General features: G+C 45.0%; 4 protein-coding genes, 1 long non-coding RNA gene and 1 pseudogene across 77 annotated transcripts, besides 39 other annotated features; 3 read left to right on the top strand and 3 right to left on the bottom strand.

The window, feature by feature from the left end:
* Positions 8,813-9,712: an enhancer, noted in NCBI's record as "H3K27ac hESC enhancer chr1:29061369-29062268 (GRCh37/hg19 assembly coordinates)". NCBI's record gives its function as "activates a minimal SCP1, AML or CMV promoter by ChIP-STARR-seq in primed H9 embryonic stem cells {active_cell/tissue: H9 hESC(primed)}" and the evidence as "EXISTENCE:reporter gene assay evidence [ECO:0000049][PMID:30033119]".
* Positions 10,243-10,292: an enhancer, noted in NCBI's record as "active region_604". NCBI's record gives its function as "activates an Ori minimal core promoter by ATAC-STARR-seq in GM12878 lymphoblastoid cells {active_cell/tissue: GM12878}" and the evidence as "EXISTENCE:reporter gene assay evidence [ECO:0000049][PMID:35858748]".
* On the top strand, positions 10,580-43,731 carry YTHDF2 (YTH N6-methyladenosine RNA binding protein F2). Of its 3 annotated transcripts, NM_001173128.2 has the most exons (6): positions 10,580-10,765; positions 11,003-11,103; positions 11,614-11,638; positions 12,215-12,294; positions 16,359-17,942; positions 42,885-43,731. In NM_001173128.2, the coding sequence occupies exons 2-6, from the start codon at positions 11,077-11,079 to the stop codon at positions 42,906-42,908; spliced, it is 1,740 nt and encodes a 579-aa protein (NP_001166599.1). In that variant the 5' UTR covers positions 10,580-10,765; positions 11,003-11,076; the 3' UTR covers positions 42,909-43,731. The 3 variants fall into 3 exon arrangements, with proteins under 3 accessions (NP_001166599.1, NP_057342.2, NP_001166299.1); NM_016258.3 differs by lacking the exon at positions 10,580-10,765 and having other exon boundaries at positions 10,896-11,103; NM_001172828.2 differs by lacking the exons at positions 10,580-10,765; positions 11,614-11,638 and having other exon boundaries at positions 10,896-11,103.
* Positions 10,612-11,510: an enhancer, noted in NCBI's record as "NANOG-H3K27ac-H3K4me1 hESC enhancer chr1:29063168-29064066 (GRCh37/hg19 assembly coordinates)". NCBI's record gives its function as "activates a minimal SCP1, AML or CMV promoter by ChIP-STARR-seq in primed H9 embryonic stem cells {active_cell/tissue: H9 hESC(primed)}" and the evidence as "EXISTENCE:reporter gene assay evidence [ECO:0000049][PMID:30033119]".
* Positions 11,393-11,502: an enhancer, noted in NCBI's record as "active region_605". NCBI's record gives its function as "activates an Ori minimal core promoter by ATAC-STARR-seq in GM12878 lymphoblastoid cells {active_cell/tissue: GM12878}" and the evidence as "EXISTENCE:reporter gene assay evidence [ECO:0000049][PMID:35858748]".
* Positions 17,245-17,753: an enhancer, noted in NCBI's record as "H3K4me1 hESC enhancer chr1:29069801-29070309 (GRCh37/hg19 assembly coordinates)". NCBI's record gives its function as "activates a minimal SCP1, AML or CMV promoter by ChIP-STARR-seq in naive H9 embryonic stem cells {active_cell/tissue: H9 hESC(naive)}" and the evidence as "EXISTENCE:reporter gene assay evidence [ECO:0000049][PMID:30033119]".
* Positions 21,951-22,174: a silencer, noted in NCBI's record as "fragment chr1:29074507-29074730 (GRCh37/hg19 assembly coordinates)". NCBI's record gives its function as "represses an EF-1alpha promoter that drives an FKBP-Casp9 reporter gene in an ReSE screen in K562 erythroleukemia cells {active_cell/tissue: K562}" and the evidence as "EXISTENCE:reporter gene assay evidence [ECO:0000049][PMID:32094911]".
* Positions 22,749-23,270: an enhancer, noted in NCBI's record as "H3K4me1 hESC enhancer chr1:29075305-29075826 (GRCh37/hg19 assembly coordinates)". NCBI's record gives its function as "activates a minimal SCP1, AML or CMV promoter by ChIP-STARR-seq in naive H9 embryonic stem cells {active_cell/tissue: H9 hESC(naive)}" and the evidence as "EXISTENCE:reporter gene assay evidence [ECO:0000049][PMID:30033119]".
* Positions 23,271-23,791: an enhancer, noted in NCBI's record as "H3K4me1 hESC enhancer chr1:29075827-29076347 (GRCh37/hg19 assembly coordinates)". NCBI's record gives its function as "activates a minimal SCP1, AML or CMV promoter by ChIP-STARR-seq in naive H9 embryonic stem cells {active_cell/tissue: H9 hESC(naive)}" and the evidence as "EXISTENCE:reporter gene assay evidence [ECO:0000049][PMID:30033119]".
* Positions 28,467-28,966: an enhancer, noted in NCBI's record as "H3K4me1 hESC enhancer chr1:29081023-29081522 (GRCh37/hg19 assembly coordinates)". NCBI's record gives its function as "activates a minimal SCP1, AML or CMV promoter by ChIP-STARR-seq in naive H9 embryonic stem cells {active_cell/tissue: H9 hESC(naive)}" and the evidence as "EXISTENCE:reporter gene assay evidence [ECO:0000049][PMID:30033119]".
* Positions 36,703-37,204: an enhancer, noted in NCBI's record as "H3K27ac hESC enhancer chr1:29089259-29089760 (GRCh37/hg19 assembly coordinates)". NCBI's record gives its function as "activates a minimal SCP1, AML or CMV promoter by ChIP-STARR-seq in primed H9 embryonic stem cells {active_cell/tissue: H9 hESC(primed)}" and the evidence as "EXISTENCE:reporter gene assay evidence [ECO:0000049][PMID:30033119]".
* Positions 49,113-49,407: an enhancer, noted in NCBI's record as "tiled region #15715; HepG2 Activating non-DNase unmatched - State 18:Pol2, and K562 Activating non-DNase unmatched - State 18:Pol2". NCBI's record gives its function as "activates a minimal TATA promoter and a strong SV40 promoter by Sharpr-MPRA in HepG2 and K562 cells {active_cell/tissue: HepG2 | K562}" and the evidence as "EXISTENCE:reporter gene assay evidence [ECO:0000049][PMID:27701403]".
* Positions 59,702-59,751: an enhancer, noted in NCBI's record as "active region_606". NCBI's record gives its function as "activates an Ori minimal core promoter by ATAC-STARR-seq in GM12878 lymphoblastoid cells {active_cell/tissue: GM12878}" and the evidence as "EXISTENCE:reporter gene assay evidence [ECO:0000049][PMID:35858748]".
* Positions 81,004-81,511: an enhancer, noted in NCBI's record as "NANOG hESC enhancer chr1:29133560-29134067 (GRCh37/hg19 assembly coordinates)". NCBI's record gives its function as "activates a minimal SCP1, AML or CMV promoter by ChIP-STARR-seq in naive H9 embryonic stem cells {active_cell/tissue: H9 hESC(naive)}" and the evidence as "EXISTENCE:reporter gene assay evidence [ECO:0000049][PMID:30033119]".
* On the top strand, positions 86,126-145,223 carry OPRD1 (opioid receptor delta 1). Its single transcript, NM_000911.4, has 3 exons — positions 86,126-86,566; positions 132,910-133,259; positions 136,698-145,223. The coding sequence occupies exons 1-3, from the start codon at positions 86,340-86,342 to the stop codon at positions 137,237-137,239; spliced, it is 1,119 nt and encodes a 372-aa protein (NP_000902.3). The 5' UTR covers positions 86,126-86,339; the 3' UTR covers positions 137,240-145,223.
* Positions 89,063-89,564: an enhancer, noted in NCBI's record as "H3K4me1 hESC enhancer chr1:29141619-29142120 (GRCh37/hg19 assembly coordinates)". NCBI's record gives its function as "activates a minimal SCP1, AML or CMV promoter by ChIP-STARR-seq in naive H9 embryonic stem cells {active_cell/tissue: H9 hESC(naive)}" and the evidence as "EXISTENCE:reporter gene assay evidence [ECO:0000049][PMID:30033119]".
* Positions 109,114-109,614: an enhancer, noted in NCBI's record as "H3K27ac hESC enhancer chr1:29161670-29162170 (GRCh37/hg19 assembly coordinates)". NCBI's record gives its function as "activates a minimal SCP1, AML or CMV promoter by ChIP-STARR-seq in primed H9 embryonic stem cells {active_cell/tissue: H9 hESC(primed)}" and the evidence as "EXISTENCE:reporter gene assay evidence [ECO:0000049][PMID:30033119]".
* Positions 109,615-110,115: an enhancer, noted in NCBI's record as "H3K27ac hESC enhancer chr1:29162171-29162671 (GRCh37/hg19 assembly coordinates)". NCBI's record gives its function as "activates a minimal SCP1, AML or CMV promoter by ChIP-STARR-seq in primed H9 embryonic stem cells {active_cell/tissue: H9 hESC(primed)}" and the evidence as "EXISTENCE:reporter gene assay evidence [ECO:0000049][PMID:30033119]".
* Positions 128,905-129,406: an enhancer, noted in NCBI's record as "H3K4me1 hESC enhancer chr1:29181461-29181962 (GRCh37/hg19 assembly coordinates)". NCBI's record gives its function as "activates a minimal SCP1, AML or CMV promoter by ChIP-STARR-seq in primed H9 embryonic stem cells {active_cell/tissue: H9 hESC(primed)}" and the evidence as "EXISTENCE:reporter gene assay evidence [ECO:0000049][PMID:30033119]".
* Positions 157,704-158,274: a transcriptional cis regulatory region, noted in NCBI's record as "candidate enhancer chr1.4081 targeted for multiplex CRISPR interference". NCBI's record gives its function as "positively regulates EPB41 gene expression with high confidence in K562 erythroleukemia cells {active_cell/tissue: K562}" and the evidence as "EXISTENCE:mutant phenotype evidence [ECO:0000015][PMID:30612741]".
* Positions 158,001-158,145: an enhancer, noted in NCBI's record as "145 bp enhancer 282 fragment used in the MPRA reporter construct; PK_construct_4257". NCBI's record gives its function as "activates an SV40 promoter by MPRA in K562 cells {active_cell/tissue: K562}" and the evidence as "EXISTENCE:reporter gene assay evidence [ECO:0000049][PMID:23512712]".
* Positions 158,050-158,089: a transcriptional cis regulatory region, noted in NCBI's record as "EPB41 E1 GATA1 binding motif region targeted for CRISPR/Cas9 perturbation". NCBI's record gives its function as "positively regulates EPB41 gene expression in K562 erythroleukemia cells {active_cell/tissue: K562}" and the evidence as "EXISTENCE:manual assertion [ECO:0000218][PMID:33828297]" and "EXISTENCE:mutant phenotype evidence [ECO:0000015][PMID:27044088]".
* Positions 158,064-158,081: a transcriptional cis regulatory region, noted in NCBI's record as "GATA motif; MPRA enhancer 282 activity is reduced when this motif is scrambled". NCBI's record gives its function as "necessary for full MPRA enhancer 282 activity {active_cell/tissue: K562}" and the evidence as "EXISTENCE:site-directed mutagenesis evidence [ECO:0005528][PMID:23512712]".
* Positions 158,518-159,422: a transcriptional cis regulatory region, noted in NCBI's record as "candidate enhancer chr1.4082 targeted for multiplex CRISPR interference". NCBI's record gives its function as "positively regulates EPB41 gene expression with high confidence in K562 erythroleukemia cells {active_cell/tissue: K562}" and the evidence as "EXISTENCE:mutant phenotype evidence [ECO:0000015][PMID:30612741]".
* Positions 158,518-159,437: a biological region, named in NCBI's record as "CRISPRi-validated cis-regulatory element chr1.4082". NCBI's record gives its function as "regulatory_interactions: EPB41".
* Positions 158,757-159,437: an enhancer, noted in NCBI's record as "H3K27ac-H3K4me1 hESC enhancer chr1:29211313-29211993 (GRCh37/hg19 assembly coordinates)". NCBI's record gives its function as "activates a minimal SCP1, AML or CMV promoter by ChIP-STARR-seq in naive H9 embryonic stem cells {active_cell/tissue: H9 hESC(naive)}" and the evidence as "EXISTENCE:reporter gene assay evidence [ECO:0000049][PMID:30033119]".
* Positions 158,830-158,879: an enhancer, noted in NCBI's record as "active region_607". NCBI's record gives its function as "activates an Ori minimal core promoter by ATAC-STARR-seq in GM12878 lymphoblastoid cells {active_cell/tissue: GM12878}" and the evidence as "EXISTENCE:reporter gene assay evidence [ECO:0000049][PMID:35858748]".
* Positions 159,035-159,074: a transcriptional cis regulatory region, noted in NCBI's record as "EPB41 E2 GATA1 binding motif region targeted for CRISPR/Cas9 perturbation". NCBI's record gives its function as "positively regulates EPB41 gene expression in K562 erythroleukemia cells {active_cell/tissue: K562}" and the evidence as "EXISTENCE:manual assertion [ECO:0000218][PMID:33828297]" and "EXISTENCE:mutant phenotype evidence [ECO:0000015][PMID:27044088]".
* Positions 160,814-161,103: a silencer, noted in NCBI's record as "silent region_548". NCBI's record gives its function as "represses an Ori minimal core promoter by ATAC-STARR-seq in GM12878 lymphoblastoid cells {active_cell/tissue: GM12878}" and the evidence as "EXISTENCE:reporter gene assay evidence [ECO:0000049][PMID:35858748]".
* EPB41 (erythrocyte membrane protein band 4.1) lies at positions 161,056-393,997 on the top strand. 70 transcript variants are annotated; one of them, XM_005245760.2, is made up of 22 exons: positions 188,525-188,724; positions 261,387-261,861; positions 267,286-267,498; positions 271,171-271,275; positions 285,821-285,863; positions 289,648-289,723; positions 292,180-292,398; positions 304,356-304,443; positions 307,049-307,201; positions 309,782-309,879; positions 313,210-313,382; positions 327,060-327,268; positions 332,545-332,601; positions 332,767-332,808; positions 334,378-334,440; positions 338,938-339,114; positions 342,689-342,739; positions 371,763-371,891; positions 383,292-383,393; positions 386,324-386,404; positions 389,655-389,759; positions 390,775-393,997. In XM_005245760.2, exons 2-21 carry the CDS (start codon positions 261,394-261,396, stop codon positions 389,751-389,753), a joined length of 2,646 nt encoding a protein of 881 aa, XP_005245817.1. In that variant the 5' UTR covers positions 188,525-188,724; positions 261,387-261,393; the 3' UTR covers positions 389,754-389,759; positions 390,775-393,997. The 70 variants fall into 70 exon arrangements, with proteins under 70 accessions (NP_976217.1, NP_001159477.1, NP_001362951.1 ...); XM_005245753.2 differs by lacking the exon at positions 342,689-342,739 and adding an exon at positions 370,111-370,560; XM_047448932.1 differs by lacking the exon at positions 342,689-342,739 and adding an exon at positions 370,111-370,560 and having other exon boundaries at positions 327,063-327,268.
* Positions 161,114-161,333: a silencer, noted in NCBI's record as "silent region_549". NCBI's record gives its function as "represses an Ori minimal core promoter by ATAC-STARR-seq in GM12878 lymphoblastoid cells {active_cell/tissue: GM12878}" and the evidence as "EXISTENCE:reporter gene assay evidence [ECO:0000049][PMID:35858748]".
* Positions 161,474-161,823: a silencer, noted in NCBI's record as "silent region_550". NCBI's record gives its function as "represses an Ori minimal core promoter by ATAC-STARR-seq in GM12878 lymphoblastoid cells {active_cell/tissue: GM12878}" and the evidence as "EXISTENCE:reporter gene assay evidence [ECO:0000049][PMID:35858748]".
* Positions 188,290-188,949: a silencer, noted in NCBI's record as "silent region_551". NCBI's record gives its function as "represses an Ori minimal core promoter by ATAC-STARR-seq in GM12878 lymphoblastoid cells {active_cell/tissue: GM12878}" and the evidence as "EXISTENCE:reporter gene assay evidence [ECO:0000049][PMID:35858748]".
* Positions 189,170-189,329: an enhancer, noted in NCBI's record as "active region_608". NCBI's record gives its function as "activates an Ori minimal core promoter by ATAC-STARR-seq in GM12878 lymphoblastoid cells {active_cell/tissue: GM12878}" and the evidence as "EXISTENCE:reporter gene assay evidence [ECO:0000049][PMID:35858748]".
* Positions 201,185-216,602, bottom strand: LOC124903886 (uncharacterized). Its single transcript, XR_007065563.1, has 3 exons — positions 216,516-216,602; positions 201,930-202,033; positions 201,185-201,321 (listed from the first exon to the last, which is right to left on the bottom strand). It is a non-coding gene; the product is annotated as an uncharacterized LOC124903886 (long non-coding RNA).
* Positions 239,449-239,979: an enhancer, noted in NCBI's record as "NANOG-H3K27ac hESC enhancer chr1:29292005-29292535 (GRCh37/hg19 assembly coordinates)". NCBI's record gives its function as "activates a minimal SCP1, AML or CMV promoter by ChIP-STARR-seq in naive H9 embryonic stem cells {active_cell/tissue: H9 hESC(naive)}" and the evidence as "EXISTENCE:reporter gene assay evidence [ECO:0000049][PMID:30033119]".
* Positions 239,980-240,509: an enhancer, noted in NCBI's record as "H3K27ac hESC enhancer chr1:29292536-29293065 (GRCh37/hg19 assembly coordinates)". NCBI's record gives its function as "activates a minimal SCP1, AML or CMV promoter by ChIP-STARR-seq in primed H9 embryonic stem cells {active_cell/tissue: H9 hESC(primed)}" and the evidence as "EXISTENCE:reporter gene assay evidence [ECO:0000049][PMID:30033119]".
* Positions 251,239-251,439: a silencer, noted in NCBI's record as "peak137 fragment used in MPRA reporter construct". NCBI's record gives its function as "represses an SCP1 promoter by STARR-seq MPRAs in K562 erythroleukemia cells {active_cell/tissue: K562}" and the evidence as "EXISTENCE:reporter gene assay evidence [ECO:0000049][PMID:32103011]".
* Positions 256,200-256,600, bottom strand: RPL27P4 (ribosomal protein L27 pseudogene 4; annotated as a pseudogene).
* Positions 277,513-277,807: a silencer, noted in NCBI's record as "tiled region #9156; HepG2 Repressive non-DNase unmatched - State 16:ElonW". NCBI's record gives its function as "represses a minimal TATA promoter and a strong SV40 promoter by Sharpr-MPRA in HepG2 cells {active_cell/tissue: HepG2}" and the evidence as "EXISTENCE:reporter gene assay evidence [ECO:0000049][PMID:27701403]".
* Positions 393,385-397,859, bottom strand: TMEM200B (transmembrane protein 200B). 2 transcript variants are annotated; one of them, NM_001003682.4, is made up of 2 exons: positions 397,812-397,859; positions 393,385-395,804 (listed from the first exon to the last, which is right to left on the bottom strand). In NM_001003682.4, the coding sequence occupies exon 2, from the start codon at positions 395,782-395,784 to the stop codon at positions 394,861-394,863; it is 924 nt and encodes a 307-aa protein (NP_001003682.1). In that variant the 5' UTR covers positions 395,785-395,804; positions 397,812-397,859; the 3' UTR covers positions 393,385-394,860. The 2 variants fall into 2 exon arrangements, with proteins under 2 accessions (NP_001003682.1, NP_001165339.1); NM_001171868.2 differs by lacking the exon at positions 397,812-397,859 and adding an exon at positions 396,320-396,457.
* Positions 395,214-395,593: a silencer, noted in NCBI's record as "silent region_552". NCBI's record gives its function as "represses an Ori minimal core promoter by ATAC-STARR-seq in GM12878 lymphoblastoid cells {active_cell/tissue: GM12878}" and the evidence as "EXISTENCE:reporter gene assay evidence [ECO:0000049][PMID:35858748]".
* Positions 397,273-398,132: an enhancer, noted in NCBI's record as "H3K27ac-H3K4me1 hESC enhancer chr1:29449829-29450688 (GRCh37/hg19 assembly coordinates)". NCBI's record gives its function as "activates a minimal SCP1, AML or CMV promoter by ChIP-STARR-seq in primed H9 embryonic stem cells {active_cell/tissue: H9 hESC(primed)}" and the evidence as "EXISTENCE:reporter gene assay evidence [ECO:0000049][PMID:30033119]".
* Positions 398,133-398,992: an enhancer, noted in NCBI's record as "H3K27ac-H3K4me1 hESC enhancer chr1:29450689-29451548 (GRCh37/hg19 assembly coordinates)". NCBI's record gives its function as "activates a minimal SCP1, AML or CMV promoter by ChIP-STARR-seq in primed H9 embryonic stem cells {active_cell/tissue: H9 hESC(primed)}" and the evidence as "EXISTENCE:reporter gene assay evidence [ECO:0000049][PMID:30033119]".
* Positions 398,993-399,852: an enhancer, noted in NCBI's record as "H3K27ac-H3K4me1 hESC enhancer chr1:29451549-29452408 (GRCh37/hg19 assembly coordinates)". NCBI's record gives its function as "activates a minimal SCP1, AML or CMV promoter by ChIP-STARR-seq in primed H9 embryonic stem cells {active_cell/tissue: H9 hESC(primed)}" and the evidence as "EXISTENCE:reporter gene assay evidence [ECO:0000049][PMID:30033119]".

Genomic DNA, 421,214 nt, shown 5'->3' on the forward strand with positions numbered 1-421,214 from the left:
GGTGGATCACGAGGTCAGGAGTTCAAGACCAGCCTGACCAACATAGTGAAACCCCTTCTCTACTAAAAATACAAAAATTAGCTGGGCGTGGTGGTGGGCGCCTGTAATCCCTGCTACTCAGGAGGCTGAGGCAGGAGAATTGCTCGAACCCAAGAGGTGGAGGTTGCAGTGAGCCGAGATCGTGCCACTGCACTCCAGCCTGGGCGACAGAGTGAGACTCCGCCTCAAAAAAAAAAAAAAAGTACTAGAGAAGCTTAATACCTAAAAGGAACCCTTCAATGAATCATTGTACAATCATGATATTTTATTTGGAACATATTTAGTCTTATTATTATTATTTTTTATTGTAGGGATGGGGTCTCAATATGTTGCCCAGGCTGGTCTCAAATTCCTGGGCTTAAGCCATCCTCTCATCTTGGCCTCCCAAAGTGGTGGGATTACAGGTGTGAGCCACCACACCTGGCCCGTGTAATTATTTTTTCTTTGCACAGATTTAAATTTCTTTTTTTTTTTTTTTTGAGGCAGAGTCTCACTCTGTCACCAGGTTGGAGTGCATGATCTCAGCTCACTGCAAACTCCGCCTTCTGGGTTCAAGTGATTCTCCTGCCTCAGTCTCCTGAGTAGCTGGGACTACAGGTGTGCACCACCATGCCCAGCTAATTTTTGTATTTTTAGTAGAGACGGGTTTCACCATGTTGGCTAGGATAGTCTCGATCTCTTGATCTCATGATCCGCCCAGCTTGGCCTCCCAAAGTGATGGGATTACAGGCATTAGCCACTGCACCCAGCTAAATTTCTTTTTTTTAGAGCCAGGGTCTCTTTGTTGCCCAGGCTAGAGTGCATAGCTCTCTGCAGTCTTGAACTCTTGGGCTCAAGTCATCCTCCCACCTCAGCCTCCTACGTGTTGAGACTACAGATATATGCCACCACACCCAGCTAAAATTGGACCAGCCTTCCAGAGGCTCCTTGACTTCATTTCCCCTTGGCACTATCTCCAGAAATCTTGTTTGTGTTCCATTTTTCTCTCAAGTCTATTGTCTTAGATTGAGATGGTACGCTGTTCCCTAGCACAGTGATACTCAGACCTATAGATCTCATGTATCAATAAAACAAAACACGTCTTGGAGACCAACACGAGCTTCCCAACATTATATTTTGTGAAAAAAGGATTTTCTTTTAATTGCCAAATCTCATTGCCATTTTCTTTTTCCCTTTTTTTTTTTTTTCTTTTTTTTTTTGAGACAGGGTCTCACTCTGATTTGCCCAGGCTGGAGTACAGTGGCACAATTTTGGCTCACTGCAGCCTCGACCTCCTGGGCTCAGGTGATTCTCCAACCTCAGCCTCCCAAGTAGCTGGGACCACAGGCGTGTGCCACCATACCTGGCTAATTTTGTTTGTATTTATTGTAGAGACGGGCTTTCGCCCTGTTGCCCAGGCTGATCTTGAATTCCTGAGCTCAAGGAATCCACTTGCCTCGGCCTCCCAAAGTGTTAGGATTACAGGTGTGAGCCACCGTGCCCGGCCCATCATGTGATTCTCTTTTTCTTCTTTTTTATTTTGTATCTCATTTCATCTTGCAACATTGCCATCATTTGAAAAGAAAGGATATGTTGACATCAAGGAGGTAAGAAATAAATAATCTCAGGATAAAGAAAAGTTCTCTCAATTGAATAAAATTTAGCTTTATGAAAAACTCATTACATGCCGGGTCTGGTGGCTCTGGCCTGTAATCTCAGCCCTTTGAGAGGCCGAGGCGGATGGATCACTTGAGGTAAGGAGTTCGAGACCAGCCCGGCCATAATAGTGAAACCCTGTGTCTACTAAAAATACAAAAATTAGCTGGGCATGATGGCATGTACCTGTAATCCCAGCTACTTGGGTGACTGAGGCAGAGAATCGCTTGAAGCTGGGAGGCGGATGTTGCAGCGAGCCAAGATTGTGCCACAGCACTCTAGCCTGGTGACAGAGTGAGACTCTGTCTCAAAAAAAACAAAAAACAAAACTCATTACATTGTCATTACCTTTCTCACTTCTTGGAGGACAGGTGAAAATTTCTGCTTTCTCTTCTAGAGTTCCAGTCGAATTTTTTTTTTCCAGTTGAATCTTCAAGGGTCTTTTAATGGTGGTTCTTTCTTGGTTCACGTTCTTTTCTGCCCTATATGTCTCTAAAAGTATCCCTTGAATATTCACAGCCTTGAATTCCTAGCAGCTTAAGGCCACCTGGCCCAGCTGCAGGTTCTTTCTTCCTTTAGTCTGGTTTTTACATTGCTCTTTTCATACCTCTATTCAGAGATTTATAAAACATCTGCACATTAAAAAGCCAATCATCAATTTACCTAGTGATTTTGGTTTCCACAGTACTTTTCTTTTAACATCCCACTAAGCTAGTTAACCAATCATCAATTTACCTGGTGATTTTGGTTTCCACAGTACTTTTCTTTTAACATCCCACTAAGCTAGTTAAGCTGCACATTTAACTGCTTATCACAATTGTTGGCCCCACCAGGTTTTCATCTATAAAATGGAGGTTGATGCCGGGCGTGGTGGCTCACGCCTGTAATCCCCGCACTTTGGGAGGCCAAAGCGGGTGGATCACAAAGTCAGGAGTTCGAGACCAGCGTGGCCAACATGGTGAAACCCTGTCTCTACTAAAAATACAAAAAAAAATTAGCCGGGTGTGGTGGCGCATGCCTGTAATCTCAGCTACCCAGAAGGCTGAGGCAGGAGAATTGCTTGAACCCGGGAGGCAGAGGTTGCAGTGAGCCAAGATTGTGCCACTGCACTCCAGCCTGGGCAACAGAGCAAGACTCTGTCTCAAAAAAAAAAAATGGAGGTTGACATTACTAGAGAGAATTTTGAAAATGAATGAGATAACAGATTAATTCAAACATTTACTTAGCATTGGGTTATACAGATTTATAATAAAAAATGTTCTTTGTCCTTTTTTTTTTTTTTTTTTTGAGATGGAGTCTCACTCTGCTGCCCAGGCTGGAGTACAGTGGCGTGATCTCGGCTCACTGCAACCTCTGCCTCCTAGGTTCAAGCAATTCTCCTGCCTCAGCCTCCCAAACAGCTGGGATTACAGGCGCCCACCACCATGCCCAGCTAATTTTTGTATTTTTAGTAGAGATGAGGTTTCACCATGTTGGCCAGGCTGGTCTCAAACTCCTGACCTCAGGTGATCTGCCCACCTCAGCCTCCCAAAGTGCTGGGATTACAGGCGTGAGCCACCGCACCTGGCCTCTTTGTCCTTTAAGCAGTTGTAGATTTATTAGAGGGGCAATATGTAAACTAGGTTGTTGTTTGTTTGAGATGGAGTCTTGCTCTGTTGCCCAGGCTGGAGTGCAGTGGCATGGACTCAGCTCACTGCAACCTCTGCCTCCTGGGTTCAAGCGATTCTCCTGCCTCAGTCTCCCGAGTAGCTGGGACTACAGGCACGCACCACCACACCCAGCTAATTACTGTATTTTTAGTAGAGACGGGGTTTCACCGTGTTGGCCAGGCTGGTCTCAAATTCCTGACCTCAAATGATTCGCCTGCCTCAGCCTCCAAAGTGCTGGGATTACAGGCTTGAGCCACCAGGCTGGGCCTAGCAGTATGTAAACTAGTTTTTTTTTCACCTAGTGTCCATGTGGTGGGTGGGCTTGGGGAGAGAGTAGTTAATGAGATTGCTCATGGGCAAAAATTTGGGTGTATGTGTATGTTTCCAGTGAGAAGATTCATTACTTTCATTAGATTCTCAACTGAGTCCAAAATGTCCCCCCACCAATAAAAGGGAAATATTGAAGTAAACAGATGGTTCTAATACACTAAAATAAGTTACCATAAGGAAATATGACCAATATTATGGATGAACAAAGAATAGCACCTTCTTTCTGCCTGGAGGCAGAAATAATGCTTCACCGATCAGGATCTTGAAGGACAGATAGCAATTGGATAGGGAAGATGGCAAGGCCATTTCAGGCAGAAACAACTGCATGTGCAAAATTACGGGCTCTGGGAAAAAAATTTTTTTAAAGTTCAGAGTATGGTGGCTCATGCTTGTAATCCCAACACTTTGGTAGGCCAAGGCAGGAGGATTGCTTAAGGCCAGGAGTTTGACACCAGCCTGGGCAACATAGAGACCCTGTCTCTACAAAAAATAAAAAATTGGCCAGGCATAGTGGTTTGTGCTTGTGGTCCCAGCTGCTCAGGAGGCCAAGGCCTCAGGAAGACGAGGTTGAGGCTACAGTGAGCTGAGATCGTGTCACTGCACTCCAGCTTGAGCGACAGAGCAAGATCTTGTCTCAAAAAACACAAAAAATAAAATAACTAAATAATTATATGTATCTATTTTTTAAGATGGAGTCTTACTCTGTAGCCCAGACTGGAGTGCAGTGGTGCAATCTTGGCTCACTGCAACCTCTGCCTCCCGGGTCCCAGTTCGAGCAATTCTCCTGCCTCAGCCTCCCGAGTAGCTGGGGTTACGGGCACGTGGTACCATGCCCAGCTAATTTTTGTATTTTTAGTAGAGACAGGGTTTCACCATGTTGGCCAGGCTGGTCTTGCACTCCTGACCTCATGATCCACCCACCTCGGCCTCCCAAAATGCTGGGATTACAAGTGTGAGCCACTGCACCCGGTCAATAATAAATTTTTTAAAAAGTTCAATGTGACTTCAGTGTGACTGGAGTGACTGGAATTGCCTGGCAATCAATGCTTGAGAAATACACAGGGCTAGAGAGGGACAAGTGTCCTACACTGTGTACACCACAGAAAACTAGCAGAAATTTTTAAGTGTTTTTACACTGTCAGTTGTGTGAGATATATAAACATTTCTCACCAGTGGTCTCTTTTATTCCTGATACATTAATGGAACGACTTGGGCAATGAAGTCTATTGTTCCTGAGAAGAGCTTTGGAAGTCTGGAAAGTTTGTGATTGGAACTCTAGGACCCAGTCCAGCCCATGGCAAAATTCTGAAGCGTATGTAAAATTTTCCCTTTCCCCTTCCTATGTGTTTTCTCTCTCATTCTACCCCCTGCCACAGCCCTCATATATCCAGAAGGATCTCTTCGGTTTCCACCAGAGGCCTAAAATGGTAGAAATAGAAGGGGTTATTTTTGGAACTCATCTTCCTTATTTCACAGTCTTGGAAATAGACTCTGAGTGAGGAAATGATTTACTCTCCTGGTTTCCCTTCGATCTCTCTGGTTTGGTGCCGGGCCTTACTCTTCTCCCTTTCTTCTGAGGAAATCTCAAGGACTCCTTTGACTTTAGCATCTGTATACCAAAGCCTCTAAGGTTTGGATTCCCAGCCTTGTTTTTCTCTCTGAGCTCTAAACTGTTTAACTGTCTACTGTACATTTCTTTGTTGTTTTTTGAAACAGGGTCTCTCTCTGTTGCCCAGACTGGAGTGCAGTAGGATGACCATAGCTCACTGCAGCCTTGACTTCCCAGGCTCAAGCTATCCTCCCACCTCGGCCTCCCGAGTAGCTGAGACCACAGGTGTGTGCCACCACACCTGGCTAATTTTTTATCATATATATATATATATATATATTTTTTTTTTTTTTTTGTAGAGACAGGGTCTTGCTATGTTACCTAGGCTGGTGTTGAACTTCTAGGCTCAAGCGACCCTCCCATCTTGGCCTCCCAAAGTGCTGGGTTTACACGCATGAGCCACCATGCCCGGCCTCTACAGAACATTTTGATCTGATGTGTTTTTTTTTTTTTTTTTTTTTGGAGAGGAGTCTCTCTCTGTCGCCCAGGCTGGAGTGCAGTGGCACTATCTCGGCTTACTGCAAGCTCTGACTCCCAGGTTCACGCCATTCTCCTGCCTCAGCCTCCCGAGTAGCTGGGACTACAGGCGCCTGCCATCGCGCCCGGCTAATTTTTTGTATTTTTAGTAGAGACGGGGTTTCACCGTGTTAGCCAGGATGGTCTTGATCTCCTGACCTCGTGATCCACCTGCCTCGGCCTCCAAAAGTGCTGGGATTACAGGCGTGAGTCACCATGCCTGGCTGTGATCTGATGTTTTATGTTTTCCTGAAACCCAGCATGTCCAAAGATAAATTTATGACCTCCCTGCTCCCCAGCAAATCTCCTCCAGCATTTCCCACATCAGAAAACCCATACCTCCCCTGCCCAAATGCTCATCTCAAACCAGTTATCATCTTTGATACCAACTTCTCCTTTAGGGTCCTCCCTCCCAATCCAATCAACCACCAAGAGTCCCCATTTTACCTTCTAAAACTTCTCAATTTTGTCGTACTTCTTTTATTTATTTATGTACTTTGTTTTGAGACGGAGTCTCGCTCTGTTGTCAGGCTGGAGTGCAGTGGTGCGATCTCAGCTCACTGGAACCTCCACCTCCTGGGTTCAAGTGATTATCCTGCCTCAGCCTCCCGAGTAGCTGGGACTACAGGCGCATGCCACCACGCCCAGCTAATTTTTGTATTTTTAGTAGAGATGGGGTTTCACCATGTTAGCCAGGATGGTCTCAATCTCTTGACCTTGTGATCTCCCGGCCTCGGCCTCCCAAAGTGCTGAGATTACAGGCATGAGCCACTGCGCCCGGCCTATTTACTTATTTTTTCTACAGACGGAAGGCTCCCTATATTGCCCAGGCTGGTCTCAAACTACTGGCTTCAAATGATCCTCCCACCTTGGCCTCCCAGTGTTGGGATTAGGGGTGTGGGCCACTGTACCTGGACACAATTTTGTCCACTTCTCGCTGTCTTCACTGCCACTACATTAGAGCCTGCCACTATTATTATTATTATTTTTTGGCCTGAACTTACTGCAACACTCTTCTAACTCCTAAATTACTCTCTTCTCCTTAAATCTACTTCCCACACTGCAACCAGAGTAAACTTCTTAAAATGTAAACCAGAGCCTGCTCTGCTCCTATTAACCCTTTATTATTATTATTATTTGTTAATTTATTATTATTTTTTTGAGACGGAGTCTTGCTCTGTTGCCCAGGCTGGAGTGCAGTGGCACGATCTTGGCTCCGCCTCCCGGGCTCAAGTGATTCTCCTGCCTCAGCCTCCCAAGTAGCTGGGATTACAGGTGCCTGCCACCACACCTGGCTAATTTTTTGTATTTTTAGTAGAGACGGGGTTTCACTGTGTTAGTCAGGATGGTCTCGATCTCCTGACCTCGTGATCCACCCGCCTTGGCCTCCCAAAGTGCTGGGATTACCAGCGTGAGCCACCGCGCCTGGCCTATTTTTATTTTTTTCTGAGACAGAGTCTCACTGTGTTCCCCAGGCTGGAGTGTGGTGGTGGGATCTTGGCTCACTGCAACCTCAGCCTCCCAAATTCAAGCAATCCTCCTGCCTCAGCCTCCCGAGTAGCTGAGACTACAGGCGCATGCCACCATACCTGACTTATTTTTCTCCTTTATGCCCAGTTCCTCGGTATTATCTAGTGCCACCCTCTCTCTCATGGTGCACCATCATGTTGGCCTCCTTCAGTTCCTCACCAGTGCCAAGTTCCTTCCTTGTTCAGGGCCCTTGCACATGTTGTTTTCTTTTCTTTTTTTTTTTTTTGAGAGAGGAAGTATCGCTGTTGTCCCCCAGGCTGGAGTGCAATGGCGCGATCTCTGCTCACTGCAACCTCTGCCTCCTGGGTTCAAGTGATTCTCCTGCCTCAGCGTCCCGAGTAGCTGGGATTACAGGTGCCTGCCACCACGCCCAGCTAATTTTTTTGTATTTTTAGTAGAGACGGGGTTTCACCGTGTTGTCCAGGCTGGCCTCGAACTCCTGACCTCAGGTGATCCGCCCGCTTCGGCCTCCCGCAGTGCTGGGATTACAGGCGTGATCCACCGTGCCTGGCCAGCACATGTTGTTCTTTTGTTTCCCTTCTCTCCTTGCCTGGCCTGTTTCTCCTCATCCTTTATGTTTTAGCTGAAGCTCATCTCCTCAGGGAAACCTTCCCTAGCTCCTCTGAGGAGGTTATACCTGTCTGTACTTCCTCATTGCACTTTCCACAACTGTAATTGAACAACTATTTGAATAGCTATTTTCATAGTCTCAGTTTCCCTGGCTAGTCTGCTTCAAGGAGAAATGAACTTTCTCCCCAGCACACTGCCTGGCCCTCAATAAATATTTGTTGAAAGAGAGACTGAATGCTTCATTTACCCAGCGGCAGAGCTGAACCTAGAATCTAAACATTTCCAGTACAGTATTATTTTCTTCAAACCATGAAATGACACCACATATTCCAACTTCCCCTCTCTCTTTCCAGTGATTAAATATTATCAGTCTTCTGGGTTCTGTTTCTTCAGGGGCCTGTTAAAAGCCATCATGGTAAACGAATCCAGGTTTAGAGATTACCCTTTTCCTAAGGATAATTTGCATTTTAACTGGGAACTTCTGGCAAACAGAAAGTCATCCCAAAGGAACTAATAAAAACTCCTGGCACCATTCTTTCTTGGAGGGAAAGAATTTTTACTTAAATCGCTTAATGGGATTATAGGAAATGAACTTACACTGTGCCACACATGCTTTAATGTCAGCTTTTAAAAAAATTTTAATTTTACTTATTTTATTTACTTTTTTGAGACAGAGTCTCGCTTTATCACCCAGGCTGGAGTACAATTGCGCGATCTCGGCTCACTGCAAGCTCCGCCTCCTGTGGTCAAGTGATTCTCCTGCCTCAGCCTCCCGAGTAGCTGGGATTCCAGGGGCCCACCACCACGCTCAAGCTAATTTTTGTATTTTTAGTACCGACGTGGTTTCACCGTGTTGGGCAGGCTAGTCTTGAATTCCTGACCTCGGGTGATCTGCCCTCCTCGGCCTCCCAAAATACTGGGATTACAGGCGTGAGCCACCGCACCCGGCTTTTTTTTTTTTTTTTAAAGTTTATCTTCACGACAAACCTGTTGGGTAGGTATCATTATCCATCATCCCCTTTATCAAATGAGGGAATCTAAGAAAGGTTTTAGTTGTTTACCCAGTATTGCACATCTGGGTGGGGAAACCATTATTTAGACCCTTTGTCTCCCAGCATATGACTTCTCGTCTAATGCTGTTTTTACAATGCCATGTTGCCTCCAAGGGTAAGTATAGGCAACCGCTTACAGTTTATACATAAATCTGGGCCATGGAGCTAAGTGGCTGATTATTATTATTTGTTATTTATTTATTTATTTATTTTGAGACGAGTCTCGCTCTGTTGCCCAGGCTGGAGTGTAATGGCGTGATCTCGGCTCACTGCAACCTCTGCCTCCCGGGTTCAAGCGATTCTCCTGCCTCAGCCTCCGATTAGCTGGGACTACAGGTGCATGGCACCATGCCCAGCTAATTTTTGTATTTTTAGTAGAGTCGAGATTTCACCATGTTGGCCAGGATGGTCTCGATCTTCTGACCTCATGATCCGGCCCGCCTTGGCCTCCCAAAGTGCTGGGATTACAAACATGAGCCACCGCGCCCGCCGTAGCCGAGTATCTTTAAAAAGAAGTATTACTAGGTTTATTCTATTCCCTTGATGGAATCTATGCTCCCAGACTTGACATTTTACTGTCTCCATTAAAAGTCCTTCACCTTTGGTGCCTGACCTTACTCATTCCTACCATAAATGTGATTATGGGCAGAGAAAAAAAGTGCTTTGAGCACTTTGACCAAATTATGATGTTAAATCCAAGATGCCATGTTATTTATTTTACCGAGTCCACCCAAGCCTCCTATATCCAGCGTGTGGATAGTACGAGGTTGACAATTAGTGCATTAGTTACCTGTTTACCACGACGTACTTGCAATAACAAAAGCTATTAGATGGGCTTTCCTAGTATCAAATATTCCTGCATGAGTTGGCTTTGCTTCTGATTGAAAATACTTTTGCCCATCCTTTGCATCTCCCCTATATTCTGGTTCCCTAATACAGAGTCTCGTAGGGGTAGAGAGATACCATTATGTTAGTGTCAGATACACCTGGCTATTTAATAGTTTTGTAAACTTGGGCACATTACTTAAGCTTTCTGTTTTTCCAGTCGTAAAAAACCGAAAGACTGATAGCGATTTTGAAGTTGTCGAAAGACTTTAATGTGTTTGAAAATACCTAACAACAAAGCCTGGCCCACAGCTGGTATTTCAATAATGTTAATTTCCTTGCTTCCCTCTTGAGGTCCTTAAGATTCATAGGTTCTCCGGACTCCTTGAAAGTTTTGTGTAGATGCATGAGGTGTATTTTTCTTGGAAATAAAGTCCACAATTTAACAGATTATCTTGGGGCCAGCGATTTCCCCGAAAATAAATTGTAGATTCTCCTTCCTGCAATGCTAAGGGGTGAATCTCTTTTGCGGGAGACTGGATTCTTTCGGTGTGTGTTTTGCTCTCTGGGTACTCTTTCTGTAGTCGGCTAACAGAGGATGACCAAGCCCCTCGCGGGGGCGGGGGCGGGTCACTCCCGGACAGGGCCCCCATGAAGTTTCCCTGGGGACTGTGTGACTCCCTAGGGGTCGGGTTACCTCCCAGATGGGGGTGGGGTATCACTTGCAGCTGGAAGGCAGGTTCATTTTAAGGTCTCGCGGGCTTCGGAGGCCCCTCCCTCACTGAGAAACCGGCTTTTGTCGTTCTTCTGAAGCCAGAGCTAGTCTTTCCAGGTGTTAGTCGAAACCTCGTGGTGCGACCCTGGTCGTCCCAAACCCCCTAGGCCTTAATCCTGGGGCGGTGGGGGCGGGGAGGCCGTGAGCACGGCTTCCGCTCCTCCAATCCGCCAGAGGGCGCAGCGGCCGGCCTCTCCCTTCCCGGGGTTCTTCGCGCCGGGCCCCTTCCGCGTGGGTGAGTGAATGTGAGAGTCAGCGCTCGCGCCGCGCGCGCCGCCCGCCTCCGCTGTTCGGCGCTCTGCTTTAGGCGGTGGGGGGCGGGCGCGCGCGTAAAAGCATAGAGACGGGCATTGAGCTCTTGGGCTAGAGCGTCGCCGAGTCGGAGCCGGAGCCTGAGCCGCGCGCTGTGTCTCCGCTGCGTCCGCCGAGGCCCCCGAGTGTCAGGGACAAAAGCCTCCGCCTGCTCCCGCAGACGGGGCTCATCTGCCGCCGCCGCCGCGCTGAGGAGAGTTCGCCGCCGTCGCCGCCCGTGAGGATCTGAGAGCCATGTCGGCCAGCAGCCTCTTGGAGCAGGTACAGGCCCGGCCCGCATGCCTCGGCCATTGTGTGAGGCGAGAAGGAGCCCGACTAGGCCCGGGCCCGCCGCTCCTGGGCAGGCCGAGCCGAGCCGAGGCGTCGTCTCTTGCGGGCCAGGTTTCGGGCCTCTCAGGCCGGCCGCGCCCGGCGCCTCTCCCTCAGCCTGTTCTTCCCGCTTCTCCTCGGGCCTCGGAGCCCACGGGCCGGGCCGCGCCGCGTTCCCTTCTCTCGGCGGGCCTCGTTTTCCTTCCTTGTTTCCTTCCCCTTCCTTAAAGCCCTGGGTTCCTCGCGTCGCCGGTGGCGCGTCTGCCGCGTTTTCTCCCCTGCCCCACGGGCCTGGCGCTTTCCCCCGCCTCCCATTTTCAGCCTCTTCCTCACTACCATTCCTGACGCCTCCCCTCGGGCCTGCTCCTTTATTCTCCCTTCGGGCCCTGCCTTAATTTGTTCTTCCTTTTCCATTTCTCCTTTGGACAACTTGCTGCTCGGCGACGTTTCCTTCCCCTGCAGAGACCAAAAGGTCAAGGAAACAAAGGTAAGTCCCGCTCCGCCGGTGGCCCTGAGCCGGGAGGGGGACGCGGGGCGGTGGGGGCGGGGTCTCCGGGAAGCGCCCCGGGCGGAGGACCTTTCGGAAGCCGCTTAGTTCGCAGGTGCCGCACACTTAAGTATTTTGACCCTTTCGGTGTGTTCTTGCAGCTGGCGAACAGCTTTTTCGCTAACAAGGAGTAATTCATTAAGGGTGGGGGTGGATTGGGTTTTGAAACGCTCCAGGTCCTTAGTTTCCTGTAGGTCTTAGAAGGCCTTTGTTTTTCATCCTCGTGGATCACTCTCTGGAAGTACTCTCATGTGATGGGGGAGGGGAAGCGGGAGGGAATGGAAATCCAGAGGAGCCAATAAAATGACCTTTTTAGATCAACTTGCTCTGGGTGGAGGGGGACATTTTCACTGGCGACTGTCGCTTCAGCATTCACTGTCATCTCTTACCCTTTTGAAGTTCAATCTTACGTGCTTTGTTAACTAGTAAGGTTTTTCTCTGGTTAGCATATATGAACTAATTTGAAAGGAAGATTGTAGGATTGGGACACTCCTAATTGAATTTTTTTTTCTTTAGTACAAAATGGATCTGTACATCAAAAGGATGGATTAAACGATGATGATTTTGAACCTTACTTGAGTCCACAGGCAAGGCCCGTGAGTAGTTAACTATTTACATATCTAATCGAAGGGTGTGGTATATTCTTTCTCCGCCTTCTACCAATAAATCCCATTTTCTGAGGATTCATTTTTTTTTCTTTTTTCTGTTTTCTGTTTTTTTGAGACTGAGTCTCGCTCTGACGCCCAGGCTGGGGTGTAGTGGCGCAATTTCGGCTCGCTCCAACTTCCGCCTCTCGGGTTCAAGCGAATCTCCTGTCTCAGCCTCCCGAGTAGGTGGGATTACACGTGTGCACCACCGCACACAGCTAGTTTTTCTATTTTTTTAGTAGAGACGGGGTTTCATGTTGGCCGGGCTGGTCTTGAACTCCTCAGGTGATTCACCCGCCTTGGCCTCCCAAAGTGCTGGGATTACAGGCGTGAGCCACCACGCCTAGCCGAGGATTCACTTTCTTAATACCTGTATTTTTTCTCTGCCCTCTATCAGGAAATCCCATGTTCTGAGGGTTCACCTCCTTAATACCTATTAATGTATTATAAAACAGTTAACTGCAAATGTCCTAGGCCGTTGAGATTCCCATCTCTGTAATATCAGCAACCATACTGTATTGAGAACGTAATACTGATAACACTCTACTGGCAGTAACATGTGCATGAATAATTGTCTTCTTCCTTACCAAGAATGTAGCAGTGCAGAATTTAGGGATTCTTACAGTGTTAAATATTCTGAATTTTCACCCCAGAGAACTTTGGATTCATATGATAGGGAAAGTTCTAATGTAAAATCACCTGAAGGCGGGAAGATCTCTTGAGCCCAGAAGTTTGAAGCTGCAGTGAGCTATCTACGATCATACCTGTGAAAAGCCACTGCGCTCCAGCCTTGGTGACAGAACAAGATCTGGTCTCTAAAAAATAGTCACCTGAACTTCATTCAGTGCTGCAGGACTGGCTGTCTTTCTTTTCTCTAGTTTATGGGTTCTTAGATTATCAGAACTATTTCGGAGTTAGGAAATTTTTTTTTTTTTTTTTTTGAGACGTAGTGTCAACTCTTGTCACCCAGGCTGGAGTGCAGTGGTGCAATCTCGGCTCACTGCAACCTCTGCCTACCAGGTGATTTTGCCCGCCTCAGCCTCCCAAGTAGCTGGGACCACCATGCCCGGCTAATTTTTTTAATTTTTTTGTAGAGATGGGGGTTTCACTATGTTGCCCAATCTGGTCTTGAATTCCTGAGCTCAAGAGGTCCGCCCTCCTCGACCTCTCAGAAGTGTTGGGATTACAGGTGTGAGCCACCATGCCCGGCTGAGTCAGGAAATTTTTGAGTTGAGCTGCACCTACATCTGTGGAGAATACTTTATTTCTCACCGAAGGGAGGTGTAGGATTTATAAAATGGAGTGAAAGTTAAAATACTGTTTAGCACAAATGAAGATCAATAACGTTGGAGGTTTTTGTGGCATAGTCTTTTAAAGTTGCATGTAGATTCAAATACTAATATGACCTGTGCATGTAGAAACTTGTTTGATTCAGCAGTTCTTTTGTATTATTATCTCTGATTCCAAAGACAGTTACACTGTTGTAACTAATTTAACTCCCCAGATTAATAGGCCAAAAGGAAAACTGGCAATATATCTTCCAAAATGCCCTGAAAGGTCAAGAAATTTATAAGTTCTGAACGTATGCTGTATGAAACATAGTTGGTAGTCCTGAATAACTGCATGCCCATATATGGATCTGATTATCACATAAAACTTGTAGAATCCCTGTGTAAAATTTTCAACACTGAAAGTATAGAAACCACTTGAGCAAGTGATTGGAAAAAAGTTTTCACAAAACACAACCAGTTAATCAGGAAAAGTAGGGAAGGAAGTAGAGGAATGAACTATTAATAGGTTCCTGCTATTGAAGTAGTTTGCTTACATAATCATTATAACAGGGAGAGTTGGAGCATTTAGAAGCATAATTCTAGGTAGTTCTTGTAAAACATTGTGTAATTCAAATTTTTTAGCTTGAGCATGTGGGAGCCTGCCAGTTCAGGTACAGACATTCAACTGTGTCTTGGCATAACCTGTGATATTAAGTGCATTTGATTTTTCTTTCTCAGGTAAGCCAAAGCTTAAATGTCTTTGTTTAAAAAAAATTTGGCTAATAATATAAATCTTAGATGAGTAGATGAGGAAGGGTAACCTGAGAATCTAGTTCATTGTCTAGAGTAAGTCATCTACTTTTTAGCCAATTTTTCATTACCCTATTTTGGAATAATACTTCAAGTTTAATCTGTTGATTATAGGCTGAATTTCTTATATATGTGGATTTGGGTCTGCTAAAATTTTTAACCTTACCTTTGTGAGAAATTTTAAATGTGAAAAGGGTATGTGTGAAAAGACCTCACTTTTGTTTTTATGTATTATTTATTTATTTATTTTTGAGATAGAGTCTCACTCTGTCACCCAGGCTGTAGTGCAGTGGTGCGATCTCGGCTCACTGCAACCTTCACCTCCTGGGTTCACACCATTCTCCTGCCTCAGCCTCCCGAGTAGCTGGGACTACAGGCGCCCGCCACCATACCTGGCTAATTTTTTGTATTTTTGCTAGAGACGGGGTTTTAACTGTGTTAGCCAGGATGGTCTCGATCTCCTGACCTCGTGATCCTCCCACCTTGGCCTCCCAAATTGCTGGGATTACAGGTGTGAGCCACCGCGCCCGGCTATTTATTTTTTTTGAGACGGAGTCTTGCTCTGTTGCCCAGGCTGCAGTGCAGTGGTGCAGTCCGGCTTACTGCAACCTCTGTCTCCTGAGTTCAAGCAATTCTCCCACCTTAGCCTCCTGAGTAGCTGGGATTACAGGCAGGTGCCACCACGCCTGGCTAATTTTTGTATTTTTAGTAGAGACGGGCTTTCACCATGTTGGCCGGGCTGGTCTCCAACTCCTGGCCTCAAGTGATTTGCCCGCCTCAGCCTCCCAAAATGCTGGAATTACAGGCGTGAGCCACTGTGCCCGGCCTGTTTTTATTTTATTTTTTTGAGACAGTCTGGCTCTGTTGCCTGGGCTAGAGTGCAGTGGTGCCATCTGGGCTCACTGCAACCTCGGCCTCTTGGATTCAAGTAATTCTACCGCCTCAGCCTCCTGAGTAGCTGGGCCTACAAGTGTGTGCCACCATGCCTAGCTAATTTTTTGTCTTTTTAGTAGAGACTGGGTTTTATCATGTTGGCCAGGCTGGTCTCGAACTGACCTCAAGTCATCCACCCCTCTGTCTCCCAAAGTTCTGGGATTACAGGCGGGAGCCACTGCGCCTGGCCATATTTCTCATTTTACATCCTCCAGAAACCACTGTGCATTTCCTTTTCAGGTTATAACTGAGTAGTGGGATCTATTGATATTCCCAGATAGTTTGCCAAGAGGCTAGCACTATAAACTGGTAGTGAACCTTGCTTTTTGGTTTATGATTGAGGAACGGCTGTACAGACATTTGGGCTAGAACTTGAAATTTCCATTTCTTTTTGTTATTCTTGTTTTATTATCACCTGGTTTGTATAGGAAGTTGATAAAAGGATTATCTCAACACTCAGGACTTAAACAGTTTGTGAAATGCTAAGTTTTCTCTTTACTTAGTTGTAGTGCTAAAGCTAAGGCCCATATTCACTGTATCAGCTTAACTTTAAATGTTTAAACATTTCAGTTATTACACCAAAATTTCTTATGATATAAAAAATGCCCTTGTGTTTATAGGAAATCATCTGATGTGCTGCACACTTTTTTTTTTTTTCCTGGAGATGGAGTTTCACTCTTGTTGCCCACAGGCTGGAGTGCAGTGGTGCGATCTAAGCTCACTGCAACCTCCGCCTCCTGGGTTCAAGTGATTCTCCTGCCTCAGGCCTCCCAAGTAGACAGGGTTTCATCGTGTTGGCCAGGTTGGTCTCGAGCTCCTGACCTCAGGTGATCCACCCGCCTCCACCTCCCAAAGTGTAGGGATTACAGGTGTGAGCCACCGCGTCCGGCCTGCACACTCCTTTTTATAGTATATTTGAATTGCGTGACTAGGTGGGGGGAGGAAATAGCCTGATGTTAATTTTTTGTGTTTTGATTTGCCTTTTTTTTTCTTCCACAGAATAATGCATATACTGCCATGTCAGATTCCTACTTACCCAGTTACTACAGTCCCTCCATTGGCTTCTCCTATTCTTTGGGTGAAGCTGCTTGGTCTACGGGGGGTGACACAGCCATGCCCTACTTAACTTCTTATGGACAGCTGAGCAACGGAGAGCCCCACTTCCTACCAGATGCAATGTTTGGGCAACCAGGAGCCCTAGGTAGCACTCCATTTCTTGGTCAGCATGGTTTTAATTTCTTTCCCAGTGGGATTGACTTCTCAGCATGGGGAAATAACAGTTCTCAGGGACAGTCTACTCAGAGCTCTGGATATAGTAGCAATTATGCTTATGCACCTAGCTCCTTAGGTGGAGCCATGATTGATGGACAGTCAGCTTTTGCCAATGAGACCCTCAATAAGGCTCCTGGCATGAATACTATAGACCAAGGGATGGCAGCACTGAAGTTGGGTAGCACAGAAGTTGCAAGCAATGTTCCAAAAGTTGTAGGTTCTGCTGTTGGTAGCGGGTCCATTACTAGTAACATCGTGGCTTCCAATAGTTTGCCTCCAGCCACCATTGCTCCTCCAAAACCAGCATCTTGGGCTGATATTGCTAGCAAGCCTGCAAAACAGCAACCTAAACTGAAGACCAAGAATGGCATTGCAGGGTCAAGTCTTCCGCCACCCCCGATAAAGCATAACATGGATATTGGAACTTGGGATAACAAGGGTCCCGTTGCAAAAGCCCCCTCACAGGCTTTGGTTCAGAATATAGGTCAGCCAACCCAGGGGTCTCCTCAGCCTGTAGGTCAGCAGGCTAACAATAGCCCACCAGTGGCTCAGGCATCAGTAGGGCAACAGACACAGCCATTGCCTCCACCTCCACCACAGCCTGCCCAGCTTTCAGTCCAGCAACAGGCAGCTCAGCCAACCCGCTGGGTAGCACCTCGGAACCGTGGCAGTGGGTTCGGTCATAATGGGGTGGATGGTAATGGAGTAGGACAGTCTCAGGCTGGTTCTGGATCTACTCCTTCAGAACCCCACCCAGTGTTGGAGAAGCTTCGGTCCATTAATAACTATAACCCCAAAGATTTTGACTGGAATCTGAAACATGGCCGGGTTTTCATCATTAAGAGCTACTCTGAGGACGATATTCACCGTTCCATTAAGTATAATATTTGGTGCAGCACAGAGCATGGTAACAAGAGACTGGATGCTGCTTATCGTTCCATGAACGGGAAAGGCCCCGTTTACTTACTTTTCAGTGTCAACGGCAGTGGACACTTCTGTGGCGTGGCAGAAATGAAATCTGCTGTGGACTACAACACATGTGCAGGTGTGTGGTCCCAGGACAAATGGAAGGGTCGTTTTGATGTCAGGTGGATTTTTGTGAAGGACGTTCCCAATAGCCAACTGCGACACATTCGCCTAGAGAACAACGAGAATAAACCAGTGACCAACTCTAGGGACACTCAGGAAGTGCCTCTGGAAAAGGCTAAGCAGGTGTTGAAAATTATAGCCAGCTACAAGCACACCACTTCCATTTTTGATGACTTCTCACACTATGAGAAACGCCAAGAGGAAGAAGAAAGTGTTAAAAAGGTAACCCACTTCTTCTTATTAAGATTTTTAGGGAAGGAGGAACCAGAGAGAACAGAAGAGGTATTATATAGTGAACCGTTAATAAAAACTCTGTAAATGAATACAGTATCACCTAACAGTTCAAGGCTTTATAGAAGTATAATTGGTTTTAATACTTGAACCCTAATGTGAAGGAATGTGAGAACATTAGTAGAGGACAGAAATACGGACTTTGAAAGGAAAGCAAAAACAGTACAAGGAAATCAGACAGAAACAGTACATGATGCAGAAAGAGGTGAAGAATGAGTCAAAGAGATGCAGAGGGGTAATGGAAGTGATAAAACCATAGAAATTAAAGCAGAAGATTGAGTCTATAATATGGCAGAGAAAAATCGAAATGTTCTCTGTTGGATTAACTTGGCCTAGCTGGGGTTTTGTGGTTATTTTCAAGAGTCAATATGTCATCACCAACTCTTGAAATCACTTCTGTCTTCCCTGTGACAATTGGCGGTGTAAAAGAGTCACTTCTGATTTCCTCTGTAACAAGTGGGAATCTTGGGCAGAATGATGAGGAATGGATTCAAACTAGAGTTGAATTTGAAAGAGTTGGTAGCGTTTGCTCTGTGAGTATTGAGTGAATGTAAACTTTAGGATTATAAGAGGATGATAAAACTGGTTGGAGCAGATAATGATATATTATCTGGGATTTATACTTACTTTTTTTTGGACAGGGTTCTCTGTTGCCCAGGCTGGAGTGCAGTGGCATGATGTCCGCCCACTCCAGCCTCCACCTTCTGGGCTCAAGTGATCCCCCCATCTCAGCTTCGTGACTAGCTGGGATCACAGTCATGCACCACCATGCCCGGCTAGTTTTTCATGTTTTTTGTAGAGCTGGGTTTTGCCATGTTGCCCAGGCTGGTCTTGAACTCCTGAGCTCAAGTGATCTGCCCCTGCCTCCCAAAGTGCTGGGATTACAGGTGTGAGCCACTGCAGCTGGCCTAGACATTGTTAAATGTAGGAAGTAGGTGAAAAGTTTATGAGCAAGGAGAAATTTTTCTTTGAAGATCTGTGTATTAGTGGTTGAGAGAATCCTGAGTTGATTAATCTCAAATATAAAATAAAGTCTAACAAGCAATGTTTTCCTTAAATTTGTTATGAATTCATAGGGATCTTATACGTGATCTAGGATCTGAGGCATTGTTAGGCTGCTCTATGAGAATTTACTCCTTTTAGCAGTGGAGGAAGGGCTCGTTGGTACAATCTTCTTGGAGGTACATAGTTGTTAAAGTAGGGATGGTTGCTATTTTATCTTTCAGTGGGTACAGATTAATAAGAAATGGGAGTTACACTTGTCAGTGACACTAAAAGCATTGGGAATGGAGAACCAGATTATTGAAAAGTTGGCTAATAAACTTCCTTTTTGATAGTCCTTTAAACTCCTCTCTTCCCCACAGTTTAATAGTTTAACTTAAAGTCTTCCATATTAAGCCTGGCGTCATGGCTCACGCCTATAATCCCAGCACTTTGGGAGGCTGAGGTGGGCAGATCACCTGAGGTCAGGACCAGCTTGACCAACATGGAGAAACCCCGTTTCTATTAAAAGTACAAAATTAGCCGGGTGTGGTGGCACATGCCTGTAATCTCAGCTACTTGGGAGGCTGAGGTAGGAGAATCACTTGAACCCCGAAGGCAGAGGTTGCGGTGAGCCGAGATCGTGCTCTAGCCTGGGCAACAAGAGCTAAACTCCCATCTCCCCCCGCCCCCCCCCCCCAAAAAAAAACTAACATATTTTGGCCTGGCGTGGTGGCTCACACCTGTAATCCCAACACTTTGGGAGGACGAGGCAGGAGGATTGCCTGGGCCTAGGAGTTTAAGACCAGCCTGGGCAATGTAGTGAGACCCCATCTCTCTAAAAAAGAAAAAATTAGCTGGGCATGGTGGCACACACCTGTTGTCCTAGCTACTTTGGAGGCTGAGGAAGGAGGATCCCTTGAGTCCAGGAGTTAGAGGTTGTAGTGAGCCATGATTGCATCACTGCACTCCAGCAGGGGCAACAGAGTGAGACTCTGTATCAAAAATAAATAAAATTTACAGTATTTTGTAGAAAAAGATAGTTTATTGGTGCTTTTTGCTAGACATCTGAAGGGCTCTAAATGGTCATCAGGCTTCTGTTTCTAGAGGGACAAGTAAGGAGGCCATGATCTTTTAGGCATCTTTTAGTAGCATAGCAGATTTATAGACGTCTGAGGGGCATCTAGGTGCTTGGTTTGTCCACTTGAAATGTGTACTATCTTATTAATCTTTATAATAAAATTCTGTCCTACATCTTGTGATTAAAAGCAGGAAGGAAATGATGAATTTAATGCACAGCATAGTTGTTAAGATAGACTTGTATGTGTTAGGGCCAGTGGGGAAATACAGGGTGATTTTCTTTTCAATTTTGCATTGCTGGGGCCAGATGAAGAAATATGGGTTTAGAAATGGAGTAGCAGGCTGGGCGCAGGTGGCTCATGCTTGTAATCCCAGCACATTGGTAGGCAGAGGCGGGCCGATCACTTGAGGTCAGCAGTTTGAAGCCAGCAGTTTGAGGCCAGCATGGTGAAATCCCGTCTCTACTAAAAATACTACAAAAAAAAAAAAAAAAATTAGCTGGGTGTGGTTGTGGGTACCTGTGATCCCAACTACTTGGGAGGCTGAGGCAGGATAATTTCTTGGACCCGGGAGGCAGGGGTTGCAGTGAGCTGAGATCCTGCCACTGCACTCCAGCCTGGGCGATAGAGAGAGACTCTGTCTAAACAAACAAGTAGCAAATTTAGGTTTTGTTAATTTAGCTTTTGGCCAGGCTCTGGCTCACGCCTGTAATCCCAGCACTTTGGGAGGCCGAGGTGGGCGGATCACCTGAGGTCAGGAGTTTGAGACCAGCCTGATCAACATGGAGAAACCCTGTCTCTACTAAAAAATACAAAATTAGCTGGGCGTGATGGTGCATGCCTGTAATCCCAGCTACTTGGGAGGCTGAGGCAGGAGAATCGCTTACACCTGGGAGGCGGAGGTTGCAGTGAGCTGAGATGGTGCCATTGCACTCCAGCCTAGGCAACAAGAGTGAAACTCTGTCTCAAAAAAAAAATTCAGCTTTTAATCAAGTATGTATTTTGATTATGTTTGCTAGAGTGGTTCAGTTAATGATAATTGAACTTGATATGTAGGTGTAAGATTCGTTTGTTGGAATTGACCAGCCTTTTAATGTTTTCATAGAATGAGTGCAATAGTAAACAGAATTTAGCGTCTTTGGTAAGCTAACTAATGGCTCTTTTTAAAAACCATTGCCCAGCGCGGTGGCTCATGCCTGTAATCCCAGCACTTTGGGAGGCCGAGGCGAGCAGATCACGATGTCAGGAGTTCGAGACCAGCCTGGTCAACATGGTGAAACCCTGTGTCTACTAAAAATACAAAAATTAGCTGGGCATGGTGGCAGGTGCCTGTAATCCCAGCTACTACTTGCAGTGGGCTGAGATTGAGCCATTGCAATCCAGCCTGGTGAAAGAGCAAAACTTGTCTAAAAAAAAAAAAAAACCATTCCATAAAGACTTTTTTTTTTTTTTTTGAGAGACGAATCTCACTCTGTCGCCCAGGCTGGAGTGCAGGGGTTTCACTGTGTTAGCCAGGATGGTCTTGATCTCCTGACTTTGTGATCCTCCCGCCTCTCCCTCCGAAAGTGCTGGGATTACAGGCGTGAGCCACCACGCCCAGCCCATAAAGACTCTTGATAAGTGAGTATCCTAGTTCTCAGCCGGTGAGCAAACCACCAAATAAAGGCTTCAATTATACTTCTGTCAGGTTACTTTTTAGTTTACTCTCTTGTAAGAACTGCTGGCACTGGCCGGGCGCGGTGGCTCACGCCTGTAAGCACAGCACTTTGGGAGGCTGAGGCGGGCAGATCACAAGGTCAGGAGATCAAGACCATCCTGGCTAACATGGTGAAACCCCGTCTCTATTAAATAAACTACAAAAAATTAGCTGGGTGTGATGGTGGGCTCCTGTAGTCCCAGCTACTCGGGAGGCTGAGGCAGGAGAATGGCGTGAACCCAGGGGGCGGAGCTTGCAGTGAGCCAAGATGGCGCCACTGGACTCCAGCCTGGGCGACAGAGCGAGACTCCATCTCAAAAAAAAAAAACCAAAAAAAAGAACTGCTGGGATTTCAGGAAGATGCCTATGATTGCTTCTAAGCCCAGTTACCATTTTAGTTAGTACTGCCTTACTCTCCTGTTGGTTACTATTTTCCTTAACATCTTTACATAACTGATTGTAAACTGTTCTTACAATCTTTATTAGGCTTTAAAGAACAAGCAGGTTTTATGAGAATGGGGCTCATAGCTCATTGAGATGGTAGACTCCCTTAGGTGAAGTGTTTGTGTGTGTACCTTTGTAGTATTTACGAGATTGCAGAAGCTTTCATGCCAGATGGGTGGTAACCCCATAAAGAAGTAGGGAAGTACTTAAACTTCATCCTGAAGGTGTCACAGCTGTTTTAAAGTTCCATGATTGGGCAGTATCTTGGCAGAACACACTGAAGCAGAGCCACAGCCATTTTTGCCTAGCATTATTACTGACTTGTTCTGCATGATCTAATTAACATAGAACCTTCAAGCATTAGATCTGTCAGGCTTGAAACTTAGAGCAAATTTTAGTGACATGTTTGATAGATGTGACTTACTTTTATTTTTTTAAAAAGCAATATACTGTGCTTTAGGTGTGGTTTACCTTGTTGAATACTGCAGATACTATTGTGTGACCTTTCTGCGTTTATTTAGAACTTTTCCCCAGTTAAGTATTCCCTATGACATCACTTTTGTTGGCTTCATAGTATTGTCAGACTTACTATAATTTACCAATCCCTAATTGTTGAATATGTCAACAATTTGTATTTTATTTTTTCTAATTAAAATAACACTACACTGAACATCCTTTTGTATAAATATTTACATCTGTCCTTTAGTAGTTAAATGTGTCAAAGGTATATGGTTTTTTAAAATTAGTATTTAACCACAAACTCAGAAATTCTTACTAAAGGGGTATGTGCTTTGTGGTCTTGGCTAATTTCTGTATATATTGCTACATAAACCTTTTTCCTTTTTCCTGAAAAGTTTTGTTGAGGGAATCATTGTGCAACTGTTATCTAGAAGAAGGCAACAGTTAAGAGCCTTTCTTTCTTCCTTTTTTTTTTTTTTTTTTTTTTTGATACGGGAGTCTCAGTCTCGCTCTGTCGTCCAGGCGGGAGTGCAGTGGCGCATTCTCGGCCCACTGCAAGCTCCGCCTCCCGGGTTCACGCCATTCTCCTGCCTCAGCCTCTCGCGTAGCTGGGACTACAGGCGTCCGGCTAATTTTTTTGTATTTTTAGTAGAGACGGGTTTTCACCGTGTTAGCCAGGATGGTCTCGATCTCCTGACCTCATGATCTGCCCGCCCCGGCCTCCCAAAGTGCTGGGATTACAGGCGTGAGCCACCACCACACCCAGCCGTGTTTCTCTTTTGACTCAACTTTGGAATAGTCTGGGAGAAAGGAGAGTTAACTTTCCTGAATGAGTGAATTTTTTAAAAGAAATTTCATAAAATAATTGGTTTAATTTTTGTCTTGTTTCTAGCCCTTTAACTACAAGTAAAAATGAGGGAAGTAGTCAAGAATAAGGGAAGCAGTCAAGTAGAGAGGACAAAGGACTAATTCTTTTAAGTCCAGCATCTTGTTAGATTCAATGAATGATGGAGCCGTGGGAGACAAAAATTAATGAAATAGAAAAAAAAGGTAGACTTAATTGGGTACTTGGGTAAATGATTTTTCTGAATAACTGCAGAGCAAATGGAGAGTGAGGAGAGAGTTGAGTTACAGAGGAAGTGTGATTGTGGTGGCAACAGTTTGAGTTTTAGTCTAAAAAAAAGTCATTGGTATTAAATGGGACCAGTAGGATTTTTTGACTTTTCACTGTATACCCTTTTGTGCTATTGAAATTTTTGAAAAAAAAGGTTGTTTTTTTTTTTTTTTTTTTTTGAGATGGAGTTTCACTTTTGTCACCCAGGCTGGAGTGCAATGGCGTGATCTCGGCTCACTGCAACCTCTGCCTCCCAGGTTCAAGCGATTCTCCTGCCTCAGCCTCCCAAGTAGCTGGGAGTACAGGCAGCTACCACCATGCCCGGCTAATTTTTGTATTTTTAGTAGAGACAGGGTTTCACCATGTTGGGCAGGCTGGTCTTGAACCCTTGACTTTGTGATCCGCCTGGCTTGGCCTCCCAAAGTGCTGGGTTTACAGGCATGAGCCACCATGCCCAGCCCAAATTTTTTTAAGACTAGATTCTTCATGTCAAAAGACAAAGCTAGAACGAATGGATAGAGGTTATATGGAGAAATATTTTTGTAGATGGAAAACTTGCTAAAAACGAAGTTCTTAGTCACAGAATTTCAAGAAACTAAAAGAGATGTTATAGAAACTAAACTAGGGATGTTGTAGAGGGGGTTCATACATAGGGTAGTCTGGACTAGAGAAACCAAGGGATAAAAGAGGATTAGCTGACTCAGGATAACATTTCAGGTTTGTGAAGATGAATTTGTCCTTTGAAACAGATCTTTTTAGAAAGGTTGTTTCATAATTTCTGACCGAAGTATTTGTTACACGTAAAATAAGTAAGAACGGACTGAGGCCAGAAAGCTGTGGATGACAGAAGGGATTGGTGCATTCTCAGTGAATTTTGATACAAATTAAGTATGTGGGTAGTTTTTAAATACATTTACTATATATATATATTAATGAAAAATTGTTTCCTAAACTGTGAAAAGGCTTATTAAAGAAATTTAGAGGCTGGATGCGGTGACTCATGCCTGTAATTCCAGCATTTTGGGAGGCTGAGATGAGCACATCACTTGAGCCTAGGAGTTCAAGACCATCCTGGGCAACATGGTGAAACCCTGTCTCTACAACAAATAAAAAAATTAGCCAGGCGTGGTGGCTCGTGCCTGTAATACCAGCTAGTTAGGAGGCTGAGGTATAAGAATCGCTTGAACTTGGGAGATGGAGGTTGCTGTGAGCTGAGATTGTGCCACTGCATTCCAGCCTTTGTGACAGAGCGAGACTGTCTCAAAAAAAAAAAAAAAAAAAAGGCTGGGCGTGGTGGTGCACGCTAGTAATCCCAGCTACTCAGGAGGCTGAGGCAGGAGAATCTCTTGAACCCAGGAGGTGGAGGTTGCAGTGAGCAGAGATTTTACCACTGCACTCCAGCCTGGGTGACAGAGCGAGACTGTCTCAAAAAAAATTCAAGTTTCTGTGATATAAAAGAGGAAAACATCCTCACTTGAGCTAAATATATTAAATCCTTAGGAAGTAAATAACCATGTGATACTGTTGGCTCCCATTTAGTATCTTACCACCCCACCACTGTTTTATTGACTCTTCAGATCTAGTGAGTGGGCATCCTGTTTTAAACCAGGATGACAAACATGAGCATTTTTTGTAAAATCCTAAGGCCATCTATGTCTATTTTTGTCTTGCAGATAAATATACTTGTTTATCTGCCAAAAGGGTTAAGGAAATTTTATTTGTATTACTCATCACCTTCCTTGCTTTGTGAATAGATAAAACGCCTCTTTCTGCAGCCTCCTTAAAGGAGGACTAGAAGAGAATAGATAACATTGAATTTGTATCTCTGAACCATGCCCCTTGTATCTATCTTTCAACAAACGTTTGTGTTAATTGCTGGGATGGAACAGAGAAACAAGGCACCATCTTTGCCTTAGAAGCAGAGGGTTTTAGGAGGACAGCAAAATGGATAAAATATGGGATAAGAGCTGTAATAGAGGAATGAATACATTTTTGGCATTCTGGAGAAGTGATTAATTACTTGGGGGAAATTAAGAATTCATGGAGGCAATAACATTGGAACCCTGCCAAATAAGTAATAATAGAATGATAAGCACTCAAATGGCAGCACAGTGCTTGGCACATAGTACACACAGAAGCTTAGCTATCTTATCTAACACTGTAATTCTCATATTTCAGATAAAGGAAGAGGCTCAGAGGTTATTTATCCAAAGTCTCATAGCTAGTAAGTGTTGGAGTTGGTCTTTAACAGAAGTCTCTCCAGCGATGTGTTGGAGCTGGCTAGTTGGAGCCAGCTGTTTAGCTTTCAAGAATACCTTTCTGTACATTAAATTACATTATAATTACCATCGTATTAGGTAATATTCAAATTCCTTACTCTTGAGGTTATTTACAGCTGTTGTATCAATATATAATATGCTGTTGCACACTGATAACACATTGGTAATCTGAAATCAGCTGTGGTGTTTTTGTTGTTGTTGTTGTTTTTGAGACGGAGTCTCACTTGTTGCCCAGGCTGGAGTGCAGTGCAGTGGCATGATCTCAACTCACTGTGTCCTCCACCTCCCGGGTTCAGGGCTGCCTCAGCCTCCCAAGTAGCTGGGACTACAGGTGCTTGCCACCACTCCCGGCTAATTTTTGTATTTTTAGTAGAAGCGAGGTTTCACCATATTGGTCAGGCTGGTCTCGAACCCCTGACCTTGTGATCTGCCTGCCTCGGCCTCCCAAAGTGCTGGGATTACAGGTGTGAGCCACCATGCCTGGCCCAGCTGTTAGTTACATCGTGGAAATTGACAAATGCTGTATATAAATCAATGTTTAATTTTTGCTGATTGTCTAGACTTCATAGTGATGGAGAAAATATTGATTGCAGATTAAATTTGTGTGTCACGACTGTAGCTCTTAAACATTTTTTTTCAATAACACAAAAATTTGTCCTGCACAGTGGCTCACACCTGTAATCCCAACACTTTGGGAGGCTGAGGTGGGAGGATTGCCTGAGCTCAGGAGTTTGAGACCAGCCTGGGCAGCATAGCGAGACCTTGTCTCTACAAAAAATTTAAAAAAAATTAACCAGACTTGGTGGCGCATAACTAAAGTATAGCTACTCAGGAGGCTGAGGCAGGAGGATTGCTTGAGTCCAGGAAATGAAAGCTGCAATGAGCTGTGATCATGCCACTGCACCCCAGCCTGGGTGACAGCAGGAGACTGTCCCTAGAAAAAAAAATTTTTTTGAGGAAATATTCTAATATTTGAAAAACTATTACCCAGTTTAGCAAAGAAGTTGCTCAAAACATGTTTCATGTTTGTATATTGGAACTTACACCTGGAGAGCCACTGAGTCTCTAACCCCGAAGCTCATGGACTACTCCATGATCTATGAAGTTTGCCAGATAGAAAAGTAGAGAAATGGCTAGGTGCAGTGGCTCATGCCCGTAATCCTCGCACTTTGGGGAGGCTGCAGCAAGAGAATCACTTGAACCCAGGAGTTTGAGACCAGCCTAGGCAACATAATGAAATCCTGCCTCTCCAAAAAAAAAAAAAAAAAAAAAAAAAAAAAAAAAAAAAAAATCAGCCAGGTGTGATGAGGCACACCTGTAGTCCTAGTTGCTCAGGAGGCTGAGACAGGAGGATTGCTTGAGCCCGGGACGTCAAGTCTGCAGTGAGTCATGATGGTACCACTGTACTCCAGTCTGGGCACAGTGAGACCCTGTCTTCCAAAAAATGGCATTCTAGTAAGAGCATGTTAAAAACATAGTCTTGAGAATGCTTATGGTATGTTTTCAGAATGAGAAGTTTAATGTGGTCTAGAATGGTAAGTGATAACGCTGGAGAGATTGGTTGGGCAAGTATATGAAGAGTTTCAGGATTTTATTCTTTTTTTTTTTTTTTTTCTGAGACAAAAATCTCGCTTTGTCCCCCAGGCTGGAGTGCAATGGCGCGATCTTGGCTCGCTGCAGCCTCCCCCTCCCAGGTTCAAGCGATTCTCCTGCCTCAGCCTCCCGAGTAGCTGGGATTACAGGTGCCTGTCACCACGCCCAGCTAATTTTTGTATTTTTAGTGGTGACAGGGTTTCATCATGTTGGCTAGGCTGGTCTCAAACTCCTGACCTCAGGTGATCTGCCTGCCTTGGCCTCCCAAAGTGCTGGGATCACAGGTGTGAGCCACTGCGCTCGGCCTAGGATTTTATTCTTTACCTGTGTTTTAGTTTGGTTGTAAGGGAGGGTAGTTAATTAGGGAATAACAGTTTGGAGGATGGGAAGGATGAAACACTTACTGAGCATTGACCTTGTTAAGCACCATGCTAGGTACTTTCATAGCCTTACTTTAATCCCCATACCAACCTGGGAGGCAGTATCCTGTATTTATAGATCAACAAATGGAAGCTTAGGAAAGCAACTTATCAAAACATCTATGAGGCTGGGTGAGTTGGCTCACGCCTCTAATTCCAGCACTTTGGGAGGCCAAGGTTGGCAGGTCATTTGAGGCCATGAGTTTGATACCAGCCTGGCCAACATGGCGAAACACTGTCTCTACTAAAAATACAAAAAAATTAGCCGGGCGTGGTGACGGGCGCCTGTAGTCCCAGCTACTCAGGAGGCTGAGGCAGGAGAATGGTGTGAACACTGGAGGCGGAGTTTGCAGTGAGCTGAGATAGCGCTACTGCACTCCAGCCTGGGCGAAAGAGCGAGACTGTGTCTCAAAAAAAAAATTGGCCGGGCGCGGTGGCTCATGCCTGTAATCCCAGCACTTTGGGAGGCTGAGGTGGGTAGTTCGCAAGGTCAGGAGTTCAAGACCAGCCTGGCAACATGGTGAAACCCCATCTCTACTAAAAAATTAGCTGGGCGTGGTGGTGGGTGCCTGTATTCAGGGGGCTGGGGCAGGAGAATCACTTGAAACCAGAAGGCGGCAGTTGCAGTGAGCCGAGATTGCTCCACTGCACTCCAGCCTGGGCAATGAGAGCAAAACTTCGTCTCAAACAAACAAAAAAATTAGCCAAGAGTGGTGGTGTGTGCCTATAGTCCTATAGTCCCAGCTACTCAGGGAGCTGAGGGATGAGAATCACTTGAACCTGGGAGGCAGAGGTTACAGTGAGCCGAGATCGCAACACTGCATTCCAGCCTGGGTGACAGCTCAAAAAAAAAAAAAAAAAAAAAGGGGTGGGAGATGGCTCAGAGACTAAACGAGATGCTTTTACAGTATTCTGGGGAAAAAAAGATGATGAGGGCCTGAACCAGGACAGTGGGAACGGGAAACTGGATATGAAGAATGTGGTAGACATATTTGTTGACTAGTTTTTCAAAAATTAAAGATGATGAGAGGAGCAGCAGTTTAGGGTTAGGATTTGGGGTTGTATTGGCTTTTGGAAATAGTTTCAGGTGCCTGTGATAGTAGCAGCAGCCAGGTGATAGTAGGCAGCTGGGAATCTGGAGCTCAGATTGTTGACAGGAATTTGAATTTTCAACCCTCAGGATAGGTAAAGGCATGGAAGAGTTTGACTTTTCAAAGATTCTTGTAATAAGAATGGCTAACAGTTATTGAATGCTCTGTACAGTGTCTAGCATACAGTTGTCTTGAATATATATTTAAATGTATGTTCATTTAATTCTTGTATCCTTGTGAGGTAGGTATAAGTAGCTCAGTTTTACTGATGAAAACATTAAAACACAGAAAAGAGTAAATAACTTTGCAAAGGCACATGAGATACGAAAGTAAAGCTGGTGTTCTAATTCTGCAGCGTGGTTCTAGAGCCAACACGAGTGAGAGAAAAGGACTATGGAAAAAGTTCCCCAGAAATAACAAAATTTGAAGAATAAAGAGGGAGCAAGTGAAAGAGATTGAGAGAGAATAGTTTGAGTTTCAGAAAGAGAACAAGGAAGGGGCTATTCAGGTTGAGTATTCCTAATTTGAAAATCTGAAATGCCCCAAAGTCTGAAACTGAGTGCACACATGACACTGAAGAAAATGTTCATTGGAGCATTTCCTATTTTGGATTTTCAGATTAGGGTTGCTCAACCAGTATGTATCTACAAATATTCAAAAAATCTGAAATCCAAAACATTTCTTACCCCAAGAATTTCAGATAGGGGATACACAGCCTGTATGGAACTTCAAGCAGTATGGTAGAGTACACTTAACTCAGAGGCTGCAGAGAGGTAACAGATGACTGCAGATGCCAGTGATGTCTGTTGAATAAAAAGTTGCTTTGCTATTAGAGACTTGAAAGTTTTGATCTCCGTACTTCATTCAAAAGACTCTGCATGTTTCTTTATCTTTGTGTTTGCAGAGTCGGTATCTTTCAACCTCTGTTCCAAGCCTTAAAGAGCTATTATAAAGCTCTTTTGTTTGCCTAGTATGGGCTGTTTTGGTGAAATAGACTATGTAAAAATGTCTGAAATACAGAGTTGAATATGAAGAATGGCAGCATTTTGATTTTGATGTGGCTAAAGATTGATCCAGGGAGGACTGCTATTTTTCCATGCTTAAACATTTGTGGGACAAGGGCTAGTTGGCAATGCTAGAATCGTTTAGTATATCTTGAATAGTTTAAACCAAGAATCACTCAAGTATGAGCCATTCTGCTTACCTACCAGAAGTAAAGATTACTCCTCTAACAGTTTTTAGCATTGGAATTCTTTTTTTCCCTGCAAACAAAACTTTTCTTGGAACCTCATGAATGATTTTTACATGTTCAGCTTCCCTTCTCCCAGAAGATACCTGAAGCATCTCTCCTATGAAGCATAATTTGAAACACACTAGATGACAGTGAATTTTTAAAAATGGGAATGATGCATGGAAGATGAGGTAGAGGGATCTGTTTTGATATGGGAGAAGTATGAGGATTCAGCAAGTTCAGCATCTCTTCTAAAGGTGTTGGGTGATTTAGTCTGGGCGCAGGTTTGGAGGGATGAGGAAGAGTTACCCAGGAGGGAGATAGGGAAGGCTTACAGCATTGGCTTTGCCTGCCTGCCTGCCTGCCTGCCTTTAAGGGACAGCATGATGAAGGACTGTTCTTATAGTTCCTTAGGAGTTTATGCAGAGGAGAAAAAAAAGCTCTGTTCTTTGAATTAGGGCAAACGTTCTCTTCCTGCTTTTTTACATTCATCATTGAAATCCTGTAAGTCTGCACAATGAGCAAGGAAAAAGTGGCAGCTCAGATCGTTGCTTCTTTCTCCTACACAAAGCAGGTAACAGTTTAAATATGCATGCTGCTGCCACCTCCTGGACCAAATTCTAGTTCCAGTGGGCCCAATTAGTAGTACCCTAATGCTTTTCATTCCTTGCGGAATAAACAAATAGTCCCTCGTTGAACTGATTTAACTCCAGTTAGCCATTGGGAAAAGATATCAAGGAATTACGATGTATCAAATGAAACATTCTAGGGCAGCATATATTAAAGTACTAATTGACAGTGTGAGACCAAGTATAGAAAAATAGCAAAATCAGTTAGAGCTAGAGTTACCAAGAAACTTTTATGGAAGACTTAATTTGAATTGGGTCTAAAAGGATGGGTAGGAAAAGACAGAAAGATGAAGAAAATGGCCAATCCCCTGTGTGAACTGTTGGATATAGAGTGGGAAGGGACAGGGGCTGGCAGTTGTTCTACTTTCCAACTCATTTGCACTTGGTATTGCAATTTCTGTTGGTTCTCAAGAGATGTTCAGTGTGCCTACTGCTTATGTCAGAATTCCGATTTTGCCTATATCACTTGGTGTACTACATGAAGCCATTTTAAGAAGATAGACTTAAAAGCTCTTCATGTGAGTTTTTTTTGAGTAATGTGGATAGCATATAGAACTTAAGCGTTTGCATGTAAAAATCTTGCAATGTGCAAACTATAAATATTTGCAAGTTTTGCATTTGTTTTTATTATAAAATGTAACCAAATTATAAAAAGCGTAGAAAACAAAAGAAATCACCTGTAATTCCTGTACTACAACAAAACTACTCATCTTGGCATTTTTTCTTTTCTTTACCTATGTAATTTATACAGTTATAATCATCTTGTATATAGTGTTCATTTCATCCTCTTTTTCTTAGTGCTTTAGGTATAATATTTACCCATATTTAGGCATTTGCTGGATATCTATAAGGCGCTTGTCATATATCCTCAATCTCTTGTAATAATCCTGTAAAAGAGTGAAGATTATCTTCATCTTCCAAGTAGAGACCTGAGATTGAATAAGGAAAAACTAGATCACTACCTAGGAAGTAGAACTGGGATTTGTTTTGCCCCAAGGCTCTTTTTGTTTTTAGGCCATGCTATATCTTCATACTTATTTAAAATTGCTAACTGGCCGGGTGTGGTGGTTTACACCTGTAAACCACCTAGGATCACTTGAACCTAGAAGTTGGAGACCAGCATGGGCAAGCAATAATAAAAAGAAATTAGCCAGGTGTGGTGGCGTGCACCTGTGGTCCTAGCTACCTGGGAGGCTGAGGTGGAAGGATCCCCTGAGCCCAGGAAGTTGAGGCTGCAGTGAACTAGGATCATATTACTGCACCCTAGTGTGGGCAACAGAGTGAGACCCTGTCTCCAAAAAACTAATAATAATAAAATTGCTAACTGTGTTTTAGTATCTGCTGATGCCTGTAGTCAGTCCCCTTTGTGGACATATAAAGAGAACATAATTAGTTGGAACGTAAGTATGTAAGCACTCAGTTTTAATTTTCCCATCACAAGTCTCAAAATGGAATGAATTAGATCTACTCTACATGACCTCCATGACCATTTGCTGAAGGTTGTAAAAGTTGCTGCTAATTACAGGCAGCAGGAATAAGGAAGAGTGTAAACAGTTCTGGATAATGCACAGCGACAGGTTATCATAAGTAGGACCGTTTTAGTCTACCCCACTGTCATGTTATACATGAACTGCAGGGTTACCTCACTTTGGTGGCAGAGCTAGAATTAGAACCTAGACAAGTTCTTGGCTAATTCAAAGTTTTAGTTATGGCAAAAGTTACTTTAGTTGAGGTCGGTGGGCCTGCACAGTGGTGAGGAGAGGGGAAGTACGGTGGACCTGGACGTGAGAGCTTCAGTATATAAATGCCAAAAAATGGTAACTGATTTAAAACAACTTTTGAGTCACCTTGAAAGTTTAAAAAATACATTGATAACCTAGGTTCTACTTACAGACTTAACTGAATTAGAAATTTTATTTAATAAGCTCCCTAGGTATTTCTTGTAGGATTAGAAATGATTGAAGAGAAGTTTTTCAGTTAGTACAAAAAGTACCCTCTGAGAGTTCTTACTTTGAGATTCTTGTTCTCCCTTACCTACTGAATGAGCATCTTTGGAGGTGAGGCCTTGGAATCTGCATTTTATCAGCTCTACAAGTGATTCTCCTGTATTTTAAATTTGGGTGTATAAAGTTGATATTGGTAGAGCATGAATTATGGATTTTGTGGTCTTGATAATAAATATATAGGTACTGGAAAGACCTGGAGCTCTGGAGGAAGAGTTGGTTTCATATCTGCCGCTGTCACCAATATTGAAGATGGAAAATCCTCTGAGCCTAAATATCTTTAAAACTTAGGGAACATACCTAATTGGGTTAATAGGAAGATTTAGATATACAATCATGCATCCCTTAGCGATGGGGATATGTTCTGAGAAATGCATTGTCAGGTGATTTTGTCCTGCAAACATAGTGTACTTACACAAACCTAGATGGTAGAGCCTACTACACAACTTAGGCTATATGGTATAATCTGTTGTTCCTAGGATACCAACCTGTACAGCATGTTACCGTACTGAATAGTATAGGCACTTGTAATGCAATGATAAGTATTTGTGTATCTAAACACAGAAAATGTACATTAAAACACAGTATAAAAGATAAGGGGACTGGGTACGGTGGTGCACGCCTGTAATCCCAGCACTTTGGGAGGCTGAGGCGGGTGGATTACGTGAGGCCAGGAGTTGGAGACTGGCCTGACCAACATGGTGAAACCCCATCTCTACTAAAAATACAAAACCTAGCCGGGCGTGGTGGTGCACACCTGTAATCCCAGCTACTGGGGAGGCTGAGACACGAGAATTGCTTGAACCCGGGAGGCGGAGGTTGCAGTGAGCTGAGATTGAGCCACTGTGCTCCAGCGTGGGCAACAGAGCGAGACTCTTGTCTTTAAAAAAAGAAAAACAAAAACTTACATTTTTAACATCTTTTTAAAAACTATGGCAAACACATTAGCCTAGACCTACACAGGCTCAGGATCATCAGTATCAGTGTCTTAACCACCACATCTTGTTCGATTGGAAAGTCTTCAGAAGCAGTAACACACAGCTGTCATCTCCTAAAATAGTACCTTCTTCTGGAATACCTCCTGAAGGACCTATCAGAGGCAGTTTTACAATTAGCCTTTCTTTTAATAAGTAGTACATTCTAAAATAATGATTAAAAGTATAGTATAGTAAATATATAAGCCAATAACATAGTAGGTTGTGTGTGTGTGTGTGTGTGTGTGTGTGTGTGTGTGTGTGTGTGACGGAGTCTTGCTGTGTCGCCCAGGCTGGAGTGCAGTGGCGCTATCTTGGCTCACTGCAAGCTCCACGTCCCAGGTTCACACCATTCTCCTGCCTTAGCCTCCAGAGTAGCTGGGACTACAGGCGCCCGCCACCAAACCTGGCTAATTTCTTGTATTTTTAGTAGAGACGGGGTTTCACCGTGTTAGCCAGGATGGTCTGAAATCTCCTGACTTTGTGATCCACCTGCCTCGGCCTCCCATGGATTACAGTCGTGAGCCACCACACCTGGCTTTTTTTTTGAGACAGAATCTCACTCTGTTGCCCGGGCTGGAGTACAGTGGTGTGATTTTGGCTGCTTACTGCAGCCTCCACCTCCCAGGTTCAAACGATTCTCCTCCCTCAGCCTCCCAAGTAGCTGGGACTACAGCCGCGTGCCACTACACCCAGCTGATTTTGTATTTATGGTAGAGACAGGGTTTCACCATGTTGGCCATGCTGGTCTCAAACTCCTGATCTCAGGTGATCCGCCTGCCTCTGCCTCCCAAAGTGCTGGAATTACAGGTGTGAACCACTGCGCCTGGCCGAATTTGTTATTAAGTATTATTTATTATACATAATTTTACGTGCTATAGTTTTATACGACTTGCAGTGCGGTAGGTTTGTTTACACCGCATTACCACAAACAAGTGAGTAATGTTTTGTGCTACATCCTTACAGTGGCTTCGACATCGCTAGGTGATAGGAATTTGTCAGCTCCATTATAATCTTACTGATCTGTCATTGACTGAAATGTCATTATATCGTGCATGAGTGTGTGTGTGTGTGTGTGTGTGTATTTTTTTTTTTTTTTTTTTTTGAGAGAAGGCCTCACTTTGTCACCCAGGCTGGAGTGTAGTGGCCTGATCACAACTCATTGCAGCTTTGACCTCCTGGGCTTAAGCATACTTTTTCTTGCAGCCTTCTAAGTAGCTGGGACCACACAGGTGTTCGCCACTATGCCTGGCTAATTAAAAAAACTTTTTGGAGAGATAAGGTTTCACTGTGTTGCCCAGGCTGTTCTTGAATTCCTGGGCTTAAGTGATCCTCCTCCTTTGGCCTCTCAAATTGTTAGGATTCCAGGTGTGAGCCACCATGCCTGGCCTAATGTTTAAAAATTTCTGGCTGGTGCGGTGGCCCATGCCTGTAATCCCAGCACATAACGGAGGCCAAGGCAGGTGGATCACCTGAGGTTGGGAGTTCGAGACCATCCTGACCAACATGGAGAAACCCCGTCTCTACTAAAAATACAAAATTAGCTGGGCATGGTGGCGCACGCATGTAATCCCAGCTACTCAGGAGGCTGAGGCAGAAGAATCGCTTGAACCCGGGAAGTGGAGGTTGCGGTGAGCCGAGATTGCGCCATTGCATTCCAGGCAACAAGAGCGAAACTCTGTCTCAAATTCTAGTAGAGTCAGGTTCTCAGTATGTTGCCCAGGCTGGTCTCAAACTGCTGGTCCCAGCCTCCCAAAGTGCTGGGCTTGTAGGCAGGAGGTACCATGGCCAAAATAGATATTTTTAATAAAATATTATAGCCTTGCTTTAAATTGGAGAACTGATGAAAAATACTTTGTCTCTTTATCTGGGGGAAGTTAGCATCTTAATTATATATGACTTGATGTTTCATATATATATGACTTGAAGTCTAAAGTCAAGTCATTAGACTTATTTAACTTATTCACGGCATTGGAGACTATAAAGGTTGATTCTATTAAACCATATCAAGCAATGGAAGTAATTTTTGTGTCATCACATCACTTTTAAAAACACATTTTCCTAGCCGGGCGTGGTGGCTCACGCTTGTAATCCCAGCACTTTGGGAGGCTGAGGCGGGCGGATCACGAGGTCAGGAGATCGAGACCATCCTGGCTAACACGGTGAAACCCCGTCTCTACTAAAAATACAAAAAATTAGCCGGGCATGGTGGCGGGCACCTGTAGTCCCAGCTACTCGGGAGGCTGAGGCAGGAGAATGGCATGAACCCGGGAGGTGGAGCTTGCAGTGAGTGGAGATTGTGCCACGGCACTCCAGTCTGGGCAACAGAGCGAGACTCTGTCTCAAAGAATTTTAGAATGAGACTCCGTCTCAAAGAATGACTCCCGTCTAAGCATTTTATATTGTCAGCTGGGGTGCTGAACTTTGGGTTTCTTTCAAGGTTCATGGGGGCATAGGAAAAACTAGTTGAGAGCTATATAGATTTAATTTTGTGGGAGAGATAAACATTTACCAGATTTTAATGTTAATAAAATTATATCCAGGTGAATATGAATATGCCTCAGTTGTGTTTTATGGCCCACTTGAAAGTGAAGGGAGAGGGAGGGATAGAACAGTGCAGTAGTAAGTAGAAAGGTTATTAAGCTTAAATAGAGGGAAGCTAAATAGGCAGATTTACTGTTTTTGAATATTATATGAAGAGATTGCATATGTGCAGACTTTAACATTGCCACCTTATGGCTTTTTGTATATTTCCTCCAGAGACTGAATTTTCTATTTTATTTTATTTTATTTTTAATTTTTATTTTTGAGACAGAATCTAGCTCTGTTGGCTAGGCTGGAGTGCAGTGGCGCGATCTTGGCTCACCCGGGTTCAAGTGATTGATTCTCCTGCCTCAGCCTCCTGAATAGCTGGGACTACAGGCATGTGCCACCACGCTTGGCTAATTTTTGTATTTTTAGTAGAGATGGGGTTTCACAATGTTGGCCAGCCCTGTCTTGAGCTACTGACCTCAAGTGATCCACCTGCCTCGGCCTCCCAAAGTGCTGGCATTACAGGCATGAGCCACTGCACCCAGCCGAGTTTTCTATTTTGTAATCATAGATTTAAAGTGAGGAGGGCCTAAGGTGGATGGGTGGATAGAGATGTCGACATTATTTCTAGTTATTTAAGCCACAGACCAGATCTGTCTGGACTTGTAGTTTCCTAATTTATTCATAGTTAATATCTTTAATGTTTTTATTTGAGACAGAGTTTTGCTCTTTTGCCCAGGCTGGAGTGAAGTGGCGTGACCTTGGCTCGCTGCAACCTCTGCCCCCTGGGTTCAAACAATTCTCCTGCCTCAGCCTCCTGAGTAGCTGGGATTATAGGTGCCTGACACCAGGGCTGGCTAGTTTTTTATTTATTTTTAATTTTTATTTTTTATTGAGATGGAATCTCCCTCTGTTGCTCAGGCTGGAGTGCAGTGGTGCGATCTCAGCTCAGTGCAACCTCCACCACCCAGGTTCAAGCGATTCTCCTGCCTTAGCCTCCTGAATAGCTGGGACTACAGGTGTGTGCCACCATGCCCAACTAATTTTTTGTATTTTTAGCAGAGATGGGGTTTCACCATGTTAGCCAGGATGGTCTCGATCTCCTGACCTGGTGATCCGCCCACCTCAGCCTCCCAAAGTGCTGGGATCACAGGCGTAAGCCACTGTGCCCAGCCAATTTTTTTTTTTTTTGGGATTATGGGCGTGAGCCACTGAGCCTGGCCGACAATTTATAATTGTATATATTTATGGGGTACAAAGTAATCTTAATTTTTTCAAAGAACCAACTTTTGTTTTTTTTTTTCCTATTATATATACTTTAACTCATGCCAGCTCATATCTTTATTATTATTATTATTTTTTAAATTTATTTATTTTATTTTTTTTTGAGACGGGGTTTCTCTCTTGTTGCCAAGGCTGGAGTGCAGTGGTGTGATCTCGGCTCACTGCAACCTCCATCTCCCAGGTTCAAGCGATTTTCCTGCCTCAGCCTTCCTAGTAGCTGGGATTACAGGCATGTGCCACCACGCCCAGCTAATTTTGTATTTTTAGTAAGAGACGGGGGTTTCTCCATGTTGGTCAGGCTGGTCTCGAACTCCCGACCTCAGGTGATCCGCCCACCTCGGCCTCCCAAAGTGCTGGGATTACAGGCATGAGCCACTGTGCCCGGCCCAATTTTTTATTTTTATTTATTTTTATTTTTATTTTTTTGAGACGGAGTTTTGCTCTGTCACCCAGGCTGGAGTACAGTGGCGCGATCTCAGCTCACTGCATCCCCTGCCTCCTGGATTTAAGCAGTTCTCTGCCTCAGCCTCCCAAATGGCTGGGATTACAGGCGCCCACCACCACGCCCGGCTAATTTTTTTTTTGTTTTTTTTAGTAGTGGGGGTTTCACCATCTTGCCCAGGCTGATCTTGAACTCCTGACCTCGTGATCCACCCACCTCGGCCTCTCAAAGTGCTGGGATTACAGGCGTGAGCCATCGTGCCCGGCCCCAATTTTTTATTTTTAGTAGAGATGGGGTTTTGCCATGTTGGCCATGCTGGTCTTGAACTCCTGACCTCGTGATCCACCCACCTCGGCCTCCCAAAGTGCTGGGATTACAGGCGTGGGCCATCGTGCCTGGCCTCAATTTTTTATTTTTAGTAGAGATGGGGTTTTGCCATGTTGGCCATGCTGGTCTCGAACTCCTGACCTCAGGTGATCCCACCTTCCTCGGCCTCCTAGAGTGCTAGGATTACTCGGGTGATCCACCGTGCCAGGCCTTAATGTTTTTTTGTTTTTTGTTTTTTGTTTTTTTTTTAAGATGAGGTCTCGCTATGTTCTCTAGGCTGAAGTGCAGTGACTATTCACAGCTGTGATCATAGTTCATTACAGACTCAAATTCCTGGGCTCAGATGATCCTCTTGCTTCAGCCTCCCAAGTAGCTAGGACTGAACAAGGTGTAAGGCCCTCTGTTCCTGGTTTAAATTTATCTTCACCTGTTACCCAGGCTGGAGTGCAGTGGTGCAATCTCGGCTCACTGCATCCTCCTGCCTTCAGCCTCCCCAGCAGCTGGGACTATAGGTGTGTGCCAGCATGCTGGCTAATATTTGTATTTTTTTTGTAGAGACGGGGTTTTGCCACCTTGCCCAGGCTGGTCTCGAACTCTGGCCTTAAGTGATCCACCTGCCTCGGCCTCAAAGTACTGAGATTACAGACATGAGCCACCACACCCAGCCTGTAATTATATAAACATTAAAGTGTTATTAAGTGTTAAATATAACTTAGTGCACCTAACTTTTTTGCAGAAGAAATAAATTCATTTCTTCCCTTCCCCCCAGTTTTATGTTTTGAAATACATTTTTAAAAAAAGTTTTGAGAGACAGGGCCTCTGTCACCCAGGCTGCCAGGCTAGAATGTAGCGGTGGCATCATAGCTCACTGTAACCTCTAACTCCTGGGTTCAAGCTGTCCTCCCACCTCAGCCTTCCAAGTAGCTAATCCAAGTAGCTAGGATTACAGGCACGCACCACCACACCCAGCTAAGTTAAATTTGTTGTTGTTGTTGTTGTTGTAGAGACAGGGTCTCACTATGTTGCCCAAGGCTGGTCTTGAACTCCTGGCCTCAAGCACGTCCCCTGCCTCAGCCTTCTAAAGTGTGAGTGGCAGATGTGAGCTACCATGCTGGGCCTTGGAATAATTTCAGATTTACTCTTCCACATTTTGCCACATTTGCTTTATCATTTGAATGTTTTTAAAATGTGTATATATAATGTTTTCCTGAGCCAGAGAGTTACAGTCTAGACATCATGTCTTTTCTCCTAGGTATTTTAGTGTGTAGTTCCCAAGAACAAAGACATGCAGTTACATAACCACAGTGCATTTATCAAAATCAGGAAATTTAATTGACACAATGTTGTTACCCACAGATCTTATTCAGACTTTATCAGTTGTCTTAATGTCCTTGATAGCAATTTTTTTGTGGTCCAAGTTCTAGTCCACGAACATTTGGAGACCGTGGTTTCATGTCTCCTAAGTTGTTATTTGTTGTTTTCATTGTTTTGAGATAGGGTCTCATTCTGTTGCCTAGGCCAGAGTGCAGTGGCACGATCATGGCTCACTGCTGCCTTCATCTCCCCGGGCTTAAGTGATTTCCCAGGTTGCTGGGACTACAGGTGCATGCCACCACACCCAGATAATTTTGTGTGTGTGTATGTGTGTATGTATGTATTTGTAATGTAAGACAAGGGCTTTGCCAGGTTGCCCAGGCTGGTCTTGAACTCCTGTGCTCAAGCTATCTGCCAGCTTCCGCCTCCCAGAGTGCTGGGATTACAGGAGTGAGCTATTGCGCCCAGCCCTCCTAAGTCTGTCTTCACTGGTTTCAAGTCTGTCTTCACTGGTTTCAAGTGAGGTTGTATCCTTCTCAGTGCATCATACTGGGAGGTACAAGATGTCTGTTTATGCCATTACTGATAATGTTAACTTTGGTCACTTTGGGTAAAGTGTTGTCCACCAGGTTCTCCACTTAATTTTTTTTTTAATACGTGGGAAAATAGTTGACACTATGTAAATAACTTGTTTCTCATCAAACTGTCTCCTTTTAATTCTAGCATTGATAATTCTTGCTTGATTCAGGTATTACTATGATAGGTGTTTACTTACCATTAATATTACGTAATGCTCAAGTCACAGATTTGGCCAGTGGGAGGTCCTTCAAGAAGGAGCCTACTGATGCCCTGGCTTCCCACTCTGTTTCCAATCTATACTTTTCCTTCTCTTTTTTTTTTTTTAATGATGGGGTCTCATTTTGTCACCCAGGCTGGAGTACAGTGGTGTGATCAGGGCTCACTACAGCCTTGACCTCCTGTGCTTAAGCCATCCTCCCAGCTCACCCCCCAAGTAGCTGGGACCACAGGCACATGCCACCACCATGCCTAATTAAAAGATTTTTTTTTTTTTTTTTGTAGAGACAGTGTCTCCATATGTTGGCCAGGCTGGTCTTGAACTCCTGGCCTCAAGCAGTCTTATCTGCCTTGGCCTCCCAAAGTGTTGGGATTACAGGTGTGAGCCACCACTTCTGGCTGTTTTGGTATTGTTGTGTTAAAATTGAGAAAGTTTGACTTTTGAAGCAATATTGAACATAGGTATTTGTGAGACTTAAAATTGCACATTATAAAGAGGAACAAATTTGGTGTTTAAAGAATGAGACAGTGCTGTAGTAAATATAATTGCATGATGCTGTTTTGAATTTTTTCTTGACTATTTTAAATGCTATTAAGTATGCCAACTAACTTAAATATAAACATGTTTCTTAGGAAAAAGGACATCTATAGTCTAAGTTTCTAATTCAGTGTTACAATTTGGGACAAATAATTTATTGTCTGTATTTCTGGAGTTACATTAAGAGATAATAGGTGGAATTTCATTTTATTTATTTTTATTTTATTTATTTATTTATTTATTTTTTGAGATAGAGTCTCGCTTTGTCGCCCAGGCTGGAGTGCAGTGGCACGATCTCGGCTCACTGCAAGCTCCGCCTTCCGGGTTCACGCCATTCTCCTGCCTGAGCCTCCTGAGTAGCTGAGATTACAGGTGCCTACCACCACGCCTGGCTAATTTTTTGTATTTTTAGTAGAGATGGGGTTTCACCGTGTTAGCCGGGATGGTCTCGATCTCCTGACCTCGTGATCCGCCCGCCTCGGCCTCCCAAAGTGCTGGGACTACAGGCGCGTGCCACCACGCCAGCTAATTTTTGTATTTTTAGTAGAGACGGGGTTTCACCATGTTGGCCAGGATGTCTCACTCTCTTGACCTCATGATCCACCTGCCTTGGTAAAAATGTAAAATTTAAAAAATTCTGAGGCCGGGCGCGGTGGCTCACGCCTCTAATCCCAGCACTTTGGGAGGCTGAGTCGAGCAGATCACAAGGTCAGGAGTTCGAGACCAGCCTGGCCAACATGGTGAAACCCCGTCTCTACTAAAAATAGAAAAAATTAGCCAGGCATGGTGGCGGCGCCTGTAATCCCAGCTACTCAGGAGGCTGAGGCAGAATGGCTTGAACCCGGGAGGCCGAGGTTGCAGTGAGCGAAGATCGCGCCATTGTACTCTAGCCTGGGCTACAGAGCGAGACTCTGTCTCAAAAAGAAAAAAAAATTTTTTTTAAAATTCTGTGCATGAAGTAATGTGTGAAATGGAAGAATTTAGGATAAGTTTCTGAAAGACTCATAAACAGTGATTCTTAAGAAAATGAGCATTGGGATTTATTTCAGGGAAAACATAAGTATTGTAGTCAGATTACCACCTCCCTAGGGAAGGAGGCCAGATGTGTGGGTTTGTTTTTTTTTTTCTGTCTGTGGACTAAGGGCTTTCTATATGTCAGCTTATTAATTCTCCATAACCCTGTGAGATACTTACCTTCACTTTTCAGAAAAGGAAATTGAGGACTTATGAGTATGTCCAAGGCCTTGGGACTAGTTTGGGATTTGAATTTAGGTCAGTCTGACTCTAACACTCTAGTGTACTATGTATGTATGTATTCTGCTTTATCTGACCAGTCATGTATGTTTGGGTTACTTCCATTAGGCCCATATTTTTGGGGGGCCTGACAACTAAGTATTAATCTAAACAGTATAATAGGAAAGCATGTAATGAATTTTCAAGTCAAAAGTAATTTTGCATTAAGGTGTTTAAGTGTTTAAAACAAAGTAAAAGCCAGTTTTTCTTTGTGGGGAATGTTCTACTTAGAATAATTAATTTTCTAATAATTCTAAATAATTAAATTTCTGTTGAGTTATTCTGTGAAGTTTTTAAATTCATAAAGCATGTTCAGATAATTTTTAACCATTTCAATTTTTTTCTTACCTCTGTAGGAACGTCAAGGTCGTGGGAAATAAAAGGCAGTTCTACACAGACTGCAGCAACGGTTGCATCTGCATATCCTAAGAGGAAAAAATGACCTTCAAGAGAATTAGGACTTTTTTCTTAATTTCACTGACTTCAGAGACGATTGCAGACTTGCAGTTTAAGTATTGGAATTTCACAAAAGACATAGGACTTAACTGGAAAATGAAAAAAAAAAGAAAAAGAAAAAACTAAACAAAAAATCCCTCTAGGTAGTTTAGGTGAAAAATGTCCCTTTTATTTTGGCTTTGGTTGTGATTTCAGAGCATAATGCTATGTTTTTTTGTCTTTTTACTATGTTTTTCGGATTTTTAAGTCCGTAAGTGCATACAGTTTTCTCTAATTTTTAAACCCTTTCCTCCTCCCATTTTGACATTTGCACTTGGAGAACACTTGAGTTGTGAAGGTTTTGGGCATCCACCCCAGAAAGTGGGAATTTGATTTTATCCTTCCGAACTGGAAGAACATTTTTATGAAGAATTTTTGTCTAGGAGAATATAACAGTGTTACCCAAGGTTGTGTCTTTAAGGGTGGTTCATTTTCTCTGACCTTTTGTTACTCAAAGTAAAGTACTAGGAGTCCTAAGAAATGTTCTGTTCTTGTACATTATACTGATTAAGTCAGGATTAATTTGATTTCAAAGCTGAGAACAGTGGTAAAAACTCGTTTACAGAAATGCATTTTGGAAGAGAAAAATACTGTAAAACGTGTCGTGAATGTTTCTTCAGTTTCTTGTTCAGCCAATGAGGAAAGGGCATTGCCTTTCTTTTTACCATTAATCACTTCTCAATAAACGTGAGATCCTGTTGAGCATCACTTCTAGTACCATTTAGTATTATTTGAGTCTGCTGTGTTTTAAATATTTGGAGTATAAGGGGGTATAACAGGTGAGACGGCAACTAATTTTACAGAGTTTGTGCTAAGAGTAAACACTTCAGGCTTGCTTTGTACCCAGGGCTGGTTAACCATGACCTCTGCAAAAGCAAGGTGGGCTGATATTCATAATGCTTTATATCTGGATACTTTGCAGAGAATGTAGAGTCATTGCTAAATCATTTGTTCAACAGATATTAAGACTATTGGGTGCCTGGCACTATGCTTAACTCCATGGAATCTGGCCAGCTATCTTAGATGCAGAGGAAGTAGAGCCCAGGAAATAAGTGTTTAATTTGAAATATTGGTTTTAGACAATATTCCATATGGATGCAGATCCCTGACAATAAAATTTCTGTGGTCTTGGGTCTTTGGGAACCTTATAACAATTGTAATAGCATTTCATTTCTTCTTGTTTATTTTCAACAGTTTTAGAGGCTTCTCTATCTTAAAAGATTTTCAGCTCTTAAGATGTTCCCATTTTAGGCTGGTCACAGTGGCGCATGCCTGTAATCCCAGGACTTTGGGAGGCTGAGGCGGGTGGATTACTTGAGGTCAGGAGTTTGAGACCAGCCTGGCCGACATAGTGAAATCCTGTCTCTACAAAAATTAGCTGGAGGATGGTGGAGCATGCTTGTAATCCCAGCTACTTGGGAGGCTGAGGCAGGAGAATTGCTTGAACCCAGGAGGTGGAGGTTACAGTGAGCCAAGATTGTGCCACAGCACTCCAGCCTGGTGACAGAGCAAGACTCTGTCTCAAAAAAAAAAAAAGTTTCCATTTTTAGAGTTGCATGTGTGAAAACATCTAACATTTATACTAAGAAAGGGTTATGGAAATGGATTTTAATACTGTTGGACAGAGTCGTGCCCTCAAAATTACTGAGTTCTACACAGCCCAGGACAGTAAAGTCAGGAGTACCAATAAAATTATTAAATGCTGGTTTCTAAATAGCTAGCTAGCTTGCTTTTCTTTCTTCTCTTTCTCCTTCCTTCCTTTCTTCCTCTCTCTTTCCTTCCTTCCTTCCCTTTCCATTCCTTCCTTCCCTTCCCTTTCCTTTCCTCCCTTCCCTTTCCTTTCCTCCCTTCCCTTCCCTTCTTGCCTTCCCCCCTTCCCTTCCCTTCCCTTCTTCCCTTCCCCCCTTCCCTTGCCTGTCCTTCTTTCCCTTCCCTTTTCCTTTTCTCTTTCCTTTTCCTCTCTTTTCTTTTCTCCTTTCTTTTCCCCTCTTTTGTTTTTTCAAGGTCTCACTCTGTCTCCCTGGCTGGGGTGCAGTGGTGCACTCTCAGCTCACTGCAACCTCCACCTCCCGGGTTCAAGTGATTCTCCTGTCGCAGACTCCTGAGTAGCTGGGATTACAGGCGTGCGCCACTATGCCCGGATAATTTTTGTACTTTTAGTAGAGATGGGATTTCACCGTGTTGGCCAGGCTGGTTTCGAACTCACAACCTCAGGTGATCTGCCCACCTCGGCCTCCCCAAGTGCTGGGAATACAGGTGTGAGCCACTGTGCCCAGCCAATAGCACCATTATTGACATTTGCAGTCAAAAGCTTTTTTTGGCCTGTCAGAGGCACAGTACAATATTGCTAAATATTTCTGGCTGCCATCCTTTTTGAAGCACATTTACCTCAAATTTTGGGGGAGTTCCTTGTGTTTTTATCAGTAGGAAGGTGCTAGATTTCCTACTAATATGTATGGCACTCATCGTTTTCACTTTTAGCCCAAACTTCTGTGACTTGTAGAGGACTCCCTTGGGCTTCTTTAGTATTTGACCTTGAGAAGGGAAAATCCAGAGAAAAGCAAATTCAAAAGCAATTTTAACTAGATTTTCCTACATAGTATTTCAAGTTGGATATGAGATTATTCGAGATGATTATTTGCAATTTGAAATGTTAGCAACATAGTAGTTCCCAGTATTTTATAGCACACATAGAAAGTACTGTTTCAGCTTTTAAGAGTAGACTGAAAAGAATTTGGAGCCCCTAATAAGGTTGCATACTTAGCCTTCCCTTTTGGATTTGTGAATTTTAGAAAAACCACATTGGCTTTTCTTGTAGTATAAAAAATCAGACTGTTCTTTACTAAAGACTCCAAAATGCAGCTAAACCAGTTTTCTTATTGTTAAAGACAACTTTGCCGGTATTTTTAATAGAGACAGGGTTTCACCATGTTGGCCAAGCTGGTCTGGAACTCCTGACCTCAAGCGATCTGCCTGCCTCGGCCTCCCAAAGTGCTGGGGTTACAGGCGTGAGCCACCGTGCCCAGCCTGAGGCTGGTGCCTTGGGAGGCCGAGGCAGGCGGATCGCTTGAGGTCAGGAGTTTGAGACTAGTTTGGCCGACATGGTGAAACCCCGTCTCTACTAAATATACATAAATTAGCTGGGTGTGATGGTGTGCACCTGTAATCCTAACTAGTCAGGAGGCTGAGGCAGGAGAGTTGCTGGAACCTGTGAGGCAGAGGTTGCAGTGAGCTGAGACACCACTGCACTCCATCCTCAAAATAAATTTCACTTTCCCTCAATTTTATTTTAGCTGTATTTGATTGGTTATCTTCTCTTAGTGTGTTCCATTATATAAAACGTTCTGAAATAATTTTAGACTTAGGCAAATGTAGTATGGAGAGTTACCATACTCTTCACTCAGCTTTTCCCAAATGTTAACATCTTGTATAACCATAGTAAAATTATCAAGACTAGCAAATATTGATGCAGTACTATTAACTAATTTGAGTTGTGTGAGTTACACTGTGTCATCTTTTGGGGTTCAGCATCCAATCCAGGATCCCACATTGCATTTAATTGTCTTTAGTCTCTTCTAGCCTGTGACAGTTTTTCAGTTTCCATTTTTTGACACTTTTAGGGAGTACTGGCCAGTTACTTTATACAATGCCCTTCCAGTTGGATTTATCTGATCATTTCTCACTATTAGGTTGAGGTTATTCTTTGACAAGAATGCCACAAAAGCACCGTGCCTTTTTCAGTGCATTGTATCAGGATACATGATTGTCACATGATTTCATACTGGTGATGTTAACTCTGATCACTTGGTTACAGTGTTGCCAGACTTCTCCATTGGAAAGTTATTAATTTCCTCCTTTGTACTTAATATGTAACTTAGGGGATCGGATATACTTGGAAACTTTTTTCTTTTTGGAGACGGTCTTGCACTCTTCCCCAGTCTGGAGTGCAGTGGCACAATCATTCCTCACTGCAGCCTCAACCTTCCGGCCTCAAGCAATCCTCCCGGGTATCTGGGACTGCAGGCATGTGCCTCCGTGCTTGGCTTATTTTATTTTTAAATAGGGATGAAGTCTTGCTGTGTTTGCCAGGCTAGTCTCAAACTATCCTCCTGCCTCAGCCTCCCAAAGCGCTAGGATTACAGGTGTGAGCCAAGGCGCCCAGCTGAAACTATCATTCTTTGACCCACTAACTTTGGGCAGCTATGGATTGTTATTGCATGCAACAAGTGTTCCTGTGCCATTTGCCAAATGTTGCTTCACGATTTCTAGTCCTTCTACATTTATTAATTAGCACTCTATTGTAAGGAGGTGTCCCTTCTCTGTATTTATTCAGTATATCAGTATGGATTCACTTTTGCTCAAATTGTCTCAGCTTTGGCCATTAGGAGCTCCTTAAAATTGGCTCCTTTGTTTTCTTGACATGCTGTCATTATTTTTGGTGGTCTGGCTTTGTGGCTTATGCCTGTAACCCCAGCACTTTGGGAAGTTGAGGTGGGAGGATTCCTTGAACCTGGGAATTTGATACCAGCCTGTGCAACATATTGAGACCTGGTCTCTACAGAAAATAAGCCAGGTGTGGTATGCTCCTGTAGTCCCATCTGCTGGGGAGGCTGAGGTGGGAGGATGACTTGATCAGGGGAGGTTGAGGTTGCAGTGAGCTGCCTAACAGCAAGGCCCTGTCTCAGAAAAATTTTCTGGTGTCTGCCCTTCTGGTACTGTAAGATGTTCCCTGGGAATCTTGTATTTTCCCTGCCCCAATTCCACTTTTTTCCAAGAAATTCTGCTTCCTTTTATTGGAGAATGTTTCAGAATTATCGAGGTGTTTTTTCGTTTTGTTTTGTTTTTTGCTTTTAAGATACAGCGTCTCTTGCCCAGGCTGGAGTGCAGTGGCGCAGTCTCGGCTCACTGCAATCTCTGCCGCCTGGATTCAAGTGATTCTCCTGCCTCAGCCTGCTGAGCAGCTGGGATTACAGGTGCCTGCCACCGTGCCCGGCTAATTTTTGTAGTTTTAGTAGAGACAGGGTTTCACCTTGTTGGCCACGCTGTTCTCAAACTCCTGACCTCGTGGTCCAGCTGCCTTGGCATCCCAAAGTGCTGGGATTACAGGCGTGAGCCACCGTGCCCGGCCCTATTGAACTTTTTTTAAAGGCAATTCTTCAAATTGCAATGGATTATTAAACTGGGACTTATTACCAGGGTAAGTGGAGAATTATTGAGACTAATCAAAACACTTAACCACTTTATTTTGTCCTCACCTTTTAAAAAGCTACATGTGAATGAATCCTCTGGAATTAGAGGGCTTCCACTTGACAGTACTTCAGCTAGGGTATGGCTCAGTGCTCATGGGTTTACATCCTTTCACGATGTCTCTGTTAAGCCTTGTAAATAGAGACCCCAAAACGTTAGAAGTCCTACCTAGAATGTTTGAAGTCCTGGTTCCCACACCTTGGAGCTTTCTCTACCAGTGAGAAAGTAAATGCTCTTGTAATAAAAGTTTTCGGCCGGGGGCAATGGCTCACGCCTGTAATCCCAACACTTTGGGAGGCCAAGGCAGGTGGATCACCTGAGGCCAAGAGTTCGAGACCAGCCTGGCCGATATGGTGAAACCCCGTCTCTACTAATGTCTACTAATAATACAAAAATTAGCCGGGTGTGGTGGTGCACGCCTGTAATCCCAGCTACTCGGGAGGCTGAAGCAGGAGAATTGCTTGAACCCAGGAGGAGGTGGAGGTTGCAGTGAGCCGAGATCATGCCATTGCAGTCCAGCCTGGGCGACAAGAGTGAAACTCCGTCTCAAAACATACTAAAAAAATTAAGTTTTCGTTTTTCATTATGGAGCTAACATTGCACTTGATGTTACCACTTATTTGACTTTTATTTGAAAGTTGACTTGTGGCCTGCGTGTCATGAATGTTTTGAAAATGAGAGTGGAAGTAAAGGTGTCCCTAGGATTCAGATCTGTAAGTCCACTTGCAATCAATTTTTTCTGCTTTAGGAAGCAATGCCACTTTGTCATGAGCATCGCTCATCGCTAGTGGTTTCTGGGCAGCTGGTGCACCTCCTTACTACTGAGAAGCCTTTGGAACTGTGATGTTTAATTACAGCTGCCGGGTTTGCACGTGGGAAGCTGACATGGTGTGGTGAAAGCCAGCGGTCTTCAGCTAGTGGAGGGAATTACAGAAGGTCCCACGCCCTTTAGGGCCCTTGGCTCCGGGTTTCCGGGACAGGCTCTGGAGCTCCGCCTGCGGGGGCCGGGCTTGGCGGCTGGACGGCGCGTGCGCCGTGCCTGCGGATGGAGGAGGGCCACCTTCTGCCCGGCTGTAGCCAGGTTCCCTCCATGCTTCCCCACCCCGTCGCAGCCTGGTTTTTGTACGCCTTCTCTCTGACGGCGGTTGTGCCACCTTGAGCTGCGGCTCAAGATGGTGTCCGCCCTTGCTTCTGCGCCTGTGCGGAAGCGCCCGGCCCTCACCTGCGCAGGTGAGCTGGGTCGTCTGAGAGGGAAATGGGGTTTCACACCACCCTGCTAACCAGGCAAAGATGACATTCGTGTCATGTGTAGCTTATTGCTTTCTTCGGCCTCTTCAATAATGCTCAGACATGAGGCTTGGTAAAGGTTGGAAAGCTGTTAGCCGACCTGCGGGCCGTGGGTTCATGTACTCGAAAAAGTTGAGGTGCCTCTGAAGGGCAGCTCCCCGAGGAAACTCCCAATTTTGCTGCCCTCTCCAGGTGTGCGTGTGAGTGTACTCATCTGTTGTTTCCATGTGTTAGTTAACCTGTATTTTGTGAGCTCCTGTCGCTACTATTGTTGGGCATTGGGGAAAAGAGAAATAAATGAAGATTCTTGTTTTCTCAGCATCCTGTTTAAGGAATATACCATCTTATATTTGGCGAGCTCCATAAGAGCAGAGCTACCCAGAAAACTGCCCCTATCTATATTGGCGTTTTTTCCCTAGCTTTTCTTTATCTCTGGAAACCACAGGAGCCCTTCGCCTCTTCATCGTCCTCCACAGCTCAGCTCTCTCTCATAGGCTGTCTGTGCCATCCTTCAAGAGGTCTGTGATACTGGGCAGGTCAGAGAATTGCTCTGTGCACGCATTTTCTCGTCCGAAAAAGGAAATTGCCTCTGAAGCCACTTGATGGTATGAGTTTTACAGGGATTTAAATTGACGTTACTGGTGCTTTTTTTTTTTTTTTAAATGGAATCTTACTCCATCTCCCAGGCTGGAGTGCTATCTCCCAGGCTGGAGTGCAGTGGCACGATCTTGGCTCACTGCAACCTCTGCCTCCAGGGTTGAAGCGATTCTCCTGCTTCAGCCTCCCAAGTAGCTGGGATTACGGGAGCCCGTCACCATGCCTGGCCAATTGTATTTTCAGTAGAGACGGGGTTTCACCTTGTTGGTAAGGCTGGTCTCTAACTCTTGACCTCAGGTGATCCGGCCACCTCCGCCTCCCAAAATGCTGGGATTACAGGCGTGAGCCACCGCGCCGGGCCCCAGTAGTGCTGTTCTAATTTAAAACAAACAAACAGCTAACACAGTTCAGACAGTTACACATGCAGAATAAAAAGTGTGTACAGGCCGGGCGCAGTCCATCCTGGCTAACACGGTGAAACCCTGTCTCTACTAAAAATACAAAAAATGAGCCGGGCGTGGTGACGCGTGCTTGTAATCCCAGCTACTCGGGAGGCTGAGGGAGGAGAATCACTTGAACCTGGGAGGCGGAGGTTGCAGTGAGCGGAGATCGCACCACTGCACTCCAGCCTGTGCGACAGAGTGAAATTCCGTCTCAAAAAAAAAAAAAAAAAAAAGGACCACTAACGTCAATTTAAATCCCTGTAAAACTCATACCATCAAGTGGCTTCAGAGGCAATTTCCTTTTTTGGATGAGAAAATGCGTGCACAGAGCAATTCTCTGACCTGCCCAATATCACGCAGCTCGTGAAGGATGCCGCAGACAGCCTATGAGAGCAAGATTCCGTCTCAAACAACAACAAAAATCTTGGTATAATATTTGGCTAGGCCGGGCGCAGTGGCTCATGCCTGTAATCCTAGCACTTTGGGAGGCCGAGGCGGGCGGATTATGAGGTCAGGAGATCGAGACCATCCTGGCTAACATGGTGAAACCCCGTCTCTACCAAAAATACAAAAAATTAGCCGGCGTTGTGGCGGGCGCCTGTAGTACCCGCTACTCGGGAGGCTGAGGCAGGAGAATGGAGTGAACCCGGGAGGCGGAGGTTGCAGTGAGTGGAGATCGCACCACTGCACTCCAGCCTGGGCGACAGATCAAGACTCCGTCTCAAAAATAAATAAATAAATAAAAATAAATAAAAAACATTTCGCTAATCTATCCTTATAAACCTTTTTAAAAAAACACTTGCTTTATAACATATAAAATCAGTATATGGGCCAGGCCCGGTGGCTCATGCTTGTAATCCCAGCACTTTGGGAGGCTAAGGCTGGAGGATTACTTGAGGTCAGGAGTTTGAAACCAGCCTGGCCAACGTGGCGAAACCCTGTCTATACTAAAAATACAAAAATCATCCCGGTGTGGTGGTGCACACTTGTAGTCCCAGCTACTGGGGAGGCTGAGGTAGGAGAATCACCTGAGTCTGGGAAGGTCAAGGCTGCAGTGAGCCATGATTGTGCCACTGCACTCCAGCCTGGGTGACAGAGTAAGACCTTGTCTCAAAAAGTAAAATCAGTATATGTAGCATGTTTGTGTTCCTAAATATACACGTCTACACAATTTTAAAAAAAATGAAATAATACCAAACCATCTTCATGGTTCCCCAACCCCTCTCAAGTTGTGATTCCGTAAGTTTACTGGTTTGCTAAAGGACCCAGCACTTCTGTGACAACCTCAAATGGCCATTCTGGGATCCTCTTCTGGGATCCTGAGGTGAGGGGTGCCCCAAGGACCTGGGTCTCAGACATCAATCGCAACTTGGCAGAAGCCCATCCTTCTCATCTTACTCTTTAGCATTGGAACTCAAACCTTTCTAGGTTTCTGCTTTCTTGAAGCCACTCAGTCGACAAGTTAGGCACTCAGTTTTTAGATGGGTGTTATTCCAGATCAAGGCATTTTGATGCGGACCTACAGGATGTGTCCTGGATATGTGGTTGAAGAGTAAGCTGACCAGGATTGCATAAGGAGGACAGTGTGGAGGAGAGCACAGGAGCCACAGCAGGTATCAAAAAGCTCCTGCCTTAGAGGGAAACATTTGTCAGATGGTGATGAGTGCTATAAAGAAACATGGGTATGAGGCTGGAGGGAAGAGCCAGCTAACAGAAGTCCAGAGAGGTGAGAGATGAAGGCAAGTTGGGTAAGGCTTTGAGAAGAAAGCACCCACTTTTAAGAAAAGTTAATTTCTTTCTCCCTCACCATGCCTCGTCTATCTCTCTTTACTTAGCTTCAATTCCATGGTTCACCATAATCCCCCTTCCTAATTAGTATTCACCATCAACTCCCTGGCCCCTTTCTCTTGCTTCATCAAATTTAATTGACAACCACAACCCTATTTACATCCAACTCTCCACCTACCTGCACCTGTACAGTTTAGAGTGGCTGGAGAAAAATCATTCAACCGGTGTCTCATTTTTAATTCACAAGCATCAGCCTCAGGAGGAAAATCAGCTTTTCTCTCATTGATTCCTTCTACTCTCTCTCTTTTTTTTTTTTGAGACGGAGTCTCGCTCTGTCGCCAAGTCTGGAGTGCAGTGGCACAATCTCGGCTCACTGCAAGCTCCGCCTCCCAGGTTCACGCCATTCTTCTGCCTCAGCCTCCCGAGTAGCTGGGACTACAGGTGCCCGCCACTACGCCCGGCTAATTTTTTGTATTTTTAGTAGAGACGGGGTTTCACTGTGTTAGCCAGGATGGTCTCGATCTCCTGATCTCGTGATCCGCCTGCCTTGGTCTCCCAAAGTGCTGGGATTACAGGCGTGAGCCACTGTGCCTGGCCAGATTCCTTCTACTCTCAAGAGAACCATTTCATACCTTCTCCCTTTCCTCAGGTCTCCAACACCTCCTCTCCCATCTTTACTTCCAGTTCAACTAGACAGGAAAATTGAAGCAATCAGAACAAAACGTCACAGACTCCATTACATCTACCCCCGTCACAGATGCTGCCTTCCCACCTGTTACAGATCAGTATCTCATGAAGCCTGGTCTTGGCCAGCAGCGTCAGCACCATTGGAGAACTTGTCAGAAATGCAAGTTATTGGGCCCCAACTCCTGAATCAGAAATCTTGCATCTGTGTTTTAACAAGTTCTCTCTAGAGTTTGAGAACCAATGTCTTTGGACTACACATGGTTCTGTCTAGAACAAATCCCTCCATTTGTGCATCAAATCTCAGTCTCTCAGCAACTCAAGAAGATGGCTTGGTCGGGTTTGGTGGCTCACAGCTGTAATCCCAGCATTTTGGGAGGCCAGGTGGGAAGATCACTTGAGCCTAGGAGCTCGAGACCAGACTGGACAACATAGTGAGATCTCATCTCTACATAAAATAAAAAACCAGGTGTGGTGGTACTGTAGTCCCAGCTACTCCAGAAGCTGAGGCAGAAGGATTGCTTTAGCCCAGGAGGTCAAGGCTACAGTGAGCCATGTTCATGCCACTGCACTCCAGCCTGGGAGACAGAGTAAGACACTGTCTCAAATAAACAAACAAACAAACAAAAAAAGCAGAAAAGATGGCTTCATCAAATCTCTTTTTCTCCCACATTATAATTTTACCTCTAATGGATCATTTCCATTAACATACAAACATGCTGTTGTTTCTCCTATTTCTTTTTTTTCTTTCTATGCTTTTTTTTTCTTTTTTTCTTTCTTCTTTTTGTTTTTGAGACAGAGTCTTGCTCTGTCACTCAGGTTGGAGTACAGTGGCGCAATCATGACTTACAGCAGCTTCCACTTCCCAGACTCAGGCGATCTTCACACCTCAGCCTCCTGAGTAGCTGGGACCACAGGCATGCACCACCACACTGGGCTTATTTTTATTTTTTGTAGAGACAGGATCTCTGTATGTTTCCCAGGCTGGTTTCGAACACCTGGGCTCAAGTAATCCTCCCACCTCGGCTTCCCCAAGTGTTGAGATTACAGACATGAGCCACCGTGCTCGGCCTGTTTCTCCTATTTCTTCCACCAGTTATTACTGCCCATTTCTCTCTTCCTTTTTGCAGCAAAACCCCAGAGAGGAAGCTGTTGCTCACTGGCTCCATTTCTGTCCTTCCATTTTCTCTTACCCACTCCAGTTCAGGCTCTCTTCTTCATTCCAGCAGAACTGCTCCTGGCAAGGCCACTATTCCACATTGCTAATTCTCAGTCCTCATCTTCTCTGATCTATAAGCAACCTGTGACATTGTTGATGCTTTTCTCCTTCCTTCCCTTGGATTCTGGCACAGCATGCCTCTTGATTTTCCTCCTGTTTCACTGGTTGTTCCTTTTTAGTCTCCTTGGCCCGGTTCCTCCTCAGTTCTTTGTCTTTGATCTCAGGGCTTAGTCCTTGACCTTCTGTCCACACTCACCAGATTTCGTCCAGGCCTGTGGCTTTAGTCACTACCCATGTGCCAACAACCCCCAAATACAGAGAGCCCAGAGATGTCTCCTGAACTCGTATATTCAACTGTCAACCCAGGCTTTCCCCTGGATGTTGGCAACATCTCAAACCCAACACTTTTTTTTTTTTTTTGAGACAGAGTCTCCCTCTGTCACCCAGGCTGGAGTGCAGTGGCACGATCTTGGCTCACTGCAACCCACCTCCTGGGTTCAAGCAATTCTCCTGCCTCATCCTCCTGAGTAGCTGGGATTACAGGTGCCCACCACTGTGCCCAGCTAATTTTTGTATTTTTAGTAGAGACAAGGTTTCACCATGTTGGCCAGGCTGGTCTTGAACTCCTGACCTCAGGTGGTCTGCCCGCCTCGACCTCCCAAAGTACTGGGATTACAGGCGTGAGCCACTGTGCCTGGCCTCAAACCCAACACTTTTAAACACAAACCTTGTCCTTCCTCATCTGCTCCATCTCATTAATAATGAACACATCCTTCCAGTTTCTCAGACCAAATCCTGGGAGTAATGTTTGGCTCCCTTTGTCACATCCTACATCAGATTAGTCAGTTATATTTTCTTGGTGACCATGTCTCACTGTAGCAGGACAAGCCGCAGACAAAACCCCTCAGACACCGAGTTAAAGAAGGAAGGGCTTTATTCAGCCGGGAGCTTCGACAAGACTCACATCTCCAACAACTGAGCTCCCCGAGTGAGCAATTCCTGACCCTTTTAAGGGCTCACAACTCTAAGGGGGTCCACGTGAGAGGGTCGTGATCCAATGAGCAAGCAAGGGGTATGTGACTGGGGGCTGTATGCACCGGTAATCAGATCTGAACGGAACAGGACAGGGATTTTCACAGTGCTTTTCCATACAATGTCTGGAATCTATAGATAACATAACCGATTAGGTCAGGGGTCAGATTAGGTCAGGGGTCGATCTTAACTGCCAGGCCCAGGGCACGGCGCCGGGCTGTCTGCTTGTGGATTTCATTTCTGCCTTGTAGTTTTTACTTCTTCTTTCTTTGGAGGCAGAAATTGGGTATAAGACGATATGAGGGGTGGTCTCCTCCCTTATCACCATATCCATCCTGGGCCAAGTCACCATCCTCTCATCTGGACGATTGCAGTAATCTCCTGGCTAGTTTCTATTTCCACCTTTGCTTCCTCCAGTCTGTTCTCCACACAGCAGCAGAGGGATCCCATAAAATGTGCACCAAATCACGTCGCTTCTCAGCTCACCCTCTCATGGCCCCCATCTCACTTAGAGTAAACGCTAAACCCTTCAACGGCCGACAAAGCCTTGACCATCTGAGGCCCATCTCCAGTCTCTCCTTACCTCCCGCTGTTCCTGTCTGCTCCACTCACTGTGGCCTCCAGACATGCAGGCTCCTGCTAGAGGATCTTCTTCCCAGCTGCCCCTTCCCCCAGAATACTCTTCCCTCATATATCTGCAAGGCCCACTTACTTCTTCACCTCCTTCAGGTTTTACAGCAGGGACGACCTAATCAGTGAGGTCTCCCGAATATCCTCTCTACACTCACCATCCCCATCCCCCACATTGCCTGTCCCCTTTGCTCCAGGCTGGCCACAGGGTGTGGTATATCTGAGATTCCACCCACCCCAGATCTGTGTCTTTCTACCCTGAGGCAGGGAGTCAAGAAAGCCAACAGAAAGCTGCCCAACAACAACAAAAAGGAATATGTCAGTAATTATTGGCGCATAGAATTTCAAGATTACAGTTTCTACTCAAATTCCAACTCCTTCTGCTTCACTAAAGTGAAAGAACACTGATGTGGGAGTCAGAAACGTTGGATTCTAGGCCAGGATCCACCACTACAGAGCTCTGACCTGTGACAAGCAAGTCGTTAGGCTTGGCCTGTTTGGGAAGTGAGGGACCTGGGCTGCATGATCTGTGAGATTAACCCACTCCCATCAGCATGTCTTGTGAGCTCCACTTCCAAAATAAATCCCCACATCGCCAGTGTTTCTCCACCCCCATTGCTGTCACCCTACCCATGCCATGGCATCAGCCTCCTTCCCAGGTTCAAGCGATTCTCCTGCCTCAGCCTCCTGAGTAGCTGGGATTTTTTTTTTTTTTTTGAGATGGAGTTTCGCTCTTGTAGCCCAGGCTGGAGTGCAGTGGCGCAATCTTGGCTCACTGCAACCTCCGCCTCCTGAGTTCGTCATTCTCCTGCCTCAGCCTCCCAAGTAGCTGGGACCACAAGCACCCACCACCACACCCGGCTAATTTTTTGTATTTTTTTAGTAGAGACGGGGTTTCACCATGTTAGCCAGGATGGTCTCGATCTCCTGACCTTGTGATCCGCCTGCCTCGGCCTCCCAAAGTGCTGGGATTACAGGCATGAGCCACCACATCCGGCCCTGTAACATTATTTTAAATCATGTAATACTCATACAATGGATACTATACAACTGAACAAAAGGTAAGAATCCATGTATTGATATAAAATGCTTTCTGGCCGGGTGCAGTGGCTCACGCCTGTAATCTCAGCACTTTGGGAGGCCGAGGCAGGCGGATCACAAGGTCAGGAGATCGAGATCATCCTGGCTAACACGGTGAAACCCCGTCTCTACTAAAAAAATACAAAAAATTAGCCGGGTGTGGTGGTGGGCGCTTGTGGTCCCAGCTACTTGGGAGGCTGAGGCAGGAGAATGGCGTGAACCCAGGAGGTGGAGCTTGCAGTGAGTCGAGGTTGCGCCACTGCACTCCAGCTTGGGCGTCAGAGTGAGACTCCATTTCAAAAAAAAAAAAAAAATGCTTTCTAAGATATATTGGTAAGTGGAAAAAACCCAAAGTACAGCACAGAGTGTATAAAATACCACCATTTGTATAACAAGAATGAGGGAGAGAATACATTTGCTTGTACATGTATATGTTATATCTGGATGGCTACAGGGGAAACTGATAACATTGCTTGCCCTATGGGGGCGCACTAGGCGGCTGGGGTAAGAGTGGGGAGCTTTTCATTGTGCATCCTTTTGCATTCTGGATCACATTATGTACCACCTATTAACAAGAAATACTTAAAAGTTGTGTACTTACTTTGTTTTCTCTCTCCCTACAGAGAACATAAACTTCATGAGAGTATACACCATTTGCTTTCTTGTTCACTGTTACCCCCTCAGCATTTAACACAATGCCTAGTACCTAATACATGCTCAATGCTTATCTACAGAATGAATAAATGAAAGTGAAGGTCTCTTCCAGCTCACTTCAAGAAGGTATGAAATGGATTCCAGGACCCAGCCATTCAGAGGAACTGAGAGAGATGCTGAGTTGTTTTTAGTATGGTGTACTGTTTTTCTTAATTGTTATCTTTTTTTTTTTTTTTTTTTTTTTTGAGACGGAATCTCGCTCTGTAGCCCAGGCTGGAGTGCAGTGGCGCGATCTCAGCTCACTGCAACCTCTGTCTCCCCAGTTCACACGATTCTCCCGCGTCAGCCTCCTGAGTAGCTGGGATTACAGGCGCACACCACCACACCCGGCTAATTTTTTTTGTTTTTGTTTTTGTTTTGAGATGGAGTCTTGCTCTGTTGCCCAGGGTGGAGTGCAGTGGCATGATCTCAGCTCACTGCAACCTCTGCCTCCTGGGTTCAAGCGATTCTCCTGCCTCAGCCTCCTGAGTAGCTGGGATTACAGGTGCGCGCCACCATGCCTGGCCAATTTTTGTAGTTTTTTTAGTAGAGACAGGGCACCATATTGGTCAAGCTGGACTCGAACTCCTGACCTCGTGATCTGTCAACCTCAGCTTCCCAGAGTGCTGGGATTATAAGCATGAGCCACTGTGCCCCACCTTTTTTGTAGTTTTTTAGTAGAGTTTTCACTCTGTTGGCCAGACTGGTCTTGAACTCCTGACCTTGTGGTCCGCCCGCCTCGGCCTCCCAAAGTGCTGGGATTACAGGCGTGAGCCACCAAGCCCGGCCGTTGTTATCATGTTAAAAAAAAAACATGACAAAGGGCCGGGTGTGGTGGCTCATGCCTGTAATCCCAGCACTTTGGGAGGCTGAGGCAGGCAGATCACTTGAGGTTGGGAGTTCAAGATCAGGCTGGTCAAAATGGTGAAACCGTCTTTACTAAAAATACAAAAATTAGCCGGGTATGGTGGCAAGTGCCTGTAATTCCAGCTACTCAGGAGGCTGAGGCAGGAGAATCGCTTGAATCCAGGAGGTGGAGGTTTCAGTGAGCCAAGATCGCCTTACTGAACTCCAGCCTGGCGACAGAGTCCCCCAAAAAACATCACAGGAGAATGTGTAGAGGGTGGATATGGAGGACAGGCCTGGTCACAGATGCACTTCCCAAGTGAGAGTCTTAGTAGCCAAAATAGCAGGGCAATGTCGTGCTCAGACTATACCCCAGTCATGGCCTCTGGGGTGGCAGCTTTAGATATAGGCAAAGCCACCCCATTTCCTGTGGCCTCAAAACATTCAGGATCATAGCTCCCATAACATTCCAGTTCCTAATGTGTCTTCTGCTCTAAATTCTAAATTCCCTGAGGTCAGGAACTAGGTCTGTCTGGCTCACCAGATAACCTGAGTTTGGCACAGAAGGAACAAAAGAACGAATGAATGAAAGAATACAAGGAGTTGAGAGAACTCCAGAAAAGCCAGAATCAGTAGCTGTCATACCCCATCTTGCCAGGAGGTGGCAGTACAGAAGTATTTTCTGAGATGGCTGCTCAGCCTGAGCCTTGCAGTCTGGGCACAGAGTCCCGTTTTGACCCGGGGAGGGAGTGGAGTTGGGTGATTTTTGAAAAATTTATTACGGGCTTATAAGAAGAGGCACAGCGGCCGGGCGAGGTGGCTCACGCCTGTAATCCCAGCACTTTGGGAGGCCGAGGCGGGCGGATCATGAGGTCAGGAGATGGAGACCATTCTGCTTAACACGGTGAAACCCCGTCTCTACTAAAAACACAAAAAAGTAGCCGGGCGACGTGGTGGGCGCCTGTAGTCCCAGCCACTCGGGAGGCTGAGGCAGGAGAATGGCGTGAACTCGGGGGGCGGAGCCTGCAGTGAGCCGAGATTGCGCCACTGCACTCCAGCCTGGGCAACAGAGCGAGACTCCGTCTCAAAAAAAAAAAAAAAGAAGAAGAAGAAGAGGCACAGCTGGGTCAGGGAGACTGCAGCCCCACAGAGACACCAACGCTATATGGGAAGACAAGTGCTATTCTGGCCCTTAGGAGCCCTGAGGAAGGAGGATTAAGTTTGAGGCATTTGGGGAAAGTTCACAGAGATGACATTTGAACTGGGCCTAAACATAAGGAGAATTTATCCAGTTGGAGGACATTCTGGGTAGAGGTAACAGACTCATGGGAAACTGGGGGAATGATGAATTGTCAAGGATGGCTGGGTTATCCTGAGTTTGGTGGGAGATTAAATAAAAAGTTCTGGTGAGACCTCACTTCTTGTTTTTTTTGTTTGTTTGTTTGTTTTTTTTTTTGGAGACAGAGTCTCCCTCCGTCACCCAGGCTGTGCAGTGGCTTGATCTCGGCTCACTGCAGCCTCTGCCTCCCAGGTTCAAGCGATTCTTGTGCCTCAGCCTCCCGAGTAGCTGGGATTACAGGCACATGCCACCATGCCTGGCTAATATTTGTATTTTTAGTAGAGATGGGGTTTCACCATGTCGGCTAGGCTGATCTCAAACTTTTGACCTCAAGTGATCTGCCTGCCTCGGCCTCCCAAAGTACTAGGATTTCAGGCATGAGCCACTGAGCCCAGCCTCACATTTTTAATGAAAGGACAACATTCATTCTTCTTTTCTTTTTTTTTGAGATGAGGTCTGGCTCTGTCACCCAGGTTAAAGTGTAATTGCGTGATCTCGGCTCACTGCAACCTCTGCCTCCCAGGCTCAAGCAATCCTCCCACCTCAGTCTCCCAAGTAGCTGGACTACAGGCACCCACCACAACATCCAGCTATTTTTTGTATTTTTTTGTAGATATAGGGTTTCATCATGTGGCCCAGGCTGTTCTGGGAATTGGGATTACAGGTGTGAACCACCATGCCTAGGCAATGAAAGGACAACGGTCTTATGAAATTAATGCAATGCATACAGAAGGGTCTGAAGAAAGTTATTCAATTGAGATTTATGTGTCAGGCATATAGTAGAGGCTCAATAAACTTGAGTGAATGAATCATGAATTCTAGGTGGTTTCTTTGCTAAATCATAGGTCTTTGCTGATACTTTAAGAGTGTTTTCAGGCTGTGTGTGGTGGCTCATGCTGTAATCCCAGCACTTTGGGAGGCCAAAGAGGGGGGATTGCTTGAGGCCAGGAGTTTAAGACCAGTGTGGGCATCAAAGTGAGACCCCCTGACTGTATAAAAATTTCAAAAATTAGTCTGGGCTGGGCGCAGTGGTTCATGCCTGTAATCCCGGCATTTCGAGAGGTCAAGGCAGGCGGATCACTTGAGGTCAGGAATTCGAGACCAGCCTGGTCAACATGGTGAAACCCCATCTCTACTAAAAATACAAACGTTAGCCAGGCATGGTGGTGAGCACCTGTAATCTCAGCTATTCAGGAGTCTGAGGCAGGAGAATCACGTGAACCTGGGAGGCAGAGGTTGCAATGAGCCGAGATCATGCCACTGCACTCCAGCCTGGTGACAGAGCAAGACTCCATCTCAAAAAAAGAAAAAAATTAGTCTGGAGTGGTAGTGCATGCCTGTAGTCCCAGCTACTCAGGAGGCTGAGGTGAGAGGATCACTTGAACCAAGGAGGTAGAGGCTGTAGTGAGCTGTGATCACACCACTGCACTCGTGCTTGTGTGATAGAGCAAGACCCTGTCTCAAAACAAACAAAAACAGCATGTTTTCAGCTGGGCAAGGTGGCTTATGCCTGTAATCCCAGCACTTGGAAAGTGGAGACAGGAGGCAAGAGGATTGCTTGAGGCCAAGAGTTTAAGCCTACAGTGAGCTGTGATTGTGCCACTGCACTCATCTGGAGCAAGACCCTGTATCTCACACACACACACACACACACACACACACAAATGTGTATTCCAGGATTCTTCCCCCTGTGTAAGAAGTTCTTCACAGACAGCTTTTCTTTACCCCAAAGACAAGAAATCCTGACCCCGAAAAGGGAAGGATTGCAATAACCAATAAGATCTCTGGCATCCAGAGCCTTATTATAGGATTCTCAAGTCCTGTCCCCAGAACACAGTCTTCTTTCCCAGAGCTGAGACAATAATAATTATTGCTTTGGCCGGGCGTGGTGGCTTACGCCTGTAATCCCAGCACTTTGGGAGGCCTAGGTGGGCAGATCACTTGAGGCCAGGAGTTTAAGACCAGCCCGGCCAACATGGTGAAACCCTGTCTCTACTAAAGATACAAAAAAATTAGCTGGACATGGTGGCTCGTGCCTGTAATCCCAGCTACTCTAGAGGTTGAGGCAGGAGCATTGCTTGAACACAGGAGGCGGAGGTTGCAGTGAGCCAAGATCATACCACTGCACTGCAGCCTGGGTGACAGAGCAAGACTCCGTCTCAAAAAAAAATTGCACATATTTTTATATTTATTTATTTTTTTGAGATGGAGTCTCGCTTTGTCGGCCAGGTTGGAGTACAGTGGCGCGATCTCTGCTCACTGCAAACTTCACCTCCCAGGTTCAAGTGATTCTCCTACCTCAGCCTCTTGAGTAGCTGGGATTACAGACGTGTGCCACCACGCCTTGCTAATTTCTGTATTTTTAGTAGAGATGGGGTTTCACCATGTTGGTCAGGCTGGTCTTGAGCTCCTGACCTCAGGTGATCTGCCCGCCTCGACCTCCCAAAGTGCTGGGATTACAGGTGTGAGCCACTGTGCCCGGCCCTGCTTATATTTTTATAGCAACCAATGTCATCCGTCACTTCCATGTGAAGTCCACTGGAAACATTTCAATCCTCATTTTTACTTAATTCAGAGGGTGATTTTTTCTTGAAACATTCTCCTTCCTCATTGTCTGACCCAGTACTCTTCAATTTGCCACCTGCCTCTCTCCTCTTCTTAGTTTCATTTGCCACGTCCTATTCCTCTCCTCTGTAGCCATTAAAGGTCCAGTTCCAGGCCCTGCCCTCCTCTGGCTCTAACCTCTCTTCCTGAGTGGTCTCATTCTTTCCCATGGTTGCAATTACCATCTGGGTGTTATCAGTACTCAGAACTCTCTCCATAGCCTTCTCTCTGGGCTCCAGTCCACATATCCAATAACATTTGTGACTTTTTTTTAACTTGGATGTTTCTTAAGATATCTTCTCCTCAAGTATACAAAAACTCTCATCTTCCCTAGAGAACCTGTTCCTCTCCAGGGTCCCTGTCATGGTGGATGTCTGCATCATCCAACTCGTTGCTTAAGCCAGAGGCCTGTGCGAGTCACTCTCGACTCGAGTCCTGAGCATCCCATCCCCTCAGTGTCTCCTGAATCTAAGACTCTCCGTTCCCACCACTTCCCTCATCTTGAGCCACCTCTTCTGTAGGCCATTCTCTCCTCAGTAGCCAAAGTGCCTCTTTAAAAATGCAAATAGGATCATACTATGTCTCAAAATTCTTCAGATATCTTCTTATTTCTCTTAAATAAAATCCAAGCCCGCCGGGTGCAGTGGCTCATGCCTGTAATCCCAGCACTTTGGGAGGCTGAGGCGGGCGGATCACCTGAGGTCGGGAGTTCAAGACCAGCCTGACTAACATGGAGAAACCCCCGTCTCTACTAAAAATACAAAATTAACTGGGTGTGGTGGCGAATGCCTGTAATTCCAGCTACTCGGGAGGTTGAGGCAGGAGAATCGCTTGAACCTGGGAGGCGGAGGTTGTGGTGAGCCGAGACTGCACCATTGCACTCCAGCCTGGGCAACAGGAGCGAAACTCCGTGTCAAGAAAAAAAAAAAATCCAAGCCCTTTAAGCATGACCATCAAGACCGTGTGGTCTGGCCGACGCCTGACACCTCTCAGGCTCTATCTCATGGTGTTTTATCCCCACTCTCCTTCAGTTAGTTTGAATTTCATTTAAACATTCATTCATTCATTCATTCATTCATTCAGGCATCCAGGTATTTATTGAGTGCCTTATTCGTGCCAGGTGTGGTGCGAGGGGCTTGAGTGTGAACAAGGCGAACCTGCTGCCTCATGAAGCCTCCAGGGCTTTCTCTTCCTGTGTCAGGGCCTTCTCCACTACTCCCCCTGCTCCAACACACACACTCCACTCCCCTCAACTACTAACCCCTGCTCATGACTTGGATCAAAATTCAATATCATTCCTCCCTGAAACGTTCCCTGGAGCTCTTGGGCTCATCCAGGAACCCCTGTTATGCATTCCTATGGTCCCGACCTTGCCCTTCACTGCCCACTTCTGATTCTCCTGATGGATCACAGGCTCCACGAGGCTAAAACCCAGATCTACCGTGTTCCCCAGTGCCTGGCACTGTGCCTGTCATGAACCCGATACATACTGGTTGAATGAAAGGATGTGTCCTTTTCATTTGGATCTGGTTTTTTTAGAACATTTGAGGCTATCTTAAATGCTGCCACAGCCGCAGCCACCCTTGTCAAAGCCTTGTACAATCAAGTCTACAATACTTCAACACTGTGCTTTTTTGTTTTGTTTTGTTTTTGAGACAGGGTCTCACTGTGTTGCCCAGGCTGGAGTGCAGTGGTGTGATCTTGGCTCACTGCAACCTCCGCCTCCCGGGTTCAAGAGATTCTCCTGCCTCAGCCTCCCGAGTAGCAGGGATTACAGGTATCCACCATCACACCTGGCTAATTTTTGTAGTTTTAGTAGAGACGGAGTTTCACCATGTTGGCCAGGGTGGTCTCAAACTCCTGACCTCAAGTGATCTGCCCTCCTCTGCTTCCCAAAAGTGCTGGGATTACAGGCATGAGCCACCACACCCGGCTCTACACTGTGGTTTGAAGGAGGCCACTGAGCCCTGACATCTTCCCGACTGGGGAAGGTAAACACCCAGCCTGCACAGAGGTCTGCTGCCAAAGCCCTTCCCTGCAGTCAAATCATCCTATGGGAAGGCAGCCTGAGGGTGTCACACAAACAACACGGGCTTTCAGTGGAGACGGATTCTAGTTTCCAGTCTTGCACTTACTAGTTGTGGGCACAGGGCACTCAGTGTTTCTGACCCTCAGCTTTCCTGCCTGTGGAGGCGTGCGTGATAACATGTGGGCCCCAGGGAGGAGTTCATGAGCTGTCGCAAAGCACATTGGGACCATGAGTGGTTTGCTTCTTTCCTCAACGTGAGGCGGTGCTGGTTAGTGGCTAGCTGTCTGGGTTCTGCGTCAGACAGACCAGTGTCTGAATCTGTCACTTCTTAGCCAGCCAACCTGAGAGAAGTCTCAGCTTCCTCACGTGGGAAATGAGGACAAAGTTGTACCTGCACCCCAGGGCTGTTGTGAGCTGTGAAACTCATGTGTATGCAGGGTTCATGTGTATGCCTCGTTGTGAGACTGGCACATGATAAGGGCCCAAAAAATGTGCTCGACATCGTGCCAGGGACCAAAAGGGAGAGAGAAAACTGATCAGCGGGTCGGGTGCGGTGGCTCACGCCTGTAATCCCAGCATTTTGGGAGGATGAGGCGAGCAGATCACCTGATGTTGGGAGTTCAAGACCAGCCTGACCAACACGGAGAGACCCTGTCTCTACTAAAAATACAAAATTAGGCGGACGTGGAGGTGCACACCTGTAATCCCAGCTACTCGGGAGGCTGAGATAGGAGAATCGCTTGAACCTGGGAGGAGGAGGTTGCAGTGAGCCGAGATCACACCATTGCACTCCAGCCTGGGCAACAAGAGCAAAACTCCACCTCAAAAACAAATAAAACAAAAACAAACAAACAAAAACAAACGATCAGCAGCTCTGATCTGCATTGGTGAATTCATAAGGGAACTATTTATCAAGCATCTAATTTGTGGAGGATCCTGCAGGGGCTGCCATCCAATGGGCTCTTGGCTCCCAAGTCTAGTAGAGAAGACACGTACATAAGCCAGGAAGCTTTCACATGTTCACATGGAAAGCATAAAGGGCCTAAGAAAGATTTCGTTTTTTAAAAAAGCCATAGCTGGGTGCGGTGGCTCATGCCTGTAATCCCAGTACTTTGGAAGGCTGAGGCAGGTGGATCATCTGAGGTCAGGAGTTTGAGACCAGACTGGCCAACATGGTGAAACCCCATCTCTACAAAAATACAAAAATTAACTGGGCGTGGTTGGTGGGCCCTGCAATCCCAGTTACTCGGGAGGCTGAGGTGGGAGAATCGCTTGAACTCAGGATGCAGAGATTGCAGTGAGTTGAGATCGCGCCACTGCACTCCAGCCTAGGCTACAGAGTGAGACTCTGTCTCAAAAAAAAAAAAAAAAAAAAGCCAGGGACTCAAAAATCTGTGTTTTTTTGTTTGCTTGAGACAGGGTCTTGCTCTGTTGCCCAGGCTGGAGTACAGTGGCATGATCATCGCTCACTGCAGCCTCAACCTCCCAGGCTCAAGTAATCCTCCCACCTTAGCCTCCCAAGTAGCTGGGACTACAGGTGCACACCACCATGCCTGGGTAAGTTTTAATTTTTTGCAGAGATGGGATCTTACTGTGTTGCCCAGGCTGGTCTCCAACTCCTGGACTCAAGTGATCCTCCCTCTTTGGCCTCCCAAATAATTTACATACAGTAAAGTACACAAATCTTAAGTGTACCATTGGATGAATTTTTGCATATTTTGCACACGCCCAGATGCCACTACCCAAATCAAGATAAAGAACATTTCCAACACCCCAGAAAATTCCCTCATGCCTCCTCCTAGTCAATAGCCTAGAAGAAACCGCTCTTTTGACCTCTGTCACCAAAGATTGTTTTGCTGGTGCTAGAACTTCATAAACATGGAGTCATATAGTATGTACTCTTTTGCTTCTACCCTTTTTGATTCAACACGTTTTTGAGGTTGGGCATGGTGGCTTACGCCTGTAATCTCAACACTTTGGGAGGCTGGGGCGGGAGGATTGCTTGAGCCCAGGAGTTCACCAGCCTGGGCAACATGGTGACACTCCATCTCCACAAAAAATAAAAAATTAGCTGGGAGTGGTGATGCATGCCTGTGGTCCCAGCTACTTGGGAGGGACCCAGGAGTTGTTGGAGGCTGCAGTGAGCTATGAGGGAACCACTGCACTCTAGCCTGGGTGAAAAAGTGAGACCTTGTCTTAAAAAAAAAAAAAAAAAAAAAAAGGACATGTGGCCAGAGAAGAAACTGCAGGGGGTGGAAATGGCCACTTTCTCTCCCTTGGTGGCTCAGTAACAGAAGATCTAAACAAAGCACTTAAATTTCCGTTAATGGAGTCAGGAATCATCAGTAAGTGGTTTTAGAGATTATTTGCTATCTGTTTACAATGCAAAAAAAAAAAAGTTTGGGCTTATGTAATTGCAAAAGTCATAGTCAGGGAGGTAATTATCAAGTGTAACATGAGTGTTCTATTTTTGGGCCTCAGTGCTAGCTCTTCTGGCCCTTCATTCCCTTTGGCTAATGTGATTCTGAGTTGTTTTTGCTGGTTCTCTTCTGTTGGAGGTGGCTGGATGATGGGAGGCGATGGTTGGGGGAAATACAGAGTGGAATATGATAAATCACATTTCTGCTGGGTTTTACTGTTCACAAAGCACCTGTATAGACAGCATCTCACTCGATAGCAATCCAGGAGGGAGGCAGGGGTACCAGTCACAGTTATTGATTGGAAACAACAGAAACCAATTCTGGGTAGTTTAAGGAGAGAAGGAATGGATTGGGAGGTTATCAAACAGCTCACTGAGTCAAAGGGAAAACTGGAGAACTAGGGTTAGAAAACAGGCAGGAATCAAAGAAGGCTTGTGTAAACCCATGTTTTTTATAGTGTCTTTGTTCTGCAGCTTAACTATTTTATGGTTAAGTTTGGAAATGATCAAGACAGATTTTTTTTTTTTTTGAGACACAGTTTCACTCTGCCATCTAGGCCGGAGTGCAGTGGCACGATCTCAGCCCACTGCAACCTCTGCCTCCCAGGTTCAAGTGATTCTCGTGCCTCAACCTCTCGAGTAGCTGGGACTACAGGCATGCACTACCACACATGGCTAATGTTTGTATTTTTAGTAGAGACAGGGTTTCACCATGTTGGCCAGGCTGGTTTTGAACTCCTGACCTCAAGTGATCCGTCTGCCTCAGCCTTCCAAAGTGCTGGGATTATAGGCGTGAGCCACTGCGCCAGGCCTCAAGACAGATTTTTAAAATCTTCCTTAAAGGAAGAGATAGTATGGACCTTGATGATGGAAAGTAATTTGACCAGCAGAGAAAGGAGATTTCAGGAGAGAATCACTGGGTGAGCGAAGGCAGAAAGGTCAGAAAGAATGTTGAGAGTACAGCTGGGGTTCACAATTTGTGCAAGGGAGAAGGGGGAGAGACAGCTGGGGAGGTAGGTTGAGGCTACATTGTGCAGAGCGTGCTTCCGGGATGAGTTAGTACTTAAACCCATGGCAGTAAGGACCCACTGGAGGTTTGTGAGTAAGAGAATGAGATTTGCTAGTTGCACTTTAGGAATAATAACCTGGTACCTATGAGAGGCAGGAGAAGCCTGGACTGAGGCCAGCTGACGTAGGGAACAACAGTGTCAGCCGTACCAGAGAGACTGAGGGGAATGGAAACCAAGAAAGCGCTTTGGGGCCTGGGTCCTTGGCAGCCACAGAGGAGGCAGCATCAAGAGTGTGCTGGGGCTGAGGCCAGTTTGCGAAGTGTTAGGGACTGACTGGGTGATGAGGAAGTGGAGTTTCGGACAGGTGAGGACAAAGATGTCAAGTGCCAGCTCCCCACCCCCTGCCCTAGCCTGCCACTGCCCTCAGCTATTTCTGGGCTTCCCATTCCCCACCATGGCTGCCCCCTGCCCAGAGCTGAGCTGCCCCTCTGGAGCCCTCTCCTTTAGCCTGGCTCCCCAGCTGCACATGGACTCTTAGCATCTGAAGAGACTTTAGATGAGAACGTGGAGTCTTGGGGAAAGGAAGGGAAGGAACTTGCTGAGGACACACAACCAGGGAGACACGGTGCCAGCAACGAAGCTCCGTCTCCTCTGTTCTATTAGGGCTCTTCTCTCCAACCCTGGTGTACACATGTCATATATATGAGATACATAAATAAATATTATTAATGTAAATGAATAATTAATAATTTAATTATGTGCATGTAAATAGTTTATTTATATAATTTATTGATATAAATAAATACAATAAACAAATATTTATTTATTTATCTTAAGACAGGGTCTCCCTCTGTCACCCAGGCTGGAGTGCAGTGGTGCAGTCTTGGCTCACTGCAACCTCCACCTCCCGGGCTCAAGTGATTCTCCCACCTCAGCCTCCCAAGCAGCTGGGACTACAGGCGGTGCTACCACACCTCGCTAATTTTTGTATTTTTTGTAGAGATGGGGTTTTGCCATGTTACCCCGGGCTGGTCTGGAACTCCTGAGCTCAAGCGATCCACCCATCTCCACCTCCCAAAGTGCTGGGATTACAAGTGTAAGCCACCGCACCGGCCTAGGGTGTAGTATTTATATGAGAGTCTCCGTTCTATCTCCCTACCCTGTATGGCCAGAACCTGGACCCTGGCTAGTTCCCTGCCATTCTCCTAATGCATTTCCCCACCCTGGGACTCTTCCCTTGCTCTTCTCACCCTCACGTCAGATGATCACTTCAGTGGCTCCTCATGGATTAGAAAGATGCACATAGTTGCCAGGTGTGGTGGTTCACACCTGTAATCCCAGCACTTTGGGAGGCTGAAGTGAACGGATCACTGGAGGTCAGGAGTTCAAGACCAGCCTGGCCAACATGGCGAAACCCTGTCTCTACTAAGAATACAAAAATCAGCCGGGCTTGGTGGTGGGCACCTGTAATCCCAGCTACTTGGGAGGCTGAAGCAGGAGGATGGCTTGAACCCAGGAGGTGGAGCTTGCAATGAGCCGAGATTGCGCCACCGTACTCCAGCCTCGGAAGCAGAGCGAGACTCTGTCTAAAAAAAAAAAAAAGAAAGAAAAAGAAAGATGCATATAGTCAACCAAGTAGCATTTCAGGCCTCTGCAGTAGGGCCTCAACACAATTTTGCAATCTCACCGCTAGTCACTCCCAGCTGGGCAGTCATCAGGCAAGCAGAAGCTGTAACTTGGGGGTGCCCAGGAGAAGTGCATGCCACCTCCTGGGCACTTGAAGCCACCTGCCTGGCAAACAATTTCCCACCCCCGCTGCCATTCATATTCTCCTTAGACTTAATTTGCCCTTTTTATTCATAATGTAGCAGGGATGGGGAAAATCCTATTTATTTAATTAATTTATTTATTTTCAGATGGAGTCCCTGTCGCCCAGGCTGGAGACAGTGGCACGATCTTGGCTCACTGCAACCTCCACCTCCCAGGTTCAAGTAATTCTCCTGTCTCAGCCTCCTGAGTAGCTGGGATTACAGGCACCCGCCACCACGCCCGGCTAATTTTTTGTATTTTTAGTAGAGACGAGGTTTCACCATGTTAGCCAGGCTGGTCTTGAACTCCTGACCTCAAGTGATCTGCCTGCCTCAGCCTCCCAAAGTGTTGGGATTACAGGCATGAGCCATCGCGTCTGGCAAAAGTCCTATTTTAAAAACCTGCCTGCAATGGTAGAATTTGTTATGTATGTTCAACTAAGGAAAAAAAAAGCTGCCTGGCAGCATTGCATTTTCTATATGCAGCCAGATTCCATCCTGGTGGAAAACTGCCTATTTTTGGACAACATACCTACTTGGCCTTCTCGTTATGCAATGCAAGTCCCAGAGTGAATGTGGTGGGAGAAATTGAGGCCAAAAGAGCTAAACTGCTTTGCACAATGAGGTAAAGGGCATCTTTCTGGGTGGAAAGGTTGTTTGGTTATTAGTAGTTTTTGTCGTTTGTTTGTCTTTGGTTGCAGATGTTGTTGTGGTTTTCTTTCTCTGGAAGATCCGGGAAATGGGGTGGGGCAGTTTGGGCTCAGCGAAGAAAGGGCAGGAACGGAAGAGCTTGATGTGAGCAGGGAGTCCTCCGCTGACATGAGGGTGGGAGGCTGGGGGGACAGCAGGGTCTCTGAGGAGGGGCTTTTGGATATCAACATTTGAGTTTTCCTGTAAGACGTCAAGCTGTCAGCAAGGCTTGTTAGCTGGCACCCCTGGAACTGGCCTGTGGCACACATTGCCTTGGGGAATGAAGGGAAGAATAGCAACTCCCTCTCTGGGCAAAGGTGACTGTGACTGTGACCGAGAGCCTTGTAGCAACTTGATTAAGGCCTGGCATGGAGTTGGGAGGGAGAAAGGTGGGAGCGGACACTGCCTTGTTAACTTTCCTGGACTTGAGAGCAACCGGGACGCAGCTCTGGGTCTGGTAGGCAAATGGCCAGGCGTGAGCTCTCTGGAGAGAAGGACAGGACACTTGGGGCCGCTCTCACACTTGCTATGGAAAGAGACAAGGGTGAGGGGAGAGAGAGAGTAGGAGGGAGACAGAGAGATGGGCAACTCTTGCAAGTCTCCCTTGGCGCTGTCTTCATTTTCATGGCAGCTTAAAGTGCGAAATGAATCACGTTTCCAAATGCAGTGGACGAACAAGTCCCGCTTCTCTCCTGTCTCTCTCCCATCCCCTCTTAGTGAGATGGGACCTGCCACTTGGCCACTTCCGCCAGATTGACGGCAAGGATTTATTTATGTATGTTGCAAAATGAAAATAACTTTGCTGGATTTGTTTTTCTGCTTATTGTAAAAGATTTAGACAGATGCACAAAGATATTTTAAAAAGTAAACAAAATCACATGCTGTTCCCTCATTCAGAAATAGCCCCTGATGGCGTCTGGGTGTCAAGCTTTCTCCACTTTGTTTTCTTGTGCATTCGTATGCCGGTCACCCAGAAGTCAGCCGGAGGTTTTAAGATTGAAAGAAGATGGGTTTGAACCCTTCCTTCTGTGCCCAGTGGAAATTCCAATTCCCTCCTCAAAACTTGCTTGTATTTCCAGGGGGCTTACATGGGCCTGGTTATCTCTGAGCCCTACTTCCCAACTCTGCTGAAATTTTAGTCTCTGCTCTGCATCCTTTTGATGGCTGGGGTGTGTAACTCCCAGGGCAGCACAGCCTGGTGTTAACTGAGACCTAGAATTTAGGAACTTTCCTCCATTTCCAGAAAAATATGCATTCATAAGAAGCTGTGTGCGGCTGGGCGTGGTGGCTCATGCCTGTAATCCCAGCACTTTGGGAGGCCGAGGCGGTCAGATCACCTGAGGTCAGGAGTTCGAGACCAGCCTGACCAACATGGAGAAACCCTGTCTCTACTAAAAATACAAAATTAGCCTGGTGTGGTGGTGCATGCCTGTAATCCCAGCTACTCAGGAGGCTGAGGCAGGAGAATGGTTTGAACCTGGGAGGCGGAGGTTGCGGTGAGCCGATATCACACCACTGCACTCCAGCCTGGGCAACAAGAGTGAAACTCCGTCTAAGAAAACAACAACAACAAAAAAAGAAGCTGTGTGCATCTTACACACATTCCTAAGGTATAGAGGGTTGATAGGTGGGGTTATGTCACAGGAGTACTAATGATCTAAAATTGAACTTTTTTTTGAGACGGAGTCTCACTGTGTCGCCTAGGCTGGAGTGCAGTGGTGAGATCTCGGCTAACTGCAGGCTCTGCCTTCTGAGTTCAAATGATTCTGCTGCCTCAGTCTCCTGAGTAGCTGGGATTATAGGTGCACACCACCATGCCTGGCTAATTTTATGTATTTTTAGTAGAGATGGGGTTTCATCATGTTGGCTAGGCTGGTCTTGAACTCCTGACCTCAGGTGATCCACCTGCCTCAGCCTCCCAAAGTGCTCGGACTACAGGCATGAACCACTGCGCCCAGCCTAAAATTGAACATTGATATAGTTGTCCAGGAAGGTCCTTGGGTCCCCTGTCTGGGTGCCTGGCGCCCTGCCCTCCTTACTTTTCTCCCTTCCTTGCCTTGGTGAGGCGAGACCTGCCATCTTGGCCACTTCCACCAGATTGACAGCAAGGATTTATTTATGTATGTTGCAAAATGAAAATAATTTTGCTGGATTTTTTTCCTACTTATTGTAAAAGATTTAGACAGATGCACAAAGGTATTTTAAAAAGTAAACAAAATCACATGTTCCCTCATCCAGAAATAGCCCCTGATGGTGTTTTGGTGTCAAGCTTTCTCCACTTTGCTTTCTTATGCATTTGTATGCCGGTCATACGTCCTTGCATCTCCCACCCTAGATCCTGTTGTTTTTAATGTGATCTCTCTTACTCACTTGTCTCTGAGAGCTAATGCCTTTGGGTTCAGGTTTGTACTTCCTACCTCCAGTGGTTTATCAAAGTGTTATCTTAAAGAGAGACAGTTTCCTCCGTAAGGAACCTGCTGCCATCTGTTAAGACAGCAGTTCTTCCCGACCTGTCAGACACATCCATCTATTTTTTTTTAAACATAAGCGGGCTAATTCTGCATATTCTCTATGACAAACAAAGTGATATTCTTTGCACTATTTTACAAAAGAGGAAACTGACCCTGAAGTCTTGGCCTTTGCCTAAAAGCTGCCCTGTCTAACCCTCCACCTGAATCAGCCTTGAGGTCAGTCCAAGTTGTGCCCTTCAGCACACTTGCAAACATCTCTAATTAGTCTGTTTCATGATGTGTTTCTTATTTATTGCTCCCTCCCTGAACTGGAATGTGAACTTAGCAAGGCCACCGACCTGTCTGCTGTGTGCACTGCTCTGTCTTCAGAACTAAGCACACAGTAGGTCCTATGAGTCAGGGTTCTCCAGAGAAACAGAACCCAAAAGATGTGTGCATATATAAAGATTTTTTTTTTTTAATTGAGAAAGAGTCTTGCTCTTTCACCCAGGCTGGAGTGCAGTGGTGCCATCTTGGCTTGCGGCAAGCTCCGCCTCCTGGGTTCATGCCATCCTCCTGCCTCAGCCTCCCGAGTAGCTGGTACTACAGGTGCCCACCACCACGCCCGGCTAATTTTTTGTATTTTTAGTAGAAACGGGGTTTCACCGTGTTAGCCAGGATGGTCTCGATCTCCCAACCTTGTGATCCACCTGCCTTGGCCTCCCAAAGTGCTGGGATTACAGTCATGAGCCACCACTCCTGGCCTATAAAGATTTATTTTAAGCAATTGGCTTACATGATTATGAAGGCTGGCAAGTCCAAAATCTGTAGGGTGGACCAACAGGCTGGAGGCCCAGGGAAAAGTCAGTGTCCAGTGTGTTAGTTCAGGTCTGAAGGCGGAATTCCTTCTTGCTCAGGGGAAATCAATCTTTTGCACTATTCAGGCCTTCAACGGATTGGATGAGGTCCACCCATATTATGGGAGGCAATCTGCATTACTTAAAGTCCACTGATTTAAACGTTAATCTCAGCTGGGTACAGTGGCTCATGCCTGTAGTACCAGCTGCTTGGGAGGCTGAGGTGGGAGGATTGCTTGAGGCCAGTAGTTCAAGACAAGCCTGGGCAACATAGTGCGCCTCTGTCTTTACAAAAAAATTAAAAATCAGACAGGTGTGGTTGTACACACCTGTAATCCCAGCTACTCAGGAGGCTAAGGTGATAGGATCGCTTGAGCTCAGGAGTTTGAGGCTACAGTGAGCCATGATCACGCCACTGCACTCCAGCCTGGGTGACGAAGCGAGACCCTCTCTCTAAAATAATAATGATAAACTGCTATTTATTTTGTGCATATTTTATGTGCTAGGTGAGGAAAAAAAAATCCTGGAGGATCACCGAGGGTAAAGGATTTGCCAGAGATTCCCACCTTTATATATCACAGAGCTGACCACAGAGCCTGATTTTCAGGCTGCAAACCTGCACTCTCTCCAATCACCAGGGAAGAATGCAGGCTCCTCCTCCCCTCTCCAGATGCCTTGGGGTCTCATTCCTCTGGGCTGTCCGTGGCTCTGTCCTGACCCCTTGGGAAGGGCAGACATTGGGTCAACTGGTTTGCCAGTCTGGCCAAGTCAGGCAAATTTGGTTCCCTGCAGCAGCTGCGGTTGCCATGGCACCTTCCCTGGGCTCCTTTCAGTGTAAACCTGGGGGCAAACTGTTTTGAAGCAAAACAGGGAAAACAGAAAAATTCTCCCACTGATACAGGCAACTAGCAAACAGCCAGCGTCTCCTTGAAATTCCTTTCAGTGCCTCACAGGTGTACCTTAGGGCCATGGAGTCCAATGCTTCCATTTCACAGGTGGGGAAACTGAGTCCCGGGTGCTTAGCATTCACAAAGAGGTTTTGTGCCTTGGCCAGGAGGGTATCTGGAGTCACAGCCTGAACTGCTCTGAGCTTTGAATTCCCCCTCTGTAATCTGAGGATCCGAATACCCGTGCCCTGAAAGTGGTATTTGAAGGATTAAGTGAAATTGTATACGTACAGTGCTTCACAAAGGCCTGGCACTTTGTAAGGACATGCAGTTGTTCAAGGTCATGTCCAGTATGGAGGAAACTATCATAGGATTCAGGAGATGTGGGTTCTGGTGTTGACTCTGCTACTCAATTGCTGTGTGGCTTGCTCAAGTCCCTTCATCACTCTGAATTTCAGCATCTTTTTCTGTAAACTGAAGGAGGGTGGGACTAGATGATGCCTAAATTTTATGTATTAATTTTTTTTTTTGAGACGGAGTCTCGCTCTGTCACTCAGGCTGGAGTGCAGTGGCACAATCTTGGCTCACTGCAACCTCTGCCTTCAGGGTTCAAGTGATTCTCCTGCCTCAGCCTCCCAAGTAGCTGGGACTACAGGTGTGTGCCACCACGCCTGGCTAGTGTTTTTTTTTTTTTTTTTTTTTTTTTGTATTTTTAGTAGAGAGAGGGTTTCACCATGTTGGCCAGGCTGGTCTCGAACCCCTGACCTCAAGCGATCCACTCGCCTTGGCCTCCCAAAGTGCTGGGATTACAGGCGTGAGTCACCGAATCTGGCCAATGTCTAAGTTTTCTTTCTGGTTCTACAAATCTACGTTTCTGGTGATAAAAGACTAATCCCAGGGCTCCTAAATCTGTGTTTGTTCCACCACACCACCCTGATTCATTGCCAGATGGGTTCAGGGATCCAACCAGGAGGCCGGTGCCCTGAGCCTGAGGGCTCTTTGCAGGGGGCAGCAGAGATGACTCTGAGGGCTGGAGTACTGGCACTCAGTCTGGCTCCCTGGTGACTGCCTCTGGTTCAGGGCCCTGGCCATGCTCTGTGGAGAGAAGCTGGGGGAGACTAGATGGGAGGGGGGAGTGAGGAAGAATACTTTGGATCTGACAAGGTTAACTGAAAGCAATTTTCAATACCTTCAGCATCAGAGTATGCAAATGAGGCCTGGGCTGATTTGATGCTCTAGACAGTAATTGCTGAGGCAAGAGGAGGAGGAGCGAGGAGAGCAGGTGGGTCTTAGGATTCCAGTGGAGGGAATGGGAAGTCCAACCTGGTGGGGAAGGGTTAGGATAGGGCAGGAAGCTGAAGGGGGCAAGCAGAGAAGAAAAACCAGAGAAAGGGAAGGGAAGAACTGATTTTTGCCTGAGGAAGATGACAGCTTGATAGAAAAACCAGGAGCCAGGCCGAGTTTTTCAAAGAATGTTTACTTCCACCATCATGGTGTTTGCTCACTGCCCTCAGGAGGTGAGCAGGGGAGGAACTATGGGCCATTCTCAGAGGAAAAGTCTGAAGGCCCTTCGCCCCGCTGGGTCACACTTGATGGCCAGGGGATCAAGGGATGCTGGGGCCCCATGCCTTCTGCCTGTAACACTGCGGCCTCTATTCATGAGGCTCTAGTTGGCACTGGGCTGGGGACTGTGAGCCTGTCCTATGGTCCTCCCAGCCACTGTGCCATCCCTGCTGCTGCTCATCCTTCAAGTCCCTTCTAATCCCTCCCCTCATCAACCTCCACTTGCAAACAAACAAGCAAACAAATCCTGCAATTGGACACATGGGAATGAACTGCAGGCAGGATCCAGCGCACTGTGCCGTCCATGGACCCAACACTGGCTAAATCCCAGGGATGGATTGGTCTAAAACTGAGACCACTTTGCCCCACAAGATCAAGAGAGGAGGGCTGATCTAAACATAGTTGTGGTTATTGTTAGTACAGCTAAGACAAGAACTGATTGAATGTTTCCTGTGTGCCAGGCTCTATACTTGCATTACCTTATTTATCTCTTTCATAATCCTATAAAATATATATGATGATGACAGTGCCCAGGCTGGTGTGCAATGGTGCTATCATAGCTCACTGCAGTCTCAAACTCATGGCCTCAAGCTATCCTCCCACCTCAGCCTCTGGTGTAAGTGGGACTACAGGTGCACACCACCATGCCTGGCTATTTTTTTTTTTTTTTTTTGTAGAGATGGGGTCTTGATATGTTAGCAAGGCTGGTCTCAAACTCTTAGCTTCAAGCAATTCTCCTGCCTCAGTTTCCCAAAGTGCTGGGATTACAGATGTGAGTGATATTATTATTGCCTCTTAACAGATGATGAATCGGAGGCTTGGAAAAATGGAAATAATTATCCAAAGTCACTTCACTTGCATGTGGCCCACCCAATGTTTAAACCCAGAGTCTGTATGTTTAATCACAGAATTCCAGCTCCCAGTGTCCAAACGAAGATGTATTCATGCCAATCCACCAGGCCCACTTATTCCTGTGACATTCTTCTTGGAATGCTCGTGCAAGAAGAATGCACACTAGTGCATCCTTTAGGAATGCTTTTAGCTGCAAGGAACCAAAAACATGACTAGGAGTGGCTTAAACAAAAGGTCTTTTTTTTTTTGAGACAGAGTCTCACCCTGTCACCCAGGCTAGAGTGCAGTGGCGTGGTCTTGGCTCACTGCAACCTCTGCCTCCCGGGTTCAAGTGATTATCCTGCCTCAGCCTCCCAAGTAGCTGGGACTACAGGTGCGCACCACCGCACCCAGCTAATTTTTGTATTGTTAGTAGATATGGGGTTTCACCATGTTGGCCAGGCTGGTCTTGAACTCCTGAGCTCAGGTGATCCACCTGCCTCAGCCTCCCAAAATGGTGGGATTTCAGGTGTGAGCCACTGCACCTGGCCTAAACAAAAGGTCTTGAAGCAGGCAGTCCAGAGGTGGTGTACCTGGAGTTCAACAACGTCACCAAAGAGCCAGGCTTATTCTGTCTTTCCATTCTCACAACGTCACTGTATTGGCTTTTCATCCTCACGTGTACTGCTTCATGATTGCAGGGTGGCTGCTGCAGCTCCAGGCATCATATCAACCTCCCAAGGGGCAGGGGCAAACAGTTTTCTCCTGATGGAGCTTTGATTTTTATCCTGGAAAAAAGTTTGTTAGCAGATTTCTCTTAATGCCTTATTGGCCACATATCTACTCCTAGACCAGTCAGTGCTGTAGAAAGTATATATTATGATGGCTCCTGCTTAACTCATCACTCCAAAATCTAGTGGCTGGAAACAACCCCCATTTATTGTTGCCATAAGTCTATGGGTAACCAGGTGGTCCTGGCTGATCTTGGCTGGGCTTACGTGTGTGTCTGTGGCCAGCTGTTGAGTCGGCTGGGGATTGGCTAGTCTAGGATGGCCTTACTTACTCAAGTGTCTGGTGTTGGCTGGCTCTAACTGGGGTCCTGGGTTGACTGGGTTCATCCTCCAGCAGGCTAGCCCAGGCTTGTTCCCATGGCAGCAGTAGGGTTCTAAGACTGGGTGGAAGAATGCAAGGCCCCCTGGGGCACAGGCTCTGAACTGGCACTCTCATTTCCATCCCATTCTTTTGGACAAAGCAAGTCACAGGCTGGCTCGGGTCCAAGGGGTGGGAAAATAGACTCAACCACTTGTATGGGAGGGGCTGCAAAGTCACATTGCAAAGGGCATAGAGAGGAATGAAGAATTGTGACCACTTTGCAATTTACCACAGGTTACCATAATGTATTTAGACCAATTCATTCCTTGAGGCAGAGAAGGGGCTCCCTTTCCCCAAATCAAGGGAAAACCCTTATCCCCTGATGGGGTGGGGGGATACAGTTGCAGGGAATGAAGAGGGAACACTGCTGTTGGGCAGACAGCTAAAAGTGTCTGGACAGGGCGCCAATACCAGATACAAGGAAATGGAGGGAGATTTTGCATGTTCAGTTCCTACAAGTCATCATCCTTCTTCTGAAAAGCATAATTTCCATCTGTCTTGTTGATGCCTGTTCTAGGCCTCATGATGATTCCTCTAACAGGTGTAGGCATTTCCTCCGTGACACTCAGATGCAAAAACAAACTTTTAAAAAGTCAAACGAGCTCTGTCTCTGCCCCATCCACTAGGGTGGTGGGAAAATCCATCCTCAGTCACTGGGAAGGAGGGGTCCCTTGAGGTTTTCACCATCCAGGAAACATGGGGTAGAGGCCTCTGTCATTTGTTTCATCAAAATAATCTCTGAAGAGCTTTTGTTCAAGCCTCAGGGTCCATTCAAAAGAGGGGAGACAGTCTGTGTGCCCTTGACCTTGAACTTGCTGCAGAACTTCTCTCAGGCTCTTACCACCCACCAAAGTCTTCACTCAAAGAACCCACTACTTCTCTATCCTCCCCTTCTCACAGAATCCAGCTCTCTGTCCTGCCCGGGACCACCCTCCCTGTATTAGTCGGTTTTCATGCTGCTGATAAAGACATACCTAAGGCCGCGCACGGTGACTCACGCCTATAATCCCAGCACTTTGGGAGGCTGAGGCCGGCGGATCACGAGGTCAGGAGATGGAGACCATCCTGGCTAACACGGTGAAACCTCGTCTCTACTAAAAATACAAACAGGATTCAATTATCTCCCACTGGGTCCCTCCCACAACATGTAAGAATTATGGGAGCTACAATTCAAGATGAGGTTTGGGTGGGGACACAGCCAAACTATCACTTCCTCTTCAACTTCTTTCCCTCCTCCTCCTGGCAGACCTAGGCCTCCCCAGCAATGCCTGGATAGGATGGTCTTCAAGGGACTCAGGACTTGACTGTACTTCCAGGAGAGAGACGTGCCCCAAGGGAACAGACAGTATGTGATGGAAACTCATCTGGGGAAGCAGGGAAGGAAGTGGCATCTCAGCTGCAAAGTGATGGAGGTGTTGTAGTGGGTTAGATGACAGAGGGCCGGGGGGGGGGGGGGTGCAGCAGAGCATTCCAAACAGAGCAACCATCATCACAGCAATAGCTAACACTTACTGAACAATGCCTATACACCAGGTGCCATAAAGTAGGTACTTTTGTTGTCTCCAGTTTATGAAACTTACGGAACTTACATAACTCACCCAGTCATGCAACTAGTTAAGTAGATGAGCTGGGATTTCAAATCCAACCAGTCTGATGCTCAAACCTTTTTCTTAACCATTCAGATAAAACTGGAGGTGAGAGAAGCAAGTTGTTTGGAGAACCTCAAGGAGTTTATTTTTGTTGGAACCCTGCATGTAAAGATAAAGATGTAAGGTGGTACAAGGGGCTGGTGAGGTAGAGAGAGGTGGAGGTGTGAAGCACCCTGGAGCCATGTTACTGCTTGAAGGCAGCAAGCCTGGGTGCAGGGAGGTCATTTCAGAGGCTATTTCAGTAGTTGAGCAAGAAATGGTGCCTATAACTCCAGCACTTTGGGAGGCCAAGGTGGGCGGATCACCCGGGGTCAGGAGTTCGAGACCAGCCTGGCCAACATAGTGAAACCCTGTGTCTACCAAAAATACAAAAATTAGCAGGGCATGGTAGCACGTCCCTGTAGTCCCAGCTACTCGGGGTGCTGAGGTAGGAGAATTGCTTGAAATCGGGAGGCAGAGGTTGCAGTGAGCTGAGATCACACCACGGCACTCCAGCCTGGGCAACAGAACGAGACTCCATCTCAAGAAAAAAAAAAAAAAGAAGAAATGGTGGTTTGTCAGACTAGGAGGACATTGGTAATAAGAATAAGGAACAATGGCGGGATTCAGGGATTATAAAGGAAGGATGGACAGGACCTGGTGATTGCTTAGAAGTGGTGGAAAGAGACAGAGAGGAGTCAAGAATGATTCTCAGGTTTCTAGCTTGAGCAACTACATGGATAGTGCCAATCCTATTTCTTTCGCCAATTTGCCGTGTATCAGGCTCTCTAGATGTCTGTCTTCCTAGCTAGCAAATGAAGATAATGAAGCCTAACTTCCCCGTGTATCAGGCTGGTGTCAAGATGAAGTCATCAATCTGGAAGTGCTTTGTTTGTTTGTTTGTTTATTTTTATTTTGAGGTGGAGTCTTGCTCTGTCGCCCAGGCTGGAGTGCAATGGCGCGATCTCGGCTTGCTGCAACCTCCGCCTCCCAGGTTCTAGTGATTCTCCTGCCTCAGCCTCCTGAGTAGCTGGGATTACAGGCGCCCACCACCAAACCTGGCTAAGTTTTGTATTTTTAGTAGAGATGGGGTTTCACCATGTTGACCAGGCTGGTCTTGAACTCTTGACCTCAAGTGATCCATGCGCCTCGGCCTCCCAAAGTGCTGGGATGACAGGCGTGAGCCACTGCTCCCGGCCTGGAAGTACTTTGGAAAGTCAAAAGTCCTTTGCATTATTTTATAGTTATTTTTACTATCCTCCCCCTCCTGGAGCTTGCTGATGGAGCCAGACTGAGAGGCAACCCAGGGGAGCTGCCTGCTCACTGGGAGGCAGCCGCTGTATCTTCCATCAGGCAGCTCTGTCTCTTTGGCAGGTGGGAGCCACATTCCCACATACTAAATTGTTAATAGCTTCCCCAGGGAGTTCCTTTCTGCTCTGACTCCTTCAGTGATTTCTGTTTCTCTCCTGCTGACGCCTTCTGATGCCCTGGGTTAGCCCAGGATTTCCCATCCATTTTTCTCTTCATTTCTCCCACCTTGAGGTCAGGATATGAACAAGCTCCAAATACAGCTCAAACTCCTCTGTGACCCAGGTGTGAAGGACTGTGTCTACCCTGGTTCCCCCCAACAGTGGGGATGAACTCAAGAATCTCCCAAGTGGCCGGGCACAGTGGCTCACACCTGTAATCCCAGCACTTTGGGAGGCCAAGGCGGGCGGATCACCTGAGGTCAGGAGTTCGAGACCAGCCTGACCACATGAAGAAACCCCATCCCTACTAAAAATACAAAATTAGCCAGGTGTGGTGGCACATGCCTGTGATCCCAGCTACTCGGGAGGCTGAGGCAGGAGAATCGCTTGAACCCGGGAGGCGGAGGTTGCAGTGAGCCGAGATTGTGCCATTGCACTCCAGCATGGGCAACAAGAGCAAGACTCCATCTCAATAATAATAATAATAATAATAATAATAATAATAATAATAATAATAAAGAATCTCCCAAGCTCCAAGTGAGTCATTGCCCTACACCGGGGTGGTGGGGAAACTCTGCTGAACAGAGGCAGACGGAGTATGTTTTTCTGGGTGACTTTCTAGTCTTTGTTCTGGGAGGCATCATAGTCTAGTAGTCAGGAGACTGGGGTTTGGAGTCACACAGATCTGGCTTGGCATCTCAGTTCTGGCTTGGGTAGGTAACCTAACCTCTGCAAAATGGAATAATAATAACTCTATATGCTTATAGGACTGCTTGGGGATTAAATGAGATAATCCACATAGCATTTGGCCCAGTGCCTGCCATAGAACATGCTCTCCATAAATGGAAGCCAACAGCGTTGTTATATGAATTTGTGACCACAGAAATGAGACTGCCTTTTAAAGATAAGTAGACTAGAAGTCCAGGTGCAGTGGCTCATGCCTATAATTCCAGCACTTTGGGAGGCTTGAGCCCAGGAATTCGAGCCCAGGAGTTCGAGACCAGCCTGGGCGACATAGTGAGACACCATCTCTACAAAAAAAAAAAAAAAAAAAAAAAAAGCCAGGTGCGGTGGCTCACATCTGAAATCCCAGCACTTTGGGAGGCCGAGGCGGGCAGATCAGGAGGTCAAGAGATGGAGACCATCTTGGCCAATGTGGTGAAACCCCGTCTCTACTAAAAATACAAAAATTAGCCAGGTGTGGTGTTGCGCACCTGTAGTCCCAGCTACTCTGGAGGCTGAGGCAGGAGAATTGCTTGAACCCTGGAGGCAGAGGTTGCAGTGAGCTGAGATCGTGCCACTGCACTCCAGCCTGGCAACAGAACAAGACTCCGTCCCCCACCTCAAAAAAATAAAAATAAAATAAATTGATCATTTCCAAGTTTTCATTTTAGAAGGTCATTGTGGAAAACCCTCTAGAAGCCTTTGAATTTTCATTTGTTCCTCCAATGTCCAGAATGGGGAAATTCACTTGCACTAGGCATGTATGTTTTCTTTTCTTTTCTTTTCTTTTTTTTTTTTTTTTTTTTGAGACAGTCTCGCTCTGTTGCCCAGGATAGAGTGCAAAGGCACAATCTCGGCTCACTGCAACCTCTGCCTCCCAGATTCAAGCATTTCTTCTGCCTCAGCTTCCTGAGTAGCTAGGATTACAGGTGTGTGCCACCAAGCCTGGCTAATTTTTTGTATTTTTAGTAGAAACGGGGTTTTGCTGTGTTAGCCAGGCTGGCCTTGAACTCCTGACCTCAGGTGATTTGCCCTCCTCGGCCTCCCAAAGTGCTGGGATTACAGATGTGAGCCACGGAGCCCAGCCAACATGTATGTTTTCTTAGCAATTATTTCACTCATGTACTTGGTCATTTACATATCTTTTGCAACTTCTTTTTTTTTTTTGAGATGGACTTCTGCTCTTTTCACCCAGGCTGGAGTGCAATGGTGCCATCTCAGCTCACTGCAACCTCTGCCTCCCAGATTCAAACGATTCTCCTGCCTCAGCCTCCCAAGTAGCTGGGATTACAGGCGCCCAACATCATGCCCAGCTATTTTTTTTTTTTTTTTTTTTTTGGTATTTTTAGTAGAGACGGTGTTTCACCATGTTGTTCAGGCTGGTCTCGAACTCCTGACCTCAGGTGATCCGCCCTCCTTGGCCTCCCAAAGTGCTGGGATTACAGGCATGAGCCACCACACCCAGCCCTCTTTCACAACTTCTTGATTGTGAGCTTCTTTAAAAAAAAAAAAAATTACGAAGTAACCAAAGTTGGAACTGAGCTTCTTTATTCAGTCACTCATCAAGTAAGCACCTGTGTGTCAGGGCTTGCACTAAGCTGGAGGGCACAGAAACACACAAGATCTTTTTATGTTTTTTTCAACTTATTATTATTATTATTATTTTGAGACAGGGTCTTGCTGTCATCCAGGCTGGAGTGCAGGGGCAAGATCTCGACTCACTGCAGCCTCTATTTTCCCAGCTCAAATGATCCTCCCACCTCAGCCTCCCAAGTAGCTGCAACTAGAGACACACATTACCATTCCTGGCTAATTTTTTTTTTTTTTTTTTTTTTTTTTTTGTAGAGACAGGGTTTTGCCATGTTGCCCACGCTGGTTTCGAACTCCTAGGCTCAAGTGATCTGTCTGCCTCAGCCTCTCAAAATGTTCGGATTACAAGTGTGTGCCACCGTGCCCAGCCTTTTTCAATTTTTCTTGTAGATCCAAGGGATCCATGTGCAGATTTGCCACCTGGGTATATTTTGTGATGCTGAGGTTTGGGGTATGAATTATCCTGTCAACTAAGTTACTGAGCATAGTATTCAATGGTTAGTTTTACACAATACTTTTTTGTGTGAAGGTGATGCACAAAAAATCCAATGATTACACAATAAATACATGGGAAACTATTAATATGTAAAGAAGAAGTACGTGATGCTACTGCATAATAAGGAGAGCTGGGCTAGTTGGAGGTGGGGTGGGGATCAGGGAAGGTTTCACAAAGGAAGTGATATTTAAGCTGAAATTTGAGGGGTAAATAACGCTTAGGCTGGGGTATTGGCCCAGCCTTCCGAGTGGAAGGAATAGCATGTACAAATGTCCTGAGGTAGGAAAAAACTTGGCTTGGAGGGTTAGGGAGGGGACCAGAATTCCAATAAAGTAGCCCTCCTTCTTCCTATCCCAATTTCTCTCTGCTGGCACTAGAAAAGTTTCTGAGTACCAGGCCCTTTGGGAAAGGGAGAGAGTTTTGGCAGCAGGTGACCACAGCAAAAATCTTTCTGATAAGTCCTTAGGTGGTTGAGTGGGAAAGCCCTGGGGTGGGGGGCTTGCTGTAGTTGGTAGAAGTGGCTGGACAGCAGCTAAGTGGGGTGGAGAAAATGGAGAAGAGGGTGAGCTTGGGAATTCTGGCTTTGCTTTTTTCTGGGAAAGGGTAGGAGCCTTGCACATATATGGATGATTCAAGCTAGAGGGTGAGATGAGGGAGAGCTCCTTGTCCAGCCACACACAGATCCAAGAGCATTGCCCCAGAGCCTAGAGCTCAGAACCCCTAATATTGTTCCACTCCAGTTCCCTTTGGGATCTTTATTATCCAAAAAGTATTTCTTGAGCACCTGCTGTGACCCCAGCCCTCTCCTGGATGCAGGGGTCAATCAGACCTGGTCCCTTTAAGGAGGGAGACCAGTTCGGATAGAAATAATTACTATATGGGATAATTTAGTGCTGAGCACTAAATCTGTAACATGGGGACAATAATAATAGAAGCTACACCAAAGTGTTGGTGCATGGATAAAGTGCTTATCACAGTGCCTGGAGCAAAGTAATGCTTGGTAGAATGTTCTGGAAAGGCTAGGCACCCCAAGAAGAAGGATGGCTCTAATCTGGAATGGTTAGGTCTTGGAAGGGGTGTGGCAAGGATGACTTAGCCAAGTGCCCCCCTTCTATCTGCTCGCACTGCAGCCAGAGTGCTCCTTAAGGTGGTCTTCAAGAGCCTGCCCACCACCTCATCGCCCCCTCACTTCCTGCCTTCTCCTCTTCCTGGCTTCCTTTCAGTCCCTCTGCTTCCTTTATCCGGAATCCTCTTCCCTTGTTACTTCCTTAAGTTAGTTCTTCCCCAAACTTCACACCTCACCTCAAGTGTCGTTTCCCCAGGGAAGCTGTCCTGACCCCTGGGTTTTGTAGACCCTGCCACTTTCTCAATTCGTACCTATATCTTAATGTCATTTTAGGGTTGCTCGCTCTCTCTCCTGCACTGGGCTGTAAGCCCCAGGAAGCAGAGGCTGCATCTGGTTTTGTGTACTAGAGGGTCCCCCCAAATACCCGGCTCTTCTATTAGGCACCCTCAGAATTTTTGTTGAGCGAATGAATGGGGTGCAAGAAAGGCACGGATAATATAGGTTATTTACGGAGCATGTAACTGTCCGCAGGGCACTGCTCTAAGCTCTTTGTTCGAATCATTTTATTCAATCTCCCCAACCACCCTCTGAGGGAGGTGGTACGATTTTCCTCATCTCACAGACAAAGAGAATGAAGCTGAGGGAGGTTAAGTGACTTACACAAGGTCACTCCGCCTGTTAGTGCAGGGGCGGGAGGCGGGATCCACACCCAGGTCCCTCTGACACCAAAGTGGCAAGGGGGTGGGAGGGGAGTCCAGGTTGGGACGGGGTCGCACTCGAGCCGGCGGAGCATCCCTAGGGAGGGGGCGGGAGGCCTCCCCTGCCCAGCTCCGAGCCGGTGGTGCAGCGTCCGCCCCCGGTCGCGGGCGCAGACTGGCGGCCGCCTCCGGGCCACGTGGTGCGCGCGGCGGGCGCGTCCGAGGAGCCTGCGGCTGCTCCTGGCTCACAGCGCTCCGGGCGAGGAGAGCGGGCGGACGCCGGGGGCTGGGCCGGTGCGGGCGGCGAGGCAGGCGGACGAGGCGCAGAGACAGCGGGGCGGCCGGGGCGCGGCAGCCGGCGGCGTCGGGGCCGCGGCCTCTGCCTTGCCGCTCCCCTCGCGTCGGATCCCCGCGCCCAGGGCGCACGGTGGAGAGGGACGCGGCGGAGCCGGCCGGCAGCCATGGAACCGGCCCCCTCCGCCGGCGCCGAGCTGCAGCCCCCGCTCTTCGCCAACGCCTCGGACGCCTACCCTAGCGCCTGCCCCAGCGCTGGCGCCAATGCGTCGGGGCCGCCAGGCGCGCGGAGCGCCTCGTCCCTCGCCCTGGCAATCGCCATCACCGCGCTCTACTCGGCCGTGTGCGCCGTGGGGCTGCTGGGCAACGTGCTTGTCATGTTCGGCATCGTCCGGTGAGTCCGCTGCGGGCCGGCGCCGCAGGGCTGGAGCCCGGGGTGAGGGTGGGGATCACGAACTTGAGACCCCAAGCCCGTTCCCTGGACTCCCCGCGCCTCCGCATTTCCTGCAGGGGCACCTGGGGCCCAGCGAGAGGCGAGGCCACTTACATCGAGGGGAACACAGGAATGTGTGTCATCGTGTGTATGTGTGTGTGTGGTGCGGGGGGGGGAGTGCGCCGCGGTTGACTAAATTACATTTGATCATCTGTTGGCATCCCCTTGCTTCTTTGTGGGACAGTTTGGCGTCAGTTTGTGTGTCTGTCACAGTTTGTGAGTGGATGGTTGTGACAGTACAACTGTATGTTTGGACGTCGGAAACATGCCCATGGGGTGGGCAGAGCTGCTCTGAGGTGCCGCGGGCCTTTGGGGAGACCGGTGTGAGGGCACCGTGCAGGCAGGGCGGACAGGAGGGTGCTGGGTGTCAGCACCTCGCCGTGGGGCCCTTACCAAGTCATATTTGGTGCTCATCTGTTGGTGTGAGCTTGTCCCTAACGGTCAGTTTGTGATTCTGTCTGAATGTAACAATGTGACTGTTGTTTCTTGTCAAGCTCTTGAAACCCCGAGGGCGGCAGAGCATCCGGAGTGGCCGTCGTCCCTGTGTTTGTGCAGCTGTGTGTGCCTTTGCCAGTGATTCCTGGATAACATGGGCGACAGCTGTGGGCCGCCAACCGGTTCTCTGTTCCCTTCGCCAGTGCCCATCTGGTCAGGAATTCTGAATAGGATTCAGAGAAGACTCACGCCCTCCTCACAAATGCCCTCTCCCATTTTCTCTTTGCCTCCTCTAACAGTCTTTTCTTCTGCCAGAGGCAGCAGAGGTTGGTCTGGGCGGGAGTGGATTTTGAGTTTTCATCCCAGGAAGTGAGGTGCTCTTCTTGGAGTTTATGGAGAGTGCTGGGACCTTCTCAGAGAGCCTAAGACGTCAGCTTGCCCCAGAAGTAGCCCTCCTGATACAGCCCCACAAGCTCAGACATGGCCAGTAAGGGTTGAGAGGAAAATTTCCATCTTTAAAACAACAAAGATGCCCTCGTATTTGCTGTTAGTTGAAAATGGGTCCTTCATGCTGGTGGACCAAGGACATGGCCCTAAACCTCTCTGGGCTGTGGGTGCCACCATGCAGGGCATAGGTCAGGTCGTGGACTCAGAGGTTAGAGAGATGAACTGTAGTCTCAGCCTAGTCATGGATGCCCAGGCATCATTCTTCCTGCCCTGCCTCCCATCCGCCTCAGTTTCCCTGTTCGAAGAATACAGACCTAATCTCCTCAATTGGAAAGTATGAATTCCAGGGTATGGGGTCTCTGCAGCGCAGAACGTGGTGTGTTGGAGCATGGGATGAGGTGTGTGGGTGTCAGTGGGCTTCGGCATTGATGATCTCTGGGAGATCTTTGCTCCTCCAGAAAGAGTGGCGGGTACAAGAATTTCCTGTGCTTTCCATGACTCATCACAAGCAACAGTGGGAGAATTCCCCCCAAGCACAGGCGGGACTGATCTTTACTTTGTGTCTTTGTCAGTGATTCTCCCCACTTCGCAGGCTTCGAGGCAGGCCGGCCTGGTATGAATCCCTGCTCTGCCACGAACTGGCTCTGTGACTTGGATGAATCACTTAGCCTCTTTGAGCCTCAGTTTCTTCATCTGTAGAATGACGTAATGATAAATCTTCTTCCACAGGGTTGTTGTGAGGTGTCAGTGAGAGAGCACATAACGCACTGGCCTGGCGCCTGGACCCAGTAAATGGACGCTGTCTGTATAGCGAGGCGGAGGGATTTTCTAGATCCTGTAGAATCTGACTAAAGAAGGGAGCTTGAGGGAGGTGCTTGTCCTAAGGTGGGCCTGAGAGTAGCTGTGATTCTGAGAGCTCCGGATTCCTGGCACCTGCCCTGTCTAGGGGAGCTCCAGGTGCCCAAGTCTGGAAAAAGCCGAGCGTCGGTGTGTTCAGTCTCATTTCCAACCTTTTCCCCGGGGCCTCTGGCTGGTTGGCTGACTGAGCACAGCTTCCCCACTACCACTGAGCAAGGGGAGGGGACTCCCACTGCTGAGGGTCCACTGTGGGGAGGCTCTGGGCTCAGCCTGCTAGGGGCATTCCCACACAGCCTTCCCGGAATCGCATTGCCAAGTGTACGCAAGCAGCTTAGTGGGCCCCTAGGGGTCCCCATGTTGCCAAGACATTTCGCTGGTCAACCATTTATGTGAAAATTGTATCTCTGGGTCTGAATGATTGAATCCTCACCTTCAATCCTATGGGACAGGCATTAGAATCATCATCAGTACCCGCATCCTGCAGATAAAATGAGGAATCTGCAGCTCAGAGACAGGCAAGGTGACTTGTTCTCGGAGGGTACCACAGTTGGCACCAGGCCCAGAGCTAGAACCTTAGTCTGTGACTTAAGTCCAAAACTTTTCTCCAGAGTTGCCTGGGGTAGAGGACAGTCAAAGCATTGTCTGGAAGGAGGGTGGCAGAATTCTGTCCCTCCTCTTTTATTTTTGAGACAAGATTTCTCTCTGTTGCCCAGGCTGGAGCGTCGCAATCACAGCTCACTGCAACCTCGACCTCCTGGGCTTAATGCGATCCTCCCACCTCAGGCTCCTGGGTAGCTGGGACTACAGGCACACGCCATGCTAACTTTAGTTTTTTTTGCAGAGACAGGGTTTTGCCATGTTGCCTAGGCTGGTGTCAAACTTCTGAGCTCAAGCAGTCCACCCGCCTCGGCCTCCCAAAGTGCTGGGATTACGGGCGGAGCCATGGTGCCCGGCTGTGTCCCTCCTCTTGTCTTAGAGTCCTCAGAGAGCAGAGACCTGGGGACTATGCTCCTCTGCGTTTTTCAGCCTGTGCATTTTAGGCTGCTGTCCTTTGGGGAGGCTGAATGATAAGGGCTGGCGCTCAGTCCTTCCCCAGTGAACAGTGAACGAGAGTCTGAGGGCAGGGCAGCTGCCTGGGTCTTGGCTTCTGCTGGAAACACCCCAAGGGCAGTGGGGAGAGCGCAGCCCGGGCTGGAGAAGGGACCCTGCTCCCCTGAAGGGCTCCTCGAGCTGCGCTCCATCTGCGGTTTCCTGGCAGCCCAAGCAGGGCCTGCCACAACCAGTACATGAGCCGGCTGCTGGGTTGAGTGAATGAGTGGTTGAATGAGTGAATTCTGCCTGTCAGTCCTGAGCTTAGGCAGCATGTGGGGGGTGGGGAGCAGGTGTGCAAGGGAAGATTCAGAGACCCTTGGGGAAGGAAAGCCGGGTGGTGTAGTGGGCAGAGCTGTGGCTCTGGACCAGACATATCTGAGTTCAAAGCCACTTACTTGCTGTGTACTCGGGCTAGTGACGAGCTGTCTGAAGCTCTTCTCATTAAAGTGGGAACACCAACAGCGCCTCCAGGGTGGGGGTGAGGATTAAGTGGCATAATGTGTGATATCTGAGCCTTTTAGACCCTAAGCTCTTTGAGAACATGAGGGGCTCTGTGTGAAGGACTGAAAAGAATTAACTCATTCTACAACATTCTACATGCTCTGTGCTAAATGCCAAGAAAAAAACCACACCGTGCTCCAGACCTTCCGGAGCTTAGGGTCTGGTGGGAGACAGACATTCGTCAGCCAGTCATCCAATAAACTGAAGTTTGTAGCTGTGGTAGGGGCTATCTGTGAAAGTATGTGGGGGATTTGGGAGCCCATGATGGGGGCAGGGGAGGGTCTCAGCTGGGCGGAGAGATCAGAGAAGCCTCTGCAGAGCTAAAGGACGAGGAGGGGAAACTGAGTCAAAAGCTGAGGGAGGAGCTGTGGCTGGGAAGCAGGATGCTGATGAGGGCCTGAACGTAAGAACCAGGAATCTCAGAATTCCAGGTCAGAAGCATCCTCCATCCTGCAGGCCCCACACTCTGTCCTCTCTCCCCTCCAAGAAGCTACCTGAGAAGCTGTCTCATCCTGGGGGCCTGAGAGGGGCCTCTGGGAATTGTGCTTTTAGCAAACAGCCTGTGGCTGGAGGGAATGAGGCTTCCATGAAGCGTGAGCAGGACTTCTGTGGACAGGTGGTCCCAAGGCAGAGCATCACCCCCTCCTCCTGCATGTGGGATTGGCCAGCACGATGACTCGTGCTGGCCATGGGGATGCCCTGGTCCTCAGAGCAGACACCGGACAACCCCTTCCTCCGGGCAGAGTCAGTGTCCTCTGCAGGGCTGGCATCTCAGAGACTTCCCATGGGCAGCCCACTGGGTAGGTGTGGTGTGATGGGCTTAGCAGGCCCCTCACCTGTGGCAGGTGACCCCCTCTTCCTCCCGCCTGGCCCAGATCCTGGGTGGCCCGACCCAGAACCTGGGCAAGAGGAGTCAGTGCTTTCCTACCTGGCCTCCTGTCTGTTCCACAGCCTTCTCTGTTTCCCTGCCTCCTCTGCGCCCCGAGCTAGGTTTCAGCAGGTTTGTACCCTCGCAGCATGCCCTGCCTCCTGCCAGCCCCGGCCAGCCTCCATGAGACGCCTTCAGCCTGTGTGCTTCTCTGCCCCTTGATCTCACCTCAGCCCATGTCTCTTCTGATTTGTCTCCTTGTATCAAATGCTGGCTCTGCTACTTACTAAGAGCTTTAGCAAGCCGGATCGCCTCACTGCACCTGTCTTCATCGGGAAGATGTGGGTAATAGTACTATCTCATAGGTACCTTTGTCCTCAGGATTAGATGAGATGATGTTGGCAAAGCACCGCGTTTTCCCTCCTATCTGAGGTGACTGCAGCACCCAGCAGGGAGGGGAGTTGGGCCAGGCAGGTGGGCTGTGGCAGGGTCGGGATAGGTGAATGAAGGGTTCTGGTTATTTCTTCAGTCTCCTGCCGAGGTTCCAGAAGCTGCTGGGGAAAATGCTGAAGTGTCTTCTTAGCAGAATTTGTAGCACTGAATCTGTGTCCTGTTTTTGGAAGCCCCTTGGCTTCTTGTCTCCCTCCCCTCTCTTGGGGTCTGGACCCAGGGCCTCTGGGCCAGGAGAGATTCCAGTGAGATGACACAGTGCAGTGGTAAAGGTTGTGACTAGAGGTCAGGGAGCGCCTGGTCTCTATCCATGTCCCAGAGGTGTGGCTTTGGGCAAAAACAGCTTAACTTCCCTTTTTTTTTGGATGGAGTCTCACTGTGTTGCCCAGGCTGGAGTGCAGTGGTGTGATCTCGGCTCACTGCAACCTCTGCCTCCCTGGTTCAAGGGATTCTCGTGCCTCAGCCTCCCCAGTAGCTAGGATTACAGGCGCTCGCCACCACGCCCAACTAGTTTTTGTGTTTTTAGTAGAGATGGGCGGGGCGGGGGGGGGGTTTCACCATGTTGGCCAGGCTGGTCTCGAACTCCTGACCTCAAGTGATCCGCCAGCCTTGGCCTCCCAAAGTGCTGGGATTATAGGCGTGAGCCGCTGCGCCTGGCTCATTTTATCATTTAAAAAATTGGGGCGATATGACAGGTTATTGGGAGGACTCAAAGAGATCGAGCATGGAAAGGCTGTAGCATAGCACCTGGCATGCCCTGCGCTGTGGTTTCCTGCAGTGGCTGCAGGTGGGCAGAGTGCAGGTGGGCTGTTGAGGCCTGGTCGTCTATGTTTTCCACCTTTGGCCCTTTCCCATGTCCTGCATTGCCTGCACGTGTACTCAGTCAGTAAAGCATTTGCTGATGCTGACCCATGCCAGGCCTGTCCAGCCTCAGCTCTCACTGCCCAGACCCACAGCTTAAACCTCCATACGCCCCCTGGCTCCTAACACAGCTATGTCCCATGCCACCCCCTGGTTAGTTGCAACTCCACAGACAAGTGCAGCTCCCTGGAACTATGGGAGTCCAGGGAGTCTCCAGACCCAGCCAGAGGAGGGGATGCCTGTGCATCATGGAGGGGAGCAGCAGTTGGCTCCCTGGAGAGGTGTGAGTGGAGCATTCCAGATAGAGGGAACCACAGGAGCAATGATTCACCAATTCACCGAGGCTGAGACGAGAGTGTTGGGGACCAGGGTGGCTGTGAGGATGGAGAGGCTGCAGGGACAAAAGCAGGAAAGGCGTCGTAAGCAGGTGTCCTTCTTACCATAGTGTCAAAAGCACCTGCTAGGTGCTGAGCTTGGCTGGGCTCGGGAGCCACCCATGATTCCTGAGGAGATACACCTGGTAGAGTAGCCCCAGGTAATTGGAGGCAGGTGTTCTCATGGGGATGGTGAGAGGGAGGGCTGAGGAGAGGCCTGGAGGCAGGCCCAGCATGACTGTGTGAGGAGCCAGAGGCCGTGCTGAGGTTCTAGTCTGGATGTGGGAGCTGAGGCTGGACAGGTCCTCAGGGGTCCCATGGTAAGGTTGGCGTGCTGGGAAATGAGGAAGCTTTGGGTCACAGGCCATGGGGAGGGGGATTTTGGAGCAATCTGTGCAGAATGGTCTTCAAGAGAATGAATTTGGTGTGGGGGTGAGGGGTGGATTGGATGGGGAGGGGCTCAATGTGGGGAGACTAGAGAGGGTGGCTCAGGGCAATGAAAAGAGAGCCATGTGACCTTGGATGGGGCCATTAAAACCCTGTGCTCAGCTGTCCCCTTTCTGAAATGGAGTGCTGTTGGACCTAACAAGAAGGCAGGAAGCTGTGCATGGTGGTGCATGCCTGTAATCTCAGCTATTCAAGAGGCTAAGATGTTGATCAGACTGGACAACATAGCAAGACCCCATTTCAAAAAAAAAAGGAAGGAGGCAGCAGGAGGAGGCTGGGCTAGATGACTTCTGGTGAGGCTGAGCAGAGAGAACAAGCAGCAGCCCTGGCTGCTGTTCCTGCTGCATCTCTTGGTCTTGCCTGGAGCCTGCTTCTTCCTGGGTCTTGGGTTCATTCCCTGGGGAGTGTGTGTGACTTACAGACGCACTGCGGTGGGTCCATAGGAGTCACTGAGAACACTGAAAAGCCTCTTCCTAAGCTTCTGCCACATGCCAGAGGCTTCTGGATCCAGAGGCCATATTGAGGTTGAAGTATGCAAGCTGCACCACAGCCCTGTGATGGGGGCTTTCTGTTCTCATTTGCAAATGGGGACAAGAAGGCTCAGAGGGAGCGAGTGCCTCTCACAGCAAGAGAGGGGTGGAGTCGAGATTCCAACCCAGGCCTCTCTGACTCCAAAATCACTCCATGTTTCCATCTGCTGCTGCTGTCCATGACATGGCGGAATGGAGGCGAGTGCTGGGGACGTCTAGGTAGAGAAGCGAGGAATGGGGATGGGGTAGAGGGTAGATTGCTGTCTGCAAATCTCTGAGGCCTCTGCATGGGGTGGCAGCAGTTGAGAGCCTGGGCATTGGAGCCAGACTGACCTGGAATTACATCCCAGCGGTGCCATTTACTAAGAGAGTGAGCTTGAACAATACATACACACCCTCTCTGAGCCTCAGCTTTATCATCTGTGAAACGGGAGTAGTGATAGACCCTCACAGAGTGGTTATGAGGAGTTCACGAGGCCTGATATGAGGGACTTCAGCACAGAGCTAGGCATTTGGTATGTGGTCAATAAACATCTTCTGTAATTATGACTATTTAGAAGAGGAGTCACACTTGCTTTGCATTCATTTGATTGACATTTATCGAGCCTCAGAGGAACTAGATTTTTTTTTTTTTTTTTTTTTGAGATAGTCTCGCTCTGTTGCCCAGGCTGGAGTGCAGTGACGCAATCTTGGCTCACTGCAACCTCTGCCTTCTGGGTTCAAGCAATTCTCTTGCCTCAACCTCCTGAGTAGCTGGGATTACAGGTGTGTGCCAACATACTAGGCTAATTTTTGTATTTTTAGTAGAGATGGGGTTTCACCATGATGGCCAGGCTGGTCTCCAACTCCTGGCCTCAAGTGATCCACCTGCCTCAGCCTCCCAAAGTGCTGGGATTACAGGTGTGAACTGGAACTAGAATTATTGAGTGGGTGGTATAGGGAAACTTTATCAACTCAATATTATAAATTTTCAGCTGGGTGCAGTGACTCACGCCTGTAATCCTAACACTTCGGGAGGCAAAGCAGGAGGATCACTGGAGTCCAGGAGTTCGAGACCAGCCCGAACAATATGGCAAGACCCTGTCTCTACAAAAAAATTAAAAAGTTAGCTGAGCATGGTGGCATGCACCTGTAGTCCCAGCTGCTTGGGTGGAAGGATGGCTTGAACCCAGAAACTCAAGGTGACAGTGAGCTATGATTGTACCACTGCAGTCCAGCCTGGGCAACAAAGCGAGATCCCATATCTCAAACTCCTGACCCCAGGTGATCTGCCCGCCTCTGGCCTCCCAAAGTGCTGGGATTACAGGTGTGAGCCACCGCATCTGGCCTGAGACCCCATATTTAAAAAAAAATTTTTTTTTCTTCTACAATAAAAGGTAACAAACTTATTTCAGAAAATGTGGAGAAATTTAAGCAGAGACAGACATTATCCATAATCCTACCACAGAGAAAAGAGCTTTTTCATTTTGGTGTGTTTCCTTCCCATCTCTTTTCTGTCTCTCTTTCTGTTTCTCAATTTTATTTATTTTTATTTATTCATTTTTTTTGAGACAGAGTCTTGCTCTTGTCATCCAGGCTGGAGCACAATGGCACAATCTCGGCTCACTGCAACCTCTGCCTCCCGGGTTCAAGCAGTTCTCCTCCCTCAGCCTCCCAAGTAGCTGGGATTACAGGTACCTGCCACCATGCCCGGCTAATTTTTGTATTTTTAGTAGAGATGGGGTGTCACCATCTTGGCCAGGCTGGTCTTGAACTCTTCTCTTGACCTCAGGTGATCCACCTGCCTTGGCCTCCCAAAGTTCTGGGATTACAGGCATGAGCCACCGTGCCCAGCTTATTTTTATTTTTGAGATGGGGATCTCCTTATGTTGCCCAAGCTGGTCTTGAACTCCTGGACTCAAGTGATCCTCCCACCTTGGCCTCCGAAAGTGCTGGGATTACAGTCATGAGCCGACACACCCAGCTTTGTTTTTCCATTTTAGTGAAATCAGGGTCACATGTCGAAGTCATGATCGCATTGCATGTAATATTTTGTGAGATGCCTATTCACTTAACATTATATGTTAAGCATGTGCTCTTCTAGTTTGAAAACATGATTTTTGATGGCTACATTGCATGAATGTGTTCTTTTTCCAGTGACTTTTATAATTTCCAATATTATGCCAATCTAAATAATGCTGCTGCTGCCCGGGCATGGTGGCTCACCCCCATAATTCCAGCACTTTGGGAGGCCATGGTGGGAGGATCACTTGAGCCCAGGAATTCAAGATCAGCACAGGCAACATAGCAAGACCCTGTCTCTAAAAACAAAAAAATAGTAATCATACATAATGCTGTGAACATTCTTAGACATGTGTGTTTGCGCACATCTCATTATTTCTTTCTTTTTTTTTTTTGAGATGGAGTTTTGCTCTTGTTGCCCAGGCTGGAGTGCAATGGCGCAATCTCGGCTCACCACAACCTCCGCCTCCTGGGTTCAAGCGATTCTCCTGCCTCAGCCTCCCGAGTAGCTGGGATTACGGGCATGCGCCACCATGCCCGGCTAACTTTGTATTTTTAGTAGAGATGGGGTTTCTCCATGTTGGTCATGCTGGTCTCTACCTCCTGACCTCGTGATCCGCCCGACTCGTCCTCCCAAAGTGTTGGGATTACAGGTGTGAGCCACCGCGCCCTGCTATTTCATTATTTCTATAAGGAATTTTCCCACAGTCAAAGCTCTCCAAGAAGGTACGGGCTGCTGTGTAATGTAGGGAGCTTCCTGTCACTGAAGTGCGCAAGTAGACACTGGGAAACCACTGGGTGGAGGTTTGGCCCTGGAGATTCGGGTGGAGAAAAGACAAGCAGAATTGCAGGCCCCTCTCACCATGGCTGAGATTTTATTTTATTGTTTGTTTATCGATTGATTGATTGATTGACTGATTGATTTTAGACGGAGTCTCATTCTGTTGCACAGGTTGGAGTGCAGTGGCGCAATCTCGGCTCACTGCAACCTCTGCTCCCCTGGGTTCAAGCAATTCTCCTGCCTCAGCCTCCCAAGTAGCTGGGATTACTGGCATGTGCCACCATGCCCGGTTAATTTTTTTTTTTTTGTATTTTTAATAGAAACGGGGTTTCACCATGTTGGCCAGGTTGGTCTCGCACTCCTGACCTCAAATGATCCACCTGCCTCAGCCTCCCAAAGTACTGGGATTACAGGCACCCAACCCTGAGATTTTAAAAAGAATGATTTTTAAATGCTGTGATCTCAGGTTCTCCTTCCCCCTTGCCTGGCAGATGTCTGGACTTTGAGAGGCAGGGGGCTGTGCAAGGAAAAGGCATGATTTCATTAACCTCAGAGTCCTGGGACCTCAAAATCAAATTGGCCACACGGAATGTCATAACATGCACAGGAAGAGGGATAATCGTGGGGGTAGAGCAGAAAGTCTGGCTTAAATGAACAATTTACCATCCTCTGCAGGCTATAGTGGCCCCATTACCGGCTGGGAGCTGTGGGGTGGAATGAGGGGGTGTCTGGGTTGTGTTCTACTGATTTATAGTTCCCAGTGCAGCTGCAGAAATCAGCAGCTTTGTCTCTGGCCAGGAAGGGTGTGTGCAGAAAGAATCTTTTCTTCTGTAGTCTTTTTTTTTTTTTTTTTTTTTTTTGACATGGAGCCTCACTTTATCACCCAGGCTGGAGTGCAATGGTGCGATCTCGGCTCACTGCACCTTCCACCTCCTGGGTTCAAGTGATTCTCATGCCTCAGCCTCCCAAGTAGCTGGGATTACAGATGTGCACCACTACACCCGGCTATTCTTTTTTAAATTTTATTTGTTTGTTTATTTATTTATTTATTTATTTATTTGAGACGGAGTCTTGCTCTGTCACCCAGGCTGGAGTGCAATGGCATGATCTCGGCTCACTGCAACCTCCGCCTCCTGGGTTCAAGCAATTCCCCTGCCTCAGCCTCCTGAGTAGCTGGGATTACAGGTACGCACACCATGCCTGGCTAATTTTTGTATTTTTTGTAGAGACGGGGTTTCACCATGTTGGCCGGGCTGGTCTCGAGCTCCAGACCTTGTGATCCGCCTGCCTTGGTCTCCCAAAGTGCTGGGATTACAGGCGTGAGCCACTGTGCCTGGCCAATTTTTGTATTTTTTAGTAGAGATGAGGTTTCACTATGTTGGCCAGGCTGGACTCGAACTCCTGACTTCAGGTGATCCACCCACCCGGCCTCCCAAAGTGTTGGCATTACAGGTGTGAGCCACCGTGCCCAGCCCGTCTTTCTTGATAAGTAGAAAGAACTCAAACTTCAAGGTCCTGTGAGGTCAAAAAAACCCCATTCAGGCCGGGTGCGGTGGCTAACACCTGTAATCGCAGCACTTTGGGAGGCTGAGGTGGGTGGATCATTTGAGGTCAGGAGTTTGAGACCAGCCTGGCCAACATGGTGAAACTTTTTCTCTACTAAAAATAAAAAAGTTAGCCGGGCGGTAGTGGTGCATGCCTGTAATCCTAGCCACTCGGGAGGCTGAGGCAGGAGAATCGCTTGAGCCTGGGAGGCGGAGGTTGCAGTGAGCCGAGATCGCATCACTGCACTCCAGTCTGGGTGACAGAGTGAGAACCTATCTCCAAAAAAAAAAAAAAAAAAGCCCCATTCAAAGAACACCACACAGAGAGAGGCAGAATTTTCCTCCCCTGCAGAAATGAGCTTGTTACCAAGGCATAGAACTGTGACTCATGGATGATGGTTCTTTTTCTTTTTTCTTTTTTTTTTTTTTTTTTTGAGATGGCGTCTGGCTCTGTTGCCCAGGTTGGAGTGCAGTGGCGCCATCTCAGCTCACTGCAGCTCCACCTCCTGGGTTCACGGCATTCTCCTGCCTCGGCTTCCCGAGTAGCTGGGACTACAGGCGCCCGCCACCACACCCGGCTAATTTTTTTTTTTGTATTTTTAGTACAGACAGGGTTTCACCGTGTTAGCCAGGATGGTCTTGATCTCCTGACCTTGTGATCCGCCCGCCTCGGCCTCCCAAAGTGCTGGGATTACAGGCGTGAGCCACTGTGCCTGGCTGATGGTTCTTTTTCTTGAGTACCTATTTTGTGCCAGGCACCCTGCCTAGAGATGTATATATATTATCCCATTTAATTTTTGCAGACCTCGTAGGAGGTGAGTGTGTTGCCCCCATTGTATACATAAGGAAACTTGAGGCTCAGAGAAACGACATAACATGCCCAAAGTCCCAAGATAATTTTGAAATCAGAAGAGTGTTGTTCTGAACCCAGAGCCCACACTCTTTTTTTTTGAGACGGAGTCTCGCTCTGTTGCCCATGCTGGAGTGCAGTGGCGCGATCTCGGCTCACTGCAAGCTCTGCCTCCCAGGTTCACGCCATTCTCCTGCCTCAGCCTCCCGAGTAGCTGGGACTACAGGTGCCCACCACCGCGCCCGGCTAATTTTTTTTTGTATTTTTTGTGGAGATGGGGTTTCACCGTGTTAGCCAGGATGATCTCGATCTCCTGACCTTGTGATCCACCTGCCTCAGCCTCCCAAAGTGCTGGGAGTACAGGTGTGAACCACTGCACCTGGCCAGAGCCCACACTCTTAACCATTGCCTTGTTCTCTGCCACCTTGTATGTCAAGTTCAGCCCCTCTGATTTACAAATGAGGAAACCGAGACCTAGAAAGGTTCTGTGTCTTTTGAGTCCATGGCCAAGGCTGGACTAGAACTGCTTTTCCTATCCCCTTGCTCCCTCTCCTTGTGTCTCTTTGCACAATTGGGATTTTCCAAAGTGAGAGAGAGGCAGGGAGTGGCTGGAAATAGCAGTACTTGGGAACACAAGAAGTAGGTTCTTTTTTTTGAGACAGAGTCTCACTCTGTTGCCCAGGCTGGAATACAGTGGCACGATCTCGGCTCACTGCAACCTCCACCTCCCGGGTTCAAGCGATTCTCCTGCCTCAGCCTCCTGAGTAGCTTGGATTACAGGCGCACGCCACCACATCCGGCTAATTTTTGTGTTTTCAGTAGAGACAGGGTTTCATCATGTTGGTCAGGCTGGTCTTGAACTCCTGACCTTGTGATCCGCCTGCCTCAGCCTCCCAAGGTGCCAGGATTACAGGCGTGAGCCACAGCGCCCAGCCCAAGAAGTGGGTTCTTACACAGGGCAGCCTGGCCTAGGGGCTACTGATAACACATGATAGGCCTAAAGAACTCCAGGTTCCCTGGGACAAGGCCAACAGCAGGGAGGCAGCCCTGTCCTTCATCAGCAGGTGGACTAGGGTTCAAATCCAGCTTCTTGCTGGCTGTCCACTGTTGAACTCAGCGTGCTGTCTGTTTTCTCATCTGTGAAATGGGGATGATAGAAAAACTCTACATCATTGGGTTGTCCCCCCTGAAGTACCAGGCACAGTTCTAGGTACTTGGGATGCAACAGTGATGAAGACACAGTCCTTGCCCTCATGGAGCTGACAGTCTAGTGGGGAAAAGATGGACAGTAAACAAATAGATATAAGGCTAAGGCTATAGGCAGTGAAGTCAACCGAAACAGGCATTGGGTGAGAGGGTGGCGGGGCTGCAGTTGTACAGGCATACCTCAGAGATACTGTGGTTTGGGTTCCAGACCACTGCAATAAAGCAAATATCTCAAAGCAAGTCACACACATTTTTTGGTTTCCCAGTGCATATAAAAGTTGTTTACAGCTGGGTGTGCTGACTCATGCTTGTAATCCCAGCACTTTGGGAGGCTGAGGTGGGCAGATTGCTTGAGCTCAGGAGTTAGAGCCCAGCCTGGGCAACATGGCAGAACCCTGTCTCTACAAAAAAATACAAAAATTAGCCGGGTGTGGTGACATGCACCTGTAGTCCCAGCTACTCGGGAGGTTGAGATGGGTGGAGCCCAGGAGGTCAAGCCTGCAGTGAACCGAGATCACGCCACTGCAGTGCAGCCTGGGTGAGAGAGCCAGACCCTGTCTCAAAAAAAAATAAAAAAAAAAGTTGTTTATACTGTAGTCTATTAAGTGTGTCATAGTATTATGTCTAAAGAAAAATATACATACTTCAATTTTAAAATACTTTTATTGCTAACAAAATACTAATGATCATCTGAGCCTTCAGCAAATCATAATCTTTTTGCTGGTGAAAGGTCTTACCTCAATATTGATGGCTGCTGGTTGGGGGTAGTGGTTGCCGAAGGTTGGGGTGGCTGTGGCAATTTCTTAAAACAAGGCAACAGTGAAGTTTGCTGCATCAATTGAGTCTTTCTTTCATGAAAGATTTCTCTGTAGCATGCGATGCTGTTTGATAGCATCTTACCAACAGTAGAACTTTCAAAATTGGAGTCAGTCCTCTCAAATCCTATTGCTGCTTTATCAACTAAATTAATGTTATATTCTAAATCCTTTGTTGTCATTTCAACAAAGTTCACAGATCTTCTTCACCAGGAGTAAATTCCATCTCAAGAAACCACTTTCGGCCAGAAGCGGTGGCTTACGCCTGTAATTCCAGCACTTTGGGAGGCCAAGGTGGGCAGATCCCTTGAGGTCAGGAGTTCAAGACCAACCTGGGCAACATGGCAAAACCTTGTGTCTACAAAAAAATACAAAAATTAGCTGGGCGTGGTGGTGTGCGCCTGTAGTCCCAGCTACTAGGGAGGCTGAGGTGGGGGGATTGCTGAAGTCCGGGAGGCAGAGGTTGTGGTGAGCTGAGATTGCACCACTGCACTCCAGCCTGGGTGACAGAGCAAGACCCTGTCTCAAAAACAAAACAAAACCAAAAGAAACCACTTTCTTTCTTTTTGATTTTTGTCTCACTGTGTTGCCCAGGCTGGAGTGCAGTGGCTACTCACAGGCACGATCATAGCTCACTACAGCCCCAAACTCCTGGGCCCAAGTGATCCTCTTGCCTCAGTCTCCTGAGTAGCTGGTAGTACAGGCGCATGCCATTGCGCCTAGCTTCAAGAAACCACTTTCTTGCTCATCTATAAGAAGCAACTTCTCATCCATTAAAGTTTTTTCATGAGATTGCAGCAGCAGCAATTCAGTCACATCTTCAGGCCCCACTTCTAATTCTAGTTCTCTTGCTATTTCTACTACATCTGCAGTTACTTCCTCCACTGAAGCCTCGAACCCCTCAAAGTCATCCATGAGGGCTGGAATCAACTTCTTTAAAACTCCTGTCAATATTGTTTTTTTCTTTTCCCCCTGCTCAGAGACACAGTCTTAGTCTGTTGCCCAGGCTGAGTGCAGTGATCATAGCTCACTGCAGCCTCAAACTCCTGGGCTCAAACTATCCTCTTGCCTCAGTCTACCAAGTTGCTGGGACTACATGTGTGTGCCACCATGTCTGGCTAATTTATTTATTTTTTATTTTTATTTTTTGTAGAGCCGGAGTTTCTGTGTTGCCCAGGCTGGTCTCGAGCTCCTGGCCTGAAGGGATCCTCTCACCTCAGCCTCCCAAAGTACTGGGATTACAGGTGTGAGCCACCACACCTGGCCACAAATGTACCTAATGGCAACTAGAATGGTGAATTTTTTCCAGCTTTCAGTTTCCTCTGCCCAGATCCATGAGAGGAACCACTATCTATGACAGCTGTAACCTTACAAAATGTATTTCTTAAATAATAAAACTTAAAGGTTAAAATTATTCCTTGATCCGTGGGCTACAGAATGGATGTTGTGTTAGTAAGCATGAAAACAACTTAATCTCCTTGTACATCTCCATCAGAGCTCTTGGGTGACTAGGTGCATTGTCAATAAGCGATAATATTTTGAAAGGAATCTTTTTTTCTGAGCAGTTTGTCTCAACAGTGGGCTTAAAATACTCCATCAACCATGCTGTAAACAGATGTGCTGTCATCCAGGCTTTGTTGTACCATTTATAGAGCACAGGCAGAGTAGATTTAGCATAATTCTTAAGGGCCCTAGGATTTTTGGAATGGTAAATGAGCATCGGCTTCAATTTAAAGTCACCAGCTGCATTAGCCCCTAATGAGTCAGCCTGGCTGGGTGCGGTGGCTCATACCTGTAATCCCAGCACTTTGGAAGCCGAAGAGGGAGAGTCGCTTGAGCTCAGAAGTTCGAAGCTGCACTGAGCTATGATCGTGCCACTGCATTCCAGCCTGAGTGACAGAGTGAAACTCGATCTCTTAAAAAAAAAAAAAAAAAAAAAGCCAGGCGCAGTGGTTCACGCCTGTAATCCCAGCACTTTGGGAGGCCAAGGCAGGTGGATCACCTGAGGTCAGGAGTTTGAGACCAGCCTGACCAACATAGTGAAACACTGTCTCTACTAAAAATACAAAAATTAGCCGGGTGTGATGATGTGCACCTGTAATCCCAGCTCCTCGGGAGGCTGAGGCAGGAGAATCGCTTGAACCCAGGAGGTGGAGGTTGCAGTGAGCCGAGATTGCGCCACTGCACTCCACCCTGGGTAACAGAGTGAGACTCTGTCTCAAAAAAAAAAAAAAAGGAGAGAGAGGGAGCATCAGTCTCTCCTTGAAGCTTTGTAACCAGGCACTGACTTCTCTCTAGGAATGAGAGTCCTAGATGATATCTTACTCCAATAGAAGGCTGTTTTGTCCCCTTGAGAATCTGTTGTTTAGTGTAGCTGCCTTCATCAGTGATCTTTAAAGCCCCATGGACCAGCCTCTGCCACCTTCAAACTTGTCTTCTACAGTTTCCTCACCTCTTTCAGCCTTCTTAGAATTAAAGAGAATTAGGTCCTTACCCTGGATTAGGCTTTGGCTTAAGGGAATGTTGTGGCTGGCTTGATCTTCTATCCAGACCACTCAAACCTTCTCCATATCAGCAGTTAAGTGTATTTTGTTTCCTTTCTTTCTTTCCTTCTTTTAAGACAGAGTCTTGCTCTGTTGCCCAGGCTGGAGTGCAATGGCGCGATCTCGGCTCACTACAACCTCCTCCTCCCAGATTCAAGTGATTCTCCTGCCTCAGCCTCCTGAGTAGCTGGGATTACAGGTGCCCGCCACCACACCAGCTAATTTTTTGTATTTTTAGTAGAGATGGGGTTTCACCAGGTTGGCCAGGCTGGTCTCGAACTCCTGACCTCAGGTGATCCACCCACCTCGGCCTCCCAAAGTGCTGGGATTACAGGCGTGAGCCACCGTGCCTGGCCTTCTAGATTTTGATCTACAGTGCAAGACATGCGACCCTTTCATTTTCTTTTTATCTTCTGAGACAGGGTCTTGCTCTGTCGCCCAGGCTGGAGTGCAGTGATGCAATCATGCCTCACTGCAGCTTCAACTGGCTGGGTTCAAGTGATCCTCTTTCCTCAGCCTCCGAAGTAGCTGGAACTACAGGTGCGCACCACCATACTCAGCTAATTTTTTAATTTTTTGTAGAGATGGGGACTCACTTTTTTCCCAGGCTGGTCTTGAACTCCTGAGCTCAAGCAATCCTTCCAGCTCAGCCTCCCAAAGTGCTGTGATTATAGGTGTGAGCCACTGCACCTGGCCCTTTCTTTCACTTGAACACTTAGAGGCCATTGTAGAGTTATTAATTGGCCTAATTTCAATATTGTTGTGTCTCAGGGAATAGAGAGGCCTGAGGAGAGGGAGAGAGATGGGGCAATGGCCAGTCAGTGGAGCGGTCAGAACATACACATTTATCAATTAAGTTCATCCTCTTACAGGCGTGTGGTTTGTGGCACTCCAAAACAATTACAGTGGTAGCATCCAAGATCACTGATGGCCAGGCACGGTGGTCATGCCTGTAATCCCAGCACTTTGGGAGGCTGAGGTGAGAGAATCGCTTGAGCCCAGGAGTTCGAGACCAGCCCTGGCAACATAATGAGACTCCATCTCTACAAAATGAAAAAAACAATAGCAAGGTGTGGTGGGACATGCCTGTAGTCCTAGCTACTTGGGAGGCTGAGGTGGAAGGATTGCTTGAGCCTGGGAGGTCGAGGCTGCAGTGGGCTGTGATAGTGCCACTGTACTCCAGCCTGGGCAACAGAGTGAGGACCCAGTCAAAAATAAAACAACAACAACAACAACAAAAACACTAATCACAGATAACCATAAGAGATATAATTATGAAAAATTTGAAATATTGCAAGAATTACCAAAATATGACATAGATACAAAGTGAGCACTTGCTGTTGGAATAATGGTGCTGATAACTTGCTCATAGCAGGGTTGCCACAAACCTTCAATTTGTAAAAAACACAATATCTACAAAGTGCTTTAAACGAGGCATACCTGTATATGGAGAGGTCAAAGAAGAGGAGACAAATGAGCAGAGGACTGTTGCTTGGAGGAAGAGTGTTTTAGGCAGAGGGAACAGCAAGGGCAAAGGTTAAGGGGGATGATGCTGTATGGCTTTAGCACAGGGCCTGGCCCACAGCAAGAAGCCATTGGTGATAATGAGGCCTTTTGGATCATTGCCCAGCACCTGGGAACCAGGGCAGGAATTAAGCCAGAGCGGAGATGCTGCTTCTCCTGGCCCCACCAGATGCTGTCCCCACCAGATGCCCCTGCAGGACAGATGGAGATAATCTGTTTCCCTTGGTTACAAAAACTCATCCTCCCACAGTGCTGGGAAATACCCCACATCTAGTGATTTTCCATTCCTCCCTGAGGGGAGCGAATGGAGCTGTCCTGCTGGGAGGGGCAGGTTAGCCACAAGACACTCCTTCCACCTGCCTAGGCCTTGTTGTCCCATATAAGAGAGGGCTCGGCCTGGTGTGGTGGCTCACACCTGTAAGCCCAGCAATTTGGTAGGCCGAGGTGGGTGGATCACGAGGTCAGGAGATGGAGACCATCCTGGCCAACATGGTGAAACACTGTCTCTATTAAAATACAAAAATTAGCCGGGCGTGGTGGCGTGCGCCTGTAGTTTCAGCTACTCAGAAGGCTGAGGCAGGAGAATCGCTTGAACTTGGGAGGTGGAGGTTGCAGTGAGCTGAGATCGTGCCACTGCACTCCAGCCTGGGCGACAGAGTGAGACTCCGTCTCAAAAAAAAAAAAAAAGAGCTCAACAGCAAAGCATAGCATACTGACTCGGTCGGAGTTAACACCAAAAATAGAACTGCTGACTTTTTTCTTTCTTTCAGTGATCATGGCTCACTGCAGGCTCAACTGCCCAGGCTCAAGTGATCCTCCCACCTTAGCCTCCTGAGTAGCTGGGACCACAGGCACCACCATGCCTGGCTAATTTTTTTATTTGTAGAGATGAGGTCTCACTATGTTGCCCAGGCTGGTCTTGAACTCCTGGGCTCCAGTGATCCTCCTGCCTTGGCCTCCCAAAGTACTGGGATTACAGGCATGAGCCACCATGCCTGGCTGACCTTTTTTGGATGCTGACAAGGTGGCCAGCTTTGTGCCAAGCTCTATGTGAAGCATTGCACATAGGTTATTTCATTTAATTCAGCCAGCTCTATGAGTTTAGTACCATGTTTCTCTCCATTTGACAGATGAGAAAACTGGGGCTCAGAGATGATAATTCACTTGCCCAGGGCCACAGTTAGGAAGTGGCAGAGCCAGCCTTTGAACTGAGGCCCCTTGACTCTCAGAGCTCAGATGTACAAAGTGTCCATGAAGCAGTGTCCATGAAGCAATGTCCATGAAGAAGGCTGAACCTATGATACCCTCTGATTTCCACTGTGGAAAAATGACTTTTTGATACAGCCAGGGATTGGGAGAGGCTGTGGAACAGAGCAGACTTATTTGTAATGTCATTAAAATAATTTAAAAAATAATCCATTGTTAATAAACAAAAGGAAAGAGAAGCTCTTTTGGGTCCCAGGCAGAGAGATGGCATAAGAAGTAAAGGCCAAGCTCAGTGGCTCCTGCCTGTAATCAAGTCGGTAGGAGGCCTGCTTTGGGAGGCCGAGGTGGGAGAATCGCTCGAGCCCAGGAGTTCAAGACCAACCTGGGCAGCACAGGGAGACCCCATTTCTACAAGAAATACAAAATTAGCCAGGAATGGTGGCACACACCTGTAGTCCCAACTTCTTGGGAGGCTGAGGTGGGAGAATTGTTTGAGCCCGGGAGCTGGCGGCTGCAGTGAGCTGTGATTGCGCCACTGCACTCTAGCCTGGGTGGTAGAGTGAGACTCTGTCTCAAAAAAAAAAAAAGTAACATACAGCATGGCCAAAGGCCTGGAGTCTGCCTGGGCTTTTTGGAATGCCTGGCTTTGCATCTCAGTTCTGTTCATTCTACACTCCTGGATGAGCGCCTTTCATCTTTGGGTCAGTTTCTTCTATAAACAAAATGGGAATATACTGAGACCCACTTCCTGGGGTGTGTGTGATTCAAATGAGAGAACATGTGTGATGCTCTGAACAGGGGCTCCCTAGCCCATTGTCTTCAAAGGGTATTTCTTTGCTGGGGAGCTGGGTGGGTACAGGTTAGGGAAACTGTAACATCTACATCACTGTCACTAAGAATAATAAACTTGTGGACATTATTTACGTGGAATTGTGGGACTGAAACATTAAGCTGGCAGATGGTGAGGACTCAAAATCATGAAGAACCGAGAAATTACAACTGTGGAAAAAATGAGCCTGTGTTTGACAAGATTAGAAGGCTCTCTACAGGAGACCTTGCATGCAAAATCTCACTGAGTCTTCACAACACTTCTATGAGGTAGGAACAATGTAATGTGCCCATTTTACAGGTGAAGAAGCTGAGACTCAGAGATGAAAGACTTTTGCCTAAGGGCACCTGGTTAGTAAGTGTCTGACAGCAAAGCCCCCCATGTGATGGTGGGTGTCACTGCCCTTTTCCAGCTCAGGAGACTGCGTGGCTCTGTGGCACCAGCCTTGGCCTAGAGCGTGGGCTTTGGGTCTGTATCAGGCATGATCCTATCAGAGAAAAAGCACCAGTAGGATATATTTCAGGGAGTTGGCTTATACCGTTGTGGGGTCTGGCTGGGCAAGTCTGAAAGTGGTAGGTGGAAAACTCAGGCAGGAGCTGATGCTAGAGGTGGAGTTTCTTCTGAGAAATCTGTTTTGTTCATAAGGCCTTTGAACTGATTGGAAAAGGCCAACCCAGATGATCAAGGATAATCTCCTTAAAGTCAGCTGATGGCAGATACTAACCACAGCTACAAAATCCTTTCACAGCAACGCCTCGATTAGTGTCTGATAAAATAGCCGGGTACTATAGTCTAGCCAAGTCGACACATCAGACTAACCATCACGGGGCCAGACAGACCTGGGCTTGAGTCCTGGTACTACAACCTGTCAGCTGTGTTTCGTTGGGCAAGTTTCCCTGACTCTCTGATCCACAGTCCCCTCATCTACCAAATGCCGTGGTAGTGCTTACTACATTTGGCTATCAGGATTAAATGCAATGATATAAATCACAGTGCCTTCATCCAGTGCCTGTCACCTAGAGAGAGGGAAGACACACACAAAAGTAGGTGGTCACAAACCAGTGTTCTGTTTTTTTGTTGCCCAGGCTGGAGCGCAGTGGTGTGATCTCGGCTCACTGCAACCTCTGCCTCCTGGGTTCAAGTGATTCTTCTGCCTCAGCCTCCAGAGTAGCTGGGATTACAGGTGCACTCCACCATGCCTGACTAATTTTTGTATTTTTAGTAGAGACAGGGTTTCACCATGTTGGCCAGTTTGGTATCGAACTCCTGACCTCAGGTGATCCGCCCACCTCGGCCTCCCAAAGTGCTGGGATTACAGGCGTGAGCCACCGCGCCCAGCCTTGAACCAGTGTGTCCCCATGACAGTGCTGCTGCTTGTTTCTGTGCTTGCATTCCCTTTTACCAGTTCCTCCTGGAGGGCAGGAACTGTGTCACATTCATCCTCAATCCTGTTTCGTAGCTTAGTCCCTCACCCTAAGGAGGCATCACTAAGTATTTCTTTCTTTTTTTCTTTTTTTTTTTTTTTTTGAGATAGAGTCTTGCTCTGTCATCCAGGCTGGAATGTAGTAACTCGATCTCGGTTCACTGCAACCTCCACCTCCTGGGCTCAAATGATCCTTCCACCTCAGCCTCCTGAGTAGCTGGGACTACAGGTGTGTGCCACCATGCTGGGTAATTTTTAAATTTTTGATAAAGATAAGGTCTCCCTATGTTGCCCAGGCTGGTCTCGAACTCTTGAGCTCAAGTGATCCTCCCACCTCGGACTCCCAAGGTGCTGGGATTACAGGTGTGAGCCACTGTGCCCATTCAGGTACTTCTTAAATATCCAGATGGCACTTTGTTAACGAGATTTGGTCTGTAGAGTTGTTGGGATCTATAATAAAAATCACCCAACTACGAGACAAGAGGGCAGTAAGATGTGCAGGAACCTCAGGCTGCTGTCTCCTTCAGAGAAACCCCTGACTTTTCAGCTTAGAAAGTCTTTCCTCCAGGGAGCCTTCTCTGATTGCTCCTCACCGCCCTTCCAGCCAACAGGTAACCCTCCTCTATGTTCCCACAGTGTCCTGTGTGTCCCCCGCCATTGGAATAGGGTCTATGCACTATTTCAGACACCTGTTTGCTCCCCTGTTCTGCTCTCCCCACCATGAGTGGGTGTGGGGTAGAGGGAGTATATCCTTTGTTCATAGCTGGAGCCCCAGCAGAGGGTCCAACACTCAGACAGCATGTCACTAGGTGTTTGTACAAAGGACCTGTCCTATTTCCAGAGGTCCAGGGTCTGATATGCCACATCCTTGTGGGAGTCTGCGTTCTTGGGCCCCCATTGTGCCTGCTGCCCCATCCCTGGTCCAGCCACCCCTAAGCCAGAAGCAGAGCCAGGGTGGTGGGGAGGAGCTGCTCTTCCCTGGCTGCCATGAGTGTGTTGTTCTTGAACTGAGGTGAACGAGGCATCTGTCCTGCTTCTTGTTGAGTGTGACCTGGCTGGCCTCCCTGCTCATGTTCAACTCTGGGGCCTGGATTTCTCTGTTCCAGCCTTTAATCTTCTCCTATGACATGCTCTCTGGGCTTCATTATAATTAACCACTTTCCTTCCTCAGGCTGTGCCAAAACTGAGACAGCTAATTAATTTCTGGCCACTTGCCACTCTCGTTAAGTGGTGGGCAGGGATGCAGCCTGCAGCTCTTGCTGCCCAGCTGGGCTTGTTTTGCCAGTCGTGGAGGGCAACCACCCTTTGTCTGCAAATAGAGGGAGCCCCAGCTGGACCCCGGCTGACTGGCAGTAGCTTCATTGAAGCTATTTGTTCCCCCACAGTGGGCAGAGCCTTTGTGATCACTGTGGTAGATGTGCCTTGGTTTCCTCATTTGTAAAATCAAGGGAATGAACTTGACCTGCAGCAGGGAGAAGATTGGGTGGTGGTTAGGAGTGTGGGTTCTGGAGTCCAAGGAACCTGAGACCCAAGCTAGGCCCTGCCATCCCTAGCTGTGGGCCTCTGGGTGAGTTACTTCATCCCTCTGAGCCTCAACATTCCCCACCTGTAAGATGGGGAGAGCAGTGCTCACCTCCTGTGGCGGTTGTGCGGATTCAGTGGGTTATGGAGCACATGGCTGCCACTTAGGAGGGAGACTGGCACATAGTGAGCGCTCGTAAACGCTCTACCCAGACATCTCTCCTTCTAGGCTAACATTCTATATTCTTGATGGAAAAAAGGCCTTCTGTTGTGAGAGCTGGGGTGTGGAGCAATTTTAACAGACATTGCTTCTGTGTTTAGGCCATGCCTGGTGAGATGGTTAGCCCCTTCGTATAGTTCCCTAGGGCTGCCATAGCAAATTGCCATAAACTGGGTGACTTAAAACATAAGACATTTCAGCCAGGCGCGGTGGCTCACGTCTGTAATCCCAGCACTTTGGGAGGCCAAGGCGGGTGGATCACAAGGTCAGGAGTTCAAGACCAACCTGGCCAATATGGTGATACCCCGTCTCCACTAAAAATACAAAAATTAGCCGGGCTTGGTGATGTGCGCCTGTAGTCCCAGCTACTCAGGAGGCTGAGGCAGAAGAGTAGCTTGAACCTGGGAGAGGTTGCAGTGAGCCGAGATCGCGCCACTACACTCCAGCCTGGGCGACAGAGCGAGATTCCATCTCAAAAAAAAAAAAAAAATTAGACATTTCACAGTTCAGGAGGCTAGAAGTCTGAAATCAAGGTGTTGGCTGGGCTGTGCTCCCTCCGAAGGCTCCGTGGAAGAACGCCTGCTGGCCCGGCTTCGGTGGTTGCTGGCAATCCTTGGCATTCCAGCTACCTCACTTTAATTTTTTCCTGTTTTCACATGGCCATGTATGTCTCTGTGTCTTGTGTCCTTTGTTTGATACAGGGCCTCTCTCTGTTGTCCAGGCTGGAATGCAGTGGCATGAACACAGCTCATGACTTCCTGGGCTCAAGCAATCCCAAGTAGCTGGGACCAGTGTGTGCCACCATGCCCAGCTATTTTTTATAGCAGCGGTCCCGAACCTTTTTGGCATCAGGGACCAATTTCGTGGAAGACAAGTTTTCCATCGATGGGGGCAGGGTGGGGGAACGGGGATAGTTTCAGGATGATTCAAGCTCATTACATTTATTGTGCACTTTATTTCTATTATTATTACATCATAATATATAATGAAATAATTATACAACTCACCGTAAGGTAGAATCAGTGGGGCTCCTGAGCTTGTTTTCCTGCAACTAGGTGGTCCCATCTAGGGGTGATGAGAGACAGTGACAGATCATCAGGCACTAGATTCTCATAAGGAGCTTGCAACCTAGATCCCTTGCATATGTAGTTCACAGTAGGGTTCACGCTCCTATGAGAATCTAATGCCATTGCTGATCTGACTGATCTGACAGGAGGCGGAGCTCAGGTGGTAATGCGAGCAATGGGGAGTGGCTATACATACAGATGAAGCTTCACTCGCCCACTGCTCACCTCCTGCTCTGTGGGCTGGTTCCTGTAAAACAGGGTTGGGGACCAGGTGCAGTGGCTCACACCAGGAATCCCAGCACTTTGGGAGGCCAAGGCAGGCAGATCACGAGGTCAGGAGATCGAGACCAGCCTGGTTAACATCATGAAACCCTGTCTCTACTAAAAATACAAAAATTAGCTGGGCATGGTGGCGTGCACCTGTAGTCCTAGCTACTCGGGAGGCTGAAGCAAGAGAATCACTTGAACCCAGGAGGCGGAGCTTGCAGTGAGCCAAGATCGTGCCACTGCACTCCAGCCTGGTGACAGAGTGAGATTCCGTCTCAAAAAAACAAAAAACAAAAAAAACAAAAAAAAACCCAAAAAATGGTTCGGGACCCCTCTTTTATGGAGAGTCTCACCGTATTGCCCAGGCTGGTCTTGAACTCCTGGACTCAAGTGATCCTCCTACCTCAGCCTTCCAAAGTGGGATTACAGGTGTGAGCCATGACACCCAACTCTCTCTTCATGTAAGGACACCAGTCATATAAGGACCCACCCTAATCTAGTATGACCTCATCTTAACTAATTACATCTGCAAAGTCCCTATTTCCAAATAGTGTCACATTCCGATGTTCCTGGTGGACATGGATTTTGGGGCACACTATTGAATTCAGTATACCCTCCCAAGGCTTACTTTCCTCCTCTGTACACTGAGGATGGCAGCAATTTCATAGGGTTTTTGGAGTGATTAAATGAGGTGATCTCTGTAAATGTCATAGTAGCATTCGATAGAATGTGTCAGTTGTGTAAGCACTGAGTCCACATAGCTGCTGAGATGGAGATGGTGGTGAAATGATGATAGTGATTGAGATGGTTCCATTCATGGACCTACCCTATGCTGGTTAATCACTAGACACAGGGACCTAGAATGTAGACATCTGCCAAGAGCCGGGACCTTGTCAGAAATTCTGAAGTCTTGGACAGGATTCTCCTTCCCCTTTAGCCTCAGCCACCTTGAACCTCACCTGAGACTTAGTTCCTAGGTCAGCTTGAAGAAGCAGAAGGAACTTGGTTTCCCAGAAGTCAGCAGAACAGATTTTCTGTGTGACCTTGCACAACTGTTTTCCCCTTTCCAGGCCTCAGTTTCCCCATCTGTAAAGTGAGAGAGGAGGTTTGAACCCATTGTTACCCATCAGAGCCTCTTCCAGCACTGAAGTTCCAACACAGGGCTCTGTGTCTCACCCCCATGGTGGCAGGTTACCAAGAGCCAGCAGAGAAGTCAGGGGCCCTGGGACTCCAGGGGCAGCCTCAAAGGTACATTTTGGATCCATCTTGTTCACTTGAGCAAGAAGAGAAGCCACTATGATATGGGTGCACCAGGCAGAGTGCTAGGAACATGGCAGGCATTACCTCATTTGATATTCCCCACACCATCACGAGGCAGGAAAGATCATGATAACCAGTTCACAGAGGAGTAAACCGAGGCTCAGAGAAGTTAGAGCTCACCCAAGATCAATGCAATTAGTTAGGGACAGAGCTGGGGCTTCAGTAGGTGTGTCCAGTGTCAAAGTCCATGCTTCTCCTTGGGCTGCCCTTTTTTTTGGTTGTTGTAAGAGATGGGATCTAAAGCTGTGTCGCCCAGGCTGAAGTGCAATGGCTATTCACAGGCACCATCGTGGCACACTACTGCCTTGAACTTCCGGGCTCAAGTGATCCTCCTGCCTCAGCCTCCCAGGAGCTGAGACTATGCATACTTTTTCAGATTAGTTCCCTGGGGCTGCCAAAATAAATTACTGCAGACTTGATGGCTTAAAACAGAAATGTATTCTCTCACAGTTCTGGAGGCCAGAAATCCAAAATCAAGGTGACAGCAGGGCTGTGCTTTCTCTGAAGCCTCTTGGGGAGAATCTTTCCTTGCTTCTTCCCGTTTCTGGTGGCTCCAGGCTCTTCTTAGTTTGCAGCTGCATCGTCTAATTTCTGCTTCCCTCTTCACACGGCCCTCTCCTCTCCTCCCTGTGTGTCTCTTACAAGGACACTTGTTGCTGGAGTTAGAGTCCCCCTCAATGATCCAAGATGGGCTTGAGATCCTTAACTTAATTATGACTGCAAATGATTTTGCATTTATAGTGAGCAGCTGTTATTTCTGAGAGCTCGAACAGCATTTGGGAATAAAATTAATTCTAAATACTCCAGCAATCCACACTGGATTTGGTTGGAGACCAAATGAGCTTTGGTCTAGGCTGGAGCCGTTTGTTCAGTTTGGTTCCTGAGGTACCACAGGGTCAGTGCGACTGGGTGTAGACGTTCTCACCTTGTTGCTGTTGTTGTTACTGTTTTTGATTTTAGGTCTCTTGCCCCCACCTTGAACTCATGGGCTGTTGTGCATCAGTGGGAAAAAAAAACCCTCAGTTTAGTTAACGACAAATTAGCTACCTTGGATAAATGATCAGAGTAAACATTTCCCCCACGACCAGCAGAGCTGAGTCACTTCAGACTTCAGGGCAAACCGGGTCAGGCCCAGGCATCCTTCAGGGCACCTGGGCTGGCCCAGGGTGAGCATGGGAGAAGGTAGGAAGGGAGGGAGGGAAGAAGGACGAAAGGAGACAGTGCAAGGGGAAGGGAGGATGAGGAAGAGAGATGCTCTGATTCGATCTCTTTGGTCTGTTGCTCATTACTGAGGATCAGGGCACCCTGGCACCTGCACTCAGGGTTCCTCCAGTAAGCGCTGTGTCTCCTCTGAGCCTGGCCCTGTGCTGGGTGCTAGGTCCTGGGAGACAGCATGAAGGGGACACAGTTCCTGCCTGAGGGATGTCTCAGTCTAGTGTGGAAGACAGACACATGAACATTTATTCATTTCACAAATGTGTTTTGAGTACCTGCTTTGTGCTGGGTGCTGCTGTAGGTTCTAGGCTCTTCGTGATAGCCAAGACAGACGTGATCCCTGCCCTCTGGGAGCTTATATATATATGAGATAGAGTCTCGCTCTGTCCCTCAGGCTGGAGTGCAGTGGCGTAATCATAGCTCACTGCAGCCTCTACTTCCTGCACTCAGGTGATCCTCCCACCTCAGCCTCCCGAGTAGCTGGGATTACAGGCATGAGCCACTACCTGGCAAAAAGAGTATGTGAAGGACACATAGAGTACTTTGGGTCCACAGGAGAGAAGCTAAAACTGAAGCCAAGAAGAAGGCACTGGGATTTCGGGGAAAAGCACTGGGTTTGACTCTCTGCTCAGCCTATTTGCCACTCTGCAGCCTGGGGCAAGTCCCACTGTCTGTAAATTGGGAATAATAAACACTGTCTGCCCCATAGTGAGGATTAAATAATGTAAAATACGGGGCCAGGCGTGGTGGCTCATGCTTGTAATCCCAGCACTTTAGGAGGCCAAAGTGGGTGGATCACTTGAGGTCAGGAGTTCAAGACCAGCCTGGCCAACATGGTGAAATCCCGGCTCCACTAAAAATATGAAAATTAGCCGGGCATAGTGGTGGGCAGCGGTAATCCCAGCTACTCGGGAGGCTGAGGCAGGAGAATCGCTTGAACTGGGAGACGGAGGTTGCAGTGAGCTGAGATCACACCACTGCACTCTAGCCTGGGAGACAGAATGAGACTCCGTCTCAAAAAAATAAAAAATAAAAATGAATAAATAAAGTAAAATGCTTATCCCAGTGACTGGAATATAGTAAGTGTCCAACAAATGTTTATTATCTGTTAAAAAACAAAACCAATTACAGGCTTAAGGAGCACATAAACCACACCTGAGAAAGACCTAGCACATAGTTATCCATGAATACTGGCTGCTGCCCCCTTGGGACCAGAGGTGTACATTTTGTTCTGAATTGACCTGTCCTCTTTGCTCCACTGGGCCCCACATTCGTGCCTGTGACGTTGTTCTGATGTTTATAAGTCTGTCTCTCCCTGACCCCACCTGGGCTGTGAGCACATTGTCTCCAAATCCTTAAACCAGAGCCGGGTTGGGGAATGTGTGAGAAGCAGATGAATGCTACGGTGTGGGCCCATCCCCAGCCCAGCCCGGCCCCTTGCCATGGCCAAGGTTTCACAGGTGCAGGTGGCAAGGAGGCTGGGGGAAAGCGGACACAGACCCAAGTGGTTATGAGCTTAGGCTCTGGAAACCAGATAGATATGCGCTTGTGTCCTGTCACCGCCACTTCTTAGCTGTGTGTTTTGGGTGAGCATCTAACTTAGCTCATTTGTAGGATGAGGCTGAGATGAAATCCTGCATTCACTGCTTTTGGCATAGTGCTTGGCGCATAAGAGAATATTGTTTAAAGGAAACAACTCACCCAAAGCTGCTGGTCCTGTCCCATTGACACCTTGCACAAAGGAAGGAATGTATTGATCTTCTGGGCACTGGGCATTTATTTATTTATTTTTATTTTATTTATTTATTTATTATTATTATTATTTTTGAAACAGAGTCTCGCTCTGTCACCCAGACTGGAGTGCAGTGGTGTGATCTCAGCTCACTGCAGCCTCCGCCTCCCGGGTTCAAGCGATTCTCTTGCCTCATCCTCCTGAGTAGCTGGGACTACAGGCATGCACCACCACACCTGGCTAATTTTTTTTTTTTTTTGTATTTTTAGTGGAGATGGGCTTTCATTATGTTGGCCAGGCTGGTCTTGAACTCCTGGCCTCAAGTGATTCACCCACCTCAGCCTCCCAAAGTGCTGGGATTACAGGCATGAGTCATTGTGCCGGCCTTATTTTTATTTTTATTTTTATTTTGAGACAGGGTTTCACTCTGTTGCCCAGGCTGGAGTGCAGTGGCATGATCATGGCTCACTGCAGCCTCAACCTCCCAGACTCAAGCGATCCTCCCACCTCAGCCTCCGGGGTAGCTGGGACTATAGGCATGCGCCACCACGCCCAGCTAACTTTTGTATTTTTAGTAGAGACGGGGGTTCGCCATATTGCCCCAGCTGGTCTCCAACGCCTGAGCTCAAGCAATTCACCTGCCTTGGCACCCAAAATGCTGAGACCACAGGCATGAGCCACTGCACCCGGCCTGAGCACCGGGCATTTAGACGTCGGCCGCTCTGACCAACTGCTCTGGCTTTGCCTGGGGAGAACATTCTTACCAGGAGCTTACTTGTCAGTCAGCACTTGGGTATTCAGTTGAGAAGCCCAGCTCTCCAGAGGCCCAGGAACAAGTGTGGATTGAATGTGGCCTGGCTGTGCCAGGGTACAACCAGTCTCCATCAAACTGAAAGAAAATTAATAGAGGTGGTGATGATCCTTCTGCAGTGGGGGCTTGTTTAACAGAGGAGTGTAGGGCTCCGAAAGGAACACGCATAGCCACTCAGTGCTTGGTGCTAAGGAAGCTTTGTGGATTTGGAATCAGAAAGAAAGCAAAGGGTTTCACAAAGGTATCTCACGGTCAACAGAGGTTCAGCCAGAGCTTTCCAGTCCCTACCCCCTGATTGGATCCAAAGGGTGATGATTAAACCCTAAAATAAAAAAGCAGGCCAGGTGTAGTGGCTCATACTTGTAATCCCAACATTTTGGGAGGCTGAAGTGGAGATCACTTGAGTCCAGGAGTTTGAGACCAGCCTGGACAACATAGCAAGATCCCATCTCTAAAAAAATAATAATTAAAAAAATTAGTTTGGTGTGATGGCACGCACCTGTAGTCCTAGCTACTTGGGAAAAAAAAAAGAAGAAGAAAAAGAAAAATACCAGGTCAGGGAGTACCAAAAGGGCTGCAATTTTCAACTACACACTGGCTTGTATGCTGCACGCTTTCACACGTGCGGCTCCTAGAAAGCATCATTACACTGAAATTACCAACAAGGAAGCAGGTTCAGAAAGGTGAAGTGACTTGCTCAAGATCACTGAGCTATGTATGTTGGGGAGCCAAGATCTGAATGGCTCGAAAGGACCCCCTCACCCCACTCCCAAGCTTAGAAAATAAACACAGCGACAGCTCTTGATTACCGCCTTTTTTATTGTGATAAAATATACACAACATAAAAAATACCATTGTAACCATTTTTAAGGGTGTAGTTCAGTGGCATTAAGTACATTCACACTGTTATGCAGCCATCACAACCGTTCGTCTCCAGAAGTTTTTCATCTTCCCAAACTGAATCTCCATACCATTTAAGCAGTAACTGCCCATCCTCCCCTTGCCCTAGCCCCTCGTAACCCCAGGGCTTCTGCCTCTATGACTGTGACTACTCTAGGTGCCTCATGTAAGTGGAATCATTCAGTGTTTGTCTTTTTTGACTGGCAAATTTTATTTAGCACGATATCCTCAAGGTTCATCCTTGTTGTAGCAGGTGTCAGAATTTCCTTCTTCTTCTTTTTTTTGTCTTTTGAGACAGGCTCTTGCTCTGTCGCCCATGCTGGAGTGCAGTGGTGTGATCTCGGCTTACTGCAACCTCAACTTCGGGGTCAAGCAGTCATTCCACCTCAGCCTCCCGAGTAGCTGGGACTACAAACGTGCATCACCACGCCCGGCTAATTTTTGTATTTTTTGTAAAACTGGCTTTGCCACCAGGCTAGAAATTTCCTTCTTTTTTAAGGGTGAATAATATTCCATTGTATGTCTATACCACATTTTGTTTCTCCATCTATCAATGGATATATGGGTTGCTTTCACCTTTTAGCTATTATGAAGAATACTGCTATGAACATGGGTATACACACAGCTCTTCAAAACCCTGCTTTTAATTCTTCTACCAGAAGAGGAACTGTTGGATTGATCATAAGAGGCAATTCTATTTTCAGATTTGTGAGGAATTACAGTTTTGTTTTCCACAGTGGCTGCACCATTTTACATTTCCAAAAACGGTACACGAGAGTTCCAGTTTCTTCAAATCCTTGCCAATACTTGATTTCTGTTTTTTTTTTTTTTTTCATTATCTTAATAGGTGTGAAGTGGTATCTCATTGTGGTTTTGATTTGCATTTCCCTAATGATAGTGATGTTGAGCATCTTTTCATGGGCTTATTGGCCATTTGTATATCTTTTTTAGGGAAATATTCAAGACAGGGTCTCACTTTGTCGTTCAGGCTGGAGTGTAGTGGTGTAATCATGGCTCACTGCAGCCTCGACCTCCAGGACTCAAGCGATTCTCCCACCTCGGCCCTCCAAGTAGCTGGGACTACAAGCGCATGTCACCATGCCCAGCTAATTTTTGTATTTTTTGTAGAGATGGGGTTTTGCCATGTTGGCCAGGCTGGTCTCAAACTCTTGGACTCAAGCGATCCACCCACCTCAGCCTCCCAAAGTGCTAGGATTACAGATGTGAGCTACTGTGCTCAGCCCTTGTTCATTTTTTAATTAACTTATTTGCTTTTGGTTGAGTTGTAGGAATTCTTTATATAGTCTGGATATTAACCCCTTATCAGATATGTGATTTGCAAATCTTTTCTCCCATTCCATGAGTGACCTTTTCATTCTGTTGACAGTGTCATTTGTTTTTGTTTTTTTGAGGGGGTGACAGAGTCTCACTGTGTTACCCAGACTGGAGTGCAGTGGCACAATCTCGGCTCACTGCAACCTCCACCTCCCAGGTTCAAGCGATTCTTGTGCCTCAGTCTCCCGAGTAGCTGGGATTACAGGTGTGCACTACCACTCTCGGCTAATTTTTGTATTTTTTTGTAGAGATGGGGTTTCAGCATGTTGGAGAGACTGGTCTCAAACTCCTGACCTCAGGTGACCCACCTGCCTTGGCCTCCCAAAGTCCTGGGATGATAGTGTCATTTGAGGCACAAAAGTTTTAAATGTGATATAGTCAGCCGGGCATGGTGGCTCATGCCTGTAATCCCAGCACTTTCGGAGGCCAAGGCGGGCAGATCACAAGGTCAGGAGTTCGAGACCAGCCTTACCAATATGGTGAAACCCCGTCTCTACTAAAAATACAAAAATTAGCTGGGGCCAGGCACGGTGGCTCATGCCTGTAATCCCAGCTCTTTGGGAGGCCGAGGTAGGTGGATAACTTGAGGTCAGGAGTTCAAGACTAGCCTGGTAAACATAGTGAAACCCTGTCTCTACTAAAAATACAAAAAAAAAATTAGCCGGGCATGCTGGTGGGAGCCTATAATCCCAGGTGCTTGGGAGGCTGAGGCGGGAGAATTATGAGGCAGAGGTTGCAGTGAGCCGAGATTGCACCACTGCACTCCAGCCTGGGCGACAGAGTGAGACTCCATCTCAAAAAAAAAAAAAAAAATTGATATAGTCCAACTTAATGTAGTTGTTGTTGTTGTTGTGGCCTAGGCTTTTGGTGTCATATCCAAGAAATCATTGCCAAATCTAAGAAGAAATTTAAAAAAGAGGAAAAAAAGAAAGAAAAACAAACAAATAAACACAAGAAATCATTGCCAAATCTGGTGTCATGAAGCTTTCCCACTATATTTTCTTCTAGGAGTTTTATGGTTTTAGCTCTTACATCTTTGATCCATTTTGAGTTAATTTTTGTATATGGTGTAAGGGAAAGGCCCAACTTCATATCCACAACCTTTTGTAACAGAAAAAAAAATTAGAGAACAACAGTAGAGTTTTGGGAAATGGAGCCATAAACAATTTCTCTTTCTAGAAAGTTGGGTCTCTGGCTCCCTACTGCCTTGTGCTCCATCTGGCTTCCACACAGTAGTCAGCGTGATCTTTTAAGAAACTCACATAAATGAACCACATCACTTCCCTGTTTAAAGTCTTCAATGGCTTCCTGTTACACTCAGAGTAAACCCAAACTTCTTGCCATAGCCCAAAGGCCCTGTGTGATTTGACTCCTGCAGATTTCCGCTGCCGCCTCTCCTGTTGCCTCCTTTCTGGCTCACTACACTGTCGTCACATGTGATTTCTGACCATTCCTGCAGCCCATCAGGCTCTTTCCTGCTACAGGGACTTTGTACATGCTGTTCCTTCTCTTTGGACCAACCTTCCTCCTTCACTTCACATGGCTAACTCTCATCCTTCCAACCTGGCAGAAATGTTGCTGTGTCTTAGATCAAAATATAGACTGGATGGCTTCAACAACAGAGATTTAGTTTCTCAGTTCGTAAGGACAGAAGCCCAAGATCAAGCTGCCACCACGGTCAGGTTCTGGTGAGGGCTGTCTTCCTGGCCTCTAGATGGCTGCCTCATCACTGCCCTCACATGGCAGAGAGAAAGAGAGAGAGAGCAAACTCGGGCAGATCACCTGAGGTCAGGAGCTGGAGACCAGCCTGGCCAACATAGTGAAACCGCATCTCTACTAAAAATACAAAAATTAGCTGGGCGTGGTGGTGGGCGCCTGTAATCCCAGCTACTAGGGAGGCTGAGGCACGAGAATCGCTTGAACCCAGGAGGTGGAGGTTGCAGTGAGCCGAGATTACAGCACTGCACTCCAGCCTGGGCGACAGAGCAAGACTCTGTCTCAAAAAAAGAAAAAAAAAAAAAAAGAGAGAGAGAGAGCGAGCAAGCTCTCTGGGGCCTCTCTTGTAAGTGCAGTAATCCCACCATCCCAAAGGCCCCATTGTATTTATTCAGAGTTGTATCACATGGAGGCTGTTTGCATTTTCTTTCTTTCTTTCTTTCTTTCTTTTCTTTCTTTCTTTCTTTCTTTCTTTCTTTCTTTCTTTCTTTCTTTTCTCTTTCTTTCTTTTTCTTTCTTTCTTTCTTTTTCTTCCTTCCTTCCTTCCTTTTCTTTCTCTTTCTCTCTTTCTTCCTTCCTTCCTTTCTTTACTTTCTTCCTTTCCCTTCCTTTCCTTTCCTGTCCCCTTTCCTGTCCCCTTTCCTTTCCCCTTTCCTGTCCCCTTTCCTTTCCGACGGAGTTTGGCTCTTGTGGCCCAGGCTGGAGTTCAGTGGCGCGATCTCAGCTCACTGCAACCTCTGCCTCCCGGGTTCAACCAATTCTCCTACTTCAGCCTCCTGAGTAGCTGGGATTACAGGTGCCCGCCACCATGCCCAGCTAATTTTTATGTTTTTAATAGAGATGGGGTTTCGCCATGTTGGCCAGGCTGGTCTTAAACTCCTGACTTCAGGTGATCTGCCTGCCTTGGCCTCCCAAAGTGCTGGGATTACAGCCGTGAGCTACCGCGCCCAGCCGAGCCTGTTTGCATTTCTGACCTGAGGACACCTCAGAGGTGACAGGACCAGGGCAGAGGTCCAGCCCAAATTGACATGAGTGCACTTAAATGGAAGGGCCCAGGTTCTTTGACGTTGTACATGTACCAGCTGAGGATCAAATGGCATGTGTTATTGGGAGAAGCAGTCTCTGTGGACATGGATACTGAAAGAATAATAAAGGCTGGGCACAATGGCTCAGGCCTGTAATCCCAGCACTTTGGGAGACTGAGGTGGGTGGATTGCTTGAGCCCAGGAGTTTGAGACCAGCCTGGACAACATGGTGAAACCCTGTCTCTACAAATAATTTAAAAATTAGCCAGGTGTGGTGGTGTGCACCTGTAAACACAGCTACTTGGGAGACTGAGGTAGGATCGCTTGAGCCCAGAAGGCCAAAGCTACAGTGAGCTATGATTGCACCACTGCACTCCAGCATGGGCAACAGGGTGAGAACCTGCCTCAAAAATAAATAAATAAAAATAAATAAATAAAACCAGAAAATCAAGTGTTGTGTTGGGCTTAGGGCTCTCATATGTAAACTGCAGAATAAAGCCAAAAACAAAAAACAAAAAAAACCCAGTTATTGGAAAAAAAATTTGCCAGGCACGGTGGCTCATGCCTGTAATCCCAGCACTTTTGGGGGCCAAGGCAGGTGAATCATGAGGTCAGGAGTTCCAGACGAATCTGGCCAAGATGGTGAAACCCTGTTCCCTACTAAAAATACAAAAATTAGCCGGGCGGGATGGCGGGTACCTGTAATCCCAAGCTACTCAGGAGGCTGAGAAAGGAGAATCGCTTGAACCTGGGAGGCGGAGGTTGCAGTGAGCCGAGATCGTGCCACTGCACTCTAGCCTGGACAGAGCAAGACTCCGTCTAAAAAAAAAAAATGACAGCAAGAGAAACCCCAATACCATCACGTTGGGAGTTAGGGCTTCAGTATATGAATTTGAGGGAACTGAATTCAGTTCATAGCACACCTCCTCAGAGAAGCCATTGTTGACCTTCTAATCTAAGCCAGGGTCCCTCCACACTCCCCAGCCTGTCACCCCCACTAGGCAGTGTCCATCAATATACTCCGTTCTTATCCTTCATGGCATCTTGGTAATAGCAGGTAACTGTTCATTAATTAATGCAGCAGTTTGTTCAATGTCTGCCCCCTCCCTAAGGTCACAGATTTCAAGAGGCCAGACTGTCGCCATTACTCCTAGATCACTTATTCAGTGCCTGGCACAGTTCAAGTGTCCACTTAATACCTGTTAGATGAGTGAGCAAACCCCAGTTTATAGTAAGTTCACATTCTTTTTCACTGTGAGAGGTGGGGAAGGAAGGAAGATAACAAGTACTGAGTGGTTACCAGATGTTGGCACTTAGACTGAGTTCAATACCAGCTCTGCCACTTACTGGTCATATGACCTTGGATAAATCACCTCGCCTCTTGTGTCTCAGTTTACCTTCTCTAAGAGATGTCAATACATATTTGGACCACGAGAAACAACTGGAAGAGGAATGACAGCAGGGGTGAGGTGTGGGACAGAAAACAGGGGCAAGAGGATGATTGTCTAGAGGGAGTACTGGGACTGTTAGGCACCCCCATCTTTGTATCCTGCACAACCAGATGGCTACCCTCCACTCTGCAAGAAGGCAAGGTTTTTTCTTTTCCTGGAGAAGTTAACATGGAGGAAGTCTGGACTCAGGGCCAGCAGACACAGAAAGGGTCAGGACAAGATACCAAAGGTAAATGGGGAGCAGGAGGCCAGGCACGGTGGCTCATGCCTGTAATCCCAGCACTTTGGGAGGCTGAGGTGGGAGGATCACTTGAGCCCAGGAGTTGGAGACCAGTCTGAGCAACATAGTGAGACCCTCATCTCTATTTTAATTTTTTTTTTAATGGGGAGATGGGGGGACTCCCGGGCCCTTTCTCCAGCTCTGCCAACAGAATTCTGGCAGCCAGAGGTATGCAACCCGGGTGAGAGATGGGGAGATTATTTTCTGAAGGCCTGAAGGCCAGAGAAGAGACCTACGGAAATTGATATTTACATGTGCCTCAGTGTAAAAGCCAGATCATCACTCAGTTCCCCTACAGTGAAGCCCACCAGTTGACAGAGCCCTCACACTGATACACATACACACACACACATGCACACACACACACGCACACACAGGGGCACACACACGTGCCCACGCACACGTGCACACGCACGGAGCTGCCAGTTATTTAGTGCTTCATTTAAAAATCAGCGTTTAATTATATTATATATCACCAGATACTTGAAGGAATTCTCCAGGATAAGAGAGGAAGGCTAAAGCAGATGAAGGAACAAAAATGTTTGAAGCAAGTAAAAGATGCAGAGAGCAGAAGAAAATACTAAACAAGGCTTCTTAGCATCCTCGGAGAGTTAAGAGAAGGTATCATGTCCCTGAAATAAGATACTATAAGTGCTATATGAAAAAGGAATAACAAGAGAAGAAGAAAGGGCACTGGAAAAATAAAACATGAGAGTCAAACTTTTTTTTTTTTTTTTTTTTTTGAGACGGAGTCTCGCTCTGTCGCCCAGGCTGGAGTGCAGTGGCGCGATCTCGGCTCACTGCAAGCTCCGCCTCCCAGGTTCACGCCATTCTCCTGCCTCAGCCTCCAGAGTATCTGGGACTACAGGTGCCCGCCACTACGTCTGGCTAATTTTTTTGTATTTGTAGTGGAGACAGGGTTTCACTGTGTTAGTCAGGATGGTCTCAATCTTCTGACCTCGTGATCTGCCCACCTCGGCCTCCCAAAGTGCTGGGATTACAGGCTTGAGCCACGGCGCCCAGCTGAGAGTCAAACTTTTTAAAAAGACAGGGGCCAGGCATGATCTCTTGTGCCTGTAATCCTAGAACTTTGGGAGGCCAATGTGTAAGGAACACTTGAACCCAGGAGTTCGAGACCAGCCTAGGCAACATAGGGAGACTGCATCTCTACAAATTTTATTTTTTTGAGACGGAGTTTCACTCTTGTTGCCCAGGCTGGAGTGTAGTGGCACAATCTCAGCCCACCGCAACCTCCACCTCCTGGGTTCAAGCGATTCTCCTGCCTCAGCCTCCAGAGTAGCTGGGATTACAGGCACGCTCCACCACGCCTGGCTAATTTTGTATTTTTAGTAGAGATGAGGTTTCTCCATGTTGGTCAGGCTGGTCTCCAACTCCTAACCTCAGGAGATCCACCCACCTCAGCCTCCCCAAGTGCTGGGATTACATGCGTGAGCCACTGTGCCCAACCTAAAAAATTTTAATTAGCTAGGCATGATGGTGCACCTGCGACCCCAGCTACTCAGGAGTCTGAGGTGGGAGGATTGATTGAGCCTAGGAGGTTGAGGCTGCAGTGAGCTGTGATCACACGAGTGCACTCCAGCCTTGGTGACAGAGCAAGATCTGTCTCAAAATAATAATAATAATAATAATAATAATAATAATAATAATAATAATAATAAAAGGTCAATGGAAGAATCGAGAGATAACAAAAAGGAAATTTCCCAGAGGATATAACAAAAGAGGATGTGAGGAAATTAGAGGATCTATCCAGGAGGCCCAATATCTGACTAAGGGATTTTCCAGGGATCCCAGAGAAGGCAAAGGGGAGGAAATGGTATGAGAACGTTTTATACTGAAGGACATGAATCTTCACACACACACGGAGCTGCCAGTTCACCTAGGAGAGATGGGGAAGGAAGGAAGGTAACAAGTACTGAGTGGTTACCCTTAGAGGGCCCAAAAGAAATGAAAAAGAGCCACTTGAAAGCACACCGTCACAAAGTGTCAGACTACCAGGGATAAAGAGAGGAACCGACAAGTTATGCAGGTAGAGAGGACAGATCACATACAAAACATCAGGAATCAGAATGGTTTTAGATGCTTCAGTGGCAACACTGGAGTCTGGACAATGAGGGAGCCATGCCTTCAAAATTCTGATGGAAAATTACTTCCAACCTACCATTTCATCTCCAGTCAAAGAAATCAGAAATTAGGATAGAATAACGACATTTTCAGACAAGCAAGGGTGTAAAAATTCTACCTCCTATGTGCCCTGTCTCAGGAAGTGATTAGAGGATGTCTTCCACCAAAATGAAGGCATAGATCAAGACAGAGGAAGACTTGCAAGCCAAGAAACGGGTGCTCTAGCCGAGGAGGACAGGTGCGCAGCTGGTGTAGAATAGAAAGCAAACAGTGCAGATGGAAAGTGGGGAGGAGGCCGGGCACCGTGGCTCACGCCTGTAATCCCAGCACTTTGGGAGGCCGAGGCGGGCGGATCACCTGAGGTTGGGAGTTCGAGACCAGCCTGACCAACATGAAGCAACCCCGTCTCTACTAAAAATACAAAATTAGCCGGGCGTGGTGGCTCATGCCTGTAATCCCAGCTACTCGGGAGGCTGAGGCGGGAAAATTGCTTGAACCGGGGAGGCGGAGGTTGCGCCATTGCACTCCAGCCTGGGCAATGAGAGAGAAACTCCGTCTCAAAAAAAAGAAAAAAAAAAAAAAAAGAAGAAGCCGGGCGTGGTGGCTCACGCCTGTAATCCCAGCACTTTGGGAGGCTGAGGTGGGCGGATCATGAGGTCAGGAGATGGAGACCATCCTGGCTAACACAGTGAAACCCCATCTCTACTAAAAATACAAAAAATTAGCCAGGCGTGGTGGCGGGTGCCTGTAGTCCCAGCTACTTGGGAGGCTGAGGCAGGAGAATGGCATGAACCTGGGAGGCGGAGCTTGGAGTGAGCCGAGATCACGCAACTGCCCTCCAGCCTGGGCGACAGAGCAAACTCCATGTAAAAAAAAAAAAAAAAAAAAAAGAAAAGAAAGAAAGAAAAGAAAGTGGGGAGGAAAGGTCCAGGACATAGCTCATAGCTCACTAGGAAAACAAAAAGAACTGGTAGATTATGCAATTGGATGGAAGAGACATCTTATAGGTCTTTTGGAATGTTTGAGGAGATTTAGCAATATGTACACAGAACTAAGCAAGTGGAGAAAATTGGCGCAATTATTACCTCTGGGAAACTTAAATGTCTGCACTAAAAAATGTAATTATAGTATGTTCTTTGGCTTAGCAGTGGACAATATCTACAAAGTCGTAAGAATGTAAACCCTAAATATTGAGTTAGCTAAAAATGGTGATAAAACTATATTGGAGCCAGACATGGTGGTGAGCACCTGTAGTCCCAGCCACTCAGGAGTCTGAGGCCAGAGAATCGTTTGAGCCCAGGAGATGGAGGCTGTAGTGCACTATGGTTGCACCTGTGAATAGCCATTGCACTCCAGCCTGGACGACATAGCACGACCCCATCTCTTAGGATTTTCTTTCTTTCTTTTTCTTTTTATTTATTTTTTATTTTTTATTTTTGAGATGGAGTTTTGCTTTTATTGCCCAGGCTGGAGTGCAGTGGGATGGTCTTGGCTCACTACAACCTCTGCCTTCCTGGGTGCAAGCAATTCTCCTGCCTTGGCCTCCCGAGTTGCTGAGACTACAGGTGCCCGCCACCACACCCAGCTAATTTTTTGTATTTTTAATAGAGAAGAGGTTTCACTATGTTGGCCAGGCTAATCTCAAACTCCTGGCCTCAGGTGATCTACCCACCTTGGCCTCCCAAAGTGCTGGGATTACAGACGTGAGCCACCGCGCCCAGCCAAGACCCCGTCTCTTAGAAACAAACAAATAAACAACTATGTTGGGAGGATGGAGAGAGGAACAATTGAGTGATGTGATGAGTTAGCCCTCATCTACTGTAATAGGGCATTGTGAGGAACATTACTAGTGTTCACTAATATCTGCTTCTCCCTGCTTTGGGTCACATAGAAGACTATTTCTCAACCCCTTGCAGTTGGGCATGGCCACATGACTACTTTTGGCCAGTCAGCTTCAGGTGGAAGTGATGTGTCGCCACTGGACTAAAGTTTAGATGATCCTGCAGCTGCCTCTTCTCCCTCTCTGGTGATCAAGGGGGCCTTGGGTTAAGACAGCAGGGCCACAGGGGTAAAGCAGCCTGGAATGGCCTCTTGGAATTTAGATTGTCCTGGAAACACTGAATGGACTCTGTGAGAGAGAAACCTTTCATTTGTTAAACCACTGGGATTTGGGTATTTAGGCATAGCCTTGCTTAACCAAATCCACGCTTCAACAAGTACTATCTAAAATGGATGAATCAAGAAATAGCCACGTAAGCATATTCTTTAGAATTGTGGAGATAATCACTATAAGAATAGCTAAAAACATTCAAAGTGATTGCCCCTGGGGAACAGGACAGAGGAATAAGAGAGCAAGGATGGGTAGAGGGGCAGCTGTTCTCATTATTGTCCTGTATGACTTTTTACACTATGTAATTGTGTTACATTGGCAGAAATAAAATTTTCTTTTTTTTTTCTTTTTTTTTTTTGAGATAGGGTTTCACCTAGTCGCCCAGGCTGGAGTGCAGTGGCGCAATCTCACTGCAGCCTCTGCCTCCCGGGTTCAGGTGATTCTCCTGCCTTAGCCTCCTGAGTAGCTGGGATTACGGTGCTCACCATCACGCCTGGCTAATTTTTGTATTTTTTGTAGAGATAGGGTTTTTCCATGTTGTCCAGGCTGGTCTTCAACTCCTGAGCTCAAACGATCTGCCTGCCTCGGCCTCTCAAAGTGCTGGGATTACAGGCATGAGCCACCACATCTGGCCAGAAATAAAATTTTCTAAAAAGCTATATACATATATGTAATTTGGAAGGATCCTCACCAAGTCATGATAGTGGCTGTCTCTCGGGAGAGAGGGCGTGCTACACAGAACATGTGAGGAACTACAGATGTGGCCAGACCCGGGATGGCACTGTGGGAAAGGAGGCTACCCAAATGGAAAGCCAGTTTAGGGAGCTGTTTGTTTTTAGACATGGGGTGTTGCTCTGTTCCCCAGACTGGAGTGCAGTAGCATTATCAGAGCTCACTGCAGCCTCCAACTCCCAGGATCAAGTGTTCCTCCTTCCTCTGCCTCCTGAGTAGCTGGGTCTATAGGCACACTCCACCATGCCCAACTAATTTTTTTTTTTTGAGACAGTGTCTTGCTGTGTTGCCCAGGCTGGTCTCAAACTCCTGGGCTCAAGCAGTCCTCGACCTCAGCCTCCCAAAGTTTTAGGATTACAGGCGTGAGCCACCATACCTGGCCAAATCTGCCTTTTAGAGTGAGCCGCCAACTTACGTGGGTGATGAATTGTGGGAGAGGGAGGCTGCCGCAGTGTCCCTGTGCGAGCTGGTGAGGTTGGACTAAGACATCCACATCACAGATGTCTCTTGTGAGCCTGCTTTTTTTTTTTTTGAGACAGAGTCTCACCCTGTCACCCAGGCTGGGGTGCAGTGGCATGATCTAGGCTCACTGCAACCTCCGCCTCCTGGGTGCAAGCAATTCTTCTGTCTCAGCCTCCTAAGTAGCTGGGATTACAGGAGCATGCCACTACGCCCGGCTAATTTTTGTATTTTAGTAGAGACGGGGTTTCACCGTGTTAGTCAGGCTGGTCTCGAACTCCTGACCTCGTGATCCACCCACCTCAGCCTCCCAAAGTGCTGGAATTACAGGCATGAGCCACTGCGCCTGGCTGAGAGCCTGCTTTTTTGCCGGGCACTGCTGGTAGGCCCAAGGGTACAGCAGGGAACAAAATGGACGAAGTCTTCTGGCTTCAGGGAACTTACATGGGCGAGAGACCCAAGTGGGCAGAAAAGAAGATGAATGTAAGTCAGGAAGTGGTTTGTGCTGTAATGAAAAATGAAGCCGCTGAAGGAGCTAGAGAGAGTTGGTGGGGAGGATGGTACTTTAGATAGAGTGGTCAGGGAGGGCCTCCCTGAGGAGGTGACATTTGAATAGAGTCCTGAATTAAGTGATGGAGCAAGCCATGCAAAATATGGGGGGACCGGGGTTCCAGGCAGAGGCAAGAGCAAGTCCAGAGGCCCCGAAGTGGGGAGGTGGGAGCGGGCTTGACGTGTCCAGGGAACATCAAAGAGGCCAGTGTGTGGCAGGGGCACATCGGTGGAGGGGAACATGCTGGGAACTGAGATCCCAAAGGTAGTCGGGGCAGCTTGCAGAACAGAGAGAATTTTGGGAAGTCGCTGGGGGACTGAGAGCAGGGGAGTGGCATGATTTGTCTTGGGGCTGGAGAAGGGAGTCTACGGTGGCCAGAAGGACGGGGCGTGGCTGTGGGTGGAGGGGAGAGAGGGGGGCCGTGAGGAGAGGAGCCCGGGGCCCTACCTGGCGGGCAATCAGCGCTGGGCCGCTCAGCCCGCTTGGACCAACTACAGCAGCTTCATCACCCACTTCCCAGCATCCCAGCCCCCTCTGGGAATGGAAGGATCCTTCACAAATCAAAATAGCAGGCAAAGAACAGCCTCTAATTGTTCTGCGTAAGAGCAGAGAAATTAGACGAGTCAGCTGTGGGGTTGAGACCGCCTCCCACACAGCTGTGATCCCACACCCCACTGAAGACACTTCCTGAGACTTGCAATTCTGCTGTATCTGAGCAAAACTTTTTCCTTCTCCAGCCCCAGAGCAAATGACAGCTATTTGGGAGGGAGTAGGATAGATGCTGCCCTGGAGGACAATGAGTGAGTCAATTTCTTTTCAACCAAAAATACCAGTCACTTCATGCAGGAACAGCCTTAGCTGATGCGAGTTTATTCCGTCATTCAAAAACACTGAGTGCCTCGTCCTAGGTGTCCAGGGCTGGGCATGGGATCAGAGCGATTCTAAAGGAATGGAGGCATACAGTATGGGGCCACCCTTGGGGTGGTGGAAAGAGGGAGCGTGGGAGTCAGGAGGTCTCAGTTCTCGCCTTGGCTCCGCCACTGTTGCTGTGTGACCTTGGGTGAGTCCTGCTGCCTCTCTGGGCTTCAATCTCCCTGTCTCTCCCAAATGGAGGCTTTAGGCTACATAGTAATTCTCAAACTTTTGAGTTCATAAGAATCACTTGGGGTGAGGAGGTGCTTCTTAAAGATGAAGATTCCCAGGCCCCAGTTCCAGAGATAAAGATCGCTCAGATCTGAGGTGCAGTTCAGGACCCTGCATTTCTTCCAGGCTCTTCCGGTAATTCTGAAGCGATACCTCAGGCCACGCTTTAATAAAATCACTTCCCCTCAATGTGTCTCTCTTCCTGCTCTGGAATTCAAGGAGTCACTCATGTAACCCTCCTCTGGGTATCTCAGATCACTCCAGAGGCATGAGAGCAGCGTCATATAGCCCTGTCTCGGGGTGCCCGTGTGTTGCTGTGGTGGTGACACTGCATTTGGGAAGGTCTGGCTCAGTGTATGCAGTCTCCCCCAGGCTACCTGTTGCCCTGCCCAGGCCCTGGTGCAGAAGGGGCCATGGCTGTAAACTGGCCAAACAAGGGGCCAACTGTAATGTAGATAGCTGTGCAGGGCAGAGAGCATGGAGGGATGCTGGGAGTGCTGGGTGCAGAGTTTGGCTATAGACATCTGGCCTGGACCCCTGGGCTCATGCCTTGGGTTGGATGTGTGACCCTGTCACCTGCTCCGCTTCCCCACACCACTGTGGATGGGAAGAGGGATGCACTGTGGCTTCTGCAGAGAGGTGAGTCCAGTTGCATGGGGATGAAGAGGCCTGGATGGAGCCGCAGGAAGGACTGGGGGCTCTGGTCTACCACCGAGGACACCCAGGGGGTCTCAGACCCCAGCCAATCTACTAGGCAGTGTCCCTTCCTCAGAGTTGACCAATCATACTCCCCAAAGGCTAGGTCAGTGCCAGGAGCTAGAGAATCAAGTCACTCTGGTCTAGCCCCCAGCTCCATTCTTCACCTGTGAAGAAAAAGAACAGCGATTGTGTCCAGAGTGCTCTCCATGCATCAGGCTTGGAGCTAAGTGCTGTGTTAGCTTATTAAATTTTCACAGCCATCCTAAGAGGTTGCTACAAACATTACCCCTCTTTTTACAGTTATGGATGCAGAGCCTTAGAGAGTTCAAGTTTCTAACTCAGAGTCACTCAGCTAATATAATAAGTAGTAGAGGCAGGATTAGAACCCAGATTTGCTTTCTGCTGGAGCCCAGTTTTATTTTTAAACATATTGCTTAGTACCTTTCAGAAGATAAGTATTTTTCTTTTTCTTTTCTTTTATTTACTTATTTATTTTTGAGACAGTGTCTTGCTCTGTCAACCACTCCGGAGTACAGTGGTACGATCTTGGCTTGCTGCAACCTCTGCCTCCTGGGCTCAAGCGACCCTCCCACCTCAGTCTCCTGAGTGATGGGACTATAGGCACTCACCACCATGCCTGGCTAATTTTTGTATTATTATTATTATTATTGTTATTTGTAGATATGGGGTTTCACTGTGTCGCCCAGGGTGGTTTTGAACTAGGCTCAAGCAATCCACCTGCCCTGCCTTGGCCCCCCAAAGTGCTGGGATTACAGGCATGAGCCACTGCACCTGGCTTAGGATTTTTCTTTTTTGTTTTTGAGACGGAGTCTCGGTCTGTCGCCCAGGCTGGAGTGCAATGGCACTATCTCGGCTCACTGCAACCTCTGCCTCCCGGGTTCAAGCAGTTCTCTTGCCTCAGCCTCTCGAGTAGCTGGGACAACAGGCGTGCACCACTACGCCCAGCTAATTTTTGTATTTTTTGTAGAGACAGGGTTTCACCATGTTGGTTGGTCAGGATGGTCTCAATCTCTGGACCTCGTGATCCGCCCACCTCGGCCTCCCAAAGTGCCGGGATTACAGGTGTGAGCCACCACACCCGGCCTAGGATTTTTCTTTTTTTTTCTTTTTTTTTTTTTTTGAGACGGAGTCTCGCTTCTGTGGCCCAGGCGGGAGTGCAGTGGCGCAATCTCGGCTCACTGCAAGCTCCGCCTCCCGGGTTCACGCCATTCTCCTGCCTCAGCCTCCCGAGTAGCTGGGACTACAGGCGCCCACCATCACGCCCGGCTATTTTTTTTGTATTTTTAGTAGAGAGGGGGTTTCACCGTGTTAGCCAGGATGGTCTCGATCTCCTGACCTCGTGATCCGCCCGCCTCGGCCTCCCAAAGTGCTGGGATTACAAGCGTGAGCCACCGCGCCCGGCCAGGATTTTTCTTAAAACACCTTCTGCCAAAGTTATTCACAACCAGAGAAATCCTTTTGCTTCTGTTGTCGGGGAAAGGAGCGATGCCAAATCAGATAGTGCAGGGTTCTAGTCCCACCTTTGCCCCAACCCTTTTTTTTTTTTTTTTTTGAGACAGAGCTTCGCTTTTATCGCTCAGGCTGAAGTGCAATGGCGCAATCTCGGCTCACTGCAACCTCTGCCTCCCAGGTTCAAGCAATTTTCCTGCCTCAGCCTCCCAAGTAGCTGGAATTACAGGCACCCACCACCACACCCAGCTAATTTTTGTATTTTTAGTAGAGATGGGGTTTCGTCTTGTTAGCCAGGATGGTCTTGAACTCTTGACCTCAGGTGATCCACCCGCCTTGGCCTCCAAAAGTGCTGGGATTACAGTTGTGAGGCACCATGCCTAGCCTCCCCTGACCTTTTGCATGTCCTTAGGAAAGCTACTTCCCTTCCTTGAGTTTCATGTGAAACTGAAATCTGTGAAATGGGATTAATTACACATGCATTTCTTTCTAAGGTACACTAAGATGAAGACGGCCACCAACATCTACATCTTCAACCTGGCCTTAGCCGATGCGCTGGCCACCAGCACGCTGCCTTTCCAGAGTGCCAAGTACCTGATGGAGACGTGGCCCTTCGGCGAGCTGCTCTGCAAGGCTGTGCTCTCCATCGACTACTACAATATGTTCACCAGCATCTTCACGCTCACCATGATGAGTGTTGACCGCTACATCGCTGTCTGCCACCCTGTCAAGGCCCTGGACTTCCGCACGCCTGCCAAGGCCAAGCTGATCAACATCTGTATCTGGGTCCTGGCCTCAGGCGTTGGCGTGCCCATCATGGTCATGGCTGTGACCCGTCCCCGGGGTGAGTGAGTGAGTGCACCATGGCACAGGCCACTGACCACAGGAGGCAGTACATGGGCCTTTGTGGGCTTGCAGGGCACTTACCAGGGTGAGTGTAGGTGGCTCATCAGCAGAGGTTGGATTCTGATCAAGATCAATGATGGTGTGGTGGCTGGCCAGTGGGAGTGTAGAAGAAGGTCAACCAATGGGAATGGGAATAGCTGGCCAGGGGGGCATGCGGATGGTTGACTATTGTGAAGATGAATGACTGATCAGTGGTCATATGGGTTGCTGGCCAAAGGGAATGTATGAATTTATGAAGGAGATTATGGATGGCTGGTTATGTACATGTAGGTGGCTGGCCAGGGATGTGTGGATGTATAGAGAGATGGTTGGATGTCCAGTGAGGTGAGGGTGTCACTGACCAGTGAGCAGTGGAGGCTGCAAGATCTGTGGTCCCATTTTAAACTCCCTTTCATCCTAATTTGAAAACCACTGGCCTGGATGACCAAAGCAAAGCCTAGAGAATAGCCTGCAGGGAATGACAAATAGGAGCTAAAATGGTAATTATAGTAACTGCCTGTATCAGGGGAGCTGCAATAACATTCTCCAAAGCTCAGGGGCTTAACACTGTAGAGGTTTCTCTCTCACTCCCATCACAATCCAGTGTGAGTAGGAGGAGCACAGACATTCAGGGACCCAGCCTCCTGTTGATGGTTTCTGAATCTTCTACTGCTGGCATCTGGCCGGCAGATGAATATGGAGAGGGAGCGAGGAGAAAGCACAGCCACTTTAAATGTTGGTTGGGTGCAGTGGCTCATGCCTGTAATCCCAGCATTTTGGGAGGCCAAGGCGGGTGAATCACTTGAGGTCAGGAGTTCCAGACCAGCCTGGCCAACACGGTGAAACCCTATCTTTACTAAAAGTACAAAAATTAGCCAGGCGTGGTGGTGGGCGTCTGTAGTCCCAGCTACTTGGGAGGCTGAGGCAGGAGAATCACTTGAACCTGGGAGGCGGAAGTTGCAGTGAGCTGAGATCATGCCACTGCACTCCAGCTTGGGCGACAGAATGGGACTTGTCTAAAAAAAAAAAAAAAAATTTATGGCCCATTTCTTCTAGTGACAGCTGGTCACATGGCCCCACCTTAATGCAAGGAAGTGAGAAATATTGTTTAGAAGGGCTCCACAGACATAGTAACTAATTAACCTCTCTGAGTCACACTATATCATGAGATGTTGAGAAGGTTAAAAGAGATAATATGTGTAGAATACTTAGGACAAGTCCTGGCTCATCGCCAAGGCCCAATGAATAATAGCTATTAAATGATTAAGCCTGTGAGATAGACAAGGCAGGGACTCCTACCTCCATTTGACTGTAGGGAAACAGAATCAGAGAGGTCAGGTGGTTTACTTAGGGTCACACAGCCAGGCATTTTGTGGAATTTGGCCTGCAACCTAGGGTTCCTGCCCCCAGGTCTGTTACTCCTTCTAGTCCCTTTTGTGGAAGTTTGCAGAGGGTTGATGCTGTGGGTGGGAGAGAACAAGCTTCTTGGTTACCTTTGACCCTCACAAGGGCAGAGTCCCTGGTGCCCTTTTATAGCCTGTGAGCCATTGGCCTTGACTCACAGCAGAGCCCCATTCCTCACTGTCAGCCTTCAGCTTACGGGCCATTAACTGCATCCCTCCTGGGGCTGGACCAGATGGGCCTCCTCACTCCACAATCCCTCACACACACACTTTCCCAGTGTGTGCCATCAGCACTTATTGAACCTGTGGGCCACTTGCTGTGTGACCTTAAACAAGTGCTGTTCTGGTTCCTATACAATGAAGGTCTTGGATTCAGTTACTTCTAGGGGTCCTGCCAGCCTGATGTCCTGTGGACCCACTCTGTCTGTGGATCCCCAGCCCCTTCTCACTTCTTAGCCTCAAGTCCATCGTGTGGCTTCTTAAATCCTAGCATTCCAAGAGATCCTGGGAGTCCCCTGGGCCAGCCTCAAGGCTGTATCAGAATCCCACAACACCCCCTAAGGTGTTCATCCAGCCCAAGCCCACACTCCAGGAATGGGGAGCTCATTTCATCCTAGGCACCCTTCCTATCTCAAGAAGGAAGTCCTTGAGTTAAGCTGAAGTCTGCTTTCCTCCCAGAAGGAAGGAAGTTTTGTTTTGTTTTTGTTGTTGTTTTGAGACAGGGTCTCGCTCTGTCACCCAGGCTGGAGTGCAGCGGCACTATCCCAGCTTACTGCAGCCTCAACCTCCAGGGCTTAAGCGATCCTCCCACCTCAGCCCCCCAAGTAGCTGGGACTGCAGATATGCACCACCATACCCAGCTAATGTTTGTTTTTTTTGTAGAGATGGGGTTTTGCCATGTTGCCCAGGCTGGTCTCCAGCTCCTGGACTCAAGCAGTCCACCTGCCTCAGCCTCCCAAAGTGCTGGGATTACAGGCATGAGCCCCATGCCTGGCCAGGAGGTTCTTGTGATTAAGCTGAGACCTGCTTCCCTCTAGGGAGCCTGACCCTATCCTTGAGTCCTGGACTCCCCCACATATATGCCCCTCTTTCCCTGTGGGTACGCCAAGAGCTTGAACCCCACTATGCTAAATGCTTTAGGTACCTTAGCCTTTTCTTTTCTTTTCTTTTTTTTTTTTTTTTGAGACGGAGTCTCGCTCTGTCGCCCAGGCTGGAGTCCAGTGGCACGATCTCGGCTCACTGCAAACTCCACCTCCTGGGTTCACACCATTCTCCTGCCTCAGCCTCCCGAGGAGCTGGGACTATGGGCACCTACCACCATGCCCGGCTAATTTTTTTGTATTTTTTTTTTAGTAGAGATGGGGTTTTACCGTGTTAGCCAGGAGGGTCTCGATTTCCTGACCTCATGATCTGCCCTCCTCGGCCTCCCAAAGTGCTGGGATTACAGGCGTGAACTACCGCACCTGTCCGCCTTAGCCTATTTAATCCTTACGACAATCCTGGAGATGTGGGTACTGTCATTAGCCCCACTCCACTGAAGCTCCAAGAGGTTTAGTAATTTCCTTACACTATGTAGTAGGGCCTGAGTCCTGCTCCTAGCTCATGTTGTCTGTCTTAGCAGTCCTGTCCCCAATGGAGCTAGTTTGGAAATGGGTCAAGGTGCTTTGAGTTACTGCAATGACTGGCATTCAGTGGGCTGAGCTAAACGATTTCATTACGGCCACCCATGGACACAAAGGCTGAAAAGGGGCCAGGAGAGAACATAGGGGACCTCCCTGATGAGGGCCAATCCTGCTAGGTCTTTACGGATAACTAAGAGTTCACCAAGTACCGAAGCCGAGGAGGACACTCCAGACAGAAGAATCCCCTTGAACAAAGGCTGGGAGGAGGTGGTGGGACTTGCCCAAGCCTTGAAAGGGTGGGCAAGCAGGTGGGGGCCCCTTAGGCACACAGGCCCCTCACCCCGTCTGTCTTTCCTTGTTTCCGCGGCCCAGACGGGGCAGTGGTGTGCATGCTCCAGTTCCCCAGCCCCAGCTGGTACTGGGACACGGTGACCAAGATCTGCGTGTTCCTCTTCGCCTTCGTGGTGCCCATCCTCATCATCACCGTGTGCTATGGCCTCATGCTGCTGCGCCTGCGCAGTGTGCGCCTGCTGTCGGGCTCCAAGGAGAAGGACCGCAGCCTGCGGCGCATCACGCGCATGGTGCTGGTGGTTGTGGGCGCCTTCGTGGTGTGTTGGGCGCCCATCCACATCTTCGTCATCGTCTGGACGCTGGTGGACATCGACCGGCGCGACCCGCTGGTGGTGGCTGCGCTGCACCTGTGCATCGCGCTGGGCTACGCCAATAGCAGCCTCAACCCCGTGCTCTACGCTTTCCTCGACGAGAACTTCAAGCGCTGCTTCCGCCAGCTCTGCCGCAAGCCCTGCGGCCGCCCAGACCCCAGCAGCTTCAGCCGCGCCCGCGAAGCCACGGCCCGCGAGCGTGTCACCGCCTGCACCCCGTCCGATGGTCCCGGCGGTGGCGCTGCCGCCTGACCAGGCCATCCGGCCCCCAGAGCGCCCCTCCCTAGTGACCCGGAGGCCACATGAGTCCCAGTGGGAGGCGCGAGCCATGATGTGGAGTGGGGCAGTAGAAGGTCGGAGGCTTGGGACCGCCAGATGGGGCCTCTGTTTCGGAGACGGGACCGGGCCGCTAGATGGGCATGGGGTGGGCCTCTGGTTTGGGGCGAGGCAGAGGACAGATCAATGGCGCAGTGCCTCTGGTCTGGGTGCCCCGTCCACGGCTCTAGGTGGGGCGGGAAAGCCAGTGACTCCAGGAGAGGAGCGGGACCTGTGGCTCTACAACTGAGTCCTTAAACAGGGCATCTCCAGGAAGGCGGGGCTTCAACCTTGAGACAGCTTCGGTTTCTAACTTGGAGCCGGACTTTCGGAGTTGGGGGTCCGGGCCCAGGACCCAGAAAGGGCAGTGGTGGGGACAGTTGCTTGAAAACTGAGCTGCAAGACTGGGCCTCTGTGTAGTAGGGAGGAGCCTCCTGTGAGGGGAGACCCAGAGACAGGACAGCTGGGTGTGGCTACAGCTGAAGATTTGGTCACCAGATAGGGCGCCTGTGCAAAGGGCCTGTGGCCTCATCTTTGGATACGGGATACAGTCCCAGCCCTGAGTTCTAGCAAGGGGCAAGGCTCGCTGAGGTCCAGGTCCGACTTGACACCTTTATAAATAGAATATAAAAGACTGAGGGGCCAGGCGTGGTGGCTCAAGCCTGTAATCCCAGCACTTTGGGAGGCCGAGGCAGGTGGATGGACATGAGCCCAGGAGTTCGAGACTAGTCTGGGCAACATGGGAGACCCTGTCGCTACAAAAAATACAAAATTAGCCAGGCATGGTGGTGTGTACCTGCAGGCCTAGCTCCTTGGAAGGTGAGAGGATCACTTGATCCCAGGAGTTTGAAGCTGCAGTGAGCTATGGTGGTGCCACTGCACTCCAGCCTGGGGGACAGAGTAAGACTCTGTCTCTCAAAAAGGAGAGAGAGGGAGAATGAGGGAAGAAGAGATAGGAAGAGAGAGAAACAGTATACCTTTTATCTCTTTGACAGGCATGTATTTCCTTGGAATGGGCAGGAATCCCTCAGAATCGGTGGCCACAGTGGGGCTTGGGACAGGACAGCAGAGCGGGGGGCAGCCACTCCAGGATAGGGTAATAAGACAGGACCTTGGTTGGAGTAGGGTCCCCAGAACTGAGTACTAATGGGGGCCCAGAGGCTTGGGAAGGAGAAGGCTTCCAAAACCAGTTCGAAAACCCAGACCCGGAGTGGACCTCCGTGCCAAGGGGTGGTGGTGGGTGGGTGGAGGAAGAGGTGGGCTCCTGCTTCAAGGTTAGGTCTTCCAGTGGAAGGTGGATGCTTTCTGTGAGTCCCCAGGGCCCTAGTTTCTCTGGCCCAGATACTGGAGGACAGAGGACCACCTACTTAGATCCCGTAGATGGTAAGTGGTGCCTGGGACTCTTGAGGGCGGGGGGCGGGGTATGAGAAGCATCAGTTCGCACTTGGTGCTGGGTCCTGGGCCCTGATAAGAACCTGGATGAAATCCTCTTCCATTCTCCCAACATCTGGCTGCATCCATGTGTCTGGTGTCAATGACTCCAGTGAACTGGAACTGCCCATATGGGGACCTGACCTTGAAGGAACTGGGGGGAGAAGCTTTTGTAACTGCAATGCCGGCATCAGTGTGTGTCCCCCTCTGCCTTTCCCCCCAGGCTCCCCAGGTCCCCCACCTGCTCCAGCCCAGCTGTCCCCTTCACGCTGCTGAGAGTGATATCCACCTGGAGTTGGGTGTAGAAGTTTTTCTTTTCATTGGTTCGGCATTTTATTCAGGCACTCCTGGATCTTTGCTTCCCAGAATATCAGTGTCTGTCCTTGTTCTCTGTACCTCCCCCGTGCCTCATCTCCTCTCCCTCCGCTGCTGTCCCCTCCCTCACCAACACTGCCTCAGTAATGCACCCCTGACTCCCTATTGAAGCAGTGTGCTGACATCCTTGTAAAAACAAATTTAATTTTCTTCCTTTTTTGGGACAGATGGAAAGAAATTGACGTCTTTGTCTCAAACAAAAGAAAAAAGAAAAAGAAACAATATACTTCTTTTCCCTTTGACAGCCATGTCTTTGGAACAAAAGCTGGGAGGCTGTCACTCCAGCAGGGACTGAATAGCATGCAGGGGGCTGGGGACTTAGGCACCAAGAGGGGCTTTGGGCACATTAGGGGGAAGGGATGCTCTCAGAGGGCAAAGCACAGCCCCCTTCTCAGGGTGAGGCTCCCAGCAGCCCCAGACCCGGGGATGTGCCTCCTTTGGGAAATGGCTACCCCGGGTCCTGGAAAGATGTGGGGCCATGCCCAGCACTCACATCCAGCCTGCCAAGCCATTGTGACCTGGGGTCCCAAGCCACCTAGATCACTCTCACTACCTTGTGACCACAGAGACCCCTGTGTCTGAGGGTGGGAGGTCGTCAGCATGGCAGGAGACACTTCTCCTCATCAGGGGTCCTCCTGTGAATGCTTTGGGGGTATGGCAGAAAAAGGGACAATCTAGGAACTGGGGAAGACTCCTGAAGGAGGTGACATTGGAGCCAGGCTGTTTACTCTCCCTGCAGGACCTGTGTCCCCTCCCAGGATAGGCCTGTTTCAAGGCTGCTTGAAGCCCACTCACTGCCATCTCCTGTGTCTGTAACAGATCTGGCTGTTTTTTGCCCCTTCTGATATGTAAATCTGTCCTGAGGTCAGCAGGGCCCGGGTCCGGACCACGTGTGTTTAAGGTAGTGCAAACTTGTATTGAAATCTACTTCATGCCAAGCATGCACTCTGGGCATCAGGACTCGGAATGAGTCAGCCTTGGCCCTGCCCTCAGAAAGCCTGAGCCAGTGTTGGGAGATAAAGCATCAACAGATGATTGCACCTCAGTGTGATGAGTGCGGTGACAGGGAGCCCCAGGGAGGGTGTCACAGGGAAGTGCCTTTTCTAGCTTTTCACTAAAACACATGTTTGTCGCAGTTCTGTAAGAGGTGGAAAAGGGTCGGGGACCCTGAAGGATGAATAGGAGTTGGCCACCAAAAAGAGGAAATAGCGTGTGCGGAGGCATGGGGATGTTTAAATGCTTGGCAAACCCAACAAGTTGGGTGCAGCTGGAGCATGGGGCTTAACTAAGCTCTTCTGTGTGCCAGGCTCTCTGCCAGGTGTCTTGTGTGCATCAGCCCACCTGATCCTCAGGACAGCCTGGTGAGGAAGTAGTGTTATCCCCATTGAGGACAAAGAGAGCTGAGGCTGAGAGAGGTCAGGCTACTTGCTCCTAAGTCACAGGGCCTGTTCGTAGTGGCAGAACTTGGGTCCCTGGAATTCCAGGGTCCATGTTTCCAGTTAATTCCAGGCATCAGTGAAGTAGAAAGGCCTTAGAAGCTGGAACCCCAGAATGAGGTTTTGAAGACCTAAAACCAAATGGAAAAATCTAAAGGAAACGAGCAATTTTCCATGAACTTTTGTTCCTCCTGAAGCTCTCCAAATCTTCACGTTTCAGAATGTACTGTGCATGGTGCATTTTAAAGCTCTAAATTGACAGTGTAATTCTAGATCGTCACAGGGTTCTCAAAACTGCAGAGTAGGTCTGTTTCCCCCAAAATTTCCATTTATCTCCCTCCAGGAGGAGGGAGGGAAGTTTTTGCCCCTGATTTCAAAATGTCCTACTGTTTCAGATCTCTTCTTCTTCATCATCTTTTTTTTTTTTTTTTCAGCCAGTGTCTTGCTCTGTTGCCCAGTCTGGAGTGCAAGTGCAGTGGTGCAGTCATAGCTCACTGCAGTCTCAAACTCCTGGGCTCAAGTGATCTTCCCACCTCAGCCTCCTGAGAATCTGGGACGACGGGTGTGTGACACCATGCCCAGCAATTTTATTTTTATTTTTATTCATTTATTTTGTTTGGGTTTTTTTTTTTCTGAGACAGGGTCTCCCTCTGTCGCATAGGCTGGAGTGCAGTGGCACCATCTCGGCTCATTGCAACCTCCGCCTCCTGGGTTCAAGTCATCCTCCCGCCTCAGCCTCCTGAGTAGCTGGGATTACAGGTGTGCACCACCATAACCCAGCTAATATTTTTATTTTTAGTAGAGACGGGGTTTCACCATTTGGCCAAACTGGTCTCGAACTCCTGACCTCAGGGGATCTGCCCGCCTCAGCTTCCCAAAGTGCTGGGATTACAGGCGTGAGCCACCAAGCCCGGCCAATTTTTTTTTTTTTCAATAGAGACCAGAGTGTCTCTGTGTTGCCCAGACTGGTCTTGAACTTCTGTCCTCAAGCAATTCTCCTGCCTTGGCCTCCCAAAGTACTGGGTTTACAGGTGTGAGCCACTGTGCCCAGCTCTCATACCTCGTCTTGATGCAGTAGAAGTAGTGGTTAAGCCTGGAATCAGATCTTGGTTTTCCCTCTCTGAGCCTCAGTTTCCTCATCTGTAGAGTAGACTTCCTTCACGGGTGGTTGTGAGGATTTAATGTATGTATAGGGATAAGGCCCAGAACGTAAGTAAACTCTAAGTACATGGTAAGTGGCAGTCACTGCTTACAAGTGGAGCCAGGGTTCAGGGTCAGAGCTAGAGACCTACAGGGAAGAGTAGGTGAGCTGTCGGGGCTAGTGATGGAGAGAGAGAAGAGACTGGAGATCCAGCTTGGGGATCCCCTTGCTTCCTGGCCCAGGAGCCACCATGGAGAGTGAGAAGCTGCCAGAGAAGCAGGAGGAGGATGGAGAGAATGTGCTACCATGGAAACTGGAGGAGGAGGGCGTTCCCAGGAGGAGGGAGTGATGGATAATGTCAAGTGTCATAAGAGAGGATGCGAGTAGGGAGGGCAGGAGGGTGATGGGAGCTCTCCAATTTAGTTTTTTACATGGCCCAGGCAGCCCCCAAGCCTGGATCAAATCCCAGCTCTCAAGCTAACTGGCTGTGTGACCTAGACAAGGGATTTGCCTTCTCTGAGCTTCAGTTTCCTTCTAGAGTTGAGATGTGGGAATTGGTCCATCTCTAATACGATCATCAGCCTCACTTAATAAGAGTCCTAGCTTTGCCGAATTCTTGGCCACGTGCTAGCAGTGTGATCTTAGGCAAGTCACTTCACCTCCACGAGAGCACTCTCTGAAAGCTAGAGATATGGTAAGCAAAGTGCCACCAAAGTGCCTGGCACATAGTGGGGCCTCGATACAGGCTTATTCTCTGATAATTACACGTGTGCCAGAGGCAGCTGCTCTAAGGAGGCTTGCTGGGCTTGGAATTAGAAATGCTCCTCAAGGGCTGGGTGCAGTGGCTCACGCCTGTAATCCTAGCACTTTGGGAGGCCAAGGCGGGTGGATCATGAGGTCAGGAGTTCAACACCAGCCTGACCAACATGGTGAAACCCTGTCTGTACTAAAAACACAAAAATTAGCCAGGCGTGGTGGCGTGCACCTGTAATCCCAGCTACTCAGGAGGCTGAGGCGGGAGAATCGCCTGAACCCAGGAAGCAGAGGTTACAGTGAGCCAAGATCTTGCCACTGTACTCCAGCCTGGGCGACAGAGCGAGACTCTGTCTGAAAAAAAAAAAAAATTAAAAAGAAATGCTCCTCAAGTTGGAGAGGGCCCACTAGCATCCTGAGAGGACTTGGAAGAACAACAGTCCAGGCTGGGCACCTGCTGGGTCTCTGTCCAAAGGCCAGCCCTCTCTTTGTGTCAGCCGCAGATCCCTCACCTAGGGCATGACTACTGGCTGCCAGCTCCCACTAACACCTGCTGCAGATCCAGACTGAAGCCGGCCCCAGCGGCCCCAAAGCCCCTAGGAAGTGACCACCCCCCATCCCTGGCACCCAGATCCTGGCCCCTGCACTCACACACAAAACACATACAGATGCCTCTCTTTCATCATGTATTTATTCCTTTATTTCTGGGAGCCGGGAGGAGTGACGGGAGCAAATCAGGACCTGGCCGCCCCACGCTGAGCTTGCAGATATTGAGAGTTGGGTGACAGATGGCTGTGTGGTTCAGGCTGCAGGCAGCTTGGGAATTCAAAATGGGGCTTAGAGAGGAGCTGGAGGGGGCCCTCGAGGTGGACGTAGTGATGCAGTAGGGCATGGCACTGCGAGGTTGCCCGGGTTCTAGTCCCAGCACCATCACCGGGGATGAGCCGTTTCAGAGTGTGGCACTCTGTCACACTCCATTTCATTGAGAGGCCACTGAGACATTATCAATGGGTAATGTACAGCACTTCCATGGCATAACTCATTTAATCTTCACAGCATGATGATGAGGTAGGCATAGTATCATTACCTCCATTTTACAGATGGGGAAACTGAGGCTCAGAGAAGGGAATGACTTGCCCAAGACCACATGGCTTCTCAGTGATTGGCTCAGCTAGGATCCCACCTTTGGTCCTTCAAGTCCACTTCCTCTGCTTTCCTCTTCCTGCACCCTGAGAGGAAATGCTCTGAGTATACCGAGGGTCCTCAGGAGACTCTCACATCCAGCTCACAGTCACAGGCTGAGCATTCCCTGTGCTGGGTTCTGTACCTCATCATGTTGGCAGCAGAGGCACGTGCCAGCTGCTCAAAAAACTGCTGTAACCTTGGTAGATCCCTCTCCCCATCCATTTCTTCCTTGCCTTGGAAGTCCTGCTTGTTTGATAATTTTCTGACTGACTGCCATGTTGTTGCCTTGTGACCTTGGGCATGTCATTTCACTCTGAGCCATTTCTCAGTCATGGATGACAGCACTTAGCTGATGAGAAGTTGAGAAGATTCAGAAAGAGGCTATGAGTGAAGGACCTTGTCTGTTTTGGTCATGAAAGTGTTCCCAGGAAATGCAAATGGACACACAGTAGTTATCTACTGAGCTAATGAACAATGTCCCTGGTGCATAGTAAGTGCCCAATAAAATGCAGCTTTTTTCATATTATCTAATGTTTTAGGCCATGCCTGCACCAACCCATGCTTCTTTTTTTTTTTCTTTCTTTCTTTCTTTTTTTTTTTTTAAGACAGAGTCTCACTCTGTCACCCAGGCTGAAGTGCAATGGCGAGATCTCGGCTCACTGCAACCTCCGCCGCCCGGGTTCAAGCAATTCTCCTGCCTCAGCCTGCTGAGTAGCTGGGATTACAGGCACGTGCCCGGCTAATTTTGTATTTTTAGTAGAGACGGGGTTTCGCCGTGTTGGCCAGGCTGGTCTCGAACTCCTGACCTCAACTGATCCACCCACCTCGGCCTCCCAAAGTGCTAGGATTACAGGCATGAGCCACCGTGCCCAGCCCAACCCATGGTTCTTAATGCTGCAGGTGGGTCCGGAGAAAGGCTTTTCTCTTTTAACCATCTCCTTGAATTTCAGAAGGTGGGACAACATGTGCTGGAAAGCAGTTCTTAAGAGGACATCTTTTCCCAAGCTCCTTAGCCTTAGCTGTCCTCTCCTGCCCTCACCAGGACTGCCCTCTCAGGGACCCAAGAGGAAGGGACAGCCTGGAAAGGAAGAAGGTCCCGGGCCATCTGCGTCATGGGGATGGAGTCCCTTGGCGTGTGCCGGTGCAAATACACTCCTGTAACGGGGCTCATCTAGAATCTCCTCTCGGAATGAGGAGACCGCAAATGTGGTTTTGAATCTTCATTGTCCACTTCATTGCTGTGGTGTTGGGCAGGTCTCTGTCCCTCTCTGGGCCTCTGCACGATGGAGGGGTAGGAGTTGATGGTTCTGAAGGCTCTGCCATCCTGGAAAAGAACTGAGACACTTCCCTCATGTTCCTGGGTCCCAGAAACAGACATCTGTTGGTAAAATCTACTGGGCATTTGCCCAGAGACAGGGAAAAGAATGCCTGGGGGTCTGTAATAGGAGCTGCCCCAATTAGGGGCAGGGAGGCGGGCATGTAAAAAAGGAAGCTTAAAGCTTTGTTTTCAGGCTTTTTGCCTACCCCAGGCTCCATCTTGGTACCAAGTACTCAACCTTCTGTTTTCTCAATAAAGTGAGCCCTCTTCTCGGTGTCTGCATCTCTGGCTGTTTTGTTTGCTTACCTCTGCCAGGTTCCCTTGTAAGGGGCCCCCAGTCTGGGGGATCACATAAGCCTATGGGGAAGTCTGGCTCTGCCCTGAGGATGTGTCTCAGAGGGAGAGGCAATGTTGTCCTTAAGAACCCTAGTTTGGACCAGGTGTGGTGGCTCACGCCTGTAATCCCAGCACTTTGGGAGGCTGAGGCGGGTGGATCACGAGGTCAGGAGTTCAAGACCAGCCTGGCCAAGATGGTGAAACCCCGTCTCTACTAAAAATACAAAAATTAGCCGGGCATGGTGGTGGGTGCTTGTAATCCCGCCTACTCAGGAGGCTAAGGCAGAGAATAGCTTGAACCCGGGAGGCGGAGGTTGCAGTGAACCGAGATTGCGCCATTGCACTCCAGCCTGGGCGACAAAATGAGACTGTCTAAAAAAAAAAAAAAAAAGGCTCTAGTTTAATGGGAGAGACAGACACACAGGCAGGCATTTCCTAGAGCGAGCTCTGAACCAAACCAGGCCTCGGTGCTCCATTCCCCTTCCACCCTCTGAACTGGCGCCTCCCCTTCCCTGCAGCCCTCCCCCCCGCCACTCCCCTAATCTAAGTCCCTTGTTCTCCAGAGCCCTCCCCACCCCACATGCCTCTTGGGGCTCCACTAAATCTCTCTCCCATCTCTCTGCCCCTCAGTGACCCTTCCTTCAGGCCATAGAAGCACCAGACCTCCTTGTGTGCATTCAAGTTGGCCCTGGGGTGGGAGTTAGAACCCCGTTCCCCAGGAGACTTCTGCCTCCTCAGTGTTCTCAAATAGTCGCTGGCCCCTGTGGTTAATAAGTAACTCCCTGGAAGGCAATTCTTTCCTGACCCAGATCTGTTTCCCATCACATGTGACCCATCCTTAGGAGGCCACCAGAGCCTGGAGCCTCCCCCAGCCCTGGGGCAACTTCCCTTCAAAGTCCTCAACCCAGGGCCACTCACCTTCGGGCCTGTTCATGTCAAGGTGATGAGCACCAAGGCAGATGGGCAGCCCTGATGCAGACTGGGATCTCAGCATGCCTCAGGGCAGGCTGTGTGGGCAGGGCCAGGGCGACCAGGCTGCCCGGGGGTAGGAGTTGGGGTGGCTTCTTGGCCCCACTCTGCTCATAGAGAGAGACTCAGTCAGGAAGACTTCACAGAGGCCTGACAGATCTAGTCAGAGCCAACTCCCACCAAAGCTGGGAAGGACAGCTGTGAAGGTGAGAGAGAGAGAGAGTGTGTGTGTATGTGTGTGTGTATGTGTGTGTGAGCACACAGCATGAGTGAGAGCATCTCGGTGTTGATGTGAATGTATACAGAGATTTTTTTTTTTTTGAGAGGGAGTCTTGCTCTGTCGTCCAGGCTGGAGTGCAGTGGCGCCATCTCATCTCACCACAACCTCCAACTGTTGGGTTCAAGAGATTCTCCTGCTCCACCTCCCTAGTAGCTGGGATTACAGGCACTCGCCACCATGCCCGGCTAGTTTTTGTATTTTTAGTAGAGACTGGGGTCTCACCATGTTGGCCAGGCTGGTCTCGAACTCCTGACCTCAAGTGATCCACCTGCCTTGGCCTCCCAAAGTGCTGGGTTACAGGTGAGAGCCACTGCGCCCCGCCTATCCAGAGATTTTTTTATTCACCTTTGTGTATACCCTGAGGAAAACCTTATCCATATGACCACTTTGGGCCTCACTTTCCTCTTTTGAAAAAGATAGGGGCCGGGCGTGGTGGCTCACGCCTGTAATCCCAGCACTTTGGGAGGCCAAGGCGGGAGGATCACCTGAGGTGAGGAGTTCGATACCAGCCTCAACATGGAGAAACCCTGTCTCTACTAAAAAATACAAAATTAGCCAGGCATGGTGGTGCATGCCTGTAATCCCAGCTACTCAGGAGGCTGAGGCAGGAGAATTGCTTGAACCTGGGAGGCGGAGGTTGCAGTGAGCCAAGATCGCGCCATTGCACTCCAGTCTGGGCAACCAGAGCAAAACTCCAACTCAAAAAAAAAAAAAGAAAAAGATAACAATAATAATTAAAACAGTGTATTTACCAGGACTCTCTTGAGGGTTCAATGAGACACACCTGTGCATGGAAACTAGGGTACATTCTTATTGATGGGGGAAAACACACTCTGCCTTAAACCTTCCATAGTTCCTATTTGTGTGGAAAATCAGATGATCTCTCAGGCCCCTTTCTAATGGAGGACCCTGGGAACCTAAGTTCCAACTTCCCAGCCTGCAACCTCAAAGTCTCTTGAGGGGGAAGGGGACCCACTACAGGAAGAGGACTGCTGAAGTCCAGCTCAGGGCAGGCAGTTCTTAGTGAGGGGGCAGGCAGAGCAGATTCCTGTCTTGTGCCAGCTTCATCACCCTTCCAGGTCAGCTCCACTGCCTCTGCCCCCAGGAAGCATTCTCTGCTGGCTCTAGCTACACTCTTGGATCCCTGCCTGGATCTTCTACAATTGCTGTCAGGGTGCCCCACCTGAGCAAGACCCGCCTGCTCTCTCTCTCTCTCTCTCTCTCTCTCTCTCTCTCTCTCTCTCTGTAGACTGCTGGGGACCCCGCAGCACCACCAAACACATGGGAATCCCATCCTCCCTAAGGGAAAAGGAAAGACTGGTGGAAAAGAACATTAAGGTTTCTTCTTCAATGATATTTATGAGGTTTCTTAGTCCTGTATCAAAGGAATATGTGCTCATTATAGAAACTGAGAAACCTGGCCGGGCGCGGTGACTCACACCTGTAATCCCAGCACTTTAGGAGGCCAAGGCGGGCTGATCACCTGAGGTCAGGAGTTCAAGATCATCCTGACCAACATGGAGAAACCCCATCTCTACTAAAAATACAAAATTAGCCGGGCATGGTGGCGCATGCCTATAATCCCAGCTACTCCGGAGGCTGAAGCAGGAGAATCACTTGAAACTGGGAGGCGGAGGTTGCGGTGAGCTGAGATCACACTATTGCACTCCAGCCTGGGTAGCAAGAGCTAAACTCCGTCTCAAAAATAAATAAATAAATAAATAAATAAATAAATAAATAAATAAATAAATAAATAAAATGAGTAAAGATTAGCTGGGCATGGTGGCTCACATGCTTGTAGACCCAACTACTTTGGAGGCTGAAGCAGGAGGATCCCTTGAGCCCAGGAGTTCAAGGCTGTAGTGAGTAAGATCATATCACTGCGCTTCAGCCTTGGTGACAGAGTGAGACCTCAACTATTTAAAAAAAAAAAAAAAAAAAGGCCGGGTGCCTTATAGGCTCACACCTATAATCCTAGTACTTTGGGAAGCTGAGGCGGGTGGATTAGCTGAGTTTAAGGAGTTTACCAGGAGTTTAAGACCAGCCTGACTAACATGGTGAAACCCTGTCTCTATTAAAAATACAAAAAATTAGCTGGGTGCAGTGGCGCGCACCTGTAATCCCAGCTACTCAGGAGACTGAGGCAGGAGAATCTCTTGAACCCAGGAGGTGGAGGTTGCAGTGAGCCAAGATTGCACCACTGCACTCCTAGCCTGGGCAACAGAGCCAGACTTCATCTCAAAAAAAAAAAAAAAAAAAATATGCTATGCACAGTGGCTCATGTCTGTAATCCCAGCACTTTGGGAGGCCTACACAGGTGGATCACTTGAGCTCAGGAGTTCAAGACCAGCCTGCCCAACATGGTGAAACCCCATCTCTACTAAAAAATACAAAAATTAGCCAGGGGTGGTGGTGGGTGCCTGTAATCCCAGCTACTGGGGAGGCTGAGGCAGGAGAATTGCTTGAACCTGGGAGGCAGTGGTTGCAGTGAGCCAAGATTGAGCCATTGCATTCCAGCCTGGGCGACAAGAGCGAGACTCTGTCTCAAAAAAAAAAAAAAAAAAAGAAAAGAAAAGAAAAGAAAAAAAAAGGGAGCAAAGGACATGAATAGACATTTTGCAGAAGAAGACATACAAATGGTCAACAAATATATGAAAAAAATGCTCAACATCACTGGTCATCAGAGAAAGGCAAGTCAAAACCACAATGACATATCATCTTACCCCAGTCAGAATGGCTATTATTAAAAAGGCAAAAAATAACAGTTGTTGGTGAGGATGTGGAAAAAAGGAACTCTTTTTTTTCCGAGACAGACTCTCGGTGTGTCACTCAGGCTGGAGTGCAATGGTGCAATCTCGGCTCACTGCAACCTCCGCCTCCTGGGTCCAAGCGATTCTCCTGCCTCAGCCTCCCTAGTAGCTGGGATTACAGGCATCTGCCACCACACCCAGACAATTTTTGTATTTTTTGTAGAGACGGGCTTTCACAATGTTGGTCAGGCTGGTCTCAAACTCCTGACCTCAGGTGATCCACCTGCCTCAGCCTCCCAAAGTGCTGGGATTACAGGCGTGAGCCACTACACCCAGCCGGAGAAAAGGAACTCTTATACACTGTTGGGAATATAAGCTAGTACAGTCACTACAGAAAACAGTATAGAGATTTGTCAAAAAACGAAAAATAGAACTACCATTTGATCCAGCAAGCTCACTACTGGGTATCTACCCAAAGAAAAAGAAAGCAATTTATCAAAGCGATATCTGCACTCTCATGTTTATTGCAGCACTATTCACAGGAGCAAAGACACAGAATCTACCTGTGTTCATCAATGGATGGCTGGATAAAGAAAATGTGGTATATATACACAATGGAATATTAGCCGTAAAAAGAATGAAATCACATTATTTGCAGCTACATGGATGGAAGTTGAGGTGATTATCTTCAGATAAATAAGCCAGGCACAAGGCCAGGCACAGTGGCTCACACCTGTAATCCCACCACTTTGGTAGGCCAAGTTCGGTGGATCACCTGAGGTCAGGAGTTCGAGACCAGCATGGCCAATATGGTGAAACCCCATCTCTTCTAAAAATACAAAAATTAGCTGGGTGTGGTGGCGCGCATCTGTAGTCCCAGCTACTTGGGAGGCTGAGGCAGGAGAATCGCTTGAACCTGGGGGGAGGCAGAAGTTGCAGTGAGCCGAGATGTCGCCACTGCACTAAAAAAAAAAAAAAAAAAAAAGGAGAAATAAGCTAGGCACAAAAAGACAAATATCACGTGTTCTCACTTATATGTGGGAGCTAAAGATAGGGAGTAGGAAGATAGATAGCGGAGGCTGGGAAGGGCGAGTGCGGGGAGAGGGGAGGATGAAGAGAACTGGGTTAAAGGGTACAAACATACAGTAAGAAGGAATAAATTCAGTGTTTGATAATAGAGTCGAGTGACTATACTTAACAAAAATGTATTATACACAGGGGACGGACACCCTAAACACCCGATTTGATCAGTAAGTATTACACACAGGTAACGAAAGTTCACATATCACCCATACATTTTTATAAAAAAAAATTTTTTTTTTTTGAGACAAGGTCTCTTCTGTCTTCCAGGCTGGATTGCAGTGGCGCGATCTCGGCTCACTGTGCCATCTGCTTCCCAGGCTCAGGTGATCCTCCCCACCTCAGCTTCCCGAGTAGCTGGAACTAAAAGTGAGTGCCACCATCCCCGGCTAATTTTTGTATTTTTGGGTAGAGACAGAGTTTTGCCATGTTGCCCAGGCTGGTCTCCAACTCCTGGGCTCAAGTGTTCCGCCTGCCTCCGCCTGCCAAAATGGTGGGAATTACAGGTGCGAGCCACCGCGCCCGACACAACATTTTAAAAAGTAATTATTTATATGTTTGAGTTGAAAAGAACCCGCACACACACACACACACACATACATTTGGGTGTATTTCCTTACCCAGAAGAATGTTCAACGGGTCCATAGCTGATTCCAGAGCCTTTTTAAATGGAATACGAACTTCGTACTTAACTGCAGGATCCTAAATCTTCATTGGATGCTCCAAGACCCAAAATTTAAGAGCTGCTGCTTTGGGGAGTGGGGGCGGCGGGGAGCTGTTCACACACACCTCACAGCCACATACAAATAGGCCTCCATCTGTACACCTGTGACCCATACACCTGACCCATACACATGCACATCCGTACACCTGTGTTCATACACGTGCACACAGTCAAACAGCTTGGCTTGGGAGAAATTTAGGCAAGGCTGCCCGAGACCGGGCTCATTTCACGGACGCTGCTGCCACCTACCGGCTATATCTTGCATTAGCATCCTTGCTTAGTTCCTGCTCTATTCCATTCTGTCCTCCATTGCTCATCCCTGGAAGCTGTGCATTGGAATTGGTTCCTGAAAGAGGGACACGAACAAGGGAGGTGAGTGGGGTGGGGAATTATCATTGACTAACTGTCCGTTATATGTCAGGTACTGCTGTCCCTTACAGCTGTTATATTTGTTTTCTCAATCCATGTGCCTTATGCAGTGCTTGGCCATGAAAAGTTCTAATAGCTATTTCAATTAAATGAATTAAAAACACTTTAGGCCGGGCGGGGTGGCTCACGCCTGTAATCACAGCACTTTGGGAGGCCGAAGCGGGGTGGATCACGAGGTCAAGAGATCGAGACCATCCTGGCCAACATGGTGAAACCTTGTCTCTACTAAAAATACAAAAATTAGCCGAGCGTGGTGGCGCGCGCCTGTAGTCCCAGCTACTCAAGAGGCTGAGGCAGGACAATCGCTTGAACCTAGGAGGCGGAGGCTGCAGTGAGCCGAGATCGCACCACTGCACTCCAGCATGGGCGACAGAGCAAAACTCTGTCTCAAAAAACACACACACACAAACAAACAAACAAAAAAACACTTTAAAGTGAGTGTGTTTAACAAATGAGGAGATGGGCCAGGTGCAGTGGCTCACGCCTGTAATCCCAGCACTTTGGGAGGCTGAGGCAGGAGGATCGCCTGAGTTCAGGAGTTCGAGACCAACCTGGCCAACATGGTGAAACCCCGTCTCTACTAAAAATACAAAAATTAGCTGGGCGTGGTGGTGGGTGCCTGTAATTCCAGCTACTCGGGAGGCTGAGGCAGGAGAATCACTTGAACCCGGGAGGCAGAGGTTGCAGTGAGCCGAGATGGCACCACTGCATTCCAGCCTGGGTGACAAAGCGAGACTCTATCTCAAAAAAAAAAAAAAAAAAAAAAAAAAAGAGGAAATGGGCTGGGCTGGGTGTTGTGGCTCACACCTGTAATCCCAACACTGGAAGGTTGAGGTCTGACAATCACTTGAGCCCAGGAGCTGAGACCAGTCTGGTCAACATAGTGAGACTCCGTCTCTACAGAAAATTTAAAAGTTGGCCAGGTATGGTGGCACAGGCCTGTAGTTCCAGCTACTTAGGGGACTGGGGTGGGAGGATCACTTGATCCTGGGAGACTGCGGCTGCAGTGAGCCATGATCTCACCACTGGACTCCAGCCAGAGTCAGACCCTGTCTCAAAAACAAACAAACAAAAAATTGGGAGATGGGAGCTCAGAGAGGGGAAGTGACTGGCCCAAAGTCTCACAATGCCTTCTTCTGATAGTCAGGAAAGTGCTCTGAAGAGAAGGAGAAGGAAGAAGCAGTGAAGCTGGGAATTTTTACTAAGACGTGCAGGAAGCCCAGCCCAGATTTGGTTCACACACACCTCACAGACACATACAAATAGGCCCACACCTATACACCTGTGACCCAGAGGCCATGCATGCGCACGCTTAGCTGTGTACCCAAACATCACCCACCCCTACACCCTCCACAGCCTGGATACATTCTGTCCTCTCTCACAGACTCATTCTTGGCATCTGTTAACATACACATCACACATACATTCATATTACAGGCACGCACATGCATGCACCTCTTTGTATCCACACCTCCCACTGGGGCACACGTTCAATACCTGTGTGAATCAGGGGATCAGGATGAGGTCAACCTGGAGGGATAATTTCCCCACCACTGGGAAGTTTCTCCTACCCTGAGCTGCTGCTTTAAATTAATTCATTCAACTAGTATTTTATTGTTCACAATGTGGTGGGCTCTGTACTCAGACTAAGGATAAGCAGTGAACAAAGACAAAAGTCCAGTCCCAGGCTGGGCACGGTGGCTCATGCCTGTAATCTCAGCACTTTGGGAGGCCGAAGTGGGCGGATCACGAGGTCAGGAGGTCGAGACCAGCCTGGCCAACATGGTGAAATCCCATCTCTACTAAAAATACAAAAATTAGCCAGGCGTGGTGGCGTGCGCCTGTAGTCCCAGCTACTCGGGAGGCTGAGGTAGAAGAATTGCTTGAATCCAGGAGGCGGAGGTTGCAGTGAGCTGAGATCACGCCACTGCACTCCAGCCTGGGCAGCGGAGTGAGACTCTGTCTCCAAAAAAAAAAAAAGGAAAAGAAAAAAAGTCCAATCCCTGTCCTCATTCCAATGTGGGGGCACGAAATGGGCTCCTTCTTTGCTGTCCCACTCCTACAGGCTTTTGGGACCTGTTTGAGTTTCTTGTCGCCATCCCAACTCTGCTGAGTGGATGAGCAGGGGGAGGTGGGTCGTGGTGGGGAGGGATGGTTCTGTCCCAACTCTTCAGTATTGAGGTTGAGCAAAGAGAACCTCAAACTTGGAGTCAGTTGGACCTGGGTCTGAATCCAGCCTTAGCCACTCCCTTGTTCTGTGACCTTGGTCCAGTTTCTTACCCTTGCCGGTCTGCTGTTTTCTCACTGGTTAAAGCAAAGAGCTTGAACTAGGGCAGTGTTTCCAACTCGTAGTTCCTTAGAGAAGCTGGAAGAAGCCACATGGAGGGTGTAGGGGGAGACAGAGGGGAGGCCAACCCCACCTTACCCACCCACATCCACTGCTTCACTCAGAACAGCCCTGCTTCCCTCTGTTTCATACATTGGGCTTCTATGATTAAGAGTCTGAGGCTGGGCACAGTGGCTCATGCCTGTGATCCCAACACTTTGGGAGACTGAGGCATGAGGAGCGCTTAAGCCCAGGAGTTCGAGACCAGTCTGAGCAACATGGCGAAACCCTGTCTCTACAAAATACAAAAAAAATTGGCCAGGCATGGTGGTGCATGCCTGTAGTCCAGCTACTCGGAAGGCTGAGATGGGAGGATTGCTGGAGACTGGAGAGGTTGAGGCTGCAGTGAACCATGATCGTGCCACTGCACTCCAGCCTGGGTGACAGAGTGAGACCCTGTTTCAAAAAAAGAAAAAAGAAAGAAAGAAAAAAAAGAGTTTGATAACCTCTTGGACTAGTTGATATCTAAGTTCTTCTTGGCCCTAAACATTTTAAGACTCCTTCCATGTCTTATTTGACCACCAGACTGTGAATTAGAAAAGGGCTGGTCGGCAGGGCGTGGTGGCTCAAGCCTGTAATCCCAGCACTTTGGGAGGCCGAGGAGGGCGGATCACGAGGTCAGGAGATCGAGACCATCCTGGCTAACATGGTGAAACCCCGTCTCTACTAAAAATACAAAAAAAAAAAAAGAGTTTCACTTTGTCGCCAGGCTGGAGTGCAGTGGCACAATCTCGGCTCACTGCAACCTCTGCCTCCCAGGTTCAAGCGATTCCCCTACCTCAGCCTCCTGAGTAGCTGGGATTACAGGCATCCGCCACCATACATGGCTAATTTTTGTATTTTTAGTACAGACGGGGTTTAACCATGTTGGTCAAGCTGCCCTCGAACTCCTGACCTCAAGTGATCCACCAGCCTCAGCCTCTTAAAGTGCTGGGATTACAGGCGTGAACCACCACACTCAGCCGCCTTCTGTATTCTTAACTTTTTTTTTTTTTTTGAGATGGAGTCTTGCTCAGTCGCCCAGACTAGAGTGCAGTGGTGTGATCTCGGCTCACTGCAACCTCCACCTCCTGGGTTCAAGCGATTCTCCTGCCTCAGCCTCCTGAGTAGCTGGGATTACAGGTGCGCGCCACCATGCCCAGCTAATTTTTGTATTTTTAGTTGAGATGGGGTTTCACCATGTTGGTCAGGCTGGTCTTGAACTCCTGACCTCAGGTGATCCACCTGCCTCGGCCTCCCAAAGTGCTGAGATTACAGGCATGAGCCACCGTGCCCGGCCTGTATTCTTAACTTCGCATTCTTTATCTAGGAAGACCCCCCACCTCAGACAAGCTTCAGGCCCCACAATCCTGGATCTGCCCGTTGGGTCTTCGGTTTTCCCAACTGCAAAGAGAGAATAAAGGCTGTGAAAGGACTTCATAGGATGTAAGATAATCTCTTTTATTTTTAAAATTTGTATTTATTTTTGAGACAGGGTCCTGCTCTGTTGCCCAGGCTGGAGTGCAGTGGCACAATCACAGCTTACTATAGCCTAGACCTCATGGGCTCAAGCGATCCTCCCATTTTAGCTTCCTGAGTAGTTGGGACTATAGGCGCATGCCACCACATCTGGCTAATTTTTCGTATTTTTTTTGTAGAGATGGGGTTTCGTCACGTTGCCCAGGGTGGTTGTGAACTCTTGGGCTGAAGCAATCACCCTGCCTTGGTCTCCTAAATTGTTGTGATTACAGGTATAAGTCAGTGCTCCTCGCCTATTTTTTAAATTAAATTTTATTTATTAATTTTTAAAAGACTAGTCAAGTGCAGTAGTGAGGAGGGAAAGAATAGAACAAAGAGTTTGATCTGTAACTGATGGTGAATAATCAATTGAGATAATTCACTACTTTCAGGCCAGCATATTTTCATCTTTTTTTAGAGACAGGGTCTCACCGTGTTGCCAGGCTGGTTTCAAGTGATCCTCCTGCCTCGCTTCCCAAAGTGCTGGGCTAACAGGTGTGAGCCACCTCGCCTGGCCACTGATGATCTCTCTTATTCCTTTCAAAGTCCCCAGAGAAGAAAAAATGAAGAGGAAACATAAGGGACTTAGGGTTTCACAGCAAGTTGTGGCAAGCTGTGAGGTTGCAATCCAGGATAGCCCACTTGAAAGCTCCCCTTTCATATCACCTCCTGCCTTGAGTGCACACCTGTGCACGCAAAGTCACCCGCCTTTCCCAGGAACTCAGCCTCTGGCAGCCTGGAAGGCTCAGCTTTGCACTTCCGCCCCAACTGCTCCATGACCTCGAGGGGGCAGCAGACACCGTCTTTCCCTCACCCTGGCAACTGCTCATTCCAGTTTTCAGAGTCCCACATAGCCAGAATCTCAGCTCTCCCCAAACACCTCCATCAGCTCTCTCCTGCCCCTCCCTGCAAACAGCGAGTATCGCCTTCAAGTCCTGGCCTTGTCATGTTCTGGCTGTGTGATAGTGAGCAGATCACCTCACCGCCCTCTGCCTCATTGAACTCATCCATAAAATAGGGCTATCTTGTGAAAACAGGTCAGTGAAGCACCCGGCACGTATATAATACACCAACAATCATTGACAGCCATTGCTGTTTCAACAAGGCCTTCCGGAGATGTCACCTCCCCTGGGAAGGGGTTCTCCTGATAGGATTGGCCCCTGCCCCACGCTGTGGCAAAGCCGAGGAACTCCTAGGCAGTGGGGCCTTTCAGGGCTCTTCAGTGTTCATTTGTTGGCATCCTCTGTGCCCATACATGGGCCCCTCCCTGGGCTGCAGTGTCTGACTTGGCTTTTTCTCCATCCCTACCAACCCCGATCTCTCCCTTGGAAGGGCTCTGCAACTTCATCCCCACCTCAATGTCTTCCTGAGGATTTTCCCCAATTTTCTTATCTTTTTTCTTTTCTTTTCTTTTCTTTTTTTTTTTTTTTTTGAGACAGAGTCTCACTCTGTTGCCCAGGCTGGAGTGCAGTGGTAGAATCTCGGCTCACTGCAACCTCTGCCTCCCAGGTTCAAGTGATTCTCCTGCCTCAGCCTCTTGAGTAGCTGGGATTACAGGCGCCCGCCACCATGTCTGGCTAATTTTTTTCTATTTTCAGTAGAGACAGGGTATCACCATGGTTGGCCAGGCTGATCTCGAACTCCTGACCTCATGTGATCCGCCTGCCTCAGCCTCCCAAAGTGCTGGGATTATAGGCGTAAGCCACTGTGCCTGGCCCCAAATTTCAAATGCATTCTCCTGGAGAAGGGTTGCTGACCCACTGCCTACCGATTTTCACTGTCCCCTTACCCACCCCTAAATGACTGCCACACCCTAGTCCCCTCTATCTCAAAGACTCACTGACCATCCCCAAATGTCTCTTCCCCTGTGTCTTAACCCAGCATTTGAAGCCTTCCACAATTTGGTCTCATGATTCACCCTGTCCTTCAACTATCCCAGACCATTTTCTGTTCCCAGAGTACACCTTCACTATCCTACCTCTAAGCCTTTGTGCAGGCTGTTCCTCCACCTGGAATGCCCTCTCTCATTTCCATGTAGTAAATTAGTCCTTAATGTCCAGCTGGGAGGTCACCTCCTCCAGGCAGTCTTCCTTACTCCCTCAGATGGAGTCATTTTCCCCTCTGGGCTCTGGGCATACAATTGCTTTAGGGTCTTCCTCATAGGAAGCCGTGAGTAACAGCAGGAACATCCATTATCCACACTTTGCAAATGCCTTTCCCTTCTAGTATCATGGTCCTGGGAAAAGCAGCAGGGTGAGAGCCATTAACTCCTTTGACTGATGAGGAGACAGGCTAGGAGGAAGTCATAAGCCCCGTAAATGGTGGAGACAGGATTCAAACCCGAAACGGCCACACCGGCTGCCTTGGGCCTGAAAGTCCTCTCCCTCTCTACCATTTCTTGTGGCCTGGTCTTGTGACTCTCTGCCCCTTTGTCAGTCTCAACTTTTAATAATTCGCTCAATGAAGCGCTGCTGAAGGAACAGAGGCTCCCACGTGTGCACTTCCCCGCCCCCAACCTGTCTGTTCCTTGCCTTCTTTATCACCCACCTCAAGCCCATCTGAAGCTGGTGGGAGTGCCCAGGCTCTGACAGGATAAGGAATTCCTGGAGGTCCAGGCCTTCTCAGAGGAGCGGGGGGAGACACAAACAGGTTCCTTCCTCCACCCCCCAAGCTTATCAGCGCCCCACAGGCTCCGGGGAACTGAATGCTCAGCCAAGGGAGGAAAGCTGCCCCCTGCCTGTCACCTTCACACCCTCTATTACTTACCCCGTCTCTACTAAAAATACAAAAAAAAATTAGCTGGGCATGGTGGTCTGTGCCTGTAATCCCAGCTACTAGGGAGGCTGAGGCAAGAGAATTGCTTGAACCTGGGAGGCAGAGGTTGCAGTGAGCTGAGATCACGCCACTGCACTCCAGCCTGGGCGACAGAGCAGGACTCCGTCTCAAAAAAAAAAAAAAAAAAGAGTGGTATGACCTTGGGTTGCCACTTTAGCTCTCTGAGCCTCAGAAGCTCTTTAGAACATTTTTGGCTGTTAGGATTCAATAAGATAAAATGAGCAAATGCCTGTAAAAGAACCAGGATCGCTAAATGTGAGTGGCTTCTTCAAGAGGTCACTGCTGACGGGGGCATCTCAGGTAGCAAAGTGCTCCCTGCAGTCTGGGGATGGAGGCGAAGATTATGATGTCACTGGCAGAGGCCATGGGGCAGGGGGCCTGCAGTCCAGGGAGTGACAGCTTTCCCGCTTCAGTGACTGACAAAGCCACACAAGGCCTTCACCCACACAAGTGCACAAGTCACCTCAACGAGAAACACACACACAGGTGCCTGGGTGGAGGGGCTGTGGGACAGGGCAGAGCTCTCTAGGTCCCAGGGCCTGAGGCCCAGGGGACAACCTGTTTATAGGACACAGACAGACACAGATTCACACCCTCTATATAAACTCACAAACAGGGGCACACCCTCACAGGCACCAAAACACACCCCCCTACACATACACATACACAAATGCACAGAAACAGGAGATACAGGATCACAAGCATATTCCCAAATGCACTCCCCACGCACAAATTCAGAAACGCAGAGCCCTCCCTGGCCAACACACACACACACACACACACACACACACACACACACACACACACACACTCTTATCAGGCTGGGGCAGGCACTGGCACTGCTGAGTCACCCACAGGCAGCTCAGCCCAACAGAGCTAGAGCCACGTGGCTGCCCCAGCAGGGAGGGGGCAGGGCCCACAGCAGCTCTTTAGAATCACCCCATCCACCTGACTGCTGGGGTTTTCCTCTCCCTAGCCCTTTGATTGAGTCAGGGGTGGGGATGGGGTTGGGGGAGGAGCCACTGTTTGCAGAGGCCAAATCAAAAATTTCACAGCCTGCACTCTCCTGGGTGCAAGAGTACACGTGAGAGGAATTAAAAAATACTACTAGATTAATTACTATTTGCAAATATATTTTCACATACTCCCATTTAACCATCACAACAGCTCTATATAAAGTTAGCACTATTATTAATCTCATTTTACCCCAGGGTGGGGGGCGGGTGCCTTGCCCCAAAGCCCAAAACCCAGACTCACCTGCCTCCAAATCCCTACCTCGTAACCCCTGGGCAATACTGTCTGGTGGGCAGGTGTGATATAGGCAAGTGAAAGGTACATCAATGTGCTTGGGAGCCTGGTTGTCTATGTGTGTGTGTGCGCACGTGTGTGTGCTCGCGCACCAGGCTTCCCCAGGGGATTCACAGGGATAGAGACTGAAAGGGTCTCAAGTGTCCTGATTTCTGGTCGAAGGATCCAACACTTCTCTAGTCCCTTGAAGCCCACCTCCCTCCATCAGAAAACATCTCCCCAGTCAAAGGGCTCAGTCTGACCCTCCTCTGCTAGATTATGGGCTCCTTGAAGGCAGGAACCAGGGCCCTGAAGCCTCAAACAGGACCTGATTCAGAGAAGTCCTCAGTGAATTTGGAGGGGGGGAGAGTCAGTCAATGTATGACTTTTAATTCAGTTATGTATCAATATAACAATAACATCAATAATTATAATAAATGCTAATGCTTATTGCATGCTTACCCTGGGACTGGCACTGTTCTTAGCACTTGACATGGATTCTTTCATTCAATTCTTGCCACAACCCTTGAGGAAAATACTTTCATTAACCCCACTTTGCAGAGGAGGAAACTGGCTTGGAGAGAGTTAGTAGCTCACCCAAAGTAACTCAATTAGGAAGTGGCAGCGTTGGGGATTGGAACACAGGAAGTCTAGTTACCCCATTTAGTAGGAAGATCACTACATTCAGAGGAAGGCTTTGTCCTCAGCGAGCCTCAGTTTGCCATATTTGTCCAAAGAAAGGGTTAGTTTTCCACGGTGCTCTGGCCTGGAATATTCTATGATCCTATGATTCTGTGACGAAGAGCTTTTGAAGTGTCAGGGTTAGTTTTAAAATGAAAGAGGCCATTCTGCCGGGTGGTGAGCTTCCTGACATGGGCATATGTAAGCCAGCTCAGGCCTGAAATGGGAGGGAGGGGATGAGACTTCGGCCAGTGACCATGGAAGCGTTGATGGAGTGGACCATCAGGAGGGGAAAAGTCACTGAGAAGAGTGGCAAGGCGGGCACGACAGGATCCAGAACTCGCTTTTACGGAACGCCTACTGTGTACCAGACCTATGCTTGACATTTAACTTACATCGCTAATTCTCAGGAAAACATTGTAAGATTTATGGTTGACGAAATTCAGATCCAGAGAAGTGACTTGTTCAGGGTCACGCCGGACGAAGTGGTAGGACAGGCGATCCAGGTGAGTCTCCTCAGGGTCACTTCCCTAGATCCCCTCTGACCAACCCCTCTACCTAGTAACCTTAGGAGCAGTACCACGTGTCAAATTGCTTCACACTTTTGTCATATGACGTCACACCAGTCAATCCAGGAACTCCCTGCCCTTCCCTCCCCTGACCTCTGGGGTCTATCAAAGCAGCCCCCGGCTCAGTGTCCCCGCCGGACGAGGCTACACCTGCAGCCCCCGCCCCTTCCCAACTGCGACTCTCGCACTCCTCTGCCCGGGCCTCCCCCTCCCCGCCCCGCTGATCGGCAGTTGCCTGCGCCAATCAGAGGGCCTAGCGGGCGGGGCGGGGCCTCACGATGGAGTTGCCCTGTCAGTGCAGGTGGAGGCCCCGGCGGGGCAAAGTGGCAGGAACCTCTTAAAGGGCGAGAGCGGCGCGGAGCCAGAACGCGGTCGGCCCGGTCCCCGCCGCACCCAGCCCAGGTGAGCCTGGACCACCTGGGGGGCGACCCTCGGTCCCCGGGAGGGACGGGGTTAGGGACAGAAGAACCTACCCCCAAGGGCTCGGACCGTCCCGGGAGAGGCGAGACCAGGGTCGAAGGGTCCAGGGCTGAGGGGTCCAGCGGTCCCGAATTCCAGAATCCGAACTTGGGGTCCAAAGGAGTCTGGGCATCTTAAAGTTCAGGGTGCAGGGAGGGGCGTGGGAGTCTGGAGAGGGGGTCCGGGAGCTCGGATCCGGAGCTAGACACGTCCGGGTCCGGCCGGTCCTGGCTGTCTGGGGCGGGGGTCCTGCATTCGGTGTCCGCGGGAGAGTCCCTGCAGGTCGGCGCAGCCCCCGGCCGCCCCCTAGCCCCGCCTTGCCCGGCCCCGCATGCTCCTGCCGGGCCCGCAGCAGCGCTGGAGCGGGCTGGCGGCTAGCAGCGGGAGGGGGCTCCGGGGCCTGGAGCCCCGCGCCCCGCTCCGGCCCTTACGTAACTGACTTTGAGTTTCCGGACCCAGGAACCGACCCGCCAGCTGGGGCGCCGGCTGTGCCCGCCAGGGTGGCCCCCCCGGCCGTCGCGCCAGCCCCACACCCTCCCTGCCAGGCTTGGTCTAGGGGACTTCCCTCTGTCTGGGTCTCCCGGGTCTCTCTGTCCGGTTCAGGCTCAGGTTCCCTCTCATCTCTGGGTTCCCTGTATCTCTCATCTGTCGTCTCTGTTTTGCTGTCTTTTCCTGTCTCTGTCCTCTGTCTTTCCTCAAGAATTGTCTCGCCCTCACCTACACTTCCCGGCAGGCCCCACCTCTTCAGGGTGGGACAGGACCCCTCCTCTCCAGCTAGTTGGAGGCAGGGACCTGTCCAGACCAACCCGAGCCCGAGCTCGCTCCAGGAGTGGGGAGGAGAGAGGAGGGTTGGGGAAGATGATTCTAGGACCCTTAGCTCCTGGGTCCGGGAACGGACGACCCCTTCTCCGCCTCTGGAGCCCTTTCCTCCAGAAGGAGGAGGCTTGGACAGAACCTGGCTGGGGCTGGGCTTAGGGCAACTGGGAGTCCCTGTGAGAGCTGCCTAGTGTCTCGTCAGGGTCAGGTCCTCAGCTATTGAAGGGGAGCGGGAGGGGCTGGGGAGGGGCCAGAGCCCTGGCACGCGCCCCGGAGCTTCAGCAAGCTCCCTACCTCCACCCAGTTTCAGGCCTGGAGGATGGTCTTGGCAGGAGGCTGGGTGGGGAAGGGATCTGCAGGAGGAGGCTCAAGGGACTTCTGCATGTTGGGGAGGAGGGTGGAGATAGAATGACAGACCCGCAAGTCTAAGGAGCACCTACTGGGAACACTCCCTGCCTTGAAGGCTCTCCGGGGTGTCAGACAGACACTTCGGAAATCACTGTAAATAAGGCGTTAAAGCAGGTGTGAGGTGGGAATTATTATTTCTTCTTTTTTTTCTTTTGAGACGGAGTCTCGCTCTGTCGCCCAGGCTAGAGTGCAGTGTCGCGATCTCGGCCCACTGCAAGCTCCGCCTCCCGGATTCACGCCATTCTCCTGCCTCAGCCTCCCGAGTAGCTGGGATTACAGGCGCCCGCCACCGCGCCCGGCTAATTTTTTGTATTTTTAGTAGAGACGGGGATTCACCGTGTTAGCCAGGATGGTCTCGATCTCCTGACCTCGTGATCCACCCACCTCGGCCTCCCAAAGTGCTGGGATTACAGGCGTGAGCCACCGCGCCAGGCCGGGAATTATTAATTCTAAGCCAGGAGAAACTTTGCGCAAGGAGGTAGGAGGCTTGAGAAGAAAGGGAGCCAGAAGCTGAAGGGAGCAGAGGGAGGGATGAAAGGGGACATCCAGTGCCCAGTAGGCTCTGCACACAGCAGAACTGGGTTGAATCCTGACCCTTCCACTTTCCTGCTGTGTGATCCTGCATGAGTCACTTCACCTCTCTGAGTCCCAGGCTTGTACTTTGTCAATAATCCGGACCTTGCAGGCATAAGCAGCATCAAATAGGCAATGTGTATGCAGACCAGAACGGTAGCTGGTCTGATAGCAGGCCAGTAGTGTGTTTTAAGAAGGGAATGGAGTGGGGAAGTCCTGAGGTTTCCGCTGTATGTATAGGAGAGCCAGGCAACACCTGCCAGGTCTCAGCAACATGGGGCATGGGTGGAGTGCCTGGGTGTATGGGTGATACTCATTGAGGCCACACTGGCTGTCTCCTGATTGGCCCATCCCTCCTAGACCAGGGCTGGCCTCCCTCCTGTAGGCTCCAGGTGCCAACAGAAGCTCCCACCCAGGCCGCCTTACTCCCCAGACGAGTGCGGGTAGAGCCCTGTCAGGGCAGGACCAGCACCCTCTCTGCAGAATGGACCATGGCCAGGAGACTGGCTGGCCGTGCTGGGCAGGAACATCCATCTGGCTAGGAAGATGCTGACGCTGTGCAGGCCCCATGGAGGTCCAGACCTCTGTTGGCTGGGGCTGGGCCCAGCTGATGGAACCTAGGCTGCAGGGTGAGACAGAGGCTGGGGTGGTGGGAGTGAGGAGGGGAGGTGCAAGGAGGGACTCCTGGAGAGGAATCCTGAGCCCAGGTGTGGAACCAAACCGAGCTTCATTCGGTTATTCTCTAAGCCTTTCTTGAGCACGTACTGTGCACCATATACAGGTCTGCCAGCCACAGACCTGAACAGGATACTCACAGAGGGCTCACCACAGAGTTATGGTGTCCTGAGATTTGTTAGGGGTTTGCAGAATGGGCCTGTATGACAGTTCCTGGGGATAGGGGAGTTCAGAATTTTCCCAGGGCCTTAGATTCTGATATTTTATTTTATTTTTATTTTTATTTTTATTTTATTTTATTTTATTTTGTTTTTTTGAGACAGAGTCTCACTCTGTTGCCCAGGCTGGAGTGCAGTGGCATGATCTCAGCTCACTGCAACCTTCACCTCCTGGATTCAAGCGATTCTCTTGCCTTAGCCTCCTGAGTAACTGGGATTACAGGCTCCTGCCACCATGCCTGGCTAATTTTTTTATTTTTAGTAGAGATAGGATTTTGCCATGTTGGCCAGGGTGGTCTCGAACTCCTGACCTCAGGTGATCTGCCCACCTCGGCCTCCCAAAGTGCTGGGATTACAGGCGTGAGCCACCGTGCCTGGCTGATTCTGATATTTATTAAAGGGGGTGGGATTCCACTCCTTTATAGTCTGCAGGCTAGTCACTTTGCTCCCTGGGTTTCAGTTTCCCTTTCTGTGAAATGAGTAGGGGAGATAAGTCTAAAGTCTCTACGGGTCTTCCAGCGCCTATTACTATAGCCTCGGGACCTAGTTTGGGACTTAGTCTACCCCCTACTCTCACTCCACGTGAGGGGATAGGATGGAGCAAGATGAAGGCTGAGTATGACGGGCCCACAAGTCCTGTTCTTGGCCCGTGTTCTCTAATCATAATTACAGCCACTGCCTGTTAAGCACTTACTATGCACAGCATTCTGTTCTAAGCCTTTAATACGCTGCATTAACTCATTCAATCCTTACAATCTCATGAGGGAAATATTATCTTTGTTTTGCAGGAGTTTAGGGAGCTGAACAGACTTGACCAAAGTCACAAAGCTGGGAAGTGGCCGAGCTGGGATTTGAACTTAGGTTCAACTCCAAAGCCCAGACCTAACTAAGAGTGGGAGCCTCCACCCCACGGGTACTGAGGTGCCCACATTGCTCAGCCCTTACCTGTGGAACTGTTTGACCCCTGCTGGAGCAAAGCTCTGAGCTCTGGGATCTTGAGGCTGGGGAACTGGGGAACAAGCTGTGCTGCCTCTGTTGGGTGGCCCCTGGGGCCAGCATAGAGAGAAAGGGGCAGAGGGAGCAACCTCCAGGTCAGCCAGGGCCCACTAGGGGTTTCCCCAGAGGGGCAGCCCCACGCAGCTACTGCCCAGGTGCAAGACTGGGCACTGAAAGGCAACCTTGGGTATGTGGCCAACTTTGGACCTCAGTTGCCTCATCTGTAAAGCATGGACTTAAATGAGTGTAGACACTCCTTGACCCCTGGGTTAGTGGCTGAGGTCAGCAATAGGATAAAGGGTTAGAGGAGAGCTTGGAGTGACAGTGACTGAGTCTGTGAAGGAAGAGTTTGGGTCAGGAACATCTTGGATCCTGGGCCAGCTGTTTGATAGCTATTTCAGAGGAAGAGACTGAGGTTGGAGAGGTTCAAAGGCTTGTCTGGGGCTGTTCAGCCAGTACCCCAGAGACTGAAGGGAAATAAACCAAGGGAAAACCCGGAGAACAAAATCCAGGCAGATATGAGCTAGAATCCTGGGTTGGCCACTTAACTAGGCTTGGAGGTGTGAAGTGGCACCCCTGAGGACACACGAGAGTCCCTTCACCTAACTGTCCTCATCTTTAAAGTGGGAATAGTAACAATTTCTCCTTTGTCCACTTCCTGGGTTGTTGTGAAGGTTAAAGGAGATGAGGCATTTGTAAAATCAGGTGAGAATGTGGTTGCTGGTCATTTTTCAGTCCAAAGCTGCAGTTCCGGGTTTGTGTTTGTGGTGGTGGGAGCATTTCTGACAGCTCCTCTGTTGAGATGCTTTATCCAGGAGTTGTGCTGGAGAGAAGCCCTAAGAATAACACCACCGGCCGGGCATGGTGGCTCACACCTGTAATCCCAGCATTTTGGGAGGCCAAGGTGGGCGGGTCACCTGAGATCAGGAGTTCGACACAGCCTGGCTAACACGGTGAAACCCCGTCTCTACTAAAAATACAAAAAATTAGCTGGGCATGGTTGGTGGCAGGCGTCTATAATCCCAGCTACTCGGGATGCTGAGGCAGGAGAATCACTTGAACCGAGGAGGCGGAGGTTGCAGTGAGCCAAGATCGTGCCACTGCACTCCAGCCTGGGCAATAAGAACAAGACTGCATCTCAAAAAAAAAAAAAAAAAAAAAAGAATAACACCACCATTTATTGCACAGTTGCCGGTACCAGGCATTGTACTCAACTTCACCTCTCATTGTATCATTAACCCCCTACAGCAACTTTGTCAGGTAGGTGGTACCCCTCACCCATGCTGGGTCCCTCCAAAACCCATGCCAACAGCCCCTGTAATGATAGTAGCAAACGCTTCTGAATGGTTTACTGTGTGCCAAGCATCCTTCCAGACGTGTTACATGTATTGACCCATGTTAATCCTCACATCAACCCTGTGAGGTGGATACTAATATTATCTCCAGTTTGCAGATGAATAAATGAGGCATAGACAAGTAAAAACGAGGCCAGGCGTGGTGGCTCAAGCCTATAATCCCAGCACTTTGGGAGGCTGAGGTGGGTAGATCACCTGAGGTCAGGAGTTTGAGACCAGCCTGACTAATACGATGAAACCCCATCTCTACTAAAAATACAAAAATACACGGTGGCATGCGCCTATAATCCCAGCTACTTGGGAGGCTGAGACAGGAGAATCGCTTGAACCAAGGAGGCGGAGGTTGCGCCATTGCACTCCAGCCTGGGCAACAAGAGGGAAACTCTGTCTCAAACAAACAAACAAATAAACAAAACAAAACAAAACAAATGGCCCCAATGTCACAAAAGGTAGAGCCATAAATAGTGAAGTCAGGATTTTCCCAGGTTCTTTTTTTTTTTTTTTTTTTTTTTTGAGACAGAATCTTACTCTGTTGTCCAGGCTGGAGTGTAGTGGTGCGATCTTGGCTCACTGCAACCTCTGCCTCCCAGGTTCAAGCAATTCTTGTGCCTTAGCCTCCTGAGTAGCTGGGATTATAGGCACCCACCACCATGCCAGGCTAATTTTGTATTTTTGGAGAGACGGAGTTTCACCATGTTGGCCAGGCTGGTCTCAAACTCCTGGCTTCAAGTGATTTGCCTGCCTCGGCCTCCCAAAGTGCTGGGATTACAAGTGTCAGGTTCTTTTATTCTGAGATAGGGTCTCACTCTGTCGCCCAGGTTAGAGTACAATGGGGTGATCACGGCTCACTTCAGCCTTGACCTCCTGGGCTCAAGGGAGCCTCCTACCTAAGCCTCCTGAGTAGGTGGGACTCCACCACACACACCTAATTTTCATATTTTTTGTAGAGATGGGGTTTCCCCATGTTGCCTAGGCTGGTCTTGAACTCCTGAGCTCAAGCAAAACTCCCACCTCAGCCTCCCAAAGTGCTGGGATTATAGGTGTGAGGCACCGTGCCCGGCTGGCCCAGGTTCTTAAAGTCTCCTCCTTGACACAATCATCACAGTTGTAATTCAGTAGTTATTTACATGATTGTCTCCTCACTGCATTGTAAGCTCCATAAGTACAGGGGCCATGTCTGTCTTCTTCAGGCTGTATCCCCAACACCTGGCACACAGCAGGTGCTCAGTTAATGTTTGTTCACAGGGACGCTGCTGCCTCTAGTGGGCTGGGCCCTGGAGGCCTGATGAGCTGAGGGTGGATTATCAGATTATTGCTGACTAGGGCGTCTGCCCCAGCAAGACCCCAGAGGCAGAGGGAGGGCAGGGTTCCCTCCTGGCTCAGGCCCTGGCTGAAGAAGGGGACCCAAAGGGCTTTTTCTTTGGCTGTGCTGTGTGTCTCACTGCTGTCATTTGCTTCCATGTGCCACTGCGGTGATGGCTCCATGGCCTCTCCTGGACTGGCTGCGTGACCCCGACGGCTGCTTCTGGGTGAGTAATGGTTTGACTTAATGACTGCCACATGAGCTGATTTTAATGCATGTCCTGTGGCTCTGAGGCCACTGGGAGGCGTAAAGAGAGGCCCGGGGGTAGGGGTGGAAATGCTGAGAGAGGGCACTCTGTGATTTTAGGATCCTACCATAAGCAGGGCCTACCAATTAAACACACTGGGTGCTGATTTTTTGGTCACATGATACAATGCAAAGGTCTTTGGGGCAGACTGGGCTGGAATAGAATCCTTTTTCTGTTGCATACAGGTGGGTGATTCTTTGCATCTCAGTTTCACGTCTGCAAAATAAGAATATGAATACTTATGGGACACAAGTATATTTGTTCTTTTATTCATGTAAGCCCCACAAGGGCAGGGATTTTTGTTCATCTGTTCACCAGGTGCTGTATCTTCAGCGCCTAGGGTATAGTAGCACGTAGTAGGTGCTCACTGAATGTTTCCAAAGGAATGAAGATATTTATTGACTGTTTATGGTATACCTATCAATGTGCTTTGTATTGGATTAAATGGCTAATGGATATAAAGGGCCCAGCATGATAGGGGCTCAGTGAATGTGAATTCCCTATTTGCTCAATAGACTGTGACTTTCTTGGGGATCAGGGCTCTGGTAAAGTGAGCTCTGGGTCTTCTGAACTTAGTAAGGGGCCAAGTACCAAGCATGTATCAATCAGCACAGAGAGGGGCCTGGCAACTGGACTTCCTGGAGAGGGAGTGACAGAGCCTCTAGTTTTCATCAGAAGAGAGAGGCAGCTGGGAAGATCTGGGGCAGAAATGGGAGGGATGGGGAGGGACTCTGCCTTCTAGTACTGCCACTTTTCCTTGTCCAGGTGTGACCCTGGACAAGGCATGCTCTTCCCTGAGTCTTGGAGACCTCATCTGTGATGTACATATCACAACACTTTCCCCGCATAGGTGTGGGAAGGAGTTGATGAGAAGAGCCCACACAGGGCCCCATTTGGTAACTTCCCAGCCCTGGGCTCATTCTGGGATTCTGGGAGGGGACTATGTGTTCCTCTTTCTGGCTTTTTTCTCCTACTTTTAACTGCTCACCCAGCTGGGACTGGAATCCAAGGAGCCCCTGAACTTCCCAGCAGACTGGCCAGGGCCCTGGGATAAGGGCTGGGCTCTGCCTGGTGTGGGAGGAGCTGAGTGGAGGTTCCAGCTCTGCCACTCTCGCTGTGTGACTTGGTTCTGTAACCCCTTCTCTGCCTCGGTTGCCTTACCTGTAAAGTAGGGTTATTAAAAGACACCTCCCTTGAAGAATTGTTTAATTAGAAAATAGGTGGATTAGGCATTATTATCCATAATGCTATTTGGCTCTGGCTGAGGTGACTCTAGGGAGGGCCCTGAAGAATTACATCCCACTGTGGCCCAGGGAGCCTGGGACTCACTAGTCATCATGTGTATTATTGCCATTTATTGGCTATTTCTTATGGGCTGGGCTGGTTATATGCTATTTTAGACACATTATCTCATGCATTCCTCCTAGTGACCTAGGAGACCCTCTGAAGCAGGCATTATTATCCCCGCTTCATGGCACTGGGTAAGTCAAGTGAGTCACCCAGAATCCCACAGTTCTTTAGGGGTACAGCTGGGGCTCAGACCCAAGCCTGCTCACTCCAGGGCCCAAATTATTATTATTATTTTTTTTTGGATGGAGTCTCACTCTGTCACCCAGGCTGGAGTGCAGTGGTGCCATCTCGGCTCACTGCAACCTCCACCTCCTGGGTTCAAGCAATTCTCCTGTCTCAACCTCCCAAGTAGCTGGGACTACAGGCGTGCACCACCATTCTTGGCTAATATTTGTATTTTTAGTAGATGGGGTTTCACTGTATTTGTCAGGCTGGTCTCGAACTCCTGACCTCAGGTGATCAACCTGCCTCAGCCTCTCAAAGTGCTGGGATTATAGGTGTGAGCCACCACGCCCGGCCCTAAGGCCCAAATTCTTAGTGTGAAACTCTCATATTTCTCCCAAGGAGGTAGAGTGTACATCTGAATTCTCTTTGTCCATCTCCCATGACCAGTACACGGCTGGTGGGAGCTACTGACGTGTTTGTCGGATAAATAAATTCATGCACACACACTGCACCCCCACCCAGGCCTGCTGCTGTAAGAGTTTTAAAGAGAAAAGATAATAGAAAACAGGAGAAGGCTGGACAGCTTGGCACTTGAGGGTCAGACAGGCCTGACTTTGCATCTTGCATCTATTGTTTACCAGTTGTGTGACCTTAGGCAAGATATCTAACCTCTTGGAGCCTCAGTTTTCTTACCTGTAAAATGGGGAAAATAAAAGAACCTACCTACCTCTTAGGCTTCTTGTGAGGATTAAATAGTGAGGCACATGGTGAGCATTCAACAAATAGTAGCAATGGTTATTGTTATTATTATAATTATGAATATTATTTGGGGATTATAAAGATGTTCCTCTTGGGACAAAAGAGACCAGGTCTGGGAGGGAACTTCTGGGGACAGGTGGTGGATAGCAGCCTAGTCTGACAGACTCCTGAAGGCATGTGAAGGGAGGGAGGTGGCCTCATGGAAGTAAGAATGTACCTCCCTTTTCTAGTCATCTGCTTTTCCTCTGTGTCAGGCCCTGTGCTGGGCATGGGGCCCAGAGATGAATCTGTGTAGTCCTTCCCCACCTTCCCCACCGGGAGCTCGGAGTCTAGTTGGGAAGAAGATGCAGAAATCACCAACTCCACCTTTATTGAATAGGTGTTCTTATGCAAAGGGCAGGAAAAAAGACATTCCTAGTGGAAGGAACAGCATGTGCCAAGGTACACAACTGCCTGCACTTGGGGGAATGCAGCTGAAGAGACAGGCTCAAGACAATGAGTGAGGACTTGACCTATGGCAATGGAGAGTCACTGGATAGTAAGCAGGGAGGGGCAGGGACAGGGGCAGGAGGAACTGTCCAGGTGAGAGATGCCGAGATCTTGGGCTGGGGACTGTGCCATGGGATAAGGAGCAGCGATGTGAAGTCTGTTTAGGAGGCAGAGCCAGCAGGGCGTGATAATGAACTGCAGTGGCCAGAGAGGAGAGGAGAGGGCCAGAGGGAGATCTTGGGGCCTGGGGCCAATGGGGCCCACTGGGGTCTCTGGCTGAGGGACATATCTGGGAGGAGGAGGCAGAGCTGGGTTGAGGGTAAAAGCCATTCAGCTGCTCTCACTACCTTTCCCCTCAGTTTCCCAGGCAGCAGCTATGTCTGAGCTGGACACTGGGGCAAGGCCTGTGGCCACCAGGGCCCAGGGTACCCACTCCTATCTCAGGGGTCCCTTGTGGTGACCCTGGTAGGTCTGGTAGGGATGAGACCTCTTTGGGGTGGGGGCCAGGCAGGAGCTGTGTGGTGCAGAAAAGCCCTGGGTTCTAGACCTACCAGTGTTACTGAGTGTCTGTGCCACCTCAGGAATCACCAGGCCTGGTGGCTCACACCCGTAATCCCAACATTTTAGGAGGCTGAGGCAGGAGGATCACTTGTGCCCAGGAGTTCAACACAAGCCTAGGGAACATGGAGCAACCCCATCTCTACAAAAAAATACAAAAATCAGCTGGGCGTTGTGCATGTGCCTGTCATTCCAGCTACTTGGGAGGCTGAGGTGGGAGGATCCCTTGAGCCCAGGAGGTTGAGGCTGCAGTGAGCTGTGATTGCACCATTATGCTCCAGCCTGGGTGACAAAGTGAAACCCCTGTAGGTAGGTAGGTAGGAAGGTAGGAAGGGAAGGGAAGCGGAGGGAAGGGAAGGGAAGGGGAGGGGAGGGGAGAGGAGGGGAGAGGAGGGGAGAGGAGGGGAGAGGAGGGGAGGGGACAGGAGGGAAGGGAAGAAAGGAAGGGAAGGAAAGGAAGGAAAGAAAGAAGGCACTCCCATCACTCCCTCTCTCTTGCCCTCCTTTTCCTTGCCTTGAAAGTGAGAATAAGAAAACCTGTTTTGCTTGCCTCGAAGATTCAGTGATAAAATACAACTACAGACAGTAAACATTTATTGAGAGCTGATGGGCTAGGTTCTGGGGGCACAAAGGTGACTCACTCAGTGTTCCTGCTCCTTAAGGACGAACTGCCATGTGCAGAGTGAGCCCAGGGGAGCAGGTGGTTAACTCAGGGGCATCAAGGGGAAAAGAGCTAGGTTGGGCTTTGAAGGATGAGTAAGAGCTCTCTAGGTAGGCAATGGCAGGAACAACTTTCTAGGTACAGGGAATGGCATGTACAAAGGCTCAAGACTGCATACTGTGCTCAGGATAGATGAGCACTGTCGTTGGTGTGGCTGGAGCACAAAGGGAAAGGCTGGCAGTGACAGGAGATGAGGCTGGTCAGGGAAGTAGGGCCCACGTCAGGCAGACCTTTGGGGATGTCACTGGCTCCCCTCTCCTTCCTGCACCCTCACAACTGCCTGTTCTGCTCAGAGAGACAACCAGGACCTTCCCATGCTGCTCCTCCCCTTGAGTTCCCACCTTCTCCCCTCATCTTCACCACCCCAGCCAGATCAAGTGGCTGCCTCTCTCAGGAGTCAATAACCTGGCTGCCCTGCCAGCCCTGCCACTGAAAAGCCATGTGGCCTCCAGTCACTCACATACCCTGTCTATCTCAGTTTCCACCTCAGTGAAGTGGGAACAGCAGGCTTTCCTCCCAGAGAAGGGCGGAGGCTTCAATGAGATAATCTCCACAAATGGCCTGGCCCAGTGTCTGTATATATTGGGCACCCATAAACAGGAGCTAATTAAGCCATCATTATTTAGACTCCTCAATCTCCTTGGCCCCACCCACTGCTTCCCCTTTACCTCTCCTGGCAGCCCGTTCTAGCCAAGAAAGGAAGGAAAAGATTAAGAAACAAGCCCAAGTCTTCAGAGGGGTGCTGGCCCACTGCCAAGCTGGCTCCCCTCCTGCCCCTTGCCCGCCTTGGCCTTGGGCCCCAGGATTCTCAGTCCTGAGGCCTGGGCACTCTCCCACCCCCTGCACTAGATGCCCTGCCCTGGCTGGAGGCCAAAGCCAGCAGCAGCCTTGAAACAGGACACATATTTAGAAAATAGCTTTATTTTTTTTTTCCTCTGGGAGTGGATAAGGAAGCCCTTTTTTTCTGGTGCTTTCGTGAAGAGTGTGATGTTCAGTATTTCTGGAGGTCCAGTGGTCGGGGTAGAGCTGGATCCCTCAGCCTTCTGGATCATGCAACAGACGCTAGCCACCAAGTCCCTTATGGAACAGACACGGACCTCAGATCAAAGCAAGTGTCTGTCAGTGCAAGATCACACAGTAGAAGCCCAGGTCTCCAGACCCTCTGTGCACTGTCTCATAGATGCATGTGGTGCAGTGGCCTTGGCTGTCACTTTACCTCTCTGAGCCTCAGTTTTCTGCACTGTAGAGTGGCACCGATTTTACCATAAAGATCGGCAATAATGTACAGAAAGCACCTAGTGAGTCCTCAGTGGCAGGAAGCTACTGTTAGAGCTGCTGCCTCTTAAAAACTTCTTCTGCCCTTCCCCTTCCTGATCTAGGGACTTGGAATATCTGCTATGATTTCTATTGAACAAATGACACCTGATAAGCCAGTTTTAAAGCAGGAGGCTCAGCATCTGTTATGCTTCCCTCCCCTCTTCCCCCTTTCCTGGGACATTCTAGCCCCACCCATGACAGTTTCCCTTTTGCAGCCTCCGATGATGCCACTGCAGGCACTCAAGAAAAGCAGAGAGTAGGAAGGGCCCCATGCCATCCAGGCTTAGGCTGGGGGGAAAGTGATGGACTGTGAACTTGGAACCATCCTCGGGAGCTAGGATGACTTGAAGACTTCCACAGATGCTGGGAAATAGGCCTAAAAGAGAAAACCTGGTTCACAGCCCCAAAAATGGTAGAGTGGAAGGAACACCAGCCCTCCTAGCTCTCCACACTGTGAGATCTTGGGCAAATTACCTACCCTTCCTGAGCCTTCATTTTCTGATTTAAAAAAGGAAGGGGATGGATTGAGGTCAGAGGTTTCTACTAATACTACAGGATTAAAAGTAGGGATTTGTGAGCAGAGAGACTTTGGTTTAAATCCCAGCTTCACCCCTTACCAGCTGTGAGACCTCTAGCAAGTTGTTTTACCTAAGTGAGCTTCAGTTTTTTCCCCTATAACGTGGGGAAAATATTAGCATCTTCTCATAGGATTATTTAAGGGCTAAATTAAATAATTTGTATGAAGTACTCAGTCCGTAGCTGACAGACATGGTGGAATTATTATTGTTGTTTTTGTCATCGTTATTCTATGATCGGTAGAGATAATAAGAAGTCATAAAAGAGCTCATTGAGAAGGAAGGACTTGAGAAATGTACAGGATTGATTGAATTATTCATTCATTCAATAAATATTTAGAGTTTCCACAGATAGGCCAGAGACTAGCAGCAGAAAGGTGGAGTCAGACAGAGCTGCCTATTCTAGCTGTGTGATGTGGGATCATTTACTTCTTCTTCTTTTTTTTTTTTTTTGAGATGGAGTCTCCTTCTATCACCCAGGCTGGAGTGCAGTGGCATGACCTCGGGTTACTGCAACCTCTGCCTCCCAGGTTCAAGCAAACCTCCAACCTCAGCCTCCCAAGTAGCTGGGGATATAAGCATGCACCACCATGCTAGGCTAATTTTTGTATTTTTAGTAGAGATGGGGTTTCACCATGTTGGCCAGGCTGGTCTTGAACTCCTGACCTCAAGTGATCTGCCCCTCTCAGCCTCCCAAAGTGCTGGGATTACAGGCATGAGCCACTGTGCCTGGCTGGATCATTTACTTCTCTTCTCTTGGTCTCATGCCTTTGTTTGTAAAATGGTGAGAATAGTGGGCAAAATGTTACCTCCCGGGCTGTCCTGAGGCTAAAGAGGGTTTAAGTGCACTAGTCTGTCTGTGTCTGATTCCTTTCCCACTAGGCCCCTCAGCTGTTAATGACGAGAGGCATGATCCCAGGCAAGTCCATCAAGCACACTTCCACCCCAGGGACTTTGCACTTGCCAGTCCTTTGGCCCAGAACACTCTACCCCCAAACACTTTTGTAGCTTGTTCTCTCATCTCTTTAAATTTTTTGTTTAAATGTCACCTTCTCAATAAGACCTTTCCTATCTTTTTATTTATTTATTTATTTTGAGACGGAATCTCACTCTGTTACCCAGGCTGGAGTGCAGTGGCGAGATCTCAGCTCACTGCAAACTCCGCCTCCCGGGTTCATGCCATTCTCCTGCCTCAGCCTCCTGAGTAGCTGGGATTATAGGTGCCTGCCACCAAGCCCGGCTAATTTTTTGTATTTTTAGTAGAGATGGGGTTTCACTGTGTTAGCCAGGATAGTCTCGATCTGCTGACCTTGTGATCCGCCCGCCTTGGCCTCCCAAAGTGCTGGGATTACAGGCGTGAGCCACTGCACCCGGCTATTTATTTACTTTTTGAGACAGAGTCTTGCTCTGTCGCCAGGCTGGAGTGCAGTGGCATGATCTCGGCTCACTACAACCTCCACCTCCTGGGTTCAAGTGATTCTCCTGCCTCAGCCTCCTGAGTAGCTGGGACTACAGGCGTGCGCCACCATGTCCAGCTAATTTTTGTATTTTTAGTAGAGACAGCGTTTCACCATGTTGGCCAGGGTGGTCTCGATCTCTTGACCTCATGATCCGCGAGCCTCAGCCTCCCAAAGTGTTGGGATTACAGGCGTGAGCCACTGCACTCGGCCTATTTTTATATTATTATTATTATTATTTTGAGATGGAGCCTTGCTCTGTTGCCCAGGCTGGAGTGCAGTGGTGCGATCTTGGCTCACTGCAATCTCCGCCTCCCAGGTTCAAGGGATTCTCCTGTCTCAGCCTCCTGAGTAGCTGGGATTACAGGCACCCGCCACCACGCCCATCTAATTTTTGTATTTTTAGTAGAGACAGGGTTTCGCCATGTTGACCAGGCTGGTCTCGAACTCCTGACCTCTGGTGATCCACCCACCTCAGCCTCCCAAAGTACTAGAATTACAGGTGTGAGCCACCGCACCCGGCCTCCTGACTTCTTACTTAAAATTGTAACACCTTTCTGTCCTCTAACCTTAGCACTGTCTGCTTATTTTTATCCATAGCACTTATGACTCTTTGACATACTGTATTTTATTATTTGTTTATTGTCTCTCCTCGCATTGGAATGTAAGCTCTGTGATGATGGTGATTTTTGTCTATATTATTCAGCGTTATATCCCTTGTACCTAGAACAGTGCGTGGTGCATAGGAAGTGCTCAGTAAATATTTGGGGTGTAAACTGATGACTATATGAAGCCTGTTCTCTCTGGATCTAGGAATATTTTGAGCACACAGTAGAATCTCAATAAATGTGTGAATGAGAGAAAAAGTGAGCGGTCATCATCCTTTCCATTTGTCAGATCATACTTTAGCTGGGTCAACCCTGAGGCTCTTTTGCTTCTGATTGCTTCTGATATTTTCTGCCAGGGCATCAGTTTCAATTGGAGTGCCCAAATCTTTTGTTCTGGAGCCCGAGCTTTGCAGAATTTCTAGTTGGGGCTGTTTGGCTGTTGGGTCCGCAATGGTTATTATGTCATTATTGGTAATTAGCACTTAGGCCTAGAGGATTGAGCTTTTTGTTTTTCAGCAGAAATCATAGCAGAGAGCTGTGCTAGACACTGGGAGCCAGGCTTGGAGCAGCTTCCTCTGGAACTTTCCCCTTCCCAGCTCGGGGTCCATGATTTAGGGAGACCAAGACAGAGGTGCCCAAAGCTAGGGGCACATAGGTCACCAGCTCAACTGCTATTTTCCCCAGACAGTATCCTGCAATGTTTTCCCACAACACCCCTGGGTCTCTATGCCTGGCCTGGTACAGGGGGGTTCGTCACACCTTCAGGGGAGCTAGGTGTAGGGTTTCCAAATATCCAGTGGACAGGGGCATTTTCTGATGCTCAAGATTATAAGTGGAGGAAATTATCCTGGGTTTGAGACTCAGGAGCCTGAGCTTAAGTGGCTGTGTAGCTACTGACTTGCTGTGTGTTCTTAGGCATGTCACTGCCTCTTGTTGGGCCTCAGCTTTCTCACCTGTCAAACAGAGATAAAGACGCCTACTTGACCTCACTAGGGAAGAGAGGCAAGATAGTGTCTTGAGCAAGGAGTTGGGTTCTGGACTCACACACAGCTGGCTTCCCAACCATACCCCTTCCTAGCTGTGTGACACTGGGCAAATCACTTCACCTCTCTGACGTCAGTTCCCAAAGCAATAAAATGGGGCTAAAATAGTACCCACTCTACAGGGTTGTTGTGAGAATTAAATAAGAGAATGCAGTTAAAGTACTTAGGCACTTAGCTGGTACTCTGCACATCTTTGCTGGTATTATGATAATGACCATCATGGAAATGTAGGCAATCTGTAAAAAGAATACTAGCAACAGGGCCAGGCAGATGTGGATTTGAATTCTAACTCTGATACTTACTAGCTGGGTGATCTTGGACAAGTTTTTCACTTATCTGAGACTCTATTTCTTTTTCTTTTCTTTCTTTTTTTTTTTTTTTTGAGCTAAGGTCTCACTCTGCTGCCCAGGCTGGAGTGCAGTGGTGTGATCTCAGCTCACTGCAACCTCCGCCTCCTGGGTGCAAGCGATTCTCCTGCCTCAGCCTCTTGAGTAGCTGGGACTACAGGGGCCCACTGCCACACCCGGCTAATTTTTATATTTTTAGTAGAGACAAGGTTTCACTGGCCAGGCTGGTCTTGAACTCCTGATCTTCAGGTGATCTGCCCACCTCAGCCTCCCAAAGTGCTGGGATTACAGGCATGAGCCACCATGCCTGGCCTGAGACTCTATTTCTTCATCTGTACAATGGAAATTATAGTCATATCTTCCTCAAGGGGGTGTTGTGAAGGTTCAGTGACATATTGTATATAAAACACTTGGTGTAATGGTTGGCACATATTAGCTCCACTTTATAGAAAAGGAAGGGAGGGGAAGTGAATTGCCTGGACTCGCATAGCATCTCAGTGGTGAAGTTCTGATTTGAACCAAGGTCGGCCTGCCTCAAAAGTGCAGTTTTTTTGTTGTTGTTGTTTGTTTGTTTTTTGAGACAGAGTCTCACTCTGTTGCCCAGGCTGGAGTGCAGTGGTGTGATCTTGGCTCACTGCAACCTCCACCTCCCGGGTTCAAGCGATTCTCCTGCCTCAGCCTCCCGAGTAGCTGGGATTACAGGCACCCACCACTGCACCCGGCTGATTTTTGTATTTTCAGTAGAGACAGGGTTTCACCATCTTGGCCAGGCTGGTCTCGAACTCCTGACCTTGTGATCCATCTGCCTCACCCTCCCAAAGTGTTGAGATTACAGGCATGAGTCACCTTGCCCGGCCCAGCTTTTTTTTTTTTTTTTTTTAAACTTTTTCTTGCCATCACTCAAGTATGGGATCATAATGATGGCTGTTATTATAGAGCCACTGGACTCATTCATGCTAGGATCCCCAGTGCCCAATAAATGTGTGATGGATGAAGAAAGGTGGGACCACTGTGTCCCCACTTCCAGGGAGGCTTTTACCTTGAGGTTGAGGATTCTTTCTGGTTGGTTGCTAGCAGATTTAAAATAAAAATCATACTTAGTGTAGTATGGGGCTTTGTAATCTGCAGAACCCTTTGCATTCTCCACATCATTTGACCCTTCTTCCTTTCTTATATTGAAGCTCTAACCTCTAAGGTAATGGTATTTGGAAATGGAGTAATTAATCAGGGAAGTAATTAGGATAAGATGAGATTATGAGGGTGGGGCCCTCATGACAGTATTAGTGCCCTTATAAGAAGAGACACCAAGGCCAGGCGCGGTGGCTCATGGCTGTAATCCCAGTACTTTGGGAGGCGGAGGCGGGTGGATTACCTGAGGTCAGGAGTTTGAGGCCAGCCTAGCCAACATGGTAAAACCTTGTCTCTACTAAAAATACAAAAAATTGGCCAGCCGTGGTGGCTCATGCCTGTGATCCCAGCATTTTGGGAGGCCAAGGCTGGTGGATCACAAGGTCAGGAGATCGAGACCATCCTGGCTAACACGGTGAAACCCCATCTCTAAAAATACAAAAAAATTAGCTGGGCATGGTGGGGGGCGCCTGTAGTCCCAGCTACTTGGGAGGCTGAGGCAGGAGAATGGCATGAACCTGGGAGGCGGAGCTTGTAGTGAGCCGAGATCATGCCACTGCACTCCAGCCTGGGCGACAGAACGAGACTCTGTCTCAAAAAAAAAAAAAAAAAAATTAGCCAGGCGTGGTGGTGGGAGCCTGTAATCCTAGCTACTTGGGAGGCTGAGGCATGAGACTAGCTAGAACCCGGGAGATGGAGGTTGCAGTGAGGCGAGATTGCGCCACTGCACTCCAGCCGGGGCGACAGAGCAAGACTATGTCTCAAAAAGAAGAGACATCAGCTGGGTGCAGTGGCTCATGTCTGGAATCCCAGCACTTTGGGAGGTCCAGGCAAGTGGATCACTTGAGGTTGGGAGTTTGAGACCAGCCTGGCCAACATGGCAAAAACCCCTCTCTACTAAAAATACAAAAATCAGCCGGGCCTGGTGGTACGTGCCTGTAATCCCAGCTACTCGGGAAGCTGAGGCAGGAGAATCGCTTGAACCCGGGAGGTGGAGGTTGCAGTGAGCTGAGATCACGCCACTGCACTCAGCCTGGGCGACAGAGGAAGACTATGTCTCAAAAAAAAAAAACAACAAAAAACCAGAAAGCTTGCTGTCTCTCCACCATGTAAGGACACAGCAAGAAGGTGACCATCTGCCAGCCAGGAAGAGCACCCTCACCAGAACCTGGCCATGCCTGATCTCTGACTCCAGCCTCCAGAACTGTGAGAAAATAAATTTCTGTGTTTAAGCCACCGAATCTATGGCATTTTGTTGTGGCAGCTGAGCTGATGAAGGGTGGGTGACTTGCCTAGAGTCATACAGCAAATTTATTGTGGAACTAAGGCTGCAACTTATTTGCAGTCTCTCTTATGACTTCTCTCTTTCTTTTTCTTTCTTTCTTTTTTTTTTTTTTTTTGAGACGGAGTCTTGCTCTGTTGCCCAGGCTGGAGTGCAGTGGCGCGATCTCGGCTCTCTGAAACCTCTGCCTCCCAGGTTCAAGTGATTCTCCTGCCTCAGCCTCCAGAGTAGCTGGTACTACAGGCGCCCACCACCATGCCTGGCTAATTTTATGTATTTTTAGTAGAGATATGGTTTTGCCATGTTGGCCAGGCTGGTCTCGAACTCCTGGCCTCAACTGATCCACCTCCCTCGGCCTCCCAAAGTGTTGGGATTATAGGCGTGAGCCACTGTGCGTGGCCCCAATTTCTCAATTTCTTCCCCACTAAAGTGCTCCCAGTCACCGGAAGTCTTGGAAACTGAGGTTAGTCAAATGCTGGCTGGCCGGCTCAGAACCTGTCCTATAGTAGCAGCTTTGGAGGGTCTTGGAGCAAGTCAAACCTGGCAATTTCTGTGCCCCCAATACCCCTGCTTCCTTATATCTCCCCTTCTGCCCTGTCCCTCTGTCAAGTGAGGGTTGGGCCAGGCTGACTTTACCAGTTTTAGAAGACTGTCAGCTAGTAGGTGGCACAGAGCCTGTTTCTTGGAAAACCCTCTACGCCTTGAGGGTTCCCTCCCCTAGTAAGAGAGAATTAGTGGGTTAAGGCTGAGTGAGCTGAGGCTTTGCTGGATCAGGGTCATTAGGCTCATTCCAGCTGGTAAGAGAATAGGGTTGGAGAGGGTCATGGGAGGCCAGATCAGTGGGTCTCTCCCTGAATGTCCCAGGGCTATTATCAGAAGTAGTCAGGACAGCCTTTCCCTGAGGTCTTGGGACAGATATTAATATTACTCATTCACATCATTTCCAAAGTGCTTTCCTGAGAGTGCTTTCCTGAAAGCAGTACATAGTAGAGGACAGTGGCATCAGACAGACCTAGTTTAAGCTGCGATGTTAGGCAAATCACCTAACTTTTCTTTTTTTTTCTTTTTTTTTTTTTGAGACGGAGTCTCGCTCTGTTGCCCAGGCTGGAGTGCAGTAGTGCGATCTCAGCTCACTGCAAGCTCTGCCTCACGGGTTCACGCCATTCTCCTGCCTCAGCCTCCTGAGTAGGTAGCTGGGACTACAGGCACCCGCCACCAAGCCCAGCTAATTTTTTTGTAGAGACGGGGTTTCAACATGTCAGCCAGGATGGTCTCAATCTCCTGACCTCATGATCTGCCTGCCTCTGCCTCCCAAAGTGCTGGGATTACAGGCGTGAGCCACCATGCCTGGCCTTTTTTTTTTTTGAGATGGAGTCTCACTCTTGTCACCCAGGCAGGAGTACAGTGTGCGATCTTGGCTCACTGCAACGTCCGCCTCCTGGGTTCAAGCGATTCTTGTTACTCAGCCTCCCAAGTAGCTGGGATTACAGGTGCCCGCGACCACACCCGGCTGATATTTGTATTTTTAGTAGAGACATGGTTTCCCCATGTTGGTCATGGGCTGGTCTCGAACTCCCTACCTCAGGTGATCCACCTGCCTCGGCCTCCCAAAGTGCTGGGATTACAGGCATGAGCCACTGCACCCGGCCTTCTTTTTTTTTCAATAGAGATGGGGTCTCACCGTTACCCAGGCTGGTCTCAAACTCCTGGGCTCAAGTGATCCTCCTCCCTCAGCCTCCCAAAGCGCTGGGATTACATTACCCCTATGCATTGGGGTTGCTGTGCAGACATGCCAAGAAACAAGGGCCAGAGGGAAGAAGATTGAAATTGTAAAAGTGGACCTGGTGGATGGTTGTTAAGGCATTCCTTGACAACAAGTGAGCCACTGTGCCTGGCCTTTTTTTTCTTTTTTGAGACAGGGTCTTGCTCTGTCACAAAGTGATGAAGTGTGGTAGTGCGATCATGGCTCACTGCAACCTAGACCTCCCAGGCTCCAGTGATCCTCCCACCTCAGTCTCTCGAGTAGCTGGGACCACAGGCAGGTGCCACCATGCTTGGCTATTGTTTTTTTTTCCTAGACTCCAAAGCTAGTGCCAGATTGGCTGATTTTTTAAAAATTTTAATTTTTTTTTTGTAGAGATGAGGTCTCACTATGTTGCCTAGACTGATCTCGAACTCCTGGCCTCAAGCAGTCCTCCAACCCTGGCCTCCCAAAGTGTTGGGATTATAGGTGTGAGCCCCTGCACAGCCCCTAATTCATCTAAGCTGTAGTTTCTTCAACTGTACTTGAGGCTAATAATATTGCCTAAGTATTACTGTTAAGAAGTTAAATGCAATAATGATTAAAAAGTACTTACTGTGTGCCTGGCACATAGTAAATACCTCATAAATCTAGTTGTTATGGCTGGGCACGGTGGCTCACGCCTGTAATCCTAGCACTTTGGGAGGCCGAGTCGGGCAGATCACCTGAGGTCAGGAGTTCGAAACCAGCCTGGCCAAGATAGAGAAGCCCCGTCTCTACGAAACACATGAAAATTAGCTGGGTGTGACGGCGGGGGCCTGTAATCCCAGCTGCTCGGGAGGCTGAGGCAGGAGAATCACTTGAACCTGGCAGGCAGAGGCCGCGGCAAGCCGAGATTGTGCCACTGCACTCCAGCCTGGGTTACAGGGCGAGACTCCGTCTCAAAAAAAAAAAAAAGTAGTTATTATTATTATTATTATTATTTTTTTTTGAGATAGAGTCTTGCCCTGTTGCCCAAGCTGGAGTGCAGTGGCATGATCTCGTCTCGCTGCAACCTCTGCCTCCTGGGTTCAAGCCATTCTCCTGTCTCAGCCTCCTGAGCAGCTGGGATTACAGGCGTGTGCCACCACGCCTGGCTAATTTTCATATTTTTAGTAGAGACAGGGTTTCACCATGTTGGTCAGGCTGGTCTCGCACTCCTGACCTCGTGATCCACCCGCCTCGGCCTCCCAAAGTGCTGGGATTACAGGCGTGAGCCACTGTGCCCGGCCCAAGTATCATTTTTAAGAGAGAAAAATGGGAAACAAACTCAATGTCCAATAGTAGGATTAACTAAATTATGATATATCCGCTTGCTAGCTTTGTTAAAAATGATGATACAAATGTTCACAACATATTGTTAAATGAAAAAAGTCAGTTTTAGGCTGAGCCTGGTGGCTCATGACTGTAATCCCAGCACTTTGGGAGGCCGAGGCAGGCGGATCACCAGAGGTCAGGAGTTCAATACTAGCCTATCCCACATGTCTCTACTAAAAATACAAAAAAAAAAAATTAGCTGGGCGTGGTGGCGGGCACCTGTAATCCCAGCTACTTTGGAGGCTGAGGCAGGAGAATCTCTTGATTCTGGAAGGCAGAGGTTGCAGTGAGCCAAGACTGGGCCATTGCACTCATCCTGGGCTATGGAGTAAGACTCCGTCTCAAAAAAAAAAAAAAAAAGTCAGTCCTAAAATAATATGGTATAAATTTTTAAAAAGCGTTAGGTTGAGACATATGAAATTGTTCACATTTGATCATTTTTAACCTATAAAATCAGCAATTTCATATGACTTAATATATGTACACTGAAAAGTACACAAATAAGAAGCTAGGTACAGTGGCCTGTGCTTGTAATCCCAGCTACTTGGGAGGATGAGGTGGGTGGTTTGCTTGAGCCCATGAGTTCAAAGCTACAGTGAGTTATAATTGCACAGCTGCACTCCAGCCTGGGCAACAGAGTGAGACCCTATATCTTGAAAAAATAAATAAATAATAAAATAAATAAAAAAATAAAAATAAGGCTGGGTGCAGTGGCTCACGCTTGTAATCCCAGCACTCTGTGAGGCCAAGGTGGGAGGACTGCTTGAGCCCAGGAGTTCAAGACTAGTCTCCACAACATAGGGAGACCTCATCTCTACCAACAATAAAATAAAAAATTATCTGGGTGTGGTGGCATATACCTGTAGTCCCAGCTACTCAGGAGGCTGAGGAGGCAGGATTGCTGGAGCTCAGGGAAAGGCTGCTGTGAGCCATGATTGTGCCACTGTACTCCAGCTTGGGTGACAGAGTGAGATCTTGTCTCAAAAATAGATAAATACAATAGATAGATAGATAGATAGTATACATAAGGGTGGGTGTGGTGTCTCATGCTTGAGACCAGGAGTTCGAGACCAGTGTGGGTAACACTATGAGACCCTGTCTGTACCAAAAAATTAAAAAATTTGGTGGACATGATGGCATGCCTGTAGTCCCAGCTACCTGGGAGGCTGAGGTGGGAGGATCACATCACTTGAGCCCAGGAGGTCGAGGCTGCAGTGAGCTGTGGTCATGCTACTGTACACCAGCCTGGGTAACAGAGTGAGACCACTGTCTCAAAAAAAAAAAAAAGTGTACGTATAAGAAAAGGTACTAGAAGGGAAGGTCCCAAAATATTGATGGTAGTTATTTTTGACTGGTGGCTTTATAGTGACTTACATTTTTTCTTGTGTTTCTAAATTTTCTATGAACAATTCAAGTACTACTAGTAAAATTAATCCCCATCCCACTGTATGAATGGTAATTCCCATCCCATTATAGCCTGTTTGATTTATCATTTGTGTTTACAAGTCTAAAATAACTGTGATTTTTTATCCTGCCATAGGCAGGATGGCAAGCACTACTCTTCATATACTTTTGGTACCAGCATCAGTTTTCATTCAACAGTACTGTTCAGAACACTTTGTTGGTGGGCCCAGCTTTTCAAAGCCCTCTTCAATCTCTTGCCACCCTCCACAACAGACACAGGGCTTCAGGCCAGCTGTGTCCCTAATCCGCCCACGTCCCAGATTTGGGTATGGTTTCCCCGCCCCTCCCCGCTTTCTTCCAGTCTCATCTCTACCAGGTCATCTGAGGCCTCATCTACACTCCCTGGCCTTCCCCACTGGTCACCACCTAATTTCACCATCTAATTTCACCCTCTTATGTGCAGCTGGTGTTTGCTTTTGCTTGGGCTCAGTTTGCTGTGGGGAAGGATTAAGACCCTTTCACACTGTCTTTTTTTTTCTTTTTCTCTTTTGCTTACTGCCCTTGACTGCTCCAGGGGCTAACAGGCAGCTAGCGGGGCCTGTATTCCCTAGGAAGGAACACAAGGGGTAGGGGGTGGGGAGGTAATGGTGGGCTCAGCTGGCAGGCGAGATAGAGATGGTCCTTAGGGACCCCATCCTGGGGCTTGGGGCATAGCACAGCTGCCACCCAGATGTGAGCATGGAGCAGAGCTGTTTCTGCCTTGGAAATTAGCCTCAGAGACGGTGCTTGGGACCTTTACCCTTGGTACCTGATGGCAGTCTCTGCAGGGTGAGCTGGGACTGGATACCTGGTTTGCAGAAGTCTGAGAGGGCAGATGGGCCCAGGAGTAAAGGTAGTTTTTCCACCTTCATATTAGGCATTACTTATACCCCCACATCTTCCTATGTGATAGGCCTGGCAACACTCAGAGATTGGGCACTTAGCCTAACAACTGAAGATGTGTGTCTAAAATAACAAAAATTCCTCATGTGTGGATAGTACTTTACAGTTTACAAAGCCCTTTCATCTCCAGGCTAAGAATTAAAAGCCAGCACTGGAATTCAGGTCTTTCAGATTCTAAAGCCTGAGTCAATGGATTATGGTGTGTTATTGCATGGCACTCTGAATTTCAGAGTAGTTCATACCTGCCTTGTGTCTAGCCTTTTGCTGTTAGCCTGAGACCTCTACTTATTTGCAGAGTAAGGATTATTAAATGCTACATATTCTTTGCATCCAATTAGATGTGCCATTGGCTAGCACTTCATGGCATAGAGAATACTGGGCTTTCATGAATCTGAATTTGCTGGATAACTTGGTGGTGGTGGAGATGGTAAACCACTGGTAATTGGTCTTCTATACTCATCCTTCAAGGTACCAGATTTTCCTGTCTGATTGGTGAAGGAAGCCTGAGGCACAGAGGTGGTAGGACTAGAACTCTGAATAAAAAGCACAGCTGAACCTGAGGACTTGAGGCAGGAGACCAGAGTATTTAAGAACAGGTGTGGCCAGGCATGGTGGCTCATGCCTGTAATCCCAGCACTTTGGGATGCTGAGGTGGGTGGATCACCTGAGGCTGGGGGTTCGAGACCAGCCTGACCAACATGGAGAAACCCCATCTCTATTAACAATACAAAATTAGCCAGGCGTGGTGCACATGCCTGTAATCCCAGCTACTCACGAGGCTGAGGCAGGAGAATCGCTTGAACCTGGGAGGCAGAGGTTGCAGTGAGGTGAGGCGAGATCGTGCCATTGCACTCCAGCCTGGGCAAAAAGAGCGAAACCCCTTCTCAAAAAAAAACAGGTGCTTCACCCCTCATACACAGAATGACCCTGGCCAAGTCACCTGACCTCACTAAGACTCAGTTTCCTTATATGTAAAATGAGGATGTTCATTAACTCATTCAACAAATATTTATTGAGCGTATACTGTTCTGGGAGATGAATACAGATACAGTCCCTGCCTTCCTGAGCTTGCAGTCTAGTGGGTCTAGATTACAGCAATTTATTTGAGAGGCACAATAAATAATAAATATATAGTAGAAAGTCAAGTAGGGTAAGTGCTATGAAGCAAATTAAAGCAGGATAAGGGTGTTTGAGTGGAGGGTGTTTTAGATGGTATAGTCAGGTGGTTTTCAAGGGGTTTTATGATGTTTCAAATGGACAATTTACATAACGTGCTCAGCTCAGTGCTAACAACAATTGCATGCTTAACAAATATATTATTATATTTGCCAGTTCCACACCTCTCAGTCCACATTTTAGTCTCTGAATAGTAATAATAATTAACACACATAGATCTTACTATGAGCTAGGCACTGCTCTAAGTCCTTTACATATTTTAACTCATTTAATTCTGTTTTCCTTTTTCTTTTTTTTGAGATGGAGTCTTGCTCTTGTCACCCAACCTGGAGTTCAATGGCATGATCTCGGCTCTCTGCAACCTCCACCTCCTGGGTTCAAGTGATTCTCCTGCCTCAACCTCCGAGAATAACTGAGATTACAGGTGCCTGCCACCAGGCCCAGCTAAGTTTTGTATTTTTAGTAGAGATGGGGTTTCACCATTTGGCCAGGCTGGTCTCGAACTCCTGACCTCAGGTGATCCGCCTGCCTCAGCCTCCCAAAGTTCTGGGATTACAGGCATGAGCCACCATGCCTGGCCTAATTCTTACAGTAACTCTGTGAGGTGGGAACTATTATTATCCTTCTCCCTCCCCCAACCCTCGTTTTTGTTTTTAGGGATGGAGTCTTGCTCTGTTGCCCAAGCTGGAGTGGAATGGCATGATCCTAGCTCACTGTGGCCTTGAACTCCTGTGCTTGAGCAATCCTCCCACCTCAGCCTCCCACTATAGGTGGGAGTCCCAGCTACTTGGACATATTATCCCCTTTTATGGTGTTGAAAAATGAGGCACAGCCGGGCGCGGTGGCTCAAGCCTGTAATCCCAGCACTTTGGGAGGCCGAGAAGGGCGGATCACGAGGTCAGGAGATCGAGACTAACACGGTGAAACCCCGTCTCTACTAAAAATACAAAAATTAGCTGGGCGTGGTGGTACACGCCTGTAGTCCCAGCTACTCGGGAGGCTGAGGCAGGAGAATCGCTTGAACCCGGGAGGCAGAGGTTGCAGTGAGCCGAGATTCCGGCACCGCACTCCAGCCTGGTGACAGAGCGAGACTCCGTCTCAAATAAATAAATAAATAAATAAAAGAAAAATGAAAATCAAACCATTAGAAAAGGCTGGAGACTAAGAATTGAACCCAGGCAATCTGTTTCCAGAGGCTGTGCTGGGATCGTGAAGGGGCTGTGATTAGATATCAGGAATGTCTAGCTGGCATCTACAGACTCTGCTGTCAGATGGCCTGGCTTCTTATCCTGTCAGTTTTAAGTCTCTCTGCTTCAGTTTCCTCATCTCTAAAATAGAACACCAGATCCTATCTTACCTTCTAGGTATCATGCTTAAAACAAAAGCCTTCTTTCTGCACTGTGGGTCCGAAGCCTGTTCACAGACCAGCCTAGCAGGGAGTAGGAAGGGTCAAGGGGTCTCTGACACTTCTGGAAGGAAATAAAGACACACTAAGCAATTGTCAGAGCAACCCTCAGTTCATCTGGAGACCAGACCTCGGAAGCTAGGTCTTTATAATGTTGAGATTGCCAGGGGGGAATTAGGAGATCCTTAAATGCAGAAGACAGGTTCAATCTTGGCGTGGTCTCAACACTTAGCTTCCATTTCAGGCCTTACACAGCTGGCACGAGAGGTAAAGTCTCATCGAATGTCAGGGTTGGAAGGGCGCCTAGAGACAGTCAAACTAGTGGATGGGGAAACTGAGGTACAGAGAAGCTGAGTGACTTACCCGAGGTCACTAAGCGTTTAGGGGGAGTCAGTTGGGGTAGCCTGGCTACAACCTCTACGCGAGTTACTTCCCTGAGGCTTCCAAATCTCGGCCTCTTACTTGGAAGGAGGAAAGGGCCTCACCGTCCAGGGCTCTAGCTGCCTCATGCCCCACGTGGGTGCTGCGGGATCCCGGAACACCCCGGCTCCAGACCGGGTTCGACTTGCGCGTGCGCACACGCGGCCAGCCCCTTGCCTTTTCCTCTCTCTTTTTCGTTCCCCTCTCCTCTCCTTACCGGCCTAGGGGAGGGGGGAAACAAGGGGAGCTAGAAGTTGGCCTCAGCCAATGGGCGGACGGGCCGCGGGCCCGGCCCCCTCCTTCCCTCCGGCGCGGCCCAATAGAAATTTACTACAATGTTGTGGCGAACTGAGGGGGAGGGGCGCGGGCCGGCGGGCGGGCTGCGGGCCGGGCTGGCCTCGCCTCGCAGAGGGAAGGCGGGAGGGCGCGCGCCAGGGTCGCTCGCTCGCTCCCTCCCTCCGCTGGTGCGTTTAGTCAGTCAGCCAGCAGCAGCCGGCGGGCCCGCGAGCCGCAGAGGGCCCGAGCCTCGGACGCCGGCGCCTCCTCCTGCCATTGTTCGTCGGGCTGCAGCAGTGGCGGGCGCAGGAGCCCGGCCCCGGAGCCACCGGTGAGGCGAGGCGGCGGCGGCGGCGCGGGAGCCGGGGCGGTGGGCGTGGAGCTGTCCCCGTGGGGACGGTCCTGGCGGCCGCGGCGGCGCTGCAGCCTCTTTGTCTGCAACCCCCGACAGGCCCCGGGCCGGGGCGCGGGCTCTCCCGCGGAGGAGCCTCGTGTGCACGCCGAGTCGCCAGCCGGGACGCGGCCCGAGGAGCGAGGGGCGGGCCAGAGCCGCTGAGGAAAGGGGAAGGGGTTGCGTCGCGGGAGTGTTGGAAAGTTAGGCTTGAGATGTATTTTTGACGGTCCCCTCGGGTGCGTCAATCACGGTGCGGTGTGCAGGAGCCTCGGGAGGAAACCAAATGCGGAGAATCGCAGGTTTCAGACGGTGAAGGTGTTGCGTGCAGCCGCGGAGCGATTTCTTCCTGGCGAGGGAGCTGGGCTGTCTGCAGAAGTCAGGCGGAATCTGAGGACTGCAGGGAGCCCTGGCAAGACTTCGCAGGCCTTCCCGCCACCGACGCCTGCATCATTGAAAAACATGTTCCCCCTTAGTCTTCTGGGTTCCCAGCGAGCAGAGGGTTAAATCTATTCTCTCAGCGTCGTGACCTCCTTTTTCAGTTCGCGCATCTGTCGGCTTGGAAATCTTCCTCCGTGCTCGCTGGGCTGCTGTACCTGTGGAGAGGCCGGGTCTGGGCTCGCCCTCCGAGATTGACCAGCAGGCCATTATTCCTGGGGAGGTTTTGCCAAAACAGGTCATGCTCCCCAAGAACAGGCATTCTCTTGAGAAAAAGTGATCTCACGTGAAACAGATTGCTGATGGACTGGTTTCTGGCCACATGATAGCGACTGTCATCCTGTTGTTTCTTTAACTGTACCCTGTACCCTGCCATAAATGACTAGTCTGTGGAGACTTGTTTTTTGGCATGTAGTTGTTCATTAGGAGATAGTTTTTTCTTTTTCCTTTTTTTTTTTCAGATGCTTTTTTTTTTTTTTTTTTTTGTAGTCTGGGTGATTTCACAGCTGCTATTTTCTTCCCTTCTGTTTTTAGGGAAAATTGCAAGAAATGGTTGTGTCTTGTGTCTTGGATATTATTATAGTGGATTTATACTCTCTTGAGGATGTACTGTAGTCAATGCTGTTGCTCATTGTTGTTTTCTGTATTCTCAGTCCTGGCAAAAATTTTAGTTGGTTTGATCCCTTTAATCAAAAGCAGGATATATAGCCCGTATATGTTTCTTCCCGTCCCAGTTTTGTTAATGTAGCACTAACCCCTACTTTTTATGGAAACTTGATGTACTCTTCATTTTCCTTTTCTGTAAATTGAAAGTGTAATCAGTTCTTCGCCAGTTGTAAAATTTTTGGTTTGGGGTGTTATTAATATAATCCATGTAGCGTACATGCTATCTGGCGTACAGTAAGCACTCAATAAATGGCAGATTCAAAAATAGATGTAATAACTGAACACCAGATTGCCTTAGAATCAAAGTAGTTAATTCAGTGTGCTTTCTATAAGAAGCTTATAATTAAGGTAAATATAGATATTATTCATACACCTGGGGAAACAAGTACAGTATATCTTTGGCACTATTAAAAGTGAACTATGTCGGGCACGGTGGCTCACGCCTGTAATCCCAGCACTTTGGGAGGCCAAGGCGGGTGGATCACTTGAGGTCAGGAGTTCGAGACTAGCCTGGCCAGCATGGTGAAACCCCATCTGTACTAAAAATGCAAAAAAGTAGCTGGGTGTGGTGGCATGTGCCTGTAATCCCACCTACTCAGTAGGTGGAGGCAGGAGAATCGCTTGAACCTAGGAGGCGGAGGTTGCAGTGAGCCGAGATTGCACCACTGCACTTCAACCTGGGCAACAGAGCAAAACTGTCTCAAAAAAAGGTGAACTCATTGTTGAACATAAGTTCAGAATGCCAACCTTCTGATTCCTCTGTCTTCTACCAACAAAACTATACATTTTTCCTTGTATGTTTGAATTCAGGCTTAGAAATAAATGTTTTTAATCTGTAGGTTTTACCAAAATTCTCCCAACAATTTTTTTTTTTTTTAAACAGGGTCTCATTCTGTCACCCAGGCTGGAGTGCAGTGGCATGATCACGGCTCACTGCAGCCTTAAACTCCTGGGCTCAAGTGATCCTCCTGCCTCAGCCTCCCTAGTAGCTGGGACTATAGGCGTGTGCCCCCATGCTTGGCTAATGTCTTTTTATTTTTTGTAGAGACAGTCTCACTATGTTGCCTAGGGTGGTCTTGAATTCCTGGACTCAAGAGATCCTCCTCCCTGGGCCTCCCAAAGTGCTGGGATTACAGATGTGAGCCACCTCACCCGGCCTCTCCCAACATTTATTAAGTGTTTTATACCAAATGTCTTGTAAGTTCTTATGCAATATGGCTACAATCTACCTTTCCACCTTTATTCTCCTTATTTTTTGTATTGTGCAACCAAATAGAACTACTCTGTAATAACCCTTGCTTTGCCATCTCTCTCTCTGTGTGTGTGTGTGTGTGTATGTGTGTGTGTGTATTTATTTATTTATTTTGAGATGGAGTCTTACTCTGTCACACAGGCTGGAGTGCAGTGGCATGATCTCAGCTCACTGCAACCTCCACCTCCTGGATTTAAGCAATTCTCCTGGCTCAGGCTCCCAAGTAGCTGGGATTACAGGCGCTTGCCATCATGCCCACCTAACTTTTGTATTTTTAGTAGAGTTGGGGTTTCACCATGTTGGTCAGTATGGTCTCGATTTCTTGACCTCGTGATCCACCCGCCTCGGCCTTCCAAAGTGCTGGGATTACAGGCATGAGCCACCGTGCCTGGCCCTGTATACATATGTTTTTAGAGACAGGGATCTTACCTTGTTGCCCAAGCTGGAGGGCAGTGGCATGATCCTGGCTCACTGCCGCCTTGAACTCCTGGGTTCAAGTGATTCTCCCACCTGAGCCTCCTGAGCAGCTGGGACTACAGACGTGCACCACCATGCCCAGCTTTTTTTTTTCGTTTTTAAAACACGGGGTCCTGCTATTGTTTCCCAGGCTGGTCTCAAACTGCTGGTCTCAAACTCCTGAGCTCAAATGATCGTCTCACCTCTGCTTCCAAAAGTGCTGGGATTACAGACATGAGTCACTGTGCCCAGCTTAGTCTGTATTACAGACATGAGCCACCATGCCTGGTGTGTAATTGTTGGTGTGAATGATAGAGTTTGCTTACTTTTTTTTAATGTAGTAATCCAGTTTCATATTGCTAATCTGATTTCATAACTTTAGAATATCAGTGGCCATGAGAGGCTGAGTTTGGTTCTGAAATCAAGAGGAGCATAGATGTAGACCACAGTCTGTTTCCTTGTTATCTAAGAGGCAGGACAGCATAAGTGTTGCCAGTGTATTTTTGTTTTTCTTGTCTTTTCTGTCTCAGCCTCCTGAGTAGCTGGGACTACAGGCACACACCACCACACCCAGCTAAATTTTTGTATTTTTAGTAGAGACGAGGTTTCACCATGTTGGCCAGGATGGTCTCCAATCTCTTGACCTCGTGATCTGCCCACGTCCGCCTCCCAAAGTGCTGGGATTACAGGCATGAACCACCACACCCAGCCAATGGCCTGTATTTTTCTGAGTTTCATCAAGTTTGTGTTTGGTTAAATGCATATTCAGATGTGGATTCATTGCTACCTCTATATTTGAATTTTTTCTTTAATTACTTGAACATGGAATCACTTTATTTTGTGAGCTAAACAACAATAATTCCAATAACTTTTCTTATGAATAACTTTGTTTTTTTCCTCTAAATAAAGCCCCCAAAGATGGCCTCTGAATTAATCAGTTATGGGCCTTATGTATGTGAAGGATCCAAAATTATTGAAAAGTAATTGCTAGCTAGGTGCAGTGGTTTATGCTTGTAATCCCAGCACTTTGGGAGGCCGAGGCCCACGGATCACTTGAGCCTTTGAGTTTGAGACCACTGCATTCCAGCCTGGGCAACAGAGTGAAATTCTGTCTCAAAGAGAAAAAAGAAAAAGTAATTGCTTGATTGCATTTATCATAGCATTTAGTTAGAGGAGAGGAGAGGCAGATGCCAAATGTATGTTATTTTTTGTTGTTCATTTAAGTTTCTTGGTATGTCACTGGTGGCTTTTACTGTGCGTCCTTTTTAAGAGTGGGTTCATGGTGTGTTTAGTCAAATGCAATATAACTTACTCTGGAGTGCACACTGGGTTAGATTAGTATTTTGATTTACTCTGCTGCTATTTAATGAATACATAGAAAGATAAAGAAGAATGCTGTAGCAGTGAGGAGTATTCAGAACTTGGAGGTGTTAGAAAGGAGAACTTTGATATTTTATATTGAGTGCTGATCTCATTTAGAACTACCCACCTTACTGACACTTTGCTTCAAATATTGGTTTTGGGAAAATCCGATTATGATGAAAGTCTGTTTATACTTATTTTGCTGATTTTTTATTTAAATTGAATTGTATCCACTTAAAATATTTGAAAATAAATTGGCTAGCTCTTTGAACTTTGGAGAACAGCAGCCAGTATAATTCAAGGAGTAGCTTGAAGAGACTTTAATATCCCCTACCCGCTAGCTTCGTCAGCTTCCCACTAAGTCACCCTAAGTAAACATGCAATCTGGGTAGGAACTGGGAGCTTGATATCCAAATATTCTGTCTCTCCTTCCAGTCAAATTGCTATCCTTAAAAGTCCTTTCTTTCTTTTTTTTTTTTGAGGCAGGGTCTTGCTCTGTTGCCTAGGCTGGAATGCAGTGGCATGATCTCGGCTCACTGCAACCTCTGCCTCCCGGGTTCAAGCGATTCTTCCGCCTCAGCCTCCTGAGTAGCTGGGACTACAGGCATGCACGGCTAATTTTTGTATTCTTTGGTAGAAACGGGGTTTCACCATGTTGGCCAGGCTGGTCTTGAACTCCTGATCTCAAGTGATCCATCTGCCTTGGCCTCTGAGAGTGCTGAGATTACAGGCATGAGCCACAGCATCCAGCCCAAAAGTCCTTTCTATATAGAAATTCCAGAGACATTCTGGCGTCATGCTTTTAAATTATTTATTGTTTTATTATTTTTATTATTTTATTATTGCAATTAAGAGCAGTTCTCTTTTTTGCAAGTTATCTCTTATCTCCAAGTTAAATCTATGTGGATTAAACTGTGATTGTTTATTGAATTGCTGCTCTCCCTCTTCCGTAGCTGATGACTCTTTGAGTCAGTTCTACCCAATTAATCTAGGCCCTCAACTCTCAGGGTGATCTCTGCTTGTGGAGATTAAAATTGTTTCTAAGCTATGTGGAATAGAGCTTGGGTAAGGTTAAAGAAATTTTGGCAGGGTGGGTAGGAAGGGGCAAGATTATCTGTCTGATGGAATGGATAAGAAATATGACTGTGAGTTTATATTGATTAGATTGGAAGAAGCAATAGATGCTCTATTAAGATTATTTTCTATTACCTAATTCTATATTCAATGTATATCTACAATTCTGTTCTGTTATCTAATATCTATTAATAGAGACAGGAACACCTCCATCTTTTTTTGGAAATAGGTGGAAATAATCAAATAAGATTGGATATAATCTGTACTCTTGTAGTTAATTGTTATTTATAGATGCAACCTGATTCCATCCTCCACAAAAGTCACCCTAATGCAGATCAGCTTTTGGTAGGCCCTCTATATGTTTGAATCATAGCACCGGACACAACATAGACTGAGGTTTTGGTACTTTCTACATTAATATTCACTCAGAAAACTTTTGCCCATGCATTATATTTGTTATATCTGCATTAAATCATAAAAAAGTTATGATAGAAAAGTTTCAAGTGAGAAACTCCCCGTGATTTAACTATATTAGAGCACAGGATTATTTTATTTTTATTTATTTATTTATTTATTTTTTGAGACAGGGTCTTACTCCTGTCACCCAGGCTGGAGTGCAGTGGTGCGATCATGGCTCATTACAGCCTCAACTTCCCAGGCTCAGGTGATCTTCCCACCTCAGCCTCCTGAGTAGCTGGAGCTACAGGCTCCACACCTGGCTGATTTTTTATATTTTTAGAGACTGGGTTTTGCCATCTTGACCAGGCTGGTCTTGAACTCCTAGGCTCAAGAAATCTGCCTGCCTTGGCCTCCCAAAGTGCTGGGATTACAGGTGTGAGCCATGGCGCCCAGCCTATTTTAATTTTTAAAAATTTATATGGGGAGTCTCTCTATGTTGCTGAGGTTGGTGTTGAACCCCTGGGCTCAAGTGATCCTCCTGTCTCAGCCACCTAAATAGCTGGGACTACAGGTGTGTGCCATCACATCTAGCTAATAGAGTTGTTTTGAATTGGTTAAATTTAAGCCTGTAACCCATACGTGTAATAGAAATGTATATTTTTGGTGATTTATGAATACATAGTATTAGGCCAAGGTTTAGTTGTGATTGATATACAGCTATTAGTACTTACATATACTCTTAAGTAATCCTATTAAAATCATTTTAACACAATGGGATCTTAATGGCATATCTTTAAACCTATCTTATAAAGAAATGCTGCTTTAACTTAGATGCCAAGCACATATTTTAATTTACCAATTAGAAGTTCTATATGTATTCAAGTGAAGAGTGTTTCACCTTAATAATACATTTCATACAGATTGTTGAAATTCATCCCATTCCCCCTTCCCTCCCCAGTTTTTGGCCATATGGACACAGGCAGGACTCTCAGGAGTGCCAAGGATTTAAGCCCTCAAATTTTACCTGCCTACCATTTCAGCATGCGATAGGGACACATGGAAGGCAGCTTAAAGTAAAGGCTTTAAAAAATTTTTTTTGCTACCACCCACTTGCTGTTTCTTGCCCTTTTCTCTTTTTTTTAATGATTCAGAGGATCGACACTGTTGCCAGCTTACTACCTGCAGTCTTTCCAGTCTTGATGGTATTACGTAATTATATAAACCTTTTGCATGGTATCATATGATATTGTATATTTGTCTTCCTACACATGTGTCTTTAGAGTAATTTCTTTCCATCTGGTGTTGAAAATGAGCTCTTTGTGAGGTTATTTTTAAATCTTCAAGCTTTCTGGCATCCTCAACACTTGAAATAACACAATTGCTTTTGGAGGCAAGAAAATCCACATAGTATACTTTGTGGTTTTTCCAGTGAAAATGTAAATAGTATTTTATTTATGAAATTTTATATATATATATATATATATATACACTTTTTTTTTGTTTTTTTTTTTTGAGACGGAGTCTCTCTCTGTCACCCAGGCTGGAGTGCAATGGCATGATCTTGGCTCACTGCAACCTCTGCCTCCCAGGTTGAAGCGATTCTCCTGCCTCAGCCTCCCAAGTAGCTGGCATTACAGGCACGTGCCACCACGCCTGGCTAATTTTTGTATTTTTAGTAGACACGGGGTTTCACCGTGTTGGTTAGACTGGTTTCGAACTCCTGACCTCCTGGTCCGCCCGCCTTGGCCTCCCAAAGTGCTCAGATCACAGGCATGAACCACCGCACCTGGCCTATAAAATTATATTTTATATTTAGATAGTCTTGAGATAATTGTGTTAGGTTGGAAATAGTTGTTGCCAAGTAAATAAAGTAAAGGAGAGCTACTTAAGGGAAAGGAGACCAAGAATAAGAAGCCTGGTAGAGGAAAGAGGTTTTAAAGATATCTTCTTCTCTGAAGATTTATTGTTATCTTTTTATCCTCTGTCTCATTCTGTTGCCCAGGCTGGAGTGCAGTGGGGCAATCATGGCTTACTCTAACCTTGAACTCCCGGGCACAAGCAGTCCTCCCACCTGAGCCTCCTGAGTAGCTGGGACTACAGGTGCATGCCACCGTGCCCCGCCAGTTTTAAAATTTTTTCTTAGAGACAGGATTTTTTTTTTTTTTTTTTCGAGATTGAGTCTCACTCTGTTGCTCAGGCTGTAGTGCAGTGGCGCGATCTCGGCTCACTGCAACCTCTGCCTCCCGGGTTCAAGCAATTCTTCTGCCTCAGCCTCCCAAGTACCTGGGACTATAGGTGTGTGCTACCATGCCCGGCTAATTTTTGTATTTTTTAGTAGAGTCGGGGTTTCACCATATTGGCCAGGCTGGTCTCAAACTCCTGACCTCATGATCCGCCTGCCTCGGCCTCCCAAAGTGCTGGAATTACAGGTGTGAGCCATTGTGCCCAGGCTGAGATGATCTTATGATATTGCCCAGCCTGGTCTCAAGAGATCCTCCTGACTTGGCCTCCCAAAGTGTTGGGATTATAGGTGTGAGCCAACACACTCAGCCGTGATGCACTGTTTGATTCTGATAATCAGGTATGTGTAATTAGCCTTAAACCTTTTTCTTCCTTCTTTCCTTTCTTTTCTTTTCTTTTTTTTTTTTTTTTTTTGAGATGGAGTCTCACTCTGTCACCCAGGCTGGAGTGCAGTGATGGGATCTCAGCTCCCGGATTCAAGCGATTCTCCTGCCTCAGCCTCCCAAGTAGCTGGGATTACAGGCGTGTGCCACCACACCTGGCTAATTTTTGTATTTTAGTAGAGACAGGGTTTCACTATGTTGGTCAGGCTGGTCTCGAACTCCTGACCTCAGGTAATCTACCCGCCTCGGCCTCCCAAAGTGCTGGGATTAGAGGTGTGAGCCACTGCGCTTGGCAACCTTTTTATTTCTTAACGGTAGATTGATATATCCTCTAGCTTACTAAGTAACCTTTGAATTTTTATTATTTCTTTAATTGTAATATAAAAAGCTGATCTTTTATTAAGTGCCATTCCGTCTCCTAAAGATGATGCCTATAATGATTAAATAGTAAAGGTCAGTGTCATCTACTTAGCAAGATTTACCCAGTAAGTCTTTTTTTCTCCAGATGCTATTTTTGTTGACTTATCCTTGCTAGTTGTATTATCTCTAATATGACCATTAATGGACACTGGTTAACAAGATATGTTCAATATTTAATGTATTCTCTTTGGTATTTTGTAAGATGGAAAAGACTAGCATTGGGATGAATAATTGCATAATGATCATAGAATCATATTTAAATAAATATACCAAAGAATATATAACTAAAGGGCAAGTTTTTTTGTTTTATGTTTTTAAATTTTTATCATGCGTACTGTGGTAGGCAGCCTTTATTATGGCCCCCAATTATCCCTCCCTCCTGGTATGCATACCCTTAGTGTAATTTCCTCCCCTTGAGTGGGGGCTATTGAATAGAATACAGCAAAAGTGATGGGATGTCACTTCTAAGATTAGGTTATAAAATACTGTGGCTTCTCTCTTGGGATTCTGGCTTTCTCCCTCTCCCTGGGACCACTAGCTACCATATCCTGAGAACACTCAGGCAGTCTGTAGTGATGTCCATGTGGTTAAAAACGAGGTCTGTCAGTAAACTTGGATGCAGATCTTCGGTGTGAGTGATCTTGGAAGCAGATTCTCCAGGCAGAGTTGAGCCTAGAGGTGAATGCAAATGCAGTAGACAGCTTTACTACAACTTCATGAAAGCCCCTGGCCGGGTGCGTGGCTCATGCCTGTAATCCCAACACTTTGGGAGGCCAAGGTGGGTGGATCACCTGAGGTCAGGAACTCGAGACCTGCCTTGCCAACATGGCGAAACCCCGTCTCTACTAAAAATAGAAGAATTACCTGGGTGTGGTGGTGTGCACCTGTAGTCCCAGCTACTTGGGAGGTTGAGGCAGGATAATCGCTTGATCCTGAGAGGTGGCGGTTGTAGTGAGCTGAGATCGTGCCACTGCACTCCAGCTCTGGGTGACAGAGCGAGACTACATCTCAAAAAAAAAATAAAAAAGACCCCAAGCCAGAGTCACCTAGCTAAGTCATGCCTGGATTCTTCATCCACAGAAACTGTGCAATAATAAATGTTTGCTGTTTTAAGCCACCATGTTTTGGAGGGTAATTTATTGTAAAGTAATAGATAACTAAAACATCTACCACTTATTCATGTAATAAATACTTATTGATTGTTCACTATTTACAAGGCACTATCATAAGTACATTGGGACATAGCAGTGAATAAAATAGAGGTATCTGTTCTTGTGCAGCTTATTTCTTTTTCTGGGACAGGGTCTTGCACTGTCACCCAGGCTGGAGTGCAGTGGTGTGGTCACAGCTCACTGCAGCCTCAACCTCCTGGGCTCAAGCAGTCCTCCCACCTCAGCCTCCTGAGGAGCTGAGACTACAGGCACACACCACTATGCCTGGCTAACTTTTTTTTTTTTTTTTTTTGAGATGGAGTCTCGCTCTGTCACCCAGGCTGGAGTGCAGTAGCGCGATCTCGGCTCACTGCAACCTCCGTCTCCCAGGTTCAAGCTTTTCCCCCGCCTCAGCCTCCTGAGTAGCTGGGACTACAAGCACCCACCACCATGCCCGGCTAATTTTTTATTTTTAGTAGAGGCAGGGTTTCACCATATTGGCCAGGCTGGTCCCGAACTCCTGACCTTGTGATCCGCCCACCTCGGCCTCTCAAAATGCTGGGATTACAGGCGTGAGCCACCGCGCCTGGCCATTCTGGCTAATTTTTAAATGAAATTTTTTGTAGGGATGGGGTCTCCATATGTTGCCCATTTTGGTCTTGAACTCCTGGGCTCAAGTAGTCTCTTGCCTTGGCCTCCTAAAGTGTTGGGATTATAGTCATGAGCCACCACACCCAGCCTGGAGCTTACATTTTAGTGGTAGGGGATAAATAATAAATGTATAAATCAGGGATAGAACATAAGACATCAGATTTTAGTGAGGATCAGGGAAAGTAGAATGGGAGACAGTGAGGCAGGTGGGGTGTACATTTTAGATAAGGGTGATACTTCTGATAAGGTGACATTGGAGCAGAGTCCTAAATGGAGTAAGACAGTGAGCTGTGCAGGTATCTGGGGAAGAGCATCCCAGGCAGAAGGAACAAAATGCACAAAAGTTAAGCGGGTTTGGTGTGTATGAGAAACATTGATCCAGCATGTTGGGTCAAAATGATCTAGGGAAAAGTAGCAGGAGTTTAATTCAGAGAGGTCATAGGTAGGAGAAGGAGCAAATCATTGTAGTGCCTTATTGCCTGTGTTAATGACTTCGCATTTTATTTGGAGACGGGAGTTCTTGGGAGGATTTTGAGCAGAGGAATGGCACGATCCTTCATTTAGTACATGTTAAGTGAGCAGGACTCTGTTTATATATGTGATCACAAAAATATAAAAGATGGGGCTCATGCCTGTAATCCCAGCATTTTGGGAGGCCGATGTGGGAGGATTGTTTGAGCCCAGGAGTTTGAGACTAGCCTGGGCAACATAGAGAGACCCTTGTCTCAAAAAAAAATTATAGGCCAGATGCAGTGGCTCACACCTGTAATCCCAGCACTTTGGGAGGCCGAGGCAGGTGGATCACCTGAAGTCAGAAGTTCGAGGCCAGCCTGGCCAAACATGGTGAAATCCCATCTCTACTAAAAAAAAAAAAAAATACAAAAATTACAATTCAAGATGAGATCTGGGTGGGGCTACAGAGCCAAACCATATCACCTCACTTCTAATCATTCTGTAATGTAGGTATGATACAAATACATATCTTTTAAGGTTATTTTGATGATTAAATGGATTAGAACAGTGCCCAGCACCAGATAAATGTTACCCATTATTATTTTTGCATTTAATCTTCACCACAGCTCTTTGGAGTAGGTATTAACCAGGCCAAAAGTTAAGTAACTTGTCCAAAGTTACACAACTAGCAAGCGAAAATTCGCTTCAAAGCCAGTATTTTTTACGACTATACCTTTACTTATGTCCATGAGTGGGTGGGGAAGGAGAGATTTGGATCTTCTGTCAAAGCCAATGATTTCTTACTAATTGTGATCTTGTGAAAGTACTTTTCCACACCTCAGTTTCTTCTGTAGAATGAGCATAATACTCACATTGCAGATAATCTATAGAATAACTAATAAAAACAAACCTTGTAGTGTGCCTGTCAGAGGTACTCAATAAATGTTAGTTCCCTTTTCCCTTTGATAAAATCTGACCTCATGGAGATGGGAGAGAATAATCTTGCAATGAGAATAATTTTTACCTCTTGACTTATGCATTTTTCTACTTAAATTGGATGTCTGTCTAATGCTTATTATATATAAACATGTGTAATATAGCTGCACCTGGTTTTGTCTAGTGTTGATCTTTGGATTTGATCCAGACTTATACTGTAACATTTTTATGCCTGAGTGTGAGTATTCTAAAGACCCATTTCACAGCAAGTCTGGCTTCAGAGCTTTATTTCCGGTTGGGTAGAACACAGTCATGTGGTTGATGTCTCCATTGTTGCTTTTATCTTTTGCAGCAGATGTGAAAGTAAACATACAAGGTTGAAAAACAGGAAGGGGTTTGAGTTGGGAGGGTGTTTTTGAAAGGGGAACTTGTACACAAGTGACCTGCAATCTGAAGTGTAGCTTTTAGCAGTTACAGAAAGATATACCTTATTGTCTTAAAGTAAATAAAATAGCAAGTGATTTTGCAGTTTAATGAATTCGTGAATTTACATATATTTTTGCTTTTATACATTTTGGAGAAGCGCATATTGTGTTCCTCTTTTTGATTGAAACAGAGAACTGATGAATTCACCCCAATTCTGGGTTCTTTTTACCTGTGAAAAAAAATTTTCAGTAAGGAAGCATGGAGTTTTTTGTTGTTCGTGTTGGGTATCTGTTCTAATATCATTATATTTGGACTTCCTCAAAAGCCAAAACATAAGACCGCATTTTTCTACTTGGCTCTATGGTCTTTGTTCCTAAGGAAGGGAATTAACACATACTGAATGCTAGCTATGTATCAGATACTACTCTCTGTGTATGCTAATTAATTTAAATATTTCTGTGTTTTACATCCAATCTACAAGGAGTTTTTATTGCTTTGATGAAATCCCTCCCTCCCCCTTCTTTCCTCTCATCTCTCCCTTTCTCCTTCTCCTCTTAAATGATTCTCTGGCTGAACAATTTTCTATTAATAGTATATTTGGGAGGCAGTATGATGTAACAGCCAGTAAGGATATGGGATTTGGAGTCAGACCTGGATTTACAGTAAGGTTTTGTTTTTGATAGGGAAAAACTGCTTTCTATCTCAATAAATAAAAGCCAGGGTCCCACAGAACTGGCTTTAGAAGGAGATTCTGCACATGGGGTGGAGTAATTGGAGCTCACAGCAAGGACTTTTGTTCCTGAAGATTCACTTTCCCCTGGGGAATCCCTTGCTGACCTCAGAGGTGCTGCTTTCTTTTAATTTTCTGCCCCAGAGGAGAGTCTTCTCTTAATACTCCTGCAGAACACAGCTGAGACCAGGCTGTAACATCTGGTATGTTACTAAAGGCTCAGAGATGAAAAAGGGAAATAAGTACAGAGTTACTATTATGCTTCTGTAATATCTGGCTCACGAGATAAAACACACACCTCTGTAATTTGTGGTATTCTATTGGGATACCTCCCTTACTTGACCCACAACACATATGTTTTCTAGTGGCAGAAGCCATCTTTATTTCTGCTACTTGGGAGTGCCTCCAGCATATCCAGATTTCTCTAAATACAGAGGAGAAGGTCCAGAGGGAAAAAAAAAATTCTTTATCTTACCAGCCTGTGGTTATATCTGATACAGGCCCCACTTCTTTCATGTGATCAACACCAGGTCTATATAACCCTTAGGGGAGACCACAGTTACCCACGGAATATCTAATTACCATTCACAGAAGAGAAACACAAACAGTACAGGGGTGTTGGGTTAGAGGTAGGGAGGCCTTCCTTTTACCATTTACCACAGATCATATAATCTCTGATTATAGCTCCACAACTTGGAACAAAATAGCTCTCAGTAAATATTCCCTTCCGGTTCTTTTAAGCTTAATGCCATTTGATACCTGAGAAAACTACAGTTTAGTTTGTTGCAGTTTTATTTCTGAGAGTTTTGTTTGAGGAGATCTAGTACTTAATCAGGTCCAAAGTTAGGCTGAGGAAAGTGGTGATAAGGGTAGGTTGGTGTGATCAAGATAGAACACCTGGTGCCTAGAGCAGGCTGAGTTTAAATGTTAAAGGGGGTGTCCTTTGTAACATATAACATTAATTATAGAAGAACTAGGTTACTGATTCAAGGTCCTTGGGTTTGTTTCTAAGGAACAGTGCAATACAGTCAAAGATCTTTGGAATCATAAATGTGGTTTAGAATCCTGGCTCTGGTACTGACTGCTGTGTGTCTGTCTTTATGCAAGTTACACATTCTCCCTACTTCTCAGTTTCTTCATCTGTTAAATTTGTATAACATTTAACATGATATACCTCCCTTTTAGAACTGCCGAAATGATCAGAAATAATATGTAATATGCTTAACATAGTACCTGTCACATAATGTGCTCTTAATGAATGGGAACTAATTATTATTTTAAATGATGTTCCTTTATAATCTCACTGGTACTTGACTTATACATGCTGTGACCTTGGCCTTCTTTTTTTATTTTAATTTTTACTATTTTTTTTTTTTTGAGACAGAGTCTTGCTCTGTCGCCCAGGCTGGAGTGCAGTGGCGCTGTCTCAGCTCACTGCAAGCTCTGCCTCCCGGGTTCACGCCATTCTCCTGCCTCAGCCTCCCAAGTAGCTGGAACTACGGGTGCCTGCCACCGTGCCCGGCTAATTTTTTGTATTTTTTTTTTAGTAGAGACGGGGTTTCACCGTGTTAGCCAGGATGGTCTCGATCTCCTGACCTTGTGATCCGCCCGCCTCGGCCTCCCAAAGTGCTGGGATTACAGGCGTGAGCCACTGCGCCCGGCCAATTTTTACTATTTTTTTTGAGACGGAGTTTCACTCTTGTTGCCGGGGCTGGAGTGCAATGGCGCGATCTTGGCTCACCGCAATCTCTGCCTCCCGGGTTCAAGCGATTCTCCTGCCTCAGCCCGCCGAGTAGCTGGGATTAGAGGCATGCGCCACCACGCCTGGCTAATTTTGTATTTTTAGTAGAGACGGGGTTTATCCATGTTGGTCAGGCGGCTAGTCTCGAACTCCTGACCTCAGATGATCTGCCCGCCTTGGCCTCCCAAAGTGCTGGGATTACAGGCGTGAGCCACCGCGCCTGGCACTGGGCCTTCTTTTTTTTTTTTTTTTTTTTTTTTAAAGACTTTATTGAGATATAATTAACATATCATATGATTTAACCATTTAAAGTATACGATTTAATGTTTTTTAGTGTGTTTATGGGGTTGTGCAGCCATCATCTCAATCTAATTTTTGAACATTTTCATCCCCCTGAAAAGAAACTTCATATTCATTAGCAGTCATTCCCCATTCCCCACCCTGCAACCCCAGTCCTAGGTAAGCACTAACTACTTTATGTCTCTCTAGATTTACCTATTCTAGACATTTCATATAAATAGAATTATACAATATGTTGCTTCCTTTTTTTTTTTTTTTTTTTTTAAAGAAACAGAGTCTTACTCTGTTGCCCAGGCTGGAGTGCAGTGGCACCAACATAACTCACTGCAGCCTTGAACTCCTGGGCTCAAGTGATCCTACCGCCGCAGCCTTCTGAGTAGTTGGAATTACAGACACACACCACCACACCAGCTAATTAAAAAAAAAAAAATTTTTTTTTTTATAGAAACGGGGTCTTGTCATATTGCCCAGGCTGGTCTTGAACTCTTGGGCTCTAGACATTGTCCTTCCTCAGCCTCCCAAAGTGCTGGGATTACAGGCATGAACCACTACATCTGGCCCTGAACTGTGTGTGTGTGTGTTTTTTTTTTAATTTGAGACTGAGTCTCTCTCTGTTGCCTGGGCTGGAGTGCAGTGGCACGATCTTGACTCACTGCAACCTCCGCCTCCCAGGTTTAAGTGATCCTTCAGCCTCAGACCCCCTAGTAGCTGGGATTATAGGCACACACCACCATGCCTGGCTAATTTTTGTATTTTTAGTAGAGACGGGGTTTCACCTTGTTGGCCAGGCTGGTCTCGAACTCCTGACCTCAGGTGATCCGCCCGCCTCAGCCTCCCAAAGTGCTGAGATTACAGGCGTGAGCCACCGCACCTGGCCCATTTCATCACCTTTTTTACCTGTAATTTTTCTCTGGCTGAATATGCTTTTAAGAAATAAAAGTTCTCAATAAAAATCCTGTGGTATATTGTACCTTGTGATAAATAATACCCAAGATCCATGATGGGAAGGGAGATTTTTAAACATATCTTAAATACATGATACTGAAAGTATGAGGCAGACTAAATTATTCCATCAGTATTCAGAATACTTATCAACAGAGACTTTTTAGGAAAAAATACAAAATTATGAATACAAAACTAGGGATGAAAACAAATACCTATCTAGAATGAGAAAACCACAAGTTACATATTTTAAAAAGCTGAAAAATAGGCTGAGCATGGTGGCTCATGCTTGTAATCCCAGCACTTTGGGAGGCTGACGTAGGAGGATAGCTTGAGCCCAGGAGTTTCATACTAGCCAGGGCAACATATGATACCACACCTCTACAAAAAATTTAAAAATTAATGGGACGTGGTGGCATGTACCTGTGGTCCCAGCTACTCGGGAGGCTGAGGTGGGAGGGTCACTTGAGCTTGGGAAGCTAAGGTGGTTCTAGCCTTGGCAACAGAGTAAGACTCTGTCATTAAAAAAAAAAAAAAAAAAGGCTGAAAAATAGCACAAATATCACAAAATTTAGAAAAATAGCTTAACATTTTAATTAACTGATATGGTGTCATAGTTCATTTTTTTCTGTATTTTTGGCTTCATACTCCTCTAAAGAGTTTTATATTATGACTTTGTAATTTTTTTTTTTTTTTTGAGACAAAGTCTCGCTCTGTTGCCCAGGCTGGAGTGCAGTGGTGCGATCTCGGCTTACTGCAACCTCCGCCTCCCGGGTTCAAGCAGTTCTCCTGCCTCAGCCTCCCGAGTAGCTGGGATTACAGGCGCCCGCCACCACGTCTGGCTGATTTTTTTTTTTTGTATTGTTGGTAGAGACAGGGTTTCACTGTGTTAGCCAGGATGGTCTCGATCTCCTGACCTCATGATCCACTCGCCTCGGCCTCCCAAAGTGCTAGGATTACAGGCGTGAGCCACCGCGCCCGACCAATGACTTTGTAATATTTTCAATAGAGACAGCACAAAGATAATTCAGTCTTCCTTTTAGCTTGGTGGCCTTGGCAGGGGCCAGTACAAATGAGGGCCCTGAGCTTAAGCTTATTTTAACAGTAAATCTACTTCTGCATAGTAAGTAATCTTAAGAGATGAACCAAGAGGTTGTAATATGCCTAGTCTATATTTTAAGCATTTATTGCAATTGTTTGGTTATTATAAGTTGCTTCATGTGAATCATTTTCTTGGATTTAATGTTCAACTAGAAACTTGTAGTGTTTTGTTTTGTTTTTTGTTTTTTTTGAAATGGAGTCTTGCTCTGTTGCCCAGGCTGGAGTGCAGTGGCACTATCTCAGCTCACTGCAGCCTCCGCCTCCCGAATTCAAGTGATTCTTCTGCCTCAGCCTCCTGAGTAGCAGGGATTACAAGTGGGTGCCACCACACCTGGCTAATTTTTGTATTTTTAGTAGAGATGGAGTTTCGCCATGTTGGCCAGGCTGATCTCGAACTCTTGACCTCAGGTGATCCACTCTCCTTGGCCTCCCAAAGTGCTGGGATTACAGGCATGAGCATCATGCCTGGCCTCTATATTTTTATCTTTTCTTCCAGGAGCCAAAGCTGCTGCTTTTTCTCCTTTTTTTTTTTTATGCTTCTCTCCTACCTCCTTTAAAAAAAAAAAGCAGATATCTTTTTTTTCCCAAATAATTCATGTTATTGTTAATGTGGAGATGAAAAACAGGCCAAACTAGTTATATATTTTCAGTCTAAGATCTTTCTCCTCTGTTAAGTTTTAGACTAGATATTCTTGTTTTGTCAGGCTCTCAGTACATTTTCTCTTCCATGTCAACTCTAATTCTCTTCATCTCTTCTTTTGGTAGTGAAAATCAAGTAGAATATTAAAAGACCATATGCTCTGCAAATCACTTAGAAGCAAACTTGCTCTGTGATAGTATGGCCTTGATATTTGTCATTAATATTATTCGTTGTTTTATTTTTGGGGTAGCTTTCTGGAGGTCAAGGGTTTACAAGTAGAACAAAGAAATATGAGTAGTTAGTGACCGAAGAACTAAAGCTTTTTTCCAGGATTTTCTTGTTTTACAAAGACACGTATAGACATTTTGTTAGATTTTTAAATACCTCAGTTGACAATTTAAATGTTGAGAGCCCAATACTGTTAGTATTGTGAATATATTTGAGTTGAATATATTTGGTATATTTAGTTTGTATATTTAATTTTTTGAAAAAGTTTTGTCTTTATGTATTTTTTTCTTTAACATTTGAGCTTGAATCAATAAAGGGCAGCAACAGAAAAGCATTTTGGATCAAACATATTTGCCGTGTTCACTATATTTTGATGATAAATAGATGGCAACATTTGTCTTTGAGTCTGTCTTGTTCTGCTCAAAAAGCAGAAAAGATAGGAAGAGAGAAATAAGTAAGATTTACTGCACTTTGCTTAATATTCTTACAGCAATAACACACCTTAGCTGGTGGTATTTTCCTTTTATGAATCATAAAGTCAGACTGGGAGAGGTAACTTATCTAAGGTCATGAAGCTAGTAACTGAGGGTGCTAAGACTCAATGTTTAGCTGACTTCAAAACTGATGTGCAGCACTGTGATTGGATTTGGAACTCTCTTCTATTGTGGTTAGGGTAGTGGTAAACTTTCATCCTATTCAGATTTTCACAAGTCATAATTTATTGTCACCTAGGATGACCAGGATTCAATCTAGGCTATCACATTGCATTTAGTGGTTATGTCTTCCTTAGTCTCCTCCAATCTGTGATAGTATCTCCTTGCATTTCATAGCATTGATGCGTTCATAGAGTATCGGCCAGGTGTTTTACAAAATGCCAGTCGGGGTTTGTCTGATTTTTTTCCACGATTAGATAGTAGATTTTTGGGAAGAATACAGAGGTGATGTGTCCTCAGTATGTCATGTTGGGCAAAGCAAGACCTAGTCTAAAAAAACCACACACACGGTTTTAGATTTACAGATTTATTGTGAAGATAGTACAGAGTCCCTATATACCCCACACTGCAGTTTCCTCTATTATTAATATATTAGTATAGTATATTTTTAACATTAGTAAACTGATATTGATACATTATTGTTAACTAAAGTTCATATTTTATTCAGATTTCCTCAGGTTTTTTTCCTAATGTCTTTTTCCTGTTCCTGAATACCATCCAGGATACCACATTATGTCTAGTACTCATTTCTCCTTACAGTTTTCTTGGTTGTGATTGTTTCTCAGACTTGCTTTGTTTTTGATGATCTTGACAGTTTTGAGGGTTGTTGGTCAGATATTTGTAAGATTGCCTCAGTTGGGATTTGTGTGATGTTTTTGTCATTATTAGACTTGATAATGTGTTTTTGGGAGGAAGACCCAGAGAGGTAAAGTATCATTCTCATTACTTCCTATCAAGGGTACATCCTATCAATATGACTTATCACTACTGATGTTGACCTTGGTCTTAAGGTAGTTTATCAGGTTTCTCTGCTGTAAAGATACTTTCCCCCCTTTTCCATACTGTACTCTTTAGATGAAAGTCACTATGCATAGCCCACACCTAAGGAGTGGAGAGTTGTACTCTACCTCCTTGAGGGCAAAATATCTACACAAATTATTTGTAATTCTGCATCAGAGACTTTATTTTTCCTCATCTGTTCAATCATTTATATCAGTGTGGAGTCATACTGATATGGATATTTATTTTACACTTTGGGTTTTAATCCAGTATTACTTCATTTATTTTGTTGCTCAAATTGTTCCAGCTTTGGCCATCAGGTGCTCTTTTGGTTGGCCTCTGGTTCTTTTGACATTGTGTGTGTGTGTGTGTGTGTGTGTGTGTGTGTGTGTGTATTTTAATACTTTCCTACTTTGTGGTACTACAAAATGCTCCAGGCTCATCTTGCATATTTCCTGCCCGGCTCCTAGAATCAGTCATTTCTCCAAGGAGTCCCCATTCCTTTTATTGGATAATGGCATTAGAAACCAAGATCTGGCCAGGCACGGTGACTCAAACGCCTGTACTCCCAGCACTTTGGAAGGCTGAGGCAGAAGGATTGCTTGAGTCATGGACAACATAGTGAGGCCTTGTCCCTACAAAAAATGAACAGAACTAGCCAGGGGTGGTGGCGCATCCTTGTGGTCCCAGCTACTCAGGAGGCTGAGGGAGGATCGCTGGAGCTTGAGAGGTTGAGGCAGCTGTGAGCCATGTTCATGCCACTGTACTCTATCCTGGTTGACAAAGTGAGACCCTGTATCAAAAAAAGAAAAAGCATAAATAAATAAATCAAGATCTGGCCAGGTGAAGTGGCTTGCACCTGTAATCCAAGCACTTTGGGAGGATGAGGCAGGCTGATCACCTGAGCTCAGGAATTCGAGACCAGCATGACCAACATGGCGAAACGCTGTTTCTACACAAAAATACAAAAAAAGTTAGCCCGGTGCTGTGGTGCGCATGCCTGTAGCCAGCTACTCGGGAGTCTGAGGCACAAGAATTGCTTGAGCCTGAGAGGCAGAGGTTGCAGAGAGCCAAGATCACGCCATTTGCACTCCAGCCTGGGAGACAGAGCAACATCCTGTCTCAAAACACACACACACACACACACACACACACACCCCCCCCCCCCCAAGATCTACGCACTAACTGCTTATAACTGCTTAGTTGATCTTCTTCCCTCTAGTCTTTTTCCTTTTGCCATATTCATTCCAGTTTATCTTGCCATACTCATCTTCTTCAAATAGAGCTTCCATCGAGTAGGTAATCTCTCTCCTTAAGAGTTACTGTAGGCCAGGCATGGTGGCTCACTTCTGTAATCTCAGCACTTTGAGAGGCTGAGGCAGGCAGACCATGCGGTCATGAGATCGAGACCATCCTGGCCAACATGGAGAAACCCCGTCTCTACTAAAAATACAAAAATTAGCTGGGCGTGGTGGCACATGCCTGTAATCCCAGCTACTCGGGAGGCTGAGGCAGGAGAATCGCTTGAACCAGGGAATCAGAGGTTGGAGTCAGCCGAGACTGTGCCATTGCACTCCAGCCTGGTGACAGAGCGAGACTCTGTTTCAAAAAAAAAAAAAAAAAGTTACTGTAGTTTATTATTGCTTATCTGATCAAATATCCTTAGCCTAGCTTCCTTTGCCTCACCTAGTATACTTCTCATTATTAAAAGTTTGTCTCTCATATCCTTCTTACGCTGTTCTAACCTTGGCATGATTTATTTGCCCTTTCTTCTCTGGCCTTCCAAGTCTAATTCCCACTTTCTTCATTCTTATCTTAGGGTGCTCTAGCTTTTTGCATTTATTAGACTTGTATGTTTTTTGTACTTGGTAATTAATAGTCAAAATTAGAAGCACAATCTAAAACTTCAGAAGGGACTTCAGAAGTCATTTGGCCTATTTCTTCAGTTAGAGATAAGAAAACTGTGGCCCCAAGATGTGGAGTGACTTGACTAAGTGATGGCAAAGACGGAGCTGGATCTTTGGCTTTCTCTCACTTTGTACAGTGTTTTCACATATGCAGCTGCTTCATGCCCTATCCCCTAACTTGTATCCTAAAAAAAATTGAGATATAATTTACATATAAAATTTACCATTTTCAAATGTACAATTCAGTGGTCTTTTAGTATATTCATCATTACCACTATTTCAGTCCAGAACATTTTCATTACTCCAAGAAACCCCTTACATGTTAGCAGTTACATTTCCCCATCCCCCCAGACTCTGGCAATCACCATTCTTTCTGTTTGTATGGATTTGCTTATTCTGAACATTTCACATAAATGGAATCACATAATATGTGGTCTTTTATGTCTGGCTTCATTCACTTAGCATGTTTCCAAGGTTCATCCATGTGGTAGCATGTATCAGTACTTCATTCCTTTGTATGGCTGAATAATATTCCACTGTAGTATCACACAAAAATATTCTATTGTATATCACATTTTGTTTATCCCTTCATCAGTTGCTGGATATTGTGTTGTTTGTGCTTTTTGGCTATTATAAATAATGCTGGCTATGAACATTCATAAACAAGTTTTTATTTGAATATGTGTTTTTGGTTTTTGTGGATATGTAACTAGGAGTAGAATTGCTGGATCATATGTAATTCTATGTTTAACTTTTTGAGAACTGCCACATGGTTTTTCACAGTGACTGCACCATTTTACATTCCTAAAGGCAGTGCATAAGGGTACCAATGTCTCTGCATCCTTACTAACACTTGTTTTCCTTTGTAAAAAAAAATTATAGCTATCCTAAAGGGTGTGAAATGGTACCTCATAGGGGTTTTGAATTGCATTTCCGTAATGACTAATGATGTTGAACACCTTTTCATGTGCTATTGGCCATTTGTGTATCTTCTCTTGTGAAATGTCTGTTCAAGTACTTTGCTCATTTACATTGTGTTATTTGTCTTTGAATTGTGAGAGTACTTTATGCATTCCATAGACTAAACCTTTATCAGGCATATAATTTGCAAATTTCTCCTGTTGTTTAGGCTGTATTTCCACTTTTCTGACGCATTTTAAAGCACAAAAGTTTTTATTTATTTATTTTTTTTTGAGGCAGAGTCTCGCTCTTGTCGCCCAGGCTGGAGTGCAATGGCGCGATCTAGGCTTACTGCAACCTCTGCCTCACAGGCTCAAGTGATTCTCCTGCCTCATCCTCCCAAGTAGATGGGATGACAGGCATGGGCCACCATGCTCGGCTAATTTTTGTGTTTTTAGTAGAGATGGAGTTTCACCATGTTGGCCAGGCTGGTCTTTAACTCCTGACCTCGTGATCTGCCCGCCTTGGCCTCCCAAAGTCCTGGGATTACAGGCGTGAGCCACCGCGCCTGGCCATAAGTTTTGAATTTTGAAGTCCAATTTATAAAAAAATTTTTGGTTGTTTTTGGTATCATATGTAAGAAATCATTGCCTAAATCAAAATCATGGAAATTTACGTCTTATCTTTTCTTCTAGGAATTTTATGTTAGCTCTTACATTCATATCTTTGATCCATTTCAAATTAAATTTTTTATATGAGGTGAGACAGGGGTCTGTCTGGATTCACTCACTTGCAGGTAGATGTCCAGTTGTCCCAGCATTATATGTTGAAAGGACTTTCCTTTCCTCCATTGAATTGTCTTGGCACCCTTGTTGCAACCAACTGGATATAGATGTATGAGTTTATTTCTGGACTCTCAGTTCCATTCCGTTGATCTACGTGTTTATCCTTATGCTGGTACCACATTGTCTTGATTACTGTAGGTTTGTGGTAAGCTTTGAAATTGGTAAGTGTGAGTCCTCTAACTGTGGTCTTATTTTTCAACATTGTTTTGGCTGTTCTGGCTATCCCTTGTATTTCCATATGAATTTTAGCATCAGTTTTGTCCATTTTTGTGGAAAAGGTAGTTGGGATTTTGATGTCTACTGCACTGAATCTGTAGATTAATTTGGGAATATTGCCATCTTAACAACGTGAAGTCTTCTAATCTATGAACATGGGATTTTTTCCGCTTATTTAGGTCTTCCTTAATTTCTTTCATTGATGGGTTATAGTTTTCAATGCAAATCTTGTATGTACTTTGTTTGTTAAATTTATTCCCAAGTATTTCATTATTTTGCATGCTAAATGGAATTTTTTAAGTTATAATTTTCAGATTATTTATTGCAAATATATAGAAATACAGTTGATTTTTGAATTTTTTTTTTTTTTTGACACAGTATCTGGCTGCGTCATCCAGGCTGGAGTGCAGTAGTGCGATTTTTGCTCACTGCAACCTCTGCTTCCCAGGCTCAAGCAAACCTCCCACCTCAGCCTCCTGAGTAGCTGGGACCATAGGCATATGTCACCACGCCTGGCTAATTTTAAAATTTTTCTGAGAGACTAGGTTTCGCCATGTTGCCCAGGCTGGTCTCAAACTCCTGGGCTCAAGTGCTAGGATTACAGGCATGAGCCACCATAACTGTCCTGATTTTTGAATGTTGATCTTGTATCCTGCAACCTTGGTTAACTTGCTTGTTAGAACTAGTAGTTTTTTTTGTGTGGATTCCTTAGAATTTTCTATTTACAAGATTATGTCATCTGCAAATAGGGATAGTTTTATTTTTTCTTTCCAATCTGGATACTTTTTAAAAATTTCTTTTCTAGGCCTAATTGCCCTGGCTAGAATAGCCAGTGCAATGTTGAATAGAAGTGGTAAGAGTAGACATTCTAGTCTTATTCCTGACATTAGGATAAAAACCTTCAGCCTTGCTCTGTATGTTGTTACAGGATGTATTGATGCTAGCTGTGGATTTTTTTTAGATACTTTTTATCAGGTTGAGGAAATTCCTTTCTATTACTAGTTTGTTAAGTGATTTTTTATCATGAAAGGATGTTGGTATTTTCAAATGCTTTTTTTGTGTCTGTTGAGATGATCATGTGGATTTTGTCTTTTATTCTATTGGTGTGGTGTAGTGCATTGATTGACTTTTGTATGTTAATCCAATCTTGCATCCCTGGGATAAATTTCATTTGGTCATGGTATGTAATTGTTTTTTATAGCCACTGGATTTGGTTTGTTAGTATTTTGTTGAGGGTTTTTGTGTCTATATTTATTTATTTTTTATTTTTATTTATTTATTTTTTTGAGACGGAGTCTCAGCTGCCCAGGCTGGAGTGCAGTGGTGCGATCTTGGCTCACTGCAATGACCTTCTTCCGGGTTCAAGCGATTCTCCTGGCTCAGCCTCCCGAGTAGCTGGGATTACAGGCACTTGACACCACGCCCGGCTAACTTTGTATTTTTAGTAGAGACGGGGTTTCACCATGTTGGCCAGGGTAGTCTAGAACTCCTGACCTCAGGTGATCCGCCCACCTCAGCCCCTCAAAGTGCTGGGATTACAGGCGTGAGCCATCGCACCTGGCCTCAAGTGCTTTTTAAAGATCTTAATATTTTTCTTATGTTTTTGAATCAGAATGCCCTAGTATCAGTTATCTATTGCTACACAATCACCTCAAAACTTAATGATCTAAAATAATAGCTATTTTATTTTCTGTGATTCTGTGAATCAGGATTTTGGACAGGGCTCTGTGAAAATGGCTTATTTCTGATCCATGTGATAGAAACTAGGGCAGCTTATCAATTTCATGTGGCGTAAGTTAACAGTGGGTGGGCTGGAGCTGGAGGATCCAGTATGGCCTTGCTTTGATGTCTGGTGCCTCAACTTGGATGCTTCAGTCATCTGGGGGCTGGCTTGAGAAGGCTGGTCCTCATTCATGACTGTAACACTTGATAGGAGGAGTTGTTGGTAGCCAGCTTTGTAGCCAAACTACCAGAGCTCTTAAACAAATCGTACATCAGGGAGAAAGCTTAAATCTTGATTTTAAATGACTGTTTTGGGCATTACTTTCAGAATAATTATTAGAAGTGCCTTGATTAAACTTAGATAACTAACGTTAAAATATACGAAATCAGATAGTAAAGTGTTTCTTGGGAAATGGTTGAAGTAACCAGTTTTGATATTATGTTTGATAGGTGCAAAAATTAGTATTTCGCCAGGGGCGGTGGCTCACGGCTGTAATCCCAGCACTTTGGGAGGCCGAGGTGGGCGGATCACCTGAGGACGGGAGTTTGAGACCAGCCTGGTCAGCATGGTGAAACCCCATCTCTACTAAAAATACAAAAATTAGCCGGGCGTGGTGGCGGGCGCCTGTAATCCTAGCTACTCTGGAAGCTGAGGCAGGAAAATCACTTGAACCCGGGAGGCGGAGGTTGCAGTGAGTCGAGATCGCGCCATTGCACTCCAGCCTGGGCGACAGAGCGAGACTCTGTGTCAAAAAGAAAAAAAAATTAATATTTCTTGGAAATCAAGTCTGTTGGGGAAACTGTTCTAGACTGGTTGCAATTATATTTAATTTTGAGGTGAGTTATCCTAGTCCTAAGTAGGGAAACAAAAACATCCAGAGTTTGGATGTATGTTGTGTGACCAAAAGAAAATGTTTACAATCGTCTGACATGTTATATGCCAGGAAATATGCATTAGGATATCCATTGTGTTGCTTGATAAGAAAACGAAAGCACTGACATTTACTTTTCTTACTGGGAACTTTTCATGTCTGAAAGTCTTGATCACCTATTTATTACCTTGAGGTATAGGGTATGGAAAGCACATTAAAAAAATCAGTAGATGGTGAATTTGGTTTTCAGAACATATTTCACAGTATTAAACAGAATATCACATTATCATCACATTTAATGTGAAGTTAAATAATGAAGAAGGGCCAGGCTCAGTGGCTTATGCCTGTAATCCCAGCACTTTGGGAGGCTGAAGTGGGTAGATCACTTGAGCTCAGGAGTTCGAGATTAGCCTCCTGAGACCTGTCTCTACCAAAAAAAAAAAACAAAACAAACAAAAAAACTAGGTATGGTAGTGCTTGCCTGTAGTCCCAGCTACTCGGGAGACTAAGATGGGAAGATCGCCTGAGACTGGTAGGTCAAGACTACAATGAGCTGTGATTGCACCACTGCTCTCCAGCCTGGGTGGCAGAGTGAGACCTTGTCTCAAAAAATAAAAAACCAATAATGGGGAAAAATGAGGTATAAGTCCAACGAGGTATAGTTCTAGGCAGGTTTTGTAAGATGAGTATCCTTCGGAAGAAGAAACGTTTACAGTGAATTTTTACTGAGTCATAAGAAATATTTGTCAAATGTTACCTAAGCTGTAGTACTGATTTATTAACAGATAGTTTTTCTGTAAAGAAAATCCACATAAATAAGTGATTTAAAATGCTTTCTCAGGCCGGGCACAGTGGCCCACGCCAGTAATCCCAGCACTTTGGGAGGCCGAGGCGGGCGGATCACCTGAGGTCGGGAGTTCCAGACCAGCCTGACCAACATGGAGAAACCCCGTCTCTACTAAAAATACAAAATTAGCAGGGGGTGGTGGTGCGTGCCTGTAATCCCAGCTACTCGGAAGCTGAGGTGGGAGAATCGCTTGAACACAGGAGGCGGAGGTTGCAGTGAGCTGAGATGGTGCCATTGCACTCCAGCCTGGGCAACAAGAGTGAAGCTCTGTCTCAAAAAAAAAAAAAAAAAAAAAGCAAAAACCTTTCTCCCTGACTTTACAAATTTTAGAAAATTTGTAGAGTTGTAGAAAATTTGAACGATAAAGTATAAAGACCAAAACTAAAAATTACCCGTAATCCTATTAATGCTAATACTATAAATATTTTGATGTTCCTTCTTTCTTTTCATAAATTTTTTATTTGGAAAAGTACAGAGATAACAAAAACCAAAATGTTTTTCCTATTTTCACATAGTCATCACAGCACTTTTGACACCAGATGTGTGGCGTGGTTTTTCCCACACACTAACCAAGCAATTCTCCAAAGGATAGCAGCTGGGTGTCCTATATAATTCACTTCAATTCTGACACTATCTACCTGGAGATAGCATCAGATCCCACAGGTTGAGGGCTCAGTCCCACAAGACTGTCTCTCATATCAGATGCTATTCACAAGACCCAGGTTGTGACCTGTGCTTCTGACCAACTGGCTCCAAATTGGGGTTCCCACAACCCCCTCTTTGGGTTCAATCAGTTTGCTAGAGGGGCTCACAGAACTCAGGGAAACACTTTAATTATGTTTACCCATTTGTTAGAAAGAATATTACAGAGAATACAGATGAAAAGCAAAGTTGAAGAAATGCATAGGGCAAGGTATGGGGGAAAGGACATGGAGCTACCTTGCCCTCTCTGGGCACACCAACCTCCACGATCTTACATGTGTTCAGCAATCCAGAAACTTTCTGAACCAGTCCTTTTGATTTTTCATGGAGGCTTCATTATGTCCTGATTGATTACATCATGGGACATGGGTGATCAGCTCAACCTAAAGCTCCTTTACCCTCCCTGGAGATTGTGTGGTGGTGGTGGCACTGAAAGTTCTAACCCTCTAATCACATGGTTGGTTCCCCTGGCAACCAGCCCCCATCCTAAGGCTATCCTGGAACCCCAGCCATCACTCAATTCATTAGTATTCACAGAGACCCTTAGCACTTTGGAGATTCCAAGGGTTTTAGGAAGTATGTGCCAGGACCAGAGACCAAATATATATTTCTTACTGTATCACAATATCATGTGAGGTAATATGGAGCTTTGTGGATTTCATTCCTCCAGCTCCACCCTCCCCCCAACATTTTGATTCCATTGGGAAATCTTACTGTCATTTTAAATTATAATAGGAATATTAACTCAGTTTATTGGAATAAAAGATATAAGAAAAAGTTCTTCTCCTACTTATATACCAGGAGTGTGGGTTTCAACTCTGGCCAGTGAAACAAGCAAAATATGTTAATTTGGTAAAAAATTTCCATAATAACAGTTCCTTTGATTCTAAGGAAGGAAATAAAGATTTCAAAACTAATCGAGTCAAAAAATTTGTGAAAGATTCGAATAAACATTTCTCAAAAGAAGATATACAGATGACAAACAGGCATATGAAAAGGTGCTCAACATCACTGATCATCAGAGAAATGCAAATCAAAACTACAATGAGGCCGGGCGCTGTGGCTCATGCCTGTAATCCTAGCACTTTGGGAGGCTGAGGTGGGTGGATCACCTTAAGTCAGGAGTTCGAGACCAGCCTAGCCAACATGGTGAAACCCTGTCTCTACTAAAAAATTAAAAAATTAGCCGGGTGTGGTGGCACGCACCTGTAGTCCCAGCTACCTGGGAGACTAGGAGAAATACTTGAACCTGGGAGGCGGAGGCTGCAGTGAGCTGATATCGTGCCACTGCACTCCAGCCTGGATGATAGAGTGAGACTCCGTTTCAGGAAAAAAAAAAACAAAACAAACACACTACAACGAGAAGCTTACATCCAAGACAAAGGCAATAACAAATGCTGGCAAGGATGTGGACAAAAGGGAACCCTTGTACACTGTTGGTGGGAATGCAAATTAGTATAACCATTTTGGAGAAGTTTGGAGGTTCCTCAAAAGACTAAATATTGAGCTGCCATATGATCTAGTGATCCCACTGCTGGATATATACCCAATAGAAAGGAAATTAATATAACAAAGAGGTATCTGCACTCCAATGTTTGTTGCAGCACTGTTTACAATAGCTAAGATTTGGAAGCAGCCTAAGTGTCCATCAACAGATAAATGGATAAAGAAAATCTACATATACACATTGGAGTACTATTCAACCATAAAAAGAATGAGACCCTGTTATTTGCAACAATATGGATGGAACTAACTGGAGTTCATTAAGTGAAATAAGCCAGACACAGGAAAACAAACTCCTCATGTTTTTACTTATTTGTGGGATCTAAAAATCAAAACAATTGAACTCACGGACAGAGAGAGAAGGATGGCTACCAGAGGCTGGGAAAGAGTAGTGTGGAGGCGGGGGCTGGGAGGAGAGGAAGATGAGGATGTTAATTGGTTAAAAAAAATAGGAAGAATGAATAAGACCTACTATCTGATAGCACAATAGGGTGACTATAGTCAATTATAGTTGTACATTTAAAAATAACAGAATGTAATTGGATTGTTTGTAACTCAAAAGATAAAAATGCTTGAGAGGATGGATACCGCATTCTCCATGATGTGCTTCTTTCATTTTGCATGCCATATCAAATCATCTCACATACCCCATAAATATATATGCTTACTGTGTACTCACAATAATTAAACATAAAACTCTCAGATCTGGTTTTTTTTTTTTTTTTTTTTTTTGAGATGTCTTGCTCTGTCACCCAGGCTGGAATGCAGTGGTGCCATCTTGGCTCACTTCAACCTCCGCCTCCTGGGTTCAAGTGATTCTCCTGCCTCAGCCTCCCGAGTAGCTGGGATTACAGGCATGTGCCACCACGCCCGGCTAATTTTTGTATTTAGTAGAGAAGGGGTTTCACCATGTTGGCTGGGCTAGTCTCAGACTCCCTACCTGAAGTGATCCACCTGCCTCAGCCTCCCAAAGTGCTGGGATTACAGGTGTGTAATGTAATGCCTGTAATCCTAGCACTTTGGGAGGCCGAGGTGGGAGGACTGCTTGAGCTCAGGAGTTTGAGACCAGCCTGGGCAATGTAGCAAAACCCAATCTCTACCAAAAATACAAAAAAATTAGCCGAGCATGGTGGTGTGCGCCTGTAGTTCCACCTACTTGGGGGTCTGAGGTGGGAGGATCACTTGAATCTGGGATGCGGAGGTTGCAGTGAGATCGTGCCATGGTACTCCAGCCTGGGTGACAGAGTGAGATCGTGTCTCAAAAAAAGAAAAAAAAAAAAAAAGAACCAGAATATAATCCTGTTTATAAATCTTTAAATTTGGAGGTAATACTTTACCATCTAAAATTGTTCTTACTAATAATGATATAAACTGAATTATGCTATAATTGCCCTTATTCCAGTGAAGTCTCTGTTGTTACTTGTTTAATTATCTGGTGGTGAAAATTACATACAGATAATATGTGTTCCTGAAGAGAAATGCACCTCTGACATAATTCTCCTCCTTTTATTTGGAGGGGTGGGTGTTATATCGATAAAGACGGTGTATATTCTCTTTATTGATGTCCTTGTCACATAAAGGAGTTCAGTTAATGTTTGTTAATAATAACTACTTGGTATCTGTAGTTGAGAGGTTTTAAATAGATAATTTTTAAAATGAGCTATATCACCAACCCCAAATAGTGTTAAATGTAACTTTTATACTGCAACCATAGCATCACCCTAAGGGAAAAAAAGGAGTTTCATAACTCTAAAGGAAGGAAGGTATTGTGGAGCAGTGAATATATTAAGTATAAGTGTTTAATATTCTGTTTTAAAATTTTCTTTAAATTAGGAAATGGGCCAAAGTTAATGGATTGATGTGGATTGTGAGGCTAACGTCAGAATACTGTATATTAGCCACTGAATATTTATTTCTCTTGTGTATTTTGGTGGGATTCCTTACATAGGTTTGGCAACAAAACTAGAAAATAAATTTCCTTTCAGTGATACAAAATTCTGTTGGGCTAGCTGAATTAGATTGACATTAGTCAAGATTTGCCAGAAACATTGTAGTAGTGCTGGTTAATATAGCCTGGTTTTGCAAGGTGGCCTCAGACTGCTGTTATACTTGTGAACTAGCCAGAGTATCCCAACTGTGATAGGAAAGTAGACATTGTATGATGTATGGGAAATTCATCTTTGAAAAAAGTGAGTTTATGCCTTTCAGATCCATACTGTGAATGAATGAATATAAGAGTGAAAACGCTGCTGACAAAGATTTGGATATTTGATAACGTATACAATTTTATTCTTTTACTAAATGTTTATTCCTTTTTACTAAAAAAAAAATACTTTTGTGATTGAGAAGAACCTTAACATTGTCTACTTCAACTTCTTTTTTTTTTTTGAGATGAATTCTCGCTCTTTCGCCCAGCCTGGAGTGCAATGGCGCAATTTCGGCTCACTGCAACCTTCACCTTGCAGTGCTAAAGGGGTTTCACCGTGTTGGCCAGGATGGTCTTGATCTCCTGACCTCGTGATCCACCTGCCTTGGCCTCCCAAAGTGCTGGGATTACAGGCGTGAGCCACTGCACCTGGCCAACTCTTTTTCAAAAAAAGAATCTCCTGCTATAACACCTATCATCAGTTGGATTGGAACTGTGCAAAATGTGGATGTAAACAATTTAGGATTAACTAGACATAATGTGACAATTTTGGATATTTTATATTTTAGATTCCACTTTTTATTTTGGTCTACTGATTTCCAGTAGAAAAAATTTTAGGATTTCTGTAACACGTAAATAATTGCAACTTCAATAACATATGATTACTTGAAATAGCGACTCTATTTTTCATTTCATTGAAGTAGTAACTGCATTTTGTTTCATACCTATACTCCTCCCTGCTTCAATATTTAGCATGTCACTTTGACCAATAAAGATAAAATTATGAAGAAGATAGCTGACTGGTTTAAATATCAAAGGGCTGCCCTAGGGTTCACTGGTCTGGTTCATGCTGTTTGATGTATTAAAGACATTCATAAGGGCAAACAAGGTATTAGCAAATATGTCAGATGTTTTATGTTTTTAATGTGGGATGAAATAAACTCATACACAAGGAGAGAGGGAGAGAAACCTACATTATGACTGAAAGAAAATATCCTGTGCATAGAGCTAAATATGCAGAGCATGGTGGAACCACAAAAAGGGAGATAAGGCAGGGTACCTAATTATTCAGAAACGAGAATGGAATAGCACCAGATATGCAAGGGAAGGCCAAATTAATGGATCAGTGTAACTTTAAACTTGTTGCTTAATTTTGAATCTCTTGGCCGGGCTGGGTGGCTCACGCCTGTAATCCCAGCACTTTAGGAAGCCAAGGCGGGTGGATCACAAGGTCAAGACCATCCTGGCCAACATGGTGAGACCTCAAATCCACTAAAAATACAAAAATTAGCTGGGTGTGGTGGCGCGCGCCTGTAGTCCCAGCTACTCGGAAGGCTGAGGCAGGAGAATCGCTTGATCTCGGGAGGCGGATGTTGCAGTGGGCGGAGATCGCACCACTGCACTCCCGTCTGGCGACGGAGCGAGACTCCGTCTCAGACAAACAAACAAACAAACAAACAAACAAACAAACAAACAAACGGCCTTTTAATCTCTTGAGGGCAAATGGCTTTCTTTTTATTAGATGCAACCAGGGAAGTCTAGTGTTTGGATGCCGTTAAAAATACAGTTATTCAGCGGGGTGTGGTGGCTTACTCTTATAACCCGAGCACTTTAGGAGGCCGAGGTGGGCGGATCACTTGAGGCCAGCAGTTTGAGATCAGTGTGGCCAACATGATGAAACCTGTCTCTATCAAAAATACAAAAATTAGCTGGGTGTGGCGGCACATCCTGTAATCTCAACTACTCGGGAGGCTGAGGCATGAGAATCACTTGAACCCAGGAGTCGGAGGTTGCAGTGAGCTAAGATTGCACTCCAGTCTGGGCAACAGAGTGAGACTGTCTCAACAAACAAACAGCAGTTATTCTAGATATACCGCAGAATAGTTTAGCCACTTTAATGTTTATTATAGGAATTTTATATTAGTTCTTGCTAACCAGCGAAATTCTTTCAGTTATGTTAGTCTACTGACTAGAATGCATTTTGGTTTGCTACAAATTGAAATGGGTGTTTTTTTTTTCATGTTCTTTTTAAACATTCCCCTCATTCTGTATAAAACATACTTGTGGACATTGTCTACTTAAGCCTTTATACTATTTATACTGTAGAAGTTATATCTAATATATCTCAAATCATTTGGGGATTTTGTTTTTTCAAGAAAAGTTTGAAACATACTCAAACAACAGTTCTTAGAAAGCTGCTTAGGATGGTACTGAATTTACTTGTGCTAAGTGGCGAGAATGGATTATTGAAAGTGAAGCAGGCTGGGCGTGGTGACTCACGCCTGTAATCGCAGCACTTTGGGAGGCCGAGGCGGGCGGATCACGAGGTAAGGAGATCGAGACCACGGTGAAACCCCGTCTCTACTAAAAATACAAAAAACAAAAAAATTAGCCAGGCGCGGTGGCGGGCCCTTGTAGTCCCAGCTACTCGGGAGGCTGAGGCAGGAGAATGGCATGAACCCGAGAGGCAGAGCTTGCAGTGAGCCGAGATCGCGCCAGTGCACTCCAGCCTGGGCGACAGGAGACTCCGTATCAAAAAAAAAAAAAAAAAAAGAAAGAAAGAAAGTGAAGCAGCAACTATTGGAGGATAGCAAGAATGGAGTGTCCTTTTTAAGTGATGTAAATCTGTGCTTAGTATCCTTTTACGCTATTTTTATATGCTTGTGTGATATTTGATTCATTAAAAAGAATTTATGAGCCGGACGCTGTGACTTAACGCCTGTAATCCTAGCACTTTGGGAGGCCAAGGCGGGCAGATCACAAGGTCAGGAGTTCAAGACCAGCCTGGCCAATATGGTGAAACCCTGTCTCTACTAAAAATACAAAAATTAGCTGGGCATGGTGGTGCGTGCCTGTAGTCCCAGCTACTCGGGAGGCTAAGGCAGAAGAATCGCTTGAACCCAGAAGGCTGAGGTTGCAGTGAGCCAAGATCACGCCAACTGCACTCCAGCCTGGGTGACGGAGCGAGACTCCATCTCAAAAAAAGAATCTATGAAACATAAAATGTAGTTTAGGAAGTGTAATATTAAAGTAGCACCTATAAACCTACCATCCAACTTAAGAACTAGAACTATACTAGTACTGTTGAATCTACCAGTGCTCTCTTCCCCCATTCATTCTCCTGCCTTCCCTTCAGAGATAACTGCTGCTGAGCATTTTGTATTTCACATTTATTTAAAAAATAATTTTAGGCCAGCCTTGGTGGCTCATACCTGTAATCCCAGCACTTTGGGAGGCCAAGGTGGGAAAACTGCTTGAGCTCAGGAGTTTGGGACCAGCTTGGGCAATATAGTGAGATCACATCTCCACAAAAAATTTTAAAAATTAGCTAGGCATGTGGTGTGCACCTGTAGTTCCAGCTACTTGGGAGGTTAAGGTGGGAGATTGTTGGAGCCTGGATCAAGGTTGCTGTGAGCCATGATGGCATCACTGCACTCCAGTATGAGTGACAGAGTGAGACCCTGTCTCAAAAAAAACTTACCATCTCTGTATTACTATATATAGATATATATTACAACAGATAGATCTTTAAAAATATATTGTTTAGTTTTGCTTGGTTTTGAGCTTTATAAAAATGGTATATTTTGAATTCTGCTATTTCCTTTTTTCCACTCTGTTATTTATTTATTTATTTATTTTTATTTTTTTTTTAGATGGAGTCTCGCTCTGTCACCCAGGCTAGAGTGCAGTGGTGCAATCTCGGATCACCACAATCTCCACCTCCTGGGTTCAAGCGATTCTCCTGCCTCAGCCTCCCGAGTAGCTGGGATTACAGGTGCATGCCACCACACCCAGATAATTTTTGTATTTTTAGTAGAGACGAGGTTCTACCATATTGGCCAGGGTGGTCTCGATCTCCTGACCTTGTGATGTGCCCGCCTCGGCCTCCCAAAGTGCTGGGATTACAGGCGTGAATCACTGTGCCTGGCCCCACTCTGTTATTTTTAAGACATTTATTTATGGTACTGCATATAGCTTCAGTTAATTTACTTTTACTGTGGTATAATATTCCATTGTATGACTATTTCATAATTAATTTATCCATTTTCCTGATAATAGACATTGCAGTGGTACAGTGAACATTCATGTACCTGTCTTCTTGTCTATGCCTGTGATGTCTCCTTGTACATGTGTGTGTTAGTGTGTTGGATGTGTAGGTGTGTGTAAGCATCTCAAAGTTTCTCTAAGGTAGATACTTAGGAGTAGAATTGCTGAGTCATAGAGTACATGTTCAGCCTTACAAGATATGATAGCATTTAATTTAATAATCAGAACAACCTGTAACTATCAACAGTTTAATAAACTGTGGCTTAGAGATGTTATGTATCCAAGAAGCCACATAGATAGCAAGTGGCTGAACAAGTTCAAACCCATGTTTGTTTAACTTTAGGACCAGACTCTAGCAGTAAGTCGTTTTGTCTTTCTATAGTAAGTGTCCACAATCAGGCTTTATATATAGTATAATTGGGATTTATTTTAGTGTGAATGTTTAAGGCATACATCTATTTTGAAGAGTAAAATGTATGTATATGTTAATAAAAAACTGTCTTGGTCCCAGTCTCCTAAATTTATGCTCTGCCAACCTTAACATATGGCTACTGTTCTGAAGGGAGCAGGAGAAAGGCAGAAGGCCAAAGGGCCTCCCCTCTCCCTTCTTGCTTAGAACACAGATGGCTGGCTGGGTAACAGAAGAGCCATCTTGTGACCTTCAGCCTCTTGAGTAGCTTGTTCTTATTAACAAAAATCCCCATATAATTAAGAGCAGATTGTTTCCAACTAAAAGGCCACATTTCCTACCTCTCTTTACAGATAGAGGCAGCCTCCCAAGAGGGAAGAGACATCTTGAACAGGCACCTAGCAGTTTCTGTACTTTTTTTTTTTGAGACGGAGTTTTGCTCTTGTTGCCCAGGCTGGAGTGCAGTGGTGCAGTCTTGGGTCACTGCAACCTCTGCCTCCCAGGTGCAAGCAATTTTTCTGCCTCAGCCTCCCAAGTAGCTGGGATTACAGGCCTGTGCCACTACGCCTGGCTAATTTTGTATTTTTAGTAGAGATGGGGTTTTGTCATGTTGGCCAAGGCTGGTCTTGAATTCTTGACTCAGGTGATCCGCCTGCCTCAGCCTCCCAAAGTGCTGGGATTACAGGCATGAGCCACCGTGCCCAGCCCTCTGTGCTATTATATCAAGGCCAGGTGAAGATATATAACCCTCTTCAATTTACCAAGGATGGTATTATGGCTTTTGGTTTTTAATTATTGAGAAAATATATCTATAAAAGCTGACTTCTGCTGGGTTCAGTGGCATGGGCCTGTAGTCACAGTTAAGAGGCTGAGCAACATAAGACCCCATTAAAAAAAAAACAACCCCAACTCTTACACATTTACCCTGTGTCTTACACACACACACACACACACACACACACACACACAAATGTGATGTGTGTTGGAGGAATTGGAGCAGGAGACTGAAGGGACTACAGTAATGGAGTAGAAGCAAATCAGAAAAGACTTGAAGTGAGAGGATATCTACTAAGGGAATTTGGCCTAGGCAGACAGAAGTTGTCCAGGAAAAAGGTACTATGCACATTGTTTGAAATCGAGATCAGGCTGGGCGTGGTGGCTCATGCCTGTAATCCCCCCACTTTGGGAGGTAGAGGCAGGAGGATTACTTGAGCTCACAAGTTTGAGACCAGCCTGGGCAACATGGCAAAACCCTGTCTCTACAAAAAATACAAAAACTAGCCAGGTATGGTAGTACACACCTGTGGTCCTAGCTACTTGGGAGGCTGAGATGGGAGGATCACTTGAGCCTGGGAGGTTGAGGCTGCAGTGAGCTGTGATTGTGCCATTGTACTGCAGCCTGATTGTGCCATCGTACTGCAGCCTGGGAATGACGGAGCAAGACCCTGTCTCAAAATAAATAAATAAATAAAAATCAGGAGATCACTATACTTAAGAAAACTAAGAATTGGCTTGAAAATTAGTGTTACTGTTTGATCTTGATTTCAATCTATGGAGAGTCAGGGGTGACCTTGCCTCCTCACTTGTTAGGGGAACTGAGAAAAATATGTCTAATTCATATTGGGGATATAAGCAAGGGTAGGGTTAGAGGAAAAACAGAATTATATAGCCTGTATTAAACTGGGTCAAATTGAATTGTGTAATGAGACTTTATGCTTATAATTTACTACCTGATATAGTAAAATAAAATTTTATCCCTTCCTGGAGTGAGGAGATACTTTTTTTTTTTTTTCTGTCAGTTATCAAAGTGGTTCGTGCGGCCGGGCACGGTGGCTCACGCCTGTAATCCCAGCACTGTGGGAGGCCAAGGCAGGCGGATCACTAGGTCAGGAGTTCAAGACCAGCCTGACCAACATGGTGAAACCCTGTCTCTACTAAAAATACAAAAATTAGCCATGCATGGTGGCGCCTGCCTTTAATCCCAGCTACTCAGGAGGCTGAGGTGGGAGAATCACTTGAACCCGGGAGGCGGAGGTTACAGTGAGCCAATATGGCACCACTGCACTCCAGCCTGGGCGACAGAGCAAAACTCCATTGCAAAAAAATTAATAATAATTAAAAAAAAGTGGTTTATGCTCATTTTAGTCAATCTGGAAAATACAGAAAAGGGGAAAGGGAAACATTCCTCCATAGGAAGATAACCACTCTTGGTATGTTTCTTCAATAATGTATTTTTTAAACATACTGTAACCACAATGATGGTGTTAGGTTATCAATTATGTGTATAATATATATTATGGAAGATAAGTATTTCCAGACAAGGGCTATTATCTAGGAGTTTTTCTCCATTTTTGCCCATTGCTTCTTTTTGTAAATTTCTTGCGTAAATTTAGATGAAGCTAGAGATTTAACTTGTCTTTTCCTGGAAACAACGTGAGAGATTAAGCGCTCACCACCACGCCCAGCTAATTTTTGTATTTTAGTAGAGATGGGGTTTCACCATGTTGGCCAAGCTGGTCTCGAACTCCTGACCTCAAGTGATGCGCCTGCCTCGGCCTCCCAAAGTGCCGGGATTACAGGCATGAGCCACTGCGCCCGGCCCAAATATCTATTTAGTGTTCAAATTTCTAGTTGTCTCAAATGGAATTTTTTTTTTTTGGTAATTTCATTTGAATTAGAATTGAAACAAGGTCTACATATTGCAAGTGATTGATATGTCTCTTAAGTTTCTTTCAGTCCATAGGTATACTCTTATCTCTCTCTCTCTTTTTCTTATAATGTGTTTGTTGAAGAAACTGGATCATTTATCCTGTAGAATTTCTACTCAGTCTGGATTTTGTTGATTTCAGTTCCATGGTAGAGTTTAATAGGTTTCTTGGTTTTTTTTTTGTATTTCCTGTAAATTATTTGAATTTACACATAATTGAATCTTAAAATTGAGAAGGAAAACCATGCGGGCCTTTTGCTGTCTCAAGGGTTGCAGTTAATCAGCTGACTTGAGAAATCCCTGCTGCCCAGGGACCAGATGAAACATAGACAAGATGGCATGTTAACTTTGGATTTCTTGCCTAATCTGGACACATTTGTGTTTAAAAAGGAAGCCTGGATTATGCCACTGCACTCCAGTCTGGCTGACAGGGCAAGACCCGGTCTCTGAATGAATGTATGAATGCATACATGCATGCATGCCTGATCCAAGAACCTGATGAATTGAACCGTTTTCCAATGAAGGTGACATTAGACTAATTTAATGATAAGACAAAACTAAACTTTTTTTAGTGAGAAAAACATGCTTTCAATTTATTTGTATTAGTTAGATCTCATTTTCATCTTACGTAGTTAATAAAGAATGGATGGACACCAGGGTCCGAAGCCAAGGTTCTCAAAGTTAAGCATTTATCAAAATCACTTGGAAGGCTTGCAGACAGATTGCTGGACATCATCCCCAGAGATTCTGATTCCATATGTCAAGGTCGAGTCTGAGATTTGCATTTCTAGCAAGTTCCCAGGTGATATCAGTGCTCCTGGTTAGGGGACCACACTTTGAGAACTATTAGGCTGAAGTTCAAGGATCTGCATTAGAATTACCTTTGGAGCTTTAAAAAACTCTTGAAGATGCCAGTCAGAGGCCTCTGCATCTATATTTTAACATGTTCCATAACAATTCTAATGCGCACCCCAGGTGAGAACTGCTGCTGTAATTATTTATAGTTTATTCCTCCATATTTCCCAAGAAATGCTCATTCATTATTCATTTCAAAATGTTAAAAGACTTCTAATATTGTTTAGGCACATGGTTAGGAAGGATTCATTGTTTTATACTGTGCTATTTATCATTGTTGTAGAGGGCAAAGTAAAAGAAAAGTGCTAAATAACAAAGAGCTATTGGCACCTGTCCTGGAAAATCAGTATTAATGCTCTTGCTTGCTGCAAAGATAACTGCTATTTTAAGATTATTAATTTTTCCCAAAGGAAAATTGAAAATAGTTTGGTTTGAGGTTGCTGTTCCTTAAATCAGGGAACCCCTTTGTTTAGCATTAGATCCTGAACTTTCCATTAGCCAATGTATGTGTGAGCCAATAATGAATGATGACATTTCAGTCGTTTTTGGAGACATGCCAATTAGTGTATAAGAAATTTTTAGTTCTTAAGTAACTTTTTTTTAAGGAAAGGCTCAAACTTCACACAATATACTAATACTTCTACTTTACACTTCACAAGTCTCCCAATTTTAGGGTTTAAAAATCTTTCACTGACTTGAAAAACATGCCGATGGTTGATTTCATGCCACCATGTTTAAGGCATGTTTGGTTTAGTTCAAAAGCACATTCCCTATATGTCACTGGGAACAAAAAGATGACTTAGGCATAGTTCCAATTCAAGCCCAGTCTGATGAAGTGATTTCCAACCTTAATTAGTAACCATTAATTATGTAGACCCCGTTCGTGTGATACGAGTTATAATTTTAATAATTCTTGATTAGCAGAACACATGATAAAGCTATTATAAATCAGTACATCTTTTATTAATAAATGTGCTTTGATTTTATTAATCACAACAGCATCTACATATATTTGAAAAATAGTAGCTGGAGCCATTATTCAGTCTACAAGCAGTATTGGTGCATGTGACTTTTGAACCCCTGTGATAAACTTGAAAGCCTCCAAGAGTCCATGGCCTCTACTTTCAGGGAAGTAGGTTGACTATTATTGTTACTAGCGTTACCACTTGCTAATAATGCAAGTACACAGGCCAGTTACAATGGGTATTTGTACAAGAACTAAGGAATTTTCCTTCGTATTGCCCTAGTGGGGAAGGGACAAGTCTTATCTTCCTATTTGAATTATACTTGTAAATGAAATGTTTAACAAGTAAGTTCTTGGTTTTTCCTTGACAATCTGATGATCTGTTTTTCTTTATTCTTTTTTTTTTTGAGACGGAATCTTACTTTGTCGCCAGGCTGGAGGGCAGTGGCGTGATCTCCACTCGCTGCAACCTCTGTCTCCCGGGTCCAAGTGATTCTTCTGCCTCAGCCTCCCGAGTAGCTGGGACTACAGGTGCACGCCAACATGCCCAGCTAATTTTTGTATATTTTTTAGTAGAGACGGAGTTTCACCATGTTGGTCAGGATGGTCTTGATCTCTTGACCTCATGATCCGCTCACCTTGGCCTCCCAAAGTGCTGGGATTACAGACGTGAGCCCACCACGCCCAGCCCTGATGATCTATTTTTCTACTTGACTGTCCTCCGTTTACTGAGTGGGTATAGGTGGGAACTTGACAAGGTTAATGACAGGTTGTGGAGAAGATTGAGTGAGAGATGATGCTGGGTGGGAGTCAGAGGAGACTGGACAGTGAAGGGAATGGAGAATAGGATCCACAGCCTGCATATATACTGTATATGTTGTCTGTTTTAACTACCGTAAGAAGTACTAATTAATCTGTTTGAAAACAATGACTTTTCAGAAAAATCATAGTTAACTGTTATATAATAAACACTATAACTTTTGTGATAATTTGAGAAGAAATTCCCTTGACAAATGCAGTTTACTAACAAAGGTTTGCTTTAGGACCATATGCATAATTCTACTTAATCTCAAATGAGTTGTTTCCTTTTTTGCAATTAGATGTGTGTGCAGTAAGAGAAAGGGATGAATCAATCTGCAGTCAGTGCTGTGAGTCAGTTGCAGCTGCCATGTAAAGTACTCTCATTTAGCTATTAAAAGCCTTTGAAGTCTTGCATGTGTAAAATATTCCTAATTCGCTAGGAACACACATGGCTGTGTGTGTATACATGTCATTGTGCGGTAGGCTGTTCTTTATTAGAAAAGTATATATCTCTGTTGGGTACTAATTACAACTGTGGCTAGGAAACTGCAGCAAGGCAAATAACAAAGGCAACAAAGGCAAGAGAGAGAGAGAACTGGGCTTTGCTGTTTTACACCTCCAGCATAAATAAGACATGCTGTGAGTAAACACAGCTGTATGGAAAATTAGTTTTGAAGAATTGAAAGTAAATAACTGCTGGCTTATTCAGCACATCTATACTGTAGGTCTCCAAGAACAAGAACATTTTCTTGAAACTAGAGAACAGTTGTAGGTTGAGTTATTTGTCTCTTGGAAAGTTGTTTGACAAATTAATCTTTGTTGGGCTGTACTCAGTATTATATTATAGCCTTTATGCAACACAAAACCACAAGTAAACCTTAGGAATTTCATTATTAGATAATTATGTGTAACACTTTAATATTTATATTACTACAGAATAATTCAGAGTAAGAATCATCTAAAATATTATTTATTAAGCACCTACTATACAGTTCTTCTGATTAGGTACTGTGGGAGATACAGATATTTCAAATACAGATAAACCTTACCTTCAAAGAGCTTGCAGTCTAGCAATATACATGAAATAATAGAGGACACAGTAGAGTTTAATGTAATGCTGGATGATATAAAGAAGCTGTCTAAATTTCAAGAAGAAATCACTGAGTGCTAGAGTTTAGGAAAGGCTTCCTACATGAGCTGCAACTTGAGCTTAGCCTTGAAATAGTGAAAATAATTCTATAGGCAAGACATGAAGAAAACATTAAAAAAGACTAGATTGCATGTAATGTGAAGAGTGAATAGGATTGTGGTTGAATCTGGAGTAAGTCAGCCCTGTTTTGAAGCTTTTGCATTAAAGCTTAAGTTGGCATAGGCCATGTATCTTGTAGGTATGGCTAACATCTGTCAGATCTGGTTTTGGCAGAATAGTACCACACTACCTAGTAAAATCCTTTTTCATGAGGAATACTCTGCAGGGGAAGTAAGAGAACATTAGAAGTAGTTTTTAGGCATCTTCATGGGGATGCCCATTGATTTTTGCCAATAATGATTGCTTCTAGATAATTCATTTTTCCTCCACTATATGTAGAGACTGTCAAAATAATAAAAAAGGAAAGGAAAAAGAATGTTCAATCTGCCTGACAGAAACATTGCTAAAACTTTTTTTTTGAAACGGAGTCTCACTCTGTCACCCAGGCTGAAGTGCAGTGACGTAGTCTTGGCTCATTGCAACCTCCGCCTCCTGGGTTGAAGCAATTCACCTGTCTCAGTCTCCCTAGTAGCTGGGACTACAGTTGCATGCCACCACACCCAGCCAATTTTTATATTTTTAGTAGAGACGAGGTTTCACTATATTGGTCAGGCCTGTCCCAAACTCCTGACCTCAGGCGATCCACCCGCCTTGGCCTCCCAAAGTGCCAGGATTACAGATGTGAGCCACCATGCCCCTCCAGCTAAAATATTTTTATACTGGGCCATTGTTTTTAAGAATTGGTCTTTAAAAATGGCCTATTTTGCTGTGGGGAAAAAATCAATTTCAGTGAAGTTTACAGTTTTATGAACCTGTGCTTCTCCTCCAATTCCTTATACCGTCTTCATACTCCTCTAGTTTGATTCTCTTTACTTTCTACTTAGTTGAAATTACTGTTATAATTCCAGCAAATACCTTTCCATACTGTTTGAATTTTCTAACCATGGCCATGTGTTACTTTTTAATTTAATTTAATTTATTATTATTTTTTTTTAGAAATGGAGTCTTGCTATGTTAACCAGGCAGGTCTCGAACTCCTGGCCTCAAGCAATCCTCCTGCCTTGGCCTTCCAAAGTGTTGGGATTATAGGTGTTGAGCCACTGCACCCTACTTTTATTTATTTAAAAGAAGCTTCAACAGATATTACCTGGTTAGTAGGATTACAGGATTATTTTAATGTTCTCTATATTTAAAAAATTAATGAGCCAGGCATGGTGGCTTGGTCCCTTGAGCTTAGGAGTTGGAGACCAGCCTGGGCAATATGGTAAAACCCTGTTTGTATCAAAAATACAAAGATTAGCCGGGTATGGTGGCATGCACCTGTAACCCAGCTACTGGGGAGACTGAAGTGGGAGGATTGCTTGAGCCTGGGAGATTGAAGTGGCAGTGAGCTGAGATTGCACCACTGCACTCCAGCCTGGGTGACAAAGTGATATCCTGTCTTAAAAAAAAAATTGTGTGTTACCTTTGAGTCAAACTTGTGGCATTTAGATAGTGGAATACCGTGTAACTGCTGAAAATAATGGGGCTGGGCACAGTAGCTCACGTCTGTAATCCCAGCACTTTGGGAGGCCGAGGCGGGTGGATCACTTGAGGTCAGGAGTTTGAAACCAAGCCTGGGCAACATGGTGAAACCCTGTCTCTACCCAAAATACAAAAATTTAGCTGAGCACAGGCATGTGGCATGCACTTGTGGTTTCAGCTACTCGGGAGGCTGAGGTGGGAGGATTGCTTGAGCCTGGGAGGTGAAGGCTGCAGTGAGCCATAATTGTGCCACTGCACTCCAGCCTGGGTGACAGAGGGATACCCTGTCTCCAAAAAAAAAAAAAAAAAAAAAGAAAGAAAAAAGAGAATAATGAATTGGATATTTAAGCAAAGCTGTCCAATATTTAAGTAAATAAAGATGTCTAGGTATAGGGATTAATTCTGACTGTAAGGATTACAGAAATAAAATTCATGGAAAACATGGCGTGTGGGCAGGGCTTTGAAGGAGGGTTAGAATTTCAGCAGGTGGAGATGCAGGCTTGGGGTATTATAAAGAAGGCAGATGCAGGGAAGTGCAGGCTGTTTTAGGAAGCAGCAAGTAGTTCTAGGTGGGGCTGGTGGGAGAAGAGACTAGTGAGGGCAGATCACAGCCAAGCTGGGGTGCTATGGGAAAGGAGTTTGGATTTTATACCGTAGCTACTACGGAGCCTTTAAAAGTTTGATCTTTTTTTTTTTTTTTTTTTTTTTGAGACGGAGTCTCGCTCTGTTGCCAGGCTGGAGTGCAATGGTGCAATATTGGCTCACTACAACCTCTGCCTCCTGCGTTCAAGCGATTCTCCTGCCTCAGCCTCCAAAGTAGCTGGGATTACGGGCCTGTGCCACTACGCCTGGCTAATTTTTCTATTTTTAGTAGAGATGGGTTTTCGCCATGTTGGCTAGGCTGGTCTCAAACTTCTGACCTCAAGTAGTCCACCCGCCTCGGCCTCCTAAAATACTGGGATTACAGGCATGAGTCACCGCACCCAGCCAAAAGTTTGATCTTTCAATAAATATTTGTTAACTGATGAATAAAAGAGTGATAGGATTAAATCTTTGTTTGGAAGAGAAAACATTTATAGCAGGAGGGACTGGAAATAGGTTATTTATAGTCGAGTGAATTAGAGCAGAAACAGTAAAAATAGAAACATATAGTTAAATGCAGAGGTAGAGGTAGACTTGACAGGATTTGGCAAGTGATTGGGTTTAACTAATTTTTAACAAAAAGGGGAATAGAAGAATTTAAGGTTTTGAATTTGGGAAAATGGGAGCTATGTTCTTCCTTGCTCTCTTTTTTCTTTAGTTTTCTTTTCTTTTTTTTTTGTATTTTTAGTGGAGACATGGTTTTCACCACGTTTGCCAAGCTGGTTTTTGAACTCTTGGCCTCAAGTGATCTGCCTGCCTTGACCTCCCTCCCAAAGTGCTGGGATTACAGGCGTGAGCCCCTTCTTGAGGCCCTTTCTTTTTTTTTCTTTTCTTTTTTTTTTTTTTTTGAGACAGGATCTCACTCTGTTTCCCAGGCTGGAGTGCCGTGACTCAATCACTGCCCACTGTAGCCTCGACCTCCTGGCTCAAGTAGTTAGTCTTCCTGCCTCAGCCTCCCAGAAGCGGAGACTACAGGTGCATGCCACTACACCTGGCTAATTTTTTAAATTTTTATTTTTGGTAGAGGTGGGGCGTCTCATCATGTTACCCAGGCTGGTCTTGAACTCCTGGGCTCAAGTGATCCACCCACCTTGGCCTCCCAAAGTGTTGGGATTACAGGTGTGAGTCACTATATCCAGTCCTTCCTTGCTTTCTTGAATAAAGCATTTGGAATTGAGTCATCCTTTTATTAGGGAGACTGCATTATTATGAATAAGAACCTTGAGCTATATAGGATTTATTACCCCTACAATAAATGGTCAAGTTTGCTATAACTGGCCAGGCATAGTGGCTCATGCCTGTAATCCCAGCACTTTGGGAGGCTGAGGTGGGAGGATCACTTGAGCGCAGGAGTTTGAGACCAGTCGGGCAATGTAGTGAGACCTCGTCTCTACAAAAAAAAAAAAAAAAAAACTTAAAAAAAAAATCAGCTTAGTGTGGTGATTTGCTCCTGTAGAGGCTGTGGTAGGAGGATCATTTGAGCCTGAGAGGTTGACGCTGAAGTGAGCTGAGATTGTGCCACCGCACTCCAGCCTGGGCGACAGAGATCCTGTCGCAAAAAAATTTAAAAAAAGAAGGCCAGGCCAGGCGCAATGGCTCACGCCTGTAATCCTAACACTTTGGGAGGCCGAGGCGGGTGGATCACCTGAGGTGAGGAGTTCAAGACCAGCCTGGCCAACATGGTGAAACTCCATCTCTACTAAAAATACAAAAAATTAGCCAGGCATGGTGGCAGACACCTGTACTCCCAGCTACTCGGGAGCCTGAGGCAGGAAAATCACTTGAACTCTGGAGGCGGAGGTTGCAGTGAGCCGAGATAGTGCCACTGCACTCCAGCCTGGGCAACAAGAGCAAAACCCTGTCTCAAAAAAAAAAAAAAAAAAAAAGATGGCTATCACTTTGGATTTTGATGTGTCTCTTTCTTTCTTTTAGGCTGTTTCTTTACTCATTGTATGTATCTAGAAGAATCATAACCCCTTCTACTTTAAATTCATCTGTTACATTTGACAAACAAACTTGTTAGAATTAGGCAAAAAACAAAGGTAAAGGGACTCTGAATGAGGGCCAAAAGGGGCTTTCCTATATAATAAATATGTGTTTTATAGTGCTTTTTAATTCCTATGGCATTTGCAGTTTTAAGAAAAATCACCTTACATGAATAAGGTGTTAAGTGCTCTCCGAGAGTGTCCTGGTTTATTACGTTGTACTTTAATAAGAATTAATAAGTGGTTGAGTGATAGAGTTGTTGAATAAAGGATAAAGTAGCACACTAAAGCTTAAGATCATTGATGTAATGAAAGTAAACCAGGCTGGGAATCTGAACACCCGGTTTATAGTCCCAGTCCTGCCACTGTAGGACATTGAATAGGTGATGTTACTCATCTGAAATTGTATCTATTTTGATAACATGGGGATAATATCTCTTCTCTCTACTTGAACAATGAGGTAACACTGATGACCAAGTCATGTCCTTCCATGTGTGTGGGAATATGTAATACATTTCTCAGGAATACATATATTAACACTATGATTCTCATACCTTCACAAAAATAAAAATGAAAAATTCAACTTTATGCCAATGCAAATTACTATCATCACTCAAGTTTGATTCTTCCTTTCCAGATCCAGGAGTGGAATAAATCTTTACAGTACAGTTTAAATCTTTAGAGGAAACTCCCATCAATTTTCTCTTCTTTTGTGAGGAGAGCAAACTGGTTCCTCCTCTATATAGAAACCCATCATGGGTTTATAGCTTTTTTGGCAATAGTAATTTTAGTGTATTTGCCGTTAAATTTTAAGTTGGTTTTTGCTCTTATTCCTAAATTGATTTCTCTAGTTGATATTGGATTTTTTTTTTAATGGAGATACTAGGGTGGTGCAAAAGTAATTGCTTTTACTTTTTTTTTTTGAGATGGAGTCTCGCCCTTGTTGCCCAGGCTGGAGTGCAGTGGCGCTATCTTGGCTCACTACAACCTCCGCCTCCCAGGTTCAAGCGATTCTCCTGCCTCAGGCCCCTGAGTAGCTGGGATTACAGGGGCCCGCCATCATGCCCGGCTAATTTTTGTACTTTTAGTAGAGACGGGGTTTCACCACGTTGGCCAGGCTGATCTTGAACTCTTGACCTCAGGTGATCCGCCTGCCTCAGCCTCCCAAAATGCTGGGATTATTACAGACGTGAGCCACCGCTCCCGGCCATAATTGCTATTACTTTTAATGGCAAAAACCGCAGTTACTTTTGCATCAACCTATATAATTCATATACCATAAATTCTACACTGTACACTAAAATGTGTAACTTGGGGTTTTTAGTATATTCAAAAGTTGTGCCACTATCACTACTATCTTATTCCAGCACATTTTTGTCACCCCAGCAAGAAACTCTGTACCCATTAGCAGTCATTCCCCATTCTGGTTTTCCCCAGCCCCTGCAACTCTAATCTACTTTCTGTCTCTGGATTTGACTAGGTTAGAACTTTCTGTCTCTGGATTTGACTAGGTTAGAACTTTCTGTCTCTGGATTTGACTAGGTTAGAACTTTCTGTCTTTGGATTTGACTGGGTTAGAACTCAGGTCTGTCAGAATCCAAACCCCATTGCCCCTCAGTTTAGGTCCCCATAACTTTTTGTTTATGTAGCTGCTGGAGCATTTATGGCTCGCAGTATGTGTTGAACTGTCAGTAGTTGGGTGTGGGGTTCTCTCTCACCACAGATTTTTATGGTTTTTTTAATAAGGTAAAATTAAATGAGTGTTTGTAATAATAATAAAAATAAAGATATTCTCTATTCCTTTGTGTAACATTTTAGACATTTATATTTTTTCTTTTAATGGATGACCATGGGATTTTTAGATATCTTTGCATTCTTAGTGCCTTGTGCTTGGTGAGTGACAGTAGTCTTAATTGAACTAAATTGTAATTACATTCATTACTCTTAACGAAACCAGCTCCCATTAGGATGAACAGTTTTTCTAAAATAAAACAAGTTTGTTTTTTTATATATACATATAAAAAGCAATAACAAAAACAAACAAATGAAAATAATCCACCATCAATGCTTCTATTTATTTTGAGTGCCAATTTTGTTAGCATGAATGGGAAACAACTGACTTTTGAGAAATGCCATTGGATCTGGAAAGCCTGATGAGGGCTACAAGCTACATTCAGTAAAATCAGAATCGTGTGTGTGTGTGTGTGTGTGTGTGTGTGTGTGTGTGTCTGTGTGTGATTTTAGCCTTGTATGACCAACTAAATAAAATGTAAATCTGAAAGAATCATTTCAAGTTTCTGGTAACAATGGAGAAATAACATGGAATTGAGAGTTAAGAAGCTTAGGTTTGGGTTTTGGCTCTGCCTCTGATGAGCAGTAACTCAGCCTAATTTTATCTCATAGTCCCTCTGGAGGAGAATGGGTCAGGAGATTCTTAACCTATTGTTGCAAAATTTTATTTTGGAACATTTCTGAGGAAAGGGTCTGTGGCTTTCATTAGATTCTCAGATCGTTCATGGCAACAAAAAGAACCACTTGATCAGATGATTTATCAGTCTCATTGAGGTTTAAGATTTTGTGATGCTTCATTATAACCCTGGTTTGACCAGCTTATATACCCAGGGTTACACCGTGAGTTTACACTCAACATTGTCTTTGAAGACTCAGAATGACTTTTAGCACATTTAAACTATTTTGGATATCCCATAGACGCGTCAACTTTTCTAAAAACAGAACAGTCATCCTTCAGTTAGTGCTTTTTTCTGACTCTGAAGCTGGTGCTATAATCCACTCTGTCATACTGTCTTTCTTCAGTACTTCTTGAATCCTTCTCCTTTTCTTCCATCTCAACAAACCTTGATTCAGGCTCTCATGATCTTTCATCAAACTTGTTAGGAGAGCTTCCTATTAGTCTATTTCTATTTCCTGTATCCGTTCTCTCTCACACACACATTAACACATATTTTACTATGGTACTTCCATATTTAACATCGTCTAATGGCAGGCTTGGTGGGGTGGCTTATGCCTGTAATCCCAGCACTTTGGGAGGTTGAGGCGGGCGATCACTTTAGGTCAGGAATTTGAGACCACTGTGGCCTGTCCAACATGGTGAAATCCCGTCTCTACTAAAAATACAAAAATTAGCTGGATGTGGTGGTGCGCCTGTAGTCCCAGCTACTCAGGAGGCTGAGGCAGGAGAATTGCTTGAGCCTGGGAGGCGGAGGTTGCAGTGAGCTGAGATCATGCCACTGCACTCCAGCCTGTCAATAGAGTGAGACTCTGTCTAAAAAAAAAAAATTAGCTGGGTGTGGTGGTGCACGCTTGTAGTTCCAGCTACTTGGGAGGCTGAGGCAGGAGAATCACTTGAACCCAGGAGGCGGAGGTTGCAGTGAGCCAAGATCGTGCCACTGCACTCCAGCCTGGGCAACAGAGTGAGAGTGAGACTCTGTCTCAAATAAATAAATAAATAAATAAAATAAATAAATAAATAAAATTTTCTAATGGCTTCCTGTTTTACAGAGAATAAGGTATAAATTCTTGACCATTGCAAAAGCAGGCTTTCCCTAATCTACCCTTGCCTGGTCTCAACCCAGTCTCAACCTCCATTGTTTTCTGTCATCCTATATTTTATACTCCAGCTATAGTGAACTTTGTGCTGCTTGCCATTCGGGTGCACATGCTTTTTCTAGATGCTTATCCAGTTGATCATGCCCTCTCCTCCTTTCGTCACCTAACTTAGTCCTACTTATCCTTTAAAGCTTAGCTCAGATTGTATATCAAAGGCCTTTTCTCTGACTCTGCTCTGCTTATTCTCTGCATATATTACTATATAATTGCTTGCTTTTGCCTGATTTTTAAAATAGACTGTGTACTCTTTGAGGGTAGAAGCCACATCTTATTTTTTTGCAACCTTGGCTCTTATCTTGGTGCCTAAAATATTATATGTTCAGTGAACATTTATGATGAATTCAGTAATTATTTAATTATTGCATGGGGTTTTTTGAATTAGTGAATAGGTTTTTAAATATTGCTTGTAGTTTTGGTAAAACTTTAATTATCATCTTCCTCAAAGGAGAAAAAAGAAAAATATTTAGTTGTTTAATTATGGGGAAAAAACCTTTTTTTGATCTTGTAATTCTCATAGGCCTCCAATGAGAATTTTATTTTATTGCTTTAATGTTTTCATAGAACCTAGTAACCCAGGAAAGCATTTTATAATTTTTTTTTTAGAACTTTTTTGAAACTGATTTCCTGTTGGGGTTTAGTATAGGGTATTATTACTTAAGAGAATAAGGTGTAAGTCTGGAGACTGTATCAAAGAGAAAGAAGATGAATGAATCAGGTATAGACACAGAATGAGGTAACAGGGTTTTTGAGTCTCTTGTTTGGCTCATGATCTTTTCAACACCATTGAAACACACACAACCTCATTTTTTTTTCAGAGCACATATAAATGAAGAATGACCTGGAGGTTAGGTGGGAATGGGTAGGACTGCCTCTCTCTGGACTCAGATTCCTGGGAGCTGACCCAGAACTGAATGCCCTTAGGGATTTCAAACTCATTACCATTTGTAGTGATGCACTTCACTCTGATCTCCTTTCAGTGTTACCTTTGTTAGAGACTACACTAGAAAGGAAAATACTTGGAATAAACTTTAGCGTTTTCAAAGTTTTGTACTGCCACATGGGATGACTATTAATTCCTTTTGGCTGGCACACAATAATTTAGCAAATTATTATTTTGTAAGCCGGGCGTGGTGGCTCATGCCTGTAACCCCAGCACTGTGGGAGGCTGAGACGGGTGGATCACCTGAGGTCAGGAGTTAGAAACCAGCCTGGCCAACATGACGAAACCTCATCTCTACTAAAAATACAAAAATTAGCCAGGCATGGTGGCGGGAGCCTGTAATTCCAGCTACTTGGGAGGCTGAGGCAGGAGAATCACTTGAACTTGGGAGCCGGAGGTTGCTGAGATGAGCTGAGATCGCGCCTTTGCATTCCAGCCTGGGCAACAAGAGTGAAACTCCGTCTCAAAAAAAAAAAAAGAAAAAATTATTTTGTAATTAAGTTACAGTTAGCATATCTACATCTGAAGTATCTTAGTACCTTGGATATGTAAGTAAGCATTTTGTATTCCTTCTTGGGTATATCTAGATTCTGTTGATTTCTTTACCCTTCACCAGATGACTCGTTCACATCTTTTATTATGAGGAAAGTAGTTTCTGGCCTTTGGACTTATCAAAATCAGTCTTTCTTTTGTTCATTTATTTGTTCAACTCATATTTTTTGGTGCAACATTCTGGGCAACAGGGATGAAACAATGAACAAAACAAGCACAATCCTTTGCTCCAATGGAGTTTACATTCTAGTGGGGGTAGACAAACAATAAACCAAATCAAGTAAAAACCATATAGTATGTCATTAAAGAGTAGTTAAGTGCTACAGAGAAAAATAAAGCAGGAGAATGAAGTGCAGCTGGGCCTCCAATTTTAGGTAGGGTGACCAAGGAAAGCCTCACTGGAGGTGGTATTTGAGTAAAAACCCAAAGGAAGCAGGCCTCGTGGCATCTGGGAGGTAGGTAGTCTTCCAGGCAGAAGAAACCACAAATCCTAAGGTCCTGGCAAATAGCATGCTTACCATGTTTAATAAACAACGAGGAGACCCAGGTGGCTGGAACAGGACAGGCAATTGCAAGGACTTTGCCCTTTATTCTGAATGGCAGGAAATGTCTTTGGAGGGTTTCTGGTCAGTGGATGATCTAACTGTACTTTTAGTAGGATCATGCTACCTCCTTTACTGATAACTAACTTCAGTTTTCAGTTCAGAAGCAGGTTATAAAGATAGATTCATATGAGAACCTTTTTTTTTTTTTTTTTTTTTTTGAGACGGAGTCTCACTCTGTCGCCCAGGCTGGAGTGCAGTGGCATGATCTCTACTCACTGCAAGCTCTGCCTCCAGGGTTCAAGCGATTCTCCTGCCTCAGCCTCCTGAGTAGCTGGGACTACAGGTGCCCGCCACCACACCCGGCTAAGTTTTTGTATTTTTAGTAGAGACGGGGTTTCACCATGTTAACCAGGATGGTCTCGATTTCCTGACCTCGTGATCCACCCGCCTTGGCCTCCCAAAGTGCTGGGATTACAGGCGTGAGCCACCACGCTCGGCCCTTTTATGATTTCAGTTCTTCAGGAAAATGTGTTTGGTTCCAGGTACCTCATTTAAAAGAAAGTTACTGATACTTTGGAATCTGTTTGGGAGAGGATGTCTAGAATGATGAGGAACTGGTAAACTATTTAATGTGAGGAACAGTTTAAGGATCTGGGGATATTTAACCTTTGGTAATTTTGCTTCTGACCCATGTTAACACTATTCTGTTTTTCTCTCAAGCTGTAGTATGAATTCGACCTTCCTTTCTTTCTCCCCCTTCATTTTCAGCAGTTTTCTATTTTTTAATTTTTAATTTTCATTTCTTGAGACAAGGTTTTACTCTGTTTCCGAGGCTGGAGTGCAGTGGCATGATCACAGCTGACTGCAACCTCCACCTCCTGGGCTTAAATGATCCTCCCACCTCAGCCTTCTAAGTAGATGGGATTACAGGTGTGAGCCACTGAACCCAGCCTTTTTTTTCTTTTAAGCTCCATTCTTTAATGGGCCTTGTCTTTTTTTTTTTTTTTTTTGAGTCTTCCTCTGTCGCCCAGGCTGGAGTGCAGTGGTGTGATCTCAGCTCACTGCAACCTCTGCCTCCCCGGTTCAAGTGATTTTCATTCCTCAACCTCCTGAATAGCTGGGATTACAGGCATGCACCGCCACGCCTGGCAAATTTTTGTATTTTTAGTAGAGACAGGTTTTTACCATGTTGGCCAGACTATTGGCCATTATTTTTGTAGATATTCCTTTGCAAGGCTGTTTTTAAAACTTCGTTTTTGGCCAGGCACGGTGGCTCACGCCTGTAATCCCAGCACTTTGGGAGGCTGAGGTGGACAGATCACGAGGTCAAGAGATCGACACCATCCTGGCCAACATGGTGAAACCCTGTCTCTACTAAAAATGCAAAAATTACCTGGGTGTGGTGGCACTCCTTTAGTCCCAGCTACTCGGGAGGCTGAGGCAGGAGAATCTCTTGAACCCGGGAGGTGGAGGTTGCAGTGAGCCGAGATCACACCACTGCACTCCAGCCTAGCGATAGAGCAAGACTCCATCTCAAAACAAACAAACAAACAAACAAACAAAACTCTGTTTTTGTACATATGTCCTTATAATATCCCCACTCTTCATGACTGTCTTTAATCATTTCCTCATGTTTTTCTAAAAATTTATGATTGTATAGAGAAAATTCCACTGCCATATTTCCTCATGTTTTTCTAAAAATTTATGATTGTATAGAGAATATTCCACTGCCATATTCCCAGGGCTTAGAAAAGAACCTGACACTTAATATAAAACTGTGAAATGTATTAGGTTGATGCAAAAGTAATTGCAGTTTTTGCCGTTACTTTCAATGGCAAAAACTGCAATTATAAAACTAAATGAGGCCGGGCGCAGTGGCTCACACCTATAATCCCAGCGCTTTGGGAGGCCGAGACGGGTGGATCACCTGACGCCAGAAGTTCGAGACCAGCCTGGCCAACATGGTGAGACCCCCGTCTCTACTAAAAATACAAAATTTAGCTGTGCATGGTGGTGCGCACCTGTAATGCCAGCTACTTAGGAGGCTGAGACGTGACAATCACTTGAACCTGGGAGGCAGAAGTTACAGTGAGCTGAGATCGCACCACTGGACTCCAGCCTGGGGGATAAAGTGATACTCTGCCTCCAAAACCCCCCACCCCCCAAAAAAAAAACACAAACTAAATGAACTTCGCTTTCTAGAATTGCCTTATCCTAACAAGTTCTATATTCTTATAGAATCTTTGGACATGCAATCATGCCGTACTTTTTTTTTTTTTTTTTTAAGACAGAGTCTTGCCCTGTCACCCAAGCTGCGGTGCAGTGGCACAGTCTCAGCTCACTGCAACCTCCACCTCCTCGGTTCAAGTGATTCTTGTGCCTCAGTCTCTCCAGTAGCTGGGATTACAGGCACCCACCACCATGCCTGGTTAATTTTTGTATTTTTAATAGAGACAGGGTCTCACCATGTTGACCAGGCTAGTCTCGAACTCCTGACCTCAAGTGATCCACCTGCCTTGGCCTCCCAAAGCGTTGGGATTACAGGCATGAGCCACCACGCCCAGCCCATGTCTTACTTTTCTTTAAATGTTTTTAGAATTTATTTGTAGTAAGCTTACGTGTTTGACTGTGACCTCTTTTCTCAGCATAAAAACTGTGTGAAATTAGCCGGGCGCAGTGGCTCACGCCTGTAATCCCAGCACTTTAGGAGGCCGAGGCGGGTGGATCACGAGGTCAGGAGATCGTGACCATCCTGGCTAACACGGTGAAACCCCGTCTGTACTAAAAATACAAAAAATTGGCCGGTCGCAGTGGCTCAAGCCTGTAATCCCAGCACTTTGGTAGGCTGAGGCGGGCGGATCACGAGGTCACAAGATTGAGACCATCCTGGCTAACACGGTGAAACTCCGTCTCTACTAAAAAAATACAAAAAATTAGCCGGGCGTGGCGGTGGGCACCTGTAGTCCCAGCTACTCGGGAGGCTGAGGCAGGAGAATGGCGTGAACCTGGGAGGCAGAGCTTGCAGTGAGCCAAGATCGTGCCGCTGTACTCCAGCCTGGGCGACAGAGCGAGACTCTGTCTCAAAAAACAAACAAACAAACAAAAAACAAAACTGTGTGAAATTATTATTCTCTGCTAAAGTTTCTGATATGTTCACATCACCAAAAAATTATTGTTTACTGCTCAGAATTCAGTCCCATAGTAGAGGCTTTTCTGGGAGAGAAAACTGTCATCAAGCTTAGTCAATAATTTTATTGAATACTTTCAGCAAATAGCGGATTATTTGAAATATTCAAACTGGTACTAAATCTTGTCTCTGTGCCAGTATTATATTTTCTGGTGGCCTGTAGTATATTTTTCATACTTAACAATGGTAAGAGACAACTGCTGCATCTATTCCAATTTCCAGAGTATCTGCTAAAACAATCCATGATCCAGTTCATGTTTGTGATTCCCACTTGTATTCTTACTAGATGATATTTGATAGTTAATTTACTGTAGTTTTCTGGTTAAAGTGAAATTTACTAAAATAGTCTTATGGTATTTGAGTTTCAAAATTTTAAAGTAAATATTGTTAGATTGAGTTGGCTCTAAGAAACTAAAAATAAGAGAGTAAGGAAAGTTCCATACTCTTAACTAAAACCCCTTTGTAGCTAGAAATCTTCAGGCTTTGTTTATATTTACCTTGAAATTTTTAAGGCTAGTAAGCATTTTATGTGTGGTTCTCCTTCCTTTCAGTTACATTTTCAGGCTAAATTATTCCATTGTTTTATGTTTTCCGGGAGAGTTTATATGGATACAACACCTTATATAAATAATGGCATTAAAGACTTTTAATCTCAACTTGGAAAGAAAGAGAATAGTCATGGTGTGATTGATCTGAAGGTCACTTACCTTATAGCCTCAACTAGACACAATATAATGGAAACTTTAGGCTTATGTGGTACTTGAAGAGCTAGAAGTGATTTCATAAAATCCATGCATTGAAGTTGTCCAGTAATGTGAAGCATTAGTCTTACTCTTCCTTAGCATTTACTCTCTTTTTTTGGAGATGGAGTCTTGCTCTGTCGCCCAGGCTGAGTGCAAAGGTGCGATCTCGGCTCACTGCAGCCTCCACCTCCCAGGTTCAGACGATTCTCCTGTCTCAGCCTCCTGAGTAGCTGGGATTACAGGCGCGTGCCACTACGCCCAGCTAATTTTTGTATTTTCAGTAGAGAGAGGGTTTCACCATGTTGGCCAGGTTGGTCTTGAACTCTTGACCTCATGTGATCTGCCTGCCTTGGCCTCCCAAAGTGCTGGAATTACAGGCATGAGCCACCACACCCGGCCGCATTTAATCTTTTTTTTTTCTTTCTTTCTTTCTTTTTTTTTTTTTTTTTTTTTTTGGGACAGTGTCCCTCTGTCGCCCAGGCTGGAGTGCAGTGGCGCGATCTTGGCTCACTGCAACCTCTGCCTCCCAGGTTCAAGTGATTCTTCTGCCTCAGCCTCCCAAGTAGCTGGGATTACAAGCGCCTGCCACCATGCCTGGCTAATTTTTGTATTTTTAGTAGAGACTGGGTTTCACCATGTTGACCAGGCTCATCTTGAACTCCTGACCTCAAGTGATCCACCTGGCTTCGGCTTCTCAAAGTGCTGGGATTACAGGCATGAGCCACCGCGCCCGGTTGCATTTACTCTTTAAACAAAATTTTAACACACTTGGCTATCTGGTTTCTGAATCAATGTAGATTAGCCAATAACAGATTAGAAGAAGAGACATTGGAAGATGCTTGTTGGCAGGCCACTTTGACATCAGCAAGAAATGTGAGTTAACTCTTCAAATGAGCAAATAGGAAACCTAATAAAGGCAGATACAAAAAATAAAAAAGCACAGTATTCAGATATCTTTCTGAAAGAGCTAATCATCACTATAGACTTCAGTAGCCTATGAGGACATTAGCACTGCGTAGTAATTCAGGTTCATAATGATGACTAAATCAATAACGACTCAATTATGGTCTATAGATTTAAAAAATGAAACAAGGAAGCATATAATCCATTTCATAAAGATTTCCATCTAGAATGGCTAAAATAATACACTTTGACACTTTTTTTTCTTTTGAGACAGGGTCTCATTCTGTCACCCAGTCTGGAGTGCAGCGATCACAGCTCACTACAGTCTCGACCTCCGCGCTCAGCTGATCCTCCCACCTCAGGCTCACCACCCCATACCCACCCCTACCCTGCCCCCGTAGCTGGGACTACAGGTGCACGCTACCATGCCCAGCTAATTTTTTGTATCCTTTGTAGAGATAAGGTTTCACCATGTTGTCTAGACCAGACTGATCTTGAACTCCTAGGCTCAAGTGATCTGCCTGCTTAGGCTTCCCAAAGTGTGCTAGGATTACAGGCTTGAGCCACCAAACCCAGCCCACTTTGACACTTAAAAGAAATAAAACTCAATTCGGTGGAGATGAATTTTTTTTGTTTCACATTGTCCTCATTGATGCTCAGTAATCATTGATCCAGTAGTGTATTTTCTGGGAGGGCCTGGGCCCAGGTGGTACACTTTTAGACTATATCCAGACATCTTTTAAGTATATGCCTGAATTCTCTAGAGAAGTAAAGAATGTGTTTTCATCTTCTTAGAAGAAGATGAGTAAGAGTTTGTTTATTTAAAAATATCTTTGAATGAGTTGATTCAGCGGTATTAGTCACCATAGAAATGACTTAAATTAAAAACCAAGTTTTTGAAAACAGCATGATCATGCTCAGTGACATTCCTGATTCACTCAGTATGGCAAGCAGTTTTTTTTTTTTTAGACAGAGTCTTGCTCTGTTGCCCAGGCTGGAGTGCAGTAGTGTGATCATGATTCACCGCAGCCTCCAACTCCTGGGCTCAGGCAGTTCTCCCACCTCACGTTCCTGTGGAGCTGGGACTACAGGCTCATGAAACTATGCTTGGCTAATTTTTTTTTTTTCCTTTAGTAGAGACATGGTCTCACTATGCTGCCCAGGCTGGTTTCAAACTCCTGGGCTCAAGCAATCCTCCCACCTTGGACTCCCAAAGGGCTGAGATTACAGGTGTGAGCCACTGCAAGGCTTCATAAAGAGTAATTTAACATTCAAATAATTTCAAGAGGATAGAGGAAGAATTCTGAAGAAACTCTTTTGTAAATTTTAAATTACCATTTTCATCCAAAGACCACATTGGTGATTATCCTATTCTAGAGGTGCTAATTAGTGTACTTAAATTGAGTTAGAAAGGAAAGATACTTTCCTGTGGTTTTGGGGGATTGATTTTTATCAGGAAAGAAGCTGTTTTCTAGCATAGTTTTGAAACCTTCATACTTGAACATATTTTCTTTCTGTCTGAAAGAATGTCACTAGTTTCTGTCCTCTGACTAGGGAAGTAAAAGGGCCTATTATCCTTTACTTTTGCTTTTACCCCCTTATTCTCCTAATCCAAATGGTGACTCTTGAGTTTATAATATAGCCCTTCTCTGGTGTCCTTGGGGATATTGGGGGTGGGGGAGAAATAATATAGCCTTTAAAAAATAATCCATTGTATAACTATTCTAATGTCCCTTTTGTTTATTTTTATTTTTCAGAGACAGGGTCTTGCTCTGTCAACCAGGCTGGAGTGCAGTGGTGCAGTCATAGCTCACTGGAGCCTCAAATTCCTGGGCTCAAGCAATTCTTCTGCCTCAGCCTCCCAGATAGCTATGACTACAGGCATGCACCACCATGCCCGGCTACTTTTTTTATTTTTATTTTTTTAGAAACAGGATCTTGCTGTGTTGCCCAGGCTGGTTTGGAACTCCTAGTCTCAAGAGATACTCCTGTTTTGGTCTCCCAGAGTGTTGGAATTATAGCTGTGAGCCACTGTGCCCAACCCCATTTGTTTTCTTTCTTCCTTCCTATTTGTAAAATCTTAGCATTGGTAAGGACCTGAGAATTCAGTTAATGTAAGGACCCACGTACTAGAAGAATCCTCTCTCTGGCATCTACAACAGATGGGCATTCAGCTTGAGTGAATATTTTTGATGATAATCTCACTCTTCCCAAGCAGCTCATTTAATTATTAGCAATTTCTTCCTTTTACTTTATTTAGATGAAAACTATGTCTTTGTAATTTCTGTGGGCTAATGAATTCTGCCCTTAGGAGTCACATGAAATTCAGCAGCTCTTGAAATTTGTTAGAGCAGCAATCATTTTCCTGCTTTGAATTCTCTTTTTCTAGGCTAAAGGTCCCAATATCATTCAGTTATTTGTTTTATGACGTGGTTTCAAATTGCATCATTATCTTCTAGCTCTGACAGATTTTTTCTCTCTAAAATAGATTGCTCAGAACCGAATGTAAGATTTAAGATGCAATATAAATACTGAGAACTGAGGGGCTGTTACTGTCCACAGTCTTCTGGATAGAGAATCAAATCCAGGAGGTCAGAGACTAAGTTTGTCTTTCTTACTAGAGTAGCCCCACTACTTAGCATAGGAATGCTCTGGTCACTATAAGTCTAGAAATGCAGATAAAGATTGTAAGCTGTTTTAGAATTTCATTTCTGTTGGGGCATGTTCTGTCAAGGACTTAAGATCCTTTTTAGTGTGTGAACTATTGTCAAATTGGGTAACCTCCAAGGGTAGAGGTTAGTGAGGTAGGCAAAATTCAAATCATTCTAGTATGTAATTTAAGTGAGAAGTGAAGAAGACTCATACAAACATAAAAGCAGTAGAGAAGCTGAAAAATAGACTGGTTCTAAATATATTTTGGCGGTAGAGTGTATACGATGAACAGATGGATTTGATTAGGAAGGGAAATGGAGAAGGCTAAGAGAAGGACAGCACTTAGGATTCTGCTTTGAGATACTGGATGGTATGATTGAGCCACTTATGGGAACAGGAAAAACAGAATTAAGAATTTAATTTTGGACATGTTTTATTGAGATACTTGCAAGATATTAATCTCTCTTCTCTATTTCAGTTTTTCAGTTTTGTTTTTGTTTTTTTTTTTTGAGATGGAGTCTTGCTCTGTCGCCCAGGCTGGAGTGCCGTGGCGTGATCTTGGCTCACTGCAACCTCCGCCTCCCGGGTTCAAGAGATTCTCCTGCCTCAGCCTCCAAAGTAGCTGGGATTACAGGCATGCGCCACCACCCCTGGCTAATTTTGTATTTTTAGTAGAGATGGGGTTTCTCCATGTTGGTCAGGCTGGTCTCAAACTCCTGACCTCAGGTGATCACCTGCCTCAGCCTCCCAAAGTGCTGGGATTACAGGCATGAGCCACCGTGCCTGGCCAATTTTTTTTTGTATTTTTAGTAGAGATGGGGTTTTACCATGTTGGTCAGGCTGGTCTCAAACTCCTGACCTCAGGTAATCCACCCACCTCAGGCTCCCAAAGTGCTGGAATTACAGGCGTGAGTTACCGTGCCCGGCCTTATTTTGGTTCTATTACCATTTACCAAAGTGGGCTAAAGGAGGTATATTATAAAAATGCCTTTAGGATCTGATATGCAACTGCCTGGATTAATAAGAAGTGTGCTAGTGAGAATATGCTAGAGAAACTAAGGGCAGCAGGAGTTCTTAAACCTTGGTTGCAAGGCTTTTCAAGTTTCTCTGCTCAGTATTGATTTCAGCTTCCCTAGGGATTCCCATTGTGAATATTCACTGATAACCTGAATTTACCCAGTCATTTGTTGAATTTCCCTCTGTCTCTAGCCTCTTCTGCCTCCACTTTATCTACTTCCTTACTTAAAAGCTTTCAGTGGCTCTCAGGAATCAAGTCCCAACAATTTAGCATGATATTCAAGTCATTTCATAATGTGTCTTTGCCTGTCTCTTCCTGTCTCATTCTACACGTACACTCTGGAAAGAGTAAAAGAAGAAATATGTGGCCAGGCGCGGTGGCTCACGCCTGTAATCCCAGCACTTTGGGAGGCCGAGATGGGTGGATCACGAGGTCAGGAGCTCGAGAACATCCTGGCTAACACGGTGAAACCCCGTCTCTAATAAAAATACAAAAAATTAGCCGGGCATGGTGGCGGGCTGAGGCAGGAGAATGGCGTGAACCCGGGAGGCGGAGCTTGCAGTGAGCTGAGATCCCGCCACTGCACTCCAGCCTGGGTGACAGAGTGAGACTCCATCTCAAAAAAAAAAAAAAAAAAAAAGAAAGAAAGAAAGAAATATGTACATGGGCGGGGAACTTGAAACTGGTAGAAATAGAGGTGGTCTTAGCCAGATTGAATAGTCTGTGCATAACTTCTCAACAGATAGGGGTTTAGTTAACAGAGAAGCATCTCTGAGGTAGAAGCATCTGAAGTACTGTGTTTTACAGAGACAGATACTAGCCTGATAATTTACAACAGAATTATCACCATGTTTAATGGTTTCATTAATGCATGACTCCATGATCTGAAGCAAATTTTTTAACCACCCAGAGTTTATTTTCTGGGAAATGAGAATGTCTACCTTGTAGAGTGGTTTAAGGCATGTAGAATAATGTGTGGCATTTAGGTATTCAATACATGCTAGCTGCTATTATTATTGTTACTGTTGGAATCTAATTTTTTTATTTTTGAGAGATAGGGTTTCACTTTGTCACCCATGCTGGAGTGTAATGGCAGGATCATGACTCACTGTAGCCTTGACCTCTGAGGCTCAAGTGATCCTCCTACCTCAGACTCCCAAGTAGCTGGGATTACAGGGGCATGTCACCATACTTGGCTAATTTTTTATTTTTTGCAGAGACGAGGCCTTTCTATGTTGCCTAGGATGGACTCAAACTCCTGGGCTCAAGCTATCCTCCTGCCTTGGCCTCCCAAAGTGCTGGGATTACAGGTGTAAGCCACCGTGCCTGGCCATGGAATTTTAAACGGTAGCTCTTTTCTAACCGTATCTCCCCCTGCTGCCCTGTTGTAGCCCTATTCAGCTAGTCTGGAATTCTTACTAGTTTCTTTGGATTTACAATGTTCTTAATAATACTGGTTCTGCGTGGAATTCCCTTTGCCCATTGCACTTCAAGTCTCTTTCTATTGACATCTATACTCCTCCCTCAAAGCATTATTTATTTATTTTTTGAGATGGAGTCTTACTCTTTTGCCCAGGTTGGAGTGCAGTGGTGGGATCTTGGCTCAGTGCAACCTCTGCCTCCTGGGTTCAAGCCATTCTCCTGCCTCAGCCTCCCAAGTAGCTAGGATTATAAGTGTGCACCACCATGTGCAGCTAATTGTTGTATTTTTAGTACAGACAGAGTTTCACCATGTTGGCCAAGCTGGTCACAAATTCCTGACCTCAGTTGATCTGCCTGCCTTGGCCTCCCAAAGTGCTGGGATTACAGGTGTGAGCCACTGTGCCCAGTGGTTTTTTATTTTTTTTCTTCTCAGTGAGCTAATTTGAAGAGTAATACCTAGAATTAAATCATCAAACTTCATCCCTAAATGGTGATTATAAAGGAAATTTTATTAATGCTGCCAAACTGCAATGTTTTTGTGAAGTTTTCAACTCAAGAAGCATTAATGGAGCACTGACTCAATGTTACAGAGATGTAAAAAAAAATGAAAGATAACCATTCAGTCTTTTCAGTCTGTTCAGTATGTTTTTCTTTTTTTTTTTTTTTTTAAAGGTTTGATTTGTCTGAAATTAACAGATGCACACTTTTAAAACAAGTATATCTTTGATACCAGATGGGGTGTAATTCATAGGGTTTTGAGGATTAGGATTGAGATGGAACGGTAACTCGTCACTTTTTCTTCAGTGTTGTGTAGATTCTTTGTTTGTTTGTTTGTTTAAATCAAAAGACCTCTTTCTGACATTAAGTAAATGGATACCTCCTTTTGGATTTTATATCCAGAATGAAAATAGTGTCATTTACATAGGAAGAGCTTGTTTGTAGAGCATTTATCCTGTTTTTGCTGCTTGACTTCTTTATATCTTTTCCTCTGTACCCGTCCTATCATTTGTAACACGAGGAACATGACTGCATGGCATTTGTCTGGAAGAACATGACTGCATGGCATTTGTCTAGAGAAGTATATTTGAGCTTTTAGTAAGTGATCCATAGGGTTTTTTTTTCTTTTTGCTATTTATTTATTTGTTTAATTCATATTAACCTCAGAGCTAACTGAAAGTATCAGTGAGCTTTATCAGTTTCATTTTATATTCTCTTTTTTTTTTTAAGAACATAGATGCAAACTCTCCTTAATCATTCATTTTTATGTTTTTTCTTGTATAGACTGAGTTGTAGCATCTTTGCTGGATACTGCATTGTTTGAATTCCTGATTGTTTTCTAGCATTTAATGTATGGTATTAACTGAAGTTGGTTTCAGTAGAATTCTTTTGCCTTTCTACCTCTGTGCCTGTTCCTTAATTATGTTTTCATTTATTCTTATGTTCGGCTTGTTTTTTACATATGTCCCATTATGTGGCAAAATGTCTCAATTCTGTACTCATAGATGTTATCCTCTAACTCTTCATATGTCTTAATTGGGTTTGGATCATAATCCCAAAAGACACAATCCTAAACACCATAATCCGAAATGTTAAAATCCTGAAAGATCAAAATCCCTGAATCCTAAATCCCTGAAGTCTAAAATCCCTAATGTCTACAATCCCCAAAATCACAATCACAGGGTAGTTGCTTCATGTTAGGCAGAACTATTACTTTGTTGTGTTTATTTGGAAATTAAATATGGTTTAAGGAGATGCATATAGATGCCAAGTGGACAAGGGGTAGACTTATAGACTTAATTTTGGAGATGTCAGTTTGACTGGATTAAGGAATACCTAGAAACCTGGTAAAATATTCTTTGGGGTATGTCTGTGAGGATGTTTCCAGAGGAGATTAGTGTGTAAGTCTTGTGGATTAGGTGGGGAAGATCTGCCCTCATTTTTGGTGGGTATCATTAAATTGGCTGGGGGGCCCGGAAAGAACAAATAGAGAAGACACGTGTCTCTGACAGCTGGGACAGACTTCTTCTGCTGTGTTGGGCATCAGAACTATAGGCTTCTCAGCCTTTGGACTCAAGGACTTATACCAGTAGCCCCTCCAGGTCTTGAGGATGAGAGTTATACCATCAACTTTTCTGGTTCTGAGGCCTTTAGTCTTGGACTGAGCTATGCCACTGGCATCCTAGAGTCTCCAGCTTGCACACAGCCTGTTGTGGGACTTCTCAGCCACCACAATCATGTGAGCCAATTCCCCTAGTAAATCCTCTGTCATGTATCTATATACATATCCTATTGGTTCTGTCACTCTGGAGAACCCTGACTAATACAGATTTGATATTAGAGAAGCTGAATGTCATTCCTTTTACTTGCAACACAATGAAATATCTGTGAAATTGTTTCCTCACAGAAAGGCTGTGATAAGTTAAGTGTATGAGGCTACTTAGTGGTGAAAGATAAAAGTTTAAAAGCTAATTATTATTGCTGCTGTGAAAGCAGAGTATTGCTTAACTGCAATGGCCAAGCAATACCAAAACTTTCCAATGGACCACATATACTTACAAAATTTGTAGACCACAACCACTCTCCAAATACAAGTGCGGTGAGTGTTTTGAAGACCATACAAGAATTGAAAATGCATGCGAAAAATACAAGAGATCTCCCCTGCCAAATTATATTCAATTGTGTACGACTACTGCCCCTTCACACATGCCCCTTCATACTTGCCTTTAAAAAACACCCTTCATTACAGAATAAAAAGAATTTGACAAGCTCGGTGACCTTCTGAACCAAATACACTTGTCGATATTGAGGTTCCTCCACTGTTGCAAAACATGTTAAATGGTGAACTATTCTTGATTAGGGATTTGACTGTCAAAGAGGATAGACTTCTTATATTTACCACTAAATCTAATATAGCAAAACTAGCACATGCTTCACTTTGGCTAATGGATGGTACTTTTGAAACTGTCCTCACTTTTTTTTTTTTTAATCACTTGTATACAATTCATGCCCCCATTGAATCTGAAAATTCTAGAACTAATCTACTAGTTTATGTATTAGTGACTGGAAAAAGTGAAACACCTTATAAATGTTTATTTGAAGATTTGGCAGACTTGGCAGAAGAAAATGGATTTTGATTGAATCCCCGAACCATAATGACAGATTTGGAATGAGGTGCAATCAAGGCTTCTAAAAGTGAATTTCAAAATGTTATGAATAAACTTTGTTCCATTCAACCCCAATGCATTTGGCAGAAAATTCAGATGAATGGATTGGCCACACAATACAGCAAGGATGAAAGTTTCAGTTTAAAAGTGCATTGTGGCAGGTTCACATTATCCCAGCACTTTGGTAGGCCAAGACGGGAAGATCACTTGAGCCTAGGAGTTCGAGACCAGCCTGGCAAAACATGGTGAAACCCCATCTGTCCCCAAAATACAAAAACAAATTAGCCAGACTTGGTGGTGCGTGCTTGTAGTTTCAGCTACTTAGGAGGCTGAGGTAGAAGGATGGTTTGAGCCGGGGAGATGGAGGTTGCAGTGAGCTGAGATTATGCCATTGCACTCCAGCCTGGGCCACAGAGCCAGAACCTGTCTCAAAAAAATAAAATAATAAAATACATTTAAAAAATTTAAAAAGCACATTATGATGTCACTAGGGGAGGGTTGAGAAAAAAAATAAAGTGCATTATAGGTATGGTGGCTCACTTCTGTAATCCCAGCACTTTGGGAGGCTGAGGCAGGAGGATCATTTGAGCCCAGGAGTTTGAAACCAGCCTGGGCAACATGGTGAAACTCCATCTTTAAAAAAAATTTTTTTTTTTTTAATTAGCTGGGCATGGTTGTGTGTACCTGTAGTTCCAGCTACTTGGGAGGCTGAGGTGGGAGAATTGCCTGAGCCCAGGAAGTTGAGGTTGAAGTGAGCCGAGATTGTGCCACTGCACTCTTGCCTGGGTGGAGTCAGAACCTGTCTCAAAAAAAGTGCATTATTTTTATTTTTAAAGTGTATTATTTGCCTGCATTGGCATTCCTTCCAGCTGATGATATTCCAGGAGTTTTTTTTTTTTTTTTTTTTGAGATAGAGTCTCACTCTGTCACCCAGGCTGGAATGCAGTGGTGCAATCTCGGCTCACTGCAACCTCGACTGCCTGGCCTCCCGAGTAGCGGGGATTACAGACGTCCGCCACCAGGCCCAGCTAGTTTTTGTATTTTTAGTAGAGACAGGGTTTTACCACTTTGGCCAGGCTGGCCTCGAACTCCTGACCTCAGGTGATCTGCCCATCTCAGCCTCCCAAAGTGCTTGGATTACAGGCGTGAGCCACCGTGCCTGTCCTCCAGGAGCTTTTAATAAATTAAAACTGCATCTGTCTGAAGAAACCAGTGAAGTTACCGACTGGTTCAAAAATAATTACGTGCACAGTAGGATAAGAAGACACACAATGGTGTTTCTGTTTGATCACCAGTATTGTTTCCACCAAATTTATGGTCTGCATATGAGTACTTGTGAAACAAATTTCTGCATGCCTAAAACAACATATATGCATAACACAAAAGATGGGAAAATTTAACAGGAAATGCTCATGTCCATGTATGTCGAATCATAGAAGAATTTCAAAAAGAGCAGCACCATGTATAAAATGAATGTGAATGTATTCTCTGAGGAGAGCCATGCTCTAAAAGGAAAAAAGCAGCTATTCGTGGTGATGTAAGACTTCAAAATATAAATGATTGTGAAAGTCTGCCTGCTCTTATGGACCGCCTCTGCACAATTGCCCAGAATCTATTGCTGTAATATACTTTTTCATATGTTGAGTTTTCTTTTTAGTTTTTAAAAGTTTTTTCCCCACTTGTTCAAATTGCCAGCATTATTTTTTACAATATGCTGTGCTCTGTATTTCATCTTCACATCATTTCCATTACTGGAGGTATAAATTGTGTCAAGACTTTTAGAGAGTTCGAATGTGTTTTATGCATTTTTCGCATATTTGCAAATTTGACTCCACAAGGTCCATTTTCACAACATTGACTTCGTGTGTAAGCATTGTGCATGTATGTAAAATGCTCTTTGGGCAACTGTAATATGTGGTGGCAGCCCATCATGGTTTTTTTTTCTTTTTAATTTTTATTTTTATTATTTTTATTTTTTATTTTCTTTAAATTTTATTATTATTATACTTTAAGTTTTAGGGTACATGTGCACAATGTGCAGGTTTGTTACATATGTATACGTGTGCCATGTTGGTGTGCTGCACCCATTAACTCGTCATTTAGCATTAGGTATATCTCCTAATGCTATCCCTCCCCCCTTCCCCACCCCACGACAGTCCCCGGTGTGTGATGTTCCCCTTCCTGTGTCCATGTGTTCTCGTTGTTCAATTCCCACCTATGAGTGAGAACATGCGGTGTTTGGATTTTTGTCCTTGCGATAGTTTGCTGAGAATGATGGTTTCCAGCTTCATCCATGTCCCTACAAAGGACATGAACTCATCATTTTTTATGGCTGCTTCTTTTTAATTTTTAATGACCAAAACAAAGCATCTAAAACCACAGCTTCTGGAAGAACTACTTGTTCTTGCCTGTCTTTTATCTCTTTTCAAACTTGACCTTGGCCTCTCGTCGGGCTTTGGGCATTAGGTGATTGTAGTTACAAACTTTCGCAAAAGACTTGATCTTTGACCCCTTGGTGATCTTCTTCTTGCCCATGGCAGCTGTCACTTTGCAGGGGTAGTGGTCAATTCCAGACACCAGAGCATGGCTGTAGGGGCAATCTGAGGTGCTATCATCAATGTTCTTCACGATGACGGCTTTGCATCCAGAGTAGCGTCCAGCCAGGACAAGCACCACCTTCCCAGGTTTCATGAACTTGCCCATTTCGGCAGCAACCACTCGGGCCTACAGCAAAAAGCCCATCATGGTTTTTGATTGATCTTAAGACTTAGGTTGTTTGTCGTGGTATTTCAGATGACTGCAGTTATATAAGCTATTTTTTTATGAATACACCTTGTCTGCTCATAACTTATACCTGTATGACTGTCATTAGTATACCCAAGTGTTTATGCTTGCAAAATATGTATGTTGTTTTTGCCTATTTTATCATGTAAAGTAGCCTATGAAGTGTTCTGTTATGTTTTTATGTTTCTCAAATAAATCCCCCTTAAAAATGTAAATACATATCTTTAAATTTTTTTTTAAATTCCTTTTTCCAGAATTATATTTTTGGGATTTTGGTCTTTTGGGATTTCAACACTCAGGATTATGCCATTGAGGACTATATCTTTCAGGATTATGATTGGCTCCTGTCCTAATCATTACTTCCTAAATGTGGCACAGAGATATTATCAATGGAGATACCCAGAACACTGAATCTGGGCACTTGTCACAGCTGGGTAGGAAACTTGGATTTGCCATACTCTATGTTTAAAGATTACAAAGTCTGATTAAGTGCCAAAAAGAGTTTTTAAAAATGTTAATGGTTCACTTTTCACATTTAATGTGTTGCATCATTTGTTTCATTCATTAATTAACAAGGATTTATTTGTTGAGCACTTATTGTGTCAAGTATTTCCTGCTCTTCATATTCCACTTGCTAAAAGCAGCTTTTTATAGTCTTTGTTTCTAGGCATTTTGCAGTACGTTCTCAAAGTGATTGTAATGGTGGTTTTCTGTGCTTCCTACTCAAAATGTGCTCAGTGGGCCAGCAGCATTGGCAACATCTTATTAGAATTGTAGAATCTCAGGCCCCTTTCCAGACCTATTGAATCAGACCCCTTATAGTGAAGCAGGATATTTGCCTGACCTCTTCATGGGAATTGTGACAGGCGTACCTTGTTTACTGAGCCTGCCACTCTCAACTCCTTGTGGGAAGGAGCGTGCGAGTGAACGAGGTGGGAACTGGAGTGCACAAGCGCTGGAACGAGCTGACTGCCTTGGTGCTTGCAGTACTCAAGGCCACGCGGGCCTCACAGCAGTATCCAGGGGGCAGTATCTGCATCCCTCCAAGCCCCAGAGGGCATGTTACAGTGCTCTTTTAGCTTCGACATGCCATCCACGAACAGCTTAAGTGTTAGCAGCTCAGTGGGCCCTTTGCCTTTTTGAGTGAGGTGCTGCCCTCTGCCAGTGAGGTCAGAGGGCCAGTGTGACAGCCTTTTGTATCTGCACACATGGCTCCCGTGCTCTTGTCCGGTGTCCAGGAAAAATGAGGTCACAGGAATGAATTGAAGAATGGTAAATACAGGGGATTTTATTGCTGATGAAAGTGGCTCTCAGCGGGAAGGGGAGCTGAAAAGGGGCCGGGGGTGGGTAGATTATCTTCCTCTGAAGTACAGCCATCTCCAGCCGAATTCTTCTCTGAAGTTACACCATCAAGCTATCCCTCTGAAGTCAAGCTGCTTCTCTCCAACATCCAGCTGTTTCTCCTCCCTCCCAGCTGAGTCTGGGGTTTTTATAGGCACAGGATGGGGTGAGGTGGGGCCATGGGTGGTTTAGGAAAAGGCAACATTCCAGTGGGAAAACAGGGATATAAAGTCTCACTTTGGGCTGCAGTCTCATGCTTTTCTGTTTGAGGGTAGGGTTTCGTCAGAGACCCGTCCTTTTCTGCCTAGAATTTCTCTGCCCCTTTGTCTGTATCAATAGTGGTTTTAAACAAAATTTATTTTGAATTTTTCTTTCATTATACTGGTTAAAGTTGAAACAAGAATGTAAACTCCATGATGACATAGACCTTGACTGTTTTGTTTACTGTTGTATTTCTAGCACGTAGCATCAGTCCTGTGCTAGGTGCCTGATAAGAATTTGTTGAATGAATCAATTAGTATCATGCATTTGAAGTAAATTTACTTGAATAAATTTAGAGAATGCCTTTGCAGTTTGTATTTATCAGATATATTCAGTGAAATCAATTCATTTTTTTAAAAAACTTAGGTTTTTTTTTTTTTTTGAGACAAGGTGTTGCTCTGTCACCTAGGCTGGCATGCAGTGGCATGATCATGGCTCACTGTAGCGTCAGCCTCCTGGATTCAAGTGATTCTTCTGCCTCAGCTTCCCAAGTAGCTGGAACTATAGGCACATGCCACCCATACCTGGCTAATTTTTAAATTTTTTATAAATACGATGTTTTGCTATGTTGCCCAAGCTGGTCTTGAACTCCTGAGCTCAAGTGATCCTCCTGCCTCGACCTCCCAAATTGCTGGGATTACAGGCGTGAGCCACCATGCCCAGCCCCCAAAAACTTTTTTTTTGTTTTTGAGATGGAGTCTCGCTCTGTTGCCCAGGCTGGAGTACAATGGCATGATCTCAGCTCACCACAACCTCCGCCTCCCAGTTTCAAGTGATTCTCCTGCCTTAGCTTCCTGAGTAGCTGGATTACAAGCGCCTGCCACCATGCCCGGCTAATTTTTGTATTTTTAGTAGAGACGGGGCTTCACCATGCTGACCAGGCTGGTCTCAAACTCCTGACCTCAGGTGATCTGCCCGCCTCGGCCTCCCAAAGTGCTGGGATTACAGCCGTGAGCCACTGTGCCTGGCCTAAAACTTTTATTAATACCTATTATGTGTCAGGTACTGTTCTAGGCATTGGGTATACAATGATAAAAAAAAAATATGTCAAGGTTCATGTCCTTATAGAACTTTTAGCTGGAGAGAGGGAAGAAAGACATTTTAGCTGGAGAGAGGGAAGAAAGACAATAAACTGGTAAACAAATATGTTAACAAAATAATTACAGATAATAAGTGCAGTAGTCCTGTAAGGGTATCTGGGGGCATGAAGGCCAATACTTCAGCTAGGTTATGTAGGGAGGCCTCCTAAGGCATAAGACAGTAATGATATGAAGGAGACCAGCCTTCAAATAGGCAGGAGAAGAGCAGTGTAAGTAGAGAGAGCAGCAAGTGTGAAGGGCCTGAAGAGGGAATGAGCTAAATATAGTTTGTTCATTCATTCAGATTGTTAACATCCAGATAAAGTTACTTCATTTAGGCTTGTCTGGTGCAGTGGTGCTTACAGCTAATTGATCACAACCAGTTATAGATGTCTTTGTTTCTTCTCGACTCCCACTGCTTCACCTCACTAGCCTTAAAAATTTTTTTTTTTATTTTAAAATTTTTTTTTATTATACTCTAAGTTTTAGGGTACCTGTGCACATTGTGCAGGTTAGTTACATATGTATACATGTGCCATGCTGGTGCGCTGCACCCACTAACGTGTCATCTAGCATTAGGTATATCTCCCAATGCTATCCCTCCCCCCTCCCCCGACCCCACCACAGTCCCCAGAGTGTGATATTCCCCTTCCTGTGTCCATGTGATCTCATTGTTCAATTCCCACCTATGAGTGAGAATATGCGGTGTTTGGTTTTTTGTTCTTGCGATAGTTTACTGAGAATGATGGTTTCCAATTTCATCCATGTCCCTACAAAGGACATGAACTCATCATTTTTTATGGCTGCATATTTTTTAATTACTTTATTTAATACAGAGAAGATGAGAAGACAATGTAAATGCTGCTTTGTGAGTGATGGGAAGAAGTACTTTTAGTGATAGCAGTGAATCAAAGCATAAGGTCATCAATAGTCGACTTCATTGCCCAGTGTTTTCAAAGTCCCCACGTGTGTTGGTTATTCTTTAGTAAAGTAGACGTGACAATGCTCGTTGGCTGTTATTGTGAAGCTTGACTTATAATACTGGGATTTTGAGATCAAGAGGCTAGAAGCCAAGATGTTTGAAATATGTAAGGTCAGCTGCCTGCTCTTTCCTCCTCCCCTACGAGTGAATCAACACTTGCTTTATAAGTTTTTCTTCTCTATCTCCTTTCTCTATTGTTAGTTTCACTTCCTACTCTTAAAAATTCTGAGCTTTCAAAATCATGTTTATCAGGAGAAAAAAGAGACTGAAAGAGCTTAAAATGGGATACCTCTGGCCGGGTGCGGTAGTTCACGCCTGTAATCCCAGCTCTTAGGGAGGCAGAGGCGGGAGGATAGCTTGAGCCCAGGAGTTCGAGACCTGCCTGGGCAATATAGCAAGACCCCATTCTCCACAAAAAGGAAAAAAAAAAGGGATACCTCTGAAAGAGGTTGTAATTTGGAATTGTAACATGAAAACCTAAGGAAATTTTTTGCAGTATTTCAACTGTATATTTGTCGTTGCTGTTATCCAGTCTTACAACAAACTATCAGAATTTTACTTTTGCAATTTTAATAGAGAAGTCTCTGCATCCTAAGAAATGTAAAGAAAAAGAACAATAAAGACTGGGGGAACTTTTAAATTTCATCGTCTCTTGGTGTGTGGAGAATTTTGCAGGGAATAATTCCTGCAAATCCTACACCTTCAGATTGATACCCTCAAAGGACACTAAACCACAGTCCTTTTTTAAGGAAGGATAAAACTGTATTTACTGTATACAGTTCTAGGCATTGGATTTAATATGTGATGTATTTCACTAAGGTGGCCTCCGTGGGTACTATTTTAAGCTACTCTCTCTGTGTGCATATCTTTAGTGACTCAAGGCATTAATATTTTATTCAGGATGTGTAGATAAGATATTTTTGTAATTTAATGGAAAGTCTCATGTTTAATGGGTTTGAATTCTGTTTGTTGGCAATTAAATACCTAAGTATATTAATTTTTTAGGGTTTAGGGTTTTGCCAACAGTAATGTGTTTTGCTTATAAGAGCCCCCCTTTTCTATCTTCTTTTTAATAGCAACATCATGACAACAGAGAAGAGTTTAGTGACTGAGGCCGAAAATTCACAGCACCAACAGAAGGAAGAGGGTGAGGAAGCCATAAACTCAGGCCAACAAGAACCTCAGCAGGAGGAATCTTGTCAAACAGCAGCTGAAGGAGATAATTGGTGTGAACAGAAGCTGAAAGCTTCTAATGGAGACACTCCTACACATGAAGACTTGACCAAGAACAAGGAGCGGACATCAGAAAGCAGAGGACTTTCACGACTATTCTCCTCGTTTCTCAAAAGGCCCAAATCTCAGGTGTCCGAGGAAGAAGGCAAAGAAGTAGAGTCAGATAAAGAAAAAGGTGAAGGAGGTCAGAAAGAGATAGAATTTGGAACCAGTCTTGATGAAGAGATCATTTTAAAGGCCCCAATTGCAGCTCCTGAACCGGAACTCAAAACAGACCCATCTTTGGATCTTCATTCATTAAGCAGTGCAGAAACACAGGTAAGGATGTGTGGATATGGGAGGTGGGCAAAGGAAGGCAGGTTATACACTTTATTTTTCATTTAAGAGTATTTGGGCTGGGCGCGGTGGCTCATGCCTGTAATTCCACCACTTTGGGAGGCCGAGGCAGGCGGATCAACTGAGGTCAGGAGTTCGAGACCAGCCTGGCCAACATGGCCAAACCCTGTCTCTACTAAAAGTACAAAAATTAGCCGGGCCTGATGGCGGGTGCCTGTAATCCCAGCTACTCAGGAGGCTGAGACAGGAGAAGTTGAACTCGGGAGGCGGAGGCTGCAGTGAGCTGAGATCGTGCCACTGCATTCCAGCCTAGGCAACAAGGATGAGATTCCGTCTCAACAACGGGGGGATAAAAAAAGTACTTGGTTTTATTTCTTACTAGCTAGTTGACTTAGGCATTGATAGTGATAAGTAGCATCATAAAGCTTTATAGTTTCTACTCTATTTTTTTTTTGAGACTGAGTCTTGCTCTGTCACCCAGGCTGGAGTGCAGTGGTGTGATCTCGGCCCACTGCAACCTCCCCGTCCTGGGTTCAAGCTATTCTTCTGCCTCAGCCTCCCGAGTAGCTGGGATTACAGGCGCTGGCCACCATGCCCAGCTAATTTTTGTATTTTTAGTAGAGACAGCGTTTTGCTGTGTTGGCCAGGCTGGTCACAAACTCTTGACCTCAGGTAATCTGTCCACCTCAGCCTCCCAAAGTGCTGGGACTACAGACGTGAGCCACCATGCCCGGCTTATAGTTTCTACTCTAAAAAAATTAATGTAGTCATTGGAAACTTACTTTTTAAACAGTTACTTACACTTTATATGTATTAAAGGGTCTTGCTATTTTGCCCAGGCTAATCTCAAACTCCTGGGCTCAAGTGATCCTCCCACCTCAGCCTCCTGAGCAGCTGGCATTACAGGTGTGTACCACCATGCCTGTCCATTTACTGTTTATAAATCAAAGAATAGTAGAGAAAAAAAAAGTATCAAATCAATGTGTTCAGCCCATATATCATTTTATTATAATAATGGAACAAATTGAAGATTTCTCATGAGAGAGGAAAAGAAAGATGAGATGGTTTAGAGTTCATTTTTGTGGAATTATTAGGAACAGGACGGTTATCAGCAGATGTGGTTCTTTTACGTAAATCTTCCTAAAAGCTGTGTGATGAATTCAAGCCCTTTGAAGGTATGTGATAGATTCAAGTCATGTCTACCTTATTTTGATCATCTTCTTTAACTAGAGCATATTGCCACAGAGTGTAAGATACAGATGAGGAAGTCTAGCTCTTTCTATCACCTGTGTAATGTATATTAGTCTGGGGCCTTAATTGTGACATAGTGTTGTTAAACTAAACACGAGTTGTGAGTTTATTTGTCCCAAAAAATGGGAAAACATTAGTACTGTAACTCAGACTATTTTCTGAGAATGTCATTTATTTTCAGCCTCACCATTACAATTAAGAATTATTTTCAGAGTCTTCTTATTTCTGAAGCATGTGAATATTATCTGCATCGTTAAAAGTGTAAGTCCTTCTAGAACTCTGACAGTGTTGGGGGGAAAAAAGTAAAAGTCCTACATGTTTCTATTATAGGTCTGAGATTTGGACTCCATAGTTTTATTAGAGTCTTATTAGAATATTACATGTATTTCTAGAACTATTACTTGTATATTCAAAGTGCTGAGGGTAAAATTTAGGATAAAATTATAATTGCACACTTGCTGTTAGTGAAACAAGGTTGAAAACAAGATTTACTATGTTCTGTAATAGTTAAGATGCAAGCTATAGAATCCGACTAGAGGGTTCAAATCGAAGAAAAGTGACACTTTTCACTTTATCAGTTTCCTCCTCTGTACAATGGGGATAATAATATCCACCTCATTTGGGATTGAAAGGATTAAAAGAGTGAAACCGGTAAAAGCTCTTAAAACATTGCCTGGCATTTAATAAATACTCAATGAATGTTAGCTAGTAAATAAACACAAACAGTAAAGGCAAAGAAACCATTCATATCTTAATAACATTTTATTTTAGGAATACCAAAAGAATTAAATTACATTATCGGCCGGGCGCAGTGGCTCACACCTGTAATCCTAGCACTCTAGGAGGCTGAGGCAGGCGAATCACAAGGTCAGGAGTTTGAGACCATCCTGGCCAACATGGTGAAACCCTGTCTCTACAAAAAATACAAAAAATTAGCTGGGCGTGGTGGCGGGCACCTGTAGTCCCAGCTACTCGGAAGGCGAGGCAGGAAAATTTGCTGAGAGCCGAGATCACGCCACTGCACTCCAGCCTGGGTGACAGTGCGAGATTCCATCTCAAAAAAAAAAAAAAAAAATTACATTATCTTTCAGGAAGCCTGGTACTTTCAAGAGTTTTTCAAATTTCCTTCCTTCCTTCCTTCCTTCCTTCCTTCCTTCCTTCCCTCCCTCCCTCCCTCCCTCCCTTCCTCTCTTCCTCTGCCTCCCTCCTTTCCCCTCCCTCCCTCCTTCCCCCTCTTTATTTATTTTCTTTTTTTCTTTCTTTCTTGACAGGGTCTCTCTCTGTCACCCAGACTAGAATACAGTGGTGTGATCATGGCTCACTACAGCCTCAACCTCCCGGGCTCAAGCTATCCTCCCATCTCAGTCTCCTGAGTAGTTGGGACTACAGGTGCATGCCACATGCCCAGCTAATTTTTAAATTTTTTGGTAGAGACGGTCTTGCTTTGTTGCCTAGGCTGGTCTTGAACTCCTGAACTCGAGCAATCCTTCTGCCTCAGCCTTCCAGAATGCTGGGATTACAGGCATGACCACTGTGCCTGGCCTCAAGGGGTTTTTAACTGCTTTTTTCTCCTTCAGCTTTATATAGGGGAAAATCCATATCTTGTTTTAGTTAACATTTGAATCAGAACTTGTCTGCATTGTCTAAAGTTCATAGATTCGTACTCAAGTTGACACAGATGATGGACAGTTAATTTTAGATTTAACTAAAATCTCATTCATTAAGATTTAATTCCGAATTGAAATAAATTGTCCGTAGGTTATTTGTCTTCATGTGGAGAAAAAGAAACGATATTGTTAGTAAAATTTCAAGGAGATATTATTTAAAAGAACAAACTATTTTAGGCCTTTTGGAAACTAATATTTATAGTCAAAACCTTGTGGATCAGAGTCGTCTGGATAAAGGTTTATTTGCCTAACCATGTTTCTGTATATGTAATAGGATTTTATTTAAATGGTTCTTTTTTATCCAGAATTTTTTAAAAAGCGTGTTTGCTTTATATTATAAATATATAAATATATATTTATATTACATTTAAGTGTATAATATATATAAATATAGGATTGTACCAGTCTTCATCCAGAGTAGCTTGGATTTTTTGGAAGCCTATGTAAATTTTTAATGTTTGTTTATTCATTCAACAAATATTTATTGAAAACCTACCATGTGTGCCAGGCCCTAGGCTGGATATACCTTGGTAAATAAAAACTGCAATATGGTGAAGAGGTTTAAAATCATGGATTTTGGGGCTGAGTGTGGTGGCTCATGCCTGTAAATCCAGCACTCTGGGAGACTGAGGCAGGAGGATCACTAGAGCCCCGGAGTTCGAGACCAACCTGGGCAACATGGAGAAACACCATCTCTACAAAAAAGTAAAAAACTAGCTAGGCATGGTGGCTCTCCTGTAGTCCCAGCTACTTGGGATGTTGAGGTGGGAGGATCACTTGAGTCTGAGAGGTCGAGGCTGCATTGAGCCATGATTATGTCACTGCACTCCAGCCTGGGTGATAGAGTGAGACTCTTGTCTCAAAAAAAAAAAAAAAAAGCAAAAAAAACAAATCGTGGATTCTGAAGCCAGACTGGTATGTGACTTATTAATTGTATGATCCTAGGCAAGTTACTTAATTTCTCTGGCCTGTTTTACAACCCTGCAGGCCAGGTACTATTATCCTCCCTCTATCAAGTGGGGATATAATAATACTACGTGCCTCGCAGGGTAGTTATGAGGATTGAGTTAGTTCACATAAGTAATTTTCTTAGAATAGTGACTGGCCCATTGTAATTGTTGTATAAATGTTTGGTATTATTATTATTATAAAACAGACATGATTTCTACCCTTGTGGACTTTAATAGAGAAGACAAAAAAGTAGCAAATAAAAATAATTATTTATTGTAATAAGTTATAAAGCCACCAGAGTACTGATATGAAAGACAGTAGAGCGGGCATAGATAGATAGGATAGCCAGTGAAGAGACTTCCTGAGGTTGCAGTGAGAGGGTCATGAAAGATCGGAAGGAGTCTTTTAGATTACTTCCAGTATTTAATGCAGGAGTCAAATAATTAATTTCTTTTTCCTAATTGTCAACCATGCATTCTTTTTTTCTTTTAATTGTTTTCCAGCTGTTACACAAGGAAGTAACATATTCTTTTAAAAGAAAATAATTAGTCGGGTTTAGATAAAAATATGTCGGTAGTTTTGTTGTGTTGAAAGTAAAAGTAAAAATGTATGCCGGCCAGGCACGGTTGCTCACGCCTGTAATCCCAACACTTTGGGAGGCCGAGGCGGGCAGATCATGAGGTCAGGAGATCAAAACCATCCTGGCTAACGTGGTGAAACCCCATCTCTACTAAAAGTACAAAAAAATTAGCTGGGCGTGGTGGCGGGCGCCTGTAGTCCCAGCTATTCAGGAGGCCCAGGCAGGAGAATCGCTTGAACCCTGGAGGCGGAGCTTGGAGTAAGCCGAGATCGCGCCACTGCACTCCAGCCTGGGCTACAGAGTGAGACTCCGTCTCAAAAAAAAATGTATACCAAAAATGTTATCCTACTTATCGGTATTATTTGGGGATAATTTAAGATTGCACCAGGAAACTCTTCCTTCATTGACTCTTCTTTGCATTTAACATGATTAATATTGGGTAGAAAGGTGTTAGCTGGTAGTTAAAATTTTTAGCCTACTACATGTTTGCTTAATGATGTGAAATTGGTCCCAAGCATTTCTCTTAGAATTAAAATTAATTTAAAATTTAGAATATGTAACAAGTCACATCTTATTTTGCAGTTTGTAAGGCTACATTGCTAAAATTGAGGAGCATGGGCAGAGACAATAACGTTTTTGTTAAACTTTAATAATACCGTGTAATGGCTTGGTCAGGAAGAATATATAATGCTGAGAGCAATGGATTGGTATCCTCCGGTTTACCTGAGACCTTCATTTATTGATTTGATGGGATTCTACCTGAGAAGTTTTAATAACAAAGTCTTTAGGGCATTTGGGGGATCATACTATTTTTTATAGAAAAATATTTAATATTAATGTCACCTATATTTGTTTTAGTTCATGCTTTTATTGGTAAGATTATTATAGGTAAAAGCATATACAGCATGTTTTGTGAAATGTGTTTATTACTGACTTGGCGATGTCATGGATATGTAGCCTGCTCAGGAAGAACTCAGAGAAGATCCAGATTTTGAAATTAAGGAAGGAGAAGGACTTGAAGAGTGCTCCAAAATAGAAGTAAAAGAAGAAAGCCCTCAATCAAAAGCAGAAACAGAATTAAAAGCTTCCCAAAAACCAATCAGAAAACACAGGAACATGCACTGCAAGGTTTCTTTGTTGGATGACACAGTTTATGAATGTGTTGTGGAGGTGAGTATGTTTTCATTTCCAACAATCAGAACTCTTACAGGTGGTTTCATCTAGAGTTGCGTAAGTGGTGATTTTGCCCACGATAAGACTCACTGTAGTGATTATTTCTTTTTTCTTTTTTTTTTTTTTTTTGAGACAGAGTTTTGCTCTGTCACCCAGGCTGGAGTGCAGTGGCATGATCTTGGCTCACTGTAGCCCCCAACTCCCATGTTCAAGTGATTCTCCTGTCTCAGCCTCCCGAGTAGCTGGGATTACAGCCATGTGCCACCATGCCAGGCTAATTTTTTGTATTTTTAGTAGAGACAGATTTCACCATATTGGTCAGGCTGGTCTTGAAGTCCGGGCCTCAAGTGATCTGCCCACCTCGGCCTCCCAAATTGCTGGGATTACAGGCATGAGCCACTGCGCCCGGCCTTTAATGATTATTTCTGTAGATGGAAGTATTAATGGTGATTTTCTGGAGGTGGGATTATGGGAAGATGATGAGTAAGTCTTTAAGTCCAGTAAATGCCATTTCTTAAAATTTTCTGTTTTCTGAAAGAATAAGTGATTGAATCAGGATTGAAGAAAAATATCAGAGTTATTCAGTTACTCTTTTTGCTCCTTCAGGACAAGTTGACAATTTTTTTTTTGTTTGTTTGTTTTTTGAGACAGAGTCTCTCTCTGTCGTCCAGGCTGGAGTGCAGTGGTACAATCTCGGCTCACTGCAAGCTCTGCCTCCTGGGTTCACGCCATTCTCCTGCCTCAGCCTCCAGAGTAGCTGGGACTACAGGCACCCGCCACCACGCCTGGCTAGTTTTTTGTGTTTTAAGTAGAGACGGGGTTTCACCGTGTTAGCCAGGCTGGTCTCGATCTCCTGACCTCGTGATCTGCCCGCCTCGGCCTCCCAAAGTGCTGGGTTTACAGGCTTGAGCCACCGCGCCCGGCCAGAGCAAGTTGAAATTTTAAAAAAATCTACTAACTATATATTTTTCAAACTGGAACAGTAGTTGTTTATTATGATATGCTTGATATATAAGCAATTGCAATTGTTACTAGTAACAGCTTTTATTGACAAAGTGTGTAATTCACATATATGTGGAACAAACTATTTTATTTATTTATTTATTTATTTATTTATTTATTTATTTATTTGAGACAGGGTCTTGCTCTGTTGCCCAGGTTGAAGTGCAGTGGCGCAGTGACAGCTCACTGCAGCCTCAACCTCCTGGGCTCAGGTGATCCTCCCACCTCAGCCTCCTGAGTAGCTGGGACTACAGGCACATACCATCACACCTGGCTAATTTTTTATATTTTTTGTAGAGACAGGTTCTCACCATGTTGCCCAGGTTACTCTTGAGCTCCCCGGCTCAAGCGATCTGCCTGCCTCAGCCTCCCAAAGTACTAAGATTATAGGCATGAGTCACCGCACCCAGCCTTATTTCTTAATCACATTATTTATTTGCAAATGTAAATATGTTCAATCACAAATCATCTAAAATATTATGCTATATTTACTAATAGGTATTCTCTAAGTTTAAAAAGGAAATCAAGAAAGATGTAATTGTACTTTGAAACAGGTACTATACACCTAACTAGAGCCTTAGGGTCTGCTTTTTCTGCTTCTTGCACTAACTAATTTAGAGATGGGGAAAGCTATTTTACACCTATTCTTCCCATTCAGACCAAGATCCAGATATGGATCTCTTATATATGAAGCCCTTGGGGACAGATGTGTCATAGAATTCAGAATATTTTGAGGCCGGGCACGGTGGCTCATGCCTGTAATCCCAGCACTTTGGGAGGCCGAGGCAGGTGGATCACGAGGTCAAGAAATCGAGACCATACTGACCAACATGGTGAAACCCCGTCTCTACTAAAAATACAAAAATTAGCTGGGTGTGGTGGCACGCACCTGTAGTCCCAGCTGCTTGGGAGGCTGAGGCAGGAGAATCGCTTGAACCCAGGAGGTAGAGGTTGCAGTGAGCTGAGATCACACCACTGCACTCCAGCCTGGCGACAGAGTGAGACTCCGTCTCAAAACAAAACAAAATAAAAACTAGAATTCAGAATATTTTGGAGTTTAGCAAGGGAATAAGTACATATTCTGCATATTTTATAATAAACCCAGCAGTGTCTGTAGCAGCACCCACATGATCAGACATAGTATTTCTATGGTAAAAGATATGAAGATTCATTCTGAGGTGGATAAATTAAGATTATAAATAGTCTCTTTACAGTTCAAGTCAAAATTTGCCATTTGGATTTTAGAATTATGAATAAGGGATTAGGGAAAATACATGAAGCATTTTCAAATCATCTTCTGTCATTTAGAATGAAAACATGGGAGAAAAAAAGAAAATTATTTGATATGGATGAGTTAAGACTGACAATGAATGAACATTTATGTGAATTATTAATAGTCATTAAAAATAACTCATCTCATTGAGAGGAGGACATGTCATATATGTTTGCCCAAAAAATGATTCTAATTTTTTGAAGTATTTTCATATATATTTCTCAGAAGACATTCACATATTTGATTATTGTTAAACAATTCCAATAAAGAGGTAGGATGAGTGTAAATATTCTTATCATTTCACAGCTGAGCAAACTAATGTTCAGAAAAGTTAATTGAATCTACTCAGCTTGTTTAGCTAGTAAATGGAGGAGCCAGGACTTTCTGACTAAATCTCAGTCTTTAAGTTAGGGTATTTTCTTCCTATAAATAGGAGTAAAAGAACCCAAATTTGGGAATGGTTTGACTTTCTAGGTTAAGAAACATTAAGAAAATTATTCCTAGCACCACTGAAGGAGCCACTTCAACAGGTAGTGTCTGTTGGCTATCTAGAATTTTACTTTATTCATTTTTCTGAAAGAGATTGTAGGGAGTTGAGGCATACCTCATTTTCTTTGGGACATTTGGTCTGAAAATGATAGAGTCTAATGATTTCCACAGCCACAATTAAATGTCACTCTGGACAGTTGATTCAGTAATTTAAGTAGTCACGGTAACTGACAGTTGCTCATAGCATGCTACAGGATATATTGCACCAAAAATGAAGAATGTGATGTGTAGGATGGAGATGGGGAATATGAGATGGAAGGAAGGTAGAATTTTGCTTTGAATTGTAACACAATTTCTAAACTAGTATATGTGTATTACATATGTAAACTGACAAATTGAAGAACAGGAATTTTATAAATCATATTTTCTGCTTAAACTATGTAGCCACCTGAAAGTTTGTTGATCACCAAAGATGAAAGAAGAAATCGGAAAGTGACATTTTATTTTATTTCATGATGGGTGTAGAAATAAGAAGAAACCTCAGGCCAGGTGCAGTGGCTCATACCTGTAATCCCAGCACGTTGGAAGGCTGAGGCGGGGGAATCACTTGAGGCGGGGGAATCACTTGAGCCCGGGAGTTCAAAACCAGCCCGGGCAACATAATGAGACTCTCTCTACAAAAAATTTTAAAAATTAGTCAGGCATGGTGGTGCACATCTGTAGTCCTAGCTACTCTGGAGGCTGAGGTGGGAAGATCACTTGAGCCCAGGAGGTTGAGGCTGCAGTGAGCTATGATCAGGCCACTGTACTCCAGCCTGGGCAACAGAGTGAATCCCCATCTCTTTTGGGGAAAAAATAAAAGAAGAAGAAACCTCAACTCAACTAAGTCACGTATATCTTTGCAGAAACATGCTAAGGGACAAGATTTGCTTAAACGAGTATGTGAGCATCTCAATCTTTTGGAAGAAGACTATTTTGGTCTAGCCATTTGGGATAACGCAACCTCTAAGGTGAGGAGACTGCTTGCAATTTAAGAAGCTGACAAAAAATTTATTTTAATTCTTTTGTTGTTAAGAATGTATCTATACCTGCTTCTCTAAGCCAGTGTTCTTAGAGTTATTCCTGTCTACTCTTATTTCTTAGATTTTCCTGCTATTTTTCTTCTAGAATTAACATTTTAAAGGAAAGACCATTGCTGGTGTATTCTTTCATCATTGAAATAAAGTATATATTGTATGTTTTTACAAGGCAAGGAAAATAAAGAGGTATGATGCACTGATTAGCAAGTACTGTAGATGTCAATAACTTAATATATTATGCAATTGGTATTGTATCTAATGCATAGGTTTATAACAAATATTTGTTGAATGGATGATCTGTTATTAATATTATAATGACATATCATAATTAAATATAATTATGATATATAATTATAATTTGAAAGCAACATTATGAAACAGAATAAAATCCCAATATTATTGAAACGGTCATAACGATGAATCTGACATTTCCTCCAACCTAAAAGGAAACCATTGTTAACTTTTGAAGGAGGTAAAAGAATGGACTTGGAGGAGGGAAGAAAGGTTAAAAGTCAGGTATTTACCTCAGAACACTTTAATTATTTCCTGGGCCAATTAATTGAAAATTGCAAATATTTAACATAAATATAATGATGAAAGCTTTAGTCCAGTTTAACAAGTATTTGCAGGTGCTGTACTAGATGATATGGATGCAGCTGTGAATAAGGTAGACATGGTCCCTGCCCTCTGGAACTTCCAGTTTATTATGAAGATAACATTAATTACTGGTTTGATGAGCGCTATACAAAAGGAAATACAGGTTGTCAGGGAAGAGTATGGCCCGGGAAGTCTCCTCTGGGGAGGTGATGCCTTAGCTGAGAGAGACCTGAAGGATAAAATGAGCAAGTGAGGTGGAGAGAGAATGGCTTGTGTAAGACCTGGAGTTGAGAGACTGACAGTTCAGGAACTGAAAGCCATCTAGCCTGGCTGAACATAGGATATGAGGAATAGAGTAACAGATGAATCTGGACAGGTATACGTCCAGGTTGCGGGGTGGGTGTAAAGTGGGGAATCGTGGAGAGAGTCTTGTAGACACTGAATTTAAGCCATTTAAGTTCATCCTTTCTCCAAGATGATTTCAGTTTATTAAGAAAAGTTGAAGGGCAGCAGCCTTCAACATCTGCAAATTGTAGATTAGGTTGTGTGAGTTAGATAATGCAAACTAGAAGACATGGAATTATCCTTTTCCTAAACAAAATCTATTTCTAGACTATACCTAGTAGTTTACAAAAATTTGTTCCTTCTATGAATGACTACTAACTCAAACAGAACTATGTTTGAGCACTAGGTTAATATTATTCTTTAAAGACTTAACCTTTACTTTGTCTCCCTTAGGGCTCAAACTAGCTTGTACTAGTAAATATAGCTAATATTTGAGTACTGTACATTTCAATATCACGAAGAGAGTAAATCTCAAATGTTCTCATCACAAGGTCAAATATTTGAGGTGATGGATAGTTTGATTCATTTGATTTGATCATTTCACATTGTATTAAAAAATCATAACATCACTTTCTGCCCCATAAATATATACAACTATAATTTTTCAATGAATAATTTGAAAAAGTCTAGCCTTAATTGAAACTACTATTTCCCATTAGTAAGGGAACATTGAAGTTAATTTAAAAACAAAACAATGCCCTCAAAACTACAGTGAAAAACTTTCTACAACTGTGAGCTAGAAAATTCTCCCATGAATTGGCGGGGTGTGGTGGCTCACGCCTGTAATCCCAGCACTTTGGGAGGCTGAGGCGGGCGGATCACGAGGTCAGGAGATCAAGACCATCCTGGCTAACACGGTGAAACTCTGTCTCTACTAAAAATACAAAAAATTAGCCAGGCATGGTGGCGGGCGCCTGTAGTACCAGCTACTTGGGAGGCTGAGGCAGGAGAATGGCGTGAGCCCAGGAGGGGGCGCTTGCAGTGAGCCGAGATTGTGCTACTGCGCTCCAGCCTGGGCAACAGAGTGAGACTCCATCTCAAAAAAAAGAAAAAAGAAAATTCTCCCATGAATCAAGGGAAATACTCTGAAAAGTGTTTTATGTAAGCTCAGTGAGATAATTTTGATTCCCAGAAATTGAATAGTTACATTGTGGGGAAAAAAAAACCCAGATTGATTTGAGAATAATTAAGAATCCTTTAATTTGGCATGTAAAGTCACCAAGTACCTACGTGTTTAATATGGCTGGAAATATTTTTTTCTGTGATCTAAGCATACTTATACATTTCTAGAAGCTGGCTCATCTAAAGCCATTCAGCAGAAGAAATAATTTCTGCTTACAGTTGAGCTTCTAGGGCCCACGTTGGGACAAAAATTTTCAGTTACACTGAAAACTTTTCACCATTGTTGGGATTTATATTCTGTCCTGTCACCAAGTTTATTTTCTTTATAGTGGTTTTCACTTTTTTTTTTGAGACAGAGTCTCACTCTGTTGCCTATGCTAGAGTGCAGTGGTGCGATCTTGGCTCACTGCAGTCTCTGCTTTCCGGGCTCAATCGATCCTCCCACCTCAGTCTTCTAAGTAGCTGGGACCACAGGCACGCACCACCATGCTTGGCCAATTTTTAAACTTTTATATTTTGTAGAGACAGGGCCTCACTATGTTGCTCAAGCTGGTCTTGAACTCCTGGGCTCAAGCAATCCTCCTGCCTCAGCCTCCCAAAGTGCTAAATTACAGGCATGACCCACTATGCCTTGCCACTATTGTAATTAGTTTTTGTTTGTTTGAGATGGAGCTTCACTCTTGTCACCCAGTATGGAGTGCAATGGTGTGATCTCTGCTCACTGCAATCTCCACCTCCTGGGCTCAAGCAATTCTCCTGCCTCAGCCTCCCAAGTAGCTGGGATTACAGGCATGCATCACCATGCCTGTCTAATTTTTTGTATTTTTAGTAGAGATGGGGTTTCACCATATTGGCCAGGCTGGTCTCGAACTCCTGACCTCAGGCGATTCACCCGCCTTGGCCTCCCAAAGTGCTGGGATTACAGGCGTGAGTCACTGCACCCAACCGTAATTAGTTTTTAATGAGCAAATGTTAAATTGCTTTATTTATGTTCACCTATATATTTATGTGTAAAGTGTTGTTAAAAGTGCTTAATATAAAAGCTTAATAACAAAGTACAAACCTGGCTGTGTAAGAAAAGGGCATTATTTCCCTGTAAGTATTTTTGGAAAAGAAAAATTGGTACCTCTGAATCATAATCTGGCTTCAACTTCCCTGATAGTTTATAAGAGCCCCTACTGGGGAAGTCAGTGGGCAAGTGAATCCTGGGAAAAATTGGCCTTATCATAGTCAGGGCATCGACAGGTCTGTATGGACCAGGTTCTTATAGGACATCCAGCGGGAACATTGTCAAAGGGAATGGGCTACTCTATATTTTATGCTTCTAAGTTTATCATGGTAAACCTCCAGCTCAGAAGTAAGTCAAAACAGAGTGTTGTTTTTTTTTTTTAATTTTTATTTTTAATTAAAACGAGAGTCCTTAGCTGATCTAAGAAGCAGAGCATGGAAGGGAAAGTAGGAACTTCATTAGCACATGGCCCAGGTAAATCTTGTACAAAAATGAATCTGGGGAAGATTCATCTTAGGATTGTCAAGTTAAAGGGTCAGTACAGTAGCAAAAACACCTTAGTGATGGCAGGCCTTCCTTAATATGCTGTCTCTTGGCTGGGTGTGGTGGCTCATGCCTGTAATCCCAGCACTTTGGGAGGCTGAACTGGGTGGATCACCTGAGTTCGTAACCAGCCTGGCCAACATTGTGAAACCACATCTCTACTGAAAATACAAAAATTAGCCAGGCATGGTGGCACATGCCTGTAATCCCAGCTATGCGGGAGGCTGAGGCATGAGAATCGCTTGAACCCAGGAGGCAGAGGTCGCAGGGAGCCGAGGTCACGCCATTGCACTCCAGCTTGGGAAACAGAGCGAGATCCCGTCTCAAAAAAAAATCATGCTGTCTCTTAAGTCACAGTTGTCTAGTCTGGATGGGTATCACAGTCTGTTTTATATACAGCTGTCCCTGGTATCTCCCATCACTATCATCCTGGGGATGTGCTTTGCCTCTTTCCTGTGATGTTTCTCCTGTTTCCTTTTTCCTTGGTTTTCTTTGTGTTTTGATAGAGTGCTACTCCTCAGAAATGGTACATGGGATGTAATCGTTTTTGAGACATTACATGTCTGAAAAGATGGCTTTATTCTGCCTTCTCATTTGATTTTGAATTTTGTTGGGTATAGGATTTTAGGCTTGAAATTATTTGCCTTCAGAATTTTGAAGGCATTGCTTCATTGTCTTCTAGTTTCCAGTGTTGCTCTTGAAAAGGCCAGAGCCATTTTGATTTTTGATCTTTTGTATGACTTTTGTTCGTCTCCCTCCTCCTTTACACAATCAAGCGAGTATGATCTTTTCTTTTTTCTTGTCCTTACGAAGTTGAGAGTTTACAATTATATATCTTGGTGTGGGTTGATTTTCATCTATTGTTCTGGGCCCACGTCTATTTTTTACCAGACTGATTTCCTAAAGAATGTTAATTTAGCATATTGCCTGGGCTGAATGTGGTAGGCATTCAACAAATGTTTATTGAAAGAGTGAGACATATTGTTACACTTGAGAGACTAGCTTTGCCACATACTAGTTGCAAGTTAGATAAGTTACTTGTCCTTCTGTTTTCTCATTGGTAAAATGGGAATGATAATGAGATAATCTGTATGAAAGCATGTAGAATCATGCTTGACATGTAGTAAGCATTCAATAAAAATAAGGTGTTATCATTATTATTATGATAGTATTATTGGCTGGGCATGGTAGCTCATACCTGTAATTCCAGCACTTTGGGATGTAGAAGCAAGTGGATCACTTGAGCCCAGGAGTTTTGAGACTAGTGAAACCCTGTCTCTACCAAAAATGAAAAAATAGTAACTGAGTGTGGTGGCACATACCTCTAGTCCCAGCTACTCGGTAGGTTGAGGTGGGAGGATAACCTGAGCCTGGGAAGGTGAGGCTGCAGTGAGCCATGAGTACACCACTGCACTTGCCTGGGTGACAGGGATAAGACCCTACCTCAAAAAAAAAAAAAAGATAGTATTATTGTTTTAAAATGAAATTACCAATTAATCAAGGCCTTGGCTTTAAAAGAAAAGATTTATGTGTCATAATCTAGAGATGCATTCTGGAGCATCCTTCGGGTTGAATATTCTACCTGTTCTTAGGTAGGATGTACAAAAGAACAGTGTATCTTTTACTTAAAATTGATTGTATTTGGCAAGACTATATGGCTTTATTTTAGCTATTGGAAAAAGATAAAATCACAACAAATTTAGTTAAAGATCTAATTGGCTTTTATTTGTGATTCATGTATTAGGCAGCCTTCATTCTACAAAATAGAATGAGGGCTCCCAATAAGCAATGGCAGAACAGTGGGTTTTGTAAGGTAGGAATAAGGAAACCAAGTAATAGGAAAAAGCTGATTAGTTTACATCAAGTTACTTTTCTTCTAAATGCTAAAGCAGAGAGGACTTTCTTGTTAAACTGACTCAGGTAGACTGGAATCTCCTGTTTTCAGGAAAAACTGGTCTGTTTAGCATCTACCCACTTCCTTTAGGTTTCAGTTTGATTATGTGGTATTTAGTATGAGTGACTCCATTTTTGTTTGGCCTGATCTGTTGGAGCCAGTGAAGAAGCTTAGACCAAAACAATGGCCTTCCATAATTTTTGTTTAACACTATCAGTCCATGTATATGTACTGTCAATAAGCCAAATTTCTAGATAAGACCTTCTCTAGAAGTACACAGATATTTGTGAAATGATTGAATCAGTAAAGTTCATAGTAAATCATGGTCATCTAAGTTTTCCGCCATTCTGAAAATACAGAAGGTAATAGAGCTATACAGGCTCTGGGGGCTCATCCCCCCATTTTATAGATGAGGAAACTGAAGCACAGCGTGACAGAGTGAGTAAAGGCAGAGTGACATCCTCTAGTTGCACAGTCAGTTTACTCCTGTAGCTCCTTGCCTGCTGCCCCTTCCTAAGTTATTTTCTTCTTTAGCTTTTTACTCCTTTCCTTGATTTTTACATTTCATCTGTAGTTTTTTTGTTTCCTCTACAGAATTAGTTTATGTTGTAGAAAAAAAATGTGAGCCATAATACAATGAGAGACAACTGTTTTCTGTTCTTTCCATTCTCTGGTGTCTTCTTTTTGTATATGTAAAGATTTGTCCTTTGTATATGTAACTTCTGTCATTAAGAGCTTTGTGCTTTGTTTGTAGACAATTGAGTACATTTAGCAGGGAGGAAAGTTTTCCCTCATATGGAGTGGCTTGCTTGTTCCCTTTTCCTACTGACTGCGTGATAATGGGCCTATTGCTAGGGTCTGGCAAGACAAGTGGAAAAGCGGTAAGAAGCAAACTTCTTTTTCTTTCAGGCTGGAGTGCAGTGGTGCCATCTTAGTTCACTGCAACCTCCACCTCCCAGGTTCCAGCGATTCTCACGCCTCAGCCTCCTAAGTAGCTGGGATTACAGGCGCCCACCACCACAGCCAGCTAATTTTTGTATTTTTAGTATAGACAGAGTTTCACCATGTTGGTCAGGCTGGTCTTGAACTCCTGGCCTCAGGTGATCCAACTGCCTTGCCTCGCAAAGTGCTGGAATTACAGGCATGAGCCACTGCGCCCAGCCCAGAAGCAAACTTCTATAGTTCTGTGAGAGATTTGTTGCCACTATGAATCAAAATTGTCAGTTAAATAGTTGCTTCCTATATTTTATTCCTGCTTATAATTATTTATTAATGGATCAAGGATTTTTTCCTTGGGAGAGAAGTCACTTACATTAATTCCATCTCCCTCCAAATTTCATCTCTAAGCAGAAAACTTGTGCTCTTCTGGTAAATAATGAGAATTTTAAATTAGGACTACATGCAATTCAATGGTATATAGTCATTGTCTTTTTCCATCCATTTTCTGTGTGGATGAATTTTCTTACCTTTAGAGTCAGATAATCAGTCTGAAAAGATCATCAGTCAAACAGAAGTCTTTTGCTCACCTTCACAGGCAAAGAGCAAACACCAATGGAGTGACTATTAAATAAAGAGTATGAGTAATTTAGTTTATAGTCATCTGAAAGGATTGATTCTCATTGATTCATGACTGGCCTTGAAGGCAAGTGGCAGTCATGGTTGTATCTTTATTGTCTGGCAAATTAGAAAGACGAAGGGGAATTTTGTAAATATACTTGCAGAGTAGGGAGGCTGCATTTGTTATCTTGTCTTTTGCTACAGAGATTTGGGTCAACACCTCTAATGAATTTAAATGTGGTTTTTTGGGGTTTTGTTTCTTATTTTTTGTGTTTTAACTTAGTACTTAAAGAATGAGACCTAGAATTACCTGTGCTCTAGAGTTTCTATAACATAACTTGGAGCAGTGATTTGAAGTCAACATCCTAACAGCAGCATAAATAAGGTTATTCCTTGAGTTAAGACAGATAGACTTCTGGAGCTGTACAAAAGTCTTTTACCTCAAAAGACAAGGATTTGTATAAATCTCTTATGTGTATGCGTGGGGGTTTTAGGACCTCCATATAAGGGTAGCTGATGACTAACTCGGGGAATGGAGTTCTTTTTTTTAAAACATTATGACCTAAGGTTGTAAATGCTGCCGAAGATATGAAAGGTGTTAGTCTGTTCTTGCACTGCTATAAAGAAATATCTATAAAGAAAGGAGGTTTAATTGGCTCATGGTTCTGCAGGCTGTATAAGAAGCATGGTGGCATCAGCTTCTGGGGAGGCCTCAGGAAACTTAGAATCATGGCAGAAGACTATGGGGAAGCTGGCACATCTTACATGGCCAGAGCAGGAGGAAGAGGGGGTGGGATGCTATGTACTTTGAAACAACCAGATCTTGTGAGAACTCTTATCATGAGAACAACACCAAAGGGGGAAATCTACCCCCATGATCCAGTCATCTCCCACCAAGCCCCACCTCCAACACTAGGGATTACAATTTGACATGAGATTTGGGTGGGGATACACATCCAAACAATGTCTGCTCCTATTCATTTTACCTCTTTAAATGCCATTTCTGTAGTTGAAACTTTATTAATCTATCCTGGTTTACTTCAGTAGCGTCATTCATCTATTCTTTGTTCATTCATTCATAAACATTTATTATTCAAATAGTATCTGCCTTGTGCTGGGCAGAGCTATAAAAGACAGTCTCTTTCCTCATGGAGCTCCCAGACTGACTAGGCAATAGCAGTAAGATGGACACCCACATGGATGGGGAGTCAGAAGGGGTTTTCTGGAGAAGATAATAACAGATATGAATTATAAGAGACAGTCAGGAATCTTCCAGATGAAGAAGGAGGGAGAGAGTATTCCAAGTAGAAGAAACCACTTGTAAGAAGGTGTTTTGAAAGAAGAACCCATAGGAGACGGGTAATACTTTAGCCAAATGAATGAAGATCTATATCAGGATATTGCTGCTCTTCATCTCTATATTATTTGGAAAGTTGTTTTTTAAGCCAGAGAAGGAATATAATTCTTTTTAATGCACAAGCTTAAATTCTGCTTAAAGTGTTAATATATTTAATTCTCAGGATATGATTGATAAAATGGACTCTTCAAAAAGAATCCATACCACTGAAAATATTCAAATAGAACTAGATTATTCAGAATTACTATTTTAGGGGACATCTGAAGATCCTGCTTTTTTCCTCTAGCTCTAACCCTTTCTTCTATGCTGTAACCATACTCTTTGAGAAATTGGTTTGCATATATTATTCTCTATTGCCTTACTGCATATTAGCTTAACATAACACAAGAAAGGTGTAAATCGTACATATACATCCCAAAGAATTTTTTTTTTTTTTTTTTTTGAGACGGAGTCTCGCTCTGTCGCCTAGGCTGGAGTGCAGTGGCTTGATCTTGGCTCACTGCAAGCTCCGCCTCCCGGGTTCACGCCATTCTCCTGCCTCAGCCTCCTGAGTAGCTGGTACTACAGGCGCCCGCCACCCAGCCCGTCTAATTTTTTTGAGTTTTTAGTAGAGACAGGGTTTCACTGTGTTAGCCAGGATGGTCTCGATCTCCTGACCTCATGATCCACCCGCCTGGGCCTGCCAGAGTGCTGGGATTACAGGTGTGAGCCACTGCGCCCGGCCAAAGAATTTTTTAAAAGTGAACACATCTGTATAAACGCCCCCAAGATAAGAAAAATGAACATTATCAGAACTCTAAAATCCCCTATTGTGTCCCTTCCAGTCACTACCTCCAACCCCTTATCAGTTGTTACTCCTCCCCACTCCCCATCAAAAGTAACTTCTTCCTCCAGCCTGGGCGACATAGTGAAACCCTGTCCCTACAAATACAAAAAAATTAGCCAGGTGTGGTGGTGAGCACCTGTAGTCCCAGCTACTCAGGAGTCAGAGGTGGGAGGATTGCTTGAGCCGGAGAGGTGGAGGTTGCAGTCAGCCGAGATTGTGCCACTGCACTCCTGCCTGGGTAACAGAGTGAGACCCTATCCCAAAATTAAAAAAAAAAAAAAGTTACTTCATCCTGATGTCTATCACCATCAATCACTTTAGCCTGTTTTTAAACTTTACATAAATAAAATCATACAGTGTCTTCTCTTAGGTAGGGTTTCTTTGGTTTCATTCATTATGATGTTTTTGAGATTCATTCATGCTGTTTCAAATAGCAATAGTTCATTCTCATTACTGTATAATTTTTTTTTTTGAGACAGGGTCTCACCCTGTTGTCAGGCTGGAGTGCAGTGGTACGATCTTGATTTACTGCATCCTCCACCTCCCTGGCTCAAGCGATCCTCCTGCTTCAGCCTCCCGGCCTCGTTACTGTATAATATAATATTTCATTGCTTGACTACACCACACTTTATGTACTCTACTACTGATAGACATTTGGCTTGTTTACAGTTTGGGGCTTTTACGAATGCTTCTGCTAGGAACATTCTTGTAGGTGCCTTTTGGTATACATCTCACCGTAAACATTTCTGTTGGACATGTTCCTAGGTGTGAGACTGACGGATTTTAGAGAAGGCATATGTTCAGCTTTAGTGATACTATCAAACAGTTTTCTGTAGTGGTTTTACCAGTTTACATTCTCACAAGTAATAAGCGAAAGTTTCAGCTGTGCCATGTCCTCATCTGCACTTGATATAACTCATTGCATTTTGATTTCTGCCCTTATTGCTCTGCTGAAACTGTTCTTACCAAGATAAATCTGACATGTTTTATCCTCATGTTACTTGTCTGTTTTGCGGTATTGATGATCTTAATTACTCCCTCCTTGAAACTTCCTATTCCTTTACATACTGTGATACCAGCCTTTCCTGTCTTTCTCTCACCACTATAGTCTCTTCTCCTCAATTTACTTCTCAGCTCTTTGTTCTCTCTCCATACCTTAAATGCAAGTGTTCCCCAAGTTTCCCCCTTTATTTTCACTCTAATACATACTCCTTGGGTGATTTTTAAATCTTCTTTAATGGGTTCATTCTACCACCTACATGAGGAAGGTGCCCAAATGTATATCTGGTCCAAATTTCTTTTCTGAGTGCCAGACCTGCTTATACAGCTTTCTATGAAATATTCCACTTGGATTTCCAAAGATACTTTAAACATATACCTATTTAAATATATTACAATTTATTCATTCAATTGTTGATGTACATGTAGGTTGTTTCTTGTTGCTATTTTTTTCTCCTTTATAACATGTGTTCCTTTCCCTGTATTTCCTGTTTTAGTGAATAGTGCCACATCCACCCAGTTGCCCAAGCCAGCAACTTGAGAATTATTCTTTACCACTATACCTTACCAACCCTCATCATGAGCCCATCCTTCCCCTACATCCCATTTACTTAGTCACAAATCGTAATAGCTTTAACTCTTAATTTTTTTTCCTCTGTCCCATAGACTTTATCCCATCAGACCCTTTTGATCAATATCAGTACCATTTATTGAATACTGGCTGTGTGCTTTTAGTATACATCAAATAATTTAACCTGCAATAACTCTGTGAGGATGGTAGTTTTATCCCAATTATACATATGAGAAAATTGAGGCTCAGAAACACTGTCTTATGTAAGGTTACACAGCTGCTAAATGGTAGAGAGGATGAGGCAGGATTGGAATTCAAGACTGTCTGACTTCAAAGCCTGTACCCTTAACCATTATATTCTGCTGGACCACAGTTATCATTCTCAACAACAGTGTCTTTTCTGGTCCCCCTGGCTACAGTCATGCTTTCTCTAATTGATGTCACTCCTTTATTTTAAATCCTTCAATGGCTCCCGCTTGCTAAGAACTTGATAAAGTCTAAGTTCTTAGCATGGAATACTCTCCCTCCATGTCTGGTCCTTACTGTTCTTTTCAGTTTTACATCTCTCCTCTTTGCCTCTGTGCTCCAGCTATGCTGAACCACATGCAGCAACTCAGGTGTATTGCAGTCACTTTTATACTTCTGTGCCTTTCTAATTATTTCGTTTTCTTCTTTGCCTGGCTAACTCATTTGTCCTTCAAGACTCCATTTAGATCCCCCAGACATTCTATTAAGAAACATTTCCTAACTGACTTCTAAACCATTTTGGTGCATGTCCTCTGTGCTCTCAGAATACCCTATGCTCTATCATAGCACTAGCACATATTTTTTATCATTGTAATTGTCACACCTCCTCGAACAAACTGATTGTTCTCTTTTTGCCTCCTGATTAGAATGACAGCTCCCTAAGGACCAGTGCTAGTTTTTAATCCTTCTTTTTTTTTTTTTTTTGTAACCACAGTGCCTAGCACATGGAAGCATTCCTCAAATATTTGTTGGCTAACTAAAATGCTGGAAATTAAACAATTTAAATTGAGCATAAAAGTACCTGTTCTTGTACACATTGATTTTTATTATCTCCAGAAGATTTTGTTTTTGATTTTGATTTGGAGGTGTAGGTAATTGAAGCAACAACAATTTATTCTACATGGTAGCTTATACCCTGGAGTCTTTATATGATTGACACAAAAGTGGGTTTGCCTTCCCTATGTCAAGTTAGTAGAAATTCTCGCACAGACTCAGAATGGTTCATAGAATCCCTGGAAGGAACTTGGCAGCTTCAGCTTACCTAGGGAGATTCTCTTAAAATAATGGAAAACATGAGTCTTCTATGGTAAGAAATACCTACTCCAAAGTGGTAAAAAGTGGTAGTAGTTCTGGATTGCATGGTATAAACCAAGGTTCTCAGAGGTTTCATGAAACTCAGTTGGTGCTTTTAAAGTCTTCCTTTGCCTTTGAAAATACGGCAACTTTTTAAAAATTTTCTTTAGTCTAAATGAAAGACTAAGGAGAAAACACCCAGGTCACGCCTTTCTGACAGGCTTAAACAAGTATGTGCTTATTTTTATACCTTAGAACAATTTAATAATATGTGGCATTTATTATATATATTAATTTTCTGGTTTAATTGTGGTGGGAGTATAAAAGAAAACTAGTCCCCACTCTTAGGTTTATTGTCTGTTGTAATGATTATATAATAGTCAAAGTAGTATATAATCAATTTTTAAAATGTGGTGTTCAAGCCCATTCCTTCAATAGGGCAAATGGGATAGTCACCATATGCTCTGCCCTTGTTGGTAGAGGGTGAGGAAGGGACACCTTACTCCTTTTTTCTAAATACCACTGTCTCTGGGTACGGTGGCTGACACCTGTAATCTCAGCACTTTGGGAGGCCGAGGTGGGCAGATCACTTGAGGCCAGGAGTTCCAGACCAGCCTGGCCAACATGGTGAAACCCCATCTCTACTAAAAATACAAAAAAATTAGCCAGGCATGGTGGTGGTTGCCTGTAATCCCAGCTACTCGGGAGGCTGAGGCAGGAGAATTGCTTGAACCCGGGAGGCGGAGGTTGCAGAGAACCAAGATTGCATCACTAAACTCCAGCCTGGGCCACAGAGCGAGACCCTGTCTAAATAAATAAATAAAATGCCACTGAAATTCAATTTTAAATCTTTTGGACAAGGGAAGGGGAGGGATTAGGAAGAGGCAAGAGAGGGGCTCCTGAGGTGCTAGTAATGTTATAATTCTTATATGTTCACTTTGATATTTTATTGATCTTTATACTTATGTTTTATGTACTTTTCGACATGTATCTTGTATTCCATTAAAATGTTTTAAACAATTCTAGAAATTTAGAAATTTCTGTCTTTAAACATTTCTCAAAGGGACCTATGAAAGATGTTAATGGTGAGGTTCTTTTCCAGTGCCCTTATTTTGCATGGTCTACCATGGGTTGAGGAGCCCTAGCCTAGTGGTGTGCAGATTCTAAGTGGAGTGGGAGAACAGTGAAGGACAAGATTGGCGTGGGCAAGAGTAGTTTGGGAAAACAAAATATTTATTCATTCAGTAAACGTTAACTGGGCACAAGCCATGTACTGAATACTGTGCTGATATAGAAAACTTTGGCCAGGCATAGTGGCTCATGCCTATAATCCCAGCACTTTGGGAGGCCGAGCCGGGCAGATCACCTGAGGTCAGGAGTTGGAGACCAGCCTGACCAACATGGTGAAACCCCATTTCTACTAAAAATACAAAAATTAGCTGGGCATGGCATGGTGGCATGCACCTGTAATCCCAGCTACTCAGGAGGCGGAGGCAGGAGAATCACTTGAACCCGGGAGGCGGAGGTTGCAGTGGGCTGACATCGAGATTGCGCCATTGCTCTCCAGCCTGGGCGACAAGAGTGAAACTCTGTCAAAAAAAAAAAAAAAAGAAAAAAAAGAAAAGAGTTTGAGACCAGCCTAGCCAACATGTTTGGCAAAACCCCATCTCTACTAAAAATACAAAAATTAGCCGGGTGTGGTCGTGGGCACCTGTAATCCCAGCTACTTGGGAGGCTGAGTCAGGAGAATTGCTTGAACCCACGAGGCGGAGGTTGCAGTGAGCTGAGATTGTGCCAGTGCACTCTAGCCAGGGCAATAGAGCGAGACTCCTTCTCAAAAAGAAAAAAAAAAAAAGAAAAAACTTGAAGGAGACTAAAGGTCAGGGTTGGAGGGGAAAATAAAATGTGGATGCTGTCAATTAATTCTGGTTGTAGCTATCTACTAGTCTTTATAGAATAATATAAATAACCAATGCTTACTTAGCATTTGCTGTTTACTAATATATTTACATGTATTAACTCATTTTATCTTCACAGTAACACTATGAAGTAGGCACTACTACCAATATCTCATTGTATAGATGAGGAAACTGAGGTACAGATTTCCTAAAGTCACTCAGCCAGGAAGTAGTGGAGCTAATATTCAACCCAAATGTCAGGGTCCCTTTTTGTCTGCTCAAAATCACTATGCTTTGTGAAATTAATGCAAAGACTATCAAAGGAAATGCAGGTTGATCTGGAGGCACTATTTGAAGATAGTCAGTGATCTTGCTTCCAGTACTCTGTTGTTTATGTGTTTTGGAGCTCTGTGTGAATGCCTTTTCTCCTTTTTACAGACATGGCTGGATTCCGCCAAAGAAATAAAAAAGCAGGTTCGTGGTAAGTGGATATAGCTCTTTTTATAGTTCTTTCTTTCTTTTAGTAGGTCAGAGGATTTCCAACCATTTCTGGCTGTGAGTCAGTCACTTTAGAATCCTGACTACTGCAGATTGCTTTGAAATCGAGATAAAGCCTTCTCCTGGAAGGAGGAGATTCCATAATAGAAAAATATAGCAGAGGTGGATACTATTGAGATGTAGGTCAGATTTTGTTGATTTTTTTTTTTTTACAACTGGGCAAAGTTGGGGAAGATAGGAAGAGTTGAGAGTAACAGAAGGTGGAAAAGAACAAAGATGAGAAAAGAAAAAGGATATGGGAGTCAGTTCTCAAAATGGTAGTGACTTGAAACCGCAGTTGCCTACTAGGAGTTTGCTGCCGTATCCTATTCCTTTGAAATTGTTCTGAACTATTGCATTATAAATTTTATGTTTTCCTCTTTATGGTTGTTTTCATCCCTTTTAACAGTCCTCTTCCAAACTGCAGTATAAAGGACTGTGGAAGAAAAAAAGAATGGAAAGACAAGAATTGCTTGCCACTGACCCTTCTGACATTGTGGCTTTGCTCCTAGCTCTAACTCTAATGTATAGTCCCGCTTTACACCCTGATCAGACTGGTGTCCTGGGATAAATATTTCTGGGCTGAAAAAAGTACAGATTAGTATTTTGCAGTTCCAGGCCCAATGGCTAATTAAGACTACCTGTCCTTTTAGTTTAGTTTTGAAGAAACTTCCAGGAAATGCAATAGTTGTTATTTATCATGATTAGTAAGTTTTAACACTCACCTGAAAACAAACTTTACTTTTCATTTGTTTCTTAGAAGAAAACACTTTTGTTATGGTGAAATGTTTTTCTTTAGACCCTATTTGTAATTGTTTAGTTTTCTTAACGGAAGAAACAAAATACTCTTTTGGACTGATAACTCTCTGTATTTGCTTTCTACCTATAAAAGCTCGTTTTAAAATGCAAGTCAGAGCAAACAAATATTCAGAATATTTGAGACACCACAAGAAAAATATAACTCCTTGCTCCTTTCAATGAAAATACTTTTAATATGAAATATTAGGAACATATGATTATCCAAGAAGATTCTTTAAGAGAAAAAGTTAACAGAGTTTATGATGAGTAAAAAAGAATATCTAGTAGATTATCTTCCTGGGTATTTAAAAAAAAATCTTGCTAAGAAAAGGAACCTTAATATTTTTCAGTTAAAAAAAATTACACCATCCTGGCCAACATGGTGAAACCCCGTCTCTACTAAAAATACAAAAATTAGCTGGGTGTGGTGGCGCATGCCTGTAATCCCAGCTACGCAGGAGGCTGAGGCAGGAGAATTGCTTGAATCAGGGAGTCGGAGGTGGCAGTGAGCCGAGATCGCGCCACTGCACTCCAGCCTGGCGACAGAGCAAGACTCCATCTCAAAAAAAAAAAAAATTACAGAATGATAAAAACGCTTTCTTCAACATGGGGGAAAAAAACAAAACAAAACAAGAAAAACACCATGTCCCTCACAAAAACTTTAATAGAGAATCAAACTGTAAACATTTTTTTAAGCCAAAGAGAAGAATGACATTTATTGCAAAGGTGGGGGTTTTTTAAATTTTGTTTTTTGTGTTTTTGTTTGTTTATTTGTTTGTTTTGAGATGGAGTTTCGCTCTTGTTGTCCAGGCTGGAGTACAATGGTGTGATTTCGGCTCACTGCAACCTCCACCTCCTAGGTTCAAATGATTCTCCTGCCTCAGCCTCCCAAGTAGCTGGGATTACAGGCATGTGCCACCATACTTGGCTAATTTTGTATTATTTTTAGTAGAGACAGGGTTTCGCCATGTTGGCCAGGATGGTTTGGAACCCCTGACCTCGGGTGATCCACCCTCCTTGGCCTCCCAAAGTGTTGGGATTACAGGCGTGAGCCACGGCGCCCAGCCCTTAAGTTTTTTTTTTTTTTTTTTTTTAATCACACAAGTAATATATACCCATTGTAAGAAATTTAAACATTGTAGGAAATTATCATGAAGAATGTAAGAGTCCTCTAAATCCTGTCCTCTGGATATAATCACTGTTAAACTGATATAATCTGCAATATTTTTTTCTAGGCATATATACATTTTGCATTTTAAAAATCCAAGTATATGGCCAGTTGCAGTGGCTCACGCCTGTAATCCCAGCACTTTGGGAGGCCGAGGCAGGTGGATCACCTGAGGTCAGGAGTTAGAGAGCAGCCTGGCCAACATGGTGAAACCCCGTCTATACTTAAAATACAAAAATTAGCTGGGCATGGTGGCAGGCACCTGTAATCCCAGCTACTGGGGAGGCTGAGGCAGGAGAATTGTTTGAACCTGGGAGGTGGAGGTTGCAGTGAGCTGAGATCATGCCATTGCACTCCAACCTGGGGGACAAGAGCAAGACTTCGTCTGAAAAAAATAAAATAAAATAAATAAATAAAAATTACAAGTATGTTATATGTAGTTTTTAAATTTAATTTTTAAAATAGATGTTATAAATATGTGGTATAAAATAAAAAGATACATATGAGTATAGTACGAGGTAAATCTCCCTTCTCTCCTTGTCCTAGTCATGCAGTTTTCGTTCCTGGAAGCAACCATGGTAACGTGCTCTTTCCAGAGATGGTCTGAGTGTAATAATATATGATATATATTTTAAATATGTATATATATTTTTAGAGATGGGGTTTCACTCTGCCACCCAGGCTGGAGTGGAGTGGCACAATCCTAGCTCATTGCAGCCTTGAACTCCTGGACTCGGGAGAGCCTCCCTTCTCAGTCTTCAAAGTACTGGGATTACAGGTGTAACCCACCACACCTGGCTGGTCTGAATGTATATAGACACACACACGTGAACGTGTGTTTTAATATAAATATGCAACCAATCTTTTTTGTTTAACATAATTTGGAGTGCTATCCATATCAATATATATACATTTATTTCATCTCTTAATTTTAGGCCAGGCACGATGGCTTATGCCTGTAATCCCAGCACTTTGGGACACTGAGGTGGGAGTATCGCATGAGCCCAGGAGTTTGAGACCAGCCTGGGCAACATAGGGAGACCCCGTCTCTACAAAACATCTGAAAATTAGCTGAGTGTTGTGTACATGCCTGTAGACCCAGCATTTCTCAGAGTATCTCTGTCATTAAGTGAGGCATGGCAGGCATGAGCCACTGTGCCCAGCCTTGTTTATGTAGTTCTAATCCTTTATAAATCAAACGATTATATTAAGTCAGGCAAAAAAATGAGATCCTCTAGCACAAATCCTTAAGTGATATCTAAGCAACTTTCTTCTTTTTAAAAAATTGCTTTATCCACCAAGCATGAAAATATTTAAAGATGTATTAATATAAAAAGAGAAATGTAGGCTGGGCGTGGTGGCTCATGCCTGTAATCCCAGCACTTTGGGAGGCCGAGGCGGGTGGATCGCCTGAGGTTGGGAGTTTGAGACCAGCCTGAACAACATGGAGAAATCCTGTCTCTACTAAAAATACAAAATTAGCCGGGCGTGGTGGTGCATGTCTATTATCCCAGCTCCTCAGTAGGCTGAGACAGAAGAATCGCTTGAACCTGGGAGGTGGAGGTTGTGGTGAGCAGAGATCACGCTAGATCACGCTTCACGCTACGGCACTCCAGCCTGGGCAACAAGAGTGAGACTCCGTCTCAAAGAAAAAAAAAAAAGAAAGAAAAAGAAAAAGAGAAATGTTTGAATATTTTGAGGTACTTCCAACAATTAGAAACTTAGGTATAAACGTAAAATTCTTTTGTGTTTATTTTTATAGGTGTCCCTTGGAATTTTACATTTAATGTAAAGTTTTATCCACCTGACCCAGCACAGTTAACAGAAGACATAACAAGGTAAATAAGTAATAGTTAAATATGTAATTTATCATATAATAATGTGTATGATGAGACAGTAATTCTTACCACCATAAGCTCTGCTAATTCCGTATTCAGAACTGAAGAAAAATAATGATATTAAGTAGCCTAGGATTGAAAGTTTCTGGTCACTTCAAGGCAGGCATACAAATAAGTGAATCTAAAAGCCTTGAGTATCTGTGACCTGTATCATAAGTATCAGGAAATTGGCAGGGGAACTGGCCTTGCTTATCATGGATATTATGCCAAGCTGTGGGCAGGGCTTCTACCAGCACCCTCCAAAGGGCAAGACACAAATATAGTGGTAAAATGACTCTACTGTTTTTTTTGTTTGTTTTTTGGGGTCTCTTTTCATACTCCTTTCCCACCATGTTCCTTCTTTTTGTTGTTGTTTTTTGTTTTTTGAGACGGAGTCTCGCTCTTGTCGCCCAGTCTGGAGTGCAATGGCACGATCCTGGCTCACTGCAACCTCAGCCTCCTGGGTTCGAGCGATTCTTTTGCCTCAGCCTCCCGAGTAGCTGGGATTACAGATGTGCACCACCACGCCCTGCTAATTTTTTTTTTTTTTTTTTGTATTTTTAGTAGAGGCGGGTTTTCGCCATGTTGGCCAGGCTGGTCTTGAACTCCTAACCTCAGGTGATCTGCTTGCCTCGGCCTCCCAAAGTGCTGGTGTTACAGGCTTGAGCCACTGCACCCGGCCCCACCATCTTCCTTCTTATAGGTATCAAAAAAGCTGAAAGCCTAAGTGTTATTATTTCTTCCTATCTCCCTTTTAAAATGTTTGATGAAGTACTTAATCCCCTGAACTGAATCTTCCTTGGAGCCCACCTAATTTATTAAATCCTGCGCTCTTTAAAAACAGCCTACTGATGTCTTTTAAGAAAATGGCTTTTATTGGATTCTATAAAAATATTAACTAAAAAAGAAAATGGAAAATCAATATATTATAAGTACTACTGTGCATATTTATATTCATGACATCTTGCATAGGGTCTTATCCACAGGAGATGCTTGTCAAATGTTTCTTAAATTAAACTGTTGGTTGTTGAGTAACTGCTTTCTATTTCTGATTTTGCTGCCAACTATCTGATTCCAGGCAGATTTACAGTCTTTAGGCCTAGATAGTTTCCATATCTCTCAAATAAGAGAATAGACTAACCTCTTTAAAAATCTGATTATTAAGTTCTATACAAAGTCAATGCCATTTTTTCTTATTATTTGTCATCTAGTCATCCTCAGTACATTCTTGAAGTTGAGATGCCGGATTTCTGCCTTAAAAGATTCCTTTGGTTATTTCTTTTTCACAGTAATATTTGTCTTTTGGAGTTGCTACTTAATCATCTTTTTCCGTCTAGGCTTATGTATAAAACAAAACACATTTCTAAAAATCTTTGCTAATTATTTACATTTTAGAGGAGTTTAAAATTTTTGTGCCTTGTTTGGCATTGTTCTGACATTTAAAAAAATGTACGTTATGACTAATTATAGCAAAATGTTATTTAATATCTTATAATAGAAGCAAAGATATGATTCTAATTAATTTAGGAATTGTCAATTTAATAATACTTTCCTGTTTGGTAAAACTGTCTGAATTGGTGAACTCAGTCAGTTAGAACACGTGGTAAGGAAGTCAGGGCCATAGGTGTGAACGTTACACTGATGGAGAGAAAAGTGTCAGCGTGGTAAGGCACTCATTTGGTTTGTTGGACTGAACTGTTTTAACTGCAAACTGTGCAGTTCCCAACAGTTTAGCACACAGATGGGATTAGTCTTACAAGGTGGCTAATAGTATGTAGAAAGCTGCATGCGACTTAACTCATCTTGGAGAGAAAATACACCAGAATATTTATATCCTAGTGAAAATGTCAGTAATGTCATCTTTGTATATGAAGGACTATATCTGCACACTTGGCATAGCAATGTGATAGAAAAGAAAGGGCCTGGTTTTGGAGCCAGTCTTCATTACTACCTGACACCGAGCACGCTAAGCTTCTGAGCTGCTTCCTCATCTATAATCTGGCAATGATACCTACCTCACAAGTTTTTTTTATGTGTGTGTGTGAAGATTAGGTGAGATAATTTATATATCTGTGGTACTTAGTATACTTAAAAAAATAGTAGTTTCATTACTTCCTTTAGACTTTTCCAACCTTTCCTCTTTCTAAATGTGTCCAATATAGTTACAGTATTTTTTTTAAGTTTTAATATGTAAAAATTTCAAACACACAGAGAGAAATAATAGCGCAATGAACTACCATATACCAACTACCTAGATTGAAGTTATTATTATCTCATATTTACTTAATTGCTTTCTTTTCTTCTGTGTCCTTATTTTTTCTCTCTCTCCCTTTCTGTTTCTCCCCTTTTCTCCTTTTTCTCTCTTTATATTTTGTTGTTGTTGTTGCTGACATAACATTTTTCTCTTTTGGCTGTAGATATTATTTATGTCTTCAGCTTCGGCAGGACATAGTTGCAGGACGTCTGCCCTGTTCCTTTGCAACCTTAGCATTATTAGGTTCTTACACCATCCAGTCTGAACTGGGAGACTACGACCCAGAACTCCATGGCGTGGATTATGTTAGTGATTTTAAACTGGCCCCGAATCAGACCAAGGAACTTGAAGAGAAGGTCATGGAACTGCATAAGTCATACAGGTGAATATGTCTCCAGGGTTTGTTCGGTGTTTGTTTTGGCGATTAGTTTAAACACAACATGGTATTGGTTCATTGTTTGCCTAAGAGGGATCATGGTGCCATAGAAAGAGTCAGTTTCCTCCACTGTTTGACTTTGGGCAGGTTACTTAACCTCTCTTAATCTAAGCTTTCTCATCAGAGTAATAGGCATTGCATTGTAGGGTGAAAACTAAATGAGGTAATATATGTAAAGCACTTAGCACAGTGGCTGGCTCAGTGCTCAGCAAATGGCAGCTATTATTATTTTTGTTTCCTTACCTTTTATTTTTTATCAGATTTAAAGCTAATTATGCTGCATTAGGTACCTTGAGATCCTTAGAGCAGGGGTTTTTAATTTGAGATCTTTATACATGGATAGATTTCAGAGGGCCCGTGAAACTCTTGGAAGTATTTTTAAAAGTCTTTATTAAATTTACTGACTATACTGCTTTTATACATGAAAATGATTGGTAATGCTGGGAGTTATCAAGTGATCAAGAACAAGAGTTTACAGTCAGTCTGAGCTGGGTTGAAATCTTGACGTTGGTTCCAACCTTGTGACCTTAGGTCTTTCAATTATAATGTCTCTGAGCCTCAGGTTTCTTATATTTCTGATGGAGATTATCACCTCAGAGAAACTAGGGGGACTGCTAGGTTTAGAAAAGGTATTGTGGGCTGACCACAATGGCTCGCACCTGAAATCCTAGCACTTTGGGAGGCCGAGGCAGGAGGATAACTTGAACCCGAGTGTTTGGGACCAGCCTGGGCAACATAGCAAGACCTCATCTCTACAAATAATTTAAAAATTAGCCAGGCATGATGGAGCACTCCTGTGGCAAGTAGCTGAGGTAGAAGGATAGTCTGGGAGGTCAAGGCTGCCATGAGCTGAGATCACACCATTGAAAGGTGATGTGTGTAAAATACTGAATACAATGTCACAATGTCTTTCATGTGGTAAAAAATTCAGTAAATATTAGCTAATATTAAAGTGCCAGAATAATTTGTGTTTCTTCCTCCTCATACATTCATTGTTACTTGAGTGACTTGCTATAGCTTAGTTCTGTAAACTGCCTTAGCATATTAATGTGAAAATCTGACCTTGGCCTTGAATTAGTACCCTAAGTTACGTTAGCATGAGTTAGGTTGCAAAGTTCCAAAGGATCACACTGCTCAAAGAGAAATCCAAAGAGTGGTGTCGGTAGGCTTGCCATGATAGTAAAAATTATTCTTTCCAGCCATTGAGCCATCTTGTTCTCCTTGGGGTAGTTGGAATAGGATTGCATGGATTGGGATGCTTCAAATGAGAGAGCTGTAACTTAAGATGTCTGAATTCTAGGTGCGTTATTGCCCCTGTAGGTTCAGGTACCTCAGTCATGAGGACCATACTAAGGACTTTAAAGTCTACAACCTACATAGCAGTAGTCTTATAAGAGTTACCCATCTCTCTTGGGGTCACACTATTTCCAAAGAGAACTGCACGTTTGCTTTTTAAGTTTTGACTTATTCCAGTACCAATGTCTGGAGTCACTAAATACACCACTTTCAACTTGTTGATGACTATAACTTAAGCATGTTACATTGTCTTTGAATACATTTTTATTGTTTTTATTTTTTATTTTTATTTTTGAGATGGAATCTTGGTCTGTTGGCAAGGCTGGAGTGCAGTGGTGCAATCTTGGCTCACTGCAGCCTCCACCTCCCGGGTTCAAGCAATTCTCTGCCTCAGCCTCCTGAGTAGCTGGGATTACAGGCGCCCACCAACACACCTGGCTAATTTTTTGTATTTTTAGTAGAGACGGGGTTTCACCATCTTGGCCAGGCTGGTCTTGAACTTCTGACCTCATGATCCACCTGCCTCGGCCTCCCAAAGTGCTGGGATTACAGCACTTTTATTTATATTCTGGTTATGATTCTCAACATTTACATATATAAAAAATAGGGACATATAAAAATATATGCATATATACATAGAAAAGCAAGTACTGGAAAGAAACAAAATAATTTGATTAATTAGAATGTCAATACTGTAGGGAAATGTTATTTTTATTACCTAATAATTTAAAAATATTTTTTATTAGTTATAATATAACCCTTGGGCAATCAGTAAAATAGTAAAAGAAAATATTTTACTGCTGCCATAGAGCTGAACCGCAGAAAATGATGATGTCAGATTGTGATTGATACTTGAAATCTGTCTCTGATTTTTTTTTTTAAAGAGAGATGGAATGTCACTGTTGCCCAGAGTGTAGTGTAGTGGTGTGATCATAGCTCGCTGCAGCTTCAATCTCCTAGGTTCAAGTGATCGTCTCATCTCAGCCTTCTGAGTAGCTAGGACTATAGGTGTGTGCTACCATGCCCAGCTAATTTTTAAATTTTTTTGTAGAGATGGTAGTCTCACCATGTTGTCCAGGCTGATCTCAAACTTCCAGCCTCAAGACTCCCAAGGTGCTAGGACTACAGGCATGAACCTCTGCGCCCGGCCTAATGAGTCTTTTAATGGTTATCTGATCATAATAGAATCTCAGGTTTGAGAGGACTTATAGTCTCTCATCCAATGCTTGATTCTCCTTTATAGAATTGTTACATAATAATCATAATAAGTAGCCAGTTATTGTGCATCTATTATTATGTGCAAGATACTATGATAAGCACTTTATGTAAAACATCACGTTTAATCTTTATAACCACCCTTTGAGTTAGGACAACGGTTCTCAAAGGTGGTCTACAGACCCTGGAGATCTTCAAGATTCTTTCAAGGGGTCCATGAAGTCAAAATTATTTTTGTAATAATGCTAAGATGTTATTTGCTTTTTTCACTCTGTTGAAATGGGTGGGGCACAAATCAAGGCAGTTGGAGCAAACTGTACTAAGAGTCACTATATTGTTCTCCAGCATGCACTTGCAGCTGGAAGTGCAAGAAAGCCAGCTTACCTTAGAATTTTCCTAACGAAGCAGCAAAAAGTATTAATTTTATTAAGTCTTGAATACATTTCTATTTAATATTCTGTGTGATTAGATGGGAAGTACACACAAAGCATTTTTGCTGCATACTGAAGCACAACAGTTGTCTCAAGGAAAAGCACTTGTGCAATTGAGTTGTGAGCTGAATTGGCCATCTTTTTTTTTCTTTTTTTTTTTTTGAGACGGAGGCTTGTTCTGTCGCCCAGGCTGGAGTGCAGTGGGGTGATCTCCGCTCACTGCAAGCTCCGTCTCCCGGGTTCACATCATTCTCCTGCCTCGGCCTCCTGAGTATCTGGGACTACAAGCGCCAGCCACCACGCCTAGCTAATTTTTTGTATATTTAGTAGAGACAAGGTTTCACCGTGTTAGCCAGGATGGTCTCAATCTCCTGACCTCGTGATCCGCCCGCCTGGGCCTCCCAAAGTGCTGGGATTACAGGCATGAGCCATCGCGCCCGGTGGCCATCTTTTCTATAAAACACCATGTTTTCTTGAAAAAATGACAAACTATGATTATTCGGACTCGGTTATTTGACACACATTTTCTCAAAAATGAAATGAGCTAGTACTTTTAGGAAAGCAACTGACAGTATTTGTTGCTAATGACAAAATTCAAGCTTTCTGGTAAAAATTGGAATTTTGGAAAACTTTTATATATCCCCATGATCTTGACAGCTTTTAAAGACTTTTCTGCTAAGGTCAGTGGTTATTTTAATGAATGTGTTTTTTTATACACATATTATATCAAGGTTTGGAAGATTTTCATAACTTGGTGAACAAGTATTTTTCAGATTAGAAATGCACAATGTTAAAAAAATCATGCACAGGTAAAAGATCCATTCAAAATGCAAGATAGACCAATGGATTTTAATGTAACAGTACAAAAAGTTCATTGATAAGTTTCTACATTTCACATTGAAAATTATCTTTAAGAAACTGCCATTGATATAATAAAAAAAAAAAAAAAAAAAGAAACTGCCATTGATAAGTTTTAGTGTAATACCAGAAAAGAATATTTTAGGCCAGGCGCAGTGGCTCATGCCTGTAATCCCAGCACTTTGGGAGGCCGAGGCAGGCGGATCACAAGGTCAGGAGTTTGAGACCAGCCTGGCCAATATGGTGAAACCCTGTCTCTACTAAAAATACAAAAATTAGCCAGGCATGGTGGTGGGCACCTGTAATCCCAGCTACTTGGGAGGCTGAGGCAGGAGAATCACTTTAACCTGGGAGGCGGTGGTTGCAGTGAGCCAAGATCGTGCCATTGCACTACAGCCTGGGCGACAAGAGCAAGACTCCATCTCAAAAAAAAAGAAAAAAGAGTGTTTTAAATTCATAGTCACCCCTTTTCAAACTACATGTCTGTGTGAGATCAGATTTCTTCACATACTGCCAAATCAATATATTGCAACAGATTGAATGCAGAAGCAGTTGGGAGAATTCAGCTGTCTTCTATGCCAGACATTGAAGAGATTTGTAAATATGTAAAGCAAAGTTACCTTTTCATCACTGTTTCAGAAAATATTGGTATTTTTCAGAAATTATGTTATTTATGTTAAAAAGTAATGGGATTACCATTATTTTATTTTATTTTGAAATGGAGTTTCACTCTTGTCGCCCAGGCTGGAGTGCAATAGTGTGATCTCGGCTCACTGCAATCTCCGCCTGCTTGGTTCAAGTGATTCTCGTGCCTCAGCCTCCCGAGTAGCTAGGATTACAAGTGCCTGCCACCACACTTGGCTAACTTTTGTATTTTTAGCAGAGACAGGGTTTCACCATGTTGGCCAGGCTGGTCCTGAACTCCTGACCTCAGGTGATCTGCCTGCCTTGGCCTGCTAAGGTGCTGGGATTACAGACGTAAGCCACCGTGCTTGGCTGGATTACTGTTACTTTTTAGAAATTTAATAAACATTTTAAATTTTCCTTAGTTAAAACAATTTTAATATAGTGAATACAAATAGCTATAAGCCACATAAAGAAAAGCTCTTGACCGGGCACAGTGGCTCATGCCTGTAATCCCAGCACTTTGGGGGGCCAAGGCAGCCAGATCACCTGAGGTCGGGAGTTCAAGACCAGCCTGACCAACATGGAGAAACCCCATCTCTACTAAAAATACAAAATCAGCCGGGCATGGTAGCACATGCCTGTAATCCCAGCTCCTCAGGAGGCTGAGGCAGGAGAATCGCTTGAACTCGGGAGGCAGAGGTTGCAGTGAACCGAGATCATGCCATTGTACTCCAGCCTGGGCAACAAAAGCAAAACTCCGTCTCAAAAAAAAGAAAAAAGAAAGAAAAGCTCTTTAGGGTCCTCAATAATTTTTACAATAATTGTTAAGAGAATAAAGAGGTCCTGAGATCAAAAAAGTTTGAGAACCACTGAGTTGGGGCAATAGGGCACCATAGTTAAAATCTTGGGCTCTGGAGTTAGCCTTTCTTTAAATTCAGACTCCATTCCTTGTTAACTGTGTGCCTCTTGGTAAGTTACTTAAGCTCTCTAAGCTTCAGTTTTTTCATCTGAAAAATAAGGGCAATAATGTGAATTTTCTAATTGTTAAATCAGAAAATTTATATAAAGTGATTAGTACAATGACAGTATATAGTGAGAGTTCAAATATCTGCTATGATAATAATAATTCTTGGCTGGGCACGGTGGCTCACACCTGTAATCCCAGCATTTTGGGAGGCCAAGGCAGGTGGATCACGAGGTCAAGAGATTGAGACCATCCTAGCCAACATGGTGAAACCCCATCTCTACTGAAAATACAAAAATTAGCTGGGCATGGTGGCGCGCACCTGTAGTCCCAACTACTCTGGAGGCTGAGGCAGGAGAATTGCTTGAACCCAGGAGGCGGAGGTTGCAGTGAGCCGAGATCATGCCACTGCACTCTAGCCTGGGTGACAAAGTAAGACTTCATCTAAAAATAAATAAATTAAAGGCCGAGCGTGGTGGCTCACACCTGTAATCCCAGCACTTTGGGAGGCTGAGGCAGGTGGATCACGAGGTCAGGAGTTCAAGACCAGCCTGGTCAAGATGGTGAAACCCTGTCTCTACTAAAAATACAAAAAATTAGCCGGGCTTGGTGGCACGCGCCTGTAATCCCAGCTACTCCGGAGGCTGAGGCAGAGAATTGCTTAAACCTGGAGGGGCGGAGGTTGCAGTGAGCCGAGATCGCACCACTGCACCCCAGCTGGGCGACAGAGCGAGACTCCGTCTCAAAAAATAAATAAATAAAAAATATAAATAAATATAAATAAAAAAAAATTCTTATCCTCACTTCACAAGTGATGAATGTATGTGTCTTGGTTTGGAGAACTAGTTTTAACCTTTATCAGAATGTAAACCCAATTAGGTGAAACAATCTCAAGGGACAAATGGATATAGTTCAGCTGATATTCTGTTAGAGATGTGGTAGAAATTGAGCAATAATGGATCGCCGTGACCAGAACATTTAGGAGTCTGTCATCTTGGAATTTACTTGCTCCTTTTTGGAAAGATTTGCAACCCTCACAAACCCAAAGGAACAATTTAATTATGTCCAACAACATGGCATTTTAACTAATCCAAAGAAACTTCCACTGAGGCATATGCATTTTACTATGCATTGGAAAGTGCAGTACAAGCACTTCTCAGATAGAAGACAGCCTGCATAAATGGAATCCTTAGTAGTGGCCCTTTGCCCAGACTGGGATTTTAAAGCTATAATTAACACTTTAAATTTACACTAGCAAATCAAGCTTTAAAATTAATTGCCCTCCATTTATTGGTATTAGGAAGGTATGTAAACTTGTCTATTGTCCCCCACTTAATTCTTTGAAATCACAATCCTTAATTAGGAGATATAACAAACATTATTAAAAGGGAGTCACATAACACTGGAACACACCGAATAGCTCTATCCTGATTGCACTTGCTTGAAATAAATGCAGGGAAACTTTATTGTAACTTCTCTTTTTAATGAGCTTTAACCAGTGCCGGAGCTTCCTGGTCAGGTACTTTTGTAAGCTGCAGTACTTACAAGTAGTAAATTATTAGGTGGTACTGAAAAAATTCAAGACAGTACTTTTAATGGTTTAGAGGTATCTAATCTCTTCCCAGCTGGTTTGTTATGACGCTCAAAGGTCTTGGAAATTTTAGGGAAAACCTTGATCATTAAAATTTAAGGCAAAAAATAATTTATTTTGTGATATTAATCTTTCAAATATATGTGTTGTGTTAACATGCACAGATGTCTGTGGGTGGTGAGATTATATATTTTCTATGCTTTTAATGATATTTTCCAAATTTTATACAGTGAATGTGTATGATTTTTATAATCAGATAAAGCTTTCTGGCAACATTAGGTGGGGCAGAGCAAGGTAGTCATCCATGCAGAGGGGCAGTCTGGCTTGGGATATTGAGGCCTAAGCAGAGTGAGGAGTGGGTCCGTGGGTTGGAGGGCAGCCTGGCATGAAGAGTCAGAGCTCAAGTGGATGAGGATGGTAGTCATGTGTGGGCACCTGGTGGTGGGTTTCAGAAGCCAAGCAGAGCAAGAAGGGCATCCATGTGGGGGAAAAGCCTACACAGGATGTGGAGGGCATCCATACAGGGTGGTGCTTGATGCACAGTGTCAAAGCCTAAGCAGGGTGAAGAGATGGTCCCACACCAGCAGTCAGAACCCTGGTGAGGTAAGGAGGACATCCACGTGTGCTGAGTAGCCCAGAATGGGGAATTCAGGGTTCAAGTAGAGTGAGGAGGACATCCACATACAGTAGGGGTTTGTGGCTGCAATGAGAGATTATATGATTATACAGAGGGATTGATCAAATTAGTCAATGTATTCAGGGTAATGGGAGCCAGGTTTCTCACTGTCAGTAAAGTGAGACACAAATTATGGAAAGGGAGAAACTAAAATGAACCCTGTTAGGATATTGCGTTAAAACTGGAGGCTTCAATGTGAACTTGTGGTTTCCAATATATAGATAGGTAGATATAGAAATATAGATGTAAAAAGGTAGATACATACACAGATACATACTCTAACTCTACATTGTGTCAGAAGGAAGTACTGGAAGAATGATGGGAAATGGTCAGAAGGACACAGAATCCAGCTTGGAGAGGTTCCCACTACCAAATCTGGGGCAATTTAAGCATCAAAATAGATAAGGAAAATAATTGATATACTGCATTGAATAAAATGAAAATTCGTGAGTCCATACTGACATAAATAAATAAATTGAAATTTTAAGGCTGGGCATGGTGGCTCATGCCTGTAATTCCAGCACTTTCAGAGGCTGAGGTGGGCTGACTGCTTGAGCCCAAGAGTTCACTTGAACCTGGGAGGTCAAGGCTGCAGTGAACCATGATGGTGCCACTGCACTCCAGTCTGGGTGACAGAGCAAGACCTTGTCTCTTAAAAAAAATTTTTTTTGGCTCACACCTTTAATCCCAGCACTTTGGGAGGCTGAGTTGGGCAGATCACGAGGTGAGGAGTTTGAGATCAGCCTGGCCAATATGGTGAAACCCCATCTCTACTAAAAATACAAAAATTAGCCAGGCATGGTGGCGGGTGCCTGTAGTTCCAGCTACTTGGGAGGCTGAGGCAGAAAAATCACTTGAACCCAGGAGGCAGAGGTTGCAGTTAGCCGAGATCATACCACTGCACTCCAGCCTGGGCAACGGAGTGGGACTCCATCTCAAAAAAAAAAAAAAAATTCTTAAGTTAGAATTACATTTTTTTAAGAATTGTAAAGGGACCTTGTTATGTTGTGCAACCTGAACAACCTGAAGTGCAGTGCTATTTACAGGTGTGATTGTAACTCACTTACAGCCTTAAACTCAAGCAATCTACCTGCCTCAGCCTCCCAAGTAGCTGTGACTACAGGTCACTGCACCCAGCTAAAATTATTCTTTTTCTTTTTTTAGAGACAAGGTCTCTCAACATTTTTTTTTTTTTTGAGATGGAGTTTCATTCGTTGCCCAGGCTGGAGTGCAATGGCGCAATCTCGGCTCACCGAAACCTCTGCCTCCCAGGTTCAAGCGATTCTCCTGCCTCAGCCTCCCAAGTAGCTGGGATTACAGGCATGTGCCACCACGCCCGGCTAATTTTGTACTTTTAGTAGAGATGGGGTTTCTCCATGTTGGTCAGGCTGGTCTCAAACTCCCAACCTCAGGTGATCCGCCCACCTCGGCCTCCCAAAGTGCTGGGATTATAGGCATGAGCCACCGCGCCTGGCTGAGACAAGGTCTCTCTATGTCGCCTAGGCTCATAGACTCAAGCAATCCTCCTGTCTCAGCCTCCAGAGTAGCTAGGACTATAGGTGCATGCCACTGAGCCTGGCTAAAAATTAGGTAAAAAATTTTAAATGCAAACATCAGCCAAACTTCAAATATAAATATTATTTTCAACTAACAAGTTTTAAAGATCTCCCCTTATTTATTTATTTGTGAGACGGAGTTTCGCTCTTGTTGCCCAGGCTGGGGTGCAATGACGCAATCTCGGCTCACCACAACCTCTGCCTCCCAGGTTCAAGTGATTCTCCTGCCTCAGCCTCCTAAGTAGCTGAGATTACAGGCATGCGCCACCACGCCCAGCTAATTTTGTATTTTTAGTAGAGACGGGGTTTCTCCGTGTTGGTCAGACTGGTCTTGAACTCCCTACCTCAGGTGATCCGCCTGCCTCGGCCTCCCAAAGTGCTGGGATTATAGACGTGAGCCACCGCGCCAGGCCTGATCTCTCCTTATTTTTTAAAGCATGCTTATTTATAGAAGCATGTAACTACATACTGTGAAATTTAAATCTGTATTCAAATTGATTGACCCTATTAATGTCCCTTAGGGTAGGGTAGGAGGAGTGAGTATAGGGAAGATTTTATCATAATTGCTTTACTTAATGTTTTAAAATTTGTCTTCAAATTCAAGTGATCCAAATTGTGTCTCTTAATTTTATGATTTGTGTGTAGATGAACCACTGGACTATCAGAAAGCTAAGGCTGCAATAATAACTATTCATGTCTATAAAGCAGTTTTACAACCATCATCTCATTTCGATCCCAATAGTAACATTCATTCATTCAGCAAAAACAAAGTCATTGCCTATCCTAGTATCTAGAAATACGCATTATTATGATTCTCGTTTTATAGAGGAGATGGAGGGAGACACTGGCTGGCCACTTACAAGTACTGAAGCCTGGATTCCAGCCCAAGTATTGTGACTTGAGTTTTGACTTAAGTCTGCTGTCTCAACTAAGGGTCCTAACTTGCCTGTGGTAATGTGATCCCTGAGAACCTGTTTCTTCAACAGCAAAATGAAATTATTGTACTCTTTAAACTTCAAGCTCCTTTCCAGCTTCAAAATCCTAAAATTCAGCGGGAGTGGTGGCTCACGCTTGTAATCCTACCACTTTGGAAGGCTGAGGCTGGAGGATGGCTTGAGCCTAGGAGTTCAAGATCAGCCTGGGCAACATACTGAGACCCCCTCTGTACGAAAAATAAGAAAACTAGCTGGACATGGTGGCATGCACCTGTAGACCCAGCTACTCAGGAGTCTGAGGTGGGAAGATCACTTGAGCCTGGGAAGTGGAGGTTGCAGTGAGCTGTGTTTGCACCATTGCACTGCACCCTGGGTGACAGAGTGAGACCCTGTCTCAAAAAAAAAAAAAAAATTCTAAAATTCATCTCGTCAATAACAGTAACAACAACAGAAACATAAAATAGGAGTAATGTTAACTAGAAAAAAATGTAACTTAGATGGAAAAAAATTAAAAACTACAAAACTTTCCTGAAATGTTTTTAATGACTTGAATATACAGACTTGCATAAGGGGCTAATTTTCCCATTCTCCTTTTTTTAATCTTCAATTTCAGGTTCATTAATAAATAGAATTAGGTGTGATGCTTCAGTGCTTGTGAAAATAAGTTTGTTCATGAAGGCTAAATCAGTAGCAAATCTGCACCCTGTCTCCTGTTGTATACATATTTTGGTGGTTGTTGTTCCAAGGAATCCTTTGTCCTTTTAATTAGGGTAAAGACAGATGGATTTGGAAGAGACTTTTCCTTGTGAAATGAAGAGACCCCTGCAGCTTTCTGTAGCTTGAGGCAGTCTTATGGGAAACTGGCGTTTACTGTTTTTTCCTTGGGGATGTGCCTGCATTATTGTTACTGTTAAGTTATACTTGATTGGTCTGAATTGTGCAGCATTAGGAGTGATATTTTTGTCTTTGAAAGCTCTATATAACAGCTCATGAACACTTTTCAAAAGACGGGAAATTTATAGAGGAGAAGAAAAGACTGTCACAGCGAGTGTTTAGACAGTGAGACTGACTGTTTTCAAACAAATCTAATTCATTATATGCCTGGTAATGAAGACATATTAATAACAGAGAAAACAGCCCCATTATCTATGTGCTTCCGTGAACCAGTTTATTTTGTTTATATCAGTGGGCAGGACACCATCTGTTACCAGAAATTTTCTTTTCATCAAGCCTGCCCCGATTAAGAGTCCTCAGTTAAGTAACATCAGCTGCCCTCTTGTTTAATTTCCATAACTCAATTCAGGGGTATGGAGAGAAAAAGGCAGCTATAAGAGGATATTGTAAATTACACCATGCCCTCTGAGGATTTAATTTGGTCATCTCCTTGGCAAGAAAAATTAGCGGGAGGAGCTTATGTATGTCGGAGAAAAAGAGTGAAGAGAAGGGGGCAGAACTAATGATAGATGAAATAGCTTTAAGGAAATTGTTTAGTAGGATTAAAAAAATTTTTTTTGCAGCTTTTTGGTGACTTTTTGTTTGCTCACATTGTCTTTTTCTAAGGTATATTTTAATTATTTAGATACAGGCAGTGATGGGTTCTGTTCCATAATAACCTACTTTCAGGACTAGGAAATATATCTTAATATAGTGGTATGTATATGTTCATGTGTTTAAAATACAGTGAATATATAAATGTTACTGTAAATGATGACACTATAACACTGAAAGAATTTTATGTTTTTATTCTATCAAAGGTCCATGACTCCAGCTCAGGCTGACTTGGAGTTTCTTGAGAATGCCAAAAAGTTGTCTATGTATGGAGTTGATCTTCATAAAGCAAAGGTAATGATAACTTTGCCCTTTATTAATATGCATGTGGAAGATATTATATGATACATGTCTGTTATGTATGTATCACATCTGTGTCATATAATACTTTTTAACAACATCTGGGGTATTTTAAAACATTCAAAAGAGATAGTAGACTGGGCACAGCAGCTCATGCCTGTAGTCCCAGCTACTGGGGAGGCTGAGGCGGGAGGATCACTTGAGTCCAGGAGATCGAGCGTACAGTGAGCCCTGATTGTGCCACTGCACTCCAGCCCTGGCGACAGAGCAAGACCCCGTCTCAAAAAAAAAAAAGAGAGAGAAATAGTACTTCTTGTTAGCTTTTTTTTGTTTTGTTTTGTTTTTTTGAGATGGAGCCTTGCTCTGTCTCCCAGGCTGGAGTGCAGTGGCATGATCTCGGCTCACTGCAAGCTCCGCCTCCCAGGTTCACGCCATTCTCCTGCCTCAGCCTCCTGAGTAGCTGGGACTACAGGCGCCAGCTACCACGCCTGGCTAATTTTTGTATTTTTAGTAGAGACGGGGTTTCACCGTGGTCTCGATCTCCTGACCTCGTGATCCGCCCGCCTCGGCCTCCCAAAGTGCTGGGATTACAGGCGTGAGCCACCGTGCCCGGCCTCTTGTTAGCATTTTAAGTGTATCAGTTAAATCAGTCAACTGTATCAATTGAATTTGCCCCATAGCAATTCCACCCTCAGAATAAAGTTTCATATCCAAGCTACTGTTAAGATCAAAAGATAGCCCCTAGAGAAAAAGAAATTGATTTTCCTAACATGCAGTAACATTTGAAAATATAGAGCAGTGGGCAGCAAGTCCTGTTTCACAGCCAGCATCACCTACATCGAATCACTGAGGATGTTCATTAAATATGTAGATCCCTGAGCTTCTCTCAGATGTATGGAATTAATTTGGAGGCGAGGTTCTAGAATGTCTTGGTTTAATGAGCACCCAAATGATTCTAATTCATGCCTGAATCTGAGAACCACTGGCCTAGAGTAGTGGTTCTCAAAGTATGGTGTCTGAGCCAGCAACATTTAACATCACCTAGGAACTTGTTAGAAATGCACATTTCAGGCCCCATCCCAGGCCTGCTGAGTTAGACTCTCTGGAGGTGGAGCTCAGCAATCCATTTTAAGTTCTCCAGGTTGTTCTGATGCACACTGAATGAACCACAGTGGCTCATTCAAAAACCACTTGGGTAGGGCCCTGGAAACTTGAGCTTTAATCCTAGTTCTACCTAATACAGCCTAACAGAATGAATCCTTAAGGAAAGTCTCCTTACTTCTCTCTTCTTCAGCTACTAAAGTTGCTGGGGAGGTCCAGTGCCAGGCGTGGTGGCTCACACCTGTAATCCCAACAATTTGGGAGGCTGAGGCGGCCGATCGCTCAAGCTCAGGAATTCAAGACCAGACTGGGGAACATGGTGAAATCCCGTCTCCATAGAAAATACAAAAAATTAGTCAGGCATGGTGGCACGTGCCTTTGGTGGTCCCAGCTACTCAGGAGGCTGAGGTGGGAGGATTGCTTGAGCCCAGGAGGTAGAGGCTGCAGTGAGCCTAGATTGCACCACTGCACTCCAGCCTGGGTGACAGTTGAGACTCTGTCTTAAAAAAAAAAAAAAAAAAGAAAAAAGTTGTTCTGGATTATTTTGGGCTGGGTACTACAACTTCTATGAATCTCTAAAGTATATTGTAGGAAGATCAGTACATCAGATTAGGTATGTTTCTAAAACTGAAATGGTTAGATTTTGCTTCACAATTCCTGCTGGAAGCTGGTGTCAATTCAGGTATTGATGGAGTCAGGCAGCATGTTCCCTTCCCAAATATTGTAAAGCAAATTGTTTCTCCAAAGTGAAATGTAGTTATACCCACAAGCTTTAAAAATTTAAGAGGGCATCTTCTGGGAAATTCTCAGTTACATAGTCACTGAATTGGAACTGTATGTAATTCCTGCTTCTCTGTTATAACACGTGTAGGCACTAATATATTTCTCTATACTCATTTTGGGGGAAAGAGTAGTCAAGAAGCATTTAACTTTGTGTTTTGATTACTTAGCTAAACAAACTGTTAGCTGTAGGGACTAACTTAGGTGAAATTTATTTTCTTTGAATTATAGACATAGATGATTAATATTACATATTTAATTTTTTAAAGTTGTCTTTAATAAAGAGGCATATAAATATGATTTCATTGTGCCTTAATGTAACTTCTTGACTTAGGGATCATATTTTTAATTTAATATACTTAACATCAATTTTAAGAACCTAAGATTGTCTTATGCTGAGTTTATATAGGAATAGAGTCAACTCCTACATTTAACATCATTTCTGGAGCTGTTAACACTTTATCATAAAAAAACAAGAATTAATAATTGTGCGTGTATATTTGGTAGTATACATAGCTCTAAGCCCTGCTCTCCAGGAAGTCATGACTGCTGATTTAAACATAATAGGTCCATAAATTATAACTGTTAGGCTGAGCTTTATTTTTCATTGTATGTTTTGTAACTGTTTTTGGTTGTTATCTTCAGATTATCTAGTAATAGTCAACAGTGTATTGAGTACTTTGCTCCAGACTGAAATCCTAACATTTTTCTTTTTCAGGACTTGGAAGGAGTAGATATCATCCTAGGTGTCTGCTCTAGTGGCCTTCTGGTTTACAAAGATAAGCTGAGAATTAACCGCTTCCCTTGGCCCAAAGTGCTGAAGATTTCTTATAAACGTAGTAGCTTTTTCATCAAGATTCGGCCTGGAGAGGTACAGAATTTATATTTCCTTCCTCCCAAACCAGACACAGTCTGTATCTGAAATATCTACATTTCCATTTTCCTTATTAAGTCATCTGAGAAGTCTCTCTATAGTTAACTATTGAAGGGCTGATAATTCCGTTTTCTAAGTTGATCAGTCCTGTGATGCTACTTCTTTTCCTTACTACTGGTCTTCTGGACATTTCACTTTTTGTAAGTAAATATACCATTGCAAAAAGTTAAACTTGGACTGATACATTTGTTCCTTGTTTACGCCAAGCAAAAACTTAATGGAAAAATATTTTTAAATTGAGTAGCATGAGATTTTAAAATTATTTATAGGGATAAATTACTCATGTTTGGCATCACCAATCCTTTATCTCATATAATTAAAATTTATTTGTATGCATAGCTTCTCGTGGTTACTGAGAGTGAGTTCTAGGGCCAAGTTCTAGATTTTTAATAAGAGTTGGATGTTCAACTTTGTACCAGTTAATTCATTTATTAGTTGGTTTGGGGATATACTAATGCTGGCCAAATTTAACTTTTGTATTGAAGAGCCATTATGGAATAGCATAAAATTGTTTAAGTAGGAATTAAAGTTTTTTAAAAAGTTCTGACTTCTTTTCTGCCACATACTAAGCAAAAGACCTGGACAAATCTAAGGCTCAGCTTCCTTGTCATTTGGGCAGGATAATACCTTCTCCATCATAGTTATTTGAAGATCAAATGAGATGACAGCTGTGTAAGTTCTATATAGGAAATGATACTAACCTAAGGTGGCTTTTGTGTGTATATATCACCATCTGCTGGTGAATAATGGCTAATTATTTGTGCCTGCAAATTCTGGATGTGGAGCCTTAAAAATCTTGGATAGGGATTACCATAGAAGCATTTATTTTGTACCATAATTATTTTACCTATGCCTAGCACAGAGCAGTCAGTGTCTTCCCTTAAAATTTCAAATTCAAGAGTTATTCAATCAACAAATATTTATTGAGAGCTTTCCTGTGTTGGACACTATTCTAGGGACTAGGAATATAACAGCAAATTAGAATCTCATCCCTCACACACGTTAATATGAAAATGGGAAATCCTTAGCTTCTAAAAATGTAGAATTCTTATTTAGAAGGCAATCAGGAACAACAGGATTTTGAGAAAAAGTATTGTGGCAGCAGTAGATGATTTAGCAGTGGCATGGTATGGTGAAGAGGGTAAAAATCTGGTTCTGTCATTTCATAGCTGTCAGTCTGAGCAAATAACTTCTCTGACCTCAGTTTCTTCATGTCTAAAAATATAGATGATATTATCTAATCATAGTGTTACTGGCAATAGTAGGCACTCAAAATAAATGTCAGTTTCCTTTCCATCTTATAAAATATGCTTAAAGTAGAAATAAAGAGGCAAGAGGTCAGCAGGACAGTGTTTCTAGTAACCCTGGGAGAATATGTTTTGCTTCAGTATAAGAGGAATCTAGATAAATTAATGATCAATCAAAGGAAAAAAGAAATATTTAATGATTCAAGAATCTGAGGAATAAGTTCAAGAGATCTATTGTACAACATGGTGACTATCATTAATAACAATGTATTGTTCTCTTGAAAAATTGCTAAGAGACTAGATTTTAAGTTTTCTCACCACAAAAAAATAATAAGTGTGTCAGGTAATACATATGTTAATCAGCTCAATTTAGCCATTTCACAATGTATACGTGTTTCTTGGGTTTGTTTGTTTGTTGTTTTTTTTTTTTTTTTTTTTTTTTGGAAGAAGAAGTCTCGCTTTGTCACCCAGGCTGGAGTGCAGTGGCGCCATCTCAGCTCACCGCAACCTCTACCTCTCAGGTTCAAGTGATTCTCCTACCTCAGCCTCCTGAGTAGCTGGAATTACAGGCGCGTGCCACCATGCCCGGCTAATTTTTTTTGTATTTTTAGTAGAAATGAGGTTTCACCATGTTGGTCAGGCTGGTCTTGAACTCCTGACCTTGTGATCTGCCCACCTCGGCCTCCCAAAGTGCTGGGATTACAGGCGTAAGCCACCGTGCCTGGCAGGTATACATATTTCAAAACAACATGTTGTAGATGATAAGTATGTACAATTTTTATTTGTCAATTTAAAAAATTGATTTAAAAATCTGGCTTGAACTAAAATCTTTAGCTCCTATTACTAATTTCTATTGCATAATAATATTGATTGATTGGAGGACTTGGTCAATATCCCATTCCCTGTTCATTGAACAGTGTCCCAAATGCAGATAGTGACTAAGGAAAAGCAGTGTCTGGACAATCAAGAGGTGACTTAATTGTGTCTCAGAAAAATGTATAATGAATGTGTGTGTGTTTTCTGGAAAAAAAAAAAAAAGCTTAAATTATATGAGATGCATTCCCTGGCTTTCTTGCTTTGGAAAAAGCCACCCTCAGTGAGTGAATTTCTTTCAGTAAGTAGGAAAAAATTCCAAATGACATTTTATGTCCTTAAATTGGTAACAATGGCCTCTTCTGTGGCACCATATTTCTCTGGTACTGTATCACTGTAATCTGGTACTGTATCACATGTAATACTTCATGTCCCATGTTTATTTGTGTTTTTGTAGCAAGAGCAGTATGAAAGTACCATCGGATTCAAACTTCCCAGTTACCGAGCAGCTAAGAAATTATGGAAAGTCTGTGTAGAACATCACACGTTTTTCAGGTATTATTCTCACTTAAGTATTTTTCAAGGATAAATTATTTATAACGTTTCTATTTTAAGCCTGCTATTAAAATTCCTTTCATTGTATGACTGGCACTCTTTTATTTAGCTCAGGTGAGATCATCTTAAGCAAGACAAAATGAATCCATTTCTCTCCCTTTGGGTTGAAAAGTATGCCTCAACATTTCCAAAGCACCTGTCTGTGTATGGTAGAAGGAAGAGAGGAGTAAGGAATGGGAACCTGTATTTACCAGGGACTCTGGGATTGCATTAATTGTAGCTAAAGTCAGTCCGATTAAGGGGAGTTACCCTCACTTACCTCCACGTGTGATTTTTTTTTTTTTTTTTTTTTTGAGACGGAGTTTCGCTCTTGTTGCCCAGGCTGGAGTGCCGTGGCGCGATCTCGGCTCACTGCAACCTCCGCCTCCCGGGTTCAAGTGATTCTCCTGCCTCAGCCTCCTAAGTAGCTGGGATTACAGGCACCCGCCATCATGCCCAGCTAATTTTTTGTATTTTTAATAGAGACACGCTTTCACTATGTTGGTCAGGGTGGTCTCAAACTCCTGACCTCAGGTGATCCACTTGCCTTGGCCTCCCAATGTGCTGGGATTACAGGCATGAACCACTGTGCCCGGACGGAATTTTTATTTTTTTGTTTTTGCTAATTTTTTTTTCCACATGGAATTTCTCTAAGCAATGCTTGACTACTTTTTGTGGAGCTTTTATACTATAAGGTTAAAGATGTGAAGCTGATTTTTTTTTTTTTTTTTCGAGACAGAGTCTCGCTCTGTCGCCCAGGCTGGAGTGCAGTGGCGGATCTCGGCTCACTGCAAACTCCTACTCCTGGGTTCAAGCAATTCTCCTGCCCCAGTCTCCTGAGCAGCTGGGATTACAGGTGCACACCACCATACCTAGCTAGTTTTTGTTTTTGTATTTTTAGTAGAGACGAGGTTTCACTGTGTTAGCCAGGATGATCTCGATCTCCTGACCTCATGATCTGCCCACCTCGGCCTCCCAAAGTGCTGGGATTACAGGTGTGAGCCACCGTGCCTGGCCAACCTTGAAGCTGATTGTTAGCTTCACTCTAATGAAACCCAGAAAGGGAGCACACAGAACCATATTTGAAGCCCAATAGTACCCGATAATCAGAAGACAGAAGAAAGTATTTCCTCTGCTGTTTGTTTGTTTGTGATGGAGTCTTGCTCTGTTGCCAGGCTGGAGTGCAGTCTGTGATCCTGGCTCACTGCTCCTGGGTTCCAGTGATTCTCCTGCCTCAGCCTCCCAAGTAGCTGGGATTACAGATGCCCAACATCACGCCTGGCTATTTTTTGTATTTTTAGTAGAGATGGAGTTTCACTACGTTGACCAGGCTGGTCTCGAACTCCTGACCTCAAGTGATCTGCTCGCCTCGGCCTCCCAGAGTGCTGGGATTACAGGCGTGAGCCACTGTGCCAAGAGGCCATATTATTAACCCCTTGAGTTCGTTTACCAAGCATTTTCTATGTGCTTACCCTTCTTGTATGCACCATGTTAGGCATTGGGAATATACTACAAGATAGTTCTAGTCTCTCTCCTGGTGGAACACCCAGTCTAGTAGAGAAGACAGACCTTAGACAAGTAATTACTTGTATTGAAAGGAAAGTTGGCTATTTATCAGTTTGCCTTTTTTTTTTTTTTGAGACAGAGTCTCACTCTGTTGCCCAGGCTGTAGTGCAGTGGCGCAATGCCTCAACCTCCCAAGTAGCTGGGACTATAGATGCATACCACCATGCCCAGCTAATTTTTAAATTTTTAGTAGAGACCGGGTTTCACCATATTGACCAGGCTGGTCTCGAACTCCTGACAAGTGATCCACTCGCCTTGGCCTCTCAAAGTGCTGTGATTACAGGCGTGAGCCACTGCACTCGGCCCAGTTTGCCTTTTTAAGAACGTTTCTTTATTATGGAAAATTTCATATGTAGCAACAGTACAATAAAATCCCCTTGTACTTATCACCCAGCTTCAATAATTATCACCCCAAAGCCAATCTTGTTTCTTCTATATCCCTATCCACTCCTTCCCCCTACTTCCGAGATTATTTTGAAGCAAATCCCAGGCCTCACGTCATTTCATTCATAAATAAACTTGATTCTTTAAGAGAAAGAGAGAGAGAGATAATCCTGATATCTTTTCCTTCTATTTATATTTTCATATAATAGCACTATAGCACAGTCAACGAGAAGAAAATTCAAGGAAATTAATATTTCAATTATTTCAAAATAAAACATGAGGGTACATTTTACACCCAATTAAAGAATCTTAATTATTGGCATTAACACATTTATTTATGCTTTCATCATCTCTCCTTCTTTAAAATCAAACCACAAAAGTAGAATTTTTTAAAAAGAGCAAGGAGGAGTAAAAAAGTGATTTTTGAATGTCTAATAACTGTGGTATAGATTTCAGCTGCAGCCAGTATACTTACTTGTAGGATGGCATATTTAAATCCATTGCATCAAAATAAGAGAATACCTTAAAATCTAATGCTCCCTTACATAAAAGTATATGTTTGCTGAATTGAAATCAATTACCTCAAAGGGAAAAATACTCTCTTTTTGGTAGTATTTGATGTAGTAATTTATGTCCTTATTCAACAAATATTTATTGGATATCATATTTATGCCAGGCACTATGCCAGAAGCAAAAACACAAAGATGAATAAGCCATGGTCTTTGTTCTTTACTCCTAGAGAATTCAGTCTTATAGGGGAGACCAGCATAGAAATAGATTGTTTTAATTCAGTATGGTACAAAGAGTACATAGAGTACCATATAGGAAAAAGATGGGGTTCCCAACTGAGTTTAAAAATACACCAAATAACCTGTTAAATAGATTACCAGGCATTAATTGAGTTTGGAGTGCATTTGACAAAACTGTCATTCCAGGAGAGTGGAAAAAGAGCTCTGGGCTTCGACTTTGTTACTGCCCAATGTCCTAACAGCTGTGTGACCTTAAGTAACTTCTTTTTTGAGGTTCAGTTTCCTATATCTATAAAATGGGGAAAACATTATAAGGATGTAGTAAAAATACTGCAGTGCTGTAAAAACATTTTGAAAACTGTAAGGCCCTTTCTATAGAGCTATAAATAAAATTAATATAGGTCCCAACTGGTTGCTTTGAGAAATGACAAAGAACTAAAATAATGATTACTTGATTGAAAATTTCTTAGTAACTATATGGAAACCCTGAGAATTGTGAAACTTTTTTATTCTTGATTTTGTTTTTAATTTTACAGTTTTAGAATAATAAGATGAATATATAATAATATGACTATTACGATTTTCCCCCCAGATTGACATCTACAGACACCATTCCCAAAAGCAAATTTCTTGCGCTAGGATCCAAATTTCGATACAGTGGCCGGACTCAAGCTCAGACCAGGCAAGCTAGTGCTCTAATTGACAGGCCTGCCCCACACTTCGAGCGTACAGCAAGTAAACGGGCGTCCCGGAGCCTCGATGGAGGTTTGTATTGAATATTAATGATTTCTTGTGATCATAATTCATTTGGAAAGATAAAGGAAGTGCAATTATCTATAAGAGAACCGAATTAAAGAAGCTCAGGGTTGGGCCTGGTGCAGTGGCTTACACCTGTAATCCTAGCACTTTGGGAGGCCAGGGCAGGTGGATTGCCTGAGCTCAGGAGTTTGAGACCAGCCTGGGCAACACAGTGAAACCCCATCTCTACTAAAAATACAAAAAATTAGCTGGGCGTGGCGGCATATGCCTGTAATCCCAGCTACTTGGGAGGCTGAGACAGGAGAATTGCTTGAACCCAGGAGGTAGAGGTTGTAGTGAGCCGAGATCATGCCGTTGCACTCCAGCCTGGCTGACAGAGTGGGACTCTGTCTCAAAAAAAAAAGAAGCTCAGTGGTAAAATGAAAGGGATCTTACTAATTGTCTAATCTTAATAGAATCATCTTAAGAAAAGGAAAATTGAGATTCCGAGAGTAGTGACTAGATCATGGTTCCACTGCTAGGTAGTGGTGGATCAAACAGTACCAGAATTAGAATTATAAATCTAAATCTATCAGAATCTCTACCAGAGAGTAAAAATCTAATGTAGTATGCTGAACTGAAGGCCTCTTAGCATTTAAAAATAGCTAATATTTTTCTGCAGTCCTGGTAACACAGGAGGCTGAGGCAGGAGGATAGCTTGAGCCCAGGAGGTGGAGGCTGCAGTGTGCACCTCTGTACTCCAGCCTAGGCCACAAAGTGAGACTCTGTCTCTAAAAAATAAATAAATAAATAATAGCTATTTTCTATAGTAGAAAAGAGGAAAAGGGTCTGCCTTACTACAACAATCTTTTTTTTTTTCTTAATTTTTTTATTTTTTGAGATGGAGTCCCACTCTGTGGCCCAGGCTGGAGTGCAGTGACTCAACCTCGGCCCACTGCAACCTCTGCCTACCAAGGTTCAAGTGATTCTCCTGCCTTAGTCTCCCGAGTAGCTGTGATTACAGGCGTGTGCCACCATTCCTGGCTAATTTTTGTATTTTTAGTAGAGACAGGGTTTCACTATGTTCGCCAGGCTGGTCTCAAACTCCTGACCTCAGGTTATCTACCCACCTCGGCCTCCCAAAGTGCTGAGATTATGGGTGTGATCCACCATGCCCAGCCATACAAGAATAATTTAAAAAGAAGTTTGCCACGTGGCAATTATGGATAGGAAACTCCAATATCCCATTGTTGGAGTCTCCAAATGTTTAAATAAAATAGGGAGGAAATACACAAATTTCGTGATTGTATATACTGACAGAAGACCTGTCTGAATTGATATATTGTGGGAGGATCTTCTAAGTTAGCATTTGAGCCCATTACTGAAACGAGGTAATAAGCTACATTCAGTTCCTTATGTCACTAAAAAAAGAGTGGCTAATAAATAAAAATTCAGGCTGGGTGCGGTGGCTCACACCTATAATCGCAGCACTTTGGGAGGCCAAGGTGGATGGATCACATGAGGCCAGAAGTTCGAGATCAGCCTGGCTGACATGGTGAAACCCTGTCTCTAGTAAAAATACAAAAATCAGCTGGGCATGGTGGCGCACGTCTGTAATCCCAGCTACACAGGAGGCTGAGGCATGAGAATCGCTTAAACCCGGGAGGCGGAGGCTGCAGTGAGCCAAGATTGCGCCATTGGACTCCAGCCTGGGAGACAGAGTGAGAGTGTCTCATAAATAAATAAATTAAATAAATAAATAAATAAATAAATAAATAAATAAATAAATGTTCAGAAGGGCCGGGCATGGTGGCTCATGCCTGTAATCCCAGCACTTTGGGAGCCCGAGGCAGGAGGATCACTTGAGGTCAGGAGTTCAAGACCAGCCTAGCGAACAGGGCGCAACCCTGCCTCTACTAAAGGTACAAAAATTAGCTGGGCTTGGTGGCGCACGCCTGTAATCCCAGCTACTCAGGAGGCTGAGGCACGAGAATTGCTTAAACCTGGGAGGCAGAGGTTGCAGTGAGCTGAGATGGCACCTCTGTACTCCAGCCTGGGCAACAGAGTGAGACTCTGTCTCAAAATAAAATAAAGTAAAAGATATAAGTTCAGAAGGCAATAATCCAAATAGGGTATTATTGATTACCTTTATTATTTGTTACCAGTGTACAAGCCTATGCTATCTACTGTAAAAGCAAGATACATGTTGTTATGTGCATATATAGTGTGCAGAGTGGGACGCCGTCTCAAAAAAAAAAAAGAAGCTCAGTGGTAAAATGAAAGGGATCTTACTAATTGTCTAATCTTAATAGAACCATCTATTAATAGAACAGGTTAAGGATTTGGGTTCTGGAATCAGACAGACCTGATTCCAATATCAACCCTAGCATTTATGAGCTATGTTCCTAGGCAAATTACTTCATTTCTCTGTGCCTCAGTTTTATCATTTGTAAAATGGAGATGATGATAGTATCATACTACCTCAAAGAGTTTTCATGAGGAATAAATGAGGTGGCATATGTATGGTATTTAGCACAATGGCTGCCACTTAATGAGTTCCCCCCACAAAATGTTAGCTATCATTAAGATGCTGTTTTTCTGGCTGTAACATTTGTATCATCTGGAACCATGCTACTATATTCTGGTTTGTAGATGTATGCAGACCCTCTCATGAGATATGTAGACCATTGTACAGCAGCCATAGTCACCATTTGGAAGTTCCCTACTAATTGAGCAAGTATTTCTTTCCATGATGTGAGGAAATTTTATAATAGAATGTGAAAAGATCATTTTTACAATGTTCCTCTTGGTTTCATAGTTTAGTCATCTCTTGTGCTAGGTAATGAGCTAGGTGCAAGAGATATTATAGTGAGAGTCCCTGCCCTCATTCAATTCTTAACCTAATGGAGGATATTATAATATTCATCATAGTGGAAGAAACAAGGCATTATGAGAGCATATGTCCTTAATTTAGAGGAATCAGGAAGGGGTCAGCCACATTTGGAAAAAAGATCACCTAAGCAGTAGGACTTTTGTGCTTCCATACTGTGAGTCATGCTTTTTTGTTTTTTTTGTTTTGTTTTGTTTTGTTTTTTTTGAGACAGAGCCTCACTCTGTCACCCAAGCTGGAGTGCAGTGGCACAGTCTCAGCTCACTGCAACCTCCGCCTCCAAGATTCAAGTGATTCTCGTACCTCAGCCTCCCAAGTAGCTGGGATTACAGGCATGTGCCACCATACCTGGCTAATTTTTGTATTTTTAGTGGAGATGGGGTTTCACCATGTTGGCTAGGCTAGTCTTGAACTCCTGGCCTCAAGTAATCTGCCTGCCTCAGCCTCCCAAAGTGCTGAGATTATAGACATGACACCCCCCAACTTTTTTTTTTTTGGTGTTTTTCTACTCTCCTGAGGGGCTGTTTTAATAGTAACAATACAAGGCATGTTGCATGCTTTGTCTTAATCTTCATGAAAACACTATGAACTAGGCTTGGAGATTAAAATGACTTTTCATAAGACGTGACATCTGGTAAATGGAAGTGCTAAGAGTGAAATTCAGGTTGGTTTAACTCCAAAACTCATGTTCTTTCAGATACATATTTATTACTTTGTTCAACAATTTTTCCTATGGGCCAGATGGTATTCCAGTCACTAGAGATACAGCCGTGAGCACACAAACATAGTCTCTGCCTTCATGGAGCTTACCTTCTGTCATTGGAAACAAAGAAGAATAAAACAAAATAATTTCAGATGGTGATGAATGCTGTGGAGAAAATAAAACAGGATGAGGGATATAGACTATCTGGGGATGGGGGAAATTAAGGAGTATTTCAGATTGGATGGTCCAATCTAATTTAGAAGGCTTCTTTGAGGAGCTTCATTTGAGCTGAGACCTGAATTATGTGAAGGAGCCGGCCATCTCAAAATCTGGGGAAAGAGCCTTGCAGAAGAGGGAGTAGCAAGTACAAAGTCCTGAAAGTAGGAATGAGCTTGCCATGTGTCTAGAGCAGTGCTGTCCCATGGACCTTTCTGTGCTGATGGAAATCTTTCATTTTGTGATATCCAGTTCAGCAGCCAATAGCTGCTAAGCTAAGAACTTGAAATGTGGCTATGTGCCTGAGGAACGGAATTTTAATTCCAATTTAAATAGCCACATGTGGTGTGTAGCTCACATATCAGACAGCATAGGTCTAGATTCCAGAAAATGAAGGGGCGAGGAGTACAAAATAAGTGAGGTCGGAGAAGTAGGTGGGAGCCAGATTGTATAGGGCCTTGTGGGTCACAGTAAAGAGTTTAGATTGTATTTCATTTGCACTGGGAAGCTATTAGAGGGAGTGATGCAATCTGAATCCCATTTTTAAAAGATCGCTGACAGCTGAATAGTCCATTGAAGTGTCAGTGAAAAGCAGGGCGAAGGCTGTTGCAGAGTCTGGGACAGCCTGGACTTGAGTGTTGGCAACAAAGACAGGGAAAAGTAGTCAGGGATACATTTGGAGATAGGGCTGACTGAATTGCTGACAAATTAAGTATTGGAGATGATAAGGAAAAGAAACTCAAGTTTTATTGCTTGGCTTAATCATTTAGTAGAATGAGAAAATCTGGGAGAGTAGCAGAGTTGGGGATATGGAAAATAAAAACTCCTACTGTGGATAAGTTAAGTTTGAGGCATAATCATTTAATCTTCATGTCTTTGCCATATTCAGATAACAATATCAGGCATCTCCCTCCTTGTCCAGTAAATCACCTTACTTCTAGTTTACCTTATGTGTGGGGAATTATCTTTTTATCCCCATTTTTCAGGTGAGAAAACTGAGGTTGGAAAGTTTAAGTGACTTGTTCAGCATCTCACAGACAGTAAGTTGCAAACTATGACAAAAATCCAGGTCTGTCTGATAGCATGTTCCATGGCTTTCCTTGCTAAATGGAGTTTCATGGTTATATAGATACTATGCCTGATGTATTGTCTTTTCCTGATAGCAAAGATAACCAAAGAGTCAAGTGTTAATGAGCTTTGGTACCTTGAACAAGTTAGAAAGCTTTACAGAAATCACATCTTGACTGCCTTATTACATTTATATTCTGAATTTTTTTTTAAGATGTATGGTCTTAACTTTTCATGGTAATTACCACAGTTCTTGCTACAGTGTATTTAATAAATAAATATTGGCTGGATGTGGTGGCTCACACCTGTAATCCCAGCACTTTGGGAGGCTGAGGCGGGCGGATCATTTGAGGTCAGGAGTTCGAGACCAACCAGGCTGACATGTTGAAACCCTGTCTCTACTAAAAATACAAAAATATTAGCCAGTTAGCTGGGCATGGTGGCACATGCCTGAATTCCCAGCTACTCAGGACGCTGAGGCAGGAGAATCGCTTGACCCCAGGAGGCAGAAGTTGCAGTGAGCTGAGATCGCGCCTGCACTCCAGCCTGGATGACAGAGTGAGACTCCGTCTCAAAAATAACAATAAAATAAAATAAAATACCATTCTTTCCCTACTGCATTCCAGTGTCACCTTTGTTATAAATCAGGTGACCATAAATTTGGGAGTTCATTTCTGGTCTCTCTAATCTCTTGTATTGATCTTTGTGTACCCTTGTGTCAATACCACACTATCTTAATTATTCTAGCTTTTATAAGTGTTTAAATTCTCTAACAATATTCTCTAAGATTATCTTGGCTATTTTTAGCCCTTAGCGTTATCTTATATATTGTAGAATCAGATTTTCTATTTCCACTAAAAAAGTCTTAATACTTTTATTGGGATTTAGTTGATTATATGGATCAGTTTGGAGATAATTGGTATTATAATATTGAGTCTTCTGATTCACAAACATGCTATAACCCTCCTTTTGTTTGGGTTTCCTTTAATTTCTCTCAGTAATGTTTTGTGATTTTTGGTGTAGGTAACTTGTGCATCTTTCATTAGATTTATTCTTACAGATTTGATGTCATTTGCTATTTTATATTAATATTATTAGATAGGGTCTCACTCTGTCATCCAGGCTGGAGTGCGATGGAGCGATCACAAGTCACTGCAGCCTCAGTCTCCCAGGCCCAGGTGATCCTCCCACCTCAGCCTCACAAGTAGCTAGGACTACAGGTGCATGCCACCATGCCCAGCTAATTTTTTTTTTTTTTTTTAGAGACAGGGTCTTGCCATGTTGCCCAGGCTGGTCTCAAATTCCCAGGCTCAGGCAATCCTCCCACCTTGGCTCCCCAAAGTGCTAGGATTACAAGAGTGAGCCACCACACCCAGCCATCGTTTGCTATCTTAAATGGTATCTTTTGGTTTTTGGCTGGTTGCAGTGCCTCATGCCTATAATCCCAGTACTTTGGGAGGCCAAGGTGGGAGGATCGCTTGAGTCTGAGAGTTCAAGACCAGCCTGGGCAACATGGCAAGACCCTGTCTCTAAAAAAAAAAAAAAAAAAATTAGCTGAGCATGGTAGTGCACACCTGTGGTCCCAACTACATGGAAGGCTGAGGCAGGAGGATCACTTCAGCCTAGGAGGTTAAGGCTGCAGTGAGCTGTGCTTGTGCCACTGCACTGCAGCCTGGGCAACAGAGTGAGACCCTGTCTCTAAAATAAAATAAAATAAAACAAAATAAAATAAATGGTATCCTAAATTTTTTATTTTTTGTTCAATTGTTTTGGTACATAGAAATACAATTAATTTTTCTAGTTTGACCTTATACTCAGTAATCTTACTAAAAAAATTTTTTTTTAATTTAATTTTATTTTTTTTTTGAGACAGAGTCTCACTCTGTCACTCAGACTGGAGTGCAGTGGCACTATCTCGGCTCACTGCAACCTCTGCCTCCTGGGTTCAAGTGACTCTCCTGCCTCAGCCTCCTGAGTAGCTGGGATTACAGGTGCACGCCACCACCATGCCCGGCTAATTTTTTGTATTTTTAGTAGAGACGAGGTTTCACCCTGTTGGTCAGGCTGTTCTCGAACTCCTGACCTCGTGATCCACCCACCTCGGCCTCCCAAAGTGCTGGGATTACAAGCGTGAGCCACCACACCCAGCCCTAAAAAATTTATTATTAATTTTAATGGTTTATCTGTGGATTATTTGGGGTATACATTATTGTGTACTCAACATCAACTGAAAATAATGATTGTTGTATGTCTTCCTTTCCATCTCGCATTTTTAATTTCTTTAATTGCTTTGTTGCTGGCTAGAACGTCCAATGTAATGCTGAATACAAGCATTAATAACTATCATCTTTCCCAATTTTAGGGCAAAAGCTTCAGTATTTCATCAAGCTTCCTTATATGGTATTTTCTTTATCATATAAGGAAGTTGTCATTCTAGTTTCCTACACATTTTAATTGTGAATTAGTGTTACTTTTATCAAATGCTTTTTACTTCATCAGTTGATATAATAAAATGATTTTTCTCCTTTTTATGTTAATGTGGTATATTATTTTTACTTTCAATTTTTAAACGACCTAAGAATTTTTGGAGTAAGTTCGAATTGGTCGTAATACTCTTTTCTTTTTTATTGTTTTAGGATTTCTACAACTATTTTCATAAGAGAGATAGGCCTATAATTTTCCTTTTGTAATGTTGTGGTCAGGTTTTAGTTTCGAGTTTATGCTGGTCTCATAAAATAAATTGAGAAGAATTCCTTCTTTTTCTGTTCTCTGGAAGAGTTTGTTAAAGACTGTTGTCATTTCTTTGTTACTGTTTAGAAGAATTCGCCTATGAAGCCATATCTGGTCCTAGAGATCTCACTGTGGGAGGTTCTTTACTTACAGATTCAGTGTCTTTATTAGATAAGGGACTATTAAAATGTTCTAGTTCTTGTTTCAGTTTTGATAAATTGTGTTTCTTTTTTCTTTCTTTCTTTCCTTTTTTTTTTTTTTTTGGAGAGAGAGTCTTAGCTCTCTCAGGCTGGAGTGCAGTAGTGCCGTCATAGCTTGCTGTAGCCTTGACCTCCCAGGCCCAAATGATCCTCCCACCTCAGCGTCCTGAGTAGCTGGTACCACAAGTTCACGCTACCGCGCCTGGCTAATTTTTTTTTTTTTTTTTTGTAGAGACAAGGTCTTACTGTGTTGCCCAGGCTGATCTTGAACACCTGGGCTCAAGCAGTCCTCCCACCTTGGCTTCTCAAAGTGCTGGGATTATAGGTGTGAGTCATCGCACCTGGCCTAGTTGTGTTTTTCTAGGAAATGTGCATTTTATCTAAATTTCCAAATATATTTACATAAAGCTGGGTATCTTTTCAATATCTGTAAGAACTATAGCAGGGTCCACTTTTGCATTCCTGATATTGGTAAGTTGTACCTTTTTGTTTCGAATAGCCTTGGTAGAGGTATATTGATTTTATTAATCTTTTCTTTTTTATATTGTAAATTGACAATTTATGTATGTATGTATGTATGTATGTATGTATTTATTTTTGAGGTGGAGTTTCACTCTTGCTGCCCAGGCTGGAATGGCGTGATCTCGGCTCACTGCAACTTCTGCCTCCCAAGTTCAAGCGATTCTCCCGCCTCAGCCTCCCAAGTAGCTGGGATTACAGGCATGCGCCACCATGCCCGGCTAATTTTTGTATTTTTAGTAGAGACGAGGTTTCACCATGTTGGTCAGGCTGGTCTCTACCTCCTGACCTCAAGTAATCTACCTGCTTCGGCCTCCCAAAGTTCTGGGATTACGGGCGTGAGTGAGCCACCGAGCCTGGCTGACAATTTATAATTGTATATATTTATGGGGTACAAAGTAATTGTCTTAAGTTTTTCAAAGAACCAACTTTTGGTTTTGTTGTTTTTTTCCTATTATATATAGTTTAACTCATGCCAGCTGATATCTTTATTATTTTCTTTTTTTGAGACGGAGTTTTGCTCTCGTTGCCTAGGCTGGAGTGCAATGGCGTGATCTCGGCTCACCGCAACCTCTGCCTCCCAGGTTCAAACAATTCTCCTGCCTCAGCCTCCCGAGTAGCTGGGATTACAGGCATGCACCACCACGCCCGGCTAATTTTGTATTTTTAGTAGAGACGGGGTTTCTCCATGTTGAGGCTGGTCTCGAACTCCTGACCTCAGGTGATCCACCCACCTCAGCCTCCCAAAGTGCTGGGATTACAGGCGTGAGCCACCGCGCCCGGCCTATTATTTTCTTTACGCTTTTATTGAGCTTTTTTAAAAAAAATTCTTGAACTAGATACTCATTAATGTTCATTATTTCTTACAACTTAACCTTAGAATGTAAGTGACTTGCCTAAGGTTACATAGCTAGTTGGAAAGAATTAGAAGGGAATCCGGGACAATTCTCCTAGGCCCATGCTTTTTACTCTTCACCATGATGACTTCTTTTTTTTAGAAAGAGTAGAATAAAAGTTAATAGTCAATATTCCTTGAGCACTTAGTATGTTCCAGGCACTGTTCTATCTTTTAAGTATCTGAAGTGCATATAAACTGAATAGGACAATTTTTTTTTGTAGTTCTGTTTTTAAATGTCTTATTTTTCTCTTTGTACTATAGTATAAAAAGTGGAAATATGTCTGTGTAACTATTTTTCCCTCCTTTCCTTAGATACTTCTCTGTGCTCCTTAAAAGATACTTTTTCCCGTTGAGTCACCCCTCCCTTTTCAAAAGATTAATATAACTCTGTAAGCTAGAGATGGTGTATCAGGGAAACTTTTACAAGAATTGCTTTATAAGGGGTCTTATTTTAATGATAAAAATGAGCATTCCCTTCCTCTTCTGTTATGTGTGGTGCTTAGAGCATCTGCTTCACCAGCTGGAGTACCAAAACTGGTTCAGATCCCAGTTTTATGATAGAGTAGTAAGTTGCAAGCGTAGCTAATAATGATGACAAAGATTATATTTTTCTTGCACTTTTTGCTTTTCAAACCATTTCCATGTATTCCTATTTAATACTAGCAACTTAGTCAATAAGAGAAAACATTTAGGAATTACAGTTTTACTCATGAGGAAACTGGAGCACAAAAGAAAGGGCCACACAACCAGGTAGTTCATCCATTCAGTGAGCAGTGGTTACAGTGATTCTTGCCAGGGGTGTACATCCTTATCACCTTTGGAGCTTTAAAACAAAACACATGCCCAAGCCTCACTCTTGGATAGCTCATCTCACTAGAGTGGGCCTGAGCATCATCTGATTTTTTTGTTTTTTGTCTTGAAAAACAAACATTGTATCAGAGGACACAAATGATTTATGTGGTCCTCTGATAAAAGAACCACCCTACCGCATACTAGCAGAAATTGTGCTAGTAAATAACAGCTAGAAGTAGAAGTTGTTTGCCTTTACTCAGTCTGATGGTTTGAATTTTATTCTTTACTGCTGTAGTATATAACTATCTAAGTTTCTGTTGTCAGCCAAGAGCAATATAGTATTGAAGTTAGTGGGTCACCATCAGCATTTTTCTTTATGTAGACCCTCAGATATGGGAGATACTGGATTTTTAAAGTTATGTATTGTCTATATATGCACCAAAATCTTGTAAATATTAACAGCTGAATTAATAAAACTGAAGACCCACACATCTTAAAAAGCAATCCTTACCCCCAACACTGTGAATATACTAAAAAGCATTGAATTATATATTTTAAATGAGTGAACTGTGTGGTATGTGAATTGTATCTCAAAAAAAGCTGTTAAAAAAAGCCATGATCACTACCATGATATTATAGAGTTAATATCTTCCATATTTTACAGATGATTAAACTAAAGTTTGTAAGATTAAGCTCCACGCCTTAGGCACACTACTATATGTGACTGAGTGTGGGCCTAAGACTCGTGATTTGGCTTTTGCCTCTGTTCCACGCAGCCTTTCACAGCCAGAGCTTTTTATTGTAATGTTATTATTTTTCCAATCTGTGAACTCTGTTTCTGTCAGTTTCCACACTAATACCTTCTTTTCCACATACAGTACAGATTGCCAAGGCTAGGAATGCTGAAGACATAAATCATTTGGCTCTGCAGTATTAGTACTGGATTGAAACCAAAGACAAGTGGCAAAATAACACATGGTGAAAGCATGGGCTAAGTTTCTATGATGCCAGGCATAGTTGAATTAATTCTTTGAGAGGAGGTGTGAATACACATGTATAATGATACTTAAACACAACTGTGAGCAAAATATTTTGTCACATTCCCCTGTGTTGTCAGGTTTGGTCTGCCATCTGCCACTCTTGCAGTGACTGCTTAAAGCACCCATTAGTAGTAGCTCTGTGCTAATCCAGAGTTATTACTACTAACCCAGTAGTAGCAATCTGTGCAAGAGGCCGCAGATTTTTCATGGAAAGATAAAGGAGATCCTTTTTTTTTTTGAGACAGAGTCTTGCTCTGTTGCCCAGGCTAGAGTGCAGTGGTACGATCTCGGCTCACTGCAAGCTCCACCTCCTGGGTTCAGGCCATTCACCTGCCTCAGCCTCCCAAGTAACTGGGACTACAGACGCCCGCCACCACGCCCAGCTAATTTTTTGTATTTTTTAGTAGAGATGGGTTTCACTGTGTTAGCCAGGATGGCCTCAATCTCCTGACCTCGTGATCCACCCACCTTGGCCTCCCAAAGTGCTGGGATTATAGGCGTGAGCCACCACGCCTGGCTGATAAAGGGGATTCTTGAATTTCTGCTGTTTTTCCTATATATCCGCTAAGGAATTAGTTCTTTCATTGGAAATTATGACAGAGTAATGAGCATTTCTTTCTTTTTCTTTTTCTGTTTTTTTTTTTTTTTTTTTTTTTTTTTTTGGAGACAGTCTGGCTCTGTTGCCCAGGCTGGAGTGCAGTGGCACGATCTCAGCTCACTGCAACCTCTGCCTCTCGGGTTCAAGTGATTCTCCTGCCTCAGCCTCCCGAGTAGCTATGACTACAGGCGCCCACCACCACACTTGGCTAATTTTTGTATTTTTAGTAGAGACGACGTTTCACCTTGTTGACCAGGCTGGTCTCGAACTCCCGACCTCAGGTGATCTGCCCACCTCGGCCTCCCAAAGTGCTGGGATTACAGGTGTGAGCCACCGTGCCTGGCCAAGCATTTCTTTCTTAATATTGTTGTATGAAGTAGTTGGGAATTTAAAGTTTTTATCTGTTCAGATTCATGGAATTCCTTTATCTGATCCTTACAGTTTACAAATCTAAAAATTTCAGGATGAATCATGTTCAGTTATAGTCAGTTTAAGAATGCAGGAAAGTCTATAATAAAAATTATTGATTTCCATGCAAATTGATTAAAATATAAGAGTCTTGGCTGGGAGCGGTGGCTCACGCCTGTAATCCCAGGACTTTGGGAGGCCAAGGCAGGCAGATCACTTGAGGTCAGGAGTTCAAGACCAGCCTGGCCAACATGGTGAAACCCCATCTCTACTAAAGATACAAAAAATTAGCCAGGCATGGTGGCATGTGCCTGTAGTCCCAGCTACTGGGGAGGCTGAGGCAGGAGAATCACTTGAACCTGAGAGGCGGAGATTCTAGTGAGCCGAGATCATGCCATTGCACTCTAGCCTAGGCGACAGGGCAAGACTCCATCTTAAAAAAAAAAAAAAAGTCTCAGTACAAAAGAGGATAACAATATGTTATCAGAAATACTAAATCATGCACAAAAACACTTTCATTCCTAGATACTGTCAGATAAGTGAAGTTTTATTACAAAGTGTAAATGTTTTATATCCCTGAAAGAATGAACATAAAAACCATAAAAAGAGTATGAGTGATTGTTTTGAAGTAAGCTGTCTAAAACTTAGATACCAAATATTCCAAAACAACAATTGGCTCTTTGAAAAGATCAAGATTTTATCATAAGTCTGTATAGTTTATTCTCTCTAAAACAGTCTATACAACTTTTCCCCTAAATTAAGGTTTCTCAACCTCAGTAACTTCAGCCTCTATGCACTGGATGCCAGTACCTCCCGTCTCTCCCCTCCTCTGTTACAACAACCAAAAATGTCTCCGGACATTGCCAGATATTCTCTGGGGACAATTTACTCCAGTTGAGAACCACTGCCCTAAACATATTAGAGAATAAGAGCTGTAATACAAATTGGTAAGGCTGAGAGATAGTAGGACAGAACTCAAAAGATATTTTTGTTTAGGTTTGAGGACTGACAGTCAAAGATTTTGAATTTGTGTTATTTTAATCAAATGATTTATTATTAAAAGGGAGAGCATCTGGTTCAAATATTTGTCCTTACAAGCATCAGAAAGTAGTTCATGTCTTACCAGAAGAGCCATTTATCAAGTTATTTTGTAATCATTCCAAGGAGGCTTACAGAAGAAATCAGACTTAATTCTTTTTTCTTACAATATATTTTTAGGTTCCTGAAATAACCTAAAAATGAACACATCTTTATTTTTAAAATGCCTCATGGAAGAAATCACATTTAGTTAACCCTTTTTTTCCTGCCATAGACAACATTGCAGGTTTTTGAAACTAAAATTACGAGATAAATGGATTTTCTATTTCTTTTCTTTGATCTTGTCTCCCCTGAATTCAGCATTCATGGAACATGATCATTAACACATTTTAGCCTTTCTACTGAGGGTACATTTAACTTCCTTGTTGCTATCAGTTCCCTGGCAGAGCACTAATGATTTATTTTTTACCCTCTGTGTGATAGCCCACTACACACTCTAACATTCGTGTGTATCCTGGATTCACAATTATTTTGCCTGGTGACTTTGAAATAATACAGTAGCTCTGGCCTTTACTTATGCTTCCCTTTTCCCTTTCTCACATAGCAGCAGCTGTCGATTCGGCAGACCGAAGTCCTCGGCCCACTTCTGCACCTGCCATTACTCAGGGTCAGGTTGCAGAAGGTGGCGTCCTAGATGCCTCTGCTAAAAAAACAGTGGTCCCTAAAGCACAGAAGGAAACAGTGAAGGCTGAAGTGAAAAAGGAAGACGAGCCACCTGAGCAAGCTGAGCCAGAGCCCACAGAAGCATGGAAGGTATGTCATCAGTCCAAATACCTAGCTAACTCACTTTCTGATTTAGAGGCCTTAACTTTTTGACCAGGAACGTTTTCAAAGCAATTGCTTATTCTCATAGACTCAACAAAGTTATTCTTCATTCTTTCTAAATGAAGATGTCTCCCATGAACCTATAAAATATTTTCGTAGAGTTATGTCAGTAAGACTGTAAGCTATCTCAGAAGTTATAAGGTGACCCACTCCTTGACCCAACTATTATTTTTATTTATTTATTTATTTTTTTGAGATGGAGTCTCGCTCTGTCACCCAGGCTGGAGTGCAGTGGTGCGATCTTGGCTCACTGCAAACTCCGCCTCGTGGGTTCATGCCATTCTCCTGCCTCAGCCTCCTGATTAGCCGGGACTACAGGCGCCCGCCACCATGCCCGGCTAATTTTTTGTATTTTTAGTAGAGACGGGGTTTCACCGTGTTAGCCAGGATGGTCTTGATCTCCTGACCTTGTGATCCGCCCGCCTCGGCCTCCCAAAGTGCTGGGATTACAGGCATGAGCCACCGCGCCCGGCCCCAACTATTATTTTTTTAAATGATCTTATAAAACACACCAGTATGATTGATCCTCTGCTTTTTAAAATAATTTTACTCATCTAGAAGGAATCTCCACATTGCTTTTTAAGACTAAGCTCTGCTATTGTGATTAAAATAAAATTTTATTTTCTAAGATGGATGTATGCACATTTCCAAAGAACTGGTATTACATAAAGCGCATCTGTGTGGTTGCTCAAATCTTAAGTACCTTTACAAAAAGGAGAAGATTCATTATGTAGGAGAGGTTGTACTGCTGAGTTGCCTATGGTTCTGAGTTAATTGCACCCACAGTCACTGCACTGTGTTGAAAAATCACCAATTTAATTAGCAGATTTCCTAGACAGTGACTAGACTGACCTTTTATATGTTAAGCTTTGTAAACACATTTAAGCCGTGATGGAATCGAAGTGCTAGCTCAGATTTATTGAAATAAATATAGCTCTTGCTGTTGGCAACAGGAATTATGAGAAGCAGTCTTCATAAGAAGAATTACATTTTTATATGTCTGTTAAGAAATTAAAAAAAATTTTTTTAACCATAAGATCTTAGTAAGTGTTCTCGCTTTGGCAGATGGATTAACCTTGTTCTTTTGGAGCCAGATCAATATCTAGTTTATCTCTAGAGCAGTGGACAGTCTAACTATGTTTTGATTATATTAAAAAAAAAAAAAAAAAAAAAAAAACTGTTAGGCCAGGTGTGGAGGCTCTCACCTGTAATCCTAGCACTTTGGGAGAGCAAGGCGGGCGGATCCCTTGAGCCCAGGAGTTCAAGACCAGCTTTGGCAAAATGGTGAAACCCCATGTCTACAAAAAATAAAAAAACTAGCTGGGTATGGTGACGCACATCTGTAGTCCCAGCTCCTTGGGGGACTGAGACAGAAGGATAGCTTGAACCTGAGAGGTTGAAGAGGCTTCAGTGCACCGAGATCGCCCACTGCACTTCAGCCTGGGTGACAAAGTGAGACGCTGTCTCAAATAGTGAAGCCCCGTCTTTACTAAAAATACAAAAATTAGCTGGGCATGATGGCAGGTGCCTGTAATCCCAGCTACTGGGGAGGTTAAGGCAGGAGAATTGCTTGAACCTGGGAGGCAGAGGTTGCAGTGAGCCCAGATCACACCACTGCACTCCAGCCTGAGTGACAGAGCAAGACTCCGTCTCAAAAAATAATAATAATAAATAAACTGTTAAATATGACATACAGTTTTACTGTCCATTTGGGACTACCTTGAGTCCAGAGAGAAAAACAGATTGAGTGAATGGTAGGTGTTTACATTTTTGTACCTAGCCAAATGTTTATGACATTGGTCATCAGGTTCACTGTCAACAATGCCTGTTTAATGTTAGACTACCTCTTCAGTTCTTAATGTTAGAATATCTCACCAGGCACTTTTGACTATCCCTCTATTTGTTATACTAACTAAAAAGTGTTGGATTACTGGAATTGTCAGGGGAATCTTCCTAGTGGCTAAGATTCCTCTGGCTTTCTGCTGACTCACTTTTTCTCCTTTTTGCCTATAACACAGACATAAATACCTTCAACAATAGGCTCCCTTTGCTCTTGGGAACTTGGCAGAGTGAAGAGATCACTACCTGGTATATGCTTTCCATTTTAAGTGCCAATAGGGGGTCTTTGTTGCCAATTAATTCTACATAAATATATGATTCGAGATACTTGTGTTGAAATGAGACTGAAGGCCACCTCTGATAACTTATTATTGTAATAGTGGTGGCAGAATTAAGGGTGACTCTGAGCTGATTTTATACATAGCAGTTAGAAAATAACTATGGCGGCAGGCACGGTGGCTCACGCCCGTAATCCCAGCAATTTGGGAGGCCAGGACGGGTGGATCACAGCCTGGCCAACATGGCAAAACCCCGTCTTTACTAAAAATACAAAAATTAGCTGGGCCTGCTGGCAGACACCTGTAATCCCAGCTATTTGGGAGGCTGAGGCAGGAGAATCACTTGAACCTGGGAGGCAGAGGTTGCAGTGAGCTGAGATTGCGCCACTGCACGCCACGCCAGCCTGGGCAACAGAGCAAGACTGTCTCAAAAAAAAAAAAAAAAAAAAAAAGGGCCGGGCGCGGTGGCTCACGCCTGTAATCCCAGCACTTTGGGAGGCCGAGGCAGGCGGATCACAAGGTCAGGAGATTGAGACCATCCTGGCCAACATGGTGAAACCCCGTCTACTAAAAATACAAAAAATTAGCCAGGCGTGGTGGCAGGCGCGTGTAGTCTCAGCTACTCGGGAGGCCGAGGCAGGAGAATGGCGTGAACCCGGGAGGCGGAGCTTGCAGTGAGCCGAGATCGCGCCGCTGCACTCCAGCCTGGGTGACAGAACGAGACTCCGTCTCAAAAAAAAAAAAAACAAAAAACAACAAAACAAAACAAAACAAAACAAAAAAAAAACTATGGCATTTACTTGAAGCCATATTTATTATATAAAGCAATAGTAGTGATAAAGTAGCCTTGTAACTGTAAATTTCATTATCTGACATTAGTTTGGTGCCAGATAGAGATAGCTTTTTGTTGGCATTTTAATGAGATATATTCTGCCAGTATACCTGTAGGTGCTGTCTCCCCCATGTATATTATCTCATTTAATGTTCTGTGTAGGGGCATACACAGAACTACTGTTGCTACTTGGCCTCAATTCTTTTTTTTGAGACGGAGTCTTGCTCTGTCACCCAGGCTGGAGTGCAATGGTGCGATCTCAGCTCACTGCAACCTCCGCCTCTCAGGTTCAAGCGATTCTCCTTCCTCAGCCTCCTGAGTAGCTGGGATTACAGGTGCCCGCCACCATGCCCAGCTAATTTTTGTATTTTTGGTAGAGACAAGGTTTCACCATGTTGGCCGGGATTGTCTCGAACTCCTGATCTCAGGTGATCCGCCCACCTCGGCCTCCCAAAGTGCTGAGATTACAGGCGTGAGCCACCGTACCCGGCTGGCCTCAATTCTTAAACTGAAGTAGAGGCTCTCAGTTTTCTGCTATTGGATTGATAAAGATCCAAAGCAAAAAGAAGTCATTATTCACTTGAACAAGGAATTTAAGCTTTGTAAAATAATTTAACACTATTGTTTGCTAAATGTACAATTCTGGGAAGACATCATCTCCATTTTGTCCATAAGAAGTTTAAGCTCTGAGGGGTAAAAAAAACTTGTTAATGACCACACAGCAAGTATGCTGGGACTCAAAGTAGAAATGACCCAAAACCAGCCAGGCGCAGTGGCTTACGCCTGTAATCCCAGCACTTTGGACGGCTGAGGCGGGCGGATCACAAGGTCAGGAGATCGAGACCATCCTGGCTAACACGGTGAAACCCCGTCTCTACTAAAAATACAAAAAATTAGCCAGGCATGGTGGCGGGTGCCTGTAGTCCCAGCTACTTGGGAGGCTGAGGCAGGAGAATGGCGTGAACCCGGGAGGTGGAGCTTGCAGTGAGCCGAGATCGCACCTGCACTCCAGCCTGGGCGACAGAGTGAGACTCTGTCTCAAAAAAAAAAAAAAAAAAAAAAAGAAAAAGAAATAACCCCAAACCGTTAATTACCCCTGGTAGTTAAAGTGCTGTAATGGGGTGTGCTTAACTTAACACTTGACAGTGTCACTAATTTTGGTGCTCTCTTAGGTTTTTTAGACTCAGTCTAGGGAAAATAGCACAATGACATTATACTCCAAAGTAATGCTGCTTAGTGTGATTAAAAAGAATATCAACACCACAGATTGATGAGGTTCTGTAAAGAACTTAATGATACAAAGTGATTTAGCCCTTAGTAAAAATAATCAATTTTTTAATTTAAAATATCCAATGCTTTGGGCATTGCTCCCTCTATTATGCTCCCTCTTAATAGTCTGTTTTTTTTAAATAATTGCTCCATTTTCTATGTATAAAATGATGTTACTAAAGGTATTTCAAAGCTAGGCAGGAGACCTTAGCTATTCCCTTTCTGCTATTAATATCAAGGATGAATCTTGCCCTTCTACCAAACACATAGGCTCCACCTCCCTAGAGGAGATTGCAGTGTGTTGAATGTTGCAGCTGAATCCTGCATGTGCTTGTTTATAAGCCAGCCCTGGGAGTAATTTCATGTGTCAGTTACAATTTAAATTGGGTTTATTGTAATGTTTTGTTGTGTAATAAACTGAAGAATGAAGTGCCTCTTTAAGTATATTGTTCAACTAACAAAATCCTTTGTGTTTACTAGTTTGGTGTCATATGTGGTTTATTACATGTGTGTTTTAACTAAAGATTTTCTTTTTCTTCCTGTCATATATGTCATACGTTGATAACTTCATATGTAAATTTGTTTTTAAATGTTATTTAAAGTATTTCCAGATCAGTTTTTAAAGGCAAAACAAAAACATGGGCTATTGCATTAAATAAGCCTAAATTATTCTTTTAGTGGGTACTTTTTTATAAATAAGTATAAAAATATATTTTCTTCATCAATAGAATACTTACCTTAATTTTCTTTTTTGATAATTTGGATATCCATATTACCTTTTCAGCCTTGAAAATGTGATGGTAAACACAGATGACTTTTGGGAGTAATATCCTTCCCTGTAACACCCTCCATAAGACTGCATCATGATGATTACGTATCAGCGTATTTCACAACCAGCTTAAAGATGCAGCTTATTTGGAAACAACACTATTCATAGAAACCTACTAACCTAAAATGTTTTTACTACTTTTATTTCTTAAATGTAGGTGGAAAAAACCCACATCGAGGTGACAGTACCCACCTCAAATGGTGACCAAACACAGGTTTGTGCCAATAGGCCACTTGTTCCTCTTTCCCTCCACCCCCTCAGTTTTTTTCTTCTCCCTTACTCCCTTTTCCTTAAAAAAATTATAAAATGAAGGTTCAAACAAACTTCAATGAGCAACATTTTATCATTTTTCTTTCTTTTTTAAATTATGGCAAAACAGAAGCTTGCAGAAAAAACTGAAGATCTGATAAGAATGAGGAAGGTTAGCCATTTTTCACTTTCACAAAACTACATTGCCATTTCACCCATGCTGACTTACAGTGCATTAAAAAGACAGTGATCCATTCTTTTCATTGATTTCTTTTAATCAGGAGTTGTTAATAGTTTCAAATAATGGATATGGGCCAGGAGCATTGGCTCACACCTATAATCCCAGCACTTTGGGAGGCCGAGGCAGGAGGATCACTTGGGGTCAGGAGTTTGAGACCAGCCTGGCCAACATGGTGAAACCACGTCTCTACTAAAAATACAAAAATTAGCCAGGCGTGTTGGTGCACGCCTTTAATCCCAGCTACTTGGGAGGCTGAGGCATGAGAATCACTTGAACCTGGGAGGTGTAGGTTGCAGTGAGCTGAGATCGTGCCACCGTGCTCCAGCCTGGGTGACAGATATACACATATATTTACATAAACTGAAGAAACCATAATCCTGTACTATATGTTGAAAAGTTTCATTAAACTTTTCAGTAGCAAAATATGTTTTTAAGCAAAATGAAATAATCAGTGAGAGTCAAACCTATCTTTTGTATTTAAAAATTTATAAGAACTATTTCACAATGACATCATATTCTTGGAATAATTGATAATATTTTATATACATTTATCATAAAATGAAAACCATCATAGCTGGCTGTGATGGCTCACACCTGTAATCCCAGCACTTCGGGAGGTCAAGGCAAGAGGATCCCTTGAGCCCAGGAGTTCAAGACCAGCCTGGGCAACATAGGGAGACCCCATCTCTTCAAAAAATAAAAATAAATTAGCCAGGCATGGTGATACACTCCTGTGGTCCCAGCTGCTTGGGAGGCTGAGGCAGGAGGATCACTTGCGTCCAGGAGGTTAAGGCTGCTGTGAGCCACAGCTGCACCACTACATTCCAGCCTAGGTGACAGAGTAAGACCCTGTCTCCAAAAAAACACCCACTGTAGCAGCAACTCCCAGTACTGTGTACAGCCGACTTCTCTGTGCCTCATTCTTTTCATCTATAGAGTGGGATGAATCAGTCTGAATCAGTTAACTGAGTATATTTATTGGCTGATCATGTATAAAATGATAATCTTTCTTAGATCTTTTTTATAAAAGAGATCTAATCTTTTATTAGATTTTATAATTAGAGATCTAGATACTGCAGTGTCACTAAGTATAAAATACATCCCAAAAGCTAAATAATGTTTTTAAAGCATTTCTTCACTCCATGATACATGGAGTTTCAGCGTTTTTTAGTCATATATTTTAAGGTAACCCTCAAACAGTTCAATTTCAAAAATGAAGATAAAACAGCTTGTTACATAAGAAGCCAATGAAGCCAGGAGCACTGTCTATTTAAATAACATCATCACATTCTTTCATCATTCATGAAAAAGGTCATCATTTTCTTGTGGTAATCATGTTCTGTGTCCGTGTGACTCTCTGACCATTTCATGTTGGCATATGCTGCGCTGTGGACATTTATTTTTAAATATTTTTTGGTTTGCCAATTTTCAGTTTTTTCCCGCAAGAACAACATTTTAATTTTTTATGCTTTTCTGTTTTCCCCCCTTTCATTTTCACAGAAAAAGAGAGAAAGACTAGATGGTGAAAACATTTATATCAGACATAGCAATTTAATGTTGGAGGTTTGTATGAACTTGAAGCTTATTTCAGTTGGTTGCCTGGAACCTTCTGCATTCTTTGCTGATCCCCTTTTCTTCATTCTGTGCTGCATTTGGTTTTGCATGCAATTGCATGAAGGGACTTTAGGTTTAAAATGCTTTTGCATGTTGGTGAACATGAAGATATGCAAACATCTCGCCTTCTGATTCTTTTTAGTTTCTATCTGTCATACTTACCTGGAAAAATATATGATTGGGACTACCTCTACCTCTCATGGTTCCATTGTTTTACCCACCTTTAGAAAATTCTACACCATTGCTAAAAGTTCCTTTAATTTTCCAAGAGTATAAACTTCCATATGTCCCAAGATGCAAATTTGCACTATTCTTTCATTTTCTGAATTAAGAGAGTGTGAAAAAGAAGGGAATTCAGAATGGACTTAAAATATTGGAGATAATAGAAAAATGACAGAAGAACTGTCGGGGAGGGGCGGGAAGTAAGATATAAGAAGGAAAGAGGGGAGCCTAGCATTTAATAAGTAGTTACTATAAGATGGTTTAATCATAAAAACAGGCCTGTGGGTATGGGATTGTTATTTTAAAGATGACAAAATTGAACCTCAAAGAGATTAAGTAATTTCCCTGTAGTCCCAGAACTGGAAAGCCAAGATGTGAGTTAGGATCTGTCCAACTCTATTAAACTACACTGTTTTGCACTCTGAAATAGCAACATGCTGTCTGCTATAGGAGTTGTAAGATTATTTTCCCATTATATTCAACATTGGTCATATATATATAAAATTTTTATTTTATTTTATTTTATTTTTGAGACAGAGTCTCGCTCTGTCGGCCAGGCTAGAGTGTAGTGGCGTGATCTCAGCTTACTGCAAGCTCCGCTTCCCGGGTTCACGCCATTCTGCTGCCTCAGCTTCCCAAGTAGCTGGGACTACAGGCGCCCGCCACCTGTCTGGCTAATTTTTTTGTATTTTTAGTAGAGACGGGGTTTCACTGTGTTAGCCAGGATGGTCTGGATCTCCTGACCTCGTGATTCGCCCACCTTGGCCTCCCAAAGTGCTGGGGTTACAGGCGTGAGCCACTGCGCCTGGCCTTTGTTTTTTTTTTTTTTTTTTTTTTTTTTGAGGCGGGTCTCACAGTGTTACCCAGGCTGGAGTGCAGTGGCTCAATCACTGCTTACTGCACTCTCAGCCTCCTGGGCTCAAGCAATCCTCCCATCTCAATCTCCTGAATAGCTGGGGCTATGGGTGCATGCCACAATGCCCAGCTAATTTTTAAATTTTTGGTAGAGACAGGATCTCAGTATGTTGCCCAGGCTGGTCTTAAACTCCTGGACTCAAGTGATCCTTCTGCCTTAGCCTCCCAAAGTACCGGGGTTACAGGCATGAGCCACTGGACCCAACCTAAACTTTAAAAACTAGATAGACCTCTGGCTTAATATATAGCCTCTAATAATTATTTAAACCTCATCTTATTCCTTGTCAATACCTGTATTTTGAGTACTTGTTATGTATAAAGTCTCTGAGAAAAAAATATGCCCAGCCTTCATTAAACATGTATTGCGTGGTGGGTGAAATACCAAGTGCTTTACATATCTTTGTCTCATTTAACATGAAGTTTTTCGAGGCTGGACCCTCAGATATTTCAAACTTGGCAACTGGATCTCTTTGTTTTAGCCCATATCTGAAACCAGACCTGAGTAGTTCCATCTTCAGAGACTAGGAAGAATAGTGAAGGTCAGTTGATTTCCTTTATTTGGCAGTGTAACATCTTGAAATTCTAAACATGCATATTTCCTGACTAGTTCGTCTTCAGTGCTTCCTCTTAACTGGAACCTGCAGTACCAATCATATATTTGTCATTTGTTCCATGAGGTGTGTTATGGCTTCTGAGACTCACAAAGTCCCTGTGTGTGATGTGTTTTTCCCTCAGCATTTCATTGACAGCCCTGAGAGGGGATTTCTAAATAAGTGTGTTTGGAAATTAAAACCACTAACTGCCTTTTGAGAACATTTTATATTTAATGAAGTGTTTGGTTTGATTGCTGCTAAAATTATGAAGTGATAGGCATCAAAAAGTGTCTAACCTGAACACAGCCAAAGTAATTTGGCCATCATTCTTTAGAAGTTTTTTCCCCTGTAAGGAAGTTCTCTCAAGTTATCTGTCACTCCAGCAGGTTTTTTTTTTTTTAAGCATCCCTCCTCCCCCTTCTCCTACCCCGCCCCCACTAATGCTTTGTTCTGGCACAAATAAGGTCGAGTTCATTTTTAGATCTACCGCCTCCTCCTCCATCTCCCAGAGAGAACCTGTAGCAAGTTGTCTATGACAAATTCTATTTGGAACAGGTCCCTTTGAGATCTTAATTTTACTCTGTGCCCCCACAGGTTTTCAACAAAGCCAGCTAAGAAGGATGGAGAAAGCTCCCTCAGAAGCTACTGGTTTTACCAAAACATTTATTTTCCCAGGTTCCAAGCCAATCCGAAGCTAGGCAAGAAGAGTAGCAAATTACAAGTCTCTTACATTAAGAGGTTAACTAAGAGAGTTATCATTTTACATAGCATCTCTTGCTTATTTTTGTTTTGCTCTATTCACACCTTTAACCCTCCCAAATGTATTAGGTTGTTCTTGGCCCAAACAGATTTTAATTTCCAGTGAGGAGCTGGGTCACAGGACCTTACATGCCTGGTGGGTCTGGTTGCTCAGTCCAATACTGGGTCTTTGAATGGGCTTGTTCATGCTTTTCTTTAGCTACTAGACATGCTTTTCTTGCTTTCAGCCAGAAGAAAAGTGCAAACTGTTGTTTCCCCCATAGTGAAGTCCATATTCATAAAATATATTCACATTTCATCCCAGCAAGCAAAACATGCTCTTCTGGGATAGCTATAGGATTGCCCTTTTGGAGTTAGCTTTCTGTTTGATCTCAAAGCAGGTATACATGGTTCAGTCTTGCAAAAATAAAAAGAATAGACTAATGAATTTTCTGAATGAATATCTACAGAATCAAAATCGTCTCACTGATTATTCTTCTTATGCTGTTTTCCCTTTGACATTGCTTTTGAAAAAGTTTTATTTAGTTAAAACCTGTATTACCCTCAGAAAAAACTTTTAAGCAAAATTTTATTTAAATGAATTATAATTTTTTACCCCAATACAGCTGTTTCCTACAGAGCCAAAAAAGAAAGACTAAATCCAAAATTCACCAAGCATATTAGGAGATGTATTTAGCATTATGCTTTTCTTGGATACAAAGCTGCCTTGATATATAATAAACACAGAATTTTTTACAGTCATCAAGTGATGGGCTCCCACATGTTTTGATCTCAAGCATAGATCTTTTAAGGTTTTTTGAAGTATTGTTGGACAAAGAACATTTGAGTTTTTGTCTTCAAGTTATATTTACCATACTATTTTTGGCCAAGTCCCCTTTTTGAAAGTTGTTATATACCTCCTTTTACATAAACCTGAATATTATTTCTAACTCATGCTTTATTAACCTAAGCTTCATTCATTTCTCCCTGGAATATCCCTTTAATAGCTTGCCTGTACCTCAGGTTGCCCAGTATTCAAATTTGCTAGGATATATACCTACTATATACCCACAAAAATTAAAAAAAAAATTTAATCTGCTGGAACAGTTGAATTATTTTAAATTGTCAAGGAGATATATAAGGTATTTGGTGAACTCTTGTTAACTCACTCTCAATCCTTTGAAGGTTATTGCAAGAAGTCCCTGTTTTGAGCTGTACTAAGTGATGAAGTGAAGCTGTTAGAAGCTAGAAAGCCTAAGGCGTTTAGTTTATGTGCATATTGTTGACAAAGAAAAAAAGTCATTTTATTATGTACCTCTGAGTGATTTTTCAGAGGTAGTAACAGTCTGCTCTGGAGCCTTTAACTAGGAATTTCAGTAATAAATTCTTACATCAAAAAAGGGCTATTCTTGTTTTTTAAAAAGCAGAAACAGCCACCTAGTAATAGAGAAGTAAAACCATCTCCAGGTAGAAATAGAAGGATACTGTATGTTTGCAACTCAACAAGACAAGACAGCCAATGGTGGAAGTTGTATGTTTCACCATGCCTTCATTAAACAGTTTGTTTATCTGTTGCTATCTCCATCCTCCTAAGCTGAGCCTAAAATAATTTCTTATCAAGCTGAGGCTAATTGAGTTGTGGAACTACCTTCTTGGGATGAGAAGTTAGAGATCTGCTGCTGTGTCATAATGGGAAGAAGAATCATAAATTAAGGCGTGAGTTCTTTATGGGTTATATAACTGCTAACAGCTATGGAGTTGTGATACTTCACAGCTTCTAAGAAAAGCACTTTATTTAAAGAAAAAAAAGGCAAGCAAATATACCATGTTGTATATTTATAATCTGAATGCAGATTAGTAACATCTGTCCTGGATGTGGTATGTTTTCTACCAGTGCCCAGTCTCTGACGGGTTGCCCTTGATTATGTTCTTTGTCCTGATTGTGTATTGTTTTGCATCTTTGTCCTTTCAACTGTAGGATTTAGACAAGAGTCAAGAGGAGATCAAAAAACATCATGCCAGCATCAGTGAGCTGAAAAAGAACTTCATGGAGTCTGTACCAGAACCACGGCCTAGTGAATGGGATAAACGCTTATCCACTCACTCACCCTTCCGAACTCTTAACATCAATGGGCAAATCCCCACAGGAGAAGGAGTGAGTACTTTGTCCACATGACCAATTGTGAAAATGGAGGGAATAAATGTTTTTATGTATTAATATTCTGTATCTGAGAGAAAGCTTAGAGCTGAAATTTGGATTTGGTGCCTCACTATATTCATTGCTGCTTTAAGGCATTTGTAATCAAATATTTATTTTTTTTTAAGTCAGGTAGGCTACCCAGTGCAATTATAGGAGCTATTTGGAGCCACCAGTAGATGATTAGCCTCTGAGAACTGTCTCTGCAGCTACATGCTTCTGGCTAATGTATGTTTATAAACTGACCATAAGCCAGTAGAGGTTTATTTGTATTCAAACTGTGCCTTCAGGGACTAGAAAGTTTACTAAATTTAGGAAGGTCAAAATAGGAAAGACATTAGTCTTTTTAAAAAGCTTTATTTGAACATTTGCACAACTTAGAAATATCTGGACTGGTTCCCCACAATTATATAGTAAACCAAGGAGGCCCCTAAGCCAGAGAATTCAGAATTCCAAATATTAATGATTGTATTTCAATTTTAGAAAAACTATGGGCTGGGCACCATGGCTCATGCCTGTAATCCCAGCACTTTGGGAGGCCAAGACAGGCAGATCACTTGAGTCCAGTAGTTTAAGACCAGCCTGGGCAACATGGCAAAACCCCATCTCTACAAAAATTAGTCAGGTATAGTGGTGTACACCTGTGTAGTCCAGCTACTCAGGGGGCTGAAACAGGAGGATTGCTTGAGCCAGGAGACCAAGGCTGCAGTGAGCCATGATTGCACCACTGCACTACAGCCTGGGTGACAGAGTGAGACCCTGTCTCAAAAAAAAAAAAAAAAAAGGAAAAGAAAAATGATTTATTTTATCTTTATGAGTAATATTAAACTTTTAATACACTGTTTTGTAAGATAGTCACAATTAGAGGTCAGAGATACCTTTCAGGGGCTCTTCTTTTTCTGTTATTGTCATTACCTATTTTAGAAATCCTACATCTGGGCCGGGCGCGGTGGCTCACGCCTGTAATCCCAGCACTTTGGGAGGCTGAGGTGGGCGGATCATGAGGTCAGGAGTTCGAGACCAGCCTGGCCAGCATGGTGAAACCCCATCTCTACTAAATATACAAAAATTAGCCGGGCATGGTGGCACATGCCTGTAATCCCAGCTACTCAGGAGGCTGAGGTAGGAGAATCACTTGAACCTGGGAGGCGGAGATTGCAGTGAGCCGAGATCACACCACTGCACTCCAGACTGGGCAACAGAGTGAGACTCCGTCTCAAAAAAAAAGAAAAAAAAGAAATCCTACATCTGAATAAATGAATCTATTAAACATTTAATGAAAATATCTTGAAAGTTACCATGAACATATACCCCAAAAGTTTTTATCTTTAGTCAGTACAAGTGAAATATTTATATAGTCACAATGACTCAATAAGTGATTATGATTTAAAAATTATGTGCTTGTTTTTCCCCCAAAACAATAGCAATTCTAGTTTAAAAAAGTAAAATGATGTCTTAATAATTTTAAAACTTTTTTTTTCCCTTTCTTTGAGATGGAGTTTCACTCTTGTTGCCAAGGCTGGAATGCAATGGCACGATCTTGGCTCCCTGCAACCTCCACCTCCTGGCTTCAAGCGATTCTCCTGCCTCAGCCTCCCTAGTAGCTGAGATTACAGGCGCCTGCCGCCACGCCCAGCTAATTTTTTATATTTTTATTAAAGATGGGGTTTCACTACGTTGGTCAGGGTGGTCTCAAACTCCTGACCTCAGGTGATCCACCCGCCTCAGCCTCCCAAAGTGCTGAGATTACAGGCATGAGCCACCGTGCCCAGCTAAAACTTTTTTTTTTTTAAATTTTCAGAATTTATGGTAAACTATCCAAATTATTATTTAGTTTCTGGAACTGGAGAAGGTGATAAAAGTTGGTTCACAGGCCGGGCTTGGTGGCTCACACCTATAGTCCTAGCACTTTGGGAGGCTGAGGCGGGCTGATCACTTGAGGTCAGGAGTTTGAGACCAGCCTGGCCAACATGGCGAAACCCCATCTCTACTAAAAATACAAAAAAATTAGCCGGGGCCAGGCACGGTGGCTCACGCCTGTAATCCCAGCACTTTGGGAGGCCGAGGCGGGTGGATCACGAGGTCAGGAGATCGAGACCATCCTAGCTAACACGGTGAAACCCCGTCTCTACTAAAAAACAAAAAATTAGCCAGGTGTGGTGGCAGGCACCTGTAGTCCCAGCTACTTGGGAGGCTGAGGCAGGAGAATGGCGTAAACCTGGGAGGCGGAGCTTGCAGTGAGCCGAGATCGCGCCACTGCCCTTCAGCCTGGGCGACAGAGCGAGACTCTGTCTCAAAAAAAAAAAAAAAAAAAAAAAAAGCCAGGCATGGTGGCATGCGCCTGTAATCTCAGCTACTTGGGAGGCTGAGGCAGGAGAATCGCTTGAACCCAGGAGGCAGAGATTGCAGTGAGCCGAGATCGCGCCACTGCACTCCAGCCTGGGCAACGGCAAGACTCCGTCTTAAAAAAAAAAAAAAAAAAATTGGTTCACAAAGGGTACTTTTTGTATTTTTCAAAGTGTGACTAAAATTGGCTAACAGTTCTCCAAACAGAGCTGAACAGTTTCACAAATAAGGCTGGAGAATACCTGAGTAATGGGCAGCTAAATAGAGTTACCAGGGATGACAGGACGCTATTGTTTCCTACTCACTGTCCTCTCAGCCTCCATTTTCTGATATAAATGGACTTTAGTTTTGTGTTCTAAATCTAGAGCATGTATCCTGAACTGAGACAATAACTCTGCTTTCTAGGCAAGACCACTGTTTTCAGTGTCAGTAGGATACTTAATTTTGATGTATCTGTAGTAACAAGAGTCATAAAGGGTCTAGTATTTCTGGTTGTGGCTTGATTTGATTTAGAGGGTCTGGCTAGTCAAAGCCTAAATGAACAATTCTGAACAAGTAATTTATCATATTGGGCCTTAGTTTATGGAGTAGATGATCTTTAAGGTCCCTGTTAACTCTAAAATTCTGTAAGTCTGTGACTCCATAAGAAAATGCCTTGTCGCTATTTCACCCAGTTAACCCTATCTGCAAACTATAACTGCGTATTTTCTAGAAGTTTTCTTTTTGACTCTGTGCAAGTAATAAAAGATACTCGACTACTTTGAAAAAGTAACTTGGTCCTCTCTTGGATGAGGCTGGGTAAATTTGAATTAGTCTCCATTTCCAGGAAATATCTTACATCTTTTAATAGAAACCTTTCAGAAATCTTCTCAGGGTTGGTTTTGGGAATGGTGATGTCATTCTGTGTACTTTAAAGAAATAACTTTTTATAAACTAAACAATATCCATGGGAGTACTTGAACAATTTTAGCTCTATGCTATTACCCCTGTAAATGAATAGTGGAATAAATAAGCACTGTATTATGGTGACCTTTAATATTGGGTAATTCTACTTTCTGGCATATCTTACTTTTTCTTTAACAATTGGGATACTATTTCCATTCTCTGGGGATACCTCTTCCACCTTTGACGGTATTGTTGTTGCATTGCAAGGCAACTGAATTTTATATAATTTGTGTATGACCAGGTGAAGAAAACTTCTGTCCTACCCTCGGAAAGAAAGGTTGGTGGGCCAGAGGTAAAGCTGCTGTTATGACTTGTGCTTCTCAATCAGAATTTGCTCTTGTCATGGCACTAAGCAGATAATCCCCCCAGAACTGAACAACAGCTGCTGAATACCTTTTTTTCTTTTGGCTATACTAGTAAATTCACACCCACAGCCTTTCGGCCTAACACATAACACTTCCACTGCTGCAGCTTTTGCAGCTTTCGATTTGCTTATTTCGGCGCATGGCTGGTTGAAAAGCTGCATGAAGATATAAATATGTTTTCAGAGAGAAAATGAATTTAATTATACCCTATTCTTTTTATGTTGTCTTTCTTCTCCCACTTTATTTTCTTTCAAAAATCATCATAATTTTGCATCCTTTCTTTTCCTTTTTTTCTTTTTTGCTGACCAGTCCCCTAGCTACTTTCTCCCTGATACATATCACTTAGGGGTGTGCAAAGAACCAGTGTTGAACTTCCAAACTGATCAGAGAAGGCTAGCTCAACTGAGAGAACTTAGAGCCAAGTTTTTCCTTTCATAGATAACATCTGTCTTGACTATGGATAGCAGAGTACAGAAATTGCAGGGGGAATAAAAACTTCTCAATTGGACAATTGGGGAGAAAAAACTTTCTTTAAAAGTGTCTAAAGCATTTGCTTAAAGTAATGTATAAACCTTCATGATGGTCATTATTATTTATTTGTTTTGGTGAACCTTGGAGGGACATTATAAACTTTTATACTTTTTGTTTTTCTTTTGCAATCTTTAAAATGTATAAGATTAAGATTTTTTATTTCTGGAGCAAAAACTAATTGCTATACTGAATGAACTGTTGCTTTTAAAACTGTTGTTTTTAAAGTCTATATGAAGAGATATAAGGATTACTTTTTATATTCTGCCATTATATTTGTAATAAAAGTAACTTTTTTTTTTTGTCTGAGACAGACTGTTGTTCTGTCCCCCAGGCTGGAGTGCAGTGGCGCGATCTCAGCTCACTGCAACCTCTGCCTCCCGGGTTCAAGCAATTCTCCGGCCTCAGCCTCCTGAGTAGCTAGGATAACAGGCATGTGCCACCACGCCCAGCTAATTTTTGTATTTTTAGTAGAGACGGGGTTTCACCATGTTGGCCAGGCTGGTCTCAAACTCCTGACCTCGTGATCCGCCCACCTCGGCCTCCCAAAGTGCTGGAATTACAGGCGTGAGCCACTGCGCTCAGCCAAAAATAACTTTTATGATGGCAAGGAGAATGCTTCATTATTGGCATTGCCCAATTAGTGATTGGCAGCACCAAAGTAATAGAAAATGACCTAAAATTCATATGTGAATATCCTCAAAGGAAGAATAAATAACATAGCAAGGGGAAAGCCAGTGATTCCTTGAACTTTCCGTTCTAATGTTCACTCACTCAAAAAGGTATCTATTGAGCACCCTATTGTGTTACAGAAACTTTGCCAGGATAAATTGCCAAAATAAAGTAAAGCTAAAATGAAGAGTGTCTAAAAGATACTTCCAAATCCTTTGCACATCCCCAAGTATCATTTTTGAGCATTTTCCATCTGTCATTTTGTTCATCTTATTCTGTCTTTCTTGATCTTCTACTGTGAAAGCAGACACAGGAACGTGCTCTGTTAGTACAGGATGAAGAGAAAATTAAAAGGCAAGAAAGATCTACTGAAAGAGCCTTGCCCCAGCAAGAAAATGAAGAAATTCTTCCCAAGGTTTCTATTCCAATCCCTGAGGATCACAAGTCTCTCAAAAAGTGCCACCTCTACTTTAGTACTTTTCCATCTCCTCGTATTCCTTTCATGATGTCTTTTCTCGTGATCCTTGTGTTGGCTGTTTGGTGGTTGGTCTTTCTGTGATCAGAAAACAGGGTGCTCATCTGAAATGTCAAGACCATTGAACTTCTGTCCTTGGCTTCAACTGTGTTATTGCTGTATGATGCCCTCTGATCTTGATAGTTCACTATCCTAGGGGAGCTCTTGTGATCATTTTTCTGTCAAATGTTACTCTTTGTAGAGTATGTATTGTGGGGTACAAAGGAGTAGCAATGGACTGCCCAAAGCCAGCTTTTCTGCATTGAAGTTTAACAAATTTAAACAAATCAGAATTAAGCATATGGCAGGTTGGTAATCTTCCCAAAAGCTTTAACTCTTTTATCCTGCATGTTTACTGTTTACTATTGTTATGTCTTCCTATCCAATATCTCACACAAACCAGGATACTCTCTAGATACATTTGATGGAATATTTTCCTAATCCTCTATAGTCATTTGTTTGGCATGGGCTTCATAGTTTAAGAAAAAATTTCAACTCGCTAACCTTTCAGAAGCCTTAAAATGATAACGTTTTAATCTACAAATCCATAACCACTCCTTTTCTTAGGATATCAAACCAGTATAAACAAAAGTCTTTTCTGGAAAAGGGCTTTTGACTTCTGTGGCCTTTTTATGAGTATTTCTGAGCTGTACAGGGACAGACAACTTTTTCCTGCCTGGTGTATAGAAGAGATCTTCAAAGATTAAATGCCATCTTTTCACAAGTAGAGTGTTGATATGGTTTAAGGAAAATGGTGCTGGTGCCCCTTAGCCTCCAGCCAGGACTGAAATTCTCAGACTACTCTACCTATCCTTAAAAGTCTGGAACACAGATTTACTCAAGATCTGTACATAAACCCTTCTCTGAATTAAGATACTGTGTTACTTCTTTATGGCTTTACTAATTATATTGCTAGCAGCAATAGTTAGCCATTGCTAAGCTTAAAATATATATTGATATACTTTGTTTTCCTGATATACTTCAGACCTGTTTGTTCGTGTACTTGTGTTGAAATCAATTGTTTTTAATCAATGGCTTTGTGACCTCAAGTTCACTTGTGACAAGTATGTGTCCTCTGTTTGCATGTTGACTTCTAAGACTTACCTGAAGTAAATGTGGGCACTCTCTCTCTCTTCAGGACAACTCACATGCCTAACCTGTTATTTTTTACCTCAATATTGAAGAAACCTTGCATGTAGCTTGCTTTTTATGGCACTTGAATGTACCAATATGGATGATTTGGTTAATGTCTCAAATATTTGTTTTGAAATCTGAGTTTATAGGGTTATCAAACTAAGATTATTATACTTTGTTTTACTTCTCAATGCTTTTCAGTTGATGAAACTTCTAAACAAGACTTTTTGTTTTTGAGAAGATGGCCTCTTAGAGCAAAAAAAGAGAACAGTAAAGACAAGAATCTTTTGTCCTTCAACATCTACCAATATTGTTCTCTTGTCTCTGGAGACATGTAGAAATAATTATCTGTTATTTCCTGAAAACTGCTACGCTGTCATTATAGGCTTTCCCAAGAAATGGAAAAAGAAGCAAGGACCAGGTTAAAATTTAAAATTTGGTGTGCGTATATATCTTTTATGTCACAGGCTATGTCTATTTATAATATATATTTTGTAAATAAGTATATTTATTGATTCACTCATAATAAGAGGGACCTGAAATATTACAAAGCTGTTCTCTACCACAGAAAGTAATAATCATGAGTACTCTCTTTTATCTGGGAAATAAAGATACAAGAGTTTCCCTTAATGAAATAACAAATTGGACTATAGAATTGGTTAGATTATTTTAAATCTTTTTTTAAGGAATTAAAAGGAAATAATCAGAACTTTATTTATACTTTTATAACTGTTTCAGATTATAATTCCTGAATTTCCAGTTTTCATCCTTATACACAGCTTTTTATTAATTACTATTGTAAACTTCACCCTGAATTTTATTTCTCTTTGTATTGGAGTTATTCCAAGTCCATTAAAAGTCTAAGCCAATGATACTTTTCAGTTTTCTGAAATGCAGCAAGAGTCCTCGGAGATCTTTATTGAGAGTCAAAGGAGAGGCCATTTCTTCTATCAATAGGGTAAGAATGATTAAGAGGAGAATGGCCAAGCCCTTGTATTGGATGAAGCTGACCAATGCAGACTCAAAAGATACCATCACAATTATCAGAGGAAAAATATTGGGCATTCCAGCTTTGTATTACCTAAAGGTAACACTGCCAATATTTGCAACATAAAGCGTAAATGGGCTGGGCGTGGTGGCTAACACCTGTAATCCCAGCACTTTGGGAGGCTGAGGCGGGCAGATCACCTGAGGTCAGGAATTTGAGACCAGCCTGTGCAACATGGTGAAACCCCACCTATACTAAAAATACAAAAATTAGCTGGGCATGGTGGCACACACCTGTAATCCGAGCTACTTGGGAGGCTGAGGCAGGAGAATCGCTTGAACCCGGGAGGCAGAGGTTGCGGTGAGCCAAGATCACACCACTGCACTCCAGCCTGGGTGACAGAGTGAGACTCTGTCTCAAAAAAAAAAAAAAAAAAAAAAGTGTAAATAGTCTTGGTTTCCTTCCTTCATTTTCAGTACCAGAGGCAAATTCTAATACATATTGGTGTTACCCTGATTCAGCTTCTTAATGGCAAGCTGATAAATAAAAAATAATTTGGAGTAAAGGTATCAATACAGACCAGTATAATATTTTGGGTTTTTGCTTTGGTTTTGTCATTATTCATTTCTAGGGTGACTCTGAGAGGTTCACTTAACTACTTGGTGCCCAGATTTCCACCTAGTAATGTGGAGACAAACCTACTTCATGAGAATGAATACGTAATAAATTCCAGGAACCAGAGACCCTGGTTGTCGTTCAATTCTTGGTCTTTTGGGAGCTGGGAAGATGAAAATTTAAAAACACAAAAACATACATTAACTTCTTTTTATTTTGAAAGTAAGTCGTTAAATAGCTGTTTATTTCCATCTACTCCTTATTGATATTTGACCACTTTACTAATTTTCCAAATTTATCCTTCTCTTAATAAATTCATCTTATCCAAATGGTATGATTAGAGTGGATCATACTTGAAAATAAACCAAGCATCTATATTTTGGGCCTCTCTTTCAGCCAGTTTCTTTCATGCTAACACTTGCAATATGAAGGGAATTGTTTGCATGGGTCAAGTTTTCTACTTATTTACATCTTCAGTAAGAGTTTTGAAGGGAAAAGATGCTGACTCTGTTGATTAAGATTAGACTGGATATTATACATGGAATAGATTTCCAGTTGGCATCCTAGGACCTGGTACATTTCTTTCTATTAAATATTATAAATTTTACTCTGAAACTTCTTTGGATATAATAACCCAATTCACTTTCTCCTAGTTTCCTAAGTCACTTCTGTAATACTTCTTATAGATAAGCCTGTAGTACTTCCTATAGATAAGCCTATAGGACACATGAGGCATTAGAGATCTAATTAATTTTAAGAAGGTATTATGGAGCAGAAATTACACTTGTGCTTTACCCAGTGATCATGTATTTACAAAAGGAAAACAGGGCAAAATTAATATGAGACATGGTCTCATTGTTGCTTTTATTTTTTCGGCAAGGGTTTTGAATACAGTAAAGACATACAAAATTTGTTGACAGAGTTGCCTTCCCTTATATTCCTCTTCACAGGAATTATAAAATCCCAAACTATAGCATTCTCTGCAGCTTTGAAAAAGACTATTATATTGTTTTTATTATACATAGAAACTTCACTTTTTTTTCATATACTCAAATTACACCGTTTGTAATATTGGTACTAGAAACTACAACAACTTCTTATTAATCTGTTTTGTGTGGCATGTAGCATTACCATATCTGCTTCCTCTACACTTTAGTGGATAGTATTAATAGGCCACTCTCATTTCTGAAGCTGTTACTCCTCATGCCTTAGTATCTCCTTTTACTGTAGCAGAATATGACACAAAAAGAAACACATTGGTGCAGATCTATGAAAGCATACCTGAAATGGTTAAGAAGGTATGGGATTAGAGTTAGGAAGCCATACAAAGTTAGGCTAGAGGAAGAGCAGTGGCTATGATCAACAATTATAAATTCATGGAGGATTCCTTTTGGTAAACAAAACTCCTATCATCCTAGAACTTGAAAGACAAAAGGAAGATAAAGTAGTTTGTTCCCACATATCAGAAATGCAGGCTAAAAGCCAAATAACTTGAATAATAGCCTAACTAAATGTATAGATAACATTGTGGAGAAAACACACTTTAGGAATTTTAAAAATCTTTTGTGTGTCCAGGCGCGGTGGCTCACGCCTATAATCCCAGCACTTTGGGAGGCTGAGGCGGGCGGATCACAAGGTCAGGAGATCGAGACCATCCTGGCTAACATGGTGAAACTCCGTCTCTACTAAAAATACAAAAATTAGCTGGGCGTGGTGATGGGCATCTGTAGTCCCAGCTACTCAGGAGGCTGAGGCAGGAGAATGACATGAACCTGGGAGGCGGAGCTTGCAGTGAGCCGAGATCACGCCACTGCACTCCAGCCTGGGCGACAGAGTGAGACTCCGTCTCAAAAAAAAAAAAAAAAAAATCTTTTGTGATTGAAATCCTAGGCCAGGTGTGGTGGCTCATGCCTGTAATCCCAGCACTCGGAAGGCCGAGGTGGGCAGATCTCCTGAGGTCAGGAGTTCAAGACCAGCCTGGCTAACATGGTGAAACCCTATCTCTACTAAAAATACAAAAATTAGTTGAGTGTGGTATCAGGCATCTGTAATCCCAGCTCCTCAGGAGGCTGAGGCAGGAGAATCGCTTGAACCCAGGAGGTGGAGGTTGCAGTGAGCTGAGATCGCGCCACTGTACTCCAGCCTGGGCAACAGAGCAAGACTCTGTCTCAAAAAAAAAGAAAAATCCTAGAAGGCAGCAGTGTCTTACCCTTTAACATAGAATCCTGTTTTGGGTAAATGATAGAATAACTCTGACATTTGAAAGATTGAAAGGTAGGGGAAGGCATAGAGTCTCAACTATCTTTTCTTGTCTCAAAATCAACAAAGGCAGGTGAGCCTCTCATTTTCTTATCTACTACCTCTTCAAAGAAAAGTCTTCATATTTATAAGATCCTATCTCAATAAAACACATAGAAAAATATTTAAGGGGATAACATGGCCACCATTCATTTTATTTATTTATTTAATTTGTCACCCACCAGCAAAGTACTCTATTATATATTACAAGGATGCAAAGAGTCAGCATTATCAGAATTTTAGGGATTGGATAGGATCCTAATTCAATTCCTCTCTCTTCCAGTGCTTGACTCTTCTCTGCAATATCATTTAGAGATTTGGAGGCCAGTGTTGCAGTCTTTGTTTCAATATCTCCTGAGATAACATATTACATCTTTGGACAGCTCTGAGTTTGTATATAAATCATTCATATATTAAGTGAAAATCTGTTTCCCTGTAGCTTTCACTCACTGATCCTGAACAGAGGCATTTTAAAGAATTTTCTATCTTTTTCCACATTACTTCTTCACATACTTAAAGGTAACTCTCATGTTGAAACTAGTCACTATTCTTACCCTCAGACAAGTTACCATCTGCTATTCAGATCTATTCCAGTCTTCCTCCTAGCATGTCATCCTCCTTTCTTCTTTTCTAACTTCCCTTGTTTTAACAGCTTTTTCTTTCTGGCTGTGTTGCCCACTGTGGATTATTCCGCTTTATGTCCCTATAAATTGACATTCTCTCTCCAAAAAATTTTGAAATTTCTGGCTGTCCCAGCTTCTTCATAGATAACTTAGGCTTTGGAATTTTTTTAGATAAAAGAGTAGAGGTGGGATAGTTTTCTAGCTTTGAGAGTTTCATGTAGCCCAGAATCTGTTGATAAGATAGTATCAGTGTTATATTTTGAGGAAGCACACTACCAAAGCCTGCATTCTAAGTTTGCTTTCCTTCTGTGACAGTCTGAGTAACCTTTACATACTGGAGTTGTCCCCAAGTGATTCAGTTTATACCAGTGTGATGATAAAATTATGGAAATGTACTTTCTGCTTAACATTCTGATTATGATTTATACCCCACCAGAAAAAGTGATAATAAATATTTGAAGTGTTGTTAATACATCTCTTTTGTGCCTTTCTCCTCAAAACTATGAGATTCTCAGAGGTAAGAGGCTCTTTAGGCCAAGCACGGTGGCTCATGCCTGTAGTCCCACTTACTGAAGAGGTTGAGGCAGGGGATTGCTTGAGCCCGGGAGCTCAAGGCTGCAGTGAGCCATGATCACACAACTTCTCTCCAGCCTGGGCGACACAGCATGACACTGTCTCTAAAAAAATTTTAAATAAAAATAGGCCTTGATTTTGCCAATCTATAACCTTTGTATCCCATTTACCACATTGCCTTGAATATAACAAATAATATTTGTTTCACTGAATTAAATGATTAATCACAGGTGGCGATGGATAAATAACTTTTCACATAGAATCTCTTGTACTGGCACATAAATTTGTGCCAAATTAATCACCTTATGCCCAATCATTATATGCAGGTAATCCAGAAAGCCTGTATCCAGCCCAGAAGCCACTGTCTCTCTTGTTAATCCTGTAGTATGGTCCCTTGTTTATTCAAGGAATCTAGTATACCCTTATGGTAGGTGTCAGTTTCTATTGTTAATGTCTTGTAACTTGGTTCAATTAAAAGCTCTTATCCAGCTGGCCTTGGTGGCACAAGCCTGTACTCCCAGCTACTCGGGAGGCTGAGGCAGGAGGATCACTTGAGCCTGGGAATTCCAGTCCAGCCTGGGCAACATAGCAAGACCCCATCTCAAAAAAAAAAGCTCTTATGTATTTACCACAGGTAATAATGAGCTATTCTCACTCTAGAACATATTACTAAGAATAGGGTACACATCTGTATAAATAAAGTCATCTCGGATAAGTGTGATATCATAAAGGGAACATTTATGTTTATCTAAAATACATTGCAGAGAGCAATTTGACACTTTTTCTTGTGTTTTACGTGATATAGAAACATCAACTATATCAAACTCTTATGGGTTTTGATATATTTGGAGTATCAGGAGTAGGCAAACTTTTTCTGTAAAGTGCCAAATAATAAATATTTTAGGCTTTGCAGGCTATATGGTCTGTCACAACCACTCAGCTTTGCCATTGTAGAGTGAAAGTAGTATAGATAACACATAAAATGAATGTGATTATGCTCCAATCAAACTTTATTTATGGACACTGAAATTTAAATTTTGTATAATTTTACATATTACTAAATATTATTCTATTAGTTTCCTAACCATTTTAAAATGTAAATACCATTCTTAGCTCATAGCAATAGAAAAATAAGGAGAGGGTGGCTGGGTGCAGTGGTTCACGCCTGTAATCCCAGCACTTTGGGAGGCCAAGATGGGCAGATCATTTAAGGTCAGGAGTTTGAGACCAGTTTAGCCAACATGGTGAAACCCTGTCTCTACTAAAATACAAAAATTAGCCAGGTATGGTGGCGCACGCCTATAATCTCAGCTATTCGGGAGACTGAGAACCGCCTGAACCTGGGAGGCAGACATTGCAGTGAGCCAAAATTGCACCACTGCACTCCAGCCTGGGTGAAAGAGCAAGATTCCGTCTCAAAAAAAAGAAAAAGAGGGGGTGAGATTTGGCCTGCTGCTTATAGTTTGAGGACCCCTGGTACAGACCAGAAAAGTGGTTTATTATGTTTGCTGCCTTTGTACTGTTTTGGAGAATTGTAGTTGGGATCTTAGCATCTTCACTCAATGTCAAAGTATTTTTTGTCTTTATTTATGATTAGAAATGGAAAACAAAAGATGAGACATTCATTTCTATTAAGCAGTCAGGGTACACCTGAACTGTAATCAAAAATACATACTGCTGGGCGTGATGGTTCATGCCTGTAATCCCAGCGCTTTGGGAGGCTGAGGCAGGAGGATCACTTGAGGCCAGAAGGATCACTTGGGTCCAGGAGCTCAAGACCCATCTCTACCAAAAAAAAATTAGCTGGGCATGATGGCATGCCTGTAGTCCCAGCTACACGGGAGCCTGAGGTAAGAGGATCATTTGAACCCAGGAGTTTGAGGTTGCACTGAGCTATAATCATGCCACTGTACTCCATCCTAAGCAAGAGCAAGACCCCGTCTCTACAAAAAATAAATAATAAAATATGTACTGTAACCACCACAGCACCCCGTTTCTGCCAGTTTTCCAAATTGCATTGTGTTAACTGTGGTCTTATATTCAGTGATGATCCTAGATATCCCCTTCATTTGGTTTGTTTTAAGGATCTGCCTCCATTTCCCCCTAAAGAATAAAGAAACCACAATTCCCAAATTCACCTTTTCTTTAGCCAAGTTTTAGAGATATATAATGAACATGGTAAAGAAAGTAAAATGATTTTTTTTTTTTTTGGACACAAAATTTCGCTCTTGTTGCCCAGGCTGGAGTGCAATGGTGCGATCTCGGCTCACGGCAACCTCCGCCTCCCGGGTTAAAGTGATTCTCCTGCCTCAGCCTCCAGAGTAGCTGGTATTACAGGCGCCTGCCACCACGCTCAGCTAATTTTTTGTATTTTTAGTAGAGATGGGGTTTTATTGTGTTGGCCAGGCTGGTCTTGAACTCCTGATCTCAGGTGATCTGCCCGCCTCAGTCTCCCAAAGTGCTGGGATTACAGGCATGAGCCCCCTCGCCCCGCCAGAAAAATGATTTTTACTTTGAGCTTTTGGTATACTTTAGTGTTTTAAGCGCTGGTATAAATTTAAGATTGGGTATCTACAGAAAACGTCTTAGAAGTGTCCCTCTTTCTAATTATTACCTTTTTTTTTTTTTCTTTTTTTGAGGTGGAGTCTTCCTGTCACCCAGGCTGGAGTGCAGTGACACGATCTCGGCAACCTCCACTTCCCAGGTTTAAGTGATTCTCCTGCCTCAGCTTCCCAAGTAGCTGGGATTGCAGGCACGTACCACCATGCCTGGCTAATTTTTGTATTTTTGGTGGAGATGGAGTTTCACCATGTTGGCCAGGCTGGTCTCAAACTTCTGACCTTAGTTGATCCACCTTCCTCAGCCTCTCACCGCACCCAGCGAGAAATCTGTTTTGAAAGTAATAATTAGTGGCTGGGTGCAGTGGCTCACACCTGTAATCCCAACACTTTGGGAGGCTGAGGTGGGAGGATCACCTGAGGTCAGGAGTTCAAGACCAGCCTGTTCAACATGGGAAAAACTCCATCTCTACTAAAAATACAAAAAATTAGCCAGGCATGATTGCGCGGGCCTGTAGTTCCAGCTACTCGGGAGGCTGAGGCAGGAGAATTGCTCCGCCTGGGTGGCGGAGGTTGCAGTGAGCTGAGATTGTGCCATTGCACTCCAGCCTGGGCGACAAGAGCAAAACTCTTATCTCAAAAAAAAGAAAAAAATATATATTTCTCTGAGGAGAATTCCCCAATTCACAGCTTTTTTGGGCAGTATTTACCAATAAGTCAGAATAAGATAAAGCAACATTATTTATTTATTTATTTATTTATTTATTTATTTATTTTGAGACGGACCTTCGTTCTGTAGCCCAGGCCAAAGTGCAGTGGCGCAATCTTGGCTCATTACAACCTCTCCCTCCCGGGTTCAAGCGATTCTCCTGCCTCAGTCTCCCGAGTAGCTGGGATTACAGACGCGAACCACCGCACCCGGCTAATTTTTGCATTTTTAGTATTTTGGCCAAGCTGGTCTTGAACTCTGGACCTCAAATGATCCGCCCACCTTGGCCTCCCAAAGTGCTGGAATTACAGGCGTGAGTCACTGTGCCTGGCCCCTTTTTTTCTTTTTTTTTTTTTTTGAGACAGGGTCTCACTCTGTCTCCCAGGCTGGAGTGCAGTGATGCAATCACATCTCACTGAAGTCTCGACCTTCTGGCCTCAAATAGTCCTCCCACCTCAGCCTCCCAAGTTGCTGGGACCACAGGTGTGTGTCACACCTTGCTAAAAGACAGGGTTTTACCATGTTGCCCAGGCAGGTCTCAAACTCCTGAGCTCAGGCCATCCACCCTCCCCAGCCTCCCAAAGTGCTGGGATTACAGGTGTGAGCCACTGAGCCTGGTTTTGCGGAAGTACTTTCTAATAAATCCCTATGCACATGTTTCTTTCATTTCCCTTGGCCAGGCTCCTTTTGCTCTAATACTTAGCTGAGTAAATTAATTATTCATTAACAATTCAGCATGATATTTAAGCCTAAGAAATCTTTAGTCCCTTTGGGACATTTTCTTTGATATTTTTCTCACATTATTTGCTCTGTTAATGTGTAAACTTATGAATAAATCTTATTTATTGCAAATGTGATTCTGGTTGCTACTAATCATTAAGGAAGTAGGAGTTAATAATGCTGTTCATAGACCTACTACCAAAAAAATCCAAATGAACCTCTGTTTTCAGCCGATCAGCAAGAGATTGCTGTCAGCTAGTCTTTCTCTTGTTTTTCCTTATATTCACTCTTCTCTGTGGCCCAATAATTAGTTGTCTTTTGCTTAGTCGTAAGACAGAGACAACCTACTGGTGTGCATTCAGTTCTCAGAATGTTATTTTAAATCAGCTTTGAACTAATTTGACTATGCCAAGTTTTAAAAATAATTTTTTTCTAACCAATTTAATTAGTCACTACAACAGATGTAGTTGTCACATCTGTTAGAAACATTTTAGTATGATGAATTTGTCTTTTATGGGCTTTTTAAAAGCACTGTACAAATTTGTAGTTAATAACTCTTCAGTATTGCCACTCTAATCTTACTGAAAAGTGAAGAATGGTGTGGGTGTGGGTATGTGGGTGTGAGGAGAGCTTGTTCCTGTAATGTGAAATCGACAGAAGGTATATCACTTTATCTCTTACTTCACCTTGGGTAAACCTTCTCTTAACTCTCACAGCTCTAGATTTTATTATATTATTCAGGTGATTATTTCAAACTAATGCTTCGGCTGGGCACTGTGGCTCACGCCTGTAATCCCAGTACTTTGGGAGGCCGAACTGGGTGGATCGCCTGAGGTCGGGAGTTTGAGACCAGTCTGACCAACATCGAGAAACCCTGTCTCTACTAAAAATACAAAATTAGCCAGGTGTGGTGGCACATGCCGGTAATCCCAGCTACTCGGGAGGCTCAGGCAGGAGAATTGCTTGAACCTGGAAGGCGGAGGTTGCAGTAAGCTGAGATCACACCATTGCACTCCAGCCTGGGCAACAAGAGCGAAACTCTGTCTCAAAAAAAAAAAAAAAAACCTAACACTTCACATTTTAGAGTGGTCTATTTACTAGCTCAAAGTATGTACCTTGTGATCTAAGTAAAATAACTTTGTAGTATTTCTCCAAAGCCATGTTTCTTTTATGAGTTTGTTGAAAATGCTAACACAGAAAGCCATTTTCACTATTATACGATTTCTCAAGAAGATAAAACATAGCTAGTTAATATTCAATAATAATTTTCTATAATAATAGCTGTCTGTTGCATTGGTTCTGTAGAATCAAGGTAACTATTTCTTGGGTTTTTTGTTTGTTTTGTTTCGTTTTTGAGACGGAGTCTCACTCTGTCACCCCGGCTGGAGTGCAGTGGTGTGATCTCGGCTCACTGCAACCTCCGCCTCCCGAGTTCAAGCTGTTCTTGTGCCTCAGCCTCCTGAGTAGCTGGGATTACAGACACCCGCCACCACGCCTGGCTAATTTTGTATTTTTAGTAGAGATGGGGTTTCACCAGGTTGGTCAGGCTGGTCTCGAACTCCTGACCTGAAGTGATCTGCCCACCTCAGCCTCCCAAAGTGCTGGGATTACAGGCGTGAGCCACTGGGCCTAACCTCAAGGTAACTGTTTTCTAGATATCAAATTTTCTTAAATGCTTATTATGACTTTAATCAATTTTTAGAACTGAGACTTCTGTGAAATCCAGCCAAACAAATTCAATTTTGTTCCATTCTAACTTCAGAGTTTTTGTACTGGTCATAGCTCCTTTTTCTCCACCTTCATCCCTCCACCCCTACCCTTCATAGTGTAATGAAATAAAACTGACCACCAAACGCTTCTGGTCTGTTAGACATGCTTAGTATAACCTTTAATATTTGCCCAAGCACTTTGACCTCTGTAGATCTATTCAGATTTGAGAACACTCATTTGATCTGTGGAGTCCTTGCTGGTGAGTGCAGTGTAAAGGCAAAATTTTCTATTACCTAATAGTTAAAATTTTGCATCCGGCATGGATTTTGAAGCTGTTTGCTTTTACGTTCACCTATTCTGGGGATAATCTAATAACAGCACTATTTAGGAAATTATAAAAACAATGTTTGACAGATAATTATCATTGGCTAATTTCATTTGCTGTCCTTTGTGAGAGGCTGCATTGTGGAATTATTTTCCTATCATAAGCAATTTTATCAACTCTAGTAAAGGCCCACATCTTCCGGAATAAGCCCCTTTATCCAGATTTTATACAAATGTAATCTTTATATACCAGAGAATAGCAATAGACTGTGAAAATGACTCTGAGTTTCATGGAGAAGCTAGTGAGCACTATAAGGATATATTTCTAGCTAGAAACTAATAGCATACAACCTTGAAAAAAAAAAGGCGAGAGAGGGTACATCCAAGAGAGAAAAATTAGAATGAAGAGAAATGTATTGCATGATAAAGAATGTCACACTAGAAAGGAAAGACAGAATTTTAACATCACCTTTTGCTAGCCCATGGTTACTCTGTTGTTAGTTTATCCCCATCTTGAGTGCTTGTGATTCTAATGTCCTTTTTCAAACTTCTAAGTGGCCTGAGTTGTCCACTGAAACTGTACAAAACTATTATTTACAAGCTTTTGGGGGTGGGAACCAGAGGATGTTTCTCCTTTCGGTAATTTTTGTTCTTCTGTCTTCATTTGTTTCCTTTTTTGGCTGAAGAATGGGCTCCTACTGCTTGACTTGTCATCTTTATGTGCTGTTTACACATGGCTTTTGCAAAAGAAGCCATTACCACATCTGATTTATCTTTTATTGCAAGTGCCCATTTAAAAGCATTTGTTTTAACTTAAAAAAAATTGTTTTAATCATCAGGCTAATGTGCCTACTGATTATTATACAACCTAGGGAAATGCTGATATAATTTTTCAAAATAGGAAATTACAAATATTAATATTAATGTATAAAGACATATGTTTTGCTCTTAAGAGGTTTTCCCCTAGGCACTTAAAGCCATTCTTTGCTGAGACTTAATCTTGTCATGTTTTGTTAAAGAGAAGAATATAGAAGCAAAGCACTCGCAATTAACTGATCTTATCAGGATTAAATTCTACATTTTTTAGTTTGCATGTTGTAGACCATCTGGGGGTATTACTTAAATACATTGTTGATAATTTAAGTGACTATGATATTTATTGTTTACTTTAGTTAAGAACCAGGAGCTGGACTCTTCTGCTGGGTATCTTCTTCTGTGCTTAGCAAGATAACCTCGATTCCTGCTGGTTCTGTGGTCATTTGCACTGCAAAGCATTTCTTACTGGGTTTGCAAAGCAAGGGTAATGTGCTCTGTGGGTGTATGTGTGTCTGTGCACCCTCATCCCCTATTCCCACTGCCATCTCTGTTCACTTCCTTTTACTTATCAAAACTTCTTTTTCTCAATCTATGTCAATCTTATTAAAAAGTTTAATGAATCACTTTTCCCAGACGTATAGAAACACTAATAAAAGTTTTATGTGTTAAATTTTCCTCACATATTTGCATTTCAGCAAGCCACAAAGTCATTGCACAGATGATGGTGACTGATTACAGCATTGGTTATATCATTAAGCAGTACTTACAAGGCCAGCCTTAAATCTCATTTTACTTGACAGAATGCAAAATAAAATGAAGATAATGTGGAAAACAATGGTATAGCTTAACGGATGTAGTGGATTGGGGATTACAATTGTGTAAAGTGACTGCAGAGGTATATGCTAAATCTCAGACTCTCATTTTGAGGAAAATTTAGTAATTTCAAGGAGCAAATGTGTGGGTAATAGCAATATAGAAAGATAAGCTTTGAGGCTAGAAACAGTAATAAATCTCTGACATTTTAAAATAGTTGTAAATTGTGTGACTAATCAGAAATATTCTATTTTCTTTCTTAACAGACAGTATGTATCCCAAAACTATCCATTATAAATGGTATTCTTCCTGAGGATCTTGGTTCGGGAATATTTATGAAATAGCCTCATAGTATACCCATTTTAATTCTCCTGTCACAATTTCTTTCTTCAAAGTTGTGATGTTCTCTAAAATATAATGAGGACCTGTTTGAGAACTTGCTAACAAAAGCTGAAAGGAAGCCCAATTTTAGTTAAATCCATAGGCTTGGCCCACTTCAGGAGTTCAAGAAACACCATGTAGGGACTTCCTGTCTTTATTGCTTTGGTTCACGTTACTTTGCAAAAAGTAATATTTTAAGAAATATAAATCATTCTGGATATGAATTGTGATGTGATAGAATCAATCTATAGTGTATATCACTAACCTAAAGTTATTGTTTAGATCAGTTTTGGAAATACTTTGATCTTCTTTTTTTTTTTTTTTTTTTTGAGTTGGAGTCTCACTCAGTTGCCAGGCTGGAGTGCAGTGGCATGACCTTGGCTCACTGCAACCTCTGCCTCCTGGGTTCAAGTGATTCTCATGCCTCAGCCTCCTGAGTAACTGGGATTACAGGCACCCGCCACCATGCCCGGCTAATTTTTTTGTATTTTTAGTGGAGATGGGGTTTCACCATGTTGGCCAGGCTGGTTTCGAACTCCTGATCTCAAATGATCCGCCTGCCTCAGCCTCCCAAATTGCTAGGATTACAGGCGTGAGCCACCACACCTGGCCAAAAACCACATTTTAAATCACTTTCCTGATAATATCGCTTCTACCTCTAAATCAGAAAACATTAAAATACAATGAAGCTACAACTTAAATTTGAAGTATTTCTTTTCCACCAGTTATACAGATATATTAAATTCATCATCATTGACTTTGACTTTCTTTTCTTTTCTTTTTTACCCCAAGTTTACAACCTCCACCTGCCAGGCTCAAGTGATCCTCCCACCTCAGCCTCCTTAGTGGCTGGGAATATAGGCATACACCACCACACCTGGCTAATTTTTTGTATTTTTGGTAGAGATGGGGTCTTGCCATATTGCCCAGGCTGGTCTCGAACTTCTGGACTCAAGCAATCTGCCCGCCTCGTCCTCCCAAAGTGCTGGGATTAAAGGCGTGAACCACCTCACCCAGCTGACTTTGACTTTCAAAACCAACTAACTAAATTACCAAGGTTTAATATTATATTCCCCTTATAAAAGAGAACTTTTATATTACATACCAGTTACTAGCTTATAATTCTTTCCTCTAACTACTTTTTTCTTTTAGAAGCCTATTAAGGCTTATTTTTTACTGTTTTTAAAAGGCTTGGAAGATGTTAAGGATTTTTTAGCACTTTCTGCATAAATTGTTTACTAGACTCTTCAGGTTTTAAAGATCATTTCACTACTGAAACCAGATACAAGTGCTTGCATAAGAAAATAATCACTTTTTATTACCAAAGTAATACATACTTGTTTTAGAAAGGTTAGGAAATAGAGAAAAACCACAAACAAAAAGATCGTTTGCAATCCCTTGATTATTAATATTTTAGTACACCTTAAAATCTTTTGTCTTTCCTTTTTTTTTTTTTTTTTGAGACAGAGTCTTGCTGTGTCACCAGGCTAGAGTGCAGTGGTGCCATCTCGGCTCACTGCAACCTCCGTCTCCCAGGTTTAAGCGATTCTCCTGCCTCATCCTCCGGAGTAGCTAGGACTACAGGCACATGCCACCACACCCAGCTAATTTTTGTATTTTTAGTAGAGACGGGGTTTCACCATGTTGGCCAGGATGGTCTCGATCTCTTGACCTCATGATCCACCCGCCTCAGCCTCCCAAAGTGCTGGGATTACAGGCATGAGCCACCGCGCCCGGCCACCTTAAGATCCTTTTCATGTGTATATTTATACACATTGGAAAATATAATTTTTAAATGGCTAAGAAATGAAGCATAACTGATCAAGAGGAGGATTTAGTCTTTGAATTATATAGAAAGATAAAATGAGACAATAGCAGTGTGTTTTCTTCCTTTTAATAGAGAAAGGAGTTGTTTTTCTATTGCCACTAAAAGGTAAAATTGGTCTTCACTAAGTGGGGAACAAGTGACTAAATGTGTGGGGATAAAATTACTACACAGGTACTCATACATGGCTCTTATGTAGCAAAATTTTAGAAAAATTTTCAGGATATATTTTCACTTTGATCTCTTAAAGGATAAGACACTCTTGTAAGCTTAACTGTGGTTCTTTTTTTTTTTTTTTTTTTTTTGAGACAGAGTCTTGCTCTGTCGCCCAGGCTGGGGTGCAGTGGCACAATCTTGGCTCACTGCAAGCTCCGCCTCCTGGGTTCACGCCATTCTCCTGCCTCAGCCTGAGTAGCTGGAACTACAGGCGCCCGCCACCATGCCCGGCTAATTTTTTGGAGTTTTAGTAGAGACAGGGTTTTACCATGTTAGCCAGGATGGTCTCCATCTCCTGACCTTGTGATCCGCCCGCCTTGGCCTCCCAAAGTGCTGGGATTACAGGTGTGAGCCACCGTGCCCAGCCAACTGTGGTTCTTTTGATAGTCTCTTCAAATATGTAAATCCTTACTTCAAAAATAACCTGAAAAGAAATAGACTCTGGATTGCATTTGTTGGAGTGGCAGCAAAATACCTATAAAACACCCATATCCTGCTTTTTTTTTGAGATGGAGTTTTGCTCTTGTTGCCCAGGCTGGAGTGCAATGGCACAATCTCAGCTCACTGCAACCTCCACGTCCTTGGTTCAAGCAATTCTCCTGCCTCAGCCTCCCGAGTAGCAGGGATTACAGGCATGCGCCACCACACCTGGCTAATTTTGTATTTATATTAGAGACGGGGTTTCTCCATGTTGGTCAGGCTGGTCTCGAACTCCCAACCTCCGATGATCACCCGCCTTGGCCTCCCAAAGTGCTGGGATTGTAGGCGTGAGCCACTGCGCCCGGCCCATATCCTGCTTTTAATAATATCTGGAATTCATAGGTCAAAAAAGGGGTAATTTATAACTCATAAAGGCATATATATAATCAGGGTCTGATGATTCTGAGACATAATCCCTTTGCATAAATAGTTTTTGAGAGAAAGCCTTTAGGAAAAAAAATCTTGTTTTCTTCCCCAAAACAAAGAAAATACTGAATTATCATACTTAGCAGGAGCCATTGACTTTTTAAATGAAATTGAGAATCTTCAAATAATGTTTCTGTTCAGTTAAATATTTGTCTAATATTCTTTTTTTCATATTATTAAAACCAACTAGATATCATTGCAGTACTTTATATATATAGGCAGCCAATCTTTCTATCATAGCATCTTTTTTCCTTTTTCTTTTTTTCTTTTTTTCTTTTTTTTTTGAGATGGAGCCTCCCTCCTGTCGCACAAGCTGGAGTGCAGTGGCACGATTTCAGCTCACTGCAACCTCCACCTCCTGGGTTCAAGCGATTCTCCTTCCTCAGCCTCTTGAGTAGCTGGGATTACAGGCGTGCGCTACCACGCCTGGCTAATTTTTGTATTTTTAGTAGAGACGGGGTTTCGCCATGTTGGCTAGGCTGGTCCTAAGCTCCTGACCTCAGGTGACCCACCCGCCTCGGCCTCCCAAAGTGCTAGGATTACAGGTGTGAGCCCCTGCACCCGGCCAGCATCTTTTTTCTTACAGATTCCCCATCAGTTCAGGTAAGCGACATCTAGATTAACACCTTTGAATCACATTAAGTCTCAGCTTTGCCTTTTTGTCACTGAGGATGGTTCAGACACAGCCATATATTCATCTTCTACTTGAGAAGATCCCTTTAAAGTTTTCAGGCTAATTTGGTATGTGCAGTTGCAGTCTTATATAATCCAATGGCCCTTGATGATGGTCACAGCCAAAGGCAACAACACTGTCAGAATTCTTTACTGATATTAAATGCCAAATTCTGGGTGTCTTGTGTCATGGAGACTTTATATTTTCTTCTGGCCAGTCTTGTCTTCTGGCTTCTCAGCCTTCTTATATGTAAAAATCTAGTGTCAGCCACTCAGAACAGACTCTGTTAAGAGGAGTTTGGGCGCTGTTTGTATGTCTCAAAGTTAAAGTCGGGTTTGCTGTGTGTTATTTTGAGCATAATAGGACATGTCCTGAAGCTGGGCACACTGGCATGTGCCTGTAGTCCTAGCTAATCGGGAGCCTCAGATGGGAAGATCCCTTGGGCCCAGGGATTTGAATCCTGCCTGAGCATCATAGTGAGAGCCTATGTCTAAAAAATAAATATATACATAAGTAAAATAAATAGGACATGTGCTTTGGTCCTACTTGAAATACCTTCTGGTGTCATGGGAAGAAGATGGGCTTTAGAACCAGAGATAGATCTGAGTCTAAACACTAGCTGCTCATCTGTTCATCTATAAAATAGAAATAATGACTACTTCATAATTATACTGTAAATAATTAAATGAAAAAACATGCTCAAGTGATTAGCACAGCACCTGGCACATGGTAAACATACAAAAATATTAGTTTTCTCTTATTTTACTGATGGAGGAGATAAAATGCTGGACTAGACTATGAGTCTGGTCAAATGAGCCACTGTTTATTTCTTCCTAAACATGCTTTTCTAAACATTTTAGTTACAGAATAGCACAGGACAAAGAAGAAGTTCTCAAGTGACCTGGATTTACCTAACATACCTTCAACACGTTTTTACTGAGCATCTATTACATACCAAAAACTGTACAAGAAAGATAGAGAGCTAAGTAAGACAGTAACAAGTTCTCATCCCCCAAGGATTTCATAGGCTAATGGAAAAGACAGATGAATATGCCAGTGATGACAGGGTACAATGGGAACCAAAGAGGACTGGTATCTAAACATACTTCAGGCAGCCAAGGAAAATCTAGAAGAAATGACAGTTGAGCTAAGTGTGGACTTCCAGGCAGAAGGAATAAGATTTACAAAGGCACAGAGATAATAGAAAGATGCTCTGTCCTAGGGAATACAAATAGTTTTGGAGTAATGGGGAGAAGGATATATGTGGAGTTGTAGCTGGATGAAGCTGGAGAGAGAGGTAAGGGTCAGATTTTAAAGTATTTTCTGTCTTACTAAAACCCAGTGAAGGGTTTTAAACTAGAAAACTGAATTTTCAGTGTTTAATTTTAGAAATAAGCACTTTAGCAGCATAATAGAGGACACGTTCAAGGAAGGTTTGAGATGAGAAAGAAGGAAGGAAGAAAGGAAAGAAGAAAAACCGTTGAGGGCATTTGTGGTAATCTGGATGAGGCGTTCTAAGAGCTTTAACAGGCTGGGCACAGTGGTTCACACCTGTAATCTCAACACTTTGGGAGGCTATGGTGGGCAGATCACTTGAGGTAAGGAGTTCAAGACCAGCCTGGCCAACATGGTGAAACCCTGTCTCAACTAAAAATACAAAAATTAGCTGGGCATGGTGGCACGCATCTGTAACCCCAGCTACTTGGAGGTTGAGGCAAGAGAATCACTTGAACCCAGAAGGTGGAGGTTTCAGTGAATCAAGATTGCACCACTCTACTCCAGCCTGGGCGAAGAGCTTGAACAAAGGTAGTAAATGTGGGAATTGATGAGGGAAACATTAAAGCAAATAGATAAAGTAGATATTAAAATGGAATAAAAATGCCTTGATGACATAATCTCTGGGGGTTAGCGGATAAATGTAAGGAAGAAGTTGAAGATGATTCTCAGAATTCTGGCATGGATGATTGGATGGATGGATGGAGATGCCTTCTACTAATATGATAGAAGTGACGGAGGGGCCGGATGTGGTGGCTCACTCCTGTAATCCCAGCACTTTGGGAGGCTGAGGCAGGTGGATCACCTGAGGTCAGAAGGTCAAGACCAGCCTGACCAACATGGAGAAACCCTGTCTCTACTAAAAATACAAAATTAGCCGGGCGCGATGGCAAATGCCTGTAATCCCAGCTACTCGGGAGGCTGAGGCAAGAGAATCGCTTGAACCTGGGAGGCAGAGGTTGCAGTGAGCTGACATCGCGCCATTGCACTCCAACCTGGTCAACAAGAGCGAAACCCTGTCTCAAAAAGAAAAGAAATGATAGAGGAAGTTGGGGTGGGAAGCCCAGAGAGCAGCAGAGATGAGTTTAGTTTGCAACATGTTGCATTCTACACCCCTGGGAGGATGCTCAACAAATAATTGTCTGTGTTGTCCTGGAGATCTGGATAACAGTGTCAACTTGAGAAGTTGATTTGACCATATGTGAGTGTGCTATAAATGGTAATCCAACCCAACTGTTATGTTTTTCTTTTATTTCTGAAGACTAGTACATGTTAGGTGCTCAGTAAATATTTGTTGAGTTGAAATTACTGTGGCTAGGGCTTTTATCATTGTTGTCTTCTACACATGCTTTGGAAAAAAAGAGATTGTTCTGTCTAATTTAACTCAGCAGTAGGCAAGTTTGGGTCAGGTGGTGCTGGCCTAAGTAATGTTTAGTTCACAAATAGCTTCTTGATGACAGACTACTACTTATCACTTGAACAAACTGGCACAAAATTGGCTCTTACTTGATTATCTTAGGTATTTGTCTGATTATTAATCAGCCTTCTCAGTTGTGACAAATTATTTGAAGAAGCCCAAAGTTCCTCTCCATGTGAATGGGTTTAGATAGCTATTCACAATGCTAGGACTAGCATGTAGCAATTTCAGAAAGCCTATTTGTTTAATACCAGCTGATCTATTTTTGGACAGCTCTATAGCCACTTGCCTGACTCAAAAGAAACAGTGAGATAAGTGCCCTGGAAAGTAGCATAGCATCTTAACAATATGACAAATTCATTCTAGTGTCCCCCAGACCCTAGGACATTATAGGTGCTCTGCTCATTGGTTGGTTGAATTAAATAAGTATAGTACTTTAGAATTTACAATATGGTTTCATATACAGTATATTATTGTATTTTATCTTCAGAACCCTATAAGTCAAACCAAGTATTATTTTCATGTTAAATATGAGGAAATTCATACATTCTTGTCAAGAATAATTGCTGTATCTCAGATACATTTGCAGACAGAGACAGCCTTGTTGTCAGTCTTTCAGTTCCATCTTTCATATCCTAAGTCATATTTGTTATCAGCCAATGAAAGATCTACCTAATATGAATTCAACTAGTGCCAGTTTGAGACGCTTTTGAGTTGCATGTTTCAAAATGGCTTGGGAGTGAAGCTGGCCTGAAGTTCCTGTGTTCAGTGTGTCTTTCCTTGCCTTTATGGAGCCCTGGTTAATATTCATCACAATGGAGGCTGGTTTACAAGTTAAGGAGCAGCAGTGATTTTCCTAATATAATACCTATAACATTGATTTGAGTACTACAGTGTGTAAGCTGGTTCAAACTGTATTGTTTACTCATAGGAACACCTTCTTACCTTCTTTTTTTTTTTTTTTTTTTTTGAGACGGAGTTTCGTTCATGTTGCCCAGGCTGGAGTGCAATGGCATGATCTTGGCTCACCACAACCTCTGCCTCCCAGGTTCAAGCAGTTCTCCTGCCTCAGCCTCCCGAGTAGCTGGGATTACAGGCATGCGCCACCACGCCTGGCTAATTTTGTATTTTTAGTAGAGATGGGGTTTCTCCATGTTGGACAGACTCGAACTCCCAACCTCAGGTGATCCGCCCACCTCAGTCTCCCAAAGTGCTGGGATTACAGGCGTGAGCCACCGTGCCTGGCCAGGAACACCTTCTTCCTTTCTTTATTGTTTCTCTGTGGTTTGTAATATGGTCAAAGGCTCTTACCAAGATTTCATGCCTAAGTGGCTTATATACAGCTCTCTGGTGAGCACATGCAGATGTCACTTGCCATAACATTTGGCTTTCGTTAGGTTATTTCTTTTTCTTCTTTTAACTTTTATTTTAGGTACACGCGCAGGTTTGTTATGTAGGTAAATTCGTGTCATGGGGGTTTGTTTTACAGATTATTTTGTCACCCAAGTACTAAGCCTGGTACCCAATGGTTATTTTTTCTGATCCTCTCCTTCCTCCCACCCTCCACCCTCAAGTAGGCCCTGGTGTCTGTTGTTCCCCTCCTTGTATCCATGTGTTCTCATCAGTTAGGTCCCACTTATAAGTGAGAACATGCAGTATTTGCTTTTATTGTTCCTGTGTTCGTTTGCTAAGGATAATGGCCTCCAGCTCCATCTGTGTTCCTGCAAAGGACATGAGCTCGTTCTTTTTTATGGCTGCATAGTATTCCATGGTATATATATACCACATTTTCTTTATCTAATTTGCGATTGATGGGCATTTAGGTTGATTTCATATATTTGTCATTGTGAATAGTGCTACAATAAACATACACATGCATGTGTCTTAATGGTAGAACGATTTATATTCCTTTGGGTATATACCCGTAATAGGATTGCTGGGTCAAATGGTAGTTCTGTTTTTAGCTCCTTGAGGAATCACCACACTGCTTTCCACAGTGGTTGAACTAATTTACATTCCCACCAACAGTGTGTAAGCATTCCCTTTTCTCTGCAACCTCACCAGCATCTGTTATTTTTTGACTTTTTAGTAACAGCCATTCTGACTGGTGGGAGATGGTATCTCACTGTGGTTTTGATTTGCATTTCTCTAATGATCAGTGATACTGAGCCTTTTTTCTTATGCTTGTTGGCCACATGCATGTCTTCTTTTGAAAAGTGTTCATGTCCTTTTGCCCATTTTTTAATGGAGTTGTTTCTTTCTTGTAAATTTGTTTAAGTTTCTTATAGATGCTGGATATTAGACCTTTGTCAGATGCATAATTTGCAAATATTTTCCCCAATTCTGTAGGTTGTTTACTCTATTGATAGTTTCTTTCACTGTGCAGAAGCTCTTAAGTTTAATTAGATCCCATTTGTCAATTTTTGCTTTTGTTGTGAATTGCTTTTGGCATCTTCATCATAAAATCTTTGCCAGTTCTTAGCTGGGCACTGTGGCTCATGCCTGTAATCCCAGCACTTTGGGAGGCCGAGGTGGGTGGATCACAAGGTCAGGAGATCGAGACCAGCCTGACCAACATGGTGAAACTCCGTCTCTACTAAAAACACAAAAATTAGCCGTGCGTGGTGGCACACACCTGTAGTCTCAGCTACTCTGGAGGCTGACGCAGGAGAATCGCTTGAACTTAGGAGGCGGAGGTTGCAGTGAGCCAAGATCACACCACTACACTCCAACCTGGGCGAGAAAGCGAGACTCTGTCTCCAAATATATATGTATATTTGCCAGTTCCTATGTCCGGAATGCTATTGCCTAGGTTGTCTTCCAGGGTTTTTATTAGTTTTGGGTTTTACATTTAAGTCTTTAATCTATCTTGAGTTGACTTTTGTATATGGTATAAGGAAGGGATCCAGTTTCAATATTGTGTATATGGCTAGTCAGTTATCCCAGCACCATTTATTGAATAGAGAATTCTTCCTTTCCTCATTGCTTGTTTTTGTCAGCTTTGTCGAGGTTCAGATAGTTGTAGGTGTGTGGCCTTATTTCTAGGTTCTCTATTCTGTTTCATATGTCCATTTTCATACCAGTACACCATGCTGGTGTTTGTTTTTTGTTGTTGTTGTTTTCTTATTTTTTTTCTTTTTTTTCTTTTTTGAGGCCGAGTCTCATTCTATCACCCAGGCTGGAGTGCAGTGGCTTGATCTCAGCTCACTGCAACCTCCACTTTCCGAGTTTAAGCAATTCTCCTGCTTCAGCCTCCCAAGTAGCTGGGACTACAGGCACATGCCACCATGCCCAGCTAATTTTTGTATTTTTGTAGAGGCAAGGTTTTGCCACGTTGGCCAGGGTGGTCTCAAACTCCTGACCTCAGGTGATCTGTGCCTGCCTCAGCCTCCCAGAGTGCTGGGATTACAGACATGAACCACCATGCCCAGCCTACCATGCTGTTTTGGTTACTGTAGCGTTGTAGCGATCTTTCACCTTCCTGGTTAGCTGGCATTCCTAGGTGTTTTATTCTTTTTGTGGCAAGGTTATTTATTTTTCAAATGACTAATTCATTTCCTACTAGTGTGAATTCCTTCTTCTTCCACCTAGAGCACCTTTCTTTTAACTTTAGGAATAGGTCCATCTACTGGGATGGTATCTTCTCTTCCACATTCTCTTCCATGTGCAGTGGTCCCTCATCCTCTGTGGGGCCTTGGTTCCAAGACCTCCCCTGGATACCAAAATCCACAAATGCTCAAGTCTTGGATTTAAAATGACATGGTATTTACATATAACCTATGCATATTCTCCTGAATACTTTAAATCATCTCTAGATTACTCATAATACCTAATAAAATATAAATGCTATGTAAATAGTTGTTATACTATATTCTTTAGGGAACAATGACAAGAAAAAAGTCTGTACATGTTCAGCATAGATGCAATTTTTTTTCCAGATACTTTTGATCCATGGTTGGTTGAATCCATGGATGCAGAACCCACAGATACAGAGTGGTGACTCTACTTGCTTTAGAACTGTTTTTCCTGTGGAGTGAGGTATTTGGCCCAGGAGGGAACTCTTGTGTTTCCGGAATTTATTTCTCTTGGAGGTTGGAGGTGTTGTGTCATTCATCTGTGAAGAAATACATCTCAGCTGCTGGGTCATTTTAATTGTTTACAAAGAAACATTTCACCATTTTTGATATCATGTTTGATGCCATGACAGTGATTGAAGTAAGCCTGTGCTAGATGTACTCAACTTCTGTCTCCCTGACAACTAGTCTAGATTTTAGCTTCTCCATGCAGGGCTAGTGTGAGGATACATACAGTTTGGAAATATGAAACATTTTTCAACCTGATTAGGTTCCTCAAGAATATGTTTTACCTGTAATCCCAGCACTGTGGGAGGCCGTGGTGGGAGGATTATGAGAGGCCAGGAGTTTGAGATCAACCTGGACTACATAGTGAGACCCTGTTTCTCCAAAACATGTAAAACTTAGCCAGGTTTTGGTGGAGCATACCTGTAGTTCTAGCTACTCTGGAGGCTGAGGCAGGAGGATCCCTTAAACCCAGGAATTCAAGGCTGCAGTGAGCTATGGTCAGGCCACTGCACTCCAGCCTGGGTGACAGAGTGAGACCCTGTCTCAAAAAAAAAAAAAGAATATATTTTGATTGATGCACAAATTGCATTGTGTCCTGTGCATAGTAATAACTTAGGCATTTAGGAATGACAAAGTAACTCCTTTAAGTAACACAAGGAAGACCATAGGAATATAAATTGCTGGATAATTGTTTTTCAGATTAACAATGATATAGAAATAGGACCAAACTTAGGTTGGAACTGCTTAAGCTGCTGATAATGTGTAGTGAACAGCAGCTCTTCCTTTTGACCATGTTATCAGCTAAGATTCTTAGTTTATATTAGTAGCAATATTTTTGAGGCTTCCAAAAATCATTGTTGATTCTCAGAGTTCATTCTCCCACTTATACCTAATCTTCTTGCTTTTGTATCTGTTCATTCATTTGTAGAGTATAAATGGCATTCGCACAGAGGAGGTGGCTGTCGTGACAAAGGGGCCATCTACTAACCCTGACTCTGAATGGGAGGGTCCCAAGCATTCGGTAGTTCCTAGTAAAAGCCAGATGACCACCTCGTCGGAGTCTCTGCAAAGCTTTGCCTTTGGCTCCCTCTCCATAAGCAGCAAGGAGACAGAAGAGAAGGAGGAGGGGGCAGCTGGCTATCTTGATATTAAGGAGATGCCAAGAGGCCCAACTGGGGGATGTATAGGAGTGGAGGAACAGGCCAGTGCCTTAAAGTTCTCAGTAACACCAGCTTCCTGTCAGCTGCAACCTGGTGTAAAAAAGGCAGAGAGTAGTGAAGAACATGTTACACCAGGAGAGCCACCTGGAAAACAAAATGGATCATTTCTTGACTTTCATGTGGGTAACCAGTTCCCCACCCTCATTCGAAGTTTCCAGGTAGTAATTTATTCAATGATGCAGGTCTAATGACTGTCTTTGGAAGAGGGCCAGAATCTGTCCTGTGGAGGAGGTGGTGGTGGTATGGTGAGGGTAGTGGCCTCCCTGCTGTTTTCAAAATCACAGACTAAAAGCCTTTGATTGTGCCAAAGAAATTCATTCAGAGCAATTAACTGCATGGCTAGAAATGCTTTCTTCTCTGATAACTTAACAAAACTCCAGCTGTCAGTATGAAGCTGGTTAAGTGTGTTCATCTTTTCCTTGCTCAAGTGTGGGCTATGGAAAGAGGTGAATTGCGGTGACTTCTGTGGTGAGGAGGCTTCAGTGTTCTGAGACCATGCTTAAAAAATTCAAATACTCTTAATTAAAGGGGCAACTCATCTTCTTATGAGATTTCAGGCCCCAAATAATTTATGTACTGCAGCCACATTGTGCAGCCCACCACTCCCACTGACCCCACCCACAAGAGCATTCAGGATCATAGGCACTGATTTCCTATGCTAAGGTGGTTGGCCACTTAACCTTATTACAATCAAATGGTAGTTTCAGTGTGATTTATACTCCTGGGGAAGGTGAGCAGATGGACAAGAAGGCCTTTGGTATTCCACTAATGTTCATTCTTCTGAAATTCTGGGATTAATCACCAGGTGGTGGTAGAACTGATTGTTTTTTTCTTTCCAGTTTTCCAAATACTGTCTCTTCTCAATAACTCCAAAGTGAATCTCTGACATTGATTTGAAAGAAGTTAATGAATTCGAGGGTAATGCATTCCATTGCCACTGCTGTTTCATGTACCATTCGTACTTAGTGGAGGAAATGTGGCTGATTTTCTTAATTATAATGGTACAGACACAAGGACAAATCAAAGTGATTGCTATTTGGCAAATCGTTTTATATTCAAATTCTGAAGGTCAGTCTGAAGTGTTTTATATCACCAATCATAACTGTCTGCTCTTACAGCTTTCCATTAAGCTTATGAAAGTGATTACAGTAATGCTGCTTTTTAATATCCCTCATGATTTGACACCTTGTCAGGGTTACTTTGGAATACTGTCGAAGTCTTAGGCAGGGTAAACACCTTTGTAGATTGAGCTAGCTCTGTACTTAATTAAAGCTAACACTTTGATCAGATCAGTGTCAGAAGATTACTTCTCCATTGCCTTCAGAAATACTCTAGTAACTCTTTCCTTACTGCTTCACAGCCTCCCCTGGTGAAGACACAAACTGTCACCATCTCAGATAATGCCAATGCTGTGAAAAGTGAAATCCCAACCAAAGACGTCCCTATTGTCCACACTGAGACCAAGACCATCACTTATGAGGCTGCCCAGGTAGGACATGTTTTGATGCTTCAGAACCAAAGGCTGCAAACAAAATTAATAACCTTTCTTCACAGAGTTTCTAGTCATTTATCGCCAAGAATACCAGGTTTTTCTGGGGCAGTTCTTTTTAGAAGAGATTACTGGTCTAAGAAGGTCCCAGACTACTTTATCTAAAGCAAAAAATTGAGCAGAGCACACTGGTGTATGCCTGTAGTCCCAGCTACTCAGGAGGCTGATGTGGGAGGATCTCTTGAGCCCAGGAAACGCCATCTGAATATTTTTTTTTGAGACAGAGTCTCGCTCTGTCGCCCAGGCTGGAGTGCAGTGGCGCAATCTCGGCTCACTGCAAGCTCTGCCTCCCGGGTTCACGCCATTCTCCTGCCTCAGCCTCCCGAGTAGCTGGGACTACAGGTGCCCGCCACCACGCCTGGCTAATTTTTTTGTATTTTCAGTAGAGACGGGGTTTCACCGTGTTAGCCAGGATGGTCTTGATCCGCTGACCTCGTGATCCGCCTGTCTTGGCCTCCCAAAGTGCTGAGATTATAGGCGTGAGCCACCACGCCTGGCCTAAATTTTTTTTAAAGCAAAATTGTCTTAGATCTGATTGCTTATATCCACCCAATTCATTTGCATAAGGCAGTCTGGTGTAATGGTTGAGAACATGGGCTTTGGGTCTGAAAAAACCTGAGTTCAAGTCCTGGCTCCTCCACTTACTGACTTGGACAAGTAATTGAATATCTCTGAGCCTTGATCTCCTCTGCCCATGACGTTAATATCTACTTCATGGTGTTATGAGGATTTAAGTGTTTTTTGTTTGTTTGTTTGTTTTTTGAGACGGAGTCTCAGTCACTCTGTCGCCCAGGCTGGAGTGCAGTGGCGTGATGATCTCAGCTCACTGCAACCTCTGCCTTCTGGGTTCAAGTGATTCTCCTGCCTCAGCCTCTACAGTCATGTGCACATGGCTAATTTTTGTATTTTTCGTAGAGTTGGGGCTCACCATGTTGGCCAGGCTAGTCTCGAACTCCTGACCTCAAGTGATCTGCCTGCCGCGGCCTCCCAAAGTGCTGGGATTATAGTTCTTTTTAGGAGAGATTACTGGTGGCCGGGTGCAGTGGCTCACGCCTGTAATACCAGCACTTTGGGAGGCCGAGGCGGGCAGATCACGAGGTCAGGAGTTCAGGACCGGCCTGGCCAACGTGGTGAAACCCCATCTCTACTAAAAATACAAAAATTCGCTGGGTGTAATGGCAGGCACCTGTAATCCCAGCTACTCAGGAGGCTGAGGCAGGAGAATCTCTTGAACACAGGAGGTTGCAGTGAGCCGAGATTGCTCCACTGCATTAAAAAAAAAAAAAAAAAAGAAGAAGAAGAAGAGATTACTGGTGAGCCACTACGCCTGGCCAAATTTTCTTTTCTGAGAAAGGGTCTCACTCTGTTGCCCAGGCTGAAGTGCAGGTGGCATGATCTTAGCTCGCTGCAGCCTAGACCTCCCAGGCTCAAGCAGTTCTCCCACCTTTGCCTCCCAAGTAGCTGGAACTACAGGCATGCACAGCTGCACCTCGCTAATTTTTTGTAGTGACGATATTTTACCATGTTGCCCTGGCTGATCTCAAATTCCTGGGCTCAGAGGATCCAACTGTCTTGACCTCCCAAGATGTGCCACTATGCCCTGCTAAAAATTTTTTTACTTCCCACTTTCAGTAAAATGTCTCTCACTTTTGGTAGTTTCAATGGACTAGAATTGATTTATGTTGAATTGTTTTTCTTTTGTTATTCACAGAAGCCAAAAGTAAGAAAAACAGTTCCCTCTATAAACTGAGCTGTTATTTCATTCCTGCAACAAATATTTATTGAGTGTTCACAATATTAAGCCAAAGCAATGTACAAGGTATACATAGTCCCTACCCTCTGGAACTTACATTCTAGTTAGGAGAAACAGGCAATAAAGCACATAAACAATGTATAAGTAAATTTCAGACAGTGGTAAATGCTATAAGGAAACTAAAATGGGGTAAAGAGTTAGACAATATGGGATTACATGAAAGATTGCTGCTTTGAGACTAGGATAATCAGGGAATTCCTCTCTGAGGAGGTGACATTTTGGCTGAGGTCTGAATGATGGGAAAGAGATAGCCATGTGAAGTTCTGGCTAGGTGCTTTCACATAAATCTTTTCACTTAATCCTCACCTCACCATGAACTGGATGATGTTATCTCCATTTAGGAAACAGTGTGGCTTGGTAATTTAAAAGCATGTGCATTGCTGGGTGTGGTGGCTCACGCCTGTAATCCCAGCACTTTGGGAGGCCAAGGCAGGCGGAGCACGTGAGGTCAGAAGTTCAAGACCAGCCTGACCAACATAGAGAAACCCCGTCTCTACTAAAATACAAAAAAATTAGCTGGGCATGGTGGCACATCCCCAGCTACTCGGGAGGCTGAGGCAGGAGAATCGCTTGAATCTGGGAGGCGGAGGTTGCGGTTAGCCAAGATGGCGCCATTGCACTCCATCCTGGGCAACAAGAGTGAAACTCTGTCTCAAAAAATAAATAAATAAATAAATAAAATAAAAGCACGTGCATTGCAATTAGAAAAAAGAGAATTAGGGTTGGTCACAGTGACTTTGGGAGGCTGAGGAGGGAGGATCTGTTGAGACCAGTAGTTCCAGACCAGCCTGGGCAACAAAGTAAGACCCCCATCTCTTTTATATATATATAAATAAAATATTATATATATATTTATAATTATACATATTAAATTATATAATTATAATATATATTTAATACAACATATAATTATATTAAATATGTAAATTAATATATAATTACACATTAAATATATAATATATATAATATATATATTAGCTGGGTGTGGTGGCATAGCTGTAGTTGCAGCTATTCAGAGGCTGAGTTGGGAAGATTTCTTGAGCCCAGGTGTTCAAGGCTACAGTGAGCTAGAGTCATGCCATTGTACTCCAGCCTGGGCAACACACCAAGACCCTGTCTCAAAAAAAAAAAGAGGGCCGGGTGCAGTGGCTCACGCCTGTAAACCCAATACTTTGGGAGGCCGTGGTGGGTGGATCACCTGAGGTCAGGAGTTCAAGACCAGCCTGACCAACATGGTGAAACCCCATCTCTACTAAAAATACAAAATTAGCCGGGCACGGTGGTGCATGCCTGTAATCCCAGCTAGTCGAGTGGCTGAGGCAGGAGAATCGCTTGAACCCGGGAGGTGGAGGTTGCAGTGAGCCAACATGGCGCCATTGCACTCTAGCCTGGGCAACAAGAGCAAAAGTCCATCTCAAAAAAAGAAAAAAAAAGAGAAAGAGAGAAATAGAATTTGTATCCTAGCTCAATCAGGTAGGTACCAACTAGGTAACCTTAGGCAAGTTGCTAATCTCTCTAAGCTTGTATTTCCTTGTTTGTAAAGTGGGGATAATACCACTGACCATTGCAAGCTTTGGAGGAAAATTAGGTGAAATGATGTCTGCAAAGCACTGGGCATGTTTATGGACACTTAGTGTCAGTATGCTTCCCTATTCTCTCTTTCGTGGTCTAGAGTGCAGATTTTGAGTTTGGTACATAATGAGAGTTTAATTAGCCAGGCGTGGTGGCGTGCACCTATAGTCCCAGCTGCTTGGGAGGCTGAGGCAGGAGAATCGCTTGAACCTGGGAGGTGGAGGTTGCAGTGAGCCGAGATCATGCCACTGCATTCCAGCCTGGGTGAAAGAGCGAGCGTCCATCTCAAAAATAAATAAGTAAATAAATAAACAAATAATGAGAGGTTGCGTAAAGTTTATCGATACTAACAAAGTGGCATAATTGAAGCAATGAGCCAGGCGTGGTGGACGCACCCATAGTCTCAGCTGCTCGGAAGGCTGAGGCGGAGGCTCCCTTGAGCCCAGGAGTTCGAGGCTGCAGTGAGCTGTGATTGTGCCACTGCACTCCAGCCTGGGGAACAGAGTGAGGACCTGTATCAAAAAAACAAAATAAAGTAGGGAGAGGTCTGGGACCAGGAATATGACTAGAACATCTCTGGAGAAATGCTTGTAAAGAACTGAAGTGTCTGAGGAAACAAGAAAAAAGAAATGTGTCAGTCGAGAGAGACAGAGAAATGAATGAATAGGTCTTGGCAGTGAAGGGGACTGAAAAAGAAAGGAATAGGAAATTACTTAAAAATTGTACACGCTATTAGCCAGAGGATATAGGAAATAATTACTTCATATGGCAGAATCCCTTTAAGTTGTCACTACCATGGAAACAAGCTAAATGTCCATCAGTGGAGAGCTGGTTAAATACATTATGGTACATCCAATTAAGGTAATTCTGTGTGGCCTTTAATAAAAGCTTCTGATGGGAACAAGCTACATGATAAATTGGTAAGTGAACAAGCATGGTGCACTATGGTGGTACTGTTTATGGAGGGGAGAAGGGATGTATATTGCAGCTATGTGTGTTTAGGTTTGTATATCAATACACTCTCTCTGAATGGGTACTAAAAAACAAAACAAAAAACCAACAACCAAAACGTATAGTGGCCCCTGATGAAGGAGACTGAGACTGCAGGACTCGGGTCAGGAGTGGGAGGGAAACTGACTTTTCACTGTAAAACATTTTGAAGTATTAAAATTTTTATAGCATAGACATAGCCAAAAAATTTTATTTTATTATTATTATTATTATTTAGAGACAGTCTTGCTCTGTAGCCCAGGCTGGAGTGCAGTGGCATGATCTCAGCTCACTGCAACCTCTGCCTCCCGAGTTCAAGTGATTCTCGTGCCTCAGCCTCTTGAGTAGCTGGGATTACATGTGCATGCCACCACACCTGGCTAATATTTATATTCATATTTTTATTTTTATTTTTGTTTGAGACAGAGTTTCCCTCTTGTCGCCCAGGCTGGAATGCAGTGGTGCCATCTCGGCTCACTGCAACCTCCACCTCCTGGGTTCCAGCGATTCTCATGCCTCAGCCTCCCAGGTGGCTGGGATTACAGGCACCCACCACCACACCCAGCTAATTTTTGTACTTTTAGTAGAGACGGGGTTTCACCATGTTGGTCAGGCTGGTCTCGAACTCCTGACCTCAGGTGATCCACCCACCTTGGCCTCCCAAAGTGCTGGGATTACAGGTGTGAGCCACCGCACCCAGCCTAATTTTTATATTTTTAGTAGAGACAGGGTTTCACCTTGTGGGCCAGGTTGGTCTCAAACTCCAGGCCTCAAGTAGTCAGCCCGCCTCGACCTCCCAAAGTGCAGGGATTACAGGCATGAACCACCGCACCCTGCGCCCCCAAAATTTAAATGGTTCAAAATAAATTGTTTTAAAAGTTAGAGCCACACTGACCACAGAAGTCCCTGTGGTGTGGGTGTAGGTAGCTCCTACAAAAAAAGGAAATGGAAGCAGTCATTTTAAAATATCCTGACATATTAGAGAAATATAAAGGCAGCGTGATATTCTTGACAGAGCCCGTGGGCTTTGGAATTAGAGTGACTTAGGTCTTAATTCCGACATTTGCTAGTTTTGTGACCTTGGGCAAGTCCCTTATCTTTTTGAGCCTTAGTTTTCTCTTCTGAAAAATACTGTGATCAAGTTATTGAAATAAGCACAATGTTTGCCTGGTATTTATTAGCTATTCATAATGGTAGCTATTATTATATTGCGTTGTTAAACATTTGCCTTTATTTCATTTTAACCAGGCTTAAGACAGTCAAGATACAAATTGCTTTTTATTTTATTTGTTTGTTTGTTTATTTATTTATTTTTGAGATGGAGTCTCACTCTGTCACCCAGGCTGGAGTGCAGTGGCGCGATCTCGGCTCACTGTAACCTCCACCTCCCAGGTTCAAGCAATTCTCCAGCCTCAGCCTCCCAAATAGCTGGGACCACAGGCATGCGCCCCCATGCCCGGCTAATTTTTTTATTTCTAGTAGAGATGGGTTTTGCCACGTTGGTCAGGCTGGTTTCGAATGCCTGATCTCAGGTGATCTGCCCGCCTTGGCCTCCCAAAGTGCTGGGATTACAGGCGTGATCCACTGCTCCCGGCCCACATTGCTTTTTATTACTTATGCTAGACAGTGGGGTAGAGTGGGGAAGAGTGTTGACTTTCGAGTCAGAGTCAGATTTCCTGGCTTTGAACCTGCCCTGTCACTAGTGTGCAGTCAAATTACTAAATCGCCATGTGCCTCAGTTTCCTCATTTGTAAAATGTGGCTAATAGTTGTACCTCATAGGATTGTTGTCAGGAATAAATGAATTAATGCACATAAATGTTTCCAAAGTGCCTGGCAGATAATAAGCACTAGATATTCATTTGCAATTGTTATTATTTATTTACTATTTCTACTTTTGCTTTTATTATCTTGCTGGATAAGTAAGCCGGAGCACCATTTTTTTATTTATTCACAGTCTCTGTGCTTTGGAAAACATGGTCAGAGGGGATAGTTTTTACGTGTAGTTTTTTATGTGTGTATATGGGTGTGTTTGAGGTAAAATTTACATACAGTGAAATGCACAGACAGGGTCTCGCACTGTTGCCCAGGCTGGAGTTACAGTGGCATGACCACAGTTCACTGCAGCCTCGACCTTTTGGGCTCAAGTGATCCTCCCACCTCAGCCTCATGAGTAGCTAGGACTCCAGGCGCACACCACTACATGTGACTTTTTAATTTTTTTTTTTTTTCGAGACGGAGTCTCGCTCTGTCACCTGGCCTGGACTGCAGTAGCATGATCTCAGCTCACTGCAACGTCTGCCTTCCGGGTTCAAGCAATTCTCCTGCCTCAGCCTTCTGAGTAGCTGGGATTACAGGTGCGGGCCACCATGCCTGGCTAATTTTTGTATTTCTTTTTTCAGTAGAAACAGGGCTTCGCCATGTTGGTCAGGCTGGTCTCGAACTCCTGACCTCATGATCCTTCCGCCTCGGCCTCCCAAAGTGCTGGGATTACAGGTGTGAGCCACTGTGCCCGGCCTAATTTTTTAATTTTTTGTACACACGGGACTCACTTTGTTGCTAAGGCTGATCTCGAACTCCTGGGCTCAAGCAATCCTCCCTCCTCAGCCTCCCAAAGTGCTGGTATTACAGATGTGAGCCACCATGCCTAGCAATTTGATTGGTTTTGACAAATGGCTATACATGTGTAACCAAGACACATTTAGGATACAGAACATTACCCCTGAAACTGGCTTCATAGCCTTTTCCATCTGATTTCTACCCCTTTAGGCAGCCAGTGCTCTGCTTTCTATCAGTATTGCTTAGTTTTGCCTGGTTTGGACTTCATGTAAGTAGAAGTATACAGTAGTACACTTTTGTGTATGGCTTCTTTCTTTCTTTTTGAATTGGAGTCTCACTCTTGTCATCCAGGCTGCTGGAGTGCAGTAGTACCATCTCAGCTCACTGCAACCTCCACCTCCCAGATTCTAGCGATTCTCCTGCCTCAGCCTCCTGAGTAGCCAGGATTACAGGTGCCCACCACTTCACCTGGCTAATTTTTGTATTTTTAGTAGAGACGGGGTTTCACCATGTTGGCCAGGCTGGTCTTGAACTCCTGACCTCAGGTGATCCACCCACCTTGGCCTCCCAAAGTGCTGGTATTACAGGCCTGAGCCACCGTACCCAACAGTGTCTGCCTTCTTTCTGAATATAATATTTTTTAGATTCATCCATGTTATGTGAATCAGTAGTTCCCTCTTTTTTATTGCTGAATAGTATTACATTGAATGAATATACCACAATTTGTTTATCCATTCATTTGTTGATGGACAGTTGGATGAATTTCAGTTTGGGAAAATATTAATAAAGCTGCTATGAATGTTCATGTACAGATCTTTTTTTTTTTTTTTTTTTTTTTGAGACAGAGTATGGCTCTGTTGCCGAGGCTGGAGTGCAGTGGCATGATCTCAGCCCACTGCAACCTCCGCCTCCTGGTTCAAGCGATCCTCCTGCCTCAGCCTCCAGAGTAACTGGACTACAGGCATGTATCACCATGCCTGGCTAATTTATTGGTATTTTGTGGTAGAGATAGGGTTTCATGATGTCGGCCAGGCTGGTCTCAAACTCCTGACCTCAGGCAATCCACCTGCCTCGGCCTCCCACAGTGCTGGGATTTCAGGCATGAGCCACCGTGCCTGGCCACAAATCTTGTTGTGGGCGTTTCATTTATCTTGAGTAAACATCTAAGAGTCAAATTGCTGGGTCATAGGACAAATGACCAGTATGAGGAAACATTGGTAAGAGGATCAAGGAAAACAGGCCCTGTATGGGAACAGGGTAAGTAGGAAAACATAACAGTGTCTCCTGCATCTTTAGCATTCTTCAGAGACAGAAAAGAGACTAGAGGGAGCGGGCAGGAGGTAGATAAAGATAGAGTCACAGGTTTATAGAGGAGTTCTTCAAAAAGCTTTAGCCCTTCTGGCATGCAAATTCATGTTATAACAATTTATAAGCTAATTTTATTTGTATAATTTCTTTGTATGCTCACAACAGTGCTACGGTGTAGGCAGAACACATATTCCCATATTGCTTTTATTTTTTATTTTATTTATTTATTTATTTTTTTGAGATGGAGTTTCACTCTTGTTGCCCAGGCTGGAGTGCAGTGGCGCAATCTCAACTCACTGCAACCTCTCAGCCTCCCGAGTAGCTGGGATTTTTTTTTTTTTTTTTTTTTTTTTTTGAGATGGAGTCTTCCTCTGTTACCCAGGCTGGAGTGCAGTGACACAATCTTGGCTCACTGCAACCTCCACCTCCTAGGTTCAAGAGATTCTCCTGCCTCAGCCTCCTGAGTGGCTGGGACGACAGGCGTTTGCCACCACACCTGGCTAATTTTTGTATTTTTAGTAGAGATGGGGTTTCACCATATTGGTCAGCTGGTCTTGAACTCCTGACCTCGTGATCCGCCTGCCTTGGCCTCCCAAAGTGCTGGGACTACAGGTGTGAGCCATTGCACCCAGTCCCCAGTATTGCTTTTATAAATGAGAAAACTAGACTGGGTGCAATGGCTCACGCCTGTAATCCCAGCACTTTGGGAGGCTGAGGAGGGTGGATCACCTGAGGTCAGGAGTTTGAGACCAGCCTGGCCAACATGGTGAAACCCTGTTTCTACTAAAAATACAGAATTAGCCAGGTGTGGTGGCATGCGCCTGTAATCCCAGCTACTTGGGTGGCTGAGGCAAGAGAATCGCTTGAACCCAGGAGGTGGAGGTTGCGGTGAGCCGAGATCCCACTATTGTACTCCAGCCTGGGGAAAAAGCAAAACTCCCTCTCAACAAAAAATAAAATAAATAAAAATTTAAAAATCAAATAAATGAGAAAACTAAAGCTCAGAGAAGTCAGAGTGACTTGCCCAAGGTTCCACAGCTGGTTACTGTCTGAGTGGGGACCCAAACCCCAGACTTCAAACAGGGAGTTTCTTGCCCTGAGTCCTAGTTCAAACACCCATTAGAGTCTTGGACAAATTCTTAACCTCTCTGGAGCTCTGTTTTCTTAACTGTACAATGTGTATAATAATGGTTCCTCCCTCAGATATTGAGAGGCATAATTGAGACAACAGTTGAATTATATGCTTGGCACATAGTAGGAGTATAATAAATATTAGTTGAGTCTGAATCTAAAGTAGATGACTGGTCTTGGCTGAAGAAAATATTAGTTAGCGGCTGGGCGCGGTGGCTCAAAGAGCTGTAATCTCAGCTCTTTGGGAGGTGGAGGTGGGCGGTTCACGAAGTCAGGAGTTCGAGACCAGCCTGGCCAATATGGTGAAACTCCATCTCTGCTAAAAATACAAAAATTAGCCAGGCGTGGTGGCAGGCGCCTGTAATCCCAGCTACTTGGGAGGCTGAGGCAGGAGAATTGCTTGAACCTGGGAGGCAGAGGTTGCAGTGAGCCGAGATCACACTATTGCACTCCAGCCTGGGCAACAGAAGCGAAACTCCATCTCAAAAAAAAAAAAAAAAAAAATACAAAAATTAGCCGGGCGTGGTGGCGCGTGCCTATATTCCCAGCTACTCAGGAGGCTGAGGCAGGAGAATTGCTTAAACCCAGGAGGTGGAGGTTTCGGTGAGCTGAGATCACGCCACTACTCTCCAGCCTGGGTGACAGAGCAAGACTCCATCTCAAAAAAAAAAAAAAAAAAAAGCTAATGTTTGAAAGGCATTTGTGAACTATAAAATGCTATACATGTGCTTAATTATTGTCACTAATGTTGACCTGTGGCTATGTTCCTGCCTCTTATTTCTTTTTTTTTTTTTTTTTGAGACAGAATTTCGCTCTTGTTGCCCAGGCTGGAGTGCAATGTCGCAATCTCAGCTCTCCACAACCTCTGCCTCCTGGGTTCAAGCTATTCTCCTGCCTTAGACTCCCGAGTAGCTGGGACTGCAGACATGCACCACCACACCCGGCTAATTTTGTATTTTTAGTAGAGATGGGGTTTCTCCATGTTGGTCATTCTGGTCTCAAACTCCCCACCTCAGGTGATCTGCCCCCCTCGGTCTCCCAAAGTGCTGGGATTATAGGCCTGAGCCACCGTGCCCGGCCCCTGCCTCCTATTTCTGATCCATTCCTGTCACTGACTCAGTGCTAAGGAAACTATACCCATCCAACTTTCTTAGAAGGAACTTTGTGCCCAGGGAATTTATTTTATTTTATTTTATTTATTTATTTTTAGACAGAGTCTCACTCTGTTGCCCAGGCTGGAAGTACAGTGGCGGGATCTTGGCTCACTGCAACTTCCACCTCCCAGGTTCAAGCATTTCTTCTGCCTCAGCCTCCCGAGTAGCTGGGATTATAGGCAAGCACCACCACGTCCGGCTAATTTTGTTTTTTTAGTAGACACAGGGTTTCACTCTGTTGGCCAGGCTGGTCTCAAACCCCTGACCTCAGGTGATCCACCCGCCTACACCTCCCAAAGTGCTAGGATTACAGGCATGAGCCACCGAGCATGGCCCAATTTATTTTATTTGTTAAGAGGTTACCCTGAAAAAAAAAAAAAAAAAGAGGTTACCCTGGCCGGGTGCGGTAGCTCACACCTGTAATGCCAGTACTTTGGGAGGCCGAGGCAGGCGGATCACCTGAGGTGGGGAGTTTGAGACCAGCCTGACCAACATGGAGAAACCCCATCTCTACTAAAAATACAAAATTAGCCCGGTGTGGTGGTGCATGCCTGTAATCCCAGCTACTCAGGAGGCTGAGGCAGGAGAATTGCTTGAAACCGGGAAGCGGAGGTTGCAGTGAGCTGAGATCACGCCACTGCATTCCAGCCTGGGCGACAAGAGTGAAACTCCGTCTCAAAAAAAAAAAAAGAGGTCATTCTAAGGGAATGAGATTTTTGCATCAGAATGTGCAGCTGAAGAGCAAAGCTGCAGCCTGCAACATTTGCCCAGTCTTCCTGAGAGGCATGATGATGAGCCATGCTTTCTTCTGCAGACTGACGACAACAGTGGAGACTTGGACCCAGGAGTCTTGCTGACAGCTCAAACTATCACATCTGAGACCCCAAGCAGCACCACCACAACTCAAATTACCAAGGTAACAGACCAGCTAGAACCTCTTTATGGAACCCAGGGGCAGGCTAAGCTTGCTGCCACCTCTCTGCAAGAAGGACCCTAGTCCATAAGCAAATATTTTCAGCTCCATCCCTAGTAAGCCACATTATTCAAAGAGTCCTGGATGGAAAGGCCCTGCTGCCTTCCCCAGCAATAAATCTAGGGAGATACCCTGAGAGTATCCCTGCCTACTTAGTAGTCTCCTAAAGGTAGGTGTGGTTGTTCTCTTTACACATCTGTCTCTCTGGTCAGTGAGTCCCCTGTCTGGCTGTGGAAGTAAGTTTAAAAAGTCAGCATGGCCAGGCATGGTGGCCCACACCTGTAATCCCAGCACTTTGGGAGGCCAAGGCAGGTGGATCACCTGAGATCAGGAGTACGAGACTAGCCTGACCAACATGGTAAAACCCCGTCTCTACTAAGAATACATAAATTAGCCGGGTGTGGCGGCATACACCTGTAGTCCCAGCTATTCGGGAGGCTGAGGGAGGAGAATTGCTTGAACCCAGGAAGCAGAGATTACAGTGAGCAGAGATTGCGCCACTGCACTCCAGCCTGGGTGAGCGAGCAGACTCTATCTCAATAGAAAGTTAACTTAAGGGGCCAGGCGTGGTGTAATCACACCTGTAATTCCAGTACTTTGGGAGGCTGAGACAGGTGGATCCCTTTAGCCCAGGAGTTTGAGATTAGCCTTGGCAACATAGTGAAACCTCATCTGTACAAAAAAATACAAAAAAAAAAAAATGTGCTGGGCATAATGGCGCATGCCTGTGGTCCCGGCTACTTGGGAGGCTGAGGTGGGAGGATCACTTGAGCCCAGGGCATCAAGGCTGCAGTAAGCCGTGATCATGCCACTGCACTCCAGCCTGAGTGACAGAGCAAGACCCTAAAACCTATCTCTGTAAAAACAAAACAAAACAAAAAGTCAGCTTCAGGGAAATTATTTTTGGTATTTTTATACAACCATATTTTCCAAGCCCAAAATCAGAACTCTGGGTCTGAGGAAGAATTTTTACAGCATTCCAGGGACAAGGCCATGAGAACTTGTTTGGATGCTGAAATATTGGAATTATTAGAATGTAGTTTATAGGAAGCAAGAGAGAGAAAATATCTAAAATTGGAACTACCCCCAGAAAATCAGAGGCAATCGATGTTTGCTGTAACACTAGAGGAAAATACTTTTTTTAATAGGTAAGAAATATAGCTTCTTGACCAAGCTCTCTCATCAATACACAGATGACTGGAAACTAGTTAACTTAATGTGTCTAGACCTTGGTTTTCCTCATCTACCAGAAAGAGAAATCTACTCACCCTCAGGAGATTATGTGAGGACCTTTTGACATCAATAATATGAAAATGCTTTAAAATACAAGAGCCCAGTTTCAAGCTGTGTGACATATTTGTTCATAGCCTTCAGATTTTTTTCCTCTTGAAAATGATCATGGTGGCTCATGCCTGTAATCCCAACACTTTGGGAGGCCAAGGCGGGCGGATCACCTGAGATCAGGAGTTCAAGACCAGCCTGGCCAACATGGCGAAACCCCATCTCTACTAAAAAAATAAAAATTAGCCGAGCATGGTGGCACACGCCTATAGTCCCAGCTACTCGGGAGGCTTAGGCAGGAGAATCACTTGAACCCAAGAGGCGGAGGTTGCAGTGAGCTAAGATCATGCCACTGCACTCTAGCCTGAGCAACAGAGCAAGACTCCATCTCAAAAAAAAAAAAAGAAAAAGAAAATGATCAATTAAAATGTATAGCATCAGTATCCAGTCTCTAAAACAGAAATGTATGAGAGAAGAGCACAGAAAGTCCTATTTTGTTTACTTGCTAGATTTCTGTGGTATTCAGGAGGAAGAAAAAGGAGAAAGTAAATACAGAATTGTGACTTTCTGTTTAGCTTAATAAAGATTTTAGTAATCCAGGCTGGGCGCGGTGGCTCACACCTGTAATCCCAGCACTTTGGGAGGCCGGGGCGGGCAGATCACGAGGTCAAGAGGTCGAGACCATCCTAGCTGACAAAAAACCCCGTCTCTACTAAAAATAGAAAAAATTAGCCGGGCGTGGTGGCAGGCGCCTGTAGTCCCAGCTACTTGGGAGGCTGAGGCAGGAGAATGGTGTGAACCCAGTAGACAGAGCTTGCAGTGAGCCGAGATCGCACCACTGTACTCCAGCCTGGGCGACAGAGCAAGACTCCGTCTCAAAAAATAAATAAATAAATAAATAAAAAAGATTGTAGTAATCAAGGCTGGATGTGGTGGCTCACGCCTGTAATCCAAGCACTTTGGGAGGCTGAGGTGGGTGGATCACAAGGTCAGGAGTTTGAGACCAGCCTGGCCAACATAGTGAAACCCCATCTCTACTAAAAATCCAAAAATTAGCTGGGCATGGTGGTGCGTGCCTGTAGTCCCATCTACTCAGGAGGCTGAGGCAGGAGAATTGCTTGAACCCGGGAGGCAGAGGTTGCAGTGAGCCGAGATCACACCACTACACTCCAGCCTGGACAACAGAGCGAGACTCTGTCTCAAAAAAAAAAAAAAACAAAGATTTTAATAATCCAGGGGAGTAGAAGTGTACTCTACAAGGGAGTAGAAGTAGCAGGTCTGGTTGAGATTTTGGACAAGTAGGTTAGAAAGCTGTCCTTTGCAGTACCCAGCAGTAGATTAAAATTTGGAGTGGAGCTTTCGGAATAATCTTTGCTATTTTTCTTTTTTTGTTTGTTTGTTTGTTAATAGAGACGAGGTCTCATTATGTTGCCCAGGCTGGTCTCAAACTCCTGGCCGCAAGCATTCCTCCTATCTCAGCCTCCCAAAGTGTTGAGATTACAAGTGTGAACCACTAAACCTGGCCTCTTTTTCTTTTTTTTTAATTCTTGTTATATCGCTGATCTCATATGACATCTTCTCTTTGGTTCCAGACTGTAAAAGGTGGGATTTCAGAGACACGTATTGAAAAGAGAATTGTGATCACAGGAGATGCTGATATTGACCATGATCAGGTGGGAATGTTGAAGAGATCTGGGCCTGGGAGGGGTCCCTGGGCAGGAAGACCGATGAATACAGGAGTTTGTTTGCCATCTTCATCTGCAAAAAGCCTCTTTGGCCACTCTAGCTCTTAATTGAGAAGAAAGACAAAGACAATCAAAGTAAGAGGCCTGTGGGATGGAGGCCACAGATTGAGGAGCCAGGAAATGTAATGGAAAGAACATGAGCTTTGGATTCCAAGACTTGATTCAATTGCTGGTTCTTAATATATTCTAGCTGTTAACTCTCTGGGCCTCCATTTTGCATCTGTAAGATGAAGATGATAGTATCTCCCTCTCAGGGTTGTTGTGAGAATCAGGTGAAATACTGGATGAACAGCTGGTGGCACATGGTGAGCTCAGTTAAATGGAGCTATTGTTATTCCGAAGGTAAAGGTACCTGAACCCATGCTAGACAACATCAAAACAAAGGGAAGCATGCCCCTACCCTTAGAGAGCTGTAACAGCCGAGAAGACACGAGCGGGAGCATAGTATGGTGGACAAGACACCAGCAGACTCGAAACTTGTTTTCTGCCCTACATCTCTAACTTGCTGTGTGACCTTGGGCAAATCACTTTTCCGCTGATTTTTTTCTCCTTTCCTAAAAGAGAGTGGGTTGATCTAGATAATTTCTGGGCCTGAGTGCTAAAATTCTATATTTTTATGTTAATTGGGTGCTAATTGTGTGCTGCAAGCAATTAGCAAATAATAAGGTCAGGATTAATGTTCCCAGTTCTCTGCTGGGTGAGGTTAGAACAGTAAAGCTGCAGAGAAGAGGGGGTGGAAGAGATTGCATGCAAATGCTTCTGGAATCGTTGACTGGGTTGCTGGAGCAATAATTCTGTGGCCTTTTTATGCTGATATGCTGAGTGCCTTTAAAAAAAGAAAAACTGAGCTACAGTGCTGGCAGTTCCCTTGGAGGCAGGGTTGAGAGTTACAGCTGAGAATAGTGGACACAGGGTCCCAGAAACAAGGCTGCAAAGCCTAAATATCTTGCAGCCTGTTGGCCCAGCTCAGTGGGTCCCGCTGCTTTAGAAGCCTGCACCCACCCACTCAGTCTGGTGTGATCTGAGCCCCTGCTACGTGCTCAGTCTGCACTAGACAGCAAAAGCAATGCGGTGAAAGGTGTTTGAGGTTTGGAGTGAGACAGACTTGGGCTGAATCCTGACTCTGCGACCTAATTGGTTATATGTCCTTGAGCAACTTATATTACCAACCTGAGCTCTAGTTTTACCATCTGTAAAATAAGGATGATCACAGGTTTCTTCCAGGGTCATAAGGGCCAAACACACTTGGTAGCTCAGAGAGATGCTCCAGTGTCCCTCAGGTTTTCTAGTTACTGAGAGTGCATGGAAGGGGTAAGCTATGGTACACTCTGGCTGGCGAGGGAGGCACTTTAAGAACTGTTAAGGAGAAGCAGTGTGGAGCAGCAGGTTTCATAGAGAGGTGGGCGGAGGCAGAGTCACAAAGAGAAGACTTGAGCTGGGCCTGAGGTGTGAGCAGATGGGTTGGGCAAACAGGATCAGGGAGGATGGTCAGGGGCCCACAGAGGTGGTAGTTCTAAGAATGCCATTCATAGAGCCAGGAGACCAGAAGAGGGTTTTCCTTCTTCCCTTGCCCCTTCTAGAGATGGTTCTTAAGAGCCAGGTGAGTAGTCAGCTGGTCATTTCTAGCTGAGTCCTTTTCCATAGGGGAGCCTGCAAATTCAGAGACTGCAGCCCAAAGAGGATGGTGTTTTTGCTCTTTTGACTTTCCCTCTGCTCTCTTTAGCTTTTCTAAAGTAATCAAAGCTCCTCCAGATCCTCAAACAGGGACCCCCTCAGAAACTAAACAACAGTGTGGTAAAGAGGAAAGTCTGATCGACTTGAGTTAAAATCCCTATTGCACGGCTGGGTGCGTTGGCTCACGCCTATAATCCCAGTACTTTGGGAGGCCGAGCAAGGTGGATCACCTGAGGTCAGGAGTTCGAGACCAGCCTGGCCAAGGTGGCAAAACACTGTCTCTACTAAAAATACAAAAATTAGCCAGACGTGGTCACGGACACCTGTAACCCCAGCTACTTGGGAGGCTGAGGCACAAGAATCGCTTGAACCCAGGAGGCAGAGGTTTCAGTGAGCCAAGATCACACCACTGCACTCCAGCCTGGGCAGTGAGACTCCGTCTAAAAAAAAAAAAAAAAAAAAAAAAGTCCCTGTTTCACTACCTACTAGCTATGAAACAGTAAGCTCTTTACTGAAATTCAGTTTCCTCACCTATAAAATGCAAAAAATTACATTACCTTAATGCACTAAGTTGTCATGTTTAAGTAAAAAGTAATGATAATAGTTATTATCTTAATAACAATATAGTTATTAATAAATTATAACTTAATAGAGTTTAAGTAATAAGTAATGTACTTAGGCTAGTGCATGGCATATAACAGTCCCTTGTCCTCTTCCTTCCTTTCTTCTACTTTGGCCAAGGACATCTCTTCCTTTTTCTTGCACACTTCTTTACTTTCCTCTCCCGTCCTGAACTTGCCACTTACCCATGCTGAACACAGATGTTGTTTTGTCCTTTAGATTCACATCTTGAGTGAATCCTCTCAGACCCTCCAGGTATAATGATAGATAATAGATAGGTATAATAGATAATATAGGCCAGGTGCAGTGGCTCACACCTGTCATCCCAGCACTTTGGGAGGCCAAGCCAGGTGGATCATTTGAGGTCAGGAGTTCGAGACCAGTCTGGCCAACATGGTGAAACCCCATCTCTACAAAAAATACAAAAATTAGCTGGGCGTAGTGGTACACACCCGTAATCCCAGCTACTCAGGAGGCTGAAGCAGGAGAACTGCTTGAACCTGGGAGGCGGAGGTTGCAGTGAGCCGAGATTGCACCATTGCACTCCAGCCTGGGTGACGGAGCGAGACTCCATCTCAACAACAACAAAAAATAAAAAAAAAATAAAGGATCATATAACAGATACAGCTATGACCCCCGAAGTCCCTCTCCAGTTCCTAGAAGACAGCGCTAACCTTCCCTGTCCCTGTGTTATCAGTCCAGAAGCCTCCCTATGCAGGATAGGGTGGGTAAGGTAATTATCAGCTTGGCTTAGCCTAAAGCTGCCCTGGTACTGCAGACAGGAGTATTGGATCTGTCAGAACATCAGAGAAATGATGACCACTGCCTTCCTTCGCCATCAGGCTATTTTCTGCCTCATTGCCCTTGTTTCTGTCTTTTGTAGGTCCTTGTACAAGCCATCAAGGAGGCAAAGGAGCAGCACCCAGACATGTCAGTGACCAAGGTGGTCGTCCACCAGGAGACCGAGATTGCTGATGAGTGAGCTCAGGTACTGGGCGTTCCTGCTGGGGCTGAGGGTGCCCACAGTCCCAGCCTGAGAGGGCTCTGGATGGGACCCTCGGACACACTGGGAGCCCATCCCCACAAAGAGGTGTTCACCCTGGGACTTGATAAAGGCAGACGAGAGGCTGATGTGGGAGATATAGGAAATTAAGTATTTGGCTCCAACTAAAGCAGCCTGTAGCAGTGCCAGCATTATTGGGTAAGAGGAGGGACCCAAACTTGGATATAAGCCCCCAGCTACCCTCTGAGTCTTCATGCATCCTGCTGGAGATCCACTTCACCTTCCCCCTCTCTTCTCTCTACTGCTCTGCTTGCTGCTGTCACAGGTCTCTCTTTTTTTTTTTTTTTTTTTGAGACGGAGTCTCATTCTGTCACCCAGGCTTGAGTGCAGTGGCATGATCTTAGCTCACTGCAACCTCCGCCTCCCGGGTTCAAGGAATTCTGCCTTAGCCTCCCAAGAAGGTGGGACTACAGGCATGTGCCACCATGCCCAGCTAATTTTTGTATTTTTAGTAGAGACGGGGTTTCACCATGTTGGCCAGGTTAGTCTCGAACTCCTGACCTCAAATGATCCACCTGGCTTGGCCTCCCAAAGTGCTGGGCTGGGATTACAGGCATGAGCCACCGCGCCTGGCCAGTCACAGGTATCTTTGAGCCAGAACCTGGGAAAGCCAGAGGAGAAAAAACCAAGAAGAGCAGGATCAGGCTGTCTGGAGATGGGTGGGCATGCAGAGCAGGGAGGTAATGGCTGAAGCTCTGAGACCAGAGTAGAGAGCTGGGAGCAGGGAAGCTGCTTTTTGGGAACCAGGGATCCAGATAAATTCATGCCTAAAAGTAATTTTAAAAAGACTTGAAGAAGCCACCAATCTCACTAGGTGGGACCAGGCCCTGTAAACCTGCTCACATCCCCATTGTCACTGATGGCCACAGGAACTTGGCAATGGGACTAGGAAGCTTTTTCCTTTGCAGGATTTTAAATTTTGCTTCTTTGTTTTCTCTAGGAACTAACCTACCCCAACTCTGCCCTTCTCCCATCCAAGAGAAACCAGCAAAATGATAAAGAAGCTAACCTGCCATAGTCAGACTTCAGACTTTCAAGATTATTCTAAATCACCAGAAAATTAATTTCAGTTTCTATTGGGAGTTTATACCAAGAGATTCTTCTAGATCTCATTGATCCTTTTGAAGAGCTTTTTCTATATTAGGATATCAGAATTGTTCAACTTTTCACTCTATAGACTGTTTTAAGAGTTTTGGGGTTTTTTTAATTGGGTGGTTTGTAACCCCTTCAGCCTAGCCTCTCTGCCCATTTATTTCCAACCCCAACAGACACTGACAGGGTCCATGGAATTCTTCGGGAAATCCTCCAAGGACTCTTGTCAGCTGTGTTGGAAGCCAAAGCCAGCTTAGTGGGACTTCCGCGTCTCTCCCTAGTCTTATCCCCTTTGGATGATGGCAGAAACTTCATGAACCAGCCCTTTCTCAGAGCCAGTGATGTGAGTGTATCAGAATGCCAGGGAGGGCACCAGCCCTGATCCACAGACCTCGGAAAGATGCCCCTGTTCCTTTGTTGCGGGTGGTTTTGGTAAGGCAGAGCCCTCTGCTGAGAATGTAGTATTGTTTTTCCCCTCTCCCTCCTGCTTTCTTTTTGGAGCTTCTTTGGGTCAAAGACATGGAAGTTGCTTCAGATATCTGATACTGTGAATGTTTGAACATATCCGTGGCCTTCACCTCTCCAGCTACCCTTTTACCTCATCAGAAGCAGTGGCTCAGCTAAGTGCTCCCCCTAGCTCCCATCTCAGGAGACCAAATCTCACAGAAAAATAGGCACTTTGGGCCAAAAGCTCTAATGGAACATTTTTAGTGGTGATTTGGGGAAGGAAAGTTAATGAGGTTTTTAAAATAAGGTTTTCTAGTTTTGAGAGTGTGCACTTCACACAGGGGAATGGGGTTACTTCTGTCTGATCCTGGGCCTTTCTTTCATCCCAAATGACAAGGAATGTGGCTCAGAGAAGGGTTTTTCTTTTTTGACCTTTCTTCTCTCAACAGGAACCTGCCTGAGGACACCCTTCTAGAGCAAGGAATTGACTTTTAGGAGCCGTTCTCCCCACAAGACACCACATGACAAGGGGTATAAGCCCCAGCCCTGCTCATTCCCACTCACCAGCTGAGGTCTGTCAGGTTTTGAAGGCTTGATTTTGTGGTGGGTTTGGGGCTTAGTTTTCCTTTTTTTCATTTTGATTTTTGAAAGTGAAGATGATGCCCTAATTCCTGGTAAGGATTTGGGGCATAGTTTTTTGTTTTTTTGAGACGGAGTTTCGCTCTTGTTGCCCAAGCTGGAGTGCAGTGGCGCGATCTCGGCTCACTGCAACCTCCGCCTCCTGGGTTCAAGCAGTTCTCTTGCCTCAGCCTCCCAAGTAGCTGGGATGACAGGCGCACACCACCACGCCCAGCAAATTTTTTGTATTTTTAGTAGAAACGGGATTTCACCTTGTTAGGCTGGTCTCGAACTCCTGACCTCAGGTGATCCACCCACCTTGGCCTCCCAAAGTGCTGGGATTACAGGTGTGAGCCACCACGCCCGGCCGATTTGGGGCATTTTTATTTAACAGAACTTCTCTAACCTTCCAACTGCTTCCCACAAACACATTGGCCTCAAGGCTCCTTAGAATCCCAGTTCCAGCTTCCTAAAATAGACAGTGGGTATCGGGCAGCAGTCACTGGGGCTCAAGGGCAGTGAGCAAGAGAAATGTCTAAAGCTGCTTCTCCCAACACCGTCCAAAGTCTCCACTGCCTGAGTTTTGTTTCGGCTGGTTTGAACTCATTTCGGGTGTGTGCATTTTTCTTTTGGTACCCATGTGAGACATGAACAACAGGAGGGAGGGAAAGAGCCCAGGTGGGACGTGGGACAGGCTTAGGGGAAAGAGCTTGTCCTATCTCAGGAACAAAATTATAGGCTGTGGGCAGAGGGTCTGAAAGGTGGGCTTTGGGGTAGTGCCCAAGCCTGGTCGTGTTGCCAGGAGTGGTGACAAGAAATGCAGCTTACATCAAACGAACATGTAGTGCATGCCCACTGCCTGATGGCCAGATGGCCTGTAGGAAGAGCTACCAGGGCTTCCAGACCTGTGGAACGAAGAGGATGGGGAAAAGGCAGAGGGCACTGAGTGTCCCTTTAAAAACTAACCCACTGAATATTCCGTGTGATCTAGAACAGTGTGGCAGCTTTCACAGCACAGGACCGTTCATCGGGGGCCTAAACGTTTCCCTCAGCTCTGTCACCAACTCACTTCTCTCGGCTTCGTTGTCTGTAAATTGGATGAAAAGAGCTCTAATGCCTTTCAGGCTCTTAGAAGCCATAGATTTGGACAAGCCCAGCAAGATGGGTGTCCTTCCAGGCCTCTTCCCCTTTCCTCCATCTCTGGCAACAGTTCTTGGGGTTTGGCAATTGTTTGGATTTTTTTTCTTTCTGCAGTTGTGTGTATGTGTGTTTGTGTGAAGAAAAACAGACTCTGTCCAGGTAGAAATGGTGAGGAGGGGGAAGAGAATTACATTTCCAGGGTCAGAAACTTGGCAACAGTTTTCCTAGAGTGACTCAGACACACCACAGTAACAACTCTCGCTGCAATTTTATTTTAATTTGAGAAATAAAGATTTCCTCCAAGCCACATGAGGACTCTGGCACCCACCCACAAAGCAAGACCTGTATTTATAAGCCGAGGGCTCAGGGAGCCTAACTGCGGGACCCGTCAGGGCCCCGTGACCCATCCCCGTCCCCACCCCCCCCTCCACCGCTGGGCCCATCAGTGTGTGTTGGGGGGATGCTTGGCAGCTGGGGGTGAGGAGACAACAAACCTCGGGAACTGGAGCCAGAGCTGCGGCCTGACTGACGCCTTTTGATGCTCACGGGAAATTTCTGCCCAGGATCTCAGCCCCAGGCTGGTTGTTTCTACAAATCTCTCTCAAATGTATTATTTTGGTGACAAAAATGAAGGAGCTTTGTAAATTTTTTTTAAAATTATGAATCATATCAAGTAGTTGTTTACATTTCTTGAAAAAATAGGAACTCGGGCAGCAGAATCAGATTGGCAGAATCTTTAGACTACACAGGCAATAATCAAGTCTGCTGTTTTGGCCTTTCGTAGTAGAAGTGGTTGTAGTGTTTAGATATCTGTTTGGTCTTGCTTCTTGTATTGCATTTTTTTCAATAAACAACAACAAAAAGAACTCTCTCTGTGAGGATTGATCCACTTTTAAATTTCTCTTCTACCAGCAACTTGGGAAAAATTAAATATGGGTGGGGGAGACCTAAACTCAAGTCATTTTCTAAAGTAAGTTACCCACATTGACCAAAATGCAGCTTCAACGTTGAGTAAAGGGATTTCTGAGAGCTGGCCAATGCCTTTTGCCAGCTGCAGTGAGATTCTGCAGCATAGGCCACGATAAAGGAAGGAGAGAAGGGGCTTCTCAGACTTATTTGCAGAAGGGCCCAGAACTCAGTATGAAGGCATTGGCAGTAGTGTAGCTCTAGAGGGATATACCCCAGATGGCTGAGGGAAGAAAGGGATTGAGGTGGTAGGAGTTCAAGGCTCAGTCCCCGTCCCAGATGGCAGTGGAGAGTCTCATCCCGTGGTCCATCTTCCCAGAGGCCCCACACTCCATCACCAGTGCCGCCTTGGAGGGAGCCTGCCCCAGCCTGTAACATCCCAACCTACCTCCCAGTCTTAGGGGCCCTTGCCCACCACTTTCTTGGGTTTGCCAAGACACTGGGTACATCTCCCAGTCACCCTGGCCTGGACCTCCAGCCCTGTTAGGGCTAAGGCCACTTACAGAGGCTGAAGAAATTCCTGAGGCGAGTCCTCCACACCCCACAGTGAAACGCACCCTCTCCAGCTCACTGAGCCCTGGTGCAGCTGGCATTTCTCTGCCCGCATGCAGGTCAGGATGCCCTTCACAGCTGCTGTGGTCAGAGCATCCATCCCCAGCCTGGGATGTGACTGAAACATCTATTAGACGTTGGGACTCCTGGTCCTTTGGTCCTATTAGCATGGTCCATGCTGCAGCCTCAGAGCAGGCTGTCTCCCCTCTCTTCAGACCCGGGCCCCCAAGTCCCCTCCTCCTCCCAATTTGGCATAGCCCCCAAGACTGAGGCGGTCCAGCCGTGGCCAGCTTCGGTGAGCACAGTCCCGAGCTGCTGGGGCCCCAAGGAGGAGCTCCCCAAGGCCCAGATCCAGAGACTTGGAATGTTCAATGCAGGAGCCAGACGGCTGCACGGTGATGATCACATGGCCAGTCTGCGTCCGTGGACCCCAGGGTGGGGGCAGCCCGGGGCCCTTCAGCGGGTAGCTGTTGAGCAAGGCAGGTAACCCCAAGCGAGGATTAGCGGGCTCTGAACGCAGACTCCGCACTGACGGGACGGGTGAAGTACCCCGACGCGGGGACGGGTCCCAGATTTCTGGCTCTGCGCAGCCTACGGCTCGGGGACTCCTAGGGCCGGGGCTGGGAAGGAGGGCGCAGTCCCAGCCCGGGCCGTCGGGGGGCCGGAGCGCCTGGGCCCGCAGCACCCCCTGGCGGAGCCGTCGCGTCTCCAAGTCTCGGTTCTCATACAGCAGTGTGTTGGCGCAGATGAACACGAACAGGCCGACGCCCATGATCACCGGCCCGAGGAGCCGCAGCCGCTCGTGCGGGCCGTGAGCCCGGCCCCCGCCGCGACCCTCGCGTCGCAGCTCGCTCATCTGGGGCGAGCTGGCATTGGCGGCCCGGGACCCTGGGGCCCCGGCCCGGTGCGGCCAGTAGCCGGCCACTGCAATGCCCATACCCACCAGTACCACGAGCGCCCCCAGCGCCGCGAACGCCCCCGACGGCGAGCGCAGCCGCAGCCGCGCCCGCACCCGCAGAGGCTCGGGCGGGGAGCGCGGGCGCCGGCGGCGGCCCAGGCGGCGGCCCAAGCGAGAGACGCGGCCCTCGGGGCTCCTCCGCACCTCCCCGCATTCTTCGGGGCTCCCGGCCGTCATCTCGCCGTCGTCTGGGCGCTCTGCGGAGAGAAGATGGGAGGCAAGGACTGGACCGACGGGCCTCTAGCTTCAGGGCGCCAGGTTCGGGGCGCAAATCCGGGAGGGAAGCTCCGGCCGCCCAGCCCAGGCCGCTTGGAGATCCCTGGCGGCCACCCCCGGATTTTCCCGGGCGGCGAGGCGGGGAGCCGCCCGCGCTCGGGTTTTCCGCAGCGGAGCTCCGAGCCAGGCACGCGCGGCAGAAGCCGGAGTTGGCCCGGCCAGCGGGCGGAGAGGAGGGAGGGGGGCGCAGGCTGTTCCCTGGCGCATCCCGGGCTGCAAATCTGCCGCCTGCGTCCGGTCCGCAAGCCCGCGGGTCTTGGGCCTCGGGAAACGTGCGGCCCCCAGCTGCCGCGTCTCCAGGGTAAGTACCTCCCGGGCTCGACCCCACCCCCGCACGTGGCTGCACCGTAGCAAATGGGGCGGGGGCGCTCGGGCCTCCCAGGTCCGCAGGGGTCGCTCGCCGGGCCCCACCTCCCCCCTACTGTGCTTTACATACCGCAGCGCGGGAGGAGGGGGCGTCACCGGCTCCAGCCTCTCCCTGCCCGCCCCCTCCTTCCAGACCTCCTCCGCCCGCAGCGAAGCTGCAGCAGGAGCGACTTGAGCTAGACACCGGGAAGACCGCTCGGATCAAGACCAGCCAGGCAGAGGAGGAGAGGCGGCGCCGACTTCGCCCAAGATTTCCATCAAGTCCACGCATGAGAGGCCTCTCCCTCCCCCAGCGGTCGTGCTGGGGCCACGGCAGCAGGCGGGGGTGCCGGTGCCGGGCGCTGGGCCCCGCCGGACGGATGCCCTCCCGGCTCCCCCGTCGGCCCGGGCAAGGCTGTTCCCAGGTTGCGACGTTTCCAATTCGGGCTCCTCCGGATGAATCATCCCCCTTTCCCGCCGCCTGGCCTCCTTTCCCGCCTCCTCCGCCCGAGGCCTCCGTGGCCCGTGGCCCGGTCAGAGCAGCACCGCCCCTGCGCCTCGGGATCCGGGCCGCACAGCTTAAGCCCTCCCGATTGCTGGCCGCGCCCTGCCTGCGGCCTGTGGCCTGGATCCCGGGCCCAGCAGGAGTAGCCGAGCTGCGTGCGGTGTGGCCCCCACGAAAGGGAGGGCGAGGGAGAAGACGCGGCCCCCGCCCAGGCGCCCCAGGCCGCAGGAGAGGAGGCTCAGGGCCTAGCTGTCCAGGGTCGTCCTCACTGCTCGCGTCCGCTTCCTAAAGAACCACCGCGCTGGAGCCCGCAGCCGAAACCTCGGGGAGGCGGCCTTGCTCCCCGACCCACGCCCCATCTGCACCCCAAACCTCAAAGCAGGACACCCATCCCTGCCTCCGACTGGAGCGCTCAAGGCCCGGGCCTAGCAGGGAGCCGCCACTCTCCCGCGTCCAAAGCCTGGTTTCACAGATTGCAACTACGGCCCAGGGAGGCCGGGGAGACTGCCCGACCCCGCACTAGGCGGGGGCTCTGCCAGGTCCGACGCCGGGCTCCGGGGCCCCAGCCCTAGACCCCTCTCAGGACAGCCACGGGAGTATCCAGGAGGAAGCGAGGCCCATCCCCTCCTTGTCCCTGAGTTTGCAGCCCTTTCCCCAGCCCGCAACCGGAGGAGCGATCATCGCTTCAAGCCAGAACTGGCGCTCTCAGCCCCGGCTCCAGCAAGGTCACCCGGAGCCCCGCGCGTCGCTGCCGCGAGGGAAGCGAAAACAAGCAGAGTGGGGACATGGGGACACGCTCAGAGACCCCGAGCCGTGGAGGTAGTGGGCCGACGCTGGGGACACCAGGGAGGCGGAAACTTGGGGACACAGCGCACAGCCCGACAGAAGATGCTGGGGCCGAGTCCCCAGGACTCCAGGGTCCCGCCACCGCCCGCGTCCACACTCCCGCCTGGGGGAACGGGAGGGCCGCGCTCCCGCCCCCAGGGGCCCTGACCGAGGGAGGGAGGGAGGGAGGGAGGGACCAAACGAAAAGTTGGGAAAAGTGGAGTGCGGACCCCTGGACCCCAGCTCGGCTCACCTGGCGCCGCAGCGCCGCGCGGGTCCGGGTCCCAGTCCGCGCGCGGAGGCTCCAGAGCCGCCCGGGTCTCCACGGCCCGGCCCCAGCCCCGCCCCGGCCCCGCCTCCAGCCCCCGGGACCGTCCGACCCGCGCCGGGCCCGGCCCCACCGCCGCTGAAAGGCGGCAGCTCAGGTCAAAGGATCGCAGGTAGGCGCCCTGTGCGCGCCTGGTGACTCCGGGCACCCGTGGCCCGAGTTCTGCCATCCCCACTCTCCCACCCCCAGCTTACATCGGTCGCAAAGGCCCACAAAGGCGACCCCTTCCTACATGGGGAAACTGAGACCCGGGACCCAGGAGCCCCGACACCCGCACGTCCTTCCCCGCTTCCCAGAGCCCCTCATCCCAGGCGCCCGGGGAGCTTCCAGGAGGAGGCGGCCCGAGTCCCTGCTCTGCCCCGGTCCCGCAGCCCTTGCTGTCGCTGAACCTCGCGGACTTCATCTGTGCAATGGGCACCAAGGCTTCAGCCTCGCAAGATGCCGAGAGGCAAGAGCCAGACGCCAAGGGCCAGCCCGGGGCGACTCCGCAAAGCCCTCAGCGAAAGCAGCGCCCGGGGAGGGGCGGGCCTTGTAGCTGAAAGGACCGGACGGGGTGCGGATGTGCCGCCGGGTACTCCTAAGAACAGGCGCCCCTTCGCCAGTGGGGGAGCGGGCTTGTTCCCAATAACGGGGAGGGTGCTGAGAGCTGCGACCCCGCCGGCGAGCCCGAAGGGGGCGGCCCGGCCTTCGCGCCCTCCCGCCCCTGGAGGCAGGAATGCAGAGCGGGGGAGCCAGGGCGGCCGGCGGTCGGCCCAGTTTCCATGATGCGGGGGGCGGGTTCGGGGGAGGCGGCGACCGATTTCCAGGCTCAGCGGTCAGGCCGGGCCCCCCGGGAGGAATTTCCGGCCTAGGATTGATTAAGGCCCGCCCCTCCCCCCGGCCGTGGAGACCCCCGGCGCGCAGCCGGGGGGAGGGGCGCTAATGAGACCCGGCTGCGCGCCGCGGACAGGGAGGGGACCCGAGGAAGGGGCGGGCCAGGGGCCGGGGCCACCCCCCGACGCGGGGCGGAGCCGGGTCCCGGAGCCGCACGGCCAGGCCAGGCCTTGAACCTGAGCTCCCACCCTCTGGGTCGGCGGAGGAGAGTGGGGGTGCATCAGTGCCCCCCGGGACCCCCTCTTCCAGCTCTTAAAAGCCCCCTCGGGGGGTCGGTGAGGTAACGGGCGGACCAGAGGGACCACAGTGGGGAAGACCGAGCCTCGGCTCCCGGGCTTCATCCCTGCGAGGCCGTGTGCGAGATCGAAGCCAGGGCCTCCTTCTTGCCTCCCCAGTCCGACTGGAGGCTCCTGAGGTCTCGGTCCGCTCCACGGAGGCCTCCCTCCAGCATCTTTGCTTGGGACCCCCGCCCCCATCAATCCTCCGCTTCGTCCACTCCCCGCACACTGACCCCACCGCGGTCGCACCTCCGCCTCCCAGCTCTCCCTCCCACCCCTGGGCTCCCTCAATCCCACTCCATGCCTGCCTCTCCCAGCCCACTGCTCTTCCTCCAATAAGCCCGGCTTCTAGTCTGACTCCCTGGGCCCCTCGATCATCCCCTGCCTCCAGCTCTGTGAAGGGCCCTTTGTCCACCCAAGCACGGGGTCAGCCTTGGCCCCTTCCTCTCCCCCTCTCATCCCACTCACAGAGCCTTGGGGGCCCTGCTCTTTTCATCTGGGGCCAGCCACGTTCTCCCTTTCCCATGGCCACTGTCCTGCTCCGGCGTCCAGGCTCCTCCTGGAGCCCATGGTCTCCTGCCTCCCCGTGTCCTAGTGCGCTGCAGACAGGCAGCAAGGGTTTCCACTCTGAATCTGAGCCTGCCACTACCTGCTTAAAACCATCAGTGACTCCCCAAATCGAGTTGGAAATCTCTTCTTGTCTCCACGAACTGGCCCCGGGCCTCTTACACTCCCTCAGGGCTTGGTTGGTCCTTGCTTTCCGGCAGGAACACTTACCCCCTGGTCGTGCCCTTGCCACCTTCTACACATCCTTCAGACCCTGGGCCTTCCCCCAGCCCCCAGACCAGGTCAGTACCCGCTCTCCTGCTCTGTTGTACACCCTCACAACACCAGCAGCTTCCCTGTGCACCTGCAAACTGAACCCACTGGGAGTGGAGTCTGTTTCCTGTCTGTGTCCCCACTGGCCATGACTCTGAGGGGGCAGGACTAGGTCTGTCTTGCTCATCCCTGGAGCCCTGTGCCCAGCACAGTGTCTGCCCACAGCTGGCCATCCCCATTAGAGGAGGGTGTGCAGGCCTGTGTCTCCTTCAGCCCGAATACCTTCCTGATCTCCATGCCAGGTGCCCTGGCCCAGACAGCAGGAGAAAGAAAGGACTCCTCTCTGTCTCAGGCTCCTCATTTGTAAAAAGGGAGAAATAATACCTACCCCACAGTGTTGTTTTGAAGGTTAAATAACAGTTCACCTGTGGCCGGGTGCGGTGGCTCACACTTGTAATCCCAGCACTTTGAGAGGCTGAGGAGGGAGGATCACTGGAGCCTAGGCGTTCAAGACCAGCCTGGGCAACATAGCAAGACCCTGTCTCTACAAAAAAATTTAAAAATTAGCCAGGTACTGTGGCGCATGCCTATAGTCCCAGCTACTCGGGCGACTGAGGCAGGAGGATCTCTTGACCCCAGGAGTTTGAGGCTATAGTGAACCATGATTGCAAAGCCTGGGTGACAGAGTGAGATCCTGTTTCAAAATTTTTTTAAAGAAGCTGGGCCTGGTGGCTCATGCCTGTAATCCCAGCACTTTGGGAGGCCGAGATGGGAGGATGACTTGAGGTCAGGAGTTCGAGACCAGCCTGGCCAAATGGTAAAACCTCATCTCTACTAAAAATACAAAAATTAGCCGGGTGCGGTGGCTCACACCTGTAATCCCAATACTTTGGGAGGCTGAGGTGGGCGGATCATGAGGTCAGGAGATCGAGACCATCCTGGCTAACACGGTAAAACCCCGTCTCTACTAAAAAATACAAAAAATTAGCCGGGTACAGTGGTGGGCGCCTGTAGTCTCAGCTATTCGGGAGGCTGAGGCAGGAGAATGGCGTGAACCTGGGAGGCGGAGCTTGCAGTGAGCTGAGATCGTGCCACTGCACTCCAGCCTGGGCGACAGAGCGAGACTGTGTCTCAAAAAAAAAAAAAAAAAAAAAAAATTAGCTGGGCGCGGTGGTGGGTTCCTGTAATTCCAGCTACTCAGGAGGCTGAGGTGGGAGAATCACTTGAACCCAGGAGGTGGAGGTTGCAGTTAGCCAAGATGGTACCACTGCACTCCAGCCTGGGTGACAGAGCGGACTCTGTCTAAAAAGGAAAAAAAAAAAAAAAGCTTGTATAATAGAAAGATGACCAAATAAGGAAACAAATGAGTTCTTCAAAGGAGACTTAGTGTCCAGGAAAGGATTCTATGGACCCTGAGAGGATTTAGAGAAGAGGTATATAGGCTTGAACCCAGGAGGCGGAGGTTGCAGTGAGCCGAGATGGCACCACTGCACTCCAGCCTGGGTGACAAAGTGAGACTCGGTCTCAAAAAAAAAAAAAAAATTTAAGAAAGGGTTCACATGTTGAGTGCCTGGCACAAAGTGGGTTCCAGCAAACACCTCTCCCTCTTCTGATCATGACGTTTCAGGTACAGAGGGTAGTGTTTGGGGTGGGTAGAAACCTTCCCTGGGGTCACTGGGGTGGCAGAGGAGGGAAGGGCCCCCTTTCCCAGATGTCCTGTTTAATTCTCTTGAGAGCTCCAGGAGGTCAGTGCTATGCCCAGTTCACATATGTGGTTTGGAAGAGGCAAAGCGACCTGCCCACAGGCACAGCCAGGCTGATCAGTGCCCACTTCTCTTTGGAGGGACCCTCCCCAGGACTGCTTGGTTAGGCCCTGTGAATGTGCAGATGTGTGGGCTGCTAGTGGCCTCAATATTGGGACACTGATTGCTCCCATGAGGCCAGGACCCTTCCTGAATCTGCCCTGGCATCTGTGTGACCTGGACTCCACTTCTGAACTTGGAAGGCCTGGATGAGATGTCCCCTGGGGACCAGGGGATGAACATTTCTCCCCTAACCTTCTCTGTGGAAACAGGAAACCTGATTCAGTGACCCCGAAGCCCCTGCCAACCTGAGGCTCCGTGTCCTCTCCAGAAGCCACCTCGCAGAAGGAATGGCTGTTGCCTCCTGCATGTCCGTCCCTCTCCGGGCCATGGAACAGTGGGGCCTGCAAATTCATTTTCTCTCATCCCCACTTTAGGAACATCCCATCTGGGCTGCCTGGGCTCCAGTCGTTGTCTCAGGGTGGCTGGAAGGGCTCAGAGGACACAGCCTGCTGCTAAGGTGGTCTCTGGACACTGTGCCTTACGGCTCCTATCCAGAGACACCACAGCCTCAACTAAGAATTTGGAGCCCAGCTTCAAAGGGGAGAGCATAGCCTGGTTTTGCTGTTGCTGCTGAGTCGTCCGCTGGGTGCTGGGCAAGTCCCAGCCCTTCTTGCCACCCCTGCCTCTGTCATGAGCCCTTTGCAGGTAGGACTGGCTTGCAATTCAGGGAGAGATGATTGGAAAGTAGAATCCAGAATCCCGGTCTCAATGCCCCATTATATAAGGGCAGAATCAATACCCAGAGAGGGGCAATGACTTGCCCAGGGTGACCCAGCTAAGGAATGGTGGAGTTGGGCTTCAAGCCCCATGGTCACAAAGTCCTATTTGGGACTCAGGATCTTAGAGGGCAATGGTCCTGAAATGTGAACCCCAAATCCATCTCCCACTGCATAAAACCTCTGACTTGGGTGAATCTGGGCTCCTGGAGAAGCCTGAGGGAGAATGAGCTCCCCATTTCCATGGCTTTCTGTAGCCCAGAGAAGACGCAGAGGCAGAGCCTGGGTAAAGCTGGGAAGGTCAAGGAGATGAGACCCTCCTGTGGGACAGGGTGATGCCAGCCTCCTGCCTGAGTCCTTTGGTGGAGGGATAACAGTAGGAACAGCACCATCTCACCGAGCTGCCCTGGCTACCAGGACCTTTGTACCCATCACTTCAGAGTACAAGACACTCCTGTGAGCCTGGCACAGCACTCACCTGTATCACACATGTGGAAACAGCTTCACCAGGTCCGGCCCTGTCTGTGGTCACACAGCTGGTCAGTGGCAGAGCCAAGGTCAGAAGCAGGTGTGGTGGGGTTGTTGTTTCGTTTTGGGTTTTTTTGAAATGGAGTCTCGCTCTGTTACCCAGGCTGGAGTGCAGCTCACTGCGCTCACGATCTCAGCTCACTGCAACCTCCGCCTCTCAGGTTCAAGCGATTCCCGTCACAGCCTCCTGAGTAGCTGGGATTACAGGCATGGGCCACCATGCCCAGCTATTTCTGTATTTTTAGTAGAGACAGGGTTTCACCGTGTTGGTCAGGCTGGTCTCGAACTCCTGACCTCAGGTGATCCACCCACCTCAGCCTCCCAAAATGCTGGGATTACAGGTGTGAGCCACCACACCTGGTGTAGTTTTTGTTGTTGTTGTTTTGAGATGGAATTTCACTCGTTGCCCAGGCTGGAGTGCAATGGCGTGATCTCGGCTCACTGCAACCTCCACCTCCTGATTTCAAGCATTCTCCTACCTCAGCCTCCCGAGTAGCTGGAATTACAGGCATGTGCCACCACGCCCAGGTAATTTTTGCATTTTTAGCAGAGACAGGGTTTCACCATGTTGGCCAGGCTAGTCTCGATCTCCTGACCTCATGTGATCCACCCACCTTGGCCTCCCAAAGTGCTGGGATTACAGGTGTGAGCCACCGCACCTGGTCCAGACTACTTGTTTGTTTTTGAGATGGAGTTTTGCTCTTGTTGCCTATACTGGAGTGCGATGGCACTGTCTTGGCTCACTGAAACCTCCTCCTCCCAGGTTTGAGCAATTCTCCTGCCTCAGCCTCCCGAAGTGCTGGGATCTCCCCTCCTCGGCCTCCCAAAGTGCTGGAATTACAGGCATAAGCCACCACGCCCGGATGCCAGTTTACTTCTTTATGCCTCTGTTTCCTCCTCTATGGAGGGCTATTAGGATCAAACCCCTCAGCTCTGGTAGCAGCAAACACAGCACAGTTGAGGGATGGCTTTTCTGGCCTTCAGCTGGTGCTCGCTTCTCCCCCCTGTAGAGTGTGAGACTGAGGCTACTGATTGCATCTCTTCAGCCACATCCTCTGGGCTGGCTGTTAGGGACCAGAAAGGAAGCAGCCCTGGGCCCTATCCAGATGCCTCAGGGGTTGGGGTGAAGACTCATCCACCAAAAGTGGAAGAAGCCACAGCTGACTGCTTCAGGAGGCATGCCCCCATAACCTCAGGCAGACGCTTCACTTCTCTGGCCTGTTTCTGCCTCAAACTGTGTCCGGAATTGGTGGGTTCTTGGTCTCACTGACTTCAAGAATGAAGCCGTGGACCCTCGTGGTGAGTGTTACAGTTCTTAAAGGCGGCGTGTCCGGAGTTTTTTCCTTCTGATGTTCGGATGTGTTCGGAGTTTCTTCCTTCTGGTGGGGTTCGTGGTCTTCCCGGCTCAGGAGTGAAGCTGCAAACCTTCGTGGTGAGTGTTACAGCTCTTAAGGCGGCGCGTCTAGAGTTGTTCGCTCCTCCTGGTGGGTTGGTGGTCTCGCTGGCTTTAGGAGTGAAGCTGCAGACCTTCCCCGTGAGTGTTACAGCTCATAAAGGCAGTGTGGACCCAAAGAGTGAGCAGCAGCAAGATTTACTGCAAAGAGCAAAAGAACAAATTTTCCACAATATGTATGGAGACCCCACAGGATTGCTATGGAGACCCCAGAGGATTGCCACTGCTGGCTCAGGCAGCCTGCTTTTATCCTCTTATCTGGCCCCACCCACATCCTGCTGATTGGTCCATTTTACAGAGTGCCCAGCAGTCTGTTTTGACAGGGCGCTGATTGGTGCGTTTACAATCCCTGAGCTAGACACAAAGGTTCTCCACGTCCCCACCAGATTAGCTAGATGCAGAGTGTGGACACAAAGGTTCTCCAAGTTCCCACTAGAGTAGCTAGATACAGAGTGTCCATTGGTGCATTCACAAACCCTGAGCTAGACACAGGGTGCTGATTGGTGTGTTTACAAACCTTGAGCTAGATACAGAGTGCCGATTGGTGTATTTACAATCCCTTAGCTAGACATAAAGGTTCTCCAAGTCCCCACCAGACTCAGGAGCCCAGCTGGCTTCACCCAGTGGATCCCACACCGGGGCCACAGGTTGAGCTGCCTGCCAGTCCCGTGCCCTGTGCCCGCACTCCTCAGCCCTTGGGTGGTCAATGGGACTGGGCGCCGTGGAGCAGGGGGCGGCGCTCGTCGGGGAGGCTAGGGCCGCACAGGAGCCCACAGAGGGAGGGGGGATGCTCAGGCATGGCGGGCTGCAGGTCCCGAGCCCTGCCCGGAGGGAAGGCAGCTAAGGCCCGGCGAGAAATTGAGCACAGCAGCTGCTGGCCCAGGTGCTAAGCCCCTCACTGCCCAGAGCCAGCGGGGCCTGCCGAGCTCACGCCCACCCGGAACTCGCGCTGGCCGGCAAGCACCGCGCGCAGCCCGGGTTCCCGCCCGCGCCTCTCCCTCCACACCTCCCCGCAAGCTGAGGGAGCCGGCTCCGGCCTTGGCCAGCCCAGAAAGGGGCTCCCACAGTGCAGCGGCGGGCTGAAGGGCTCCTCAAGTGCCGCCAAAGTGGGAGCCCAGGCAGAGGAGGCGCCCAGAGCGAGCGAGGGCTGTGAGGACTGCCAGCATGCTGTCACCTCTCAAGACTACCTGCCAATTACCCATCTCAGAGGGTCGTCAGAGATCGCTGAGCCCTGCCAGAGGTGCCGGATAAACCTTAGCTGCCTTTATTGTTATTGTTATTATTTCTGCTTCTATTAACTGAGCTCTGATGTTCTACCTCATATCTGTGGCCTTTTTCAAATTCTTTTTTTTTTTTTTTAAGACAGGGTCTTGCTCTGTCACCCAGGCTGGAGTGCAGTGGTGCAATCACAGCTCACTGCTGCCTCAACCTCCTGGGCTCAAGCGATTCTCTGACATCAGTCAGAGTAGCTAAGACCTCAGCCATGTACCACCACACCCAGCTAACTTTTGTATTTTTTTCTAGAGACAGGATCTCACCATGTTGCCCAAACTCCTGGCCTCCAGCGATCCTCCCACCTCAGTCTCCCAGAGTGTTGGAATTACAGATGTGAGCCACCGCTCCCAGCTTTTTCAAATTATTGAATGTTCCAGTGGACTCAGCCTGGATCAGACATCTATCTCCAGTCCAATCAGCTAAGGACTAGAGGGAGGGAGAGAACAGGGTCAGGAAGCCTGGACAGGCTGGACACGTGGATTCTCTCAGAAGCCTGGGAGGTGGTGATGGGGGTCCCTGCAAGTGACTGGCAGCCTAGGGAGTGCGCAGGCTGGACCTTGGGAGTTGGGTGATCCAAGGGCTTGAAGTAGGGCTGCTGGCTGGAAGTGGGACTGTGGGCACTCACCTGCCACCCGTGTGTCCAGCAGAAGAGTGAGGCTGGAGGGTCCTATGAAGATCTGCTTCTCACTTCTCCCTTTGGGAGGGCTTATAGGTCACAGGTCACAGCAAGGCACATGGGGTAGGAGAAGCCTCCATTGAGGAAATTACATATATGCCCTCCCCCGCACCACCGCTGCCACTGTAAATTAAGAAAAAAGCACTGTTGTGTTGGAAGGTGTGCCTTAGAGGGGGAGCAGGGCAACAGCCAGCCCTGGCTGACACCAAGAAATGTGTGTTTGGCTGGGCATGGTGGCTCACACCTGTACTCCCAGCACTTTGGAAGGCTGAGGCGGGTAGATAGTTTGAGGCCACACGTTCAAGACCAGCGTGGGCAACATAGCAAAGCCCTGTCTCTGAAACATAAAGAAAGAAAATGAAAGAAAAAGAAAGAAAGGGAGGGAGGGAGGGAGGGAGGGGCCGGGCCCAGTGGCTCATGGCTGTAATCCCAACACTTCGAGAGGCCAAGGCGGGTGGATCACCTGAGGTCAGGAGTTTGAGACTAGCCTGGCCAACATGGTGAAACCCTGTCTCTACTAAAAATTAAAAAAAAAATTAGCCGGGCATGATGGCGCATGCCTGTAGTGCCAGCTACTCGGGAGGCTGAGGCAGGAGAATTGCCAGAACCGGAAAGCAGAGGTTGCAGTAAGCCAAGATCGTGCCAGTGCACTCCAGCCTGGGCAACAGAGGGACTCCGTCTCAAAAAAAAAAAAAAAAAAAGAAAAGAAAAAGAAAAGAAAGAAAAGAAAAAAAAAAGTAAAGAAAGAAAGGAGGGAGGGAGGAAGGGAAGGAAGAAAGGAAGGAGAAAGAAAGAAGAAAAGAAAGAAAAGGAAGGAAGGAAGAAAGAAAGAGAAAGGCCGGGCGCAGTGGCTTATGCCTGTAATCCCAGCACTTTGGGAGGCCGAGGCGGTTGGATCACGAGGTCAGGAGTTCGAGACCAGCCTGGGCAACATGGTGAAACCCCGTCTCTACTAAAATACAAAAAATTAGCCGGGCGTGGTGGCGGGTGCCTGTAGTCCCAGCTACTCGGGAGGCTGAGGCAGAAGAATCGCTTGAACCCAGGAGGCGGAGGTTGCAGTGAGCCGAGATTGTGCCACTGCACTCCAGCCTGGGTGACAGAGCAAGACTCTGTCTCAAAAAAAAAAAAAGAAAAAGAAAAAAAAAAGAAAGAGAAAGGAGAGGAGAAGGAAAGAAGAAAGGAAGGAAGGAAGGAAGGAAAAAAGGAAGGAGAAAGAAAAAGGGAAAGAAAGAAGAAAGAGAAGAGGAGGAAGAAGGGAGGGAGGGAGGGAGGGAAACTGCGTGCACCGTGCAACACTGTGATTGGAGTGACTTGTTACTCCAGTGTAACCCACTGCCAACAGCCTGGTACTCGAGGCCGTAGTAAGCTCTTGTTAAATAGTTGGAAATGGGATGATTGCCAGTTACAGAACAATGGGCCTGGCTCATGCTGCCAGAGTAGTTTGAGAGCGGGTTCTTGCTAGAGCAAGAGAGAGGGGAGTTAGTCTTCGCTTGCAGCTGGAGCAGTAGCTGTCCCGAGTGGGCAGGGAGGCCCTGGCCCTCTCCTTCCTGTTGCTCTGCCCTCCCTCGGGTGTGGCACTCTCCCTGTTTGGTGGTTGAAGACACTTGCTGTTCCCTCTCCCGAGTCTGCAGACCATTGCAAGGCACCGAATGCACACCCAGAACGCTCATCCAGCACGCCCTTTTTCTCAAGTAGGGTGCGTGGCCATGTGGGAGACAACTCGGAGTCTTTGCCACAGACACCACGGGGACACGGCTCTTCCATTTGGTGACAAATCGCACTGCTGGTGAGATACTGAGCTGCGCGTCGCTGGGAAGGAAAGCAGAGGCTGGACCTCTGGGATTCCCGGTGAGAATCCTGCAGGGCAGGCCCCAGGTGGAGGGGGCGACCCCGGTCTCCAGGGCCGGGGGAGGCAGCGAGGCCCAAGGACAGGCGGCGGAGGCGGGAGGCGGCGAATGGGCTCCTCCCGAGGCCCGGACCAACCCCTGGCCGTGAGGCCGCGCCCCGCCGCGTTCAGCGAAGGGAAGCAGGCACCCCGCCCGGCTCTCCGCTGCCTCCACACTCGGGGACCCTGGGCGCTCACGTGTTCCCCTCTGGGCCTCAGGATTCAAGGATGCGCCCTCTTGCAAACAGTCCGTGGCCTGCGACAGAAAGAAAACCCCTGGGAGCGGTCGGGGTGGGGACCCACAAAACGCTGTGGCTAAACCGCATGGCGCCAAGCCCGATCGGAGCGTGGCGTGGGAATCGAGTCAAATTTACCCTGCTAGGTGCGGCTCCAACAAGGTCCCGGGTACTCCTCTAACGCCCAGTGAGGGCAGCACTGCCTTTGTCCCTGCCCCACGGACAGGACACGGAGGCTCCGACATACAAAAGGACTTAACCCGAGGGGAAATGTTAGAGCCGGGCTCCAACCCAGGACTTCCTGAGTCTAAGCCCAATCTGGCCCTAGACGAGCTGCCACGGTGGGCTGCACCCTCCACGGCAGGAGCTTGCCTGGCCTTGCTTCTTAGGTGAGTGTCCAGCCCAGGCCTTTAGAAGTTTGCTTCTTTATCAGGTCACATGTTTTTGGACATTTGTGATCACTGCTTTGCCATTGCAAAGGGGGACAAGAGGCCCAGGGAGCCCCCTCATTTACCAGCCCCTTCCTGGGAGGCTCAGAAAGCAGCCAGCTGCCCCCACATGCACGGTGGCCTGTGCATCAGTGTAGCTTGGCGGGTCATTTTACAGAGGAGGCGACCAAGGAGGTGGCAGGCTGCAGTCGGGGTCCCCAAGGTGATACCTCCATCTCCAGTGTCAAGGCTCTGAGGAGGGAGCTGGGGACCTCAGGAGGCAGTGGCAGTGGAGGAGCTGGTGTGGATGAACCTGAAAGGGGCAGGAAAGGCACTTGGGCAGCCTGGAGCAGGCAGGAGTTGTCACCCGCTCTCTCTAAGCCAGCCCTGCACAAAGCCACTGGCCTTACCTCCTGCAGGTGAAGCAGGTACAGAGCTACCTTCTGCTTCCAGCCTCGGGGGTGAAATGACCCCCTGCTAAAGTCACACAGAGTATGGGGCAGCATCAGGACTACAGGCCAAATCATCTGACTCCAGAGCCCTCTCTACACAGAGCTGGGAGGTAAAGGTATGAATTATTCCCATTTTACAGGTGAGGAAGCAATGGCCCAGAGAGTTTAAGTAGCTTGTTCAAGGTCACACAGCAAGAAAATAGAGACAGCCATACCACTCCTAGAATCTCCAGTGTCCTCACCTGCACTCAACTCAATGTGTGAAACTCCCGACTCACGCCTGGCGTGTGCTCGGTGCACAGTCCATGTTAGATCCTTTGTTTGGTCTTCTACAGATATTTTGAAAGACATTTTATGTCTGTAATATACAGTCAGGAGAGACAGCCAAAAGGATGTGGAGAAAATGTCCTCAGATGGTTGGAGGTCTTGAAGGTTTTCTTCCCAGGGACGCCAGCACCTCTGATCACTGAGGCGAAACCCCCTGCCTGAAGTGCTTGTTCAACATGCTTCTGCAACATCACTTGGTCCTCGAAAATTTCTGGTTTGGGAGAACTGCCAACGATGCCCCTAGAGACCTTTCAAACCTCTTTGCTAATTCCTCTTGCCAAGAGATGCTTGAGAGGAAAAATTAACATGAATAAAAGATCATTGAAAGAATCTACAGGCCGGGCGCGGTGGCTGACGCCTGTAATCCCAACACTTTGGGAGGCCAAGGCAGGTGAATCACCTGAGGTCAGATGTTCAAGACCAGCCTGACCAACATGGTAAAACCCCATCTCTACTAAAAAAAAAAAAAAAAAAAAAAATTAGCTGGGCGTGGTGGCGGGCGCCTGTAATCCTAGCTACTTTGGAGGCTGAGGCAGGAGAATCACCTGAACCCAGGAGGCAGAGGTTGCAGTGAGCCGAGATCACACCACTGCACTCCAGCCTGGGCAACAAGAGCGAAATTCCATCTAAAAAAAAAAAAGAATCTACAGTCCAATTTGGTGGTGGCTAAGCGACAATGTTTTGTTGTCTACGTTGTAGTTGCTGGTGTATGTGCGGTTGGAAGTAAATTCAGGAGTAGGGAAAAGTAATTGCTGTGCGTGAACCCCGGTGGCTGTGGAGTGGCACCCTGGGGGATCCACCAGCCCGCCCTGGTGTCAGGCTTGGATGGTTTCCACTTTTCTTGCTGTTATAAATAACACCAGTTTAAACACCTTTGTACTTGGAGCACTTTTCTTTGAGTTGTCACCTCAGGATAGATGCCCAGGAGTGGGAGTTCTCATGCAGCTCCTGCCAGTGATTTCTGGCCGCCGCAGCAGTGTGGGAGTGGAGTTCACGGTCACAGCCTGGCTGTGCGCTGGGTTTCATAATAGATACCAGGTGTAACGCGATACCGCGGGGTTGTCCTAATTTGCATTTCCTTAGGACTATCCCAGAGTTCTTCATAGACTCTCTAAGAAACATCAGGGTTTCCTGGAAAGTGTGAATTAAGGACAAATATTCTATCTGATAAAAAAAAAAAAAAAGGGCCGGGCACGGTGGCTCACACCTGTAATCCAGCACTTTGGGAGGCCGAGGTGGGCTCAAGCGATCCTCCTGTCTCAGTCTCCTGTGTTGTTCTGACTACAGGAATGCACCACTGTACCCCACTTTGGAACCCTTTTTATTGTGAATATAATACACCTCCAGGAAATTACATAAAACTTGAATGTTCAGGGCCGGGCGTGGTGGCTCACGCCTGTAATCCCAGCACTTTGGGAGGCCGAGGCAGGCGGATCACGAGGTCAGGAGATCGAGACCACGGTGAAACCCCGTCTCTACTAAAAATACAAAAAATTAGCCGGGTGCGGTGGCGGGCGCCTGTAGTCCCAGCTACTCAGGAGGCTGAGGCAGGATAATGGCGTGAACCCGGGAAGCGGAGTTTGCAGTGAGCTGAGATCGCGCCACTGCACTCCAGCCTGGGTGACAGAGCGAGACTCCGTCTCAAAAAAAAAAAAAAAAAAAAAAAAAAACTTGAACGTTCAGCTGATATTTTTATTATTATTATTTTTTGAGATGGAGCCTTGCTTTGTTGCCCAGGCTGGAGTGCAGTGGCGCCATCTAGGCTCACTGCAACCTCTGCCTCCTGAGTTCAAGCAATTCTCCTGCCTCAGCCTCCCAAGTAGCTGGGATTACAGGTGCCCGCCACCATGCCCGGCTAATGTTTGTATTTTTAGTACAGATGGGGTTTGGCCATGTTGGCCAGGCTGGTCTCAAACTCAGACCTCAGGTGATCCGCCTGCCTGGTCTGGCTGATTAAACTATCATGAAGCAAATGCCTGGTATGAACCCCACCAGGCAAAGACTAGAACACTGCCAGCACCCCCAGAAAGCCCCCGCCATGTCCCTTTCCAAGTGCCACCTCTTCCCTCTATCCAGAAGTGTGTGCTATTCTGATTCTAATACCACAGTTTAGTTTTAAGAAACAGGGTCTTGGCCGAGCCTGTTGGCTCACGCCTGTAATCCCAGCACTTTGGGAGGCTGAGGCAGGTAGATGACTTGAGTTGAGGAGTTGGAGACCAGCCTGGGCAACATAGTGAAACCCCATCTCTACTAAAAATACAATTAGCCGGGCGTGGTGGCGGGCGCCTGTAGTCCCAGCTACTCAGGAGGCTAAAATGGGAGGATAGCCTGAACCCGGGAGGCAGAGATTGGAGTGAGGTGAGATCACACCTCTGCACTCCAGCCTGAGTGATAAAGAAAGACTGTCAAAAAAAAGGAAAAAACAAAAGAAAAAAAGGAAAGGAAAGGAAAAAGGAAAGAAAAGAAAAGAAGAAAAGAAAAAGTGAGACTGTGTCTTGCTTTGTTGCCCAGGCTGGTCTAGAACTCCTGGTCTCAAGTGATCCTCTAGCCTTGGCCTCCCAAAGCACTGAGATTACAGGTGTGAGCCACTGTGCCCGGCCCCTCATTTAGTTTTTTAAACAGCTGTCATATAGTTTTGCCTGTTTGAAATTTCTGTGTGTGGAGCTATGCTTGTGTCTGGCTTCTTGTTTGTGAAATTCACCCATGTTCCTTCATGTACCTGAAGTTTGTTCATTTCCATTGCTATAATACATAGCACTTTGTTATATAAATACACCACAATTGTCCTTTTTTTTTTTTTTTTTTTTTTTTGAGACAGAGTCTCGCTCTGTTGCCCAGGCTGGAGTGCAGTGGTGTGATCTTGGCTCACTGCAACCTCCGCCTCCTGGGTTCCTGCCATTCTCCTGCCTCAGCCTCCCTAGTAGCTGGGACTACAGGTGCCTGCCACCACACCCGGCTAATTTTGTATTTTTAGTAGAGACGGGGTTTCACTGTGTTAGCCAAGATGGTCTCGATCTCCTGACCTCAGGCAATCCACCCGCCTCAGCCTCCCAAAGTGCTGGGATTACAGGCGTGAGCCACCGTGCCCAGCCTTTATTTTTTTTGAGATGGAGTTTCAATCTTCTTGCCCAGACTGGAGTGCAATGGCACGATCTTGGCTCACCGCAACTTCCGCCTCCCGGATTCGAGCGATTCTCCTGTCTCAACCTCCTGAGTAGCTGGGATTACAGGCATGCACCACCACGCCCGGCTAATTTTTGTATTTTTTAGGAGAGACAGGATTTCTCCATGTTGGCCAGGCTGGTCTCGAACTCCTGACCTCAGGTGATCCACCCGCTTCGGCCTCCCAAAGTGCTGGGATTATAGGCGTGAGGCACTGCACCCAGCCCACAATTGTCCATTCTACTGTTGAAAAGACTTACAGGTTGTTTTTGGTTTTGGTGGTCAGGATATGTTGTGCTCGAGTCATTTGTGCCCAACCTGGCCTACACACTTCTAGTAGGTCTATACCAAGAGGTGCAAGTGCTGGGTTTGCTTCTCTTTCACTCCTCTTATGTGTGCAATTTTTCCTTTTTTTTTTTTTTTGAGACAAGGTTTCCTTCTGTCACCCAGGCTGGAGTATACTGGCGTGATCTCGGCTTACTGCAGCTTCAATCTCCTGGGCTCAAGAGATCCTCCCACCTCCACATCCTGAGTAGCTGGAATTACAGGTGGGTGTTACCAAGCCCGGCTAATTTTTGTATTTTTTATAGAAATGGGGCCTCACCATGTTGCCCAGGCTGGTCTCAAACACGTGGGCTCAAGCAATCAGCCTGCCTCAACTTCCCAAAGTGCTGTGATTACAGGTGTGAGTGACAGAGCCCAGCCTCTTTGGGATTTTCTACAAAGATGATCATGTTTTCCATAAACAAAGACAATTTTATTTATTCCTTTCCAATGTGTATACCTGCTTTCCCTTTTCTTGTTTTATTGCACTAGCTAGGACTTCCACTATGATGTTGAATAGGAGGATAAGAAATGACAACCCTTGCCTTGTTCCTACCTTAGGAGGAAATTATCTGTTTTTTTTTTCTGAGACAGAGTCTCGCTTTGTCGCCCAGGCTGGAGTGCAGTGGCGCAATCTTGGTTTGCTGCAACGTCTGCCTCCAGGGTTCAAGCATTTCTCCTGCTTCAGCCTCCCAAGTAGCTGGGACTACAGGCACGTGCCACCACACCCGGCTAATTTTTGTATTTTTAGTAGAGATGGGGTTTCACTATGCTGGCCAAGCTGGTCTCAAACTCCTGACCTCTTGATCTGCCTGCCTTGGCCTCCCAAAGTGCTGGGATTACAGGCATGAGCCACCACACGCAGCAACAGATGAAGTATTTTATAAATGTCAATCATCTAGCTGGTTGCCAGGAGAGGTGGCTCACGCCTGTAATCCCAGCACTTTGGGAAGCCAAGGCAGGCAGATCACTTGAGGTCAGGAGCTCGAGACCATGCTGGCCAACATGGTGAAACCCTATCTCTAAGAAAAATACAAAAATTGGGCCGGGTGTGGTGGCTCACGCCTGTAATCCCAGCACTTTGGGAGGCCGAGGTGGGCGGATCATGAGATCAGGAGATCGAGACCATCCTGGCTAACACGGTGAAACCCCGTCTCTACTAAAAATACAAAAAATTAGCCGGGTGTGGTGGCGGGCACCTGTAACCCCAGCTACTCGGGAGGCTGAGGCAGGAGAATGGCGTGAACCTGGGAGGCAGAGTTTGCAGTGAGCGAGATCGCGCCACTGCACTCCAGCCTGGGCGACAGAGCAAGACTCTGTCTCAAAAAAATGAAAACAAAAACAAACAAACAAAAAAACCCAAAAATTAGCTGGGGTGGTGGCGGGTGCCTGTAGTCCCAGCTACTTGGGAGGCTGAGGCTGGAGAATCGTTTGAACCAGGAGTTGGAGGTTGAAGTGAGCTGAGATCACGCTACTGAACTTCAGCCTGGGCGACAGAGTGAGACTCTGTCTCCAAAAAAAAAAAAAAAAAAGATTCTAGTTGGTTTACGGCACTGTTCAGTTCAACTATGTCCTTACTAATTTTCTGCCTGCACCAGTGAATGTCTTTCTTCTTGCTAGTCTGTTTTTGCCTCACACATTTGATGCTTTGCTGTAGGCACATAAGCTAATTGAAGATTTTCGTATCTTTTTTTTTTTCCGAGACTGAGTCTCACTGTGTCACCCAAGCTGGAGTGTGGTGGCGTGATCTGGGCTCACTGCAACTTCTGCCTCCTGGGTCCAAGTGATTCTCATGCCTCAGCCTCCCAAATAGCTGGGATTACAGGCCTGTGCCACCACATTTGGCTAATTTTTGTGTTTTTAGTAGAGACGGGGTTTCACCATGTTGGTCAGGCTGGTCTTGAACTCCTGACCTCAGGTGATCCACCCACCTCGGCCTCCCAAAGTGCTGGGATTATAGGTGTGAGCCACTGGGCCTGGCGATTTTTCTATCTTCTTAGAGAACTGACCCCTCTACCATTATGTAATGCCACTCTATTCCTGGCAATTTTCCTTCCTCTGAATTGGCTTTGTCTGAAATATAGCTACTCCAAGTTTCTTTTTTTTTTTTTTTTTTTTGAGACGGAGTCTTGCTCTGTCGCCCAGGCTGGAGTGCAGTGGCATGATCTCGGCTCATTGCAACCTCTGCCTTCCGGGTTCATGCCATTCTCCTGCCTCAGCCTCCCGAGTAGCTGGGACTACAGGCGACCACTACCCTGCCTAGCTACTTTTTTGTATTTTTAGTAGAGACGGGGTTTCACTGTGTTAGCCAGGATGGCCTCGATCTCCTGACCTCGTGATCCACCTGCCTTGGCCTCCCAAAGTGCTGGCATTACAGGCATGAGCCACTGTGCCCGGCTCTTTTTTTTTCTTTTTTCTCAAGACGAGTCTTTCTGTCACCCTGACTGGAGTGCAGTGGCGCTATCTCGGCTCACTGCAACCCCCACCCCCCAGGTTCAAGCAATTCTCCTGCCTCAGCCTCAAGAGTAGCTGTGATTACAGGTGCCTACCACCACACCAGGCTAATTTTTGTATTTTTAGTAGAGATGGGGTTTCACTATGTTGGCCAGGCTGGTCTTGAACTCCTGACCTGGTGATCTGTCCGCCTCAGCCTCCCAAAGTGCTGGGATTACAGGCGTGAGTCACCGCGCCCCAGGCCCTTCCAAGTTTCTTTTGATTATCTTCATGGTATGTCTTTCTCTAGCCCCTTACTTTCGGTCCATGTCTGTGTACAAGTGGGTTTTTACTTTTTAAAAGTAAAACCTTCAGGCCACCATGCCCAGCTAATTTTTTGTGTTTCTAGTAGAGACGGGGTTTCACCGTGTTAGCCAGGATGGTCTTGATCTCCTGACCTCATGATCTGCCCATCTCAGCCTCCCAAAGTGTTGGGATTACAGGTTTGAGCCACCACGCCACGCCGGGTCTTGCTTATCAAAATCTACTCTAGCCAGGCACGGTGGCCCACAGCAGTAATCCCAGCGCTTTGGGAGGCCGAGGCAGGCGGATTAGCTGAGGTCAGGGTTCGAGACCAGCCTGACCAACCTGGTGAAACCCCGTCTCTACTAAAAATACAAAAAAATTAGCTGGGCATGTTGGCAGGCCTCTGTAATCCCAGCTACTTGGGAGGCTGAGGCAAGAGAATTGCTTGAATCCAGGAGGCGGAGGTTGCAGTGAGCCGAGATCCTGCCACTGCACTGCAGGCTGGGAGCGACAGAGCAAGGCTCCAACTCATAAAAACAAACAAACAAACAAAAAACAAACCCTACTCTGACAGTCTTTTATTTAGGCCATTGACATTTAGCCATGAAAGAAATAGCCTAATATTTACATTTGTTACTGTTTTCATTGTTCTTTGTTCCTCTTTTTGTCTTGCATTTTGGGGGCCAGGTGGATAATTATGGGGAGAAGGGTATGTGTAGATTTTGAGCACCCAAAAGGGTAGATTATAGTGGACTTTTGTATTTCTCTGGCTGCTTCCTATTTTTGGGAAATTTCCTATTGTGTACATTTTCACACAAACAGTGCAGTATTAATGCATCGTTTTCCACTGAGGAAATTAAATTGAGCCAACCTCCTTCTCTTCACTCTTCCGGTACTCCCAGGCAGACCTTTGAGTCTTGATCAGATGATGATGTAACAATTAAAACATACTTACAGCAGTGGGCTAGTGGCATTGTTCTGCAGCAACTTGAAGATATTTTTCTTGAAGAAAGCAGACTCTGTCCTGTAGAAATCCTGCCTTGACTTCAATCTGGGTTCAAATCTTAGCTGTTATTAACTCACTTGTAAGACTTCAAATGTCTTCCTGTAACTATCACAAATAATGACATTTTAGGAGAGAATCAGAAAAATCTAGAGATGTATCCCACATTGTCACTAGCGGTGCTACATTGATTAAATAATTTCATTTTTTTTCTTTGAGATGGAGTTTCTCTTATTGCCCAGCTGGAGTGCAATGGTGTGAACTTGGCTCACCGCAACCTCCACCTCCCGGGTTCAAGCTGTTCTCCTGTCTCAGCATCCCGAGTAGCTGGGATTACAGGCATGTGCCACCATGCCTGGCTAATTTTGTATTTCTAGTAGAGACGGGGTTTCTCCATGTTGGTCAGGCTGGTCACGAACTCCTGACCGCAGGTGATCTGCCTGCCTTGGCTTCCCAAAGTGTTGGGATTACAGGCATGAGCCACTGCACCCGGCCACTTTTTGTTTTTTTTGAGAGGGAGTTTCACTCTTGTTGCCCAAGCTGGAGTGCAATGGCGGGATTTCAGCTTACTGCAACCTCCACTTCCCGGATTCAAATGATTATCCTGCTTCAGCTTCCCGAGTAGCTGGGATTACAGGCACCCCGCACCATGCCCAGCTAATTTTTGTATTTTTAGTAGACAGGGTTTCACCATGTTGGCCAAGCTGGTCTTGAACTCCTGACCTCAGGTGATCCACCTTCCTTGGCCTCCCAAAGTGCTGAGATTACAGGCGTGAGCCACCATGCCCGACCAAATCACTTCTTTTTTTTTTTTTTTTGAGACGGAGTCTTGCTCTGTCGCCCAGGCTGGAGTGCATGATGGGTGCCATCTCAGCTCACTGCAAGCTCCGCCTTCTGGGTTCACGCCTTTCTCCTGCCTCAGCCTCCCGAGTAGCTGGGACTACAGGTGCCCGCCACCACGCCCGGCTAATTTTTTTGTATTTTTAGTGGAGACGGGGTTTCACCGTGTTAGCCAGGTTGCTCTCGATGTCTTGACCTTGTGATCCTTCCGCCTCGGCCTTCCAAAGTGCTGAGATTACAGGTGTGAGCCACCGCGCCTGGCCCCAAATCACTCCACTTCTGAGCTTTGGTCTTCATCTTTTAAAATGGGATAATGTAATGTAGATAAAAGCAACTCGCTCATAGTAGGTGCTGGTAGGCAAATGAATCAAATTTAGGGTCTTCCTTTTGGTTACCCAAGGCCTTTCATTGGACTGTGAATGGCTAAGAGGTGGCAGGAGAGTCCCTTGGAATGATTTGCTACACAGTGAGCACTGACTGATGCTCACCAAGCACTATCTGGTTCACAGGTGTTCAGTACTGAGATCATCATGGACTAATCCCTGTGACACCAGTCCTACAAGTAACACATACATTCCATGGGAGGGGAGCCTTGCTGTTCATACTTTATCCCCAGAGGCTAGAACAGTGCTTGGCCTACGCAGAAGGCACTCCAAATGTAAATATAAGGTGGGGCGGGGGGGTGGGACATCATACTAGTCTCATTTGCAATTGGGCCCAGCAATAGTGAACACAAGAAGCTGTGAAAACAAAATGAAAAATGAACATGAAAATACCCAGTGTTCTTTCTCCAGTGCACATTCAGAATTCAATAGATGAGAGTTTCCATCTTTCTTGTTGATTTATCCTCTTTTCATTCAGAATCCAACACAAAAGCATTCAAAAATTGCTGGGAAAAACATGACCAATGGTCCTGTCTGTGTACACATGGAATTTCCTTGCCACTATTAACACAGTGCTGAACTTATTTGGTTAGAATCCATGTGCCTTAAACATTTAATGCTCATGATATCGAGTTTATTAAATTTTCAATATTTTTTTTTTTTTGAGACAGAGTCTCGCTCTGTCGCCCAGGCCAGAGTGCAGTGGTGCGATCTGGGCTCACTGCAAGCTCTGCCTCCCGGGTTCACGCCATTCTCCTGCCTCAGCCTCCTGAGTAGCTGGGACTACAGGCGCCCATCACCACACCCAGCTAATTTTTTGTATTTTTAGTAGAGACGGGGTTTCACCATGTTAGCCAGGATGGTGTCTATCTCCTGACCTCCTGATCCGCCTGCCTCGGCCTCCCAAAGTGCTGGGATTACAGGTGTGAGACACCGGGCCTGGCAAGTTTATTAAATTACATAAACATGCCTGATGCGGCTGCTCACGCCTGTAATCCCAACACTTTGGGAGGCCGAGGCAGGCAGATCACCAGGTCAGGAGTTCGCGACCAGCCTGACCAACATGGTGAAACCCTGTCTCTACTAAAAGTACAAAAATTAGCCGGGCGTGCCGGGCGCGGTGGCTCATGCCTGTAATCCCAGCACTTTGGGAGGCTGAGGCGGGCAGATCACGAGGTCAAGAGATCGAGATCTGCCTGTCCAACAATGGTGAAACCCCATCTCTACTAAAAATACAAAAATTAGCTGGGCGTGGTGGCACGTGCCTGTAGTCCCAGCTACTCAGGAGGCTGACAGGAGAGTCGCTTGATCCCAGGAGGCAGAGGTTGCAGTGAGCTGAGATCGTGCCACTGCACTCCAGCCTGGTGACAGTGCCAGACTCCATCTCAAAACAAAACAAACAAAAAAAACCTGAAAGAAACAAAATGCCGCAACAAACATCCCTATCCTTATAGGGATAAAATCGGAATAATAAATTATCGTCATCACTGGAGACCAGCATGAGATCCTCTGAGGCAGTGGGAATTTTACTGGTTAGGTTCATCACCTTGTCATGATGACACGAGAATGGGCCCAGAAAAAGGTTTGGGAAACTCTCCAGAAACTGAGTGAGGTTCCTTGGTTTGGCTGCCTCGTCTGTTTCTGAAATTACACGTTTTCAAAACTCAACTAATTTCCCCTGTCATCTTCCCCATTCCTCAGATGATGCCTCATCATTCTGTGACTGCTTCCGATAGCTCCTTTGCCAGGACATTTGCCAAGTCTTGCTAATCTTGCCTCTTCTGCTCCCTCCTATCATGGCTTTGATCAAGCAGGCCCCGTATCATCTGGGGTTGCATGCCCTGAACTATTGGGTTCCCTGCATCCAATCCTTCACAATGCTGTCAGGTCTAGAAGCATAACCCTACTCCCCGCACCCTCCTATTCAAATACCTTCAATGTTACCCAGTGCTTACAGGATAAAGGTCAAATTCCTCTTCCTGGTATCCATGGCCCTCTATGACACAATCCATTTTGTTAAACTCTAACTCTCCAGTATCAAACTCCACGTTTCCTGGGCACAGTACCCTGTGCTTTCCCAACTCCATGAAAGCCATGCTCACAGGCTTTCAATAGGAATGCGTCCCACCCTACATCCCCAAAAGGTTCAGCTTAAGTGCTACCTCTGATCCCAGATGAAGTTCTGACTCTGTTCTCTGAATATCCACTTTGCCTTCATCACTAGCAACTAGATCACAAACTCCAGGAGGGCAAGAGACACTCTACTTTCGTATTTCCAATGCATTCGAAGATTTTGGTCTATAGGAAGCAACAGGACAGTTGTTTTAAGCCTAGGGACAGCCCCCAACAAATTCACAGGCAGCAGTCAAGTGAATCTCCTTTCCCAAGATTTTGCTGCAGCATGTAATGAAAGCCCTCAAGCATCCTCCCTGCTGTGATGCCCCTCAACAGTCCCTCAAGGGCTGAGACCAGATTGGAACCACTGTACTTCTGGTACCTCCTAGAGAGCTAGGCCAAACAAGCAGTGGAAGAATAATTAGGACAAAAGTTATCCAGTAGGCCAGGCGCGGTGGCTCATGTCCGTAATCCCAACACTTTGGGAGGCTGAGGTGGGCAGATCACCTCAGGTCAGGAGTTCGAGACCAGCCTGACCAATATGATGAAACCCCGTCTCTACTAAAAATACAAAAATTAGCCGGAAGTGGTGGCATGTACCTATGATCCCAACTACTTGGGAGGCTGACAGGAGAATCACTTGAACCTGGTTGGTGGAGACTGTAGTGAGCTGAGACTGCACCACTGCACTCCAGCCTGGGCAACAAGAGCAAAACTGTCTCAGGAAAAAAAAAAAAAAAAAAGTCCAGTATAGTTTTTTCCCCCTGGTTTTTGATTAGTTCAGATCTTAATGTGATGAGATCATGATACCGCAGATTCATGGCAATTTCGACAAACAGCACAGAACTCTATATTCATGAACAACTCATCTGGTAATGCTCCAAGTTTCCAAACTGATTCATTCTTCATCAGCCTGGCCATACGTTTCTTAAGAGAAAGGATGATAAATTC

This window comes from Homo sapiens, chromosome 1, assembly GCF_000001405.40.
Source record: "Homo sapiens chromosome 1, GRCh38.p14 Primary Assembly".
NCBI lineage: Eukaryota > Metazoa > Chordata > Mammalia > Primates > Hominidae > Homo > Homo sapiens.

Bases quoted from the DNA above. Each gene is read 5' to 3' on its own strand.
- EPB41 (XM_005245753.2), top strand. From the start codon at position 261,394: ATGACAACAGAGAAGAGTTTAGTGACTGAGGCCGAAAATTCACAGCAC. The intron at 292,399-304,355 runs GTGAATATGTCT...ATTCTATCAAAG, and splicing joins GAACTGCATAAGTCATACAG to GTCCATGACTCCAGCTCAGG. The intron at 327,269-332,544 runs GTATGTCATCAG...TCTTAAATGTAG, and splicing joins AGCCCACAGAAGCATGGAAG to GTGGAAAAAACCCACATCGA.
- OPRD1 (NM_000911.4), top strand. From the start codon at position 86,340: ATGGAACCGGCCCCCTCCGCCGGCGCCGAGCTGCAGCCCCCGCTCTTC. The intron at 86,567-132,909 runs GTGAGTCCGCTG...TTTCTTTCTAAG, and splicing joins GTCATGTTCGGCATCGTCCG to GTACACTAAGATGAAGACGG. The intron at 133,260-136,697 runs GTGAGTGAGTGA...TCCGCGGCCCAG, and splicing joins GGCTGTGACCCGTCCCCGGG to ACGGGGCAGTGGTGTGCATG.
- TMEM200B (NM_001003682.4), bottom strand. From the start codon at position 395,784: ATGACGGCCGGGAGCCCCGAAGAATGCGGGGAGGTGCGGAGGAGCCCC.
- YTHDF2 (NM_001173128.2), top strand. From the start codon at position 11,077: ATGTCGGCCAGCAGCCTCTTGGAGCAG. The intron at 11,639-12,214 runs GTAAGTCCCGCT...TTTTTTCTTTAG, and splicing joins AAAAGGTCAAGGAAACAAAG to TACAAAATGGATCTGTACAT. The intron at 12,295-16,358 runs GTGAGTAGTTAA...TTTCTTCCACAG, and splicing joins TGAGTCCACAGGCAAGGCCC to AATAATGCATATACTGCCAT.